Here is a 574,689-nt window from a genome sequence, read left to right on the forward strand (position 1 = left end):
CGGCTTTTCTTATCACATCTACCACGTATGCAGCGGGGGCTTGTAGTCGAAGACCACACTGAAAATCTATAATTCAAAATTAAATTTAAACTCATTTTAAGTTTTAGGGTTTAGGACATTTTGAAACAAAGGTTATGATATGAAAGATTTATACATAAATACATTTATGATCATGTGAACTCTTGTGTACTTGTACATAAGGTCAGATTTTCTTGCTTTCACACATGATGGGCTTTGAAAAGTTCAGAAGACAGATCATGAGGTTTGGCACAGTCCATAAGTGCATTTGGTGACTTTAAAAGGATAGTTCACCCAAAAATTTCAATTGATTTACTCACCCTCGTATCATTCCAAACCTGTATGACGTTCTTCTGCAGAACACAAAATAAGATATTTTAAAGAACGTTGGTAACCAAACCACTGTGGCCCCTTTTGACTTGCATTGTTAAGACACAAAACCACCTTTTTTAAGTTGAACTGTCCCTTTAAGCAAACATTTTGAAAGATCTATTCTGCATTTTATTTAAATTGTTATGAAGATAATACAGTTTTAATGAAAAACCATTTACCAACATAAATACATGCTTTAAAAACATTTGGATATTGTGTCTGCCCTTTTAAAAACTTCTCTCCAGCTTGTGTTTCACATTGGGAGGCACCCTGAGGAAAACTTATCAGACTCCTTGTCTGCATTTCTTGTTTTCTTTGATTGGCCGATTCTGAGTCATTTGTTTTGCTCTCTGTATAGATTTCCATTCTCTACAAGAACAAAAGGCCTGATGAGAATCATTAAGTTATAGTGAAGAGGTAAACTGGGTTCTGCTCAAATTCTCCTTCGCCCAATAAACAGGCAGGGTTTCGTTTCTCATGATGGTGATGGTGAGTGTTGAGCCTTTAAGCAATATAAAGTTTTCTTTACATTTGTCAGCCATGCAACTGGTTTCCGAGTTGATTTGCATCGTGTTTTAAGACAGTGTGTACTATTGTTATTTGTATTGATTGCTTTCATTTGTTTGTGTATTTACATACTCAAGTTACATTCACTTAGCACAATTGAGATTGTGTATGCCCCCTCCGGTTTCACTGCCTAAATGGCATCGCTGCAAAGACAATTCAGTACACATGTGTCACAGAGAGGCTGGGGAAGTTGAGGACCAAATATGCTGTAAAGCTTTGAGACTTACATTTAAGCTTATACTTTAAATTAAGTTTATTTTTATTTATTTGACTTTGGAGTGCCCATGACACATTTTTAGCACCTTTACAATGTGTAAAATATATATTTAACAAGCTTTTTTTATGTTTAGGGCACATTTAAATGTGCTTAATAGATGTTCTTGTCGCAGCTTTACAACACTCTCCATAATGTTCACTTAAATTCACATTTCCTGCACCATGGCTCTGTGTGCTATTGTTTTTCTGTGGTCAACTGCCCCAGGGAAGCATGTCCGTAACACCCTCTTTACACCAAACAACAGGAGCGGCTTCCATTTTAAAACGGTCCACTTGAAGCCTTCAGTCTTTGAGAAGTAATCCCCTCGTCTGGTACTGTCAAAGGCAAAATCTAAAGGTGCTTATCCTCAACAGACCTAATTTTAGCCAGAAGATAATTTGCTGGAGACCACTGAGCAGGTTTTATGTGTGGTTGGTATCTAAAGTGCTTTGTTCACCACAAAAATGCTTGACTTCTTTTGTGTTTTTCATGAAAGAATTACCTATTTGAAAGATGAACATCAATTTTATATTTATATCAACGGAAATTTTAAACCGCCATATGCACGGTATGACACGGTAACCAGAAAAAGTAATTCTGTTTGCACCAGAGTATGAATGGCATGTCGTAATGCTCTCAATAAAGACCCCAGCATGTGTGATTATAAAGCAGTTTGTAAAGTCCCGACATTTGAACCAAATTACTTTAAATCCTCTTTGGGTTGTGTAATGCTTTTAAGTGGCTTCCATATGAGCAAGTACCTCTCATTTTTCCCTTATTCTAAATTCAGGCCTACAAATTCTTCATTGTGATACTCATGGAGTCTTTTTATTAGACGTGTTCATAACACATGCATCTGGCACATCTGACGTCTGACCCAACACAGGAAGTACTTTGATGTTTACAGGAAGTGCTCACAGTAAAGGAATGCCCGGCACGCTGCCCCCAGCTACCGCTGATGGCATTTGACACACCTGTACATTCATTCATCTGTTGAATCATTTCATTAATAGAGAAGAATGTTCATCCTTCCATTCTCCACCAACAGCTGAACATAATGCAATCATACAAATAAATACAAGATAACCATCAATACGGAAAAATCAACAGTGTTTTTTTTAAACAACGATATATAAAGCAACTTATTGACATTGTTCACACAAATTGTTTACATTATTATTAGTCTCCATTCATGATTAATGTCCTTCCTGTTTGTTATCCGCCACTTAAACGTATCTGTGTTTAGTCGAGGCATCAAACGCAATACCTGGAATAAGTGCAAGCGGATGTTTTGTAGTTTTGTTGAGAGATGTGCTAGTTTAAAATAGCTACAACAGCATACTACCATAGTATATTGTGTTATACAGTCTAAGCAATGTGGTACATTTTTGTCATTTTTATATTAAGCCAGTTTTGGCAGCGGAGGTGAAACTTAATATGTGAAATATTTGAAAATATTTGCACAAAGAAATCCCCCTTTTCCTCCCTGTATCACATATGATGGAGGTCAGTTGGTTTAACGTCTACCCTGCCATGTCTGCTCAACTGAGAAAAAACGATTTCTGCCACTCACCTACTGTAGATAAGGACTGAATTGCTTGTGTGACTTGTCTTTATCTGCAGCCTTGAGTTACCTTTTTCATTTCATGGAAATGTATTGCACAGCGATTGTGGCTACGCAGACCATTGTTAATTTCTAGCTCATTATTTATCCCGGGCCAGCCAATTATCTCCGGTGAACACTGGCTGCAGTGTTGCGTGACTCAGCAGCAGCTGTCTCTATAATCCAGGTTATCCAGCCCATCAGCGAGACAGCGCTAACTAAAGCTAAAGTGACAGTTTAGGGTCAGTGTCATTTTAACATAGATTTTAAAACGCTATTCTGCATCGACATTACAGGAATCCAACTCAATTGGGCTGTTCCAGTGTTATGCATGTGACATTTTCAGTCAAAACTTGGAATATACATCCTCAGAGAATATATTTATTACCAATGTATAGTGAAATATGTGTTTATATTTTCCTAAACACCTTCAGGATGCAGTCCAAAACATCAGTCTATGCTCAAGTTTTTTTTTTATAAGAGCATTCAAGCGTTATGGACGTGACAAAAATGGCTGCACAATTTCTGTGATATCAGATATACAAACGAGAAGCAATAGTACCAACAAATAGAGAAATGATGGCTCTTCATAGACCATGACATTTTTATTTTATTTTATATGACATGATATTTTCCGTTAGAAACTTTGAGACTTCATTAAACTAATGAAACAAGTTAACATTTAAATGAAATTCCCCATCTACTGTACTTTCACCTTTGCATGGACAGTGAGTTGCTACCACATTTTTTTTTTATTTGACTCCTCTTTCCCTATTCTGTTGTTGTATTTAGGTCTTGCACAGACAGTGCAAACGTCATTTAGTGTTATGTTTCAGACAAATAAACCCTGAGCCTAATCAATGAGCAGTTTCTGATTTTAAACAAATGGATGTCTTTATAGATACAGACGCCCACATAATCCTTGTCATTGATTTACTATTAAAGTCTTGAAAAAACAAACACAGCGCAGCTTTGAATGTACAGCCACCATCTAATCATAGATGTGCATGCCAGGTAAAACAAGCACTGGTCTTGAAATACAAGTCACCTGGATGTCTGTGTCTCAAATGCTCTGATGAATACATGCAGAAAATCCTTTGTTTATCCCCATGTTTAGCAGACTTTTGTATGCGCTGGAGATGCATGCCAACTTTTCCCATGGTCCTTTAGAGTTCTGGTGGTACCTGTTCTTCTGTATGTGCACTCTTACCCTTCCTCCTTTAGAAGCACTTTTTTACCTCTACCTCTCATAAAATACAGATCTAAAAGAAGAGATATGCTGTCCATCCAGATCCGGAGTTCATTTATTGTAGCAGTGAGATGAAAAGAAGTCAAAACAAATGAAAAGGTTGAAGAGAAAGCCACAGCATGGAGCGCTCCCCGATGTTGTTGTGCTTATCGAGATTTCGATCGGTTCACACAGTCGCACGCAGTTTAGAAACGGCTGGCTTGTTTTGAATGGATGCCGGTTGTAAGTCCTCACGGCTGGAAAGTCGAGTGTCAAGCTTGGCTGTGGATCAGAATCTGGAGGAACATAGATGCAAGCCGACAGGTAAGAGATAAGAGATGAAGAGCTGCACACGGGTTTTAGGTGCCACTAAATGGAGACTTTGAAGTTGGACAATGCTTTCCTCCACCAGCCCAGGATCTTTAATGATCTTCATGAATGATCTAGCAAGTACCACTAAATGCTTCTCTAAAAGTTTACAGTTCTCGCTGCCAAGATGATCTTTGATCACGTTAATGTGCAATAACTGATATTCCAGGTGTTTTGTGCTCCGTGTTTAGTCTGGAACGTTTCCGAGAACCTTAACACATAGCAACTGTTTCACAGGAGCTGTGAAAAAGTGCAAATTGCACAAAACAGAGTGTCGTAGCGTGTTGAAGTTTTTGGTCTCCAAACGATTCTTTTCCTGCCCTCATTAGTGGTCGCCACTCTTAATTTCATCATTAACATCCGTTAAGTGTCTGCAGCGCTCCCCTCTGTGCATTAACATGGCCGTCTGCCAGCGCATGGGACTTTTGCGGGGGAAATTGAAGTCATTTTCATGAAGAGGTCATTATTTGCTCTGATGCAATCAGGCCAAGGTGAACAAAAGGCACGGTGTGAATCGGATGTATTGCAGTTACAGCGTCGGTCGTCGTAAGAGATCAGTTTTGTTTTTACCCTACCTTCACCATATGGATGCACTGATGGATTGCTGTTCGACTTTCTTGACTGCCTTTAAAGTGATTGCTTTTGCCAGTCTGTTTTTTCTGGAGGTGCCACATTGTTTCCGAAGCCAAGAGAAGAAATGGAGGTGTGGAAATGTGCACATCATTTATGCTTCGAATTATAATAGGAAGTAAAAAGCCTCCATAAAAGCTATAGTGGAGTGGCAGTGTTTTGAACTCAGACTTCTTTGTTTCTTATCTTTGTATAAATCGCCTTTGATGTGTTGACACCTTCCCTGTTAGGAATTCTCTTTTCTCTGTCTGTGAAGAATAACATAACAATTCACACTTCACAGTGTATCGTTGCTGTGCTGTGCAGAGTCGTAAATATGATTTATTTTGTGTCATGAATTAAGTCGTAGGCAGTAGTTCTTTAACGCCAGATGTGTATTGTTATCAAATGAACTGGGCAAGGAAAGGTCCATACTAGTTAATGACCAGCTCAGAGGCCACGGAGTCCATATCATAAATCGTTTCTGGGGTTCATGCCGAAACTCTATGTAAAGCTTGGGCCATTTTTCAACATTGAGTCGGGGCTCATTAGTGGTGCTTTTGTTCTCCTCTCATGGAGAAAACCTGATATGAAATTATTTTTCCTGTTGTACAGGCTCCTACTGAGCTATTACTCAAGTCATTTTAGAGTAGTTTGGTTTTAATCTGATGGAACATGAAAAGTAAACAATCCTAATGCTAATCTATTCCAGCACCCCATATTGTATCTAAAGCCATTTATGTTTATATAGTTTATACACCCCTTGCTAAATCTAAAATTGTAAGATCTGGTTTTCTCTGATTTGACAAATAATGCCACAAATATCCTGTTTACATAAACCTGGACATCAATATTGTGTGTTGTTTCTAAGAACATCAATAACTGATGTTTTCACTGCCTTCCCCAACTACTCTTGTTGTTTACAAACACACTCTACTGTAATTTATTATTTGTTTGTTTGTTTTTTGCATGTTCTTCACTTTAAGTCCTTCCCTTCAATGGCTTGTCGATGCTGACTGATCTAGTTTTTTCACTCAAAACGAAAGGGACCCAACAATCACAAAAGGACAAATCGCTGCAAGCGTTGCATTTAAACTTTTAAACAGGATGTTTTGTGTGTTTTCTGTATTTATGTTTCCCTTAACAATCGCACAGATTCTGTAAGCAGTTCATGAACACAAGCATAAATGGAACAGCCCGTGAGCATTCGAAGCGTCTTCAGTTGTTTCTGGTGAACTCTGTGATTGAATTAAAAGTTAAGGGACACAGATCGAGGTTGAAATAAAAAAGAAGAGGGACTGAAGGAAACATTGAACAGGAACAGGATCCAGCAGTAGATGGTCTGTCCTTTGTGTGTTTGGCATGTTGGCAGTGCTTGATAAATGGAGTGTTCTGGGGGATCCATTCACCCTTCACAGTTCCACTGACCCTTCTCTGTTACATAGCAACTAGATCTTCACTGGGTGAATACTTTAGTCCACATACTACACATCTTTAATACTATTGTCATGACTCTTGAAGCAGTATTCATATGATATTGTGTGTGTGTAATGTTTGTGTAAGTCGGCTTATTTTAACCAAACTTTTATATTTATTTTTTAACATCATGTTCAATTCCTGCAATAGTGCTGGTCTTAGTCTTCGTGATGCCTGTGATCTGAAAGGTGAGACAAGAGTTATTTAGCTCCACATTATTTTGCTCCACATTTTTCAATTTCACACACAATTTCAAAATAGAACTCTTTGCATCCCACCACCCTTGTGGTAATTCAGCCTCTCAAACTATTTTTTGTTCTCTTAGATTTCTTTGTAACAGTTTATCACAATTGCTCCTAAAGGATTTAAAGATTTATTGACCCTAAGCTAATTTTACAAGAATATGAAATAGTGTTTCGCTGCTGTCCCTCTGAAACCTCCATATTTAATCTTTTGCCATAAATCATTATTATTAGTCACCCGTTCCACGTGTCGCTGGGTTTTGCAAATACTGTATCTAACCAAAAAGTATAAAAACTGCTTGTTAACTTTGACAACACAGTATTTAATCATTTAATCAATCATTTCATTTTGAAAAACAGTGAATGATTTGCATTGTGGTATTTGCAGTGCATTTGATCATTGAGATGTCAGAATATTCAGCTGGAAATTATGTTAGATGTGATTTTATCCATCTGGATTCGACAGTATTGTAAAACAATGCTATTATATTTTAAGTGGCATGTGCCTTATCTTTTTATACAGCTTACCAAATACATAAAATGTCAGAAATAGAGGAAGTATTTTTTCCTTAGATTAACAACATATAGAATAACAAAGTAAATGCAATGGATATAGGACCAGGAACATTTATTTAGAAAGCTAATGAGATTCTTTTTACTTTTTGTATCTTTAAGACACCTGGGTCTGGATGAGGACATGGATGATGAAACGATTTATTTAAAGCCGGTGCTTTTAATTTTGCTAATAAGGGATGCTTTGACATTTCCCATATTCACAATGCATCAGATATTCATAAACATTTCAGCCTTCAGAATATGTTTCTTTATTAGTGATTACTTTTGATGTTCTTAGCAGACAGTACATGACCACGGTGGGTGCATCTGACTGAGTAGGCTATTGCTTGGAAGGTGTGTGTGTTTGTTTTAATTTGGTGTTTACGCCTCCCTCAAGTTTCAAACATGAGGGTCATGCCTCATTCCTCCCAGGCCAAGGTCACACACAGCTCTGAATCAGCATTTTATAGAAGTGGCATTCTGCCATTGATTCGCTACTTGTGGCATACAGTCATCATACAGTGTGCTTTTACTTGCTCTCCTAATATATCCAAACTGCTGTAGAGAAGCTTCATACGGGCACAGAAGGCATGGGAACTGGTATGGTTATTAGAGTGGGGTGACCAAAATATACTGTACGTGCAGCTTGTGATGACGCTAAATGGGATGTGACCGGATATTAATTACTGTACATCATACTGACATAGTTCATGTCCCATATTAATTTGTGATATGATATCGTGCCAGTTTTATGTTTGCAGCTCAGACATTTTACATTCTCTGGATAAGATGCTCGGATCTGCCATTTAAGTGTGTCCCGAAAAGCTACAATAACATAAGCTATAACCTATAATAGAAATGTTCTTTTGAGGCAATCCAAGAGAGAAACTGTAATATCAGCCTAGTGGGCTAAAAGTGTTTTGCCGGCCAGTCATAGTCAGGTGTTGTGTGTCTGACCAAGGATTGTGGAAGCATGATATTAGACAACAGGGCACAGCTTCTTAGATTTCATTTATTAGATGCCAGCTGAAACAGCTTTGTAATGTGGGAGGCTCAGTCACCGCTGTAAGAGTCTATGTGAAATGTTACCGTGGTATTGTGCAGAAGATCTTCTCAATTACAGAAATGAAAACCAGCAAAGAAACGAGGTAAAAGACAAGTTTAGGAAACAATAGTTTTGGTATAGTTTTTAATGAGTCTTTGCAGTTATCCTGACAAATCATGAGTTTTATTTTGATTTACTAGCTTGGAAACTAGCAGATGATATTGATCAGATACAGCACAAATATATCTCTTTTACTCGCACTATCAAACAGATTTATTTCAGAAAGAATCCACTTCTTGAATACTGAAGTAGACTGTAGAGCAATTGTAATATCTTAGATTCCCACAATTTTTTATAAATATTATTCTATTTGTTTTTAATAAGAAATATTTTTTATAAAAATGTAAGCACTGATCAAAAAAACTATTATCAAGTATATATGTGAAGTTTTGGAACGGGTGACATTTATGTTTGTGTAAAGTATAAAAAGGTTTAATTTTAATAATTGGGGCAAAATTTATAATTTGTTTAATGAATTGGTCAATTCATATTCATAAAGTAGGAATGGTTCACCCCATAATATTCTGTCATCATTCATTCACCCTATTGTGGTGTTAAACTGTGTGGAACACAAGATATTTTGAGAAATGACTTAGTAGTTTTGTGTCCATACAATAGAAGTCAATGGGGGCCAATGTTGTTTGCTTACACACATTCTTCAAAATATTTTATTTTGTGTTCAGGGGCCGTTCTTCGTACGTCGCTTACTACAGCCAAGATCAAATGAACCATCCGAGATGACCTGATCCCGCTAATCATGATCTGGATAATACGGTTCTTAGTACGCATCTGTTGTGTGCGATTGGTATATCTGGATTAAATTGTCTGGGATCATTGCACGCTCTCCCACTGTTTGGAAAGGCAGAAAATATCAATAGAAAAACTGATCAGCAATGCTGCCCTTGGCTGGATGTTACGTCAAAAGACATAGTTGCGGCCATATTTTTTTTAACGCTGCTTGAAGATTATGACAAATTTTAAAACCTCATTAAAATGTCAGGAACACTTCAAATGATGCACAGACAACTTTCAGAGGTATTTATTACATTTTAAAGCAGTGGTCGTCATTTTTTATAAATTCTCTTTTTTTAGTGGTTAATTGCAATGAGATGGTGTTTTTCCCCACAAAATAAAGTGTTTTACACCCATCGGTGTTTGTTGCATAGGATACTGAGGAAAGTGTCTGGAGGACTGTCCATTTCAATTAAATTGGATACACTCAGTAGCAGTTGCAGCAGTCCACAGTATCTGAAAGGCATACAATCTGCTGAGCAAGCACTGCAATGTGGTAGAGATTTTGTTGTGCTATTTTATTGCTTTTAATGTATTGTAAATTATTGATTTCTGTCCACAAGAGGCACAAGGCACCTCCGTGTTTAAAGGTATAAGTCTTTAAAGGTTGGATATATGCAACTTCAAAAGCAAAAAATTCAAAAATTAACATTGACAATATACAACTGGATATTTAGTTTTAATGAGAGAATGAGAAAATGAGAGACCTTTTTAAGATTTTTTTAAATCATGTTTTTATTATGTTATGTTTTATTGTGTTTTATTGTTTAAGTAAGCTGTATTTTTTTAGTCATTATGGAAAAGCTTGATTGATTATAAAATGCAATGCGCCATTAAAAAAACATGATTTTTCAAACATTTTCTAAGTTATCTCATTTTGGAACCTAACTCCTCATATCTGTGCTTTTATATATATTTAACATAAAGGTTAATATGGCAAATATCTCCTTCGCGAGAAAATAACTACATTTTATTTATTTATTCATTCATTTCTTCCGGTCCTCACAGAAGACTTTTCACAGTAAACAAAATGGTTCTAAATATATTATATTATAATAAAATAAATGTTGTTCTAAAAGCAAAACATTGCCTTAATTACATTGCAAAGCTCTTTCTATTAATCCTGTACATTGTTCAACAAGTTGCTTTAGTATGAATGAAGACGATTTGACCACATCATGGCCGTAATCTAATCCTGTTAACATGAAATAAACTTGCTTCTGATCAGGTTTACTCTAGCGGAGCTGTTGCTAAGACAACAAGTCCAGGATGAGCGTCGAAGAACCGAACAATCTAAGATCATGCGAAATTGTCAACAATCAAATCCAGCTGAGTTAGCGAGGTACGAAGGACCGGCCCCTGCAGGTGAACTAAAATGTTTAATATGACTTGAGGACATTTGCATTTTTGGGAATCTGTCCTTTTGAAAAAAAACAAAGACCATTACTTTCGAATGCTTTCATTTAATAACAAATAATTAAAACCAAACAAAAGAGGAATAAGACCCTATATCATAGCAATTTTCTTCAGATAGTCAATTACACACCATATGCAAGTGCTTAAGGGTATAGAGAAAAATAGTGTCGGCCATCTGTGTGCTATTTAGATTGATCCCAGCAGCCATGACTGTTTAATTCAAAAACTGTCAGGGAGCGTCATTAGGTGCGGCCATTTTCAGGCTTCGGATTTCATTAGCCACAGGAAGGGCCACATTACCCTCAGGATTAATGTCAAGCCTCTCGATACAGCTCTGGAACTGGGCTTCAGAGTAACATCTCTGACGTTTTTGTGTAAATATACATTGATTCATTAAAGATTATGTAGACCGTGGCAAAATCTTAAACAGGTGAAGAATTTTAAGTGGCGTCAAAAGCAATTCTCTCTGCACACAAAAAATAGATTTTGCGGCTGGTGAGTTTAGTTAATTAAACGGTGCTAAAGCAACACAATTCTTCAACATTTTGTTAAAGTTAATTTCACTGTATGCAATCAATTTATATGTGTGAAATGAAAGTTGACTTAACTTATTTCCCCTGGGACAATGAAGGTGGCCCTTTCCATTTAAATAGGTCAGAAAACTGATGAACGCATGCAATGCAAACACTGTGTGATATGTTTAAAGTGATAGTTCACCTAAAAATGAAAATTAATTTACTCATCCTCCTGTCATTTCAAATCTTTGTGAATTTCTTCCGCCGAAAACAAAAGAAGATATTTTGAAGAAATGGTGACAGTATCGGCACCCATTCACTTATATTGTATGGACACAAAACCAATGTAAGTGAATGGGAACCGCTGTTGTTTGATAACCAACATTCTTCAAATGATCTTCTTTTGTGTTCTGCAGAAAAAAAAACTCATGCAGGTTTGAAATGACAAAAGGTTGAGTAAATGATGAATGAATTTTTGGGTGAACTATCACTTTAAGTCATTTCCATTGTATCTAATACATTGATTCTCAAACAGAGGACCAGTGCTTGAACATTACATTTTTGCTTTTGCATTTTTAGAGAATTAAGTGCATTGTGATCCATTACATCCCGTTCAAAGTACTGTAGCTATTTGTCTTCATCCAAAATAGCTTTGTTGTTTCCTCTGTTTTGAGATCATTTTAAAATGACATCATAAGCTAAACTACAACAGCAGAGGTGATGGTGTCTGTCCTTCCTTCCGTACTTCTCCTTTAGCCTCTTTCTTGCGTTTATCAGGAGGAAGGAGCAGGGAGCAAAAAACCAACATTGAGCCTGATAACTCGATGAGGATGAGAAGAGTCATCACTTTTCCTGTTTTAATTAGTAACATCAGCTTCTCAACAGGCGATCTTGTCATCAGCTTCCTTCCAGACGTTGATTATAGAGAGTGAGTCCTGCGTCACAGAGGCCGCGCTCTCAAGATATCTGCAGTTTTTTTGGGGCCAAATTATGTTTTTATTCCCAGTGTGAAAAATCCGCCACAGTTCTCCAGAATATGATAAATTCATACGTTCAGTATTCTGACAGCTGCAATAATGGAGTACAATTTTCACACAGGCCCAACTGAGACATAATCAAGCCCTTACTCTCTAACCCGAGCCCAACATGTTGATTTTTCTTAAGGCTTGCAGAATTACAAACCTGCTTCCACTCATGGGGTTTTGATTTTACCTGATTCAGGAGGTTGTTAAATGTGCACGATCATAGAGTCATTTATCACACGCTCACCGTGTGCCGCTCGCATTCCCAGTATGCAGGTCCAGGTGCCAGAGCTGCACACAAATCAGAAAATATCAACTGCGTGTGATTCAGAGCGCCCTGGATGTCATTTAGTATAAGGATCATACTCGTGTTTTAAGGTCAAACGTATTTAAGATCTGTTTTACCTTGCGCTCTGCTGTAGATGTGTGCATAAGCCTCACTCTGAATCTGAGCAACTTCAAAGATTTGACCCATATATACTGTATATGTCCGGAATGCTTTAAAAGGGGACAAGAATACATTTCCATATTTTGTGTATCCATTACAACTGAAAAGTACTTGACAGCCAGTTTTTAAACAGAACTGCAGGCCATACGGATGAGAACAGACGCAGAGCTTTACACTTTGAAGCTTGTTCGGGTTATTTATTGGATACAGATGTATGTGTGTAATTTATAAAAGCAACACTGTTTTAATTGTTTTTATACTTTCAAATACTTTTTTCTATTTCAGCTTATATATTTACAGTCCTGGCTGTTTATTGGTTCACCACGGATTTTTCTAGAGGTGTGAACACTACGGCTCTATATCAAAACAGCAACACTGGCTCTACAAACGGCATGAGTTTGGGGCGGGGCTATCTGTCGTCCAACCAATGCCAGATTGGGGAGTTCAAGAAACCAATAATAAACTAATGATTTTTGGGATTTTCATTAATGGTGTAAAAATGGTGTAAAAATTACACACTTTATCTTTGTCAAAATTGTATCATTCACTCAAATCTATTAATCAAAATGATGTTTAGGAACAAAATACCTGTCAGTATTATCAGTTGGTCAGATCACACTTCCTGATGTACTGAGATGTTGTCAACAAGTGTTGTTCTACATCGTGTGGTGGAAAAACTCTGATCATGACTATACTTAACGGTGAGCAGCTTATCGAGTTTGTCCAGGAAACCTCCCCTGTGAATCACTAAAAGCTGTGCTGTAGGCAGTCGCTGTGGAGACTTCAATTACTGACGGGTCCCAGTTGGCTGATTTCTAACTGCGGCCAGCAAATTAGAAAAACGAGGAGGAAGACAGAGAAAGAAAAACTGAAAAATAATTTAGAGATGGGTTGAAATTTGGATACAACGAAAGATAGGAAACTAAAGGGGACAAGCCACAAGAGTTTCGAGCGAGAGAGAGGCTTTTGTTCATGTGTTGGATTCAGGCCAGCTGTTTGTAGCATAGGATTCGGTTCCATAATCTTACAAATTACTGATGTATGGATCACATTCAGAGTTGACTGGTTGCTCTTTTTCTCATAGAGACAGATCAGTGGAAATGCAAACAAAAATGGCCTTCACATACTGTACTGTAATTTGGGGTGGCACACTTCATTGGTGGAAGTTCATCATTGCAGTAATGGTGTGATTTTTTTGTTTGTTATGGCAGTATATGTGTAGGTTCTTACCAGGCAAAGATGAAACGCAGGCATAAATCATCTCCAGGATTCTGCTAAATAGATTTAAATATAGTCAAATGTAAGAAACAGAGCTAAACGTAAATCTGCTACAGTATATTACTGTACATTATGTGTGGCCTTGGTTTTAAGATCTCTGATACTCTACACTTAAAAAAATGCTGCTGTAAAGTTTGGCCAAATTGGCTTTACAAGTATGTTCAAATCTATTGTGACATTTCTTAACTTAATTAGATGAAGTTAAATAAAAAATATAGGTTGACATGACTTTTGGTCCCAGAAAACCACATAAACCATAGCTGCGTATGATTTAACGGTCCAGTGGATAAAATTTTGCGGAATCTAACTCTTAGCTTGCCAATTGCAGCCACCGGCTCACTCCACCCTATCTTTCAAAGCACAACAGTGACTGACACAGAAGCAAAATGTCGTCATGTTTTCACTTCTTTTCTGAAGAAGATAACGTATTATTTAGAAATGCTAGTAAAGCAGTTTGTCAGTTTAGAGCTACTGTAGAAACAACATGGCAAATTACATGTAAGGGTATGTACGTAGAAATAGCTCATTCTATGGTAAAAAAAACATAACGCTTCATTATGTAAGGTCTTTATACACCTCTGAAGACATTGCATTTCTGTCAATAGCTGCTCCAAAAACGTACACATTGGGCCATTAAGGTATTGTGTGTATTTAGAAGCTCTGTATGCCTTCTGTGTTGGTTGAAAATCACCATGACATAAAGCAGATTAAATTATTTTAATGTGATACAGTTTGCTATATAATTTTTCATGTAAAAAGCATTTTTGTATTCTGGATCTATTTAGATTGTAATAATAAAACATTGCTGTCTGAATAAGAACAGCATCAATGTTCTCTATATCACCTTTTTGTGTTACAGTAAATCAAACATGTTTGGAATGACATGAAGGTGAGTGAATGATTCCACCATTTCAATAATTTTGGGGTGAATTTTAAGAGATTAACTCTACTCAACTCAATCACTCCGTATTGAAAAAGACTTAAAGGATCTTCTTCACTATTCCACGCTGAACCTCTCAACTGGTTTCATTGTTTAAATCAAGCCTGGTTCAATTACTTTACTATGTGGTTTGATTATGTTTAAATCAAGCCGAGATCTATACATTATTGCCAAATTAAACAATGTTTTTTTTATAATCTGGTACATTGTGGGAATTATCTTGTAATATAATATAATATATTTGCTCTAACCACTGAGCTCTCCTGTTCTACTACTGTAGATAAAATGTATAGTATAATGCAATGTAAGATGCTTTGGATAAAAGCGTCTGCCAAAAGCATAATAAAAATGCCTTCTGATTGGCATAATAGATTCTACATTTCTCTATAAAAAAGCACCTTTTAAAGGGATAGTTCACTCAAAATTCGTCAACTTTCTGTCACGCCAAATCTAATTAACTTTCTTCTGTTAAACAGTCAAAATATATTTTGATGAATGTTGGACCCCAAACATTGTTGGACCCCCTAACAACTTTGGACCCTATTGCCTTGTCATTGTATGAAGAGAATACCACTGAGAGATTTCTCAAAATATATTTTGTGATTCCTCAGGTTTTAAACGACACAAAGGTAAATAAATGATGACAGACTTTTTTGGCAACAGTCCATTTAATGACTATTGTTGAAAATCGTAAACATGTTTTTAGAGCTTCCCTGTGCTGCACTGGTGCAGGTTAATCATAGCAGATTTAGACATTGTTTTAGTGCACCTTTCACATGTTAGTTGTGAAACACATGGCTGCTTTTGTGAACCAATAACACTCTTTGGCTTGGAGCTTTCGAGGTTGAAGTGACTAGCATGGTCATGTTAGCCAAGAGAGGCCTAGCAGTGCTTTACCTGCTGTAGGAACATGTAACACTACAGTAAAACATAATCAAGACCTTCTTAAAAGCATGTGTCAATCTGACCCTATTGGTCAGGCCAGTCCAACCATACATCTGCAGCAGATGTAGTCACTGGTCCAGATGTAGCATTCTCTCTCTCTCTCTCTCTCTCTTTAGAGAATTGGAAGGCTGCCAAGCATTGAATGAGTTTCCTGGTGTCTCTTGCCACTAGACAAAGTAAACACTCAGGTAGTAGAACTTGAGCCAGAAGCCATCAGCACCCCAACTGCAAAAGGCAAGGCCGCACCTTTCTGGGTGATCACTTCAAACAGAATCTAAAGAAGTGTAAAACACATGGCGTGCATTTACAGAAGTCTGTGGCCAGGTGCAGAGAGGTGTGCAATATGCCAGCCCGGTGCCAAAACACTGATTACGTCTTTGGAAAATGTCAAAGACCCAAAGCATAATGTATAAGACAGATTTGCAAATCAAAGTCAACCGAGGTCAAGCTGAAGTCACCTTTGAAATGTTTTTTCTCGTTTCTTAGAAGACATTAGTTACATTGCCATGTGGTGAGGCATGTCTCATACATCACTCAGGTATAGAGTAATGCTGCATGTGATGAAATTATGTATCGTGTTATGTAGAAATGTGTCACACAAGAATTTCTAAGCTGTTTGATTTTGTCTGAAGATATTACAACTTAATTCATGCTTTTTCCAGTGCATTTTTTGTTGAACTGTTCTATTTTTTCCACCTTTTTCCATGACTAGTAACATTTTGTCTTTTTTCCCAGGCAGACATCACAATGGTGAGGGATCTGATTGCTGTTTCAGAAGATCAATAGAACCAGAAGCCCAATCTGCTCCACAAGCTCCCGGTCTCAGTGGGTAGCTCCTCAAATGTCTGCACGAGAAACCAAGGTTAGCCAGTGAGTCCTGGTCTTTGTGATTCAGTCTGTTACATTCTGAGATGCCCCATGCCTGCAGAAGATCAAATGATTTCCTCTCAACAATGTTTGACATGGGTTATATTAAAATACATACTTTCTTTCTCAATAGAACGTCGACTGTTTCTTTGCAAGCAAAACCAAGATCATGGGTTCGGTTTTAGGGAACACGCAGACTGATAAATTGCTTTGGATAAAGGCATTGGCCAAATTAACTTAATTTGAATTTATTTTTGTATTTGAACTTGATGCAAGAGTACATCCTCTCAGTCGCGTTGTGGGTCAATGACTCCTTAACATTGCATTAGTTTAAAGGAGGATTACTGCATAAATCTGTACGAGTATGTGTCTGTAGCTCAGCAGAGCAAATGGGATTCGTCTTGAGAGATCCCGGCCATTGATCCCTCTTAGATGTCTAATTGTCTAAATCTGATTGGTGTGAACATGCTTCATGGCAATCATCAAGACCCGCTTCCCCCACACCGGTCCAATGTCTTTTTCACATTACGCACAACATGCCATTGTTTAGATAACCAGATAAAAAGCAAAGCCTAGGAGAAAAATCTCAACATATGTTGGATAATGAGGCTCAGCTGTCCCGTCAGTTTCTTTGTCATAACCCTCTTAATCTCTCGGTGGCTCTGAGGATAATGGGGCTTTTTCACTGGAGATGCATGCAGACGGATAGCGTTGTCGCAGGCTAGGCCTAGCCAGCAAAGTTAGAGCTCGGGGCGGGTTCCTCTGCATTTGCCTGCCATCTGTCGCTCAGGCAGTAGTCCAGCAGTACGACAGGACGCCCACCTGGGAAGGTAGTTGCTTGCACCATCATGCTTTATACGTTTATAGCTACTTCCACTGCTACCTAGTTGGACCTTATTTGGACTAGGTGTGTGCAAATTTATGTATTTTTATTATCGACTAGTCAGGTTGACTGAACAAAGCCGTATATTCAGACTGATTCAGCATCCAATACATTCCAGTCAGACGTGTTTTTATTTGACGCTATTATGAGATGGTTATTATTATTAAGAAACAGCTGGACAGAGACAAAAGAATTCAACAAAACGAACAGTCTTTAAAGTGCAATGCTAATGATGCGAGACACTGAGCAAATAGTTTGACGGTCATCTACATGTATGTAAAAACAAGTGCTTAAAAATTACTTTATATTGCACAAATCTTGTCACAAATAACAGAACCCTGCAGATTACCCATAATAACAGGAACAGTCCTCATAGTAGACGATTTGATGTTTGTTGTTGAAAGCAGTAAAGTTGTTACACTCATTAGTTTAATGGTCCGTTTACGCGACACTGTTTTCAACTAAAACCAAGAATTTTTTATAGCTGCTCATTTACAAGACAACTGTGGTTTGGATGTCTGAACTTTTAAAAATAGGCTTCAAAGTGGACGTTTTTTGAAAAAACGCTTTTTTTATTTTCTTGTACCACAAAAATGTGAATCTGTGAAAGTGATGACATCACATACATTTGCATAGTTTCTTTCTATAGGCATGCGTGAGTATACTCAAAAACAAAACATTGTGCCCTCACGATTCATTGCCTGGCAACTGGGCACCGGAGGATGGCGCAGAAGGGCACTTCGAGAAACAGTTGTTTGCCCATTGACTACCATCGTAGGAAAAATAACTTTATAATTTCTTGTTCTGTTGAACACAAAGGAAGACATTTTGATGATCAATGGGGTTCAAGTACTGTTTGGTTACAAGCATTCATCCAAATATCTTTCTCTGTGTTCAACTAAACAAAGAAATGTTTACAGGTTCAGAACAACATGACATAATTTTCATTTTTGGGTGAACTATCCTCAGTTCGTCTACGTTATATACAGTATATATAACATGACCATGCATCATATATGCCTTATCATGCTTTGCTTCTGTTAGCCCAACATCAGAACAATGTAATGAGACCATTGGGGTCTCCTACATTGCAACCTTCTTAATACAACCTTACTACAATTCCTCTTGCATCTGTCACCTCAAGGAGGAGTGAGGACATCATAAATCACTTTGTCAGGCACAGGGGTTTTTAGCCTGAGGTCTCCCCACAGCCAACATCACTTTGTACATTGCTGTTTCCCTCCACAAGCCTGCCAGTGTGTTCCTGAAAGCGTGGCGTGTTCCCTACAGATGATCTTGCGTGGGTAGCTGACTCAGGCCCGGGCACAAAGCAGACTGTCAGAAACCCTTTGTTAACTAGATGGTAATGTCTTCATGCTGGAGCAAGTGTTTGGGTATTAGATCTGCTTAACGGATTTCAATGTATTTTGTACCCATTGTAATGTTTTTGTAGAATTGATTTTGGTATAAACCACATTGCAAAAGTGGGGTTTTAAATCATGTCCTGACACATTCTGTTTGTTTTACTGTGGTTTGAGTTACATTACTTTTGAGTCTGAACACTGTGTGAAAGTGAAGCATGTGTGTGAGCATGCATAACTGTGATTGCTCATAGGTTGTATGTTACTATTGCTGTGTTTTGCTGTCTCGGGGTGTTTCGCGGTCTTGGGTTTTGATAAGGTACCTGTCGGCCAAAGCTGTGTTTTGATTTTTTTCTTAATCCTCCAATCTGACCGATCTAACCGAACAGCACTGGACCCCATTTACCTCTATTGTATTGACACAAGTCCAATATAAGTACATGGGGGAAGTTGACAACATTCTTTAAAATATGTTCTTTTGTTTTCTGCTGAAAAAAAATTCAAACAGTTTTGAAATGACAAGAGGGAGAGTAAATGTTGACAGAATTTTTATTTTTGGTTGAACCATCACTTTAATCCAAAAGGTTGGTCTGTGTTTTATGAAAGAGCCATTTTGCATAAATGTCAAGTCAATGCAAGATGTCACGTTTACTATTTGTACAGTACAGAACAGTACAGTTACCTACATTAATATAAATTGATATAATGTAGTTACATTACTTTAATTTTAATTAATATATCGTTGCTGGCCTTCAGAAACCTTGGATCTCCAAAGTTGCTGTTTTTCTTTTTAAATTATTAAATATTGTGTTGACAAAATATACAAGCACTGATATTGGTAAGATATTTGCAAAATCCAGTGACAAACATAATGAATGACTAAATAAATGATTTTGGACGAAACAAATCACAAAATATGGAGATACAAGGTTTCAGAAGGACAGCAGCAATATTTTAATTAACAGATTTTTATTGGAATTTTTTGGATTTGTTGCCAAAGAAAATACATTTACCCTGATCAATGTTTACTAAACTAAATGTGTGACAACTAGCCTGGTTTCCCCTATATGTGTGACTTTTCACAAACTTCTTGTCTCCGTTTTAGAGTCAGGCTTTGTTTGGTGGTGAGAAAGTCCAGCTGGGCACAAGTCTGGGCCTCCGGGATCATTTTCCCTGCATTCATTTTTTCAGCTTGTTGGTGTTGATTGACAGGCAAACTTTCTGGCCCTGTTCAGCCAGGGTTCAATGCGGATGTCTGGTTAATGAGGTTGACTTGAAGGATTATAATCAGAGAGGGGATATTACTGACCATATGTGTCAGCGCAGATGAACGAACCTCCCAGGCTTGTGGTGTCAAAAGAATATTTTCTGCGCCCTCACGGTTCTTATTTACCATAGAAGCATACAGATCCGTGTCACAGCCTCCCAGGGGTGACTTAACACAGCCTTAACACTTAACACATCTATGACAGATAAATTATGCTAAACAGATTATTCATGTTTACAAGACCTCAGAGGCACGGCTTGGCCTCCTGGAAAACCAGATCACCATATCTTGGCTTTCAACATCCCTGGCGAGGCCTGCAAATTTATTGTAATACCTGCACATTGATAGACGCCTGACCCCAACTAAAAATCCCAGAGATGCCTTATATTTAAAATACCCACAATATCCAGTGTTAAAGCGATTTGGATGTTTTTGGGTATATAATCCACCTATTTTTCATTAAACAAAATCTTTGATGAGAAAAACAGAATGAACGAAGCGATATGGGGCACAAACAAAAACAGAAAAGGAAAAAAATAAAAAACGCCCTCGGAAGCTCGCTGTGACATATGGAAGCTATCACAGGCTATGCTCCCATCTGCGAGCACAGCCGCGGCTCGCTGGCACCCAAAAGCCACTGCGCAGGATGGGAATAATCTATGGATGAGGATCCATGACATTGTGATGGGACTTTGACCAGAAGGAAGTAGATGGATTTTAATGGTGTTTGGTGAAGTGCAGATGTTCAATGGTGTTCACAGAAAACAGGTGCCCACGCCAATGGTCACCGGTTCTTGCGTTTGGTTGGTCATGAAAGCCCCTCAGCAGGGAAGAATGCTGCTTCCTCAACTCTTTTAATATTACAGCCAGGTCTTATATTTGGAAATGCCGCAGCAAAATGTATGTTGGCACTGTGTTTGTTCTTGTGATCTTTGTGAACAGTGTGATTGTATCGAGTGTCTGTGCCAAAAAAGGTCAGATTTCATTTTTCCAGTCTATCCATGATGATTTGTTCAGTACATGTAAGAGATAGTTCCCTTTCTGTCGGTCTCTCGACGTTGTGTCGAAGCCGACAGATGGGGTTCGCCCTTGAGAACCAATCGTCTCTGACTATTTTGAAAAGGCCAATGAAATTGGCGAATGAAATTTGCATGCCGGGCTCCGCCCCCGGATATCCGGGTATAAAAGGGGAGCCGGCGTGCTCATTCATTCACCTTTTGTTCTTCGGAGCCTTCGCATCTGATGACATTCTTCGAATTGCCGATTTCTACGACGCGGTGCAGCGGAGATTCCCCTGGGCGTCCTGGCAGTTCCTGAGGTATTTTTCTAAAAGAGCAATTTCCTCAGCGTGGCATTGCCCGCTGATCTCTTGGGTGCAGTACACTCATCGAGGACGGGGACGGACACGGTGGTTGCCGCAAGTGTTCGGGGGTCCGATCACTGTGGCAGCCTCGTGGATTCGTCCTGCCCGCACGGCGCGCGGATGGCTATTCAGACGTTGCGTCACTGCGCGCGGATGGCTAGTCAGACGTTGCGTCACTGCGGGCGGACGGCTATTCAGACGTTGCGTCACGTTGGCTACGTTCTGTCAAGAGCAAGCCACCACCTCGTTTGCTTCCCGTTCTGTGACCGCAGCGGCTACGGCCCTGCCGTCAGCGGCGGCGAGCAGCGAGGGTGATGTGGGGATTATCGTGAGCGTTAATCCGTCAGCCGGTCGGCTCGCGGACCGCTCGCGCCCCGTCTCGCTTGTTTAGCAGGTCCCCAAGGATGGTCCTAAGCCATCTTATTCCTCAGCCACGCGCTCGGACACGAGCCGTGGAGATGAGGTGTCTCTTGCAACATCGGAGCGCGACCTGCTGGCATCAGACTCTGGCGATTCCCTGAAGCTCCCTCCCTCGGGAGGTCGAGCACAGGTGAGAGCAGACGTCAAGATGTCAGCCATGCTCGCTCGGACCGCCGTGAGCGTCGGGTTGCGGTGCAGCCCTGGTGCTCGCGGCTGGGTACTCGCACATTGGGCCCCGCTCAAGTGCCAAGTTTTACCGAGCTGCATAAGGAGTTCAGTAAGACCTGGAGCGTCCCTTTCGGCGCGCTTCCGTCTAGCTGACTCTATCGCCCTCTCTTCCCTCGGGGCGGGGAGGCAGCTAGGGACTATGTCAATGCACCCTGGGTGGAGCATGCAGTCGCGGGTATCCGCAGACGGCGGCCACCTGGGGGGCTTGACCTAGACTCACCGTCCAGGGCATGTAAGGTCTCAACATCTCTGGTGTTGAGGCTGGCAGTGCCGTGGACCAAGCTGCCTCCACTCTTACGCATGGCCTTCCTGCAGGCCAGGGCGCTAAAGAGAGCCCCACGGGGTAAGACCGACCCAAGTAGTGCCGCCGCCGACTGGCCCTCCGGGGACCGCGGTGGCAGCGCAGGCTGGGTCGGACGATGTCCACATCAGTGGCCCGGAAAGATGCCTCGGACCCAATCTTGCGCAGGGGGGCGATGTCGAGAAAGGCCACTTTCCCGACTCCCCTCTCGCAAGGTCGGCTGATTGGTGGCGCTGTCAAGGACTGGTCCAGCAGCCTTTTGACAGTGTAGAAACAGACCGGCCTGCTGTGACCCGGCCGCCTTTCGGCCGTCGAGGTCTCGCACGTGGTCTGCCCCCAGCAGCCCTGGCCTTCTCCAGCGTCGACTCCGGTTCTGGTGCCCCCGCAGGTGGCCCCCCGGAGGAGGACGTCAAGAGAAGGACCACCTAGAGAGATTGAACCATCGGGCCCGACCCAGCCTGGGTTGCTGGATGGTCGGACTGGGGCGGTCCCTGCCGCGTCCCAAACACCTTCTGGGCCCCTTCGGGGGCCTAGTGCCCGCCTTCTCACAAGGAGAGGTCTCTCTCTGGGTCCCACTTGCAGCCGCTCTCACCCTCTGAAAGATGGTGTTCGGCAACTCGACGTTGCGTCGTGGCGGCACGCAATGACGAGTATAAAGCAGCCCTCAGCACTCTCGCTTCGACGGTGCGTCGAGCTGCGCCATCGCCTGGCAGGTGATTTAGCGGAGCCGTTCCCCCCGGGGAGAACAGCACTGCTAGTCATTGAACCAACCCCCGCGGGTTGATGAAGTAGATCGCAGCCCCCCCTGTGAGGTCTCTGGGTGCTTGGTTAGCATTTCAAACCATCACGGTGGCTGGGAGTGTGGTCCGTCTCGGCATTCGATCCAGCTCGCCAGACCTCCGCCGGACTTCAGGCATCCTCTTACCTCAGCAGAGGCAGGGATGTTCCTGTGCTCCAGGCCGGGGCTGCCACCCCTCTGGCGAAGGCGATCGAACCGTCCCCTCGGCCGAGATGTCCAGTGGCTTCGACAGCCGCACTTCATCATCCCCAAAACCAGGGGTCGCTGCATACCTTGAGCAGCACCTTGCAAGGGTGCCGTTCGGGAGGCGCAGAAGCGCGTCCTGGTGTCTGTCAGACGCCAGGAGTGGTTCATGACAACTGACCGCATACTCTCATGTACAGTTCCCTCGGCACTGTCGAGGGGCTGGCATGTCAGTAAACGGGTCAGCCGGGAAAAAGAGAGCAGCTCTCCCTGGCGCGGAGCTCCCCCTTTTCCTGGTAGAGAACTCAACACTGTCTCCATGACGGCGTGCTCGCTCACGAGCACGCACAGTCAGTGCTGAGCTGCTTGAACTTTCAGGCAGCAGCCAGCGGTCCCCTGAAATCAGTTTCAGAGGCTCCTGGGCATGGTGTCCTCGGGGGTGGCCTGTCCCCCTCGGGTTGACGCACATGGGACCGCGACAGCACTGACTACAGAGATGAGTTCCCTGGAGAGCGTGGCGCACCGGCAGTAGGCGTATCGTCATTACACCTGCTGCCGTCGCATCCTAACCCCGAGCAGGTCTTGAGGCCGGTCGTGGAACGACAGACGCCTCCCCACGGGGTGCGGGTGCGGTGTGCAATGGGCGCGCAGTGTCGGGTCGCTGGACGGGCCCCCGCCTGCGTTGGCAGATCACTGCCTTCAAGTTGCTAGCTGTCCTGCTTGCACTGATGAGGCTCCGGCCTCTCGTGCAGAGCCAGCATACTGGCCCGGACAGCACGACCGGCGTAGCGTACTAAACCTCAGGGTGGCACTCGCTCGCTGCAGTCATCGCAACTCGCCCAAAACGCCTCCTCCCGTGGAGACAGCAGGTGGCAAAGCCCCTGCAGGTCACATGCCCACCGGGCGTCCTGAACCAGACAGCCAAGCGCTCTCTCGTCAGTTGACACCCCGTGGGAAGTGATGACTCCACCCCTGCGGGCTGGCCTGGGTGTGGTTTGGGCGGGCACAGGGGGACCTGTCGCCTCCCTGAACACCACCCAGTACCGCTGGGCATTCCTTGGACGAGGACCCCCTCGACACGGAGGCCCTAGCGCGCAGCCTCCAGTGGAGACAGCAGGTGGCAAAGCCCCTGCAGGTCACATGACCACCGGATGTCCTGAACCAGACAGCCAAGCGCTCTCTCGTCAGTTGACGCCTCGTGGGAAGTGACGACTCCACCCCTGGTGGAGACAGCAGGTGGCAAGGCCCCTGCAGGTCACACGCCACCGGGTGTCCTGAACCAGACAGCCAAGCGCTCTCTCGTCAGTTGACACCTCGTGCGAAGTGACGACTCCACCACTGCGGCCGGCTTGGGTGTGGTTTGGGCGGGCACAGGTGGACCTGTTGCCTCCCTGAACACCCCCCAGTGCCGCTGGGCACTCCCTGGTCGAGGCTCCCCCCTCGACACGGAGGCCCTAGCGCGCAGCTGGCCGCGGGACAAGCGGAACTACGCTTCCCCCCAGTGAGCTTCATTGCGCAGGTCCTGTGCAAGGTCTGGGAAGGGAGTATCAAGTGCTGCTAGTTGCGCCTTACGGGCCCAACTACACTTGGTCCTCGGAGCTAATACTCCTGACGACAACTCCCCCTGGCCAAATCCCCTGGCGAAGGGCCTACTCGCAGGGGATGGACACGTTGTGGCGTTCGAGCCGGACCTCTGGGTCTGGCTCCTGGATGGGACGAGGAGTTCCTGGATGACCTACCCCCCTCAGTGGTGGAGACTGTCACTCAGGCAAGGGCCATGCCCACAAGGCTGGATGCCTTTAAGTGGCGCCCCTTCTCGTCCTGGTGCTCTTCTCGAGGAGAAGACCCGCGGAATTGCTCGCTCAGGAACGTGCTGTCCTATTGCAGGAGAGGCTGGGGAGTAATCTCCCCTTCCACATTGGAACGTGGGTACCCGCTGTCGCGGTTATCACGTACCAGTTGCTGGTGAGCCTCTGGGGCGGCATGACCTGATTATTAGGTTCCTCTAGGGCGCGAGGGGCTAAGGCCTCGTCCGCGCCCCGTACCCTCTTGGGACCTTAAGGTGGACCTTTGGGTCCCCTTTTTTCGGGCCCTGCCGAGAGCCCCTTCCTCGTTCTGCGAGGGGGGTTGGCTCTCCTGCTGGGGCTCGAGTCCATCCAGAGGGTGAGGCACCTGCAAGCATTCCGTGTCCACCGATTGCCAAATTTCAGGCCCGGTGACTCTCACGTGATCCTGAGACCCCGGCCGACTTACGTGCCCAAAGTTCCGCCGCCCCCCTTTGGGACTAGGTGGTGAACTTGCAGGCGCTCCCACACCGGGAGAAAGACCCAACCTGTACGTGGGGTGTCCAGTAAGCGCATTGCGCCTCTACTCGAACCACACTGAGGGCTTCAAGGCCCTGAGCAGCTCTTGTCTGTTATGGAGGTCAGCAACGGGAGTGCTGTATCCGAGGAGAGTTGTAGCGCTGGGTCGCACACGCCGTCACTACGGCGTGCCGATCCTAGCCCGTGCCCATTTGAGTGACGGTACACTCCGCTCGGGGTGTGACCTCCTCGTGGGCATCGGCTTAGTGCGCCTCTCTGGCAGACATCTGTAGAGCTGCGGGTTGGGCTACGCTATACCTCGCAGAGGCTTACAACCTCCGTGGGGAGTCGGCAGCTCGAGTCTTGCCAGCAGGTGAGACCAGCAGTCGTGGGGCGTACGCCTGCGCATAGCGCCATTCCCCTTCTGAGGTGGACCAGTGCGCTATGGGCTGCCTCCCTTCTTTCCCCAAGGGTGAAGAATAGGCAGTCCGTCCATCCATCAATAGCACTCAGGGCGGCGGGCTCGGCGGAGCAGCCCTGCCGCCTATGGCCGGGTATCAAGCTGAGTTATTACATATAGCTCTAACCGGACCTAGTGCCCCACACGTAGTAACCCCCCACTAGGGTGGTTCCGTCTGAGATGTCGTCATGAGATGGTTCCCCGCGTGGCAACCCATGACCTCCCCAGGTGGACATCCACCTTGCGGCATTCCGCACATACCTCCCATGAGTTCTCCCCTATTGGTGAGACCATGTTGGTGTCTCCACTGTATTCCCCCCTAGGGTGGGAAGTGGTCTCCGTAGCGCACGTCCTCATTGAAGGAACAGCGCTTACCCAGTAGCCCTACGACTGGATGGCCCTCGCCAATGGGGCCGTCTGAGTTGGCAGAGGGCAGGGGCTACTCATCTTTGCCAAAAGCTCTGGGAGCCCCTGCCTGCCCACTGGAAGGTTACAAATTTCGCGATAGCGCTCACGTGTGGCTCGCCCAGGCCGGTCAACGTCGCTTCGCTAGAGATTGTGACGCGGCTAGTGCCGTGGCGTTTTCCATAGGAACCCCATCTGTCGGCTTCGACACAACGTCGAGAGACCGACAGAAAGGGAACGTCCCGGTTACGTATGTAACCTCTGTTCCCTGATGGAGGGAACAAGACGTTGTGTCCTTCTTGCCACGACAATAGCCGTCCGCTGCAGCAGTCACGAGATGCTCTCAGGCTCCTCAGCACAAAAGGTGAATGAATGAGCACGCCGGCTCCCCTTTTATACCCGGATATCCGGGGGCGGAGCCCGGCATGCAAATTTCATTCGCCAATTTCATTGGCCTTTTCAAAATAGTCAGAGACGATTGGTTCTCAAGGGCGAACCCCATCTGTCGGCTTCGACACAACGTCTTGTTCCCTCCATCAGGGAACAGAGGTTACATACGTAACCGGGACGTTTGCAATGAAGGCTACACCACCAACTAAGTTAAAGTGGCTTTAGATTTCAACGCCTGTGTTAATGCGAGTGAATGATACCAAATGCATGCAAATTAAAACTTCATGTATACGACCAGAATATGTCGCTTAAGATTCCCATGACTAAAACCATAATGAAAGCATGCAGCTTTATTCCTACAGGTTTAATCATAGTCTGAAATCACATTTCACCTCACTGACGTCATTTCATTCTCATTACCAAATGACCAGTGTTATAAAACACTTTCAGTTTAATGCTAGTCGAGTTTAATTTATATACAGTGAATATTTTGTGTTAAATATCTGAATGCTTTTGAATGCTGTCAATTACTGGCGCCTTGTAAGTCATTTCAAATAGCCCATTTCAAACTCTTTTCCTGCCCTGCTCCCCACTCACACGGCCACTTCGAGTTTTCTCTGACTGAAAAATTTATTGCAGGTTGGTAAATTTTTTATGGCCCCCTTTCAGAGGACCTCTGATGGCGTGCTGCGTTCTGTATCAATCCAACAGCGACCGGCTCTTAAAATTCTCACAACCAGTCCCAAGAGGCTATCTGACACACACACACAACTGAAAAGTTACACAGAGTGAGCTCTGTCCTGTCTGATATATCCCCGGAGACCAGACCTCTCTGATTTACAGCAATGGAAGAGGTCAGCTTTTCTGGAACCAATGGCCCTACCAGACACAACTGGAGTCACACAAGTGGAAGTTTCTCTTTCCAGAGTTTCAATAAGCAATATGATCTAAAAAGTTTTTCAATGGAAATATATAGGATGATTTCAGATTCGGTAACCCATTGAGTAAAATGTTCTTTATCCAAACATTTGTGCATGCATGCGCATGTGCGTGTTTGACCTCAGCTCACAGACCTCCCCTAAGGCTACACTTCTTGGGGCCCCAAGTTAACACCTCACAGAGCTGGACACACATGTGATTGATTGGTGTGTGTAACCAATCTGATATACCCTTCCATATAAAACAATACATCCAGTCCCAGTGTATAGATTTATTGTCAACATGAGTACCAGCTTGAAATTTTTCTTCCTGAAGCTATGAACATGCGGTTGCCTGCGATGCAGTTTGTTGGTATTTGTGTGCGTGGTGATATGGCATGCAGCATGATGTGGTAAACCTTGATTTTCACAGACCATATTTGTGGATGTGGTTCTGTCTCTCATCCCGTCCCTTGCTCTGTGAAAAAAGAAACAGCTGCTCAGGGGTTTTTATTCTTCTTTGCACCATGCAAAGCGTATCCCCAGGACAAAATCTCAGGAAGACGAGAGTCCCACAGGAACAGGGCTGACCACCGTCATCGGCGCTTGACGAGCTTGTCAGCCGCGTGCGGTAAGCCGGCTTCATTTCTTATCATGAGGAAGTTGTCAGGTGGGAGATATTTCTGTTTGTTTGTTTTGCAAATGTATTTGTTTCCCCTAATGCAAACAATTATGTGACATCCTATGACAGAACTGGGAGCTGGTTTGACTGCAGCTGGATATGAATTGAGCAAAAACCCTTATAACCCCGCTGGTAGCTAAAAAGCAGTTAAGATTAAAAAATTGTTGTAAGTAGGGCTTTAATCGATATTATATATGTTTCTTTCTTTAACGCTTATTATTGTTATTACTATTATTATTAATATTATAAATGTTTGAGTATATTCTTAATTATTAATATTTATTGTTGATTATATATACTGTATATATATATATATTGTCAGGTACTGTGAAAGTTAAATTTTAATCATAGTAAAACAAAACATTTAACTGTATCTTTAGCATACAATTACAGAATATACCCAAAAAGGTACAATATTTTACATTTTGTATCTGGTAGAGCAGATTTATTATAGTATGTTTAAAAACGTTTTTATGAACATTTTAAATCAGCTTTTATTTGAGTTTTTCTGTCAATTTAAATAAAATTATGATAATAAAAAAAACTAAAATCAAAATGTAGTGTCTTAATCATATTTCAGTTTATTTCTGAGGCAACATTATATATTTTCGTTTAGTTTTTCCATTAATATTTCGGCCAATATTGTATTTGATTTCAATGAACAGAAATGTTTTTAAAGTTTTCATTTTAGTTAACTAGAATAACCTTGCTGTAGAGGTATACCGGATCAACCACGGCAATTGTAACTAAAAAGGCACAGTTTTTTAATTTTTCTAAGAGTGTATGATAAATTAATACAGATATATTGTTATATGTGAACAATATTTCATATATGTTATTAGATATGCATAATATGTATATTGGACATATATTTCGAAGATTTGGCACATAGGTCAGAGATATGATTTTTGAAATCTTGCAATGCAGTTTTAGGCATCAACAATAAAAAACATTTGTGGACTACTAACTTTTCAATCTGAAACATGCTTATAACATCAATGTCTGTTTAGAAAATCTTTCAAAACACCCAGTCAAACTTCTAAAAGGAGACTTGAGCAAGTCATTACTTTTGTAAGACTAATCTGTCTTTGTTCAATTGCAGTTTAGACCAAAACCCCAAAACATTCTTTCTTTGTGTACTCATTGGAAATTTTCCGACCACTACAGTGTTTGTTATTGTTAATCAGCACCTTGCGGTTCAAAGTCTGATATTTAAACCCCACTGTTTTTTCTGAACTTTACTTTGACTGCCAGTGAGACTTTTTCAAACCCCAGGCCAAATCACACAAAGTTGCACCGATAATAATTATTTTCCTGGTCGACATTAGACATGACGAAACGCATGTGAGCATTATCTCTCGTGGCAAATGTCTTTGCGTTTGATTGAGCATCAACCCATTTCTTACAGTTTCGGTGTGTAGTCATTCTGAAATAGCTTTTTGATGTCACAGCCTATTTCTACATGCTGTGGGCTTATTTGTTTGGCCCAGTGTCATATGCCTTCTGAGAAAGCATTCATGTGGAGAAAGAACCAATTATGTGTAATTTCTGCTTTTAAGCCCATCTCCCATAATCACCATGGTGATATTTTAAATGTGATTAAACTCGCAGGAGTACTTCCATGTGCTCCAATGTTCTTTCATTTTAAACAGATCTTGAGCAAGCAGATTAGATGTTAGGTAAAGAACGCGGCTAGGTGTCGCATAGGCTCTCAGTAAATATGATTATAATACTTTTTGTGAATTTAAATGAAAATTTCTATCAAATCTTTAGGATAAGATGTGTCTTTACAAAAACGAACTTAAATAAATAAATATATGGGCGAATGTGTGACAACTAGCCCCGGTCATGTTTATTCATGTGAATCAATTTGTTCTCCTTATTCATCCGTTTCCTCTGTGTCCTCTGTGCTCTTTTCAAGGACACCACTACAAGAGCCCTCTTAGACTCTTAATACAGTTATCTGTTCATCTCGAGCAGATGAAAAACTTCCCCTAGATGAATATACACAATATCTTGGCACACCAGTCAGGATCCAGCGTGGAGGAGCCTATCTTTAAATTCAGAGGCATGTAAGAATGCATCCTTCTGAATTCCAATACCTTTGTTTTCAGATGCACAGGAAAAACCATAATAGTTTCTTCTGTTGACTTGACATCCTTGGAAAGTCCGCCAGGGCTGCACACCTGCTGTCCATCCAGACCTGCGGAACCCCAGCATATGGAGGATGCGAGATCTGGAAAGTATGCAAGCGGCCGAGGACCCTTAAGGCAGTGCGCTGTGCGTCGAGGAAATGGTCAGGAATGTCAATGCTAGCTTCCATATCCTCCAGCACGGCCAAGAATTTCAGCATTGTTGGGCCTTAATCCTGAATATAAACACCTGTAAACTTAATATAATGAATCACTGCGTTCGTTGATGGTTTTCCCCTTGTTTTGACGGCCGGTCAAAACGGGAGATCATGAGGTCCTTCGCTTTCATGATAACCCGAGTGTGACGCTCACGGCTGGTATTGGTTTATGTATTAATTCATTGCAGTCAGGCATGCAGACAGCTGACAGTGGCTTGTGAAGGCTAGTGTCACCGGGTGCACTGGCAGCTTGACAAGTGCCCCATCTGACAGAGGCCAGACTGAATGTCCTTGACGGTTGCATAGCTTTGCCAGGAGTGCTTCAGTGGCAGCAGAATGCATAATTGGTGACACGATGAGCAAAGAGGACTCTCGACAGAAGTCCTGGGTTGAAGAAAAAGGCACACTGGCAGCTTTCACAAAGTCAAAGATGTCTGATCGGCACATGGTTGATTGAATCTCAGTGCTGGTCTGGTTCAAAGTACACTCCAGAATTGCTTTCACTGGTAGGCTATTAAAGGGACAGTTCACTTAAAAGCTAAAATAATGATAAAATTGTAATAAAAATACTCACCTTTGTGTTGTTTAAACTCGTACTTTCTTGTATGTAACTGAATGAATTTGACAATATCCAAGCAGCACTTTTCTATAGAGTGGATGTTTGGTTCAGTTATCCCTTGTCAACATCGACTTTCATTGAATCCAAATATATTTTATGAATTTCAAAAAAATAATAAATTATATAGATCACATGGTATTATTGCTGAGATGTACATTGACCAGAGTAATTGAAAATAATTGTCTTTATGTTAGTAATTGGACTGTAATATCCATAGTGCTAATAAGCAAGTGTTTCATTTTTTTCCATAAAATGTAAATTAGCAGTAATTGAACAATTATTTTTAATATTGTATGTAGATTTTAATCAGTTTTAAATATAAAAATGACTGAATTGTTAACAGCTTCAAAATATTTAAACCATTTCAAGAAATAGACACCATAATGGAACAAAAAGAGGCAATGATATAGAAGCAGGGGAAACTAAAAGGTACACAATTTGCAATAATGCTATAAAATATAGATCATTTACACATTACTTTTATTAACTTAGATTGTAAGATTGTAAATATACAGTGTGAAAAATAATAATAAATATAGTAAATAATAAATTTAAAGTCTTGTTCTCACGTTTTAATCTTGAGAGCTTCTCTGTGAAGATCCACATATTTTCCATGTATACTTCTCATGAAATCCTGTGCTTTTTTATACTTTTTTCTCTTCGTTAATACTTTGCATATGATGTAATTATGAGAAAGAGGTTGAACGCCGATCCCATGCGAAAAGATGAAACATGGATCAATTGCTTGACAGTGTTACTCTCATCTTTATGATGTAGGGCTCCATTATCCTTCATGAGTCCAGCTGTAGAGTTTTTTATGTCATAAACACATAAGGGTCATTGACTCATTGCCTTATACCAAGAGCTGTAGTTCACTTCGGTGGATCTTAAAGAACACAGGCTGTTCAGAAACTACTGTATATATTTCTTTTAGATTTAAAGATGATGTACCCATGAGATGCAAATCTTTTCTAGTCATTGATGTCAGTGAATATAGTTAATCAACATCTTTTCTAAACTAAGCACTAGACATTTCCCTCAGGCTTAAATGCCTTGAAGTTTTAGCCAAACGATCAAAGGGCACTTTAAGAGTCTTTTTCCCTCAGTTTTGTTTCAGAATGTATTTCTGTTATCGAAAAGCTCAGAAACGATGCCTAGAAGTAGACCTACAGAAATGGACATGCATTTCACATGCATTTTCATATCTTTTACATTAATGACAACAGACACAATCTTTTATGTGTCTTAAAATTTGGCCTATAGCTTTATATTTTGACTCCCTTTAAATTAAATTTTGAATTCTAGATTTCAATGTGGTTTTAGACATTTCAATGTATATAGTCAAGTCTTTTTACAATTTTCATTGTTACGAAGCAGCTGTACAAGAAAACATTAACTATAAGCAAAACATGAAAGGTTATGCAAGTCAAAACACAGGTCAAATATCAGACACACAATAAATTCCTATATGCAGTGTAAATTAAATAAGACTATAAAATTGTGCTGATATTAGTTTCCCAGGATGCACAGCATTTAGTAGATTTGCTATTAATTCACTTTTACTTTATTTTATTGTGTGTACTGTTAATAATCTGTTTCTTTTTATTTATCTAACCAACTTACTGTTGTCAGTTCATGGTTTGCAAGGTTTTACACTATAAACATGAAGCATGAATAGCATCATTTCACATACAACGCGCACATTAAATTGTGCAACATTATTATGATTTACTCTTTAATGAACCATAGTTTTTTACAATCATCTGTTTGTCATCTCCAATGCTATTCCACAACACACTCTGACCAACAGTATTGACTCACTGTTCTGTTTCCTCACTGTGCGTTCATAGAAAAGAAGCAGAGGCCTTTGTTTGTTTGCCGTGCAGGTCAATGTTCTGGTGGTGCGCGCGGTCTTAGAACTTTAGTTACGGTTGCTGTGATGAGATGCATCTTTGTCTTCAACGAGCAGAAGGTTATGTCTCACGCCACAGGAGGAAGTGCTGAAGGTTAGATGTACATTCAGGAAATTCTCTGTGAATCCCAGCGGGTGTCTGTATTCCTGTGATGGAGCATTTAAAGCCTCCTTCACTAGCAATGCACCCAGCAGCTCAGTACCTCAGTGGCTTAGCTTTAGATTTATGAGAGCTCGGCATTGTTTTGCTTTGGTTTTCTCTTGGTTTGCTTGTCTTTTAGAGACTGCAGGTTGAGATAATGATTTGACAAGCAGAGAGGAGGTCAAGCATCAGAGGGACACTTGTGTTGACCGGTCATCTGCTTTGACCATTTGTTTCATAGCAGGAGACGTGCGGAGAACTGCTCCCCGCTGACAAGGAGGACGGCGGGAGGATGGAGCTGGTCAGAACCAAACTAGATAAGTTAACTAGAATAAGCTTGCATCTTAGCCTGGTATACCAGTCTGTTTAGGGGCACCAACCATACGGAGACACGACCAGCTTGGCCAAACAAAACCATCTACAGTAAGACAAGTAAACCACCTGGTTTAGGATGTTTTTACAGGAGGGAATGTAATTCAGCCTCATGCAAACTAACAAACATACTAAGTTAAACATAATGTAATGGACGCAGCAGAAGTGTCTGTTTGGTCATCCCCGAAGGGGTTCAAAAAGCTTTAATCAGTGGCCTTCAGCCTCTCCAAGAAACACAGTTGGGCCAGCGCAACCATCTCGCCACGGCCCATTTGCACCACAGTTTACTTTAACCTCACAAGTTCAATGGAGCCCTCAAGGCCACAAAACAAACGTAACACTGATTGTGTTTGCCAATCTGCCAACGACCTTTTCCTACGTGCCCCAAAAGCACATTTCAGGCTTTCAATCTCGAATAAACATCACATTTGTACGTTTGTGTATCAGATGATTAAATAAAAGGCCACAGGAAGGGGGTGCACTTTTAACGCCTTTAAATGTTAAATGACTGAGTGAAACTGATAGGTGAAGTAGACAAGCCAGGAATAAAATGGACTAAAAATAGTTCGTCACCATATGAGTGTGAGAGGGGTCAGAAGTAGCATTCTGGCTGTGTGTTTGAAGTGCAGACGCCAGCAGCTTGTGTGCGTACCAGCGGTTGTGTTTCCTTTCTTCACGGGTCAGCAGGGATGGACACTCAGTGTTTGACTGGATGTATCAGGCAGGTCCTTCTGCCTTGATGTCAATCTAGCTATTCAATTCTCTTTTTGGGTCGCTCAGTCTATCTAGTTCTCTCTCTCTCTTTCATTCAACAATAACAATCAATGTGTTGCTGTCTGTCAGTGTAATATTGCCTTGCAGGCCTCAATTTTCCAACAAAATGAGTGCTGATACATCAACCAGATTAAAATAAAAAAATCATAAATAAATATTTCAGCAGAAATAACATACACAAATGTTATGTTGCCCAAACTTAGCTTCTGGAAAACATCAGCAAAGAATCAATAACTTTTGAATTGTTTTAATTTATTTAATACAATTAATCTACAATATGATATTTATATAAATAATTTATTTATAACTTTATAAGTCTGATCACCAAAAACAGACCTACGTGAAACCGTCTGTTCAATCTACATTCATTTTAAAGCTACATTCTCTTTGATATTTTACAAATGTCTCAAATGTTGTTAACAATTGTCTCATTTGTTTCTTTGATATTTCTCCCAAACAATTGGATGATACACATCTGAGACTAAGTTGATACCTAAATGAAACTCGACTGAGAACTATCAAATCTCCTGAGCTATCCTCTGAGCAATATTTTTCCTTCTGGGGTAAACCTCTGTTTATCTTTAGTAAAAAATATATATTTACTTTAGTAGATAAAAATCATGTATGAAATACATTTTCTTCAAATCAAGTCCAAAAGAATACACTTTAAAGAAACAGAAATCATTTTCTTGCTGCAGTAATAGGATGTTGTGAAACTTTATTAATTTGTTCCTGGTGCGATACTGTACACGCACAGATCCAGAAATGTATTTCTCAACCAGTCTCACAGTCATATCTTGACTGGGCGCCCTTGTACTTTCATTATATCAGGTCTGTGGCCCGCTGGGATAGTCTCACAAGTCCCTCAATGGAATTTGGGAAAAGAAAATCACTTTGTCTTTCGACGGCTGACATTTTTTTCTGAATGTGGCGTCTGTTAGTAGAAGTCTCAGGTCATTATTCTCAGAGCTTACAAAGGTCGGGCTCAAGCAAATCCCAATTCAAACCAATTATTGTTCTCTGAATATAGGGATCAAGCCCTGTGCTGTCGCCCTGCTGGGGTTCAGTGCAGACTATGGATTTGAATGATTTCTATACGAGATATATATATTTCAACCAAAACTACCACACGCGGTGTGTCGTGTCTCTCAGAAAAACCAAGCTAATTGTGGATCAAAAGGACACCTTTGCCTTATTGTTAGTCATGCTAACTTGCTTAGTCCTTTAGATATGCAATCACTTTCCAAGATTAGGCTGGGTGGACCGAAGGAGGAATTTAAAAATATCCTGCTTTAATCAAGCAGTAGGGTCCATACGTTTTACTTCATGAAGACGTGTGTGTGTGTGTGTGTGTTCATTTGAGCAGTTGGTCTGATTAGGGTCACCATAAAACTTAGCAGAATTCCCCAGCAGAGACTACAGCAACATCCTCTGTGATTAAAGTGTAAATTGTCCAATGGCAAATTTAGAGGAAATTAATTGCAGTATCATTTAACAAACAGAGACATGAACATACACAAACACTCACTCAATGAGCCAATAGACAGGATGCCGGAGAAAGCGGAAACTCGAGCAGGCCGATAGGAAATGAGGACAGGAGTTGTAGTCTCGTCCCTGAAACCGGCATGCAGTCAACATCTCCCTTCCTCCCTGAATTTTCCTGTTTACCAACCCGCTCGCTCATTTGTTTGGATGTTTTCCTTCGGTCCCCTGAGTAGATATCTTCCCGTGGCACGGGCACTCACCTGACTTAATCGCTCCAGTCTTGCTGCCGGATGTCATTAAAAGGCTCAGAATATCGACTCGGGGAAGTCTGATGGAGTGCGGTGCATTGTTTTGAAAACTGTATTGTTATTGTCTTTGACTACTGTATTTGTATTTTTCCACTTTGACTCTGTGTAATAGAGCCAGGGAGTTTCCATCAACATCTGTTCAGAGAAATTCAGAACAAACAAGTGAAAAAGCGTTTAATTTCCCAACAACGATTCATTTAGACATTTAAGTTTGAATGCCAAGATGGCTGCTGTTCAGCTGGAAGCGACATTCCACCTCTTGAGATGATGGCATGTCCGTTCTTTGTGTGCTTACGGTCTGAGTATCGTTCAGGTTAGTCTTTCCTGGCCAACGTCTCATCTTATCGCAAATGACCTCATGACCTCAACGTCTGGACTTCTCTGATACAGATTGGTTTGAACCCGGTAAAGGTCCCGTAGGTCTGGCGAGTTACATGCTGCCTTTGTCTTATCTTCATAGCACCATCAATAATGCTCAAGTACACCTTCATCAACACTAAACCAGAAATGTGTTACACTTTTTAAAGTATTTACTTATGTCTATTCATTTTATTATGGCTAACATTATTATGATGAAATAAAAAATGTTGTGACCAAAACATTTAGCTTCTGGCCAATTCCAGCGATATGAACCTTACATTTTGTGTTATGGACGTGACATAAAAATGCTCAGAGAATTTATTTGTTGGGAATGTATTGAACCATTGTGATTCTACAAAATGTATTGAACCCTTTTTGATATAGTTTACATGTCAGAAAAACGTCAGTCTATGAACATATATATATGTGTTATGGATTAGACAAAAAAGGACACAGCGTTTGGGAGATGACAAATTTAGTAGGATTGCAATAATACCAAATGAATGGAGAAGGGATGCCTCCTGTCATGATTCCGCCATCATGTCATGTTTATTCTTAGTCTTGCAGCGGAGTCATGGCATAGCCTTAGGTTTTGTGTGAGAAAGACATGGCTTTGTTTTGATTCTGACTTGCCATGTGCTTTCTCGTGTCTCGTCAGTGTTTCCCGCCCTTTTGTCTCGTTAACCTTCCCTGAGTGTTTCAGTACCCACACCTGCCCATCGTTATCTCCTTTGTTAGTCTCCCTATAAAATGCCCTCTTGTCTATTGTCTTGTGCTCGTTCGATATACCTGTACCTAAGTCTTGTCTTGCCTGTGTACTTGTTTCCTAGTTCCCTGGTTCCTGTTGGATTGTTTGTATGTTTCCTAGTTCCTTGTTTTTATTCCTGGTTGTTTATTTTTGCCCCCCTTGTGGGAAGTATTTGTTTTCACTTTTGGTATTAAGTTTAGTTAGTTTTTTCCCATTGTGGATGTTTGTTTTGTGCTTTATAATAAAGCTTCTGTTTACCCCTTCATTGTCGCTGCCTGCAATTGGGTTCTTCCACCCCCGATTCATGACACCTCCTTACATAACATAAACTAGTTACTTTATTTTGCATTTTCATGTGTCCATTTATGATGAATATGTACCGTTGTGACAATACTGAAAATGGCACATACCTGACTATGAAAAATCAAGCGTTTAAGATAAAACAAATGCTTTAAAAACTTGAAGAGAGACCTCACCATAGTAAAAACCGTTGGAAAAAACATTTTTTTATGGTAAGGTTGACATTTTCACGGAATTGCCCTTCTTCATTCTTTAATATGACACCTTTAATTTACATTCATGCATTTGTCACACTCTTCTATCCCAAGCACCCTACAGTGCAATCACATTTGAGATTTTATCAGTTTTTGCTGTCCCTTGAAATCAAAGCTATGATTTGGTGTTCGGATCTCTCAGTGCTCCAGTAACGCACCTGAGCTTGTCCGTCATGTCTTTAACAAGTTTTGACAGTTTTGGGAGCAATCATGTAAAAATGTCTCCAAAGACAGACAGCAAATTTATTCCTAAGTAAAATCCAGATGGGATACCTAACAAACAGTCATTTGCATTTTTTCTGTCGAGGAATTTAAACACCTCAAAGTATGAAATATTACCCACAAGCAAAACATACAATGATTTGTACAAATTAAGGGTTACTGGTAGTTAGGAAGCAAAGTAATAACATACGCATCCAAAACACAACATTAGGTTTGTTTGACCAGCAAGTAATGGCCAGGGACCAGTTATCCAACCCCCAATATTTTGTGGTGGCCGTGGCTGAATTCATACAATGTGAAATGTACTAAAACGTGCGATTACTAGCATAAATGGGTGCAATAAAGCGTGTTCTCTTGCTCAATCTGTGGTCAAATAGCTATTTCTGTTCTTAAGTGTACAGACCACTGTCTGCCTTTTCATTACTCTTCTCATATCACTCGCTGTAATAACGTGATCGTCCAGCTGTTTCTGATTCTGTCAGTATATCTTGGGGAGCTTCTGAGGGAAATTCAGTTTCAGCATAACAAAGGTTTCGACCTCTTTTGTTTTCCTGACACACTTGTTTTAGCATCTCTGTGAGTCGGGAAGGTTATTCAGAGTATGTGTCATTGTGCTCTCTGGTATCACCAAAAGCAACTCTTGACCCATAAATATTTGACAGAGGAGACTTTAATAGAAACTTCACTTTTACCTCTCCCTCTGCGAAAGACCCTCGACTGGACTTTGTTTTCATCACCCCTCACCCTCACTCTCACATAAATATTTATAAGGGAATGTAAGGAGGGAAGTTTTATTAGTGCATCTGTGATTTAATGTGATAGACCAATAACAGCAAAAGAAATAAATTGCACTTCCACTACAAAGTAAAGGAGAGTGGGGTAAGATGCGTCACTGCCATATATTTAAAAGGGACAGGGATTATCTTTTTTGTTTTCAGTTAAATGGATAGTTCACCGCAAAATAAAAATTCTGACATCATTTACTCACCCTCTTGTCACCAGTATGACTTTCTATTTCGAAAAAGATTGGTAAATAAAAACTGCTGGTACCCATTGACTTGTATTGGTTGAGTCAACTTTTTTTTGGGTACCAACATTCTTATAAAAAAATCATAAACTACTCCTTTCAAGGTAATATTTTAATATATCAAGGCCTAATCTCAAAGGAATTCTTAACTATTTTACGATGTGGCTAATGTGACCGTGCGAGTCACATTATAATATACGATTGAAATAGAAAAAATATTGAGGCCCTCCCCTTATCCCAACCATTTGTGCAAAAAATACTTTATTATTGATAAAGTAAGGCCATGTCAAAGATTGAATTCATAAAATTGGAAAATTCATATCGTAAAATTACTTTTAAAAAATGTTGTCTGGATTTCACAGACTGGGTCATACATCCAAGTATTGTGTAGGCTAAATATTTTTTAAAACTTTGCAGTGTGGCAGATGCTTAAGATTTAACTGTGTCAGTGGTTCATCTGATAGTGAATACACTTTTCATACACATGCAGATAACACTACTACAAATAAAAGTAATTTGACATATAAAATGTACCTCTATTTAATTCGTCTTTTCTTAGATGATGACTTCTATCAAAAAGTGGCAAAGCTTGCCCAAGTCCTTCCTATATAAAAATACCCAAATACTCAAATTCATAAAAGATAGTGATCTACATTTGTTTGAACAGAATACAAGCACATTCTCTCCTTTTGAGCAGCTCGGAGCTCTCTGTTATTCAAAACTAGAACAATTCCACATACCTTCATTAATTCTGAGGAGTAGACGCACAGTGGGGTCTCTTCCTCTGGCGCAAGTGGCATGTGGTGCATTTGAGTAAGTGTGGAGACTGTGTGTGTGTGTGTGTTAGTACAGCTCTACTCCCGCACCCCGGAGACCACCCGCTGATTATGTAAAACTCCTCCGCCTCTGAGTGTCTAAGCACAGCCGAGAGGGAAGTTCAACATCCATCTCGGCTGACCCTGTCTGACCCACCTAATCCAGCCATTTCTCAGGTTCTGATTACACAGATCAGGGTCCAGCATCGGGATCGAACCCCAACCCCGATCATCAGTCACTTCAGCTGGCATCTGACGGCTCCCATGGCCTGCTGGAATCATCTGCACACCCACCCGATCCTTCTTCTTCTTTTCATCACGTGAGAGATCCACTTCAAAGTCTCATATCTATCTGAGGTTATCTCATTTATTCTGCCTGTGGACTCCCAGGAATATCTGAGAGATGAATGGAGGTATCTCATGACAGAATAAATGTAGCCTTTGCTTAATTGATTCTAATATGTCAGTATCATTTAAACAATAATGTCTGTGGGTTGCATTATGTGTGGATGAGTTCATTCGCTTGTATGATTCGATCGCACGCTGATGACCGTCTCAAACATGCATTAGCGTTCCTGATGTGTTCCACGTGTTGACTGTATGTTGCTGTCATCTTTCAGCACAATTCGAGTTGAATGTATCGCAGCCCGTTCATGAACCTTTTATTGGTTCCTTTTGTAGCTTGGAAAATGTGTAATTGTTTGCTACATTGTACATTAGAAAAACATTCAGGATTTCAGTTGCAGTAAAGTTTTATTTGATCAAGATGTTGGGTGTAATGCAGATGTTTAAGGGCTCAGGGCCGTCATGCACCTTTTATGTTTGGCATTAGTTTTATAAATCTAAAATAATAGTCAGACTTATTTATTTAGTTTTATACTGGTATGACCTTTTGGGTTCAAAAATGCAATCACATTAAAACATTTGAGTAATTCGAACAACACTGGCCCCCATTGACTTATAGACACAACAATGTCTCACTGACACATTTCTCAAAATATCTTATTTTGTGTTCCACAAAAAGTGGACAGATTTGTTTTGTTTTAGGTGAACTATCCGTTCACGAGTAGTGTGGTGAAATCAGAAGTGAATTGCACATAAGTAACTCAAAGCTTTCTTTTAAAAGGTTCCAACTCTTATGAAAACCTGCTTTAATCTTAAAAACACAGAGTAATCGATCTAATCTAAAGGGAAATTGTTGTTTTTGCAGTCTACAATTGAACTGGGACCTAAAAATGTCAGTGTTGACAGAGAGTGTTATGTAATGAAGTGAATTCGGTTTCCTTTACTCATAGACCCATGGTCTGAGGTTAAGGTACACTTTGCATTACGTGACCCAGTACACAGTCTTCATCGTGTGCTACTCTTGAAGGATTTCCGCCTTGCACTTCTCATTGTTTATCTGTATTTTTTCCATCTCATTCTTTCTTCCACTCTCTTTCTTTCCTTCCCCATATTTCAAGTAAACACATGCTGTGTGTCCTTGGTCTTCACAACTAGTGTTGATATCTGTGATTTACGTACCAGCACCTCCAGGCTCTCTCAGTAGCCACAGAAGTCACATCAAAGATAATGATTGACAGAGCGAATTTATAGCAAGAAGGAAAGGGCATGGTCAACGTGAAGGAGTGTGAAGAGCAAAAGGGTCAAGACTATTGTAAATTACATGCTAGATATTTGTATTTTCTGAAAGAAAATGTGAAAGTGTCAGCGGTGATGCGTAAGCATAACTTGCACAATGTTGGGGTGTTATGAATGGTTGTCAGAGTGTTGCTATGTTGTTGCTATGATGTTCTAAATGGCTATTAAACATTTGGTTTTAATCCTGTTTGTTTCCTGATACACACATCAGATAGTTTAGCTGTTCTACCTGAGTCACAGATAATGTGCACACAGTGGAAAATACAGACACTACACTGTGTCCTGTTCTCAGAACGGATCTGAGATCAATGATCCCTGCATGTGAGTGAAAGGCCGTGCTGGATTCTGCTGCTCTGTGCCAATGGAGGTATTCCTTGTGGCGCCCTGTGCTGCTCCACATAACCAGGGAACGGTTGCCAGGGCTACCATTTATTAATATCTATCTATAACTTTGAGCACTGTGCTCATTTGAGCAAATAATGAAGACACTGGTTCAAGAGGATGCACAAATCTGCATATACTTAACGCCATAGGACACACGTCTGTTTGTATGTCTACAAGTTTGTAAATAATAGTGCAGTTGCAGCGGAGTGCATGCATGCGCGTGTGTTAATATACAATTTATTAGCATAGTTTTAGCAACCAATCACACTAAATGGGGTCCATGTACATCTTCACGTTTGTTGAAATTATATCAGTCATGATTTTTTTGTTTTACTTTATTGGCAAGTTGCAAAACAAGTTAAAACTGGTATGTCGATCAATAAAATATGTAATAATCATGTGCACTCCCTATGGCCCCAAAGTCAATGGTTTGATGTGATTTTAAATAAAATGATACACAGGGGGACATGTCAAATATTTGCCCCTGTATTTTAAAATGTCAAGTTTGGACCGTCACATCCATTGAAAAATTAATAGAACAAACCTGCCCCCTGCTGGTAAATGTGTTTGATAATTATGTAGTCGCATATTGTGTGCATTGTTTTGTTATAAATGTGTAGTGTTTAGTTGTCAGTTTTCAAACAAGAAGAACCGTATGATGGAATTATTTTGTAATTTACTTACCCTCACGTCAGACCAAACCTTTCTGACTTTATATATAAGATATTTTGAAGAACGTTGGTAACAACACTTGTCGACATTGACTTTCACTGTAAAAACCACTGAAACATTTCTGTTAATATCTTCCTTTTTGTTCCAGAGAAAAAATTCATGCGGGTTTTAAAAAGGTTAGAGTAAATAAATGATTACCGAATTTTAATTTCTAGATGAATCATCCCTTTCAGTTCTTAAAGGACAGAAACAAGATAAGCCTCTTAAATGTTGTCTATTCCACCTATGAGCTATTGCACATCATATGAAGCCATACTATATATTTGTGAGATGACCAGACTGAAATTGAGGGCATTTCTCAATTATAATGTTCAACCGTGTGAAGTTCTTCAGCTGTGTCTAGATTTTAAAATGGCAGATCAATATTATTGATGCCAAAGCAGCATTAGTTCTTGCAAATACATAAACCAAACACAATATACATTTTTCCATCAGGGGTGAATGTGGGTTAAATGCAGTACATTACTTTAAACAAGTGGATTTATTACATATAATTAAGTTCCTTACAGAAAGTGCGCGGCATCGAATAGCACGTTATTGTATATGGACTACTCTTGTATGACAAAACATGCACAATGAGTCTTTAAAAACAAATGCTTTTATGTTGCTCTGAGAAAACACCATGGGGTTAGAAGAAAATATAGTACAGTTTCCAATAGCTTGACTGTAGATGAATAGAATTAGTCATTTGATTATTATACTAGTTTATCTCAGCTGTGATGAATTCTCCTTCTAGTCTGCACATGACACTGTTGCTATGCAGTAATGAGACAGGTGGCAGAGGAGCATCCAGACCTGCATCTCAGCTGTTCTCTGAATGGATCTGACTGTAATTATCAGCGTCTAGACAATCAGTCTCATAATCATCCAGCACGATGCACTTGCTCATTTATATAAGCTGTGCATTGTTTATCACAAACATTTTCTTGAAATCAGGTTTTTAAGTCAAGATAACTGTCATAGTTTAATAAAACGTCATGTCATTCTGAACTTGAAAATCTTCTTCTGTGGAGCGCAGATGTTGACATCAAAACTCATGCAATGTGGTTTGATGCAACATATTGACAAAATTCTACCCAAATGCAAATGAGGTTTGAGATCTCCAGTTGAGTGCCACATGGTACAGCGGGATTTCATAAACATTGTTTTTACTTGCAAAATTTCCTCCTCGACTCGTTGGAGATTCCAGTCAGGTATTGAAAAACCGAGCAATTGTGTTTACTCAGGGTATGTTGGCAGAAAAGAGAAGTATACAATTTGGGAACATGTCAGTCGACATAAAGTAACAGGAGACAGAGGCTATAATTTACTATGTGACCTGCTTCGCTATGCCTGGCTATGTGTGCTGTACCAGGGCATAGAGAGCGACAGCATGTTTTTATTACCGGAATAAAGATTAGAGGCGCAGCCAAAGTTCCTCCCCGTCGGCTATTGCACATGATTCTGATCAGAATCCGAGTCATGATAATGCATATCATTTCAGATACACACCCTCACACACACACACACACACACACACACGTACACACACATACTTACAAGACAGAGACACCCGTGCCCCGCTGTCACACTCTGTGTGTGGATTTGCTTGGAGCAGATGGTCTAAAATGAGTTCCTCAGGCTGGATACTGGCTGTGTGTCTTGTGGTTCTTGAAGGTAAAAAAGTCATGTGTTCTGAATTCCTCTCGTTGCAAGCGAATGAGATAACCATGTGCTGTATGACTGAAGTTTTCATTCAAGGCAACATTCAAATTCACCATCTGTTGTTGTGCCTTGTGTTGGTTTATTAAAAGAAATATATTTGCATGCCATTAGGCTGAAGATGAATTCGGTGGCAGGATGCACATTTGGAATTTCTCTGTTCATTTACTAATTTAAGGCTTTTTTTGTTTACTGTTTAATTTAACAGAATGCGTTTAAAGTTATTTCATTTAAAGTGCGATGATATTCAATACGTCTGTTTTGTTGTTCACATGGTGTCTTGGATTTTATGGTTAGTTTCATTTGGAAAGCTTCAATCACTAATGCGTGATCTTAGTTTATAAAGGCAGACGTTTAGCCAAGAATGTTCACCTTTGATCTCCAAATGTGCTGCCACTAAGTTTTAAGCAGTTATACTTTATGTGTGTCTTGTTGTGTATCAACACAGTGAGTATTCATCCAGTGTGGGCTGAAGAAGGACCAGGAAGCGAGAGGAACTGTTCTGCAATTCCTCCGGTACTGTGTTTTACATAGTATCACTTTCTTTTTGCTTCTGTTTATGTTTTCTTCCATACAACTGAGCCAGCCACCCACTGCTAGAAACTAATAACGCTGTCTTCAGCGCACAGGCCCAATCTGACCTCTCTTATCTCAGGGAAGTGAGGAACGTTAGTGGGAACGTTTCTTATTCTGTGGCAGAGAGAACATTTTTCTTTACCCATTATTGTTATTATATTATTATGCTTTGTATTCTAAAGTGGTTTAGAACTTACTTTTTTTATAGAAATTGAATTATTGAACTTAAAAACAGTACAATATTAAGTTGAGGTGACTTGTATAGTCAATGTGTTTAAAAACTTGGAAGGAAGGAAAATCTTTTAGTGTTAAAATGTTTAATTTGTGTTTTTGCAGTATCTGCCACCAACAGCTGTAAACACAACTCTCAGACTTCATCATCTTAGAGCAGCTATGACCCCCATGAATATCTCAGCGTACATCATCCCAGCGACAGATGCTCATCTGGTAAAACCAGTTATTTTATTGATCTATTATCTTCACTTCTCTTCTTTGTCAATCTTTGAATTAACTTACTGGTACCGATTAACTGGTTCCATTGGCAGAGTGAGTATATCGCCCCTAGAGATGCAAGGTTGGCATGGATGTCTGGTTTCACTGGCTCTGCAGGTGTGTTTTACAGCCAACCAATTATATTATTACTGCATTTCAGTCACATAATATCTGTCACATATTTGCTCCATGAGAAATGGCTCTTGAGTAATAAGTGATGATGGTCTGTATCTTTCATAAAAGGCACAGCAGTTGTTACTCAAAACAAGGCAGTTTTGTGGACTGACAGCCGCTACTGGATACAAGCAGAGAGACAAATGGACTGTAACTGGGAGCTTGAGCGAGACGGTGAGGACATCAAATAAATAAATCTACCAGAAAAACAAATCAAATTAAACGTGCAGGAGTACAAAGACCTTGAGGCATTCCTAGGATATTAAAATGTTGTTGCTCACTGTGGAGAATAATTTATTGTTTTATGCAAAACTGGCATTCACAATAACTGTTTAACACTTTGCTGGTTTAACTCTGGATCATAGTTTCCATTCGCAGTATAACCAACTGGCTGATAAAGGAGATTGCTGAAGGAGATCCGGTGGGCTTTGACCCATTTCTCTTCTCTGTCGGTGAGCAAACACCTCCTATAAAAAAACTTTTTCTTTTCGATTAGTTTAAAAGGTCAAGTGTGTCATTTTGCTTTCATGGTAAATACTTTATCCAAAATCCAAATCAAGGTTATTACAGTTTACTAAAACTATCTAAACATTTCTGAAATCAAATTAAATATTGGCCTAAATGTTATTTTTAAAACTTAAGCGAGAAAAGTTGCCTCGGGAATAAAATGAAATAAGTTGAGTGTAAAATTAAATTGATAATAAATAACTGAAAACAGTAATATTGTATAGCAAAATAAAAATAAACAAATAAATAATAAAATGACGAAAGTACAAAACGAAATTGCTGAAAGTACATTACACGCTTAACTTTAAAATACCCTCTTATTCAAAATAATAATAAAAAAATAAAAATAAATTAAAACCAAACTATGATAACACTGAATGAAGTCTTTTTAGGACTTGTGTGGGTTCATTTCCTAAAATGTCTTTATTTTATTTTGTCTTTCCAGACACATTTAACAGCTACAACGCAAACTTGGCTCCAGCGGACCGGATCCTGAAGTCCATCCCTAATAACCTGGTTGATCAAATCTGGACAGATCGACCTCCACTGCCTGCTGACAAGCCCACTCGCTTACCTGACAGTGTTATTGGTATGAGTGTGTCTTATCAGCATTACTTTACTGATATGTACCAGTAAGTTGGACAGAGACCATAAGATGATGACAAATAGAGCAATAAAATTCTTGTTTAATCTTTAGAGACCAGATATAACCTACAGTAAAGGCAGTATAGGCAGAGCTCTTAATATGTGGTGTAACTCTTGTTTAAGAGGAAGTTAATGGAGCATTATTAAAGTAATGGAGTCACAGGATGATGAGTGTGCGTGCGTCTGTTTGTCCAGAGAGAACCTGGCCGATGAAGGTTGAGCAGATACGTGCCCAAATAAGCACCAATCCATACAAGCCCACCGCTGTGCTGCTGTCTGCACTGGACGAGACTGCATGTACGAACCCCGCAGCACAAAACTATTTCCTAACATTAACTGAGTTTTAGTTTGCTCGATCAAAACATTTGAGCTTGTTTTTATGCTTCAGGGCTGTTTAATCTGCGAGGCAACGACGTCCCTTATAATCCATTCTTCTACTCCTACACTCTGCTGTCAATGGATGAGATATGGCAAGTGCTTACATTCCTTTGTTTCTAGGGGGTATTTTTTGTCTGAACAAAATCCAATGCAACTTCCAATGTACATTTTGTCAGTATAGCTGTGTCCAAAATTGTATAATGTGACACTACTGAATTTGAGTACCTACCTATTGGCCATTATAACAGTACATTCCATCTAGTATCATTTGGAGAAGAATGAATACATTGCTGCATCCGCCATGTTTTGTTGTGTTGTGACCCGTATCCTCTTTGACCTATGACATAATAACGTAGGCGTTGGTACGTCGTAAAAACATAATTAATTGATTTATTGTTACTTACATCTAAAAAGGACATTAAGGGATTTCTCGCCTGCGTTTTTTTGCATGAGGTTTCGGACATACTATTCATAACTCTACTCAATACTGATTTTTCGCCTATGGAAGCAAGCGACTTTTGGACGAGTATCCTGGCAATCAAACCTCTATCTTTTAAACTGCTATAACAAATGGACACAGAAGTTATAGTCATAATTATTGTCAAAACATAATTTTTACGACTGTGTGGTAAATGACCCTAAAGTCTACTTTGTACAACCAGCACTTTACTTAGTTTGGTTTGCACGATAACTAACTTCCCTCTGTTTCTAGGCTATTTGTACACACTGAACGAATCACAGAAGAGTTGAAGGTCTACCTGAACTCATCATGTTACACACCGTACTGTGTGCAGCTGATCGAGTACAGCTATGTGCGTACATACCTGGGCAACTATCTAATCAGACCGGGAGTGAGGGTGTGGGTGGGCACAGAGTATACCAACCAGGCCCTGTATGAGCTCATCACTCCTGAGGTGAGATTAAAACTATACACGATTTCATCGGATGCACATGGCCCGAAGTTAAAGTCCCTGTGCGGGTTTTTTTTTACTGCGAATTGATTGGATGTGTAAAAACAGCTGTTGCATTGATTTTGAAAGGAAACTGGCAGCAGACTGACAATTGAAGGGGAGGAGTTAACGGATGCTCGGGCCAAGCCGTCTCATTTTTGTCATTTGAGATGGAAAGTCATTTCAGGGCGGAAGTGCATTTTCAGATTTTAACTGAAGATTATGAGGGTACATGCATTTTAAAAAGAAAATGACTACATTGATACGCTATTTAATATAAACACTGCAATTTTTGGGGGGAAAAATAAGAATTGTAATTTTTTATTTCACTGAGACATTAACTATTTATCTTTAATTGTATAATAATTGTATTAAATAAACAATTTGTTAAATTCTATTGTATAATAATTGTATTTAAATAGCAATTTGTTAAATGGGTAATGTAACCTGTTGCTTTCAAGTTTAGCCGGTTCTTCTACTGGTAACCCCAAATAATACTGCCTTGACAAACTTTTAACTTGCAAGCTAATGTAATTTACTTGTTTTTAATTTCCTTGTTATCAAAAATAATCTACAGTGATTCTACTCTGTGGCGATGTGTAACGGAAGTTAAGTTTGAGACACAAAAGCGTCTATGCGCAGTAACGTTTATGTTGTTGTTTTAAAAACATAAATAGGTTAGAGCTGGTTGAATGTCTGTGATAGCTGTAAATAATTGAAAACAAATCAACAAAAGAAATATAGGCTGGTGTATTAGAGCATTGCTTTCTGAAGGGTCCTGAAACTAGTTTTTTAATGCAAGTAGTGTGAGACATATCGAGTAGCCCCTCATCTTCCGCTTTATAGAAACTAAGTAGAGACAGCAGATACCAAGCGGGACAGCTGTGTAAAATATCCTAATATTTTCTGCTTAATATCGATTATTATCGTTCAATGATTTTAATTGTTGTATTTAAATAATAATTTTGGTATAAAAAATGACAATTGATTTATTTGCTTAAGAAGCCCACGGTATAATGTAGGTTTGGTCAATATTTGATCCACTTCTCTTAATCTCTTAATTTATTTTAAGGAGAAACTCCTGACCAGCACCTACTCTCCTGTGCTGACCACGAAAGCGGCGAAGGACTCAACAGAGCAGCGTATTCTCAAAGAGGCTCATGTAAGAGGACAGGCACAAGTCATAAACCTGATAGATGCCGTTTATGAATGTTCTATTATCATAATTTCTATATTGAGGGGCTCTTTATCACACCATAAAGCCATGTCTGGAGATCAGACAGACTCCATTCATTCCATTTGCTGTAAGCAAACAAGTGTACTGTATTTTCCGTTATCTTAAAACCTTTGTCAAACAAACAGGATGTTATTGACAATGTTCTAGATATATGGCTTGTTTTCAGCTTTCCACTCTCAAACTTTCAGAAATAGAATTGTTTTGTTTACTATACATAAACTGCTTGATAACATGCCGTCGCAGATATCTTTGTTTTAGTGTTTTATGAGCAAGACCACAGTTGACTGCACCTGTTTCAAACCCCTTTCTGACATCTGTCTGGTCTCGACTCAGTGGTTTTGCTATTATCAGCTGTGGTGAGTGAACATCTCCTCTGGTGCCCACAGGTGAGGGATGCAGTCGCAGTCATCCAGCTCCTCGTGTGGCTTGAGAAGAAAGTTCCAGAAGGAACAGAGACTGAGATTACAGCAGCACATTTTGTCGATGAGTGTCGCAGGTAGTGGGAAAGCTGAGCATAACCCTGATGTTTCCTAAAAACACATGCTTTTTGTTGCTTCAGCATTAGTTGTCTAAGCTTGAATTGTAGATTTAATGTCATTTCAATAAGCAGGTTATGTTTCTGTACTGTATCAACAAGGGATGTTAGTCAAGGAATACGTATGTCCTGCTTGTGAGAATCATTGTGTGCAGTAATAGAGACGCACACAGTATTTTATGTTGACACGCACACACACTTTCTGTGTCCTGGCAGCAAGCAGAAGAATAGCAGAGGACCAAGTTTTGAGACCATTTCTGCAAGCGGACCAAATGCTGCTCTTGCCCACTACAGGTATTGCATACATGGCACCTTACATGTTCACCAAACGACTAGCTTATGCACTTTCAGTCCTTGTTTATGTTGGATGACTATACCAATATACTTTAGTCCGACCAAGGAAACTGCACGAAAGCTGACAGTGGATGAGATGTATCTTGTTGATTCTGGAGGACAGTATCTGTGAGTTTCAATATCACTCAAACATTTGTGTAATTCTTTGTGCAAAAATAAGGATATAACAAAACAAAATGTACATTTCGGATTGAGCGGACATTTTGTCTCACAGTGATGGCACTACAGATATCACACGTACCGTACACTGGGGTGTACCCACCAATTTTCAAAAGGTACTAAACAGCAGGAGGGGAATGCAAAAAAAATTGCCTCCTTAACTTTAGACACCTGAAAATAAAATTAAAGAAATATATTTTACTCTGTCTGTAAAGGAGGCCTACACAAGGGTGCTAATGGGAAATATTGACATTTCAAGGACCATCTTTCCTCCAGGAACTAGAGGTGAGGATATTTTAATCTTTAGTCACAATCTTTCTTCAAGAAAACTCTTAAAACAAACACACATACACTCACAACAATGGCATTGTTTTTCCACAAGGGGGGCCCATGACTTTTCTATGCCATGGCATCTCTTTCGCCATGTAATATTTTATCCTGAATTTTCTTCCACAGTCAGAATGTATTTTTTTATCATTTGCACCATAGGTGTGAACATAGAGATGCTGGGACGCAGGGCGCTGTGGGAAATTGGTTTGAATTATGGTCATGGGACAGGTCATGGTGTGGGAAACTACTTTGGCGTTCATGAATGTAAGACTCATACTCAAACATATTTATCTGTAATGTCATTACTAGTGCTATAGACCTGATCTAGTGTGACCATTGAGACTTCATGTCTTGAAGTGACCATTGTACTGTATATTTGTTTCTGGTTTGTACTGGTAGGGCCTGTGGGTTTTCAGTCCAATAATATTGCATTTCAAGAGGGCATGTTTACATCAATAGGTAACTTAAGTTTGTTATAATTGCCACTGTGATCATAAATTTCAGTCATTTAAGGAACAGTACACCCAAAAATGAAAATGCTCTCTTCATTTACACGCCCTTAAGTTGTTCCACATCTGTATCAATTTCTTTGTTCTGATGAACATAGAGAAAGATATTTGGAAGGATGCTTGTTACCAAACCATTGACATTAGTAAAAAAATATCTTTATGTTAATCTCTATGTTCTGTTGAACACAAAAGAAGACATTTTAAAGAATGTAGGAAAGCAAACAGTTCTGGGGCACTTTTGACAACCATTGTCATTTTACCATGCTGGCCAAGAACTGTTTGGTTAAAAGCATCCTTCCAAATATCTTTCTCTGTGTTCATCAGAACAAATAAATCTATGCAGAACTCAAGGGTGAGTAAATGATGATAGAATTAAAAGTTTTGAGTGAACTGTCCCTTCAAGTGAGTCTAAAACAAATAACTTTTCCTCTAGAACCTGGTTATTATAAGGAGAATGACTTTGGGATACGAATAGAGGACATTGCTCTCACTGTTCCAGTAACAACAAAGGTGAAGTATGACATTAGGTGTAGACAAGTTAATGTTATTATTAATATGTGCAAAACTGCAGAAGTTTGCTTTTGTTTTTAATTCTTTTTTTCTCTGCGTTGACCGTTTAGCATGGAAATAATTACCTGACATTTGAATCAGTCTCGCTGGTTCCTTATGACAGAAACCTAATAAACACAACTCTTCTGAGCCCTGAGCAGGTAAAATATTGCAAAACATTCATCACAAATTGGATAAATGTGCAAACTTTTTGGCAGAATTAGAGAGCGAAAATTGGGACAATCTGTGTGCTTTATGGAAGCCTATTGTTTCTTTTGAAAGTCCCCACAGTTGACACACTAAACACTGAACAAACTCATTTAATGCAAAAAAAGTTTTCATTTTGTTTTGTTGTAGCTCCATTGGATAAACACATACTATGAGACCATCCGGCATGTGGTGGGTCCTGAACTGGATAGACAAGGACTGAAGGAGGAGTATGACTGGATGATAGAGCATACAACACCTTTCCTTTTAGCTGGAGCTTCAGCTATCTGCTCATTTACACTGCTAGTTACAGCGCTGTTCCCTGCCTTACTTCATCATCTGCTTTAGCTTAAACACTGCACAATGCTCTGTCCTGCTCTGTTCCTACTGTGTGCAGGATCAACTCACTGAAGTTACATACAGAGAAGCTCCAATGCTTAATTTTGTATTTTCTTCTCCACATTTCTTGTTTTATCAACAAATTGTTTCAACCTATGGATTTAGACCTCATTCGAATCTAGTTTACAATCACAATTTTGACCTAAGTTTTAACTTTTGTTAGCATTGTATAGTATATTTTATGATATACGGTATAGGTTAATCGACAATTTAATTAATCGATATGATATGATATGATATGATATGATATGATATGATATGATATGTTATGATATGATATGATATGATATGATATGATATGATATGATATGATATGATCAGTTGCTTAAATATAATTTATTAAAAGACAATTTAAAAACTGCAGTATTCCTCTTAAGTAGATTTTTTTTACTGCTTATACTGTGATTACTGATGTAACTATTTAATTGAAAGAAAAATTAATTTAGATGGCGGTAAATATTAAATATCAAATTACAGAAAAGACTGTAAATTTACAAATACGTGTATTTTAGATTAGATTCAACTTTATTGTCATTACACATATACAAGTACAGTGTAACGATATGTAGTTTTTTTCTTTTAAGAAGAGAAATAACCAATATATTACTGAATTTTTCTGTCGCCCTAGCTGAAAACATTTTTTACAGACATTTTTAACAGTGTACACTTGTTATAACATCTTACGTTTCTTGGCCTCACCTTGATACTTGATTTTGTTGATTTGTTGACTGCTAAGGTATTTGACAACATTCCCATACTGTACAATATAACAACATCTGGTTTACAATCATGGATTTTTACAGAGAACCATATCTGTCTGCTTGCAGTTACTAAACAATACATGCACACTTGGGATATTGTCAGCAGTGATTTGTTCATATCTTATTTTCCATTAACCTCATAGCAAAAATAATGTGTTACTTTTGAACAATCATCTAAAAGAAGAACGCACATGTTTGTACAGAATTTACAAACAAGTGTTACATTTGTGAATTTTCAGATAATGTACTCTCACAGTGAGATATCACATCAAAACAGTTGTTTCTGAGAAAAAAATCCCCTTTAATTGTCACAGGCCTGAAGTGAAGTGATCAGTAGACTGCAGCATGTGAACATCTCATGCCTGCAGAGGTGCTGTTGCTTAGCAACAGTTCCGTCAGAACCGCAATAAGGTGTAAGTGTGGTTTCAGAGACGTCCGCTCACTCTCTCTATCTGCACACTTGTGTTTGCCAGTTGTTTTGTTCAAAACAACTTTCAGCATGATAAGAGGATAACAGAGCCTTAAATGTCCCTTATCTTCTGTAAACTAAAATGATAAATGTAGCATTGTAGTATTTTTATTGTTAAGATTCATGGTTGCCGTGGTCCACAAGTAAAAGAGGAACTGCAGAAATAGGAGATGTTGAAAAGAATGAGCTCATGTACTTCACGTCCACTGGTTCACAATGTTGTTCACAATGATGACATAGGTTAATTTCTGGACAGAATGAAGCAAAAGTCAGGCCTTATGCCATCATGTGTTTTAAAAGCAAACAAACAAAAATGAATCTATAGGTCACAAACAGAAACGTCCTCTATAGTTTCTTGCAGCCAAAGTTCTTTGATCTGAAACATATCATTCAGCTAGATGCTATGAATATCTGTGGTGTGGGTCACAGCATGTACAACATGTCAAAACTTTTTCTAATCTCCAACCTTTGAAATTCACATTTAATGTTTGGCCTAAAGAGTAGTTTATTATACATTTCACTATCAAGTCTAACTCATCGCACTGATAATATTAAGAATGAAAAAAAACAGTTTGGTAAAATATTGAGCTTTGTTAAAATAAATCAATAAATACGGAGTCACAATTTATGTTTTGTCCGTTGTAAACCAAGGCAATATGTTGTTAAAACTACAATGAACGTATACTCAAACTGGTTCTAAAGGTCTGTTTTTATCTGATGTAAACCATTTCAACAAAACCACCTCTTAAAACAAGTTCCTGTCTGGTCATGTGACTTCCTCAAGCATTGAGCTCTGCAGATGACAGAAAAAAGTGACTTTCAACTTCTTCCTCCTCTAGTGGCTTTTGTCACTCTGTAAGTGGGCACTGTGGCGGTACGAGTGACAGGCGTTGGTGTAGCGCAGCCAAGTTTTGCAGTGCCACAGCAGTGCCACAGTCCTCAGGAGAATATTACGTACCCACCACTGGATCAAGATGCTACGGCGGAAACCATCCAACGCCTCAGAAAAAGAGCCGGCCCAAGTGCAAAAGAAGAAGGTAAGAGTTGGTGTCATTTCTGCATGTGTGACTATGTTTTGAAGAGGAGGGGTAGGGTAGAAGATTGTAGGTGGTCCTCCATGGAGGTCTCCAACGTCCCACACCCAAGCCCAAAACATTCTGAAACAAAAATGCAGTGTGATGTGCTTTCGGCCATATTGAAAGCTTGTTCTGTGAGCAAGTCTTGAGATTTTAAATCTGCAGTTTAACTGAAACGGTATGATTGTTCAGGGTAATACGCATGGCTGTGCCCTGGTTCCTGTAGACGCATCACATCTCACCACACATCCTGAAGCTGTCGGAGCAAAGCATCCAAACAGAGATCCTCAATTCAAATTGACACTTCTGCACGTCTGCACTCGTTCCACTTTAACACGTCTGCCTTAGCGGTCATAGTTTATAGAATTACTCTTATTTTCCATTTGATCTTGCGTGTACACTGACAGTTTCGATATGTCTCTTTCTGTGAAACTGCAGGTGCTTTGTTCCTGTCACTCGAGATCTGAACATTGTTGTACGTCATGTCCATCTAGATGTTTTTTAGAGCAGTATTCTGTTTCATATCCATATCCAGAACAGAAGATGTAGTGTAGAGTTGATGTCCTGTGGCATTTTATGGAGGACAACATTTATACAGCAGTTTCCTCTTTAGTCATGTTTGAGTTATGAGTCGATATCTGTCAAATTGCAAAATTTTTCAAGCAGAGTTTTGTCATGTGTTACATTATTGGTGTGTTAAGTAGAATCTTGTGGAGAAGTTTGTAAAAATTTGGAAATAAACTTGGTGGCCTGTTAGTTAGAAATTATAAATAATAAAAAAACTCTGCATCACGTGAAGTAAATTCAATCGCGTAGAAACGATTTACTGTCTGAACAATTTCTTGCAGCTTGGGATGCTTACTGTAGCAGTGTGCATGAGTCTGTTGTCTGGATTGTGCACATCTCTGCAGGGATTGGCTGGTCACATACACAAGGTTGCTTTTAACAAAACCACTTCCTGTGCTGAACAAAAAGTGTCGGAGTAAAAAGTATAGATAAGAGACAAAGTCAAACTAGAGCAAAGATATTCACACAGTGGCCAACAAAACAACACACAACTATGTTAGCGGTTACCTCTTAAAGTGTCTTAACACTGTGAATAAACTTTATTTAAGTCTTATAAAAGTATTTACATTTACATTTGGCAGACGCTTTTATATTTTAAGCAACTTACAAGTAGGAAAGCATATAAACATTTTGTCATCACACTACCGTTAGTTTAAAAGGCCATGCTAGGATGAAAGCTGAAATAAGTAAGGGAGAGAATAAACAACAAGATTTATTTTTAAGACACATGACATAGACAGTTTGGCAAATAAATGCGTAACAGGTATGTTTTGAGCTGTTTTTTTTAGTTCTGAAGGATGCTGCAGTCGGGTGGAGGCTGGCAGTTCATTCCACCACAGCAAAACACTTGTACTTAATGTGTTATTATTTTAGATGAAAAAAACCTTAGTAGATGTATTTTGTCCAGATGCGCTAAGATGTAATGTATTAGACACTGTAATGTCAAATGTGAGTGAACATTTATGAAAACCCACAAACACAAAGGTTATTTACCAGTTTTTCCAGCTAACAAAATATTTGTTTGTTTCTTGTTGTGTTATTTTTTCTTTCTTCACTGGCCTCTGGGTCTAAAGAGGTTATTTGTACATTAGAAGAGTTACTCTTGCGGCCCGATAATGCTTCACAAATATTGATCTGGATATATTCTTATGGAAATACAGGAACAGTTAATGGGAATAATTAACTAATCTGGAGTTCATGTTGCGCAGAGATACAATTTTAAAAGCATAATGTTTGATGACTCTATATCACAGGTTAAACTTAACAAATGTGCAACAGTACAAAACGAAATACAATGAACATTGATAAACAAGACAGTAATCATTTATATTATGCTAAAAAACAGCTCTCTTTCTGACTGTCATTGCACTAATAGATGGCTGGACAGATATAATAAAATAGATCATGGTGATACTATAGTTCTGTTACTTTAATGTCTCCCTGATTTTTTTAACTGTTCACAGCTGTCTCTGCAAAGGTCCAGTAGCTTCAAAGATTTTATGAAGCCAAAGGCATCATCTCCTGTAGTGGGTTCTGAAGCCCCTTTAGATGAAACGGTGGGTTCCTTCTTCTTAACTTGCTGTGAAATCTCACTATACACATTTCTAAGCATGTTCAAACCTTGCATACCCCCCTAGAATACACTTGGGCCTCATAACTGCTTCACATGTCAACCGCAAAGTTTTAAAATACCTAGACAGGATTTTATTTTTCATGAACCAACCATGCAGTGAGCCTGTGATGTCTGCATGTCACACATAACTTGAACAGGCAAAAATACAGATAAATATCGGCTTATGAAAATGTCCACCAGCATTCTGTAGGGGTGACTGAAGTGCGGAGGAATGTAAACAAGGTTATTGTAGCGGATGGATGTAAATTCCCTTTAGTTTCACACGTAGTTTAGATTTTTGATAACTGCACACGTTGACGCTCAGAGTAAAGGATGAGCCTGTGACGATACTGTCAGAAAAAGGTAGAGCCACGTTATGACTCACTGTGGCAATGACATGCAAACCACAGACTTAACGGGAACCCCTACTGAAAACACCGGCCCAGAGCTTCACAAATACTGTTTAACTGTGGCTGGAAAGAAATGTGCTGATTCAGCCCAGCGAGTAAAGTGTCTTGACATAACATTCAATGTGTTATTCATAACAAGAGAAAGAATTGCAAAACAAATTTAAGATAAAAAAGTGTCATCTTTAGTAAATCAACCCAAATTCTATTAAAAGTCTGTTTTTCTGTGACAATAAAGAATACAGACATTAATATTCACTTCAATACACTTAGCAACCAGTCTTAATGTGAGAACAAGCAACACAACAACAATTATTCATTTTCCGTAGCCCTTTTTAGACAGGAGGAAGTTTGATGAGACAAGAAGACAAATTTAGTTGCTGCTAAGCAAGTAGGCAGTAACTATTATTCAGTTTTTGTGACTTTTTTAGCAGTTGGAAGGTGCACCAGCGGATTCTGGAAAAAATAACGGGAAACTGGGAAAGAAATGGAGAAATGTTATAACTCGCACAATGACCCGTAAAACATCCAAGATGGTACAGAAAGCCCTTGCAGAGGAAGGGGTGAGTTAAAAAATAAATCTTACTGTACATATTGCTGTCGTCCTTCTGAACCTTGTATGTCCATATTTGGTGATTTTTATTTTTTTAAATAAATGTTACATTTAGTCATTGGGTTTTGCAAATATCGAACTAATAGAAAGTGTTTAAATAGGGCTTGTCAACTTTGACAACAAATTATTGAATCATTAAAAAAGCGTAGTGTTTTTTCTTTTTACAAAAAAAACGAATTTGGACAAACAAGGTTTGGGAAGGACAGCGAAGATATATCCGTATTGTACACTGTAAAAACAATTATTTTTTAATTAATCACATATTTTTCAGATGTGGATAGATTTTTTATAAACTGCACATTTAGAAGTCGAGTGTTAAAAAACATCAACAATAAATCTATAATTTTCGCCCCAGCTGCCCGAATATTTTTACACGTATGTTTACACAGTGTATATCTGAAAAAATAAAGGAAAATGTAGTGGTCATTTTCTGCCAATATTTTATGTTGATTTTACAGACATGTCCGTTAAAGTTAATACATAATGCAATGTAGTACAAAATTTAAAATACAGGTATAACAACTGTAAAAACTGAATCCAGAAAATTCCTTCATATTTTCACTGTATATTGTGCCACATTTTAATTGATTTCTTAACAGTGTCCATTTAAATCCAACTACAATTATTTCAAAATGCTGTATAGAGAATATCACAATCAATATATTTTATAAGTCTAACACCGTGTCCACACCGGACACGATGCGACATGACAACCTGCTTGTTCTCAATGGGTTTGCCGCATCGTGCAGCGCTGCATCCAGTGTGAACAAAATTTGCAATTATAATGGGTTCTAATGCGTCTCTAATGTCTAATTTCGTTTGTCGTGTCGTGTCGCATCCGGTGTAGACACGGTAGTGTAGTGCAAACTTGAAAGTACTCTCAAACTCTCAAATTATTTAAATTTTTTGGTAAACTGTCCCTAAAAGCGAGCAAAGTTTAGATAAACCTCTTGTAAAACACATTGAATATGTCTCCCCCTTGTGGATAACAACAGTATATTTCCTATAGTCAGCAGTTTGTCTCCCCTAATAGTGGTCTAGATATGTCATAATGTTTTTCCTAAAAAAAGGATCCTCCTATGTTATGTGAATTTCAGATTGAGAGTGGAGAAGATGGCTCGATGTCCCCCATGTCACTATCTGACTGGATACCAGAGCTCACTGCTGGAAACAGAACATCTGTTTGCTCCAACAGCTCAGAGGACACAATACACAGCCCTCTATCACGCCAGCTCTCTGGATGTAAGCCTGCGCTGGTAATCTCACACCGGCACGATATGAAGCTGCAATGAGAAGATAAGCTGATTTGATTTTGTTTGTGTTGTGCAGGTGCTGACAGACAAAGTCTGGACAGCGGCTTCAGTCAGAGAGACAGTATGAGACTAGAGGACAGCAGCTACACAGGGCCCTTCTGTGGAAGAGCTCTGGTCCACACTGACTTCACCCCCAGCCCGTATGATATGGAATCTCTCAAACTGCAGGTATATTTATAAGGGCCATATAGTATTTTTTTGGAATGAAGAAAGAAACACCTTCATTGTCCATACTGACATTTTGTTCAATGCACAGAAAGGAGACATCATCCAAATTATTGAGAAGCCACCGGTTGGTACCTGGACTGGTAAACTAAACAACAAAGTAGGCTCTTTTAAATTCATCTACGTCACAATATTACCTGATGAGGAGACCCCACCAAAGAGGAAACGATGTCTCAGTCGGAACAAAGCCAAACCAAAAACCTTAGAGGAAGTTCTACAGAGAATAGGCTTGACAGTAAGTCTTGAGTTACTTTATTACATGAAGAGCCAAGCTGATTTAAATGAAAATCCTGATTAAAATGAAGTCTTAATAATGCATCACAAGTTAACCACTGAACATCATTGTGTCCCTAGGAGCTGGGATCTCTCCTGTCAATGCATGGCTTCCAGAATTTGGAGGACTTCAGTGGTCTGAAGGAGTCCCACCTGAAAGAGTTAAACATTACAGACCCTGAGCAATGTGCCAAGATAATGAAAGCAACAGAGTCCATTCTTGACTGTAAGTACAATTCCAAAGTCAAGATTCAAAAATACCTGAATGCTTAAGTCTTTGTTTTTTTTCCATTGTTGAAAGTTGCAATCTGTTTGGTCTACTAACATCCTTAATCTTCTTCAGCGGAGGACGAAGAGGACGAAGGGGAGAAAAAAACTGAAATGCCAAGAGACTCAGGCTGTTACGAGAGCACAGAGAACCTGGCGAACGGACGCGAGGATCCTCCGGCGGATTCTCGGGAAGAGCCAGAGACAGATCCTGATAGAGAGATAAAACTGGATGATGTTCAGCAGCAGCTGGAGGAGATGAAGGTGGAAGAAAGTGCTGAGAGTCAAGCAGAGTGAAGCTGTAACAGAATTTTACTTTCATCTCGCTTTTCGAATGGATTGAGAGTATTTGTCATATCCACATGCTGGACTGAAACCCATGGAACAAAATTCATTATTTTAATGGAATGGCCCATTGAGAGAGATGGAGGAGATGGTGTGAAGATACTATCATTTTATGGACATCATTCTTGTTTCTTTAACACCGTCAATTTTGTGAGGTCATAAAAAGTGAAATCACAATGAAAATCTGGGAATTACAAAAAGGAAACATTTTCATCAAATATTAAACAGGTTATATATACAATGCATTTTTTCAATAAATTGTTTATTTACGATTGTATGAACTGTTATTCTCTACTATCTAAGAAATGTCATCTTCGTCCCTTTATTTGTGAAGTAGCATTTTATATACAGTACTACTAATTTACAGTTTTTCTTTTATAAGATGAATGTACAGTGTAATATGCAACAGGTGCACTCGTGGAGCAAAATGGAGGAAAAAGCACATTGGTTAGTTTAGTGTACATGCATATTCTTTTGCTATCTAGTTCAGTGCCTGTTTATGGTCATTATGGTTATATGGTCATGGTGGTCATTTTGTTTTCATGTTGCTTGATCCGTTATAGCCGTTTTTTTCATTGTATTGATGTCATTCTTTCAGCTGTATTTCTATAAGTGTCATTACCTTTTTCAACTAAATGTTTTTTTTTAACAAAAAATGTAAATGTTCATAAAGTAATTGTAATAATACCATACATCATTTAATGAACATACACATACACACAAATTCATAAAGTAGAAAGTGAAGCGTATGAGATACATGATCACAGTGTTGTTGCCAAGCAAAGTGAACATCATTTGTGATGGTTTATAACGTATACAGCATTGTAAATAGCTAGAGCAGACCATCATTTGCTAATATTCCAAACCTAAACAGCTCTACATGGACTTGGCATTTAAAGTTTTGATTTTGTTGTGTCTGTAAATCAGCACGTTGACTGTACTAGAGTTCAATGACAAAGTTAAAAAAACAAGTTGGGATTCATTCAGCACAACACAATACATTAACATATATTCGGTAATACCTGCAGCCTATCAAATGAATATTCACATTCTTCACACAGTTACAGTGTAATCGATCACGATTGTTCACACAAAAGTACTAAAAAATCTAATTTTCCCAAAATTATCTGACAGAAACACATTCTGAGGGACTAGTGTTGGCTTTGATAAAAGATTTGTACCCTTAACATCAGATCTAACAGTTAAACTATATCACAAGCTTTCCAGTTTATACACTGCTGGATGACACCGGACTGTCTGTTTTAAACAAAATCCCTATTTTATTTCTTACAACAATACTGCCAAATCTACTCATCGGAAACACAAATGCGTGTTTGTTTATAAAAGGTTGTGAGATCTGTGTAAACACGTGAGTCCATAGCTTCCCGATGTCTGTGTTACCCTATGTGTGGTCATCAACGTACCACAGTGAGATTAATAAATATGACCAATAAAGTTGCATTCTAATAAACATACACTGGGGCAAGTTGTCCCATATTAAAGTGTGAAAAGAATGTGTGTGAAAAAAACAAAACAACACACAGTTACGGAACCCAAAACATGTCATAGATGAAGTTGGTTGGTGTTCAGGTCTGCATTTAAAACTTTCATATTAAAAGTCAACTTGATCTGTCATTTGTTGTGCACACAGAAACACCCTCATCTGTTGTCATGAGTAATATCTCAGTCTATCTGAGAAGACGGAAAAGAGAGGAATGACTCGAGCATTTGTAAGATGCTGGAATGTCAGAGATGGCTGCAGGATTTTGAATAAAATACAACACATGGAGGGGAGATGAGGGAAATCATACTGTTGATAATACAGCCATGTTTTTCTACTTATAAGTAGTTTGCTGTGTTTGCCTTTTTAAAGTATGTACATTTACTCAATGTTTTTTTTGCTTTCTGTGATACATCAATGTATTATAAGATTCCCTTTGAAGGTGCGAGTAAAATGAGGACATGTACGTTTGCAGATGGTCTTGGTTGTGTGTTATAGGACAGCATACTGTAGATAAGGCACTCTTACTGATGTCTGTCAACAGCAGCTCGGCATGTTCTCTCTGACACACACACAACATACACACACAGCTTCCACCATCCACTCGGACTGTAAAACTCTGAGCTGATCCGAATGATCGATCCATCATCAGATGAAAGCAGTTTTATTGGGCCTAATGTCATTTTAACTGCAGCAGAAGCTATGACTAAAACACTTTCCTTTCCACTTTGGAAACACAAAAATATCTACTACAGAAGCCGGAAATGTGTTTCACAGGATACACGAATGGTTCGAAGGAATAAAGAAGCAGGCTATTCAGGAACAGGTAATGACACTGAAAAAAAAGACATTTCACAAGCTCATTGAGCGACATTATTTTCCCATCAGGCCTCTGTGCTATCCATTGACAGTCTATGGCTCTACATACTTCTCGAGTTTCATCATGCTGTGATTTACAGAAGAGAGAATCAAGAGATTTTGGAGTGTTTGAGTAGGATCCAGGCAGAGGGCTCTGCACATCAGAGTCAAAAAGCCCACCTGTACATGGACTGTTTTTCTGTGTGTTATGCACATTGAGAGGTGTGGGAAGTCTGAAAAACGCTGCTCAAGCTAGTGGGCAGATTCTTTGATGACCACAGGAGCGACAGCATTAGGGGACGAGGGAGGTTTCTCTTCTTTTGGGGAATTGGTTTTCTGGGTGCCTGCACCAATGCTAGGTTTGGCTTCATCGGGTGTATGTTCATTGGGAATCAGAGGCGCAGTGGATTTCTGCAAGAAGTACAAAGAAATCATTAGCCGTCAGAACTTCACATGGACAGAAGATCATCTAGTGACGTTATATTTAGTGGAACATCTAAAAACATAATTCAACTTAAAAATCCTTTTTAAGCGGTGCATTGTTAAAAAAACTTTGAAATGTTGTTTTGTAATTATGTACATATGTTGAATTATGTATTGTAAAGTAGTGCTATGGTGATTTTTTTTTAACATGACATGTGTCAACATACGTGTATATAATGTTTTGTTTTTTTAGTTCATGTTTTTTTCTTTGTATTGATGTCAGTCTCATCTCTCAGCTGTATTTCTACTAGTGTCATTAAATTTTTTCAACTAAATGTTTTTTGCAGAAAATATTAATAGTTATAAGGTAAATGTAATAAAACAATATATAATTTAATGAGCAAACACACAAACAAAAATTTATAAAGTAGAAATTGAAGTGAAAATGTTAGAAATGTGTTTTTTATCTTAAGAATTTAAGTCACTTTTTCAACTTTGCTTACTTAAAAACCGTTAACAAATTACATCTACATACATCTTACAATTTACGTCCGCAATAGAATTTAGAGACCATTTCAAAATTACTTTTTTGCTTAATCTGTGAACTACTATCAATATTTCTCCCAAATTTCAAATAAAATTATTGTTTGAAAATGTTTGAAAATGAAAACTGTAGAAACAGGTAAAAATGACAAAGATGGTTTATATTTTTTCAGACCTCAATTACTGAAAAGAAAGTTCATATTCACTTGTAAACAGTACAACAGAAATATGTATATTTAGGAAAAGGGAAAAAAAATGATTTTTATAGCAGTTTTTATGTCTTTATATTGCTTCTGAGGTTTGATTTTGTTGAAATTCAACACACATTTGACCTGGAATGACCACAACACATCTAAAAAGGCAGATTAAATAAAAATTGGAACGTTCTCTCTTTTTTTTGTCCGAGGCTTTATGTCCACCGAACATGGGGCCCAGAAAACAGAGAAAATACCTATTATTTCTTCACTGTTTAGTAACAGTTACCCAAGAATGTCATGTAATGGTTATATAAACCTCCAGGTCTTACATATGACACTGTAGACTACAGCAGACATACAGTATCTCCAGGCTCTGCATAATCATTTACCCTATGAAAGCCACACCAAAGCTAAAGCAGCTTAATGCATTCATTTACTCTACATGCTTCTATCCACCCCCCTCTACCCTTCCGAGCTCTCAGGGTAATTGATTTAGGCTTTTTTGCAGACTCATTCCTCAATGCACTCTATGGCAGCGAGCAACATTCGTGCCAAGCGTGCACTCACTCATTTGCTCACACACTCCTAATAATTGCTGTCTTACTGTGGTTTGTGGTGCAGGAGGGCAGTTTTTAGTTGTAGGAGCAGCAGATGCAACAGAGGGGGCCGGGCTAGATGGGTCTTCGCTCATCACCCCTCTTCTGTCCAACACACTGTTAGATAAAAGAGAAAGATGGATATAATATAGTGTTATAGCCAATTCTCATTTAACATTATTTCTGGACGGTCATTTCTGGGCACATTTGATATTAAAAAAACACTCAAAATGCTCCAACCTGGGATAAGTAGGTCCACACAGAACCTCACAGCAGTTCTTGATGATGTTCTTGTGACTGTAAGGGTTCTGGACACGGTTCTTTCCTGACCACGAGCCTTTGATCTGTGCAGTAGATAAAAGATCAATAAAACTTTAACAACGGCAAAATTTCAGAACTGCAACCGGATAAAAATCAAGCATTCTATCAGATCTTTACTCCTCTGTGATGTATTATTTTATTAAGCATAAAAATAGGAGCTCATAAAATATCTCTGTAATCCTTTATTTAGATGTGCGGTTTCAGTTCTAGCTACTTTCCCAGGGGTTTCACTTGATCTACTCCAGCACTTCAAGGTTCCTCGTCTTAAAATGTAAGAAAAGCTTTCTCTTCCATTACGGTTTCATCTGCCCCATGTATGGCAGGCATTATGATAAGAGGAAGACATTCTCATCTTACATTTCGACTCGTTGTTAATACAGTTTCGTGAAAGTTGCATGTTGTAAGCAATGTGCCATTAGCCACACTAATAGTATTGCAAGTATAGTTTCCAAACACGTTTCCTAAAATGCCCCATCATCCAATGCTCAAAAAAAACAGGTAGTCCCATCCAAGACTCACTCTGAAAAACTAAATCTTGAATGCTACTGTTTGTACAGTAAGTCACTTTGGATAACAGCATCGGCTATGTAAATGTAAATGTAAATTCTTGCCTTTTAAAAGGTTGTCATAGAAACAAATAATATTTTCTCTGAACACCTACAGTATTTCAGCTTTGCAAAACACTCCAGATTCTTCAGTCATGTTTTAATACATTTGAGTTTTTACCTAAGTTTGATTGACAGCTATGGCTGTGTGTGCAGGTATAATTATGTCTATTATTAGCAAGATCATAATTATTTATGCCAATCAACCGCAGATTTGGGTCACACCAACTGACTTCTACATTTTTCCATCCTACCTCTCTCTCTTCCCCTGTCTCTCTACCACTTTGTCTTTCTCCTCATTGCTGGGACAAGAGAAGCTCAAGGGCAGGTGTGGAAAGCAAGGATCCTAAATGAATCATCCGGGTTAAGTGTGAAAGCACCACAGGCCCAAAACAACAGATTCTGCAGTCTAACATAAACACCTTAATCATCAATAACAACTATAGAGAATGCATGCTTACATAATGTTTACGCTACTTCCTGCAGGTAAAAATCTTGTATTGACTGGAAATAAGTTCCATGTTAAGATGGTCCCCAGTGCTTCTTTATCACCAAGACAGTACTGTTGCCAAGGTGACTGCTGGATCTAGTGTGCTGAAATGCTCTAGGGCAATGTGTATATCTTTCCAGCCATGTGACAACAGCAACAGTAGACTTTGGAACAGACGGGAAAAGCAGACTTACATCCTCATTGGTTGTCTGGTTGAGGGAGATCAAGTAGGTGTGGAAACCAGTCAATCCCACCACGGACCAGAGGGTAAAGAAACAGACAAGAACCTCCAACACAGTGGAATATAGTCAAGGAAACATCCGCTTCAAAATATTTACAATGTTCAGTTGGAGACTCCCTGTAGTTCAAAACAGTTGCTTAAGCTTTTTATTGAACTATCAATCACTGTTGACAGCAGAACAAATATTGAACTTTGATACCGAGTCAATGCCTGGTTGTGTAATACAAAGCTTTTATGGTTTTAGAATGTAAATGTCATGTTGTTAAGATACACGTGTCAAAAGCTGTGTGTCAGTTTAAATGTAAAAATTGTGGAATGTGCACAGATCATCATATTGCATGACTTCTTTATGAAGCGCTTGATTTGTTTCTTATCTTCAATGACATTCAAGGATATGTTCCAGGTGTTTCTTTAAGAGTATTCACAAATCCTGAGTCCACAGAACCTGTAAAAAACAAGCTTTGGTAAATGATCCTGCATGCATGTATCAACACAGTATCAGATGCATCTCTCGTTCTTTCTCACATCATTACAGGAACTGGATTTTTCACATCCACCCACGCTGTGCCAGAGTTGATAAGTTTGCACTTTTCACATGCACCGTGTCAACGCCAGTGTTATAAAAAGAAAATTAAAGGTACAGCTCAAACAATAGTCACGGTCTAAATTCAAAATATTGGAGAGGCCAGTTTAGCCAAGTAACGGTTCTTCTCGGTTGCTTTTGCTTGTTATCAGAAAAAATCTACAGGCACTCTATTATTTGCGAATGTGTACCGGAAGTTCAGGGCAGTCCACGAACGTGCGCATGCGCAGTAACGTTTGTTTATGTTGTTGCTTTGAAACAGTCTATAGCAGTGGTTCTCAACCTGGGTTCGATCGAACCCCAGGGGTTCGGTGAGTCAGTCTCAGGGGTTCGGTGGAGGTCAAGACACACACCCGACTCATATGATTCGTGATGACACGCCCCGATTGGCCATCATTGGCTGCAGGTGATCACGCAACATCGCTTGGCCTATCTGTGCTGCAGGGAATTTGGTGCGCTCAGTAGTCGACTTGTGACTGTCGTGATGGTACGTCGTGTGATTTCGTTCTTAATATTTGAATCCCTTCATACTAACTATGTCGAGCAAAAAAAGAATTTGGTCGGACGAATATGTACAATATGGATTCACATGTATAACGGAACGTGGTGGGAGTCAGCGTCCTAACTGCATGATTTGCAATTCTAGTTTAGCACCGGCAAAACTAAGAGAACACTTCCTTAACCTGCATGGAGATGGAAAAATGTTTTAATGGTTTTGTTCTTTAAAACACAGTGATGTTGATGCACGGTTCATTTTGTGCACCAGTAAAATATATACCTATGTTTTGAATTTGAAAAAAATCATATTAAACTTTTCCATTTACGAAGGGTTTGGTGAATGCGCATTTGAAACTGGTGGGGTTCAGTACCTCCAACAAGGTTAAGAACCACTGGTCTATAGTAAATACACTACTGTCTTACCACACTTATTTAATGTACACTACAATATTTTGTAGTATTAACTATCGTTATAAGATAAATTGTAGCAAATACTGTAGGAAAAGACTCAAAAACACTAGTGTCTAGGAAAGATTACTGCAGTAAATACTTTAGTACACAAGAAAAAAAATTCACATGGGAACTAATTCAAATGCGAGACAAATTTCATTCATACAGGAATGTTTATAAAGGGAAATGTTCTTTACTTTAAATGTAAAACTAAAGCTAAGTGCAGGAAATGTTTTACTGAGTCACTAAATCATTTAACCAATTTGTTCAAACGGCTGATTGATTTAAGAACGAAGCAAGTGTCTTGAGAATCATTATCTCGTCAGAGTCGTTCAAAACACAGATTCATTGAGGAGAGAAACTCCACAAAAGGCAAATGTTAAAATTATTATTATAAATGTCAATGCGCATATGCAACATTACTTATGGTACTAACATACTACTAAATGCTCACCATAAAGACATAACCAAAAACGTTTTCATAATGACAGATTTTTTTTAAAGCAACACCCAGTTACAAGAGCATCGTGTCCATTCCAATAACAAGACACTCATTTGAACTTTAATCTCCAGCGTTTTTCTGCATATTGAATGTTATTTATAGCTGCTTGTTTTCCCAGAAGTCATGACTATAAAGCCTGTTGACCATCTGTGCATTTAAATGACTATTGATGTCCTGGCAATCTAGTTTCCTCTTTCAAGTAATCCGATTCAGTATATCACGACTCAAAGTTAAGAAGTTTCGCACACACGCATACAGTATATACAGTTTTTTTGATACTCACGCAGAACCACATGAACGATGTCGAAGGAGAAGATATAGATGGTGAGCAGAGACAGGGAGAGTGTGAACAGGTAGAAATATCTGTAATTCCTCTTGCCTACACAGTTTCCAACCCATGGGCAATGATGGTCGAAGCGATCTGAGACGAAAGACGTGAAAGATTAGAAAATCTAATTAAAACAATGTATAAATAAAGTCACATCAGAAAGTGAAAATACTGCCAGTTTTAGAAGTGGGTTGTTGGTGGAGAACATCAGATATTTGTATCTGCTTGGAGAGAGATGATATACTTATTGTGCGTGCGTGTGTGTAGCAGGTGCAGGCATCTCAAACAAACGGACCTCTGTTGCAAGTGTACCAAAGCTGAGCCCTCAGTGAATGCTATGCTAATATCGTCATATGTATCTCAGTGACCAGTGTGTTTATAATGTTGCCTGCTGTCTGACTCATCTCTCATCAATTTACTATTATACTGGTGTCAAATATGTTAAGAATTCCTGTGCATGAGCATAATAACCAATAATGTTTGCATCATAACTGCCTGCACCACATTGTTTTTTTGTGCATAAGACAAATTAAATCTAGTACACAAACACCCACAAACCTCCAATAAACTCCACAAAATCCCTCAGCTCTACAAAACAACAGATTGCTTTCTAAGCTTTTTTATACTGATGGAAGGTAAACAGTTCCCAGGGAGATGTTTATGCGTTGAGGATGGTTGTTAGTGAATTGCAATGCTGTTGCAAAGATGTTCTCAAGGGTTTCTAGTGTGTTGCTACCCAAAATTTAAGTCTTCATTTAGTCTTGGCCACCATTGACCATCTACTATGGTAGGCAACGGCGGCCAAGTTTGGCTACAAGCATTCTTTCAAATTTCTTCCTCTGTGTTCATCAGAACAAAGACACTTATACAGAACTCAAGGGTGAGTAAATGATGACCGAATTTGTATTTTACTGTTCCTGAGATTTCTTAAGTGCAAGCATTTAGAAAAGTAATCAAACATGATGTTTATCACAAGCTATGAAGAATAAATGATATACTACATTTAAATATAAAAGATTAGAAGTTTGTTAAAAGCCAAAGTATGTCCAGCAGCAAGAGTGATGGTTGCTATGGAAAACTCACCCACACAGTTGTCACAGATGCTGCAGTGGGAAGCACGAGGGGGTCTGAAGATCTTGCAGGTGTAGCAGTACTTCAGTTTGACTATCTGATTGTTGATTTGCACATTCCTAATGCGAGGGGGAGGCCGCTGCCCGGCCAGGACGTTCCCGTTGGCAGCTTCTGCAAGAGAGTCAGATAGAAACAGTCAACGTAGCAAGCGGCAGCCTACAAGTCTACTACTTTGAAGTTTGGACATTTAAAGAGATAATTCACCCAGAAAAATTACAATTCTGTCATGCACTCGCTCTCATGTCATTCCAAACATGCAGAACAGAAAAGAAGATATTTTGAAGAATGTTGTTAACTAAACAACGCTGGACCATATTAACTACCATTGTATTGACACAACCATTGTAAATATCTTATTTTGTGTTTCACAGAAGACAGAAAGCCATATAAAATGCCACGGGGAAACATAAATACAGAAAAAGAAAATTTTTGGGTGAACTCTCTTTCTTGTTCCTGGTCTGTTTGTGAACTTGACGTTTCATTCATTCAGAAATGAAAGGATATCAACTGTTAAAAATATATTATGTTAAGAGGCCATTGTGTATCAACAGGTACACAACAGACACCCAAGATTGGAGAAATCTTAAGTCTTTTCTACGCATTCCTGTGTAGTAATGTACATGTTAGTATATACAACCACCGAGATGATTAAATCCTTTTTTGGTTGACTAAGTCCTTGGAATTCTCAATTTGTTTAAAAAAACACTGTAACTAAAGATTTGGTTACAATGAGTGGATATGATGATACCAACTATTTTTCATATTTTCTCTCTTTTAATCTAAATGCACAAATCTCAAAGATGCAGACTAGATATACCTTCTGATCCATTAACATCCTTTTCTGAGCCCATGCAATATATGAGACACTTTCATCTAATGATGAACTGAAGACAAACCACAACTCTACCTACCAAAAAATATATAATTTCCTAACATTCGTCTGCTCCCTACATTAGAATGTGTTCAAGAGGCAGAACTACACTGCATTCTATAATTCACATGTCTTGCTTGGTTAACAGTACATCTGTGCTTGAATCTGAGCCAACTTTAGGAAATTTAACAAGCCGCACATACCGTACAGACAAAATTACCTAAAACAATAGCATATTAAAACTAGGATGTTGAATTGGACCGATGGGTAACAGAAATTTGAACAGAGAAATCGTGTTTGCGCTGACAGCCCTAGTTATACAGAGCTGTAATTTGCACATGAATATGTTGTACAAAAGTGGGAGCAAATGGAGACGTGTGGATATTTAATGACATCAGAGAACACAGGTTTATCTGGAGGATTGTTTGAAATAATGATGTCCTGGTTTAGTGAACATCAATAACAAATAATGTACCGCCTCAGGGCACATCTGACCATTAACAGTAATGCTGACAAAGAGCCGAGGAGGGATATTTGTAACACTTAATAAATGTAAATACACTAATAACGTCATGCATAATGTACTCAAAGTGACATTTTCAGGTATATGATGGACAATTTCTTTAAATTATTGATCTTGTCTTTATGATTTTAGTGTAATATTTTGATATTTTGACAAACCAATAAATAAAACAGCAAAGGTGAGCTTACGATGTCCCACTAAGGCAGAGCACTTGCTACACTATTCACTGGATCAGAACACCCGCAGGTGGCACTGACGTGCAAACCTCATTAAACCTCGATTCACCTCCCCTGAACTCAGTTAACTTCACACTCACCGATCTCCATCTCAATGAAGCTGGCCTCCTCCGGCAGTGCCCGAGGCAGCACCCCTGGGTCACTGAAACTGGTTTTCAGCAGCATGGCCATCACGAAGAGAAACAGCAACACTGCAAACACAGGGATGGCAGGAGACAAGTGCACGGCCAGGTATGGGCATCTGTAAGGGACAAATGATGAACAAAAAGGGTTAGAAATCATGAAAACACCAGAAAGAATACATGAGCATATAACATAGTGTGTTTTTCAGAGCAGAGAAAATCACACAGGTTTAAATGACAACAGGGTAAGTAAATTATGCCAGAATTTTCATTTTGAAGGTGATCTATTCCTTTACATTATTTTTGTTGTTTCATATTTTATGCTCTTTCAAACCAGCATGATTTTATGTATAGCTTGTTTCTTGTTACTCCACAACTGTGCTGCTAAATCCAACATGAAGCCATTTCAGTCTCTTTTAAAACCGTATGAGCCATCTCTCACCCTGATCAAGCAAAGGAAGAGATAAGTCATTTAGAAAGACGGTTTTCTTATATTTGTCTGGCTCAGTCTGCTTTAAAGACATTCTTTTCTTACACAACCATGAAGCAGTCAGAGATGATGTTTACTATGAATGACTGTGCTTTCTCTATCCCTGCAGGCAGACAGCCATACAGAGATGAATGTGGTTTCTCCTATAAATTGCGGATGATTTGGGTCCTCTAAAAGTGCTTCTCGAGCTCAGCCTGCAGCAGATTGGCCAGCTCCACAGGCCACTGCATTGAGCTATTAATAGGGTCACGCTTGCTCTCCTCCTCAGTTCAATGCTGAAATCTAGACAAAGCATACTACGATCATGTATGGCTAATACAGTACATCACTGTAATAGTTCGCTGTATAATTTTTTCACAAATATTATCATTAACCAGGTAAAAATCAGATCATGATCTTTAAATCATGTTGCTTAAGACATCACGAACAGAGCAAAATAAGTTGCACATTTAAACAGTGCTTCCCAAACATTTGATGGGTTAGGGACGATTCAAATTTCGCATCTACAAGCGTGCGGAAAACACAAGCCGCACCTGATTTCCCCTTTATTTCCAAAGCGCCTATGAGTTAGCACTCTCCTGGCGTCGCTAAACAACCATGGGCCACGATAGACGTTGAGAAGAGGCGGTATTAACTAGGGCTGGGTGTTGATTCTGATGTTCTGATTCGATTCTGATTCACAAGCTCTCGATTCAATAGTAGATATATATAGAATTTAACACAAATCCTATAGATATTTCTGAAAAAGATCAGTATATAACACATTACAATGGTGAATAAAAAAATGAAATGAAGCTGTAAATACTCTGTTTTAACATCCAGCCCTTGTGCTAAGAAAAGTGACATCTAGTGGATTGTAGTAGCGGTAACATTCACGTTAATGAATGTTCAGTGCTTGCGGAAATATGAAAGAAAAGAAAATCGATTCACAACTTTTGAGAATCGAAATTGAATCGACCGCATTTAAAAAGACGATTAATCGATTTTTCAGCCCTAGTATACACAAAGGATATAAGGATTATATACACTGAAAATACCTTGCCATAAGTTTACTACTAGATTTATTTATGTTGTGACCATATGCCTCTCCATCTTCATTGAGCTTGTCTATATTGGCTGCGGCATTCTGAAAAGTTGAAATATTTTCATCTCGATGCATGGCGACCTATTTGAGCATCTACATTTTAAAACGCAAAATGTGATTCTCCCCTTATGAGGGTAAATGGTTTCCTTTTCACGAGTACGCAAGGGACAGTGTACAGTGTGATAGATGCGAAGTTGGTCATCGAGATCTCGCATTCCATTCCATGCAGTAATTCGCCACCAGGTGGCAACCATATCCTGGGAGCATCGATTCAAGGCAGTAGAAGAAAACAATAATAATTATATATAGTCCAAGTATGAACAATAATTGCCACTAACAACAGAACAGATGCATAAAAGGTTTCATACTATGGTTTATCAAATGAATGCTCCTACACTGCAGCGCATACCAGAACTCCGGTTTGACCAGCTCATTCAAGCTGTACATGAGTGGGCGTGGCCTGTAACTCCCCCAAATCCTGTTCAGTGCTCTAATGCTACCACACTACAGTACAATGATGTCATGAAATTCAGCAACAAAAAAAGATCATTTCCAGTCACACAACTTCAAGTGTTGAGTAAACGGACACATCAGACTGGTGTGTCAGCATGCCTGAGCCCACAGCAATGTCACCGGGACCTGTAAAACTGGCTGGATTAGTTTGATCTGTTCAAAGCAAAGACGGTCGATAACATTTTCCACAGACCAGATCCTGAGCAGACTGCTGCTGGGAAATCCATTTATTATTGTGAAAGCAGTGGTAGGGCAGGGTGAAGCAAAAATAAGGAAAAGACTGTGCGTGCGCGATGAATAACATCTCTTCTGATGACGTTAAGCATCCTGGACCAGCTCCATCATCAGTTCCTCTCACGACCTTAAGCTTCCCGGACATTACCCATCATTCAGTGCTGGATGTGACCTCTCTACCCAATAATCAATAGCACAGATAAGCAGCTCGGAATAGCAGATTTGGGTTTCCTGACACCGAAATGAGCACATAATAACACTGAGTTTCATAATAACAAAATGAAAAGCAACATTTTTGTATTTAAGTGGACTGCTCAGAAATTGTTTGGCAAAGAACTGTGGTATCAGAATAAGTAAACAACCTCAAATCACACACACATAACAAAAAGCCACTCCTGTCACTGTGTTCAAGCATATCCACCCTCCTGTTAACCCAACCTGTACTTTCTCCTTAGTGAATAACACACATAAAATGTCCAGAGAGAACACAAGGAAAATAAATGTGTATACAGATCAGACAACAAAGCACATCTGCAGACTTTTGTGCTTGGGTTTGAAAAGGCCTTACTGTGTGTTTGTAAAATCAATAACGCTGTTTCATTGGTTCTGGCTGGTCTCTAGGTGGAGAACAGCGAGGGATGGGGGCAGGGAGGACTGACAATCATCATTACTTAAATATCCTCTACTCCTGGTGTTCCAGCGAAGGCGGGGTCGCAAGATGATTTCCAGAAATCTCTTTTTATAAGAACAAGCGTATGTAATCAATTAGTGTGATAAAATATAAAAAAACTAGTACCTTTAAAAATAAAACCAGGCAAATAATAAGCCATCAACCTTAGGAATTTCCTCCTCCTCGATCATGACCCCTGAGGTAATTACGTCACATTAACGACAGCACCAAGTCCATTTACAGCACCACGTTAAACAGTCAGTCCCATGTACACGCAGATTATTTTTCATGCTTTAAGTTTAGGATATTCTTATTCGTCGAAATGAAACGTTGATTAATATCAACCAAAGACAACGCAGGGAGGCCAGCGGATGAGGGCGGGGCAGCGCTGCAGTCAGAGGGGCCATCGTCCTCGGGTACAAAAATAGGCACATCCGTCAGCACTTGAATCAGTTTGATGAAATTCGATCATCTGTAGTAATAGTTCATAGTTTATGTATAACAACAAGTGAAGTAATAGTAAATAACTATAAAAACAATATTATGTTTAGACATATATATATATATATATATATATATATATATCACACACTAAGGGAGGCCATTTATATTATATATATATGAGATGACTCTTTTTTTAGATGTTCAAAATTAAAGTTTATTATTATGTCATTATGTTTTTTGCCTTTTTTTGTGTTAGTTAGACAAATATTTTTAGTTATTAAGGCTTAAATCAAAACAAACCACATGCAGTTTGATTGATATTAATTGGAATGCACAATAAAGAGCTCTCATTTTGGAACCAAACTCTTCATATATAAAAGAACCAATGACATTTGATGTTACCAACATACCGTTGTTTGATATGGACTGGGATACATGATCTGCTTATGCAAAACGTTCAACACGCAAATAACCACCTCATCCATTTGCAATGCAAAATTTCTAAAAATAGTGTGCAATAATAGCACTAACAATAATTAAATTGGAAGAGATTTTAAAGTGAATAAAAAAATTAAGACAACCTTGACATCTTCAGCCTTTCTCTCTTTTCATCTAAGATCCCTTAAGTTCACTATAGTTTTGTGTGGAGAGATTTAAGATAAGAAATAGATATTTCAGCGGTCTCACTGCAACGTTTTATTGCATTACAACACTTCCATGGAGCCTCTGTTAATTCTTCATAAAGAGTTTGACTATTTAAGAGCACATTGATTATGCATTACCAGCATTAAAGTCCCAGCAAAATAAAACATTACATTGCCTAGTTTTTCATGAAATAACGCAGCGTTTATTCTAAATAGTTTATCCATATGGGTCATTCTCTTTTTTTTAAAATGGTATTCCCTCATAATCTTTAGTTAAAATCTGAAAAAGCTCTTCCGTCCTGTAATGACTATCCATTGGGGTGTAACGATACTTCGTATTACGATATTTAGCGATGCAAAAATGTAGAGAGAAGGGGATAATTTGCTATATGATGTTAAATTCTATTTGTTGAGCACATACAACTTAAAAGTTGCACCTATGTGCAACAAAAAAAGTTATAAATGTAATGTTATTTGAATTTCAGTTTCATTATAAAATTTTGTTCAAAATATCGAGATGTTTATCGTATCGTGAACCCAGCATCTAGATTGTGGTGAGGAAGGCGGGACGAGAACTGTGAGGCAGGGCCGGTGGCGTGAGTGATAGTTGGAATCAGCTGTGAGCACACCGGTCCCGCATATCTCACGGAGGAGATCGGGAGCTTAAGAGGACGAGCGGCAGGACCGTTGCCGAGAGAGGACCGGGTCCTGACATGTGTTAAGTTTGTATTTATGTTCTTGTGGCATTTTACTTCAGTGTTATTGTTTGTTTATTTTGATTAAAGTTTGTTGTACGTTTGCCATTTCCCGCCTCCTTCCCTTTTATGGATGTTCATTACATTGGTGCCGAATCAGCTGGGACGGAGAGCCTTCTAGAGGAGGGAGTTGTGAAGGAGAATGAGCGGGAAAGCAATTTACTGCCCTTATGAGAAGGCATGAGGCTCATTTGCTGAACAAAGGGTTCTTGATGGTGTGTAGGAGTGTAGGAGGGTGTGAAAGTATGCCGGCATAGATCCAGTGATAGTCCTGTAGGCAAGCATTAGCGACTTGAATCTGATCCGGGCTTCAACCGGTAGCCAGTGGAGAGAGATGAAAAAAGGTGTCACAAGAGCTGTTCTGAACCATTTGGAGTGGTTTGATAGCCTTTGCAGGAATACCAGCAAGAAGAGCATTGCAGTAGTCCAACTGTGAGATCACCAGGGCCTGGACAAGGAGTTATACCACATGCTCCATGAGGTAGGATCTAACCTTTCTAATGTTGAATAAGGCATATCGGCATGACCGTGCTGTCTCTGCAATGTGATCATTGAATGTCAGCTGTTCATCAAATATGACTCGGAGATTCCTGACTGTTTTTTCCAAGTTGGATGGTGAGATCATGTTGCACTGTGGGGTGTGCCGGAAACACGAGAAGTTCTGTCTTGGCCGGGTTCAGCTAGAGGTGATGGTCCTTCATCCAAGCAGAGATGTCATCTAGGCAGGCTGTAATGCAAGCTGCTACATTGGTATCGTCTGGTTGAAATGAGATGTAAATCTGGGTCTACATCCAATCAAATCGCAGAGAAAAAGTGTCAAAATACGTAAGCAAAAATCGGAATGGCAACTTCCTGTTCATAGGAACTTTAACTCAAGAATCTTAATCCCTCATAATTGTTTCAAATGGACCCCAGCTCCATTTTTGCATTCACATAATACTTGAAACAAGAATGATAAACTCTCCTTTGTTATAGCCCCTGTAAAGGGACATCACAAGATGACCATATTCCAGAGCTCAAACGGACCATAGCACTGAAAACAGTCTTTACGTTTTATAGACGTTTAACCGAAATAGCAGGAGCCAATGAACATCATGAAACAAGATATAACTTTTGAAAAGACAAACCCTTATTTTATGTTATTTTTAAACACGTTGCTAGACAGGCAGGCAAAACACGATCTATTTAACAGTTCATTTTTATTTTAATAATCGACCAAATTTGTGCACTAATATAAACAAAATAATGTTATATAACATTTAAAATGATAGTGGGTTTAAATGCGCTAATGTTTTTTGCCGTGTCACGTCCGGTGTAGACACAGTGAAAGTGTTTCTCATTTGTACTTCAACCAGTATTTAAAAAATTAAGTCAGAGAGACATCGGTTTTGCCGGTTGTTGATTAATACCAGCTTTGAAGTATCACAACGCACTTAGGGGGTCACGTCACAGACAACTAAGTGAACGGTGTCCCAATGACAAGGGAGCCAGGGTCCTTACCAGTGCCCGAAACTTTGTACACGATTTACTGATTCACGATTTCGAGAGCAAGGGAGCTGATGGAGGCACAGAGCTGGTCATTCACTTAACACTTAATCAGCACAACACACGACTAATTTCAGAGCTTTCAATGATAATCATACGATTTTCCACCGTAATTCACTATGAAAAGCCATACAGTAAACCGAAGAGTGAAACATGAGACGTGTTTCAAGGATGAAGAATGAGTGGATAAACATACTTAACAACACATTTAATGACTGTCAACACAAAGTGTTACTACGTAGCAATGTTTAGGGTTGAGAGTTGAACCTGTTTAGAGCCATATCAGTGTGACACTGTTAGTCAGAGTTTGTTAAAAGCGTGTTAGAGGTGAATTGCTATGTGCTCACAGTACAATAGTTTAAAACCAAATTTTAACAATGGAACTCAAAAATGCTGTTTTTTCAAACATTCAATTAGATTTCCAAAACATTCTATACGATTTTGCAGTAAATATTTTTATAGAACTGACAAAATAAGGTTTAATTGAATCTTCCTAAATAAAATAGAATGGGTCTAAAAAATGTCCTAAACAGACAACCAAGAGGATTAAACATACATGTCATAAAAATTAATCACAGCTCTGTAATAAACACATTTTCGTATTGTGATATATAGGATCATGGTATATTGTTCCACCCCTTATAATAACACACCCTGTTGTGCAAGCCTACTCTATTTACTAAGGTTTGTTACAGTCACTTGAAATGGCTGTGTTTGCGTACTGACACAAAGCTTGTTTTTGGCCAAGGTTGAAGACATCAAGCCACATAGCTGGACACATACTTTGATGTTATTCTTTTAGGCAACACTGAATTGATAACCTATGGCCAAGGTGCTGGTTCAGCATTGTGGCTCTCTATCTGCTTTGACACACACACAAAGTGAAGATTTTTGTAAGTCTACATTATTACTTCTGTCTATCATTATGTCTCACGGTTCTTAATCTGATATCCCAAAAGCGGGAGAGCACACAGGTACATGCAATATCACACGCACATAGCCAAAAATGACATAAAACACAATTATATAGGCTACAGTTCGAGTGTATATAAAATACTTCCGTGTCAGAATGGAATCACAGTCCTATAGCCACATAAAACTGAGTAATTAAAAGGATGCTGTAGAAGGATAAAATTTTCCTATCAGAAAAAAAAGAGCACAAGATATATGGAGTTTAACTCATCAGTCTTGTATTTGGTAACTGTTGAGAGATTAATTTCCCACAGAGCCCCGAGACAGACAGCACTGAACAAAAAAACTAAAATAAAAATTCATAATAAATTTCATAAGGGGCAGAGTGCCAGCAAAGGATTAGGGATGGCCAAGAACAACAGATTAAAGTATTTTGGTTTCTGTTCCTGCATTACATGTTTCACAATCTCTGAAAAGAATATCTGATCTGAAGGTCTGCCCTTCACACCAAACTGCAGGTACCAACTGAAATTGAAAATGTCCACTATACACACCCAAAAGCACCGCATAAATAGCCTTGGATATTAATACATTTGTTTGTTTTGTTATATTTATTGTTGTAATTTGATCTCAGCTGATAACGCTTTTAAAGCTACTATTTGGCAAAAACACAGTTTCTGTGACGTGGTCTTAAATAAAGGTACTCATGACTCCCCAATGAGAGTTTCAGTTTCAACGCCATAATCCCTTAAAACCAGATCAAATATTCAAATTCAGTTTAGTTAGTCATCACCTTATGATGCTGTTTGCAATCGTTTTTGCACTTACTCTCTATGCTAATACATCTGCCCCTTGAGGACTAATTATGGGGATCAGCAATATGAACATGATGTGCAGCAAAGGACAGGACTGTTGCTACTAGACCCTGTTCAGCTCCATACAAGACTGTCAAAATATATCAGTCTTGTCTGTGACCAAAGGAAGGCAAGTGCTTCCTGCATGTTTATGAACAGGCCCAATGAAGGATCCAAGATATGGGCAGGGCAGCATTCTTCGGAAACACAAATCATGCACGTCATAGTGAGTCCACACAAGGGATCTCATATCCACCCAATGCAGTTGCTTTATCAACATGAACACCGAGCAATAATACCAGCCTCTTGAACTGTGTTTATTTTTTGTTATAACGTATTTCATGAAAATGTTTAAACAGAAACCACTGGGGTCTTTCTTGTTCATATTATGAAGTGAGGAATTAAAAGAAAGCTAAAATAAAAGGTCTCTGCATGCTTAATTTCTTAGATGTGAGAAATGTACAATTTGAGAGCTTGTAAGCATAATTCATATAAATAAAAATATGAATAAAACCAGAATATCTTTATCAAGCTGACACACTGTAATACAGCTGTCATATCTGAGACACGGTTTAATTCTTCCAAACAAAAGAGGCCTGTGAACCGATGCACATAACTACTACATTTTCTGTCAGGCCCCAAACAAAACCTTGAACGTTGCTTATTAAACAAATTAAGCTCATCGTGAATTACACACTTAACAATATTTCGTCATTATTTAAATGAGAATAAAAGCGATTTAAACCGCAAGCGCTCCCATTATAATGGAAGCTGCCCACATTGACAGCGCGCACTTGCTTCGTTTATTATGATGGAAGCGCTGTTGGTCTGTAGCGCGTGCTCGCGTCGTACATATACGGTCTCATAAACACCACTAACATGCACTTACTCAAAGCCGAAGAAGAGAGAGCAGGTCCCAATGATGAGAAATAAGGTCAGGTAAAATACTCCTTTCTGTCGAGCCATCATAACCCGTCCATCGCAGCAGAACGTGTTCTTCCCAGGTAATTTCTCCCATTTTCGGGTAACCTTCCGCGCAATCATCACCGCCGACATGGTGGCTAATGAAGCGCTGTATACTCAATATCGGCCTTTTGAATAAACCAGAGTCCACTAAATCATTAACCTGAGTTTAGGACACGCTGAAGAGAAAAATGATCAAATGCAAGTTCAAAGAGCTTCTTCTCTGCGGGCATATGATTCTTCCTTCATGTGTAAGACGTGTCGGTAGGTTACCTCCCGTGCACCCGTGTGTTTTCTCATAAATCTTCAACGTTTTAGTCTTTGCAGCAGTCTGCGTTACATATCTGCTACCTTGGACTCGAAATCCATAGCTGAAGTCCCAATCAAATGCATAAAGGGAGAATTCGCATCCACGCGAGAACATTTGCCATGTTGGCTTTCAAGAACACGCACTTCAACACACCCGGAAAGTGATTTCCTTCAAAGCGTGCACAGATTTAAATGAGAAGGCTGAACTGAAAGAAATAGATGCGTAAATGTTACAAACACATCTGGAGATTGGACCTTGACCGACTGACGTTTGTCTTTAGGCTGGTGCGCGTCTATCCTTCCTTTGTTCCCTCAAAAAGACGTCAAATAAAAATAGGTAAACATCCGAAGTTACGTATGCACGATATTTGAAAATGATCTGTGTAATGTGTACGAGTGAAATATTCCTCGTAAAATGCAAGCAGTGCTGGATTCTTCGGGAGCAGGAAACACGCCTAGATTGAAATGTCTCTTCTTAAAGAGACAGTGACTCACTGTACAGGGAACAAAGGAATTTCGTCTCCTAATACTAATAATATCTAACCCATCATTTAACAAATCAAAAGTGACGGTGTGAAATATTGTCCCCTGACAGACAAATATATTTTGGCATGTAGGTAGATTGATGCTTTTCTCTTTTTTAGAAATGTTTCAGCAGATCTTGCACCTGTCATGAGATTTATACAGGCTAAAACAGTACACGCAATGCCACATTTGTTGTTGCACATGCAGCATTTGTTTATTTGTATATTTTTTATTGTTTGTGCATATAGGCCGTGTTCATGCTTTTGGTAAAAATGCCCTAAATGCTAAATGTTTGCACACAGTTTCCCAGGACACTAAATATCTCTTATTTTTGCCCTGCAAACAATAAAACAACATTAAAACTGACTTTTACTAGATATTATCATGTTGCTGATGTTGCTGCTGGTTCTTACTTCCTTTGCTTTGTTGCAAAGGAAATTTTGGGGTGATTTGGATGTCTTCCTCTTATCAAACAAAACAAATCCCTAGATGTCTTAAAATAATCTTTCATCAGTTACTCACCCTCATGGCGGTCCAAACTTTTAATATATAAATGATAACATAAGGTTTTTTATAAACTATCCTTTGAGAACTTCACAATACGCTTCGTGTGTTTCTTATTGTTTGTGCATCAATGATTGCAAAAGTAAGTTTCTATTCTGATAAAGGGGTGCCAGCAGGATACACGAAGAGTTTGGTTCCAAAAAGAGATAACTCAATTTTTATGAATTTTCTAATGTTTTTATTATGTTATCATGTTTTTGTTGTGTTTTATTGTGTTAGTTATCGTGGCTTAAATCAAAACAAACTAACTGCAGTTTGATTTATATTATACACAGTAAAAAAAACATGATTTTAGACAATTTTGAAAAACAGAGATTTTCTCATTTTGGAACCAAGCTGTTATGTAATTACATATTCGAATTTAAACCTTAGTTCATGAGAGACACATTTCATCCTGTTGGTAGATCTGCATTGCTATGATACTCCCTTACTTTAACAAAAAATAATATGAAGTATAACAAACATACATAAATATTTAAATTACAAAATGTCTATTATTCTTTTTTTATCAGCTATGTACAAGTAAAGAAAGAGAAAGTGTCCCCTCTCTCTTTACAGGCTTGAAGACCGAAAACACAACACCATCGTTTACCAATAGGCGGCAGGCTTGTGCTTTATTTACATTTATTTACCAATTCGCTGTTTTGAACTGAAATCATTTTATGATATGGTAGTCAACTAATTTTTTTAACGCAATTATCAGAAATGACAAATGCAGTATTCCGTGTAACATTTCAGGAAAAGTGCGGTTGAAGTTTTAAGCGTCTCATTCCTGTGCGAGTTTACCTGCGAAGAACTACATTTCCCATACTGCCTTCGGCTCAGATTAAACATCCGTATGCGGAAAGCGATCTGCTGGCTTGTTGTACTGGACTGCAACCAGTTTTCCTTCAGTAATCCGATCTAAAGGGATTGAAAGATAACAGGTCAAACTGACGCTGGATCAGATCGTTCACTTGTTATATTTTCCGGTTGTGTCGTGTGTACGGAACTAGATGCGACGGTTTCGTGTACGTAATCGTATTGCGGTGTTGAAAGTCTTGCGATTGTAAGTAACTGTACGTATTTACATGTGTTATTTGTGTCTACTGTTGACCACGTTTTGTTATTATTACACTCATCTGTCGTAAGTACAGTAAACTTTGCTAACGTTTCCTGCTTCTTGCGGACAGTTGTAAAAAATATATTTTTCGATCAAAGGCATTAAAGTGAGTTTTTATACGAGACTGTTTTTGCTGCCACTGATATCCTAATAATACGTATAATGTAATAGATTGTTGTGGCATTCAGTGCCTTTGCTCGGTTTAAATGATTTGTATTCAATTCTATTATTACAGGTAAATATCCAACATGAAGTCTGAGGGTTGGTCGTTCATGAAAGGCATGTTTCTAGGGGGCATCTTTTGTCTGGTCTTGTCTCTGTTCGGCACCTTTAGTCCTGGACTCCAGGGTGACAGTCATCTCCACCATCATCTAAAACCCGTTAGCAAAGAAGAACTTCAGAAGTTATCCGAGGCCCAGATGTATGACCTCACCCAACAGGTTCGAGTGTACTGTCTCATTATGGTGACCCCGAAGCTCCTTGTTTATTGGGCGACAGCCAATGACACCTGGAGCAAACACTGTGACAAATCTGTGTTCTACACCTCAGAATCTTCCAAAGCTCTAGAGGCATTGGATCTACAGGAGGACGATGAGTGGGCTAGGCTACGCAAAGCCATCACACACGCCTATGAGAATGCTGGAGACCTGCGGTGGTTCTTCGTGGCCCGACCCACCACTTTTGCAATTATTGAAAACCTGAAGTATTTGGTATTAGAGAAAGACCCAAACCAGCCCTTTTACCTTGGCCGCATTGAAAAGTCTGGAGAGCTGGAGTATGTGGAATATGACGGTGGCATTGTGTTGAGTTATGAGGCAATGAAGAGGCTGGTGGAGGTATTCAAAGATGAGGAGAAATGTCCAGCGCGAAGCCATGCCTTGTGGAAGATGCCGGAAGAGAAGCAGCTCGCCACATGTTTGAAGTACAGCGGGGTGTTTGCTGAAAACGGCGAGGATGCACAAGGCAAATCACTTTTTAACAAGAAAAGCATTACCTCTATGATTTCTGACAGCATGAGCAAAAACCCAAATGATGTCGTAGAGTCCTGTTGTTCTGATGTGGCTATTACCTTTGGTGGCATGCCTGCAGGCCAGATGCATATCATGATGTATGGTGTCTACAGGCTTCGTCCGTATGGACACGAATTTCATGATTCTTTGACATTTTTGCCTCCTAAAGACTCAGACAATGACTGATTCACTTAATGATTCTGTGTTTACTGTGCTAAACAGGGTTCAAAGAATGTTGATCATAATGGGTAATTTTTACATTAGGTGCAGGGTTAAAGATGTGCAGTATGTACCTTATTTTGTATTATGTGCTTTGAAGGTGGGTGCTGGTATATGCTGAGGGATTTGTGTTCTGGCTAAATGGAAACCTTAACACTATTACCAAAATCAGAAGGAAAATGGTTGTTAAATTTATCATAAGGGTTAAAAAACTTATTATTTTGAGCACTGAATGAAAATGAATCCTTGGTTTTAAGATTTATTTGCAGGATGATGCAAAGTGAAACGCTTCAGATGTGTAATTTATGCACATAAACATGGCACTTGCATTTACCAATTAAAAATGTATTTAATGACAAACCAGACGTTGTTGCTGCTGTATGACAGGAGCACTTTGATCCGGCTATGTTTAATAGTTTTTTACATTTTCTTTTGATAATGAAATGGCAAAGACAGTATGAAGATTTAAGGCTTTCCACACTGGATGCGCGATACGTTACGACAAATGCCTTGTTTTTAACATCTTGCTGCATCATTCGCATCTGGGGCAGACAAGGTGATATCTGTTTTTGTATGGAATTATACTTTAAGGTTAGGAAAGTTTCTGCATCACACACTGCACAGCATTTATACAGTATGAACTAGTAAAAATTTTATTGTATTATTACATTTTTGGAGTCAGTCTATTTACAATACTAGTCAATTCATAGTTCTCATTATGGTTACCTTTGAAATTTCATAGTATTTAAATTTTTATGTTGGTGAATGTTATGTAGCAGCGCTTACCCCAAAAACGTTTACAAAAGGTTCTGAGCCTCAAAATTGAGCTGAAGTCGTCTATGTCCTTGTATGAATTCCATGATTTGTTTTTGCTTGATGTTTACTATACTATACTATAATCACTACATTTTAGTACAATTTATTACAGTTCACTATGGTAATACTATAGTATATTACAGTATTCATGTGGGCTACAGCTAAACTTGAAGTTTATAATAAATATATTGTATTTGTAATTGATCTGCATATTACAAATGACATCTAACTGTGTGACAGTGGTTTCATGTTTAGTTTATTATTATGATTTTTGCAGCAAAATCATATTTATGTTTTTATTGAATAAATGAAAACTCTGATTCAGCCTAAGCCAGGGGTTTTCCAACCTGCACTGGAGGACCCCAGTATTGGACATTTTGTATGTCCCTTATCTGACACAACCAATTCAGGTCTTGCAATCTAAAAAAGCTGATGATGAATTATATTTTTATAAGTCGTAACTTATATCACAATTTATATAATAAGTTGCATATCCTTTCTTAAATATGGGGAAGTCTTATATACGCACACATATATCCGAGCTGCAATGGCACAATACAGCTCTCACTGTAGCAACAGACCATTCTAAATTGACTTGAATGCAGGTTTTATTTGTGCATTAAAATGGGGTTGCTTTCAAAGCATGGTACACAGTTGAGTCCATTTGTGTAAACAGAAGACAGGCTGCCTGTTGACAAGGGGTCCCAATGAGCCACAAACTCATGTCTACTTGTATGTCTTCATGTGCCATAGTCCATCATTCAGATAGTGAACATTCTCAATTCCAATTCCCTTGTTTACTTTCTCTCTGTTCAGTGAAGCAACACAAGAAAATATGTTGTAAAATCACGTTTTCTGTTCCACAAAACTGTAACTCAAGAAGGATATAAAATGAAATTGCCCATGACATTTAGTAAATATGAGGATTGATGAATAAAGATACTTACATGTCGTCTGCTGACATCTTCATGACTCCTACACAGAGTGCATGCTGTTTACCTTCTGCCATTATAGCCTGAAAACAACAACTTAAGGACAACAACCTCCATTTTGACACAAGTATTCCCTTATTCAGGTAACTCTTTAACATTTAACCTCTATTTATAAGATCAAATAATATTTGGAAAGATACAACTACTTTGTCTGTTTCAGCAGGGTAGAGTTTGGCTCCTGGTGATGTAAGGCCTGGGCACATGATATTGGCTCCACTCAGAACAAATTTGATAGCTCCTTTATCTACTTGTTGGTGTGGCAGTATGAAGGGATCTGGAAAACAGAACAATTATTGCCAAGCATTAGCTTTACCGAATGAATTATATGTGTAACTAAATAGTGTTATATATACAATACAAATATATTTGACATGCATATGCACCTAAGAAACATTTTCTAAAGATCTCCCTTTTTTTTAAATCAAAAGTGTCTTTCTTACATTTGTGTAGAATTCTGAGGGTGGGATAAAATGGTCCCTCTCTCTGTCTGAAGAAAAGCAGCTCTCCATTTACAGTAAGAATTTCAATATGTTCATGACTGTGGACATAAGCAAAACAGACACTGCATGTTTAATGTAAAGCTAGCTTGACAGTCTTTAAACACTATATTTTAGTAATCTAAATATTGAATATAAATACTGACGATCAGGAATAGCTCTTACCATCTCACAATTTTGACAGGGTCTTTTTTGGGCATGATTTGGTTGAGCCATTCATCGATGTTGGGAAACTGATCTAACAGCTGATTCTTTATGCCCTTGATTACAGATGTCTTCAGTTGAATACAGTTCGAAACATTCTCCTTTTCATCGAATCTAAGACAACATAGAGAAAGAATTAAGTGTGCACAGTCCATGGGTTAATGTTAAAAACAGTATGACGTGTCTCTGTCTGCCAAAACATATGCAAACATTGAAAACTAAAACGATAAAGAATTCAGATGTTAATGTTAATTAACATATGTTTAGACAGAGACACGTCATACGGTTAATGTTAAAAACAATATGACGTGTCTCTGTCTAAACATATGCAAACATTGAAAACAAAAACGATAAAGCATTCAGACTGGTATGAATCTGTGATGCAGAATCAGATAATTACCCATAAATGCTTATCATTGAAAACATGTTATTCAAACATGGCATTTACAAACAGTTTGCTTCACTGTAATAAAACATAACTACTTTGAAATCACTTTTGTTTTGTATTGTGTATTTTAGACAGTTAGGGAATACAAATTATTAATTTGTTGTCTTAGTATGGCAAACCTGATACGCAAATTACCAGGTAACGTAGCTACACAACTCGCTGTCTCAGAGAAAAAATATAAAGCATTCAACACGCTAGGATATCATATCTAAAAAGTGGTAGACACAGAAATAAAAGAGTTATCATAACCACTGAGATGGAAAACCCAATGTGCAAATGAATCACTCAAGTCCTTTAACGGTAACAATGCTAAGTTGTGTTAGCTAGTGTTCATGGGGATGACAACGGCTCAAGCTTACTTTTTAAACATCCTTGCGGGTCGTTATCGTCACTGGTTTCCTCTTACTGTTGTTGTCCTATAGCTCGTAACTGTAATGTTTTGCTAAACTAAGTAAATAAAAACTAAATATTCAGTTGAATATGGTTTGATTAACTCCACGCTTTACGTCAACAGCAGGTGACTCCTGTTTACGACATTTACGACAGTGGCAAGCCTTTTTCGGCCAGGGCAACACATGCAGAAACTACACCAGAATGATTGGTCTTCTTTATTAACAGTATTTCATATAAGTTAGATTTTAGTGATCAAGCAGTATTACACCTGTCTATCCATAGAAAGACCAAAAGCATATATATCAATGTCAATCTAATAATACCAAGTTTTCCATCTAGTGTTTTTCTACATACAGCATTGAAAATATGTTATCTATTTTTATGAATGTCACAATCTGGCTTCCTATTCTTTTCTATTTAAATTTTCTTCCTTTAGTTTTTAATTTTAATGTTTTAAAAATAATGTGAAAATATTTAATTTCAAAAGTTTTAGTTTTATGTAAAAAGTGGACCAGCTCTTCCAACAGTTCTTTACCATTGAACATATGTAACTACTTTTTCCATCTCCCAGTATTTTTATAGGCCAGATAAATAATAAATATTAATATCATAATCACTGAACAGAGGAAAAGATCATGGAAACACATAGTTGTTTATTCTGAGGCAATAAAAACAAGCATACTTTCCAGACACTGGACAACTGTCCACTTAAGTATGATTTCTCAAAACACCATTGCCAAAAATTCCACAGATCCAGTGATGCCACACAGAGGAGTTTCTCAGTATATAGGCCAAATTGAGAACTGAAATGAAAACACTCGGATGATAAAACGGTGCTGCTGTGCTTGTTCAAAGTTTCTGGTGAAAGATTTCGGTCATAATGTCGCTGAGTGTCAAACATCAAATTTGAGTGTAAAATGTATATACAAAATAAACAAGAGGAAATGCGAGATGGTATAAGCAGGGAGAAGAAAACAAAGGAAGATGTACAAGTTAGTGTTTAGCAGCGTTAACATTTCTACGAACAAAACAAGTGCTTAGTTTACCTAATCTTGGCACATACTGTGAAATTTCCAATCAGCCTCAATTGTTCTATTCATCAATAAATCACATTCACAGAACATAAATTGCTTGTGACCAACCAGCTGAATCATTTCTCCGTTTATCAAAAACGTTGGCAAAAAGAAATCCTATATTCAATGTTTATACACTGGTACCTAACACAACACCAACTGAACAAATTTGTCTATTTTGATCAATCTGGTCCTGGTTTCTTTGCACGGGTAATAAGTCGATGTTAAGTGACAATTGCAAGAAATACACATTGGGGGAAAAAACACACACAACATGGCAGAGATAAATAATTGCCATGAACGAAGAAATAAATAGTTTTTTAACTCAGGGTAGTCCAATTCTCATTTAGAAGCAATTTATCAAAATAATCCTGTATTATAGTTTTTCTTGTTTTTAAAGAGATTCTTAAGAGCCATTCTGAGGGGGGAAAACAGCCAAACAAATCCGGAAAGAGAAAACCGAATCAGTTATTGGTCACTGGGGTGAAGATGATAAAGTGAACAAAAATTGGAACGTTCCATGTGCTAAGTGAAGTTAACGACGTCGCTGAGAACAGCCTCCTCCTGTCATTTCTTCCATCCCTCATCTACACCTCTCATTCTTTAAGCCACATAGTTGTATTGATTGGGATTTTCCTTATCCCTTTCCATGTAGTCCCTGTCAATAAGTGACTCTATCCTCTTCTTTAGATCAGCAGGCTAGAAGGAAAAAATAAAACATTTAAATGACACTTGAAGCAGAAGTTCTTGATGCTTGTTTCATTCCTGCATTAAGAACATCATTCACATTTGTCCTATAGTTGTTCTCACCTTGACTGGGAATTTGAGTTGGTTGTACACCTCAGACACCAGAAGATTATGGCTGAGAGTCTTCCTCATCTTCATGATTCGAACGATGGCAGCATCGATTTGGTACTGACGGTCTTGGTATACTCTCTCTGTTGTGCTGGCCTGCTCTTCCACCTGTGAGGTACAGCAACCAAGAATAAGAATCACTAAGGCCAATGACTCTCCAAAGTCTGATTGTTATTCTTGACAGTCGAACTGTTTTAAATGAAGAGTGTTACCGTTTCTTTCATTTGGATCTGGTTGATTTTAATCCTGAAGAGTTTGTGTTTGAAATCATCATTACATGAGAACTTGTCTCCATCTTCCACATCTTTGCTCTTTGGGGTTTTCAGAAGAACGCGTGCTTTTCCGCAGGCTAGTGACTGCAGGGTCCGCCTCAGCTCGCTGTCCTCTGCAAATTTTCATTAATTATTAACCAAAGGTCGATGTAAACTGGCATCACATATGTTAACAAACACTTCAAAGTGAATCCATACCGATGCCTGTAGCCAGCTTAATATCCTCCAGAGAAAACTCCTCCCCTTCATTAAACATAAGCAGAACTAATGTCTGAAACAGTGACACCTGGAGCTCTTTCTTGCCCTGTAAAATTGTTTCAGTTAATTTTTGTGGCCTACAGAGAAGAACGCATTTTAAATATTTTCATAGAAAGAGTTATAAGACACAATTTAAATTACCTCTTTAAATTCTGCCTTAAGCACACAGTGTCCTAATGTTGACTGCCACTGTAGTTTCCGTCCACTGTGTTTGCCAAGATAAAACGTCTTGAAAATCTCCTGCAGTTTCACCATCTGGAAAGTGAAGAGTAATTGTATTATTACTACCATGTTGAAGAAATAGAAAGTATCTGATGTAGTCTCCAATTTCTCAAGTACAAACCTCCGGTGGGAGATGCACTTCCATGGGCACGTAAGTTGGCCAATAACCCATTGTGAGAATGTTCACTGTCAGCTCGATGTTCCCAGGAATATTTTGACATTGAATGTGCTGTGGTAAATTTGAGATGTGTGAATCACTGGCAAATAAAATAAAAAAGTAAAAAGAAAAACACGATCATTACCTGTTTGAACTGGATCATAATGTCTTTTGAAAGCTCCATGTCTTTGAACATTCCTTCTAGCTTACTAGTAAATGCAGCACCGCATTCTGAAAAAGACAAGCCACTTCCACATTTCTATGCTTCTGTGATAATAATGTGATGGATTTTAATGGAGAGATGTATTTTACCATGCTTCAGTTTGGACAACATAGATTTTTCCGCATCTACAGAAGCACTCTTTCCCACCAGTAACCTCTTGGCTAAATCTTTCTTGTAGAATGCCTCAAAAACATCTTTGCCTGCAAAGAACAAATTAAAGTGAGGTTTAGGTTGATAAAGTTTAACAATAGAAATACCCTCTAAGGTTTTTAAGATGAGCATAAAGTCTTACCATAAATGAACCTGAATATGATCATTATCTTGTCCAACATTTTCTCAAGTTCCTCATCAGTTGCTTCCTTGTTTCCTGCACGAAGCTTTGAATCCACATATTTTGCTATACAACATGGATCACAAAATAAATATGAATATTCATCATCACCTGGTCAGCTGCAAGCTCTCAAAAAGTGATAACTGACCTATGAGCTCTGCAGGTTTGTTTGGCCGTTTGTTGATAAAGGTCTCAAACGCCTCCTTCATGCCATTCACAAACTTCTCATTCTTCATGAAGCATACGTCAATGATGTGATCGACTTTATCCTTGAAATCCAGAAGCTCCTGAACCATCGTCTTGTCTTTCTCTGGGTTGATAACGATTGTGCTTCCAAAGGCCTAAGGCACACACAAAAAATAAATGACTTTAAAAATAATTTCACACAGAAATGTGTTTTATCACAAGTCTGAAACTCATCTCTTGGTTCTCCTGCTCACCTTGATGTACTCGATCCAATGTTGCAGGAGAACCTGCACGCCACCCTTAACACGACTGAAAAGCTGATACAGCAGAGACAGATCCTGAATACGGTTCTCATCCAGCAGGTTATTCAAACCTTGTGTATTAGAAAACAAAATGCACTTGTTTAATAGTGTACACTAGGTTAACCATTTCAAACCTAAATACAATTCTTATAACTTTTGTTTGATTAGGGTGATATTAACTCAATACCTTTCTGGAGTATTGCTGTGAGGTGTTCTCCAAGTAGTTGCTTTTCTACTGTGGCAATGAGGGGTTTTCTATTTTTTTTAAAACAGGCAATTGATTACATGTTGAATATTTTTATTTTAAAGACCAGTTGTGTGCTAGGCATATTCCTTGTGAACCTACTGTGTGCTCTGATCCAAGTATGTGATGACTCTGTCAGCCTCCTCTTCTAGACGTTTGTTAACATGATGGAGATATTCTGGCACCTGCAAAGAAAACAAACAATGTATTTATCAAGACAGAAAGTTAAGTCTAGCCTAGAGCAAGGCATCGGTTAGAGCTAACATTTGCTTCTAGAAGCACAGGTAATAAACCTATGAAAGAAATATTCAAGTATCTTAAACTCGCCTCTCTCTCCTGCATGAGCCTTTGGCCCTCTCCAGCATACAATCGATTTGTCTCTTCCAGAAAACGCTGCTCAAAGGAATCCTGATATATCTGTCAAAAATGAGCAAAGGTGCAATTACAAAAATTCCAGAACCACACATTTTATGGGTTGAAATAAAAGTATAACAACAAAATATGACGTACAGGAAATGTATAATAATATTGTAATGATACTGGTTAAACAAAAAAAGACCAGGTCAATTTGGTAATAAGATTAGTAGTGCAACTAGTGTAAAAAAAAGATGTGCCAATATAATAATTTTAACCAAACATTGCAGTCACTGTAGATTCAAAAATATATATAAATAAATATCAATTTACAAAATATTATTTTTAAAGAATATAAAGTATTTTTATTACTCGAGTTGTGAAGCTGTCTAAATCATAGTTTCGGAGATGACAATACAATTCATCACATAAATTAACTTTTTGACTTTTCTCTCTCCATACGGTTTATTCTAGTATTCTTGCATGTAGTACATGATATGTAAAAGGGATGACGGACTTTATGCGATCATGCCAATATTAAACCCAGAACATGACAACCCAGTAGATCTTACCTGCAGATCTGACAGCATGCTCAAGAGACTCCTCAAGAGACTGCGGTCTACAGCCTCTCCACTCCGCTCTCTCTCAATAAGAAGCAGAATCCCATCGATTGTCTTACTTTGCACCTTTAGGTCGCTGATTATATAGGAACGAAACAACTCCAAACCCATATCCCTGCAGACGAAACACAAGGGTTATTCCCAGTGGCAGATGAAGCAAAGCATCAAATATTTTTCTGCAAAAGCAGATACGTACCAGATTGAGGGCAGCATTGAATTTTGTAATACGTATGTGCGATCCAAGAACAAAAATATACTTCTTATCATAATCTGCGAAGAGAGAAAGAGAATGTTTGGTATCAATGTCATTTTTGCAAACAGGTAAAGACAAAAAAACAAGACACGAAAACATTCGACATGCATGTATAAGATGATGGTTTCCCACATTCACAAATATTTATTAAGATGCTTGACGAGTAAAGTGTCAGACAAACCATTTGTCTGCAGTGATCTTGCCAACATTTGTCTATTTTCTTCAGAAAGAGAACACTGTCTAGAGCATCCGTAGAAGACGAGTTAAGAAATTTTCATATGTCAAAAAAGGATGTGCCAGATTTTACAGTCTAAAGTCTATTATAATACAGTTATAGTGAACACCAGAGTTATTCAGGTGTCGGTTAACGTTATACCCCAAAATACAGTAGAAATGATAAAAAAGGATATTCTCTGAACTGGTCAATCTGGGCCTTGATATGGTCTTCACAAACCACTCTGAGCTGTTTATAGAGCTTGGCAGATATCTTATGTGAACACAAGTTTTCAACAGCCTAAAATAAATACAAAAGAGACAAGTGCATAAGACGTCATATATAGTATATCATTTATAAATTATTACAAAACTTTTTTTTAAAGCAACAAATCACATATTTCCTACCTGATAAAGTTCTTCAAGGTTGTATTTTATCGAAGTGCTGTTCTGTATAGCTTCCACTGCCTCCTTTAGTTTCTGCCAGGTCTCATTCGTGTAATTCTCTGGTAATTTTGGCTTTTCTGAAAAGGTTTAATACAGAGATTATACAAACACAATGTTGCGCAGATAAAAATAACAATGTCTAAAACAGGTCTTTAAAAAAACTTATCAACATAAAGAAAGTGTCATTCATGACTGGCAACGAAACAAACCACAATAAAACAAGGGCACACTTCATTACTTAAGACAGTTATACATGTTAGTTACCTTTGAACAGCACAATGACAGTGGTTGTCTCTCAAACCCTAGTGGGCTGCCAAACCTACACATAACAACATGTGCTGCCTAGGTAGGCGGGTCACTAGGGTTTGAACACCAATGATGTTTTCAAATAAACACGTGTAAGATGACGTTAGCTCATTTATATATTCAAAAAATTACCTTTAAAGTTCTTGATGATAAGTTTCTTTGCAGCACCGGGTTTACTGTTTGAGAATGTAGAGGAGCCCGCAGACTTGGTGAGTCCGTTCGCATGATGCCCCACACCTCCGGCCAGGAACACGTTTTTTCCCTTTGAGCAAGATGCAGAAGGATTACTCGACTCCTCGGCCATCTTTACATCCAGTCCGATGAAATCCACCGAGTCCTCAAATCTCAACTTCTTGTTGTGTTGCAGCGCAGGAGTTGAAGAGCAGGACGTGGTGGAGGATGAATTGCAAATGGCTTTCGGAGACGAAGATATTGAATCAATGTCTTCTTTCTCGGAACTGTTATTTTTTCTCTTCTTAGAAGACGTTAAGCTACTGTCGGTGTGAACATCGGAAGCTGCCGGTCTGGGCTCTTGGACTGGCGATGGGGGATTAGGGGAAGGTAAACCTGTTGGAAACATGAAAAAAGAAATACTAAATCAAATAGCTAATCTACTAATGCTACGATCCCGGAGGTGGACGCTATATACTCCTCGGTTTCGGTCGGGAAAAGTCCAACCTCACGGCTCCCCGAGCGAATAAGGAGAAACGAGTACAGATTGAGATGTGTAGCCCCACTTGGACCCTTCTCTGTTCTTGTTATTGCCAGCAGAGGAAAGATGGTTGAATACTGCTTCCTCCCTCGCGAGCGCACTCTGGAGCGGCGCACAAAGTCTGCTGGGTTTCTAATTCCTTTTCGCAGATGGTTTCCGTTAAAGCATTTAGCTGCGCGTCGTTTTGCCACTCGATAAATATGCTGGTATTTTAAGTTTGCGTAGAAGCGGGGGAAGAGTAACTTTTCTTAGATCCGACGCTGACCCACCGGAAGTACTTTCGACCGTGTGCGCGGCTGCTGTCGTGCATTGCTTAAGCGCAAGACTTGAAATTTGAGTCCCTCCACCAGGGGACGACAAAGCACAATGCACGAAAAGCTGCATGTCATATTACGATAAGTGTTTTATTCTCGAATGTGTGTGTGACAAAACTTTTGATTGAGATTGTACCACAATTTAAATGTTTGACTTTATGATTTTTATATTACATTTTCAACAATCTATGTTAAGAAATAACATTGTCAACAATCTATGTTAACAAATAACCTTACTATAAAAACTTCATACAGCACAAAGTATCGCACCAAAAAAATGTGAGGCATCATTTGATGTCAACTTAAAGGTTTTATTGTGGAAATAAGCGCATATAGGTGTTGTGTGATTGAGACCTAACCAAAGCAAAAATTGAACAGACCCACGGTCCGCTTATTGTTTACGGTCTGATACAAAAACAAATCACTTCTAGGTCTGATTTAATTAAATACACGTTTGTTCAGCCAATGACGCGGACAGGAGGAGCCGATAGCCGTCCTGTCATATGACTTATATGAGAACAGGTTTGAGTTCACAGCGCTGTGCTGAACCGGGTCATACTCGGTCCGGACGTCACTCACACTGTCTGTCTGCCAGAGAAACCATACACACGTCGCCATGGCTCTTCGCGGTTGTGTGATTCTGCTCTTTGTTTTGCTCGGTGGTACGTACTTTGGCGTTATTATACGTTTTATTTAAGCGGGTGTCAATGTTTAAAAATGAGACGTTGAAGTTTGTTTTCGCGAGATTTGCACGGGCCCGTAGGAAGCCGAGAGCCTGTTAGCATTAGCGTTAGCATCAATTCTTACCTACGCAAGTGCAGCGCGTTAGGTAATTAGAGAGTGACCGTTCAAAAAATGTTTGACGTCAACGTGTTTGTTTTTTACATTTTAAATGTTATCACTGATAAACGAGTTTTTTTTAATGAATACTATTAACGTTACGTCTTCGACAGGAGTGTTATAAAACAACTGTTCTGACGTTTGCGCAGGAGAGTCTAGCAGACACACCTGTGGGTTAACGTTATGAAAAACGCGAACACGTAAACATGCACAATAGTGCCGTAATTTTAGAAAACACGTTTAGATAGAAATTGAGAGTTTCTCCCGTGAGTTGTCTACGTAGGCTATAATTAAGGCAATTAAATGTACATTTAAAAGCTGGATTCATCGACATGCTTTTAAACGCTCATGTTTTGCTAACATTAGCTATTCTCTGTTAATCGTTCTCTCTAGAGCTGCAATAAAACATGCACTTTGTTCTTTGAATTGTTAATATTATATAATAACAAACGTGATATTGTGTAAGTGACAGAAACGCGTGTTGTGTGACATGAACGAGCACAATCCGTGTTTTCGTTAAACTGAGGTTTAACATGTTTAAAAATAAACCATCCTATCTCCAAATCAGTCAGCTTCACGGGTTTTATCTAGTGTTAAATGTGACACCGAAGCCTTGCTTCCGTATAGTTGTATGACACACTAGGGCAAAGTCATGTGATGTACGGCTCATCAAGCACAATACCCTTTGACCCCGCGCTGAAAGCGTCAGGTAAATGATTTCAACAAACCACATGTCACCTGTGTAGGTTTTGATGATCAAAGTTAGTGAAGTTTGAGAAGTTGAACAGATCCAATGAAACCACAAGGATGTTTTTCAGCAACGGGCCAGCGTGTCAGGAAGTTAACACTTTTGGAATGTGCTTGAATTGCTGTTTTTATTTCCCTTTGCCTGCAAGGTGGTTGATTTTCGCTTTTGACCCAAGAGCTGTCTAGCAAAAAGGATGTTTCCTTTAAGTGTTATAGGAATAGCTTGTGTTTAATAGCGTTTTGTACCCTCTTACTGTGATTTAGGTTCTGTCTACGCGGATGCCACAGCAAAGAACTTGGCGGCCACCACTCTTCCCACCACAGAAGCTCAGGCTAACGTGACCACAGAAGCTCAGGCTACCGTGACCACAGATGCACCGACTACCCATCAAAACACAACCAATTCTACCACAGAAGCTCCAACAACCACGCATCACATCACCACCACAGAACCTCCAACCACCACAGAACCTCCAACCACCCCACACCATAACACAACTAATTCCACCACCGAAGCGCCAACTACAGCGCACAGTAATGCTACGACGGCACCGACCCCTCCTCCAACCACCCCACCAGTGCCCAAACCAACTGTTGGAAACTACAGTGTCAGGCCTGACGTCAACTCCTCCATCTGTCTGTTAGCAAACATGGGCCTGCAGTTCAGCTACACAACAAGTGGGGTATGTATATCAAATAGACTGCATTCAGAAGTCTTTTAAACAGTCTGTACATAAATTGTCAATTTAAAACGGTACTTGTCAAGTTGTCTAACTTTGTGTTTTTCAGAATGCCAGCCGTCAGACTTTTAATGTTGATCCGAATGTAACATTAGCAAGCGGGACCTGTGGAATTGGTGGCAGTGACTCTTCTCTTGTATTGAAGTCTGAGAAAGTGACAGTTCACTTAGTTTTCACAAATGTAAGTATGACAATTTCAATGGATTTGAACCGTATGTGGAATTGCGTTGTTTGTAATCTGACTGTAGTTTGTTTTTGTGCCTTTCAGGTTTCCGCGAAATTCCGCCTGCATGCTTTAGTGCTTTTGATTGATATCGGCCAGGGTAAGCTTTTTTTTTAATGGAAGAAACATTTTGATGATGCAAAATCTCTTATGTAACCCCCTTCTGTCCTCTCATGTGAACTCTCAACAGGAAGCTTTTTCAATGAATCCAATACTAATCTGTCTCTGTGGGAGGCGTCTGTTGGAAGTTCCTACATGTGCAGAAAAGAGCAGACTTACAACATCTCGGACAGGCTTACCATCAACACATTTGAGCTACAAGTGCAGCCTTTTGCAGTCCAAAAGAACACGTTCAGCACAGGTATGTTCGTGTGTTACTTCCAAAGCTGTATTTATTGACTAAATCAAGTCTGTACAAAAGCGTCTTCCTAGATGGCATAGAAACCATTTCAGGCCTTGAATACTTCTGTGTAACGCACAGTTTGATCTCAGGTTAGATGCCTCATTGTATGTTCACTCATGTTCTCTCTATCTGCAGCCCATGAATGTTCAATGGATGACATCAGCCTCTTAATCCCAATCATTGTTGGTGCTGTTCTGGCTGGTTTGATTTTCATTGTTGTGATTGCATACGTGATTGGTCGACGAAGGACCTATGTTGGATATCAGACACTGTAATGCCTCAAATCACAAAATTAAATCCAAGGGACACCAAGCCTGTTCCTGGACCATTATAAATACTATGGGTAATTGTATAATTGCGATTGGCTACTGACTCTTGGCCACAGGAGTCCCAATGATTTTTTTGTTTGTGGTTGATTAATCCATCATCCTTAACTGCAACCACATTAGAATCTTGAGGATACAGTGGTATTCCAGGACCACGGCTTCATATTGTTAATTAGTTTGTGTGTATGAACCTGTTTTTGTGTGTGTGCTTTGACAATTTTGTTTTGTTAAGTGCATGGTTTCCTTCCTCTTGTTAGCAGAGCTCTTAAATGCAAATTAGTATACTATTACAGTCTTCAGTCCAAGTTATCTTATGCAACTACACAATTGTGTTAGATATACACTGCACCCCCCCCAAAAGTGAGCTGCATCACACCCTGATTTCTATAGACATTTCATTAATGCTTTTGGTCATTGCTATTTCAAATGATTTGGCATCTTTTTATAATACCTCACATTATTAAAATCAAGTTGTTTTGAACTATATTGGCACTCTTTTATTCAGAGCAGCGGTTTTTGGAAACTCCAGAAATGGTTGTCGACACTAGACCGGTGGCCCTTTCAAACAATAGAGCTTCTAGAACAGGGAAACACTTGCTGAGAAGTTTAAACATTCACAAGCTTTTAAAAAAAAGAAATGCAGACCGGTGTAAAAAAAGTGCAATGGCTTGTTTTTCCCAGATATACTTAGTAAAATGTAAAGTGTTATATTCTGTTACTAAATGCGTTGGATGTTTTATTTAATTTAAAAGGGATGGCTACAAATACAAGCGTGCATCAGCTTCGTCAGCTACTTTTGACAATATTTTCCATGCATAACTAATCTAAAAAATACATGATGCTTATGGGATACTGTGAATTATACTAGCTGGAGGATCCCTTGTAATGTCGTGTGGTTATGATGTGGGTACATATTGAATACATGTGCACGATTTGGTGCTTTAATTTGAGTTTAAATGCTTTTGCGCAGTATTGTTTCTTTCTATTTTCATTTAAGCTTTTCTGATTTACTTTGCCTGATTGTCTTTGTTTTCTCCTCTGGGGAATTCACTGTTCATGCTCAAGTCTAATTTAAGCTATGCGCCTGGACAGAATCTGGTGTGACTCTTTTTTCCACTATATCTAGAACGCATTAAAACTGTGCCTTGCTAAAATTGCTTCTCTTGCCATTCAATCAGTTACATGAATGACTTTGTCAATTAAGATTATTTATTTTTCTTGGGCAGAACATTTGTGACATTTTGCTAGGCTTTTGTGAAAAGGGATTCTTGATCTGACTGCCCAAAAACTTGATGTGTGATTTGGTGTATTGCAATGGATACGATTGCTTTGTCAAACGTTTTAATGGGCTTTTAGCTGCAATAAACCGAGAAATATTGTGTACACATTAAAACTGGTGTGGGTCATCTTTTCAATCTAAAAAAAGTTTCTTAATTCTTTACAATTTAAGTATATTTGGGACAGAAGTACAACCATAATCTAGTGTTAATTGAGCATTTTGTTTGCGCTATCTATTGTCCCTTATCCATTCTCTTTATTTTCAGCTGAGGATTGTGAAGCGGCTCAGCCAGATAACTTCATTGTCCCTATTGCGGTCGGAATTGCCCTGGCTATCCTCATTATTATTGTATTGTTGGCCTATCTGATTGGAAGAAAGAGAAGTCACACCACTGCCTATCAACGATTCAATTAGCCTCAATAATCGGAGGTCGTAACGGAGTGCTTTCAGGTTTAAATGCCAGTCATGTGTGGCCGTGATCTCACTTTGATGTAAGATGTCAAGTAATTTGGTTTGTGCACAGAAAAGTGATTTTGAAAGTCGGATATTTTGAATTGAATACTGGAATGATCATCTTCCCATTTATATACTAGTCACATGGTTAGGACGTGGTGTAATAAAGAACAAACATTGATTTTACAGAGTTAAATAGGATTAACAAAAATCTTAATTTTGTTATAAGCTCTCTACTAAGCCTTGCTTGGCGTGACTCCTTAATTTCTTTCTATCCTATACAGTCTCTGTTATACTTAACACTGCTTTGAGCGATTCAGTGTGATATTTCCACCATCACTCACCATCCCCTTTTCTCTCCCTTTCTCTCAGTGGAAGAGTGCTTTCTGGATTCTGATTTGAGTTTTCTGGTGCCCATCGCTGTGGGTGTGGCTCTCAGCTTCCTAATCATCCTTGTGCTTATCTCTTATCTGATTGGCCGGAGGAAGAGTCGCACTGGCTACCAATCCGTATAACACCAGAGCTGCTGCCATTTCTTACCTCTAACCCTCGCTTATCCTTTGCCGTATTTGCTTTCTCCTGTTGGCTTCCCTGCAAACTGCTAGACTATCCTCACCTGCCAGTGCTCGCAGCTTGTGTGTTTCTAACATGTTTGATATGGGTTATATCTCTGAGCTCTGTAAAAGCATTTTTATGAATGAAGTGGTATATTTCTGCTATAATTACACTTTGAAGCGGTGTCAACAGGCATGATTTCATTATTTAGTGTAAAAACAGGCTGTCCAAATAACCATTGACATTGTATGTTAAATGCATGGAAAAAGTATTCCCTTTTATGGGGGTTTATTTTCTTGCTGTAAGGATGCTCTCAAAATTCGGGGGTTGTTTGTCATATTCATGTGAAATAAATTGCTAAACGTAGAATTGGGCATACAAGTTTATTTACCGTTGAATGTAAATGCTCTAAATGTATTCTTGTGGATCAGTTTGTTGCTGAAATTAGGAATATTATATTTTGAAATTATTTTAAGCATCACAAATCATATTTTGCATTTCAAGGGACACTATTTTGTATTGTGACACTTACCAGCATTTAACTATATAGGTTACCCTTGCAAAACATTTGGTCCCCTCTCAGGGAATGTTGGTAGTGTGGCAATAGGTCTGACACAAAGCTCAACATTTTGTGGTTTAGTTTGTTTTTCTGGACCCATGCAGTCACTCTTCCAGTAGACAGTTTGTGAGACCAAAGCTACAGTTTGCACCTGAACTTCAGTCTTTGTCCTGCTTCACTGATCTTGCTGTTTGCCAAACAACTGGCCAGATCAGTTGAATGTGTATACAGTATCCCTATCCCTTCTTTCACCTATAAGGATTCTGTTGTTGATTAGAAATACAAATAAACACAATATTATTGTTGCGTAACTAGTGTGCCTTTTTGTTATTTGTAGAATCTTTGTCAGGTTGAGAATGTTGGTTCAAAGTGGAGAATTTCAATAAAAAGGCTCTTCTGTTTTTGTACAAAAGTCTTTGTCTTTTTCACCCTCTATGATCTATTTGGTGGAATGGTGGAACCTATGGATTCCAGTTGTACCATTTTATTGTTTTTGGATGAATCACGTGATTTACAGTCAAACATTTACAGTGGGATAGTTGCTATAAAACTTACTGATGACACATGAGTCACATGATGCCTTTTACTGCAATTCTAGAAGGTTTTCACTGTGGCCTGCTTATAACCAAACGTAAGATCTGCTCATCTTATCATGCATGACAGAACTGATCATTTTGTGTATTGTGGACCTACAGCCGCTGAAAACAATTAATGGACCGTTTCAAAGACCTTTTTTAACTACCAACACTATTTATAGTTTAGTTAAAAAATGGAAGAACTCAGTTTTAAACATTTTTCAAAAATCATGTTTTTGTTAGTAAGCTGTATTTTTTAGTTATTATGGCTTGAATCAAAGCAAACCAACTGCAGTTTGTTTGATATTAATTGGAATAAAAAAAAACATGATCTTGAGTTCTCATTTTGGAACCAAACTCCTAATTTCTACCACATTTCTGTATATTGTAGTGATTAACATTCACATCACTATTGTTGCGATTTATTTACAGAGAAAGCAAAACAGACCAGGAAGCTTTAATTCCGTTAATTCTCATCCATCTTTATTGTTTATGCTAGAACATGAGTGCTTTGAAAATCGTGCGGACAAATCGTTGTCAGCCATTGGATGTTTCAATGTATTTACCGAATAACAAGATGTGCAGTTACCAATTTCCATCTTACTATTACACTTTGTAACGGTTTGTGCCATGTCAATATATTCAAATACAATTAATAAATAATACTGTTGAAATCCTTCTTACAGGTAACTGAGCGGATACTCTCATGCTAGAGCGGATATGAATCCTGTGAAATGCTCAGTTTAGTTTTAATGAAGTGTTGGTTGTATGGATGTCTAAAGAAAGATCAACTTGTATTTCATTACGAGCCCTAATATGTGAAAGTAATGCAAACTGATTTCTGTCCCACTTTTTTACTAAAATACATTTGTATCTGGAATCAAAATTTAGTACATTCGAAACAAGAAAAAAAGAAAACAAATTTAGTCCAAAATGTACAATCAATCATTAATTCTAAACCACGTCTGATTGTTATTCCATTAAATGAGCAAGCAAAATGAAAAATAAAGTTAAGTTGCTAGCCGGCCCACGGCAGAAGTAACAAATAATATTTTGTGTTTTTCTCTTGTCCGGTTGATTTGTACAAAAAAGGTGAAATTTAATAGCGTCTGTCTTATCAGAGGGGCAAAAAAAAGAAATGTTTTTTAATTGATGTGTTATACATATCTGACTTCCCATATAAAGTTTTAATAAATGTTAATTCTAAACCCTAGATCTGGAGAATCGTTTTTCGTGTCTCGCTGTAAACCGCATGTACGTTTGAGTGATTATGCCTCAATTGCTATCATTTTGTGATCTACATTTTGGACAAGTTTTCGTATTTTAATACGAAATGAGTAAATCGGTCTCTTGTTCCTGGATATTGAATGTTATGTTACTGAATGTGATCTATGAATGCATTATGTATGTTTATCTAAATTTTTACTCACTGGAAATATCCTTCTTTGAAAGTTATGAAACAAATAGCACAATGGCTGCTGGGGGCATAATCAAAGGGCTAGTTGGTAAAGACAGCATCCAGTGTGCCATTTCATTTATCATAACATACTCTGAGAAATTTTCATTTCTGTAGGTCTACTGCACACCTATGCGCCCACTTCTAAATTAAAAGACACGCTGCCCAAGAAACGGTCGGTTGGTGAATCATTGATGATGCCTTTGCCATTGAGTTTGCATTGCACGTGTAAATAGGTGTCATACTGGACTCCTGTGAAGCGCACGGCCACCAGTGGGGATGAGTAGTTTACCTGTGTGAGAAATAATGACATTAATACCATCACTGTGAAGTGAATGAGATTTTAAATATGAACTTGAATTCTGATCACCCACATGTCTGAGTTTCCCATAGTAAGGGTAGTACCGCATATTAAAGGTATTATCCGGATAGTAAAGGACTTCTCCAAGGCTGTCAGCTGACCCTTTCTGGACAACAGTGTGGATATTTAAGACTGTCACTGAATAACCAATGGATGTATACACAATTGTCGGCTGAGTTGATGTTAAATGTATATGGTATAAACTCATTTAGTCATTATTTTTACCTTTAGTCCGCATGTAACATTTACTGCAGCGCCTTGACCAGGCAGATACCCGAGAATCTGTTGGAAGAAAGTCAAAATTTTTCCTATAAACTAACTACACAATGGACTGAATGGCTGTGTTAAATAACAGCTTGCAAACTAGGAGTGGTGTTTATGCTTACACTCACCACAAGATGGCACCCGAGTTTTATTACTTTGTCCATTTTGTTTTTGTTTGTTTCGGGGGAGGGGTGTTACATCATAATTGTATACAGTATGCATAAAATCTCACCCGATTCATTTTGAGCAGAATACAGGGTTTGCCCTTCGAGTAACCAAAATCTTTGTCCTTCAAGCCAGAACACTCTCCCAACCAGGACCTCTTAAAATGGCAAGCCTTTCTCTCAGCACTCTCCTCCAAGTCATCCTGCATGAAATACGTATTTCCTTCACAGTTCATGTTCCGCCTCTCCTGAACTGCATCATCATAGGCTGGACACGATCGTGGCGGGAAACGGCATTGAAAGGGATGGAAATAAAAATGAAAGGGAGAGAAAGAGAGACCATAAATTCATCAAACAATGGTTGTCGGCCAGCCTGGCCACCACAACTTACAGGCAAACACAAAAGTGGGGCCCGGGCAGCATTGAGGAGTTACACTGAGAGCACAAAAGGGGTTCCCTCCTTGTCAGTATTTCAATAGACAGCGGGATTTGGTAAAGAGTGTGCTGGACCGTTTTGAATTTGCACAGAAAACACATCTTCCCTGTTAAAAACGGTCAAGCCAAACTCAATAACCTTGGTTCTTATACGTTGGACTTACGTTTCAGTTGGGCTTCCAGGGCTTTTGCATACTTTCTCCATGAGCTGCGGTCAGAGGCATTAAAAGCAATGTCAAACCCGTGAGCTGTATCCAGATGAGGAGAAATGGTCATACCTGCCAGTCAAAACAGAAGGTGAAGAAATGATTATTAAGGAATACAAGAATGATGATATTGAGCTGATGGAAATGCATTTAAATACACGCACCTTATCAATATTTACCTGATTGTGAATTATGGATCACTAATTATTATTATTAGAATTCAATAAAAAATCATTCTTTAAAAATATTTTTCTAGGCTTTAGACATTTAATAGACAAAAGGGGTTCATTCCCACCTGGTGGCATCACTCTGTCATTGTAGGTGGGAGTATATGGACTAATAGACCACATCAAGCAGCACATACAACCACCAAACATGGCTGCCAGGAAAATGTATAATGCTGAGTAGAAGAGCAAAATGAGGCCTAAAAAAGACAAAGTGGACAGATAAATGAATAAAACGTGTTTTAATGAAATCTTTAAAAAAAAGTAATATTTGTTTATATAGCAACATTGCAAACACATGAATACATATTTTCATTTTAATACTATGTTTGTCCCTTAGTCCCTTAAATTAACAACTCAAATGCACTTAAAATGAGAAAACTTTAATCTTTCTTTGTTATTTACTCTATTATTCTTTAAACCTCACCGACTGGCTTCAATTCTTTTTGTCCAACGTTAAATAAATAGTTCACTCAATAGTTCATCATTCATACAATCACATGTTGTTAAAAACCTTTATGACTCATTCTTCTATGGAATACAAAAGAAGATATTTTAAGAAATGTTTCAGTGGGTTTGTGTCCAAACAATGAAACCCAACATTCTTTTGTGTTCTTCAGAAGACAAACTCATAATGGTTTGGAGAGACGTGAGGGTGAATAAATGACAGAGTTTTCATTTTTGGGTGAACTATCCCTTTAATGAAACTAAAAATAAGAACCCGTAAAAAAGTAGAGCAGCCAGCCATTGTCTTTTAATTTGCAATTAAGGGTCCATCAACAGCTGATCAAATGGGAAGCGTCCTCAAATCAAACGTCTGTTGCTGCGCAGGCAATTTCACAGCGACTAGAAGCAGCCTGTCCTGCGTCCCACAGCCACAAAGGCCTTTCTGTTTGAGCCTAGTGAATATTCTCCCAGCTGTCCTTTCACTTAGGAACACAGTGAACCTCCGGTTGCCATCGTCGTGACGGTCTTTCGCAAGCCATACAGAGCCACAGCCAGCTCCAAGGAGCCCGATCACCCCATTCTGGCATTGTGAGGCCTCTGCGCTCTCCTTTCATGGGACACGCATCACAGCCCGCCAACAGCCCCTCCCCTGCTCGAAGACCACGGCTGTTTATTTAAACCACCTTAAGAGCACATTCCCCATCATATCATGCCCATGTAAAGCATGGAGACAACCACGATGCCTGCACTTCAGGGCATTGACATTTTCCTCTGCTTTCCCCACGACATTTTCATACTACTGTTTCCCGGTGGGAATTTGCTTTGTTGCTTAGCAACCGGCCAGTTAGCGGCGCTGATTGGCTGCTCTGTCATCTCTCACTCGAGTTCTTCAGGAAATGCTAGCTGCCAAGAAACTTCTGAGCCTGGACAAAAAACACTGCATGTTAGGTTGCGCTGTGGATGTGAAAGCGTGCTGGAGGAGATCTTGAGGTCAGGGGGCTTTGGGAAAGAGGGAGAGGAAAGCACGGTAGGGGTAAATGGAATGTGATCCCAGGCCGGCAAAGGGACCGTGACATTCGCTCTCCTGCTGAGAACCATTCCCCAGGCAGTCTGTTTTTGTCAAGATGTCTCTGAGCTATCTGTGCACCTATGTAAACACAAAGTTTGGACATGCACACACACAGTGACAGCGTGTACATGCGCACACACACAACAGAATGGAGAGGCACAGCCACTAATCTGGATTTCATCTTACTCCCTGAACTCATTCCCACACTACAAATAAATACACACAAAAAAAGAGAAAACCCTGAGCGAAAGCAACAAGCAACCATCTCACTTGTCTATGCTTCTACAACAGAACAAAACTGAATACAGATTTCGTTTACAGTCCAAGTCAAATTTGGATGCACTCCATCGCCCACAGATGAGCACTTTGTGCCTTGCTTGTAAATTTACATCAAGTTTAGTTTAGTTACTCACTCCAACTTTTTCCTGACCGGCCCATGAACTCTTTCGTCTCGGCATTCCACAGGTACGTCTTAAGGTCGTCGATTTTCTCATGCAGCGTTCTCTTGGGCTTTGGCTTGGGCTTCCATTTCTCAAAATTGAGGTCATCTTGCTCCAGCGGCTGATGTTCCACCAGTCCTTCCTGTTCCACTTCCATGGCCTCCGCTAGTTCGTGTTTATGAAGTGACCCTGCGCGCTGATGTTGGAAAAATGTGGAAAGTTACGTTTTCCTCAAAGTTCTCATTCACAAAAATCAAAGAGAGACAAACATTTTTGTTTTCCGAAGTGTGACAAATCTCATTCAGAGGGAATGAAAGACGGTGCACAGATGTGAGGCATCATTCACATTGATCTATATGAGGCAGAGAGGACCCACACACTCGCTGACCCATGTTGGGAGATCTAACCCCTCACAGCTGCACACGATCTGAAGGGTCACTCTCTAACCAGATGTTACACACTCATGCTTTAAACTTTAAACTACAAAAAGCCTTTTAAGAACTCTGCCAAGTCCCTGAGAACGGCCTTGAACCTTTAAGTACAAATTGTATAGATGCTTTAATGCAATAATGAATCATTGCGAGATCGAAATGATGATTGGACAAACTGCTTTTTTTATCATGTGATATTTGAGAAGTTTGATACATTTGACCACAGCACCATTAGAAAAGCACATTGTGGGCTTGATATCCCTGCTGAAAAAACAACAGAAAATAAATGGATTTCATGGGAATTTTATTGGTTTTAATATAAACTAAAATTTGTGTCCGCGGGTTTGTGATGCGTTCTGTTGGCGGTGTGTTAATCAGATGGATCCTATTGGAATAATGCCCAAAACTCACTACAGAAAGGAATTTTGTGATGGTTTTAATGGAAAAAAGCTAATGGTTCATAATGGCATTTCTATTGTTGTTTTTTTTCAACAGGGATGTGATTGTGAATTAAATCCACTAAGAGATGACCAGCACTAGGCATTTTTCTCCCACCAAAAGTAACCACATTTAGTTGGAGCAACATGGTAATTTAGACTAATCGACAAAACGAGTAAAACAGAAACTTGCCAGTTTTGATATTTTGCCATCCATGAGCAGGTCCTCCGCCCCTCCCGCGGTAGAGTCGCGCTCCATGATCTCTCGCTGAAGAATAAAGGTACTTGTTAAACCAATCACATATACAAGCGGTCCAAGCGATTTACTGCGAGATCTCAGTCCACAAACAAAGTTTGTAGCAGTCCAGAAAAAAGTCAAATATAATGGGAAATAGTTGTGCAGACTTTTAAAAAATAGAAAGGGAAGAAAATATAAAGGCCTGGGATAGTTATTCTCTAAAGATGATTTTTCGAAGTGGGGAGAAAAAACGATGCCAAAGATGATGTCTCGAAGTTCACTCAACGCTGGCGGCGCGAACGTTAATTTTGGTCAAGAAATTTGCTTGAATTTCATTGCGTTGTCCGGATGTCGGGCGCGAGGAGCTTCTTGCTACAAGTCGAGCATCATAGTGAATGGAGTCGAGCTGGAGCGGGAAAGTGGGGGTGGGATACAAGTGGAGTTTTTTTCATCTTTTGGCAGCGGCTTGGTTTGGTGTTGTGTGGAATTCTGCACACGCACACCACATCGTCTCATTGTCTGCTGAGACGAGCTCTATAAGATCCACAGTATAAGTTTCAGCCTGGATCTACATTTGCTGTCGTCAATCACTAAAACAGCATCAGCAACATTATTACAACTGCGAGGCTTAGCGGTTGGCTCGCTGCATTGGCTGTTACACCGAAGAAGAGACCACACGCACTTATTAGACGCATTTTAGAGACTAAAGCCAAATGGTGAACTGTGTGGTCGCTTTTCATAGTGGTCAATGAATGTATATGCGAGATAGGCCTACGTCGAAATAGTTGCCATTAAGAGTCATATTTGTACACAGGTCACGTTGAGCGCTGGTTTTTTTAAACGTGAAAAGAACTCGCGTCATGGAAAATTCGGTCTTGCCCGCTTCTTTCTGCTTTCTTTGGTGGGGAGCAGGTCATTCAAAGAAAGACCATCAAGAATTGAACCTAAGCCGAGTGCACTCATTTACTTGTTACAAGATGGGCCTGATAATCTGTGCGATAATTATTTTAGATTTGATGACGAAAGCTAAATGTGCTCGTTTGCATCCATCCATTGACTTTGCTTCAATTGCATTTCCGAATGAAACTACCTTACGTAACTGAAACGCGCTGGGTGTTGTTTGTCAATGACATCTCAAGCTATAGGAGAGAACTATAAAACGTCTTTGCTACTTTAAAGATGCATTCTGCGTGTGATGTTTGGGACGAGAACATGTTTTGCCTCAAAACGTGTCCCGTTTAACTCATAATTTAAAGTTGGTTTGTTTAAAATAAGTGCTTGGTTTTATTTGTAAATGTATTGTTCATGAAATTAAAATATGGAATATGACAAGATTCTTTATTCGTATTACTCTTCGTTATTCCCACAGTAGGGTTAAGATGTGAAATGTGACTTGGATGTGTGATTTAGTTAAAATAATGGTCTTATTGCCCCCGTATTCCTCATAAGGCCACCTGATGGCGCAATTGCTTTGACGATGGTACATTATCGATGCTTTCAAAATAGTTAACCTATAATCCATAAAAGAAAAACCTACAATTCAACTTGCTTTTAATCTGAAGCAAATTGCATACTGTGCACTCGTAGCCTATCGTGTAATAGGCTCTACACGTCATTTCAGGGTGCAGTACTTGTAGAATTACATCAAAGCGTTTTTCCTGGAATATTGCGTGGCTATTATGTGACCGGTACGCCAGCATTTGTAGACGAGTATACAAGTATGCCGGTAAACAGTTTGCGAACAAGCATCATTTTGCTGACCCACAGAAGACAGCGAGCGAATCCGCTGCTTCGCGCATGTGCATTGCGGTACTCCGTGCGGCGCAGCGGCTCCAGCTCGTGCGAAGAGAAAGGAGGATAACGGAATCACGAACACACACTGATGCTGATGAGAGGAGCTCGCGCGGTGTCAGAGAATGCCACGGCAAGCCAGGAGTTTCCCATCGTTAACGCTAAAGGAAGGCATTTTTGTCTCGCTGACTAGATTCTTTTTTCTGACTTGAAACCATAACTGCAGCTAATGCTCCATATCCTCCAATTAAAATGCCAGCGGGGCTGAATGCGCAAGGCAGCGGTATACCTACTTCAGATGCGATGGGTGAGTACAAGGTCAATGGCATTCACTGCGCCCGCAGATCATTACGGACACCCACATACACGGATTTACATTTGCGTGCGTTTGACGACGTTATTGTTCGTAGTTATCAAAATAGGCTGTCACGAAAGCCAAATAACCTACATTCCTTTATGTTTTGGATGCACAAATTATGCATACAGCCAATCATATTAAAATTTTATTTGTATGCGGCCTACTCTTGTTTACAGGTTTTATTTAGTCGTATAAAACGCATCATCTTACATCAGACACATTTATTTGTCTATCTGGGTCGTGGCAGTGAAACTGCAGATACTATGAAAAAACAAGAGGTTTGTTTTCGGTCTGCTGGATTGGATGAGAATAACCAAATGTTGCTGGATAGGATGAATAACCCAATGTTGCTTGAGGAAAAGGCGTGTGTGTTGTTGTGTGACGTCCTCCTTATTGTCTGTTACAGGGTCATTTAAGAGGAGAAAAAGAAAGTCAATCATAGTCACAGTGTTGCTTCTTATTGTCTCCATACTTATCCTGGTCTTTGGGCTGGCCGCCACCACTAGGACACAAAACATTACTGTGGGCGGCTACTATCCTGGAGTCATTGTAAGTATTCGAGTAATGTTTTTCATAGTTACACTCAGAGCAGAATACGCTTTCGCTGTATTAATGGGTTTCTGATGAGTATTGAGTGGAGGAAAAGCCTTTCGCTGGTTATTTGTTCCACTTATTCTCGCCACAATTGTGACCAATGTACATTACTTCATTATTCAGAGCTTAAATTGAGGAAAGTCATTCCATTCATTATTCAATAGCCAATCTGTACCGGTCAACAGCCGGGGAGAAACCTACTACTATTAAGTGCGGGATGTTTTGTGCACGTAACAGGTGTTCGCCTGGTGTTCCTTGGGACCGGCTGTTTTGAAATACTATATGATAGTGGCATGACCGGACTTTATATATAGCTTTTAACTGGACCACACCATAAAATAAACAACACCGTTGAGTGAAAAACAAGAGGCTTTGTGGAAATGTGTGGTTTATGTGTGTGAGCGTGTAGATGAGGTCATCTACCTGTGGGGACTTTAAAATATGAACATGTTTGTAAAGTGACTGAGTTTCCCCCCGTGATATTTTCAGCTTGGCTTCGGATCCTTTCTTGGAATCATCGGCGCCCATTTGATAGAGAATAAGAGGCAGATGGTAAGAAGGGTTTTATTACATGACATGTGCAGTACATTCCATCCTTTATTGACTAAATTGAACCACAAACTCCCACGCTGTCAAAAATCAGCTTCCTGTTGTAAGGTTGTCATAATGGCAGAAACCGCTCGTGGGGAGTTTAGCTTGAATAGCAGAGCATGTTGCGGTGCTTGTGGTGACATGCTCCCAGAAATAGCTCAGTGTAAGGGGAGCGGGATGGATGTCCAGGCAGGAATGTTCAGAAGCCAGTGCAGTGCAGAGGGAATAGGAGGTGCTACAATCCAAATAAAGAATGCATGAGGATGGCATGCTGGCCGGATCATAAGCACGTAGGGACACTAACTGGGGAGCAATGCAGGATGTACCCTTCATCCATAGAGAGTAAGTGGGTGAGCATATGAGTCCAAAAGTTAAGACTTGACTGTAATATGAATGAAGTTTTACTGATTAGTTTTTATGCAGAAATGTTAGGTCACTTATCAAATGTAAGTAGACTCCTGAGCAAGATGTCAGATTTCATTGCCTGCATTGCAGCACACAAAACTCTCTATGATTTCTCATCAGAAATTTATTTTAGAACCTGATTAAATAAGATCATTTTTATTATGGTTTTATTAAAGGAACAGTTCAAACAAAAATGAAATTCTGTCATCATGTACTCAACCTCAAGATGTTTTAAATCTGTATAAATGTCTTTGTTCTGACCATAGCAGGAAAATATGCTTTATACATTTCTTTTTTCTAGTGAACACGAAAGGAGATATCTTGAAGAATGTAGGAAAACAAACAGTTCTGGGGCACTTTTGACTACCTTTGCTATTTTTCCTACTATGGTAGACAATGGTGGCCAAGATCTGACAAAATTATTATTTTTGCGTCAACTGTCCCTTTCAATTTGAGCAGCTAAAATGTTTTGGGGAAATAGTTTTTCAATGTTAAGGTATTTGGAATTTAGGTGCTACAGAAGGTTCTTCACAGCGATGCCACAGAAGAACAATTTTGAAGAACCAATCATTCAGTCAATGGTTCTTAAAAGAAACATTTATTTTTATTTAGTCATTTAATTATCTAAACTTAAATTTACACTACAAATACATTTTGTGAAACAGATAATATTTTGAGAATCGAATATCAAATTCCGTCATCGTTTACTCATCTTCAAGTTGTTCCAAACCTGTATAAATTTCTTTGTTTTGTTGAATACAAAAGAAGAAATTTTGAACATAGTGGGACACCAAACAGTTCTACCGTAGTAGTTTTGTTCCTACTTTTGCTTACAAACATTCTTCGAAATATCTTTGTGTTAAGCAGATCAATGAAATGTGTACAGATTTGGAAAACTCGAGGGTGAGTAAATGATGAGAGAATTTTAATTTTTGGGAGAACTGTCCCTTTAAACGAACCATACAGTCAAAATTATTCTTCCATGGGATATTACCTTTATTTCTAATATTTTATATAATACCTATGTAGCACCTTTATTTTCAAGAATGACATAAGTTTGGATTGCAGACAAAAGTGACGTGAAGTGGTGAAAGGCAGTAAAAGCACTCCCTAAGAGACTTGCACAGTACCAAACCAATGAAACTGATGAAGAACGTGTCCAGACAGCACTATCCCCACATCCCCACAACAAACACCACTACAAGATGCTAGACACAACAAGCCAATTCTGTGTCTGGCTGCAGACGTTAGTCAGGAAATCATACATAGTCAGTGAGCGCACCAGGTGAATGGGTCTCGTGCTGCCTGTTCAGGGGTTGACATTGCTGTTTTGCTTACAGCTCGTGGCCTCTATTGTCTTCATCAGCTTTGGTGTGGTGGCTGCCTTCTGTTGCGCTATTGTGGACGGAGTTTTTGCTGCAAGACATATAGTAAGTTCCTCCACATGTATTTCAAAAACATTGCTATTGCTCTGTATGTATTTTATAACATAAGATATTAATATTCAAGCTCTATCATGAATGCCTGTGTTGTTTCAAAGGACCTTAGACCTCTATATGCAGGCCGATGCGAATATTATTCCAGTGGAAACTCTTTTGATGTAGATGTGAGTTGGTCTGCTTACATGAACCTACAAACTATCTCTTATCTATATAATATATATATATATACACAAAACAAATGTTTGTTTTTGGGTGAACTGTCCCTTTAACCCAGTTGTTCTGAAATTAATGCTTATGCAGTTTAGAAAACACACATCTGTCTTTCAGGTCCACTGTCAAACTGCCTCTCGGGTCTCGTGTAACCTGCGTGTGAAGAGCAACACCTGCTACTGCTGTGACCTTTACAACTGTGGCAAGTATGTGCGTGTGCCTGCGTCCCATTTTAGTGTTAACCCTAAACTAACCTTAGGATATCTTCTGCAAACAGTCAGACCTGGAAAAAACTTCTATCCTTGTTTTACCTTGGTTACGTTCTGGTTTAAATTTGCTTGTATTTGGTGTGTGCTTCTCCCCTTAAATTCAGCTCTGTTCGAAAGAACGTTTGTGTTTATTTATGTTTCAGAGAGCATCCTCTTATGGGACTTCAGAATAAAGAGGTTTTGAAAAAATTTAGGAAATCCTCCATGATTTGGAAGTAGGTCTTTCCACTTCTAGTCCCTCGCTGACATTGACAGCCCATTATATGTTGTTGTTAAAGTATTAAGTGTGGCTGTGTACTTTACGTACAGTTACATTCTTGATGAAAGGAGAGGAACTGTTATTTGTCATCCTCCGGTTCCTCTGAAAGGAGAGACAGCGACAATTTAGTTTACGTGTAAAGCTTATGTGACAGTGAGAGTACATAAGGGAGTTGGATATATTTATCCATTTCATGCTTTTCTTAAGAGTGATGTGCCCTGGTATGCAGTTTGTTTTATCGCATGAATCGCCATTCCGTCTTTCTTTTTTTTGTTACATTTCCTGTCACCATTGTGTGTCTGTTACTGTACAAAAATGCTGTGCAATAATGTGTTTGCTTCGACTCACTTCCAACCAACTCAGCCGAGTGGAGCTGCGAGGGGGATATCATGAGTATACGGAGGTGCGGAGCTGCCAGGATGTTGTGCATCTTTACCATCTGCTGTGGTCTGCTACTATCCTCAACATTATTGCCCTCTTTCTGGGCATCATCACAGCAGCGGTCCTGGGGGGCTTTAAGGACATGGTAAGATCAAAATGAACAGCAGAAAACAGTACAGAAAATATCAAATTTCTACACCACTGTTTAAAGGTTCTCAAAAAATCTTTCTTATGATATGAACAGTTTTTCTTTGGAGGTGTATACTTCATATGTTTGCGAAACATAAATATATTTGGGGAAACATTAACTTTCTCCATTACAAATATTTTTTTATAAAAAATAATTTTCTTTTAAAGTGAGACCTCAAGAAATGAAAGGAGAAAATGTTTAACAATTCCCAAGGAAAGGGTTACTACACTAAATTTCATTAATATTTGTTTAATGTCATAGTTTTGAGTTTATCATTAGCGTTATTTTCAAATGTGAAAAAATATGAATAAAAATGTGTAATTAGATACTGCTATGAGTAGAAATAGTAAACAAACATTTGAACGGTAATTTTAAAATATGCAGTATTTAGTGGTACACTACAGACCATTTTGCAAGTACACAATGCTGGTCCAGCAGCACTTCCTGTCTTTCAAATACTACACAAACATTAGAGCAAAATACAACCAACAGACCATTTACATCTGAATTGATTTAAATACATTAACATCTTTAAAACTTAATTATATATTAATGTCATGATTCTGCCTTCTCTTGTCTTGATTTTCTGGTCTAGGGGCAGAATCATGACAGACCAACGTGTTTTATGTGACAAGAGACGTATTATTGTCAATCAAGGACATAATAAGCGTTCTCTCCAGTCTCGTCATTCGCCCCGCCCCTCTCGTTCCTAGTATTGCTTTCCACCTGTGTCTCATTACCCACACCTGCCCATTGTTATCTCCTTTGTTAGTTTCCCTATTTAATGCCCTCTTGTAGATTGTCTTGTGCTCGTTCGTTGCTCAAAGTACTTGTAAGTTGCTTTGGATAAAAGCGTCTGCCAAAATGAATAAATATAAAGGTGTCCGTGTGTCCGTGTGTCCGTGTGTCCGTGTGTCCGTGTGTCCGTGTGTCCGTGTGTCCGTGTGTCCGTGTGTCCGTGTGTCCGTGTGTCCGTGTGTCCGTGTGGTTCTTGTTTCCCCCCATCGTGGGTGTTTGTTTTGTGTTTGGAGGACTATTAAAGTTTAATGTTTAACCCCTTCATCCTCGCTGCCTGCACTTGGGTTCTTCCACCTCTGATCAAGACAATTAAATTAAATAATATAATACCTAATGCCCCGGTCACACTTGTCTTTTTGCTTCATTGACTTTCATTCGTACGCATACACATGCAAATGTGACATACCAGAAACACAAGCCCGTCCGAAGACATTTCGCTGCGAAGCAGAGTTAAAGTTTGGTGAACTCTGACCTGCGAATTAGCATCACATGATTGTGTGAGACCAATAAAAGATTAAAACGTCACAACGTGACCTCTCTGTACAGAAATGTGAAAGATGGAGGAATCGCTCCCGCCCATTTCTGTAGCACCGTCTGAAACTATTTTGCATGCTCAAAGTCTAGTCTTACCGTGGCATAAATAAAAACTTAAACCGGTAGTGCTTCTGGACCAGTCTTGTTTTTGATCTTTACTAACAAATAAATTAATACATACTGCGCACATAATATTCATTGGGTCTTGCTCTTTATTTTTGAAAGATGCCTACAGCAGCACCAGATTCCTGTGAGCAAGAACCGCTCCCTGTACCTCCACCCCCAGAGACCCCTGTGCCCACCACTTCCGACTCTTTTTACAACACTGCCCCCTGCTTACCTCCATACACTGCCTATGACTTTCAGGTAACCACCATTTGAACTATTAACACATAATAAACTGAATGGTACGCTAGACCTCCTTGCAAGCACCTTTAATATAAAATACTACAGCTAAATTTATGAAACAGTATCTAAGCTTCTTTGATGTGCATGCTGTGAAAATGGAAGAACTGAAAGAATATTGAAAAAATACTGAATATTGGAAAATGTGTCTTCACAGGGTGCCAGCATGTTTTCTGACTGTGCAGGCCTGTCTGATGATTCCCAGTCTGGAGCCAGTCACATGTGGCCAACTATGATCCCACCTCGATATTCTCCTCCTTATTATCCACCTGATGAGAAGCCCCCTCCATACAGCCCCTAAGGGACCAGCCTTGGGAGCAAACCAATGGGTTTTGCTGCCATATGGCCATTTCTGGATATAAGTGTAACCAATCATTGTTCTGAATGAACAATATCTGCAGAGGAGGCTCTTCAGATTGAGTGCCATTGGTTATTAAGGGAAGCAGTGAGAAGAGACTTCAGCATCCATCACCATACAGCAGATGTAATATGCAACATTAAACCTTGAACACATTTGCTCGAGTCAACAAATAGGATGTGTAAAATATTCATGCGATACAGCCTCTGTACAATAGGACTATACCTAGTAAAACTAGTCTCGCAATGAGATCAAGACTGTTCACAGATAAGCCTTAAAATGTGTGTGCGCTTCCTGTACAGTTCCACCCGGCTTGCTAACTTCTATTAGTGATATCGTCTGTGAGTCTCTTGTGATTCAATCATCCTCTGCCTAACTTAATGTGAACTTCTCTCTTCAAAAGTGGTACAAAGTTTCCGTTTTGCATCTCCTCTGCTCCACGAGGACGAGTCTTAAATCTTATCTTGCAATTGATTTGCACTTTATTGTCTTTAGAATTTACTGTTTTCACAGTTCTAGATTATTACTTGAGTTGTTTTAAACTTTTTTTGACAGTTATATTGCAAAGAACTGTACATATTGAGACAGAATCTTACTTTTTTCTTGAGCGCTTATTAGGAGGTTAAGATCTAACCTGTAATATGTGGTGTTTTGTTTTGCATTAAGTCGAGCACACAATCAGGTCATAAATTTCAATAATCTTCTGTGACAAAAAATAGCATTTGCTTGAATTATGCAAAGTTATAAGCTTTAAAATAGTTTTAGGAAGAATTAGGCCTCACTTTCATCCCCCTTTCTGTTTTGCTGTTGTTTCTATCAAGAAATGACAGGACTCACCAAATGTAAAAAGCTTTGCAAAAAAACATTATAAAGAAAAGAATTAAACAAATTAAAAAGAAATGAATTTTCACAATGTAGTAACAAAACCAATTAACATTTCTGTTCAATTTGCAAGTATGATATCAGTGTGTGCAATGCTGTACATGTTGTACATATACAAACAATCAAACTGCCTTCTCGTAACACAACAGAATTAAGTCTTAAGACTTGTAGTATTCTTTTTGTCTGTTTGTGTATTCACTGTGAATGTTAAGTCTGTACAGTGTACTTTATGTGATTGATTTATATCAAGAACATTGTCCTTTACTAGAGTTAATTGGTAGATCTATTACAATTCAACTGTTTTATTACTTCCTTGGTCGACTGTAAATATGTTGTGCTTCAAACAGAACAGAAAGAGGGTTTTTTGGCTTGTAACATTTTTTACCACACTAACTGTATGTAAAGCATTATTTACCATTGATGTTGAAATGAAAATGTGACTATTTTTATTCTTACCACAAATCTGCATCCTCAAAAAATAGTCAATTGCATTTGATATTGTCTTTAAATCCATTATAGAAGGTTTCATCGGACACACATCCCAGGACTGAAGTAAACTTCTGGTCTGCGTTTGGTTGTAATATAACAATTTTATTGTAATATTACTATTCTATTGTATATTCATTGTATTAAATTGAAATTACTCATCAGTTAATTTTTCTTGTTGAGTTCTACCCGAAGTTAAGTTTGTGGCATGTGACATTTGTTTATGTTGTTGTCGCTGAAACCGTCTATATGCTGTTTTGACACATGCACATTACAGATTATATTTGTAGATTATTTTGGTGAAAGGGGGCATTGTACATTTTCTTTGGTAATATCATTTTGATATAGAGGAATCATGAGTCAAAATGTTCTGGATTGACTGGTGGTTATCACCATAGAGGACTGATGCAGAGAAATCCTTCATATTGACATAATGCTTCTAAAAATAAAAGGAATACATCTAGTTTCCTTAAAGCTTTATTGTATTCTATACCGCACTAGACCAAATAATAAATATGTTTTTTTTTATTTAAAAAAAGGAAGAAACAGTTATGATCATAAAGATGTTAAGAGCATCCTGACAAACAGAAGGAATCTTATCATATTCACAGATTCTACAAAGCCTTACTTAAAGACAAGACTAAGTTGTAAAAAGTAAGAGAGTATATATGTATAAAATTCTATTGAAAATGAGAGGTCCTTTGTGTTACGAAAAGGACCCTAAATTGTTGGCTTGGTCATTCCTGTATGTTTTTCTCTAACATACAGAAGATGAATCTGTTGTTTTAGGTCCTCATGTCAACGCTGTTGGTATTAGTGTGGATATATGGCCTGCATATAAATAACCTTCACAGTTTCAAAATCATAATTAAAGGACAGATAACTAAAATATTTCACATATTTACTCCATGCGCATTACAACTTCATTACAATCAACAAAAACTATAAATACATACCTTCAAACTCGTTCTCAGAACCATAGCCTGCCATTTATACGTATATATCTAGTGCCAAACGAACTTTAATATCTACAAAAAGTACTGCATGGAAAATAAAAATACATGTTAGCATGTCTGACAGTAAGGAATCTTTTAGTAAGTATGCTGACTTGGGTCCATTATTATTTTTTGACATTTTTCATAACACTATCCACTATGCCGAATAGCATTAAAACACCGTTCCAAGATTGTAAAACAAAACATTAAAGTAAAACAATTCCTGCAACAGCATGTAATTCTTTTCTACCAATTAAATTCGACATGGTTGTACTGTCTTCAAAACAGAACCCGAAAAAGCAACGGAAAATAAAGAGATGACAGTTCAAAGGTCAGGTCTACCTTACAGTAATTATAAAAAACATACATATTATCTACCTACCTAATCATTTGTCTAAAAGCATTTTTAGGACTTAATAATAAACTGCGAAACTGTAAACCGAAGCTAATACATGATTCAAAATGTACATGGACAAAAGGCACCTGCAAACCACCAAGTTAATAGATGGTTAATGAATACAGGAGTTAAGAGGAATTATCTGGTCCAACAACACATAACCACGTCTACCCCTCATATTAAAGACCCACAAAAAAGACAAGGCACCTAAGCCAGAGCAGTGAACAACTTTGCTCAGTACGTCTCTGGTATAACAAACTCAAATTCTGTTGTGCTTGCATTTATTTGGTTCACAGGTAATGGAGGGGGGTCAGCTCGAACATCAGCATGTGTCCCGGATTCTGCAAAAACATCATCCCAATTCAGTACTTTGCTTTGGCTTGATGGAAGTGCCTGGTTTGTGAAGTGCTCTTTAGCCGGGCTAATATGCTGAATGCTTTCGTCGTCAGTGACCGGCGGTATCCCCTCTGAATTCTCGGACACAAAGGAATACTGTTTCAACTGCAATGTTTTACAAGGCAATAGACGGTACAAGTTGTTGCCCGAGTCATCTTTCTGTTTTCTTCCTGAAGGGTCCTCGTTGTGAATCTGCTTGCAGTGAGTGGACAAAATCTGATAATTGAGAAACGTTTCATGGCACAGTAAACACTGGTAGCGTCTTTCCCCTGTGTGAGTGATTTCGTGTTTGGTTCTGTATTCTGCAAGAGCGAAAACCCTGTCGCAGTAATGGCACGGATATTTTCTCTCCCACGAGTGAGTGTTATAGTGACGCCTGAGACTTGTCAGGCACACGTAGGGACGCTTGCACACGGTGCACACGAAGAAAGTTTTGCCATCCATAATAATTTCATAGTGATCATCTTGGTCCTGCTTGATTTTTTTCTTTCCACGGGGCGAGTGATTGGTCTCACTGTCTTCTCCGTGTGCCGTTTGGGATTTTCTACCAGGAGCGGCCCCCTCCCCTGGGTCCTCTTTTACAGGTACAATGTCATAGGTGTTCTCACCTATGTTAGCATAGATTTTACAACCCGGCGATAGCGAATCGATTTCCGAAGCTTTGTCTAACGTTATTGTTTTTTTTGCTGAAACTGGGTTTATTCTATTCCCTGGTCCGTTATTGGGGCTATACGTCGACAGCTTGAGTTTACTTGGTTGATCTGGCGACTGTCCTAGAAGAGCTTTCTTTTTTTGAGAACTGAGCATCTCCTTGTTTTCCAGAGGCAGTGAAGTGCTGTGAGGCTCTGACGCGGTCATGGGAGTCGGTGTGGTGGGCTCAGTATTTGAGTTGGTTCTGACAGGTGAAGTGATAAAACCGCATGATTTTGGAGGAATCACGGTACTTGGAAACTGAGGCTGAAAGTTGTTTTGGAGTGGAAGATCTTTTTCTGTACATTCAGAAAGTTTGTCTTTTCCTTCTTGGTCCGCTGAACCTTTAGAGCCCATCGCTTCCTCATTTGTGACTTTTAGTTTTTTAGCTTCTGGCCCTCTTTCTGACACTACGTTATTAACTTCAGATAACTTAGTCTTTTGGGCTTGTGGGGCTTCTGTTTTTGAGACAAAAAGAATATCATCATCGTCAGAGTCGACTTCCTTTTCCATACCACAGCTCGCCATGTTGAACTCTTCAGCAGACAGCGAGAATGACTCTGTGATGATCGGCATATTGTGCTCTTCTCCATTTTTCTCTGAAGAGTTAACGCTGTTGTTGTCTCCTTCTCTGGACAGGCCGGGTAATCCCTTGACTTGTGCAAGAGGAGTTGCTAAATTTGCTATGAACTTCACACCCAAAATTTGACCGGCGCTGATGAGATCCTCGAGTTTGTCTGATCGAACTCTGAAGACTTTAGAGCTGTATATGTAATTCAATATCAATTCAAATATGTCTGCCTTAATGAAGTTCAGCTCTATAACTTGTCCGGCAACAGAGAAAAGTTGGCGAAAATAAGTACTCGAGGCCGACAGCACTGTCTTGTGTGCCCTGAACTTGCGGTCTTGCACGATTATGGTGACATCGCAGAATAAACCATTGTTTCGCTGTTCATTGATGGACTTCAACAGTGATGCTGGGTACTCAGTGTCCTCTACAGATATAAGCTTAAGTTTCGACATACCTGTGGGAAAACGAGAGTTAAGTGTTACATGTATCCTTTAACCAATATTATATCAAAATAAATGCAACAATTTAAATTGCTGTTTGGAGTATACAAAGCTTTCTAAAGATACACGACGGTGTGTTTTCAGTGTGCATGAAATGTATAAAAACGGACACACTTCAGCTGTCTAAGAACAACAAAAGCTTCATGATCGAATATACATGTGCAGTTGCACTGGCTGTTCACAAGAAAAAGAAAGTCTATTTTACTAGGTCGCCTTTAAACTGAATACTTTATCGCAATCTCGAAAGCGCGTAAGCTGAATCAAAAGCACGCTAGCTGGCTAAGTTAGCAACAAAAGGCGAGCAGAAACACATATGCTACATGCAAAGTGACGTAAAAGTCTTTTCATAACAAGATGCATTTTCTGCAAGACAGCCGCTTTTAGAGGATGTCACGGAGAACTGTTAGGGTCTGCAGCGGTCATCCCGAAAACAAAAACAAATGGCTCGATTTAACTCTCCTTCCTGGTTTGGCGGCAAACCGCGGCCTATCAGACGATGCACAGCAACGCATGTTCAGGCTACAAGTTCTTGATCAAAGTTGAAATCCGAAGAGTTACCGAAGCTGTACCGAAGATAACAAACCTGCAGAGAGACCCGTTAAAATCCACGATTCCTTTTGTTGATAAACAATACTGACAGCGACAATGCAGCTGCCGCGGACAACACAACGGAGCTCGAGTCCTTGTGTTGGATGAACGAGTCTCGCAGCGGCCGACAGGAGTCGCGCAACACACCAGTCTGTCACTACAGACGTGTGCTGAATGTAAATAGACAAATAAACTATGCAAACGACTGTTTGTTCACATTATTTCGAGACGAAAGACTTAATTTGTTATATTAGTGAATATGTCCGCTTCACTAAATTAGAATATTACTTAAGACCAATACAAAGAAAGGATTTTGGCCAACTTAAAAGTATGAACATTAAAAGAATGAGCATTTACAGCACTCAATACTTAGTTGGGGCTTTTTTGCATGAAGTACTGCAGCAATGCAGCGTGGCATGTAGTCGATCAGTCCGTGGCACTGCTCAGGGGTTATGAGAGCCCGGGTTGCTCTATAGTGGCCTTCAGCTCTTCTGCATTGTTGGGTCTGGCATATATCGCATCTTCCTCTTCACAATACCTCATAGATTTTCTACGGGGTGAAGGTCAGGCGAGTTTGCTGGCCAATTAAGAACAGGGATACCATGGTCCTTTAACCAGGTTGCTGGTTGCTTTGGCACTGTGTGCGGCTGCCAAGTCCTGTTGGAAAATGAAATCTGCATCTCCGTAAAGTTGGTCAGCAGCGGGAAGCATGAAGTGCTCCAAAACTTCCTGTTATACAGCTGCGTTGACCTTTGACCTCAGAAAACACAGTGGACCAACACCAGCAGATGACATGGCACCCCAAACCATCACTGACTGTGGAAACTTTACACTGGACCTCAAGCAACATTGATTGCGAGCCTGTACTCTCTTCCTCCAGACTCTGGGACCCTGATTTCCAAAGGAAATGCAAAATTTACTTTCATCAGAGAACAGCAGTCCAGTCCTTTTTGTCTTTAGCCCAGGCGAGACGCTTCTGACGCTGTCTGTTGTTCAAAAGCGGCTTGACACAGGGAATGCGACAGCTGAAACCCATGTCTTGCATACATCTGTGCGTAGTGGTTCTTGAAGCACTGACTCCAGCTGCAGTCCACTCTTTGTGAATGCTCCACATTTTTGAATGGGTTTTGTTTCACAATCCTCTCCAGGGTACGGTTATCCCTATTGCTTGTACACTTTTTTTCTACCACATTTTTTCCTTCCCTTTACCTCTCTATTCATGTGCTTGGACAGGGAGCTCTGTGAACAGCCAGCCTCTTTTGCAATGACCTTTTGTGTCTTGCCCTCTTTTGTGCAAGGTGTCAATGGTCGTCTTTTGGACAACTGTCAAGTCAGCAGTCTTACCCATGATTGTAGCCTACAGAACTCGACTGAGAGACCATTTAAAGGCTTTGCAGATGTTTTGAGTTCATTAGCTGATTGGAGAGTGGCACCAGGTGTCTTCAATATTTAACCATTAACCATTCACAATATTTCTGAGATATTGAATTAGGGATTTTCCTTAGTTGTCAGTTATAATCATCAAAATTAAAAGTTGAAATATATCAGTCTGCGTGTAATGAATGAATATAATATACAAGTTTCACTTTTTGAATGGAATTAGTGAAATAAATCAACTTTTTGAGATATTCTAATTATGACCAGCACCTGTATACCCTCTGCTCACAAGACAAGCTATTTACATTCAGTGTAAATAGACTCTCCGTAAAAGATATTAGGAAATCTTTGGAAATGTTCTTCACCAGTTTTCTGACGCGGCTGTAGAGTAGCCCTCGGCCAAAAACCAATACAAGATTGAGTCGTTTTATAACGTGCATTTGAAAAAGCAGCAACACTCGTTAAACATTGTCATTATAAATATACTTTATTATCATGAAAATACCTGAGGTTTGAACAACAGCGATATAACCTTTTTTTATATATAAATATATATAAATGCATGAATTGTGTAACGCAATAACACAAAAGGCATGATAATCAAAGACTGTGTCATAGTCTCCATTTAGGACAAACTATTAAAATATTATAACCAGCGCTGTGTTTTGTAGAATACAATCTTTTATATGAACTACAAAACGCCAACCAATAATACAAAAATCAGTACCTGCATTTACGCTCTGTGTTTCTAGGGGGCGGTAATGCGTTTGTCCTTCAATGGTTGGTCACGCGTGGTCACCACAGAAGAACGCAACGTGAGGAAGACGTAAACACACTTGTACACATTTTTCACACGGCACTCGTTCGATGTCTATTTTAACTTTGCGGTGGATCTTAACACACATGTAAGTAAATGTGGTTTAAATTAACGTTAAATATTTTGCTTTACACCGACAACGTTTAAAAGCATAGCTCGTTAGGTACATTAGCTTTGCGTGCTCTCACTAAACTGCGACATGACCAATACAATGTAATTAACAAACCGTTTTGAGATCTACCACAAAGGAAAACTGTTTTACATTATTAAGTGAGCCATTTAACGATAATGCCCGAACTTGAGGTAAAATACTCGGACCCTGTGAGTCCGAAAAGACGCTGCCACAGTCGCTCACCGAACCGAGAGCTGAGAAACTCCAAATACGAGGACGACCACAAACCCCGCCACACGGACAGAGAGAGTAATGTTAACCGAAACCGGTTTCGGGTGGCGACTTCTCGCAGTCGGTCGAGGTCCAGAGAACGAGATCGACAACATTGGCCCGATCAGAGGGACAGAGATTACGACCCTGGATCAAGAGCTGACTATTATGACAACAGAGACGACGCTCAACGACAGAGACAAGACGCCTTTATCGCGAGGTAAGTCTATGTGTTTTATTTATAGAGAATGTTCTATATAAAGTATACAAGATATAGGATTCATATTTTAATAGATTATATTAAGTCTGGTGTCTGTGGTGAGTGAATTGTCACCATGATGTGAATGCATATCTGAAGACGCCAGTAATTCAACATGATCGATGTAGCTTATAGGAGAAAAAGTGTTTGTGTAGAATGTAATATTTTCTTTGTTTTTTTGTTAAGGCGCCTGCAAGAACGTGAGAGAATTGGTGAACTGGGATGTCCAGAGGTATGGGGCTATTCACCGCGAGTCAGAGAACCTGAGTAAGTTCAACAAGTTTTGGTCACAGCAGTGCAATAGTGAGATATTTCGTAATTATGATATGGGTGCATATCACAACCACACAATTTATTAGTAAAATAACACAAGTCATAGGCCGTGTCTACACCTAGTATTTATATTTTAGGATGTTATAATTAGTTCCTGTCCCCTTTAGTTTGTGCATTGTGGTGTTTGTGTATCTTTCACATGCATCTCACATATCTCTCTCTCTCTCAATAGCTCAGATGAGCACACTCCTGTAGAAGAGGATGTCAAAAACAGCAGCTCCGAATCAAGTTCAGAGGGTAAGGTGTACCTCAGTGTCATATTGATCTCAGTCAAGTAGATATAAACACTTTTTAATGTGAACTTCAATTTTAAGAAGGTATAATCCCCATTGCTGTTTTCATGCCCACAGAGGACAAGAAAAAGAAGAAAAAGAAAAAGAAGAAATCCAAAAAGAAGAAGAACAGGAAGCACTCGAAGGACGGCGAGTCAGAGAGTGATTCTGAAGGTTTTCAATATTACTTTTCAATATTTACTTTTATTCCAAAATGTTTACGTGTTATTACATGTTATCTTATGACATGTAAAGGCAAGCTAACTGTTAAAGACTTTACCTGTTATTTTTCAGAGGAGATGAAAAAGAAGAAGAAAAAAAAGAAAAGTAAAAAGTAAGTGTCATTAAAGCTAAAAATAGGAGCTCAGTCGAAACACCAAGGTGTGATATTTCGTACCGCTTGAGCAATAAAAAGCATGGGCCATACATAAGCACAAGGTTGTTAACCAAGGCAATATATTTTTTCCCTGCAGGAAGAAGTCAAAGAAAAAGAAGGCAAAGAAGTATCACAAGGAGTCCAGTAGTTTGAGCAGTAATCACTCAGAGGCAGAGGAAGAGGATGTAAATGACATCTCATGGGTAGAGAAAACTGGTGCTGGGGAACATGTTGTTGGACCCGAAGCGCCTCTCACTCACCTATCCCAAGATGATAAACCTCTAGAGTAAGATTTAGTTGTCATCCTGGACTGTGTTTTCTTTTAACCTGAAAGCGGATTCTCTAATGTGCAATGTTGTCTTTTATGTAGTTTTGGACACGCTTTGCTACCAGGTGAAGGTGCAGCCATGGCAGAGTTTGTGAAAGCTGGAAAACGTATTCCAAGAAGAGGTGAAATCGGTCTGACTAGCAATGAGATATCAGAGTTCGAAAAGTCTGGATATGTCATGAGTGGAAGCAGGTAGGGTTTTCTATGGATGTATGTTATAACAGATAGATTAGGTATTGTACATTTTTGTATGATATCCTAATTATAAAAAAATTTACACCCTCAGACATCGGCGTATGGAGGCTGTGCGTCTGAGAAAAGAAAACCAGATCTACAGTGCTGATGAGAAGAGAGCACTTGCATCGTTTAACCAGGAAGAAAGGAGAAAGAGAGAGAGTAAAATCCTTTCCAGCTTCAGGGAAATGGTGTACAGAAAGACTAAAGGAAAAGATGAAAATTAGACTGTCCTCTTTTATTGCTGTTTGCTTGTTTTTTTTTAAGAGGTAGACGACAATACATAGATCAGATTAAGGTTTTTTAAGAAACATTGGTTTGATAGAAGTTTTATCAGCTTGATGCTGTATTAACACATTTGTTATGAACTTTATTTTTACAAACAGTTTCTGATCAGTGGAAGATTTTTTCACTGCAGTACCTGTAATGTGTGTATTGCGTCTAAATAAAATTGTCATGTGAAACATGTTGCAGTCATGCTTTAATTACCTTGTGTGAACTTTTGAAATTCCTTGCGCTAAAGAACCTTTAGTTTTAAGATCTATGCATTCAAAAAAACTATTTACTAAGAACTTGTTGGGGACTTCAAGGCTGAGAGTCCTCCTATATTTTCTTTCTAATTTCAACAACTTTTGAGTGTTTTCAAGATTTCCGAACAAAAGGTTTCTTGTTTTTCAGCATCTATGTAATTACCCATCGCAAGCTTCTTATATCCATAATATGTTTGTAACTCCTACATTTGAACTCATAAATACTTTTTCATCAAATAAAAGCCTAGCTGTTAAACCTTAGTTCTTGTAAGTAAAAAGATAAATATTTACTAGCTAGCAAGTAATGTTTTTCCTTTGCAAGCAAGAAGCCCATCTACAACCATTGTATCAGATAAATGTGCTGTGATGTTTGATGCTAGCAAGGGTTTTCGTGTTATTCTGGGATGTCTTCTTGCAATAGTGTTGTGTAAGCAATGTGTATGGATGAAAGCGCATGTTAAATGGCCACTTGCTGACACAGGTAATTGGAATTTGCTCCACTAGTATCCTTCTTAATTAACATAAAAGGGGATTTGGGTCTCTTTTTGCCCTTAAGTACTTTAAAATCAATCTATATGGATGCTTTATCCAATAAGAATATCTCCACGGGAGATACGCTTACATAATGTTTATACTTCAGTGCAATTTGACAGCTTATCGAATCCTTTTACACTCGCAAATAACACTATATGCTGTGTATATTTCTGCCATGTGCATTGTCCACTTTTATTTTTCAACCTTTTTTGTTATATTAGAGTATAATAAGTTAGAAATTAAAGATCAATTATTATTCTACTGTAACCCATGTAAATGATCCACATAGACCTTGGACCAGATGGATAAAAAATAGTCTACTGTTGATAATTTAAAGACAACATTTTAATAGACATCTGAACAAAATGTACATGTAAGATTCTGAAAGGGCAGCTGGGTGGCTCTTCAATTGATGTTTTCAAGTCCCTGTAAAATAAAAAGGGGAGCAATTTGAAATACCTTCATTAATGATAATATTATCAATGGTAAGAAACTTTACTACCTTGGCTACGTAGTGTACACCATTTCCAGACACTCTCTTGTCTCGCTCCATCAAATACCATTGATAAGGAACCCGCGCAATCCTCTTTTCCTAAAAGAAATATAGAAGGTGGATAACATAAGCAGTGTGCAAAGATAACATACTATAGCAAGGGAGGAAGAAACAAAATAGTAAAACGCGTGAAAGCATTTACGCGTTACGCAATGACCGTAAAGTGACACATTATTAAAAATAAATGATTTTCCTAATCACTCACCTTTCCACCGTTTGTGAACTTCTGGATGTAAGTAGTTGCAATACCAGGAACGCACAAACAAACTGTCATAATAGCAAAACCGGGCAAAATTTCATACCACATGATTGTGGTGAGATTTGAGTTTAATGACAGAGGGAAAAAACTGATTTAGCACGAGTAATGCAGGGTTTTGCTAAAAAAACCTTCGAAAAGTGCCGTCTACATGGGGCAAAATGTCTGCCCTTCTGACGGTCACGATAACAACTTCCGTAACGTTTAATCCACTTCCGCAACTGAAAAACGTGACAGCGTCGCCCTGCGTTCTGAGAATAAAATATTGTCTGTGCCAATTAGCTAAACTTAAATAAAATATCCCTTAAAATTAGCTAATTGACTCATTTTTATTGTAGGGGAGACCGGGTATAGTTGTAACACGGGGAGAGTTGTAACACTACCAATTCCACGAATCGGGGATACGATAGGAGTCATGTGACCATTTCAGTTAAATAAGGCTTCCTTTATGATCCCACATGGAGATTTTTCAGTCTGTGCTGCTATCTCTCCTGAAGCTACAGCAGAAAATCTAATTCTGAGGTAAGAAAGTAAAAAAAAAAAAAAAGATAACATTTTGTTTAGTACTTCTACTGTTGTAGATAATGTTGTATGAGTTATATCAGGTCAAACTGTAGTTTCTCTAGTAAAGAATGGTGTATCAACCTCCTCCCAATTTCAAAGCACCATGCTAATACAGCTAGCTAAAGAATGGGTGACAGTGGCGGGGTAGTTTGTAACACGTGTTTTGAACACACACACACACACACACACTGTCATGATTCTGCTGCATCATGTCATGTTTCTCTTAGTGTAGTGGCAGGATCATGACAGAACCTCATGTTTAATGTGGAGAGGCAGTTATTGTTGTAATTGCCTTCCATACGCTCTCTCCAGGTCTCGTCTCTGTTCCCATCCTCTCGTTATTGATTAATGCCCTACACCTGTTTCCCTGTTGATTTGCTCCCTTACTTAATGCCCTTGTGTCTTCTGTCTTGTGCTGGTTCATTGTGGGTTGTGTGGTGAGTTCTTGTGTCTTGTACTCTAGTTTAGTTATTTGTAGTTCATGTCAAAAGTTATTTTAAGTCTTGTTTAAGTGTAGTTAGTTTTAGTCCTGTCTTGTTATTGTATCCATGTTTTGTTATGTTACCCCCACGTGGGTCTTTGTTTTATTATTTATTAAATATGTTAACCCCTTACCCGCTGTCTGCACCTGGGTCCTTTCTCCGTGTCTCACCACTCGAGAATCATGACACACACACACACACACGTACAGACAGACATGCACACACAAATGTTCACATGTACATGCAGAAAAACACACAATATGCTCATGCACTCCCCATATTTTATTTTATTGCAGCCATTCATTTAAAATAAAACTGTTGTTTTGGCATATCACTTGGAGTACCCTAAGTTTTTGTGCATTTTGTCTACCTGTTACAATTTACCCCAGTATGTGTTACAACCTACCCCAGTAGTGGGGTAGGTTGTAACAAAGGACCACCTTGTATTTGTCATCATCTCACAAAGTCTGTGATATAGTTGAATAAATTTAAAGTGTTGTCATTTGTAGTAGACAACTGTGGGTACTTTGCCTAAAAGTTTCAGATGTGTAGCCTAAACAAAAAGGTAGTTTTAGGTCCTGAAGAAAAAAGTGTTACAACCATACCCGGTCTCCCCTATTTATTCATTTATCTATCATTTTATCGAATAGCAAAATCAAAGAAAACAGTACGAATGATCAACGCCTATGCGATAATCTAGCCGATCCACTCTCTCTACGTGCAATAGGCTTACGCTTACACAGGGCTGTTGTTTAGTTTCTTTTTAATATGATATTTAAGGAGATTTAAATATATTTAAGTATATTATCCTCGGAAGTCCCAAATACTAAACTAGGCGGGATTTTTAAGCAACAATAGTATCTAAGCTTCTACTTATGTGACAGCCAAGCTAAAGCAGAGTGGAAACTCTTCGCCTTTTTTCATAGATTCTTTGCAGCTAAAGCTTTAGCCGGTCAGAGACGCCTGCTGGTGATACGGAGAAACAACTGCTGTGGAAAGTTGGCCACTGGATATAGCTCGACTCAATACACGTACAAAGAGATTGTTGCGAAAGTTAACAAAGGATCATGAAGGAGGACAAAGAAAATACGCGTCCTAGAGATCGGAAATTGGAAATAAAGTGTGATGAAAATGAAAAACAAGAGAAGCCAAATAAAGAGAAGAAGGAGGCTATGACAAAGGTAACGTTAGTTAGCAAGCTAGCTTGCTACGTTCCTCATATAAATGCGTTATCTAAAGCTCTACTGGGCATTTGTTCAAATACTGTGGATTGTTGTTTGTAAAGGGGTGGAAATATTATTTCTATTTATTATTCGCTATTTTATCAATCTTGCAGCTCAAGCTGACTGAACCTGATAAATATTTACAGTCTAGTTAGCAAATCCCTCTGTCAAAGTTTTCCAGTGACGGCCGCGGGTTAGCCATCTGTTAGCACAATAATATAGAGATTTCATTAAATTAGATTTTATTTTAGATATGTGTTATGTTTTTCCCATGTAGCCACTTACATGTTTATATAATATCTACCCTTTACAGCAACAGTCTGACTATATTTATCATGTACGTATTTAAGTGTATAAGGTGTTTTATGAGTCATTTTAAAACTGGTTTCTGATCTTTATTTTTAAATTAGATTGTTATCCGACGTCTCCCTCCCAGTCTAACTAAAGATGAACTAGTGGAGCAACTTCAGCCTCTTCCTGAAGTGGACTACTTGGAGTTTTTCTCTAGCGACTCTAGGTTTGTGCATCCAAAAATTGCATCATAAATGATCATGCATAAATAAACGATATGCTCACATGAGAAATAAGCAAGATATGTTTGTTATTTGCAGCCTTTTCCCTCATCTCTTTGCAAGAGCATATCTGAATTTCAAAAATCAAGAGGATATCGTTCTCTTCAGAGACCGCTTTGATGGCTATGTCTTCATTGATAATCGAGGTTTGGTTTATGCTTGTCATTATAGTTTTATGTGAGTTCATATCAATATTGTTCAGGATGCAGTTGAACTGTAAAATTTTGGATCTTCTTTTTTCCACATTATAGGTCTGGAATATCCAGCCGTTGTTGAGTTTGCACCGTTTCAGAAAGTTGCTAAGAAAAGGAACAAGAAAAAGGATGCCAAAATTGGAACAATTGATGATGGTGACTTTTCCACTGTGTTTGTTGTAGTTAAAAACAATAGTTAACTTAAAAAAGTTAATATAATATATTCCTGTTTCTTTGTAGATGCTGATTATAAGAAATTTTTGGAATTCTACAATGGGGATGAAGACAAATTTCCTTCCAACCCTGAGACTTTGCTTGAGGAAATAGAGGCCAAGACGAAAGAAAACAGTTGTGAGTTTCTGCATAAATTGCCAAACAAAACAACTTTATTTACAGTATTCAATCGTATCAGTCACTAATTCTAAAAATATATTTTTCCAGCTAAAAAAACAACCCCTCTCTTGGACTTCCTTAAGAATAAACAGGTAAAATAAAGTGTTATCCTGAATATATTTTCATGTATGCATTAGGTCCAGGTCATTTGGTGTCCTTTCCTTGTGTTACGCAATACTGCATTTGTGGTCTGCTCATTTGTTCTCATTCTGTCCTTGCCAGAGAATAAGAGAGGAGAAGAAAGAAGAGAGAAGACGGAGAGAACTGGAACGCAAACGTTTACGAGATGAAGAGCGGCGTAAATGGAGAGAGGAGGATAGAAGAAAACGAAAAGAGACTGAGAAATTGAAAAAAGGGGAAAAGGGATCTGAAAAAGATAAGGACCAATTAAAAGAACAGCCAAAAATCAAGGTACATGCATCTGATTCCTGTTGTCTTGCATTGTGACATCATTTATTTTGCTAAATATGATACATGTAAGATACTGACACCTGTTGCTTTGTCTCTTAGCTCCTGAGGAAACCAGAGAAAGCAGAAGAGGGTGAAACTGAGAAGCCAAAAGAAAAGCCCAAGAAACAAAGAGAAGATCGAACTCCCGGAGGAGCAGATGTGAAAAAACGACAGAATGGGGAAGTCAGAGAGGAAAAGGCGGGCAAGTAAGTTGGCTAAACTAGGGCTGGAAAGAAATATATTATAATTAAGAAATGATGCACAATTATTCTGAGTCATATTTCTTTAACAATTGTTATTGAATTTAAAGAGCATATGCAAGTGAACAAGTAACATATAAGTGTCATGCAGCATGCAAAATGTGACACAGTGAATATTTCAGGAACATGAATAAAGTAAACCTTTCACTGCATGTGTAAAAATACATTAAACAGAGAAATGCAAAAATATTGGAGTATATTTAACTCCATTATATGTCCATTATATGTATATTCAACAGCAAAAGATATAAGTAACTAAAACAATTTAGGTGTCATTCAGTTTTTTTAATTACATGCATGACAACGCAATCCAGACTATAAATGTATGGACACAAAATCCTAATCCCAGGACACAGTTTGGTATTAAATACTTTTACCATCTGTGTCATGCAGATCAGAGGATGGTGGGCATAAAGATTACAGGGACCGTGACGGAGAGAGAGAAAGGAGACAGAAAGATAAAGAACGCTTTAAAAGACAGGACGAGGAGCGGAGGAGGAGAAGGGAACGACATGATGGAGAAAACACATTCAAAAAGAGAGAAGAGGAAGGGAGAAAAGACAAGGAGCGCGTTTGGGAAAAGAGAAAACATGAGAATGCCGGCGAGTCCACTGGGCATGTAAATTTTGAAAAGCCGTCAAAAGAAAACAGAAAGGATGACAGTGCCAGAAAGGATCGTCTGAGAAATAAGGTAGTTGCATTTTTTGACATGCTAATAAATCTCTTGGGTTTGGCTTTTAACAGTCCAATTTTTAACATTTCTGCCTTAGGATCGACCCGCAATTCAACTGTACCAGCCTGGGGCGAGGAGCCGTAACAGAGGAGGTGGTGTGAGTGGAGGAGATGGACAGGAGAGGGTTGATAAAGAGCCGAACATTTCGCAAGAGAAAGAGGCGGAGTGAGGAAATGACGCTGTTCAAGCATGGCATGATTACTAAAGAGAGTAGGGGCTCTGTTCTGATCGGGGCAAAGTTACATCTTTAAAACACGGTGCTGTCATCATAAGAATTTCCCCCACTTTAAAAAAACAACTCTCTCGCAATGACATGAGAGCACATAGCCCTCCAGTGCCTGTATGAGCCCCCCAAAGTTTCTGTTTATGAGCAAGGCAAGGTGTAATTCAGTTCCCTGAATGCTGTAGATTTCAGAAGCGGGGCATAACAAAGAGAGACTGTAAAGTGATTGGACCATGATAACTTTAAAGTGACCTTACTTTTGGTACACAGCCAAACTTTTACTTCACATGCTTTTCTGCTTCATTGTTTGTATAAGAGGTCTGATCAAGCTTGCTAGACCTATCACTGTTCCACTGTAGAAAATTCATATTGCGCCTTACCTAAATCTCTCAAACCAACAGCGCATCTCACTTAAGACAATCAGTAATGTTTGTTTTGACTTCTTTTAGCATGGATGTAGCTTGTGAAAAGCAAAAAACGTTTTTGTTCTAAGTAACTTAGAAATTGGTCACTTGGGGGAAAAAGAGCCATGCTTTATGATGCCAATGCCTTTACAACTGTTTGTTCTTTTGTGTGAGTTAACAAAATGATATGCAACAACAGATGTGGCCTTCCTTAATTTTTGAACCGAAGCATATCACACCAGTCGCTGACAAAAATGCAACTTGAGACTAGCTTGGTTTGGATGTGCTGTCACTCAATTGTATGTTTCCATAAATAATATACCACAAACACAGCTTGCTTTCCTTTTGTAGTTAACAAAACTCTGTTTGTTTAACTCTGTTAAAACTGTGACGAAAAATTCAAAAGAGAATAAATGAAACTTGTGTGTTACTTCAAGTGTCTTGTTGAATTATTTAAAGTAAAGTTTAGTTAACGAAAAACAAAGACTCTTACATCTACACCCTCATGTTATTCCAAACCTGTATGACTAATCTGGAATTACATTTATGCGTTTGGCTATAAAAAGATTTTTGGTATACTTACAAGTATGTGCATTTACCTGGGTTCCAACTCACAACCTTGGCTTTGGTAGTGCCGACCTCTAACCACTGAGCTACATGACAACTGTAAGAATTTTGGTAACCATTGAGACACTTCTCAAAATATCTTATTTTAAATGCCGCTGAAGAAAAAGTCAAATACATGTTCAATATATAGTCAAAGTCAAATATAAAGGAGGTGTGAATGAAGATATATTTTATGTTTGGAGAACCATCTCTTTAAATAAGAATGTAAACATTGGTTGTGCTTCGTGGATCCACTTGGTGTCGCTGTGATTAAAGCAGCAGGTTTGTGTCCTAACGCGGATATACAGCACTTGTGTTGCCCATGGTTCCTTCTCTTCGATTTCCGCTCTGGAACTGAGCGGATTGCGATCTCAAAAATGGTAAATGAAAATCATCTAACATCCTCGTTTAAACAGTTATTTTTGTTCCCCTGTTTTCCATATTGTGTGTCAGTCGAAGTTATTGATATGCTGGGTCGATCATTTACGAGATTAACGTACGAAAAATAATAGATTTGTCATAGGATATTTGTCACGTCTGCGAAAGTGCCGGCGGCTCGCTAACTTCAGTTATTGCGTATGCTAGTCGCGCATGCTAGCCTTATGGCTTCATTCTTTCACTTTTTATTTATTTCAGGCATCGCATAAGACTTTCAGGATCAAACGCTTTCTCGCCAAGAAGCAGAAGCAGAACAGGCCGATCCCGCAGTGGATCAGGATGAAAACTGGCAACAAGATCAGGTACGGTATAAGGGTTGATTCTGGTGTAATGAACAGTTTAGCACGTTCACGTCTGAGGGATTCACGCTTTGGTTTGTGTGTTTCTGGGATTGTGTCTCATGTACTGTCCCTGTCAGTTAAAGCAGGACGCAATTACAGTGCTAAATTTTGTGTTTGTACTGCCATTATCCTGCTGAGAGTATTCTTCTGTTACAGAGTCATGAATACTGTCATCATGTATGACAAGTAAATGCTGTTTCAGAGACATTTTTTGACTCTTGTGTATGCAAAAGTGATTTAAATTTGTTCTGTCTGCAGTGGTTATTAAATGCTAGGCCTTTGCTTGCCTATTTGTGATTATTGCCATCGAAGTCAAAGTTTTGTTTAAAATTGTTTCATGCACATTGCTTAGAGAATTTCCATGGAATTCATATTTGTGTTTGTGTTTATGCAGGTACAACTCCAAGAGGAGACACTGGAGAAGGACCAAGCTGGGCTTGTAAACACAGCTCATTTCAGCATCCCCCTCCATCTGTTCTCTGCCAGGACCACCAACTCATCCAGAGCTGGAAAGAGGAATGCAATGAGGAACAGCTGTCTCTCTTTTGTACAGATATTCTGGTTATGTCCTTGCAAAACAATAAAAGATTTGTTCTAGAACTGATATTTTTGCCACTTCATTTTGTGAGTAATTTAAATGCCATATTTCACATTTTTACTTGGTGGTTTTCAAACCGAATGTTGTCGTGCATAAATCAAGAGAGATTGAGATTTCTGAGATTGACATTTTAACTTCCCGTTTCTTGAAAGATTTCTTTATTCCACATACCAAGAAACAAAACCCTTGTTCAATTCGTACGTTTTTATTCAAATAAATATGACCGCAACCGTGATCAGAAATGTGGTTGACAAGATTTTAGCAAAAGTACAAGCTGTACTGCAGTTATTTTATTACAAGTAATTGTTTTTACTTTCAGCACTTAAAGCATAAAAGCATACAAGTCAGGATTTTTCTTCAAGCAAACCTACGTTATATAAAATCCTTTTGAAAGATGCAAATCTCCAACCCGTTCTCCCCACTGAAGTGTCCACCTTAACTTTATTTTCTTGATTGTGTTGTTCTATTGCCTGAGCTTCACTTACACTGTTGTTGTTCACGTTTAGAAACCCCACAGTGTGTTCGTCATCCCAAGCTCCAAGAAGCTCCTTCATTTCTCTTGGGGCGTTATCCTTAAGATATTGCCACGCCCTTTTACCATTGTAGTCCATGACTTCAATATTAGCACTGAAAGCACCGATCAGTATCTTAACTATCATGTACTGGTTATGCATGGCAGCCACATGAAGAGGTGTCAGACCTCCACTGCCTCTCAAGTTAACATTCACAGGCAAGCCTTCTGTCTCCGCATGTTTGAGAAGTCGAATCAATGGTTCACCCTTTCCATTTTTGGCCAACCAGTGTAGCGCTGTGTAACCACTGATGAAGTCTTTTCTGCCCAGCAGACTGGGGTCTTCAGCAAGAAACTCCACCATGGTGTCATAATTCCCATCTACAGCAGACAGCATCCACGCGTGCTCCATGGGATCCAAAGCCCAAAACGCAGAGCTGTTGGCAGTGTCGTTTAACCCATCGAGTGCGTCTTCACAGTCCTTTGACGACAAGCTCGAGTGTCCGGATGACAGAATACTAGAAAGTCCAGATCTGTTATTCAGAAACAGTTCTTTTAAATACTTCTTACGCATAGCGGGGGTGAGAGTGCTCTTCTCGGAAGCATCAACTGATAGTCTCTGGGAGGCGCTGCTGCCCGGCTCACATAACTCCGGTTTCTGAAATCTGGATCTGCGAGTGGAGGCGCTGAACACTGGAGACGCGGGTCGAGCGCCGTGTCTAGATAAGCGCTCTTCAAGAATTGAGCGGATTTGGCTGGTTGTTCTGTTTTTAGGGGATCCAGAATTACTTCCAGCATTTCCTAAATCTTTAGAGTCTGTATCTTTGGGTTCTTCCGATGGGGCATTGAACTGTTCCTCTGACACCACAGGTCCACTGCTGGCCCCAACATACATACTGGCAGAATCAGGGGAAGTTCGTTTTTGCGCTCGTTTAGATAAGATCCAAACTGAAGTGGCTTACATAACCGAAAATCAACTTCTCTGTGAATGTTCAAGATAAAAGATGAGAATAATGTTTTAATGCAAATAATTATTGCAACAGTATTCAATATATCATGCAGTATTGGTAAATGTTTGTGTAAGAGGAACATACGTTATGCATGATTTTGTTTTCTCGAGCAATTCCCTAAAGAAAACACTAGCGCTTCTTCCTCATTTTTGTTCCCCTTTACACACATAAACAGATATTTTCCACGATGATCTTTGCTATGAAGTTATTTTTTGAATTTAATTATAGGCGAATATTATATGGTATCCTAATAGCGTGGTGTTAATCCAAAAATACAACTTTTTGCTTAAGAGACGTTCCCGGACGTTTTACATATAAAAAGTAACTACATCAAACATCGTGATCGAATTCTTACATATTACTAGAATGATCAGTTTATTGAAACAAAGTGAGACATGGTGCATAGCCCATCTCAGGTAAATGATGCCTGATACGTGATGGTATACGTGCTCTCTCACCTGTTAGCGCCTCAGAGTAGTCCTTTTGTGATGACGTCTACACACAATTCAGTCCAAAATGTTCCTGTGTGTAGTGCTTCACAAAGCATTTAACATGCACACGTAAACTTCCGAATTTTCTTTCTGACAGAGAGAGGCAGACAAAGGTCTTTTAGCTAATCGAAACTATTCGAGTGTGCTTTCCTCATCGTGGCCATTTCCGACGCACCAACCCTCCCCTATAAATTTGCAGATCCAAAGTTCACGCACCAGTAACTAAATAAACACCCACTACATTTCTGACCATTCCGTTGGCTGATGCAGAGAGGGATGTCAAACGTATTTTTGAAAGAGACACTACCTCATTCAATTATTTTTACATTTCACATTTGAATAAGAGAATTCGTTAAACGGAACACAAGCGCATTTTGCATTTTCATATATAACATTCACCACAATGTATTATACAAAATAATAGAGAACCCGTCACTCTCTCTCGTTAACACGCGCATGCTCATTGGCAATAAAAAGGCACATGAGGTGGAATGAATTGACAGAGGCGCAGCATCCATAACTTTCAAAAAACAACTCATACTTGTTGCAAACTGACTAACCACTGTATTTGTCAATAAAAAGCGTGTTTCATGTTGTTCATTTTCTCACTTTAGCGCACTTGAGCTCTAATCCTCCTTACATCAAAAATTAAAGTCTGCTACAGTACATACAGGATTGAAATTGTGCAAAAGAATTGTGCATACAAATAACACTGACACAGAATACAAATATTTGTTTAAAGTACAGATAAATACATATTATATATATTATGTAAAATACAACTTTAAAACTTTACAACACGGCTTATATACTACCAGCGCTGTTATTAAGCGCTACTTGTAACGTTAAGCGTCTGCCAAAAAAATAATGTAATTGTAATATTTTTAACGTGACCAATAGGACGGTTTAACGTTATTTGTTGGCTTTATAATGTACCTAATATAATCACACGAAAAATATTAAATATTGAAAACATTTTCTGCTAAAATATTCCATTAACATCTGTAGCTGCTAAACTCTAGATAATGCGTTACATATCGGTTGACCCGAAGACAAGATGGACTGAACCATTTCATCTAATGGGGGGGTTACGCTAGTAAATGTTATCGCCATGAGGTAATTGAGTTCTAAAATCGTCACCCAAGACGATATTCGACCTGGGTCAATATCAGCACAAAATATCACAATTGAAAATGCACGCTATTATAAATTAATCGGAAGCTGTCATGATTTGGGCATCAGAAGTGAATGGTACAGTCAATGGTGTAGTTCCCTTCGCTGTTGCTTTGCTCCGCTCTGCGTGCGGTGCGGGTGGCAGTTTCCTGTGGAAGGTTTGATGCAGGAGAGAACCATGGCGGCCACTGAGATAGCTCGACAAGCGGTAAAACGATGTTTTATTCTCAACATGTGCAATCGTGTTACCAGACAAGAATGTCCATGTTGTGTTTGACATTTCAGCCGAGGTGATGTTGATTTCAGAACGATATGTATTGTAAATTTATTGGTGAACGCGATCGCCCATTATCACAAAACAGATCATTTATACAGTATTCAAAGCACCTGGTGTTGCGTTTGTGCCGGTGATAAGAAACGATAAAGCTTAGAAATGATGTTAGATGACACATTTATCTCCATTCATTGTTCTGGGGTGAAATGGCTTATGATGAGGGGCCAACAATAACGGACGAAAATGTCGGTTTGAATTCCGTTTCGAAAGGAAACATGACTGATGACTTTTAACTTGGGAAACAAACAGCTGCCTAAAGCAAGAAATGCGTCAACGCGCGTATTCCTAAATAATATCGTATCGTGAAAATGCGCGTAATTCGTGCGGATCTAATGCCGTTATATTTCATTGCATTGCCCTCCTTGATTCTGGGCGTTGTCTATCATTGAGTATTTTGTTCATGTCAGGAAAACAATATCAACTTTATGTTAATGTCTTCTGTAGATCATTCATACGTATCTTATTAGGTCGTCTCATTGCGCACCATGAGGCAGCACGGACGAGACCTCAGCTCAAAAGCTATTAGATGGCTTATCTGATAGTTGTCAACGTTGCAATCTAATCTTTACATAGTTTGAAAGTTAGTGTGGTCAGCCACGAAGACCCCCACCCCTGGTCTTTTTACAGTTGTCTTGGTTTGGAATGTTGCACATGTGGGGCAGAATGAGTTTGTTCAGACTGAACAAGTTTGTTTAGTCAGTAAGATACTTCTAGTCCTGGCTTCTTTTGGTTTGTATCTAAAGATTATTTACAAAACTCTATTCATTCGATAATGGCCTGGAACTGGTCATCTGCTGCCTTTATTGGTTTATAAAGAAAATATTTATTTCATTAACTGAAATGCAATCTATTTTAGGCAATTTACTTTTATTTATATATCAAGTGCATTGGTAAAACCTTATTATTTCCAGGAGCATGATTTTAGGTCACATTTGCACACACTCACTCCGTCAAAGGATATGCTGTTAATGTGAGCAGACGGCCTTTCCTGCCTGAAAGAGGAAATGCTAAAAGCATAATATGGCCCAAATTCATCATTTGTGTCATAATGTTTGCAACCACTGTGTTTCACTGCAAAATGTATTTAATGGCAGCATTTGACGTCGATCACAAAAAGTTTACGTGTCTGTTTGCTTGGATGTGGTTTTAACAGTCGAGATCAGACAGGAAAGAGGAAGTGCACAGCAAAGAACCTTTGAGATTTGAAAGACAGCATTTCTGTGCGTGCCATACATTTATCGAGATGTTTTGTGTCGTCAGATCTGTGGACACTTGCAACAACAAATATACTCTCATTTGCTAAAGCAATAAACAGTAAGATTGTTTTACATTTATGTGGTTTCGTTTCATGTTTTATTAGGGAGAGGGTGCACGTGCCGTCCCACTCTCTGGTCATGTTGGCTTCGACAGCATGCCAGACCAGCTGGTCAACAAATCCGTCAACCATGGGTTCTGCTTCAATATCCTCTGTGTTGGTGAGTTTGTCATGCGGGAACTCCCATTCTCCTTGGGGCAAAACTATCCATTTGTCACACCCCTTCAATGTGAATGCATACTGATTCTCTTCTGTGACCCACTTACTAAATACTGGTGAACTGATGGGGTTCAGATGGGGGAACTTATGGTATGATTTCATTCACACCCTGGTTTCAAGTGTTATCCTTCAAATATTTAGTAAAAGTAAATTAAACCTCTTTTAAATTGTTGTTTGTCGTATTACTAGTGAATTTTTATTAAAAATGATAATGGTACAAGGTTATTTGTTCATAAACATACATTATGAATCTAAATATACAATTCTCTTTTATGTGGAGGGCCTTTGAAGAATTGCTCCCAAATGCAAAGTGTTCCAATCCCTATTCCCCTTTCTAACACAAAGTAATATAATATAGAACACACCACAATATGACGCAACCGTTCTTATTCAAATGATGTTGTTGACAATATAATCTGCAATACTCTTTCTGTAAATATAGTCTATGGACGTCAATAGCAAATAATGCATGTCAGATTCATGATGCTGTTCATAAGTTAATCGAACACTTGCCAAAAACATAATTCAAGTTATATTCTTGTGCCTACGATAAGTCTTTTTTAAATTTATGAACAATTTAAACTCTTCAAAGGGGACTTAAAGGGATAATTCGCCCCAAAATAAAAATTCTGTCATCTTTACTCCCCCTCAAGTGATTCCAAAGCTGTATGTACTGTTGAACACAGAAGTTACTAAACAGTTCTGTGGCACCAATAACTACCATAGTAGTTTTTTCCCATATCTCTTTGGTTAGAAAACATTCTTCCAAATGTGCATCTTTGTGTTCAGCAGAACAACAAAATTTACACAGGTTTCGATTACAACTTGAGGGTAAGTAAATGATGACAGAATTTTATTTTTTTGGGAACTATGCCTTTAATATGTTCAAACACTTTGTTTAGTAAGTGCGTTGTCATTGCATGCTATGTGTTTTCTGAAGACAGAAGATTCTTGATTAACTTCAATAAGCTTTGATAAACCGGACTATTTGGACAACATTACCGGCGTGTGGTGCCTGTGTTGTCTTCAATTCAGTCTTAGGAGTTTCACAGCTAGCTGAGCTTCTATTCTCCAGCGGCATGATTTGATCTGGGAAGGAAATTGCTTTATATTTAGGTGTCAGAAGAGGCTCTTTGCTCAGGCCTGCAGTGAACAGGGGCTTGTGGGAATGTATTCTGCAGGCTGATTTGCCATGAAAAAAGGGCAAATGTGAGCCATCCATATAATTAACATTCTGGTGGTGTTGCATGATGTCCATTTCTACTGCGCTTGTGGCTGTCAGGAGAGCAAGAATAGGACCTTGAGGTCGAGTGAGAGAGGATTTGCTGAATGGCTTAGTTCTTTACACACTTATTCTGGAGGGTACCATCTGCAACAAATTCATCAGTTTAAACACTTAAATTAATCTTGAGGTGTGTTTTAATGCTAGATTGCTTCCGATTTCAGAATGATATGCACATACTATAAGAAAACTATTTGTAGGTTAACAAAATTGACACTCTTAATACACTGCATGACCAACTTGACAACGCATTATTGACTTGTCAGTGATGACCATTTGGGCTTGGACTATCTGAGTTTACCGTTATGTGTTTATCACAGGGGAGACGGGTTTGGGAAAGTCCACCCTCATGGACACCCTGTTCAATACCAAGTTTGAGGGTGAGCCTACGCAGCACAACCAGCCCGGGGTGCAGCTCAAGTCCAACACTTATGAACTGCAGGAGAGCAATGTTCGCCTTAAGCTGACTGTGGTCAACACTGTAGGCTTTGGAGATCAGATCAACAAAGAGGACAGGTGAGATCTGCTAATGATCAAATGTGATCAAGCAAACCTACTGAAATCGATACTCTGATACATAACCTACACTTTGATTATAAGCTTCCTATGGTACATAATACACTTGTAAGTGACCTTACTAAACTGTTCATCTGTTTATCTTCCATTAGGACAATTTGATTCTGGTTTCCATTGTTATTTTTTTGGCAAATTATTTCTTTAGCTTCAACAAGCTTGGAAATTTAATTTATTTCAGGATGTGATTTCTCCCTTTTCAACTAGTGACAGATTACACTTGAGCTGCTATGAAAACCTAATGATCTGTGTTATTCCAGCATGACTTCAGAATGTTCCAGACAGTGTCTGGTGTGCTTCAGTGGAAGCAGGAACATCTAACCTTGTGTGCAAAACAATTAACATTTAACAGTGCAGGAACTTTAAAAAGTATTATTTTACAACATGACTTAAAGGCGGAATAGGTGATTTGGGAAGATGCTAACTTTAGCCTGCTATCACAGAAATCTGAACGACTCCTTTAACTTCCATTTTATGTTAGCATCATAATCCTCAAATGTCATTTTTCTGAATACAGATTTAAGTGCTTTCATTTGTCTTGAACAACCCTGCTATTTATAGATGCCTTAACCCTTTTCCCTTACAGCAAAGAGTTTTAGTTTATTGTTTTGTAAAGAGCTTGAAACTTTGCATATCTACACTAAACCTGTTATACTGTTATTTTTGTTGCCTATGTTGTTATAATTGCTTCCAATGTTTCCTCATCTGTAAGTCGCTTTGGATAAAAGCGTCTGCTAAATGTAAATGTAAACCTATTCAGACAAGTGATATTGGCCCTCTCTCTGTACATCTTTTTTTTGTGGCAGTAACTCAAACTGTCAGTTTGCAATTTTGTACCATACCTGCGTTCACAACTATCTTTAGACCTGGAATCTTAATCTTATAAAAATCTTTGCTCCACATTAAAAGGTTGCCATTAGTTCCCTGTCTTTAAAGCCATTGTAATAGAATCCCAGTCCCAATGGTAATAAAAGCTAAACTAAAATCAATAAATTCAATTCTGGCATAAGCATCAAGATGTGTAGTGACTATCAACAGTATCTACATTTACATTCATGGATTTGGCAAATGCTTTTATCCACAGTGACTTACATTGCATTATACTTTACATCATTTTCTGCAGTTACAAGTCTATCGTGGAGTTCATTGATGCTCAGTTTGAAGCGTACCTTCAGGAGGAGCTGAAGATTAAACGCACCCTACACAGTTATCATGATACACGGATCCACGCTTGTCTGTATTTCATCGCCCCCACCGGACATTCGCTAAAGTCCCTTGACCTAGTTACTATGAAGAAACTGGACAGTAAGGTCAGTGACTGTTTGATCACACTTGTCTATTTGATCACACTTGTCTATTTATGAAATATAAAAAAAACCTATGAATTGGTCTAAATTATTTTTCTTAAGCAATGTAGGATTGACCGTCTTGTTTCTCTGTACAAAGCAGTTCATGTTTAAATTACATCAAGCACTCGACTGATGGCTGTGGTGTGTTTAATGTCAAAGGAGCTGTGTAGATGAAGGTCAAGTGTGTCATATTTATCTCTTTGTGTCTCTGTGCACAGAGTCCCTGAACAATAAGAAGCTACAATAGCCTACAGTAGTCCTGCATATTCACACTGTGCCCAAACCTTTATTTAGTGTTGTGTGTTTTATGCTAACAGTTCGTCAGTAGTAAATGACAGGAAAAGCTTAAAGAGAGTGGTCTGGCTCCTGAGAGTATTACTAGAGGGTGGTGTGGGTGGCGGGAGTGTAAAAATATGAGTGGGATGGATGGGAGCACTCCATTTGGTATGTATGTTGTGTAAGAGAGGGATAGAGAAAAGATACCACTCACCCGGCATATTTACAATTAAAACCCATTGAGAGCTGGGATTAAATATATTTATTTGATTTGCCTGTATTTTTAGTCCCAAAGGTTTAGTCTTGCATAGGTTTCTGTGGAGTTCAAGCTAATAGCATCGGCGTTGCATAATTAAAAGTTTTTTTATGTCTACGGCAACGTCGGCATAAAAAAAGCAAGTTTATGTAATCTGTTTGCCATTTATTTCAGTCATGCAAAAATAGGAGGGGTGAATCTCAGTGTGTGTAATATATATATATATATATATCTTCAGTCAGACAGATGTTTCTGAAGTTGCTTTGCATGGAGATTTAACAATTTACTGCCTGACAGAGAAGATCGGGCTCTCTGAAGGGTCTGGTCATTGTTGTCCTTGTGGTTTTAAATCTTTGTGTATGTGGATGACATGATGTGATAAAATATTGCTTAATGCCTTAAGGTGTTTTTCATGCTTTGAATATGTGAAATGATTGTTTTTCGGACATATGATCTCAGGCTAAAGGGCATCTGTTTTTATTTAATAAAGGCAAATACAAAATAATGCACTGCACAATATAGCCAAAAGGTTTTCAATTGGCCACATTTACATTCTCTTTTGGTCAAATGACTTATTAATGGTTCAGGTCAGTGTTCACTGTGCTACATAGTGCCCTAACAAGTGAGCAAAGAAGAATTAAGTCATGTGTTCGCAAATGTAGTCTCGCTTCTCTTACCTACAGGTGAACATCATTCCCATCGTTGCCAAATCAGATGCCATCTCAAAGAGTGAACTTGCCAAATTCAAAATCAAAATCACGAGTGAGCTTGTGAGCAATGGTGTCCAGATCTACCAGTTCCCCACTGACGATGAGACTGTGGCCGAGATCAACTCAACCATGAACGTAAGGAACTTCTTTTACATGCATGATGCTTTCAGTAAAATTCCCTTCCAGATGGAATCAATCACAAATAATCTGCTTTGGTATGAGGCAACACTTAAGAAGTTTTCTTTTCACATCCTGAGCAGTTTTAAGTGATGGCGTCCATCTGCTGGCCAGCTTTCCCACTTGTGTTTGCTTACAGGAAATGACACAACAATAAGAGACACACATCATTATACTCTCACAAGAGACAGAGGATTGTTAGTTTAAGAAAGGAAAACATGAAACGAACAGCTGCTTGTTTGGCAACATAACATTGAATAAATGAACAAATGAACTGTTTCACCAAGCAGGGCATTTCCATTGCTGGTTAATATTTGGGTCTCAGGACACATTCCATTCACCTCTTTGCTCTGTTATGCCCTCATACATTTTGTTTTGAAGGCCCTTCCTTACTTAGATATTATCTTTACAAGCTAATGGCTTTATGATGCCTCTGCCATTTTAAAGCACATTGGCACTACGAGAAAGAGCAGCTACCCGGAACCGTTCTGTATTTGTAAAAACAATTCCTTTAATTATTATGTGGATTGTAAAGTAGAAATAAGATGTTCTTTCATTTCATGTCAAATAAAGCATTATATACTACAAGATTATTCTTGTAAATGCATAAATGTGAGCTTACAAGCATTTATGATAAATGGAATTCAATGTTGTGTCATCATTTGTGTTACCGTAAGAGAGTTTTTTCTGCTAATTTATTTGCATGTGGTTTTTTGTATGTCGGCTCTGCAGGGTCATTTGCCATTTGCAGTGGTGGGAAGTACTGAGGAAGTGAAGATTGGGAACAAGATGGTGCGAGCACGCCAGTACCCCTGGGGAACAGTGCAGGGTAAGTGCTGGTCACGTCTTCTAGAGGAAGTGACACTGAGCTCTTCCCTCTATTTGGCCGTGGCCTCTCTGTCCAGGACATCCAAACCCCATTCCGTCCCCTCCTGTCACACAACGCTGTGGGCAGATACACCCTTCCAATAAAGATTGAGAAAAAAAACAGTCATTTCTGATAATAAATCTCGGTCGACACTACTTCATAGGTGTGCCTTTGACTTAAAATAATGCTCATAGAATGTTTGTGAGCCAAGCAGAATGAAGCATTTAACCTGTATCACTGTCTTTCTTCAAAAAAAAAAATATTTTGGAGAAAGTTGGTAACTGAACAGTGCCGGCAACTATTCACTTCTATAGAGGTAATGCATTGACGTCCCTTTCCCACGTGAACACACCGGGACACGCTCGTTTGATTGGTAAAACATGCAGCAAAATGGCTGCTTTCAATAGGAGAAACAAAGAAACCGTGACTAAAACAGGCAAGAATTAGCTGAAATTAAAAGCAGTTGGACTCTACGGTGATCCTTACGACTTACAAAGGAAGCAGGTGTCCTTCCACACCGATATGTCGCGCAGAATTGCGTTTCCTGATATTGTAAGCAGCCATTTTGCTGGGAGTTTTGCCACTCAAGGGAGTGTGTTTTGGGGCGTTCACGTGGGAAAGTGACATCACGTGCATACCCTCTATTGTATGGCCACACAACCAATGCAAGTGAATTTGTGTCATTTTACCAACATTCTTTAAACATATTTGGTGTTCTGCGGCCGAAAGAAAGCCATACAGGTTGGAAATGACAAGAGTGTGATTAAATAATGACAGAAATGTCATATTTGGGTGAACTATCATTTTAATGTACATTTAATAAAATCTATAGTATTTCAATGACTTTATTGTTTTTTTCTATTTTAACATAATTTGAAGCATTTTATACACTATAAACGTGCACACAGAGGATTGATCTGAGGCATTACAGCAGCAGTGCCCTCCGGCTGTCTGTGACATCACTCTGAATCTCTGTCTCTCTCTCGGTCGGTGCATGAAGCCGCAGGGCAGCTTAATATAGTCTGCTGTAAGGCTGACCTGACTGAGAAAATGTATTTAAATCTAGGGTACACGTGTTTTCATACACCTCCAGCGCTGTGTTTACTTGTGTTGTGTGCAGACACTGTTTTACATCTCGAATAGCTTAAATGTCTGTAATTGATTGTAAATCAGTGTACTAAGTAAAATCATATTTTTTACACAAACAGGGCAGATCAGGAAGCATTTTTAGATAGATTGAGAACAGAAAGGGGTTTATATTATAAACATCATTTTGGCATTGGGTGCAGATGCAATTGTAAGTTGTGTGATTACTGTAAGCCTGGAATGTCTGAAGTGTGAAAATTGGTTTAGAAAGTTATAATAACAGCTTTTAAAGTGTGAGAAGGCTACATTACAGGTGGTCACATGCACAGTAATGTAGCAAACGACTGTTATTCTGAAGGTTTAGAAGGTTTAGAAAGCAAATAATAATATGCTTGCAAATAGGTATGAAAAGATGTAACGCGAATAGTGACTTGGAACAACCTTTTATGAGATGTCTTTTCTCTTTCTATTTTTAGAAGAGCCAATCAAATCTCCTCCCGATAAGCCTGTGGTCATATTCCATTGAAAATGGTGTGTTTTGTATTTTAGTGGAAAACGAGAATCACTGTGACTTTGTCAAGCTGAGAGAGATGTTGATCAGAGTGAACATGGAGGACCTGCGAGAGCAAACTCACACACGCCACTATGAGCTCTACCGCCGCTGCAAGCTGGAGGAGATGGGCTTCAAAGACACTGACCCCGACAGCAAACCCTTCAGGTGAGGAGGGTCACAATCACACAAACATTTGTCACAAATACAGAAGAAATGAAGAAAACGATTTGGATTGCAATAAGACACGCGCTCTAACCACATAACAGTATTAATTTGTATATTTTTAATCTGAAATGCAGTTTTCTCCAGTTGTTTCTCGTTCTTCGAAGTTATATTTTAAATCAAGTGTTTTTTTCATAAAGGGTTAAATGTCTCTAAATGATTATTTGCTTGGTGGGTTTAGCCTCCAGGAAACATATGAAGCCAAGAGGAACGAGTTCATGGGTGAGCTGCAGAAGAAAGAAGAAGAGATGAGGCAGATGTTCGTCCAGAGAGTCAAAGAGAAAGAAGCTGAGCTGAAAGAGGCAGAAAAGGAGGTTTGTTTGTGGTCACTTACAAAAACAAACATGACCAAAAAAGTATTACACACAGCTCACACGTCATAATTCGTAGGTTCGCAATAACGATGATTTACAGGTCTAAAACAATAATATATACAGACAAACAGTCATTTAAAGAGATTCAGACAAAGCTTACTACTGGGTTCGGCTGTTTTACGATAGATACAAAGTTTTGTTTTTGTTGTGATGTGTGGTTTTTATGATGTCATTTAAGTGGAACTAAATTTAGCTCGGTGTGCTGACTCTGTGGTGTTTACGTCACAGCTGCACGAAAAGTTTGACCGTCTCAAGAAGCTCCACCAAGATGAGAAGAAGAAACTGGAGGATAAGAAAAAAGGTCTGGATGATGAGTTGAACGGCTTCAAGCAGAAGAAGACCGCTGCAGAGCTCCTGCAGTCTCAGGCCCAGCAGGCAGGAGCCTCCACCACACTCAAGAGAGACAAAGAAAGGAAAAAGTAAGTATTGACATCTAAATGATCCCTAGACAACACAAACTTCCCTCTCTCTGACAAAGTTCATGTATGTGCATTTAACCAACCAATGTTTACATTTGATTTCAAGGGGTGCTTAATTTGAGGAACAATTCTACTAAACAAGTGTTGTCTAAGTGTTATACAAACATTCATGATTTATCAGTTCAAGCATATAGCTATTCATGTTTTTTCATCTTGTCAGTAATAATAATTTACAGTATGCACATATAGTATGGATAATAGTATGTTATGGGATAAAAAACCTTAACACCAGAGGTGTGTGGTGCCTTTATGTGAGGGGGCAAAAGTAACTGATCAGGATCAGCTTTTTACTAGTAACAGTACAATACTTTATTCATTAAAGGGTCATGTACATTAAAAATAGAATAGAGCTATTTTTCTGACATACAGAATTAATTTGACAAAATAAAAAACGTGGTTACATAGTGATTAGTTATGGTATATTACCCAGTGCATGACTTAATTCTCAGCTTTGATTTACTGTATATGGAAGAGATGATTTTGTTATAAGTGCAGAATCACAGCTTTCATTGTGCTGGTAATCACTCATGGTTGTGTATTCAAGCTGATTCACTCCTTCACCTGACTATTGAATGGGACAAAGATACTTGCACAAAGAAGGTTTACAGATTTATTATTTTGATATCAATCTATCCTAATTTGAATCATTTACCTGTCCCTCGAGTGTCATGTATGTGTTCACTGGCAGCAGTCCACTCCTTTAAACACCTTTATTCCCCTTCATCTCACACTAAAGGAAACTAAGGCAACACTGTTCGGTTTTGATTTCATAACATTTGTTTTATGTTTGTATTATGCTAAGTGCAAAAGACACCTTGGACAAAATCCTCAGTTGTGATGTCATGGCAAGTGACCTTAGCACAGTTTCTCTGTCGGCAATTCTCAGTCACATGCTACGTCCCAATCCGCATACTATCTGTCCTAAATAGTATTCGAAAGTTAAATTAGTATAGTTTGTTGAAAATAGTTTTCCAAAGATTCTCGGATGGTCAACTACTGTATTTCTAATTGAAATTGGAAGTGCAGCACGATGGACACAGAAGGTTACCCACAACACACGGCGAGAGGGTGGAGCTTCGTGACCCTCCACTGCGTTGATAAAATTAAACAGCCGATGCTTCACTGAATTAACAACTGTAAGAATACAGTAAACGTTACGTGAGAAATAATTAATGAATAAATGCTTAAATGCAAAGAAGAGCTGTATTTTGATGTTTGTGTCTGTTAATGATCACAGTGTCGTGTGGTCTAGACAACAACGGCCACTTCTGTTTTGCGTTAGTATGTCCCAGTGTGTGCATACGGTCTTGCTATGTGCTCAAATGTGTATACTTTTCCGTAACAAAAACAGTACATACTTTTAGTGCACACTAGTAGAACAATGCTGAAGTAAAGGCGATTGGTATTGATAAATGGGGACTATAAGGATTGAACCGGTTTCCTTTGCATTCACAGCCCAGATTTTAGCTTCTGCCACCTTTCCACAATCATGTGGGTGTTATCCATTCCTGCGTATACTTTAAAAAGACAGTCAGAGAAATCATACAGGGCAGGGCATGTACAATGTTCATTCTTTGGTGTTGCATGTGCAGTGACCCCAAATGTATTTTAAGCCACATTTAAAAATGTAGAAATAACAAATGTAACCCAATGACATGTCATGAATACATATTTAAGTGTGGCTCACTGATGCAGATACTTGTTTGGGGTTACTAAAGTGTTTGTACATGTTAGGTGTCTTGTGTGCATGTGTTATGTACATCTCATCCATGCTTTTTTCCAGTTAACCCTCCACCTGCTCCCAGTCCCGCATGAGACACCTTATGCTGGTAAGGCTTTCAAAGTATTTCTTAAAGGGATAGTTCACCCAAAAATTTAAATTGTATCGTCAGTTATTCATCCTCATGTTGTCTAAAATGTATATACGACTCTTTATTCTGTGGAACACAAATTAAGATATTTGAAGGAATGTGTCTGTGGTTCTGTATCCATACAATGGATGTCAATAGGGCCAGTGTTGTTTGGTTACACACATTCTTCAAAATATCATCTTTTGTGTTCTGCAGAAGAAATGATCTCATAATGGTTTGAATTGACAAGATGGTGAGTAAATGATGACAGAAGTTTTTTTGGGGGGCTGAACTATCCCTTATAAGGACAACCCTCATTTTCATTAAGGAACTTAATTGCAATGCATTTATGATGACAGCCACTCCGTCATCGCAATATTAAAACACCATTATTGCCATTACAGTTATTTTAAATTATAAGTAATCTTTTATCCTGTGTAAAGAATGTCTGTGTGGTAACAGCAGGGGATATTATGTCACCAGTGCTGGGGAAGAGTTTATTGCTCTCCCTGTGTGATATGCAGCCATCTGCCATCTGAATCCATTACAATCTGCTGTTGTTAGAACTGCACTGCTTCTCAACGATTTCAAACAAAAGAGCCTTTAAAGACTTGCTCTTTATAGGCGGTCACACTAGTCAAGGAGTTGGCCTTAAGACAATTCTGTTGCTTAGTGCACAATCCCTTGCCACAGACCTTTTTATAACAACTAAATATAAAACATATATGTTTTGGATATCCAGTTTCTTAATAAAGTTATCTTAATAAAGTCATTGTTAAACAATGACGTAATGACTGTTGCTCAAAGCCTTACCACATACGCCCTCTGCAGTCTTTTTTTATAGATTCATTTCGACACGTGCATGACTGACATTAGATCATTGTCTTTGTTAATGTGTGAATATAAGAGTGTGAGTGTAACCTGAGTGTGAGTAGGGAACAATAATCTTCCTTCTCTCTCATTTCCAGTTCAGGATTCCTGTAGAAAGTGCTCCCCCTGCCCGCTGTGAATGAGTGCTCCCCCCCTCTCAGTGCTCCTGAGCCATGCTGTTTTCCTCTCCCTTCTCCCCCTGCCTCCCCCATCTCCCCCCTCCCGATTTCCCGCATAACACAGCTGAGGAGGGATATTAACTGTGAATGGAGTCCTTCGTTTAGATCGTTTGATACGTTAACTTTTGTTTTTCCATCTTTGTTTAGCTGTTTTATGATGTCAATGCTGTTGCTTTGTTCTGCATGACTGAAGTAGGAGTTGCCTTTAACATGAGTGACTACTGTTGTGGGTTGGAAGTAGTAAGAAACCAGGCTAAAATGAGACTGCCCGACTGCCGTATTAATAGTACCAGAATTGTTAGAATAACAAGGGCTTGTTAAACAAGACAACATTTAAATGATAGTCGAAAATGAAAATTCTGTCATCATTTACCCACACTCATTTCAAACTTTCTTCCGCAGAACACAAAAGACGATATTTTGAAGTACTCCAAACACTGGTAGCACTGATTCACTTCTACTGCCTTCGCTGTTTCGGTTAAAAACATTGTTTATAATATCTGCTTTTGTGTTCTGCAGAAGAAATAAAGCCATACAGGTTTGAAATGACAAGAGGGTGAGAAAATGAGGACATAATTTTCATTTTTGGGTGAACTATGACTTTCAGATTGGTCATGCAGTGAATTAGTTTTAAGGCATCAAAACCGTTATTTTTACTGTCCATTGGAACCTGCGAGTGAAGCTTGAAGAAACCTAGAAGTAACAAACTGGTGTTTTGGTATTTTGTCGTTTTGTCTAATTTTTGTTCAATGCATGTCACATAGATACTGTCCAGTCTACTGCAGTCATACCTCAATGATTTTTATAAATCTGTCATTGCAATGCTTGGACAAGCTTCTTTTTGGCACACTTAATACAAATGTAAGCACTTTTTTATAGTACTTCATTAAATGGCTTTTGTTTTTCACAAAAATGACAATCCCAGTTTTTACTCTATTTCAAAGGGACCAATATTTGTATTAGTAATAAACTGCATCCTTTATAAAAACACTTAAAACTGTGAAAGAGTCGTTGTCTGTGACAGTTCTGCATTACATACTTGCATCACTTAAAAACAATACAAAATGTTCATTTGTGTACAAGGTAAAGCAGCATCATTTTGGGTGAAATGGACTGCGTTTCATTTGGAGAGTGCTTGTGCTTTAAAAATCAAATTGCCAAATGAATTCAGTAATTGTTGAGCGGCGTTTTATTGTAAATTGTCATTGCAACATCAATAATGTGGCTACATCTTAATGTATTTTTATCCTTAAGAGGTGTCTCTAGCCAAGTCCAGACAATCTGGACAGCTTCCCCAAACCAAATGTAGCCATACATCATCATAAAGAAGATCTTTAAATGAATAAAATATGAAATTGGGTTTAGCCAGCTTTATCAACTTTCTTTTTCAACCAACTGTATCTGTGTAAAAGCAGTGTTTATTTCATGCTGGTTGACATTGTTCTAAATGGTATGAGGATTGTGGTCTTTCAAATGAGGTGGTATTGAAGTTATGGGTTTTATCATTTGATTAACTCTGCTTCCCTCCAGTGTCTCTGCTCACTGCCGTGTGTGTATTTCCTTTCCTTTGCAGTATTCCCTGGCTCTGCACTGAGTAATATGGCTTTGATAAGGGACCGGGTCAAGACTTTGGTTAACTCTTACCCCAAGACTAAAAGGGGAGACCGTGGGAACACAGCCCTGGGCATTTCTCAGATCACTTCTTGTGTTTCGATTGTGGTCTCCTTCTGCAACTTTTACTAACATTTTATTTATTGTGTGATTTGCTTAGAGCTGCGCTTGTAAGCTGTGTATGTTTACTGAAGCGTTGTGTGACTAATATGCTGCAAGATGTTTGCCTTTTCAGGGATGTGGGGAAGGAATATATATACTAGAACCAAAAAATGTAAAGCAAATTGGAAATGACTTCTGTTTTAGAAGATTCACAGTGCATTTAAAGCAGTGCAGAGGAACGGCGTGTTCCTATCCACCCACATTCCAAATGCTTATGGCTGGCAAAAGAAAACTCAGAGTGTCCATTTCTTATTCACTGACATATATATATATATATATAGTTGATTTCCCACTGGCGCTGATGTGTTCAATGACTTCCTGATACTTTCTAATCAGCGTTTGTGTTTCCTTTCTCTCTCTAGCTTCTTTTAACTTTGTCTTGGCCACCTGTCTGAAGAGGGGATTGCAACAAGAGCTAAACGTCTACTCTTCTTCCTGTCTTTCTCAATCCGTCAGCCTTTTTTAAAAACATTTGTTTCATTTAAATTTTTTTCGTTTTTAAACTTTCATGCTGTGCGCCCTGTTGAACATGGCCTTATGTGAGATTAACATGGTATTCCTTGAAAGGGCATGATAAGCAGACCTTTATTAGTATTTTGACAAATGGAATTCGTTGGCGACACCAGAACATAAAGATCTGGTAGACATAATTGAACAAATATAGTTTTGTTTAGTTGTAGATGGATAAAGCTTCTTCTTTTACGTCCATAATATTGCCTTGCCGTTTCAGTTTGTTCGTATACATTTAGTTTTTTTATAAATACATGTGTTTGTGAATGAACTTGCATGTCCTCATGAACTAACACACTGTTAACTGTGAGGATCAAACGGAAACTAACTCATTTCTTTTGCAAGCACTAGACTCTGTTAAATATTTTATTTAGGATGTGAAACTAAGTTGGCTAGAGTAAGATTATCTTTATTAAGACATTTTGACATGCAGGCTGTGAAACATTGAGAAAATCCAAAGAAAATGGGCCTGTGTGATCCTGGTTGTTAAGGCAGCAAAATATGTTAAGTGAGAGATACATTTTGGCTGTAATTTTAACAAGAATCTTTATCTGAAAGCATTAGTTACATATAAGTTAAATCTAAAAGATTTCTATGTTTTGTAATTCCCTATACATTTTTCAGGATGCATTTCAATTCTACAAGGTCAGCAATATAGTTCTAATTTATTTAATTTAAAATGTAATCTCGGAGAGTGATCCTATTGAAATACCATGTAGGTCACATTCAGTGCCACGTTTTTATAAATGCTTTATTTTCTGTTCTGTTGCATGCCCTGAACATACTATTGTTTGTGAAATCATTTTAAAGGTTTTTTGCTTAGACATATTTACTCCTTAAATGCTTGTTTTTTGAACAATTTTATTATGTGTATTTATTTCAGGTACAATGTTTAGTCGCATTTAGATTCATACATGTCATTTCCCATTTTTCCAAATACTGCATTTTGATCTATACGTCAAGGGTTTACGTCATTTTTTAAGGTACAGAGTTTATGTGCAGTACATATAATTTTTAAGGACCTATTTTGCGTGTCAATGTAGAGACATTTTTCAATGATTGATGACGACATTGCCACGTGACTGTTTTCTGTGTGAAACATATTGACTGTCAAAACCCGCATACATTTTTCTAGTCACCTTCCATATTTTCCCCTCTATGTCAATTACCCTCACCCCTGTAATACCACAAATTTGTGAAATATTGAACAGCAGTAAAATTCCATGGTGTACATTTTCAATAAAACTACATTAAAACAATTGCTTGATATCATCCTTATTAATACTATTTGTAAATGTGCAAAATGGTAGAACAGGCTGTGCTCAAGAATGACACAAATACATAATAATTTGAATATTAAGACAATCTAATGGTTAGGCGTGACAGTAAGGAATTCATGCCCAGGCATCCGATCATCAGTTTTGAGACGCAGCCACAGCGCGTCCTGCATTTCCACTTGTGGCCGCTTGGACGCGCTGTGTCGCTCAGCTATCCGTGCTCCATCACTGGACTGAAGAGCGTGTCCTTCGTCCGCTGACAGTAACTAAGAAATAACCATCTAAATAGTTGTTTTATATTTAACTCGACAAATATGTCTACTACGACCGGCGGCGGAGAGTTTGGCAACCCTCTGCGGAAATTCAAGCTCGTTTTCTTGGGCGAACAGAGCGGTAAGTGTTCGGCTATATGAGACGTGGACAGAGAGAGATAGGCAGGCCAGGTGAAGAGATCATCCGTAGAGACAGATATTACAAAATAAAGACGTCGATCGAGAAAGAAACGCTTAACAATGGCTTAAATTGATGAAGGAAACTGTTGTCATGGACAAAAGAGAAGCATAAGTAATGTGCCATTGACCATTCCTGCGTTACCATATCTGTATTATACTGAGAACTTCTAACGTGAATTTACCACAATAAACTCCGTTACGTTAGAACCAATATACTGCGTGTTATATTTCGGTCTTTTATTATTCGTCTTTATGGATGTTGTTTGTAGACACCGGGGGAAGCCATTAAACGCTTGATTTGGCATGTTTGTGTTGTCTGGTTTTAGCAAGAACGGATATCTCGACTTACAATGCAATCTTTTTTCTACTCGATCACTAGTGTCACCTGTATAATGTGCAAGGAAGAGTTCGACATAACCGTAAATCAACAGCTTCTTGTGTATGAAACGACACTGATGGAGATGGTTGTTAGCGGTTAGCTGTTAGCATGTGTCTAGCTAACCGGCTATGTGACGATCGAGATCATGAGATCATAAACCACATCGGGGATGTTTCGATCACTGCCTCGTATTCCACGTCACACGCTTTCATCTCACAAAAGCTGAATTGGGCACACGAAGTTTGCGTTAACGAGACTATTCATTAAACATGTTTAAGGTATTGATGGTTCATGTTGCTCTGAAAGCAGGACGGCGACACCCATGTTGCCAACACGGCGATCAGAGTTCACACAGACACGCAGTAGAGAGCGTGATGCGAAATGCTTCTGAATCAAAATATTATAATAAAACATAACATTTTAGGTAAACGTCCCTTTAAAATACTGATTCTGTTTTTATTGTTCTGTCTCTCTATGTAGTGGGCAAAACATCACTTATCACCAGGTTTATGTATGACAGCTTCGACAACACCTATCAGGTAAACCCTGCTGTTACTCTTATGTCCATGTGGCGGTCCTTGGTGACGTCATTGTGTGAGATCTGCCCCATCTTGCCATGTTTCTTAATGTTACCCCCCCAAGTAATGTTTTTGCCAAGTTGTATTGAGAAATTATGAGGCCTGCAGTGATTTGGTTCCAGCTCCTGAAAATATATTTATTCAAACCCATCTCTTAAGAATAATAACCATCGTTCTTCTACAACTTTAGGTTAACTCTGGTATTCGTTGTAAAATGTGGTAGCACATTGACTTGCATTATATGGACACAAAACCATCGAGACATTTCAGGGATGGTTCACCCAAAAATGAACATTCTGTCTTCATATACTCACCCTCTTGTCATTTCAAACCTGTAAGACTTTTTTCTTCCAGAGAACACAAAATATATGTTGAATTATTTTGTTAACCGAATAGCGTCTGCACCGATTCACTTGTAATGTATGGACACATAATCAATGCAAGTGAATGGCTACCACTGTTGTTTGGCTACCACGGTTCTTCAAAATATCATCTTTCGGGTTCTGCAGAAGAAAGTCAGTCATACAGGTTTACAGGACAACCGAGTAAGTAAATGTTGATGGAATTTTCATTTTTTGAGGGGTGAACTGTCACACGAATTTCACAGAAGAGTCACATACGGAATTTGTATTGATTTGTTTTGGTTGAACTATCATTTGAATAGCCTGGTGTTCATTGTACACCATGTTAACTGACTGTTTTTCTCCATAGGCAACTATTGGTATAGACTTTCTGTCGAAAACCATGTACTTGGAAGACCGCACGGTAGGCCAGCCGAGCCCCATACAGTCTCTGTGTGTCCAAGCCTTGTAAACACATCTGTCTTAAGTCATTTTTGTCTAATTATCTTATTGACTGTCAATATTCACACTGGTGGAAGAAGAGATTTCAGGGTTTTGACACACATCGACCACCACCACTGACACGTACACCAATCATTCACCTTGACATCTCTAATATCACCTGTAAGGATATACACCGTCTCGATTAAATTCATGTCCGTCAAAGGATTTCACCGTCCATATCACAGATTCATCGCAGTTATAAGTTGCATAATTCCTAGCGCATGCTTGTAGCGTATCACTCTCGTGTCATTAGTTTGTCATTCATTTTAATTTCACCTTTTAAGTTTGGTTGTGTGTTTGTCCACCCTCACCCCACTCTCTTCCACGCCTGTTGTGCCGCATGGACGGTCATAGATTCGGCTACAGCTGTGGGATACTGCTGGGCAGGAACGCTTCCGTAGCCTCATACCCAGTTACATCAGAGACTCAGCAGCCGCAGTGGTGGTCTATGATATAGCAAGTAGGTAGCTAGTGCTCCTGCTTCACCACATGGTGGGGTAAAGTTGGGTACTGCTCCGGTAAATGCCACTCATGTTGCTTTATGAGGATGCTGGTTGATGTAAACATTCTTTATGCCTAGTAATGTTTGTGTAGCACAGATGGTGTAAGCATCTGCCAAATGCAGAAATCAAGTTAACCAGACGATATAAACAATTAGTTCTGTCTGATTTTAAAACCATATGATCATTTGTTATACAAATATGTGCCCAGCAACACTTCTAAATAATGAGTGCCATTTCCAAAGCATCTCACAGAAAGCGGTATCGTTCTGAAAGCAGAAACGGAGAAATGCCTTTTCGTGAAAATATTTTCTAACTACATCAAATGTTCCACGTCTTCAGAAGCTAAATTGGCTGCATGTGCATTTCTCCTTTTCCTTCATGTTGGTTGTCTTTTTCCTCTAACCCCGCTCCCTTGGCTTATCTTCTTCCTCATGACTTTATATCTTCATTCTTATCTGTTCTTCCCCTCTGCCTTCTTCCCTTGTTTGCACACATGGTTTGCTGGTACCATAGGTTCGGCTCCAACTGTGGGACACTGCAGGACAGGAACGCTTCCGCAGCCTCATTCCCAGCTACATCCGAGACTCCACTATTGCTGTGGTGGTCTATGACATCACCAGTGAGTCAGAGCCTCGCTCATTGGGTCAACAGTGCACAGTTTAGCTGCTGATAGGTCATGGTAGTCTCTTTTTGTATTGTTATTTGGGTACGAGTGTTATTTTGTTTTTATGTACAGTTTTTGAAAGGTAGATCAAACATTGTCTGTTGAAATGACCTGTGCTTTTACTTAACTTTCTTCTGTTTTTGTTGATCTTCATACTAACAGTCTGCTTGCATAATATTCTTCTAAGAGTTTGGCTTCGAAGCGAATCGTGTATGGGTTGTTCACTTCCAAAGTTTAATTGTGGAAATATTGTTTGTTTTTGATACAGTCTGCAGTCTATGAAATGAAGACAGGTTAGATTTTTTTTAAATGTCAATGCTGAAAATAATGTATTTTTTCTATTCTTCAGACCTTAACTCGTTCCAGCAAACATCAAAGTGGATAGATGATGTCAGAACAGAGCGAGGAAGTGATGTCATTATCATGCTGGTTGGCAACAAGACAGACTTGGCTGATAAAAGGTACAGTTATTGGAGATATGGAGTTGCAATAATATGACGTTTATACTCCAGGTTATTGTATTTGCAATTAAGGGATAGTTCACCTAGAAATGAAAATTTTGTTATCATTTACTTGTCCTTCCAATCTTCAATTTAAACATATGTTCTGCTGAACACAAATAAATATATTTGGAACAATGTTTATAACTGAGCAGTTCTGGGGTACTATTGACTACCACAGTAGGACACTATTATGGTTCCTCATGGTGGCCCGGAACTTTTTGGTTTCCCACATTCTTCAAAATATTATCTTTTGTGTTCAACAGAACAAAGAAATGTGTACATGTTTGGAACAACTTGAGGGTGTGTTAATGATTAGAGAATTTTCTTTTTTGGGTAAACTATCCCTTTATTTCAAAGCAACCTTCAATGCATTTAGGGAATATAGTTGATCAATTTGTGAAATGTAAATTTTCTGGGATGTAACCCCATGACTTTGGTTTTGCTAACACTATGTTCACGATCAGTAGCGTCACAGGAACAGTGGGCATTACATATAAACACACAACACAGCCTGATTGCCATCAATTACAAATCTTTTGTTCATCCCTCCGATTATGTTTTTAGTCGTTTTATTTATTGTTAGGTTATAAGTTTCATTTTTGCACAGTTATTTCTTCATCTGTTTGAGTATGTGTTGAATAATTTGTGCCATCATTACATTGGAGTTAAGTCTCGTTTTCTCATGTATTGCTTTTGTTTTTATTTACCATCACCGCTCTTTTTTTTCACATCCATTCTAATTTCAACCGTCCACACCTCCATTATGGACTATGGCAGACAAGTTTCACTAGAAGCAGCAGAGAAAAAAGCTAAAGAACTGGGTGTGATGTACATAGAGACCAGCGCCAAAGCTGGTTATAACGTCAAACAGGTGGGTCACACAATATGGTTTTAGTGTAAACGTTCAGTGGGGCCTCTGATATATAGTATACACAACTTAATGTCTGTGGACAGAATCTGTGGCGTGCTGTGAAATACCACAAAAAAACCTCACACAAAACACTTACAAAGTAAGTGAAAGCAACCTCTATGTTGCATGAATGATTTTTTTGTATGTGATAGAAGGTATATTCATGTTATGGCTAGCTAAAAGGTAAACATTCCAATTTTGCATGGTTTCTGCACGAGGATGCCCAAAAGGGAAATGGATGGTATAGAACGGGAAAAATGGGACATAAGTAGGCCGACATGAAATATGCTCTGACAGAACTTCCACTGAATTTTTCACAAAGATGTACGGTACAGATTATAGAAACCCTTATAAAAATATCTTGTACTCTTAAAGGGACAGTTAACCCAAAAATAAAAATTCTATCATGATTTACTCACTCACCAGCCTACCAAACCTGTATAAATCATAATCAACCAACAAAGTAGGAAAAATAATTGTATATTTGTTCAGTTGAACACAAAAGAAGACGTTTTGAGGAATTTAGGAAAGCAAAGTTCTGGTGCACCTTTGACTACCATTTTGATTTTTTCAACTATGATACTCAATGATGCCCCAGAAATGTCAGTTACTAACATTCTTCCATCTTTCTTTGTGTTCAAATTTATACAGGTTTATAAGGTAATAATTTCACGTATCTTTACCATATCATAATCCATTCTGCAAGTTTTCCCCTGACATCAGTACCGAAATCATGGGATTTTTTGCGGTTATTTGGTGTGTCTGCGGATTTCCACAGATGAGTTCCATCGACATTAAGTTGGATTAAGATGCCAATAACATTGATATATCATTACTCCTCTATTAGGGTGTCACTTTATTGTGGATTGTCCTCGAGTAACAATTGTTTTCTGTGTGACTGAACCGCACTGCAGTGATCTCTTATCAACTTTACGATTACAGCCGTTTCTCAACAGAGAAGTTTTGTCTATCCTTTCTATGACGGGGTCGTGTCACAACACTAATTTCTCTTTCTCACATTACTAATGGGAACTTCAGTCCGTCTTTCTCTCTTTCTTCCTGATGCATTTCTTTTGTCTGTCTGTATTTCTGTCCTTGTCCCCCTCCCTGCTGCGGTCGAGCAGACAGATCACCACAGAGGAGGGAGAGCAGAGGGCTAAGGAGCTGAATGTCATGTTCATTGAAACCAGCGCAAAGACTGGCTACAATGTCAAACAGGTAGACTCATTGAGAAAGATGAGGATGGCCCAGACCCACCTTCTCCCCACAACTGTATCTTTCACTTCTTTTGGTTTCTGTCTTTCTTTGCATCGCCTGTCATTAGCCGTTCTGCCCCGCCTCATATTCACAGGTGTTGCTTGGGTCCTGTGCTGTAGACTGCTGTTGTGTTTTTCCATCCCTGCTTGAAGTTCTTTTCATACACTGTGGCATTGACCTCCTCTGCACGTCGGCCAAATATTGCTGAATTCGTGTGCTGCGTAGTGCCGCTTGCAATTCTGACTGTATGTGCCATATAGTCCGGTTTATTGTCTTTCGGAATACAACCTTATTTTGTACCCACAGGGGTATAAAAGGGTTTAGTTCTGTAAGTGAAATTAAAATAATTTCATTATTAACTCACTCTGAACTTGTATGACTTTCTTTCTTGTTTTGAAGAACGTTGGTAACCAAACAAAAAGGGCCTTTATTGACACAAAACAATTGAGACATTTCTCATAATATATATTTTTTCTGTTCTACTGAAGAAAGTCAAACTAGTTTTGAACGACATGAACGTTGAATATGAAACCTGAGAGGGTTGTTTTAGGGAACTGTCCCTTTAACGCATTAGTAATATAACTTAATCCATTTTCTAATGTTATTAAATTACCTTTTCATTGTTTTCTTGTTAAAGCTGTTTCGTCGTGTTGCTGCTGCTTTGCCTGGAATGGATAGTACACCAGAGAAGAGCAAAGAGGACAGTATCCTTTTCACACAGCTTGTAGTAAAACTTTTGTCAACATTTGTACAGGGTTGTGTTTTAATCAGCCATTGCAACAAGTTTTCAGTGACAAAAAGGACTTAAAATATTTTGTTATATGCCTGAATTCTTTTCACACCAGCCTTATTATATGATATCAAATGAAATTGCGTCGTATTACAAATTAAATATGTACAGTATATACATTTTTATTTTATTTTGATGTACAATTTACTCTCCACAAAATGATTTTCACAAACTAATCCTTAATCTAAATTTTCAGTGATCGACATCAAACTGGAGAAGCCTCCAGAGCTACCTGTAACCGAGAGCAGCTGCTCGTGCTAGTGACCACTCTTAATCCTTACCAGACCCTGCGTCCCCTCACAAACACACATACACACACACATACACAGCTTGCCTCTCAGTGGTCACTCACGCCTCCCATGGCCCTACGTCATTTGTGGAGAACCTTTTGTTTCTCTTTGACTCAGTGACTTTTCAGAGTAACCTTGTGGATGTCCTATTACTCTGTATTAAAACGGATTCTGAATATACGTATATTAATGGAAAAAAGTAAAATAGTGCTAAATGCTAAAACCATGTCTGCATGGCATAATATGAGATTGCAGACTGACATAGCTCACATGCTCTTGAGTTTGTGCACTTATTTTAACATCAGTGCTGTCATAGTTGTTGTGAAGTTACAGAGAATTCACCAGTCTGTAGAGAGCAGGGGCTGACCATTTTAAGCATTGATTTTCTTTTTATTCACTGGAGGAGGAACTTGGCATCATTGTTTGGAGAGGCTGTAAATGTCTGTTACTGATAAGTTTTTTACATGAACATTTCACACTATTTTGTTGATCATCGTTTTTTTTCTTTGTGTGGGCGGATGTTATTTAAAATGAATCTTTTGAAAGGATCTCTTTCATCTTGGAATTATTGTGAAATGTCGTCATTGACGGAATAATCTGTATAACTGGATGTTTTCATGTTAAATATGGTTTCGGGGACCAGTTTTAATTTAAGGGTCTTTTGTTTCAGGCCAAAAACATTAGACGCAGTTTGTTCTCAAACGTCATTCTGGACAGGCTCATTTTATACTAGAATGGAATGAAAACGAAAACTAACATTCTTTAAAAAAAGGGAAATTTCTAAACTTATTTAATTTCAGTTCAACGAAACCTAAGATATTTAACAAGTTATCCACAACTAGTTACGAAACCTAACGTTAATTGTATAAATTTATGTGCTAACCAAACTGTACGCATCACTGGGATATTGAAAGCATCAGATATTCACACTAAGGGATGAACTCAACTGAAGTCTCCCTGCTCATCCATTCATCTTCTGCGTCATTTTTGCTGTGCAAGTGGTCGGAACAGCATGCGGTTTAGAGATGGTTGAACACAAAATGCCTTGCTTGTTTTGTTCTGTCCTAGTGCACCAAAGCAGGCCATAGTGCTGTGGTCTGCTAGCCTATTAACACTGCGTAGAATCAATGAGGTTTTGTTTAACAGGATATTTCGACCTTTTCCTTAAATGCGCCTATCGCTTAGCGTAGAGACACGTCTTGGTATTGCTTGTAATGAGACTGTTGGTTTCATGTGTTTATTTATTATCTGACTAGCTGGTGAAACAATGTGTTGTATGCTTGACGGGAATGGCAGTTAATGTGTGGGAACCAAGTGATCGATGTATAATTTGCATTGCTGCCTTGCTACTTTATCACGAAAACCTAGTCGCGTCACTATGTTGCCACTACGGTCACATTAATAGAGACTCTCACCCTCCTGTCTGTAATGTTGGGTTTCAAGAATTTACCTTGAATTGGCTTTTATTTGGTGGAGAGGTATCACTCAACTCACTTATATCACCCTCTCCCCTTTTTTATTCAATAAAGAACAGATTAATCACTAAGACAAAAAAAAGACATCAAGTGTGTTTTAAACATTGAATCTTACACATCAAGTTATATTAATAGTTAAACAAGAGTAAAATGACTCATGAACAGCTCTATCACTTATCACTGACTGAATACTCAGCTGTGTGCTATTCTGAAGTGTGTTGGTCTGTTTGAACTACGCTGTCTACTAGTTTAGCAACGTTTGTGTGAACAAAGTACTATTATTATATGCTGTAAAAAGTGGAAGGTTGAAGAGACACCAAAATGTATCACATGAATAAAAAACTTCACCAAATGTGTAGCTTGACTGGGTTCTCAAGTTATGCACCACCACACAAAAGTTAAGGATGACTTATTCTGCATTTATTTTCTATGTTTATTTTAAATATTGAAACGGTAAAATCGTCAGATCTTTGGCATAACACAAATGTAAATATAGGAATTTTGTAACCCGGAAGTATTTCAATTTATGCACTACCGCACATAAATTATTGTAAGCTTATTTTTCCACATTTTAATGGAGCTATGGCATACTCAAATGTATCTATGGGAATATTGTAAAAATCCTGAATTGACCAAAATTCTTATTCTATCATCTTCATTATAAGTTACCCCTTTTGCCAAAATCTACTGTTGTGATTCAATCTTTTAGCTTGTTGAGGTCCCAACAATATTGAGGAAGTTTATATGTATTCTTATATATTCTTATATATATATATTTATACCAACATCAGCTTTATCTTCTATAAATTGGTCCAAGGTTTGTTGGCACAATGTAGTCGTATCTATAAATTACTAAAGGAATAGTTCACCCACAATTCCTTAATTATTTGCTTACGCCTATTACAAATATATATGACATTCTTCTCCAGAAGAGAACGTATTTTATTTATTTATTTTGGGGCTCTTGCTTTTTCACAACACAAATTTTGAAGAACGTTGTTAACCAAACGACATTGGGAGCCCATTGACTTCACCGTATGGACGAGTGTGCATAAATGATGACAGAATTATATATTTATTTAAAGTATCGTTAACCCCCTTTTCTAAGTTTGCCTCACTTTTGGTACCCATGCATCATAAAGAAACGAATGAGCCATTAAAGCCCTTTATTCCGTCGTGACACACAGCACAAGCACGACGATGTCATGTGAAGGGTTTCAGCACACGTTTCAATGGGTTTCGGTCAGTGAACAGAAGGCGCGGTTCTCGCACGCAGTCCGCTAAGAATGAATGCAAATCAGTTCGCGAGTCCAACAGTAGACACCCGAATGACCAATCAATACGGGCGGTGCAACACACCCAAGACAGTCCCAGTGTGTCAACAGGTCTCACTTGGGTCGCTTTAAGACCGTGGGTATAAATCACGACCGTGTCAGTGCGCTAAATCACTGTCATTCCACACCGCACGCGCTGCTCAGCTCTCCGCTGCGGTTTTGCAATACACCTGTGCTACTTCCGGAAGTAACTAGTGACGCTTTTTTTTCCACGAGCTCACGACAAGGAATTTTCGGACAAGAATCCCGTCGGTCTTGAAATGTTAACCTGTCGCTATAACAGCCGCCTCTTGTCCTCCGCGAGCAGAAAGATCTCGATCTAGTTTCGGGCCGATCTTGTTTTGGACGATCCGATTTGTTTCTCATTTGGGACACTTGTTGTTCTAGACATGTCTCGCGCGTCGGGAATTATTCCGGATGAGTCCATGTTTAATGAGTTTAAGAGGCAGTGTTTGTCCACGGAGAACTGGGTCAGCAAGTATGACAAGAGTGGGATGGAGGTTTGGGTGGAGGTGCCCCCATTATCTTCTCAAGGGAATAAAGGCAACTACTCCAAAATCCACAAAATCAAGGTAAGCTAGTTGAATACATGCGACAGGATTGTAAATATATTATTAATTAGGATATATGTACGAAAATGTGTAGGAAAACTAAACTTGGCTGGTTTAATGCGTTATGTATTTAAAGTTGGACTCCAAGCATGGCATGTGGTCTCCAGCTGGTTTAATTCGACTGCAAACTGGTGTCCCGGCCTGAAAACCACATCACAATTCCCTAAAACAATACAATGTATTTTGAGTTATAACATGTATATATATATATATTGTCTTCTAGTGTGACATTTTTTTAACCTTTCAATGTTTAAATAGTGTAATTTACATAGCTGATGTAAACTGGTGTGTAGTGTGTGTACGGCTGTCATAACGACACTGATACTGATATTGCTCCCCTACAGTGTAGAATAACCATAGACGATGTATCCGCTGCTACCATGAATGACGTGATTCACGACAGCCTGTATCGCAAGACATGGGACCCCACAATGCTGGAGAGTTTTGACATCGCTCGCTTGGGCCCCAATGTTGATGTGGGCTACTTTTCATGTGAGTTAAGACACCGAGCTCATTCCTCTTATAAATCACTAGAAAATGTTTAAATAATTGTACTTTCAGTTGTAATTCACCAAACAGGCAAAGGTGGCTTATGGCGTGTCTTGAGGCTGTATTTTTGATAAGCTCAGGGGCCTGTAGAAAAGTTTTTGAGTGTATTTATAGTCGGCAGCATGATAAAGTTCCTCTTTTCTCAAACTTGTAATGACCGTTCATTGTTGGGCCGTTTGCCTGCAGCTCTGGTGAAGGTGTTTGTTAACCTTTGCTCATGTGTTTTCTAACAGGGATTTGTCCAAAACCACTGAATAACAGGGATGTTGTGACCTTGCGGTCATGGCAGGCGTCTGAAGACGAGTATGTGATCTTTAACTTCTCAGTGAAGCATCCGGTATGTTTTTATTATCTTCGGTTATTCTCATGTGTATCATTTACTGAATTTTATGACATTGTTTTATTGATTTCACACACAAGCTAGCAATCATTAATTTTGTCTTGAAGGGGCTGTTTGTAATTTTTTGGAGGATGTATCGACAGAAATGCAATATAATATAGATAACTATGTCCTCATAGGTGTTTGAAGATGCTATATAATGAAGCGTTATGTTTTTATTACCTTACAATAAGCTATTTCTATCACCGCGGGTCCCTGTGCATGGAATTTACCATAATGTTCCTACAGTATCCCTAAACTGACAAATTGCTCCGCGGAGCAAAATATGTTATCTCCTTTGGCAAAGAAGCGAAAACGTGACATGTTAGTTCTGTGTCAGCCACCGTAGTGTTTCGAAAGGGGGGGTGGAGTGAGCCGAGCCGTTGGTTGCAATTCACAACCTCACTGTGAGATGCTGCTAATATAAAAATAGATGCTAACTTGATAGCAAATAATATAGATATTGGTTTCGATTGGTTTGACGCAATACAATACCATCTTCTCTTTTACTTACATATCAACTTTTATTCATTTCAGAAATATCCCCCAAGAAAGGATCTGGTGAGGGCGGTGTCCCTTCTTACGGGTTACCTGATCAAACCAACCGGAAAGAACAGTTGTGTTTTCACATACCTCTCGCAAGCTGATCCCAGAGGTAGAATTTTTATTGCTTTTTTTCTGAATGTTACTTTTGTCCAGAAAGAATCTCGCTTGGCTTCTGTTTGTATTAACCATTAACCTTTCATTTGTAGGGTCTCTTCCAAAATGGGTTGTCAACAAGGCGTCACAGGTTCTGGCTCCAAAAGTAAGTACTGTAAATGTGATTCGTGTTCCAGTAGATTGTTTAGGTGTGTTATAGGTGCTAGTGCAGGACTTTGAGGATGAGAATCTCAGGGCTTGTAAAATCACAATTGTTACTATGGTAACCAACTGGAAGAGCCTGTACCGAGGACGCTCACGCAGCACTTGCTGTGCCAAAGTGAAACTTGTTTATCTTGTTCTGCCTGTAGCCTTCATGACTGCATGACGCCTTAAAAATACATAAGAAAGTGCGTCACTTCAAGTCTCCTATTGAATGTCTTTTGTTTCATTAGTCAGTAGTGATGCAGACTGACACCGCAGACACGTTTGACATTTGTTAGAAACACAATAGCATTTTAGTGCTTATGGAATCGAGCGTTCTGTGGCTTTATTAGGTGTTTTTATTAAGTATGATCTGTATTAGAGATCTGCTTTGGGTTGTTTATGGTATCTTACAATTGGAAGGGAATCCTGTTCATTTGACAATATTGAAAAACAGCGTTGTGCTATAGTTTTTTTGCAGTCTGTTGCTTAGTCAGAAATCTTAATCCACCCATCTGGTTGGGCTGTTTGTTGTATTACCTGACGATATGTTTGTCCAAAGAGCACACTGATAACTAACTCATGCTTCATTCCTTATGTGTCATTCACTTTTATAATTTTTTTTAAGAGCTCTTTAAACAATTTAATAAAATGTATTCTCCTGTTTATTCTTTATGTCAGTCATTTTATATGAACACATTTCAGTGTCCACACTGTCATGGTGTACTGGGGTAGTTATGTTCAAAATACTCAGGACTCGTCCTTCGCTATAGTACAGTATGTATTAAGCAAATTTTTGTGTACATAGAATACCTGTTTGATGTTTGCCAATATGGCAGTATTCAATATTTGCAATATTGTTATATTTTATTTGGAGAGGACAGTATAGAGCTGACGGAAATGAACTATAATTATATCGATATTCCCTTGACAGATATTTGAATAGACTGCCAAATGATAATGATATTGAATGCCCTATTAATGTACTATAGCATTCACCAGGTACACTTTCAAAAATACGGTGGTTTAGCTGAATAAACTCCGGATTAAAAAATTGTGAGGCTTTTGTATTAATAAAACGCAGTCTGTTATATATTGCACTTTGTGATTAAGAATTTAAAAGAACCAGGCAGAAACCAGAATCATTATTTATAGCTATAGTTGCTCAAAGTTACCGCAAAGCCTGAAAATGAGGTAAAACAGCATTCCGTTTCATAACTCATATTACACACGAAAAAACTAAAAGCTCAGTGTCACTGCCATTCATATCGAGCCACTCCCTCATTTTCGTCTTTCATTCCGCAGGTCTTAAGAAGTGTTTATAAAGCGGGTCAAAACTACCCTGCGTGGAAGGCATCACACAATCCTGATCACAAACCATGGCTGTACCCCATACAGAGCGAACTGCCCATGATGGATCCCGCAGAACTGTCCATCCAGCGCGGAGACTCGCTGGAGAATGTGGATGAGAGCTTGACCAGAGATACTCAGGATAATGAAGACAGCAGTTAAATGACCGTGAAAAAAAGAAAGAACAGCCTTTTATACTGCTATCCTGATGCGGTCCATGTAATGGGTCAGTTCAGTTACATCTAAAGCCATTTACATGGTCTGCTTTTTCCTCAATTGTTTACAGTTGCGCTCTGCACAAACACATTTTTACGTTGACAAGTAAGAGATCCACAGAATTTGGCACTCGCAACACACACCAGACACACTAAAATGTCTATTTTCTTACAGCAGCATGCACATCATGAGAGTAATTTCCTGTACAGGAAAATACTATGAAGTTCTGTTTCTGAAGTTAAAAGCCTTTTGAAGGTGTTTATCTTTCTTACAGATTTTTTTTTTCTTATTTATACAGAGTGATTTTAATTATGCTACATGTATCTCTTATTGAAATCCTGTGTAAAGGAAGCTTATTTCTTTACGATTATAGTCAAATGTGTTATTTAAGCCTTGTTTAAATATCTCCATAGCAGGAAATAGGTTCCTTGTTTCATTCTTTGTTTTTGTGTGTGTGTGTGTGTGTGTGTGTGTGTGTATGTATACTGTATGTGTTTAAGGGGAGTGTCCATATTGGCTTGTGCGTATGAATGATTGACATTGAAGGAACCAGAAGCTAAAACATGTTAAATAACATGTGCTATGATAAAAGCAGTCTGAGATCCGCTAGCGGTATTACCTCAGATTTTTCACATGAAGTGCTGGATGATTCATTTGCCTGTAACAGGCAAAGGAAAACGTAAGACAGTTTGCAAGTTACTCTTATTTTAATGCAATTTGTCAGAGGATTGATGTGTGAATGTGTTCATGACTTGAATTCCATATATATGAAGTCCTGGCTCACTGAAGGGTAATATGGTTTTATATTTTACAGTTTTAAATAAATGATTGTCCAGAAATGTTTGTGCTGACTGTTTATTTCTCACATTAAGAATGGAGGATCTAAGTTATCCTTGATATACATTTGCATTTTGCCTAGAATACATGCTAATGTCTTCATGGGTGCATTGGCCAATGATTTATCATATATTAACATAACAGGCACATTACCTAAGATAATCATAGCACACTTGCCTCAGTTACCAGATCTATGAGAGTATTAAATGTCCAGTGTATGTAGGGCGGTGTGTCCGTTTAGGGCTACTAAGGTGAATACTATGGTTAATTCCATGTAAGGGGACCTGTTACGTATGTAGATAACTCATTCTAAGGTAATAAAACCATGACACTTTATTATGTATGGTCTTTATACACCTCTGAAGACATAGTTATGTATATTATATAGCATTTCTGTAAATAGATTTGGATCTAACACATTGGAGCTTTAAGTCTGTCATAATTTTACCAAAGAGTCAGGAACTATTTAGACTTCTTATGTTAATTTAAATGAAAATAAGAGCAGAGAAAATATTTTACAGCACATGAATTTTGTTTTACACTTCTGTCAGTAGCATTGTTTCAGCAGGATGCATTGCATTTCAATAATGCAACTGTTAAATACACATTAAGCATTATTATCAGCTTCATTCAACAACCGCCTATTAATGATGATACTACTAGCAGACTATAATTCATAATGTGCCCTTTGTCCTATGAATCTACACACTTATTTCAACCCATAAATATCTCTTTCCATAACGCCTTTTCATATACATGACACACATGATAGAAAAACCTTACTGTCCATGAACTCAAAGTAAGTCTATATAATTAAGATAATAGGGGGGAACAGTATCTGGAAAGATGTTATGTTACTTGCACAAGCTATTTGTTAGCCTTTACACAGGTACAGAATATGTTACAAACGCATCACAACTGGATTATTTTAAAAACTGCTGCCAGCAGACATGTCCTTGAGTGTTTGGAGATTATGAATAATACTTTTAAATAGTGTTTTTGTCAGTAAAATTCATTAGTGGGAGGAAGATTATGCAGTGGACGTTCTATTCAGACACCAACGCCTCATCCTCTGCATCGTGCTACGTGTTTCTTCATCCAGTTCAGCTCTGCCACCTAGTGTACAGTCCTCTCCTTCTGCCTCTGGTAATCTGGAAAGATGGTTTAGTAGAAACATTTATCCAAAACAATACAGTGTATTCAAAGTTAAACTTTGTATCAGTATGTAAACCAGTGACCTTGATGTTGCCAATGCCAGCCAATGCTTTAGATAGGCTTTGAACAGAATCTTCCGTTTTTTTTGTCACGTTCAGAAGCATTTTTGCCTTATTATTGGATCCTACAGTCAACAGTTTGCATGCATCACAAGAGAAAGATGACTAAAACACTTACTGTAAGGAAAGAAGCGAACTTTCATCAAAATCTCTCTTGCTGTCTTTAAAATTTCCACAGCCTGAGAAAAAAAGATCATACACATTTCATTTACATATGTGTCAAACTTGTTAAATCATTTTATACTAATATACATCACATCTTACCTTTGAATGCTCTATGTCCTGAAAATCCACATCATTGACGGAAAGCACCTGATCACCTTCTTGGAGTCCTGCCCTATGCGCATCAGAATCTGGCACTACCTGTCAATACATTTGACAAGTTATGTCAAAGAGAAAAAGCACGAGAGATAACAAACTTGTCTTTGACAATGCTCACCTTGGAAATAAATATACCGAGCTGTGAGGCTTTTCCACCACGAATATTGAAGCCCAGTTGTGCACCCGGTGGCTTTTTCAAGACAATGGTGCGAGGTAGGAAGTGTGTAAGCTCATTATTATAGTCGGGGTGATGTATCCTCTGATTGTGAGACAATAATAATGCATTAGGGCCAACGAGATCGTATGATGGTGACAAGTGTGAGATAGACACTAGTGTTTAAATGCAACTCACCTCCTGGGGGGGGATCCATGCAGGTGGGCACTCATAGGATGGCAGAAACACCACTGGCAGCTGATAATCATCATATGAGATCTTTTGGTCCATGTTTGTTTTAGCTAAACATGTGAAATAGATAAAGAACAAAGATAAGACATGTAAGTTAGCCATTGTCATATTTACCGCGCTGTATTTGAGTTAAAGGTAGGATGTCACACTAGAATAAAATATTTAATGAAATAATATAAGCACAGTGAACCTAAAGATGACTAAACTATAAAATCGCCTAATGTATATGAATGAAGAGATGTTAAAATATTCTGTAAGCAGCTGGCTAACCTGCTAACACTAAACAACAGACATAAAATGCGCCGCCAAAAAACAACGGACGCAAATTTTCTACCCTTTGCGTGAAGAAGTTAAAGTTATAGATACGTTCATGATAAAACTAATACCAAGCAATATAAACAACGGATTGTTTTACTAGACATTTTTGTCTGTCAACTCACCAAGAAATCATCGAGCGAACATTAGCCCCGCCCTCCCGTAGATCACGTGTTCACGATTTTCTTCTTCTTCTTCTTCTTCTGTTGTTTATATGGCGGTTGGCAAACCAACTAAAGGTGCATTTCCGCCACCTACTGGGTTGGAGTATGGAGCACGACTTGGTTGAATACACAAAAAAAATGTAATTATATTTTTTACCAGTTCTGTATCCTTAATACATTTTAATAATTTCTCGTGTATTTCATAATTTGTTCCTTCTCCTTATATTTCCTTTAGTGAATAATTGCTTACACCCCTATCCTTTAGTGGATCAGCTCTTTTTACGTTGCTAAAACATGATAAATGTGTGATGGTCATTGGACTGAAGTTTGTCCGTTTATGAACTCTTTCCCGGTTGAAATGTTTATATCTTCAAATATTATAATAAAAACAAAACAATATTGCCTTAAAAGACAACAAAGCTTCTTCAGCAAGTTATGTAAACAATTAAACTTTTGATTACAAAACGAATTCATTCAATCTTTTAATACATTCATTTTTCACTTTGGCCCTTATGTCATTTTGGCACAGAGTTTTCAAGAGGTTTTTCTCCGAAAGACATCTGCAATGCTGTAAGTATGGATTTTGGGAGTGTTTCCTTCACTTCCTGTTGCTCAACTTCAAAGTCATTTTCCAATATCAATGAAAGTTGTTAAATCCTGCAAGGATGAAAAATAATAATGTATATTAACATGAAAAGGAAGTATTTATCAGATATGTTGGCTATTTATTAGCAGAGCTGTCAGAAAAGACAAGCTGTGAAGAAAGTGCCAAAATAAACACAAAGGGGCCCAGTAAATGTAAAAAGACCAAATATCCCTGTTCATGCTCAAAGTATCCTAAAATCCCTATTGGCGTCAGGAAGAGTTGTTTACTAAAATGGTGAGAAAGCCACTCTGCTTCAAGGCCAAACACCTCAGCCTTCGTCTTTTTAGATCACATTTTCTACTAAAATGTTTCATGTTTTTTCAGATGTTCTTCGGCATCTCTGTTTGTGGTCTTAATACGTTTATTTGTCCGTTTTGTGTTTATTTGGCACTTTCTTGACAGCTTGTCTTTTCTGGCAGCTCTTCTAGTTGGATGTCCTGATTTGCCAAGAGTGTTTTTCTATTGTGCGACTTCACAGTGCTTCTATCTTAACCACTGACCTGCTGGTTTTCATTCATTTATCAAGCATTTTAAAATGGCAGCAATAAAAAAACTTCACTCAGAAATGAAAATTCTGTCACCACACTCACCTTCCAGTTGTTCCAAATCTGTATACATTTCTTTCTTCTGATGAACACATAGAAAGATATTTGGAAGAATGCTTACAACCAAACATATCTTGTCCACCTTTGACTCCCATTGTAGGACAAATCACTCGATTATTTCCTTCGGTTAAACACAAAAGAAGACATTTTGAAGAATGTAGGACAGCAAACAGTTCTGGGGCACTTTGACATTGTATTTATTCCTAGTAGTCAAATGAGGGGCAAAATATGTCTGGTTATAATCATTCTTCCACACATCTTTCTATGTGTTCATCAGAATTTCTTTTACGGATTTGGAACAACTACGGTGAGTAAACGGTGACAGAATTTTTGGGTGAACTATCCATTCAAGACTATTTTAATGAAGCATAAAATGTGTAAATCAATCTATCATAACACAGATTCACTGGAATAACTTCAGATCAGTTAGCCTATTTGAACAATGTATTAAATTACTCACAGCTGATAATTGAAATATTCTATATGAGCCGACATTTGAAGCAAATTGAATCAAACTTTACTGTTTATATATGAACATATATTTAATGATATATACATTTGTAGATTAAATTATATAATTGTGCTCTTTATCATATTGTCTCAAGAGTGAGCTGCAAATAATTTTGAAACCTCTGGCTAATGATTTGTTTTTTTCAGTGACTCATTTGGAATTGTGTCTCGGGTCAGTAGATGCTGTTTAATAATTATCAAATGAAGTACAGTGTTATCTTCATTCTGAATACCTCATTCTAAGATACACTGTATGCTCTCAGGTTTCTGTTTCCTTTGCTCGGACACGTCAAATGAAAAACCTTTGTATTCCTTTGTTTTCCCAAGGGCAGTATAAAATAGTCTTATTAGTGCATTACTTAACTCAACAAAGCCATTAAAAAGCTTTTTAGATATTGTCTTCTAGTCTGAGTTTTTTAGGTGCAGGTGCCTGTACTGTAAAACTAAATAATCATTAACCTTCAATGAAACTCAATCACAGGCATTTCGACAAAAAAAGAGAAAGTGTTTTTAAAACCATTAAAAACTCACAGTATAAGTAAATGTTAATTTCTATGCCATGAAGCATCCAATATTAAAGTAGGTAAATGATAACGTTTTAAAATGTATAATTAGATAAAAAAAGATATATCAAAAAATATAATTGCTTAAATCAATGTACCTCAACGGTACGACTTGTTAAGCGCCCTCTGTTGCACACTAGGGGTATTGACAGCTTTCAATATAGAGCAGCGCTGACGGAGGAATGTCATTGTTACCGGGGAATTGGTATTCACTCCGCGGGACTATAGACGTCTGAGCATGTTTTCGGCTCAGGAAACTTGGAGAAGTGATTTTGCGAGACCGGTTGTGATTTTACTTAGTATTACTCCCTGAGAAAGGTAAGGCACCTCCGTGGAAATGTAAATTTAATGCATGAGATCTAAAGTTGTTCTGAGATACACTTTGATCTAAATCTAAAAAGTTAGGTGGGCTTGCACTTGTTAAAGTGAATGCATGTAGAATCGCACTGGAACATCTTTACAGAGAAATCGGCTACAAAACCTACAATTGTTCTCGGAAACATTTTGAGTTTTGCTAATGGCAGATTAATGGGAGATAAAAGTGAGACCAAGAAAAAGAAAAATAGTGTTTGAGTTTGTTAAACATTGTTTCGTTTTTACATCTATTTTTTAAATATTTACAGCCAATATTCTTTACTGGCTGATGCTCTTTTCACATGTTGTTTCAGTGTTAAACAAGATTCACCCCATCACTGTTTTAATAACTTCGGATTGACTCAAAGGAAATTAAAGTCACAAGATGTCATTGAACTTCGGATCGAGGTTTGCTGTTGTTGATATTTTCTTAGGTTACATGCTCTCCCTGCAAACAGAATGAACACACGTGAAAACTACAGTAAAATGTCTTATTTAAAAATTTAACACTTATTTGGGTTATCTTATTCAAGCCATTATAATGGATAATAGTCCAAAGTCTGCAGATCATAAGGAAAGTGAAACTCCAAGGTGTTGGGACAATAACCATTTGCTGGCAAAATGTTCTATCACGTCAAAGTGTGGCTTGACTTGGCCATTTGATTTGTGTGCAGGTTTACATACGTTTGCATACACTGCTTCCTTACCTTTTTCTTTTATTCATAATGTTTTTAAAGGAGCATTCTTGAATAAAGGCGTTGCCTACATGAGTGACAGGTGTATTGTTGTGGCTTCTGAATCTGATTGCAGGATTGCATTTTTATTGAAGTTTGTTTTGACACGAATATCAAATATTTGATCCTCAAAATGGCAGTTAATTCACTGCAAAATGATACAAGAGGAGGACACCGTTGGGACAGATTAATTACAAATATGTGCATGGGAGGATAGTATTTGTCACTGAACCCTTTGTTTTTCTTTCAGAACAGTTTAGTTTTAATTGTTTATTGATGTTTTTTTGGTGCATTTTACCATGAAAAGGTTGTTGACTCTTTTGTAAAGTCTGTTCTTATGTTCAACACTTTTATTTTGGTGTCCAGTCATTCCAGTCTTCACAGTGGGTTTAATGTGACTGAATTGTGTCTGCAGGCAGCCTGCTGTGTTTTTCCGTCCTGTGCGCCCAGTAGGCTACTTTCTCAACAAACAAATCTGAAGTCATGTAATGTGTTCATTGTATCTACTGACCTAGTTGAATCGTGTAACGTTGTTGAATAGAGGTGACCTTTTATTACAGTCAGGTCTTATCTTTTTTACTCTGTACACCACCACAATGGATTTGAAATAAAACAAAGAAGATGTGCTTTAACTGCAGACTTTAGAAGTCTTTAACTGCAGAAGCTTTCATTTGAGGGTATTTACATCCAAATCAGCTGAACGGTTTAGGAATTACAACAGTTTGTATATGTGCCTTCACACTTTTTAAGGGACCAAAAGTAATGGGACAGATTAACAATCATAAATCAAACTTTTACTTTTTAATACTTGGTTGCAAATCCATTTCAGTCAATTACAGCCTGAAGTCTGGAATGCATAGACATCACCAGACGCTGGGTTTCATTCCTGGTGATGCTCTGCCAGGCCTCTACTGCCTTCAGTTCCTGCTTGTTCTTGGGGCATTTTCCCTTCAGTCTTGTCTTCAGCAAGTGAAATGCATGCTCAATCAGATTCAGGTCAGGTGATTGACTTGGCAATTGCATAACATTCCACTTATTTTCCTTAAAAAACTCTTTGGTTGCTTTCGCAGTATGCTTCGGGTCATTGTCCATCTGCACTGTGAAGCGCCGTCCAATGAGTTCTGAAGCATTTGGGTGAATATGAGCAGATGATATTGCCAGATATCAGAATTCATCCTGCTGCTTTTGTCAGCAGTCACATCGTCAATAAATACAAGAGAACCAGTTCCGTTTGCAGCCATACATGCCCACGCCATGACACTACCACCACAATGCTTCACTGATGAGGTGGTATGCTTTGGATCATGAGCAGTTCCTTTACTTCTCCATACTCTTCTCTTCCCATCACTCTGGTACAAATTGATCTTGGTCTCATCGGTCCATAGGATGTTGTTCCAGAACTGTGAAGGCTTTCTCAGATGTTGTTAGGCAACTCTAATCTGGCCTTCCTGTTTTTGAGGCTCACCAATGGTTTACATCTTGTGGTGAACCCTTTTTTTATTTACTCTGGTGAAGTCTTCTCTTGATTGTTGACTTTGAAACACATACACCTACCTCCTGGAGAGGGTTCTTGATCTGGCCAACTGTTGTGAAGGGTGTTTTCTTCACCAGTGAAAGAATTCTTCGGTCATCCACCACAGTTGTTTTCCGTGGTCTTCCGGGTCTTTGGTGTTGCTGAGCTCACCGGTGCGTTCTTTCTTTTTAAGGATGTTCCAATCAGTTGATTTGGCCACACCAAAAGTTTTTGAACATCATTTTACTGTAATTGCCATTTCATAGTGTAGGAAATTCAGATAATTGTTTTGCTGAATCACCCTTCTCACCAATTTCATTTAAAATGCCCTCACATTCTTTTATTAGTCTTTGAGGATTCGACCGCAGGCAAAGCACTTGTAAGAACGTCCATGTCAGTAAGACAGTACATTAAGCAATGTGGCAGATATTCTTCTTGAATGAAAACATGCTATTCATCTTAGGGAGGCAATAATATGAGAAGTGCTTTCAAAGTTTAGGAGGAAGAGAGAAAGGAGGTTTTTGTTTGTTTTTGTGTTTTAAAAATGAATATTCAACATGTTTGCAGGAATTGCCTTTTTAATGTTATAATATCAGTTTTCTAAAGAATATAAAGTTTACATGGGTGATGGTATATCTCATTGTATTTCACTGTTAACAATGCTGAGCACAGAGATGAGAACAGATGTGTTGTGTTGACAACTTTCCTCTTACAAAAACAATCACACAAATGCGAAGAGGTTTCCCCAAATGTCAATGTCCGGCGTGTTGTAAATATTTTGATTTGTTGTATATAAACTGATGTTTTTCCTTGTCTCTCTTGATATATTGTCGACACATTATTCATTCACTTATTATTACAGATAAACATAATCTTTGTCTCAACCATCTTCATCATCTGCTACTTATTGTTCGGCAAACTTATCTCGAAATGTCTAAATATTGACTGTCTGATATATTTGCCTGCCACTAATAACTAATAAACAGTTTAGCTGTCTCTTTTAAAGATTGTTATGATATTAACATACACTAGTCATTCCTATTAGCCTGTTTACTGTATTGTCGATTTATGAGTTAATAGGCAAAACAGCAAGTTATTGCAAGTGTACGTTTTAGGAATTGTTAAATCCTAGAACACTTGTTTCAATGTGTGCCTTCGATGTTTCTATTGATCTGAAACCAGTACTGTCCATTTATTGCCCATCAAATAAAGATACATGTTTCAAATAACGCGAACAGGAAGTAGAATAATTACAAAATGTGATCGAACAGAAGACTTATTTTGGCCCATTGGCCTCATTCCGCCCCTTCATAATGGGATAATGTTCATAATGTTTTTCCTATCAGCCCTCATATACTTTAGCAAGCTCTTGAGATTAATGCAGTGAGCTTTTGTCTCCACATTGTAAAACACATGCAGTGACCCTGATGGTCACCGTAGTGTAGTCTAATGCCCAGCTTGTTGACTGTTTAAATGGTAAGTGCTTTATTGCATTCCTCCTTTACATGCAGTAAATAAAGTAACTTTATTTGAAGTTCATTGGTCATGCCCCTTTCTAAAACATAAATCATTATAATCGTGTAGTTTTAAAATAGAGGTGAGTACTCTGGTCTAGTACAAGTGGCACAGCATTGTTATTTGATGTTTAGGAACATGTCCATTCATTTTTCTATTTGTGGCTGGTGTTTTGAAAATATGTTCCCCTGCATTTCACACATTTAGCTTAAACACGTTTATTTTGCACGTTGTGACTTGAGGCTTATTTAGTATTTATTTTGATTGTATAATATGTTCTTAACTAGTTCTGTAAATTAATCTTTGGTTCATAAATGTTGCGCTGTACCCTTGTTAACCACCTGGTATCGTCCCCACATGAATGTTACTCTCAATGCAGTATGTGACCGCTGGGACACGCATCGTCTAAACTGACCCTAGCTGCACCTTGTTGTTGTAGTTTTAGATGGTGCATCTGGTGTAAATATTTATCACAAGTAGGGCTGCTCGATTATGACAAAAATCATAATCGCGATTATTTTGACCAATTTTGAGATCCAGATTATTTAACACGATTACTCATTAACCTTTAAAACAACATAGAAAAAAAACTCTTGTCTTTTAGACTCTGAAAAATGAATGAAAAGGAATAGCACTGCTGAACCACTGTAAAGGAAAGTTGTGCGCTGTGGATTGATATTACAAGAAAAGAGAGGATTCTTGCAAAATGGAATACGTCACAATAATCGGTTATCTCGATTATTTTGTTTTTGTAATTGATGGAGGACAAAATTGACGATTTCGAATCGTTTTCGATCAATTGCACAGCCCTATTTCTAAATGTTAAAATACAAACCTTCAGAAAGACAAAATTGTCTTTAGTATCATGAGAAACATACTTTCAGTCAGGTGGGTTTAAACATTTTTTGTGAAGTATGTTTTCCAAAGTTAATCTTTTTGCTAATATTTATTTGTCTAACAAAAGGGTTGCCTTGAGCTCTTAAAAGGGCTTATTAGTTTCCTGCTTAGACATGTTTATCTGATCATGAGTTCGACATCCACTCAACCAGAAACAAGTCCCTATTGGTCTTCACATTATTGGGATTGTCTTACAGTTCATGCACAACCTGTCAAAACAAGTGAAAGGCACTTGATGCTTTTTTTCATGTCCAATACTCCTTAATATATTATGTCATGGCTCATATACTTCATGTTACTGTAGGGAACTCACATTACTGCGTTTTACAATCTGACAATATTTTACTTCACTATGGGATACTTCACTGGAGAGTGGGAAAAAACCTTTTCACACATTTATATGCACAGGCTTGGGGGAACCTATCTTTTGAAAGAAGATCCACACAGGTTGTCTTTCAGTTTTGTGCTACAGGGCTTTTTACAAGCCATTCCTCCAAAATAAAGTTCATCATTTTCTTTCAGACTCTGTCATGTGACTAGAGTTACATAAAAGTTTTTTTGAAGAAGGATTAGATATGAAGTCCTGTAGTCAGGTTCGTGAAGGCTTGAATAAATTGAGTCATTTCCTCATGTCTCTCAAACCCAAATTGATTTCTTTCCTTTGTATAAGAAATTATTACATGTTTAAAAAATCTTCACCCATCTTTTGGGTGCAGTCCAAGCGTTCAGACCGGTTTGTAATTGGGTCGAGTTCATATAAAAAGATTATCAGACTAACGATTTTTACCTTCATTCATGAATCGAAGGCTTGGTTCTTATTTTGTGTTCTGTGGAAAATAAACCAACATACATGCTTAAAGGAACAGTTTAACAAAAATGAATCAGGCCTACTCTTTAAGTTGTTCCAATGTTTGCAACTGAGATTTCTGGGGCCCCAGAACTGTTTGTTTTCCTAAATTCTTCAAAATATCTCATTTTGTGTTCAACAGAACAACAACAAAATTCTTTCTGGTAGTCAATGGTGCCCGAGAAATCTTTTTTAAATTAAAAAAATTATAATTTATTAACACATGTACTTACAAGATGTTAATGGAGTGTACAAAGGATCTACAGTTTGATACATTGAAAGTCGTATTTCACAAATGGAATATATACAAATGTATAATCTCACAGACAAGATAACATTTTACTTACATCCCAAATACAGGTGATGAACATTTTAAAATTTTGAACATCATAAGAGAAAAAAAACAAGAGAGAAAAAAGTAAATAAAATAAATACTAAACAAAAGCAAATGTTACACAAACATTTGTGCCCGAAAAATCTCTTTTCTAACATTCTTCCAAATACAGTATCTTTTTTTGTTTCAACCAAACAAAGAAATGAATACAGGTTTGGAATAATGTGAGGTTGAGTAATTCATGACAGAATTAACATTTTGGGTGAACTGTTCCTTTAATACAACATGACTGTGAACTTAACTATACTTTTTTTCAGTTAATTGCTCCTTTAGTTACAGCTTTCCTTGTATATCACCCACCCTGTATTATTCTCTCTCTCCTCCCTCTCAATTTCAGGTGTGAAGCAGTGACTCAACACCTGCACCGGTACAAATCAACCTCAATACCTGCAGGACAAATCAGGACTTGAATCGTTTGATGGTAAAGAAAACAATGGTTTCGCACGACAGTGTCCTCCGTTCCTGTGTCAGAGGGACCTACAGTTGTCACTGGAGCAGTTCCCATGACACGCGACAAAAAGTGAGCTTCATTCACCTGTTTTATACATACTTATATCTATATCAGAAGATCAACAGCTTTTTTTTGTCTTATAACAACATGCCTGTGAAAGAAACACAGTCCTAAGCTTATGTGTTTCATTAAAGTTGGAGAGAAAGTTTGGTGGGTAAAAATGTCCCTAACCATATTTTTGAGTTTAACACTAATATCTGAATGGTTGATAAGAATGAGGGACCAGGATGTTGGTCCAGGATCACTTATGCCACGTTTGCATCTTCCACAATATAAGTCAGTTAAATAAATAAATAAATGTACAAGCATACTAATTTATAGCCTCTCTATGCATGCATTGCAGATGTCTTTGCTATCATTTTAAAGCATTTTTGCTTTGTCCAGGAGAATATGCAGAACCTTTTAAGTGTAAGAGACTCGTTTACTGAGACTTATAAATGTAGAACAGAATCACAGAAGATTGTTGTCGTTGAATGTCTCCTTAATGAACCATCGTCATGTAAATGCTCCATATCTTAAAGTGAGATCAAAGCTTTTGTTTGTGGAGTCTGATGATGGTAAAAGGCAGAAAAGTACGTCCATTAGAAGCCTGAATATTCCTTTGATTCATGTCAGAAACAGTTATGGCACTCATTCATTCTTGTGTGGGATGGACGGGTAGTATACATGAGAATATATCTGCATTAGTAAACGAAACTCAGCTTGAGGAGATATGGCATTGCTCCAGTACCTTGAGGCTGTCATTTGTGTCTAGCCCATGACTTTAAAGAATCACACCCAAACAGGTGGAGTGTTGAGAGAAAGCTTTAAACCGTAAACCAACTTGTTGGAAAACCGCAAAAAGCCTTCTGTGTGAAATGTCCCTTTACAATGCACCTGGCTTTTCCATATTTCAATCAGAAGTTAACATTGTCCTCAAAACACATTTAAGTGAGTTAATAGGGCAAGGAAAGTTCTCTCAGTATGGTGACAGATAGACTGGTCCATGTGTACACCTCCTGCACCAAAAGGGCAGGGAATCTGCATTTCTGTTTGGGCCTGCTGATAGTTGACAGTGACAGACAATGTCACACCATTCTTTACCCCTAAAACGAATTGTGAGCACTTAACCTGTTCTGCCTTTCTTTTTAGACGGCATGCTGCGGGTTCCTGTTTCTGTCTTTTGTGTCCATACTTGCCCTGAGTTGGATTTATGTTTGTTTTATTGCTTTCAACGACCACAGTGATCTAAACTGGTGAGCACGTATAGCCATGCGAAAAAGAGGCCACTCCAAATTGAATTAGAGTGTTTATGAATGTACTATTTATAGGTACATTTTATTTAGTAAAATTATCTTTATTTTAACGTATTATTTAACTTGTGACAACTTTTCTCCCATTTTTCAAATGAAATGTTTTTCTATTTGAATTTATTTGCAGAAAATTTAAAAAGGACAAATGTTGAGATCTTGAATATGTTTATATTTATTTACATGTGTTGTGGAATCACTTAAAATATAATTATATTTTGGAATAGGCCTGTTTTTTCTTTCTCACATTTTTTCAAATTGTTTTTGTCATTCCTGATGTTTGTTTTTGTAGAAATTTCGACAAACTGGAATTAGCACAATATTTGCAGAAATGCTGATTAAAGTAAAAACTGAAGTGGCCTACAAATTGTTTTGTAAATACATTGGCTATGGTTTAAATGTATTTAAATGATAATAATTTAAATTATTACACTGACAAAACTGACTAAATTTCCCTGTGCAGGTTTATCTTCACAAAATTAAAAACATGGGTGAACTGGTATATGATAATGATGGTCATCTCTGCTGTGGTAGCCACATACTGCCTCCTTTTACTGGTAAGACGAAATAATTACAACACATACAATTGGTAATAATTTTACGCAATGGTTTGTGTAAAAAACTATTTTTCATTTATTACAGGTATTTGGATTAATACATTTTGCAATAAGAGAACCATTGGTTTTACACTGCCTCCATAAGGTACTCTTACATGGCAATCATCTTATTTTACAGAATTCAGAATTTATGATGCACGTTTTGTAAATACCGTTAACATTGATAAGAGACAAATAAAACACTTTAAAAGTTTTACGGTTTTTTTATGAGCCAGAAGCTTCAGTATAGTTAAATAAATAATCACTGTCCCTCTGAAACATTGTATATCCAAAATCTCTTTCAGGAAATGGAAAAAACACTGTACTTTTTAAATGATTAAATACGTTGTTGTCAAAGTTGACAATTACTTTTAAATACATTTTTTTTGTTAGATATTTGCAAAACCCAGCGACAAACATAAAGTTTGACTAATCATTATGACAAATAAAATAAATGACCCAATAAGGTCTGAATTCGTCTTGCTACAACTCCCTAACAAAAAGTTTTCAGTTTCATATTTACATCACAGATGAGTCATATATCAAGTAAAAGCTCTTACTATTAAGAATATCACTGTATATCAAACACTTAAGAGTAACATAACACAGTAAATGTTGTCCAAATTATTGTCAAATTGTTATCATTTTTAGGGTTTTAAATTTTTGTGTAAGAGGTTAAGGGCAGCATGTGGGACATTCTTGGCAGGCATGGTACTGAATGCTGTTTATGTGTCTCTGTGTTCTCACAAGGTATTACTGTCTTTGGGTCTCCTCGTAGTCACCCTGGGTACAGCTGGATTTAGTGTTAAATGGATGGAGGAGTGGCATACCATTGAAATGTCATTTCAGGTATGAAGTAGAAACTGACATTCATTGATTTATCACTCCATAATTGTTGACTTGAGTTGTATGTCTTTTCAGCTTGTATGCATATCAGCTCAACTTAGAAACGTTAGTGTCAAGAAGCACATGATTTTTTACTGTTATTATGTTGTGCTGATAACTTATAACTTATAATAAGGCAACATATCACAAGCTTGTTTTTGAGTTAACTCAACAAACAGAGAGGTTATTAGTTGTCACAACATAGTCATGTTTACCTAATGATCAACAGAACTAAAAAATGACTTTGTTGGGTGAACGTAAATAGAGAATAAAGATTGGTCATTTGCATCAGACAGACCAAAACTTGGATCAAATAACTGTGTATCAATTTGTTTTGAGTGCATTTATTTTGGTTTCGCCATTGTGTCATGCAGTTAACTCAACATTGAACACACAAATCTCAACCATGGTAACAATCAAAAACCATCATTCCTTAAAAAAAAACGCCAAACACAGCAGATAACTAGCAGTCACAACAATATTAAAGCATAAATTAAGCCAGCAAGAACTAAAACACTCATCTTTGAAAAGAAAACAAACAAGAAACAGAATTGAACATGCTACAATGCATCTTTGGAACTTTCAAACCGAAACAATATTGTTTGTTCAGAATACGCTGTTTTGTAAGTTGGGTAAACTTTCTGACGCATTTTGGCCAAAGACCAAAGAAACTTAGTCCAGTCAACAAAATAATCTTTATTAGAAATATGGTTAAGCTAATTTTGTCCAGTCTATGCAAAATAATAATTTGACTCCTTTGACTAAAAATTCTATGTTCATAGGGAGAACATTTTGCAAGTTGGATGTTTTACAGTGAGAAACAAAGCTTTTCAAACAATCTTTTTGTTGTACTGTACATATTCTAAAAGTCTCTTTCTTTGGTTATAACAGGCCACTGCTCCTTTCCTGCACCTGGGTGCCGTGGTGGCTTTGACTCTGATCAGCTGGCTTGTCTTTCAGAGTTATCACAGAGCCAAAATGGCTGGTCAGTAGTGGCCAAATGTCGACACAAAACTATGAGCAGTGACCAAAAAATATTAATGAAAACTGTTAAAAATGATATTATTAAAACTGTGAAGTTAAAAGAAGTGTTGGATATATATTTTCGGGAATTTTTCTCACTATTTCTAATTGTCCGTTGAGTTTGTAAATCTTGTTTTTTGTCTATTAGCTTGTAAGTTCTTTATAATGATGTCCTTCCTGATCGTGTCGGCTGCGGTGTTTCTGTGTCCTCTTGTGATCTGCTCTCCATGTGTTACCAGTAATCTTCCCCCAAAGCCTGCCCTTGTTGGACACCGTGGTGCTCCTATGGTATGTTGAAATGCCTTTAGAGTTTCAATTTCCCACTCTTTGTTAAAACACGAGGCATGTGTTTGCACAGGCAGACCTATCAGAATTTTGTTCTCTAAACAAATGCTGTTTGCTCAGTCGTGTTGTTGTTGAAGCGCAGGATGAATGTGACATTATTTGTTTCTCAATCCATTTTGCAATTATGGCATCTTTATGGCAGTTGTAAGCCTTGTCTTGGAGTGACGTGATTCATCATCGTTTTGGTTAAATTTAGTCATTTGTAAGCATAAGTAGGTTACTAGTTGTCACCATTTCGAAATGTAAACTGAGTGGTTAACAATCTTCAGTTAGCATGATTCGAGTCAAACACAAGAGGATAATTTCCACAGACAGGGAAAGTGGAGGGATCTGTAGCTTTGTAGGTTCTACAAAATCCCCCATCTTAGCTTATGTCAAAATAACAAACAACAACCATAAAAATAGATAAAATAAAGAAAATGTTGCTAAGAAAATTTGAGTATCAAGTTATTTTGTAATGGTGGTTTAGCATTATTAATGCAATTGAATGTTATTGTACTGTATATGTTCAGTTGGCTCCAGAGAACACACTGATGTCTTTCAAGAGGAGTTTACAGTGTGATGTGGAGGCATTCGAGACCGATGTACAGCTCAGGTACAGTTTCTCCTAAGATGGAATAGACCATTGCTTCTGTTGCAGTTATAATAATGTTGAATTTTTGTTATTTCAGTAAAGACAAGAAGCCTTTTCTTATGCACGACCATGAGTCAAACTTTCTGCTAAGAACGACCAATGTAAAAAATACATTTACTGATCGAGGAAACAGCACACACACTAGCTTCTCATGGGAAGAGTTACAGATGTTAAATGCAGGGGAATGGTTTTTAAAGGTGAGATTAATAAATATTCTATTTACATTTATATTTTTTGTGTTTGATTAGGTTTTCATACAATTAACAATTTAATTCATAATAATGAAATAATATGATATAATTCTATTAAAATCTAATATAATTATGTAGTATGTTGTATGCAATCAAAGTATTATAATAAATATAATAATATTAGAATAATAATGATAAAGTAATAAAGTAACTCTTAAAAAATAAAAGTGCCACAACACTTCACAGAAACAAAAGTGCAACCGGATGCAACCGTTGTGATCCGACATATGGTTTGTTCTAATGGGTTAGTCTCGCTGCACCGCTTTTATAATGGGTTCTAATGCATTTCTAACTTTTGTCGCATCGCACCAGTTGCATACGGTATGTAACCGTTTATGGTTCCACAAAAGAACCTTTCAGTCAAAGATGCTTGGAAGAATTCTTACCTTTTTATAATCTAAAACCTGAAAACATTTCCATTACAAAAGGAACCTTTGGTGTAACAGGGTGTCGTGATGTGTGAGGAGAAGAACCCAAGTGCAGGCAGACACGGATGATGAAGGGGTAACAAGGACTTTAATAACAAAATACAAAACAAACATCCACGATGGGAAAACACTAACTAAACTGGATACAAAAAACTGAAAACAAACTCATCCCACAAGGGGGGCAAACGTAAACAACTAGGACTAACAAACAAGGAACTCTGAAACCATACATGAACTAGGAACACTACATACATGGCATGAAACGTGGAAACAAAGCAGGATACATGTACAGCATACAAGAGCAACGAACCAGCACAAGACGATATACAAGAGGGCATTAAATAGGGGAACAAACACAGGATAATTACTAAGGGGCAGGTGAAGGTAATGAAACACTAATGGGAAGGCTAACGAGACAAAAGGGCGGGAAACACTGACGAGACACGAGAAAGCACATGGCATGTCAGAATCAAAACAAAGCCATGTCTTTCTCACACAAAACCTAAGGCTATGCCATGACTCCGCTGCAAGACCAAGAATAAACATGACATGATGGCGGAATCATGACATAAGCCCCCCCTTAAATGAACACCACCAGGTGTTCATCAAGGAGTAGACTAACAAGACAGGGCAGACTGGGACAATGACAAGACAAGGCAAAACACTGTAAACAAGATCAAGGGCAGACAAGCATAAATTACAAAGGGGTTGGGGTGACATAATAAAAATAACAAACAAGGGAGGGGGGGAGGGGGAACAACAAAGTTCATGGGGGGAACACATGAGTCCATGGGGGGAAGTCCAAACGGATTGGGACAAGGGGGAACAGTTCTTGTCCCTGGCGCTCGAAAGCGCGGAGTCCCAGGGGACTTAGGGGACACCCTGGGGGGCGGCGCTCGAGAGCGCGAAGTCCCCGACAGGGCAGGACTTGGCGCCGGCTGGAGGGCCGGCTGGGGAACATGGCTTGACGCCGGCTGGAGGGCCGGCTGGGGAACATGGCTTGACGCCGGCTGGAGGGCCGGCTGGGGAACATGGCTTGACGCCGGCTGGAGGGCCGGCTGGGGAACATGGCTTGACGCCGGCTGGAGGGCCGGCTGGGGAACATGGCTTGACGCCGGCTGGAGGGCCGGCTGGGGAACATGGCTTGACGCCGGCTGGAGGGCCGGCTGGGGAACATGGCTTGACGCCGGCTGGAGGGCCGGCTGGGGAACATGGCTTGACGCCGGCTGGAGGGCCGGCTGGGGAACATGGCTTGACGCCGGCTGGAGGGCCGGCTGGGGAACATGGCTTGACGCCGGCTGGAGGGCCGGCTGGGGAACATGGCTTGACGCCGGCTGGAGGGCCGGCTGGGGAACATGGCTTGACGCCGGCTGGAGGGCCGGCTGGGGAACATGGCTTGACGCCGGCTGGAGGGCCGGCTGGGGAACATGGCTTGACGCCGGCTGGAGGGCCGGCTGGGGAACATGGCTTGACGCCGGCTGGAGGGCCGGCTGGGGAACATGGCTTGACGGACTTGGGACCACCGGACTTGGGACCACCGGACTTGGGACCACCGGACTTGGGACCACCGGACTTGGGACCACCGGACTTGGGACCACCGGACTTGGGACCACCGGACTTGGGACCACCGGACTTGGGACCACCGGACTTGGGACCACCGGACTTGGGACCACCGGACTTGGGACCACCGGACTTGGGACCACCGGACTTGGGACCACCGGACTTGGGACCACCGGACTTGGGACCACCGGACTTGGGACCACCGGACTTGGGACCACCGGACTCGAGACCGCCCTCCGTTGCCTCTTCTTCCTCAGCCGAGCCACCCGCCTGGTGGGCGGCTGAAGGAATGACGAGAAGGGCACGGGCGGCTCGGGATTGGAGGCCTCGGACGAGGACCCCCAGGATTCCCGTCTGCCACGCTTGCCACCAAAGCTGACTGCGGGTGAGGAGGCTGTAGGTGGTGGAGCAGATGGTGTGGTGATGCCCATAACCCCGATCTGCAGGGCACGACCCTCTGGAACTGCGGCCAGCGGAGATGAATAGCCAAGTTGGCCTGAGATCCTGAGCTCAGAGCGTGCGACGGCGCACCTCCACACATCCTCAAACTCCAACGGCTTCAGCGATCTCATCTCCGCTGGCGAAAGAGGGTCCCTCAGACCGGCGTTAAAAAGCACCGCCAGCTCCTCCTCACCACGGACCATCTCCTCTGCGACATCCAGGAACCTGCCCAAATAACTTTCCAAGTCAGTATTCCCTTGTTGGACGCCGCAGAGAAGACGAGGCTTCCGGGCCCGTGTGGTCATTGCTGCCTGCTGGGTTCAGTAATGGCTGGTTCGTTCTGTCGTGATGTGTGAGGAGAAGAACCCAAGTGCAGGCAGACACGGATGATGAAGGGGTAACAAGGACTTTAATAACAAAATACAAAACAAACATCCACGATGGGAAAACACTAACTAAACTGGATACAAAAAACTGAAAACAAACTCATCCCACAAGGGGGGCAAACGTAAACAACTAGGACTAACAAACAAGGAACTCTGAAACCATACATGAACTAGGAACACTACATACATGGCATGAAACGTGGAAACAAAGCAGGATACATGTACAGCATACAAGAGCAACGAACCAGCACAAGACGATATACAAGAGGGCATTAAATAGGGGAACAAACACAGGATAATTACTAAGGGGCAGGTGAAGGTAATGAAACACTAATGGGAAGGCTAACGAGACAAAAGGGCGGGAAACACTGACGAGACACGAGAAAGCACATGGCATGTCAGAATCAAAACAAAGCCATGTCTTTCTCACACAAAACCTAAGGCTATGCCATGACTCCGCTGCAAGACCAAGAATAAACATGACATGATGGCGGAATCATGACACAGGGTCTTTGACTGTTAAAGGCTCTTTATGGAACTATATAGCTTGACAAACAACCTTTAACTTACATTTTTCTTATTCAGTATTCCAAACATTTATCGGACCAGAATTTCATGTTCAATCGCATTTTAACTTTTAACTAGATAGAGCAGCAGATGTTGTTTATATATCTTGAGGAAAATAAAAACAATGTGTAGCAGCTGCATGATAAGAGATTTCCAGTAAACTTAACTAAGTTTGCAAATAACTTTAAGTCGTCTAGTTTGAGCAGATTCAGAACTATTCATTTACATGTACATTTGACATGTTGTGATATCAACATGACATTTTGGATTAAAATTATATCTTTTGATTTATCAAATGCAGACAGATCCATTCTGGACGGTGTCAAGACTCACAGAAGAAGAGAAGATTCAGAGTAAAGAGCAGAAAGTGCCATCTCTTAATGAGCTTTTAGATCTGGCCAAAGAGCATAACGTCTCCCTCATATTTGATCTGAAAAATGAGAACAACTTCTCAGAATTTAATGAAAGCGACTCCTACTACACAGTTGAAACCATCAAAAAATCAGGCATCTCACCGGAAAAGGTCATTTTGTGTAAATGTATTTTTTTAATTGTATTTCTTTTCATGAATATTTCCAAATTATATTACAAAAGACATTTACAAAGGCCCTAAGCTGCATTCGAATTCAGTTTCAGGAAGAATAACAAATTAATGTATTTATATCGATATTTAAGCTTTTTTAAAAGGTTTGCCATATTTGTATGTTATTAATTTATGGTTTCATAGTACCACTAAACAACATTGTTAACAGTTGTGATTCTTTTTAGATATGGTGGCTTCCTTCAGAACACAGGCACAAAGTGAGCAACATTCAACCAGGCTTCAAACAAGTGTATAAAATTGTGTCGGCCATGGATGAGGAAGGGGGAAACTTTCTGAATGTGAAATATAGTTCACTGAGCGCTCATGAAATAAGGTGAGCGCAGGAAGATTAGCTCATCTAACATGCAGAGACATGGTGCTTGTGTCATTAACGTTGGTATGATCTCTCAAACTGAAGCCAGTCACGGTTCTCACGCCAGGTTATTTTTTAACACAGACAACAGAAATGCTTGAAAAATAAGAGAAATAGACCTACCAATTATTTCTTAGCAGCAATGCTTGCGTTTCAAAATCTGAACATGGCACTGTTTTCATAGAGAGTAACTAGGATTTTCTTGCGGTTTGTCATTTTAACGGACAGTAACGATAAAGAAATAGTCCAATTAAACAAGAAAAGCTTGACTGATGAATAGCAATGTTAAAGTGCCACGCCACAGTCTATTTCTGAGAGAGTGGCTTGTTGAAACCTGTCAAAAAAGATCAGGTAATATAGAGCCCAAGGCATGTGAACAGATGGAAAATAATAGCTTTGTTACTTGTATGTTTGTTTTTATTCTCACCGCACATTTGTGTGTGCTTGTTTTTACACTGCACAGTAAGCTGCGGGAAAGAAATGTATCGGTGAATGTGTGGGTTGTGAATGAGCGTTGGCTCTTTTCATTACTGTGGTGCTCCGGCGTCACTTCAGTAACCACCAATGCCTGCCACATCTTCAAAGACATGAAAAATCCTGACTGGCATCTGGTAAGTCAAAACCTAATTTCAGCTATCACTGTGTGTTCTGCCATTCTCTTTGTCAATGACACAGGCTTGTCTGTATATGTAACACCACTTGTATCCTTTGTGTGTATGCGTGTGTGCTCAAAAATGAAAGATGCCTGATTTGTACAAGGGGATATGGATTTCGGCTGATGTGATGTCTGTGCTGTTGATGGTCGGGCTTTTTCTTTGGCAAAGGTAAGAACCCTCCAAATGTCTCCAGAGTAGCTTGTTGGTCAGTTCCTCCTTGTTTAGAATTAAAAGAGCATGTTTGTTGTAATGTACTATTTAATTGATCACATATGTGAGACGTTTTTCCTCTTTGTTTGTCAACAGGAAAATGCGTGCTCGCCAAAACAGAAGTGAGAGAAGTATCCCTCTGCTTGGAGTCTGAATGATGTCATGAAAGAGGGCGTGTCCTTGTTTCGCCATTAAAAGAATACTGAATGCTCACCATTTGTATATTATGTAAATTATATTATATATGGTAAATGTGACAGATGTTGTCTTTTAATGCCGTTTTTTGAGAATGAGAGAGAATCTGTATTTGAGATCAGTTTCTCTGCAGAGGAACAATTTGTGCGATGCTGCCATCTCTTGACAATTTCATGTCATTTTAGCAATTTCCTTCATACAGTATCATGTGATTGTGTGTGTTACCTTCAAATGATTTTTTCTTGTATGCTTATGTTGTTCCCAATTTATTCAACATTTTATACTGTGTGTATTGATGTAGTCTAGATTTGATATATTTTTTACTTTTGGTAATCACGGGCAATCAAGACAAATTTAAGAAGTTATAACTCTATTACATTGTCAAATAAAAATGTGTAAAAGTAAAATATACTTTTACCCGTAAAGGTATTTTATAGTATATTCTCAGGTATTTTCTCAGCCTCCCCGGGAAAGTCTATGCCAGGGTACTGGAAAGGAGAATACGGCCGATAGTAGAACCTCGGATTCAGGAGGAACAGTGTGGTTTTCGTCCGGGCCGTGGAACGCTGGACCAGCTCTACACCCTCTACAGAGTGCTGGAGGGTTCATGGGAGTTTGCCCAACCAATCCACATGTGTTTTGAGGATTTGGAGAAGGCATTCGACTGTGTCCCTCGCGGCATCCTGTGGAGGGTGCTTCGGGAGTATGGGGTCGGTGGTCCTTTGCTAAGGGCTGTCAGGTCCCTGTACGGCCGAAGCAGGAGCTTGGTTCGCATTGCCGGCAGTAAGTCGGGCTTGTTCCCAGTGCATGTCGGACTCCGGCAGGACTGCCCATTGTCGCCGGTTCTGTTCGTAATTTTTATGGACAGAATTTCTAGGTGCAGCCAGGGGCCGGAGGGTGTCAGGTTTGGGGACCACACGATTTCGTCTCTGAGATTTGCGGATGTTGTTGTCGTGTTGGTCCCTTCAAGCCAGGACCTTCAGCATGCTCTGGGACGGTTTACAGCCGAGTGTGAAGCAGCTGGAATGAAAATCAGTACCTCCAAATCCGAGGCCACGGTCCTCAGTCGAAAAAGGGTGGCTTGCCCACTTCAGGTTGGTGAAGAGTTCCTGCCTCCAGTGGAGGAGTTTAAGTATCTTGGGGTCTTGTTCACAAGTGAGGGAAGGATGGAACGGGAGACCCCGGGGAAGACCTAGGACACGCTGGTGGGACTATGTCTCCCGGCTGGCCTGGGAACGCCTCGGTGTCCCCCCGGAAGAGCTAGAGGAAGTGTCTAGGGTAAGGGATGTCTGGGCATCTCTACTTAGACTGCTGCCCCCGCGACCCGGATAAAGCGGAAGAAAATGGATGGATGGATGGATGGATGGATGGTATTTTATAGTGTATAGAGAATAATCTCTATTTTCATATCTAAGTCTAACTGTAATATTGCATTAAAAAACTTTAATACTTTCTCATGAAACTTAAATGTCTTTGATCATTACCTAAGCTGTCAAATGTCATCATGCTTTTTGCAGAAAAAGTGGAAGTAACTTTAAATTAGTCTTCAAACCGGGGTCCGTAGGCCCCACTTTGCTTCCAAAAGGTTTACAAGGGGTCCTCAGAAACCTAGAAGTGTTAAAGTGAGAAGAAATGTTATATTTCTAAGTGTTTATCTGTTTTTTTTGCTACATGCATAGAGCTATGCTTTCGCACTCAATGTGAAAGTTACTACATTAAAAACAAATATTTGAATTGAAAATGTCTCTCCAGGGCCAAATACATCCAACAAATGAAGCCAACTATTTACATTTACCACATCTAATATGTATCTAAGTTTCAATGTTTCGTTACACATAAAAGATTAGATTTGGATATGTTTTAAAGAAAGGGTTCCCCCACTAAAGGTTCATTTTATTTTGGGGTCCTTCCTTGGCATCCCAAAGTTTGTAACCTCCTGCTTTAAACCACAGACATCCTAATCGCAAGTTCACTGTTTTCTCCAACAGATGGCAGGCGACCCTTCAAAATAGTATTCCAACTTTCATTTTCTGGCAAACAGGTTGTTTTCCCAAAGCCTCTCGAAAAAAATATTTAAAATACATTTATTTATACTATTAATATACGAGAAGTTGAATATCTTTTTTTGGATTCATACTTTAATATATCACACAGCCAGCCTTCGACATTCTTCGGCAAATGAAGCAATGTTTTTTCACAATGTCACGCCCATTCATATACTCCGTTTGTATACATGTAGTTCTGTTTTATTTGTTATATTTGTAATAATGATGAGTGTGATAGTGTTACTGCAGACCGCCCTTCACAAGCTTTTCCTCGAAACTTCCTAACGCAGGAGCCAAAGGCAGATAACGGGACTAACGGTGCTTCCCCCACTCAATACTTCCACTAGCGCATCTCCTGCCAACTGGAGTAACTTCTGTCAGTAGGCTAAACCTTCCCAAAACAACACATTCGTATATGTAACAAGACTTTCACGTTTGGTCGGAGAGAACTTGATGGATTTTAAAGCTTTATTTTCGTTGAAGTAGACGAAACACGCGCTAACTTTATATCGGATTCACAGCACCGGGTTTACAGCTGCCACAATCTACACATCATGGTCCATAAATATGGTAAGTCGTGTCAAATCTGAATCACGTTTCGTAGTTATTATCTAGTTCACGTCGATATCTATGACCACGTTCATTACTTCCAGTAAGTTTGTTGAGCTTTTTCTCGGTGACGATGTGTGGATTCTCAAACAGGTTTATTTAGGAAACTCCCTCGGGAAACAGGAAGTAAACCTAAAGTTCATTTAACTGCGTTATTCTTTACAGAAGCTCGCGAAAGACTTTATTTAAGACATCTCAAAATGATGTTTATGTGGTACCTCCTTCCTGTAACCTCCTCCCTTATCCCGGCACCTGAAGCCACGTACTTGAAGTTTTAAATAAATATTATACTTATTGATACAGTAGATATGCTTTTAAAGGTCAGTTCTTGCAAAATTTTAAATCATTTTGTGTTCCACAGAAGTAACAGTAATAGGTTTTAAATGACATACTGGAAGTGTGAAAAACTAGATTTTATTTTGGTGAACTATCCCAAGTGTTTTGTCAAACTAAAGGCTAAAACACCCTTTTGCTCAGATTTGCAGTCTGGACTTGTTGGAGAAAATCTGTGCCAGTCTGCAGATTTGATCAGTCGGTGTGTTTCTGAAACTTTCAATGATGTCTAGCTGAAAAGTCATTGCTTTCAAAAAAGTCTAGCTTTTAAAAGTCTTGTAGTGTATTCCAGCCATTAGTCAAACATGTATAATATTGCGAACTACATCTGTATGCTACATGCTACTATTATGGCACCTGCTTGAACGTTAAAGGAACTGAAATGTTTTCATTTATTAGCTAAAAGAGGACTATCATTATTTGTTATCCAATGTAATTGCACTTTTTACACAAAGAGTCGCTTAAGTTTTCTCCCATCAGATGAGTGTGTGCTGTTCATTTATTTTTATCTGCATGTTAAAAAATATTTTAATGCTTTGGGTAAGTTGAACATCTGGCAACACACCCATTTGAGAGGCTCTTATAATTATAGGCAAGTAGACATCTTCAGTGTCTAACTAGTGCACACGAAAGCTCTTCAGAATTAAACATACTGTCTGAACAACTAAAAGTGTGCACAGTGTCACAAATAGAGTGTGTGTAACAGGACAAGCATTAAAACAAATTGTAGAATAGTAATAAGTTAACACATGATTTTTCCGTGTCATTTATTTCAGATACTAAAAGAGCAGTTGGAGTACTGAAGCAGTACCAAGCGAGTCTGACCAGCCCAGAGGAGCAGTCTCTGAAGATCAGTGTGGAAAAGGTCTCTTCCATCTTTGGTAGCCACCTTTTTCAGGCTCTGCTGGGTGAGGTTTGTTTCTGTGTAAACTGTATTGGCTCTCAAAACAAACAATGATTTACTGTATTATTATCACTTATTAAGGACTGCAGCACATTCTATCCTGTTACGACTGTTCAACTTTCTATGCACTACTTGTATTTTTTCTAAAATACATTTCGATTTTTTCTATGAAGCAGCTAAAGGCTGTTGTACCCTACCAATGGGTTATGGATTATTTTGTTTTGGGAAATAGAAAGGTAAAAAGGCACTTATTTACAAATGACATTAGCCGAGTTTTGATTTATTGGATTAATAAAAACGAAAGGGTTCTTACAGTTTACAACAAAGGGTTGTCTGTGTTGACCCGTACCTTTTATTTCATGAAATCATATTAAATGGGTCTTCACTGTTGTAATGGCTCATGCTTGATCTTTGCAGGGTTTTGAGAGCTAAATTTATAAATGACAAAACGCTTCCTTTCAGCTTTTCACAATGAGTCAGACTTCTATAACCCCGGATGATAAATGAACTCTGTAGATATGCTCTATCAGTTGAATCACGTCTCAGTTTCTTCTTAAAAATGATGCTGCTAATGATGATGTCATGCCACAACCAAAATAAGAAAACTGAAGAAAAAATAATGAAAGTATCCCTAATCATAGTATGCTGAAATTAGTATTCTCAAAGTACCCGAATGGTCAAATTAATAAATGTTAGCATACTTTTCATACGAAATATTCAATGAATAAATACTTAAATGCAAAGAAGAGCTGTATTCTGATCACAGAGTCGTCTATATCTATGCGTCTATCGCATTAATATGTCCCAGTACGCGCCTACAGTTCTGCTTCGCACTAAAATGTATATACTTTTCCTTAACAAAAGTAGCTGAATTGGGACGCAGCAAGAGATTCTCAAAGCATATAGCTGATCATTTTGCAGTGTCTTAAAGCAACAGTTCACCCATAAATGAATATGTTGTCAATGTTTATTAACTCTCATTTGCAAATATAATAAGTCTTGTTGTGTGGATGGTTTGACTGAGCACATTTTTGGATGCGCTAATCTATGATAAGCAACAGTAGGTCACACTGTCATGCCTGTCTATTTCCTTCGTACTAAAAAAAACCTTACTAACTTATTTTTAGTGTTTGTTCTGCAAAGGAAACAAATTAGTCCCATTATGAAATGGTTGAGTGGTTATCTTAATTACCAGACCCGGGCTGTAACGAGGCCTGCTGCTGCCGTGATGTTCACGGGTACCACCACAGGGGCTGTGACCTAGCCATGGGGTTGTGTTGCCATGGGACTGTCGTGAGGAGAGAGACAGGTTTCCCCTCATTTTAACCTCTGGGGTTTCTCAAGAGCTCTATGGCACACACCTATCAATATGATCTTGTGTATGAGAAAAGCATAAAAATGACACAAATTGATGTTTGGAATTTTGGAAAATCATCTTGAATCATACATAAATTAAGCTTTTGGTCAAAAAGCAAAGTCTCTTAAAGCAAAAAATTAAACATTTTATCATGTCTTTTCAAACCTTCATGACTCTTTCTCAGATCACAAAAGAAGATATTTTGAAGAAGGTTGTTTACCAGACAACCAGTTAGCCATACATCATTGACATCCATTGTATGAGTACAAAACCACTCAAAATATCTTCTTTTCCATTCCACAGAAGAAAGAGCCATACATTGGTTTAAATGACATGACCTGTTTTTGCGTGAACTATCACTTTAAGGGCTATTAAATGATACGTCTGCCTCTATACTGTGACTAGTGTCAGACATCACGTATCGCCAACGGCCCGTTGGCTAAATGTCTAACGAAGGCACACTTTTCTAGAAACACTTCAGCACGTTCAAAGTCGTCATCTGATTGGTTGAATTTCACTGGATTTCTGGTGTTGCGTTCTTTAACGGTCTGCCTGTGAGAGGTTCACGGCATAAACTTGTAATCATTGTTGCTGCTGTTAACTTCTGACACGTTCGGGGACATTTCCACGCCTCTAAACATGATGTGGCACAAAACAAAACGTGATTGGTTGCTTTACCTGTCAGTCATATTGCCTCTTGGGTGGGCTTCTGCCAAAGAAAGCTAAAGGGTAATTGATCATTTTTTATAAAAGAAATCTCCTGACATTAAGATATATGTGCTTTACTAGGCCCCTGATAAAACTGTCCAACTACAGCAGACCTAACAGATGTTTTAAATGCCCTTCATTTATCTCAGTTTGAATCAGACCCACAGCCTGAAAACTGGCATAGCGCAGTAAGCGGATAAGAATTCTCACATTCCAGAAAGAGGTCAGAACATCAGCAAGAATGTGGGCTAATGTGTAGGTAGATGGATAAACAAATAGTTCAAGGCTGCAGTGAAATATCTGCTCTTAGGCCAGATTAGGGTTACGTTTTGTGGAGGTCGACACTTTCTGTCTCTCAGGTACTGAGGAGAGAGGTCATGTCAAGGCTGAGCTCTGAGCAACATGTGGTTTCAATCATCTCTCCAGCCTCTTGGGTGTTGGCCAGAGTTTAAAAACGGAATACAATATGAATTCTAGCGTAGAAATATCTCTGCTTTTGCTACGTAAGTGTTTTTAGGAGCTGCATGCTGTGCGTGTAGTGTGTGAATAATATCTGTTTCATGCAAATAGTTAAAGATATTTGGAGATCACACATGTTATCTCCAGTCATTAAAAAATGAATTGATGCCACATAAAACAAAGGAATTAGAACAACAAAATAATGATCATCACATGTATGGGATGTATACAGTTGCCACATGTAACAATACAGCCCTGTGATGGTTGGGTGGAAGATTCGACTGTGGATTTGTTTGGTTGTCTGCATGATTGCACAATTCTGAACAAAGGTTTCCCGAACTGCACACTCATCCCTTTGTTCCTAAACATACTAGGACGGGTTACATGCCCAAATGTAACCCTATATTAACGCGCAGGTTTACATTGCTGGGTATTAAAAGTCTGTTTTTATCTTATTTACAGTAAGTTCCTCTCAGATACAAAAGTATGTCGGTTTTACTTCACAGTGAGTAAGAACATGAATGAAAGCAGCATTGCTTGGATAGTAACCGATGGAACGTTTTAGATTCTGTATCAGTTCAATGCTCAAAAGTAACTAAGGTTACTAAGCAATCATTTACTAAACAAATAACTTATGTCATCATTTATTCACCATCATGTCGTACAAAACCTTTATGACTTTTTGTTCTGATATTTTAAGAAATGTCACAGTGGTCAATTGATGCAGTGTTGTTTGGTTAATAGCGTTCTTTAAAAATATCTTCTTTTGTGTTCTGCAGAAAGTCACAGAGGTTTGGAATGACATGACGGTGACTAAGAATTGTAGTTTTTTTGGCAAACTATCCCTTGACATATCAACCAAATGTATAAACACAGCTCCAACAAATGCAGTGTGTCCACTTCATATTGACATAGAAATTAAGTGTTAAGCCCATTTAAAAGTATCGGTTTTGCAAAATAAATTCTGTCAGCAGGGACGTGTAGTTACGCAAAATAAGCTTTCCTTGTTCAGTGGCCAGGAATTCATGCGGTCTTAGGATTTACTGAGTTCAGGGAACATACTGATGGAAAGTTTTTTGGGGAAAAAAGCTACCACAACTTCGCCCGTCTGCAATAAACGTTCCTGTATATCAAAAGTATTTAAATGTGTTTTAGACATCTGAGTTTGAAAAGTGTACATACAGCAATAAAATGCAGTCATGTATTAGAAATGGAGGCTATGTTTACATTTAGACTGGTTCTTAGAGGGATAAGGTCACCCAAAAATGAAAATTATGTCATCATTAACTCAACCTCAAGTTGTTCTAATCCTGTGTAAATCCCATTGTTCTGCTCAACACACAGAATGATATTTAAAAAATGTTTGAAACCAAACAGTTCACTTCCATAATAGGGCATAAAATTCCGCATTTGTTAAAATAACATTTTGTGTTCAGCAGAAGTTTTAGGCCTGATTCACATTTCCCGGAACATTTTTGCATCGAGATGGAAGTTGTTCAACTTTTCGGAGTGCCGTGTGTGCACCGCAGGTCATTTGAAGAGAGAAAGAGGCGTGGCTTATGCAGTGACCTTTATATTGCTTGTGTGGCGACCTTGGTTGTTCTAAAAGGCGCCATGAAATAAAATGCATTATTATTAATTAAGAGACAGTTCACACAAAAATAATGTGATAAGATAAAATTACTTATTCATTAACCCTCACATCATTTAATACGTTGACATGACTCTTACTTTTGTGAAAAGAAGATATTTTAAGAAGTGTCCATACAGTCAATGAGAGCCAATATTGTTCTTTTACCGACATTCTTCAAAATATATTCTTTTGTGTTCTGCAGAAGGAAGAAAGTCATACAGGTCTAGTATGGTCAATAATGACAAAATGTTTAGGTGAAATATCCCTTTGAATGCTCATAATAAGAACAGATAGCTATGAATAATCATGATCTGCTATGTTTCAATCAGTAATTTAAAGAGTAAAGGTCTCCTCGATGAAGACTTAATTCAATACTTACACATCTTTAAAATGTAACATTAAACACAGCTTCACTAAACAAGGAGGCGTTTCTGCCTGACATACTTATATAGTTCCATTCATCACACAGCTGAATTTATTATAATCATCCGCTTTTTAATGGAACTCTCTAGTTTACTTTTCCCTGTGTCCTTCTGTCTTTCTCTCTCTCTCTCTCTCTCTCTCTCTCTCTCTCTCCCTCTCTCTCTCTCTCTCTCTCTCTCTCTCTCTCTCTCTCTCTCTCTCTCTCTCACTCTCTCTCTCTCTCATCTGGCGCTGGCCAGCCAGGCAGTGAAACTGCTTCCCACACACTGTTCCCTCCCACTCACACTGGCTCACACAGACACAGCCATGATGAGTCATATAGCCCCATTCTTCTACTGTCTTTCCTTCTGCACCCCAGTGGGACTCCATTACTGCCCCTAACAGCCCCCCCCCCCCCCACACACACATGCATATGCATCGGTAGTCCAAGTTCTATCCCTTTTTTCTTCACGACTCCAAAAAAAGAGTTTGTTTTCTTGCTAGCTCTTTCTTGTTCCGTCTTAAAAAGGATCCGCTCATTTCTTCCAGCGTGAAGGGGGCTCAGAGCGTGTCAGGCTTCAAAGGGACGGCGAGGTAACAAGCATCTTGTTATGTTATTAGTGCGGGCTGCGGGCCCCTGTGGGAGTGGGGGTGACATCAGCGGTATTGTCTCCCTCCATTCTCATCAGCTGGTTGCTCCTCTGTTGGTGACCACAGGCCAAAGGCAGTTAGTGACCTTAGAGGTAAATGAGGTAAGACGTGTGGAGGGTGGAAAGGGTTGCTGAGGACACAAATAGTTTGGGCTTTAAGGGGGAGGAATGGGCATGGAGTTATGGCGGTAAAGAACAGCGAAGCTTTAGCTGCATAACTGTTACTCGAAGTAGAAAAAGTGTTTAGTCAGGCCTCATTTTACTTTTAGATGCTTCCTTTTTTATTTATGGTCTAAGTAAATACAATTTATGAGAATGTGCATATATTGTGCCAGAGAAGGTGTTAAACAGGGCTACTACTTTTATAAAATTGATAAAAACAAATCAGCAACTAATTTTATAACAGATTTGTTTGGTGTGCAGACACAACTTTAAAGTAATGAAAAATGCATTTCTAGGAAAAGAAAGTTGCTCTTGTGATGTAGTGTATCCTATTTGTTTGCTTCTGCATTGGATAAGATGTGCAATATTTGATCAATAAATAAAAGTAATTAAAAGGACTGTTCACCCCAAAATAAAAATTGTGTCATAATTTACTCCAGATTTGAAACATATTGAGGGTGAGTGTATGAAGACAGTATTTTCATTTTGGGGTAAATTGTTCCTTTAAAAAGATGCTGTTAAGAAGAAACAATCACTTTGAGAATACATAAATATTTGGTATGAAATCTTACTGTATACATCAAACAATCTCAAAGCATTTATTTTGTTCCTTCAGCTCTGCATTACTGTGTACTGATGTCTTTCCAATTGTTCCAGTTTGCACAAACTATTTGTTCAGGCTCTGTGCTATCAAAAGTGAGTCATTTTAGAAGCCTCTCTGTGAGCATTACTGAGCTTTATTGCATTGACTTTCTAAACCCACTATGGACAGGAATTCTGGATAAGGCTGCTGGGTGATATTTATAGAGACCCACAATAGCTGGACAGATACTCAAGCTAAGTCCGAGGTCAACATTGGCCTTGACCATTGTGCACCTGTGGTTTTTGTCATGGCTTTTATAATTGTAATGTGGACTATTAAAGAAACAGTCCAACAAAAAGGGGAAATTATTAAGTATGGTTTTCTTCTATGATGTGTTCGTTGGGGCATTTGTCATTTTTTGAGCTTTGATTGTGTGGATAGGGAAATTTCTTTAAACTTCCCCTCATATGAGAAGAGTCATTTAAGTTTGAAATTATGTAAGGGGTTGTAAAATAAATGGGATTTTTTTTAACCATCCATTATACATTATGGGGCAGTTTCCCGACAGGGATAGGTTTAAGTCAGGACTAGGCCTTAGTTAAATTAGCATATATAAGTTGTTTTTAAAATGTACTTTACAAAAAAACATTACTGATGTCTATCTTGATATGTTTTAAGAAATGTCAATGCAAGTTGATTTTCTATCAAGAGACCTCTAACATTTTAGTTAGTCTGGAACTAGGCTTAAGCCCTGTCTGGGGAACTTCCCCTATATACCTGTAATACTGACATAATTTGTGCTACAATGTAAACACAATTTAGAATCAGCTTGTAAAAATTTGCTAAGCAGAGATCAGCCTAAATACTACAATTATTTATTCCACAGATATTCAGGAATGCTATGAGGTAACCCTGCAAATGAATGCGGTACAAAATGGACTTAAAGAGAGCAGCTCTGTGAACACATTGGAGGTAAGAGCCCCCCAAAAAAGGGCAGGTTTGTTTTTCATCCTTCTGACATTTTTAATGTGTCCCGTTACAACATGATATTGTGTTCATTTTGTTGTGTTGTGTTATATTTAGAAGATAATAACAAACACAAAGCTAAATGTGATAGAAGGTTATAGGAATAAAATGCTGAACTGAAAGAGAATAAATGTGTGAGATAGAGGGAACAGGGAACGGATAAATGCGAGAGTGTGAAAGTTACAGAGAGTGCAGAGCATTAGTCATTTCTAGAAAGCACTGCAGTGATAACATCAAGTGCTCATCAGTAGGCTGCGTGATGATGTCATCATCAAGACCTTTCGTTACAAGTGTCTGCAGTCATGTGACCATACATAGTATTTATAGGCAAAGCACAGAAAATAACCCCAACTTCACTCCGGATTCTGTTAAAAGCACTGCAGTGAGGGAGGATCACTCTGTGGTCTCTCTGAGGGCTCACACAAACATGCACTTGGGTTTGTCTAAAATAGTTCCTTATTCGTCGAGTGACGATCACTGATGTTTGAAAGCGGTGGATTTCAGACTTGAAACCCCTAAAGCTAGACTTTATATAGATTTTATAGACATTAAATACATTAAAACTCTCTGTTCATCCGTTTTTCAATAGAAGCTTCCATATGTTTCGTAAGGAAACACACAGTGGAGACGAACAAAGATCGATATTTTTGAAGTTGATAGAAACAAAACATCAAACATATGTGAGCTGCATCTTCTCTTCAGTATAATTAATGTTGTGTATGACAGATTGTACATCTAAAACGTATCAGGTCAGTTCTAATAGATGACCAGTGGATGTTTGGACAAGCTAACAGCGAGCACTGCCCTCCTCCTTTCAAAACTGCCAGTTTCCAGAAGCATGATCGTGTTTTGACACACGTTCCACAGAAATACTGCAGGGGTCACTGTGTGACGTGTAGTGAAGGCTGTTGAGCGTGAGCCCAGGCACAGCCCTGTTGTGTGATATAGCGGAGGCTATGATCTGAATGAGTGTCCAGCTAGATCCTCATTAGCATTCATAGCGTGCAGTCACCTAAGAGACGTTAAATGAAATGAGTCTGCAAATTTCCCGATTTGGTGCAGAGGAAGAAAGGCAGCGGTCCCTGGAATAATTTACAGCATGATTATCATCAAGCCTTTGTGTAAAACAGAAAAGGGCAGCGGGTCTTTCACTAATGTTTCATTTCACTGGTGCTTCTGTTGTATTATAGCTGATAATATAACTGGGATACATCATTTGCTGTCAATTTGATACTTGGACTAGAGTAATAGTAAAAAGCTGACAGTTTGTTGTAAGCAGGATGGTACAGTACGTTTTATCAGCTGTAGTGATTCAATGGTGTTGGGCATCAGCAGGGTCTCTGCTGTATTTTCATCTCTGGGTTTGCGACTGCAGTTTTCCTGGATGTTGTGAGCTGCAGTGTCCACCTCGTGTAGTGCTGAAGATAACATGAAGGCAAATCTGGGGCGTGGCTAATAATTCCCAAATCAGTTCAAATGGAGCCAGTGCTAGGAATGGTAAATTCACTTTTTTAATGTTATCTTTGGTCGTAGCAGTACTGCATTAAGAAATATTTGTACAAAATGTGTTTGGTTTTAGTTGTGGCTGCTTATTTGAGGCTTTCAATTGGGTGTGGCCTAATGGCACAAACCTGCATGACTCCGTTTGTGTTTATATGTAAACACACTGCTGTCATAATCGAACTAGCTTTGTCCAAAGAACATTTTAGAGTTGAGTTTGTTATCTAGAAACGTTGATAGAGGTCTTTGTCCCATCTGGTGTTATGGCCTGTTCCAAAGGCTGCCCTCTGCTGCTCGTGGTACGTGAGTGTGGAATAAGTGATGATAAACAGGTCCAAGAATCTAAAGAGGTATTTGCTATGGTTGTTCATCATTTTATTTTCTAAAATGCTGTGTATTGAATCTTTTCCCATGCCAGATTTTGTTTGTGTTTGTGCAGCTTGTTTTCTGTGTTACTATAATGCAGATGTCCGTACATCTAAACCAGCTTGTCGATGGTTTGATTTGGCTCTCTGTGATCCTGTTTGTTAGCACATTGAATAGCCCTTAATGCCCGTGTTGGATTATTTCAGAGCAAACCCGGGAGCTGTTGTTCGGTCACAGCTATAATTGTTGTTTCTGTAGCAGTACACATTCAGTTATTTTAAAAACACTACTGGTCCACCACATGATTTATTATATTTATTTAAAGAAATAGAAATTGTGGTGATTAGATTTGGCAGTGTTTGCTGTGTGTTTATGTTTGATCAATGCCACCCTGAACCTGTATAATTTCTGTTTTGTGTAGCAGAGTGAAGAGGGTGTGTCACGTGTGCGTGTCACCAGCAGGAGGAGCCCTCAGAAGGTGGAGAGGGTATCTGGACTCGTAAGCTGCTCTCATGTAGAGACACCCAAGGTTTGTGACTGACATGCATTCAGTTCAGTCATTCATTTACAGCTTTGGCAAACATTTTTTGAATATGTATATATATATCAGCGTAAAATTAAGGGACCATTTCAAAATTATTTTCACTTTATACGATTCATAGGTATATGATTATTTTATATTATTAATAATTGTAAAATATAAAATAGCATAAGATAAACGTATCATCATTGTTCTTTTTTTCAAATTGTTCACTGTCACACCATAGGACACGTTTAGATTTCTTTATAAAATCCTTCAAAAGTGTTTTTTTAACGTATTTATGGTAAACATAAGCATAAGTTTAAAATATAGTGTCTTGTTTTTCATGCAATATAACTCTAAACACATTTCTCTATGGTGTGTTGATGCATGTGTTTTTAACATCAAGCTATATTATTTGCTTATTTAAAGATGTTTCAGCTTATGAATGTACCATGAGACATGAATGTAGATGTCCATAAATACATATTGATGGTTGCAGTGCTGTGAGATCGTGTGTCTTCATAAGTGGATTGTAGCTGAGCTGCAGTGCAGCTTACAGGAAGACTCTCAGAAAGATGCTGTAATCACACAATCTTTTTTGAAATACTCTATATGAAGGTGCAAGAATCAGATCCCACTTTATCATGGCAGCCCTCATTTTCACATCTTTCCAATCACAGCACCCCCAGCGGCATGTAGTGGCACAGTGCCTGCGAGCGCTGCCGTTTCAGTTGAGCGGATATCTAGCGCGCGAATCGGGGGCGTGAGGTGGGGATGGGAGCGTGGGTGTGGTCTCGTGTCGTGGCTGAAGAGCGTGGGACCGCCGTGGTAAGAAGAAAGAGCTTCCATTGTCTACATCAAAGCACGGACTCTTTGCAAGGCAGTAGTGCTCTGTTGACAGCAGGGCTGGGTGATGCTGGGCCGAAGGTGGTGTCGTGTCTTCCACACATTATGGAAGGGAGGATGAGGGCTGCATGGTGGTGGGGAGGGATGAAGAGAGAGCTGCAGAGAGTGGGGGAGGATGGGGGAGCGTGCCGAGGGCCGGTGCAGTGCAACGCAGTTAGAGATGGAACGGACACCTAGAGCTCAGCCTTCCGCATGTTGCCATGGAAACCAAATTCCTCCCCCTTCCTGCATCCCTACAGACTGGCTGTCTCTCTCGCTCCCGCTCTCTCTGTCGCTGTTTTGCTGTCTCTGTTGCATCTTTCCACCTCTCTCATATGTGAGACACAACACAGGGGAGAAATGCATGCCTCGCATCTAACATCGTGTTAATTCGATGCTCGAAATGCATAAATCTAAGATGATGCGGAAGAAGCCGGTAGATGTGAATGCGTATTCGAGAACACGAAGGAATCTTCTCTCTGCATTTAGAACCGTCTGTCTGATCAGGTTTCTCATTCTCATTTGTTCATCAGCAAACATTTTGAGTTATCCCAACCCCCCACACTGAGTCATTTTCTGTCCTGTCATATCCTGCACATTGTTTTCACACCTACTTTACTACATTTACTGTTATATACACGGTATGGAAACAGTATAACACACATACAGTACCACTGCAGCTAAACGCAGTGTCGCTTCTCTTCTAAATGCTTTGTTTTATTCTTAAAGCTTGCTTATTTATGGAAGTCGTAAGCACATTCTGTACCTGAATTCACTCCTAAAAATCGGGTAGTGACATTATATTTGCAAAGCTATTTAGAAGCACATAATAAAGATCTCGGAGTAAATCATACATACGATTCTGACTTGGAGATGCTGGTTAAAAGCAGTTTGGATCTTGTCAGGAGGAACCAAACGCCATAAATTGTTGTCGTTCAGATTTGTGTTTGTTATACATGAGATCAAACTATTACTAGTTTTCATTTTGTCTCTCATTCCTATTTTAAGTAACTATTTTGCGTTCACACAGAGAATGACAATTCAGTGTCAGTCCTGAATTGAAATGCACATGTCTCTCCCAAACCTTGCAGTGTGGATATGTCCCTTATCAAACTCTCTTGTCTCTTCAATAGCCCTCAACTCTCTGAACCTCTAGTTCAAAGAGTTAACAAGCCCATATTCCCTTCTTTTCTCCATTTCTCTTTTTCCTCTCCCTTTCCCTCACTCCCCTTATCATTATGCTGTCAGTCAGATGTGCGGTGTTTGGTACAGCAGCTGTTTTCTGTCACCAGGCCTATTTATAGGAGTCACAGCCTTCACGGGCACTTTAGCTTATTGTCTCAGTCAGTGTGGAAGAGCCACGACTCAATGGGTTACGAGTATTTAGGTGATAATCCGAAACCCTTTTTTGACCTTGCAATGCCGCTGTGAATGACCATTCTCCATCTGCGCCCATGCATTGCGGCTCAATATGCATATTGAACAATTAATGCCGGTCGCATTTACGCCATGTGTTATGCAAATGAATTATGTGATAATTATGAAATAATTCATGTAATATTAAAAGCTACAAAGACTCTCCGGACTATCATCAGTTACTCTGCACCTGTTTCATAGAGTAATTCTCTGCGGTTCATTCAAAGGAAATGTTACATGAATGTAAGTGCCCCTTTAAGACTGCTTGCGTCCCATGTTGCCTTATTTGGGCATACATCCTGTCAGGTGACGAGAGAGCAGTCACATGGGCTGCTATGAGAATGCACAGAAATTTCTATAGATACCTTGTATGTGAGAGAGCGTATGGGGGGTGGTGAGACAAGCTGGGGGTGTTATGTTATGTGGGAATGCAGAAACAGATAATAAGCAACAGGAGCTGTCAGATATATGGCATGCTGCATGTCATAACCCCTGTGGATCATACTAAAATCCTTTTCATTTAAACAGTTTATCAATAATGGGCTTCCTTCAGATTTCTCAAGAATAGGTTGCTTTCCATCTTTTTAAGAAATGTGAGTCATAGCTGTACAGAATACGTTTTTATTACTCTGAATACACATTTCGTACCGCTATATTTTAATCTTAGTCAATGATCAGACCAAGCTGTCAATACTAGAAAAAGCAGATAGACAGTGCGTTTGATAGTAAAGCTGAACCCACTGTCTGTTAACCATCCATCTGTACTACTTTTCTTCATTTAGCCTCGGAGGATGCATCTGTCATGCAGTCATTTGCAAAAGAGAACAGAGAAGAGCTTCAAGAAATGAATAGAGTTATTTTTCTGCAATTTAATGTTTCAACTATAATAAAACAAATAATTTACATTTCTAAACGGTGGTGTTTCACTATTAAGTTTTTATAGAAACATAAGGTTACATTTAAGGGAATGGTATAAACTAATTTAATTTTAAATCATTTGTGATGCAGGGCTCAGATTGGCGAGTAAACATCTTTTCCCCTTCGTTTCTGTACTGAGGGTCATACCCTTTGTGGCATGTATGTGTACTGTATACTGTGTTGTAGCTGTTACTCACGGACTGGGTCATTGATCAGCTGTGATTTTTTAAAATAGATTTTTTGTTATCCTTAATTCTTCTCTAGAGGAACTGAAGCACCCAAATGCATTCACACTCTGAAAGCCACTGACACAAACACATGACATAATGCAAGCATGCATCTCATGCACATAAGCACACTCTGCTTCTTTGCATTACGCTTCATCCTTAACCGGTTACATTTAGAATTCCCCCACGGAGAAAAATTAAACTATAGATCAATCTTTTGAAGACAGGATGCAAAGGAAGGTGTATGGAAAAGTGATGCAAAAGGGTGGCCACAACGTGTGTCCAGTGTGCCATAATGAATATGCTTGTAATGCAATTTTCAGACATTCAGCATCACCCATACACTCCCTGTTGGTCTTGGCAATGTTCTGGTCTCTGATTGGCCTTCATCCTAGATATTGTAAAGTTTCCTCAATAGAACACGGTGGTAATGAAGTGGGTCACCAGTGCATATAATTAAGTGTGAGCCTGATGTGTGTGCCTCCTGGAGGGGCTTGACAGAATAGTGTTCAGTGCATTTAGGAAATGACTCCTGCATATAGAGAAAAACATTCACATACATGCCCATGCATGCCATACACACTTCTTTAATAAGTTAGTAATGTTTATACCTGGTCATGTTTCAAATGGTATAACAGTTTTTGAACGTCCAGCATCTTTTTTTACATTTCAGTTTAAGTCATCAAAACTATCAATTGGATGATAACAAGGTCACAAACAAAATTTATATTGATATAGTTTTTTATGATGAAAAGGTATCGTCTGTAGGGTTCCTTACTATATATTACACTGTACAGTATATTTATATAGCTTGTCTTGAAGGCGACTAGTTTGACATAGTTTTTTATTTGTACATTTGTTTGGAATACATTTTTTACAACAATTTTCTATAATGTTTTGAGAAGTTTGAAGTAAAATAATTGATCTGTACATTGACACACATGATGTCATTTTTCTCTTGCACCTCAGCCTCCCATTTTCAGACAACTTAGTTTTTATTCATATTGCTTAAATATATAGATTTCATTTCTTAAAGGTACTGTGTGTAATATTGTAGTGGATCTATTTACAGAAATTCAATTATAATATACATAACTATGTGTTCAGAGGTGTATAAAGACCTTACATAACGAAGCGTTATGTTTTTATTCAACCCATATGAGATATTTCTATCTACATATACTGCGTGTCCCCTCACAAGGAATTCACCATGTTGTAGACCTTAATGAACAAACTGCTAAATGAACGACTAAATAGTTGCAATTTGCGACCAGTTTTCGAGACAGCAAAGCATTTTTTTACAAGTACTCGCCCATGTGCGAGCTGCAAATTTGGAATATCTTCTAGTTGTTATTTCATGTGGAAAGACTATTTCAAGAGGACGAACTATTTGATGTATGGGGCGTTTAAAACAAAACTAAATGCGGAGGAGTTCAGGAAACGTTGTTTAACTATTATTCAATTAAATTGATACTTTCTGACAAACACAATTTCCTTTTTTTAAATAAGCAGAACCAAATCTGCGGTCATCAAGTAACTTATTGGTCAATATCAGTAATTCAGTTATTTGGGGGAAAATAATTGAATAATTGCATTGTATTGCACTTAAATAATTTGCTTGTGCTCCTAAAAATTTCAGTCAGGGACTACAGTGCTCCCTGTAAAAAAGTAAGTCTGGAACTCTTCCTTTGGCAAAGAATTGAAAACGTGAGAACATCTTAGTTCTGTGTCAGCCACGGCAGTGCTTCGAAAGGAAGAGGTGGACTGAGCCGTCGGTTGCGATTCAAAACCTCACCGCTAGATGCCGCTGAATTTCATACACTGGGCCTTTAAAAAATAAATATAATGTCTCCCAGTGTTACCATATGCAACAAAGTTCTATGGTTTTGTTTATCCTGAAGTTACTTAATAATGCACAAATTTTATAGAAAAATAGGTAACCTAAAACATGTTATTTTGTCTTATGTATGCCCAAATAGTGCAAACCTTTGTTTCTCCTATGGTGAAGCCATGGTGGTTAATAACATGCCCTCTGTGTCTCCATTTGGGCCGTCTGATTTGTGGGTGCTCTGGCCCTTTAAGAGTAATCTCCGAAGCAGTCGGTCCTGTGTTGGTGCTGCTGCTGCTGATGGCTGAGCTGCGAGTTGATTGGCTGTGGCTGTCAGGGCTGGGGTGCTGGAGGGATGCTGCTATGCATCTCTCTCTCCTCCTCTATGGCTCTCGCTCTCTCTCCCACTCTGTCTCTCTCGCTTGCCTGCATCCCTCTGTATAATCCACATCTAGGGCAAGCAGGCTGAGAGTCAATCCAGTGCTCAGCTCCTCTCTGCAGGCTGAGAAAAGAGTGAGAGAAAGAAGGAAAGAAAACGCTTCCAGAAGCAGGAGGACAAGCGGAAGGAGGAAATCTGGCAAGCAGAGAAATACAAAAGAAGATCTGATCACGGATATCATTTATATATATATATAGGATTCTTTATATATATATCTCTCTATATATATTTGTACACACGCATATTAATATTTATATATATATATATATATGTATACATATATACCTGTATATAACTGTATTTGTGCTTGTCTGTTTATATTGATATTTTTATATGTATTCGTGTGTGTGTAAATATATATAAACAAATAATGCTATATATGTATGAATTTATATAAATATCACTGTGAACCAAAAGAAGCAAGAAGAGAACTCTTCCATCAGGGCTGGTCTCTGATTCCGAGATCATACACTATTTTCAGCATTATTTTTCAAAACCTTTTACATCGAACGGAGGAAGACTACGAATCTTTTTCTATTTTCCATTTCCCTGTCGCTACCTCCTTGCCTGTTTTTCTGGATCTGGAGGAACAAAGAGGAGACTAACGGGGGAGAGAGATTGGCGACAATTCTGTGATTTGTGCGTTTTGTACCGCCGTAGCTGCGTTTGATCTGAGCAGGCAGCAGCAGTGAGAGAGAGAGAGAGAGAGAGTGATAGAGCCACAACGCACCGCACCGCGTGAGCAAGCCAGCATGCACAAACATCACCACTGCTGCAAGTGTCCAGAATGCTATGAAGTGACCCGCATGGCTGCCCTGCGCAGGATGGACGACCCGGCTTACGGAGACTGGCAACCCGAACCCTACGGATACCCGGCTGGCTATGGGGGTGGCCAGACCTTACCGCCCCAAACCTCGGGTGGAGGAGGGGGCATGGGTGGAGGGGGCACGTTGGGGAGAAGTAAAGGGAAAATGATGTCGGCCGGGGGCCCCGGAGGCCCCAACCCCAAGAGCCAATCCAAGGGCGGCCCCAAGGTGAATGGTAACAATTCGGGAGGTCAAGCAGGATGGTGGCCAGAGTGCACCTGTTCCAATCGGGACTGGTATGACCAGGTAAATGCCTTTTCTGTGTCTGACAGCCACTGGGGGCATTGAGAGTAGGCAGCAGGCGGTAGGCAGTTGTTATATGTGGTTGCTAGGTTGAAAGTGAGCATAATCATTCTGGATAAAATCTTGTGCGGGATAGTTGAAAGACGCTAGGAAAGGATCTGTTTAAGGGATTCATCCAGTGGTGATCCTTTCATACCACATGTGCTGTACAATATGTTCGTCAAGATTTTTTCTCTAAGGATGAGTTTAATCCTCTCACCGTTCCATCACTTCATTTTTGGTTTCATCAGTTTGTACACCATCAATCGACAAGGCTTGACAGGGCCGTGGTGACCACTTAGCTCGAATTTGCTTTAGAGAAACGTTGCAACAAGTGACCACTTTAATCCACACAGTAGATGGGAGTTTTGACCAAGCGAAGCATCCTGCAACCTTATATGAAATACAAATACTGTGACAAACGTCTTGTTTCAGAGTTTATTTACGCACACTTGATTATTATGCTTTTTTTATTGATCTCTAATGGTTGATCGTACGTTGTGCACATGCCGCTAGCAGATATTTAACACAGGGCAGATCTCTACATTTCACTCGAGCCATGCCCGGCCATTTCAGCTTGTTTTTAATCTCATATTGCCCGTGACCGGGCATCTAAAGCATATCGGAGCAAAGCAGGGAACAGAAGCTGTAATTAAGTGAGGTGTGTGTAAGTGGCAGCAGGGATGGGGGAAGGGATGCTCTGAATGTATAAAATGGAGGAGGCAGCCTCTCATGTGAAACAGGCTCCATGCATGCTCGGTGCTTTCGGCGTGCGTGCACGTCCATGGTGTGGGGGTGTGTGAGAGCACACAGGTTTTTATTGGTTTTTGTGTGCGCGGCCGAGGCGGAACGGAGAAAATCTCAGAGACGCAGAGCAAGTAAAATGGAGGGTGAGATCTCGGTGGCAGTCAGGGTGAAATTTCCCAAGCACAGGGAGAAAGGTGTGAGCGGAGGGCTGACTAATTGTGCCGATGCTTCGGTTCAGAGAATTGCAGAAGCACCAGTCAAAACCGGCGTGATTTTTTTTCCCTGTTCGCTTTTGTTTCAATCATGAATTATGCATGTGTACGTCTTGGCAACATTTGCTGTAAACTGAATAAATGAGCCCTTAATGTCTGACATTTCCTGTTTATTCTCTTAATTTCCTTCTCATGATGATATATGTCATCAGGTGAAATGAAACAAAACATATGTCTCCTCCCATGAACTGTATGAAATACCCGATGCCATATTGATGGGGTGTATGTTTAATTAATGAGAAGGAATGTGTGTAACAGAGAATATAGGACAATGATGCTACAGTAAAGATTCTCATATGTACGGAGGGCATGTGCAGCATCATCTTGTTGGTTTATCCTCTGCCCAGGCCGGTGCCTGTAAAATGCATATAAAGGAAACTGTAGCGTCTAAAGGCCTTGCAGGTGCATTTCATCTGCGCCGATTTTCGCTTCTGTGGTCAATTTGAATGCATTTTAGCTTGAGATGTGATGAAATCAAGGCTGGGGAGTGAAAAGGGAAAAATATCCGTCATTGGGGAGAGAGAATTGGCAATCATAAAACAGCATAGGAATGTGGCAATGATAGTGGTGAAAATGCTAAGAGAGAAATCAGCCAATAAAGACAGGCGGGCTGAGGAGAGAGAGGGTTACATAAGAGAAGGCAGTTGGTGGAGCTGTGAGCAGAGATGCTTTGAGAGAGAAGCTGCAGATTTGTGAGCTTGTGTTTGCCCCCTACTCGCAATAGGGCCACATTTAGATGGCTTAAAGCTTTTTTATATCAGTCAATACACAGTGAAATCTATATTTAATTATCAGAAAACATAATATTTATGATGTCTTGTGATGTCATCTAGAACAGATCTGACTCCATATACTGTTTTATGACACACCACATTGCATCCCCCCCTTTAACATTTAACCTTAAAACAGTATTGCAGTATTGCATGCGTTTATCAATGATATATTTATATTGAAAGGATAGTTCACCCAAAAATGAAAATCCTGTCATCATTTGCTCACCCTCATTACATACCTGTATAAATTACTTTGATATTTGAGAGAATGTAAGCAATTTTCAATTCTGTGACATCATTGACTGCCATAGTAGGACAAATGAGATGAGGTGCCCCAGAACTGTTTGTGTTCATAAATGCTTCAAAATATCTCACTTTGTGTTATATCACAAAAAATATACCTTTTTCCCCACTATGGTAGTGGATGATGTCACAGACCTGAAAATTGCTAACATTCTTACAAATACATTTCTTGTTTAACAGAGCAGATATGTTTATATAGGTTTGAAACTATAGGTTTGAGTGAATGATCACAGACTTTTTTTGGAGCGAACTATCCCTTTAAAGGCAATATGATACCAGTGTGCTATTACTAGTGTGGTTTGACATCGACGTGTCTTAAAGAAAATGTAAGAAAGGAACTGCTCGTATCCAGCAGGGAATAGATAAGTGGAGTCAGGTGGTTGAAGGAGAGGGGTTTAGAAAGGAAAGGGATCAGTGATGTCAGTGTGCCACAACAATCATTTCCGAGTTGGAGCTATTCATTTTAATTAGTCATTACATTTTCAAAAAGAGCATTTTTCAAAATAATGTGCACTGATGCATTGTCACAGGTCAATAGGGTACATTTTCATTAAATGCAAAACTGTATACTATAACATTTAATAGGCCCATTTGATGGATAACATAGCTGTGGGAAGCATTTCGAAACATTTCTTTATCAATGTAAAGGACCTGTGTGGATTTGTATCAGGACTTGGCATTCAGTATGTGGAGTAGTGGAAATGTAGGTGCTCAGCTATTCTTAAGAATGCGTCGTTCCCTAGGCACCAATTTATCATTTTTCTGCCTCTGAGCTTTACGGCCCAGTCTCACGAGGATGATTCGAGTTAAATAACAAATGGACCTTACAAATGCCTCATTTATCACAAGATATGAAAATGTGTCTGAAAATCTTTGATTATTTTGAGAATTTATGCCTGTTTTGATGTACTGTAATTGATTCAACGTATCTGGAAGTTTCACATGCAAGGGTACTGTTCTTTTTATGATTTATTTGAAGTTGGCATTTTTGCCATAAATCTGTCAAACGTACCCTGAAGAAGTATCTGATTGACCTAATTTCACTTGCTTTATACCACACACTTAATTGAACTTTGAGCCAAATTTAAATCTGTGTTCACATTCTCTATTGTGTGTGCTGTGGCGGATGCGGTAGATTTTACTCTTAGAGCCTTTACACCTCAGATGTTGTCATCTCTCACCCCCAGCTGTGGTACAGACGGCCTCCATCCTAGTGATGAAGCATCAGCATTGCATCTAGAAAGATTTTTCTGTTAACTCATCCTTAGAGTCTCTAAAATAGAAAGCAGGCTTGAATTGTATTGTCACCATTTTAACTGGTTGCATCACAATTTGAGAAAATTGTGAACATGTTTGCCATTTTGTCATTATTGGATGTCATTAAAGATTCGTATGAGGGTGGATGGTTAATACTATGGCAGGACAATGCCAATATCTCATTGTATAAGGGGTTTAAATGCTTTTCTGTGGCTCAGTGGTTATAACAATGGCGCATGGCGCTTGAAACTCCAAGTTCATGGGTTCGCACATAGTCAGAAACAAATGTATAGTACATTGCAATGTAAGTCGCTTTGGATTAAAGCATCTGCCAAATGCATAAATGTAATTATTTTCTATGCCAAGGTCTCATGAAAAGCGACATAGAAATAATATAGAGATGTTTTAATCTTTTACTAACCTTTAAGTCCTTTAAGATTAAATTGAGATTGAAAGAGATCCAAACAGTCAACAATAGTTTAAGTCTACATTTAAAAGACAATTTTTTTTATTCTGAGCATTTGTATTCAATAAAACGAACCACGATGCAGGATACATTTTTTCTTGATAAAGCATCTCTAGTTACACTTTTCTACATCCGAGGTGCTATTCTGTGGTGTGTGTCTGTGCTCCGTGTGATCACAGCAGTAGGCCAAGTCGCTCAGTTGATTATTCATGTCATAAATCAGGAGCAAGACTAGCATTTGTGAGTGCTCACGGGTGGATGCTTAGCTCGAGACATCGTGATAGACAGCGGTGTATTCATGGTGGACGATATTGGGTTTGTGGGAGATTTGGACAAATTGGATTTCCACTTGTAATGTAGAGTTTTAGGTTGCCGAGAGGAAACAGGCTTGGGGTGGGGGATGTATGTTAGGGATAATAAGACATACCTCATCCTTTCCAGACAGGGCCGGTTTAGGGTGGGTCCCATGAGACCCTCCTCTCTCCACCAAGGATATATGCCCTTCTGGAAAATGAGAATCATTGTATGTGAAGCCACATATCTGAGGATAAAATAGAAACATTTATAAAATATATATAGTATGTAACATCATCTAAATTACTCAACAGAAATATGCCTAATTCGAGTTTTGCTTTTGCCAGTGTTTTATTTCTCTTGACTTAGATGTTGCGCTTTAGAAATGCTTGTGAATATGCTTACTGAGAATCTATACTCTGAAATGGCTCTTTCCTTGTGAAAAAAACGTAATTCATGCATATGCCAATTTACTTTCTCGACACCGCATTTCATTAATCTATCACGAGAATAAAATTGATGTGCCTACTCTAAGGTAGATATTTTATATCACAAGGGTTTGTATGGAAATACTTTTAACTTGATATTAATTTAGCGTTGTACTTAGAAATGAATCATACATACAATATAGTTTATTTGCACACATGAAATCCAAACAGTGCTGTTAAAAGCAAAATGTTGATCATGTAAGTTCTACTTTTATACTGGGTCTGTTTTTTGACTTCAGAGTACAGTCAATTTGTCAAATGAGAAAACTAAGAGATATATTAACACAGAAACAGATCCTCAAACAGAAAAATGGTCTTGTGGGAAAACGGTGTTTGATTCCTCCTAACACTGCATAGGTACCCAATTAACTTTAGGTGTTGCCATAGCGACAAGACGGCTAGAGATCCTGCTACCGAGAGAGCACTGAATTCGGCGGCATTTTACAGACATATGCATCTTCATCACGACATATTTTATTTGCTGACGGTGCAGTTACCTTGACATGCTCAATGATTTTTACGGCGTATATTTTTTGTAGCACATGTATCGATCTGGATATCACTGATACCATCTATGCAGTCTGTTTTAAGAAGCATTAGCCCAGTATTAGCATTAACACACACGTGTGCATGTTTATGCATTATTTGTTGTTCAAGTATTGCCAGCCACGCACACACATAAAGGTTTTAAACCTTTTCTTAAAACAAAATGCACTAAATCCATAAAAACACGACGGAGGAGAGCATTAAAAATAACTGCAAATGCACTATAAAATGGGGAAGGTGGTATGCTACAATATTTATGCACACTTTTAGCTTTTATACACCAAGAAAGGTTAAGGGATGCGTTCCTGAAAAATCTGAAAAGAGTTGTCTGTTTTTTTATTGGAACTAGTTAGCTGACAGTTTTGTTCCATCTGTAATATAGTCTAGCCTTCATGTATATATTTTTGCACAATTTCGTCTCTAATGGCCGTTATTGCTGTGTCTCTGTCTGCTTGTCTTTTTTCATCTTTAACTATCTAGATAGAAAGAAATCTCTCAGTTCTGCAGCTTTAATTCGTTTCATAGCTGTGTGGGGAACTCATGTTAAAGATGGCTTTAGTTTAGGAGTACAAGAAAGAAGTACATTTCTATAAAATAACTCTAAAAATGATTTTTTAGACAGTGTGGCCAAGATACATACCGACTGTAGTGGTCTACTGTATAGCGGCTTGTTACTTATGTTCAACATGTTGTAGTGTTAAGAAACTTGTTCTTCAGTTGCTCACATTGGTCCAGGTTTAAGAATCATTGGTTCAAAAATGAGATTTTTTTAATTTTCACCTCATTTTAAACCTGTATGCTATTTTTTGTCTTTCAAACACAATACGTTTTCATCACATAGATCTTTCCACAAAGAAAGTTCATAGTGACCTCAGATTGTCAGGTTCCAAAAATGAAAAAGCACTATAACCGCACCATTAAAGAGGTTGTTGTGTAATATATTCCGCGCCAGAAGCTGTATGATATCTTTGTCATTACTAACTGATCATTCGACTTCCACAGAAGTACAGATACAGACGAGACATCATGTTTTTTTGTTACACAAACAATCCAAGAACATGCCAATCACTTTCTATGTTAGGGACTTTTGATGTTATTGACTTTGCTGTGCCTCCAACCTGAGTCCTACATTATATATATTATGGACTACAGAGGTCCGTTCACATTTCGCGCATCAGGATTAAAATATTTCAACTTTTCAGAATGCCGCAGCGCAGGTCAAGAACCAGCCAACCGATATAGACAAGCTCAGTGAAGATGGAGACACAGGCGATCACAGCATAAATAAATCTAGTAGCAGAGTTATTGCAAGGTATTTTCAGTGCCTATAATCCATATATCCTTTGTTTAGCAGTGCGGCTCGCGTTTTCCATACGGTTTTAGACGGGAAGTGTGAATCGCCCCAAGACTATATATTGACCCATAGACTTCAATAATTTTTTTTGCCACAGATGTGCATAAAAATGTATGACAATATTGAACTGTATATGCACTAACCAAAGGACACTGTGTGAGCTTCACGCTAAACTGTATATATTTTGGCTTAATGAAATGCATTTGTGTGGGTGTAAAAGTGAGTGACTGTGTTGCTCGTGGCCATTGACCTGTCAGCCATATGCTCTCAGTCGGCGGCCCTGTTGGAGCGCAGGTCCCCTGCGCCGCTCTGTAGCACACGTGGGGTGGGTAGAGATGCTTGTTTGTTTCTTCGCTCACCTGCTTTGTTTAATTTCAAGTTTTTGCTGAACGCAGCGGTGATAGTCTGGAAACAAAATTATAGTGGTCAGCTTATTTGTCGTATTCAGTTGTGGACGTGCCCGCCAGGCTGACAAAGAAGAGCAGGCATGTAAACATGCCACAGAAAGCATTGCTTGCATATTACAGAATCTTTCGCAGAGCCCTCCCTGCTGCTTCAGTTTAAGGGCTAACATCCCAATGAATTTTAGAGTCTATTTTTAGAGAGCTTGCACAGTCATTCTCTCTTTTCGTGCCTGTGCTTTGGCGCTCTCCCTGTGCGATGCTTCAAATATCATTGGCTGCGTTCTGCACCGGCCGGCATTAAAACTCCCACATGGATCATAGAATCTGCATGCATCACAATCAAAAGCACTGGAGAGTGATGATCCCGAAGCTTTCTGATTCTTTCGCTGTGTTGTAGGAGTCTGTGGGTGCTTTTAACAGTGCTTTTGAGTTGTTTTAGACTTTCTTTGCCTTTTACCTCTGCCTATGGACTCACACAAGACAGAGTAACGAGATTGCTGGTCTAAAATATTTTATATACAGAATAGCTTGAATTCGTTGGCTTTCATTGACTTTAAAGGACATGATGAAATGCACCTCTATTTTTTTTCTTTTGGAGAGATTTGGAAACAGTACTGGTTGCACTTTTCCCTGCATTTACAATGAAGATTAAAGCTTTTGTTTTTTGAAGAAAACTGGGATCCCAGTTCATTCATTTTAATTACAGAGTCAACAACAGACAAGTTTCTCCTTTTGTTTTCCACAGAAATGAAAGAAATCATATAGGTTTGGGACAACACTTATTTAGAGATGTCTCCCCAAAGAACCTTGTAGTCAAAGATTCTCTTTCTCACCTTTTTATAAACTAAAGAACTTTTGTCCCCGCAAAGAACCTGAAACAGAAAGGTTCTTCGGATGTTAAAGTTCCTTTATGGAACCATTCAGACAAAAAGGTTATTTACCTTTATTTTTAAAAATGAATATACCCATTTTCAATAAAGATATTGTGTTGTTGTATTAAACCAAACATTTCACAACAGTTGAACAAGCACACGTTTACATGCAGCGTTTTCATCCTACTCAGATAAGGTTCATGTGGGGAGAATACTCACAGAATGTTTCTTTCATGTACAGCTTGGGATAGATTTTCTTAGCATTTGAGTTTTCAGTTTTGTTCTCAGTCATTTTCACCTCAAATGCTTTTTCACAGCCTCAAAAATAGCATGTTTTTATAATAGTGTATGCATTGTTTTAACCCTGTTTGCTAATGTAGTTAGTGTTGTCTGCCTCTGTTCCTCCCTAAAAGGATGCGCATAAAACACAGCATTCATTACAGCAACACTCTCTTGTACCTTTAAATCACCCCATAAACATTGCTCAGATCTGTAGTTTTAAAACATTCTTAATGCATTCTGTAAGTGAGGTTTAGTATAAACATGTTTTTAATATGGTTGTTTTAATTTTGTTAGCTTGAAATGTCATCTGCTGGTTTTATTTACATACAATATATTTATTTACTCAGATAACCATATTTGACCTAATATTGTTTTCCTCGATGCAGTTTTGTTCTTTGTAAAGTGTACATTATTTATTACTGATAATAATTTTACTGATGAGAATAACATATTCCACCATCTGGATGAAGGATGATATTGTGGTTCTTGATTTTATTAAATATAGGCTTTAATTTTCAGTAGTCTTTACTCCAATCAGAAATACTTTTTTCAATTTCAATGTCTCACCTTAAAAGCTTAAATTACCCAACAGTTATGGACAGGTCACCCCAAAACAAGTTTTTTTCTGGTGAACACAGAGAAAGATGTATAACCACACAGTTCATGGCCACCATATACTACCATAGTAGGAAAAAACGCTTTATACATTTCTTTGCTCTGTTGAACACAAAACAAGATATTTGTAAGGATGTCGGAAAGCAAACAGTTCTGGGGCACCTTTTTTACCATAGTAGTTCCTCCTATGGTATGGGTGAAATACCGTTTTAACACTTTTTCTTTTGAAAAACATGGTGAAAGAATGAACAAGCGCTATTTCAAAATGCTTGTACAGTATATGCATTTCATGTAAACAGTGACATGTGTGTGTTTGAATATTAACACAGAGAAATGCAGTTCTATAGTAGTGTTATTTTGTATTAGTACTCATATGCTCATATGCTCATGAGAAAGAGTGCCCCTATCAATATATTTATAAAATATTCTAGACGAATGTAAAATATAATGCTTGCAACTTCTTTCCTATAATATTCTTTCATTTCTCTTCTGTCGAATCTGCTTTATCTGATATTTGCATGGGCTACTGTTGATGAATCTCTTATTTATTCTGTCAACATGTACCCCTCAACATAAACATTTTTATATTAAATTTGAGAGAATTGTGATCAGATATTCACAGATTTGTGATCATTTTTTATCACAAATAAATACTTTTGAAATGATTTCTTAATTTTTATTTGCGGCTATATGTGTGGTTGGGGTATATGCCCACCCAGGATACCTGTTAGCCCACCCTTCTGCACCTGGCAGGAACTGTCAATGTCAATGATATTGCCACTGTTCAGATTTTTGTCTCTCTTATTTCTTTCAACCACATTTCACTGGGTTCATTTGCTTGATGGAGTCAGTACAGAACAGCATATATACAGTGCATACTCTTGCAACACACAGACTTGCTCGTTCACTCTTCCTCTCTAGAGAGATACAAATCAAGCAGAACATCTCTGATATCTAAGAGTCCCAGCTGCCTCAGGCCACAGCTACAAGAGGGATGAGCCGAGTCTGTACAGATAACATGCTGGATTATCGGCTCAACGTTATGGTTTCCAGGCAGCGTGTGTGTGTTGGAGTTAATGCTTCAGTTTGTCTTAATTCATTTACAGCTCAGGTAGAAGCTGTTCTTCGTATTATTTTAAGGTTGTCATTTGACTGTAGAGATCTGACATATCTTCGCAATCACAAAATACCTTTCAGATAGTCAGTGAAAAAACATCTTCTTCTTTATTTACTTAAAAGAGCAATGTGGAGAATTTAGAGGCATCTAGCAATGAGGCAGCAAATTGCAACCAACGGCCCACTCCACCCCTCCCTTTTGAAGCACTTTGACGTCACGTTTTCACTTCTTTCCGAAGGAGATAACGTTTTACAAACATACTTGCTCTGTAGAGCATTTTGTCCGTTAGAAACAACATGCCGAATTCCCAACAAGAGGAATGCAATTTGGTTTTCCTGCATTAGGGTAAAATCTTTGATGCTATATGAGGTGTGTTATCGGTGTAAACGTTGACAGTCTATGGTCAGAGCTGTCTGGATGTTGGTCATTGCTAGAAGGACTGGGGAATTTGCCTGTAAACCCACAAAAACATGGAACTTGTCTGCGAGATGCTAGAGAGCACTAGATGTTTCTGCTGTATTTTTAACTTCCAGGCCTAAAATGTTTTTTTTTTTACATTAGTCATCAAGACTTTGTGGCAGTGTGTTTGCGTAGGAAAATCCGAAAAGAGAAAACAAAACAAGGAAGAAAATAAATGTAGGCGCAGATTTAGGCATTAGGTTATGTTGCTGTTTATTACAGACATCTCTCAACTTGGAGATGACATACAGTCCATGTCTGAATGTAATTGTATGTTGCGCCATGGGGGTCAACATTAAACTTTGTTTGACTATTGTTTTTATGCTGAGATATTGAGCTAATACTAACCCTACCTCTCACACAATCTCTTTTGCATTTTTCAACCTTCATTAGGACATAGTTTTATGTTTTTCAGCCATTTTGTGATATGCTCCCTTGCCTTTACGAACGCACTGTGTAAACTCTTTAGTATATGACAATATATTCATTATGCATATTAACTTCTATACTATTTCAGAATGCTCTGAATTGCATCTTGTGAGTTTGCACTGGTTTTTACGGTATGTATTTTGGCATACTGATTCACTGGAGTACGTAACTTGTATAACACAATAACTGTGCTTTAAATAGGCTGCCCGAGTCACTGCAGATCCTGATCAGCCAGTTTATACATCTGAATATGGGCCCTCAGTGGATTAATATTCCCCATTAAAATTCCAATTATATAATCACCCAAATCCAAGCGCTGCATATGCACATGATGGTACGTGATGATGCAATGACAGTTTAAACCTGCATCAGAGCCATGACAAAATAGCAGCCTTTACCATTCAGAAAAGGTGATTAATGTCATGAATTATGGGAAACGTATAAACCTCCCAGCATGTGCTTGTTTAAAAAGGCTGATTGCTTGACAGCTCTAAATACGATTTACATCCTCTGAGTGTTCTCTCGTCAAACCGTCCTCAGAGAATATGGAGTAATGAGCAAGAGTCATTTATGTAATTACTTTTGGTTATGAGTTATTAAATAAAGCTCAAACACAAGTAAAAAGGTCTTTGAACAATAGGAGAGTTGTTCGCTTGAGTACGACATTGGACGTAGCAGAAAGTAAATAACCTGGACATTCTACTAGATGAAATTGGCATTTCAGCAGCTCAATGCCAAGGTCACAGTTTTAGATCATAAACGGACATGTAGTATAAGCCTATTTCTATATTTGCTAAATACTGGGAAAAAGTATATGGTTGTATTTAAAGGGATAGTTCGCCCAAAAATAATAGAATGTTTTGTCATTTGCGTATTCTCATGTTATTCAAAGCTTGTATGAGTTTCTTTCATCAGCAGAACACAAAAGAAGATTTTTGAAGCATGTTGGTAACCAAACAATAATGGCCCGTTTTGACTTCGCTTATATGGATCAAACCACTGAAAGATTTCTTGAATTATCTTCTTTGGCATGTCACAGAGTCATGCACAGGTTAATGCGGCTAAAGGATGACCATTTGAACAATCCCTTTAATTCAGTTTTATGCAACGGGAATTGGTTTGGCAATAGTTTTGGCTTTGAAGTTGAATCATTGACTAAGCGGGACATTAGCAGCTCTCATCTTGTGACTGTGACTTTAGACGGCTGTAACATATTGTACAGCAATAACTCATAAGACAACAAATGTGTAACAGATGCAGCAATAAGGGCAGAGTTTTGACTCTGGGCCTATTTTATCCGGTTTTGGACAGACGCTGAACCCAGCAAATACGCATTGAAAAAGCACTTTAAACCTATTTATCTACACGATCTTTTGTAGTATGGGCTTTTATGAAGCAACATAAAATGATAGAGTGAACAACTCGCCTATTGTCAGACAAAAAGACACGTGTCAGGCTTTATTCAAGTCACACAGACAGGGACTCATTAAATTGGACTGAATCCAGACAATTTGAGCAGTTTATAGCTACACTTTGGGGTTTGGGTTTCGTTTCGGATGCTTAATTACTGTCTGAATGTAAATGTGATCCCTTTTGTCTCTAAATGATTTCAGATGTCCATAAAATAAGGACTCTAAAATTGTATTTATATTTTTTTATAGAGGGCTGTTGCATTGCAAAAATGCTGTAATATAAGCACGTAGCAGACCTGTGGTTTTAGTTAGCTGTGATTACAGCTCATTTGGTTATTGGCTTTAATGCCTTGACCTGCACACAAGGAGAAAGGAGGTCAGTTCAGCTAAATAAGTTATTACATTCCAATCTTACAGCAATTTGTAATTTTTTTATTAGATCTCATTCGTATTTTTTATAATGAATTGCTTTGCCAGTGTGAAATTCACAGCAGTGACAGATTCAGGGGTGGGCTTAGGGAAGGGGCTTCAGTATTGCTATTACTAATAATCTATTAAAAAATCTATATTATAAACTATTTTGTACGATTCACATCAGACAAATAAATACAATTTAACCGTCTCGTAAAATATGCTTGTGAGATCAAGCTTTCCATTCTGAATGAAGTACTTCTTTATGCTTTAATAGAAATGAATATGCAAGGTCAATTCGCTTACAATAAAGCCAATTTACATTTATGCAGGTGCTATTTATTATGCACTTTAAAATCTTAATGGTAAAATTTGTAAAAAATATAATAAATAAATATATAGTGAATATTGTGAATGAAGATTTATTGATTAAAGGTAATAGCCGTTCTAATTTTAAGAATTGCATTCATTTCAAAGGCAGTACTGTATAACCTCTTACCTAATCATAACACTCAGCCCACGTTGCCTTTGATGGACTGAATCATATTCTCAATACGCCGTGCAAGCGCTTCCTCTATTGATAGCAAAAAATCTGTTCCTTGTGTCCTCAGATCAGTGAGGACGATAAAAACGTGAAAGACAGTGACTCTGATCAACGTGGAGATGTACGCTATAGGGCTTGAGCTCTGAAATCCTCTCTTTTTCCCAAGGTGTGCAAGATAGACTGCAAATCTGGCCCCTCTGTGGGTGGCAGATTGTTTTGGCAATTCCTGATGTGATACGAACATTTAAAACAAAGCCTCTTTTCGCTGCGATTTGGCAGCAAATACACCAGCATATGGATACACGTCCTCATGAATGTATTCATAATTGCGCACAGAAAGTAGTGGCACAGCACTTGTTTTTCTGTCGTCGTTCTTGCCGTTGTCCTACTTACTGTATTTCTTTACTTTCGACACCTACACAAATTTGTCAGCCAAACCGAAGGCAGGCACGCGGAGTGAATGGATCGGTGTGGGTGTGATGGAGTTCTGGGATGTGCTCTTTCATAGATCAGGAGATGTAATGGAGTTCTCGTTTATGCTTTATTCAAAGATCGCCTTTGTCTCATACAGTTTGCTGTTTATTCTTGAATTTGTATGAACCAATATGAAGATAATTAGACATACAGTATCAATAAAGCTGTCATGTTTCATAAACTTCGATAGCACATCTAAGCACCGTTCGAGGGATAGTTGTCATCTCTTTGGAAACTATAGACGACGCATTTGAGGTCACTAGGGTCTCCTATTCAAGACAATAATCCGAGCAGGATACAATCTTTGAGATATTAAAGAGATTTGTCATTTTTTCTTTCCTATGCTATAGTAATGACTTTCAAAAAACAGTGAGAGAGCGAATGAAAGGGAGAAACACAGAGGCAGAGGTGTCCACTGTAATCAGCGCTTGTTGTTTTAAACCCAACTCTCAAAGGCTTGTTCTGTGTTTATCGTGACCTCAGTGCCAACTGTGTCTGCGCTCCTCTGTGCTGCTTCAGGTGGCTCACAGGAAAAGCTTACGGAGACTGTAATGGCTGAGCCCGTGAATCATGTCTGCTGATTTCTCGCCCGCTTCACAGACCGTTATGGATTGCCAGGGCGACTGCTGGAGAAGCAACACACAGCAAGGTCATGAAGTGAGGGGATAAGGGCTGCCAGAGCAATGCTTATATGGCCCAGATTATTTTGTATAGAGAAAGTCAATGTTGCGTTTCTTTTATTGGTTATTGGCCCTAACAAACATATTGATTTAATAATGACTTTTCTATTGTGTAGGTTCAGAAGATTTATGATAATATAGCAGGTGCCTTTTTGAAAATCGATAGATTTTTGTAGGAATATATGGTAACACTTTACAAGAAGGTTGTATTTGTTGCATAAGGTAACAGTTTCCCCAAAATGAAAACTCTGTCAAGTAGTTTGTAATCTTTATACATTTGTTTTTCATTTCTGATGAACACAAGATCTATTTGGTTACGTGCATTCTTCCAAATATCTTTCTCTGTGTTCATCACAACAAAGAAATGTATACAGATTTGATTCTCGAGGGTGAGTAAATTATGACAGAATTTGTATTTTTGGGTGAACTTTCCCTTTAACTAACATGAACCAACTGACCATGAACAATATAGTTTTCATCATGTATTAGTATTTGTTTATGTTACTTAATCTCAATTCAATTATACATGATAATTCATGGTGTATTAGCTATTGTGACCAGTCCCAACATTTAATTTAATTTAAATATATATTAGTTAATGCTGAAATGAACATAAACTAGCATCAGTCAATTTCTGTTCACAAATCAGTCATTTTTATGACATCATTCTGCACTCCAGCTTCTCTTCAAATTCAAGGCTGTGAGGATAACTAAATCCTATTGGCTATTATAAAAGAGGGAGGGGCCACTTGTCATGTTTCGCCCTTACTTCCCGTTTCAGTGGGTTGACAGCCTCTGGTCACCGTCCACTTTTATTGTACGACAGTCATTCAGATTTGAAAGAACGTTCTGTAAGAATAAAGAACGATAATTTTTTATGTGTATGAGCTTTCCTTTAAAGCAATGCATGAGCTCATATTAAATAATTTTTTTTTTGTAACGATGGCTTGGATAGAACTGCTTTCAGTTATTTTCTATGTGTATTCCTTGTTTTTGGCACAGGCCCCGACGCAGAGGAGTGGGCACAGCTCTCAGCTTAGCAACAACGGGTAGCAACCAGTCTGTAGCACTGAAAAAGCGAGCGAAGGAATCGTCGCTCTCGTTATGCATTTCATTCATTCTATATGATTGTAATGAAAACTCTCCACAAATATTCTCTCCGGCAGATGCTGTGATATATCATATTCCGTCTTGGCCTGTAGTGATAGAATGCAGAGCGCTCTGACTTCTCATCTCAATGGTGACTGAGGCTGTTTTCACAGTGTAATGATGGAGGGATGATTACAGCACTGCTGCGGCAGTGGTTCACGTAACCTGGCAACAGTGTGATCACACAGGGCAGCCTAGATTGAATTATTAACCCCTATTCCGCTGATGTGTTTCTCATCATCCAGCATCCGCTAGTCAGACTGACGCTGCATAACTCCCTATTTATCACAGAAGATCCATAAACGCACTTGTTCTGGGTGGTGTTGTTTATTTATAGGTGCTGTAATATTTAATGTTGTCATTTAGCTGGAGCTGTAGGTCAGACTGGTGACCTTTCTGCAGCTCATTTGGGTTTGCGCACCGTGACCAAATAGAACATGTTGCCTCGCTGTGCTTCAGTAACTTGGAGGATAAAAAAATGGCTGATGGCTTAAAGGAATAGTTCACACTTAAATTAAAACTGTCATTTAGTTTTTGTGTGAAGTACTCATTTAAAGGCTCTTGTTATTGTAATAGATACATTCTTAGATTCATCATTCATTAATTTTTTTTATCAGAAATAAGCAAACTACTTTTCTAGTTTGTGTATGAAATGGATGCATTCCGGGAAACAAACAAACCCCACCATTCAGATGCCCATCTCTTGCCAACCGCATTCTTCTGTCTTTGACTTTCCCCTTCTGATGTCCCTGAGCACATGTACCTCAGTGAAATGTTGGGTGAATGGCAATTAGGTCTTTATCGATTGAATTGCAGCCTTGCTTATGCTTATGAAAAACATTGATCTTTAATTACAGAGGATCTGAGATCTTTCTTGGTTTCCTCTTCTGGTACTCAGCAAAAAATATAGCACTTTGCATACTGTAGCTGTATCTATACCCATGGGGATGGTTTCTCGGGAAGGGATTACGGCTAGTTATAGATTAAAATAAATGTTAGAGCTGTCCAAACTGAAAACAACTTTTAATGACATATCTCAAAAGACATTAGTGCCATTGTGTTGTCTCAAAGTGCACACAAGTAATGTTTTTGCAAGGCATGTTTGTAAAACAATACTTAAATGGCATAATTTCTCTTGGGTGTAGTCCTGCCTTACACCGTGTCTACACCGGACGAGACAGGCGCGATGCGACATGACAACCTGCTTGTTCTTAATGGGTTTGTTGTGCCGCACCACATCCAGTGTGGGCAAAATTTTGTATTATAATGGGTTCTAATGCGTTTCTAATGTCTTTTGTTGTGTCGCATCGTGCCTGTCGCGTCCGGTGTAGACACTGTGTTAAACTAATCCCTGTCTGGGACACTGCCACTCAGCGTGCCACTCTAGACCCCAGTTTATGGAACGTGTGTTATTTCTCCCATGCTGCTGTTACCACTTGTATGACCTAAGCATAGAGGGACCATCTTCTCAATGCAAAAGTGATGTTAGGATCAAGCGGCAACTGTTATATTTGAGATTAATGTCAGATATAATCTGTGATAATATTTTGACACACATCATTTCATGATAAGACATTATGTTGTCTTTTATACTTGATTTTAAAATACATCGCAATTATTTTGCTCTAAAATGTAATCACGATTAATAAACACAATTATTTTGTCAGTTCAGAACTTTTGTTTTCAATTTCACTTCAACTTCACTTACAAAAAAAGTATTAAAACAGAAGAAATGCAGTGAAAAAACTTGTGTGTTTTGAATTTCCTGTAAAGTCGCAGTTTAAAAGATAAAGGCTTTGTGATGTTTTTTAACCTAATTGGGAGTTTTGTGCTTGGTTTTAAAACATTAATATCACAACGATTATGCCCAGTTAATTGTGGGACGCATGAGCCGCTATCACGATTAAAATACGATTAACCGTGCAGCATTACTGTACTGTATACAGTCTTAGTAATAGATCAAATAAAACTCTATTTGATGACTTTATATTGACAATAACTGTGATATCAATATCCTTGATTATTGATATTGTGTGAAGACATAATAATAATGTAAATTACTTTATCTTGCTTTAAAGGGATCATCTAAACACATAAATGTTTATTCATCCTCATCTCATTCACCACATGTATATGACTCTTTCTATCTGTGGAAGCTAAATATATTTCGAAAAATGTCTGAGTGGTTTAGTGTCTGTATAATAGAAGTCAATGGGGGGAAATGTTTTATGGTTACCGACGTTCTTCAAAAACACTCTTTCATGTTCTATAGAAAGACTGAAACTCATACTGGTTTGGAATGACATGAGATTAAATAAGTAAATTCATTTTCAAGTTTGCGTGAACTATCCCTTTTAGAGCCTCAATGGTTACATCTCTCTTTCTTCCTGTATTTTGAATTGGCCAAAATAAAGAGAACACAAGGTAAATTTAAGATAAATTTGAACGATATCTTGATTTATTTGCTTTATTTTCTGATTTTGTCCGTGTTTTGTGACAACCCTACTTTATTCATATAAAATATATATGTGTGTATTTATGTTATAAAATTGTTTACTCATCTGACACAGTAATGTTCTTTTTAGATGACCTACACAACAAGGTTTTACGTTCTCTGTGCAAAATAACATGCTAATAATAACCACAGTATGAAAAAGTATGTTCAAAACAGACCAATTTAAACATGTTTTTTAATCATACTAGGCTTGAATATCCGTCCCGGATGTGTATGCTCTTCATGAAATGAGAGCTCTCTTTTATCCAGAGGGTTATGTTTAAAAATGAAATTGATATGGTTTGAAATGTCAAGGGTGTAGTGATCTCAAGCACGGATACACCCAATTCTGTCTGGCACTGATGGATTTGATTGCTGAGGCTTGACAATACCTTTCAAAAACTCCATGTGATTAAAACGCAGCCCCGTGTGACATCGCCAAACTGCGTACTGGGTGGAAAGTTCACAAGTACAACTTAACAATGTCGGTACCAGCGTATGTCCAAAGAGAAACAAACGAGGAAGGGTGCACTCTACCCGCTCTTTCTACTCAATGCAGCGGTCAGAGTAGCTGTTGCCATAGTAACACATTGATTATTTAAGATTTGGATGGAGCCCCCAGTGCTTGTCTTGATTCAGTGAGAGCCTTTGTTGGATTGTGGTCCCAAGGGTCTCTGGTCAAGTCCAATTAGGAAAGCCTGACTGGGGGGGTTACACAGGGAGTTAATGCAAATTCACTTCTGTAATGAGCAAACTGAAGCTACAGCAACAGTTACAATAAATGAGCTGCCTATCCAGTTTATCGACTCTAGATACAGAGCCATGTTTATTCATCGATTTCCCCATTGCAACAGATGGAGAAAGATCTGGCAGATGAGCCATCAGTGGACACACATGGAGACATTACAATCTGACAGCAGTTCTGTAGATGTTACAGAGGTTTGTTAAATTGGAGAGAAAAAAGCCACAGGGAGAAAATGAAAGGCAGGGTTTCAGTAAGTAGATGATGGAAGTTAACTAATGTTGACAGAACTTGAAACATTTGTCAGAAAGGGTGCGTGTGTGTTTGTGTGTTGCAGCTGGTGACAGCTGGCTGTTAAAAAACAGCCTTTAATGATTAGACTTTGAATTAAAAGGAAATTAAGGGATTTATTGTAATCTAATCCAGATTTGTCTAATCCCTCTGGTACCCTTTAGACTCTCCCTTCTGCCACATCTGGACGCCCTCCAGACTTGTACTGTTTTTGGATTCTCACGTAGTGCCAGTCCTTCTTTTACGACTCTATGGGCATTTGCTAGACATGTAACTGGAATCTTGTCCCGTAAAAAACTTCAAACCTTTAGCCAAAAGCTGCCTCAAATTTTTAAATTAGATCAAATTGACTTTACAAGTCTCCTAAATTTAAATTATATTAACCTGACTTTAAAAACCTGGTTGCAAGTTATATGACTTTTACAATGAAGTGGAAGTTGGTAAATTGTTGAGTTAGTGATAGTTCATACAAAAATGAAAATTCTGTGATGACTTTATCATGACTTACCTTCTTCTGCAGAACACAAAAGAAGATATTTCGAAGAATGTTGTGAAATCAAACTCGCACTAGTTTTGTGTCCATACAATAGAAGTGAATGGGTAGCGTCGCTGTTCGGTTACCAACGTTCTTCAAAATATCTTCTTTTTGTGTTCTCCAGAAGTAAGAAAGTCATACAGGTTTGAAATGACAAGAGTGTGAATGATGATAATAATGTAAAAATAACCTTTTTATTACAGTTTTTTGACAGTTGTATATTTCAGATTATTACATTTGACAACACTTGAAATGTGGTATAGTGGTATAGTTAGTATAATATTGAATATACAAAAATTCACACTGACGAAAATATTTATTTACTGTGAAATATTGATAAGAATTATAATGAAACATCATGCATAGCCTATTTTAATTTCATAATCATTGTTAACTTAATCTGTAATATTATGACAGAATGAGACATAAAATAATTTCTCAAACTTTGTTAAATCTTCATAACGATTCTTTCCCTAAATTACCTCAAAACAGCCGCTCATAGAGAATACATAAGCAAGTGAAACCACTGCAAGCTGCTTTGAAAACAGGGCTAAATATAGCCATCATTATCATTACAGCCCTATTCTTTCATGAACTTTGAGGTGAATGTTAGCTGTATGATTAACTGTAGCTTCTCTCAGCCAGCTGTGGCACCACTTGTTCACCTGCCCCTGTCACAGCGATTTGGCTGGCTCAGCTGAACCTTCAGACCGGGTCTGCTCAGACTGTCACTGCCATTATACATCTCACAATTGTGCTTTTATAAACCAAACAAATTTTGTATATACACCGCGTGCGCTGGCCTGTAGATCATCTCTCGTGAACTTTTTAAAGGGGCCTTGCACTGGCGATGCACAACCCTGCGCATGAATGAAAGTGTTTGGTCACCGGAGGTGGTGTGAAGTGATACAAATATTTAGGTTTGTCCCTGAAAGCCCCAGGCGTGTGACGCCCAGTGTGCCTGTAACATTTACCCTTTGTCATCCCTGTGGGTTTTTTAATCCCGGATAGAGTGTTTGGGTGAGCAGTGGTGGTGTAAGCCTCTCTCCAGTACACGGACACTCCGGGTCACATATCCCTAGATCCTGTACTTGAGTGGTACTGCTTGACATTCGTTCTTATAATCTTTTATCTTGTTTGCATTTGTTGTATAATAAAACACAAAGATGAATACTCATATCTTTTTGATGGTGACTTTTACTGATTGGTTTATACAGCACCACACACTACACATGTTGCTTTGCATTGGTTTCCTCTAGTGCACTGTTTACTGTGCAAGAATATTTCAGTGGGTGCAGTTCATTGTCCAAGATGTTCTTACATGGTGTACAGAGGAATTATGCGCTCTGCTTTGGGCTTACATTATTCTCTTTTGTGAGGGGGTGTGCCAAATGTCACAAAGCCCTTTTCACAAACACATCAAAATTATGTTTGACTGAAACACAAATACTGGAGATACGTTTGTCATGCCTCATGCTTGGGGTACGAGCTAAATTGCGCTCAGGTACCAGTGCATCGTTTTTCACAGTTAGCTCTATTTTTGCCAAAGGCTTCTCAAGTCTTTTTATGCCTGTTTTGTAAAGTGTTCTGCCAATTAGCAATACAAGATAGTGAGATAATGCACACTTTTTTGTCAGCCTATTGTTTCCATATATTTTAAGGGTGGATACAACTGGCACCACTGCAATATCATGAGAGATGCCCCAAAATATATATTGTTTATAATTTACTCACCCTCATGTTTTTCCAAACCTGTTGTTAGAGTTTTGGGGAAGTGAACTACTGTATTTCCATAAGAGAAAAAGATTTAAAGGGATACTTCATGAAAATTCTGTCATAATTTACACACACTCAAGTCGTTCCAAACCTGTATACTTTATTTTGTTCTGTTGAACACAAAGATATTTAGAAAAATTGTTAGTGACTGACATTTCTGGGACATCATTGACTACCATAGGAACAATTGTGTCACTTTCTGTTCTGTTGAACACAAAATGAGATATTTTGAAGAATTAAGCAAAGCAAAAAGTTCAGAGACACCTTTGACTACCCTCTTAATTTTCCTACTATGGTAGTCTGTGATGTCCCATAAATGTCAATTGCTAACATTTTTCCCAATATCTGTCTTTGTGTTTAACAGAACAAAGAAATGTTTACAGGTTTGGAATAAGTTGGAAGGGAGTAATTCATGCCAGAATTTTCATTTTTGGGCGGAGTATCCCTTTAAGGTTCTGGAGGATTTGTAGGTTTAGTGTGATTTTCTTCGATTTTTTATGTCATCTAAGCAGCATCTTGTGCGCTCTGTATGTGAATTAGACTGGATCATAATGAGTAGTTTACACATTTACTGATTTCCATAAATTAACACAAAATGGTGGCTGATGCTCGTGCACACTCACAAATGAACACAAACGCACGCACGCACGCACGCACGCACACACACACACACACACACACACACATAGAGGATAACTCCTTAAGCAAACTTTAAGCTATATTTAAAGAATCAGTACACAAAAATGTAAATAAATAAACAATCACCGTAAACCCTATTTGATTACTCAATATAATAATGCTCATATAATAATGAATATCGTATGAATTTCATTCTGTTCGTCACTCAAAGATGGTTTAACAAAGTTCATGAGTCCTCTGTACTTTATCTGTGAAGCTTGACTGCCCCTGGTCCCCATAGACGTTTAATGAATGATAATTTTAGTTACAAAATATTGGAATGACATAAGGCTGCATGAAGTTGTAGATGACAGTATTTAGATTTTTGGCTGAACTGAGCCCAACCCATCACGCACCACTCAGATGTTCAGATGGATGCTGATGGCTATGCTAACTTCTCACACCTTGGCTGGAGAGGCTGAACACCTGAGTGCTTTCTGCACCTGTGAAGATGTGTCACGCGGAAGGAAGTGTCAGGTGAAAATAGAGCTGATGACGTAGGAAACACTTTTAGAATATGTTCTTGTAACTCAAATGGTCTTTTCAAGTCTTTACTGGCTAAGCGAGACAGAAATAATTCAGGGGACGCAAGCAAAAAAAAAACATCCACAGCTGCTGAATATGATTGTCACTGTGGATGTTTGTGCACTATAGATGGATGTTATAAAAAAATACATATCTGCAGCAGTGCTTTTCGTTTTACAGGTTTCTGATACAAATATCTAAACATCCTTTAAACAAAATACAGTTTCTTAAGTGATAGTTCACCCCCAATTTTTATTTTTCATAATTTATTCAGCCTCATGTTGTTCCAAACATGTTTGACCCTCTTTTTTGAAGAATGTTGGTAACATTGCCTCCCATTGACTTATATGGACACAAAACCACCGAGACATTTCTCAAAATATCTTCCTTTGTCTTCCACAAAATACTGGTCATGAGGGTGAATAAATAATGACATCATTTTATTTTGGGGTGAATCTCTTTAAGGAGAAGAAATGATATAGTGATATTTCTACTATTTGTGTCTCACGTTTTGTGTTGGAAGAAAACAAGATGACGAGGAAAAGAACGTTTTGCAGCAATTGTTAGAAATTAGAAACAGCCAAAGTCACCCATTGGTCACCCAGCGGCTCTGTCAGCATCACCTCACAGCAGATCAATCACATCAATGCTCACTATCACAACACGGTTTTCATGTAAGAGGCCATGAATGACAGCTGGTCTACTGCCTTAGTTCATCCATTTACTGTATGTTCTGTTGTATCTACCTCATGCATACACATGAAAATGAGAGGATGTGAATTGATACGTATTTCCATTTTTCATGCAGAACTTGAATGCACTGTACAAGAAATGGAGATTTGAACCCGGCAGAAAGACACGTGCACAGATCTCCACACCTTTTTAATTTACACCCTTATTTTTAATCTTAGAGGACATACAATGTACAAAATAATAAGCAACATAAAAAGAAAAACGAAAAGGACAGAACAGAACAATACACCAATAAAATCAATTTAAAAGGAAATTGTAGAAGTCCATGGTCCTGATATATAATCTTTCCACCTTCAGTCCTCTCCTCACTCCAAAATAATATGACGATGACCTACCATGCTCCGTTTCCATAGCATGCATTTACTGTGTCCTCATGCGAGCATGTGTATGTATGTGTGTGTGTACATGCGTGTGAGCTGCTAGCCTCACACACTAAGGTAATGTGCATCTCTTCATCTCACAGGCAAACCCTCCCCCCATCATTGTGAACGCAGACTCACTGGATGCAGGCCCTTATGTAAGTATCTGCTCTATGATCTCGCCTGCCCGCCTGACTGCCTGCCACGTGGAGTTTTCCTCCTCAAACATTTACTAATGTACATCTGATAATAACAACAATGTGCTGTAGTATAAATGACAGCAGTTGTGGGCTGTAGAACTCAAACGATTAATGTGGTGTGAATTTTATTTAAGTGTTTATCAGGCGTGAATCATACTCAGAATAGCATCGCTTTGGGTTTCTAGCATTTTCTGTGGATTTTGGCAGTGACTTGGATAATTAATTAGAATTTCACAATGCCAAATTATGTTTTTTATGCTACAATTAATAAACGTGCTGTATGTTACAACATTTTCTGCTGTCTTTCACAGGTGAATGGGAGTGATGGCATGTACAAATATGAAGAAATCATTTTGGAGAGGGTAACTATCGATTTTCTTTCACTTTTATAGAGTCAAACATTACAGAGTTCATCCAGGGACCAATGAAAATTAAAAGTGCTTTAGGGTCAAGGGTTTAGTACAGTAACAGTATAAATATTCTTGTGGATTCAAATCATTTTTGGCAATAGTCCCCTCTACCAATGCTACCTGTGTGAATCTGGCCACTAGATGGCAGTAAATATTGATATTTAGCCTGAAATTGAACAAAAAGAGATTGTTCACCCCAAAATGAAACTTCTGCCATAATTTTCTCACCCTCATGTGATTTTATAATAATTAGATAATAACCTGTATGGCTTTCTTTTTTCTGCAGAACACAAAAGAAGATATTTTGAAGAATGTTGGTAACAGAAAACCTTTGGTACCCATTGACTTGCATTGGTTTCATGTCTAATGGGAGTCAGGTGGGACCAATGTACCAATATTCCTCTTTTGTGTTCTGCCGAAGAAAGAATGTCATACAGGTTTGAAATGACAAGAGGTTGAGTAAATGATTCAAGAATTTTCATTTTTGGGTGAACAATCCCTTTCAGGGACACATTTTATTGCAGTTTAAGGCTGGCGTAGATGTTTGGTTTTCGTTTGGACCCACATCTCTTTAGTTTTAATGTAAATCATTATGTAAATGGCTATTTTAACAATATTAATAATAATGCTGGATGATATCCAGTCATTCTGCTTCATTTATGGCATCTTACTGATTTAGGAGATACCGTATTTAGGAGATACCGTCTTGGGTTCGGAAACCCTAGTTTAGTGCACTAAACTCCAGTGACCGGATTTCTGATGAAAGTACAGATGCATTTCTCGGTAATTCCCTTTTGTGTAGCTTAACAGGTAGAGCATGATGCTGCACATCAAGGTCATGGGTTCATTTTCCAGGAAATGGTTCTATTGAGCTTGAATTCCCAGTACAGTATGTTGCTTCGGGTAAAAGCGGGTGCCAAATGGACAGAAGTCAATATACAACATGTTTTACGTGGACAACATGTGACATCACAGTTCAAAATCACTTCATGTACATTGCACGGCCTTATTAAACGTTTGTATCATCTTAGTCATCTAAATTTGAGGCCATTCATTAAATTGCAGTGGATGTCGGATTTGGATGAATCTCTTAGTTTTCAACATAATTGCAGAGCGGTTCTCGAAGTGCCATTTCTGCTCACAAGGCCTAAATAAACTGTGTTAAGATCACACGTTTAAAGGTCTGTGGGTGTGTAAGGAGCTCTTGCGGTGGCTCTGGAGTGGGAGAGGCTCGCTGGGACGTCTTAGCTCCGCTCTGTTCTAATTTGCAGCGACTGTCACTCATTAATTATAGAAAATAATCAAGTGAAGGCCTTTCTCAGCTGTCGACATTGGGGCCCGTCTTTCTAGATTGGACTGTCAGACAGACCAAACTGCTTCAGTTCTTTGGCATTTGTAATGAAAACAGCTGAGTAAAGGGTGATTGGAGTAGATAACATACAGTAAGTAGGAACTAGGCAGTAGGAATGAAAAGTTATTGCATTCTTATAATAGCTGCATCCATTTCCGTTTTAGTATTGTAGGCTTAGAGCTGACCATGCATACGTAGTGTAGATCAGGTGTTGAAGGAACCTTGAGTTTAGTTGTTTTGGCTTGTTTTTGGTTTAATTTGAAACCATTCTAAGTTATCTTGAGGGGCCCTTGATAGAAACCTCCAAGTGTGCCCTGTTCCTTGGTTAAGTAGATTTGATCTAAATTAACAAAGTTTTGGACTTTTTTATGAGCCAATACCCAAAATAAGCATGCAATAAATAAATAAATAATAAATGAATGAATACATTTAAATGCATAATAATAAATATATTTCATATATATATATATAAATATATATACAGGTATATTATTATGCATTTTAGACTTCTATTGCAATGTTTTCCCTTTTTTATGTCAAATATACAATAGGCAGTTAGTAAATGAACCGTGGTTGTGAGACTACTGTATGTAACTTCATTTCTCATCAATAATATTCTACTGATGTAATGTGTCATCAATAGGGAAACTCTGGCCTTGGGTTCAGTATTGCCGGAGGTATGGACAATCCACACATTCCTGATGATCCAGGAATCTTCATCACCAAGATCATCCCGGGAGGTGCCGCTGCCATGGACGGGAGACTAGGGTTAGTGTCCCAGATCAAGTGCATCTAAATATCCCTTTGTGGCGCTGTTTTTGCATTGCAGTGTGATCTGACTTAGATGAGTAGTGTGTGAACTCTGCTCTTTTTGTGTCTCAGGGTAAATGACTGCGTTCTGCGGGTGAATGATGTGGATGTGTCAGAGGTTGTGCACAGTAAGGCAGTAGAGGCTTTGAAAGAGGCCGGTCCGGTGGTCAGGTTGCTGGTACGCAGGAGACAGGCTCCTCCTGAGACCATTTTGGAGGTCAACCTACTCAAAGGGCCTAAAGGTAAGAGGAACCAGACCGCTGTCTATACCTGTTTACATTTGAAAATAAACAAGTGTTTTGAAATATAAAAGGTTAAAGTCACCATGAAAGTCATGATCCTATTGACCTTTTTTATACGCCATTTGGATTTTATTGAAAAATAAAACGATATCATTGTAATGTTGGTTTTAACAAACTCACATTCAGATCTGACTCCATTCAAACACAATGCATGATTTATACAACAATAGATTAAAGTCCCATTCCAGTCCTTGTTGAATTTCAGCTTTTCATTTCATTAATATCCTTTTTCCTCTTTCAACTCAAGGTCTTGGTTTCAGTATTGCGGGAGGAATAGGCAACCAGCACATCCCAGGAGACAACAGCATCTACATCACAAAGATCATTGAGGGCGGAGCAGCACAAAAGGATGGACGTCTGCAGACAGGGGATCGCCTGCTGGCTGTAAGATCTCACCTACGCACATACACATGTGTACCTTATTATACACACAGTAGAACAAATAGAAAATAAGGTAGATAAATAAAGTCCACAAAGGCAACATGGTTGCATGCAACAAATATACCTTCAGTCTGGGTCTGTGACCATAGACACTGATGTAAGCTGCTGTGTCATATTATAGATGTATATCTCACAATGTATATCTGTTAACATATGAGCGTTTTTTGGCCAGTGTACAGTATGATTGATCTGAAGCTGGTGCAGACTCAAAGGACACAGCTGTGATAAAGAGCAGCTTGTGTGGCCACGAGCGAAAAGCAATTGAGAACGCTGTGACATGGTCATAAATGTCATTATTAAATATCGAGACATTAATCAAGGCTGCATGGCTGAAAACATGTAGAATGGGCCTTTTCGAAACGATAATGAGAATGGTGAATACAATTATGATCTCTAATTTCTCAGGCATTTTACTTTTTTGGACAAAGTAAATAGTTTAAGATATTAGATTACAGAATACTCTATCAAAGCAAGTGTCAGATACAGTATTTTAAGGAACAATACCATAAACACGCCTTTAAAAAAAAACACTTATAAAGAACTTTGTTTTGAAATGATAAAACAATAGAAATAATGTTAAGAATTCATAGATTTTGTAGAGTATTCATATGTTCTTGTTGCGAGTGTAACATGCTTGTTGTTCATGTTATGAACTACACCTGTGGATAATATACTAGTATACTTGTGTAAAATAAAAAATATTTAAAAGTGCTTGTCAAATTTGACAACACAGTATTTAATCATTTAAAAAGTACAGTGTTTTTCCATTTCCTGAAGAACGGCGAATTTGACCATCCGAGGTATCAGAACGACAGTGATGATATGAACATAATTCCCTAAATCATATTGACATTAGCTGGTTAAAGCCCAATGGCTAAGAAAGGGGAAGTTCATTTTGTGGAAAGTTCTTGCAGTGTTGATTTACATATAATTTGTTACATAATGCATTAACATTTATGCATATTTTAAAGGTTTGGTTGCTTCAGTTAAGCTTTTTGAGACACTATATGTGTAGTCACAAGGTATCAATTGTTGTTTGCCAGTGATGAAATGTCTGTTTATGTTAATGTTTACAAAGGAAAACACATCGTGCCTTTTCAGCTTCCCCTCCCTTTCGCCCTTCCTTTTGTGACCGGACAACTGAGAGCAGGAGAATGGAAAGTCGTCGCCGAGTGTGGGGCCATCCGGCCTCCTCTCCGCAGTCACTTCCTTCCCACACCTTTAAATGCACTGCCGTGAACTTTCTCTGTCACGCTTTAGAATCCAGCCGATCTAACATGGTTGTGTGCATCTGCCTTCGCAGGTGAATAACATTATACTTCAGGATGTGCGTCATGAGGAGGCTGTGGCCGCTCTGAAGAACACTTCAGACATGGTCTATCTGAAAGTGGCCAAGCCTGGACCAGTGCATCTCAATGACATGTATGCCCCGCCAGACTATTCCAGCAGTACGTACCTTCTTTTGCTCTTCTCCATACACCCGTGGATGTGTTGGCTTAAAGTCCCAGTGAAATAAAAAATTACAATGACTATTTTTTCTTTGAATATTTAAATGTTTATTGTAAATAGTTTATCAATGTGGGTCATTCTCTTTAAAACATCTGAGGTCCCTCCTAAACTTTAGTAAAAATCTGAAAATGTACTTCCTGTTTTCATACATCCAATCAAATCGCAGAGAAAGACGAAAGCCACGCCCGATATTCTTCTCATTAGAAATTCCATTTCACTCGGAAATGCGTCAAAATATGGAAGTAAAAACGATTGCAACTTCCGGTTCACGGGGACTTTAAACTAAAAAACATTCACTACCAAAGAGTGGTATTGAACTGCATTGATGAAGGTGAAAGGGACATTTGTGTTCTGCCAATTCAAATGAAACTACCAAACTGATTTTATCCTTAACCTTAAAACATAGTGGTGAAGTGCTTGTAAGCCGGAGTGATGTGGAGTTTTGTAACAGTTCTGTGGTGAAGCAGTGGGCGCTGTTTTCAGACACCCACACACAGTGCTCTGCTGCTCCCATCGAAGCGCCGATCCCTCCCTCCTACTGAGAGTGGAGGCTTTCACACAATCCACCTGCACAACACACACTCGCACAAAGGCCAATATTAACTTTATGCAACACCTGCCAATGGCAGTAAATCGTTCACAAAACTGTATTCCTACTTCAATAGATCTATTTGTCAATGCATTATTATATTATATACATAATGACTATATCCACCTCCATTGTAGATTTTTTTATCCGCTATACATGTTTGAGTACATTACAATCAAATTGGGTTTACAAGTTGTTTTTACTTGCTATTTAAATTTTTTGTCAGTGATGGTAAAAATAAGTTGAGGTTGCTCAATTTGATGAGTTGAAGTAATGTAAAAACATGTACAAATATTAAATATTCATTTGAAATGACTCTTGCCTAAAGGGAAAGTAAACCCAAAAATGGAAATTCGGTCTTTATTCACTCACCCTCAAGTTATTTCAAATCTTTATACATTTCTTTTTTCTGATGAACACGGAGAAAGATATTTGGAAGAATGCTTGTTACCAAACAGTTCTTGCCCAACATTGACAACTATAGTAGGAAATACATTTCTTTATAAAAAAATTCTGTATAAATGTCTTTGTTCTGTTGGATATTTTGAAGAATGTAGGAAAACAAACAGTTATGGTGTTACAAGCGTTTTGTTCTCTGTGTCCACTCGCCAAAGCAAATAATTTCACATATTTGGCACGGCAGTATATGTTAATTTTGGACACTGCACGCATACCTGCAATATCATTTACCTCTGTATAGAAATGACCTGGTTCTCTACCTGGTGAAATCATCTGCCCTTTTTCCCTCTACTGGTCTCGGCCTCCCTCCAGCCTTCCCCACCATGGTGGACAACCACGTCGGCCACAACTCCAGCATGGCTTACATGGGAGGCATGGATCAGAAACCAGTGTACCCCCCGCCCCAGGTCACGCCCTCGAGGTACTCGCCGGTCCCACGCCACATGCTGGGAGAGGAGGACTTCACCAGGTCAGATTTCTGTATTATACTCATCTGTTCACTCAAGGTCACTCAATTGGGTCCTTCACTTCAGGGTTCCCGCATGGAACCTGTAAACATAACAAATTTCTGATTTCAAAGCCAGAAAAAGTCTTGAGAATTAATAAATCATGATGTTTTCATTAATGCTTAGTTCTAAGATATTAAATTATCTTAAAATTTGTCATCTACAGTATAAAGTTATTTTCCCTTTTGTAGTGACTGAAATGGTAGACAAACATTGTTTAAAAGGTGTGGGAACCCTGTCATTCACTCAGATATCACTTTTTAAATGCACTCATGCACAAAAGATACAGCAAAACTTGCATGTTCGTATATATTTAATGAAAAGTAGACGTTGTTTTCCCACAATCTGTTCCACAGTTCTTCAGCTTTCGTTTTTTGGCGATACTGTTCTCATTCGATGATGTAACCAAGCAAAGATAGCAACAATAAATGGTTTTAGTAGGTGTCGAGTGTAGGCTAAAGAACGTCTATGAGATGTGTACTGCCTCTCTGTGGTGGTGTGTTTGTGAACATTGCTTAAATGAAACACGACTGAGTGAATAAAGTCTCAGAGAGACGCTTCTGGTATGGTGTCAAATGTTATACAGTTACGGTCCTTCTCAAATCACCACTGTTGCCTGGACATGAGATCGCTTTCCCCTCACCAAGCATCGACTCCCCGGAGCCTGTGACTCAGCCCGGGCCCCAGAGCTGACTCGGCCCTCTGTTGCCATCCAGCTGAATGCATCCTCACCTCTGCATGTGTGTGTTTGTCTGTGTGCATGTGTGTGGCTTACGTGTCTTCATGTGTCTCTGTGTGTCCGGAGCTGCCCCATTTACTGTGTGATTTCTGTACCCCCAATAGGGTCGAGCCCATTTACAGTGCCATCCACAAACCTCATGGGGACACCAGCCCTCCCTCTCCCCATCTGTGCAGCAGGGGGTCTGGGGATGTGGGCTGCAGCCCCGCCCCGCCTGCTCTGTGTCAAAGCCTGGTCCCGTACACCGGCAGGTACTAACCACCGCTTCTCGCTCTGCCTGGCTTGGCTTAGCTTAGTTTAGCCCACCCTATCCTAGCTAACCTAATAGTTACCCCCTTGCCCCCCGTCCTTCAGCCCACGTCACTACAACCTACAGAGGCAGCCCAGGTGACGTATATCCCTCTGCAATGTGTGGTCGCTATGTGCCTGTAATAAAACTATAGTAGAATGGGCACACATTGCTAGTGAAGTTAGGGTCGGGAAGGCATGGTGTAGTTCTGGACCAGCTTTTGCTGAGATGCCATCTTTAAAGTCAGGTGGAGTCAAAATAGTTTCCAGAATGAGCGATTCTAACCATCTCTATCTCATTTTAATCTCAGTGATCTTAAATCCATCATCCTTTACCAGCCCATATGATGTCATGCTGTGTTGTGTGTTTTCTCTTAGTCTGAGTTATGTACTATGACTGGCTGTCGGGGACGGGTATCGTCCAGTTCATGTTTCGCTGTGTGTACTGTTTTTTGTTAATCCTTGTGTACTCATTGTGCTTACTGTTATGTGCTCTGTATTTCTCATTATTGATACTTAAAGTAAGTTAGACTATTGGTATTATATTAATTTTACATTAACCATTTATTAAAGTAAACGTGTAGTAACTAGGTTTTTTTGTGTGGATTCAATACATAGGAAAACTATGGTGCAGATCCATGGTTAATTTGTGGTTAAATTTAAGTAAAACGGTCACAATTTAGGGAGGGACTCGCGTATCTAGGGACCACAGTGCTGTAGAAACTGGGGTCCAGGAGGAGGATCTAATGACAGAAATGCAATACAATATACATAACTATGTGTTCAGAGCGACTTAAGAAGACTTTACATAATGAAGCATAGAAGCTATTTCTCACGACATACAACTCTCACATGGAATTCACCATATTGTTTCTACAGTAGCCCTGAACGGACAAACTGCTCTACAGAGCGCATTTTGTAAATATGTTGCGAAAAGGATGTGGGAGAGAGGTGGAGTAAGCCGTTGGTTTCAATTTGCAACCTCACCACTAGATGCCGCTTAATACCTTTACATTTATATTTAGTCATTTAGCAGACGCTTTTATCCAAAACGACTTTCAAAGAGTTCAGGGAGCAATAAGCGATGTCATACAGGAGCAATAATACAATAGGTGCTCATACAAAGTGACTAGTTTCATCAAAAGCAAGCCCACTACCTGTTAAGAGAAGGTGTACGTTACATTTTTATTTTCATTTGTCTGTCAAGTATTCACAGAAGAGATGGGTTTTAAGTTGTTTTTTGAAGGTTGTGAGAGATGTGGTTCAACCAGGAAGGAGTTGTGAAAGGAGAATGAGCGGGAAAGCGATTTAATGCCCTTATGAGAAGGCAATACAAGACGCAGATCCAGTGAAAGCCCTGTAGGCAAGCATTAGCAACTTACATTACATTTATTCATTTGGCAGACGCTTTTATCTTACAAGAAGTTTTTTTACAGTGGCACATTACTGCAGAGCAATCGGGGTAAGGTGCCTTGCTCACTACAGTCATGACCTGCTGAACCTGCTGGCACTGAGATTCAAATCGGCAACCTTCTGATCGCAAGCCTAACTCTCTGACCACCAGGCCACAGCTAGAGGTCACCAGGGCCTGGACAAGGAGTTGTGCCGCATGCTCAGTGATGTAGGGTCTAACCTTTCTAATGTTGGATAAGGCATATCGGCATGACCGCATTGTCTTTGCGTTCATTGAAGGACAGCTGTTCATCAAATATGACTCAGAGGTTCCTGGCAGTTTTGTAAGGAGCGATTGTGATATTGCCAAGTTGCAAGGTGAGATCGTGTTGCACTGTGGGGTGTGCCGGAAACACGAGTAGTTCTCTTTTGGCCGGGTTCAGCTGGCGGTGATGCTCTTTCATCCAAGCTGAGATGTCTTCTAGACAGGCTGTTATGCCTCAATGAGAGTTTGAGATTCCTAGAGATGACAGGGATGCTAGCAGTATCCCTAACCTAAGGCAGAGTAGATCGTTTGGAAAATGCTAACGTTTGCCTGCTAGCAGTGCAATCATACTATCCCTCCCTCTCGCGAATCACCATCCAAAGCCACGCCTCCTCCAAAACACATGAGCGCGCGCACAGACCAGAAGCTGTTGGATCGGTTCCAGTGAAGTCCTGTCACATTCACCAGTGAGAACAAAGTTGAGTACAAAGTGAATTACATTACTACAATAACGAACATCTCCAGGTACCTGCTCTCTTTCCGCCGTTGTCCCGCTGCCTGGACATCGCACATGAGCGCTGATGACGTATGATGTCTGCGTGAACAGGGTGCGCAATGGGATGCAAAATAAGCTGACTAATAATGTACATGACGTATCATTGGCCTCGGACCGAGGGCAGTAATTGGTCCAACATTTTTTGACCCTACGCCTTTCACAGACGATATATAATTATAAAAATACCAATGTTTCGCTTTAATCATTGATTGCTATCAGGATGTTAAGAGACTTCCAACCAGCATGACAACAAATTTTTTATGGATAGGATTTCCTACACTGCGTTTAAGAGTGCACTTTGTAGTGCACCCAACCACATTTAAATGTGTTAAAATCCACTCTTTAGCAACCACATAGGATTCTCTGGCGTTCAAATTATTTGCACATGTAAGTACCGGTTAGATTAAATTTTGATAAAATAATATACTATTACTATCTGTATCATGTATGAAAAAAACTAAATATTTTTGAAGGTAAACAGAAAGAATATTTTGTATTTATACTTCATTTTATGTAACTTCCAATATTTATTTATACTTATTTTTGTCTGCTTATTTTAAATAGCTCCACATCAAAGTATTTATATTTCCCATGAACCTTTTCGGTTTTGTGATGTTGCACCACACTTTCAAGTAAAGCTGCTTTGAAACAATGCAACATTGTAAAAAGCACTATATAAAAACCCTTCAAAAAAGGACAAACTTTTGAGTTAAGTTAACCCAAAAAAATTGTTTAAAAACAGCGTTTTGGGTTAAACAACACAGCATAGGTTATTTTATAACCCGACGGTTTGGTTTGGCTCTTCGACCCAATGCTTAGTTAAAAGTAATCCAGTACAGTCAGTAAATCGTGTAGTTGTGGAGAATGAGGTTTTACAAAATAAAACTTGTCCAGTTTTATGTCCAGAATGAATGTGCTTGCTTGATCATGTCCACAGCAGTTACAAAACCACCTGAACTTTCACTTATCGGTGACCACAGAACAACTGTAGCTGTATGTGTACTTTTGTTTATCAGATGAAATACAGTAAACTCCTGCTTGGTACTTTTGCTGTGTGACAAAGATTGAAATGGTCATCTAAGGATTTATTATCCTCACACATATAAATACACCCTGAACCTTCCCACACTGGAATGTTTTGGCTTATGTCGCAGTTATGTAAATATAGACGTGCTGTTCTCTTACCATAAATGTATTGGGATGTGAGAGGCTGATTCTACAGTCAGCCTACAAATGAGTAGCGGCGCACATTGCTAAAACTGTCATGATTCATTTGAATGGGGGGGAAAGCCGTCCACACATACACACACACACTCAGTGTGCTTTGCCAATGCCAATGCCCATCACACATACAGATGCACTTAGACAGTCTGTCATAATGTGCTGACATGAACACACACTCCCTTTGACACATAGCCCAAACATACACTCACACACACAATCGTACATACAGCACGAGACACCATATTAAAACCTACACTTCTATAAACACCTACCAAAGTATATAAATAGTGTTATGTTAACCCACTTTGCACCCAAACGCAGCTGTCATCTAACTCTGAGTCATATTCCCATCACCCTGCAGGTCTCCCTAGAGGCTAATAAAAGTATTTTACAGCCATATACTGTATATTTTGTGTTAGCGTACAGTGACAGTTCACTCCAGGAAGACTATATGTCTGTGTGAGTCACAGGGGAGACTCAGATAGGCCCTCTGCCCATATGTGCTTCCCCATGCTAGCACGGCGGTCGCAAACACATTTAGATCCCACCATCTGACCCAGTAACGCCCCCCGACTTCTCTACCAGCTGAACACATCACAGATCAAGGTTTGGAGGAGATCTCCCACCCACCCTCAGATCACAGAACATTATCAGCCATGTTGAAGAAGGGCCGCCAGTCTAACAGGCTGATGACAATCTGCTCGCACGCTCATGTGATCATAGACACACAAACCCGAACAGGCTTTAAGATGTGTTCACACACTCACGAGTGTCTCAAATTTCAAGAGAATCAGCCTATTCGTGACCTCAGCTTCTGTTTGCTTATGGTTTTTAAAAAACCATTCCTTACGTGACTCATGTTTGTTTTTCCATTCAGGGGATTACATTATTGGTGAGATTTCAAGTAATGTTATTCGCATTGTAAGAGCCTTTCTTGGGACAATTTCAAGCCTAATTCCCCAAATTATTCAGTTTTCCAGTATAAGGGAGCAGGAGGTTCTGGCTTCCTTGTGTGTAAATGTAACGTTTAACTATAGACGGTTTCATCGGATGTATGCGCTAGCCTGAAGTTAACTTCCTGTCTGTGTTTGGTTATAATATAACAATTTATTTGAGATTTAATTTATCTTAAAGTGAATCCAACATTTATTCTATATGAATTGTATTAAATTACCCTGTTGAAAAAAATGCATATGCTGGTAACGTAGGTTTTGAAGCATGGTAGCGGGTTTGTGCTGGTTTAAGCTGGTTATTTGCTTGTTTAAGCTGGTCATTTACTGGTTTAAGCTGGTCATGTGCTGGTTTAAGCACATGACCAGCTTCAAAACCTACCTAACCAGCATGTGCTGTTTTTTTAACAGGGTAAATTAAAACTATATGTTACAATAGTCTATAAGTCACTCATTTCATTTATTATTTATTTATTTGAGTTAACAGTACCTTGGGACAGCAAGTGACACACCTGATTGTAAACTGTTGACATACTTGGTTTATTCTTGGCTGCTCGGAGAGGGTGGAAATATTCTGTTTCTTGGCATAAAGTCAAATGAGACACAAGTCGTGCGTTCTGTGGGAGAGAGTGACGGTATTTAGCTTTGAAAACACTCCCGGAAGTAGGAGAGATCTGCCTACAGCAGCCATCAGACTGTGATCCTGCCAGTGAGAAAATGTTTTCCATGGAGAATTACTTTATGTTCCTGTATGTTTCTGAAGGGGAGCATTCACTGTGTCACTAATAATCACCCAACCAGAGCCAATTACTTCCAGCAGAACGGGGGGCAGACAAAGTGCACTGGGCCATTGCATCACTGGAAACTTCTGAGCTTTGTGGCCAGACTGCAATGAGGTCAGGAAATTTAGAAAGGAGCACATCACACTGAGGCTACTAGAGAGAGAAACATAAAATAAATAAAGGTTAATAAAGATACATTAGACTACTACCTCTCATTTCTAATCGCTACAATCTTTTTGGGAATAGGGTGCCTTATCAGGAGGTCGAGTGACAAATGCTAACTAGTTACTCTCCTGAGGAAACTTGATATTTTGGGTTACAAAGGGGGTCTTACACCTTTTCAGGACCCTTTGGTGGGTGGAGAGATTGAGAAAGGAACCTCTCTGTCATATTGTGTACATTTAACTGTTGCATTTTCAAGACTCGCAGAAAAAACTTGATATCCACAGCTTTGTGTGATGAGCTGACGTAATTCCACTAAGACAGGAAGTTGGGGTGGGACGTATTGAGGGGTTCTTTCCCTTTTAAAATAGCCAATAGCGTTTAGTTTATCTTACAGCCTGAAGTTTGATGAGACGATGAAATGCAGAATGATGTCATAAAAATTGTCGATGCATATTGGCAGAAGTGAAAGACTTAGTTTGAATGCTTATATCTTCTAAATGCTTTGTCTATATTCTTAAGTAAAAGATATCTTAAGTAAAAGACAGTTCGGCCCCCAAAAAATTCTGTCTTCCCCTTTGAGTTGTTCCAAATCTGTATACATTTCTTTGTTCTGATGAACACAGAGAATGATATTTGGAAGAATAAACCATTGACTACCACAGTAGGAAAAAGGACAATGATATCAAAAGTGCCGCAGAACTGTTTGCTTTCCTACATTCTTCAAAATATCTTCTTTTGAGTTCAACAGAACAAATAAGGTTATTAAGCATTTTTTCCAACTATTGTAGTCAATGGTGGCCAAGAACTGTTTGGTTTTACATTTTGATTTCACAGCCACTTTAAGCCTGGCATATAATATAAATATAATACAGCATGAATTTATGTCATACTTTGTGATGCAAATTCTTAAAACATATTTTTGTTGTGCACACTACTTAACTTATATCTACATTAAAAAACAATTATGAGCCATGGACAAGTAGACTAGTTCGACAATGTAGTCGAACTTTAGCTTCTTAGTGTTATTTTTTACTGTATTTTTGTTTTAAAAATTGTATTTTCTTTTTACATTTTTGTATGATGCAGTTCCCCTGTTGCAGACCCCTGCTTAAAAGTCTTAAGTTGATATGTATTTGGATGCCATTTCATTCAGAAAACCTAAAGCAGCACTGTAACCTATTAAGGCTAGGTAACAGTTAAGTCTTGCCCTGTTCCTGCTGAGGGGACTGTGTGACAATGTGGTCCTGTTTCCCATCACTCCCCTACATGCACACATATACACATACAGCACTTCACCACAAGTTTGGAGAGATACAGAGTCTTGGAATAACACTCTTCCATAGCCGAACCCTGGGATAACATAGTCCAGTATCCCTGCCGAATAACTAACCATGTTCACAGTGAACATTTCATCTTCCTTGCCAATGATGAGGTCCAATCTAGAGAGAAGAGGCAGGGCAAGCATCAGCTTCATGAACAGGTAATGATTTGAGTTTAAGTGAGGAGTTGTATCTGATGGCTGCTCCCTCTTGGACGGCAGGATTTGTGTAGGACTGCCATACCTGCGTATGTTGGCAGTTATGGAATGCACGCTAGAAGAACAAGGCATCTTAGTTTGTTTGCTGTGGTTGTATTTGTTCTATAAATGCTTCAAAAGTGCTGTTTTCAGCATCATAATACTCTGCCATGGGCAATGGAGAAGGAATGGCTCATGTCCAGAGGATTTTGATAAGAAATATGAATACAGCAGTGGTGAAAATGTGCACGTTACATAGTGTGCATGTTTAGGAACAGGCTCTGCTGTATGTTTAGGAATTGGTTTTCTCTGAATGTAGTGAAGTGGCCGCTGGTGTGCCAGCTCTGGGCAGTCTGGAATGCTTCTCTGCCTGCCGATGAATCACAGCCACTCAAACAGCACTGCAGCCGAGTGGTCAAGCACGAGGCAGGAACGAGCTCGATGTGTGAATGTGTGTTCAACCCTGAGTGAGAAAGCGTGTTAGATGTCTGTGTGTATGTGTTAGCGCTCAATTTTGCAAGAAATCTTTGTGGCGGATGAAAGTATGCCAGGATCCTCTAGTCGTGATAGGAGCATTGTGTCATCTCATGGATCTGTTCATCTAGACTTCCACTGTCTATAAATGAAATTGTGCAGAACATTTGACGGAGGAAGAACAAATGAACAATAATTTGCCATCTGGCTAAACTGACACACCATTGTCGTTTCATCCTCTTCAGAATGGGCTATGAGGGACAGTTTTGGACCAGTTGATAGAGCTGTTGCTCGCTCGCTCGCTCTGTCAGACCAGTGCTGGGTCAACATTATGTCATTGTTTTTTTAATCAGTTTTTCAATCTTTTTTTAAACATTGCTGTTGAAAATGTATTTTATTGATCAAATATGCCATCAAGATGGTATCTAACATAGATGAGGTTTTGTAAGAAATTGCATTATTTTTAACAGTTTTAAGCAATTGCATCCTGACTTTTAAAAATTTAAATTTTGTTTGTACATTTTATTTTGTTTTTAATTATTTTAATATAAAATATAAAATATTTTTTACTAAAAATCTAAAAATAAGTTGTGTCCTGGCAATGAAACACATCTACGGATCCCAAGTCTTATTCTTTCTTTATTAATTCCTTTTACTGTTTTTTTTAAGTTTGGTTAAACTGAAGCACTCAAACAACCCCACACAACACCGGACGTGGTTTTACACTGTACCCCTGTATATACTGCACACATGTTTCTAACTTTCATTCCCCTCCACTGTGGCATTCCCAGTCCATGGCGATCCTGACGCTGTCTTTCTGCTCGACAGGGAGCCGCGGAAGATCCTGCTTCACAAAGGTTCCACCGGTTTGGGTTTCAACATTGTCGGCGGTGAGGACGGGGAGGGCATCTTCGTGTCTTTCATCTTGGCAGGTGGGCCAGCCGACCTGAGCGGAGAGCTGAGGAGAGGAGACCGCATCCTGTCGGTCAGTAACGTCCCGCAACCTTCAAGTTGAAGGCTGATGAGACAATGCAGTGACATCAAGCAAATAAATGTTGTTATGTGTATAAACTGGAGTTTTTCAGATTTCTAGTTACGCATTTGTATGAAGGCTTGCAGCTGATGAAACATCATGTGATTGTGTGAGCGTGTGGCCTGTGGGGGTTGTTGTTTAATCTGTTGCCATGGTATCGTCCCAGGTGAATGGAGTAAATCTGCGCAATGCTACCCATGAACAGGCTGCGGCTGCGCTGAAGAGGGCTGGACAGACAGTGACCATCATTGCCCAGTACAGACCAGAAGGTAAAGTGTCTCTTAACGTGCATCTCACGATGTTCACCGTGCAAATAAAATTGTGCTCTCTAGAGGACAATGAATGAGAATAAAAGCGGGAATACAGATGGTTAGCTTTATGTAAATAGGCAGATCAACTAACTTTTTACTGAAGATTTACTGAAATTATTGTTGTAGGATTGCATCACGTTCTAAGAAACATTAAGTGAGATTATAGCAACCAAGACCCCAAACTGCTCCCTACACACACCCAATGCATGCTTGTTGTGTCTTGTCTGCTTTATCAGAGCCATGTATATCTCCAACACAGGGATGTACTGCATATCCCTTTAAGAAAGGTGAACTATTTAGCCTCGCCTAGTTATATGAGAAACAATCCCATTTTGCAAAGTAGGACATTACGACCGACGTTTCGCTCGTGTGGAATATAGGCGGGCACATTCTGACGTACTGCGGTCAGGTGATGTTTTCAGTAATGATGCACAGAGAAAAGCCCGGCTGCCATTGTAGTTTAACTTGCATGAATGAAAAAAGACTGGAATGAGACCGTGCCAGAAGTGGGAGGGGTCAACGTGAGAGGGAAAAGGGAGGAAGAGAAATACGCGAATTGAGGACCGCGGGACTTTACCGCGCGTATTAAGCTTAATTTGGGACCCGATGGTTTTTTTGCAAGATTGCTGGGAAGGTTTGGGAAAAGAAATGGAGTAAATCGCGTGAGCCGGTCGCGTGCGCGGGACGGATTGAAATCCCGCTGCTGGAATGGGAGGAGCGAAGCAGGACAGACCGAACCATTTCCCTTAAACTTTCATATTTATTAACCTTTACTTCAAATTCCATACTAAGGAAATGACATTTCCACATTCCCAATTCGGTTAACTCGTGTTTTCTTACGTAAGATGTTTTGTCGGGAGAGTTGGACGACGAGTGGTTAAGCTGAACGCAGCGCTTTAGCCGCCGCCGCCGGGTAAGAGCTCGCTAACGTTCATACAGTATTCTCAAAGTTGCTTAAAGTGAAGTAATACGTCTAGGAATGGGATTTTAGTTTACGTTTTATTGACGACGAGATTGCATTTTAATAGCTGAAAGCGAAAACGCCGTCGTTTGTTCACAATGGAGTTCTGTTGACTCGACAAGCTTAGCATAGTGCAGCGTGTTTTGCGGTAAACGATTAAAACGTTAAGTGAAAATCATATCTAAACGTGTAAAGTTATCATTTTACGAGCGTTGTTTCTGCTGTAGGTTTGTCGTAACTTCAGGTGTTTTGGTTGCCGCGCGACCCGAGTCAACTCAAAGCTCGAGGATATCCTGTAAATGTGTTTATATTCGCCAGAAGCACCAGCGCGCAGTTGAACGCTTATCGTTGGACATTAGCAGCTTTTCATTGAGTTTTGCGTGATTGACCTTTGAACTGAACTTGACAGTGGGATCCGGGATATTTGCCCTTTGAGGCCTGGCGCGTCGCCATCATGTTTGTTTAAAACACGAGTATTCCCGCAGAGCTCTGGACAGGTGCAGGGAAGGGCACTTTCAGGAAGTCGTGGTTGCAATCATTAACCTGACGATTAATAATTGGTGATGAAACTTCAATAGTTAAGTTGCGTGACATTTTAAAACGATTTCTCTTGAATCCCATGTTCACAGATAGCGAACACCCCACTTCTATAACGCATTTGATCATCACTCAGGACCGGACTTGGTTTTAGTTTCTTTATAATATTTAGTATGCTAAATGCACAATGTACAGTGCATTCTCTAGTGTCTATGTAAGCAATGACAGGAATGTTGTAGTGTAAGTTATCTGTTTCAGCACGCTCTCCCCCATATCCTCCTCTCTCCTCCCAAGGGCTCTACATTGAAATAGAAGTGACACATTCATCCGTGCCAGAATAGCTCACTGAAATAGGTGCGGAACCAGCACTATGGCTTCTAAAAGTGTGTTGTTTATAACAAAAAGACAGAGTCTATTTGTAGACCGGCGTCTGATAACGTTTGAGCGCTTCATGTCATACATTAACTTGTTTGAACTTGAGCTGGTAAAGTATTTGTGTCCAGCAGAGACAAGCATTCACGGTCACGGATGAACAGCTCCGGTCTAATTTGACCAAGTGCAAACACCAGATGAGCTTCTTTATTTTATTATTTGTCTTTGTCGTTTACACAGGCAATACAGGACACGATGCATTCCCCGTGGAAAGTTAGGAGTGAATAATTGGTGGTTCTCGCTTATACTTTGGCTTGAGGATTTGAACAAACCCTAAATACGGCTTTAATAGAATAAATTGAGCTCGGTGTAACTGGTCGTGCACGGTTTGAGCGATTGTGTCACTTTTAGGAAGAGGTTTGCAGTTGCTTATCGTAGTTAAGAGATGTGCATGTCAGATGATAAAACCAAGTACACCCTAGAAACCACAGCAACCGTAATGTCTTCAGCCATATACAACATGGTAGCATTGAGGCAGTTTAGCCATTAGTTATGTGCCAATCACATAAAAAAAGCTTTGGTTGGTCTAACAAACCATCATGTCCTGTTTCTACTTTCCTGTTACAGAAAGCATCTGACTTTTCTTCTTACTGGGTCTATATTGGGTCTCTTTATAGAAATGTACCAATAACACATTTCTCCACCGATACGGTTCTTAAGAGCCGATACCTATTCTGGAGATTAAATTAATATTTATGAATGTATTTATTCATATAATGACTATTGATCATCAAACTGGTGATGTTTCTTAACATTTTCTGATTATGGGCATTTCTAGCTCTTTTTATGGACCATAGCTTGATCTCAGTTTAGGCCCAGTACTATCATATCAACCAAATGCGCTAATCTTGACTATAATAGTTTTTTTGCCCCTGGATCAAGCCTCTTTCACATGGAAAGGCTAGATGCTACACGCCCCTCATTACATCAAAAGACAATTGGGCAGATTGAAAGTAGTCACGCATCTCAATGCTAACTTGCATGCCATCCACACACATGAGCAGAGGGTACTAATCATAACCTAGGGGGTTACCTAACCTAGTACATACTTTTTGCGCTCATGTTGTAAGCAGGCGCACAACTGCATTATTATATAACTCTGGACTGACAAAGAGGCGGGTCGCAGCCAATCCCTGTGCCCCAAAGAGAAAAGCCTGCGCACAATGAATGCAAGGGAGGAAAGTGTGATACAGAGCTGGTCTGGGATGGGTTGCATCAGATGCCAGATTAGTCAATTGAAGCATCAAATGAGTTTGGTTTAAAGATAACGGAGTTTTGAGCATCCCCAGTCTTAACAGTGATTGGTTACTGCTTTTACCGGCTTGTAGTTAGTAAGGTGGATTAGCATAGTAACTTATTTATTGCTCTCATGTACTGTTACATGTGGGTTCTCTTTTTTTTCTATGATGAACACATTTATATTTCTGCTTCCTTTTTCCTATTCGCTGTGCTGTTCTCCTAGTAACCAGGTGGTATCCGATGACTTTACATTGCCCTGCCATTCCTACATGTTGTTAACTTGTTTGTGACAGGCAGGGTGTGTACGGTAGAGCTCCTTGCAGGTGTGGTTTCTGCTGATATCGAAGGCCAAGATTCAGCTTCACGTTGAGCTTTAGACTTAGGCGGGAATTCCACTAATTATGAAAATATGAAAGCGGCAGCAACTCTAATATCTAAGGAAGGATCTGGAAAGTATGTTTTAGGAGGTCACCTTTTGATCTTAGGACACAAGGTTACAAGCAAGTTTAAAAAAACTAAAACAATTTTATAGTTTACTTGCAAGGTATATCCAAAATAAAACAGTCCAGCAATAAAACAGTATGCTTATAAAAAAGTACTACGTACCATAGTATCGGATGTAACTATCATGATAGTACTTCCTTTATATTCGCAAGAATATCATGGTACTTTGTCCAAAAACACAGTCAAACCGTGGTTCTTTGGGTACTTATTTGTAAGTGTACTCTTTCATTGCCTGTGGTGTTTACCTGTGCATTGTGCTGTTTGTGTACTTGTACAAATCAGTTGCTAAGCTTGAGAGTTGCGCAGCACAGCAGAGGTGTTTGCGTTCAATGTCTGCCTGCGACCAGCCATTACGCTTCAGTGCCACTCCTGAACCCAACGCCTTGTTCAAAATAAAAAATGATTATGGTTTAACAATTGGCGGAGGTTTTCATTCCGTTATACTGAATAGCGCGTGTTCTACTTAGTTAATATGCATAATGAATGATCTGGCAGGAGATATTAATGCAAAGCTCATGTAGATACATGATTAATATCCATCTGTTCTTCAGGTCATTAATCAGTCCTCAATAAGCTGCTGAGCGTTCCTGCCGTGCCCCGCTCAATGAGCACCTCCGTTCGTATAAAACATGGACGAGAGCCTGGAATAATCACTGTAAATATAGGTGACGCTGACAGACCCTGTGCCTCTTCTCTTTTCAGAATACAGTCGCTTTGAGTCCAAGATCCACGACTTGAGGGAGCAGATGATGAACAGCAGCATGAGTTCTGGCTCGGGCTCCCTCCGCACCAGTGAGAAACGCTCGCTTTATGTCAGGTATCTTCAACGCACTCGCATGCATTCGCTATTCAATGTCTTACATTAAAAGCGGCTATTATGTGAAGTAGGTCTGTTAAACGATTAATCCAGAACAAAAATTTGTTTTTACGTGATGTATGTCGGTGTACCTATGCATTTGTAAACACGTACACATACATGCAAATATGAATATTTATATTTAATTTAATTTATATATAAATTAAAGTATATATATATATATATATATATATATATAAACATTTATTTGTTTACATTTTTTTAAATGGGTCAAAGCATAAAAACAATAAGTGTAATACTGCTTTAAATTGTTTTCTGTTAAATGTAATTGCATTTTAGTTTTTCTGTGCAAAAATAAAAAAATATAAATCCTTCCCTGATTTACAGAAGATGCCCACTAAAATGTCATTAAGTGTAACAATCTTGTCAGGCATATTTACAAAAAATTGCTAATTAATTGTAATTTTACATTTTGGAAAATGTGCCACTATCCTTGGTTTTGCCCATTTGTCAATAAGAATTGATTTACTCATTTAAAGTACAATAAAATGTAATATGCCTTATTCTTTTATATATTTTAAAATGTACAAGTCAGAATAAGGATATTTGTACATAAATATTGTGTGAATGACAATGTAACATTATTTCAACCAAAATTTGACATTTTATTTAGAAAAACTTTTACTTTCATTTAATGTGTTTTCTATCGACATAATAACTTTAACTTGTGTAAATTTCTTTTGATAGGGACATCTTAACGTCTTTGACCTAAATATATACATGTATTTGTATGTGTTTATAAATATAAAATGAATATGCACAGTACACAGATTTATATTTAATCACACAAACTTTTACTCCGGATGATCATGTCTGAATCTGCAGACTTTAGTATGTTGACACAACTTGAAATATCGTTCACTATACCATAGCTAGGGTTTACTGTATGGATTTTAGAGGTTCATGATGTCCGATTAGGGAGGCTTGGTTTAATAGGAGCTGGGTGGCTGGTCTTTTTTGAGTCAGCTGACCACGTTTGTTTTAGATCACCAGGCAGTTTCATGGCACGGATGTGATAAAGGTGTGTCAAATAGGACAAGTATGTAAGTACGACATACTCCCATTTTACACAGGTCAATCTCAAAACAGGCCTTTAGTTGTTCTCTTTCACTAGAATTAGCACTGCCGTCAATTTTGTGTCTCAGTGGACTAGTAATAGTTGTTTTCTGAGACCGAGGTATTTGGAAAACAGGAAGACCTGCTCTGCTGGTTTTTCTGCCTTCCTTTGGACCTGTCTGACAGGTAAAGCCATTCTGCTGTGGACACAATGCCTGCCTGTGTTTCTGTACACGTCGCCATCTGGTTTCCCTCTCAAGAAAAATGATTGGGATCTTATACCTTTTCTGCCCCTGAGCAAGGTGCTTAACCACAGGCTGACTCTGGAGGAAGCAGGAATGTAGACATGATCCAGAAACAATACGAGGAGGGAAAGCATAATGAAATGTCTGCTTTGTTTATAGCAAATATGTGATGTGATATTTCTAGTAGTTCGGCCTGTTTTGCTGCTAGGCAAAAGTAAATATGAGTTTAACATAGTAGGATCATGAGCGTTTACCAGTTATATGTGGTTAGTCACAGGTTTTTGTCTGGATAAAGATGGTAGAGATTGAGTTGCAGTGTACAAGGTTGTTTATAAATTGGTAACGTTGCAACTTTGTGCATTAATATTGAATAAAAAATGTTGTGCAGTGAAACCGTAATACAATTATAATCTATTACTAGGTGCCTTTGTTATTATTTAATGTGAAGGATTAAATTGTCTGTGAGTGATCTTGCTTTTTAGTCCAACAAAAAATCATTCCAAGTAAAAGAAAGTAATCTTTACGAAGTAACTTTCATCTGTAAAATACGCACGCCTGTTAATTATTCAAATAAATATGCATTACTATTTGCATTATAACATTGTCATGAAAGAGTGAGTGTCTTTGTAGTGTATTTTAAACTATTATTATAATTACAGAAGTATTTAATTTAATTACAGTGCATGTACTATAGAATGCAATTGCTGTGATTTTTAAGGACTCATTTAATGATACGATTTTGGTTGTTCCATTACTGTGCACACGTACAGCGATTGTGTTCTTTGTGTGCTTCTGTATGTATATCCCCACACCCACCCTGTTGTCAAATACAGGTGATTTCTTACAATGCAAACACTGTTTTGTAGTCTGTTGATTGTTTTGTTTGGCGTTCCCAGGGCTCTCTTTGACTATGACAGGACCAGGGACAGTTGTCTGCCCAGCCAGGGTTTGAGTTTTTCCTATGGAGACATCCTGCATGTCATCAACGCCTCAGATGACGAGTGGTGGCAGGCACGGCTGGTTACACCCCACGGGGAGAGTGAGCAGATCGGGGTCATACCAAGCAAGAAAAGGTACTCCCCACACGCCAAGCCAGAATGCAATCCTACCATTTTGCACTGGGTAACAGTGTGTGTTTGAACGTTTTTATCTTTTGATCCACAGGGTGGAGAAGAAAGAACGTGCACGGTTAAAAACAGTCAAATTCCACGCACGGACGGGCATGATTGAGTCCAACAGGGTAAGTGACACCTGTTTGGGGACTCGTGGGAGCTGCCCCACTTCCCCCGAGTGTGGGAATCGGTGACTTCTCACAGTGTCCTGGAGGCTCCTATTACAGAGCATCTAATTTCTCACACAAACGCACACACATAAAAGCAAATACACACACGATGTGTGCCTCATAATAGGCTGTGGCGTTAGATCAGTGCTTCCTGATCCTTAAAGACCCCGAGACACCTCATGACCTGCAGGACCAAGTTTGAGAATCACTGGCTTTAGATCCTTCCCCTTTATTGTGCCTCAAAATAAATAGTTTATCCATGACAATTCTGTCATCATTTACACATTGATACAAAAGGAGGCAAGATACAGATGCTATCAGGCTCTTAAAATGTTGTTTAAATCCAAATGAGATTTCGGCATATGGCAGGGTTTCCTTCTGTTTCATGGAAGAAAGGGCGGGTAAATAATGATGACAGAATATGTTTGGATGAGCTAACCCTATAAAGGTGAAGTGTGTAATTTTGAAACCACTAGTGTCATCGTAGGTTTCTTGAATACTCGCCATATGTCAAATGAAAAATCCCACCATTTTTTGATTCAGTGATGTTGTGTTCACAATTTTCAAGAAATGTATGAATCAATTACTTAAAATAGATTAAAATGCGAGAATTGCAAAAATTATACACTTCATTTGGACTTGTTCGGTTTGCCATTAGTATCCATCACTTTCTGCTACTTTTAAGAAGATATTTAACGTGATTGAGTTCCTTTTATATTCACAGTCAAACTGAGCAAAGTGTGTTTTTTTATGTAGCTTGAGTTGATGTTGACATTCACATTCCCCGATCACTTGTGTTCAAGCATGCATCATCTTGGTTTTTATGGTTTTATTTTTGCATGCGTGTCATGAATTACATTGAAACCCATTCTGTTTTTTGTTTGTTTGTTTCATTCCTCAACACCATCCCCCCATTTTGGATCATCTCCGCACAGCCTGTCAAAGTGAAGCGCAAAAAAAGCTTCAACCTTTCTCGCAAGTTCCCGTTTTACAAGAGCAAGGAGAATATAGTGCAGGAGCTGGTGGAGACTGAACGTGAGTATGAGCTTGTGTCGAGGGCTCTCACGCTGTCCTTCATGCTTCATCCTGTCACTGTCACTCACCACAGAGATGGCTTCTGATTGGCCAGTAATTTCTCTGAGCCAATCAGGACCTCTCTAGCCTTTGGTCTTGTTTTGGGAAGAGTCTCATTTGTGCACGTCTCGTAGGTGTGAGGCTGCACTAACACACAAATGCTGTGCTTGAACGAATACATCCCGAGACACTTTTTAGGGTTATTTTTATCGCATAAAACCCTCAATACAAAACATTTTCATATATTTCTTAGAGCACAGCAAGGTGGTGTTAGTACAGCTCCATCCCTGAAGAGCGCTACACCTCTCCCAGCCTCTCACTAACCTCTCTTTCTTCTTCCTTTCTGCTCTCTTCGTTCTTGCTTTCACCTGTCGGGACACTCAGGACTTCCCAGGGTTAAGCGATGACTTTTACGGATCAAAGAGTTTGAGTAAGTGTGTGGTTCCTCTTGTCAAGCAGCTGTTTCTTGAGCTCTGAGCCACACACACCGCATACACCTATTCATCTCTATTTGTCACCGAATCTCCTCTCTATCCTACAAATGGATTGACCACATATTTATAAATAGAAGCACTTCATAATAACTGAGAGATCTGCAGGTACTAGACTAGTGTGAGAGTTTCTGGACGCATGACTAAAGTCTCACTTGCTATATTGGGCATCACTGTGCGGTCACTGATCTTGGTTGTTTGTTTTGAATGCATATTTTTATGGTGTTATGTTGGAAATTTTGTTGATTTTAATTTAAATATTATAAGTTGTAATAAGATAAGAAGCATTCCTTAAAATGGCTTTAAACATATTATTATTGCAAATGATTGATTTGCATATAGCCAAAGTGTTGTTATAACAGACTAAAATACAGAATGCAGACGTGTTTATAAATACACTAAAGTAAGTGTAATTACACAACAGATCTCTTCTGGACCCCTTTTGGTGTCTTTAAAGCTGACTCCTGTTGTGCAAGATTAACTGCATGTTTAATCTTTAAATATACCAGCACTATCATGTTGTTATTGTCTCTAAGGGGTGTTTGCTATTTGATTCCTGTAATGAACCAAACACTGGATTGTTTACGCTGGCATGTGGAACAGTATCACAGTCTGATAAACCGAACACAAGGTCATTGGAAACACTCAGCAGAGAATTGAAGATCACAAGGGTTTTAGGAAAAGGAAATCCTTAATTTCCTATTGCTGCCTCATCCCACCATTTCCCCGCAAAGGAAACGGCAGCTATTTAAGGGCCCAAAACGTCTTGTTTCCCCCCCTCTCTCATCCCTCAATCTTTGTCTGAACTTGTTGTAATGGTGCGGAAGGGTGTATTTCAGTTTAAGCGGTGCTGGGTCTTACATTTGCAAAAGTTTGCATTGTGTTATTTATAATCCTCCTCCATCCTTTATCCACAGAGTGTTTGACGTCTAACACCAGTGACAGCGAGAGCAGCTCCAGTAAGTGGCTCTTAACATCCATTAGCTTATGCTTTATAATCACTTTAAGCAGACATACATATCGCGGTCATTGCTTAACTGTCTGCATTAAATGTGGTCTATTGTAGTCTGCTGGAAATTCAACTCGGTCACTTACAAGATGTTATCTTGATTCATTCAAGTGCAAAAAGAGATTGATAGATACAAGTGAAACCAGATGGGCTGGATTGTATTGAATGTTGATAAATGGATCGATCATGTCTCATATGGATAATTCTGTCGTTTCTCATCACGCAGAGGGTCAAGAAGACACAATTCTGTCATATGAGCCAGTAATCCGACAGGAGAGTAAGTATTCATAGTTTTGTTGAATTATATATTTGTCCAAATGTTTACAGAGAATATTAGTCAATATACATTTTCCACCATCTCTTTGATGTTCAGAATGTAACAGGCTTTGAGACTTCTTTACATAAATGACCTCTCTCTTGATAAACTTTACATGGAAAGTTTCTGTAATGCAGTTCAAACTGTCTTATCAGTTGCAAAATACAGAATAGTCTTTGATACGCAGTCATAATAACTTTCGACATAATACGTCAAACTCCTATTTAAGAAGAGAAAGAATGAAAGAGCAATGACATGTCGTCCAAACAGAGCACTCACTTTGACCGTCGTTGATTTGGCTTTTATTTCAGTTCATTACACGAGACCTGTGATTATCTTGGGTCCAATGAAGGACAGAGTAAACGATGACTTGATCTCAGAGTTTCCACACAAGTTTGGATCCTGCGTCCCACGTGAGTGTTACGACGTCCAAAAACATACCACTGACCACACTGTCTGCATGCTAACGGAGACTGCTTTTCCATTACTGAGCACTTTGCATTTATATGTTTTGGCACTAATTGTAAGGAGTAAATGCACATTGTTCCTCAGACACGACTCGTCCTCGGCGAGAGAATGAGATGGACGGGCAGGACTATCATTTTGTGGCTTCGAGGGAGCAAATGGAGAAGGACATTCAGGACAATAAATTTATTGAGGCCGGCCAGTTTAATGAAAATTTGTATGGGACCAGCATCTTGTCTGTTCGGGCGGTGGCTGAAAGGGTCAGTGATGGCTCATAGTCTCTGATGTGTAGATACGGCAAAGAATCTTAACTGGTGTTTAATCCGTGAATGTTTTCCATGTGCCGGCTATTGTGTGCGGTTGGATGATAAGGTTTGTCTAATCCTCTTGTTTAGGGGAAGCATTGTATTCTGGATGTGTCTGGAAATGCCATAAAGCGACTGCAGCAAGCACAGCTCTATCCCATCGCCATCTTCATCAAGCCCAAATCTGCGGAGGCCCTTATGTAAGTTCACAGTTTATAGATTTGAAAATATGAGCACTTTTTAAGAATGGGTACCTACATCCAGATATGTGTAATGTCCAGATTGTGTAATGTGTTTAACAGGGAAATGAATAAGAGACAGACATATGAGCAAGCCAATAAAGTCTTTGATAAGGCGGTGAAGCTTGAACAAGAGTTTGGCGAGTATTTCACAGGTAACCTGTTTTAATACCACTTCCTGACTTGCTATTGTATAAATGAACAGAAAAGTGAAACCATTAGATGACGGAAGCATTTATTTCCCTAAAGTTATATTGCTGTTGTTTGACTTGAACATGCTGTACTGTAGCACATGACTGCCTGTTTGTGTCTCTCTGCAGCCATAGTCCAGGGTGACTCACTAGATGAGATCTATAATAAAATCAAGTTGATCATAGAGGAGCAGTCTGGACCTTACATCTGGATCCCGTCCGCAGAAAAGCTCTGAACTCGCCGCCTCCACGGAGCCCCTCCCGCCTGACCCTGCACCCACTCCCAGCCGCCACCTTCTCTAACCCCTTTCACTGACATGTTTCATATCAAGTTTCAGTGTCATCATTATGTTACCCTCAAATGAAAACGTCTTCTCACCATTACTGTGACTGTGAACACCCCTGCATGAGTTTCTCAGCAATTCCATTCAAGATTGGAAATGCCATTCCTAAAGAAATCTTTTGTCATGTAAAACAAAAAAGGGAAGCCGAGCGAATCCGTGCGGACTGATGAGAATGTCTTAAAGATGCGAGATCAAGGATAGCAGAGTTTTGGATGTACCCTCGGTAACCGTGATTTCGAGTGGGAACCTTGTACATGTTCATCGGTTTCATTGTTAAAGACATTCAAGGATGCTGAGCAAAGACAAACAAGGTTTCCACAAGGACTATATACAGATGAAGCCTGCTCATGGGACCGTTCACGGAATCACGGCTCAAGACACTTATAAACTTCACTAATTCAGCTCGCTGTATTTGATCGGCTGCCCGTACGTTTATACGGCGCAGTCGATGACGTCGTCGGAGGCAGAACAAATGGAAAATGGGTTTTGCGGCTATACGTTTATATTACTGAAATCTCATGGAAAACAAAATCCTACAAGGAGATTTTACTACATATTATGAAATGATACGGTACACATTTTACACTTCACTAGAATTGTCGACTTGGAGGGCGGTTAGATTTAATTTACTTGTCTTACCTGGGTTTTGTGTTCTTTCTTGTGGTTTTAGCTGCTCTGTATTAAAGATGGAGGTGGAGAGGTGTAACTGGGCTCTCTGCAGAACACCAAACTGCCTTATCATGAATAAACACGTGTAAATTTACTGTCAATCGTGGGGGAAACGATACAATATTCAACCTATCAGTACTTATTGGGGAGTGTGTTTCCCATAATCCCGTCAGAGGCCTAACTTGTGAGTGCAATAGACATAAGTGTCTTACCTCTGTGAATTATTTTTACTGATTTTTTTTCGTGTTTAGTGAACAATTCATTTTTTTATCTAATTTTGCCAGCCCCTCCCCTTCCCCCTCATTGGAGTTGTTGAAAAGCAGACAGCCCACTTGCACTTCCTCTGCCTTCCATGAATATAATCGCTCAAGACTGAACGGTAACACGGTACTGTCCTGTTAGCTGCACTGGAGAGCAGCATTAAAACGGGTAGAATCAAGACAATAATTGTATTGGATGTCCTTCTTGATATTAAAGCATTAGTGGAGCCTGAAATCGCCAGTTTTGCCCAGAACTCAAAGATGGTTTGATTAAAACAGTTCTTTGTAATGACAGCTTTTAAACTACTATTTTTATTTCCTCGTCGTTGTTGCCGGGCTGATGTTTACTCCACTGTGTTGAGCCTTGTGCCGGGGCGAGCTTGGCAAGCTCAGGAATCTGATGGATGACATATTTTTAAGGGCAGCAATCATATTGTGATGTAGAGGGATGGTTTCCCCTTCCCTGAGAACTCAGACATGCTGATATATTATACTTGTGTATTCTAAATATTTAGTCTTTTTTTTATTTGAAATACTTTGTAAGCACTTTGTCTGTGGTCGCCCTTCCATTCGTGGGGTTCGGTCGAAGAGTAAAAGCCGGCCTGGAGTGATGAGTTTCTTACTCTGGGATGCAACAAAGAGACTGTGCTCGTGGATACAGAAGAACAGTACTTCCTTTGATCCCTTGAGAACATGCTTCTTTCTGTATTGAGTCTGGATTTCACTGAAAGTAAACGAAGTTCCCCTCCAGCTCCTGTATCTGCAGGCATTTTCTATACAGGTGTGCTCGCCTGCCAAGCATCTCTGCTCGATCAGCTGTCATACCTGTGTCAAAACCAGAGTTCAGGGAATTATCGAAGGGAATAGAGCCATTTATAAACTGCTTACAGACTGTTTTAATGGGTATGATAGCTGTCAAGTGTAAATATCCCCCTTCACTTGTGCTTCATGCATGTGTGATACAACTGGGACAGACATGTTTCATAACTCACAAATGTCAGGTAAGTCCACTTTGAATTCTTCTGAGATTAATTTCCATACAAATGTGCCGTAACGTTGGTATTTCTCTATAGATCAAATATCTTCAGCTGCCTATCGGAATTTTTTTTAGTACGTCGGGAATCGGCTCCCTACAATACGGCCTGTCTACTTGTGATATCTTGTGGAACTTGTCTGCGTGTATAGATGAAAAACAAATGTAAAAAAATATATATATATAAATATGAAGACACTCAGACAGTGACCCGTAGAGTGATAAACCAGGAGCAAAAATGACTCGTGTTTAGTGTAGAACTGGTCCTCGAAGTGACAAAGCAGCTGACTGATACCAGTTAGCCGTGTCTGTAAAGCCCAAAGAATTTTAATTAATTGTATTATATTTCTATTGAGATTGATTGAATGGGAGCAGTTCTGTGTTTTGAGGGTCTCTGCTCCAGAGGTGCGGCTGTGAAACAGGGACTGCTTTGTCTTTTTGAGCGTTATGAGTTTTTTGATGTGACAGCACACCTGTGCAGTAAGTGCTTGCAAATATGAACCCTTTGATTGTACAGTAGTGTCCTCCCCATGATTACAGGTGGTACAACCTAACAGGACACAAGGAAAACCGGTCTTTTATATCCTGGTCTGGAGGGAACACAGTCCTGATTATATTTGTTTTCTTTATTATTTTGGACTGGACAAGAGTTTATTTGTTTGGAAATAAACTATGTGAATCTGTTACTATTTCAATGCATGCATTTTTTATTTGTTTTGTACTGCAATGCACAAGTTGTGACGAGCTCAGCTCAGAGAGACAAGAAGGCGACGGGAAATAAAACTATAACCTATTATACATATAAAACAAATCAAATACTATTATGTATTCTTAATCCTAAAATATTATAAATGTTATATGAACCTTTCATAACACTTTGAACATAATAATCCACAGACTCCAGAACAAAACCGTGGATGTATTCGACAGCTCTTAGCTTGCCATAAACAAATTCACGCTACATATTAAACGCATGCCGTTAAACCTGAGATCTCCAACTGCGATGATCGCTTCCATCATTCCTCAATAATGACATTCTTCTTTGCTTTATCCAGCCTGTCCAACACCTCGCTGTACAGACCCGCCATCTGGGGAGACACGTTCACATGTATTTTATTCACACCTCGCTGCATCATCATTTAACAAACAAGTGAAAAATGTTTTAATCTGTTGTCATGTGCCTTTCCTGGAACTCGAGACACTGAATTAATTCTTAACAAATAATACATTCAAACTGTATTCCTATGGCACTGAACTTCTCCATGTTGCTTTACCTACCACACACTTCAGTACTAATCAAGCCTCCAACTGAGGTGACAGAAGAAACACCCGGCTCGAGAACAAAGGCAATCCCAAACATGAAAATGAAATCCATCGCCTTGGGTGGAACGTTCAGAAAGCTGCGGAGCCCTCTGTCCACATGTCCCCCTCCCACTTCCTGCTGTTACCTGAGTCTGATAGCTGTCCTGTAGGGAGCCCAGGTGCCGCAGGAAGCTCATCCCCAGCCCACACCACCTCTCAGCCTCAGGGTACTGGGCCAGACTGTAAAGCAGGATTCCTGTGTTCCAAGCTCGGGTCAACAGCCACAGGATTTCCAGTTCTGGAAAGTCCTTGGGCTGTTTGAGAAGAGAATATCTCTATTGGGATTTGCAGGAAAGAAACGTCTAGACTCATCAATGATTCTGTAGATGGAGATGTGAGTTAATGATGTGTCATAAAACATCAAGTCTGAATATAGGTTGAAAAATACATGGGTGTTATCGTTATTTTAGTTTTATTTCCTTTTTTATTTGCACTAAGTTTAAATGGCAGTAGGTTCTGTTTACTCTAAATGAAAATAGTTGTATTTTTGAGATCAGTCACGTTCACATTACAGCGCAACCTATAGTTGGATTAAGTGTTCGATGTTATTGGTACTTATAAATAGTGGCAGATACTGATCTGATATGTAAGGGAAAAGGGAAAAGAGTGAGTTTGGCAAAACCCCATGTCTCCAGCAACAAAGCTTTTAACTACTACGCACTTTACCCCTTACATTTCCTCTATTTCAATCAGATACTGGTGGGCGGAGTTTCTACCAACAAGGTAACAACACTACTCAGTGTAGTTACAGGAGCTTTTTTGTATTTTTCACAATTTTGAATTTTTTTGCTATATAGGTTAAATTGATTTAATTTTTAATTTAACATAACTCTGGTTATAGTAATTGTCATAAACCTTTTTAAAAAGGTTTTTAATTCTTGATAAAGTTCTCACTGAAACTTAAACATTTAACTTAAGTATGTTTTGGTATGATATTCTATATATATATAAAGCTACACACAACATAATGTAATTTAATCTAGACACATTTATTTATATCAGTCAGTCAGTGCAAGTTTTTAAAACTAGTCCATGTTAAAAGGTGCAAGCGAGATTTTCAAAGTAGCATCCAAATTGGCAGGAAGAGGTGAATGGAGCATCTGCTAACCGAGATATAACTAAAAGCCCATTGACAGAAACAGGAGATTCTTTCAAAAATGGGGATAATTGCGGGGCTGAGCTGCAAACCAACTCACTGCGGCTGCTATGATGGAGAGAGCTTCCTCATAATAGCTCCACACTTCCTCCAATGCATGGGGTTCCACCTCAGACACACCGCTCGGCAGGGTCAGCTGAATGAGGCTGTGTACACAGTTACTGTACCACACACAAACACATGTATGAGTTGTGTGGGACATGAAGAACAATCTATTGTGCAGATCTACAAATGAGGTAACAGTGTTTTGTTAGTGACTGTATGGCCAGACTGACCTGCAGCGTGTGAGGTCGACCTGTGGCTGTTTCCTGTGTAGAGACAGGGCAATCCTCAGCGCTTTCTTACAGAACACTGGGAAATGAGCTGGAGGTTCCATTGCTAGGACTGCATCACAATCACATTGCACATCACATCCATTATTCTGTTATGTTCAAGTCCATAAAATAATATAAAGAGACACGGAAAATGAAAATTCTGTCAGTTATTTATTTGCCTTCATGTCATTCCTGTTAATGACTCTTTCTTCTGTGGAACACAAAAGAAGATATTTTGAACAATGTCTCTGCGTTTTGTGTCCATACAATGGAAGTCAATGGGGTCCAATATTTTTTATTTCCAACATTACTCAAAATACCTTCTTCTATGTCAGAAGAAAGAAAGTCATACAGGTTTTAATTTGTACATGAATGTGAGTAAACAATGAAAGAATTACACTTTTTTGGCTGAACTGTGTCATTTTGTCAATGTTACTATACTCTTCAGAGCTGACATTTATAATAAAGAAACTGACCTGCGATTGTTTCTAACACTTTGGCCTCAACGTTATCCAGCTCCAAAACTGACTCAAGCACAGACTCAAGTTTGGCATCGTTTAATTTGGCTCGAGCTTCAAACTCATAGAGCAGCAATAATGTGTCTGTTGGGTCTTTACAGGAAGTGCCTAATGAGATGAAAACATGCCAAAAGATGCTTTCAAACAGTCTTTGTTAGACAGTCAAAAGTGGAGTCATTTTAATACATTCAGGATTCTTCCATATGATTATAAAATACAAGGCACCTGATGCTTTAATGGTTTTCCACACTTCCTTACAGATCTGTATGTGCTCTAGTGTTTGGGTCAGCAGCTCTGTCTAGAAAAAACACAGCTGATATAAACACACTGCGCCCTCTGCTGGTCAACTTTCGAAACACATCCTTTAAGGAATAAATATCAATGTTTAGTGGAAATCAAAATTAAGCTAAATACGTGATCCACCTGTTGCTCGGTGTGATCCATGTTCCTGCAGATCTCCAGAGAGGCAGCAGCAACCATTAGGAGACATGTTTTCTGTCCTATCAACACACCTCTGTCTGGAGCACACAGTTGTGACAGCTGCCCAGCCAGAGAGCACATCAGACTTCCACTACACACTTCTATCTATTGCTAAACGCTTTTGCTTAAATATCAATATTGCATCTATGCACCAATCCATGTATAAGCTTTTGTATTAGAACTTGCCTGAAAAGAAAGAAGAAAGAAATCTCTCATCATGACCGGACTGTGCTCACACTGTAGGGCTAAGTTCCACACTAACACAAAAAAACAGCATTACATTAACACAACTACACAACAACCAAAAGCTGGAGTGAATGCATGCTTTAATCTGTAAAGCACCGATTTTCCTAAACCAGTTGGCCTTGTCTGAACGCTCATCTACTCCTTGACCAGGATTGTGGTTCATCTCCGATGCTTTCTGAAGAGCTGTACATTCAGGTACAGTATGAATACTAACACAAATAAATGTAAATCAAAATGAGAGTTAAATGTACAACACACACCTGTCTTTAGGTAGGACAAGAGGACGTCCATACTGGCATGTCTGCTACAGAGAACATCAATGAGATGCTGCCATCTGTTGAATTTTCAATACACCGGCGATTATCATCAACCAACCTGTTTTCCTCACTGATGTTTTCCATTGTCGAAAGAACAAGTCGCACCAGACACCTGACAAAACACGGTAAGATCAATAAAGAAATGAGGAGATATCTGAAATTCTCAGCATGTGTTGTTTCAAGCAGATATATGGGCTCAAGGGTCAAAGGTCACAGAGAAAGAGAGCGCTGTTATGTGAACGTGACTGACCTCAAAGCGGTGAGGACCTGAACAACATCTTGCGAGTGTTCACATAGACTCTCAAGGGCTTTGATGGCTAATTCCTGCTGTTCATGCTGCAGTGAAACAACTGCTTTAGATAAACACCTCACCCACAAGTTAAATTCTGTCAATATTTATTTGTTCTTAAATTTCTAATGAGCGAAATATACAGGATCAATGGTGTCAGTCATATGCATGTGTAATAATGTGACAGACCTCTAGGGCGAGCTGTGCTGCCAGGCTGAGGAGGTTTGCTGCAGCGTTTTTAGCCACTAGCAGTATGTCTTCACTGCTTACCGGAGTCTGAGCTAAAGTACTGATCTCTCTCAGAGCCACAGCAGCTTATTCATGCAAATCACATTTCATAGATTCGTATTTTCACATATGATCATCTGGTTAGTCCAAATAATTGATGTAAAAATGACATTACATTTAAACCAACAGATGTAAATTAGATTTACTTAATAACATAAACATGTGTCTGCAGGTTTTAAATGACAAGAGGATGTGTAAATGATGACAGAATTATATATTTATAATATTCTGATATTAAAATAAGAGAAAATGTTGTTATTGTAGGTAATAGGCCTTACCCCTTTCTACATTGTTCGCCATTACAGCAATCTTGTAGATATTGAACTGTGTGAAAATGCTGGTTGGGTCGATTCTTGCTGCCTCTTCTACAGCTTCCTTAGCCTTCAACAAAGATTTTATGGTTGTGCCAAATTTAACCGTGTGTTAAAGGTCCAGTGTATGAGATTTAGTGGTATAGCGGTGAGGTTGTGGATTGCAACTAACAGCTCACTCCACCCCTCCTTTCGAGGCATGACAATGTCATCACATTTTGCTTCTTTGCCAAGGGGAAAACATATTTACGAAACGCTCTCTGTAGAGCAGTTTGCCCATTTAGGGCTACTGTAGAAACAACATGGTGGATTTCATGTAAGGGGACCCGCGGTGTATGTAGATAGAAATACATAATGCTTCATTATGTAAGGTCTTTACACCTCTGAAGTCATAGTTATGTATATTATATTGCATTCCTGTCAATAGACCCTCCACAAAATTACACATTGGACCTTTAACTGAAATGCCTTATTTTTTTGGCATCTACCTTTTCAAGTTGTTGCAGGTGCAGAAAACAAGAGGATCGGTTTCTTTGCAGTTTAGCCAGGTTCTGATCCAACTGACCTGATCTGTAGAAACTTAAGGAGTAGTTATACCACTGTAGGGCTTCAGAGTAATTCTTGGCCTGTGCAAGACAAACAAAAGTGACATATTTTGACAGACGGTCCTTTTGATTCCTCTTTGACCCACATTTAAATATACCCAGAATCTGTTTTGTTAGTTGACATCATCAATAATATATTTACTCAGAAGAAAAAAAGACTGAAGGTTCATATGTCAGCCTATTTATACGTTGGAAATATAGTTCATATAAAACATATGCATTACTTCAAAATGTTTTGAAGCCTTGTCCCATAGAAGGTGGTGAAGCGATGAAAGAATCTGTGGTGATAGTTGTTTTCCTGTGTAATGTCCTGTTTAGAAGACAGTTAATCATACTTTTAAAATAGTTTTTTCATAAAATGACACCACCAAAAAAAGTAAGATTTCAGTAGTACCTGTGATCGCATCTTCAATCTTCTGTTTGGCCAGTAGCTCTCTGCCCCTCTGCAGAAGCAGCTCTATATGCAGAAGAAGAGCAGAGCCCAGCTCAGGAGACCTCTCAAACTGCTGACACACCTTTTTCAGAAAATCAAAAGCCGGAGACTCCCTGAAAACAATCAACATCTCAGTGTTCCTAGAACGGATGGTCATTTAACCTCAGATCACACGGATGCCTGTTTAGAAAGATGAAAGATTTGACCTGTCCTTAGCCACCAGCAGTTTCACTGTGCTTAAACAAACATCCAGTGGAACATCACAGTCCAGCAGCTCTGACAACCCTGAAAGCATGTAGAATAAAACATGTTAAGAAATCGCTTGTCAAACTTTTTATTGGTGGTAAACCAATACTACGCACAAATACAGAACCACACTAACCGGATTTTACTGCGTCATCTGGGCTAGCACTTGTCACTAGGATACGGATTTTTAGATAGAGGCCTGCTGGCTGCATGTTCTCCTGAAAAGAAAATGGACATTTTTAGAAAACTGCATGGTGTGTGTGCACAATGTGAAAATATTTGACAAATCTGATACCTTATTAGCCAGGCTCACAGCATGAAGAGCTTTCTCCAGATATTTCTGACAGTCCCATTCTAAATATACTGTAGCAAGAAGCCTCAAGACTTTGGCCTGAAGGGATGAAATGAGTTTGCAATACATGTAGGTCTGTTCAGACGTTCATTTCTGTTCTGACTTTTGTTTCTTACTTGCATCCCAGGCCCTGGTGAGTACTTTGTGTTCATCTTGCCTATATCATAGCTTTGGCTAGAAAACCAAAAGTATACTGGGTTAATAATCAACATTGAAACAGTACAAAGTTGCACGCCCTACCTGAGCCAAAATGAACTCTCTTCATGTTTTCCCTGACTATAAGTGTCAACTCCAAAGTTGTAACAGATGAGAGAGAGATAGCCAGACTAAAAGAGATTTCACAAAAAATGTGTGAAATATTTTATTTTCTGATTCTACAACAAACTAAAATGAAACAATGTGACATGCATTGTCTAATGACATCATTTTGACTGACCTCTTTAGGAAGACGCATAAGCATTTCTTTACATCGTTGCATGCAGGACACAGCTTCCTGGTGACGCTCTTGAGAAACTGCCTATTGTACCAATAAACACAGACCAGCTTGAATCCGAAAACCTAAAACATTACTATACTCTCATTGCTCTCCAAGATTGAGCACATGAATATAAACAGACAGATTTTATCCAGTGTCAAGTATTTGGACCGTCACAGGTTTTTATAGTCACTGTATATTCTGAGCAATTGCTGCTTACTGATTCAGCTTGATAAGACAAAACCCGTAGCAAGTCTTTCTCTATTTCTCCCTTTGGTGTGTTTATATCATCTGCACAATCTCCATGGGAAGTTAGTCTGCTGTAAAGAGTCTCCAGGCTCTGTGAAATCACACAGGGATAGCAATACTCTTTGAAGTATTAAAGCTACTATCACAGTGAAAAATTATTTAATCCAATATCCAATGTGATATATGCAACATGTATTTCTACATACGCAGACAGCAAGATGCAAAAAATCATCAGCAAGTTTGGGTTGTTTACAATCAAGCCATGTTCTCCCCGTTTTACTGGCCATCTGGGAACCAGGGATTAGAGGGTTAATGCTGCAACAACAGCAGTTTTTCATCAAAGTTAAGTGACATCATATAGTTATTGGAAATGGACAAAAGACTTCCTTTTTTTTGCGCCTTCAAATTACCCTTTTATTATCACAGAGCATACACTATTGTCACATTGTGAAACTATCAAGCTGAAACTATAAATTCTTGTAAATAGTGAGGAATAAAACAGCTCAATTACCAGAATCTGTTTGCGAACAACATTCTCTGAAGGGTTCTCTGGTCCACATGAATGCAGAAGTCTGCACGCCACATGACGTACTACAACATGCATGGAGTTCAATAATTTTGTATTGTATTAAAAATTGACAGTGTAAACATCTTCGCATTTGTTGGCGCATTAGGAAACATCTTTGACACAGTGTCAATACAAATCCTAAAAGGACAATAAGCAGACAGACCTTTGGCCTTCTGCTCTTCTGTTATGGTTGAGCCGACACGTTTGGTCACAGCCCAGTTCCATAACTGAATGGCGTTTTCCTCCAACTACAATCAAAGAAGACAATTTGAAAAAGAAATGTTTAATGGCATGGCATACAGCAAATGTCCATACTACCACAGTCATTAGTATGATACATGAGTTACAGTGACTGGGATTTGTAAACATTTACAGGCCAGACCATATAGAGCTTGTCAACCTACGTCACGGCGCGATGCATGCTTGGGCAGCACCGCCATCTTTGGAGGTTGTTTACTAGCGATTGATACATGACACTCGATGTGATTTCCTTCGCGTTGTTGACAAGTCGGAAAACGTATTCCGTTGTCCAGTTTCAGTCCTAAATGTCTTTTATAACACAGAACAACCGACCCACCATGTTTATGTCTTCTTAGTCAAACGGAACAACATTGAAATGAACCCTACAAATATGGCCACGACACCCAGCATGCCACAAGCGCCACATTCTCCGAAGACCACTTTGTATGACTTAAACAATGCTGGTTCAACGCTGGTCCAGAAGATCGGTTTTTAACACTACACAAACTTTTGAGCAAAATAAAGCTATCAGAACATTTGTAACCGCATCGAAATAAACGAATCTTTAAGATTTATGTAAGATTTAAAAATAATAAAACGAAGTGCCGGAAGTGCATCTGGACCAGTGTTTAATACTTGCGAAGTGGTCTATATGAGAAGCACGTTTTACAATCAAATTTGACATTTACGAAGTATTTGTGAATCCGGGTTACGGATCTAGGAACGCTGTGGAATCCTCTGGATTCCATTCTCAGGTTTGGCACGTAATATCGCATAAATGTATAAGAGATTAATAGGCGATATGCCTAACAATAAATTAATGAATTAACAGGTGTCCACCAAAACATTTGTAGCCAAGTGAAATAATGCCTGATGCTCTTCTGAAAAAGGCGCTGGAACTAAGACAGTATCTTATTTGAAAAATATTCCTGAATATAAAAATACAGTAACCAGCAATATTAACTTCTCATTGATGTATGGTTGGACAATGTAGTGTACGTGTGATTGGACGGCTGTGTAAAGGGACTATGACGTGCTATCTGTTTTACCCAAAACTAAAAACTAAAGAAAGACGGCGCAAATTTAAGAACTTAAGAGAAATATAATTAAGATATAGTTAATCAAAACACAGTGTTTGTGATGACAAAATCGGTTTGTCTGAAAAAATACAAGACTTTTGAATATTTTACGCACCATTAACACGTGGTAAGGAGCAAATGTAAATAAATTATTTATACCAACATTTTGAAAATACGATTATTTCATGAATGCGAACATTTACGTCAGAACGACTTTACGCAAAAAAAAAAATCATGAATGAGGCCCTTAAGTGTAAAACGTTCACGTTTAATGTTAATTTGATTTATTTAACGTTCGAGAAGAAGATGCGCCGGAGGTCGAGGCCCCGCCATTTTTTCTTTCAACAAGCTATCGGTTTGACTTTAGGATGACACGAGCAGGTGAACTCAAAGATTTCAATCGATGTTGGTTTTCCCACCTGAGGATCTTGTATTCTTGCTGATCCCTCCAGAGATGAAATCTCGTCGAAGAGCGATTCAATCACATCATTCACGTCTGCATGCATCTGTCTGTGGAGAAGTTTCTCGGACAGGCCTACGACACAAGGCACAGCTGTAAAACTCATTCGTGACGGGTGAAATTATTCAAAATGGCTAATATTATCAACGGACGATTATTTTATTCACAACATAAATGTATGAACGTCTACAACCGCTGAGCGTTCAGGGCTTATACCGCGGTTTTAAACTACCACATCTCTTCCTTCAAGTTCTTACTTTTTATACTGACGACAAACTGCTCCATATCGCAAGAGTTATGTGTAGTTTTACTCGTAGCCCGAATAAAGTGATTTAAAAATACCGATCTGAGTTTGTAACTTCTATGTGTGAATCCTCAAGCATCGTCCGATCGTAAATAGTAAATTTATACTGCACGAGGTAGTTAGTTCAGAGATGTGTGTGCTGCCTGGCCACAAGGGGGCGTCTGAAACACAGTTATGTATTTCAATGCATCAATTTCTCTCTGAGTTACACAGAAATTTAAATGGTTGTTGGCAAATAAAAAGAAACTCTGTAATTATGAACGTCATCACTGTAGATTTATAGTTTCTATATCTCTATCTATTTTTGGTCAAACTATGGCTTGTTTATAGTCTACATAGTTTGGTAGTTTAAAGAATAAACACCCTAACACAGTGGTATTCACTTGATCTTGTTCAGATTTGACCAAGGACTTCAGATCTTTCTTCAGATTGTAGACTCAACACTGAATTTCTTATTGTACAAAAGATTTACATTAATCTTTAAAATCTAGTGTATTGTTGAAATGTGTTATTTACCTTACCTGCAAAGGACTCATAATAAGTAAAATTACGATGAATACAAGAATGTTTATCATGCAAAGGCGTTTAACTATTGCAGAACCTTGATTTTACACACCCAAACAAATATTTCTGGATTGTATTATACATAAATATGTGCCAGAAGACTTTATTTTGTTTGGACACACACACACAATTGTTGTGATATTCTCACTGTACACTGTGGTTAGCTGCATTTTATTTATGAATGCAGCATTGTTTTTTCCGCCTGCAAGCCCAAAAAGTAGCCAGAGAACTGCTCATTTCAAATGTACACTTAATTGAGTTCTCACTTCTTTCTGAAAGGGTTGTGCATGTAGATCTAATAACATTGTCTTAATATTCATCACCTTCTGGAAGTTAAAACCTCATTTACCCCAAAGAAAGTATGTGTTGATAACGCTAGTTTTTGTTTTAACAGGCAAGGAAGGTTATTGTTGAGCTGGAGGAAAGAACTCAAGCTGCGTACACAGACTTGGTTGAAGTCTCTCATTGTGTTCACTGCACTAGATTCAAAAATAAGATGTCTTAAAAGCCCACTCCTCTCAGCGCTCAGTTTCCAGCAATTGTTTCTGCTCAAGTCTTATCTAGGCCCCGCGCTGGCCTGAGGGAAATGCAAGCAGCTCAGACGGCTTGATTGCAAAGTAGAGAGAAATAACAAAAATGATCCCTGTGACATGTGCTCTGAGAGATGCACACAAGGTTTCCTAAAGTCTACACAATTAATCATATTTGGACAATTATAAACAGGCTTATTTATTTTTTGCCAGATTTAAAAATAGATCACAATCCCCATTTCACCTTTCAGTTCTATTTGGTGCGCTCTTTGGTACTAGCTAGACCCAAGCATATGATTTAATCTAAATCAGTTGGGATTCAGAATGTCTTGGCAATAGATTGAGGGTCATCAAAATGGTAATGTGTGGAGCATTACACAAATCTTAGAATAACAATAACTTCAAATATACTGTTATGACTTTGCTATAGTGTTGTTAGTGACCCTGATATTACTTCAAATATCGTTTCTGTCCTCCTGAAACCTTGTATGACCAAATGTGCTGTTTTTCAGCTATTTTGAAAAAAAACACTGTACTTTTTGAACGATTAAATAACGTGTTGTCAAAATTGACAAGCACTTTTGAAAAAAACATAGGGTGACTAAAAATAATGATTTGTGGCAAAAAAAATCACGAAATATGGAGATACAAGGTTTCAGAAGGACAGACAATATTATACTCTAACAATAATAATCTGTGCAATTGAATAAACACCATATCCTCTACAATTGGAATGATGTTGAAGGAAGGACATACATGGACAATGTTTTGTCATACCTTAGTGGGGAGCGTGACCCCATAAGTAGCATCAAAAAGACAAAGTTTGTTTAGTATGCACACACCATGGGGAGTTGTGGGTAAAAATAAAACCTTGTGATTATTTATATTCATACAAAATAGCAGCCCATCCTGGTTCTGAAGTTAAAAATAATCTGTGAATGTGTCTCTAAGGTAGCTATTCCGACCGATTGGTAGGCTACTTGATGTGTATTTTGGGAACTGTGGTTTGGTAGATATTGGATTAAAACGGACTAGTAGGTTAATAATAGCCATGCTAGTTATATTCTGTAAAGTGCACGCGCATTTTCAAAGACAGTCGGGTTACAAATGTCCACATATGAATTAAATCGCGTTTTATTGAATCGGACAATCATGGTTGACATCGACGTCTAATACATTTCATCTGTGCTCATGCAAAGCGAAATATCTTAAAACCGGCACCTTTCAGTCGATGGACTGGACTTTGAGACAGGATAAGTGCGCGTGCAGTGCGCTCGTAGTATCCATGCAGGGTTACTATGGTGACGTTGCGTCCTTCCGTCCCAGCTTCACTCATATAAAGCCTTCGAGCGAGAGAGAAGCAGCAGAAAGCCAAATGCAGCGGGACGGTGGGATGCTGATCGTTCAATCGTTTAGTTTAAAAACAAACTATCATTAGCCTTGTATCACTATTAAACGCTTTTTCAGAGCGTTCTTCCACTCGTGAAGTTTCCTTCAGTTGTAGGGAGTAAGAGAGTCGCACCTGCCCTTGGGACTCATCTGGACTTGTTTCATTCGTATGTGTGCCGGGGCAGGACTGCACATCATGCGATACCGTTCCAGCCACTGAAAAACATTAGGAGAGGTGTTTTTTGTCATTCAGTTCAACTGGAAGTTGATGCAAAGAACCGAATCTGAAAGTATTTGGACTACTGGCGCATCCACGAAACCAAACTATTTGCGGAATATCAAACAGTAAAATGACTTATTTTAAAGCCTCAATAAAAAGCATCTTCACCTTTCTGGTGATGCTTCATTTCTTCTCGTCAAGTGGTAAGTTTGCGTTTTTGCCACGTTTACATGGGTTAAGTAAGTTACGATGAAAGCGATTATTCGCCTTTTTTATTAAAAAGTCATGAGAATTACGGAGCTGCATTGCCCGATATTTAGAGGTATTAACAGTGATCTAAAGGTTTGATAAAGGATGTTTTGATAATAGAAGATAGGCTATATATTTATTGTATGTAAGTTTTCTTCAAACTTTGTGTATTCATAATTTAACTGAAGGATTAACATGTCTGCGCATCTTTGCCCAATGGTACATGCAACCGATCCCCACTGACTCCTAAAATTATTTAACTGACATTTGCTTGTTTTTGGACACCCTAGTTATATGTAGTCAGCTTGTGTGTACAGCTACAGCTGTGTGCACTTGCTTTATTTAGACCTCTAAAGCTATTCCAAAAGGAGGATATGTAGTTTGAAACATTAGGTGTATTTTCAATAACATCCAAAACAGTTTATTGTGATTGTCTGATTCGGATTCCTTTCCAGGTCCAGTGTTTTTGGACACTTTGAGAAGAGAATATGTGTTTACGTGTTCAGTTCAGTTCAGTTTCCTTTTATTATGAAAGTACGGTATGCTGTTGACACTTGGCTGCGTTCTCTGGCTGAATCTCCTCAACAATATGGATAGTAAAAGTTGTATGTCATTGTTCATTGTGTAATAGCGGTTGTGCAGTACAGACACAGGTCTTCTTCCTGCTGTCCAAACAAACAACACTGTGATCCAAAAATAGGAAATACTGCTCCCCCCATGACTTGCTGGGTCTTTGGGCTTTGTCTGCAAGGTCTCCTAGTAGATTTCCTTCACTGTCCTGATGGCGAGCGTGGGAAAGACGCATGAAGGAAGCGGATGGAGAGACAGGAGGCACCCTGGAATTGTTCTGGCCAGTAAAGGTCACGGAAACGTGACACGCTACCTGAGTAAAGACTCCTTCCCGAGACTTCTTGCGCTACTGCAAATATGTGCCGTTCACCCCACCTCAAGACAATGGTCGAGCGGAAGAGCACGCCATTATATTTACTGTCAAGGGTGTATGGTTAAGCCATTAGTCATAGATAGGGCATTTAGAAATGCTTTTACATGCTTCTGGTGGAGTGTGTGAATTCAAGATGCCCATATCGTACATTTTTGAAATATTGTTGAATTGGTTGAAATTATTAAGTTGAAGTGTAATCACTAGGTCTTTTTTAATACGGATCATTTAACCTTTAGAAGTTCATCAAATGGAAACTCATTTCACAAGAACTATGCGATGAGTCAAAGGCACAGGACACACTTAAAAGTGATCTGAAATTTAGAGAAGAGAAACACATCTTGATTTTCACAAGCCTTTATTTGGTTATTAGTTATTTTAAAGAAAAAAAGAACGAGGAGGAATACATATCTGTATACTCAATAATACTCATTTGTAAAGAGAAAGTGATATAAGACATCTTTAAATAATTCAGATATCGCCAAGGGCAGTGTTTTGAAATTTGCCTGCCTGGGCCATTTAAAGGTGAAAAATAGTCCAGGAATTTTACACATCTGAGATCACTCTGCATTGCATCAGTTTCCAGTGCTCACCGAATACAATTACCCATGCCCAACTCCGTACACTTGCTGCTTTAATGTCATAATATTACAGTAACGCAAGCTTTGATTCTTGGCTCAATTCTCTTGTTTTTACATTCAAAAGAGTACACTCAAGAAAAGGTGTGTTTCATATTTTCAACCACAGTTCCTTTTAGCGGATCATGTACTGATTTACAGGTCAGTGTCTATTAGATTTAACCTGCATATTATGAGCTGTTTTGGATAACATTTTATTTTCCAACCTCGGAAGGAATGGCAGTGCAGGAGCGGTGTAGGTTGGGAGGATTACAGTATAGAGGTCAGCCAAGTGCAATCCAAGCTCATTCGCCCATGCTGGAAGTTCTTTCTTTCTTTCCTTCTCTTCAGTCAGTGTGCCTAATAGTCCATGGTTATTTTTGACACTCTCTGTGTGGGCTACAATAGCTGTTCATTGTTTTATATTATAATTCCAAGGGTTATATCCAGTCGAAATCCTCTGAGCTCCATCACTTCTTGCAAGGGCTTATGAAATCTATTTACTGCAGGGAGACTCTTTATAGATTTATCATTCTCCAAAGTTTTATATAAGCAGTAAAATATGACCAAAATGACCACTGAACAGATGTTGTTTGTTTAATTTGTGAAGTTATTTCATTTTTCATTCAGGTTGAATGTGGAGGGAGGGGTAGAAATCACCAAACACACAAAGTCCAATCCAGGAATTTAAAAATCAGTTGCTGTTGTCTTAACCTTGCAGCCTGGCAGGGAGCAGTTCTTGTAGCAAAGGGACTTGCAATAAGAGAACACTTCAATGACTACTTTTTGGCTGATGGTCTTCAGTTTTTTTTAAAGTGTTACGCTTGTAAATTTGTTTCTGTGACAGTCTGGATCAACAGACTAGCCAGATGTCAAGAAATAGATGCAGCACAAGACAGAATAACCACTGTTGTCTGACTACAGGAGGATTAGGAAATGTGCTACCTGACTTGCTAATTATTTTAGTTTGTTACACAGCTTGAGTACTTGATGATTTGTTTAAAAGACAGATCCATTCCTAAATATAGACTGGTCAGTAGCTGTGCTTACTCTCCTTAAGCCCTTTACCTTTCACTGAGCCACTGTATCACACTGAGCAATCTCTATACCCTATACAAAACAGGAATATATGGGAATATACTGGAAAATATAATGCAATATATAAATATTTATATTGCAACTAAGTGCATATATTTTTCAATGTATGACAAATGGCTATTCATTATGTATTCAATATATTTTAATATTGGGATATATTAGCAATGTGCTATTCTATACAGTATATTTATATAAATATATATAAAATGATTGAATATATGGACAGTCAATACATAGGAAAATGTTCCTTTGCGTACAGCACCCATATAGCCGATCATTATTTTTGTTTGTACAGCATGTACTGTACATAAGCATATATTTACTTCAAGTGTCAGTCTTGACAGTTTAAATGTATTTTAAGGATTAAGTGCCCCACAAGAGTGCTTTGTCTACTTTTGAGAAAGACAGGAAATAAATAAAGAGAGATTGGTCGCTCACGGCCGTCGCTGCTGTTTTGATCCTGTGTCCATGGAGATGTTTACTATTGTTTGCACTTCCTAAATGTTCTTTTATCAAGAAGCCTTCGTCGCCAAATTACAATAGCTATAGCAAGGTTAAATGATTAGCAATGAATGTCTATTGTCTATGCCTTAAAAAGATTCCTCCTGCCCTCTCCTCAGAGACGGCTTTACTCGTACCAGTCCATCACATATGGTGAACGGGAAGCACAGGCCGTCTCGTACCAGCCACAGTGCAGGGAATTCCGCGTATTATAACCAAACCTTACTGGGCAGTGACAGGATTTCCCGTAAAAGACAGTACACAAGTCAATTGAATCACATAAAAAATAAAAGCTTTTCAGCATTCACAAGAGATCAATGACACATTATGATGGCATAAAGGTCCAATTGTCTACAATTTTCATGGAAAACATAAACAATTTGGTTTGATTTAATTGCTCTCCCACATGACAAAGCTCTTATTCAACATCTTTTAGAAAGCCAGCTTACTGTTTGCATGATTGTTGGGCTAAATAGGGAACCTATGTTCTGACAGTGATATGTCTTTTAGTTGTTCCCTTAAGAGTCATAGGCTAATTACTTAAAATATGACATCCCACGATGCAACAGCGTCAGGTTTTTCGTGCTCCTATGGTCGTCTTTAATTTTAAATAGGCTTTAATTGAAACCAGGTCCTAGGCCCCATGGAGCTCCACAACAAGCCTCATTTTTGGCATTTTTCAGTCTCCTCACCGGTGGAACGCAGAACACAGCTGTCTGAGAAGGGCGCGAGGTGCCGTGCTGAGGTCAGCACTGGGCAGACACCAGGGGCAGGTGGGGGGCTGTGGGAACATGTGGGGGTATGGGGACATAGACGAGGGCTTCATGAGAAAGCTCTCTTCTTATGTGGGCCGCCGAGGGCTCCCGCTGAACAAGGCAGCTGTGAAGACATCAGGAAGAGTTGTTGGCTTTTATAGGATGCGATTCTTCTCCCGTGTTTGCATACATCTGTGAACGGCTTTTTGAGGGAAAAGGAAGTGCATGATGTGTATGTCAGTAGGAGTTCATACTCAAACATAAAGAGTAGTTGTCAGACTTAAACTTCTGTTTAAACACCTTTCAAAGCAGAAGCCAGAACCAGATTTGCACTGACTAATGTCCTTCATTCAGTGAAAGTATCTTCTTGTAACTCTGATGTACTGTAACAGTGTTTTAAAAACACCTTGCTTAAATTATTCAGAAAAGTCAGGATGAAACATATGGACCAAATATAGAACGTATGAACACTTCATGATGTATTGTGTTGATCTGAGGTTTGAGATGGCTCTGCAGAATGTTACTTGTCTTCGACACATTTGGTTTTGAGCAAATCTTTGTTGGAATGGCATGAAAATACCCACATCAGAACATCTTTTCAATTTCATACGCATGGAAAATGTATTTCAATATATTAAAACTGTCCAAATGTCTACAAAACATTCTGATATATTTGTAAAAAACATCTAACAAAAACTTCTAATTCAGTTTTTGTTTCTTAAAGTGATAGTTCACCCAGATTCTGTCATAATTTACTGTACTCACCTCATATAATTTGCGTGCCTGTATGACTTTCTTTCAAAGAACATGTTTAGAAAAATGTTGGGAACCAAACAACGGCGGTATTCACTGACTTTTGTCTGTCTACGGTTTTGTTAGACAGTTTTGCGTGAAAATCTCTGGCAACCAGGGGCGTCACTAGGCCCTTTTTAGGGGGGCTTAAGCCTAAGAGGAGCTTAAGAGGAAGTTCATATTAAGTGGAAGTGTTGGTGTGGTATGTTCACTCTGTCAGCACAGCTGGGTTTTATCAATTCTGTAGAAAATAAACCAAAAAAGTACATTAAGCTGTTTTGTGGGATGCTGATAATGACTGCATGAGTCAGAGAGCATGATAATGTCTGTTCTAGTTCTAGTAAATATGTTGTTACAGTTATGGGAGTAATTTGGGTGTGAATTACGAAAATGTTGTCTTTATAACTGTTAGGAGTACCCCCATAACTAAAAAACAACAACATCTAAATCAACCTTCTGCATAGCAACACAAATACCTTTCAATCCCAGAACACAAGCTGGTGGTGGAGTCAGTTCAAAAGAAGGAAATGACTTATGAGACGACTGTCACCCGTTCTGAGCAGCCGAAGGAACGACAGAACTTTCTGTGCAGAGCGTGCACAGGACTCCCATCATCAGTTATCACCTGGCACCAGACCTTCACGAGTAATAATAGCACGCAGCTGATATCTCAAGAGATCAGAGATAAATGAAACTCTTCACCAGAGTATAAAATGCAGTGTTATGTACAGCACAAAAAAAGATTGCACTGATGGATCTAACGGATGTGTGTGGCAGTTTGACTCATCTGGGTCCATCTTGCTCTCTCTAGTACCGACCCCACGTGCTGACAGAGGTGACCCCTTTGCGCAGAGGGGGGGGCACAGCTGCGCTTCTGGCCGCCGTCCTGTAATCTAGAACATGTACACACACTTGCACATGAAAAGTTTGTTGCAAAACAATCTCAATCAGAATGTGTGAATCAGAATGTACGTTTCTTAAAAATGTTGACTGTTGTAATTGCTGAGAGGACTTTAGGTTTGGTCTGTCTGACCGCAGTTTAGCCGTGTGGTTGTTCTCTTGAGAAATTGTTACATGATGTGGAGTATTTGGGGTCTTGACAGAACGAAAACTGACAATGAGTTTCCCGTGAAGTTATAATGCTTCATAGCAATTTGCTGTGCATCATGTCTGATTAAGTCACAGCGCTATGAAGGCTGTAGGTTTGACCACATTATATTCATGATGGATGTCTAGAAATGTGTCTATGAAATACTGATGGTTTGTTGTGTTGTGTTCTATTTTCTTCAGGTCTGGTCGAAGGATTAAATCCGACTGATCCACAGCTGATTCCAGCTGGAGATACACATCTTCAGCATGTTGGTGGCTCTCTCACACTCATCTGCAGGTATGTGTTCACTTGTCCATTGTTCTGTCCGATGACGGACTGCATCTTAAGCAATGGTAAGATGTACTATAGTCATCGCCCATCCTCAGAATAGGTTAAAGAATGATGAGAAATGTAATGGCTTTCAATAGTTTCTCCTAAATAACAAGGTTAAATGGAGAGCAAAATTTGACTTGCTTGAGTCTACTTAAAGGTTAAAGTGATAGTTCAACCAAAAATGAAAATTCTCTCATTATTTCTGTCGTTCAAAACTTGTATATGCCTCTATCTTCTGTGGAACCCAAAAGAAGATATTTCAAGAAATCTCAGTGGTTTTGTCTCCATACAATGGAATTCAAAGGGAGCCAGTGTTGTTTGGTTACCAACATTCTTCAGAATATCTTCCTTTGTGTTCTGCAGAAGAAAAAAGTAGTTCATGACTTGATGGTGAGTAAATGTCGAAAGAATTTTCCATTTCTGAGTCAACTATCCATTCTGTTTCATGAGCTGTGAGAAAGCAACTTCTAGGAAACCAAGATTTCCTCAGATTCCTCTGAAAACTGCTTTCCTCTGGGATCTTGATCACCTCGGCACCCAATGCATCCTTGGTCTTTTTGGAAACATTGGTTAAGCTTTGAGAGCGTAGTGCATGATGTTGCAGTCACGCCAGGAATGCTAAACTAATATATCACTTCCCTACAAGGCCATTTGAGCAAAAAGCTGATACTGTCTTTGGCTCTGGAAAAGATTTGAGCCTGAAGTTGCATGACCCATCAGTCTGAAGGCAGCAGTGGTGGTATGTGAGATATGTCCGATTCTCCGCTGGGATCCTTTTTATGTGCCCTTCTGACAAATAAACACTGTGTGAAACGTGTCGTTTGACCACATCGTCCAGTAAATACCTGTTCCCGTGTGAAAGCTGGACTTTTCAGATAACACATGATTAACCAAAAGCACTTCAAACATTTTAAAATAAACATGGCTGAATATCTTGGGAATATGAATGAGGAATCTATGACATGCTCAGTGTAAACAGTCTGTCATTCAGGACGGGCTCTTGAAATGTTTAAGACAAGTGTGATCGAGAGCGACAGGAGTTTGTTTTAATTTGGTCCTTCCTAGAAGAAACACTTCAACAAGACGGGGCAAAGTCAGTATAAAATTCTAAAGTTACACTTGCTATGTCGGGAGAAACTATTCCTGGCAGTATGATAAGTCCGGAGCAAGCCAATGAAAAACATCTGCTGTTAATTTGATTTGATTACTTTTAAGATTAGGTTTGTAATCTCACAGTAAACTAAAAAGTGTGTTTATGTGTGGTCTCATTTTCCTGATTTTAGTTTTCAGGGTTTTTAATAAATGTCATGAGTAGCTAAAAAAATCTAAAGCTATATGTGTACGTGCAGTCACTGCACGTCCAACATGTGCTGAACATGTAAAATGTGGCTAGGTTTGGCTCAACACACTCCAGAAGCACGGAATACTTTCCAGACTTTGAATAAGTCATATGTGTTTGCCTGTGATGAATATGTGTGTTTGCCTATGTCTGTATTGTAGTTAATGCTTATTTATTTATTTTATTAGGGGATCGAACCAGCTGCACTGGAGACTGGCTGCCAGAAACATGTCGTCGGTACAGATCGAGCCATGCGAGGAGCTGATGCACAAACACTGCAGCAAGCTGGTCATACACAACCTGATGCACACTGACACTGGTTTCTACACCTGTAGTCACCAAAAGTCTAAAGAACATCGGGTTTCCACTTATGTTTATGTCAAAGGTAAGACGTTATACATTGTCACAAGATTTTAGAATAGGCATTAAGTTAAGATGACTTCAAATGTGTTCATTGCTAAAACACTAATTATATGTTATATGTTTAATAATGCTTAAAATACAATGGACCAATTTCTGGTCTGAGCTGGTTTATGTTGATTTGGTGCTGGTTTGGCGGGTGAAAGCTTCAGAAAGACAAAGTTGTGCTATTAGGTTGGATCGCTGGTGAAGCAGGAAATAATCCATTTTTTTTTCTTTTTTTTAAGTAAAAATAAAAAATACTGGTTTACGTATGACGACTCATAGTTGGTGGACAAACCCAACCATTGGGTTTAACCTGTGCTGAGTTTTTTTAACCCATAGTTGGGTCAAAAAGTTTCATATTCCATTTTAATTTAAACCAATGGTTGGGTTCGTCCATATTTTACCCATCATTTTTCAGAGTCGACATGTCCTTTCCGATTTTAATGTCTTCCAAAACTCATTCTTCTCTTGTGAGGGATTTTTCTTTCATTGCTGGTCAGTGGTCATTGTTTGGCATACAATAAAGAGCAATGAACAGCAAAGTCTGCTGCATACAAGTTTTTGACGCCAAATAGACCGATCCCTTCTGGATGGACCAGAGAATTCTAATACCATTTTGTTTTTAGTTAATTGCCAGAACAGAGGCCTGCAGTAACTAATAAGAATATCTGAGCTCACGCTCTGTGTAAAACTGAACTTGGAATAGCGCCAAGCAATTAGAAAACTTTTTTAAAGACAAAAAAGAAGAAATAATGAGACGTTCCACCTCATTGAAACTACAACAGAGCCATAAACCTGCCAGCCGGGCAATGGAGATTGAATGAGAGGGTTTGAATCACAGGGAACTGTATCTGCATGACAGAACTTTGCTGTCTGAGGGTTAGGAGACAGACAACAATGAAAAAAAGAATTCATTATAAAATAGTTTTCCCTAAACTGTCCTGTCCTTAAGTACTGAAAGGGACAGTTCACCCAAAAAAGTCTGTCATCATTTACCCTCCCTCAAGTCACAAGCATTTTTCCAAATATCTTTCTCTGTGTCCATCGGAACATAACATTTTACAGATTCTGAACAACTCGAGGGTGAGTAAATGACACAATTTAAAAATTTTGGGCGAACTGTTCCTTAAATCCTTATACTGTTATTTTCCCTGTAAAACACAATCTACATTCCCATAGGAAGAATCTATATGTCTCAATTTTACAAACAACAAAAGATCATAGTGACCATGTCTGTCGAGCAGATTTATAAACAAATCATTCTGTTCCCACAGTAATGACAAATACTAATAGTGGTCTGTTTCTCACACAAACCCATTGTGTGGCTTCAGAAGACTTGGATAATCTTCTACATGCCTTGTATGAACTGTTATTATGTGCCGTGTAAAAAATCCTCCAATCCATTTTTTTCTTCTGTTACACGATAGAAATAATCACATGCAGATTAAGAGGGAATTGCAATCTTTGGGTGAAAAGTTCATGTAAAGATTGTACTGGAAGCCTGGTTGGTGATTATTTCCTGTTTGGGCTCCCATAGCTTCCAGTCTTCCTGTTCCTTACGACAACTGAGAAAGCATTTAACCACTTAAACAAATTTACAGTATAGCATTTCATGAATGTCCCGCTTTCTGCATTGCCTTTAATTGTCTTAACGGAAATAGCTTACTTTAGTCATGTACTTGACAGCATTGCTCGCTAAGCCTTTGACTCAATTGCTGTTTTGTTAAGTGAGATGCAGCTAACTAGTGCCAGTTTTGTACCTGATAGTCCCCTGGTTCAGTGATTGCACTGTTGATGCTAGATATGTTTCTTAAAGATACGTATTTTATTACATTAATACTGTTAGCACGTAAGGTTTTGTTTGTTTTATCACCGCAATCTCACAGCGTACCGTAACAGCCCCTGCGGCCAAGCTGTTCCTGTTACTGTAACCAGCAGCTTGTGCGGCAGTTTGCTGTTTAAAGAGTAAAATGATCAGATTTTTTCTGGATGTCTGCCTAAAGTATCATAAAGTATCAAATATTAAATAATATTTGTTGTGATTGAAAAAACGAAATCCCAAAATTACTTTTTTATTGTTTCATTATTTATTACTGTTATCATCATTATTATTTTGTGTTTACTGTATTGCTTGGTTGACATTTTCAATCACAGATCACAATCACCCGTTTGTGGAAGCATACAGTGGCTCGGCGCTGCTAATCTCTGTTTATCGGCACGAAACACTATTGGTCGTCCCCTGCAGAGTAACATGGCCAAACCAACATGTCACCATTGAGACTGTAAGTACTGTTATATCAGTGACGCCTTTAAAAAATTGGTTATATGTTCACATGGATTGCATGGTCACGTACTTTCTGTGCTCCTTAAGGTCTTGTTGACATGACAAATAGAGGATATGTTTAGCATGATCGGAAAATAAAAAATACTTTGGGCCATGGGCGTTTCTGAGTTTCTCACACACATTAAAGGTTTAAGGATGTGCATAAAGATAGAGACAGTGTGGCATAAGCTCAGGGAGGCTTGAGGAGGCCTAAGGAGTCGCACTGTCTGCTTCCTCTACGGACAGGATGTACTTTTGTTTTCCCTCAGAATAGAATCCAAAGCAATAAATAAATCACCTTTACGCATCGTATCCAAGAAGTACAGGTTGTTAAAAAAACTGGCCACCGATGAGCACAAAAAGATTAGTATAGTCGAGTAACTGGTGTATATTATTAACTGAGTGTACATTTGTGACCTCAGATCTCATTTCAGTTATAAAAGCGTCTAGCTTACAGTTTTAAACCCATACCACTTGAGTTTTGTATTACTTATAAAGTTATTTGTTTTCTTCTTGAAAGATCAGTTCACTTCAAAGTTGACACAAACCATTAAAACTAATCTTATGAACTGCTCATGGTCATAGTGAAAACAGTAGATGTTATTTCCTCAATAATGCACTGGTATACCATTGATATTTTTCACAAGGTCACTGGACATGTAGTAGATCTAAAGTCATTTCTCACAGTTCTTTGCTATGAATATACACTTCTCTAAACCAGATGGCACAGATAGTTATGTGACCTTCCTGCTATTGGAAGATCTGTGGCATTCGTCCTTCCTGTATCCTTCCTTCCCTTCTTTTCTAGCAGAGCACTTGGCCTCAGAACAAACAAAAGAACGAAGATGTATATAACTCAACTATCAGCCAATTATATTATATAGTCAGCCAATTCTAACTCAATACTTCACGGCCCACTAATGATGGACTGTAAAATTACTTGGTTTCTAATAATTTCTCGACAAAGAGAGAAATGTTCCTATTATTGTTCTTTCTCTTGTCAATTCAGGAGAATCCCATGGCAGACTCCATAAAAAGCAAAGTGGAGTGGGACCCAAAAAGAGGTTTCTTGATCCCATTGGGCCGTTATGACCACTACCAGCTCTTAACGTGTTTCACCAATGTGGACAACAAGCAGTTTTTATCAAACTACATCCTGTCAAGAAAAAGTGAGTCTTTTCTGTTGCTAACATGCAAAATTAAAAGGTGTCTACTAAACAGTGAGAACAAAAGCCCAGTTACGCAAAAATTTATTAAAATATGTCATATATGTCAACTTTTCTTGTTTATCTGTGCTTAGCTTCGGAACTAAAGAACGTCCGCATCGAACCAGAACGTCCAAAAGTTCTGGTCGGTGATTCCCTTGTCCTCAGCTGCTCTGGAGAGACCACCTACAATGGCATAATACATTTTGAGTGGCAATTCAACAAAGGCCCGGTGAGTTGTCGTGCCCTGGCTTTGATCTAAAATGCAATATTATATGCTCAGGCTATATATTTGGTTCCCCCATTTAGAAAGCAGTTTTAGACCAACATGTTTCCATTGTTTCTATACTATTATGCTGGTGGTCTAGTTGGTGTTTCGCCATCAAACACTGGTGAACCTGAATGGCCCGAGTGCTGGTATATAGTGTGAACTGTGAACATACTGTGAACTTCCTGTTTGGGTTTTAGATCAATCGCACTCTTCATATGACGGGGACAAGACAACCACCAGGTAATATAATCATTATGACCAAAGCGATAATCATACCTAATGTGACCATGGAGGACAAGGGAACTTATGTGTGCATGGCAACGATTGAGGACAAAAGGATGCAGGCTGTGTCTAAGGTCACAGTATACGGTGAGGATGTGACCACTGCTTCAATTCAATTTTACTGTTGTACAGCATGAGTGTGTTGTTCACTGGAATCTGTTTGTCCCTACAGAGCATCCCTTCCTCAATGTGACCCATAATAGACGCAAATTCATCAGTGTTGTGGAAGGTAGAAAGGTGCATTTTGAACCCCGGGTCAATGCCTTGCCTGCACCAGACAGAGTGAAATGGTAAATTCATATGTTTATTCTTGTAATTTCCATTGACTCTTAAATTCAAAATATTTATTAGAGACAAGGAAGATGGGGGGCAGTATGGTGAACAATTAAATGAATAGTTTAAACGAAAACAATATTATGTTGTTCCATACCTACATGCTTTATTGTTTTCTCAGCACAAAATATGAAATGCTATTATGGTACTCCTCAAGACCTGGTGCTTGAAAGCCTTAACAATTTGACTTGCCTGAATAGGTTTTTGTGTGCTTATTTATTTACTTTTGCTGTGTACAGGTATAAAGATGGCTTTGCAATTGCTGAGAATTCCACGTGCTATGAGACTTCAGGCTACCAACTCATCATTAAAGAAGGGAGGCAGAAGGATGCTGGGACCTTCACTATCTCACTCTCAAACCAAGAGAAGGGACTTCATAGAAACCTTAGCTACAAGCTAGAAGTCAGAGGTATGTGGAAATATTCTCCACATCTGCCGTTGAGTCTTAAAGGGACAGTTCACCCCAAAATGAAAAATAGTTTCAAACCTGTATACATTTATTTGAAGAAATTATAATTTTATATTTTTTGTTCTGTTCAAAAGAAGATATTTTGAAGAATTTAGAAATTAAAACAGTTGACTACCAGTGAATGATTGCTAACATTCTTCCAAATATCTTCCTTTGTGTTCAACAGAACAAAGTCATTTTTTCAGGTTTGGAATAACTTTAGGGTAAGTAAATGATGAAAGAATTTAAATCTTTGGGTGAACTATCCCTTTAAGTACCAAAATGATTCTGGTGGTATACAATGAGCTTTATTTGAGGTAATATTTTATTTAGCTATTCTTTTCCTTGGCTTCAGTTACATTCAAAAAAGTAAATTAGGGTCAATAAAATGTACATTTTATATGCAAAGATGGAGATTTGCTTGTCTTTGGCAAGAGTTATCACATGCGCTGTCAGGTCTGAGATTTCAGTAACATGCTGGCCAGGTTTTCAATACATTTTCTTGAAACACTTCCACACATGTCTTACAATTGTGGGTACCTTCTGGTCTGATATAAAATATCCAGTGCTAATCTGCCCTCAACCTGAACTGTATAACATGACATCATTCCCGACCCACAGCACAACCAAAAGGTCAAAAACAACAGAAACAGAACTCAGAGATTTCTGGATGCAATTAAGGAACTTTCTAAGGCTTCATTCATCAAATATCCGCTACATGCTAAATCCTCAGACATGCTGTTTTTATCATGTGTGACGTACACACATGCACTTCAGTGAAGCCGATAAGGGTTTACTCTCTTTCTATTTTCCTGAATTTCTCATACTGTAAGCATAAATTTAAATTTTTTAAGTAATGATTTGCAAGTTTTTTAACGTTAGCCAGTGATCTGCTGTTGATCTGTAATCTTTTCTGGTAGTGATTGGTGGAAAAGATTAAAATGTTTTATGTTTGTATCCAAACAGTGAAGCCGAAGATCTCTGAAGAGGAAGTTGCTTCAGTGGGGCCTCAAACTTACAGATACGGCCAGAGGCACAAGCTCACTTGCACCGCGTTTGGAATTCCAGTGCCAAACATTACCTGGTTTTGGCAGCCGTGTGACCCCAACCCTGACCTTACAGAGTAAGGTCTTTTTTATTCATATTTTATTGATATTTGTTACGATCCTTTGAATTTGACTCGAATCAGCAGCAGGTGTGCAAATAAGTCAACATGAAACATACACAAAGCTTAAAAATTGAGTCAGTAATTCTTTTAATTCAGCATGTGGCTTCTATATAAACCAATCCGTTCTGTTTTCCACTAAATAAATCCTTTACTAGTCTCCTGTAAAGCAGATCTCTTTGCATGTTGTATTAGCATCTATGATGAATGCTGGCTTCTTCCCACAGCTTTCATTATTCAAATGAACTGCATCCGTTCCCTTGACATCAGACCAAAATAAAGTATGCTTTTTGATGAAAAGTAGCCCCAGAGCTGCATTTTGCAGTCGGTGGCTCTGTAAATGTGAGGACGATTTATTGGTCTGGTTACCCAAGCATGCATTGTGTTGAAAGCAACCCACTGTCTCAGTGTAAATGCCAGCCTCTTACTGAACCTTTATGAACGCAATGATGTCTCCGAAGCTTGGCTGGTGGTAGTAAGCGCAACAGATTTGAATGTACAGGTAGATGGTGAGAGCACTGGATTTTCAACAGCTAATGAGGAGGGGGGTTAAAGGAGGGTTATACCCAGTTGGAACATTCCTTTTGATTCACTAAAATAAAGCAAGAATATGTACTTTTAGCAAATAGGTCGTCTTAATCCAGGGGTTGTGAGAAGTTATCAGTTGTCCTGTTGACCATGAAGGTCTGGATCAGTCTTATCTCAGCCGGCCAGAGAGTGGGGGTGTTTCCTTAAATGGTGATGCATCCATGATTCAGTCCTTCCTGTCACGCTGCCGTTTCCTCTCTGACCTCGGAGCTCATTAATCCGATTGTTCCTCCTCCCAAAGTGAGGCAAAACAGGTCTTCACTCTCCTGTTGCTTTAAGGCAATGACTTTATCAGAAAAACATACATTCATCAAGGTTCATGAAGTGTTTTGGTCAGTGACGAAAGACAAATATATCTGAAAGGCATTGGCTGAAAGGGTCCATGTTCCCACAGTATCCTATTATTTTTAAAGGAAAGAGCAATTTTCAGCTTCTGACGCAAAGTCATGCACCACTGCCGGTTACCTTGGAATTTCCTTGTGTACATCCTGATTTGATGTTTAGAAGCAAACACTTCCTCTCTGAACACCAGAGCAATGTGTGATTTAAAATTTTAAATCACACCTTTTTCGACTATGTGATTTATATATGTCTGTTGTTATTGCATTTAATAGGTGCAAAGTTTATACAGAGCCATTACCTGTTGAAGACAGCACTGAATCGCACACCATGTTCCCTTATAATCAGATTGAGGATATCAACAGCAAGCATGGAGTACTAAAGAGTAAAAACAAGGTATGGGGATTTTTGCCATTTTATTGGAGGTTTATGGGTGTTTCTATAAAAAATTGAATAGTTACATCAAATCCTAATGTACATTGGTATTTATTTTATTTAAATATTAAAAAGTCAAACTCTAATCATAGATTTACATAATGTTCACATTGCTAGAAGTTGTCTTTGTTTTGACTGCACCCGTTATCATTTTGGAAGTGATGAAGTTTTGAAGTTGCTCAAAAAATCTTACTAAAATGTAACTTATAGAAAAGTTCTGATTTATAAAAGGAAAGTTTAGACCAAATATCTGCACGCATGTGCGTTCCATTTGAAATCTTGATGTTTCTTCAATAAAACGTTTAAAAAACATCTTAATAAGCAAAAGATATTTTGGTTTCCAAACAGCGTCCTTCCCTGTAGTCTTTTCGCCTAAAGCTCTAATATATCTGTGAGAAGTGTAATTGTACATGAAACCAATAGATATACAGTCTAATTTGCAGTCTCATGCCTCAGTCACCTTCAGTAGAGAACAGAGGCCGGTACACACAGGGCAGCTGCTGCTTTGAATGAATGAATGGTGCCAGAGGACTGAGTTTATATCAGTCCATCTGACTGAGCACACTAAAGCCCTCATAAACAGAACTTTCTCTCAGGCCTGTTTATGCACTGAATGTTGAGCCTATCAAGCCTGTTTTCAAGCACATGACATGACTTCAAATGCTACATACGTGGAACATTTCTTATGCTGCCTCCTAAGTGTTGTCATCACTTAAAAATGCGTAAATGAGACCCCAGAGAACTATGGGAACATGGCACAGTTCACAAAGTGCATGTTTTAGTTCGACTGCAAAATCACAGGGATAAATCTGGACTGCCAACACACCATAGTGGTTTGTTTTTATCAAAGTAACTGTGTCTTTTACTCTCAGTCGTAGGGAAATGATAATTCACTCGCTTGTGCTGTGGTTATATGTTATTTGTTGTACATTGGATAGTATAGGCAAACGTCCCTGGAGGCCTTGTTACCAAAACCATTGATGCAAAACTTAATGAAGTCCAGGTTTTTATGTGACATTCCTGTACAATTGCTCAATAATGTGACCATATTTAATTCTGTTGTAACATTCTGGGTCAATGGTAACCACGCAGTCAACTGCAATATAAAAAATGCAAAGCATCAGGTATAAACATTGGTGGAAATGACCGAGATTCACTACAAGGACAGGAATTCTGTCCCCTCTCGAAATTCACTCCATGGTCCCTTGCAGTCCCTCCGGTTCCCCTCATTTCCAGCTCCGGGAATATAAACGGTAAATAGTTTGTTATTACCAAAACATACACTGTAGTGGTGCATAATATAAACAGATAGCCTTAATAATGTGAAATTCAAAGTCAGGTATTCCATTTCTAATTTTGTTCTTAATGTGTAATAGGTGAACATTTTAAGGTCGCTTTATTTATGGATTGTTGAGAGTAGAAAGATGATGCTTTGCAGGGTAAATGTCTTCCCAGCGGTCAATGATAACAAGCCCCCTTAAGTTAAAGGGTGGGATTTCTTCTTGAATTCCTTTCTGTCACCCCGTATAAATTTCCAGGCCTTGTGAATCCAGCACAGACTGGTTAGAGCTCATCTCAAACCGTGCCTAAAACCACAAAGTAAAAAAACACTGATGATAGGGAAGGCCACACAGATTTTGTGGTTAGAATGTCACTGAGGAACCTATTGAGTTATGAAACTCAACCAGCTTATATCCAAACTCCAGATGTAGCATTTTATTAAGTAAATTGAGGTTCTTGCAGTCTGAGGTGATTTTTACATGTTTCAGTTTATTCTAAATGTAGAGAAATGTAACTAATCATTTTATTCCTGATTCAAAACATTTTCACTCAAGCTTGGGTACTAATTTCTGACCACAAATTCACACTTAACCTTAACTATTGTTTTCTAACATAAATGCACTTTGTCCACTTCTGTAGACTATAAGCACTCTGGATGTGAAAGCAGCTAATGTGTCCGGAGTCTACTCCTGTACAGCGAGAAATGAACTTGGGAATCGGACTATGAGAATTCCTTTTTATGTGGATGGTAAGTGGATCCACTAAATTTGCATTGGGGTTGAGTCAAACATTTACAATCTCAAAAAACAATCTCTTGTGTTTATTATAGGACAATACAGTAAAATGTCAATTTGATCTCTTCATATGTCATAAGTTCCTCCATGCACAAGCAGAATTACGTGATAAAGGAACACGTGGTAGCTGGGGAGTGTTTGGATGACTTAAAGGGATATTTTAAAATTATGTCATTTTTAACTCTCCCTCTTGTCATTTCAAACATGTATGACTTTCTTTCATCTGCAGAACACAAAAAAAGGTATTTTGAAGAAGGTTGTTAACTGGCCCCCATTAACTTGCATTGGTTTTGTGTCCATACAGTAGAAGTGAATGAAGACAATTCTGTTCAGTTCCAAACTTTCTTTGAAATAGAAATATTTTCTTTTGTGTACTGCGGAGGACAGTCATAAAGGTTTCAAATGACAAGAGGGTGAGTAAATGATGACAGAATTTCCTTTTTGTGTAAACTATCACTTTAAATCTTTCCGCAAAAGGTAAGAGGAAGCTAAATTAAACCTTTACAAAAATAGGCACGAAGGTGCCAAAATATTATTATTATTTTGATAAAACGTAATTACAAAGGCTAATACATTAAAACTTTTTATATAACTACATTTTTCCCTAGCATTTTAAACGAGTTCAACAATTTATTTAATCAAGTTATTGTGTCAACCGCTCACTTTGTGACAGCCAAAAGTGAAATGTAAAACGAGGACAACAATTTCCAAGTTGATAAATATCGGTAACTTTGTAAATCTTTTTGTTATTTATCGTTTCCTGAGAGGTCGCTCATGTAATAATATATGATATATCAACGTTAATATCAGTTCAGTTAAAATCACACTTTATATTAAGGTACCCTTTATGAAGCATTTATAAATGTGTTCGTTAAAGATTAATAAGTCATTTACAAATGCATAATAAAGCAGTTATAACTGCATGAGTAAAAAGGGGGATTCTAAGGAAATACCTGTCAAATAGTGAGCAGGTATTAGAAAAACAACATTAAGTCCAGTCTGAGAGACTATATTGCAAACAACATCAAGATAACAATGCTTCTGCTTTAGAGTCAAATAAATAATGACTAAATACATTTATTAAGCATTTATAAGATGTGAGTCAAAAATGGCTCACCGTTTGGCAGGTATTTCGTTAGAATCCAGTGCAGTAATAACTGCTTCCTAATGCATTTTTAAATGACTTATTTATCATTAACGAACACATTTATAAATGCTTTATAAAGGGTGCCTTAATGTAAAGTGTTACCAAAAAGTCTTCGTTCAATGTAAGTGAGTTTGTCTTGTTTTACTTCAATAAAAGCTTTTGTGTTTCATATTTTATAAAAACACAAAATCAAAGTAAGGGGAAAATCCAAAGATGTTAGATTTAAGTATTATAATGTATGTTATGCATCTTCTTTCATTTTTCAATAAAAGTTTTGTTATAAAGTTTCAGTAAAAGTATGTTTGACATAGGCTACTACTGTTGCGTCTCATTAATGAACCACAAACTAAGCATTAGTTTTAATGTAAGTGGAAGACTTTTTGTTTATTTGTGTTATACAACGCGAGTATATCATGTTAAAAATGTATCTTGCCTGACCCTCAGAAAATGTGCAGTTGCGCCCCTGCCTACTAATCTAAAGTATGAGCTCTAAATGTCTAAATGGAAATAGTGGCTGTCCAGAGTAAAATCTGAAATTCAAAACCTATCCCCTGAATTACGTAGTGAAGAGCATGCCGGCCGTCAGAGCGTTCAAATGTTGATGAGTGAACAAAGATACGCCAGAATGAACATTAGCTGAGACAGATGGAACGTGAAAAAGAAATAGTGCTATAAAAATTGTTCTGGCTACCTGCCACTTGACATCCACCATTTTATCTTCTGGCTCTCAACTCAGAACAAAGCATAAAACCCAGGAGAATGTGCTTTGCTATGCAAGAGGTGAAGATGACTTTGTGCACTCGCTGGAATGCCGCTCAGAAGGATGAAATAGTAATAACAGCTGTCTTCTCTGGTGGGACATAGATTGCTGTGAATAAACAAGTGTTTCTTGGGACCCCTGGGGGCCTGGCCTCAACGTGGTTCTTATTGTAGATCCTCAGGTCAGCCATCGATGTCACCGTTCACCAACAACGTGCTTCGAATTAGGAGTGATGAAACAGGAAATAACTGCAAATTCGACATTCCTGGCATGGCAATGTGCAGCTTTGTGTTTGTAGCACAGGCCAGAGCGGGACAACCTCTTTCAACAGCACATCTACGGCGCAGCTTTAGGACCTTTACGAGGCATATGTTTTGCGAGTTAGTCACGCTTTGTCCGAAGTAGAATGCAGAGTACGTATGGAGAGCAACGTGCCGTGTGTTGACGTGTTCGGTGAATTGATGTTTTCTCATTCAAGCTTGTAATGTCTTGTTTTCTTTTGTCCTCCTCAGATCACTCAAAACCTTTCAAGATTGAACCCTCAACTGCCATTGAAGGAGATAATATAACACTGACCTGCAGGGGCACCAGATTTCTGTATGATAGGTTGAATTGGTATGATCCGCTGGGTCGCAGGGTACCCAGTAGCGAGACCGTTTTTCGGATCGGACCTTACACTCTGTCTTTGTCAATCAAGCTGTCCAACGTTTCCAGAAACCACAGACTCGGATATGAATGCCAAGCTTTTAATATCAACTCTAATAAAGTGGTCAATACAACATCTGTTTTAACTATTGATGGTGAGTTTTATCTATAAAAAGATTTGTTATTTTCGTACTGTAAACAGCAACATGCTGTCATATTTCAGCCCAAAAATACAATATTAGTTAAAGATAATGATTGAAATGATGCATTGTGGTGATTTTTCCCCAAATTGCCATACATTCCTTTACTTTTCATTCCTTGTACAAAGGTACTAATACATTTTAGCTATAATCATTTTAAATATGAGTTTTACATTGGTACATGATATGAGGCTTATGTTGCTACAATTTTATTATTTTAATATATAAATAATTCTTATTTTAATATATAAATAATTCTTATTTTAAACAAAGCATCTCAAAATGACTTGTAATCTGACAGAGAGGCACATTCCCTGGCTCATGCAGAATCTGACCAATCAGGACGTGAACAGCAGCAGCACCTTGACACTGGCTTGCTTGGCTTCTGGTGTGCCAACACCTTTTATCACATGGTACAAAGACAAGACTCCTGTCACGGCAGGACCAGGTGAGGAGCCATAATGTAAATAGTAATCTGTTGTTCTCAGAGATTGAATACATCCTTGACAATGAGACTATAAAACAACTGCTTTGAGTAATGTTAAATAATGCTTTTAAATTCTTAGATAATAGTAAAAGTAAAATATATCCTGCAATATTTTCAATAGTATGGTCAAATTTGACCTCTGTGTTTATGTATTTCTGATGTAAATACAAGAAATGATGTTGCGTGGGCCTTGTATCTTTATTACTGGATATTAACATCAGCTGAAAATAAAAGTAATTTTAAGGGCAAAATGATTACATTTTCCCATTACGTTTTGATGAACAAAGAATTATAAAGGCTAACATACTGTGATGTTGAGAATCGCATAGTAAAAGCTGTAAAGTGTAAAGGTCTATTTGGATTTCATGTCTATCGCCTTACTATAGGCTTACTATCTGCAGTTTGGCTCATCCAGTCAAAACTGAAACCATCTGTTTCCACATATTAGATACATAAATCTGTTAAAATATATTTGTATATGTATTTGATTTATCTACGTGTGTTTTCAGGAATCACTCTTAAAGAAAATGGGACTCTGACCATTGAGAGGGTGAAAAAAGACGATGAGGGCATGTATGAATGTCACGCTAGCAATGCTGAAGGTGTAGCAATATCCAGTGCTGTCATTACTGTAGTGGGTAAGAACACTGATATCTACTGATATCTTCATCTGCTTCCTCTTATTTGATCATCACTTAAATATTGCAGAACATAGTTTGCATCATTGACAAAATTGGCATAGTAAATGATCCTGTTTAAGACTTCAAAATTTCAGCCACTCTGCTTATAAAATGTCCAAACATTGACCAAAAAGGGACAAATCACTTTTTTATGTAAAACATTGAATGTCTATTCAATAAGAAAGTCAGTCCAAAGCTACCAGACATACCCTTCAAATTCCAGACCCCCTTTTATGATAGAGGTCTGGGAGTTGAAATCAGGGTCCGCTCACGAGGGAATTGACCTCTTAAGAGAGGTTCATTAATGATCGGCGGGACATCTCTTTAAGAAAGCACAGGGGGGTTAGGGGGTTGTTTGGATCCTGCGGCAGGCTTAGGGCAAGAGTTATAGTCAACTTACATGCTCTTATTGGTCCTTTCCAAAAATAAAAAGCCTTTAGTGAATAAAGCACCCCCCCAAACACATACTTTCTGCATAACCCAAGCAAATCACACCCATTTATGAAAACAGAATGTACATTCTTTATCCTTCCCCTTTTGGTAATTAAAATTCCTTATTCTGTATGTAGTATGAATACAGTCATGGAAGCAGTCATTGCGCGAGTACATGATAAATGAAGCCTAGTGAACCAGACCCCTATCCAAATATACAAAACAGCGTGCTCTCACGTGTAATATGTACACAGTTTATCAGTGTGAATGGGATTGGAAGCCTGCTCTTAAAATATCAAACTGGGTTAGATGTCTCAAAACCAGAACAAGCACATCAATTTACTAACAGTACAGATGCAAAGAGAAACATCGCTAAAAAAATGACATTATGCACATCTAATGGTTTAGCTTATCATAAAAAGTATGCATGGTATGACTTGGTACAGATATTTGTAAAAACAATATCATAATTATATGTACAAATAACTTGTGTAGCATTTGTATTTGTGGTGAATATTGTACAAATGTATGTACACACAGGAGAAGAGGGTAAACCAAATATTGAGGTGATCATCTTGGTCTGTACCGGGGCAGCTGCAACATTTCTGTGGATCATGCTCATTGTGTTCATCCGTAAATTAAGAAAGGTATCTTTACTCTTACTATACTTCCAGCTGGACTGGACTCACGTGTACCCATAGATGTTGACTCCAGTGACCTTTATGTGCTTCAGCCCACATTGGTTCTTATGCAATCTCATGGTTTTGCTTCACTCAAATGTTTTATTTTATATCATCACATAGTCACATGGTGCTAACAACTAATGTTATGTGTATTATTAGTTTTGCTGGTCATTTCATTGTTCTTTAGCCTTTGGCTTGTAGATACCAGGTCACAGGACCCAAACAGTTTGATAAAACTATAAATGTTATGTATCTTTACTATCATAGTAAACAAGAACTCAATCTGTTTCTATTAGCCAAGTTCAGCAGATTTAAAGACGGGGTACCTGTCCATCATCATGGACCCCGACCAGATTCCTCTAGATGAGCAGTGCGACCGTCTGCCCTACGACAGCAACAAATGGGAGTTCCCAAGAGACCGCCTGAGACTCGGTGAGTTCAATGTTTCATTCACTTTTACAAACCAAAAACATGAATTCATTGCGATTTAAGAATTTGTATATAATATAATAGTATATACATTTTCCTCTTTAGTGCCTTCATTCTGATGATAATTGTCTGATTATGGTGGGCACCAGGCTTGTCTAAATTTTCCAAAGAAAATATTACGCTATTATTTATAAGTGACCCGCTTCTGTCGTTTGCTCTTAAATGCCCCATGAATCTTTAATGGAGGGGCAGCCAGGAACCCTGAACCCCAGCAGGCTGTTTTAATTACAGACTCACATCATGTCTGACAGGCCATCGTGACTGATTTATGAGCCCCCAGGGTACGGCAAGTTCATATAGACACTCACTCTCTTTCTGTTTTTCTCTTTAACAGGTAAAACTTTGGGCCATGGAGCATTTGGGAAAGTTGTAGAGGCCTCAGCGTTCGGCATTGACAAGCTGTCTACTTGCAAAACGGTGGCTGTGAAAATGCTAAAAGGTACTTGGTATATATGAGTGATTATTCATTTGGATCCCCATCCCATCACTTTTATTTCAAATTGTATTTCACAATATTTTTGAATTGAATGAATTTTACACATTTTCATTTCACATGTCCTGGAAGAAAGATCTGATTGGTGACAATTTAGGGGAACGTAAATAAAAAATACCACAAAACAATCATCTTTATATAATCAGATAAGCACAGTACAACACTGAAACAGAAACCAAACCAGTCCGTGTGAGGATACAAGCAGCTGTTCAGATTATTGCATGTTGCTACATGATAGTCCACAGATATGAGACCCTGGACAAAGGACAAAAGCACAAAAGCGAATGTGCAAATACTCACGTAGCATTTATTAATGACCCCTGAACAGAGATGTTCATTAAATGACCCAAAACCAACAATGTTTACCTATTGTAATTGGTTAAAGATTGCTATCATATTACTGATGCATTCCAACATGTCTAATACAAGACAATATTAAATATTGAACACCAATTAAATGTCCCATAGAGGCTAATGTTAGGAACTGTCACATCAGGCCATTTATGTCATGGATGGAAGCAAAACAAATATTTGGATGTAGTAGGACTCAGTCCTCTTGAGGTTGTGCTTGTTAAACTAACTTTAACATCTGTTTGTCAGCAATGCGCTGCTCTGGTGGTGATGTTTTGTCTGCTCTTGACGATGATAAATATGCCGTCTCTTAGGTGCACATTTATTACTGTCATTGTATTAATCTTACGTGTGCCAGACTGTTGCCTCTTTTCACACCGGGTCAGTTTTTAATAAAAAGCAGTTCTCCTCTGCGGCCTACACAGGTTTTATGGAATGTGTCGTGGCTGACTGTACTGCCTTTAACACAATTTTTTTTTATTATGAATTCAGCGTTAATGAAAAAAATATAAATGATGATAAATGATCATTGTGCTGGTTTCATATTGGAGGGACTTGATATTCCTCCAGTAACAGTCACTTTGAGGTGTCTTTGGTGTAAATCATGTACGAATTACTGCTAAAAGCTAAACATACCTCTTGTATGTCAATTTGATGGGTCTAAACCGCAGGAAACCTAACGTGTTAGAAAAACAGCCACCCAGTCTGACTCCGTGACCTCAGAAGGTCACCAGCATGATCCTGACCCACATATTTCCCTCGCATGATGTGCAAAATACTGAGAAACTGGAAAAGTCCAGTTTCTTTTGTTCAGCTCTTGTAGAAATTTATACCAGCGTGGTCTCCCTTGGTAGAATTTATTCAGCGTGTAATGTTGTCTGGCAAAGGTTTCTTTAAACCGTTTCAAGCTTCAAACATTAATTTATATTGTTATTTGTGGTGTGTAAACAAATGTTTAAGCTGATTATAAGGAGGCTATAAAAGCTAGTTTTATGTATGCTGGAAAATCAATTATATTTTACAAAAGAAATACTGTATATACTCAAATTAAATAAAAAATTTCACGTCTCCATTCCATTCCATTTTGAATATAGTCCCAGTAAGTAACATAAATTGTTATGTTATGCTTATGCTTATAATTTCAACGATTTTATAATTGAATTAAGGTAATCTTAAAACATCAGTTTTATAGGTCAAACATTTTTGGAGGATCTATTGACAGAAATGCAATTATAATATACATAACTTTGTCTTCAGAGGTGTATAAAGACTTTACATAATCAAGCGTTATGTTTTATTACTTTAGAATGAGCTATTTCTATCTACATACACCACGAGTCCCCTTGCGTAGAATCCACCATGTTGTTTCTATAGTAGCCCTAAACGGACAAACTGCTCTACAAAGCGTGTTTTGTAAATATCTCCTTCAGCACAGAATCGAAAATGTGACAACATCGTAGTTCTGTGTCAGCCTCTATAGTGCTTCGATTCAATTCTCAACCTTACCACTAGATGTCAGTAAATTTAATACACTATACCTTTAAGGTCAGGAAAAAAATTTGTTTAAAAACTAGTCTTCAAAAAGCATGGAATAAAAGCAACAGCAAGAGAGACAGAGAGGCCATATCACATTAATTGATAAATATCAGACTAAATCCAAAAGACATTTCATTACTCATCTTTTTGTTTGTTTGTTTTCCTTTGCTCTTGACTTTCTGGTCACTCTTAACAGTGGGAGCTACGAATAATGAGTGCAGGGCTTTAATGTCTGAACTGAAAATTCTCATCCATATCGGTCATCACCTCAATGTGGTCAATCTGCTGGGAGCTTGCACAAAGCGAGGAGGTAAGAGGATAATTAAACCTTCATTTGTGTTATTTTTCATTTTTGAATTCCCTTTGTGCTTACATTTATTATTTCTTTAATATGTGTGGTCAGGTCCACTAATGATAATTGTGGAATATTGCAAGTATGGAAACCTTTCTAACTATTTGAGGAGCAGGAGGGGTGACTTTGTGGTTTACAAGGTAAGCAGTAAATGGTTTTTTTTGCCATTTTGCATAGTTTACCATTTTTCACACGCACATATTTATGTATATCGTGAATGGAATATGTTGTAATATGAACAGTCTCAGGACGGCAAGGCCCTGCGTTCCAGTTCAGGGTGTGATCTGAGCGAGCTCATCAAGCGCAGATTGGAGAGCGTGGCCAGCACCGGAAGTTCAGCCAGCTCTGGCTTCATTGAAGATAAGAGCTACTGTGACTCGGAGGAGGAAGAGGAAGGTAGCGGCTGAGTATCTTCCTTCCCTGTCCCCCTCCTCACAACCCCTGTCTCACCTCCACCCCACCCTTTCTTCTCTCAAGACTCTCAAAGGGATTCATAAATACAACTGATATTTTGTAAGAGTCACTGTCCCCCGCTGTGCTCAGAGTTTTTTTTTATTTCCTGCTCCAGTCTTCTGCGGTTGGGTTGGGTCGTGTTGTGCTGTGCATGTTATTTCTGTTTCCATAAACTGTTTACTCAGGTGGATGACCCACCCAAAAGCCCCCCGCTTGAGTTTCATTGACAAACTGCACATTTCAGTCTGTGTCTAAAAAGAGAAGGCATGTTGCATTGTGTCTCTTTAAAAAGGATGTGTCTGTAGTAAACAGGAGGATGGTGAGGCAAAAATATCATAATCTTATTAAGAGATTGAGAGCAGATTAAAAACTTCTAAATCACTTTGATGGATGGCTTTAGATTGATATTGAAGAACTTTAACAAATATGCTAACATATTTACATAATTTGTGTAAGTGCATTACTATATTAAAATGATTTATGTGATTTGTTTTAATTAATTAATTTAACAGATTATATAAAATCATATTTTATTTATTAACATACACTATTGTACGATTTTACTTTTAGATACAGTTCAAAAGCACAAGACCTTTTTATAAGCAAAAATGTTCACTTTATGCTTTTGATGGTTTGTTATAGTGACAGTTCACCCAAAAATGAAAATTCTGTCATCATTCACACACCCTCTTGTCATTTCAAACCAGTATGACTTTCTTTCTTCCACAGGACATGTTTGTTGTATCCATACAAGTAAAGTAAATGGGTGCCAGTGATTACTAACATTTTAACTAACTAACTAACTTTTGTGTCATACAGGTTTAAAATAATAGGAGGGTGAATAAATGATGACAGCTTGTTTTTTGTGATCAATCACTTTACAGAACAGTTTTCTTGTAAAAAAACACAGAATTTGAACTTTAAATACTTTTCAAAAAGTCTTTAAAGTGTGGCGTATTCATGGAAAGTAAAAAGTAAACGGTTCTTAGAAAATCTGTTTGTTTTTGTTTTTTTGCATACCAAACATTACATAAGTCTATGGTTTTGATTTAACTGCTAATACACTTACAACCTTCTCATGCAGAGCCAGAGGATTTGTATAAGAAAGTGCTCACACTGGAGGACTTGATTTGCTACAGCTTTCAAGTGGCTAAAGGGATGGAGTTCTTGGCATCGCGAAAAGTAAGACTTGCCCGCTTGACTATTTACGTTTCGTGAATAATGAAGCACTAACCCTTGCGACGCATTGTGTTCTGAATTGTTTCTGACAGCTCGTTGTGATAGCAGTTTCCTTTCTAAATCAGTTGTAGCTCTTTCTTTTAGTATAATACTTCTTGTAATATCTTTATTTTGGCAACTCATAAAGATGTTTTTTTGTTTTAAGTTCTAGGAAAAGAACCCAAATCGTTTTATTGATCCAAAACTGTAATTGATTGTCTCGCACACACTCATTTCCACCCATCTAACACATGAGATTAATTGCGACATACTAAACATGCAGCGTGCCTTTTGTGGTTTAATCTCACCTAAGGTCAAAGTTTCCCTCATGGATGTTGCACATGTTCTGCATTATCACAGCTTTCCATCATATGCTCCATCTGACAGCGCAACGCCACACATGGTTCAAATAAGACACTTTTTCGAGACATAAATGAGCCTAAAACAGACACATTATATCTATTACTACAATAAAGGGATGGCGTAGAATTAAAATGCTTGTTTAATCTGATTGGATGTTTCTTTAACTTTTTCAAGTGTATTCACCGCGATCTGGCCGCACGTAACATCTTGTTGTCAGAAAACAACGTTGTGAAGATTTGCGATTTTGGACTCGCCAGAGACGTATACAAGGACCCGGATTATGTCCGCAAAGGAGACGTAAGTGTTGAATTTTATCCAGTTTGACGGATATAAAGCTATTTGATAATTCACAGTATCCACAAAGCAGATATTCAACACGATCAATCTTCAAAGCTATTTTGTGTGATGGACAAGAATGATAACAGTGTACAAGTATTGGCATGGCTAATGTTTTTAAGAAAATCGATATAATAATTATTTAATGCCAAGAGTCTTTGGCGTACTTTGTGTCATTTTAGAAGTCCTGAAAATATTATTCTGGGTTAAGATGTTTTTTTGTGGTCAAGTTCAAACCAAGACCTCATACAGATTTGACCTTTGTAATAAAATAGACGTTTTATTGTGTTACTATAACATTACATTTGGTTTCTACACAGGTGATATGGGTTTTAATATGCTATTTCATACTTTTTTCACAGGCCCGACTTCCCTTAAAATGGATGGCACCAGAGGCAATATTTGACAAGGTGTATACCACTCAGAGTGATGTCTGGTCATTCGGAGTTCTTATGTGGGAGATCTTCTCTCTGGGTAAATATCAAGCTGTCCCTTGAGAATATAACTCGTATTCTTTGTTCATTTATTTACAGGGAACGCAGACACAGAAATGCTCCATCAGTTTATTACATCAGGATATAAGATGGTTCAAGAACTTACAAGAAATATGCTCAAATACGTCAATGTTTTCTTGCACTCTGTGGTCTCTTATCACAAAAACATCTACATTTAGTATTTTAGACAGATAAAGTTTTAAAACAAGCTTTTTTAAATTTTGCCCTTCATTTCTTGGAAAAATGATCTAGGCTCTGATGTATTCCACGAAACAAAGCGCCAAGTTGGCCTTTCTTCCCTCTATAAAGGCGTCTCTCGGACATTGTTTGTTTGCTTTACCGGTTCGCTACCAAAACAAAAAGCCTAGACAGAAATCAGCAGCCATTTCAAAGTTAAACACATGGAGTGTGAAGGCAGCACGGCACATGCTGTGATCCGTCAGACGCTGATGGTCCACAATCAAAGACACCTGGCAGAACACGGGCTGCTCATGAGGAGCCCTGCGATATCAACCTCCACCAGATGGAGTGGGCAATAACTGTCAGCTGCTGTTAAATTTTCCTCAGGGAACAAAAAGGATTGCGCTGTCAGATTGCAAAAACTATTTTCATTCCACTAGTGCCACAACATCTGTGAACGTCAACTGTTTTGAGCAATAATTTGAATGTCAACAAAATGTAGTCTGAAATAATAATAATAATAATAAATATTTATTCATAATGCACTTTTCATGCATAAATGTAACTCAAAGTGCTTAACAGGTGCAAAAACACAAAAATATTACAAATGACATATAATAATTATAATAATAATATATAAAAAAGGACACATTTAGTCACTGAAGTCATTTTAAAATGTATACGTTTCATTGCATTCTATTGATGGTTTCAAAGTAACAACTAGACACAAATGTTACTGCGCATGCCTGCTTTTGTGGCCCAAACTTAACTTCCAGTATACATCCACAAAGAATAAAGTCCCTGTAGATTTATTTCTGAAAACAAGCTAGCTGAAATATTTTCGTTGGAACGATGATTTCGGGAAACACTTGAATCGTTGAATTATGTTGGAACGATGGAACTTGCGACCATAGTTACATAACGATGCTTTTGAGAAACGCACCCCAGACCGATCAACAAACACAGACCGGAAGTAAAAAATCGTATTATTTGAAAACATTTTAAAAAGCTCTTATAATATCAGGGACAGTTATTATGTTATTTATAATGTACTGTAGATCACAAAGCATGCTTCATTATATTCATTTAAAACTTTCTCACCTTTTCTTGAAATACTTTGTATACAGTAGATTTGCATTTCTTCTGGGCTACCGTTTATTTGACATGTGCTATGAATTTCAACAAAATACCTCAATAAAATTCCCCAAATGTATATTCACACTATTACTGTTAAGATAGAAGAACGCTGTGTGAGAAAATAGTGGGATGTCCATTTGCATCTGAATATAAAAGGCGTTTAGAAAAACACCCTAAAAATTCTGAGGAAAAGACCGCTAATGATGACTTGCTACCACTGAGCTGCCTTGATTTTTTTTGGTATCAAATAGAGTTTAGAAAAATTATTATTGCTACTTGATAGTGTTGAGACTAAACTTTGCATTGCGCCCAAAGTACACTCACATGCTTTGTGTTGTGGGTTTGGGCTTCTTATCTGTTTTTGTAGGAGCTCCACATCTACCGCTCCCCGTTCCCAACATCGTAGGAGCTTTTGAGCGCTATTTATATATTTGTTTTTAAAGACTACCTAATCTATGTCAGAGGGGGATTTAGATCACGGTTTAATGAAAGATTGACTCTCTTGGAGATCTGTTGCTATGCCACGCATATTTTAGCAGACATCAAATATTATTCAAAGGCTTTTGGTCAAAAACATAAAAATATTATTTCACGTCCTTTTCCAAGAGCGCTAAAGAGTCTGCAAAATCATGCCTCCCAAAGCTGTTTACTTGGAATCTAGTCAACGGTCTTTATCAGGAGGCCAAACTGCCCTGCAGATGCAGACTGTGATATATCCAACTCTCTTCCATTGATCTCTCTGTGCTACCAAGCCACTTCACAGTTTAGTGTGTTTCTCGTCAGACCCTTTGAAGTGGCCAAAGCTCTGTTTCATGGAGGAGTCTTGATAACCCCGTTATTCTCTTTTTTCTCCCCAGGCGCCTCTCCGTACCCCGGCTTACACATTGATGAGGAATTCTGCTGCCGATTGAAGGAGGGCACCAGGATGAAAGCTCCCGAGTACTCCTCCTCTGAAATGTAAGAATGCCTCTGTAACTTGATTTGTCAACAATATCTCCATTTATAGAGTATAATGACTACTAAAGTAAGTAAACTCTTCAGGATTATTAGCAAAACCTGCCCTTTTTCAGAAGAAAATCATTTTCTATCGATACAGTCGAAAAAAGAGAAGCGGTATCCCATTTCATTGCTTTGACACGAGACCGAGCACTAAATGGAAACAGGACAATTATTTAGAGAGTGGAAGAAATGGCAACTTCTGATTGGCAGATAGTTTATAGTGCACTTGATGGGTGTTAGGGATCCATTACTCACTTACACCAATGCAGCTGAAACTGAAACTTACATTAAAGGCTTTGGTGTACCTACACAGCATGGGGGGGCCGAACACAGTGGCAGGACCCCGGGCATCAGACAGGCAAACCCACAGGCAAGATACTCCCGTTGTGGTTACGGGGGTTAGAGAGCAATCCAAACCACAATCCAATGTTTTCTGATGTAACAAGATATGAGAGGAAAGGTCGTCGTATAGGTTTTAAATGTGGAAAGGAAGTGGAATGGACAACTTCGTATTTGGGTTGCACGTAAATGGAAGCAAGGCACCAAAAGGAAAAAAAATTGTCTTCAGTTTTACCTCTCACTGTATCGTATCCGATGTCGTATACATTTGGAAAGCTGAACTGAGCACTTACATTTTATTACAGCTGGTAATGTGATTTGTCGCATGTTGGCAATCACACATGCAATCACATACCAAGTCCAGCCAATTGCACATAATAACAGCCCATTACAGATTGTGATTGCAGGGACCTGAAAATGTAGTCCAGACCTCATGCTTTAAATGTGATGAATCTGGCCGCATGCAGCCCTCCCAACCACAGCCTGGTGCCGTGTTATATAACCCGAATCCAAATCTCTACATACAGCTTCAAAGAATGCGTTAACCAAGATAAGGAGTAGATGTAATATACTGCATCACCTGCTCGATTCTTCAACAAAGTAGACACGTTGATAAAGTTATGTGCTGACCTCAGGGTTAAACAGTACTTTATTCATGACACGGAGAGTGGCCCTGACCCCAACTGCCCTGAGTGATGAAAAGGATGAAGCGGTGAATTTGCTTGACGGGTACCTCAAGGTGAGGACCTTACGGCCCTTTATAAGTTGTTTTATCCTGATTTATCCACTCCTAGAGCATAAACGAAAACAAATATTATACAACTTAAAGGTGCAACGTGTATTTTTTGGAGGATCTATCTATTGACAGAAATGCAATATAATATCGATAACTGTGTCATCAGAGGTAGATAAAGACCCTACGTAATGAAGCGTTATGTTTTATTTCTTTAGAATGAGCTGTTTCTATCCACAAACACGGTAGGTCCCCTAGCATGAAATTCGCCATGTTGTTTCTATAGTAGCCCTAAACGGAAAACTCCTTCAGCAAAGAAGCGAAAATGTGACGATATCTTAGTTCTGTTTTTATGTAATACACTGGACCTTTAACACATTTGGCTTAATATATTTCCAAGTCATCTCTATGTAAAACTGTGCTATATGTGTGAGGGTCAGGGATGTTGAACATCCTGGTTTATCCTTGATTTGACAGAAACCACCAGTCCGCATTTTTCTGGCCTTCCTGTTAGTGTAAGGAGTTCTTCCACCTGGATTCATTATAAAAGTCCTGTTTCCTCCAGCTAATCTCATTCACAGCGCAAGAAGAACACCTCCCGTATAATGACTACTGAACCCAGATGGATAAATGAGGTAATTAGTGTAAGGAAGTGAAAGGAAGTCATGACTCATGAGTCATTTTTCCATACCCCAAACTAGCCTGATCTTGTGCCGTTCAGAAGGGATAAGAGAGTATATCGGCTAACAGGATTTATTTATATACAGGATTGTGTTCAATCGTCACCTGTGATCATTTACTCAAATGCTCGGTGCTCACTGCTTTAACGCCCAAGTGAACCCAGTACGAGTCACTACAAGATCTAATAAGAGACCCCAGACGTCCCTGATGAGGAGAGGTGCCGACAGGTCGTCTAAAGCAGAAGGAAGTTCCTCTCAACACCACTGAGTCGAATGGACCAAAATGGACAGCTTTACTTGCCGTGTCATGCAGCAAATATTATTGATGACTGAAATAATTGGATAAAGCCCAGATTTGCAGAGGTCAAGGCAGAATGTGTGGTCGCTGAAGAATTATGATTTATGACCGTATGTAACACACTGTTCAAAGAAAGCTTGTATTTACCTCCTGATGAAATTGTGCTTGTGTTCTTCATAGATATCAAACCATGTTAGACTGCTGGCATGGAGAACCACCCCAAAGACCAACTTTCACAGAACTAGTGGAAAGGCTGGGAGATCTGCTCCAGGCCAGTGTACAGCAGGTAAGATCAGAAGACCTATAACATTCACTTAAAGGGATAGTTCACCCAAAAATGACAATTCTGTAATGAATTTATCAACCTCGAGTTGTTCCAAATAATATTGTATGAATGTTGAGAAGATGTTAGATTTATGGGGCATCATTGAATATTAAAATGGTAGTCAAGGGTGAACTGCTTGTTTTCCTTCAAAATATCTTCTTTTTTGTCAAACAAAAGTAATACATTTATGCCGATTTTTGGGTGAATTATCCCTTTAATACAATTTGACTCCCACAAATGTTATTTTAGTTTAATTACACGTAGGTGAAAACCACAGGTTTTGGGGGGATGTGAGATGCAGTTTATCATTACACAGAAGGCAGTCGTTAACCTTGTTTTAATAATCTGTTAATGATGTTGAAAATCAGTGGTTCTCAAACTTTTTTGTTCTTGCGTAGGGTGCATGGCCCCCCAAATAAAGACTTATAATCTTACACTTAAAATGTTAATTAAACCCAAAACATGTAATAATACAATGCTGGAACATCAATTCTTTTGGTTTGTTTGCACAAAATGTATAATGCATTTCAATATTTCTTAAAATGCCACAATAACCTTGCCCCCCCAGATCCATATTTGGAGCCACAGCCCTGTTGTATATGTCTTGCACTGTAAAACATTTTTGCTGCCTGTCCTTAATTATGTAATTCCTACTTACTGTTTACGATTTTTAATTGTTCTTTACATTACTAACTCATCAAAAAAGGTATAAGCAATTTAAACATATTATTAAACATTTAAAATAGCTGAAATGATTAAACTTATTTGAAGTCTCATAGACCAAAGAATTCACCTTCTGATGTAAATACAACTAATATTCCCAAATGCTGGTACTTATCAACAGGATTTACAAAACATAAAACTTCATAATCCTGGTCGGGAACAGTGGTGCTTTGTGCTGTCTCCTCTTCTTAGCATATTATAAATCTGCACCGAGATCAAAGTCTACTCCGTACCATCTCTCTCCATCTCTCATAAAGAACTAGCCCAACTGGGCTGTCCAGACTGTCCCTAATAACGTCATTACCATAAAACATATTCATACCTTCCCTTGCTGATTTACATACAAATTGCCTTTTGTCTCAGCATGTTTATTCAAAATCCTCAATTCCATAACAATAATAACACCATGCATACGCTTTAGTAGTGAGGTTATCAAATGAACAGAATGTTCAACTGTTTGTGTCTCTCAGGAGGGAAAGCATTACATTCCGATCAACACAGCGCTGTTGACCAAAGATGATCCCATGAGCTCCAGTCCCTCAGAGGAAACCTCAACCAGACCTGCCTCTCTTAGAGACTCCGGGACGGCTTGGTAAGATGGATTTATCGTCAGACGTTTTTACTGCTGTGTGCTCAGGGTGAACACATAATTTTTCATTTCGCCTTTAGAAGTTTTGACCACAATTCACATTTGAAGTATGCCAACATCTCATTTTTGGACATAAGGGGATATTTTGTCTGCCATTCTTTGTAGATGATCAATTTCTCTGTTCACATTACAGTTTAACATTTGTACTTTTTTTCGTGTATTTACAAAAGCTTCAGCAATGAACTGATGTGTAGTATTTGATATTTTCAGGAAGATCAAGATCCGCCCAGCAAGTGTAAAGACCTTTGATGACGTAATCCTGGAGGACGGAACCAACAAGATGCATGAGGTGACGAACTTATCCATAAAACCACACACACAAAATGTGACTACCAATAAAATATTTAAATCCTGTCATAAGAAATGACTGTAACATCATCACAAAAAGTTTCTAGAAAATGATTGGGACTACATTCTTTTTTACATCAGTAGATAAACCTCATGAGTGGTCTTTTGTTGTTCACAGGGTGGACAGTCAGACAGTGGAATAGGTTTGTCTTCAGACGACCTGAACACTTTGAAGCGTCTGGAGACACTGACCCTGCCCCTGAGTTTCATGTCTCGAGCGTAAGTACATTTCATGAAGTCCGCTTTTGCCTGACAGAATCCGTAATGGCAGGAATGGGTAGAGCTGCCGGCGTATGCCCTGGAGACCCTCCCACTGGGCTGGAATGTAGATGCCACAATTGTCATACAGTTTGCCCCCCTCCCGGCAGCTCCACACGACTCCAGTCACAATCTTTTTCTTTGAGAGACGTGCCTGCGCGAGAGAATCACAGACAAAGGCACAGTGGAGAGATATTGCTTAAGGTGACAATCTCAACAGCCTGACAACAAAAGCAGGGCTGGGCGTGTGACTTGTTAAAGTTGGCTGGAAGGGCTGGTGACTAGCATCTTTGTTGGTGCCGCCGGAGTTGTGAGGACCCTTGACTCCATCACTGAAACATGCGGCGCATGGCCACGCTGTATGCTAATAGAAAATGAATGAACACTTTCATTTATTTGAGAAAGTAAAATATCTTTTGATGTATATATTTATGATTATGTATTAGTCATGATTCTAAGTGAAGTTTAATAGTGTTAATGAACAGAATATTTGAAGAGTTTGGTCCCAAAAAGAGATTTTAAAAACATTTAAAAAGCCATGTTTCTTTTATGGTGCATTCGAATTAATATCAATCAAACTGCAGTTGGTTTATTTTGCCATAATAACTAAAAAATACGGCTAACTAACAGTAAAAACACGAGTACATAATAAAAACATGATTTTTGAAAAGAAGAGAACCAAACTCTTAATTTTCTAATGTGTACTTTTATTAGAAAATACACTCAAGTACTTGTACAACATCCTAACAATTGAGGACACACCACCAACTGCAGCTAGTCAAATATTGATAATCTTTTACTGACGGACTTTGACTAAGAAGTTGAGAGCGACTCACAAATTGGGTAACTTCTTTCAGAACTATTCAGGTTAAACATACAATGCTTTAGAATGCTCAACGCATTTGAGCCTAGTGGTCATGTTTTATCCAAGATAAAAAATTATTCCCGTAAGATATGATTTAATAACCATTTGTCCTGTTCCTCTGCTATTTTACACAGCGGTAAATTCAACCACACTGTAAATAACATCAGCAGGGGAGGTGAAGATTACAGAGCTTGCCTCCTGTCTCTTTTATGATTGATGAGGCACATAAACATACGATCAACAGGCTTTCTCATTATAACCGGTTGTGTCTCGTGTGTCTGTTTACAGTGCCTTCATCATCACAGCTCTATATGATCAAAAGCTGGGCACAGTTTGCCAGTGGTTGCCAAAGCCATTCACAGGTTGCCATGGTCACAGCCTTGGGAAAAGGAACCTCTGTTAGCACGTACAGAATGGTGTATATATCGTAAAGAGACGGCCCCTCCCTATAGTGCCCATTGAATTTTTACAGCTTTACTGCTCTGTCCAAGCGTCTGTGTAACGTCCCTTCTCCATTGTGCTGCTGAATTCCACCGGCAGTATGCAGACACATATGCAGAGTGCTTGGCACTGGCTCTGTTTCACACCGTGTCCTGCCCAAAGTCTAATGCATGCCAGTGTATGAAAATTAACTGCTACCTCTCGTGTTCTCTTTGACCTTACCTCAAGGATGTAAAGTGTCTGATTGAGTTAAACCCTGTTAAAGAGATGTCATACATCTATACTTAGTATGCAGTCATTTTATAATACTGGAAATTTACTATAGAACGGACCAGCTAGGTCTGCTGGTTGCCTTTTGTACGCTTCAACATTTCATCTATACGATGTTCAGGGTATATATGAACCTTCTTTTTTTTGGCCTCCACAGAATGAAGAGCAAAAGTAAGGAGTCGGTTTTGGAGGGGGAGAAGGAGAAATTCCCTGCGCTTGTTCCGTCACTAGACTTAAGTCTGGAGGAATCTTCCCTCGACCCGGAGTTGGAATGTCACAGCCCACCTCCGGACTATAACTATGTGGTCCGTTACTCCACGCCACCTGTCTGAGCTGTTCTGCACTCATAGACCACTAGAAATCTTACCCAGTTCCAGAGCGTCCGATTGGTTGGGCACATAAGATAACAGACTATGGTTTTCTCACTTTTTTCATTTCTTTAATATTCGTATTACTTTTTCTTTCAAGGAAAGAATACCATAAAAGAATACCATAAAAGCAGGAATACCTCAGGTATTCCTGCTTTTTACTGTGAAGAAGATATGCGTAACTTATTTACATTTATGCATTTGGCAGATGCTTCTTTCCAAAGCATTCACGCTATACATTTTATCAGAATGTGCGTTCACATTTACGACCTTTGCGCTGCTAACGCAATGCTCAACCAAGAACCACATACAGTAATAGTAATGGTGCTGTTTTTTTGGGTGAAATGGCAGATTCTTTATTTCATTGAATCATGTTTATATAAAAGTAATACCTATTTTATTTCTAGATAAATATTTTATTAAAAGAAACTGGAAAACTTGCTACATGATATTTTAATTTTCCTAAAAAATTTATTTTCGAAGCTCACTGTGTAGGAAAATATTTTTCTTGAGAACAAATTTCACTCAAAACCATCGTGAGGCAACTGACAGACAGACAGACTGTCAAGCAAAATACCACAGATCATGAATAATTAAATGTGCGGTCTGGAATTCTTGTATAAATTGCCGGATATGTCGACCATCGTTATTTTGGACTTGCGTTTGGGTTTTGTGTTGTCTGTCTGAGAGCCGATTTCCTGACTCTCACACATTGGTTTCATTTATTTTTTTCTGACAAAGTTCAGCCGTGTCTTTAACTTCTCTAATCCGCATTCCTTTTTATTTAATAAGCTTTAATTTTAAGAGATCTTAAGTTAACCACTTTATTGGCCAAGCTTCATGATTTTGTCTGGTTTGATAGTGCAGGATTGAATGGCTTATGGGTGCCTAACATCCAGTCTATCACTGTGAAAATGGCTTGGAAAGCCTCAGCAAGTAAATAATTAATGCACATTTAATAAGGCGCATACTATGTAAATTATTGATGGAGAATAAAAAGGCCTTGCTCTCTATTCAACAATAGTTAGACTGCTGCATTGTGTACATTCCTTATTTTATGCTGTTTACACTACTGTATGTACATAACGACACATATTGTGCAGCTACTAACCAGATTGTTAATGGGAAGGTATTTGATTCAGTGGTCTCATCCTTAAATACTACTAATGCTTGCAGGGCAGGCTGAAAATACTTTGTCAGCAAGGCCGGTCACAAAAAGTATTAGTTTTATCTCTTCAACAGGTTTAATGTAAACCAATGGGTGGGGAATCACTGTTGACCACTGAATCGGTTAAACCAAAAAATATTTTGACAGGCGAGGGTGAAAAGGAAGCAGTTAGTCCCACCAATATCGTTTTTAATGCATTCAAGGTTAACACACTATTGAAAAAATGAATTGTATATACTTCCAAATAATACTTCCATTCATGATTTATTGTTGACTGACTGTATTTGTGAAGTAAACTGTATGCACTGATATTTTCTACATTTATATATTTTGTATTGTAATTGTATTTTATTATTAACCAAACATAAATAAAGATTTATATATTTATAAATAGCACTATTTTCAGGGTTGTGGATCCGTTTGTTATACTCCCAAACATCCCTTGGTTTTGTGGTTACAGAGATAGTTTCCCCAAATTTCTAAAAAGAAGGTATTTTGAAGAATGTTGCAACCAAATGGCGGTACCCATTCACTTCTATTGTATAGACACAAAACCAATGCAAGTGATTGGTACCATCGTTGTCCGGTACCAACATTTTTTTAAATGTGAAAGCAAGTCATACAGCTTTGAAATGTCAAGATGATGATGATGATGATGATGATGATAGAATTGTCTTTTTGGGGTGAACTATCCCTTTAATATATATCAAAGATATATACCTTTAGATTTACATGTGTTCATTTATCAGATGTTTTTTTACCCTAAACGTCTTACAAATAAGGAAACATGACAATGAATGTGAATGACAGTGAATGTGTCATGAGATCCAACAATAAATAAAGTACACAATGTCTTCATCAATTACTGTACTTTTTTGTAGTTCCTACACATCCATACACTTTTGTAACAATGATATGTTAACCATTATGTGGCTGGAGATGGTCAGACCCTGTGTCATTTTCCTCCTGCCTCTGAACCACAGACACACATCCTGAACAGAGCGAGCCAGGGGATAGTCTGTGACCAGGACAATACCTCTGTGAGCCAGAAGATGAAGGTTTTCCTGAACCATTCCCGTCACAAGCACTAGTCTTCCCTCGGGCCAACAGTGCCCCCCCCCCCACATTTTACTCTAGGCTTATACTCTGCTTGTCATGAATATACAGTGTTTACAGTACACTTAAATCCCTTAGAAAACAAAACACTTGGCTGGTTTTGGACTGTTGTTACTGGCTTGCTAACGTAAGTTGTCAGATATCTAAACTGATTCAGGAATATGAACTATAAACAAACAAGGGAAGGATGTTGGGAGGGTTAGGGGTCATCATATTCTGGCTTTAAGAATAAACGTGGCATTCACGCACATCTCCTATTTTTACTGACACACAGGAAGAACATACAGTATAATGGCTCTGCAGCCAGTCGCAAAACTTCCTTGATTAAAAAAGTATATAGAATATACTTCAACAACACTTTTCTACACTGTAACGTCAAGGTTATTTTAGTTAACTTCAATTTAAACTATTAAATATTTTAGTTAATAAAATCTAACATTATTTAAACATTACATTAAATGGAAATTATAAAGTTAAGTCACTAAAACTATGAATTGAAAATGAAAAAAACTGATCTAAAACTGAAAGAAAAATGTAATTTATATAACAACTAAACGCAATCAATAATAAAATAACAAACGCACTTAAAAATGACATGAAAACTAAAAATATATAAATCAGATATAAAAATGATGATACCAATTAAACAAAACTATAACAAAAAACCACTTTAAAAACATTTATCCAATAAACTATTTTTTATATTTATAATAAACATAAAATAAGATCGTATTGTAAATAATTGTATACCTATTATAAATTAAATTAAATAAACAATAAGATTTGTTTGCCCATACATAATGCATAAAAAAACTAAATATATGTTTTTTTCTAGAATCACAGGAAGCATCAAACAATATTAACACAATTAAAAATAACAAGCAGAATAAAAAACAAATACAAATTGAGTCAAGTGTACCAGAATGCCTGTAACTCAAATGAATCTGTGAAATGTGGTTGAGCCTTTTTCCAGGGCTGAGGGGTTATGCTTTGTATTTTAACTTTTTTGTCTATGAGAAAAACATCACGTGCGCATTCAATTAAAAGCTCTCTCCGTTTTTTGTTTGTCTTGTTCAACAATGTGTAAATCCCCATGCTGCCTCTTCCAGAGCCCCTTCCCAAGGAAAACAAGCCCCAGAGGTATAAGATACTTTATTAATCACTAAAACAGAGGTGTCACATTGGGCTCATTGGTGCCCTGCCAAACATATTCCTGCAATCAGTGACAAAACAGAATGCCTTGAAATCCTATCACACCCCAAACTTCTTCCCCTGCACCAATTCCTATTAATGGACTTGCCTTCCCTTCTGGTCACAGCACAATTCCCACGCTGCGTTCCGGTTAGGGATAGCAGGGAATTGCAAAATTGGGAATGAGGAAACATAATCATACCTCTTACCTAGAGCAAAGACAATAGGGTGCACTTAATTCATCACAGATTAGCAGAGCAATGCCCAGCGAGATTTGAAACCACAATACAAACCGCCCAAAATATTTTAATTAACTCCCATGATGCCTTATGGGGCAGGGTTAATGAATTCTATTAAAAACTGTTAGTCTTAAAATAGCTAAGATCTTTTTGGTCTAATTGGCCTCCGGATCAAAGTAGATTATTTCTGTCCCCATAGGGGTCCCGTTTCTAAAAATGAACAGTTCAAGAATTTTGACAATCAGTAAACATCTGATCTACAGCTCTATGGAGACTGAGGACTTCAACAGCAAATACGCTGGACCAACGAAGGGTGGTTGGTGGTTATTATTCCCTACAGTTTGAAAGGATAAGCAAATGGTCTTCTGGTTTATGTTTACAAAAGGTATATAGCTGATGAACTCATAAATGATCGATGGTAATGTTAAACTGTTGGCAGAGGAGGAACATTTTTGTTCAAATGAAGTCAATTTGTGGAACCACTATATCAATGTCGGCCCCAGTTCTTCTACATTACACTACATACATTATTAACCTGTGCACATATCAAAGGGGATGCAAAATATCTTGTGCCATACACCGTTTTCTAATGGAATTTATGTTTCACTTATAACAGTATAACCTTGGATGACATTTCAAGCATTTTGTATTTTGGGGAAACCATGTTTCATTTGAAGATAAAGCAATAAAGAAATTATAGGTGGCACATAGGTTGAACTGTTCCTTAAAATCCTAATAAATATGTATTGCAAAATTGTACCTATTTCTTTATTTACCAGTGTGAAAATAAAATAGTAAAAAAATATGATTCACTTTTAAAAGTATTTTGAGAACATTCTGTCTCAAACCATCATACATTTGGGATACACATGCTGCTATTTTCAGGTTTCCAGGAAAACTGTAAATCACAGAACATCAAGCTTTCTTAGCTCATAACTCACATCCACAGCCGAGAAAGCCAAGATCTCAATGAAATCCATCTGATATCTGAAATATGTTTTAAAATCTTTGGACGGACTAGCATTGTTGACAAAATTGTGTTCCTCACATTGATCCCCATCTTATCCATGTCTTTCAAAGTCATACAACAGACTCAACGAAGATGAAATAAGAAACATAAGGGAGACAATCCAAAGTCTTTGCCATTTATTTCAATTTATATTGAATATTTATATTTTATTTTATATCAACTAAAATACAAATGTAATTTCTTGTACAGTGTTGTGATACTGTGTAATAACTCGCAAATACAAAGTTCATTACCTGTTGGGCATCGCCCTCTTGAGGTTCTTCTGTAAAGATGCATTATAGTAAGTAAGTTAGAATTTGCGGTCTGGATACAAGAGGTTTGTTTGTCTTAAAGCTTCACAATTATTTTAAAATAAAACAACTTTGTAAAGCGTGTGACATAGATTATAATAAAAAACTGTATGGGGCGAGGGGGGTGTTACATTTGGAGTTAGTTACTGTTTCATCTGATTGACCACCAGAGGGCGTCGCTGTGTTATGCAACGAACCTCCAAGCAAACCTGTCATTTGTACACATGTATTTGGACGTCACTTCAGAACAGCATCAGGAGTGTCTATTCACAAACCTCACATCTGGCCGACTGTTTCAGTGCTACATTTATCTAGTTTTGACAATCATTCACATGTGGTATGTCTGTCGCACATTTTAGGCTCCTAGTTAATATGTCTCAGTATTATATTTGTTTTAAAGGTAATTCTGTGTTTGCAACAAAATGCTATTGAACCATACTTTTGTTATGATTGGTTAAGAAAGTAAAAATTCATTGAGTAAATTGGCCTTTTGTCGTAACATGCACTTTATATAGAAACGTTGAAACGTTGAAAAACCTTTACACTTTCAGTTAAACTGTAAAAAAAACTATAAAAGACAAACAATTTATAAACATCAACAATATATTAAGTGTATTTGCAATATTGTAATATCGCAATTTATATAATGTTTGGATAACAAATCAAAGATGTTCTATCTTTTCTTGCCCTGGCATTAATGAGAAAAAACCTTATTAACCTTTTGCAAGAGAAAACTTTTCAATATGATGCCTAGCCTCACTCTTTCATAGTTCATAACATTGTCAACGTGTGAAAAGTACTTGGCAAATCATCTGAAATTATTACATTTTGCTTTAAGAGAAAACAGTTATGAGTTTGTTTTAATAAATATTATTTTAGTCTATTTGAAAATGTGTTTCACAAAATATAATTTACAAGAGAAGCCTATTCAGATATGGATCCTTGGCTGTTCATTCTTCAAGAAAAAAATATAGCTTTTTAAGAATAACATTAAATTGATCTCACATAGACTTATTTATTTATTTACTTACTTACTTATTGTTACAGTTGGCATTAATTTTTTTGTAAACTCATACATATTGTTTTAATATAGGTCAAATAAAACAGGATACGATAAACTGCATGAACAGCTATACATCTATAATATGTTTTTTTTTCAAATGAGATTTAGGCCTTCGTGAGGTTTCAACACGTTTATTTCAACATGTGAACATGCATTTCAGCATGTTAAAAGTGTTTTTTAAATAAATAAATAAAAAGAAAACATTCTTCTGTTTAAATTAAATGTAGGCCTACTCTCTTTTTCTGCCCTAACATCTGGGACAAGATCGCCAAGCCTGAACAGGCTACTGTCTGCATATGTAAATGATTAAAATACTCCTGAAGCCTTGCAGTAAAATGAATTAACAACTCGTTAAATCTTTCGACTACATGGCGACACGCACGACACATTGTCGTCGCATGGGTACTGTAGGTGATATCTCACATTTCCATAAACCGGAATTAGCTGTGAAGTGTGACTCGAGAGTGTCATGGTGTGAGGGATGCGGAATGTGAAAAGTTGGCCTTATACATCAAGACACCTTCTCACGCTTTGCACCTCTTTTACAAGAGAATCCTTCACAAATACGCCTGGATTCTGAAGGCGAGAAGGTGGCATGGGTACGATGCTGATGTCACGTTTCCATATCCTCAGATTTGAGGTTTTAAAAAAGACCATCCAAACTGCCTGCAAACAATGAATGCTCAGTGACAGTGGCCAGCAATCATTCAATGTTGTAATAATTTACTAATTAACACATTTCGACCACAAAATTACAAACAATTATTATTATTGTTATTATTATTGTGTAGTTGTTTCGTATAGGCCTACATAAATCAATTAATAGCCTAATTAATATTGGTTTGTTAGACATGCTAGCTTGTATGAAGTAAATAGGCGCATTGATTCTTATGGATCAAATAATATTATCAAAATAATTCAGTCTAGGTTTATTTTAGTTTTGCGAATTTACATAATCCTTAAACATTTTTCCAGGTCACGTGTTCTTTCTTCAAGTCGTAGAACTCGCCTGTTAACCATCTGTGGAAAGAGGCAGAAGTGGTTTCAGAATAAAGTTACTCTTGGGGTGATGCAAAAGTCCGGCGCTAGGGGAATCTTAGGGCTTGGTCGTGTAATTGGCTACTCATTTGAATGCAAATCCAGGGTTTTTGAAGTCCTGGCTGACGTCAGAGGGCTGGTTATACCTTTGCCACCACCACCTTGACAACACAGTCACATCATGTTTGATTGAAGAACGTCAAGGACTACGTCGCGTGACCTGGAGATCATTTTGGACTACCACAGATAAATAGTTAAAAGCTTGATATTGAGTCAGGCCCGATTTAAAGTCATTTTTGGCATGGTGCATGGCTGGCATGTTGCATCATTTTAGGGGTTTCTTTTAAATCATGTACGTTGGATACCTTTTGGATAAAGAGGGTAACATGTATCACCAAGGACCTGTGCGACGATCTGGCATCAGTCTTCCACCACAGAATTTTGTTTCCACACCTCAATATTCAGATTTTACAGGATACCATCATGTGCCCAACATGGACAGTCACGCACAGTCAGGAGGTGCATGGGGGGCTCCTTATGGCGCACCGAGGGAGGACTGGGGCGCGTACAGCCTCGGACCTCCAAACACAATTCCTGCCCCTATGAGCAATTCATCACCGGGACAAGTTCCCTATTGCTCGCCTGATTATAATGCTATGCATGGTCCGGGGTCAGCAGTGTTACCGCCACCACCTGAAAACCTTTCTGTGGGTCAACTTTCCCCCGAGAGGGAAAGGCGTAATTCCTATCAGTGGATGAGCAAAACTGTCCAGTCGTCATCAACCGGTAAGTTCCGTGAAATGTTAGATCAGAGTTCAGTACTGTGTGCTAAAAAAATCATGTTTTTACTATATTTATAGTAAAATATAAATGTGTTTTCTAATCTTAAAAGCGTATGAAAACTGACATATGGTAATTAGTGATAGCAAAGAAAAGGAAAGTGTATAGAGTGCAGAATGACAGTACGCATTCGAGGAAACTTTTTTGCCGCGTTATGATAAAAATGGCATTACTGGTAAAAGCAGAGAACAACGAATCAGTGTCAATTAGGTTTGGTACCACATTATTTTTGTACATATTATGAAACTAAAATTATATCGAAAAACGGTATATTATCTTAAGGCTTGTATAGTTCTTAAATAATATAAAATAGCCTAACGAAAAACATAATTAAAACGTGTATAATTGTAGTCATACAAAATTGAGTAAAACATCCTATAATATTGGGTGAATTATGTGTTTGTAGCGAAACTCCGCAAAATGTCAGGCAGCTAATAATTTGTTGATTATGGCTTATTTGTTTGCCACAATAATAATAACGACAATCATAAACATTTTGCCGGTTTTTCGCATTTAATTGTCTGTTCCTGCTATTCTTTAATCCCCAAATCGATGGTCTGGTTTAATATATATTTAATTCCTGGAAAAACAAGTCGTGAGGCAAATGTACTTGTGACAAAATGAAGGTGTTGGGAATTGGCGCCAGTGTCGCTTGTAATGCTAATTTGTGACTCCCGTAAACAAGATGTGAGGTCTACTTTTCCTGTTACATTGTTTCAGGTTTTGAGGGTTAAATGTCATATTCAGGCGGCGACTTCTTTCAACACCTTTTTCACTTTGATATGCAACAACGCGTCTTCCTCTGTCTTTTTTCTTTAGGATTATATGGCCTTTAAGAGTGATGAATTTCACAGCAAATAACGCTCTCCTGTCTCCGGCTCATGTTAAAATAATATAACAAAAATAAATCGTTTACAGTTTAATAAATGCATGCTGCTTTTATGCCTTCTGGTGACTGCTGTAGAAAATCCTGTTTTTAAAGTTATAAATGTGGTGTTGTTTTTAATGTAACTTAAATTTGAAGTTTTTGAAACAAAATTCAATAATTGAGTTCATTTTTACGTGTTTGACTCTATCTAGATTTCTCATAAGTGGTCATTGGCATGCTTCACCCCACGACCCTTAATTTTGACACACAATGCTGTTTCGTGTTCATCGCAACATTTTGTTTACGTTCAATAGCGAACATTATATAAATTTATTCAAATATTTAGTTATTTCGAGGATAGTTTTGTTGGTCAGTAGATCAAACAAGTGCAGCCAGCTCATGGCTTGTGGAAAGGATTTCTGATGCTATCTCCTTGTAATTCTTTGTAAAACGTGTGTTATCTCTTAACACATCAATAGCGTTTGGGTAATGTCTTCGAATCTCTTTGTTCTGCAGTTTGTTCAAAAAGTCTGTTCAAAGAGGATCAGAAGCTCAATTCTCATATCTAGATGTAGAGAGATGTAATCTTGCTTTACATAACTCGCCGAATATTTGAATGGTTTTTCATGATTTATTGTCGCGACATTATTGTGAATGGAAATAAATGTAAGGAAATTATTGAAGAAAGGTAGAAATGATCGAAATCGTTTATTTCTATATAACAATTTTGAGTGAATATTAATTTGCAACATCATGCGTCCAAATATTTTTCCATATAGGCGTCCTGTTTTATGAAAAATGCGGATCTTTAACAATTATTATTTTAATTTATTTAGGCAAAACGAGAACGAAGGAAAAATATCGAGTTGTATACACAGACCACCAGAGGCTGGAGCTGGAGAAAGAATTTCATTTCAATCGCTACATCACAATCAGAAGAAAATCAGAACTGGCCGTAAACCTTGGGCTTTCAGAGAGACAGGTAAGACCATTTTGATTTAATTTGTCTTCTTTTGGATTATTCGTATTACTTACAAACAGCAAGGCACATTTCTTCTTATATTATTTTATTCTTCTAATTTGTCCTCACAGGTGAAGATCTGGTTCCAAAACCGCAGAGCTAAAGAAAGGAAATTAATGAAAAAGAAATTGGGTCAGTCCGACGGGAGTGGAGGATCAGTCCACAGCGACCCGGGTTCCGTCAGTCCCCTACCGGTACCAGGCTCGCTGAGTCCATCAGATATACACGGTTCTCTCTACCCGCCCCCAGGAATGAACGCCTTACCATCTATGAGGAACATACAGCAAGTTACAGTCACTCAGTGAACTCGAACTTGAAACATCCAACTTTAACTGAGCACTCCGACACGCTGAAAGGACACAGCCGGATTATTCACTTGGTCAATAAGGATCACAAACTCTTACACGAAAGGCATGTTAAGGCACGTGTTGTGGATTACAACAGAGAATCACGTCTTAACGGCAAATAAATGATGGAGGCTCTTCAAATATTGTTTTAAATAGAATAGTTTTTAAAATTAAGGAAAAAAAAGAAAACGTACAAAAATCTTGTTCGTCTGGTCCAGAGACTAAATATTTTAATGGTTTGTTTGTGTTTGCTCAATTAAGATATAAATATCATTTTCTGTATGTGGTGAGTGTATCTAAATGTTTGTAAATAAAATGAAAACTCAGGTACTGCGTTTCTCGGGTCGTATAATAATCCTTACCCTCGAACTGTTAAACTTTTTATTGTCTGTGTAAACCAATGACCTGAAACGCCAGGCTGTTAAATTCTCTAATTTGTGTCCAAAGCGCACGTCGTTCACTTTCTTTTCACAGGGGTGATATGCAGGTGTCAGAGATACGGGTATAACGTTTAATTCCGGCAATGTGTAAATAAAATGTTTTGCAAGAAACATTCAAGGAGTTTTGTTCTGTTATTTAACATTCGTCATGTGTATTTGTTGTGATTGATGGTGGAGGCATTTCCAGCATCATGTCCATGATGACAGAAGCCCCTTTAAAACGCATAAAATGGTCAGTTCGGGTCCTGGATTCTAATTGGTTGAACGGAGTTCAAATCCCTTATAAAATACCCCTTTTGATAACTTATAAATATGACTTTTTTTACTTTATTGTATCAAACTTTGCTACGCCTATGGAATAACCGTTTATAAAAGCAATGAGCCCAGCGAAGCAGTAGGGCATTTTATAACATCTAAGGGGGTAAAGCTGTTATAAAATGCACTGTAACCCACTGCTTCTTGGGGCTTATTGCTTTAACAATCTCTGCATTCATTGTAGCCTACAAAATAACACCGTTCGTCGGTCAGGACAAAGAAAAAACTTAATGAAAACTATTTCATTATTTTTTACTGAAATAGCCTATATTGTGATCCGCCCAACATTCATGGTTTCATTTAATGAATCGTGCGATTGAATTATAAAGTAAAAATTCGTTTTTAGAAATGAATTTAATATGAACACAAACGTCTTGTAATACCTAGATAAATTGTTTACCTATAACAACCTATGGCGAATAACTTTGTGCCATAGGTTGTTTGGCGATTTGGCTTAAAATGTTTGATCTGGTCGTCAGTATTTAAACAGTTTACTTAGTTTAAAGCATGTACAAATAATAGAAAAACGTATTTTCAACCAAAATGTACACTAAACTAAACTTTAAAGTCCGTGCGTTTTAATCGTGCATCTCAATAACACGGCGAGCAAAAAGGTTCCTTAAAAACGTAAATGTAACTTTCTGATATTTAACAGTCTGTACATTTAGCTTTTTAATTTATATCTTAAACTCCACCCACAAATCTCCACCTTGATCGCAACACTTTAAAAAAATCATGTATTTTAATATTTTGTAATGTTTTTATTGTGTTAGTAAGCTGTATTTTTAAGTTAGAATGGCTTAAACCAAAAGAAAAAACTACAGTTTAATTGAAATGAATTGAAATGCACGATAAAAAAACATGATCGATCTCATTTTGGGAACAAACTCTTGAAATCTCCCCGAAACAGACGCCCGCGCTCCTATGACGCTCCTGCGCAACACTGGTGTGACGTCATGTGCGCTGAGCCGGAGACGTCATGAGCGTCCTACTGCCCAACATGGCGGACTTTGATACCATTTCTGAGTTAGAAGAAGAAGATGAGAGGATTGTCAGCGAAGAACATCTCATCAGATACTGTCCCGAGCCCGTGGTCATGCGTGGGGCCGGTCACGTCACAGTGTAAGCGATTGAGTGCTGTTAAACACCGTTAGCTGATGTGTGCTCGTGTAGCCTCCGTGCTAAGCTCACTGCATGTTTTTGTCGCTAAGTTGTGGTATGAAAACACACATAGGCCGTGTACCCTGGCAGTGATTTTAAGCGGAAGAATTAGCCAGCCTTAACTCGAAGTCTAGCTGTTAGGGCAGAGATTTATGGTTTTATGGCTGGTCACGGATAAAACGTAAGTTACCCTGTAACTACACACACACTCACACGCAGTCGCCATCATTAGGATCTTCGCCTAAATGTGAAGTTATGGGTAACTGTCTTGCTTACGTGCAAAAGTCCACTTTCGGCAGATTGTTATATGATGTTTAGTGTATTTCATTATTATATTTGCCGTGGAACAGTGTGTCAATACAATTTTTTTCAATTATTCTCATTCGTTCCTAAAATAAAATTTCCAAGACGAAATTATACAGCTTTTAGGTTTTCTAAAAAAAAAACAAGGCGGATGTGAAAACTGATCTTTATCACTTTGTTGTTTGTTTTTGCTGCTTATCATTCGTCCAAAGTCTTAGGAGACAGTCATAACTTAATCATAAAATATGTATTTCCAGGTTTGGACTAAGCAACAAATTTGAAACGGAGTTCCCTTCTGTTCTCACAGGAAAGGTAATGATCTCCAACTCATTCGAGTACATTAAATCCTATTATTTGTTGATTTGACATTTACCCTTCGAATGACTCGTGTCAACACCAGCTTTGATTCATAGATGTTCATTTCTATAATTGAATCATAGACGTAAATTCATAAAAGTTAAGACAAATTTTCCCTAAATGGTTTTAATCAAAGAATGCTGTGTGTTTGCCGCACAATCTGTCAATAAGTAAACCGTCCACAGCCCCGGTAGGCCGGGACCACGGCCCTGAGAGGACACAGCTCCAGGTGACGAAATAATGAAATAAAGACTGTGCCATCCACAAGAATGGGAAGCTTCCTGGGTTGGACGCAGAAAAACAAAAAGGCTGCAGGGGAAGAGCAGGCCGAGGGAAGTGCGGGGCAATAAAACAGATCTCCAGTATTGTGACCCAGGGTGACATGTGATGGATGAGGTCAGGATTATGATGACTGAAGGGTGCAGATCAGGCCTGCTGGGCTTTATTCCGAGGTCTTTGGCTGTTTGCAAAGAGACCTTTGCATCCTGTCATAAAAGATTACGACCCCGGTTTTATGGCGTACATACCCGAAGAGGAATGAGCAGCCATTCATGTTGTTTAGACGGTCCAGCCACAGGCCGTGGGCTTATCTCATCTTTTTGTCCTCCCTTTGCCCTGAGAGTGTAAGATCTTGGTTGGCAAGTTACAAGCGTACAATTGCAAGATCTCCATTGAGCATTTTACTTCCTCAAAATAAATGTTCAGTTTATTTTCCTTTTTTCCTAAATATTGATTTCCTAAAAGTCAATGCACAAAAGCATGTTTTTGTCAAAGATGCATGCAATACTATTCTTTTAACATGCAATGATGTCTTAATTATTTTCTGTTTGTTTTCCACCCTGTCTTCCCCAGGTTGCTCCAGAGGAGTTCAAGACGAGTGTCAATCGAGTAAACGCGTGTTTAAAGAAGAACCTGCCGGTCAATGTAAAATGGCTGCTTTGCGGTTGTCTGTGCTGTTGCTGTACCGTAGGCTTCAGTCTGTGGCCTGTCGTATGTCTCAACAAGCGGGTTAGTCATTCCTGGGATATGACCAGTCCTTCCCCCGTCAATCCATGCACCATTTGAACATGCACGGAACCCCTCATTGAGCGAGTAACTAACCGCATCCACTTATTACCAGTGTGTTAAGCTGATCATGGCTTGTTGAATTATATACTGTGGAAAGGTGGCGATTTTACAACTACAGATTCTGAGTTATTGGCCATGACGCACAGCTTACAAGGTGGTTAACGGAAGGCTTCGGTCCATAAATGCCTCTGAACTCTTCATGGCTTAAGAGTTTTATTGGCATTTGTTAAACATGTGCTTGAGAGGAAAACCGTGAGTGGGCATGTGTGTTCATTTGTATAAACTTATATTTTATATATCTTACAGACACGAAGATCTATGCAGAAATTGCTAGAATGGGAGAACAACAGACTATATCACAAGGTAAGATCCTCAGAAGCTCAAAGGTAAGGGCAGACTTTCTCCCGTCGCATGTCTTGGTGTGTGGTGTGGATAATGATCATTAAAATGGCTGCTAACATTTGACCCTGTCAAATGCTTGTTCCCCCGCAGCCATTTTTGTCTGTTGCGTTGATATAGTGCAGAGGCTGACCAGACTATGGAAAGGTCAGCTTTAAAAAGCCACGTTGGTATTGTTGTGTCTCGAAGCTTTGATTGACAGCCAGTAGTTGCGCAGACACATTAAGGAAACCCCTCTCAAGCGCTGACCTCAGCTAACCCTCGAGTGTTTGAGCATCTGAAGTGCATGCATGTATCACACGGCTTTGTCTAACGCATCTCTTCCTGTGTCTCCTCTTCAGTTGGGGCTTCACTGGAAACTCAGCAGAAGAAAATGTGAGAGCAACAACATGATGGAATATGTAAGTTTATATGCTTGAAATTTAAAGTGATTGTTCACTGAAATAAAATTTGTGTCATCATTTACTCACCCTCTTTTCATTCCAAACCTGTATGACTTTCTTTCTTCTGCAGAACACGGATCACATATTTTGAATAATGTTGTTGACTGGCCCCCATTTACTTGCATTGGTTTTATGTCCAGACAATAGAAGTGAATGGGGGCCAGTGTGGTTTGGTTACCTAAATTCTTCAAAATATCTTCTTTTGTGCTCTGCGAAACAAAGTCAGTCATACAGGTTTGAAATCACTTTAATAACAAAAAGCGAGCAAATATTGTGTGTTTGTTTGACACTTGTCTTTTTTTCCACGTTTACAGGTTATTCTTATAGAATTCTTGCCAAAATATCCTATATTTAGACCTGACTAAAAAGGAGCCTAGTGGAAGGTCCTTGAATTCCCTCCTTAGTGCCTTGTATATATGTCGGATTGAGGGGTCTCAATAAGACCCCCTCTCCTGGTAACTACTAAACAGTAGAGTTTGCAACACTGTCACTTTGCTTTAGAGCAGATTTTGCACATTTCCTGATGTAGTAGAAAAGCTGTTTGTGTTGCTCCAAGATGTTTAGTTAAATGTAATAAGTGATGGAAAGAGAGCAAGCGGATACTGTTTAAAAGTGCATTTACCCCAAAGAGCCACCATGTCATCCCTACACAATATATTATGTTATAATTTATCATAATAAGGCACCTTATGGTGTGAATTTGCCTTATGTTGAAGACAACCTTTTTTAAGTCAAAGGTGTACATGTATGAGTAAGTCAGAGGTGGATTTGACTAGTTTTGAGAGTTGAAGCTTTTGCAGCAAGTGAGCGATCTGCTACTGCACGGGGAACTGACTTGTATATATCCTAGACAAGATGTACAGTGTGGTATGCCATGTTTACATAATGTAATTTAGCCGTAATTAGTTTATTGCCAAGATCTTATTGTAGCATATATGTTTAAACGCTGTGTCTCTGTAACTTTACAGTTTATAACAATCTGTTTACCCTGTAAGCCATCAAATGTATGTTCAAAATGCGACTTGAGTTTGGGCTGAATATTGCACTTGAGTTTCATGTACTGTCCAAGAGGTTTTTGATATTATATAACAATATCATTAGTGGCGTGTTTCATAACACGATTATGCCAATCAAGCAAAATGTGTTACCGAAATGTGTCATCCATTTCAAAATGAATTTTACATTGCCAGTTTTTTTTTATTTCATGCATCATTTTTGTACCCTGTATTTTTGTTTGTTTGATACCGTCATGTTTCAGTGTCTACGTTTATTCATTGTAATTATGTTTACTACAAACACAGCATTGTAAATGTAATGGATGAAACTGCTCCTCGTGTTTTCTATCCTTGTATAACATCTTTGCTCCATATACTGTAGACAGACTGCATTAGTTGAGTGCCTCGGTAGATGGGTCTTGAGAGCAAGCTGCATTTCGGAGAAATGATTCCTTGCCTAGCAATCTAATGAAAAGGAAGGAATCTGCTCTCAGTACTGGTTCTGTTAAAGTACCTGTTAATGTTTGTCCCTATCTAATCCTATGGAAAGCTTAAATAAATTCTTGGTTTTGATGTTTTTGAACAACTCTCTCTTTTTTTAATATTTGACCCTGGACAACAAAACCAGTCTCAAGGGTAAACTTTTCGAAATTAAGATTTGTACATCATCTGAAAGCTGAATAAATACGCTTTCCATTGATGTATGGTTTGTTAGTGTGTCATATTTGTCAGAGAGGCAACTATTTGAAAATATGGAATCTAAGGGTGCCAGAAATCGTTAAATCAAGTCCTTAGCATAGCATATTAAACTCACCAAAATATCTTAATGGAGCATGATCTTTACTTAATAGCCTAATGATTTGGCATTAAAGAAAAATATCATTTTTACCCATACATTGTATTTTAGCTATTGTTAAAAATGTAAACATTTGGTGGTTTAACATTTGGTGGTTTAAATACCCATGTGAGATCTCAAGTTTTGAAGCATTTTGTTTTATTTTTAGAGAATGATTTTCCATAAGTGCCATTTTTAGGATCCTTAACAGTCCATATTCCTCATAAATGACACATGAAAATTTAAGTAAAGTAACTATTTTAAGTTCTGTGAAGAGGCATTAATACTCCATTTGTTGGGTAGAATTGCTTCAGGTCTGTGCATTTTAATTCACAGAAATCGTACAAAGTTTGTCCTCTCCCAAAACCGTGTTATTTTTTGTCACATCCATAACACACATTTATTTCCCTTTTTTTAAACAGAAAACTTGTGACCGATATTTCTCTGATGTCACATCCATAACGCTGGAATCGCCCTACTACTTTAAACTGTTTTTTCGGTACAGGGTCACATACATAGTGTAGTTTACTATATGGTATGTTTTTTAATTGACATTTTAATGAACATTTACATTTAGTTTACATTGTGAGGAAATATGTGGATAATCGTTGTTAAAATATGTGGTTAAAGTTGTGTCGATACAGTCTTTTACCGTTTTAGTTTGGTCTTCAGAAAACAACTTTGATATTTCCAAACATTTGTATTAAATACAGAGTCAGAAATACATTTTTGTTATTTGTAACACTTTTGGTAAATGCTTTATTTTACATTATAAATTGAAAAATGTAGTTGGAAGATTATTATTTAATTTACTTGATCAATTTATGGGTAAAAAGACAGAAGTAACCCACTGGTGTGTGGACTACATTTACATTTAGTCATTTAGCAGACGCTTTTATCCAAAGCGACTTACAGATGAGGAAACATTGGAAGCAATTATAACAACATAGGCAACAAAATACATAAGTGCATCAAAACCAGTCCATTAAAGCCTAGCACAGTAGGTATACAAAGCTAAGAATAGTGAGGTTAGTAAGTGTTTTTAAAAAAAAATTATATATAGAAGATAAAGAATAATAAAGAAGGAAAGGGAAGACAATTAGGAAAAATCAATCAGCGACGTGTTGACTGAAGAGATGCGTTTTTAGGCGTTTTTTAAAGATGGCAACCGAGTCTGCTGATCTTGTAGCAGCTGGTAGATCATTCCACCAATGTGCAACAGATCCAGAGAAGGTACGGGAGAGTGACTTTTTTCCTTTTTGGGACGGTACCACTAGTCGTTGTTCCTTTGCAGACCGCAGTGATCTGGCAGGAACATAGATCTGCATTAGCGAGTGGAGATACGATGGTGGGGACCCGGTGGTGGTCTTGTAGGCCAGGAGCATAGCTTTGAACTTTATATAAGGTGGGGGAGGGGTAAACAGAGTGTGAAGAACAAACTAAACTCAGCATGAGCAATTCAGCTGGACTTTAGGGAGTCTGTCCAGGGGTGTTTATATTATCATTTATTATTTAATCATTATTAACTTAAATCATTTATTTGTTTTGATATCACAAATAAATGTAAAATTGTTAGCTATATACGGCCTCTAGATGGCAGTCTACGACATTGAAGTGGACCTGTGTGGTGTTACTTTAAAAGGTTAAGAAAGTTTCACTTTAAAAGGTTAAGAAAGTTAACTTATAATACTTATAAATTGAATGGAATTTGTGGATATTGTGGGTACTGCTCGGAAATATTTCAGAACTATAGGTTGCAACATATGGCAGAATAATGTTCTTTTTGACACAACAGTTTTCTGTAGGTGCTTGGTGACTTCCAGATGTCAGAATGCTACAAAGATATTTATCATCACCCCAAATTCAACATACTATATAAAACAAACCTTTATCGGTCACAACTGGAAACCTATTGCTGCACAAGTTTAACCAGTCAGCAAGATTTTACATCCTTGTAAATGTTAATCCTTGGTTCAGAGTTCAAAGCATACATTCAAACGGTACAGGGCTGATTTACATCCTCCAGAGATCTAAAGTGTGACGGCACTTGTCCCACTTGCCGCTCAGATGGAGTGATACCCAACAGACCAAAGCTGGTGTTATTGCATGGGAATCCCAAAGGAACCATAACAAATGATTTGCAGGAGTAAAATCTGTAGTATTAAAGCGATTGTTCCTCTTCAAAATGAAAATTCTGTCATCCTTTACTCACTCATTTCAAACCTTTATAAAATGTATTTCTTCTCCAGAATACGTAAATCTCAAAATCTTAAATAATGTTGATAACAGAAAACCATTGGTCCCACTGACCTTTTGGGTCCATACAATAGAAGTCAAGGGGGACCAACGGTTTTGGTTACCAACATTTTTCAAAATATCTTCTTTTGTGTTTTGCAGAAGAAAATCACACAGGTTTAAAATGACAACCAGGATTTTCATATGGAAGATGACCTATTCCTTAACACTTGCACAACAGAATAACACCACACTGAGAATAAACGTATATAATCCATACTGGTTTAACTTGCTTATGTCACATACTGTTCTTGTAGATCAGGTTTTGATCTCCTTTTATATTTATAGTATTAGCCCCAGTAGATAACATGCAGGCTAGATTTATAAGACATAATTAAAATGGTTTGTAAATCTACATAGGTTAATGAAATAAAAACAGACCAAATGGAACAGAGTGCACTTAAGTCACTGCCTGAGAAAAATGGCATAAAACTGAACTCTTTATTCTGTCATCATTCAAACCCTTTTCTATTGCTATGCTATTCCGAAGAGAGCACATCAAATCACTGAAATGTATAATAAAGCGGTCTCAAAAAAATTCTCATTATAAAAAGATGAAAAGATTGGAAGATGGAATTTTTGGTTTACAGACAATTAAGGCAAGGGTGGATGTGCGTTTGTACATATTTATATGCAAGGCACCCAAGAGATACATTCTTAGAAATATTTTATACAAGCCAAGCTGTGGGTTTAGAAAACGGCCCATAATTCCCCAACAGAAACTTCACAATTTTACACTAGTGTATATACGCTCTGAACACAAAAGCATCAATCCAGCTAAATTGAACAGTGTCAAAATGACACATAACTGACCATTTGAAGTCATTCATAAATCCATCTACAAGATTCTTATTGTTTATATATGTAAATACAGTCTTAAATGTTCCATTCTAAAAATAGTCCCAGACAGAAAGCTGGTTCAAAGTTAAAATGTCTCAATTTAAAACTTGTTCAAACAGGAGATTAATGTTTCTCTGAAGTCAACATCCTGCATCATTACAGCGAAGCAGAGAACATTAAATACCTGTGAAGCACTACTACCTCTAGAGTGCGTGGATTCAATAATAACCTTCCTGTGTGGCTTTAAATCTGGGTCAATGATTGTTAGCTGTGGTCCCTGATTTAAGTGCAACCTGTTCATAAGGAAGGACACAAAATAATCGATTTTTTCTCTTATAATAGATCTGTGCATCCAGTTTGTGGTAGAAAAATTAACAGTTGTACGATAATAGGCAAGTGTTAAACCAAACTGCCCGGCCACGAGACCACGGTCAATGTGACTTTGTTCTTCTGCAGTTTCAGCATGGGGATCAGGGAGGAGTTATTCATGCCGACTGTAGTGACTCCGTTTACAGCCACGATTTCATCACCACAACTGCAAGAGAGTACGAGAGTTTTTTTAAAGGAAATGCCTTGATGCCTTAAAAATGTGTAAATGAATAAATCTTGCACATAATCATTCTATATCAATGTCACTCACTTGAGGCGGCCATCAAAATGGGCTGGTGTTCCAGGCACTATGGTCTTAATGAAGAAGGGCTGCTGGCCACGGCTCTCCTCATACCCCCCGACGATACTGAAGCCCCAGCTCTCACAGTTGGTCTTCATCAGCATGATATCACGACACCAGTGCATGTAGCTTGTGATCGAAAAGAGATTGACCATCAAATTATGCAGTTTTCACCACGTTTGAGCCCATAAAAACACATGATCATAAAAAAGGATAAAAAATTAGCCCATATCTTGCTAAGCAAAAAAAGCGTGCACGAACCAGGGAAGGCCCAGCCAGCTGGTCCAGAGAGGAACCCAGTTGATATCATCCTCTTTGGAGCCCTCCTGCGTGTCCATGTCTTCCCTGCTGCTGGACTCTCCATCCTGCTCTTCCTCATCAGAGAAGGTCTGAATGACTCGCAGTGTCACGGTACTCTGTGCAGCCTGGGTTTTAAGGATTGTCACCGCCTCATTGTAGGTCAGCTGGGTCAAGTCAATACCATTTATACTCAGCAATATATCACCTGGGCAGCCGCAGACATGACAACACACAAAAAAAGAAAAAAAAGCACGTGAGACAGCAGAATATAGATGAACGTAAATATAAGACATAGGGAGTATAACAGAATTAAGACCTGTTTTAATGGTGCCGTCTCTGTGAAGGCAGCCCACCGGCTGCACACTGGTGATATAGATGGGCAAACGGCTGCGACCATCCCTGCCACCTGCAATGGTGATGCCCAGAGATTGTCGAGGTTCCTTTTTCAGATTCACTGTCTTCTCTTGACTGGAAAAGCCACCTGGAGGTTCCTGGATGATTCAGATAATACAAACACATCAAATCCCATGTACAAAAATGATCATCACTTCAGGGTAACCCACACCTGCCACCTACTGCACATAGTGGTCACTACACATCTTGATATCACAATATTCAGCCAGCATACAGATGTTTGAGTTGGCGTGGGAGAGTCAAAATTATGGGATAAGCAACCGCTTTAATTATTGGCTAACTGTTATCTCTGAAAAGTTCTTATCGGATATACAAGGGGATGGGCAAAAATGTAAAGCTTAAGTCATGTGCCTGACTCCTGTGGTGAAAACATTTGTAAAAACAATCATCTCAGATCCTGCCGCGAGGCGGAAAGATGCGTCGATGTGAACAGCCCCGACACGCTGCTATCGTAACTCATAGCCTGTGCCAAAGCAACTTCTCCCAGTTTCTCCTGAGTCTCCAGACCTCTAGAGGGGGAGGGGGGACTCTTCCTACACAGCGGGGTGGCCCTTCCTCCCAGCATGAGTTAGGGCTTCATCTCCACAGGTGAAAGCTAACTGTCACCAGCTTTGATCCCCAGCAACAAACAAACACAGTGGCTGTAGAAGCTCTGAGAGCAGCACCCCTTTCCTTTTGATCAGAGACGAGTACCAGAGAGAGGGGGGGCATCTGCTTTCATCTCCCACTGCCCGACTGTATTTGCTGCGTGTGCCTTCAGCTGGTGAGGAAGTGTCACAAAAGAAGGGTGTGACTGGTCTCTGGGTGAAAAAACATCTCGTGCACATATGTGGGCTTTTAACAGCACAGCGTACTAAATGCGCAATGAACCAGCACGTTTTGTTTCATAAATTTGCTCCTTCGAAGGGAATGTTCACCCCAAAATAAAAATTCTGTCACTTATTTACCCTCATGTCATTCAAACCTATATATGACTCTGTCTTCTGTGAAACACAAAAGAAGATATTTTGAGAAATGTTTTGTCCATACAATGGAAGTCAATGGGGACCAATGTTACCAAAATATATAAGTAATACAATTTGGAATGACATGTGACATGAGCATTTACCCTGCTTTACCTTCACAAACGTGGAGCGTCGTCTGAAGTACTGCGGTTCGGGGACCCTCCTGGCTCCTCTGCTCTGTCCCTCACCCCCCTCCTCAGAGGGGTCAGGATACCTCATCACTACAAAGTTCACCCTCATTTCACTTGCCTGCCACACACAACAAACACCATTAATTATCCCACGATGCACATTTTCCCAGTGATTCGGAGTCTGTCCCTCATCTCTCTCTTTACCTGTATGATCGTAGCTGCGCTCTCAGGGGTGCCGTGTCTTAAGTCATGTCCATTTATACCCAGCACCTTGTCATTGTTCCGCAGTTTCCCATCTTTGGCAGCCAGGCCTCCAGGTAGCAGGTCCAGGATGAAGACCCCTGGCTCCTCAGACTTTCTGATGAGTTTGATGCCCAGTGGTTCAGAACGTTCACGCTTTACCAGGGTGACTTGTATGACGGTGCCAGGGTTCTGGTTGGGATTAGCCGGCTGTGTCAGGGGTGAGGCAGAGGGTTGTGCGAGATGTTCGGGACGGGGCTTGAAGCCCTTCTCCTGCATGACGGTCAGCCTGAGGCGAGAACCTGACAGCCGCAGTACAGAGATGGCACGACTGTGGGGTACAGACGCCAGACTGACGTCATTAACCTGTAGAAGGACCAAAAACACCACATTGTTAGTTTGAATACACCAAACACTTACAAAGAGCTTGAGGATCTTGAGAATCTGTGATAAAGGCAGGGAAAGTTCAATCTTTCTTCGTAAAGTGAAAATATTGCTAATGTGTAACCTCTGTAATGTGAAAGACATACAAAAAAGTACATTCTGTTTTCACAGCATATTAAGAGATCTTTAAATAAAGTGTTTTTCATGCTTCTGGACAGAAATCTCCCCTTAAGGCTTAGAACAACCAATTGTGATAATCAATGAAGTGCTGAACCAGAAGGGGAAAAGGCAGATCCTGTTTCAAGAAATATAATATATCTTAGCCATCCGCAGCTCTTAATGGATAACAGCTCACTCAGAAAATCTAAGGAACTTGGTTTGGCATACAGATGATCATTTGGTGTGCTTTATTCAGATTTTCATGTATATGAAGAGAAAGGAACACAATGCGTTTATTCATACGCAGGGTGGAATCTGAATTTAAAGCGAGGTGCACTGGTTTGGTTTACTAAGGCATTGCATTCCAGGACAGCCAGAGGCAGAAATCCTAGGAGAGTGGAGGATTGTGGGAACAAGAACGTAAATGTCCTAAACTTAACAGAGAAATACTAGAAAGGGAAGTAAAGAATGGTGTATATGGTCTTACAACCATTGTATGCTGTTCATGTTTTTGTTACTCAGTCAGTGTTTGCACGTTTACCGACAGCATTCGTTTGTGAATAACTGATGTACGTAAAAATACAGATATGTACTTGATGCCAATTACAAGGAACAGAGACAGTATGGATGATATTTTTTTTAATTAACCTTTGTTAAATCACATTTATGATAAATGTGTCATGTAAAAATGTACTAAAAGAAAAATCTACGATATGCGTAAAAACATGTTTCTCTGAATAAATATAAATGTCTGAGGTTGAAAACTATTTTTTGTAAACATTACATAACGTGGTAGCCAGTGGAAATTCCCCAACACACAGTTTGAAAAAAGCAAAAGCAGGAACACGACTAGAATGTAAACACATCATCGTCAGAGTGTGTACATTGACAAAATGAGCAATGGACAGATTCTGAGAGATAACTGAGAAAACCTGTGAAAAACTTTCACCTAGGGGTATCTCAATATACCAGTATATTCATCACCATGATTAGCTAGTGATATTGTGATGTCACACATACGATAATATTGTAAATCATTAAGCAACCATAGTAGGGTGGTGGTTTTACACCCATTGAATGTTTTGTGTAAGGGGCCACAGCGTATACAAATTCTGTCTCCTTGTATTTTGAGTGTGATTCATTAGAAAAAAGGAAACACAAAATAAAAGGTAAATTTGCCCTATAGCATTATTTTTTACCAGATACTATGATAATATTGTTATAATGAATTATATTGCGCATCATAATCGTGTAGCAAAAATCTGATAATGTGACAATGCTACACCCAACAGTGGAAGCTGGTAATCTAAAACTAATAAAGCACTTTGTGCTGAGGTGTGTCTCACCTCTAGAATGTGATCTCCCGGGGCCAGCTTGCCATCTCGAGCAGCCAGTGAATCACGCACAATCTCCTGGATGACGATGTTACCCAAGGGTGTGTCCTTCCCTCCAACTATACGCAATCCCAAATCCTCCTCTGGATCCTCTCGATTCAGCTCCACCACGGTCGCCTCTGCTACAAGACTGGACCTCAGAGGGGTATCTGAGAAATCATTAGAGCATCAGGAACGCCAATATTCTAGCTGCCAAGTACTGTAACATATGGCAGTGACACGCAAAGCTTGTTCCTTGCATATGTTTGCTTGGAATGAGTCATTTATCATAGCAAGCAATGAATGAATAATATAATTTTCTCTAGAGATAACAGGACAGGACGGTTGCTAGGTAACTTTGTTATGATCAATAGCATATTCATGAATCCAGACAGTAGGCCCAGACTACCCTCAGGAGATTTCCAGCAATAGATAGTTATGGGTCATAGTGAATGTCAATTAGATACATGTTCTCAGAGAGCGATGCATTGAAGTTTGTTGGTTCTAATGCCGTAGTGTGTTTTTGCAACAATAATAACATCCTGATACTCCTAACACACCTAACCACAAGACAAAAAAGCAACATCAAAGATTCCCTGTTTTGGTTCACTTAAAAGTAAACACAGCTGCACATCTATTTCCTCTGCTTTCCACCGTCTGTGCTACACTTTTTTCACCGAGCTACCCATACATCAACATGTTAATGCAAAAACGCAAATAAAAACTTGTGTCCAGTCTTTACCTGATAGCATATACACATTACAGAATTAACTGTGCTTTTTACACTAACATATAAACAAGCCTAAATTCCACTCAATTTAAATATTTAAATAAAGAGAACCTTTAAATTATGTTTCTAAACATCATATATATCAGCCCAAAGACCTTAGAGAATTCCTGAACAATAAACACTGAACAAAAATGTTTGTACACTAAATGGACAACAGTATTGTGATGCCCCCTTCTAATGAACATATTTGACCACTTAAGTCATATCCGTGTGCATAAATCTTAATGCTACAGCAAATAATGATATTCCAGAGAATTGTGATCTTCTACTTTGATATTAACAGTTTGGGCAAGGCTCTTTTCTATTCAAACATGACAATGACCCTGCGTACAAAGCAAGATTAAAAAAGAACACTTTTTGTATGACTTGCAGGCTTTGAGCCACACACTCATCAGCCAAACCTGTACCAAGGGTACAGTCATTGCGGAACAGAAAATGGCCCATACAAAATTATACTCTATTGTATAGTGTAGCAATAGTATATGTTCAGATTAAAATGAATGAAATAAATAAACATGTTTATTATAAGGATGCATCAAAATCCTTTGTCCTTATAGTATATGATAAGGTTATTTGGGGCTAATAATCCTGAGGGAGATACAAGAAAATCAGAAAGCATTTTTATACCGTCTTCACCCTCCTCATAGGCGGGATTGACCAAGCCAGGTTCTGAAGGTCCAGCAGGTTGAGTGGTGCGAGTGATTGGTGTGGATTTGGTATCAGCTAAATCTCCATCGGATTTGCTTCCCTTTAACTCGTTCCAGGAAGGTCTCTTCTTTTTCTCTGCCTCCTCCCTGAGCCGTCTGAATGCAGGACATCTGAGAGAGAGAGCGAGAAAAATAAACAATTGGAGCATGGTGAGTCAAGCGAACATCAGCATCATTCCTCAATGGTCTACTGTTATTAACCTACAAAACTTTCATTACCAAATGCCAGCACCAGTAACTAAAAATAACCCAAAGATGCATTAATGCTGACTGTAGCTCTGGAGCTGCTATATTCTGGAAGTCAGCAAAAACAATGGCAAGAAATCTGAACAAATCAATGCTTAGCCATTTCAGTTCAAAGCTTCAGGTAAACATTTAGTTAATCGCTATTAATTCTACATGAAGAATCAGGGTTGGGATTTATTTTACATAGAAAGAGGAGCAGCTTTACAGATGAAGAGACTATCCTGCTGCATTGCAGGGATGAAGGTGGAACAGTTCAGCCAGGAGCAGAATAAGGTCTAACCTGGATCTTGATAAGTCAACATCTCCCTCCCCATCCCGGATTTCATTGCTTGATACACTCCCTCAAGGCTCATATACTGTAGGTTTCGGAAAGTTTTTTCTAACATTAATTTCCCTTATGTTACAACTTTTCTTAGTCCCTTACTGTACAATTATCCTGGAAAAGCTCGCCCACGTGTCAACAAGGGAGAGTGCGAGAAAGAGCACGCCCACACGTCAACCAGGAGAAATATTTTTTTCGAGAAAAATCAGCTGTATTTGTTTGTTCACTGCATTTCGGGGAGGAATGTTATATAAATGGTGGATATAATGCTGGATTTGGAGGTCGTTTGAAATTGATAAGATGGAGCAGACCCATCGCTAAAAGATGCCGGTCATGAACCGCACGCGGTAGGTGAAGCTAAGTCATATGTCTGTGTTTTGTTGGATATTGGCGCACTATGTAAACAACACAAACTTACAGTGAATCAACAGTTATGCAGGGATAATTCGATGATGTGACGTGTGCTAGTGCTTTAGCCCCATCTGCACGCCTTCAGGAGGCTGTATGTTTTCAGAAATAGCCTTACAGCTGTTTTTTTTATAAATGTGATCAAACTAAATACTTTTCGAAGATATAAAGTATGCAATACTACTCTTTAGGTTCTCAAGATTAATATGAGATTGGCAGAAACTGCGTGTAACATCTGCTTTGAATCTTATTTCTAAAAAGCCCAAACTGTAATATTTGATTGGTGTAGCTGACATAATTAAACATGTGGTCACCGATCTGATGTCCACTGCATTATATGGTTCCAACTGATTCATGTGATTGCTCATCAAGTCCATCATGTAAAATAAGACTCAACCAGTTTTGTACGAGTCAAGCTCGGTCACTCTTTTATACTCACGTCTATGCTTTAATCCAGCTCAAATCTCCATGTTCACATGAAACCTGGATGAGTGGAATTCCATACATTTTCGAGCAACTCTCCTAATGACAACAGTAATGCGTGTGATCCTTTTTTGGAGTGCCTTGAATACAGGGTACCCGTGTTCACACATGTTGTACTTACGGGCTTAACAAAACGTTACGTATGTGATTAAGTATGGCACTCAGCTTTAGATTTAACCACTGACTAATTCCATATCAACCCATATAATCACAATACCCCTAACTCCTTCCATCCCTGGTGATTTCAAACCACTATTCACTGCTGTGTTTGTTTTGAATTCCATCAAAATATTTTGTGATATGGCATGCACTAACCTGTTGTGTAGATGGGGCTGTAGCTCACAACGCTGCATGCTCTGCTGGCACTCGCTGCGAAACGGGCACAGCACAGTGAGTTTGTCCAGCAGGTTGCGCACCAGGAGGCTAGACGTACGGCAATGCTGTAACTGAAGCCGCTGGCGGTCCACAGGGCAGAAGTCTTGATCATGGAGAAAGTTGCTGAGGCACTGGAAGCAGTATGTGTGGCCGCACGGTGTGTCCATTGGCTGCAAAAGAGGCTGGAGGCAAATGTGGCACACGAGCTCATCATCCACCTCATCCTGGTATTCATACAGGTGACTGTCCTGACCTTCGTGGCACTGTCCACATTCCTTACACACTTGCGCCCACGTCAAGCCAGCTGCCGGTAAAGGCACCTTAGGCTCCGTCATGGTCTTGGAACAACCCTGGACGTCCGCCAGGATTAAGATGAGTGCTTATGACTCTTTCTCAGCCTCCAAAGTCCAGTCATCAGGTGTTAAAGCTGAATATTTCCAATCCAGACAGACAAAGCACAACAAGCTGCTTCATCGAAATACCCCACTTTTCTGTTGGAAAAGAGAACAAAGAAAAGCTGAAGCTCACGTCAGGCACTCTTTTTTTGGCTCATGCCGACCGGACAGGAAATGACATGGATCCACTTAACAGCAACAATATGGGGAGAGGGCTGCAGCTGTATCCTTTCCATGAGTTTCCTTCATGATAGAAATCTGAATTTGGCTAACTATCGATGTTCAAGTCATTAAACAGGTTAAACTCTATGAAACGAGGAGTAAGAACTCACCTAAAAGGGAAAACAAAGGCAGTACTAAGAAACACAGAGAAGCATTTATGAATGGTATAGATATGACTGCTTCTTGGCCAATCATCAGCAGTGGGGAACTTCCTTCTGCGAGCACATAATCTTTGCTAATTCCATCTACAACAACACGTTGTGCCAATTCCTAAACTACACACAATCCTTTACAAGAAAAAACTATCCATTCCCTCAGAAAAGACATCTACAATGCTTTGATAATGCTATACAAGAATTTCCATTGAATAAACCCAGCGCAACAATAAATCACTCAAGGTGATGAAACAATTAAACCAATGTTTTGAATCAAGTGTTAATCATAAACATTGGTTGAAACATAAACACTGTCAAACTTTGTAAAAGGGATTCCAAAAACAAACATGTCCCCTAATGTCTGCAAGGTAGTAAATCATTTTCCAACCCACCTCAAATGAAGGCGCAGTCAGAATCCCATCAGCCACTGCATGAAAGCAAGAAACTCAAGCCTAACAGCTGTGCTGGCCGCCTGCAGCCTGACTGAAACCAGAGCTCGGCATCTCAACTATAGGAACAGAGCGTATGTGTGTGTGTGCAAGGACATTCAGTTAAAGGGGCTCTCAACGGAGCGGAGAGAAACGGTCAGAGTCTGTCTGCGTCGCGCAGGAGGAGGGGTCGATGTGAGCGTGTATACGTGTGACGGAGGAAGAGAGGCAGTGTGGACTGCTGATGTGGTACTAGTGCAGGCAGAGTATTTTAAGAGCCAATCTCAACCTCTGACCAATTACACAGCACACTGTATGCGTGTTGTCCGAGGTCAAGCAGGACATTCTTTTTCTGTCTGACCGCCCTCTTTCAATATTCTACTGATAACTGTAACCAACACGGTCCTGTGAGCTCAATGATTTACACAGGTGATTCAAGGTCCACAGAAATTATAAACGTAAAATAAATTTCTACACAGTAAGTCCGAAGTCACAATTATGTATTATTTTGAAGCCAGGAAAACACATTTTCTTTTAAATTCATCTGTTAAATAGGATGCAGCCATGCACTGTAAATCTACATTGAGCTTGCAACTCGTTTTTTTTTTGGTGCCAGGATGTTTTGGGTCAGTGCCAGGATGCAACCATATGGGTGAGTTGTTCTTGGTCGATGATTTTTATTTTCTATTCTTGTTTCAAGAAGACATGGCACAGGCCTTCCCTATAATTAAAAGTTTGTACTTTTAGGGCTACTGTAGAAACCAAATGGCAAATTCCATGCAAGGGGACCCCCGGTGTGTGAAGAGAGAAATGGCTTATTCTAACGTAATAAAAACATAACACTGTAAGGTCTTTATATACCTCTGATGACATAGTTATGTATATTAATTATATTGCATTTCTGTAGATCCTCCAAAATATTACAGATTGGACCTATAAGAGACAACGTTTAACACTACAAAAATCAATACAGCAGATAAATGAATACTGCCATGTTCGATTAGTAACAATCATTCATAAACATGTTATATCATAAACCTTAAGTGATATGTTGGTGTCATTTCCATTGAGGCAGTGACCCTGGCTAAGATGGATGGACCCACAGTCTCATGGGAGTATCTCACACATAACCGAGCAGCTGTTTGTCGACCCTTCTTTTCTAGCAATGATCCACAATATGTTTCTGAACATCCCAAGGTTGAACTCCGCTCCAAATCTATTTTCAAACACCTCCCTGTGTAAACAGTAGGTCTCTTACCTGTTTGTGTATTTCCGATTGTGGACTGTTTCAAAGTCCATTTAGTCTTTCCAGATGTTTTAGGCAGCGGGTGGATATTATCAGGCTGTTGATGTCATAAATCAAACACTATTCCTGTGCACTGCTCACAGAACAAATGGAACATCATAGAAGATGAGAACACCCAGTCTGAAATGCTCTCACCTACCCAACGCTACCAGGGGCCATGAATCATTTGCTCAGCCACACCTATACAGAATAAAAACATGGGCAATGCCACGGCCCAGACAGAATGACTTCGTTGGGAAAGCCTGCCAGTGTACTGATGCATTCACCTGGGGCGTTGAATCTGAGAGAATAGCAGTTTAATATCTTTCTTCCTTTGCGCAGCCTGAGATTGACACTTCAGGTCTCAAAAAAGAAATAAGTGTGGTTGACCTCTAGTAAACTCTTAATATTTATGCATTTCACAAACAAATACGTTCTGGAGAATGAAAGAAAAATATGAAAACATCTTGATTCTTGAATAACTGAACAAAGATCGAAACATCATATTTGTTTAGCTTTGGTAGCCTGGCGGTGTATTCTGACATTAGCCACCTTCTCAAAAGGGGGGAAACCACCTACAACAATCTCACTTTATATTTGACCCAACTCATAACATTAACGTCATACATAACGTCAAAAAAAGCACAAAACACCGTTTTGTTATTATATTCATGTATTTTTACATATTTCAAAAAGGTTTGACCTAAGCACGTTGTTGCAGGTAGATTCGACACGAGAGAAATGTCATAAATCATTCATCAATCAGCTGACTGTACAAACAGATGGTTACCTGGACAACCAAACCAACCCGACTGCCCTTTAAACCCATATTGTAAGAAATGTATACAAATAACGTATGATTCTCTCCGCCTGCCTTTAACTTTACGTCCCTCAGCCTTCAGAAAAACACCTACAACTGCGTCGGAAGTGACCTAGGTGACAGCATATAACTAACAAACAAACATTTCGTGCTGTTTTACCACCTCCAATTATTCACATTCAATGGTAAGATCACCACAAAGCTCAACTAAAGGGTCACGATTCGGGATCAGCGCGTTGTGTAAGCAACGAGACCGAAACTCGACTTACCTGAGCGGAGGATCTTCCGGAAGTAATAAAACAAAGAAGAGGTCGAAATAAAAACATCAATATTCCTGGCTTAGTCTGAGCGACGGAACATTAATATTTCAACTTTCAGTTCATTCCGTGTCCTGATGACTAAATGGTACACAAGTTATGATTACACGGTTGGCGCGCGGTGAGTGAGTTTCACACAGAAGTGGACGTCACGCTTTCACAGGAAGTGCGCGCAGGTACTTTTGGACTCGGCGTGCAGGTGCGGAGGTGTGTAATGTTTAAAAAAGCGCATTTTAATACCTTCTGTTAAATTCATCCGTATGTTTGGATTCGAAGGTGTCTACTGTTTATACAGTTTATAATAATGCTCGGAAAGTTATCTTTCAAGTTTGTTGTGCCACAATTAGCAGACATGGTTAGAAGGGCAGGTAGGTATCATAATTATAAGCCATATCAATGACTACTTGTCAAACTGGGAAGTTTTTTAAGGAGCACATCTCACCAAAATAGACTGAGGTTTGTCCAAATGAACAATCAAATGTGTAAACGAGTCATCTATAGAAACATGATTTTTATTTGTATTATTCATAATTAGGATAGCCCACTTCTCGTAAAAATCAAGCTTAAGAGATTGTCAAATGTTTTACCACAATATTTGTGTTAAACAGCAATGTTTTTGTTGTTAGGATTTAGCTAGTAATGGTGGGCTAAAGTGCCTCAATAGCGGTGACCAGAGGTCAGCATGCGAACTGTATCATTTTTTATTTGGGCAATAACAAATAGTCAATATAGGGAAGTCCATGGCAATATACCATGTCTGTGTTGATTTAATAAATCTGCTTCTGTGCTAGGCAATTTCATGCAAAAATCTGAATTGTCACGCCCATAGTCCATAAATTGGCCCATGAAAATAAAATAACTATTTTATGTTTTGTAAAGAGCCATCCCTTCTCCATTTGTTGGGTATTATTATTCCTTTTTTGTGTGCATTTAAATGAATAGAAACCCTACAAAGTGTGTCTATCTGTAAAGCTGTGTTATTTTGTCACATCGATAACGCATGTATATTTCCCACATCTTAAATACAAAACATCTATAAACTGATAGCTGTCTGGAATCTATCATCTGGGGTTTAGGAAAATATTAACTGATGGATCTGTATATTCTCTGAGAGTCTGTATTTCATGTTTTGACTCCAACTGTCACATCCATAAAGCTGGAATTACCCAACTGCATTTTTTTATACCGTAAAGGCTACAAAAAATGTTTTGTGTCAGCAATCCATTACGTGCTGGCAAAGACATTTGACCCCTGTCTAAGAAAAACAACCTTTAAACGGGCACCATTCATTTTTGCATAATGCACTTGTTCAACTGTAAATGGTCCTCCTTCAAACAATTCATGTGTATAATTGTTTTATGGTTGCATAATTAACAAATTAATTGCAATGCCCTTTGCTACATTCTCCGAGCAGTTTTCATAAACAGGCGACTAGAAAAGCAACTCCGCAGGAGAATATTTTTAATGAAACATCTTATATTAATCATAGTATAATTTGAATAACCCTTGTTATAAATGAATAACTCTTGTGCTGTGATTCCACTCTCCTACTAGAAGCTGGTGAGAGTGGAAAAAGCTCTTTAAATGATGTCCAATAAAGTAATAATTCTTTGTTTGTGATCCTGCCAGTTAAAAGGTCTTTGACACTTGAACAGTGTCAGCTTCTACCCCCTGCAGGATGCAAGGGAAGTCTGTCCCATCATAAAAGCTCCGCTGAGGCTTGTTCCCACTGTGATTTATACCCCTGTAAGTCCAGACAATGACTTTTGCTGATAAAACCAATCACTGTTTAGCTAGACATTTCTTTGTTGTGTTTCAGAAAGATGTACCTTCTTTAGAATGCTACACTGAGTAGTATTACTAATGGCAAAATAGATTGTATTATTTAACAAGTAGGCTATACCGTAGCATTACAATGGCTTACGTTTATATAAATGTTAAGAATGCGTTATTATTTGTCATTGTTACCTAATATTATAATACGACTATGTAGTTGAGTGCACAAACATCACCACTCTAAAACGTTTAATTAAATCAAGAGTAATGTAAATGTATCATTGTTTTTCCGTTGAACACCAAGATCAGCTCATGCCACATTTGTCCAGCTGTCCTGTGATGTTTACGCTTACATTGAACAGTGAATCAAAGTCTGTGCTCTGTCATCTGAGACTTCTGTAAGTGCAAAAACTTAGAAGTTAACAACTAAAGAACTGAACTTTTATAGCTAAACTGGTTGGCATTTATCTTGATAGAACAAATTAAGATCCAACATTTTTCGAATCTTATTCATCAAATGTTAAAGTATTTTAACATCAATAGCCACTTTATCACACAAGGTCACATGCAAAACATTTTGGGTGACCCTGCCAGTTGACGGGAAAGTCTGTGTGCATGAAGACACGGCTGATGTGAAAGGGCACCAAAAACAATACCAACAATGAGTAACAGACCGACCCTTTTGCTGAATCAGTCCTACCGTCTCCTCTGTTTGTGCACAGCTCACACAAATAAGAAAGAACACGTTTGCCTTTCCTGGGATCGGTAAACATCCTCAACACAAACAGCACGGAGAGAGAAGAAAGTCACACCAGCAGGCCAGCTGTACTCTCACTCTGTGTCTTTTGATGTCTGTAGGAGGGAACTGATAATGAAGGATTTTACGTCTTAATTCTTTTAATTATCCGTCTCGGTGGACCATGCCGGACTGATAGAATGCAGAAGTGCACATGAGTGTTTGATAGGTAGTGTACAATTTTTTTTAACTAATCAAAAGGTATTTGTTAATACAGAGCATGCATTGATATTCACTCTTTGCCTGCATAAAGAGAAAGAATGCATCTTTGACTTCACTTTTTCACCATTTTCACTGTAATGGTATAATATGCATACCTGCACACATATATAGACATAAGGCCCAGAGGGTTTCTCCTAACATGCACACTTACAGACCTGGTGCAGGTGCAGTGAATATTACAGCTCTGTTGCTAGGAAGGCCAATGAAAGCAATTAACTCCACAGGCAGTTACGTCCCTCTCATTCAATACGACTCTCCCCCTCCTCAGCCAGACAGCCAGGCATCTGTTTCAGGCTGTAGCTTGCACCCCCGACTTTAGGCTCTGTCTGGCATCCACATGCAGGCCCTATCAGTGCCTGGAGATCACGCAGGCGCATCCCTCCCCCGCTTTGCTGTATTTTGGCATTTGAGTGTCACTTTAACAATCTTCAGCCGTCGAATGTGTCAAATGTTAATAAAACGTACGTGCATGTATTAGATTTTCTCCTTGTTGCCCATCATTTAGAATTTGCTTGAGCTTTGTGTTGTAATTATGAATGTGTGCTCTGGCCTTCAAAGCTGAGAAGATATTAAATGGGAAGCTCAGACTTTTATGATTTCTTTCTTCAGTAAAACACCATAGTAGATATTTTGAAAGTGTTGGTAACCAAACAACAGTGGCCCCCATTGACTTCCATTGTAAAGACACAAAACCATATTTCTCAAATGATCTTGTTTGTGTTCCACATAATTAAGAAACCTAAACAGGCTTTAAAAGAACGTGAAAGTGAATAAATAATGACAGATTTGTTGATTTTTGGTCCCTTTGAGTTGGTCCCTGTTCTCCTAATCAGGTAAACATGGTCATCCGCTTCTAAGTCATAAATAATGTCCTCAACTCATGCATAACATATCTAATATAGGTCTAAAGTACTTTGCTCAGTGAGGCAAGTGTCTTGTGTTAACTTTTCACTTCAGTTCACTCCAAAGTGAACCGGCTAATTGCCCATCTGCCATTCCTCCCTTGTAGCTATCTGGTTCCCCTTTAAGACATCACCTCTGGGGCTGTGTTTGCTTGTTTGTACCTGTCATTCGGGCCTGCTTGTCCACTCAGCATGCCACTTGGTAACATCTTATCAGTTCCTCAAAGATCAAAGAGCCATGGTGATCTTTATCAGCTGATATACCTCCCCTCCTCTACTCTGACTCCATCAAAGTACCCACACTGAGTATACCATGCCTTTAAGCTCTATAGCCCTTCCTCTTCTTATCAACAGAAAGAGATTTCATGACTTCATTCTTCACAGTCCAATAAGGCCTTGAAATAGAAGTGGCCAGACTGGCCCGTGTCTTCACCGTTACATATAGTCCATTAGGGTTAACGGGGGGGTTAATTCAACATTGTAAATCTGCGTTATGTACACTCTCGGGTTGGCTGTAAGGTGTGTCGTGCTTAGTGAAATGGCTCATGTGATTTTGTATTTATTGTGTAATAAATTCAACCACCTTCTGGTGTGGTTCGTGTCTTCAGCTGCTGTAATTTCTTCAATTGTCTCCAAATCAGATTTTATAAAAAAAATGACCCTTTCCTTTTTTCCTGCTATGATGCTTTAGTATACCACCCAAGTGTAATTCAAAGTCAAGCTGACTGAATACTTATGCGTTTAAGGATGAGTAGACAGTGCAGACGGTCTGGGGTAAATCACCAAAGTCACGACCTTGCCCTGACCTGGGTTAAGGAAGTGGTCATGCAGCTCTGGACAAAGCTGTGGAAGAGAGAGACTGAGAGGCCAGGCGGTCGTGCCTGAACAAAAGAGGCCTGCACATTCAGCCTGGGAGTTACACAAAGGCCAGGGCTGCCCCCTTCTCCCCTAGTCACACCTCACCATAGAGCTGGCATTTCACACTGCTCTGTGAACAGCCATTCAATCAAACTACTGTTTAACCTAACCCATTTTTCTTCATTGTGATATCGCCTGGTAAACCGTACTGAATGCTATTCTGTGTTTTATGCATTATTACTATTAGTTTTATACAAGCTCAAAAATTCGCATAATTAGGCTATACGGCAGTCAAAAAGCTAAAATAATAGCATAAATATGTAACTAGATATAATCAATGGATTTCTGCACATAAGCCTTTTTTGGGACCTGATGCACAAAAACCCATTAAAGCATAGTCTCCTATAGTCGGGTAAGGGAATTGTCACATCCATAACAGAATTGTCACATCCACAACACTAACAGTACATATTTCTCATAAATGGATACACACATTTAAATAAAACAACTATTTTGTGGTCTATGAAGAACCACCCCTTCTCCATTTGTTGGGTATTATTGCTTCTTGTTAACACAAAAAATTTTCTCTCTTTCAAAATAAAAAACCCATGGATAGATTGATATTTGCCTTATGTCTGGACTCTATCATTAGAGGTTTAGTAAAATACAGTATTGGCACTAAATACATTCTCTGAGAATTTATAATTAACGTTTTGATGTATAAATGTCACGTCCATTATACTGGAATTGTATTCATAATCTTTTTGTAGAAGACCACCAGTCACTTTTAAATACAATAACTGCAATCAGATGAAACAGATTTATGATTATTCTGCATGCACTGGAAAAGCCCATATAACCAGGTCCTGGCCTGGACCGCAGCCACGAGCAGAAAAATCTCAAGGTTTGATGGGGCCGACTACTCTGTAGGGAGTCAGACGCCCTAAAAGATTCTTTGTTTCAGTCGAGTGCCCTATGGCAAGACCTTAGAGGAGGACTCTACAAGCCCCCCTCCTTGTTACTCAATGGACTGCTCCACCCCATTACCTGTCCTGTCTCTGGATCAAGGTGTGGGGGCTGCATATCAAACAGTCTCGAGCCTTTGATGTTCAGAGAAACACAAACACTGATCTGACCTGAGTCGTAACAGCTTATTTGTCCCCTTTAGTCATTCATAGCCTACTTGTTGAATGTCTATGCCTTCAAAGGCTCCTCTCTGTAGGTCTGGCTTACAGTAGCCATGCTGGCTTTAAGAGGCCTGTGACACACTATGTCGAAGGTCTGGAGGGAGGCCATCTGGCTTCCTGACAGATTTGATATTGATTTATTGGTTGTACATGTGAAGATAGGAGGACACCAGCTGCTGGAAGTCCGGGTTTATTCTAGCACTTTGCCGGGTTCTAAATGAAAATGTTTGCAAAGTAATTTCTCCCTGTGAAGAATTATTAATAGCTGATTTATGACTGAATTTTTTTAAAACAAGTACTAATAGACGTGCCTGACAATTCATTTTGTGCTGGCAAAAACATAGGCAGAAACTGATTTACCTGTATTGTAATATGACTTAAACATAAAATTATAAAAGGATCTCTCACCTAAAAGAAATGTCAAATTCTGAGTGGGTCAGTTTTACCAGGCGAAGGGTGTCGATCCGCTATCTTCTCCCAAATTATTTTAAATCCCCTCGCTACACCCCTTCTGGCAGAAGGCTGTGATGTGACTGTGTTCTTGATAATGAGGTGAGAACTTTATTGCTCTTGTCTCTGGCCTGGCACCAGGTTTCTGAGTGATGGTCTGCTTTCAGTGTGTGGATAAGAGCGCCCTCTTTTGACAATTCACATTCACAACAGATTACTCAACAGGGCAAGGAATAGAACTAAATGTGGATGATTCACAAACTGAAAAGCTGTATTTCCTTTACATTGGGCAAATAGTTGCCTTACATTGTCAAAACAAACATATTCTATTGCAAAAAACATAGACGCTCGGAACATTAAAACATATGCATATATAGAGAGAGAGGGTGAGAAAGAGAGAGTGTAGTATTGCATAAGACAAGTTACTCTCTCTTCCTCTAGCACTCCATTTCAAAGCGAGGGATCAAGGGCAAACTTGCGCATGGCATACAGTGAATGACAATAGCTGTCCCCTCCACACGCAGCCCCCTTAGGTATAGAAAACGGCAAGACAAAGGAACTCTGGAAGTTCCCGGGTTAATAAGTCCACGACACACAGTTATTGAGGGAGTCAGGAAGGACACTGTGAATTCAAGAGGAAGTGTAGTGCCCTATCCTCTATGTAGATCACAGAAGAGGTGGGCAACAGAGAATAAACAATGGCGAGAAATCATGAAAAGATATTTTTGAGGTGCACAAGAAAAGGGTTACTTCAGAGTTCACGTGGTGGCACACGATGTGGCAGTTTTGTTAAGTAGCTCATCCACTAATGGATAAGATCCAGCACTTGCGCACACTTCACGCCTGATCTTTTATACGCATCATTTCCATTATCTTGTGATTGGAGCCGCATGCATGTGATTGAAAGATCAAAGGGATGCTTTATGTCACATACAAAGGAAGTGCCAGGACTTTTACTGCTTCTGAGAGCAGAGAGTTTTCTCATTCTTACTGTGGTATTGTTTTGTCAAATCACAATGACTGTAAATATTGAAAGTGTAAATATAGTGACTCCCGGATGTGGACAATGACTGTATCTCAGTCATTGACTAATCCTGAGTTATGTCTGCTGATCGACAGACAGGTCATTTAGATTGAAATGTCACTTTTGTAATGTTCAAATATCTCGATCGCTATTCTAAGCTGTACCAGCCCCCAACTAATGCTGCGGCATAGGGTCTCTTTTGAACAGACTGTCATTTCCTTCTCGGGGCACTGTTATTCCAGTAGCCTTTGTGAAAAAGCCAAGTGGCCCAGCTACAGACAGGAGGTGGGATCTTCACAGGCAGCTGAGGTTGTCGACTCAGCAGGGGAGGGAGGCGCACATCGTAGGGGGATACAGGCCGAAAACAAACACCAGCCCTAACAGGAAAGAAACTACAAGACCCTGCTGGGAAATTAGGGGGACTCATGTGCTTATTTTCATACATTGAGAGACATGCTACAACGTGGCATGTTTGTTTTCATGAAGGGTTTGAGACAGGAGATGTTTACATTAGTATTTAGTGGATTTAAAGACAACACACATAAAATACACACATACAGTATCGGCCAACTGCTTTGAAAAATCAACATATCAATTATCTTTTATGTATATTGTACAAGTTCAAAAGTTTTATAAGCATCAATTTTTAGACCGATTTGTCATGGAACAGGGACCCGTTTCAATAAGGAGGTTCAAGCAACACTGAGTTAAAATATGAACTCTGAGTTGATTTACTCAGATAATCGCTACTCTGAGTTTGCACTTACCCTGCTTTCTGAAACGGGTCCCATAACTATTTTTACTGCTTTGTGTGGTAAAATTATAATTTAGTTCAGATAATGTGAATTGATGGCCTATAAGTTATGTAATTATTATTAGAAAAACTTTCCTTAAATGCTTTCTTTCTGTAATATGAACAACACTTTACATGTTGTCAGCTAATAATGAAGCAGTTTAGTGCAGAATTTTATGTACTCGGGTAGGAAAACAAGGTCTAGAACGAAAATGTTTTTATTTAGTTAAGGATGATAATGGGTGAGAACTTCAGAGCTCTTGTCTCTGGCTAAGCACCAGTTTTCTGAGTGATAGTCTGCTCCGGTGTGTGGCAAACAGCGCCCTCTTTTGACAATTCACATTCACAACAGACTACTCAACAGGGCAAGGAATGTTATTTGAATGTGGATGATTTACAAATTGAAGCTGTATTTACGATACTTTGGGCATGTAGTGGCCTAACATTATCAAAATAAACATTGTTGCAAAAATATATAAACCTGAAACTTGAGAACTTATGCCTAGATAACTACAAATGTTTTGACTAGCAACCTTAGAACATCAAACGAAATTTTCATTTTCTGTGAATTTTGTATAGAGTTTGTTTTCTGATTTGGCATTTAATTAAAACAATCTAAAGCTAATCCTTAACCAAATGTTGGTTTGTATTTATTGAAAAACTTAAATAACCGGTTAACTGATATTAATTAAAGTATATTAATTATATATTTCTTAATTTTATAGTAATTGGGAGAGTTGAATGATTTAGACAAATACAGCTAATACGGCATCAATAAAATATGCAAACGGTTGGTCTGGGAAAAGACTGCCATCTTATGGTAAAAGATGTGACCTGCAGCCTGTCATAGCGAAACATTTATTGGCCTTAGGAAATGTCTAAATATTTTAAAATGCAGTCATATGAGGATTGCTATATGTTGTCATAATTTATTTGCAATTTGCTTTATATTAGTAGAAATAGTAATTCTTAAACTACGTAAAGCTGTTGATATATTTAATGAAAGTTACACATTAACATGTTCGGTTTGAAGAAATATGCAAACACTGACATCTGTTGGCTTATATTGGTACTTCTAGTATCCCGCCACACCCAATCGGTGGTGTAAAGAGAAAAAACCTGACATTTGGAAGAAATGGCCCCAATAATGTGTGATTACATATTTTCATATGATATCTGCTGAACATATTATTCGGATAAATGCCCTGTGTGTGATATTTAGTGTATTTTTTGTCTTGGGCTACATATCCTCTGATCACACCATCTGATTTGCAGATTTTCTTTAAAACAGAGTGTTACAGCTAGATTGACAGCTGGATTGCATGCAACCAAATTTATGACCCTGGACAACAAAACCAGTTTTATCGGTCAATTTTTCGAACTGTTTTAAACTCTGGAATCTGAGGGTGCAAACAAATCTAAATATTGAGAAAACTGCCTTGGAAGTTGTTCATTTGAGGCGCTGTAGCAGGCCATCCACAAAATGATTTATATTTACGGTAGGAACTGTACAAAATATCTTCATGGAGCATAATCTGTACTTAATTTCCTCATTAATTGTTGTCATAAAATAAAAATCGATAATTCCGCCCCATACAATGTACTCTTGGCTTTTACTAAAAATGTTTCCGTGCTATTTAGACTGGTTTTGTGATCCAGGGTCACATTTGTACACCCCGCCTTCAACAAAATGTGACTTGCCGTTGGATGGCGCTGCAGTTGCAAATGCATACATGTTTGACAAACCGTTAGTGAGATCAGTTCTACGATACGATTGTCATTAACAAATCGCTAGTTTAGCAGTAGCTGCAGAAGCAGAATCGTTTTTGTTATGAACTATGGCCACAGTCAGAAAGGATGACCGACTGACAAGCTCTCAGAGTTTACTATGCGTCGGTTTTGCGGGGATTTTCAGCAAAACGGCAACGTCACCTCTGGAAGTCGTAAAGATTTTGAGTCAAATAGGAACATTTCACTGCAAACGCGGCTTCTTTCACAGCTTTGTTTTTATCTATCAGAATGAGGGACTACGAGCATTTTGGAAGGGTAATATGATTTCCTGTTTCCGGTTGTTTCCCTACAGTGCCATACATTTAGCAACTTACAAAAAGTGAGTATTACACCATTTTTAATACTCGAATGTTCCGTTTTGAATAAACGATGTACACATTTTGTACTGTGCTTGATGTTTTCTTAGATTCCTAAACTGATAATTAACTTTTAAAATCAGCTGTGATGGTAAACAAAGACTGACAGGAAGTTGACGTGTGTTAGCTTAACAGTATTTGAAAGTAACGTTAGGCAGGTGAGAAATAACTTGTATTATGAATTAATGCTGAAGTCGCAGGATAAGACCCGTTTTAATGTGCTTATCGTGTTGCTTTTATGAGAGGCATCGTTAAATTAAATTATAATCTACTTTTGCTACGTTGTATTGGTTTGTATTCATTTATGCAGCTGGGTTTACTCTCGTCCATCGTGACGTACAAATCACGCCTTTACTTACCGGCCAATCAAATGGCTCAGAGAACCTGCGCTTGAAGTCGTGTCGTGAGATATGCGCTGCGCAGATCTATTGGCGAATTAAATTTAAGTATCGCGACAACGATTAGACAATAATGCTTCCGAATTACTCTCGCGGTACGTTGATGCCATACGCCGAACGGTCTGCGCATCGCCGCATGTGATCGAACAAATCCATGATGAATATGAGCAGGCTTAGTAGGTTTTAGTTTCACCCGGCAACGATTATCAACAAGGGTTCATCAAGTTCGCTATCATTATACATGTCACGTGTATCACATGCTGCAGGGCAGGGTATACGCCGGAAACCCAGCCAGCATGGTTAGAAAGACCCGTACATAGCGTTCCAGTATTCCAGGAAAAAGAGAGAGAGGGTGTTATCGGAACTGTTTTGAACACAGTGTTCCTATGATCACAATACAGGATGTGGACCTCTGTAATGCAAATTTATGTTTTTAAAGCTAAATACTAATATATATGGATAATAGGACGTTTTAAAGTCTTTTAAAATCTGAACATTTAGCAGAAGTGACGAGCACTGTTTATACTAGTACTGCTACTGTTAATTACTTATACAAATAGTAACACACCAAAAAGTTATTTATACTGTACTATGGAACCTTTGGGCACAAATACGTATTCTTTATTTGAACTACTTTCTACTTGGCATAATAATAAAGTCATATAAAACTGTTTTATGGAATATCAAAATTGGGCCTATGTGAATAACTAAACTAAATGATATCTTATATATAATGACCTGACTGTCATAATGTTTTTGTAAAAGTATTCACTTAATTCTATTTCTGACAGTATTATCCATCTACACATTGATGAACTGGGTGAAATCTCACAATGGAGGGCCATAGTTGCAGGAGGACTGGCTGGAATATCGGCCGCATTAGCAACATATTCTTTGGAGGTGGTTGAAACGAGGTTTATTGCACAGAATTGGAGAGAACCAACTTACAGGGGGCTGCTGGATTCTCTCTCAAGCATCTACAGAAATGAAGGGATTCAGGCCCTTTACAGGGGCTTTTCGCTAACAATATTAGGTTAGTATTATGCCAGACACAGGCTCAGTGGGCTTGTGATCAGTAGGTTGCCGGTTCTAATCTCAGTGTCAGCAGGTCATGACTGAAGGGCCCTTGAGCAAGACACCTTACCCCTGATTGCTCTGCAGTAATGTGCCACTGTAAAAAAACTACTTGTAAGTCGCTTTGGATAAAAGCGTCTGCCAAATGAATAAATGTAAATAATACGGCAAAAAAAACATAATAATATGCTGCAGAGGTTTCTGTCCCATTAAGCAAGTGCTAAATTTTTCTATACACTGTATTCATACTATTCGTTTTAATATAGCTTAATATGATTAAAGTTCTGGATCCTTTGCTATTTTGAAAGATCATTTGCATCTCCTTTACAAAAGATGTTGAAAAGTTGGAAAATTTAACTTTATACCTCATATGCATTACTGTGCAATAGGTGCAATTCCCTTCTCGGTTGGTTGCTATGCGGTATATGTCAACTTGGATAAGCTGTGGCAAGAACGTCATGTTCGCTTCACATCTCTGCAGAACTTCACCAATGGTTGTCTTGCGGCAGGAGTCGCTCAGACTCTCTCCTTCCCCTTTGAAACTGTTAAAAGAAAGATGCAGGTAAGAATCTTTCAGGGGTAGTGTTGCACTGTAGTGCCACATTTCACCACAGAGTGGCATCGTGGCATCAGTGTCACAGACATTCTATGTGTGCATTAATGACTTGTGTACCTAGATGTGCATTTATATTGTGCATTAAACATTAAAATATTTTAAAACACAAAAAAAATAATAGCATTTGAAACAGTTCACGCAGAACAAAGCATGACGCTGGCTGCTATTAAAGAGCACACGGCTTCGTAGCAGCTGAGAATGCAGATAGTGTCCAGTGTCTGCCTATGCCAAAGATAATATTTCTAAAGATAGCTGACCCCTCACACACACACACATCTAATAGTGCTGCTATATGTATACCACGTATATGTGTTTTTTGTATGTTTTAACAAACTGCAAAACCAGACGTGAAAAATCTACATTCTCTCTTTGGTTAAACTACATTATCAGGAAAAGATGGCTGCTAAATATTCTGAGAAGACTCTCAGTTTGGTGCTAAACAACAGCGTCTATAGATACAGTCAACACAGCCCACAGAACCACCTCAAGTGGGTTCAAGGAAGCATAGGAAAATGTGCTGCAATGGCATACTAGTTTTGCTAGTGAAAGAGAGCCATAATAATTTTATTGAATACAAATATATAGTGAAATATAGGGAAAACTGGTCTTTTATACTATGTATCCTGCATGAGTTTTTTATATGTTGTATTAATTGCAATGTTAATAGTATCATATAGACATATTTGATGATCAGGGAATACTTTTCTGATTTATACTTTAGGCCCAGAGTCTTCTTCTGCCTCATTGTGGAGGAGCTGATGTCCATTTTAATGGGATGATTGACTGCTTCAGACAGGTCATCAAGAACAAGGGCGTCATGGCTCTTTGGAGTGGCCTTACTGCCAACATGGTGAAGGTGAGGTTTATGCCATGTGCTCATGTGATGGCAGAGATAAAAATAACTTTAGCACTGTATGTTTTCTATATGAATGGTCATTTGAGGTTTGATTTTGGCTGCGTATCAGCTGTGAGACTGCTGTTTACACACTTATTTCTTAAATAACAGTTTGGATTGCTCTGTAAAAAAATTGGAGCAACAAGAATGTTTATTGCTTAGCAGACATGCGTTGACATGTACTCTCTGTAGAGGTGCAGTATCTGCCTATAACTTAAATTTCATGTCTTAATGTGTGATTTATGGTTGAAAACACTTTTCTTATATTACAGATTGTCCCTTATTTTGGCCTGCTCTTCAGTTGTTTTGAGATGTGTAAGCAAGTCTGCCTTTACCGGAATGGCTACATAATTTCTCCTCTGAGCTACAAACCTAAACCTGGGGTGGACCAAAGCCTGGGCCCATATGAACTGCAGGAGTTTAAGCGCAACCTCAGAAATAGAAAAGTACAGAGACAACAGAATACATCCATTGGAAACCGCTGGTAATTTGGTTCCTGCTAAACTGACAATATTCTGAGGTGCTATGTGACTTTAATGTATACATTAATATGAGTGTAAGATGGTTTTACTGCCTTAAGCTTGAACTCAAAGTTCATGTTCAATGTGGCACATAGTGCAGTATATATGGTAATAATGAAAAACATTGCACCTGTAATTGTATTTACATCTAATGGGCTGGTTTAGGGATTCCGGACATACATACAAGTACAGTCCATGTTCTGTGGTATCTCAGTCACATCAGACACATTAGTGAACATTTTAGGTAGTATTAAAAATGCACAAGCATTTAATTGTTATAACATTCACTCACTTAACTTTACACTCCACAGCAATGATGTTTCTTTTTTAAGAACTATGGTCAAGAATTGATCATGTCTCAGGAAAAAATGTTAAGAATCATTCAAGAATACAGATCCATGCCTTTGTCAAACAAAGTATTACTATTCTATTAGTTTTTAGCACTCAGGGCGTTTTAAAGGTCTTCAAAAAGACCATGCTTTTAAAGTCGTTTTGGTTCAATTTAACATTTGCTTCTTGGATAGATAATGCTTGAGATTTTAAATCTGCATTATAAACTAATGTGTTCTGCTTATCTGGACACACAGTCCTTAATGGCCCTGACTGAGCTGTAAAAAGGCAGTTCATTCAAAGTGTTTTCATTGAAATACATTGACATTGAATATGTCAGAATATTCTTAAATATGGCATACACATATGTCAATCCTAAACCTGCAAGCACATTGTAAAATAGAAAACAATAAACATCACATTTTTCAAATTCCTTTATTTTCATATCTCAGTTGTGTTTTAATGACATTGATTTTTACAGTATTGGAGGTTTTAGTATTGATTTCTAATCACATTGGATCACTAAATATGCCACACAATCAAAAGTCATGTGAAGGACTTTATACAGGCATCATGACCTTTTATCCCTCATTCACATGGCCTTGGAGATCATTAACTAAAGACAGGCGGTACAGTAGGGACAAATAAGCATGCCATGTCACCTTGGAGAACTGCTACTTTGCTTAAAGCTAAAGGGGGAAGCTGGACAACTCTTGCTAAAGTCAAGGGTCAAAACCAGTTTAACATATATTTGTACGTTTTTAATATATTGAGCATCAATGGTTGTTAACTACTACCTTCTTATGAACATGTCATTTATCGTTACCAAAACTTCCTTTCTTCGTTTATGCTTTACACCCTGGGAAGGCTTAAGGTTAGTCTAACTTTGAGCCATTCATCCCGTCATCACACACAATTGCCCCGCCCCACGGAGTCCATGACGTTGGGTCGGGCGTCCAATCAAATCTTAGAATCACTGCGTACGTTTCATCTCGCGAGAGCAACCTATTAAAATTCTCCTTGCAACTTTTCATTCGGCCATTTCGAATCAGCCGGTACAACACGCTAGTCCTGCAGCAGAGCGGGATTGACCTCTTCAAGCGACGCCTCTCTAAGAACATCCAACAATGAATGAGACCGCAGTATCTTTCCTTAAGGACTTTTTGGCCGGCGGCATTGCCGCGGCTATCTCCAAAACCGCTGTTGCCCCCATCGAGAGAGTCAAACTGCTGCTTCAGGTAAATTAAAATATACACCGTTAATTTTACGGGATTATATAATCGGAGATGAATTAAAACGAATGTGTAGTTAAAAGGAAATGCGACTGGAGAAGTTTGGTACAGTTCTTTGACTTTAAAATAAGTAACGTTTTCGCGTTTAATCTACTTTAGTTATACGTTTAATGGGATATTCGCGTAACCGTTACAAAGATTCTGATGTTAAGATTGTCTTAACTAACGTTAAAAGATTGCGCGTTAATTTACCCACTCTTCGATTTAATTTGGTAATTTGATGTGATCGTTAATATTTCATTTGAGAATCTACTAGCGTTAGGCCTTCGGTGCTTATCCGTATGTAACCTTTAACTACCCCTTCTAGGGAACAACCTGTGAAACGCCTTGACCGACAACCAAGTGGAGGTTAAATAACGGGAATTTGACGGATATTGTTAGCGTGTTACTCTATAAATAAAGTGCGATACATCCGTTTTTTATAAAATGCTTTTTATTGTAACGCCGTAACCCAGCATCCACTGATCTTGCCAAGGTCGCGAGAAGGGGAGGCCTGCAAGTAGCTAGGCCTTCGTTGCTAGCTAACAGGCTAACGCTCGCATCTTCGAACGACCGCTTAACGTTATTACTTTTTTCGAGAGGACGGCCCTCTTCAATATTACATCGCGTTTTTGTACTTTTGTATACATTTATTAAGTGTCGTGAATAATTCTCAGTACACGCTTTGGATCAATTTTAACAAGTTTCGTTCCGGATACCATTTTACCGGAAGAATCACTCATTTAAGCCCTACCGGCTTTTTCGTTCATTTAGCTTAATCGCATATCCGAGGTTCCTTCGTGAGTTTTCATTCTACTGACTTGTTTTCTAGTGCTATAGCTTAATAAATACTGTTTTCATGGTCAGAAATATTTTAGCATCATCAAACGGACCAGTTTCATTGATATGACTTGGATTATGTATACGATTAATCACTTTCTGCTGTTTACAGGTTCAACATGCTAGCAAACAGATTACCGCGGATATGCAGTACAAGGGCATTATTGACTGCGTGGTGCGCATTCCCAAGGAGCAGGGCTTTATGTCCTTCTGGAGAGGAAACTTGGCTAACGTCATCAGATACTTCCCCACCCAAGCCCTCAATTTCGCTTTCAAAGACAAGTACAAGAAGGTCTTCCTTGATGGTGTAGACAAGCACACCCAGTTCTGGAGGTACTTCGCCGGTAACCTGGCCTCAGGTGGTGCTGCTGGTGCCACATCCCTCTGCTTCGTCTACCCTCTTGACTTTGCAAGAACCCGTCTTGCTGCTGATGTTGGCAAAGCTGGTGCAGGGAGAGAGTTCACTGGTCTTGGTAACTGCTTGGTAAAGATCTCAAAGTCTGATGGCATCAAGGGTCTTTACCAGGGCTTCAATGTATCCGTGCAGGGTATCATCATTTACAGAGCCGCCTACTTCGGCATCTATGATACAGCCAAGGGTGAGTTAACATTGCTTTATTTTTTGCAACTAGTTTTTTCTGTTATTGTAACTAATGTGTGTTCTCGTGTATTTAGGTATGCTGCCAGATCCCAAGAACACCCACATTGTTGTCAGCTGGATGATTGCTCAGACTGTGACTGCTGTCGCTGGTCTTGCATCTTACCCCTTCGATACAGTCCGTCGTCGTATGATGATGCAGTCTGGACGCAAAGGAGGTCAGTTTCTGATTATAAGCTATTGTTAACGTCATGTTGACTAGTTCGTTCAAGCAGATAATTTAACCATTTGCCTTTTTCTTTCGTAGCCGACATCATGTACAGTGGAACTATTGACTGCTGGAAGAAGATTGCACGTGATGAGGGTGGCAAGGCTTTCTTCAAGGGAGCCTTGTCCAACGTTCTCAGAGGCATGGGCGGCGCCTTTGTGCTGGTGTTGTATGATGAGTTGAAGAAGGTCATGTAAACTTTTCCTGTCCACCATTCAATGTGAGATGTTTTACTGTAACATATCTTGTACATTTGGAGGGACTCAAATTCCGCCTTATTTATAGGGACCAACTAGTATGTCATTACTAGTTGTACAGGAGGAAGTTGTTTTTGTGGTTTTATTTAACCCACCCCATTTTTCCTTTTGTTCCCCGTCACCATACTGTCATTCCCTGAGCGAAAGAGTGCCAGGTACTGAAATCTACCTGTTTTCCAGCCGGTCTGTTTTTAGTCATCAATAAAGACTCATTGATCGAACCTATACTGTAACTTGTCTTTGTTTTCTTTCAACCCATCTGCTATATCTTTAGGTACTGCCAGTAATTTTAGCAGTTATGTTTTTTTGGCTTTGTGTATAGAGCATTGGTCCATCATATAGGAAGGTGTAATACCTTGTTTAGGTAGGAAGAGACGCAGTATTAATGTGTAAGAACCTTATATAGATTAAAGAAATACTCACAGCGTCTTTAGATTACACCACAGATAGTGGTGCAGTGATGTTTATTCGAAGACTCACTCTAAACATGCCTTGACTGGTTTCTGGATGTCAAGCAGTGTTTTATTTCCTTCGGTGCAACCTCATACCCTTTTGGCCCACGTAAGAAAGAATTTGGGTCTGTCCCAAGAGCAGCTGTGAGGGTCATGTATTACACTTCAGTAATTCTGTCCTGCTATACTGATGATTGACCTTAGAAGCTGTCTGTGTTGCTGGACAATAAAATGTCACTTCTGAATTTGTAGTGTCTATTTGTGGTGAATATCTTCACAAACTTGCACCTTAACCTAAAGTTTACTTTAAATGGCAAATGTAAGAATTGGGTGACGGTAAATGGAACACTCCCTGCATTTTGCAGGTGGTGAAAACAAGCAGATGTCAATGTAAAACAGGATTATGCATATCTCAAGAATTTTGTCACATACATGGTTGTATAGAGAATATACAATCAGCAGTGAAATGTAAATCAGGTCAGCTCCAAAGACAAAATTATTATAAAAAATAAAGTTAAACGTATATGTAGTCTACCTAAAGCTTGTATGTCTAAACGGTGCAATATAAATGACCAAAAGGCGCTCGAGAAATGTATCCTCGCACCAAAAACCTCTTGGTGACCCTCTTGGTGGAGCTTAGCCTGGTTGTAAATTAGCACACTAATCCGTCCTTGCATCACCTTCAATTTCTGCATGCCTCGATGCGAGTTGCTGGGTGTGGTATTACATAAGGTTCAGAAAGGATAAGTAGTAAATGGTGGTCAAATACACTCAAATAACTATTCTTGTGGAAATGTCACTATAACTATATGCACATATCAAGATGTATAGGTAATCTGACAGTTTCGTTTGCTTTAGATGTGTAAATATCAGTTATACACAACAGAGCTAACAAATGTTAGGTAAGAAATGTCATGTTTCCTCTAATGTGGCAAAAATCATCGTATTTGCGTTAACAGCTCTCTGTCGATTCTTGCATAATCGGCATGCTTGAACTACTCCTGTGACGTAATCCTTGTAGGCGGTTCATTCTTGCGCTGGCTGGCAGCAGCTACTTGGATGTGAAATGATTTGTAACACTTTAACCATCGGGTCCTATTTTTATGGGTTTGACCTCTGGCCAGCAAGCTGGGCAGGTCGAGCCGTATATCATCAAAGCACCGCGAGGGCGATTAAACGGAGTTTGCTTACAAAACGCTCTCGCGGTACTTTGACGTAAAGTGTAAATCGGACTGCGTCTGCGCCGAACGGAGTGAAACACGCATACCTTTAGCTCTGTAACCGTAGGTTCTAGTACATAGCAGATGCCCACTGACAGCCAGGGTCCTCTGCTGACAGGATCCTCGATGCAGCTTAATTCATCCAATGTTTAAATAGAATTACCTGACTGTGTCGGTAATAATCACACGTAAAACCGCAAGTGCAGCAGTTTCTCTGTTCTTGGGCATAACGTAATCATTCTAGATATAAATGAAGCTTACGTGTGCCACCTTGCTGTGAAGATGGTTCATTACAGATGTTATGCATGGAATGCAACTATTTTGAATTTTTCCCTAAAGAAAAACGTGCTGTAAGATGACAAATACGTTATAAATATACAGGTATATGTACTATATACATGTTACAGAAAACTTTTCACATTTTAAAAATAAAATACGGAACAGCGTAAAGCACAATACGTTACAGGTAACGCTAAGGGGCATAAGAATAAGCAGACGTTCCAGGAAGAGTAACGTTAGACACGACAATTTATATTGAACCAATCACATTACAACCGCAGGTTGCCTCATAACCCTAGTAGCTTATCTTCCGGTTCTGAGTACAACGCATCTGTTTCAATGAAAACACAGGTCTGGTGTTGCTTTTGCATGGACAAATGACGGAATCTCTTTCGGAAATTGGACCTTTTTAAAGATGTACACTTGGCGGTGCTTTGTCGCCGTTGTATTAATGCTCGTTTGGTACTTTTCAGCGTTTGGGCAGTTATGGACACAGGCGTTCTTTTGTTTTTTAAGCTTTTTCAATTTCTATTTTAAAAATCAAGAACGCGAAACAAGTACTCAGACGGATGATTTAACGGAGGAAACGACACGGCAGGTAACGGTAAGAAGTTTCATATATGAAAAGTATCGTCACGGCTCACTGTGTGTTGTATATAAACGAAGGTAGAATGATGACACGGCAGAGAGAATCTTGCATTTAAAAACGAAATGTAGTTTAGCTTAATTATTGTTATGATTCTTAATAATATACTGTAATGAGTGAACTTGCCTTTGAACTCTTTAAAACATGACATCTTTGCATAAAACACTTTCCTCGTAGAAATAGATATTATTGTTTCTCAGTTTACTGTTTAAATCTACATCTGAAAAGTGTTTAGGTAGTGAAGGTGTCAAGAAGTGTCAAGAATATGGAGTGCACTAGTAGGCCTATAGTGTATAGCTGAAGCCTAACATGGGGCTGCAGATTTCACATAACGGGATTTCTAGGGGGAAAACGTTGGCAAGTATGTAGGTTTTACTTTCACTTTCCTTGTGTTTTCTTTTCCTTATATTCGCATGAGGATCTTGTTAAAGGAGCAAATCTTCTACTGCCCTCATTTGTGAAGCTGTGTGCACTTCATCTGAGAAATCATCAGTGAAATTACTGTAGTGTAATCCCTTCCACCTATAATCCTCTGTTTCAGACAAAGAAGGGAAACAGTGATGAGCCCGATGCTACCGGGACGGGTCAAAATTTACCTCAGACAAAGCAATATCCAAATGTGCAGAGGTCACTTTTTCAGGGTAAATAATCCTTTTTGCGTTCAAAGGCATTATGCCCTATTTGCATGTTAATCATGTCTGTAGATCAGGACCGAAACATTTTCATTGAACCATGAAAAATGTTTTTGGTTGCTTTGATGCCGAATATATCTTTGTGAAGAAGTTTTTGTGAATAAACCACAGCAATTGAGCACTCAACATGTGTTGTATCTTTTGTAGTGTTTAAATGTGCCTATGCGTACCTGGTCCAGCCCTGGTACACTGCCCCAGAACTTGGTGATAGTCAGCCCTTACACAGGGCACTGCAGAACGAGTTTAACCTGGTTGTGGAGAAAATAATATGTAAGGCCAAAAACGTTGATCTGTCTGCCACCAGTGTGGGTTGTGTTCGGATCTTGACTCAGCACCTTCACACTGCAAAGCAGTCAGACGGGTGAGCATGTGCTTGTCTGTTTTGTCATCATAACCTGCTTCCTCAAAATAAATTCTCTGGATATTTTCTTGTGTTAAAGAGTGTTAGTTCATTTGATAAAGCTATTGGGATAGTTGTAATACAAACCATAAGTACTTTCCTTTCTAACCATATGACTTATCACATGGTGCAATTCTAAGAAATACTGTAAGCAAATGATTTGCCATTTCATGTCATTTGAATACAGTAAAAATACTGGACTGTGTTTTTGTCTGTGACTGTTTAGTTCCCCAGTGTTCAGCTCAAGGTTTGAGGAAATGGAATTTCTCAGAACCTTCTCTGAAGCCCTGGTGCGAAATCTTTTCCCCGAATATCTCTGGCAACCAAAGCTTTACCAGTGTTTCCTAACGGAGATTGTGGCCACAAAAGGTTAGTTAACGTTGTACTAAATTCTTCCCAATAATCTTGCTACTGATCAGAACATTCCACTTAGCTATCTGGCATCACCATTTGTGCCATTTACAGTCTTGGTTCAAATGGTTGTTTTAGGAATTATCTCCACATGCTTTCACTGCACTTGTTCCTTCACATTTTGTTCAGTTGAAAGACCTCAATAACAAAGCCATCCATAAAAACTGAACATGGGGGGGTGGAATATCGCCCACTGATGAAAAACTACAGTTATATAAGCTATACTGTTTATATATATTCATAATATTGTTTTTTTACATGTTTTTTTATTTGCTTTTCATAAGAATCTTAAAGGGACAGTTCACCCCAAAATAAAAATTTATTTTCTCACCCTCGAGTTGTTACAAATCTATAAATTTCCCATTTGTGATAAACACAGTGAAATATATTTGGAAGAACGCTTGTAACCAAACAGTTCTTTGACACCATTGACTACCATAGTAGGAAAAATTACAATGGTCAAAAGTGCCCTAGAACTGTTTGCTTTCCTACATTGTTCAAAATATCTTCTTTTGTGTTTAACAGAACAAAGAAATTTATAAAGTATTTTTCTATGGTAGTCAATGATGGCCAAGAACTTTTCCTATAACCAACATTGTAAAGTTCTCATATTTACAGTAGGTCATGTTTTCTGCCAAATGCCGCTATAAACTTGACAAATGTAAGTTAGTATACTATATCATGTATTTTCTAATAACACACTGAATATGTGCCAATGTTAACACCCTTTTTTCCATCTGTAGCGCTTGATGTGCTTGTGACAAATCTTTGCAATCCAGACAACTTAAATCAGATGGTGGTTTTGCAGCTGGATAGAGTAACCCCTAAAAGCTCGGTTGAAGACCTGCTGAACTCTGACAGGGAAGGTACACCTTCCTCCACGGCTAGTGAAGGAGCTGAAGTGTAAGTTATCTCAACACAAAGTATTTAGTAAAATAAATCAAATAGTTTATTTCTGGTTTTAACATGCTGTCTTAAAAAATTCCAAAGATTGACAGATGACACAGAGGATAGCAGGTCTGAAGAAACCAGAGAAAAGAAAAAAGCTGGTGATATATTTCTATGTTTGATTACTGAGCTGTGTTTTTACATAATATATTGCTTTTTTGTTTGTTGAAAGTTACTTTATTTGCTTTATTTGCTTTTAATTAAAATGTCTTGTTCGTTTCTCGTTACCAAATCAGGCAACAGGATCAAAGAAAGATTTTCGAAATTTGTTGATAAGGTCAAGTCAAAGCAAGCCAAAAAGAAAAAGCTTAAGAAGGAGCGAGAGCTTTTGCATAGGGCTCTAACAGCACGCAGACCTGCTGTTATAGAAGATGATGGAGGTAGCAGCAGAGAGGGATCCATCAGAAATAACACAGACACTGACTATGTGAGCAAACCACTGAAAATAATTGATATTTTATTGCTTTATTCTTTATTTTCCAACAATCTTTATTTTCCTTATTTTGCCTGTGTGTTTTTATGTTTCTAAAGGACAGTGATCTGGATGTTTGCACAACAAGTTTTCAGGTGCAGGAGGACAGGATGGAGTTTAAACTTTCCTACGAGATGTGGCGGGTGGGGAAATGGGCAGTCCAAGTTAGAAACGTGAGGCATATTTCAGATCAGTGATAAAACGAAACCCTTTGCCATTTGTTTTTCAGTAAAATAAAAGAATTATTACCTTAGGTTCAAAAGGAGAATGATGAGTTGTGTTTCACGGTTCACTTGGAGGAGATAAATAATCCAGAGAATCTCCACTGGGATGTGAGAAAGACCCAGTCAGATATTCTTCATTTTCATAGTCTCTGGCAGGTGAGAGAGGAAATCAAGAACAAGTGGTCTCCATTATTACTTTCTCTAAATGTTTTAATATATACTGTAGGTTCACTTTTTGAAGGTATGTGTTTTTTTAAAGGATACATCGGCTTTACCCTCTATATCTACAATAGTAGAAAAATCTAATAGGCAACTTGATGACGCATACACAGAGGAAGTAAGATCAGCTTTGGAGCACTTTTTGCAAGTAAGATGACATGGATTTACAGACATTAATTTGTGGGAATTTTTTGCAAAACTTCTAACTTCATTTTTTGAATTCAATTCCTCCTCAGGAGCTAGTTTCTGACGCACAACTTGGTCACAATCAGCCTGTATTCCAGTTCTTGTGCCCTCTTGCACGGTTACTGAGCGAAGAGGAACAAGATGGAGGTGTGTGGGGTCTTCTGAGTGGACTTGCAAACTTTCTCACTCCTGGCCAAGATGAGGAAGAGGTAAATACAGACTTGTAGTTTGGAGACTGATAATAATCTACATTTAAAATGCATAATATACAAATATCAATGTAAAATATAGCCATTTCAGATCACTTGTGAGGAAATATAACTTAAGACGCAGAAATATTTAAAGGGAAAGTTCACCCAAAAATGAAAAGTCTGTAATAATTTACTCACCCTCAAGTTTGTTCTGATGAACACCGAGAAATATATCTGGAAAGATGTTAGCAACTCGGGAGGGAGTAATTCAGGACAGAAGTTTTTGGGTGAACAATCCCTTTAATATGGAGTCTGCTTAAATGTGAAAACACCTTTAAACTGCTGCTTGCAATGCATTTTAATTCTACAAACACCCAGTACTACAGCACAGTGTACAACTGTTCATTGAGAATACTGCCACCCTGTGGTAATCCAGGAAACCTAACCTTATCATGTTTTTCACTATACTTTTTTAGTCTCATAACCTCAGAAGGGAAGATAAGCTTGATGAAGCAGGAGCCCCAGTAAATAATGCCACACCGAATCCAGCACGCCAAGCCTGCACTTACACAACTGAAGAGCTGGATGGAGGCATTACGGAAGAGTTAACGGCTGCAATCTTCAGGTTTCGGACCCTTCAGGAATCCGAACTGCATGTTCAGGACCGCAAACAAATATCAGATGAACCTGGAGTGGTTTTGGACGGGGAGAATCTTGCTGAGAGCTTAGATATCTTTGTTAATAGATCAAAGTTAATAACCCCTACTGCACACTCCAGTGACGTCCCAAACTTAACCAGTAACTGTAATGAGGGTTTACAGGCTGACACAATTGATGGCTTTAGAAGAAAAAAGGAACAGTTTACACACAAAAAGTCAAATGGATCACAAAAGCTCAAAGGAAAAGAGAAAACTGGAGAGACGGCCAGTCTACCACAGGTACAGAAAAAAGAGCTAAACCAGACCAGTTGGGAGCAGCTTGAGGCCACCAAAGCCATTTTTGATTTATTGAAGGAAATAACTGGTATGATGTGACTTTTTGACTTCTCTGATCTTTAAGAAGTTAAAAACTAATAAAAATATCTGATATTTTAATATTTCTTCCTTAGGTAACTCATTCTTCATTAATATATTTGTGGATGCTATTTTGAAACCCTTCATGCCTTTGGTAAAAAAGTAAGTTTTGTTTCTTTGTATTCTGTGTTTTTGTTGTGTGGCCAGATTTGTCTCCTTTTGTAGATTGCTAGCTTTTGAGCACAGCATTCAAATCTTGGCAACAATGTTAAAATGTGAAATAACCTTTGTTGCTGTTAATGTGAAGATCTGCATACAATTTCTTCCCATACAGAAAAGTGAATAGTTTTTTAAGTAAGCTGAATCCAACAGAAGCTCAGATTGCATCCTATATTGACAATTTCCGGGACAGAATATGGCCAGATGGAAACATGCCTCTCCGACCACCACGTCAATGTGAGGAAAAGCTTGAGACCAAGGAAAGGGCATTGCAGCTCTTAAGTTCAAGATGTATGTACGATACTTATGGTTTAAACATGTTTATGATTTTGATTTCTTCACATATGCTTATGTTCGGTAATTTTGTGGGGGTTTTAGATTCAAAATCTCTAATCCTGAAGAAGTGCGATGTGGAAACTGTGTTCAAGATCTTCCAGGATACAGACGGGAACAAGAAACTGCTCTATGTGAGAGCTCTATTATTAATAATATTTAGCAGTTAAAACCTATTCTAAATGTTTTTCCAGAATCTTGTTTAATTTTTTTTCTGTTTATACTCCTAGGAACTGCTGAAATATGTTTTAAGGGAGTTCCTGCCTGGAGAGCCTGCCTTTAGTACAATAACTAATGTTACCGTGAATGATTTTGTTTCATAATACAATCTTTTTAATTTTGTCTTAAATTATTTCTCATTTTTATAAATGTTCCTTAAATGCATTATGATATACCTCAGGCTCTTTAACTAACCTTTGTTGCTGTAGATTTTAAGTTATTTACTGTGTTCCAAATTTAAGTCACATTTTAAACTGTTCACATCTCTATCACTGTGATCTCACTGTTTGAAACGTACCATTACATTTTTCACTTTACCGATTTGTTTTTTCTTTTTCTTAAAAAAGAGCACAGGATTATGTATTCAGGACGAAAGATCTTAATGACCACGTATTTACAATAAGACTTGTAAATATTCAATACTGTTGAGGACTGTGAGGAATGTATTAAAGGGCTAATAAATATATTTTACTACTAATCTCGTATCGGATTTCTTGTACCATGATAAATATCACGATTAAATGAAATGCAGTTTAGTTGACCAGTCACTCGGATTTACACAACATACCTGCTTACCAGTTACATTAAAGCCATTCTCACTATACCCTTTAGGGATGGGCGATACGGCAAAATGTTCTATCGATACAATACCAAGTAAATACAGGGCCAGTATTAACGATAATTATACTTATAACGTTTAAAAGCATGCATTTAAACATACATGTTCTTTACTTCAGAGTCATGATTTATGTGGTGAATGCATCATCAGTATGCTGAATCAGCATACATTTTAATAAACCCTTAAAGAATTTGTGATTTGTGTTCTCAAAGTGAAAGTATATTGCCATGTGTATGTTAAAATTAAATAAAGGACACATTTTAAATACTTTTAAGCTAAATTAAAAATATTTCTATCACTGCAATGAACTAAATGTATAGGCATGAAATCCACACCAAATGATAACTGGAGAACAACATTTTTAAACTTAGATTTTTTTGTACAGAAACAATATAATACCAAATAACTCCCTTAACTAATTCACTAAATGTTTTTGTAATTAAGTCGATTAAGTAATGAATCCGATACCAAAACCCACGTTGTTATCGATACTATCGATATTAGAACCGATACGCCCATCCCTAGTGTACCTACCACGACTGTCAAACACATGACGTAACTATGTTGGGCGGCTGGAACTGCGTTAACTTGAAGGGGTTTATGTAAACAACCTTAACCATATGTACCTGATGTAGAACAATTAACTCTAAATAAATATTTCCAGCCCATTATCCTATCTTTAACCTATTTTAAACAACTGTTTGGTTTACAGTTGAACCCGTAACCTCGGCTTCATTTGAGAAAAAAATAGTTCTCTACCCGCGTTACGGTGGTATCGTCCTCTACCCCAGAGACTAGTTTAGTAGAGAAAACAGTCAGGAGGAGCCGTACAAGCCAACGGCTAACCTCGATATTTCGCCGAATCGATAAAACTAACGTATTATAAACCGACAAAACAAACCCGATTCAAATAAATAAAGTCGATACCTTATGTTTAGGTCGTGGTTACACTAGTGAACGATGTCAACCCCAGCAAGACGGCGTCTGATGCGAGATTTTAAACGGTAAGCGAGACGGAAAAATGCTAAAGGCCCCGACTATGGAAACCGGCTTTAACGTGGCGATTTTTAAAGAAAATATATTTTTAACGACATTATTCGTCACAAGTTTACGTGTTTGGTTAGTATGGATGTAATCGTGAATATTGCGGTCATGTAACGTTAGATATTGTGTCGCGGGCCATAAGTGTACACTAACTTTACCGGGGAACTTGTTTTTCAGTCTCCAGGAAGATCCTCCAGCAGGAGTTAGCGGAGCTCCGTCTGAAAACAACATTATGGTCTGGAACGCTGTCATTTTTGGGTTTGTACCGTTTTCCTTTTTTGACAGCGAACCGTTTTATTATCTTCATGTGATCGATGTGTTTTAGATGACAACCCAGTTTTGTAAGCGGTAATATAACCTGTTTAAATTGGGCCAGATGGCCAGTGGTCCTCCATAAGAGGTGCTGGTTATTTGATCTGAAGTGACGCTGAATAGAGCTGTTTTCTTGTTGCGTTGGTTAAGGAAACAGCTCATAATATTACATCCGTATGTTCTGCTTTGTCACTTTTGGATTACTTTAGCTCATTGATTTTGTTCCTTGTTGTCATGCCAAATATTCTGTATAATCTGTTTTGTTTACACTGTCTTCTACCCACAGCCCTGAAGGAACACCATTTGAAGATGGTAAGAAAAACTATTGTATGTATGGGGGTTTCAATTCTGTTTTGTTTGCAATGGCTAATAAGATTCGTAGAGGAGGAAATGATTTGCCTGCAGAAGGTTAAGTGACCTATTATGGATTAAATTGCCTTTGAATAGGAAGATCTGACAATACAAAACAGAGTAGTAGGTGCAGTTCATGACCTTGGTCAAATCGAGTGCTTAAACAACTTATTAAACGGCAGTGCATACATTACTGATGTACATTCTGGGCACTAAAAGCGCTTAACGTGGAAGGGGGGAATCTCCTCAACCACCACCAATGTGCAGCAAAATTTAGAAGGATGTCAGTAACCGAGTCAGGTCAAGTCAACTTTATTTATATAGCGCTTTTTACAATTTTAATTGTTACAAAGCAGCTGTACAAAAAAACATATCGACTATAAGCAAAACATATAAGGTTGTGCAAGTCAAAACTAAAAAGGTGAAAACACAGAGGACAGACACAACCAGACAGATCTCATCCCCCATTCACTGCCATAGTATTTATTATCCTTACTATGGCAGTCAATCAGTTTGGTTACTGGCACTTTCCAAATATATTTCTCTGTGTTCATCAGAACAAAGAAATCGAGGGTGAGTAAGTGATGACAGAATTTTCATTTCTGGGTGAACTGTCCCTTTAATGGAGTAATTTGGCTCAAAGGTGTATTTCGCTCAAGGGTTTTAAACCGGTTCACTACAGCTTATAAATGGCACTTCATACTCGTGGTGTTGTTGTTTACATTTGGCTAGTATATTTGTTCTGTTTGTCATAGGAACTTTGTCTAATATATTTGTTATGTTTGTCATAGGAACTTTCAAGCTCACAATAGAATTTACAGAAGAATATCCTAACAAGCCTCCTACAGTCCGGTTTGTCTCCAAAATGTTTCACCCTAATGGTAAGTGCACAATACATAAACATATCACAAATGCGCATATCACCGTGGTTTATGATAATTACAGATTTGTTTTTATGTACTGCAATGGTAGAACAAAGCTGTTCGTTATCAGAAGCTGTTGTGATACTTTCTTTTCACAGAAATAATTTATAATATGTATGTTGGTTATATACTTTATAAAAAATGTTTTACAAACTTGAAGCATTATTGTCCTGCCTATCAGTTTTCCACAATATCATGCAGCTGAATGAAGGTGGGCAACTTCCTATAGAGTGCCGCATAGATGACATATTTTTGGAGGCCAACCCATAAGTTAGCATTGCACTGGTTCCTCAACCAAAAGCCTTTTCCCAGAAGATCGCAGAAAAAAAGCTCTTTGATTAACAAAGGCTTATGATACATGTTTTGTCAATCAAGATACTAACACAACATATATGAATTTTAAAGCCTAAATACAATTGGCAGAATTAAAAAGCTAAGGCTATAAACAGACTACACCACAGTCCGACAACTCTTTCAGTTTTTATTCCAAACGTGGTCCCTAATAGCTAACTACTCTGACAAATGAATCTCCGTCCAGGTTTTTTGAGTTTCGTGCCCACATTTCTTTATTTGTCAGATTTTATATGAAATGACGTTTAACCTTCATTCACAATTTCTGTAGTTGCTTTAACTACTTATTAGCAACCACCATTTTTAAGACCCGTTTATGATTTTAAAAATAACAAATGGGATATTACTGGTGTGTTTTATGTAATAAAATAAAGAATATATTAATGATTTTAATATAAAATAAAGAATCATAATATTCAAAGCTTTTGTTAACCACAGAGCTTTTTTCAGACATTTACCGCCGAAAGAAATCATTAGGAAAACATTGAGTTTTGTATTCTAAAATAACTCATCTTTGCAGCACTCTATTTCATCTATATACTAAACTGTAACTTTTTATTCCTTTAAAATAAATATTCTCACAGGGCACATACGCTACAATGCACCATTATAAAATAATGTCATTTTCTATCTTTCTATGCTCAGTTTATGCAGATGGTAGTATATGTTTGGACATTCTTCAGAATCGCTGGAGTCCAACATATGATGTTTCCTCAATTTTAACCTCAATACAGGTACGAAAGCCTTTACGTAATTCTAAAGCAATTTTCTTATTTTGATGGTACAGTAAGACCATGGTTATTATTACTCGTATTAGCTTCTGCTTAGGCACGATTCAGGTTCTTAACATGCTTCTCACTTGTCACAGTCTTTACTGGATGAGCCGAACCCAAACAGCCCTGCAAACAGCCAGGCGGCGCAGCTCTATCAAGAAAATAAGAGAGAGTATGAGAAACGTGTGTCCGCCATTGTGGAACAGAGCTGGCGTGACTGTTGACCCTCTTCAAGAAATATGAACAATAGTCAGCCTCAGCCAACCAGGGAAAAACCACCTGGCAAAGAATAAAATAAAACACATCATGTTTTGAATCATTCTCCACTTGCTCAGTAGAATTGTGTTCTGTAGCTGTTGCAAGATTAGAGTGCTGTTGTGTTGTGGTCTCCCTCTTCATACAAAAACCTGGAAAAGGATACACCTTAACTATTGTTGCAAGGGTTACTTGCTTTTATTTGGCCTGCCCTCATTTTGGAATTTTATTTTTTATCTTTTTTTTGTTTTGCTTAATGAGTTGCTCAGACAGTGTGGGCTGATTTTGTGTTGGGTATTAACATGTTGGTTGTGGTTTTAAGTATGTTTGTTATCCAACTTTGAGGTTCCCGGTTTGAATTCAGAGGTTTCTTTCATTTTCATCAATACAGAGATCTAGTTTAAACAGAGAGAGTGGTTACATTATCTTGGAAGAAAAATGTTCATGATTCAATACGGTGTAGAATTTGTGTTCTGCAATTGGCATTTAAATACAAAATTACATGCCAAGTGATGCATCAGATGTGGCTATTGGTCTTTTTAAAATCATTTACGTTTTCTCCGTTCATTTGTAATTTAGTGCTCAAAAAGCTCATGCTGCAGTTCAAGATTCTACCTAAAGGCATATCTATTGACACTGTGTGCTAGTACATCTGTTCTACAAAAACCCTTGCCACAAACCGGAACTCCGAACATTACAAATTGGCACTGTTCAATGTTTCTGTCCTGTATTCACTTTTTTGTGTGTGTCTGTTAAACCCCAGTTGCATGATTTTTACTGTTTTCCATCAAAGTGCCATTTATTTGACATTGCTTATCCAGCCACGTGGGCATGCTGCTGTTTTGCAGTGTCCATTTAAGCTATTTTAACTCTGTTTTATTTTCTAATTTACCACAAGAGTTAAAGTGTGTCAGATTTGCACTAGTAACCCATGTAAGAAACTGTACATTTTTCTCACTTCTTGTAAATAAACAGTAAAATTATGTGTGGTGGTTTAATTTTTTCGAAGATGGAAAGATGTGAACAAAACATCAAGATTAACATGGCAGTGAACCATGTCTTCATTTAATGTGGGTCAGAACAAACAGACTGGTTCACAACAGCAACTAACTTGCATACAGCAAGTCATAACTGCTGCTCAGGCATTTGTCATGTAGACAGGAAGCAGAAATGTTGTAGACATTTTTAACTACTGTCAACATCTAAAAATGACAAAATAGGTAGCGTTCTGTAATGGGTTTTTATATATTCAGTATTGTAATCTTACAACATGAGTCAATTATGTATTGTTCATTGTGAACATATAACAAAATGGAGAAAATGGAATGTAACTTCTGAGAACACACGCTGGCTGCTGTCTACTAATATCAGTCAATAAATATCAATAACGCGATACAAGATTTGACCAAGTTTAGTACATAAAGGGAACTGAGGAAAAGCATGAACATTATAAACAAACTTACAGGTATCTTACTTTAAAAATATGCTATACACTCAAACAAATAGAACCATTTTTCTCTCATTTACATTGGTTATTTCTTTGAGGCCCATCGAGTGCGTTCAGTCACTGTAAGAACTGAGGTTTCACCAGTTCATATCGTCCTACTTGCCCTTCCTGCAAAAGCTGACCAATCAGCTGGTCCTTCTGAACTCTGCGGCTCACCACAAGAAACCTTTGTCTGCCCTGTCCGTAAGATTTGCTACGCAGGCCATACCTCTGGGAAAACTGGTGGATCTGTTTGCGCTCTTCATTATTGAGCTCATTGGAAAAGTGCAGGTCGTCCTGGCGGTCCGAACAGGCGTAATTCCGAATGATTTCGTCAATGTCACGCTTAGTCAGCTGTTTCCCATGCCTGTTCATATCCATGCCAAGGCCTTCCCTGGTAAACTGCTCTTTCACCTTGATAGGTACGGCGATACCCTCCCCTTCTCTCCCCAAACCTCCACCTGTCCAGCCCATCTTACGGAGCAGCTGATTACCAATGTTGTCTTCCTTGATTTCCTGCCGCGTGGATTCCTCTCCGGAATGAGCAATGATTTGATTTCGTGAAATTGCATCTGCGTAACCCTCCTTTCTCAGGTTAGACTTCACCACCGCCTGTGTTCGTCGAAGCGTGGCGAGGGCCTCCTCTGCCGCAACGTGCTTCACAGTCTTTTTGGGCCCCATGCCTGCAGCCACAAACTGACCATCCAGGTAAACCTCACACCTCCAGTTGTGATCTTGTAAAACTGTATATTTGTAGTCAGCCAACACTTTGTTGAATTGTGCGGTGTCATTTATAATGCAAATGGCATTGTCAGAGTTTTCAAGAATAACCAGTTGGCCGAGTTGTGTTTTAGTGCCACTGTGCTGGGCAAAGCGACCGCCGGACTGCTCTGAACTGTGGTTTCCTCCAGACAGATGCTGCTCCTGTTGGTGGTGAGAAGCCTGTTGCATTCGCAATACCCTGACCGCTTCCTCTGCTGCTAAATGTTTAGAGCTCTTCTTAGTTCCTCTGGCTTGTGCCAGCAGCTCATCCTGCAAATGCACACTACACAACCATAAATTGCTGTTAGGAATCGGGTTAAAGGTATAATCGACTTTCATACGGTTAAAAGCAGCTGAGTTATTAAGCATACAGATGGCATCGTGTGCATTTTCCATGAGAACAAATTGAGTCCAGTGTTTGCTTTTGTCAGGCTCATACTGGCCTTTGGTGCTGGGGGGCACTTTGTCCTCTGGGTTACGAAGAGGTGGAGGGAGGATTGGATTTGGTGTGGTAACCTGACACACCACCATATCATTGACATTCTTACGCTTATAATGTCTTTGCACAATACGAACTTCCACCGGCTTCATTAAAAGCTTGACAGCCTGTTCAGACGCACGGTCTCTGGCACCGTTTTTGCTTCCCGAGTAACCCGTGGCCAGATACACACCCTGACATCTCAGCTCACATGCGTATCCTTCAGATGGCACTTTCTTGATTTTAGGCAAGTCGGAGGGCGGAATATCTTTTAGATTTACATAGATATATTCAGGATTCGTTTTACAAGCCTGAATGCTGCGGCTAAGTATGAAATTGTATATTGGCGTCTCAGGTCCACCAGTGAATGTGGGATCTCTGAGTGTGACTGCAATGGCTCTTGATACTCTGAATATTAGTCTCTGTTTTTCCTCTATCATCTGTGTGAGGATAGGAGTCGGCAGCGAGGGTGTAGGGAGAAGACCAGAGCCGCCCCTGCCCGGTCCGTTTTGTACTCTGTTGAAAGCCTTGCTTGAGCTCGGCCTTTCCGGTTGGCCATATCCAAGTCCACGGTGTTTGTTATCCCAGGGTCTGTACCTTCCGGTTGCACCGTTTCCATCAAATCGATTGGCAGCCTGTCTGTCATATCCATACCTTGATATTTCTGAAGAAGCAGAGGAGGAGGGGCCGGTATCACGGCTACCACTATATGTCTGATGATCTGGTTCTTTCTGGAATTCCTCATTCTTCCTGCTCTCCTTCTCGTTTTCTTTTTCGTCAGTTCCTCCTATTCCACTGCCGCTGCTCTCGCCACTCACAAAGTGAACCGGCTCGAATCGCGGTCTGCAAACAGACATCTTCTTCATGGGCCGCTCACCTAGGAAAAAGAATCATACAAGAGTAAATATACAAATATATAATGCTGTTTTTAATAAAGAATCTTGAAGATTAACAGTGTTTAAAATTTTACACAAATCTTTTTTAAAGGGATAGTTCACCCCAAAATGTTTATTCTGTCATGAATTACTCATTCTCTAGTTGTCCCAAATCTGTATACAGTCCTTTGTTTAATTGAACACATATTTGCGCAAATACTTGTAACCAAACAGTTCTTGGACGCCATTTTCTACAATAGCAGGAAAAATGACAATGGTAGTCAAAAGTGCTCCAGAACTTGGAACATTTTTCTAAATATCTTCTTAGGTAATTTTCCTACTACGGTAGTCAATAGGGTCCAAGAGTTATTTCGTTATCATTTCTAATAAATAAACTCTAAGGTGAGTAAATGATAACAGAATATGTTTATATATTTGGTGAACTATTCCTTTTAACATAATCATTGCAGAATTACTTTAGTATTGTCAATAGTCAAACAAAAATGAACAGACAGGACACCAGACATTTCAATACACTTACTTCCTTCAGTTGAATGTGGTCTTATTTTAGGTTCGGCACTTGGGACTAGTTCATACGAGCGCATTTCACCAACAGAAATCCCTTCTGCCATCTCAAGCACCTTCTGCATTAGCTGAGGGTCATACCTACCCGAAAAACAAGCAACGGTATTTTTGACCACATTATTCTGTTGACATTACTATTCCAGCACTTCCTTCCAAAATAGTTAGAGTAATTTATACACATGCTCCAACCCTCACCTGCATCCCATGAACACATGGTTAACCCACACCATCGACAGGGCCACCAGTTTATCAAGAGCCTTTCCATCATATTCGCTGATGTTCTTCACTAAAAACTGACGCCTGGCGGACCACTGCTTATCGCTCTCGGACTGCTGTCGGTATTCATCTATATTGAAGGGCCAAGAAGGTTTGATCGTATCATTCAGGCCCGGTGACTGAGCTCTGATCATTCTGGTGTCTCACGCTAGCGAGCTGCTAACCGGAACATACGTCGAACTCGCGGGGCATGCTGGGAACATCGTAGCTTTCCAACCGGCTAATGCTAAAAACAACCACCTCAGATGTTTCTCACCATCTTTTGCGGTACCCCATACGCATATTAATGCAGAGCTTAATGTTTTAAAAGGCTCACTGACATTTGTTTTACTAACGATACACAAGTTCTCGAAACGTGCACTTTGTGAGTAAGTTATCGTTAAGTTAGCTAACCGACTAGGTGACGTAGCATCTCCACAGACATCGCTAGTCTTAATCGACTTACTCTTATTCGTGCTGCTTTAGTTTTAACAATAAATGAGACGAAATTATTAAAGAAAAACGAATGTAGCTCATTTTAACGTTATAGCTTACCTGTTGTTGTAGTGCGCCTCTGTATAAAGATGCTGCGATGGCTTGAGTTAAATTGAGTTGCACTTTGTTTGTTTGACATTGTTACACACTGGTGCAAAATTGTGGCTCATCAATTTTTAGTAGATGTTCACAATGCTTGTTCCTTTATTTTTGTGTGTCGACTGATTTGACGCGATTTGCGCATTCAAACGGACCCCTTATATTTACACCGCAATGGTTTAAAAATAAAGGAATAAAATCCGTATTCGTGTGAATAAGGTGCCCTGACTGAAACTTACAATCTGAAACTTACTGAACTGAAACTACCGTCTCTATACCGCCCACATTTCAGTGCGCAGTTCTGTAGCTTTAAATGCAAAGAAAGAGTGTTGATCACTGACTGGTTGTGACCATTGACTGAGTCCATCAACTGAAGTTTAGTCGTTTGGTTTATTAAAGAAGGATTTATAGAAAGTCCCAAGGAAAGATGAATCTGGGACTGTACAATATATTTAATAAACTCTCATATTTCACAGCACTATTTATTTATATACAAAAGGATGCTAAAACACTTTAATTTGAGTTCCAACAGAGAAGGCAGAAGTAATATAACATTTAAAACGTTACACCAAAAGATACCGCCATACCCTTCAATGTCAATTAATTCATCTGAGAATACAAGGGCTTTAACCAATTATTATATAATATACCTTTAACATTATACAGTGGATTCCGGTTACACAGGTATTTGCAACAAGGAGGATGATGTTTGTCGTAGGTCTTTGATCTATGGCTCATAAAATGAAGTTGTTCCATTTAAACACGTTGGCATCTGTTCTTGATTTCTTCTCGCTCATTCCTCATCATCATTGGCTCTAGAACCTACTCTAGATTTATATCAGTCCTTAAATAGACAAAGGGAGGCATTAGTTAAACAGTGCCAGACACAAGCACAAGAAAGCACATATTTACTCTGATACTTACACATCTGCTCAATTTGACACAATGCATAAGAAGACAAGAAAATAAGGTACTTTAGTATGGTTATACAAACACAGAATCAGAACTTGAAAAACATGATTATAAGCACACAGCTATACTAGGGAAATTTGCCGTTCAAATAACATCAGTTGTCAGCACCCATACAGTGTTATTTATCATTAGAAACTTCACCTGCTGGCTTGGGTGACATCAAAACCAATGGGAGCTCAGCAGTAACATCACTGTGTACAAAAGTTCAACACAAATCAGTTACACCACACACAGCTGAATTTCTTTGTTGTGTCATTATGGTACGGTGACTAAGCAGACTGTTTCTCATTAAATAGCTGCTAGGACATTATCAAGGGAAAGATCCTTCTTAACATCACAACAAAAGACAGAGGAAGAACAGAGAGATCAGAGTTAATAGTGCTCTGGTACAAAGACAACATCCGTGACACTCCACAGAGACTCACTGCCATTATGATGAAAGGAACAAAGACCTTTACCTTGTTGTTAGGCTTCCGAAGAGACCACCTCCCATTACGAGGGTAACCTTAATTTTGTAGGAAACCATAATGCCTTGCATCTTTTTATCCATATCAGGTAGCAGACTGCAGGACATGACGCAGAATAAAACTTTTTGTCTGTCTGTACACATTAGTGTGTTTGAAAATATAGAGCTACTTTTTGGACTTCCAATGTGTCTTATATTTTTTAAGAATACAGTAATTCACTAACATTGTTGAAGAAGCCATGTTGGTGTCTTCATCCTTCAGTTTGCCATCCAGGGCAAGACCAAATTTATCTTTGTTATTTGCCAACAATGGAGTTACTTTGTATTCCTTCTCAAAGGTGGAGTTAGCATTAACCTGGTCACTGGTACAACAAGAGAGGGAGTGTTGACTTCTCAAAAAACAATTAACAATTTGTTTTAAAAATGATTAAACCTAGAAATGTTCTTTCATGAAATATGACAAATGTAAAATTCTGAAATGATCTATTTGGCAGTTAAACATAATTTATTGAACATGATAAAAAATGAAAATCAACCTAGTCCTTTACCAAACTAATAATTATAATACATTTTACTCATGAAACGTGGAATTCTTTCACTTACCTAAATTCTTCATTCAGGACACATTTGTGGTATTTGTCCGCTGAGTAAAGGACAACATCTGTAATTTGGTGAACTAAAAAACACATACAGCTAGAATGAATTCTGCATTATTGTGTCACCTTCTTCCTAATAACAGATATTACTCAATCATTCATAAAAGCATTGTTTACGCTAATATATTTATTTATCATTATTTACTAACCTTATGTTTACAACCCTTTAATTTAACATAAACCACAACAGTGAGAAATAATTGTTTTTATAAATGATACAGACTAGTTGTTTTGTAATATGAATAATTTGAACATACTTGTAGTTTTGATTTTCTTTACTACTTTACTTGTCTCATTGTTCACTTTTATTTTGACAGGTATCGGATCTCCGTGGTAGAAGAGCTGAAATGTGGAGAAAACAGCTTTGAGTTGAGATGTTCTCCTAGTTAAAGAAGACCCAGATGTGCATATGAAGATGTAGGACTGGTTCATGATAAAGGTATACTCGATAAATGAGTAGTTCACTTTGAAAATCAAAATTCTGTCATCATTTACAGGCCCTCTTGTCATTTCAAACCTGTAAGACTTTCTTTCCTCTGCAGAACACAAAAGAAGATATTTGAAATATGTTGGTAACAGAACGGCATAGTTAACAACAATCTTTGTGTTCTGCAGAAGAAAGAAAGAAATACAGTTTTAAAATGAAAAGATGGTGAGGAAATGATGACAGAATTTTCATTTTAAAGGGGAACTACTTCTGTACTGGACTATATACTGTATATTGATCTGCCACAGATTCCCACCTCCTTTTCCATGGAGGCCTCCAGGTGAATTGGTTTGTCTGCTGTTATAAATTGTTTGCTGATCACAGCCTTGGGTCCGGCTGCTTGCTTTTCTGGGGCATACTGGATTTTACGGATGATCAAACGACAAGCGTCCCTATGAAAAGTCACAAGATACTGCAGTCCTAGTAAAATGATAAGCATTTCTTTGGATAGTATTTTTATGTTAAAATAGAGCAATGCATACTTCTTGTCAATCTTCTCATCGACGTTGTCTTCCTCATTGGCAATATAGGCTTTGAGCTCATAGTCAACCCCACAAGGCTAAAAATATAACACAAAATGTAAGAGAGAGCAAGTGTGTACTGAATGTGTGCGTTTATTGTACTGTACCTTGCCGACATCATCTGGTGCCGGTTGAAGGGACACAGAGCATGGAAGATGAACTGGAATCTGGGAAAAAATAAGAACGACAATAATCTTTGACATGCTCTTCTGTTGTCAGGGACTGCATATGAGTAAATTTGCTGATTTACATAAAAAGTGAAGGGGTGTCCACGGTCCCCAGCTTTCATTACAAGTGCTTTTTGCATTGGTGTGTCGGGTGGTCTGTTTGTTGAAGGTGGGTACATCTGAATGCGCTTAACCCAGATGTCTTTCCTAAAGGAAACTCCAATCACATCTAGATCCTCTCTTCCATAGCGGAAGACACATGCAAGCTGTACCCACACTGAATAAATGAAATAAATACAAAATATTGATTTGGCCCGAGTTCATTTATTGACAAGATTGTTGTGTTTATCATACCTTTTCTTCCATTAAGATCTGAAGGGTCAATCTTAAGCACTCCATCTGAAAGTGAAATCACAAATCTTATAAACTGGAAATTGCAGTTAGTGAATAAAAAAGCGTCTCATAACCCCCATGACAGTAACAACACTATCATTTGACTTAATGAAACAGAACCTACCGATTAAATCGACGCTATTCACATGGTCAACAAAGTCTCTTCTCCCTAAGTAGAGGCAAAGCTGTAATAAAAGATAATTGAAAGAAAGGGTATAGTGATTGTGCTTTTAAAGGGATGTTTCAGAGGTAAGACAACATTCTCCCGCTTTACTCACCCTCAAGGCATCCTAACCGAATATGACTTTCTGCTTGAATAATAAGCGGGCGATCACACATAACGCATCTTTTGTCTGTTCGAGAACACAAGGCACGCCGCGTTGCTCTTTTGGCTATAGCTCTTTTGGCTATAGCTCTTTAAAAGAGCAAAATAGGTAACCACCAAAAAAGCTGTCCTGTCAGTCAAGGATTATAGAGTGAGTGCACTAGTTGCTGTTAACTGTCATATTATCAGAAACTTTAAAAAGGTACAAGCAGAGGACGCTTGCTCTGACCTTGTTTGGCAAATGTTGCAGGTGTGTCATATGTTCCGGTGATGAACGCAGGATTTTTCATTTTGTTCCAATAGGATACCGTCTCCTGTGCGGGAGCTTTCATCACCGTCATTTTCCGGAAAAACATGCCTCTGGTTCATGCACAGCAGAGGGATGACGGAAGCTAGACATTATCATTAATAGCGGTGTCAATGTGGATATTTATCTTAAACAAATGCATCGATTTGCTTCAGAAGACCTTTGTTAAGACCAGGGAGCCGTGTCAACCAGTTCTTTGATCGATGGATGTACTTTTTGGAGCTTCAAAAAATTGCATCCATTCACTCCCATTCTAATGCTTGGAAGTAAAAGGATACGTGGTATTGTAACTCCGACTGCATTATTCTTCAAGAAGAAAGTCATATTCGGTCAGGATGCTTTGAGGGTGAATAAAACATAGGGAAATGTTGTTTTGCCTCTGAAATATCACTTTAAAAGATATGACATATGTTGATAACCTTACCGAACCATTGCCACTGGTCTTCTTGTAGACCCTGAAACATTATTCATTTCAAAGTAAATTAATTTCATAGATTTAAAGTCTTGTTTTCTTTTCAAAAAATATTTTCTTGTCTTAGTTTAATGCAGAGGAAGCCATAAGTAAGCCATAAGAAAGCTGTATCCCAGGGTGATTCCCCTAAAAAGTGTAAGCACTGTTGAACCGTATCAGAATTTTTACATGTGTGTTTGAAGAACTAGAGATGCACTGATACTAAATTTCTCCACCGACACGAAAACCGTTTATTTGTGATATCTGCCGATACCAGTTCTGAAAAATAAATTAATATTTTTTTAAATTCTGAATGTTCTTAATTCATAAAATGACTATTGATATTGAACATCAAACTAGTGATGTTCTTAACATTTTCTATGTACAGAGCACAATTTCACATTAAATTTCCTGTCCTCTTTTGACTGACAGGATATATCGTCTCGAAACATCAGTTTTTAGTTTTACTAAAAAAAATCATGATGTTTACTAAACCTCTAGAAACTAAAATGCACTAATATTGTATGTACTTCTTGACCACTTAAAACTTTCTGTTACATTTGTCAGCCTTTAAAAGTTTAATATGTATTGCTTTTATATGACATACATCTGCATGAGGTGATTAGTCATCTACATATGCTAAACTCTGCACAGTTACTTTTAAACTCTTGAAGTAATCCAGTCAACCCACTCTAAAAGAGATTTATTGTAATCTGGTAATTCAGTGGGATTGAAGACTCAATAGAGCCTTTACACATTTAATACTCTTTAGGAACAGAATGTAAGAGTATTACAAAAGCTAAAGGGGTGTCATAAATATTTGATTAAACTAAACTTACTTAGTCATGGTGATGGTCTCCAGAAGCCTTCTGAAATCAAAAGTACATTGTTAGAGTGACAACTGGGCCAGTAGAGGGCAGTCATTTGATTTACCAATACTGGAAAACGTCCTGCAGTGAACTAAATATATTTGGACCATTGATGTCCTCCTGCTGAGATGTAATCCAGTAGCGCTAATCAGGGAAGAAGAGATTAGCATAACGATAAATTGCTATAATCCTCTACAGACGCTCCTGTCAGGATTGACTTATGTGTCTCTCGTGTGTGTCAGTGATGACAGGCATTTGAATGTTGTGTATTTCAGTTAAATTAATTTGTCTATGCAGTTCAATAACAATATTGAGACGAAGAAACCCAAAACGTACTATTCAATCAAAAGCGTTTATCATTCCCATTACTTATTTTACGCAAGGCCCCACTCCTTGTGGTTAAGGTTCAGGAATAACAATCAAGCGCACTGACCGTACACTGCAAAAAACTGTAAAAAAACATAATGTTGTGTACAGGTTTTCCATGTATAATGTAAAAAAACTGTAACTTCACAGAATTGTACTGCTGTTACAGATTTTTTTCATGTGTTTTTAAAAATAGGGTTAAAAACATAAATTACAGAAAAAGAAAAATTTACAAGAAAAACTGGGAAATTGTTCAATTTATCAGGGAAAAACCATGTCAGTTTATTTCTAGCATTAGGTATCATCACCATTGAATCTGGGTACACATATCATATTCACAATCAATCTGCCTGTTAAATACATTTTACAATAATATACAAATTCTACTAAACAGTGTCATAATAATAAAATCTATACATATTGCTATTCACACAGTTGTTTTATCGTAGTAGTATTAATGATCCAGATCTCACCTGCTTTTGGTTCTGTCTGTATGTCCTCTGAGTTGTTGTCGGTCTGCAGATGGTGTTGTTGGTTTGGTTTTCACTGTGTCTTCTCTGCCTTTATATCGCAAACCCTCCTCCCTCTCTTTGGCTTATACGGCCCTTGTTAGAAAGTGGCTGTTTTCCAATCCTATTAGTTAATTAGTCTTCTTTTTCAGGGTACAATGTGTATAAAAATAAACCCAGAATAGGATTTTAGGATTATATTTTGGTATAAATGAGAGTGTCAGTCTTAGGGTGGTTTGGCTGGATTGCTGAGATTCTTAATAATATGGTAAATAGCTTCTCTAACTGTCTAATCTGTCCATTCAGGGCAAGCTTCCACTTTGGCTTCAGTTTCCAAGTCAAGAGGACAGTACAACAGCAGATGACTTTAACTCTAAGATACAAATGATACCACTCTCAGTGTTTTGTTGATCTTTTTACATGGTATCGCTTTTTTGAGAGGAAATGAGGTGGGTCTGAGACTATTTTGGTACTACTTCAGAGGTGGTTAGTGGCTGTGACAATGACCTACAGTACAAAGAGCTTTTTGGCTCTTACTATGGGATCAGCACGGCACTTAAATGTTTTTGTGTTGTGCTGGACTGCTTAAATTACAGTAATTTATTTTACCTGACAAATTATGATTATTTCTCAACGAGACATTACAACAGAAAAGTTATCGAAAAAGAATCAAAACTGTCGGAATGCATTTACTTTAGGGATGTAAGGTAAGACCTTTTTAAGTTTGCATCTGCAGCTAGCACCCAAAGATTCAAATAACAAGATGCCGCTTGCCGCATCTGTTTATATGGTCCGCTATACTAGGTTATACATATTGGAACGGTGCTAGCTGGATCCGTTAACACTCAAGAGCAGGCTGACTGTGTATGACTATGAAAACATATTTATTGTTGTGTAAACTCAAACATTATATCCGCTAACACATGACAACAAAGAAAAGGTTATCCTATTTTTCGGTTTGTGAACCAGTATATCGTGTACACTTCACACTGGGACACTGTTCACTTATTTTCCTGTGACTGCTTAAGCTTGTATTAATCAACAACAGGCAAAACCGACATATATCTGACTTTATTTTTTAAATACTGTTTAAAGTACATACGAGAAACAGTTTCATTATTCTGTTACATATCAGTGCACAGATTTGGTCGATTATTAAGTTTTACTGGAGATTATGATGCTTGGCTGTCTAGCAACTTTGTTTATACAAAACATAAAATAGTTGGCTCCTGCGATTTCGGTTAAAGATCGTCAGAACTTGACACGTGATTTCCGGTAAGGGAATACGGAGCATCGATGCTCCCTGGTTTTTCGCGGTGCATTGTGGGAATTTTAAGGGAACGAGTGTTTCAGTGCACTGGATGGGTTTTGCGAATGAGACAGCCTTTAAAATGGCTGACCCTGGTCAGTGCCCTGTCTACTGAACAAGGGAGCGGATTAAGACACATTAAGTGGGTGATGTCAGTGGACCATTCCAAGATGGCGAACACGTCTATGTGTTTTGCAACCCATTGCATCTTGCTGCTCGCACCACCGAGTGTAAGTCCGTCAGATATTGATTCGTGTTCGGGCTCTGTTTCTTTGCCTCCTCCTCCAAAACACTCTTTGGTTTCTTTGCTGGCTCTGCCATTGCGTTGGTTTTGAGAAATGCACAAGATCTGGAGTTGTGTTGCGCATTACATAACAAATCTACCTGAATCCTGCACCGCCAGAAACACATCAGGCACATTCGGGTTGCTGTGCTCCTCCTTTTATCAAGCCGCCTCTGGCATAATGGAAATCTTATTATGCCACTGTGATAAACATATGCTTTTTAATTTAAACAAAACATAACAGTTACTCTTGCATGCTGGCACTCTTTAGTAAATAGTGTCAGATGTTTCAGAATTCTACACTTCAGAGTGTTCACGAGTTCGTCTCGCAGAGAATGCATATTTGGCGTGCTGTCCCACCTCTTGACTGGGGAGGCCCGGTGTGTGCCCGAAGCCTGAGCATAGCCCCAAAAGATACAATTGGTGCGGGACTGCAGCCGTAGCAACGTATCCCCAAAAGATCCTGGCTTGAGTAGGCGAGGTCCTGGCCCAGCTTGGAGCTGTTTAGGATTCTGTGGGAGCGAGCGTGTCTATGTGGTGAGGAAAGAAGATAGGGCTCTAGTGGATTGGACAATACGGTGGTGCGGAGTAAAGATTAGGCTCCTGGAGAGCGGCACTACTGCAGCAGTGCGAAGTAAAGATTGGGCCCCTGGGAGCAGCACTACAGTGGCAGTGCGAAGAAAACATTAAAGCTACTGGGGGAGCGACGGAAGCGGAGGCTGCAGCGGCCTCTGAGAAGAGGACTCGCACCTGCAGGAGTAAGCGCTGCTGTGGCAATGGGAAAGGGATAGAGAGGCTCCTGCGGGAGCCGCACTTCTGCAGCAATGGGAGAGGTTGTGGTGTCTCCTGCGGCAGAGCACGTGATGGAAGCACAGGCCTCTGCGGCGGTGGTCCCTGCAGTATTGGGTTCATGTGAGGTGGTGTCTGCTGCGGCAGAGAGTGTGATGGAAGCACGGGCCCCTGCGCGGGGGTTTGCTGCGATGATACTGGCTCCGTGTTAGGTGATCAGCCACCCAGGGTTTGGATCTGGGATTCAGAGAGGTCATCCTGGGCAGCTGTGGTTGCTGCGCCTATGCAGAAGGAGAGGCTGTAGAAGTGGTTGTTTGGGAAGCCGGAGAGCAGTGAGACAGATGTGTCTTGTTTGAGGCGCCCTGGTCTGAGCTGGTCGATGCTTTGGGATGCATGAGGTTCCTGGACGTCAAGGGAGTCATTGTTGGCATGGATCTCTATTTCCGACATGTTGAGAGAAATCCGAGAGAATGGAGCTAAGGCGGCTTGATGGGTCTGATAGGATGATTGCTGTGATTATTTATCGAAAGCCAGCCGAGTTAATTACCTGCATATGCTCCTCACTGACCTTGTTAATAAAAAAATTTTGAATCAAAGAGAGCATCCGTTAGATTTTGGATTTTGTGATCTCTGTAAATCTCTGTGAGGATAGTTTCACACACATATTTTTAGCTTCATGTTGCGGAATTTCCTAACCAAATTTAGTTTTCAACCAAGCACTTAACATCTTGGTTTCATTTCCTGTATGTTCACTAACACACTCACTCATCTTATGACTAAATTAAATAAAAGTTTGTTGACTTCCAAATAAAAAATGTTTAATAAAAATAAATTTGTGTTCCTTACTGAAGTACTGGCATTTGAAACTGGCCTATAAACAGAGTTTCATGATTGAATTTGAAGGTCCAATGTGTAATCTTTTGGAGGATCTATTGACAGAAATGCAATATAATATACATATCTATGTTTTCAGATAGTTATGGACGGGTATTGAAAATTAGCAAGCATGCTAAAACACTCAAACAAAGCATATGGTTTGTCCAATGTCCTTTGATGTCTATGTAAAATAAAATTAACTTTAACATTATAAAGACCTTACAAAATGAAGCGTTATGTTTTTATTTCCTTAGAATGAGCTATTTCTATACACCACAGGTCCCTTTCCATGGATTTCACCATGTTGTTTCTACAGTAGCCCTAAACGGACAAACTGCTCCACAGTTTGAAAAATGTATACAGAATGTTAAAATGTTACCGATAATTATTAATGTACGGAAGCCGTAAAGTGCCAAACACAACACCAAATCTGAAAACACATTAACAAACCATAAAGCGCAACAACAATTCCGGAAACAAAATAACAAATCAGAACACACAACGACAAGTCAGAAAACACAACGACAATTCGGTTGAACCGGAAAAGGTAGGTCTTTTGTGTGACCGGGGTAGTTACTGCTAATTGGACGGAACCCCTGTCAATCAAGATAAACAGTCAGGTGTGTGTTTTCATAGAAAATAATGGAGTTTGTTCAGCACTACTTTCAAGAAGGACATTCATATGGCGTGATTCTAGATATGCTTCTAACATATCATGATATTAAGATCAGCTTGCGCTCTCTTGAAAGACACCTGAAGAATGCAGGTTTATTCAGACGAAAAAACGATTCCCTATTAATCGATGTCATGAATGCCTTCAGAGCAGATGCAAAACACCAAATTTGAACCCACAATAAGGACAGTAGGCTACATTATATATTTGTGTACACTGCCGCCAGCTGCTTCTTCTTGTTATTCTGTACCGCTAGCTACAGAACTGTACTTCCTGTTTATCTTGATTGACAGGGGTTCCGCCCAATCAGCAGTAACTACCCCGGTCACACAAAAGACCTACCTTTTCCGGTTTGACCGAATTGTCGTTGTGTTTTCTGACTTGTCGTTGTGTTTTCTGATTTGTTATTTTGTTTCCGGATTTGTCGTTGTGTTTTCTGATTTGTTATTTTGTTTCCGGATTTGTCGTTGTGTTTTCTGATTTGTTATTTTGTTTCCGGATTTGTCGTTGTGTTTTCTGATTTGTTATTTTGTTTCCGGATTTGTCGTTGTGTTTTCTGACTTGTCGTTGTGTTTTCTGATTTGTAATTTTGTTTCCGGAATTGTTGTTGCGCTTTATGGTTTGTTAATGTGTTTTCAGATTTGGTGTTGTGTTTGGCACTTTACGGCTTCCGTATTAATGTGATTAAAATATATTTCTGTGCATTCTGTGCGTTAGCATGGAAAATTGTGTTTAGAAATTTCTACTTTGGTGATAACTAAATACCTGCAAATGGCAATATGTATGTGTTGAGATAACAGATCTGATCAGTTCATAAACCTGCCAGGTGTACTGGGTGGCATTAAAAAAAGGATAATATCCTATGATTTTTTATCAGATTTTCATCATGGGGGTGCTTTTGGCAAGCGTAGGTGAATGCTGGAACATGTGTGAATGGCCCTGCATGTTCAATAATTTGCACCTTCATATGACCTTGTTTATCTATTGCCACAACAGAACAACGAAAACTAAACATACAACCCCATGGGTGGAGACTAGAATGGCCTTCAAAAAGCCGCCTGACTTCCTTCATCCAGCTACATAATAGTGGAAAAACAATGACTTTTTATAGCCCACACACAATAAACAAAGATTTGGGGGTGTAGTGAAGAGCTCTGTTTGTGTGTGGTTTAGACTTTTGCAGACTTGAGTTTTTGCTGAGTAGCGACGGATGGCGGAGTCAAGCATCTGGAAACACATGGAAGAAAATGAGGGCAGTGGGAGGAGAAGAACTGTGAGTGGACAAAACAAGAAACAGAGAAAGGGGGATGATCATATCCATATGGTGGAGCTTGCGCTTTTAACTTCCTGAACAGAGAGAGGGTGACACAGAGGAGAGAGAGAGCTGGGACACCAACAAGGAGAAAAACAACTGGAAGCTTTGCTGATAATCTGAGGCTCTGGAAGTACAAGGAGACAACTTTAGAGACAACATGTGACCATTGTTGAATTACAGTGTGTGTGATTGTGTATGGAATGTGTTCGGCTTTTGCGAAGTTCACCAGTGGGAGGGATGGAATGAAAGAAACAGAAATACTAAAACATCATACTTCATACATCATACTTAAAGAGAAAGACTTGTGGTTCGCTTTAAGCTCCAGTGATGACGTAAGGTCACCTAGAGGATTTCTCTCAGGTTGGTATGTTCATATTCTTTCGCCACCATCTGGAGCTGTGAAGCACTTCCTTTCATTTGGTGTGCTTCATTCTTGCATCTGTATGAAGACTCCCAGGGGACATGAGCGTCATATGCCTCCATTCTGATGTTGCTCAGTCACAACCATTTCTGCGTATTAGATCTGGGCACTAAGGCTTGACTCCTGGCTGTAGTTAACTGCCCTTTAGTGAAGTTTGCAGACATCAGCTGAACTTCAGAGGGGTGTTGCCTTTCCCTTATAAGGCGAAAGCAACCGAGCGGAAAAGTATTTGAATTTGTGGTGGTGTCTTCTCATGCCTGCTCAGTCTGGTTCTTTTGCCATACTCGAAACATCAGAATTTTTATTGCTTTAGAATAGGATCTTTTGTCAGTGGGGCGTGTAGCCTGCATATGAGCCGAGATAGTGCCCTCTGCCATCACAGTCCCATATATTTGTATCATCTGCTTTGGTCTTGCTGTAATGAAAGTTCTCACAAGTGTAGCCAAAAGGAGGCGGTGTCAGAGACTGGTGCTGGATTTACCCTATTTACCCACGCATCCTGAGGAGACCTGCTTTTGAAACTTGTTGAACACATGCTCTTCAGAAGTCAAACACATTAGAGAGTGTAAACAGAGCTGTGCTCATTTTTATGCTCAAAAAAGGTTGTCGGCTTCTAATTTAAGCATGTTTTGGGATCACCGGTGGAGACAACAACATGATGTCATTTTTGAGTGTGTCTTCCTTCCTGACACATTCTCTACACTGACTTGGATCAACCAACCAGACACACGCCAGGGTCCTGCAAAGTAGAAGAAGAATTTCGGACAGTCTTCTGGGATAATTGTTTTATGCATCCAGTCACTATGACAACGGCACCGTGGTATCATCGGGACATCAGCCGTGTACTAGCCGAGGAGCTGCTGGCTCGTGCTGGGAAAGATGGCAGCTTCTTGGTGAGGGACAGCGAATCTGTGCCTGGAGCCTACGCCTTGTGTTTACTGTAAGCTACACATACAACAAATACATATGTTGATTAACAAATCATTATACTGGACATACATTCATGTATTATTGATGTTGTTAAACTGATTCTTGAAAGAACTTGTTATTGAAAGAATTAAAGTTAGTTCCAAAAATAAAAATTCTGTCATCACTCAACAGCAAACAGTGGTGGCACCCATTGACTAATATTGTATGGACACAAAACCAATGCAAGTCAATGGGTGACATTCTTAAACGTATCATCTTTTATGTTCTGCGGATGAAAAAAAGTCATAAAGGTCTGAAATGAGTGGTGGTGAGTAAATGATGTAAATGATGACAGAATTTTCATTTTTGGGTGAACTATCCCCTTAAGTTGTCAATTATTGTCTATTTGCCTCACTTCCTGGCACACAAACATTGCATATTAAATCGCTTTGATACTCTAATTGTCTTTATTTATCATAAATTCTATGGATGAGACATTTTGTGAGACACTGAAAAATAGAAATGCATAAAAAATATGTCCCTGTACCACCTGTGAACGTGCATTTTAGGAACCACTGACCTACCACACTCCTTCATAGATAGGAACCATATCGGTCTTCCCCATCAAGTTTCAGCAAGACAACAACCGGTTCTTAGTGTCAGACTTTATTTAGAATACATTTGAGATCCAGTAAAGGAGACCCAGTCGTGTACATCAGCCCCTCTGGGCCACACTTTGTCATCTTTGTTCATTCTTTAATTCTCCTCTTTTCCCATCTCTGGCCCCTGTATGAGGGAATAAGCATCAGCGACCGCATTGCATTCACTCCATTGCGGCCCACAGCCAGATACATTCCTGAAGGCTGAGCCCTCCAGCTCGCTGCTTGCATTCCCGCTCATTCATTCTCTTTGTTGCTCTGTGTCTGCTTCCTTTCTGCATTATTGTTTTGCACTGTTTTATGTTACCTGGAACCACCAAACTTTCTAAATTGATCTTTTTTGAGTTGTGTTGAATAAATATGAAAGTTTCTGTGGCCAAAAGCAAATCCCGCAATGAGGACATGTGTCTCGAAATCACCATAGAATGTATATGGAAACCACACATTGACCCACTTATTGTGTACCAAAAAGCTGAATATATATTATATTAGACACAAAACAATACAATTTAAGCATTGTTTTTCATCTTGACTGTGTTATTGGCATTGAACAGTTTGTCTGTCTTGTCCTTAGGTTTCAGAGACATGTTCACACATATCGTGTCCTCCCCGATGCAGATGGACTACTGGCTGTGCAGGTGAGTTGCCTATATTAGTTTCCATTAAACAATAGTTAAATATCAATGTTCTTTGCAATACTTATTCAATTACTTTTAAATGATACATTGCTTCTGTGGCGCTGCAGTTAGAGATATTTAAAGAAAGAAAATATAGCCAAAAATATGGATATCAAGTGATGAATTCAATTGGTACATGTAGGGGCGGTTTCCCGGACAGGGAGTAGTTTAAGACAGGATGAGGCCTTGGTTAAATTAGGATTTTTATGTGGTTTTAAAAAAAACATACTTAACAAAAATAATGTACCTCAGTCTTAACCAGTTTTAAGGGTCAATTTTTCTAAATTGAGATTTTTACATCTGAACGCTGAACAAATAAGCTATCAGTTGATGTATGGCTTGTTAGGACAGGACAATATATGGTGGAGATACAACTGGTTTAAACTCTGGAATCTGAGGATGCAAAAAATCTAAATATTGCGAAAATTGCCTTTAAAGTTGTTAATCAGAGACAGTTGCCAAGAAACAGGTTTGTTTTAACACCCTCTGTTGGCTTACCGCTGTAAGGATGTTGTGGAGAGTAGATGCACCTGAAAGCTGGAATTTCAAGCTTTACATAGATACCAAACTTTCAGGGGGTAATTCACAAAGAGCGTGCAGCAGCGAGGAAAGTTTGTACACTCTTTAAGCACAAAATAAAGGTGCTTAAAAGCTTCTTCGCAGCGATGCCACAGATTAGATTAGATAAGAACCCATTTTTGAAGCACCTTTGTTAAGTATGTTTCTGGACATTTTTGTAAGCAATTGTGCTGCAGCCAGTTACAAAAAAAAGTTTTTATATATTTACTGTAGGAACATGATCTTTACTTAATATCCTAACGATTTTTAGCTAAATTTCACTAAAAAAGTTTCCTGTGCTACTTATGACTGGTTTTGTGGTCCAGGGTCACACATTATTTTTAATTTCACATGTAAATTACATGACATTTATCTTGTTGGTTTCACTTCTGTAAAAAAGTGTCTGTATTCTTGTGCATATGCTGCCTTCTAAAGCTGTGGTTCTTCTGGTGCTGCACACTCAAGGTGCTTCAAAAGGTTCTTCAATGCCATAGAAGAACCTTTTTTTGTCTAAATCGTTCCATTAAGAACCTTTAACATCCAAAGAACCTTCCTGTTTCACAAAAGGTTCTTTGTGGAGAAAAAAGATTCTTCAGATTAGAAGGTACAGAAGAAATGGTTCTTTAAAAAACATTTGACTGAATGGTTCTTTGTGGCATCGCTGTGAAGAACCTTTTAAGAACCTTTGTTTTGAAGAGGGCAGGTTTGCTTATAGAAGAATGAATAATAAAATGCAACTGATATAAGTATGCATAGGATAGTAATAAAACAGTATTGTCAATGAAACTGTGCCCTTATTCTCAAAAAAACCACAAACACAGACATGTTAAAAAAACAGATTGCATTATGGTTTCACATGCAAAGTGAGAAACCTGGTTTGTGGTGACCTGGTTTTCCCTATCAGTCATTGTTTGCAGAAAACGAATGATAATATTAATCAGTTTCCGTGCAGGGCAGCCTACTTGTATTAGTTTTAGTCTGTCACTTAATATTAAATGTAAATCTGGGGTCCTAAGGTGAAAGCAGTTGTAGTGGAACTGTTCTGCTGTTCATGCAGCTGCGTGTTTTCAGAATGACCTCAGCGGCACTCGCTGTAAATAATGTTTCATACAGATTCCTCCTGCACCCACGCTCTTCATCCAGTGGGGATGGAATAGATCTGTATGTGTGGAGGTTGAATATGTGTGGCATAAATGTTTCTGTGTCATGCAGTGCTGTATATGTATTGTAATTCTCTTGTACAGCATGTGTGGATGAAGGCTGTTGGTCTCTAACACAAAAACACCCAGTCAATAGGGGCTAAAGTTAAATGTGTACTTCTTGTGTTAGACATACACTGTATATGTTTTCTCAATGCTCTCCTTTTTCTAGTTGTGTGTCCTTTTCATTTAATCGCTTTTCAAGATCTGCGTTATTTGAAGGAAAAACATGCTGTTATTTAAAGATTTTAGGGAAAGTAACTTTGCCAAACTGGTTTCATCGAGCATGCTATGAAAATACAAGATTCCAAAAAAAGAGCGTGGGTTGTTTTATTTGCCGTGATGCTTGATGGTTTGTGTATATGTGTGCCTGTGGGTAACAGGCTGTGGTGACTATTTGCGGGCTGTAGATTTTGGCTGACACTAAAATAAAGGCATCATAAGTAATTGTACCTTTGGTCCATGAAGCGGAAAAACTTAATTTTGGGAGTTACCCTATCTGGACCAACTTCTTGTTGTGGCAAACCCAGCATTCTTTCCCATTTTGTTTAACCTTTTCAGTTTTCGCAAAATATAGAGTCCAAAATTATTTTTAGTCTAGACGTTTAATAGGTTTGTCTGGTTCCTTTTTAGAGTTCCAGATTTTTGTAATGTAATGTTAAGTTAATTCATTCTGGTTCATAGCATTCTGATTTACGCCACATGTTCTTTTCATTGAGATCTGAGTAATACAATTATTTTTACATTCAGTTTTTTTGAAAATTGAGTTGTACATTAGACTCGTTGCGAAAAGTGAAAAGATGTTAGGTGTAACATTAACATCTGCCCACTTTTTCAAGCAAACATTGCTTTCAATAGTCTTTAGATGATCGCTTTCCTGTTACTAAGATGCTTTAGTTATCACTGACTGTAGACAGATATATCTTTTTATGCTTCACTTTAAATAATATTTCTCTTTTTTACAGGCCCCACATGGAGTGCAGGTGAACTGTTTCCGTACTCTCAGTGACTTAGTAGCTGGGTATCAGCACCCTCACAAAGGTCTGGTGGCCCCTTTGGTTTACCCTGTCATACGTGAGACTGACCCCAATGATGAGAGCTCGGGTAAGATGGGACAATAGAAGCCCGATGACTCACAGCTTTAGACAGAACATTCAAACTAAAGTTGTCATTCTGTTTCAGACGGTGAGGATGAGAAGCTGGGTTCAACATTTACAACTTCTCCGCCATGTACAACGTCCCCTATGGGCCAGCCTCCAGCCTCCAGTTTGGTGGCCACTCATTTACTGCTTCAGAGGCTTCAGGACCTCTGCCCAACCAGGTACATTCACACTATGGATCATGGATCACACATATAAACTATGGATCACTAATACGACCAACCACACACAAAACTTAACGCTCTGTACATCTCCATCGATGTGATCATGTTTATTTCTACAGTGTAAGCTGTGAGATCATTCCATTACTGGATGAGTATCTGCATGGCGATGTGTGCACGGATCTGGAGAATGTGAAGAAGGGTGTGTCAGGACTGCAGCACTTTCAGTCTGTCCTCAGCCGCATGTGCGATGGCCTGCACAGGTGATCTGTAACATCACACTTCATTTCCACATCGCTGCTATTGTTCAAAACGAACGAATGATTGCTAATGAAGTGTTTTGTGGGTTTCTTTTATACAGTGAGATTGACCAAACACTGTCCAGTTTGGAGACTTTGGCTAATGTTTTTGATCACCCTATCAGCCACCTCACCTTCTCCACATTGCAGGTATATTGAGGCCTATGCCTGTATTATAAAGCATAGCACCACATCATGTTACTGACAGGAACCAATGGATCATTAATATATGATTTATTATTTACATTTAATAAATTGTGTTAAATACATGTGTTACAAATGTGAGAATTATACATTAAAGCACGAATTTTAAAGTTAGACTTTGAATTTTTATGTCAGTTTCACTATGCACACACATATATTACACTTAGTATGTAGTTTAATTACATCAGAAGTAACTGTAATTGAATAACAGTAATTAATCACTTAGTAACTAGTAACACACAACACTGGACATGAATAATGCTTCAAATAGTGTTGAGGAGATGTGCGTGTTACATTTCTAAATGGTCTGACATACATGTAGGGTACATCGATGTATAACTTTCAGACACATAATGAAGGGGGTATTTTGACATAAAACAACACATCAACCATCCTGAACACCCTAGAAACTGCCTAAAATGCCTTGGTAATCCCCAGAATGCTCTCATATTGTGGAGATGACTTTTGCATGAGAAAACAGCAGCCACATTTACACATGACTTTGCTACATAACCTTTATATATTTTATATTGACCCAGTAAGGCCATGTGAAGGAAAAAACTATGTTTAAGAAGCCAGCTTATTTTTTGGCATGGTAAGACAACTGTAAAAAGATAATAAAACCGTCTCAATAATTTTAGATACGTTTAAAAAGATTTGAGTACTGTATTCTGGAGGATCACATAATCATTTATCATTTTTATGATCAAAAATCTTTGACACTTTTTTATCTCAAAATGAGATTAATCGACAGGGGATTTCATCGACATTTACAGGATAGACGTGTGTTCTCATAATCTCTCATCTGTCATAGAAAACAGAAAAGAGCCCCGAAGAAAACATGGAGAATCTAATTCACAAGCTGACTACCCTTTGTAACCTGCTGTCTTCCCTGGAGAGAAGGGTAAAGACTCACATAAAACTTGTAAACAGTGTGTACACAGAAATTAAATTACTCTTTTGAAAAGACAAGGACTGATGATCACCAATTTTCCTTATGTTTTGGATGCTGGTGTATGTACTGTATGTTTAACTCGCATAGCAAATGTCCCATGATTAGCCATCTTTACATCACCATACTGTATCCACTAGCAAAAACCAAGACATCCCAGGTTGGACAAGCATAGAAATTCACATTGGTTAAAGATGATCTTTTCATCAGGATTATGTACTTATTCACACACAACTATACTCTGCAGGCCCTTGAAGACATATACAGACCAAATGCATTATAGTCTTATCATGTATTCTGTTTTGTAGGTTCTCAAAGCTTTGCAAGAGGCTGTAACAAATCACAACTTATCTTTACAACCAGCCACCCCTCCAGAGGCCGTCACAGTTACAAAAAAACATGCCAGACCAAGTCCTGTGCACAGCTTTCAGGTAGCACATCAGTGCCCATTCTCCAGCTCAACAACGTTTAACAAGTTTTTAGTTAAGTTTTGTTTGTGTTTTGTGTGTCGAGGTGAAGGTGGTCAGATACGGCAGGCAAACAGTGTCAGTAGACGTACATGCAGGAGTGCTGCTGTTTGACAAGAAATCCACCTCATTTGGCATGGAGACTGTCACACACGACAGGAGTGAGTTTACCTTGCGTCATTGACTGCCACTGTTGGGCACACCACTTCTAAACTTCTTAAAATAATTTTGAGTATGCTCTGCTTCCCTTTCTTTTTTTAAATTACAATTTAGAAATTGTTACGCCAGCCTTCCTTAACTTCATCCTGTTAAGTTAAGCTACTTTAATACATATAATTATTTAATATATATTTATTATTTAATATATATAATTACATAGTATATTAAATATCTGATTGTATAATGTAATATAGAGCATTCTTTTTTGCAGAAACAGCTAGGATCTTTTGAATGAATTCATTTATGAATCAATACATATATAATTAAAGGGTGACAGCAGTAAGCTTGTTTCTTTTTATATAAACCACCCAAACAAACCAATTTACAGACTTTACAGTAGTGACCAAAAGTGATATCCGGGGGAATATTTGTACAATATTTGCATTTAGTGCCCCCTCTGGATCAATTAATCTATCAAAAACACTAAACATTTTTAATGGGACAAATTGTTTTCCAAAATGCAATAAAACCAAAATTCGAATTACAAAAAAGGCAAAGCTTATAAGGAATAAAAAAAATTGCTTTTATCATTTGTTGTGGTAGTAGTTTGTAGTTATTCTTCTGGGCTTCAATAATATTTGAACATGTGTTGTGTGTAAAAGCCTCCTTAAATTATTAAAACTGAGCTTTATTTTTCACTCAAAGTATACATAGCAACGTACATCCTTGAAACATCCTTAATATCTTTGAATAAAAAACAACAACATTTATTTTTCAAAGTTTGACTTTTGGCCACGCATGTATAGTAGAGTTTTGCTAACACCATTACTTGATGGAAAATACTAGCTTTTAAAAACTAGCTTTTACAGTAACAAGTTGTCACACGTTTGAGAAAATGTGAGGTTAGGAGCATCATAGGTTTTAGTGTGTTACTTCCCAGCATTGCTGTCTACAGTACAAAATTCAGTGCAAGCTTTATGTCTTAAGTATCCATTGCTATCATAAAAGGCTTCTTTTTTTGTGTAGTCGTGCAGCTGGTAAAGTTTCACAAAAGCCATGCAAAGCTGAAGATGGTTATTGACAGTCATCACAACCCTCCAAGAGAACTGGTATTTGAAAGCATGAAGGTGAGAACTAAGACAAAAATGATGAAAGTAAACTAAGTAAACAGATGTCATTTTAAGGAAGTGCTGATTTGTCGTGCCATAAACGGTCCTACAGAAACGAGAAGCCTTTTGTCGCCTGCTACAGCTTATGAAGGCAACTCACTCAAAACAGTCTGAGCTTGACATCATCTCTGTGTTTGTAGGCACCTGGAACATGGGTAATAATATACAGTCATAAGTCGTAAAGCATGTTAACATGAAAGACATATAAGTCCTAATAATTTTTGTATTTGTATTTTGTTGCAGGGCGCACCCCTCCACCTGCTTCACTGCAGTCCTGGATTACCTGCTGTGGTCTGGGTCTCACCCCGGATGAGTCCATTGCCTCTCTGCCTCATGATATCTATGCAGTAGGCACTCAGGACAACCCACAGGGTGAGAGAGAGTGGGCTGAACACATCAGAGCCACACTCCGGAGTGCAACCAACATTGAATTTAAGCAGGTCTGATATTATAAAATCCCAAATCCTCATGTTTTAATGATTTGTCCTGCATGTTTTACCCCCGATTACAAAAAACAGGCATTAAACTCGAAGCCTACTGCCAACTTGCAACTATGCTACTGTAAGGGCAAGCGACAAAATGCTCTTTACTTTCTACATATGCCTAAATCTGATGCTTTTATATAAGAGGGGCCAACCATTTATAAACTGGAGCCTCACAAGCACTGTTTCCCTTAGTTAAACTTTGCACACGTACGTTTAAAGGAAATACAGAAATGAATAAGTACATGATTACTTGAATGAGGAAATAAATACATATTGGGAAACATAAAACTGAAATGAAATTGCAAAATATGTATGCATTGTGCATAGCAAATGCATAAATCAATTTATATAACAACAATAAATGAAAGAATAAAAATATACAGCATAAATAAATACAGAAAATAATTACATCATAACATTTTTATTAAAAAATAATTCAGTATTACGTTTTATACTACATAATTTGTTTAATCGTATATTTATTTATACATTTTCTTGTAATGACTTTTTTATTATTATTGCAGGTTTGGCGTTTGAGGCACATTGAATGAATGGATTGTGTTTTCTGTGTTTGTACTGAAGGTGGCAGTGCAGTCCCTCTGGAATATCAAACTGGCTGTGTTTGTGAAGCCAGAGCATGAAGGACAGATCAGTCATGTAAACACAGCTTGTGTGAAAACTGGCCTGGGAAACACACTTGGTACACAGTTCTCTCCGTCTCTCCCCCTTAAACGTTTTTTAATATACGTATTTTGAATATTGATGGCCAAGCAAACCAAACCATATGATAATCCTACTCTTTAGACTAGACGATTTAGTTCTGTCTTGGTGGTTACAGGAAACAAGGGAGCTGTAGGAATTTCTCTCCTTTGCAATGGCACCTCAATGGGTTTTGTGAACTGCCATCTGACTTCTGGAAATGATAAAGCACTGAGGTAATCACACACATCTTTAACATCTTTCTGTCATACATTTACACTTATCTTTACTAAGTATAAAGCATCATGTCCTGTGTTATGAGTATGTAAAAGTGTTATTCTCTTACTTAACGCAGGAGGAACCACAACTTTCAAGATATCCTTAAGCTTTTGTCTCTCGGAGAGAAACAGCTCAGCACGTTTGACATCAGCCTTCGATTTAATCATCTGTTTTGGTGTGGAGACCTCAACTACCGCCTGGACCTGGATGTGTTGGTACAGCTTATCTCCGCTTTCATTCTGTCTAGAATTTAGAAGTCTTTTATTTCATTGCACTTTATTATTGAATCTACAGCCATTAAAACATGGCTCCAAAGATACAATTAAACTATGTTTTTTCAAGGCCTTCTGTCCCTAACCGTGGTCTCTTTTTTTACAGGACATATTAAAACATGTATCAAAGAGAGAATTTGAGGAGCTGATGTGTGCAGACCAATTGACTAGAGAGCAGCATAAAAGAAAAGCCTTTTTTAACTTCAGTAAGAACCTTGACTGCTTTTGTTTTCACAGATAGCAGACAGAAACATGAAATCAATGTAGTGATACAACAACCAGACAGAGAATTACACTCTAAAATAAAATCCGTTAAAATAGGGCACTATATACTGTATTAATATGAAGGAATGTTCCGTATTAACTTTTTATAGTTGTTTTACCTGTATTTTACATGTTTCACTGCATTTAATGACATGGTAGCCTTAACTGAAATATCCGTAAAATAAAGGAAAACGTACTGGTAATTTTCTGCCCGTACATTATCCGTTTTTTTACGGATTATTTTTACAGTATACAGTTCCTCCTGGGTGCTGTTAAATATTTATTTCTTGTTTTCTCTGTTAAGAGGAGGAGAAGATTTTGTTTCCTCCCACCTATCGCTATGAACGTGGTTCTAGAGACTGCTATCTGTGGCATAAAAGGTCAAGTGGGGTAAGATTTTCCATTTTCTTTTTCTTTCAGGGATTTCTCAAACCCTTATTTACAACGTACGAGTGACTTGAAGGCCCAATGTGAACTTTTTTGAAGGATCTACTGACAGAAATTGCATGGAATTCACCATGTTGTTTCAGTAGCCCTTATCAAACAAACTGCTCTACAGAGCGCATTTTGTAAAAATGTTATCTCCTTCGGCAAAGAAGCAAAAACGTGATGACATCTTAGCCCTGTGTCAAACGCTGTAGTGCATCGAAAGGGATGGGGAGGGGTGGAGCGAGCTGTTGGTTGTAATTCTTAACCTCACCACTAGATGCCGCTAAATTGCATACACTGGACCTTTAATAGTTGGAATATGTGATGATGAATAAGATTTGAGTTATTAAGCACAAAATAATTAAAGTAACTTGATTTCTGACCTTTCTTCAGGTGCAAGTCAATGGGCCTTCATGGTGTGACAGAGTTTTGTGGAAGTCCTACCCAGAGTCTCACATCACCTGTACATCATATGGAAAGTTCAAACATACATTCTCAGGCACATCCCAATTGCATTAAACTCAAACTATGAAGCTATTTTGTTTTATTTCGTATGACTAATTTTTAAACGATCAAATCATGTTAATCATAAAAATGCATGCATTTCTGTTTACGACTCACAAATGTGGCTTATATAGCAGCCAACTGGATTTTACTGTTGTGTGCATAACAGGTCAAGATACAGTGGTTAAAGGAACTCGTTGGTTTGAACTTCAGCTTGCGGAGAGTTACTCAAACACGGGATTGCTATTTTTGTAGCATTTCGGAATAAAATGTGTGTAGCTGCATTTTACTGCAAGGTTTACTTTGGGTACAATTGTTTTCTCTCCCACCCTAGTCTGTGGTTCACAATAAGAGTCATATCCTGTACTGCTTGAATTTAGCCTCTTCAGTAAAGGCCTTCAACATACTTTATTTCAGTGTATAAAAATGGTCAAAAACATTACTGACAATATAGTACCCTTATAAAACAGTATAGAAAACTTTGTATGTGATAATTTACGTAAATCTATTTAAGATAAAAGCATAAAATAAGAAACAAACAAATGAGGGTAAACTAGTTTCTTTAACCACCTGCTAGCAACTTTTCCCTCACAGTAAAGTCTAATAGTTTCTTTATCTCTGTCAGGTTGCACAGATGACATCTTCACTAGTGAACATTCACCTGTGTTTGCTACTTTTGAAGTAGGAGTGACACCACAGTGCCCCAGAACAGGTACAGACTTTTGAGCTTTCCAGAGATGACCAACAGGACAGCAGTTTAAAGAGTTGTTAGAGTATATTAGGAGTTGCTGACCTTGCAGTTCATTATTCTGTTTCCCTTTGCTACACTTATTGGACTTTTCTTTATTTTAAGGCTAGCTCATAGTAAAAAGTATGGCATTTTTTAGGAAATTGCTTTTAAAAGTGTGTGAACTACTTTATCTCTGAGCTTTAAATATAGACAAAGTCTTTGAAATGAGTCATTGTTTACTGTTTCACTTGGTGTCATGACCGTGTCACAGTCATCTTTTCCATCTCTGTTGATGTAGATTCAGAGGTCAAAGAGAGAGCCAGCATTGAGCTGGAGGCAGTTGAAGCCATAGTGAAAACTTCAAGCAAGGCCAAGTTCTTCATCGAGCTCCATTCACGCTGTCTTGAAGGTATCTTGCGCAGTAATAAAGTACAGCAGCAAGCATTCAATGCCTTTTTGCATTTACTGAAGTTTGAGAAAAAAATGTGACAGTTGTTTTTGTGCCCTCATAATTTTCTCTCTGTGTAGAACTTCGCCGGTCTTCAGAAAATGACTCGCAGCATTGTGAGGTGCCTGGGTTTCTCAAACTTGGCTGGTCTTCCAGACAGTTTCCTAAGGTTGCGATATGCATCATTTGGTTCAGTTTAATAACATGTGAACTATGTTTTATTTCCTTGTGTGAGAACTGAGAACAGAATAGCTAACAGCTGAAAATAATAAGATGTTTGTATTTTAAAATGTATTGTTATGAAAGAATCTTCGTTTCCTTCCTGTTTTCAGCTTCAGACAGTTTTCTCTGATTTAGAGCATCTCCGGGATCAGCACTTGCTATTTTCTGTGAAGTCATGTGATGGCTTTGAGTCATACGGTACAAAGTAAAGCTTATATCACTTTAAAAACATTTCTTTGGAATTTTGGTTCATTGTGTTTTAAATCAACTCAACTAAGTACGTAATACAGTTTATGTGCACAAATCACGTCCTCCTAATTCTGTTTAACCAACAGCCGGTTTAATCAGTGCAGTATTTGTGATATTTCAGGTGAGTGCTGCGTGGCTCTTTGCTCTGAAATGGGAAAATCCTCTGAACTATTTGAGACGTGCTTGACTCACCGAGGAGAAGAGATGGGCTCAATCAGAGGACGAATCAGGGTCTATGTACCACCAGACTGCAGAAGAATCCGGGAAAGGCTCTACGGTGGGTCATCCATGTGGCCTGAGTCTGTTTTCTATCACTTCCTCAAATACTCTCCGGACACTTCTCTCCTTAGATTTCTGTCTGTTTTAGTTCCTCTGTAGCTTTGGCTCTGCTTTTGCTTGGCTTTCTACCACGGCTTCCTCTTTTGGCTCCTTCTGTCTAATCTAGTCCAGATGCATCCTGAGACCTATATTGAAACATGATTCTTAATGGGACAGTTCACCCGCAAATGAAAGTTAACCCCCGAGTTCTGTATCAAATCTATATAAATGTTTTTGTTCTGATGAACGCATTGGACAAATGCTTGAATCATACAGTTCATGGCCATCATTGACTACCATAGTAGGAAAAGAACTGTTTGCTTTTCTATATTCTTCCAAACATCTTCTTTTGTGTTCAACAGAACAAAGACATTTATACAGATGAGATTTGGAACAATTTGAGGATTTTCATTTTTGGATGAATTGTTCCTTTAACGTCTTATTTATTGAAAGCTCAATGAATTTTTCCCTGCCCTGTGGAAAAAACAGCATATGCTGGTTAGGTTGGTTTTGAAGCATGGTAGCTGGCTTGTGCTGGTTTAAGCTGGTCGTTTGCTGATTTAAGGTGGTCATGTGCTGGTTTAAGATGGTCCTGAGCTGGTTTAGGACCAGCTTAAACCAGCCCAGGACCAGCTTAAACCAGCACATGGCCAGCTAAGGACCAGCACCTGACCACCTTAAACCGGCAACCATGCTTCAAAACCTACTTAACCAGCAGGGTGACCATCTGAAACCTAGTAGTTATAACTTTTTCACATTACAGAATGGCTTTGTGTTGAAAAGAACCTGACAAAGGATCCCATGTCTCCTCCATCCAGTGCATTTCCCACACAGTGAGTGAAATATAGTCTCTATATTGGCGATATTTTTATTCACATCGAGTTTTCGCATTTGACCTTAAACTTTCTGACTTGACTTTGCTTCCTTTGCCTACTGTAGAACTCCATCCGTCTCACACACTCCAGTGCCAAACAGCTATACCAATCCTGCTTACTTCATCTTCGAGGGCATGCCTGTGTTGCGGAGGGTTGAAGAGACATCCACAGCCAGAAAAAAATCCCAAGTAGTGTTGGAAAAAGACACTGTGATACAGCTACCTAGAGTAACAGGAGGCCAAAGCCATGGTAAATGGTCTGCTCGGCGGTCCGACTTTACGGAAATCGAGATCCCTGGCTCCCTACTGCCCTACAAACCCTCTTGCGATAGTCAGAGTGAACTGCCATCTCCCGTTTCCTCTTATCAGCTTTTCCCAGGACCAGATGTCTCTCCAAACACAGAGCAGAGACACTACACTTCAAATCCATCTTTACCATTACATTCTTATAAGAACAATATGGATTCAGTCTTATCAGTCAAAAAAGTCCCAAACTCCTACATAAACCATTCGATCTTTTTACAGGACGTGCCACTGAATGAGAAAGTCAGAAAGGATTATCACAAGCTGAACCAGGGTCAGCCCATGCCAATGCAAAATGGACCAAAACCCAAAAAAACCACTAGGGATCCCCTTCATACATCTTTTGTACCCTGGACGGTTGAACAGCCGATGGCGGCAGCAGGCGACAACTCGCTTACAGCTCTTCAAATTGCTAAATCACTAAGTGAGGTGGACTTTCAGCCAGTAGACAGGCAGTACCAATATCATCAAATGTCACCTCGGCAGAGATACCAGGCGTGTGATTACAGTTTAGCTAGTGAGAGAGGCTACGGATGGGAGAAAGAGGTGAGTTGGCTAGTTTTCTGCCGAACATCTGTTGTGTTGCAAATACGGACTCTAGGGTTATAATAGGATATGACAGTAAATGTTGGTGCTTTGATGGAAATGTGCTAGCAGGTGTCAGTCTTGCATGGAGCTCCGGAAACAGTGTGGGAGCTGCTCAGCACCCTGGGTCTTCAACGCTACACTCTGGACCTCAGCCGCAATGGCTGGGACGATCTTGATTATTTCAGGTGAGGCTGGAGCGTTGATCTGTTTTTACAATTCTGACAAATAATGACAAACGTCCTTAGATTTGTGTATTATAACAGTGGATGGTAGTGAAAGATGTGTTTTCTGCTGTTGCCACAGTGGAATTACAGAGGAGGAGCTGCTTGCAGCGGGTGTTACCAACCCATCTCACAGACGAAGAATCTTGGATAACCTGCCTAGGATCTGGGACTAACAGAGAGCCATGTAGACTGTCAGGTTATATTGTGTCCTATTGCGACAACTTTATAAATAACAAGTTCAATGTTTCTCTACTTAATAAATATTTTTTAAAGGTATTGTGTGTAATTTTTTGGAGGATCAATTGACAGAAATGCTAGCTAATATACATAATTATGTCTTCAGAGGTGACCAAACATAATGAAACGTTATGTTTTCGTTGCCTTAGAATTAGCTTTGTAACTCTGTAAAGCAGTTTGTCCATTTAGGGCTACTTTAGAAACAACATGGTGAATTCCATGCAAGGGGACCTGCGATGTGTTTCATAAATATCAGCAAAGAAGGATAAACGTGATGACATCTTAGTCCTGTGTCAGCCACTGAAGCCGTTTGAAGGAGGGGGCTGGAGTGAACCGTTGGTTTCAGTTTGCCGCTAAATTTCTTACCCTGGACCTTCAACTCTTCTTTGCAGTATTTTTAAATAATGTGTATAATGAAATGTACCACAATGAAGACAAATTGAAATAATACTTACAGAATTAAAACAAATGAAATAATTACCTATAGCATTAACAAGTTTTTGATAAACACATGAGATGCTTGCCCGCCTCCTGCTTCTAATTGGTCTAGACCAGTGGTCTCCAACGTGGTGCCCGTGGGCACCTGGTAGCCCGCATGTACTCTGTAAGGTGCCGGCTAAACACAGGGCTCAACAATAATGCTCCAAATCTGTGACTATACCGATCAGCCAAGTGCTACATCATCATGAAAGTTTATTCACAAAAAGGTTGGAGACCCCTGGTCTAGACAGACCTCTTTATGAATCCATGTCCTGAACAAGATTTTTTGTTGAACACCATTTTATTTGCTTCTTATAAAATGATAAAACTATCTTGATCATCCATTACTATACATTACTATCATTATTCAAAACATTGGCGTTAATTGAATTGATCTTATTTTATTGTTATCATTACTTTAGATCATACTGATGGTTTTATTAAGTCACATAGACAGAGCTATTTTACCATCAGTGACCTTTGGGGTGATGTTTTACCTCTATTAAAGATGGGTTGACTGTTTAAGCCCCGATGTATTCTCAACTCCTGACATTGACTTGCATAATGTTTAATTATTCAGTCAAAATTCTAGCCCCTTGAACTCTTTTAAATGTAAAAATTAATAACCCTGAACAAATACAGTACAAAAGATTAAAGAGTGAAGCATGGTCTCAGGTCTGCTTATAGGAAACAAACAATTCCCAGTTTTAGTTTATCATAATGTACTAAAATTTCTCTAAAAATGTTATGTGTTGATTGGTAGCTAGGTAGTATGTGTGTTTTCTGCAGACATGTCTGACTTTGGCTATCTGTCTTATATGGACCGGACACGCTAAGAGTGATTTTAGCAGACTGTATTCTCAGCGGATCTATGTTAACATTGCATAATCGGATCCCACTTACATTCCTGTACAATTCATTCTTTCCCAGAGCTGAAACTTTATCAGGCCAGCATTGATGTCAGGCAAAGGAAGTGTTACGTCTCACAACGGTAAAGCAAGCCAATCTCACAATCTTCTACACAACTGCTGTTTTTATTTCATGACACACAGTAAATTGAAATATAATGTGCATTTATATAACACAGGTGTATGACATAATAATGCACAGCCCAATGAGTTTTGAAACTTTTTTATAGGTTATCCAAACACTGAATATGCAGTTTATTGCTGTATTTTTTTATGCCGGCCAACATCATAAAATCATTACGTGAAACATTGCGTGTGAACTTTAACTTGCTAAAGTATACTGGTCATGTACTCCATTATAGTACCCACAAACTGGTTAAGATCTACAGCTTTCCTATGGGTCAGATGGGAAAGCTTGGTACTAATGAAACCAAGGGCAATGGTTCGATTCCCATAGAATACACATGCTGATAACAAATTATCTGCAAATTGTAAGCATAATGTTTCTTTTAATACCATTTTGCCCTACTGATGTAGACACAACTACACACAGATTTTTCATATTATCATATTTCACACAAGGAAATCGTATTACCTGAGCAAATATTGAGCTTGTATTATTTACCTACAGCACACCGTTTGCTATCTAAGTGTCTAATATAAATGTGCCTCTTGCGTATACACAGATCTTATTTATTTACAAGGGCAAACGTAGGCAATATGGTGTTAAAGAAATAGTTTATGAGTGCTTACTGCAGTGTTACAAAGTCTCATCTAGTTGGTTACATGGTGTTTTCACCTTTTACTAAATATTAACTTTAAGCAAATAGCTCCCTGGAAGCTCTTGGGAAACACCAGAGTTGTTCCCTGTTTATGATTTTAAGGATTGAAAATGCACAAGTGCTAAAAAGTAGCTTCCAATCCTGTATGCCCCCCACAAGCTTTTGCACACAGTTTACTGTAAACCGGAAGTTAAATTATAAATACTGAAATCAAATTATGGAAGTATTTAAGTGCTTATTTTGACAGCTTGTAACGAAGAAAACACCCTTTTAATCGTCAAGTGAAGAGAGTGTTCCCCTTCAGTCGGTCTCTCGACGTTGTGTTGAGAGACTGACTGGGGTTTGATCTTGAGAACCTACCTTCTCCAATATAATTAATTATAAAACGCCAATGGGCTTGACGAATGGCACGCGCACGCCAGTCTCCGCCCCGTACATATGGGTATAAAGGAAGAGATGGCGGCGGTCATTCACTCATCCTTTGTTCTTCGGAACCTGTGTGTTTGCTATATGCTACATGCGATACTTGACTTCGAGACTGATTTTAACCTGCTGGATTTACGACACGGAGCAGCAGACCTCTCCTTTCGGTGGACTTCCCCTGGGTGTTTCGGCAGAAGGCTACAGACCTTAAGAGGTAAGTCCCTCCGGCTACGAGCATGTCTCGTAGCTGTATCCTCGGATGCGACAGACTCATCCCGGAGTCTGACGGCCATGATACCTGCGTCACTTGCTTGGGGATCACCACCCCGTCTGCTTCCCAGGCGTCTTCAGCCGCTGTTTCGGCGCGGTTGATCGCTTTGGTGAGCGGCGTTAGGGTGATTTGGGGACTCCTATGGATGTCGCTCCGTCAGCTTCATGCTCGCGGACCGTCCATACCCCTGTACGCTCACCTGGTTCGTCCCCTATGAGCGACAGACGGCCGTCTCATAGTGGCAAGACTTCCTGTAGGAATGATGACTCCATTTTCTGCCTGCTGGCATCGAATGCGGAAGACTACTCTGATCTCCTGTCGTCAGGCAGTCGAGTGCCGGAGGAGACTGATGCTGAGATGTCGGCCATGCTCTCTCGGGCAACCGCGTGCATCGGGTTGCAGTGCGTGGCACCACCCTCCCCAAAACGCTCGCGGCTGGATGCATGGTTTCTGGGGTCGGCCTTTCCAATGCTGGATTCAGGGCCCTGCACCCACCTTGAGAGTGTATGTTGCTGCTATTCCCGCGCATCATTATCTCGTGGAAGGTAAGTCTCTCGGTCAGCACGACCTGGTCACCAGGTTCCTCAGGGGCGCGAGAAGGGTGAATCCACCTCGACCGCGTTCCGTACCCTCTTGGGACCTTAACGTGGTCCTGCAGGGCCTTGGTACGGTCCCGTTTGAGCCCCTCGGAGTTGCTAGTCTTCCTCATCTGTCGATGAAAGCTGCACTCCTGACGGCGGTCGCCTCCATCAAGAGGGTGGGGGACCTACAGGCGTTCTCCGTGTCCCAAGGGTGCCTACAGTTCCTATTTTAGCCTCCCTGCTTTCCCCTCTCGTGGCGAAGTCTAGGCATTCCATCCATAACTAAGCATTGGCATTTTGGTAACAGACGGAGCGGAGCCGTCTGTTGGAACCAGGTCCGGTATAGGTAGAGTCATCCCTGCTCAGGTAGACCCCTGTACTAGGACTAGTGCCCCATACGTAGTGACTCCCCTCTGGGTCGTCCCGTGTGTTGAATTCCTCACTCATGATTTCCCGATTGGTGAATCTGTGACCTCCCCACCGGTGGTAATCCCACCTGGATTTGTCCCCCTACTCGGGCTGACACCTTTTTTGCACATGTTAGTGTCTCCACATGTAACCTCCCCTCCGGGTAGGATGTGGCCACTGTAACACACTCTTCTAAGAGGGGAGCAGTGTTTCCCCAGTGTTCGGCTCCGGACAGCTCTTCGCTACTAGAGGTGTACGCCACTGTCTGTGAGGCCGTCAGTACAGGCTTCTCAGTATGACCAATACTATGTGACTGGAAGATTACATCTCGCGGTAGCACTCTTGTGACTCGCTAGCCTAGTCAGGGTCGCTTCGCTGGAGGTTGTGATATCGGTGCAAGCGCTGGGGCATTTAGATAGATCCCCAGTCAGTCTCTCAACACAACGTCGAGAGACCGACTGAAGGGGAACGTCTCGGTTACGTCTTTAACCACGTTGTGTCTTCATGCAGTGACCGGGATGCCCTCTCAGGTTCCTCAGTACAAAGGGTGAGTGAATGACCGCCGCCATCTTCCTTTATACCCGTATGTACGGGGCGGAGACTGGCGTGCACGTGTCATTCGCCAAGCCCATTGGCGTTTTATAATTAATTATCTCGGAGAAGGTAGGTTCTCAAGATCAAACCCCAGTCGGTCTCTCAACACAACGTCTCGTTCCCTCCATCAGGGAACGGAGGTTACAGACGTAACCGAGACGTTTTGTATTGCGCTCAAGGTGTGAACTGAGAGAGAAAACTGTTTGCGTTGGAGGGGACCTGTAACTGTACTTTAAGGATTATTATCTTAAAACTGGGCTGGATCATTTATGTGAGCTATAAGATAATGTTCAGAGGACATGTTTCGGCGGTATAGTAGCCTATAGTTTGTTTGATAGGGTGAAATAACACGAGGTGATAAAACTAAAGATGACACTGAGGTGATCTGGAGTGATATGAAACGTCTCAGAATTGCATAATGAGCAAAAGCTGAATTCCTTATTTAAAGCCATATGAGGAGTCCAGATGCAAAAAGTGCCATCGAACATTTACTTCTAAAATGATTACTTATATCAGGTTTATATTTAAAACGATTTCACTTCAGTGGACGTATTTATTTCCATTATAAGTGCCTAATAGAAACGCCAATTTCTGAATAAGTTTCAAACAGCACTTATTTAAGTACATATTTGAGGAAGCAATACATGTTACTCATCTGATGTCGTCTGAAGAGATGATCTCTATCTCCGCCCACCTCATGTATTTCAGTTCGACAGATCTAGCGGTACCAGCTCACATTTGCAGTCAAATCTGCCTTCTTAAACGCGCTTGAAAGACATCATTCATCTTCATTCATCTTCATTCATCCGCGTTCATGCTTTGACGTGTGAAAGACGTGTTGACTCATTCATCTAATCGGTAAGTTACGCGAACACGCGCATCCTCGTGCGTGCGCTTCTTTGTCTAACATTAACGGATTCACTTTTCATGCTCTGAATATGACACGCGATAGTGTGTAGTTTGTTTATTTGTTAATTATTTAGTTAAATGAGAGCGAAGTGAAAGTATATGTTGAGTTAACGCTTCTCCAGTTTTCTCCAGTAAAATGAGACAGTTTGTAGGCTATAAAAATAAATCTAGTTTAGTATACTTTCGAGGGCTACTTCTCTTAACAATCTGCCAGACACTTTCAGTATAATAAGGTACAGTATAATATTTTCTTAAGGGGTGTAATATGTCTACATTGGGGAAACAGCATATTCTTATTATTACTTTTGTTGTTAATTTTTTCTTTAACAGATATGAACTCATTTTCAAAGGATGGGGTCACAGGGAATTTCTCATTTCCTGCCACCACACCCATACCGGTGGCTTCTGGAGAAACCAACATGAGCTGCCGCTTCAATGAGGAGTTCAAGTACATCCTGCTACCTGTATCATACTCACTTGTGTTTTTCCTGGGACTGATACTGAACTCTGTGGCCTTGTGGATGTTTATTACTAAAATGCGACCATGGAACACCAGTACAGTGTATATGTTCCACTTGGCTCTGTCAGACACACTGTACGTGCTCTCCTTGCCTATGCTCATATATTACTACGCAAACCGCAGTCACTGGCCGTTCGGTGTTTTCCTCTGTAAGGTCGTGCGCTTTCTTTTCTATGCAAACTTGTACTGCAGCATCCTTTTCCTCACTTGCATCAGTGTGCACCGTTACCTTGGCATATGCCACCCCATTCGTTTTCTCTCGCTGGTGAAGCCGCGTCATGCCCACCTGGTGTGTGCTGTGGTCTGGATAACGGTGATTGTCTGTCTGGTGCCTAAGCTGATTTTCGTCACCACTTCTCAAAGAGATAATGACACATTGTGTCATGATACCAGCAGCCCGGACAACTTCAATAACTATGTTACTTACAACTCAGTGGTAATGGTGCTACTGTTTATTCTGCCTTTTCTGATCATCATGGTTTGCTATTGTCTGATGGCACGGGCCCTCTGCCAACCCAGAACAGGCCTTTCCCAAAGTCAACAGAGTGCCTGCAGCCGGAAGAAGTCTATTAAACTTATCATAGTGGTCCTGGTTGTTTTTGCAATCGGTTTTGTGCCGTTCCACGTCACACGCTCGCTGTACTATGCATATCGTGTTTTAGACGCTGACTGCAAGTCTCTTAATATTGTCAACTTTGCTTATAAAATCACTCGTCCCCTCGCCAGCATGAACAGCTGTTTGGACCCTGTTCTTTACTTTCTGGCGGGTGATCACTATCGATCTAAACTCCTCAGAGCGTTCACCAGAAAGCCACCACAGAGCAGCTCTGATGCGTATGTACACTTGCCCCCTGAGAAAAAAATTGGATCTGCTATTAAAATTCCAGATGCTCAAGTCAACAAAGAATCTAAACTGTAGCGCCAGACTCCTAATGTGTTTTCTGTCAACAGCCATATCTTCTCAAGCCACAGAGACATACAGTACTTTTGAAATAAGCCAGGACCATTACAATGTAAACACTACAATGAAGGTACAGTATTGGAATCTCTTTGGAAAAGGGATGTGGTTTGCTTCCTTTGCACTCCGAAAGTTGTTTTTATCCAGTGTTATTACTGGTAATGCAGTGCAGCTCTTTTATTAAAGCACTGATGGCCAATCACTCCTAGTTACTGTTTTGAAGAAATGTTTACTGTTGGTCAAGGACGGACATGACGATAGATACTGCCAACACTGAAAACAATAGCTACAGTATATCCCAGAGATGGACTTTGGTCTATAACTGTTTAGACAACAATGCCAATCTGTTTTGTTATGTCCATCATCTGCATTATTTTTACGAACACATAAAATATTTTCAAAATGAGAGATAAAGTGTCTGTATGAGTTAAACTGAACAGCTGTGAAAAGTGGAAAGGTAAATGGTTGTGGGGGAGGCTGGAAAGTCAACAAGCACAACCCACAGTGTGTTCTGCAGATAACCTCTCTTGTCCACTCTTTTTGTATGGCTGTTTTTTCATTTGGTGGAGGACCTGTACAGCTGTGCAGCTTTGCATGTATGTATTTTTCAGTCACTGCATGACTGTGGAGCTGAATGAAGAAAAAAAAGGACATCAGATCCTTTTGGCATATAGTGCAGAGATTTTCTTGATATAACATCTGTCAGATTGTTTGTGAGTGTGTGGAACTCAGGAAAGGTTGCTCGTGATGCTTGGGAGTGGGTGGAGCCTGGCGTGTTTGTAACACATTAACTAATTGTTAACAAATAGCACCTTATTTTAAAGTGTTACCCCCTTAACAGAAAGTTCTTTGTAAAAAGGTTCTTTAGATTTTTGAAAGTAAGAAAGACCTTTAAGTAAATGTTTCTTTGGGGAACAAAATATGGTTCTTAGGGCATCACTGTGAAGAACTTTTTCTAGCACCTTTATTTTCTTTCTGATACAAACAAAAATTGACATAATTACTTTAATTTGCTAAGAAAATTAATTTCTGGTAATAATTTCTGTTTTGTCTCTTGCACTACAAAGCAAAAATTGAAGGTCGTAGTTTACATTATGCATGTATTTATTCTTGTGTAATTTCTGTATATTGTGGATTTATCCTTGATGGCCCATTTACTTTTATGAGTATTTTTGATCGGGACTATGAACTGTATTAGGTGAAAGTGCTTTCTGGAGAACACGGGGTCTATCTGGGGAAAAGCTCATTATTTTGGTCAGATGTCCTTAGTGCTGTTTTCATTTTTGGCGAGAATTTACTCTCATCTCCATTTCTTTTGCCCAATAAATATACCTGTTGACTGCTTTTGTGAAATAGAAGGAAACGGAGATCATGAACAGTTGAAGAAGATCGGGATGGGGCGGAAAATATATGAAAGATTTTTTTCCATCTTTCATTTAAATCATATTAAATGTATGGAATTAAATACATGAAATATGCACATAATAGTCAAGTCATCTATATTTATATAGTGCTTTAAAGATGGTTTCAGCGGCAACAACAAAAGCAAACGTTATGTGGCCTAAACTTAACTTCCAGTACATTTAAATTCAATTAGTAAAAAGTTATTTTATTTTATTTGTTGTGAAGAAACTTTCTATATACAATGCAGATATATATAATTGTGTCAAAACAACTTCACAGTTTTAAACAAAAGTAAAGTATTACAGTATTAAACAGTAAAGAAGTCAATCAATTTCAGCAACATAACCTAAAAATGTAGCTGTCTCTATCTGTAGTGCACAGAGATCAAACAATTAGCTTCATCTGAACTAATTTATCTTATAATAAAAGCACATTCAATAATTTTCTTCAATATCTGCGTGAAATACTCAACTTTTTGAGGTTAGATAATATTTACATTGCATGATTTGTGGTTCTTCTCAATCCTTTGTTCTTGGCATAGTGTGTAAATTGGATATTTCTTTTAATGGTTAAATGTTGAGCTGTTTCCTAGGAAATTATTTTATTATACCTATAATATATAATATTTTAAGCATAATATGTCATATACAAAACATTTACATTTAGTCATTTAGAAGACGCATTTATCCAAAGCGACTTAGACATAAGGTAAACAATGGAAGCAATTGGAACAACATAAGGACAACATAAAGCATAAGTGGTTTGTTGTTTTGTTGCAATCAAAAAACTGGGTCTCACAAAGCCTACCACAGTATACAGAGCTACATTGGAAGATGTTTTTTATATATATATTTTTTTTTAAAGAGTAGAAAAGAGATAAAAGTCAGAACTGATCTGTGAGGTGTTTACAAGAGTGGAAGAGTCAGGTGGAAAAGATGTGTTTTCTTAAAGATGGCTTCAGAAACTGCAGTTCTTGTAGCAACAGGCAGATCATTCCACATAAGTGGAACCGATCCAGGGATGGCACCACAAGACATTGTTCGTTTGCAGAGCGCAGGGATCTGGCGGGTACATCCGTCTGCAAAACATATACATATTGTAATTATATTGTAAAACACACACACACACGCACGCACTGTCTGGTTTATTATCTCCGTGGGGACAGTCCATAGGTGTAATGGCTTTTATACAGTAAAAACTGTATATTTTGTCCCCTAACCCATCCCATAAACATAAAGATTATAGAAAGCTTCTGCATTTTTAGATTTTCCAAAAATATCGTTCTGTACAATTTATAAGCTTTTATGCCTGGGGACATCAATTTTGGTCGACACAAGTCCCCATGAGTTGGTGTGCATTTAGGTTAAGGTCCCCACCGGGATATAAAAACAATGCAACCCATACACACAATTGTAATATATTATTAAAAACTAAACTGTGACAATTAAGAAAACTCTTTTGAAGTCCCATAAACGTAGTTTAAATAGTTGAAAGCAACTTCCACATAGGCCTATTTATTTATTAATTTTTAATAATTTATTGTTTTTGCATAGACTCATAGACTCATTGATCAGAGGTCATTGAATGTGACAAAACACTAATGAGATCCTATAAATGATTCTGCTGAAGTGGTGTTTTGGTGATGATAATATTTACCTGGTGATCCCTAGCGAGTTCATTGCCATCTTTTAAACAGTTACAGTCTTTCGACAGTAAAACTTAATTTTTTTTAGGTCACAATCATTTAAACATAAAGAACAGAAATATTTTGTGTTAGCACTAAACCTTGAGTTGCTCTTACAAAAGTGAAGGTGAATACGGCCCAGTCATACAGATGCACTGTTTCTATTTACATAGCTCTACTTTTTTATTATCAAACTGTTCAGCCTGATGTGTGATGACTTTACTTCATGGTTTCCTGCTTTGTTGTTTGTCACATTCGAGAATAAACTAAAGATTTCAAGGGCGTGGACTTCTGAGATGCTGAAAGTGGAGAGGAAGACTGACATAAAGAGGAAAGAAGTTCATTACCCAACTGAAAAGGAGGCAAATGGCTTTCATAGTCGCCATGGGAACAGGGCTTTCTCTCCTTGACAAACCTATAATAAGGTACTTCACCAACCAAAGCACAATTATTACATACTAAAAAGAGAAATATTGCTTTTCAATGTAATATGTGGTAGGCTTTTGATCCAGCAATTCAAGCAGGCTTCCACCCCTCTGTTCCAAATTTAACCAAATAAAAAATGAAACAGGAAACTTTTCAATACAATTATACAGTAGTTGACAACATTTACATTTCAGAAACAAAGTGACTGAGATAATAACTTTCAAAAAACCTTTACCGTTTTAAAATGAGAGAAAAGGTTTAAACCAGAATCTAAACAACCACAAGATGTGATTAAAGGTTTTTCTATTTTAATGCCCTTAGAAAAATACTGTGGGTTTTGAAACCCAGATTTTAAATGAGTTATTCTGAATAATACATAATGAATGAATGAATTTATTGTCATTGTAGACATACATAAGCAAAACACCAACACAAAATAAAAAATTAGCGAACAACAAGCATATGCCACATAGCAGCAAAAAATAAATTGTCTAATAAAGTTTTGCACTATACCATGTGTATATATTATACAGTCCAACCAAATAGAATAGTTTTAGGGATGTTTTATTTTCACCCCAGTAAAGGTTTTAGGTTTTTGCCAGTAATCTTTCACTGTGGTGTATGAAAATATCAGTTTACATTTCCAAACTCTTCCTTTGGCTTCGCTTTTATAAAAATGCCTTCGAAGAATACATTAGACGTGCATCTTGAGATAAAACAATGGTACTGACATACAGTATATTAAGATATGTCAGAATACAAAATAAATTTTTTGTTAAAACAGCACTAGCATTCATTTTAGACTGGGACTATCAATAAGCCTTACGAAACCGGGCCTATAGAATTTATCCAGTAAGAAAAACTGAGTCGAACTACATCCAGAAGAACTGTGGCAATGTCTCCAAGATTCTTGAAGACCCCTGTTATAGTACTGTGAAAAGTTGCGCCAAGGTAATTTGTTCAATCCCAGGGGAGTGCACATACTCAATAGTATAATGCAGTGTAGGTCGCTTTGGATAAAAGGGTCTGCCAAATGTGTAAATGTAAATATTTGGTGATACCTCCTATTGCGTTTAAAACTGCTTTGATACAATTACTTTTCAGGTATCTTTACAGGTAAGGTTTCTTCAAGTATCTTGCAGACATTGCCAAAGTTCTGCTGGATGTCTCTTTTTTTTCATGTAATAAATAAGAACGGTGAGACCAGTTCTCTGTGTGGAGCACCGGCTGTCGTCACAACCCTTGTGCATACAAAAATCTCAATGGATTATTACAAATAGTGGAAATATGTATGTTTGGAAATGTAAACTGATCTTTTATACTGAACTATTAACAGGCATAAAAAAATTTGGGGGGGTTTTTAATACTTTACATCAACGAATATAGTGAATTGAATTGATTTGCCTAGTTTGTATATGCCCAAAGGTAATTGATCTATTTGCTCAAGTTGCTGCTGGCAGGGCTCAGAGCTGGGTTGAGACACGGGTCATAAGCTGCTGCCGATCACACATTAAGCTGCAAGCTATGTGTAAAGGTTGCTCAGAATTAACCCAGTCCAAATCGACAGGGCCACCCCAACCTGGGCAAATTGTTTTAAACCCTATTATAACAGCCACACTATTCCTTCTTATCAAGCCCCCTGCAGCTTCTCATTAATATTCCAGATATATGGCCGTGCACTCTGTATCATTGTCTAATAATGAGACGGATAATCACTCATTCAATTATCAGACCGTCAGCCCACGGCCGTGCCCGGCGGGTAAGCCTGGTGTTTTAGTCAGCGGGCAGGCAAGGATGATAGCATGGATTACAGCATATTTAAACCTTTAAGACAAACAGCTCAGGGGGGTTAAATGTTGGGAGAAGACATTGGTAGAGCAGATACGTGGTTTCGGGCAATTGACTTAAGAAGGAGAAACATTCGGTTTTGAGCATGTGGCCTATAACCTTAACACATCGCTTTCTTCAGAGAGATATTTTTTAGGAATAAATCTTCAGTTTAATGTAACCTGTGGGGTTCCTCACATTGATTGTGTGTTAATGTGTTTAGTAAGTCCTTTCTCATCTGCAGGTTGACCCTGACCCCTGTAGGTCCCAAGCTGCTGAGATTTCAAGTGCATTGTCAATTCCTGCTGATATTTGCAAAGCAGCCCAGGCAGAGGACAGTGCATTCTCGCTTTCTTGACACACATGCACAACTACATACAAGTGTGTTTACCGCTTGAACTTCTATATTTACCGAGAGTCTGCTGTGAGCGGAGGTGGTCCAGATAGGTCTGAGAGGGTCAAATAAAACCTGGAAAAGGCGTGAAATGTTAACAAAATCATATAGAAACCGGTGCTTGATAAAATCCTACGTTTTAAATCAACGGGGCGGCCATGGCAGTTGGAGAGCTTTGTCGGCGGCCCATTTTCTCGGCACAAGGCACAGTCCCAGGGTCAGCGAAGTTACGAAAGTAATTAAAGCGGCTTGATTCAGTGCCCGCTGCAGAGAAAAGAAAGCAAGCTGTCATTCTGATTTAGAAAAATAAATTAAAATTTTAATAAAGGGCTGTGGGATGGGGGTGCCGCAGCGTCTGGTAGTTTGTAAGGTCGGACTGGAAAGGCAAGGGGAGGGGGTGGTCTACCGGTTTCTAGCTGCCTACTTATCAATAGTTGGAACCACATCGGTATTACATTGCGAAGGCACAAGTGCCTTTAAAAAAAGGAAACCCAGGAACATTAACATACTGATTTCATGCGCGTGGCAAAGGGTCTGTGCCAATATCAGAGAGGACTCAGCACTCCTATTGTCTGCTAGAACTCTGGTCTCCTCTGATATGAAAATTCAATTATATTATAACTAGATCTCGCTGTGCGTTTTGACAGTCGACGGTAGCGTTTTGCCAGCTGCATCAGTGTGGGGGACCAGAGGGTCCTGATAGTGCTGAGGCAGCCTTTCAGCCATTGACATGTTTTTGGGGGACAAGATTACTTAAATGTGTCGCATTTAAGGAAGGAGAGTTAATCTAATGCATTGCCATTATCTCTCGCAGGTAATTCCAATACCACCCCCAAACTACGTGTTTATGCACATGCACTTCCTCTCGTATTGCCACTTACATTACACTGCAATCAGATTCTCCGGTGTCTCTCTGCTTTGCACAATGTGTGTATATTTATTTTTTATCTAGTCATTGCCCAAAAAATGAGAAAAGCGACAGGAAGTTTTGGCTGACTGGAATGGTTTTCTCAGTGGCAAGCAGTTTTGAAGTGACGGCTCTCTGAGAACTTGTTTTATTTACTCTCACTGCAAGTAAGTTGAGTTTTTATGAATTGGCTAGATATATAACCAGAAAGTGGAACTTAAATATTAAGATCATGACATAATAATAAAAAACAAGCTTGGTCAGTTTTGCAATTGAATGTTTGCGACTGAACGTAACAATATCAGTCTTACAGGTCGCTGCAAAATATACCAATACTTTGTTTACGGTTGTGCGTGGCAACTTGATTAAATGATTCAATATTAAGCACTCATGTAAACTTTAATGAACTATAACAGACCAGAAAGGGATAGTTCACCCAAAATGTTTAATTCTGTGATTTTTTGTCAATTCAAACTTGACTTACTTTGTTCTGCAGAACACAAAAGAAGATATTTGGAAGAATGTTGGTAACCGACGGTGTAACCCAGTTTATAGAAGTGAATGCGTTCTGCCGTTGTTCAGTAATCAACACTCTTCTAAATATCTGTTGTGTTCTGACCTTAATCCATTTAAAGGTCCAGTGTATGAAATTCTGTGGTCCAGTGGTGAGGTTGCGAACTGCAATAGATCCTCCCAAAAATAACACATTGGATCTTTAAGACAGTGAACTATTGACGCTTGTGAATGTATAGAGGAAACAATATGATTTTGTTAAAGAGATGAGTTTTGGGAGAGTTTATAGTGAACATACATTAGAAGTCTCGCTTGAGTTTTCTTTTTCGATGGATTTTAGTTCTCATTGTGTGTGTGTGTGTGTGTGTGTGTGTGTGGTTCTACTGTATGTCAGAGCCTTAAGAGAAGCCGAGACACAGGAAACGTCTCCCACTTCAGCCCCGAGCCCTGAGACCTGAGAGTGGACCCCCCATTAACCCGGCACACAGCACACACATACCTGCCTCCCCTCATTAGGCTGTGTTGAAGTACATGCTCACCCAAATGGAGAATAGAAATCCTAATTAGTATTCTCTGCAGGGCTACGACCATTAGCACTTAATTAGCACAGAAAGCAGCAGAGCAGCCCTCTTTCCGGGTGTGGGGATTGGGATTGGGTTGTATTGCGTACAATATTACTGAAATGTGTGCCTGAGGGTTTAGCTTTTGTTTTGACTTAGCTTTTGTCTTAACTTCGTGCATAGGTGCTCACGTGTTTGGCTGTATGTTCACCTGTACAGCTGCATTTTCAATGCAGTGTTTAAGTTGTCTGATACTGGTGTATGTGGTCTGCCAATTTCTTTTATTACTTTTTGTCTTATTGTCTATTAAAAATGCACCACAAAACTATGCAGTTGCAGGAATTTTTTTTCTACCACAGCATCTATTAAGTAAAATAAATATACATAGGCTATAAAAAACTATGTAGTGTATTCTAGCATTTTCTACCATTATTAATGAAAACAAGCTTCTTAATGTTTTAAGGAAAATAAATATTAAGTATGAGTTTGTGGAATATTCCTTTTTCAACTACGTCCGTGTCTTCGTTTCAGCCAAGGGCTGGTGCCACCTTTACTTCCTGAAACTTTAGAGTTGGAAAGCCATCATTTGACAATTTGGCCTGAATGGGGCGGCCGGCAGATTGAATGTCGTTTTCCCACCAGGCTTCTCCATCCAGCCCAGCATGGAGGGGGTTGGACGAGTAGGATGGGGCGTAATGTGCACAGTAAAATTAGCACTTTGATGGCAGGTAATGGTTTGAGATGAGTGCCAAAGACGTAGATTTCCTGGAAGATCTCTCTTTTGCACTCTCTCCGCAGCTTTGCTCCTTTCCCCAACACACCTGTAAGATCAGACTGGGCCGGCCTCTGCTGTCAAGGCTGTTATTTGTCCCTGATCAATATAATTATACAATTCCAGTTGCCTCCTCCCGCTCAGATGGCCAGCTGGGTGCCCGTTTTCTGGGTGAGTAATCCTATACTGACATTAACCCTAAAAGTCTTTTGGATGTCACGGAGACCACATGTAAAACACACCTCACAACCGTGAATTTCCTTGTTTTTTTATTTCTAAAAGAAACAACGGAAAAATACACAATGCCATAGTTTCGTTGGGGTTTTTACCGTATTCACTGTTGTTAATTAAATATTTTTTTTCTGGGGCAGAATTCACTTTTACAGTTGCATCTACACCACAAGGGACGTGAACTGGAACCTTGCACGAGCCAAACAAACAAAAAAATCACAGTGGAAATGTGCTTATGGTGCATCCGGAGATGTGAGTACCTTTGCATTATTCGTGTGGAAAGCTGAAAGGTATTATACACAGGTCACGACTAAACTTTATTTGAATCTTATGTTAGATAATTTTGCAGGAAATGCACGCACACGTAGTTTACTGATGGGCACACAAGACCCATATATGAATATCCCTTACGCATTTAAATGTTTATTTCTTGAGTTTATATTATATAATTCACAAAAAAAATTTGAATTTTTTTTAAACATTTCATGCCCAGATACATTTGCGCGGTTTGGATTAGTGCAGGAAAATAAACCGGATATTTGTTTTGAGATGATACACTACAAAAGTAAATGCATGAATTTTCACATTTGTAGTGGCGTTTGTGGACATCCCAGTCAGGGAGACTGGGGACGGTTGCAACACTTTTTTAAATTTCCTTCAGTTTTACAGAGACTGTTTTTAGTAGAAAGCCTAAATTTTAATATGTTAGTAATGCTGTAACATGCATATGTATGACGATAAACGCAGAATTTATACTTGAACAGACAAAGTCAAATGTTGCAACTAACCCCACAACAAGGGACAGTTGCAACACTCCACAGGGACAGTCGCAACACTCCACATGGACAGTTGCAACATTAATTATAATGTAATAAAAATATTATATAACATAATTTAGCAATGTCTTTACTTTATTTGTGAACAAACTAAGTCTTTAAAAAGTTAAACTGGCAGAATAAATAAACATTTAAATAAAAAAACAAGATATTGAAAATGTAGCCTAGTGAACTACTGGTGTGCACTTCTCTGAACTGTGTTGTTTGTTTGTGTGTGTGAACAGGTCAATTGATTTTAACCAGACTAAATTGGCAAAAAGTGTATTTCCAAATTATTATTGTTGTTGTTATAATTGTTAGGCTATGTCTTTAATGCATCCTATTGTGGTCTAGTCTGACAGTATCTACTTTAAAAGGTAACTCTTGGCAGAGTTCTTTATTAATTCATCAAATTAGAATTGTATTATGGTAATACAACAAGTTTTTACATCAGTGTTGTCATAAGGGACAGTTGCCACAACACGTGGTAGCCAAGAAAAAATGGCTATTCTAGCTAGACACAATAGCTTTGACACTTGCTAGCAATTCCTTTTAGAAGCTAAGACAACACAGTGAGAGAAAAAATATGTGCATTAAAAAACTTTTTCATCTTGGAATTTGCTTCGGCTAGAAGGAATGGTCACATATGTCAGATTTTTCCCCAGAGGGGTGAAGGGGCATATGCATTATGAGCATCATCACTCTAGCTCATTACTGACCAGAGGAATAAGACATGTGGCAACTGTCCCATGTTGCACTCGTCCCCAGTCTCCCCTACAACTACATGTAAGTAACACGTCCCATAAGATACGTCATGTGTTGCCGCCCTACACATGAAGTACGTAGCAAATGACAAGCTGTTAAACATTTGTTTCATGACAAGCTGATTTAAATGTCTTTATTAATCTGTAGTTGTCACTTTGACAAAGATGGAAATAAAACACCACTTACTGTCAGGAGCCATCAAGGCAATCAGAACAACAATTAAGGTCTGAAATGGATCGTTTGTAAAGGTCATCATTAATATGGCCATTTAGAAAGCATGTTTTCACTGCTGTGATTTGGCAGTATGCCATCACATTCTAGACGGACATAAAAATGTTATGTGCTATTGCATTTGCATTCTTTATATAATTTAAATGACTCACAAATATTTGCAGCAAGACTCGCCGGGTGTCAAAAGCTCAAGTTATTTTACATTTCTGTTCAGTTCTGTTTTGATGTGTGAGGTGATCCTTAGACCTACTGTAACCGCAATAACATTCTCCTGACAAAAGAAAAACAATTTAGTTTTTTGTCTCAGTCTTTTCTTATTTGTATGAAGCTTTTCGGAAAATCCAGGTCAGTTTTCCCTACCAAGTTTTGTAGTGTGCCATGTTGTCCATTCCGCTCAGCTATTTAAAAAATGTTGAATATCAACAATGGTTTTCACTGGGGCATTGTCAACTTTTGTATGAAGCAATCTTGGCTGAATGCGATGGCTCCCAGTGCAGGGAGGGCTCGTCTCATTGCAGCTGCAGAATGGAAGACCGCCGCTCGCCTGCCCTTGTCTCCAGGCTCAGAGTGACACGGCTGGAGAGTTTTACTCTGCTATTCCTAATCTGCACGTCCCCCTTTAAACATACAGGGAAGGTTTTAGAAGAGTGACTCTGCGATGGTGAGTGTCTTTCTGGAAAACTGCAGCTCTGGGCTTGAGTATCATTTGTGAGGGGGGGGGGGGGGGGGGGGGCTGAAGAGGGGTGGGAGGTGGAGGGGGCTGTGTTAGCTTTGCACTTCGGTCTAGAGGCTGCACAGATTGTTAAAAGTATTATAATTTTTAACACATATGGGCCCGGTTTCACAGACAAGGCTTCGCTTAAACCACTTTTATTTAAATGCCTTAGATAAGAACATTACTGGTGTGCATTTTGAGACAAAACAATGGCAATAATATATTTTAAGATTTATTTTCAGTTAAGACAGCTCAAACTTTCATTTTAGTTTGGTGCTAGACTTAAGCCTTGTCTGTGCAACCGGGCAATGATGTATTGAAGAATCGAATGTAGAAAGTTTGGAAATGTTGTGCTTTCTTGGTGTTTTGTCATTGCTGAATCTTCGTGGCTTTTTGGTTCACATGTTTGTATAAATTTTTTTTTTTACGTATTTATTCCATAGAAATAAGGTTAAACTACGATACATTTTTTACTATTTATTTTCTTTTAAGTCATTGCCAAAACGTTTTTATAAAATATTTATTAAATGATGCCACGAGCTGCTGGAGATGCAGAGCAGTTGTCTTTCTTTGCCACACGTGGTCCATACGTGATGTGTGTAGTGAAAGGTAGTCGAATGTCTTTGTCAGGCTGTCACAGAGAGGAAGCAGTTGTAGTGTATGCAGCGCATCCCCTCCAGTGCAGCTCGCAACAGCTTGTATGTGCCATTGAAATGTCAGTTTCCACGGCTTTGAGCTGTCGTCCCTACTGTGCCCTTCTCACCCCAGTGGAAAGAGAGAGAGTGTGAAAATGGAACGTTTGTGTGCTGTATGGCAAACTGCCATATGAGTTGTAAATGAGCATACATGATAAAGACGGGGAAAATGGTAGTGATGTACACTGCTTTTGGAGCACTTTTAAATGGGTCATTTGGCATGACTGTTATCTTAGACATTGCATGTACTTCAGATGTACCAAAATAAGGTCAGTCTAACCCATAGTATGATTATAGTAGTGATCAGTCAGTTCAAGGATATTTGTTTGTGGTATGAACATATTATTGAGTGAGTATTTTAAGTGAAATGTCTATAGGGAACAAAAACAGTTTGATGTTTTATAAATTTTATTTATATATTTTTTTTCTTGAGTTTCTTGTTTATTTTATCTAAAATGTCCAGAAAAGCTTTAAACTGCATTGACAAAAAACATCATTCAGGGAGGGTTGGAAATGCTACTTTCTAAATTACTGGAATGAAATGGGATTAAAAACTAAATGTAGTTAATAGGCCTTCATTTGCATATTATATGTTATACTTTTTTAGGCACGGTTTAGTTTAAGCCAGGACTATGCCTTAGTTGAATTAAGTCATTTATTCACTTTTATTAAAATGCATTAGAGGAATACATTACTAGTGTGCATCTTGAGACAAAACAATGGAACTGATATATTTGAAGAGATTACCTGGCAAGCTATATTAAACAGTTCACACATTCATTTTAGTCTGGGGCTAGTTTTTAGCCAACTTGAAGAGTTGTAGGTTGGATGTTACTATTGTTACTATAATGTTTTAAATCACACAGGATTGGGGTAGTGTTAGAGCATAACTTTTTTTCCAAGTTAACACATTTGAGAGTTTTAAAACAAAAATGTATCTCCTAATTGTTTTTCACAGAACAAATTGAAACATTGATCATGTAGAAGAAAAATTTGAATCCCGAACAAAGAAGTTGTGTCATGGTGCTGTCCAGCTCTTGGGGTCCAGTATAGTCCTCTGTCTCCTCTCTGTTCTCTCTGCCAAGGTGAACAGCTTCATCCCCAGACACCCAATCCATTATCCTGTCAACAACAGCAGGTCTCTGCCACAGTTAGCAGCAACACTGCCCATAATGAAATCATCAGTACTCCCAAAACTCATCTCATCGTACCCAAGGTAATTAATGCATTTGGAGGGCGATGGCTAACTCTGAATTAAATTATGCTTCTTTTAATGAGACCTTAATTCGGACTAAATTTATGAGCAGTATCTCCATTATCAAGTTCCTGCCGCTCAACAGAGATTTGTCATTTTCACCCCAAATCGCTCCCAGATTAACGTAATGAAGCACATGATTAATATATCAATTTATACTTGTTTGTTTCTTTCCCCAAGATTTAATAAATTACCCTCTGTAATTAGTTCCCCGGGCTTTTGGCACAGCCAAAACCTCAGCTCTTGCTAATGCATAAAGTTTTATCATGACGTATTAATTTAACAATAATTTATAGATAACAACTTCATGGCATTAATCATATTACAAAATTTGGGGTATTTAATTAATTAAATATATACCATGCAAATTAATTGCGCATTTCCACAATATTATCTTTACTAATGAAGGACTGGAAGCGACTGTTTCATTTTAAAAGGCACCAGATTAGTGGGATCTTAATTATCTTTAAAACAAAAGCCATCTGCTTGCCACATTTGGTGAAAAGCAAAATCAGACAACTCAGCATTCTGTGCTAAACAAAAAAGAGAAAGTTTCTATTGTTTTGGGGAAACTGTAGTACATGGAAATGATTCTAAAGATACATTGGGGAATAATGGGGTCTGTAATTAGCCTTTCAGACATTTTAGTCGTGACAATTTGGATCTTTTTCGGCAAGTTTATAAGATAGCATTAATTAACAATTTTAAGCATTTTTTTTGTTTTTCACAGAATTTACAGTGTTCTTAAATAATGTAATATAGCCGGAGATTGACAATTGTTTAGAAATAATTCTAATAACAATCCATAATATAATCATATTCAAATAATTCTATAAGCAGAAATCCAATAACCCCCCAGTAATTTGTGTAAGTCTGAAAGGCCTTTACTATAAAGATAACCCATATTCATATTCCTTAACAGATTAATTTAGCTTGAGCTAATAACACCTCTTAAACTCAAAGACAATCACTTTTGCTGTTAGAATATGCTCAAGGATTTTATCAAAACTATATTTAAGAATTTTCTGCTGAATTAAATTAGCAGTTTAATTAAAATTAGCTTTCATTGGGTAAGAAAAAATGTCATTAAAATTGTTTTCATTTAACGGATCATGTACCAAATGTGGTTTTATTAATGCTTCTCTAAAATGTTCCTCCTGAAAGTTAAAGATATTGTAGAAAAATGCTGTCATTGAGGAGCAAATAGGGGATGTGTATTCAAACCATGTGCTGCATGTCTTAATGTCCCTGCAAATGATGTGTGCACATTAGCCTAATGCTGCATTAGATCAGAAGTCCTATTCATCACAGACTGGGGTAAAGGGCTCCTAAAACATTCCTTCCCTGCCACACACATATTTTTACTCTAGTTTTCAACATATGAAAATATAGTTAAAAAAGGCTTTGCTTGCTTCTGTTTAGTGGGATGAAGAGATTATACAGACATACATTTAGAAAACTGTTTTAATTTATTTGATATTGGTTTGCCCATGATTCACATTTGCTATATTCTGTGATGACTCTTTAGCGTTTACATTTGTTGATTTATGCAGATCAGGCTATTTTAAATATGTCATTTATTGTAGCTTGTGGAGTTATTTTACAAGTAACAGAGATCGTTTCTCTGACTGTACCACGAAAATCTTTCAAACAACAAACTGGATAACAATGGAGGACACGTGCTTTAACCTTCAATTGAATAATACATATTTCCTCAAGGCACTGAATCAAATGTTTATAGAAACTAAAACAAAATAGATATCATTGACAGCGCTAATACAATTTTAATACTCAATTTAAGTCAAAATCTGTCTCTGTGGATGCTGATGTTAAATATATACGACTCTGTTCTGTCATGCAGGGATATTTTCTTTTGACAAACATGCAATTTTGAATGATTTAGGCAGATAGACCTACATAAGACCAACATAAGTGTTCACTTGTAATCCGAAAGCTTTTCATTATGAGTCAGTGGCTTTCAACTGCGGTATATTATGGTTGTTCATCTGATACTCGGTAATTGTCCTTCAAATGACAAAGCAGCAGTTTCTAAGCGCGCTTTCGAAACTATGTTTGTTTTCACTGAATATGTCAGCAAACAAATCTGTCAAAATGTTAACTTGCAATAATTATTGTAATATGCATTTATTAAAATATCCAGTTTATCAACTTTTAATGTATGGATAAACGCAATTAACAATTAATCAAATTTATTTCCGATAAAATCTATAACATTAAATCGATGTTGTTTGGAAATAGTGTTTTTTATTTTACTGGTTTTTAGTGCTTTGATCACAGAAGGCAGAATTGAATCTTACGCTTCAAGTATAAAGTGATATGTAGAAGGTCAGGTTCCAGCCTCGTCTTTTCTTTAATTGACCAGTGAATATTATTTTACCAGTGTCAGAACCAGAGGCTACGCAACCATTCAGTTCAACACAATAGGAATAGCAGACCGTGCTGAAATTGCATCTTCATTTGCATATTAGGTTAAAAATCATGCAAATCCCATGAGACGATCTTCATTGTGCCTGCAATTGAAAAATCAGGCGGTTAACTCTGCCCTTATCCGCAGCCAGTGAGTTGAAACAAAAAAGTTATTGATATCTACGCGTACGAGGTTAAACACTTTTTAATAAGGATTTATAATTTTATGATTTTTTTTACTATTAATCTAAAAGACAGGCACCTTATTTCGTTTTAGTTCTGTATGTCTTGATATGCATTTATAATTAATCCAATTAAACTTGTCAAATGTAATGTATTATTCACATCTAATTAAAAAGGTTTTTATATGCCTAAATATCAAATATTAATACTCTTATATTTCCCTGGCAATGTATTTTTATTATGAAGGCTTAAAATAAAAAATAAAATGTGGGAGCGTCTAGTTGCTAGATGATATAGGGCTTTGATGTATTTTTATTTTGATATATTTGTGTGTTTTCTAGGACAGTATCTGGAAAAGCAATTTTTCATGATTAATAGAAACTCACGTGATGATTTGTTTGGATTTTGCGGTCCTCGAAAGAACAAGTTGTTAAAACTAAAACGATTATGACATTAAACAGCCTTAAAGCTCGAATTTTACAAGACTGACATGTGACCTTAAAAGCAACAATTAGCAGATATGTGTCTGTTTTCATCATTTTCTTTTCCATCAGGTGTCTTGCATATCATGTCATTTCTAATAATCATTTACATCGTCTATTATTTTAAACAACACACAATGCCCTTTTATGGTTTTATCTACAGCAGAATGACAGTTTCAGTCGATTCAGGTCATCGGAAAAGCCTTTGCTTATTAGCCTACCTAGTATACTAATAGAAAATTCACTGCTTGGCCATCATACACGTGAGTGATTTTCGAAAGCCTCGGGGCTCAGGGCTCAATGATGTTGAACACTGGCAGACTTTCCTGGTGGTCCTCGGCCTTTAGCTTACGTTAATTGGGAAATTTAGAGAACAGAAGCCCTCATTACCGAGCTCCGGGTAACTGGGAGTTTTCCTTTTCCCGCTGTCTCTTACATTTCCATAAGCAGATTACAAGAGGATATGTTCCTGAAACCACTCGGATAAATCACCGGTTTCGTGGAATAAGTCTCTAATGAGAACTTTTGTCATATAACGGATGGTGCACTGCTTTTCATATACTAATGATGTTTCTACAATACTTGAAAACGACAGAAAAGGAGACCCACCGACGTATTTGGAATTGCCATAATTTTCCAATATTTTTTGGCGATTATATTTGTCTATTATTAATAACCGCGACGAATAAACATAGAATTCATGTTGTGTGCTTGTTTAATAATGCAAAAAGCGAATGCTGTGTATATGAACACATTTTAAACGAATACTTTATATAAACGAACATCTGTAAAACATGTTTCATTTGTGTGCTACAACCAGTAGCACGAAATGGCCAAGTGCTGAAACCATGAATTTAATGAATAATTTATGGAATACTCACTTCCATGGTAAAACCTCTGCTTGAGTAACGTCGACACCCCATGCTTGTTAAGAGCCGTTTGGAAAGTAAATAACAGAGACGTGTCGGCGTAGGCCTACATGTTCAACAAATCGGTCACACATGGTAAAACGTCTCTAAATGGCCGAGTCGTTAGTGTGCAGCGTGAAAACCCCATCGTGAATATTCAATACTTTAATCGTTCAGTCTCGGTGGCGTTGAAAGTGTTAAATTATGGTTTTCGATGGACGATGTGCTAATAATGACCATTTGAAGGTGTAAATTCTCCCCAGGAGACAGAAAACCTGTTCCAGGCTGCAATAATTTAACTCGAGTCGGGTGATTTGTAGAGGACGTAATAAAACGACTTGTAATGTCCATAGTTATTTATGTAAACTTAGGTAATCAAAACTCCAAACCAGACGTATGGCATTGTTAAAAGCAAACAGTAAAAATACACGAAAATGCGTTTTTCGAAGAGTTGTGTGTAAATTATGCAGTTTTATCAGCGTGTTCTTCAGACAGATACATATTTGGTCCACAGGGGGGCGATGATGTATTAGTATTTTGATTGTAGGTTGTTTGTAGAGTATTTCACTCGATAAAATAACTTGTACAACCTTTTCTAAAGTAACATTATCATTATATTATTTGCAATAAAGTTGGTATAAACGGTTAGTCCTATTGTTTAATCAGATTTAATTTTATTATTTTTCTAATACTAAAATGAAAGTTAAGAGAGTATAAAGTGAAAGTAAATGTATCATTATGTAGAACCAGAAACATTCTAAAGAAAATAATTGAAATCGCTCATTCGAAATAAATAGCGTTGTTTAGTTAAAATGTGCATGTTTAGAGATACTTTTATCAACGCTTAAATCTCCCCAGTGATCATTTAGTTGGTTTCATGTATTATATCAGCGACTGGAACAATTGCATGAGTTAAATATAGCGAGAACAATTTATCGAAAAGCAAACCACCTGAACCAACCATAACTGGGCCATGTTAAGTCTACAGCTTAAATGTCCTACCTCTGTAAAAAAACTAGACAACATTTAATTAAATATCGCTGTTGTAGTCATTTAAAAATAAATCATGATACATTATTTTACCTATTGGCCACATAGGCCAATTTAATCTAAAAATACGGCGTTTATGTTTAGTGTCATATACAAATAAATGCGGAAATTTCTTATTTATATTGCATTTATTTCTCTTTGGTTTATGTTGTGTTTATGAGTTTACATTGGGCCATTTATAATATTCTTTTACATGGCAAATTGTATTTCAAAATGAAACATTGTAACTCACTAGAACAACAGACAAAACTTTCCCTAAAGTAAGGTAACAGTGGTATTTTCCAGTAGATAACCGTGGTGTTAAAACAATATTTGCAAAGTGATTACTTTTGTCAAAGTGCAAAGTGGCTGCAAGTGATGTGGGCTATTTTATTCCACTAAAACTACATTCCGAAACGCAGTGGCGCACACGCAGCGCGCTTCGTGAATGGCAGCGCGCGAGACGCTCTCTGATTGGTCCAAACTGAGCTCATTGTTATGCTGTCAATCCAAATCACATGGCCGAGCCTCTATTAACAGCTGAGCTTAGCGCACAACTTTGCAGAGTTCCGTGGCAGAGCAGAGCAATACACTCGGGACTGTCGTGGAGAAGTTAAAAAGACTCTGAGTGATTTTCACTGTTCCAGACTTATAGCTTTCTGAACTTTTTGACTGACAACTGGCTACTTTATTTTCAAGCTTCTCGACACTACACATTTTGTATTTAAGGTGCTTGTCACCGCTTTTAAGTCGCTTGAATGTATAACATGATGGAAACCGAGATTAAAAGTCCCCTTCCGCAGTCCAACACGGGCTCGGCGGCGGGCGGCAAAAACAGCAGTGCCAACGACCAGGACCGGGTGAAGAGGCCTATGAATGCTTTCATGGTGTGGTCTCGCGGTCAGCGGAGGAAGATGGCACAGGAGAATCCTAAAATGCACAACTCTGAGATCAGTAAGCGACTCGGTGCTGACTGGAAACTTTTGACTGATGCCGAGAAGAGACCCTTCATTGACGAGGCCAAGCGGTTACGAGCCATGCACATGAAGGAGCACCCGGATTACAAATACCGTCCCCGCAGGAAGACCAAGACCCTGTTGAAGAAAGACAAATATTCCCTGCCCGGTGGACTCTTGGCGCCAGGCGCCAACTCTGTCAACAACGCTGTGTCGGTGGGCCAACGGATGGACTACGCGCACATGAACGGATGGACGAACAGCGCGTACTCCCTCATGCAGGACCAGCTGGCCTACCCTCAGCATCCCGGCATGAACAGCCCCCAAATTCAGCAGATGCACAGGTACGACATGGCGGGACTTCAGTACCCGATGATGTCCTCAGCCCAGACCTACATGAACGCAGCTTCCACATACAGCATGTCACAGGCATACACACAGCAAACCTCCAGCGCGATGGGCTTGGGCTCCATGGCTTCGGTGTGCAAGACGGAACCCAGCTCTCCTCCCCCGGCAATAACCTCTCACTCTCAGCGTGCTTGTTTGGGAGACCTGAGGGATATGATCAGCATGTACCTGCCTCCCGGAGGAGACAGCGCCGACCACTCTTCCCTACAGACCGGTCGGTTACACAGCGTTCATCCGCACTATCAGAGCGCAGGGACTGGCGTGAACGGAACACTACCCCTGACCCACATTTGAAAGACTTTTAAAAAAGACTATAGAAGTACTTCGGATACTTGAACATTTTGATTTGCAAAAAAGAATCGAAGTTCAATTTTGTTTTTAAAAAGAACTATTTTTAATCTCAACGAGCTGTCCGTTTTAAAGCATTTTATGACGACATATCGGGGACTTCATTTTAAGCGTTGCGCCCACTGAATGAATTGTATTGCAGATGAGCTTTTTTTTTTATCATAAGCTGTAACGCAATCAACTTCTGTAGAAGAATATGGACTTCTGACTTATTTGCCGTCGAAGTTTGTCTCTATAAAAAAGGCACGTGGCTTCGTGAAGAGGCTTTATTTCAAAAACAAAAATGAAAGTAAAGTGGAGGGGAGAGAGTATGTTCACTCATAAATGTTTACACTTATTTTTAGAATGTCAGTTTACTTGGCTGTGTCCAAATATGTGTAGTCTTTTTGTTCTTCGTTTGTGAACTAGGTTTTATTCAAATGAAAGACTGTGCTGGTCGCAAGCGCAAAGTTTGTTTTATTTATAGTAAGTTGTTTTAAAGCTTGTGAACCACTGTACGTTTTGTTGAAATGTTCTACTTTTGTTTTGTGAATCTTTCTGTGATGTTATTGCAGTATCAGGTTAACACATTATGAGGGACGGAAAGTTTTATTTTAAACTTACGTTTCTACTTCAGACCATCCTATTCCTAAACGAATAAATTTGTTTTACAAAAAGTTTCCTGACTAGATATGGTTTATTTTCAGAAACGACGCGCAGCGGGAAATCGGTCACTGATTTAAATAAAATGTGATATAGCTTACATTCATTCTCAAAAGATTGATTTCAATGGATACATTTAAATAGCAAATTAAAAGTTAGAGCCGCTTAAAGTTGGTGCTGAGAGATTTGTTGCCTAAATCAAACTGTAAATTAAATATTGGGAAAAATGTGAATGTGAGTTGGACAGATAATGTGGTAGGCTAAAAGTATAAATCCGTGTAAATGTATCCCCAGTACTGGCTTTAACGTCCTAAAAATTACAAGTGACCAGAGTCTCATATTAAGATTTAGATATAGGCCTATTTGCGAGAAAACACCAACAAGAAAGAAAAAGTCGAAAAAGACACAAACACAATTGCAGGAAAATAATGAATTACCTCGCTTGCATGTTTACATTTTTCAGAGTGTGTAACTTCCCCAGCATTTTCACTTGCTGAGTCGACTCGGTACACGCAGTTCCGTAAAATTACTTGAATAATTATAGTTGGGTATTAATATAAAAAAAATCACAAAATTGCTCAAAACCAGACAAAGGATTTAATGGTAGATAAATTGTGATAATTGTCTTTATAGTATAATAACAGTTTAATACGAGGATTATTCCTGTTTCATCTCATGACATCTAATGGGGTCAGACGAAGGTTAAATATTTGCTGCATTACATAAAGCACTTGAATATCAGAATGTATTTTCCTCTGGTCTGTTTGTAATTGGACATTCATGTTTTACTATATTCTTTTATTGGTCCCAGCCAAGAGAAATGTCCCATAATGAAGTCCGCTGGGGCTGCCTCTTGTAATTTAATTTGTTAACTCATTATAAGAAGAAAGTATAGGCATATGTTTAGCATTATTTATAATATATTTGTTGGCCTATTACCTTGTCAAGTAGCAATTAGCGGATAACAGTGGATGTTCAGAAATATGGTTTTACATGCAAGAACTGAAAACTGTTTATTGATTTCAGAAATTCACTTGTTTTTCAGTTTCAGTTCATATACTTTTACCAATTGTCTTGGTTGTCTTATCTCTCAACCGTGCCACTCACCTTCCTGTTTTTCTGATTGTTTTGGTCATATTTGAATTGTACCTTACATTTGTCTTTGTTTTTAATATACTGTCAATTTAACAGTAAAGCAGCAAACATTTTTTTTTGCTTTGTAATCATTATTTCTTGTAACTATCTACATTTATTTAATAAAATCCTTAAACTAGAGATGTTTGTAAGATTTGCTTTTAAATTACCTTGTCAGAATTGTTCTCAATAATTTCATCAGGATTATACAAAAATGTTGTTTTTGCATTGACACTTGAATGATGTTGTCACTCTTTACAAGTATATACACAGAAATTTTACTTTTGGGTTAGCTCTGTGCACTTTATAGATGTTAGCAGATAAGATGGCCCTCCCTGATTTTTTCGTAAGGGTCACTGTAGTTGCAATGGTGGGTTGTGTGCTTGTAATCCAATTGTGTTTGATTTAATTTATAATGGTTTGATAAAACTTCAACGGAAGTTATATTTTAAATAAACAGCACTTATATCAGTGAAGTTTTACTGATGGCAGAATGCATTAGGTCCCTGCCAGCACAGGGTGGGCCCCCACTATCTCTCATTTTTCTCTATTTTCTCTCTCCCTCGCTCAGTCATGTGCCCACTCAGCAAGTGCAGGCATATCCCCACTTCCATCTGCTTATGACCTCACTGGAGCTGTTTGTTTAACCCTTTTTCCAAACCAATATAATTACACCCTGCTGCAACCATGCTGAATTCAGAGTGCTTTCATATAGTATTAGTGTCAGAAAGCGAAAGCTTTCCCCATGTCTTTCTTATTCTTATCTCTCAACCGTGCCACTCACCTTCCTGTTTTTCTGATTGTTTCGGTCATATTTGAATATTTCTGCCATTCAAGAACATAAAAATGGCAGCAGGCCTGTATCAATTTTTAATTCACTTAGCCTGCTGAGCAACTCTTATTGAAAACTCCTCATTACAAATCTGTAGGTGTTTTTTTTTGTATTGGAACTTCGCAAACATACACAGATTTCAGTACGTCAGTTGAGAAATTGGGTGTGTTTGGAAAGTAAACAGGCTCTGTGCTATTTTGATGGTGCCGGACTGGACTCGCTGTGATGTTGTGTACCGCAAACAGAAGTTCAGATTATTGATCAGCAGGCTAGCTCAAGGCAGTGCTGCTGGGTCTGTCCACTGGACTGAGACTTATGTGGGCTGAGGGGACGGAGTGGAGGTGTGGGGGTGAGATAATCTCCCTGAACTGGGGCAGATGTCGTTGATGAGCCCCTATTAGATCAGCTCCCGCCGTGGGAAAATGGCATCCAATCCTTACGGGGTCAAGACTTTGAGCTTACCCTCACGGTCTCATCCCACCTCAGAGCGACGTCCATTCTCCAGCACTTTATCTGAGAGACACACTCACCTCTCTGGCCTAAGGCCATTTCTGCTATCTGTTGTGTGTTTACTGTTTGCCTCGTGTGTAAACATAACCTCTTCCTCTTCTTGCAGTGCGTGCCACAATTTTGGTTCCTCTCTGTATTTTATGTTCATGTAATATTTTATGTTCATATGTCTCTAACTTGTTCACTCACTTGTTCATGTTTTCAATCTTATGTTTGTCGTTTAATCATAAACAAACAAACGTGGCCTGACAAAGGTCATCACAAATTGAGTGTAGGTGGATTCGTCAGCTCTTCTCCAATAATTCTGATGTTTGTTGGTAATTATAGCCATGGTTGGATCTCCATGGCATTACACAACTACAAAGAATGTAGAGTGGGAGGTTTAAAGGGCGGCTGCCGCTGCAGATCAGGCTTGGCCCTGCAGTCCAGGTGCAAATGACGCGCATTGATGTCAATGTAGAGAAAATCATTCAAATTAAGAGAACCGTAACACGAGGTCACACTCAGCTTTTATTAAAAGACCATAGATAATGAGAGGCACACAGAGGGACAATGTTCTGAGCAGTATGGACTGGAATCCTTTTGGTGTTTGATATTGTATACTGAAGTGATTTTATTGTAGGCCTATCATTAAGACTTTCTTAATGATACTAATGTTTTCATATAATTGTCGAGTTACGGCACGATAGTGTCAGCTATGAGTGTCTTGTATGTATCAAGAATATCTTTCAAACATAGTTCCTGGAAGATAAAACATTACAGAATCTTTCTCCAAGATTACCCCCTCTTAAATGTTAAATCCTGTTTATTTATAGTATTTGGAAGGGTTGCACGGTGTACCAGTGCTACGGTAGCATCGCAATGCTAAAGCTTCAAAGTACCTGCGATACGGCTCTATTTTTTGGGACATTTTTAATTTTATAACGGTAGCATCGTAGAGGAATCTTGCACGCGCATTAACGTTAATTTGAACACTTACATCTCCCTTTTTGATGTGTTTCTCTCCTAAATGGATCCGTGTTTTGAGCGACTCTGACGAGATAATGATTTAGTGAGTCATTCATCAAGTCACTTGCTTCGTTCTCGAATAAATCATCCATGACTCAGTAAAAAATTGCTGCCACATACTGGTCATTTTAGTTTCACATTTAAAGCAATCCTAACATTTACCTTTATAAACATTGCTGTATAAATCGAACATTTGCATTAGTTTCCACGTAAAAACATGTACTAGTGTACTTTAGTATTTACTATAGTAAACTTTTGTAAAATTCCTAGACACTAGTGTTTTTTAGTCTTACCATAGTAAACAGTATTTGCTACAACTTATCCCATTTCTGTAGTTAATAATACAAAACATTATAGTGTACAGCATAATGCAGTAAATACAAAATGTCGGAAATTGTATTTATTTTGTAGATTTCAATTATGAACATGACACAGCACCGTGATACTACTTGAAACCGTGACACTACGGCTGGTATAATATCGTAAGATATGTTTATTGTACCGTCACAACCCTATTTGGAAGATGTCCATAGTCTATTGAATGTGTTTCTGGATTCTCCCTTTTCAGTCGCACTAAGAATGATTCGAAAAATGGTGGCCTGGGGGGTTAATAATAAAGTGAAAACCCCTTGCACATCTGTGAAGCCTTAAGTCCCTGTTTGCAGAAATTCCCTAAACATGGAACTACCCTGCCCTTAACGTCTGCTTTTGGGTGGAGCAGGTGCGATAGGTTTCTCTGACGCAGGATGGAAACAGGTTTTAGGGTGCATGTCTCTTGCCCAGCCTTGCGAAAATGGAACTGGGTGGAGTGTGACCAACACTAGGCTAGAGCTACAAATTAAACTTTAGAGCATTCGAACTGAGTTCGTATATTACGTAACTAGAACATCATAAGCTGGACATGCACACGGACAGTAGACATAGTTGGGAAGATAGAGACAATACATGTGGTACGGGGGTTTTGGGGGAGGGGTGTGAAACAGGCGCGAATGGGTCTCTCATCTAGGCCACAAATATTGATTAGTGTAGGTTGGGTCATCGAGAAAGAAACAGAGATTGACAGATGAACAACGGTGTTCTGGGTTCTTCCGTCTGTTTGATGGCTCCTTGTCATATGTGTAGTGTCAGGTGTTTCGAGGATGCTTCGAAATATTTGTTTGATTCACCAGACGTTTAAAGGCCAAGGTTTATCTTTTGTATTATTAGTGAATGTCCGCACTCAGGTGAAGATCTTGTGGAAGTTCTCCATGCTTGCATCAATGCCCATGGGAATAAGACCTCATGCAGAGGTGCCTCACTTGTTTATTGATTAGTTGCCATTGTCAGTCAGCCAGTTCTCTGGGAGATGTGCATTTGTGTGCCAAAGCTCACATTAGAGCATGTCTTCATTGTCTGGAGGGAGTACAAAAGTAATGTGTTCTCACTTTCATACTCCTTTTTCAGTGACTGCGTCCAACTCCACTTCCTTTGGCTCCCCATGTTAATGTGTTCTGAGATACATGGCATGCTCAGTCAATAAAATATGATACAGGGTCTTAATGTTTTATGGTTAAAAGTAAGATTGACACAATATCGGATTATGACTATTAGACCTATGACCAACAGAATTCTTAATAACAGTCCCTGATAGCGAAGTTTATTGATTTAATGTTGATCAAGGTAAATAAATAACTAATTTAGCATTGATTGAAGATTAAATCAATGCTATATGGGATATCATCGTGACCTATTGAAATAAAATAAAAGAATAAATAAATAAATAGTCATAAAAGATAAAATAAGAGAACGAGTTTGTAACCATTGTGGCTCTTTTTTCTGCCACCTACGTAGTTATAGTGTTAAACAGACTGACATGGAATTTTTTACAATATTGTCACTTGTAGTATTAACACGATATAAATAGTCATGTTTATTAAAATCACGGTTATTGCCAATGCCAAAATATTGTGACAACAGTATTGTTAGAAATGATGAAATATTGTATTATTTGTATCTAAATGGTTTCATAATGAGCACCAAACAAAAGGTACCCAGTGTAGATTAGAAGCTCAATTACAAAAGACTTCTCAGTTAAGATCATAAAATAGGACGAGAGTCAGCAAATTAAAAGGCAACAAGTTTGCTTTAAATGCATTCTGGCATGTGACTTTATCCAAAGAGATTTACAATGCGTTTGGGGTATATATTTTAACAGTCCAAGCATTCTCTGGGGAACAAACCCATGACTTGCTTGCAGCATGCACTACCAATTGATACAGGAACAATTCTATTTGTTTTGTGTCATTCTTTTGAAGTAGCTCGCTGTTCTCCAGTATGTTTACTCTTTAGTGTTTAACCCACAATTGCATAATATGATATATTTTTAAATGCTTCAAAGACCCTCGCATATATCAACAGCCTTATTATTTAGTCCACTTCAGGCTGTCACTCACGGCAGCTCTCCAGGGGCTATTAACATGTGATTGAGCTTGTAAAAAGCTTGCGGAGAGATCTTCAACAGGCCGCTACTGGTAACTCGCATTGGTGAAGAGGAGGAACATCAGCTAGTATTAAACAGTAGCTGGAGATGTCAGGAGATAAACCAGCCATGGCCTATAAATGCAGGACCCGGCACAGAGCTGCATGTTTTCCTCTTTTTGCATTTGACTTTCATCTCATTGAGCACTGCGTATACTCACGTTGACTGCGCCTACAGGCTACGCTTGTCAAAATAGTTTTGCTGTGGTTTTAAAGCTCATTAAAACGCCCTGTTTCGTGGGAAACCAGTCTTGGCTTTTAACTGAAGGTTAAGGAGATATTCTTTTAAGGGGTGCTTGAAAATGCACCGTATGGGTCAAATGAGACGTAAACCTTTATTTTCTTGTGAAATGCGCACATTGTCCTAAAAACTTCATTCGCATCCCTCTCTCCGAACCCCCAGCAAATATCACACCTCGGATGCATAAACATGCCTGAGCTCCACACATCAACCCACGCAGGGGGCCTGGCCGGCTATAGAGCCTCTCCGTGACACCAATCAGGAATGATGGCAGCCTCTTTTGTCATGCTAACAGGAATTGCTTCTTCTCTTATTCAAATGCTCTCCTACTCTTTCTCCAAACTCCCTCCCTTCATCCCTCTCTCCTTTTCTCCCTCCTTGCGTGCCATGTAAATCCATACTTGGAGAGTTTGAAAAAGAGGGAGAGTGAAGGAAGGGAAAGAGAACCAAGGAGTGAGAACTCTGTGTCCTCAGAAGCGTTGATCGGTGGGCCCCTCTCTTGGGGGTCAGCGTGGCTCTCGCAGTGCCGAGCTGTTTCCATGCCCAGCCGAGTCCATTTCATATTCAAATGCTCCAATCAGGCCTGTGACCCGCGGGGGGCTTTTTTACAGCCCTGGCCCTGGGTCAGCGGGTTAAGATGGTGATTTAATAGCCAAGACGATGGGAGAAAAAAGGGGAAAGCGATTTAGTGACCGAACGAGTCATAAAAAAGCATTTTTCTTAAATTGTCACGTAATTGGGAAGTTTCCGTCATTTGATGATTTCGCCTTCTCTTATTCCTTTTCCCCCTATTACTTTCATGTGTTTCCCTGACATAGCACCTGTTGGAAAATTTTCATTGAGATTTCCATGAACACTCCATGTGACAATGTTAAAATCAAAAAGGTTTGCGGTCCTTCTATGGTGTGGTTTGTTATGGGGTAATCTCACCTGAGTATCTTGTTATTCGTGTCTAAACAGGTGTGTTCTTTGCAAATTACATAGAGCTGGTATGTACGTGTAGGCTGGCTGTCATGTACTAATTATTGCAGAGACTGTCTTTGCATGTGAACACTGAATGAAGTTTGATGTTTCGTTGTTTATTACCCACCTGACTTGTGTGATAGTTTGACCTAAGGCGTGCATTGTGACAGCTTGAGAACATACTAAAATGTTTGTTTTAGAACTTTAGAGGTTCATTGGCAAGTTATTACATTTTTCAGGTTTTCTAAAAGTTTTCTCTTTGTGTTGACACATTAGAGAGTAAAATGTACACATATCAGCAAAAACAAAGTGTAATTGGGATATATACAGCCATGGAAAAAAAACTAAGAGACCAACTAAATATTATTTTCCATTTTTTGGAATTTGCTTATAGGTATGTATTTAGGTAAAATGATCATTTTTGTTTTTTTCTGTGAAGTACTAACCATATTTCCCCTAAATTATAAATAAAACTAGATTTTTAGCATTTATTTGCAGAAAATGAAAACTGGAGAAAAATGCTCCTAATATTTCAGACCTCAAATGTTAAAAGGAAACATTTAGGAAACGTTTTTAGTGATCGGATTAATCTACTCTCCTCAATGACATTATTGTGGTGAGCACGGAAAAAAACCTGTTTCTTCTTAGCACAGGCCTGCTACAGCGCCTCTGATGGACAACTTTAAAGGCAATTTTTTCATCATTTAACTTTTTTTGCACTCACAGATTCCATATTTTCAAATAGTTGTGTCTCTGCCAAATATTGTCCTATCCTAACAAACCATACATCAAAAAGCTTACATATTAAATGTAAATCTCAATTTATTTTTTTGTGGTCAAGGGTCAAATAAAAAATATATGTATATACTGTATATTCAACATTTTAAATAATTCAATATTTTAAAGTAAATTTAAAAGTTCTGAAAAAATGGATATTCCTTCCTAAAAGTTGTTTAAAAAGCCTTGTGGAGTTCGATACACCCAAACGGTTGACATATTTATGTATATCCTTAATTACACAAAATGCCCCTTGCATTTCAATAACCTTTTCTAGACAGTTTTAAATACCCTCCATATGCAGAGACCTGACAGTGATGGGTGTTTAGACGTCTCCTGTTTGGGAGTCGTTAGTATTTAGTCTAAATCCGTTTGAGATGTAAAAGAGGCCTCTGTGTTTGTGAGAGCTGTGCTGCCTGCTGAAGTTCAGTAGCAGCCACCTCATTGACTGACAGGTGGGTCAAAGTTGGGGATTTAAGGTGGCTTGAGGATTTGTGTGGGGCCCAACAGCCAGGAATCTTTTTAATATTGATGCAGTGAAGTTTCAATGTGTGATGATGTCTGAGGAGGGAATTAAAGAGAGATGGAGATTTGAGTGTATGATTCTCAGAGGTTTAGTACAGCCTTCAGTGAGCACAGCTGTGTCATTGCCAAGATGGGTTGTTCTCCTGCTGGTGGAGAGAATGAAGTCCTGCAGACCTTCCTGCCTTGCTCTCGTTTTCTGCATTGGTGGAAGCAATTTGTCTCAGATATTGAGTTTTGCATAGAGGAATATTTGACCTCTGGATTTGATAATAGAATAATTTCTTAAACTAAAACAGGTTAAGGAAATATATTAAAGCACTTTCTTATGAAATTTTTTCATTTTAAGGAAGGCTTTAGGCTAGTCCCAGACTAAAATGAATTTTAAGCTGTTTTAACTGAAAATAGCTAGCCCTGAACAGCTTGCCCTGACATACAGTATTTTAAGAGATGTCAGTGCCATTGTTTTTTCTCAAGATGCACATCATTAATGTTTTTTTCTAAAGCATTTTAATAAAAGTCACTTAAATAGCCTAAATTAACTAAGGCATAGTCTTGCTTTAGGCTAAGCCTTGTTTATGAAATAAGGCCTTAATGTTTAAAGCTCCTGTTTCATGTGAAATGTATTATTTTGTCTAGATTAGATTATTAAGAATTCATTCAGATGTAAAAGGAGGAATTGGAAACAGGCAAGTTATTCCTAGGGCTTTTTCTATAATTTTTGATCTGTTCTGCTTTAAGCTCAGATCCAGATAGAAAACAAAATTCTTCTTTCTGTCATCTTATCGTCACAAAATGACTTGACCGATTTTAAATTGGATATAAGTAGTGACCCAAATATGGCTGACACAATATACGAATTTTACTACACGATTGTTGTGATCAAAGGAATTCATGTTAACAATATTACCACAATGACTATTGATTTTTTTAAAGAATTACAATATGTTATCAGTCAAATTCATTGTAAAAAAATTTAATTTGTGTGTTCTCTTTTATTTTTTTAGTGGAGGAAGACAGAGATAGAGAGAGAGTTTGCAACCATTATGGCTGTTAAGATAAAACTTTAAACATGTTGAATTTTTTATGTATGTTTTGAAATAACATAATATCAATACTCATCGTATTAACATAGTAACACCCCTATATGTATCTGTTTTGATGTAATATTTTCTTTAACCTGCCATAGTATGTGTCATAGTTTTTAGGATGAGGACATGTCACACAACCTGTCCATGTTGGTAACTGCCTTAATTTTCTGGCTTCTCACCAAAGGAATGATGGATATGTGCAAAAATACGGGAAGTGTTTTCTCCACCCTTAATAAGCCAACTTATTTAGCTATACTTTCTATTTGCCATTATAGCTTAGTTGCAATATCATGTACATAAGATGTCCCTGCTGTCCAGGACCCTACAGTCCTGTGATACTGTATTAGTTTCCGACTCACCAGTTGAAAAAATGGTATTGACAACACGTATCACTGCTCGTATAAATTTGTTCCTTATGATTATCTGAAAAGACTTTTCAATCATCCTTTAGTGTACTACAAGCAGCACATTAAGGATTTAATGCAGTTTGACAGAGATCAAGGGATTTGTGCTTTACACCCTCAGAGGTTTGCAGAGTGTCATAAGCCTTTGTGCAAGTCCTGCCAATGGAAAGAATGTCATTTACGCTGAAGAAGAATTGAACACTCGGGAGATGACAGCTTGATTTTTACTAGCTTTAAAATGAAAACAACACACATACATTTGTCATAATCTTCCATTTGAAAGACTATTGAAAATGGGAATGTATCTGAAAGCAAGACTCAAGTGAGATCCACTTAAAGGAACAGTTCACATTTCACAAATGTCTTTGTTGTGATGAACACAGATAAATATATTTGGAAGAATGCTTGTAACCAAGCAGTTATTGGCCACCATTGACTACCAAAATAGGAAAAATTGGTTTATACATTTCTTTGTTCTGTTGAACACAAAAGAAGATATTTTGAGGAATGTAGGAAGCAAATAGTTCTGGGACACTTTTCGACTACCATTTTTTTCTGCAAAATAGTTTGGTTACAGGTCTTCTTCCAAATATATTTCTCTCTGTGCTGATCACATCAAATAAATTTATACAGATTTGAAACAACTCGAAGGTGAGTAAAGGATGACAGAGTTAACATTTTTGTGTTAACTGTTCCTTTAACCAAGAAGATTCAATGAAATCTATTATCATACACTTTGCTTCTCTACTATCAAAATGTTACCCACATGATGTAACTACTGCTTGTGATGTAGTATTATGATCTTGTCATCGTTTGGAATATTTATAGCACTGCATAATCTTAGCAAAATATAAAATAATGGTTTAAGGGCAAGCTACAAACACTTCTCTTCAAAATGTTCCCATACCACTAGCTCTGTGTAATCCTATGATCTGTCAACTATTTTAGCTCTGTTACATGCTAGACCTCCCACGCAATAATACAGTTTTCTCGTTGTGTGGCTTTCTCTAGAAAGCCCGTAAAGTCTGAGAAAATCGATCCAAACAAGCCTTATTTCTGTCATTAGGTGAGAGAGAGCCGTTCTGTGATTGGCTGCCCATCCGCTCCATATTCAGCAGTGCTGGATGAGGCAGAAGGCCTGCTGGGAAAATGATGTTGTAATCAGGAGCTGACTGCGCTGCCTGATCAGGTATGAAGTCTGCATCCTCCTTCCTCAAAATGCTTTCCTCATCTTTCTCTTTTCTCACTTGTGTGGTTTGCAGACCCAGAAGGGAGTCGGTTCTCAGCGGGCAGGATGCAGAGAGATATAAGGTTGTGTGTGAATCGAGGGGTGAGATGTGAGAAGTAGAAAGTTGGGAGGGTTTTTTGTTCCCACATTTGATTATTCAGGTTGGTTGAACTAAATACGGAACCCATAAAATTGAAATCCCCTTTGGGGGCTATTTACATATAACCCCCTCTCCAGCGCACATACACAGTCTACCCAGCTTCTTTTTTCCTCCGAATGTGAAAAAGAGAGCAGAGAGACTGGGCCTGTCTAGTCTTTAAGATGTCACTGTGGTGTGAAATATAGGCGAACAAGCAGGGCTTTGAAACTCAAACTGAACCCACCCTCCAACTCTCTACATCCACCCCCACACATTTACCTTCTGTTTCACAATCGTACAGATACTAACACATTAAAACCCATCCATCCCAACTTTGTGTGCCCAGATCTATCAGTGGATTTGTGTGTGTGTGTGTGTGTGTGTGTGTGATGAGCATGTGTATATGTGTGTTCAGAAGTCTGGTGGTGTCCAGACACCAGACGCAGATGTTCGGGATGGACTGTGAGATTGCACCTGTAGTCAGTCCATCATGTGCCAAGGACAAAATCTGAATAAAACTAAAAACAAAAACAAACGGACCATATAGACTCAATGTTTTAAATATTGAATATAATGTCTAAGTTAACTAGGGAAAGTTTATTTTGTAGCAATGAGATGTAGTTTGTGGTGCCGAACTTTCTGCCGGTATCTGTAACCCGATATTAATTAAACAACAAAGAAACACGTCTCTTTAGATTGATTTGTCAAGCGGGCATGAAATAATTTAAATTGTTTTAAATGAACATTTGCACCCCCACATTGTTGATTAATTTTCTGTCTAAAGTCTCAGAGGACCATGTCCTAAAATTCCATGTGGGCCCGGTGCCCAGCGACCCACTGGAGAGATAAAGAGAATACACATGTAGCCAAGCTCAGTTACGCTTCAGTAGAGCCATCCCAGGACAGAGCTGGAGAGAGAGCGAGAGAGACAGCGCGGTGGTAACACGTGTTTATTTTGGGTAGTTTTTCTCCCAAATACCATGGTGTGTTCAGATGGCACTTGTTTTGTGTATTAGATCTTTGTGTGTTTCTATCTGTGTGCTGTGTGTGTGTTTAAGTATCAGGAGGCTGGGGAAGGGGTTGGCACAGTGGCATTTAGTCAGATGTGTGTTCTGCCCCCCAGCCCCCCGGTTCCCCCAGCTTGGCCGTGCTCACTCCCCAGTGCTCAGGCAGAATGCAGCGTCAGGAGCCCGAATACTGAGCTCCCATTGTGTATGTTAAGCAAAGCGGAATGGCCGGGTGACAAAAGAGGGAGGAGTGGGGCTCAGTGCACACAAAGCCCCGGGGAGAGAGGGGATGGTGGGGGGAGAGTGGGGGCGTTCTGCCGCTGCGGGCTAAATAGACCCACTCAGCCCCCCAAAAACTCCATCCATAACCCCTGTCCACACCTCTGACCAACAGTCCTCTTTCTCGCACCTACCCCTCGATGAAATGGGTGCCAACGACTGACAGGCAAAGCTGTAAACGTTGAGAATCACATTTTAGAATGTTAGTATTTTAGTACTTTTATTAAGTGTGGGTTCCTTGCAGTTTTAAATGGTAAAATAGAATTCCTTTAATAGTAGGCTGTAGAAGTTAGAAGAAAAATTGGTTCAGATATGAGTGCACACTGACTTCAAAGTGTATTATTAATAAAATGAAACAGGAGATATATAAAAAATGTACAAATATGTTTTACAACATTTAAAATACATTTAAATAAATAAATAACATGTATAATAGAACAAACACTTTTTCAAGGATAAAGAATAGATAGAAAAAAATGCTTTAGACAAAAATTGACTGCACACTGACTTCAAAGTTTATTATAACATTTCATATTTTGAAATTGAAATTAAACATAAAATTAAATCAAATTAAAAATAAAAATAAGTGTAAATAAATAAAACAACCTTTGAGATGGGTGTGCAGTTATATTTTGTCTGTACTATGTTGAAATATAATTACATAAATAAACATAAGAGGACTGGCATTTAAAAACTTACATTCTTGACATTAAATGGTATGTGATAAAATCTTGAGTAAAATTGTTGTGTCTTAACTTGTTGATTGAACAACAAATAAATAATAAACATGTCAGCACTATTCTGAGGTTCTTAGATGAATATACATTGAATGTATTATCTCAGTGTTACTTTTATGTGTATACTTCACATGTCGTATGCTGTTTTGTGCTTGGGGTTTTTGTGTATACTTTGTTCCTCAACCAGAGTCCCAGTATACCAGCTGGTTTGCCCTTTGGTGGCTTTCTTAATTTATGATGTTCCAGTTAACATCCGAATGGCCTGTGGTCACAGAGAGCTCTGATACTGCCCTGTGGGCTCCAAGTTCACAAAGCCAAAGACTGGTCTTTGATGAACCCTCTTCCTCATTCTGCCCTTCCTCTGCCCTCTAAGAAGCGAGGTAAACTCAACACATCAAAGAGAGGTTCCACAGAGAGCCTACTTGATGCTCTTACCCCCCCAAACATACACTCACAGCGCCCGCCTCCTAGTACACGCATACACCGGCCGATGCATACACTTTACATTTGAAAAACTTAAAAAACGAATCACTCTTCCCATCTGTTGGCCATCTAAAGAAAGCTGGCTTGCCTTGACCTCTGTTTGTCCTGTAGGAAGTGGCTCTCTGGGTGTTTTTCCCCGTCTTTTGTGATTTGGAGTGAAAGGGAAGGTTTGAATATGCTACCGTAAGCCCCTCTGGGCTACAGTTCAGTCGCCCAGTAGGAGAAATACACCACCGTTCCTGAACCTGCACGTGTGCCAGGCCAGAGGTGATCTTAAATGTTTCTCCTCAGTATCGTTGCTCTCAGAAGCCTGGTGCTCTCCTGGCAGGCCTGACCCATGAGTCATTATTCCCCCAAGGTAAATCACCTCGCAATCAGTGTGTCTGAAGCCCCCTGCTCTCTAGATGATTCCCCTGCTGATTGGTCTAACTGGACTCCTGTCTGTGGAGAGATTACCCTGCATTGTTTTCTTTATGGCACATAGATTGAGCTGTTGTTAGCATTCGCTTGCAGGGCGGAGGCGGCGCGCGTGAGGCCGGGATGTGAGGATGGGCTCTGAGGTTGCTCTCTGGGCTTGATAAGAGTAACAGGAAAAGCACAGGCAAGCTTTCATTCTAATGATTTTGAATGAGCTCTTGAAATGGCAAACTATGATTTTTTGAACTGGAAATTGTTGTCAAGTTGCTCAGGGTATACCCGGACTCATCAACGCTGAAACTCGAAAATGAAATGATCAAGTAATAGCATGAACTGCGTCAGTGAGGTGATCTGACATAGACACGAGAAGAGAAGACTTTAAAAAGAGCTTTTATTAAATTGTGTTTCAGTAGTGGCCAAGCTCCTTTAAGGCCATTTTTTATTGCTATGTAAAACACTGCATTCATCACAGTTTAAAATTCATTTTGAAGCATAATGTATGTTGGGCTTGTCTTCTGTAACAGAATGAATTTCACACAAGTGCTCTGTTCTAAAAAGCTTGATAAAAGTATTTGGAAATGTATTTCTAAGTTGTGGAATTTTTCACATTGTTATTTTTGCAAGTCTTTTGAACTGTACACTTTGTTTAAACTAATGAATATTTACAATATTTTCTGGTCAAAACCTTGAATTGATATTTTGATCTACCTTGTACATCTTTTCCGTACTTTGGTTAATTATCTTTTCTTTTTTAACTGTTGCACTGTTTAAAGTGTGTCATTTTTAGTAGGATCTATTGACAAAAATGCGATATAATATATATAACCACGAGTTATATAAAGACTTTACATAATGAAGGTTTGTTTTTTTAATGACTTTAGAATGAGCTATTTCTATCTACATACACCATGGGTTCCCTCACCATGTTGTTTCTACAGTAGCCGTAAATGGACAAACTCTAGAGAGAGCGCGTTTTGTAAATATCTGACCTCCTTCACCAAAGAAGTGAAAATGTGACGATTTCTTAGTCCTATCCCTTTGGAAGGGAGTTATGGAGTGAGCCGTTGGTTGCAATTCGCAACATCACCGCTATATGCCGCTAAATTTCATACACTGGACCTTTGAGTGTAGCTGAAAAGCCTATTAACAAATGTATTTTTGGCTGTTTCATTGTGACAACTTACCCCATTTAGTGTGATAATGCACACACCTAGTTCATTAATCAAATGTGGAAATGTAGCTTATTTACGATGTGTGTGTACAAAAATGAATGATTCTATGCTAAAAAACTGAGTTATATTATATTCTACTAAGGAAGTAGCCCGTATATGTACATAGGGACATATATATGGAAAAAGCTTCCTGAAACCGTGTTTCATAATAATACATCTCAATCAACACTTTTTAAAACCAAATCTTATAATTATGCTGAAATGTGATTATCTGCATTTTTCATGTAAGTATATATGCCACAGGGTATAGGGTGCGGCTGAGAATGTGGCAGAGGTTGAGAGAAAGAGGGTCGACAAATTATTAGTATGTGAACAGTGAAAGGATATCCTGTTGAGTCCCGTTACATGTTTTATTGTATGTTTAAAAAATGCGTTTATGTACAAGATGCTACACTATAATTTGCTTTAATAAAATGTATAGTGTAGCGTTTACATGAAATGAATTTGACATTCGTTTCACAGGAGAAGCCCAAGCAACAAAAATCTGATTATATCGATTAAACCTGTTGCATCAGAATCTCTTAGTAGTTTCTTCTGATAATTTATATTTAAGAGACATGCAAAGAAAACATGCAGTGTGTGTAACATTTTTAACAATTTCATCAACAGGTCTTTAGATGACAAGAAACATACTTTCAGTAAAGTGTATACAAACATTTTAGTGAAACAAAGGAAAGTTATTGTCACTTATCATATTATTATCTACGAAAGATCTGTGACATAACAATAAACTGGTAAAATGTATTTGCTCAATGAACCAAAAAATGTTTCACAATGTCCAGATTGCTATGTGATTTTCAGCGTGTTGCATTCATATTACATTGCATAGCATCAAAAATCATCAATTATTTTTTATCCATATAGCCAACTTTGTTTCATGACCCATTTGACAAACTGAGATTTGATGATTAAAGGCGGGTTGGTACGGTTTCTGAATTACACTTGTTTAGACAAAGTCGGGCCGAGTACCAAAACAACCTTGTAGCCAATTAGTCGAGCCAAGCGCTGACGAAAGCGAAAGATGGGGGTAGGGGTATGTCTGTTTTTGTGATTTGAATCACAAACACAAATTCCGAGTATTGAACACCATACTTAGCAACACGTCATATCGCTCACTCACTTCCTCTCTAAAGACTCTTTATGTATTGTGTATTTAAAGGAGTAGTTCACTTTAAGATGCAAATTTCACTCACCCACATGTCATACTAACTGTGTGCTTATTTCTTCCGTCGAAAAAAATGTAGGTTTATGAATAAAGGCGTTCAGGGTTCTTCTCCATATAATGGACTTGAACGGGGGGCTGTTGGTTCACATTTCAGTTTCATCGCAGCTTCAAAAGGATCTACACGACACCAGCCAATGAAGAATTGTGTTGTCTAGCATAAAGATTAGTCACTATATAAGAAAACAAAAAATGATATACTTTTTAAACACAAATATATGGCTTGCACTGCCTCGGAGTAACTGATACGTGTCCACGACCAACAATGGCCGACTTCAAGAAGCACGAGAGTGAGCGTCTATACGGAAACGGAAGACTTTTTCTCTTTTGTTCAAACGCTTTTAATTTGTGCTCGACTTGGATAAACTGAAAATCGCTTTCCTCTGTAACATGTGGAATACAATTCTGCAGCGATTTTTCAAGACAAGTACGGCCCTCCAGACTGTTGATGTTGATTTGTGTGTTGCTGTAGATTTGTAACGATCGTTTAAGGATTTCGTCGCGGAGCTCCGTAATATTTTTGACACCTTTGAGGCAGCGGCAAAACAAATGTCTCCAACACTGTCCACGTTGTGGACGTTGCAACTAAATGGCAAAACAAATACTGCAGAGATTTGGAAATGGACTTAGATTAACTTCTACGATTTAAAGCACTCGTCCAAAATGAAAAAAAAACACCACGGCAACCTTCAAAAAACCCATCTCTTCTGTGAATACTTGACATAGAAATGAGAAAACAAATTATGTACACTTACCCTCTCTCTCAACAGTTAGTGGTCTAGCTTTTGTTGAAACTAGTAACTTTGTATTAGTATCTATGGTATTATTGCTCTTGTATGACATATCGCTTATTGCTCTCTCTGTAAGTCGCTTTGGATAAAAGCGTCTGCTAAATGACTAAATGTAAATGTAAGAAGAATTAGTCTCTGTGTTTCCAAACATAGACATCACTGTCCGATAATTTCTCACACTGCCTGTAACAAAATGCATCGGGCGAGAGCTCATTCTCAAAACAGGCCTTGGTAAAAAAAAACAGGCGGAGATCTGTCATGTGCAGTTGTCACAAACTGGATTTTACTGAGCTTATAAAGGACTACTCAGCCAGAAAAACACGGAGGAACAGCTTCTGAAGGTAGGACATTAAATTGATTTCGTACATAGGAACAAATTGAAATGTTTAAGAAATATGGAAAGTAGGGAGAGGGGCCTATACTGCAAAGCTTAAGTCCAGGGGCCTCTGTTACCTAGAAGTGCCCCTGTCCACGACATCCGTATTACGTTATCACTTTGGAAAGGTTACTCGTGACATATATTTCAAAAGATTTTAACATCCCTGATATGCACACGAACTGACGATTTTGAACAATAATCTTGCACAAAGACATATAACGTGTCATTCAACATCAAAGTACTTTTGAACACTGTAAACACTGGGTCGGAACCGCCGCTTACGTCTTGTGTGGCCTTTCCAATGTGATTACAGAGTATGCAACATGGAGGCACTCCGAGGCAGTGTAAGCCATAAACCAGAGCTGTGTCCGAAATAGCCCCCTATACCCTAATGCAGTGTACTATATCAGGGGACATACATTTTGTAGTGGTGTCCCAAATTATAGTGAACATTGTTGAGTGCACTCATTCAATCCCACAATGCACCGCAATAACGAGTGTACAACCGATGTACGCTCAATGGTTGGACCATACCCATAATGCACCTTGAGGCACGCGCTATTTTCAACCGTCAATAAAATGCAAAAGAAGAAGAGGCACACACTGAGTAAACACATCATCAGAAAACTGCTACTTAAGGGCAATATTCCACTTTCCCTGCTCCTAGTGTGCACTTTAGTGCCTTATTATATGTACATTTATTTCTACATGTATATAACACTAACTCTACTTAAAACATTATCCATTTGCACAAGTGTACATACAATCTGTTAATATGCATATTCTACTATATACTAGCCTGTACAATGTCTTTTATATGTTATTATCCCCCATTTTTTGTACAATAGTCTTTTATTTTATATATGCATATTTAGAATATTTTAGACTGTAAATCTTATTATATTTGCATTGTCATTGTGTTGAATCTACTACAAGCTTCCAACACCAAAGAAAATTTATTTTTTTCTTTCTTAAAAAAACAATATAAAAGGAAGCAAATGCAATAAATTAGAGAAACAAAATAACAGAGGAAATGAGGATATGGTAAAAAAAACTGACCCGCATCCTATTTATACTTTTGGAATTTGGCCCTCAAAGAAAAGTAGTTGAAGACCCCTGCCATAAACAGTATTTATGTTTAAAACTTATATAATTTCTTTTGTTTTCTTATAGTGACTAATTGTTTAGCTAGACAACACCCTTATTCACCGACTGGTGTTGTGTAGAGCCTTTTGAAGCTGCGATGAACTCAAATTTGGACCTTCACTAAAAGCCAACAGCCCCCCGTTTAAGTACATTATATGGATAAAAACCCTGGAAATCTTTCCTTGCAAGCCTCAATTTGTTTTTGACAGATGAAATAAACACGGATGGCTTTTGTATGACATGTGGGTGAGTGTATTATCATTTACATTTAGTCATTTAGCAGATGCTTTTATCCAAAGCGACTTACAGAGAGTTCAGGGAGCAATAAGCGATGTCATACAGGAGCAATAATACAATAGGTGCTCGTGAAATTTACATTTTAAATTGACTTATCCTTTAACTAGAAGATAAAGTATTTCCATCATTAGTATTTGCTATACATTCATCGCATTGAAAGTGAGAGGAAAGGTCTGCGTGTATATTTGGAGTGGGGGCCAGGGGCACAAGTCCGCCTCTGTGAATGTGTGTGTGTTTGGGGGGGGGGACAGAAACCTGAGGCCACTGTGAAGCAGCGGAGACAAAAGAGATCCACGTGAGACTCAGGCACATGCAGGCTTGGTTTACCTGCTCACCTGCTCTACCTCCTAAATGAACTTTTGGCCCTGAGAGCACAACCTGCAGCCTCTTGCCATTGCAGACCACACCCAGTCTCTCGTGCTTCCTCTCTCCCCCTGTTTGTCTTTTCTCCCATCTCTCATTTGACCCCTCTATTCTCCTTCTCCACTCACCCCTTCATTTCCCAGCCACTTCTCTGTCCCCCTGCGCTCTTTCTCACTGTTTCCCTTGTCCTTGTTTCCCAGTACTCTCCATCGCTTGTTTCTGTGTCAGTCCAGCACACTACCATCAATACCCTTGCGAACCTAAGTCGGTAAACCTCGCACGCTCACTCTTTCTCTCCCGTTCCCCTCGGTTTCGTAATAGTTCCTCAGTGTATTTCCGTCCTTAACTGTTGCGTTCAGCTCACACTGGCCAAACCTGACTGTCAAGTCTCATTCATGGGTAATATCAACTGTGAATGTGTAAGAGAGAGAGAGAGAGATACAGAGGTCCTGTTGGGCTTTGGTCATTGGGTGGGGTTTAAATGCCACACAGCTGAGCAAACCTGGGCTACCACAACAACATTTCTCTTGTTATTCACTCCCTGTCTTCTGTTTTCTTTTTTAATCCACACTTTCTCTTTGCTGTCTGTTTGAGGAAGGAGTAGGAGGAGGAATGCACCAAAGCATTATGGGAAAATAATAGAGGCTAAACTATGATGTTTTTTTCTCTTTGTTTCTTTTCACCTAGAATACATGAAGCGGGGATAATACGTTACAAACAGAGAGGTCATGCATCTGTTTCACATGAAAGGTCTGTGTACAGTCGGTGTAAAAAAGTCATTAATGAAAAGATCAGCTCTGCTTTGAAGCATTGTGCATTTTCCGACACATCAATGTGGCTTGACATGATGTTTTCTCAGTAGATTGTTTAGGTTGGAAGTTTAGGAAGTTTAAGATTGTGGTCCATGCATGAGAGGATAACAGGGTTTCTTTCTTTCTTTCTTTCTTTCTTTCTTTCTTTCTTTCTTTCTTTCTTTCTTTCTTTCTTTCTTTCTTTCTTTCAGTCTGTCTGTCTGTCTCTCTCTCTCTCTCGCTCTCTCTCTCTCTCTCTGTCTCTCTCTCTCTCTCTCTCTCTCTCTCTCTCTCTCTCTCTCTCTCTCTCTCTCTCTCTCTCTCTCTCTCTCTCTCTCTCTCTCTCTCTCTCTCTCTTTTTTTCTTCTTTTCTTCTTTTCTTCTTTCTTCCTTTCTTCCTTTCTTCCTTCCTTCCTTTCTTTCTTTCTTTCTTTCTTTCTTTCTTTCTTTCTTTCTTTCTTTCTTTCTTTCTTTCTTTCTTTCTTTCTTTCTTTCTTTCTTTCTTTCTTTCTTTCTTTCTTTCTTTCTTTCTTTCTTTCTTTCTTTCTTTCTTTCTTTCTTGCTTGCTTGCTTGCTTGCTTGCTTGCTTGCTTGCTTGCTTTCTGTACATTGATTCTTTCTTTCCATAATGTAAAACATATTAAGCCAAAAATAGCATCAACATCAGAGTCACTCATTATAATGTAACGCTACACACAGACACGGGAAGTATTAAGTCATGCTTAGTTAGTCAGCACAGTTACAGTAGTTCAATTAAGGTGTGCTTTGTTATACAGAAAAAATGCAACAACAGGAAGGTTGCTTTGAAATATTTTGTCTTTGGGCAGTGAAAGTCTCTAAATAATCTCTCTCTCTCTCTCTCTCTCTCTCTCTCTCTCTCTCTCTCTCTCTCTCTCTCTGTTTGGGAGAGTGTCCTTGTTTCCTCATCTTTCAACAGGTGGAGGCCTGCCAGACGTGCCAGTCCGGCTGCCAGTTGTACTCCACCTCAGCCTGCAGACATGGCTTAATGCGCACACAAACATGCACATACACATACACATTTGTATACACTCATGCAAATTTATTTAGAGCGCATGCTCAAAACAACTCAAAATACCCACCTACACATGCAACTGAAAACAAGCCTGATTATCGAGCTGTCAATCCTATGCAGACCTGTTTACACACACACACCCATACATCATCCACACCTCCCACAATTCCCAGGCTGTCTGTTTAATAGACATGTTTATGATTTCAGCTACATCAGACAAGAATGCCAATTCTCAAATGTAACAAGCAACGTCTGTCACTTGAACTTTTTTTAAACTCTTGCTATTTTTCACACACGCACGCCCATTTCTAAGCATTTGAAACGCCTTACTAAGCCTGTTTCCCCATCCTGTTTTTTTTCAGAGGTTCCGCCTACACCCCTGTTGTTTGTGGAATAGGATTGACAGGTTGCATTTGTCAATCCTTCTCAGATTTGTGGAATCACTCTATCAACACGCTTTGCCCTCCGCCCTTGTATGCCTCGGCACAATACGTAATGAGCAGTGCGTGAGGAGAGCTGGCATGGCAAAAGTGTGTGTCACGTACCTGATCTGGGTGTTCTCACATGGAGGGCTTTACATGTGGCGTTTTAAGTAGAGAACATCAAAGACAATGTAATGTCAATCTATTGAGTTAAAACTAAATTCAAGAGCTTTAGATTAAAAAACTATGCTGGGTTGATTCTATCAATGGATTGGGTTTTTATCGACACAGTCTCATGGGAATTCGTTATATTACTATTTTACGAGGTGGATAATTCATATGAATTAAAAAGTGGTTTGCTTTCGCTCCAATGACATTAGGTTTTGGGGTCGGGTTGGGGCAAGGCTTCAACATGGTTCTTTCTAATAATCTTAAATTTTTGAACAATTCACATAGTGCGAATTGATACGGATCGGACACCACATGAAACAGTTATGAATTCCAGTGAGATAAGGCTGTTTTTTACATTTTACCCAGACATGAGCTCAAACAAACCAAAACATATGTGAATTTAAACACAACGTTTGGGTTTGTCCATTTTCACCCCACCATGGGTTTAAACAGCGTTATTTCTGGGATATCTGTTGCTGTGTCTGAAACCGTTCACTCATTCATTCCGTCACAATTTTTTATATAGGGAATGACAATTGAGCCCACTCTTTCGGGAAGCAGTGAACAAAAATAAGTGAGCGACACGTATATAGCCTGTGTCAAACGGAATTGTCACGAACATTCGGCATTAACATAAAGCTTAGCTTATATTACACCTATCTGAGGTTATAATATGGCTACTTTATTATTAAAATGAATATATACATTTTTTCTCACATTTGTCTTGTTTATTTTGTCAGTTGATTAAAAAAGATCAAACAACTGCTACTTATGTCTGTTTTCTGTTATGTTTATTTATGTATTGTATAAATTAGTTTCATTTACCACCAGTGTCCTTCACCTGATTCCAATCAAGCTTGTGGGCACACATTTGGACATACTAACGTGAAGTGGCCGTAGTCAATTTAACAGTTATAAAATAATGCTCTTTTCATTTGAGTATTTATTCATTCAATATTTCATATGTAATGTTTACTGTATACGTACATTCAATGAATAAAATGAAGTTTGACTTATGTTATTTATATATGCAGTGAGGCGTCACTTAACTCTGCCCTCTCGTAGTGAGTTGTGGGTAAAATCAACTGTTTGAGTGTTCATTGATTTCCAATTAGAGAATACTCATAGTATACAAGAGACAGCATCTCCTCCAATAATCTGCCATATCAAGCCGTCTTTGTAGACAGGTTGATGCATAAGTATTGGACATTGATGTGTTCTTTGCACCAACTTTTTGTATTTAAAATGAAAAGCAACATTCACAGCAACTATTGCTTTGGTTCCAGAATGCTTGAATTATCCCAGTGATTGAAGTCCACTAAACTTCTAAAGATGCTGTAATCCTGTGTAGGTGTCCATCCTCAACTCATTCACTTATTTTTAGAAAAAAGTGGATATACTCAAAGCAATGTGCACCTGCACACTGTTTTCAGTGTTGGTTGTGGTGTGTGTAACCGCGGTATTAACAAAGTTATGTCTATAAGCTATAAGATTTGATTTTGTGGGTGGGAAAGATGGCGTGTTTTTGTCTGAGCATGCATTTGTGCGTGTGAGCGTGCATGTTTGTATTTGTGTTATTGCCTGAGCTTGCACATGTGCGTGTGAGCATGCATGTGTGTGTTTTTCTGCATGAGGTGTGTGTGTGTTTGTGTGTGTATGCATTTTGTGGCCTCTGGGTCTTCCTGTGAGTCATTCGCATGAGGTAAACCCCACTAAAGCTGTCCTAGTCCTCTCTAATTCCTCATTAGCTCACGGCAGGCTGTCTCAGGGGGATTTGCACTGCCTGTGGGTATGTGAGGGAGTGTGTACGAGTGAGTTAGTTCGAACCCATGCCGTCTGAACGTGGAGCACCACAGGGCTTCTCTGTGGGAGACTGCTGTGAGCCAGGTGTGAGTTCACTGGCAGGTGCTTGTGTGAGGGGGAGGAAATGTTTAAACGAGCTTTTTGGGTGGGTCAACACAGTGGTGCATTAAGCAGATCACAGTCTAGGATGTTCTGCTCTGCTTAAGAATTGCTGGTCAATGCATCATGGCCTATTTCAATTCTTGGATGTGTTGTCATATAGTTAACCCTTACAATAAAGTTCATAGTACAGCATTGCTATGGGTAAGTATGATCTCATAAAAGTTTTCACTTCATGATTGAATTTTTGTAAACTCCATCAGACACATTATTAGTTCATTTCAATTCATTTGATCCATTCCACAGCAACAACATAAAGTCTTTAGTTGTCTAATAATGGTCTTCAGTGAAAAAGTTATAAAACGCATTTCACATTTTACATCTATTTTCACACTTATTAAAAATCTAGTTCCTAAATTACAAATAGATTTTTATAAAACTGGATAATATTTGTATCATTTTAAAACCAGTGTTGAGTCAAAAAGAGACAAACTACTGGGTTGTAATGAACTTGTGCTGGGTTGTTTCAAAACAAAATGCTGGGATATTTTAACCCATTGTTGGGTCAAATATAAACCTTTGTCTGGGTTAATTTAACCCATCAGCTGGGTTAGTCCCTTTTAGACTGATAACCCAGCATGTTTTGGAGTGTATCTTGCTCTAGCATTCTGGTTGTTATAGCAGCAAACAGACAATACCCAAAGCATCCTGAGATGCATGGGGTACTGCTTTTTTGCATCATGGTAAAATGGTAAAAAAACTCTCTATATTCAGAACACAATTTCAGTAAAAATCAACACTTTAGGTTCGAAGATCAAAGAAATCCATTGCATACGGTATAGCACATGGGTGAGTAAATAATGACTATTATAATTTCTCTGTTTTTCTTGTATTATCCAGAAAAAGTGTAGAGCAACGGTTTATAAATTATATAAAAAACATAAGTAACCAAAGCTCTAATAGAATATTGTAATATTTAGATTATTTAACTAAGTAGGCTTTTTGTACCACATAAACATCTGTAACTGTCTTGTTTAAGCAGGTGCTATATCATAATGATGGCAGAAGTGCTCCGTTTCATCTCTCACGCTTTGACTGAATGCAGTGAGCTCCACAAAAGTGGTGAGAGGAACCATGTATATTCAATATTTGTTTGATATTACTCTGTTTGTCTTGTATAAAAAGGGTTTCCTCTCCTGTTTGCTTTTGTCAGAGACACTGACTGAACCCCATTCTTACTGGGATCGTCTGTCTGCTGGACAAGCTGTGTCCTGCCCACTGAACTCAATTCATAGATTTGTGATCGTGAATCTGTCCTGTTTCAGTGGGTATTTTGGTATCTTTAAACATGAAATTAATTACTAACATGCAGAGGAGTTTAACATCTAAAACGTTTTGTTTTTGTTTAAAAATGACAAAGAGTTTGAAACATGTTGATAGTGTCCATGAGTTCTGCTCATCAGCGCCAGCCAGTGGACACAAGTGAAAACGCATTATTCAAGACTAGCTCTCGTTTTGAAATCAAGCAGTTAAATAGGAAAATGGTCTCTTTTAAATTAAGAGAAGTGCATTTACAGTAACAGAAGACAGATTATTCATGTAGTGGACACGAGTCAAGCACTATACACACAAAAACACTGATACTAAATATGTGTCAACGGTTTGCTTTTTCCTCATTTTAAGCATCTTTCCTGTTGTATTCTCCCTCTCTTTCTTCTCTTTATTGTCAGACCCGTGTGTTTGCTGATAATTGAGTAATTACCTGTATAAGATAGCACTCCTGCCAGGAAACACAGCTAATCTTACAGACTGGCCTTTTCTGAAGAACAGCGTTTAGCTCAGTTAGAGGCTAAATGCTCAGTTTAGCAGCACAATTTAGTGTGTGTGAATGATGTGTGTTCTGTGCACTAGTGATCGCTCTCATTTATATATGCATCAAATGAATGAAGACACAGGGAACAGTGTTTTGGAAAATTTCCTTTTCTTAAAGGCTGTATCGCAATGGCTCACAGATGATAAAATGATGATGGTGCCAATTTGGGAAATCCTTTTTTTCAAAGCTTTTCTCTGGCAGGGGCTGGGAATGTCATGAAAGTGATTGTGAAGTCCATGGTAATGTACCAAACTCTTCTAATAGTGGTGCCGAATATGAAAAGCATTTTGTGCAGGGAATGGAACAGCACGGATAGCTACACAGAGTTTAAAGTGATAATGGTGGACATCATTCTAGTAGACACACAGGGAAAACATTTTGTCAGCTTTCCTGGAGCTTTTTGGGAAAGTAAAGACACTCTTAAGCACCAGCTTTAATATGACACGTAACATTTTAAATATTTTTTGGGAGCTTTTCATTGACTTTTTTTGTTCGGGTACCGGCTCCTGTTCCTCTCGCTCTCATCCTGTAATTTCATGTTTCTCATTCCACTGTCCTATCAGTATAATAGCTATAAAGGCCAAAATATCTGATAGTATTGTACGATACACTCAGCCTTCACAGAAGATAATCAGGTTTTATCCACAGTTTATACAGCTGTGGACGTTCATTCCCAAAATGGTTTTATGGCTTTATTTATCATTTTTTTCTTGAAAGTCATGTTATTTCTGTAGCGCTTTCTATACATTTTTTGTGCAACATCTGTATAGCAAACATATGAATAATGATATTGAAATGGGGAAAGAAAAAACTTAATATATAAACAAAATAAGACTTATTTCAGGTCTTACTTTTGTGCAAATTATGTTATTATTATTTTTGAATATAAATATATTTTATGTCCTTATGCTATTTTGTGATTTGTTTGTTTTGTGTATTATGTATTCACAAAGAGGTTGAGGGCTAGCTGTGTCACCAGTCCAAAATAATCCAGTTCTTTTTTTTGTAAATTATATTTTACTGGCCTTGTGCGATAAACAAGTTTATCTAATTAAGAAGACAAAATTCTCAAATGTTGCTCATTTATTGAGTAAACAGTGGCACAATGGCACATGACCTCACTGTCATCTTTTAACCGATTTTAGATGCTAATTAAAATAAGATTTACGGCAAAATATATTATGTACTACAAATACTTTTTTCATATAATCTGTTTTTGCAATTCTCTTGAGAACAGTTTTCTAAACATTCCCACCCACTCATATCAATACGTCCGTCCTCTGGAATTTGTAAACTTTTTTGTTCATATGTCCAATTCCCTGCCGGTCCTGAAAAAGGACTGAAACCAACAGCGACCAGCGCAGACCTGAATATTTAGTTACGGATGCATTTTCACCCAATTGTCCAAAAGGGGGGCAAGGAGCCGTAAACGATACTTCATGAGGGGATCATATTAATATAATGTACAAACACACACACACATACACAAACAAACACACACTCACAATGATCACCTAGGACTTCTGTTGTGTTCCCACAAGGGTCACACCCAGTAGGAACTGAAACATGAGAAGCCACTTCACAGGGTCAGTGTGTGGCGATGATGCAAACCTCTCAAGAAACATCCAGGTGGGGAACGTATCGATTAACGTGCTCTCCACCAAAACGTACATTCATATCAAACCTTCATATTGCACCTTAGTCATGTCCCGAGACCATCAGTCTGGGCTTTTCTCTTTCTAGCCTGGGCTCCGAGTGTTGGCACTCTGAAAGGGACAGCAATATCCACTGATGTAATGTGAGAGATAGTGATCTTTTATGCGCTAGTTCATAACTTGTGGGCGTAATGTGAGTTCAGGGGTGTGGAGGGGGTGATGGAGCGCCGTTGCTGGAATCTGCAGTGTTGTGAGAGCTTCATACCTTTCAGCTTCATTAAACCAATTTCACGCCGAGGTGAGCTAAGAGAGGAAACTCTGAGTCTCCGCCACCATAACAATGGCGCATTGAAGGGACGAGGCGAAAGTAAATTAGGTACCACTTCACAGACGGCAAATTAAAATCTGAAAGTTGGATAGAAAAAGTTGAGGGGGAGATGATTATGTCTTTATTGTGCTGCTCTCAATCTAAAAAAAACTCTACCCATCCTTTTAGCTACCACCTTTGCCCCCCACCCCCAAGCCTCTATGCTTAGAAGAAATAATGATCTATTTCTTGTGTGATAATTGGTTTCTAAGATGCCCTTGTCAAAAAAGCTCTGGTTTTGAATCACGCAGCTTCTCTTAGCTTTCCTTTCAGTCACATAATTTGGTTCTTATCAGTGAGATATGATATCCTGAGAGAATCGTATAAATTAAACATTAGAGCTGGTGCTTATTTTTCTGCCATCATTTTTCGTGTCCACAAGAGTGCACATTGGTCTGATGTCTTTCAGGGGCCTTCAAGTTTGAAACCGCTGAGCTGAGCATTACAATGTTCACTTCCTCTAATTTTAAGACACTGTGAGTGACTTAGACGTAAGACTTTTTTAGTTCCTGGCATGTCATATTACAATGAGAACAGATTCATGCGTGTGTGTCTTCTCTGAGGCTGCAGTAACATGACCATGGGAAGAATAAAGGCAGGACTGTAAACAGTGCACAGTCATTAGTGGTGTGAAATCAGACACTGACAGTAGCAGGAAGAGAGCTTAACACAGTTCTCTGTGTACTCAACACAGCACTGGATGTCGATCAGTAAATCTCTGCTGCACACTACCATTCAAACAATTGGAAACACCTGGTTACTTTTATTAACGCTATTTTGAACATTTTATAATAATGGTAAATTATAAAATAACCCAAGTTGTAGTTGAAAAACACTGTAAAGGTTTTGACTGTAGTTATGCAGTTGCCAGAAACTTACTGTAGATTTATATTTATCTAATTTATTGGAAACAGTTTGTTCAAAGATAAATTAATATTAAACATTAATATGTCTTTATCTTTACAGAAAAAAAGATAAAATAACAGCCTCATTCAGAGCGTTCTGGGAATCAGAAATCCATATATATCCCTTTCTTTTTTTTCTTATTTTGGTTCCCAGAATCCTTTGCATGAGGCTGTTGTTTTATAGTTTTTCTCTGTAAGGATAAAGACTTGTTAATGTTTAATGATCATTTATCTTTGAACAAACTGTTGCCGTAAATGACATAAATGTAAATCTACAGTAAGTAACTGGCAAACTACTGCCAGTAATACTGTAATTTCTACACAATTGTTTACAGTGTACTGTAGGGTTGCCAATCCTTTTACAGGTATGCAAACTGTTGACATTTCTGAAATCTAAAAATCCAGAAAACAAGTTACACCTGAGAAGCAACGCCACATTACATATCTGGACTTGTAGAATTGTATTTCTTCTGCATTGGCAGATTTTCAAAATATTGTTAAATAACAAAATTTGCCAATGCACTTATATAAAGAACATTGTTATTATGAAATCTTGTCTTATAGAAAACCTAAAGGGATAGTTCACCCAAAAAAGTAATTTTTGTCATTATTTACTTACCCTTAAATTGGTCCAAGCCTGTATACATTTCTTTGTTCAAAGAAAGATACTTGAAATAAAGTTATCAACCGAGATAAGCGTTGCGCCATTGACTACCACATAGTATACTTTTTTCCTGTTCTGTTGAACACAAAATTTGATATTTTGAAGAATTTCTGCTAGTCAATGTTGTCGCAGATATCTCTTTGTGTTCAACAGAACAAAGAAATGTACACTACTTGAGTAAATGCTGACAGAATAAAACATTTTAAGTGAACTATCCCTTTAATATTTTATGCAGTTTTGATTCTCAAGTAAAGGTATTTTAATATGAAGGGATCGTTCACCCATAGATGAAAATTCTGACTGGGGAACCACTTGATGGTGATTCAGTGATGTGTGACTTTCCATTTCTACCTTTAAGTATTTTAATTCTGTCATCATTTACTCACCCTCTTGTCATGACAAACCTGTATAGTGTTCTTTCTTCTGCAGAACACAAAAGAAGACATTTTGAAGAACTTTAGTAACCAAACAACAGTGGTACACTGTTCGACAGACTTCCACAAATTGACTTGCATTGGTTTGGTGTCCACACAATTGAAGGCAATGACAAAAGGGTGTGTAAATTATTAATAAATCATTGTCATTTTATTTTGGGGTGAACTATTCTTTTAATGTTAGACACTGTACTTTACTTTGCAAAGCTCAACTTAAACTTATCATTAAGCCTTTAGATCATTGAATTTTTCCAAACATGTACTTTTACTAAAATGCCTCTTCTCATTGCTTGACTTTTTTTGTTTGCCTGTAATCACTCTGTTTTGTCTGGAAATTCTTTACAGGACAGTAATTGTTTTTGTCGGCCTGTCTCTCTGATGATCCGTCCTGTCTTTCATGGCCTCACACACACTTTCACGCCCTCACACAAAGCTCTGACAGCAGTTAGACTTTACTGCACCCTCGGTCCGCTGGCTTTATGAGGCAGACTGATCCCTCTCACAGTAAACCCATCAGTTACAAACAAAGAGGGCAGGTGCGAGGCTGCCTCAAGTACTCACCTGCACCCAGCGGGGGCCGGGCCTCATTCAGCCCCACTCTCCTCAATCTACTCGTGTCTGCTGAACTATTCTGTTCCTCTTCCTGAAATCCAGAGTTTTTCTGTCATGTGCATCTTATCTATTAAGACAGGAAGGGAAAACTGCTGGTGCACAAGAAGATTAGCATGTTTGGGGATTATAACTGTAGATAAAATGACTGTAATTGTTTGATAAATGATACAGAATTCTTCTTTCAACTAGATTAAATGACTAGACCAGAGGTTTTATTTGTGCTACAACTAAGGTGATTGTTCACCCAGAGATTAAAATTTTGTCATCATTTACTTATCATTTTTTCATTTTAAAACTGAAGGACTTCCTTTCTTCTGCAGAACACAAAAGGAGATATTCTGAGGACAGTTGGTCACCGAACAGCAGTGGCACCCATTCACTTCTACTGTATGGACACGGAACCATTGCATATAGGTGATTAACAACATTCTTCAAATTATATTTTTTTGTTAGAGAATTTTCATTCATCCTCTAAACTGAATATAATAAACATGTTATGCTGACTGTTGGCAGAAGATGGTGACCAAAATTCCAGGGTCCCTTTTGGCCAGTACACTAGGGTGCAGATAACACTCATTAAAAAGGGAAAGCGGTCACACGTCACAACAGGAAGCAGTTGGTCAGTTTGACTGACAGCGCGGTTAGCATGCAGAGAAAACACATGCAGGTTAACAGCATGTCAATCAAACTCAGAAAGACAGGTGGGCAGCAGGCAGACAGATATTAAGGGGAGAGCAGGCAGGAAGACCGACAGACATACCCAGGCAGGCGGGCAAGCCGGCAGACAGCGGGAGCAGGAGCCTAGGAGTCCGCTGTGTGGCTGAGTAACAGATGTGTGGTGAATCTTTAACCATCCACACTCCCCACTGTCACTGCATCTGTCCACAGCCCCACTGAGTTAGTGTAGCCCCCGCCTGTGTGAAAGAGTTCAACAATAAAAACCTATCAGTGCACTTATTGATTAGGCTCGACGTGTCAGGGATGCCGATATTTAATGATCAGCAGGTCATTGCGCCTCGGTCACTGCTGGTTCAGTCAGATTTCAATGACGTGTTCACAGAATCAACCCATTGAAATCTGAAATTGAATTTAATCTTGAATTTAAATTGAATTTAAATTTTCTAAAACAAATTACACATTTGTTTTAGAAAAATTAACAAAAAGCAGCCAATGAGATCCCTGCATAGGTTGGAAACTCCTTCGGTACTCTTTAAAAATCTTCTTAAAGTGAGACCTCAAGAAGCTATGAAATGCTAAGAATGATTTTGCAAATACTAAATAAATAATAATGTTTAACTGGTGCTGTATAGATTCTTTTTTATGACAATAAAACATTATGATAAAATTAAGAAAAGAAATGAAGTAAAAATTATTGAATATGATGATACATTATTGTCAATATTATTGTGTGTAAATGGTAATTTTAATCAAAATAAATTACATAACAAAGAATATATCATATTGCAGGTGATCTCGACAGAAAAGCCTTGACCGGGTTGATTTATTTCAATATAATTTTTCCTCCACTACTACACCTTTTGGAGTTTTGGTCCCTTGCCATATTCGCCTTTGGCTTGCTCAAAGCGGAACGTAATTATATTACAATTTATCCTTCATTGTATTGTATCAATATTGTTTCCATTTAATATGACTTATACTGTACTAGTATCAACTGCCACTATGTTCCTTGCCATGTTCTCCTTTTGGTTTTGGAAAGTATTCCACATAGTTTGTGCTTAAATGTTTGCACATTGGCAAAGTGCTTCAGGAATTATATTGTCCCTTCCTAGGCCCTTATGTAAAATAACAGATATGTCACTAACACAATACTCAATAAGTAGTGTTTTATTGTCTTTTATGTGATCAGCCTAATCCCTTTAGACGTCACAGGGTAAATAGTACCGGGACTATCTCTCCCTTGCGTCCTCTGACTCCCCCCTTAGTGCCATGGTTTATTTTAATTGAAAATTAGCAAAACAAAACATGGGCAAGAGGCTCCCTGAATGGGGCCCTTTTCTCTGGGAGCCCCTGGGCCGTTGAATAATGCATATGGGAGAGAGTAAACAGCAGCAGTGGGCCTAGCCTTCAAACAATGGGCAGCTCTGAGCTCAGCCAGGGCGCCTGATTTTATTACTGACCCGTCAATCCTCCCCCCAGCCTGGAAAGCGTGGGACCGCGGCCAAGCAGCAGCTGCTGACCGGCCATCGCTGACCTGTGCGCTTAGGCGAACCCGATGCGCTGGATTGCATCACACGCCCACCGGTTAGTGCCTGCATACCTCCACAGGCGCAGCGTGGTTTTGTGTATCCCAGCATGCCTGGCGTGGCCACGTGTTACTGCTCGAAACAAATTATAGTGGAATCAGCGTTATACCTCTTAGGTGAGGTTTTTAGGTGGTCTAAACTTTAAAATGGAATAATCCAAAATATATTCGGAGTATCACTATTTCTTCATTTATTATTTGTTTCAATGGGTTATATGAGTATGACAAACATTGCATTTAGATACATGTAGATAAACTTTAAAATCACCTTAAAAGTTCTGGGCATTTGTAAACCTCTCTCCTCTACTTTTTATTCCTCAACAGCCATTGAGATTCCAGTCCTGCCTCTTGGCTTTGGCCCGCTGCGGTTGCTATGCCAACCAGTAAATTGGTTAGCAGGATGAGTAATGATATGACGTGATGGAAATGGAAGTCCCAACAAAGAACTTATTACAGCTGTACCTTTTTATACCATGCCATTGTTGTCAAGTGCTCCAGATATGAGCCTGCCTCTGCCAGAGTTCTCCAGAACTGAAACAGTACGTGTGCGTGTTGTCCATTGTCTGGAGGGAACAGAGAGAAAACAGTGGGACATGGCCAATATCTCTCTCTCCACTCATCACCGTAATACTTTTCTGGCCTGTACGGATTGTAGAACACTTGCTATTCACGTTTGATTCACCTTTGGATAACAATGCTGGGGTTGCTAAAATAATGCTGGAGATCACTTTGGGGGTCCTAAGACGTACTTCTAAACTCAGATGGATCACTGTTTATGTTAAGTTAATGTTTTCTGTGCTTTAATGTACTGTAATACAATGTACGTATCTATCACATATAAACAGTTGCCACAGAAAACAAGTGAATTATGACTAAATATGTGTCATTAGTCATCCATGAGCACTGCATCACTGAAATTCTTTTAATTATTTTACAACTATTTAGTTCTGTGAAATCTGATTGGTTGATTTGATATATAAATCCCACCCCCTCTGGTCAGAAAAACTTGCTGTGTTATCAGTAAGCAAAAGCCCTACGTAAATGCTGACTCTCTCTCTCTTCCTACAAACACACGTGTGTTTTCTACATTGTGAGGACATAATGACTTTCATGGCATAACTTCACTGTACAAACTGTTTATTGTATCCCCTCACACAAACACACAGATGTTGGGTTTCCATGTTTTATGGGCACTTTTCAAAGATGTAATGATTTTTATGCTGTATATTGTATTCCCTGACACTCACAAAACCTTTGGAAAATATAAGCTTTGTTTAATAAATTATAGGTGCTTAAGACTTTTACCATCATTGGGGGGACATGTAAGGATTAAATAGACAACGAATAAAAACCTTTATAAAGTGATAGAAAATATTTAAATAATTATTTATAAAAAATTAAATTATTTCATTATTTACTCACGCTCTTGTTATTTCAAACCTGTATGACTGTCTTGCTTCCGCAAAACAAAAAGAAGATATTTTGAAGAATCAGAACAGCAGCGGCACCCATTCACATGGACACAAAACCTATGCAAGTCAATGGGAGCCATCGCTGTGGGTTAACAGCATTCTTCAAAATCTCTAGTGTGTTTTGCGAAAGAAAGTCATAGAGGTTTGAAATGACAAGAGTGTGAGTAAATTATTACAGAATTTAAATTTTTGGGTGAACTATCACTTTATTGCCGTCATACTGGTGAAAAGATCAGTAATATCCACAAGCATCTTATCCACAAAGTGTGAAGGACAGAAAAAAGCACACACACACACACACACACACACACACAGAGAGAGATTAGAGGGAAGTGATAGAGCTGGCGCAGGATGTTTGAGTGTTTGCTCTCGCTTTAACAACATCCTTTGCACAGACACCCGGGCAGGTTGTGAGATGTGAACAGAGATACAAGGCTGCAATGGACCTGGTCTGCTGCCTGACCCATTGTTCTGCTTATCTCTATCCCGGCCTATCTGCAGGGCCAGGGGCTATTGAGGAGCGGGCTGGGGAACGGATGACCAGCGTTAATACAAAGACAAGTGCTCCTGTCTTATTCAGAAACTGCAGGGAAGTATTGGCTCTAATTAGTAGATCAACATATCGGTGTTGATGCTCAATTATCTTACAGCGGGCTGGATTGAGTTGGGTTGTAAGTCTGTCAAACTGTTGTAGGATGCATGCAGAGGGGGATGTAATTTAACTCATTTACTTCTTGTTTAAGCCCTGGAAATTTAAACTGCTGTTAGAACAAACCAGACTGACAAAGGACATGAAACAATGCTCATAACAAATCAATGTTAACCATTTTTCTATGGCCCCAAAAAGTACTTGTATAAGTTGAAACACTTCAAATGTATAGCAAAGTTTCCTGCCATATAATATATTTTGTTATATCGCCTCTTCCCCTTCAGAACACAGGTGTAATTCATCACATTACTTTTGAGCATATAACACTAACATTAGAAAACCATAAATGCATTTAATCGTTTTCGCCTATACTTTATTCTTATTGATTTGATAAAAGACAAAAATATTAGCAAAAAATGAAACAAACACATTCATATATATTCAATTTTAAGATTTGTTACTTAAGTGTCCAACGTTCTGATTCAAGACTCTAGAAATGTGAGATTATTTGAACATGTCAGTATCGTGAGATCCGATTGTTTCCTTTATCAATCACTGTGTTTAACAGGAAGTGGGAGGGGGGACACTCATTGCCCATCAGTGTCAGTGTGGGAACCGCATCCATCAATAAAGGAAGTATTTGTGCATGTGGCTCAGGTAACATGGTTGTATCTGCAGAACAGAGCAAGACCGGCCAGGAGGTAAGAGAGAGTAACAGTGACCTTGAGGTGTCTTAAGTGTCCTTTTGGGCACCCATTGAGGAAAACAGCTTATAAATTTGACTAAATTAGGTGCATTTGAAAATAAATTATGGATTGGTTTGAGGGTAGGATGAGTGTTAGGGGATACACTATACAGTTTGTACAGATGGAGATTCCCCATAAAACATGAATGAGGTCTGAACCTATGAGAATGTGCTCCCTCCACCAGGCCACTGGTCCCAGAGGGGCACTTCCCCTTCTGGAAACATTACCCACACACAGTCTTCGAGACTAAGGGAACATGTTGCATGATTTAGGAATTCCTTTAAATAGATTTAGTGGAAATGCTATTGTTTAATTGTTATTCTTTTAGTTCAGTTCTGTCACCAAAAATGAAAGTTCTGTCATCCTTTACTCACCATTGAGTTGTTCCAAATCTGTAGATTTTTTTGTTCTGATGAACACAGAGAAAGATATTTGAAGAACGTTTGTAACCAAACAGTAAGCAACTTCAGAACTGTTTGCTTTCCATTCTTTAAAATATCTTCTTTTGTGTACAACAGAACAAAGAAATGTACATAGTAATGTCTCCTACTATAAAGCTATGATGACAGAATTTTCATTTTATACTTTACAGTTGAATGTATTTCTCACTACCATCACAAGATGCTCATAGCATGTGAGTCTGGATGGAGCTGTCTGAATGTACAGAAATATTTCTGCGTGTACTCGCATTCAGGAATATTCTAATATTAATGACTTGTGAAGTGAAAAACACATCCTGGTCAACTCTAACCATTAGTGCTGACTGTGTCCTGTTTATAATAATAAAAATACTTTAAATAAATTCTGAAACCTTTAACAAAATACATAATCTTAAAAAGCGATGAGTTTGCGATGTAGGTAAAAACAACACCGTGTCATTTCAGAGTGCTACCATTATCACTGCAAACAGTTAGAAATGCATTAGTGTTGAGGAACTGTTGATCAACTTTGTGCATACTGAATCTATCATGATAAGCAGCCTCTTGCCTTACACCTGTTGATATTTAGATAAGATTAAATTTTAAAGGGGGATGGTTTGGGCAGGTTGGGGGCAGGGGTGCCTCATGGCAGGGCAGAAAGAACAACATCTTGTCTGCTTGAGTATGAGTGTAAAGCCTGGGGGGTCACAAGGTCCTGTTTACCTGTGACAGGTATTTCCTCTATGGGCTGATAAGAGCCGAGCAGGGGAAGTGCTCGGTCACAGGTGAGTGGAGAAAGAGAGCTGGGAAAGGCAGATCTGCTGCCTGGAAACACACACACACCACACACGCATGCATGCACGCACGCATGCAGACGCACAAACTTAAAACTATGTGACTGATTCCATGTATCCTAACACGTCATGTATTTTAAAAATAGTGTTTTGAGGGCTGGAATTTCTGTTGTGCAATATGAATATGTCATGTACAACGCAGGGTTTTACAACCGTACACGTGTCAAAACCCTCACAAGAATGCAAGCCAACTAGTATTATCATCTATATGACACTATCTCCTCAGACAGTGTTGCCGTAACTAGAAAGTCGAGGGAACCACACCCACTGACCTCCCATGCAGCCGATGTCAAGAGTCTGAAACAGAGTAGGGCAGGTGAGGAACAACGGTCGGATAGAGAGCGAGCTTGTTTATTTTCACTCGACTGCCCTTCCTCTTCCTCCATTACCTGAGCTCTGGGTGCTCCGCTTGCCCTCAGGTGCTGAGAGAAGGCAGTGGGCCTGAACATGTTAACAAGGGAGGATCCCACAGTTTAACTGAGAGACACGCTGTACTGTTGAATGGAGCTATCAGCGAGGAGTGTGCAACAAACTTCAAGCTAAACCTTTTTTCTGCCCTGAAAATAAAGGGTGACATAAATTAGCAAATATCCGTTGTTTGTTTAATGTGTTTGTTGTACAGCAACGTCCGGACATGGTCCATTTTACTGATGTAATTTGTCTAAAAGATATGTGGGCATTTTACCTATACAGCCGTGGAAAAAATTAAGAGACCATTGCAAATTGTCATTAAATCAGCATATAGATGTTGAGTAGATCTTTTCTGTTATTTTGACGTGTTTCTGCAAATATATGCAAATAGAAATGTTATTTAGATATAAATATAACAAAAACGATAATTTTACCTAAACACATATACCTATAGATATTAAATTAAGAAATACTGAAAATAATTTTGAAATGGTCTCTAAATTCCTTCCACGGCTGTAGGGTGTGACAGTACACTCAGCTCCTTATATGGTATACGATGGTTCACAATTAAAAAATTCTAACAAATTTGTTATTTTGGTGAAACAATGACAACATTGGTTAATTTAAACATCTGTCTGTATATCAGAAATAGAAATTGAAAAGGTCTTACAGTGAAACATAAAACTGGATTTTGGGTACAAAATTTAAACTAAGAAAATAACTAAAAAAGCTAAACCATAAGAGAGAGCTTCTTTATGTAGTTAAAGGACAACATTAAATAAAAACAGGACATGTCAAATAATTATTGATGCAGCAGCTAAATTAATAGGTTTAAACAGACATCACAAAATATTTTTACTGTAATGTAATATGCCAAATATCGATATATCAAAGGTTCAGAAAGTCAAAGTTACTTAAATTAAAAGTATTTTTGTATGTGGTTTCAAACATCAAGTTAAAAACTGCAAATCTATTGATCTATGATCTATTATTTGTTACATTTATGCAATATTTTTATTCATGTAAACTCATACGTTTCAGTAATTGTTTGACAGTGCAGTGTGTCAAACCTTTTACAAACTGAAATTTTTTAATTTGACTCCTTGTTCAATTTTGTTTATTTAGACATTTTAATACATTGATTTGTGTTAAAATATATTGCTGAAACTAGACAGAGGATTTCCAGTTCCCTGCACGCTTTGCGTCTTTTGAAAAGTAATTTATTTAAAAGTTAAAACGTTTTTTTTCTGTCCAAATACCTGTGGAATTTCTCAATGTTTTAGGTATCCAAGACTTGCAAAAATAACTTCTTGGATCTATTCTATTCCACTCCATTCTTGGAAATCTGAAATGGTTTACAAAGTCCGACAACTATCTCTGGTCTGCCTATGAACTTGTCAACGTTTCTCATGTAATAACAGAGGATGCTGCCGGACACGATTTCAAGATTTTGAATAAGAAGACCTGAATTGGACAGAGGTGAGTATTGTTTGTGAGCACTTTCCCTACTCAGACTCTTCTGCAGACGCTCATTATTACCAAAGAGCAAAGGTAGCGCACGGCAGCCATTGTGGCCCGTCGGAACCTGAAGCACCCTCCAATAAGCAAGAGAGCAGTGTCGTAGGCAACGCAGCACCCCACTTCAAACCTTCGAAAAACCATTTTCAGGCCCCACAGCTGCCCCTGCTCTGCAAGTGCACTTAGCCATGTTATTCTATCCGTCTCTCCGGACCTGAGCACACAGGCGCGGTTTTGTGCACCGCCGACTCTGATACGACTCCAGAAATGGAAATGAGGCCATGGATCTTCATTAGGAGAGGCAGGTGTCCCCTAGCCTGCCCAGGTGAAGACGTGGGCCAGGGAAAAAGGGGTGGAGAGGCACTCCTCATGGTGGCTGGCGGCCCCCGTTTCGGGCCTACGCGCCCCACCCCCACAACACTTAATTGCCCGTGTAATGAGCTACTGGTGAATGGGTTTACTTGTGCGGAGGCACTTGAGGAGTCCGTGCATTAGGGGTACCCCCCGCCGCTGGCAATCTCAGAGAGAACCGCGTATGAAACGGCGGAGAGAAAGACACTCACCTCTCCTCTGCATCACTCTTGTTTGCGTCGCCCCCGCCTCTCGCTCCTCTGCTTTGTTTGCAGGTTCATGCTGGTGAAATTGGCAAGGCTTTGAAACCTGTGGAAGCGAAGCGACCGTAAAGGCCCTTGAAGGCAGATGAGGATCCTGGAGTGTGAGAAGTTTTCTTGTGACGGGACACCTGTTTTCCGGCTGATATCTTGTCTTTCTGTGGATGAAGATGGTGAGCACCTGCACGTTGACAATTACATGCTCATTAAATTTAAAGCATGATTGTCCAGTTTAAATATCACGCAGCTGATTCCTTTGGTGACTAACATACGGCGTGAACTTTTTTCAATGTATATGTGACTATAATGTCACCCTTTTATTTATCATGCTCTTAAGTATCATAAAGTATGTTTTTTGATTGGTTCATTAGCACTGGGAACCCACCCAGCCCGAATCAGTGCCTTGCCGATGCTCTGAATGCATCAGTAACAAGATGCAGTCCTTAATGGATGAGCATAAAGTATTGTCACTTTAGACCTCTAAGAATAATCATCCAGTTTTTCCACTTCTCACGCTGTTTGCTGTACAATGTTAGTCCCTCGGCAGGGCGCCTGACAAATAAGGTGCTGTTATTGGGCTTCTTCTCGGGGCCGAGGGTTAATGATTAGTGCCGTCGGGGGTTAAAGCCCAGAGATAGGACCTTTCTCCTGCGCCTCAACAGATGTTGGTGGGCCTTTAATGTGGTTATCAGGATGGAGGGCCTTCTCAGGCCTGCTCTTCCATTGTGTGCCGGCACATTCCAGGGCTCAACCACGGCAACAGAGCATCATGGGAGCACAGCCAGGGCTCCCGCTGGGCCACTGTGGTCCCGAGTTGTGACAGCCAGGGCAGCCCCCTCTCCCACACTGCATCCTCTCTCACACACATTACTGATCACACACTATTTTTCACACCTCCTGTTTTCTCAACACACACACTCTTTTACTCTGCCATCTTGCCCTTTCCCACACCACCTTTTATGGTCTAAATTTGGGTAAAAAGTGCATTTTGGTTACAGTTCAGATGAGCTAATTACCTTTGGGTTGTTTAGCATGTGTCCCTAGGGTCACACTATAGTGCCGTCTAGGGATCACTAATTTAATGTATTACATTGCTCAAACCTTATCTATATTAGCCCAGAGAGCCACTTGGGTTATAAAACAGATTGTAACCAATGAGTGATACTAAAAAGATAATGTGATGTCAGAATTACGTGTGGATCTGTAATGTCACTGTAAATATACGGTTAACAGAAAAAAACGGCAAGATTTTAATTTAGTTGTGGATTATCAGGCACGAAATGTGAGTGATTTAAAGAGTTATTCCAAAAATAAAAATTCTGTAATTATTCATTCACTCATTCATGTCGTTTAAAACAGATTAGTCTTTCTTATGTGGAACACAACAGAAGATATCTTGAGAATTGTCCGTTTTTTTGTTTTGTGTCCATACAGTTGAAGTCAATGGGATCAATGTTGTTTGTTTACCAACGTTCTTCAAAATATCACTGCCGTGCTGTCCTTCTGAATCCTCGTCTCTCGATATTTCATTATTTGTTTTGCCTTTAATCATTATTTGTCATTCTTCATGTCTGTCATTGGGTTTGGTAAATATCTAACTAAAAAAAGTATTAAAAGTGTTTGGTGTCAACTTTGACAACACAGTATATAATCATTTAAACAGTAAAGTGTTTTTTTTTCATTTTTTGAAAAACAGATAAATGTGGACATCCATCGTTTCAGAAAGACAGCAACAATTACTTTAATTTGTGTTGTGCAGAGAAAGAAAGTCATACACATTTGAAATGAAATAAACTTACGGACATAATTAAAGTATACAATTATTTTGGTAACTTTGTGACTTTTAACTTTGACTAGTTTAATTTACCACCTTTGTTCGGTTACAAACATTCTTTAAAATATCTTCTTTTGTGTTTTCTGAAGAAGAAAGTAATACAGGTTTGGAATGAAACAAGGATAAGTTAATTATTTTTGGGTAAACTATCCCTTTAATAAAAGCTGAATACATAATAAATGTAAGTTAAATATATTTTTGATATAAATTAAATATGTTTTAGATTAACATATAGCATATCACAGAAAGCATATCAGTTCCTCATACAGATGAATACATGTGTTGTCTGTGCTGTCTCTTATCCGTATCGTCAGTCTTGGAGAGTTAGCATCTGTGGGCTTGTTTGTATAAACAGATGCATGAAGCTCGTAATGATAATTACCCCGCAGCTGCACGCCAGGGTCCCGGGCTGTAGTTTCTCACCGTGCTGTCATTGTCTCTGTGCGCTGAGCAAGAATGTGGGAAATTGAAATAATTAAAGTATTCTGTAACACAATTAAGCAATCTGCCCCCAGTGCCATCAACTCAATCCGGGATTACACACTCGGAGCAGTCGACCCAGCCTTTCCTCCCACAGATACCTGCTGCCGCTCACAGTGTTTAAAGACTAGTTTAGTTAGGAGGGTGTTTAACTACTAACTTGTCAAGTAAAGACAGTGTTTGACAGCCTTCAGGGAGAGAGTTTCAGGGGAAAACATGGCTGGAGGAGATTAGTGAGAGGTACTGATGGGTAGAGAGAAATAGGTAAGCCTCTCTCCTCCACTGAGTTGAGCTATTCATTAACGCTCTGATTTATACATCCTTCTGCTTTAATCTGCAGCCAGGACAGAGAAGATGGATGGGTGACAGTTCCATCAGTCACAGCCATTCAGAGCTCAGTCACCGTGGAAACAAGAAGTAAAACTAAGAATGTTAAGAAAGAGTGGAAATCCTGAAGATTTTTTTTTCAGATATCCTTGAATGAAAGTTTATGTATATCACAAACCAGTGGGGAGAATTGGTACTTTTTAAACAAATAATGAACATTTTAGAGTCCCATTGCCTTATCTAAAGTTAGGGAGTTTTAGATGTGTTCTGATAAACTAAAAGTATTTTCCAACACAACATTTACTTAACATAAGAAATAGTTTTGAGCATATCATATGTTTGTATAAGAACAAATTGCTTTTAATGAGACTTTAGGTCCTTAGGTTAAATTATTTTTAGTGATCCTTTCCTTTTTATTTTTAAATAACAATGCCATTTTCCTTGGCATTGAATAAGCTTTGTTTATGTGTTGTGTGTAATTTGTCGTTTTTAATGTTTATAATGAAATGTGTTTGTAATTCTATATAAATGTGTTTATTTAAACATGTTTGGAATTATTTAAACATTATTCAAACTGCATTTAGATGGATTTCAGTCTGTAACAATTGCTTTGCAAAGATGAAATAATGGCAATATTTTTTTTAATTAATAAAGAATATATCTAAAAAGGAGAGGAAAATTATTTATTTCATGTAATAATCTGGATCTCAAAATCAGATCTTGTATTCTTGTCCTCTGGAATAAATAAGGAACACATGTATTGGTTTAGTGTCTACTCTTTAACCCGCTGCCCGTTTGCTGGGTATTGTACAGAGCAGAGTGAACAATGACAGTCCTCAATGAAGGTGCTCAATTAACTGTATAACCCGCCATCAATTAAGACATCAATTACCAGACTGATTGATGGAGTTTAATGATGCGATTCATTTGATCCATCCAGCGGAAAAACACTGGAAGCCGCAGCATGTGAAAATTAGTTGATGAATGTTTCACATATATTCAGTCCCTAAGGTTTGAAAGGCAATGTACTGATTTTATTTCCCTTTTCAAATGAATCTTTATAAATAATACAACCATTGTTCAGTTTTCAGGGAAAACTGACGAATGAGTAATCACTAAACATGTTTCTATTTATTTGAAACATATTTTAAATGTGTCAGTTGAATATTTTCATAAAATATTTATGTCCTAGTATGTGACTTTTAAAAATATATTTTGTGCTTAAAGTATTTCATTAAGACTACAAGATTATGTTATTATTTCTAACTAAAGATGTTTGTGCATTTTGCTCACTTTACAGAATTTTTACATTATTGTTTAGTCTCTGAGGCAATGATCACCTCATCCGCAGCAGTCACAAAACCTTTCTGTAATCCATACTTCATTTTCTACAATAATACAACATTTTCTCGTTTGTTATTCAAGAATACCTTAAATCAAGATAAGTTTTGTACATTTGAAGTGTTTCTGTATTCTATATCTAAATTGTTTATAATTCTAAAGATTTAAGCATACATTATAATTTGATATTGCTGTAAGTCTTATTACAGTAAATGATTCTTTAGATTTTTGGTGCATGTCTACAAAATAAAAATACCGGAATATACAATAAAATGTGTAAAAAAACAGCATAATTCTAGGATTTCTTGTACTTTGACTACCAACAGTCTATTTTGGCAAAATCTTTATTCAATAATAATACAGTTCCTGCTATTCCAATCATCAGATTTCAGCCCAAATGACATCACTTATTAGCTTTCTTTTTCATTAGCAATTTGACGAATGCCCCCCTTTTTTAACATCGCCACATCATTCTGCTTGACTTTCCCCTGTTTTGAATTCAGTTATTGATTGCCTGTTCTGTTTCACTTGGAAAAGGTTGATAAAAGGAGGTTTTCACTTTCTCTATGGGATGTGACAGCTCCCTAACAAGAATAATGGAAAGGCTCCATTCACAGGCAAATCAGCCCAATTCAGCGTGGCCCTACACACTGAATGGAGGAGTCACAACCCGTCCCTGCCCATTCCATCACAACCATCTCTCTTCAGCACCCCTCAAACTTAGCGGGACTCTGCGTGCAGACAACATTCCTCTTTGTCACCCTCTCTGACTGGCCATCAAGCGGATAAATCAGTCAATAAGAGTGTTATGATTTTTCAAATAGCTGACATTAATCAGCTGATTTTGTGCATTGGCTCTGAATCGGTCTGAAATAGCTGATGCTGAGAATCTCTCAGGACACAGTTTGTCAGGATATATACGCTTGGCTTTTCGAGACAACAAATTGCGTGTTTAAACAAATCCTTTGAATCCATTGTAATTCAGCATTTCCCAAACACAGAAATTATACATCCTCTAAAGAAATGCGATATCATTCCTTTGACAATCTAATACCTTGGGTTCATTAAGAGAAACCCTAACCCTTAATCTTGCTTCTGCAAAACAGCATCCTTAAGCTGCATGTAATGACAAGAGGCCTAGCCCCTGGAATTCCTCTACTCGGCTGAACGCAAGCCAGGTGACAGCGTGCAGGTGTGAGAGCAGCCTGTGTCCAGAAAAGCAGCGCCGGGCTTGTTCACATGGGATTTAGGTGTCAGAATTAACCTGGCTGGAGAGAGGTCACGACTGCTAGGTTGAGGGTTGTTTAAGGAAGTGCCATAGAGTGAGACTAAGCTTCCCACGCCTGTTAGCTGTGATCTCCTGCACACAGGACAGGGCGATCCGGTATGGTTTCACTTGGTTATGTGAAGAGAAAAAATGTGCTCACAATATTTGAATTCAGCTTTGGTGGCTTTTATGATTTTCTCTGATGTACATTAAAAAATTGCATCACGACAATAATGTGTTTATAATTGAACAGCATTAAGGGCAACTTGTCTTGTCTTTAAAGTGAGCAGTCGCAAAATAATCTCCGTTCACATATGGCTATATGGGTAAACGGTAGCTATGACACACTCTACAGAAGCTCACAGAGGATCATCTAGGCTTAGCTTGATTCTTTGTTGATCAGACATGTTGTTGGATTTTGACTCTCCTCAGTACACACAGTCCTCTGTTTCCTGCCATGATTTCTCGCCCCGTCCTGAAAGGCGACTAGGAGGATTCCGCGTCCCGTCCTGAATGCACACTTGTTCCTGCTCTCGATTGGCCATTCAGTCCCCTCTAAGAAGACAAGCCCCAATCACAATATTGTCAAGGCTCTGTTGGTTTTCTGGTTCAAATCCTTGTTCACGCTGTTTGCTGAGTACTCATCTGCTGTGACAGCCTTCAGACAAACAGAGGCTCCTGAAAGAGGTCTTCCACAAGCAGATCCTTCCTGCTGGGCAGTGGCTGAAACGGTCCATTCTCTCGCCATCAAGTGGAACCCAGCCTATTGAGCCGGCCCCTGGGAGCCCCACATTGAGGCGGGCCATGGGCCAGCGCTTTGCCCCTCGGGCTCTGGGCCACCCTCACGTCGTTCTTGGACACCTGTGCCCACCTACCCCCAGCGTGGGAACCCTCCTCGGTGAACCTTGTTACCTAAACCAGCTGGGGGCTAAAACTGAAGACCAGTTTGGACACATTCTTTTAAATCCTGTGTTATGGAAGGAGAGTGAAGACCAAAAGTAAAATAAAAACTATAATAAACTTTAATAAAGTTATTAAGCTATTAGTACCACACAGTTTTAGGCGAAACACAGTTATATCACTTAAAAAAGAAATGGCTTATTTTCGAAGTTGACCCACTTTGCCAGTAAACCGCCCTCCTCCCCACCCCCAGTCGAAGCACCGACTAACCAACTAAATCTCCATGCCACACTGCAGAAAAATGGCATCAATTAATCAGCATTCATGAACTGTTTACTTGAGCCCCCCTTTGTCTGAAGCAGGGTTTAATCCAGACAGAGGCCAGGCTGTTTGGATCCCTGCAGACAGCCGCAGTCAGACCATTGTACGCTCCCATCCAGTGGCACTGCACAAACTCTCATTCCCTCACACTCTCATTTGCTCATTTGTCACTGAAGACAGCGCTCTGGGCTTTTCAAGAATGACAGCTATATTCTTTCTTTTCCTGCACTGATGTAAAGGTGAACCTAAAGAAAGCTGGAATCCAATCGAATTAGATTACATGTTATATTACTGAGGCACATTTTTGTTTCATTTTCCTGTCGGAAGTCTTTCATGTGTGCTTCGAGCCAAAAAAGGCAGGAAGTTCTCTCTCTCTTGCCGAATGCCAGGCACGACCTCACTTCACCAATTTACTCCACCGCATGTGTGAAGACATCTGCCCATATTCCAGATCACCCATTTTGGTGCAAATGACGCTCCTTGAAGGAAGCAATTTTTACAATATGGCAATTCTCACATTTCCATCACGGCTCTGTGCCTTTGCCGTCGCCTCACCGAAGAAGCAAGTTTAATTGGACGGCTGCATTTAAAGTCATTCCACAATTATACAATTATACTGAAGATGCATGTCTGCATGTTGCTCAGTTTGCACCAATTTACTGCACTTTCTGCACAGTTAAGACTAGCGTTCCTTTCAGTGGATGCAAATTCCCTTCATTTGGCTCCAAATGAAGCATAATTGCTCATATTCAAGCAAACACCTTGCTATGAGAGACTCTTCCTAGTTAGTTCATATTAAGTCTGAGGAGAATAAAAATCCCCGAAATCCATTTGCGCGCACGTGCCAGCTGGATCATTCTGTTTGGGGAATGATGAGGAAGTGGATGATGCAATTGAGCACATTGAAGATTAAACATCCTGCTAGCACATCTAAAAACTTTGCGTGCTCCCAAATGCCAAAAAAATATGTAAAACCTTGCTTTAAAATCCATCACGTACACTAAACCGATTAGGTTTCTGTCACGTTTTGTGAGTTTTTCTAAAACCTGAATCAAAAGCGTATGTGTTTTGCCATCACAAATGACACAAGCCCCCTCCCAAAACAGGGCCCTAATTGGTTCAAATGTAGATGCTCTGTTTCTCCTCTAGTCGTAATACAAAATGGAATTATGTCACCAAGACGATCCATCATCAAAGCACTCCAGCTTTTCCGCTCTTTTGTTTTCGAATGCTGGAAGTTAGAGAGGGTCTCATTATTTAAGAACCAGAGGATCTGAAGTGCCAGCACAAGCACACCACTGACAATAGCGTACAAGAGTCTGTTTTAATTCATACCCTTTTTTTTTAAAAAGGGGGACAGCACAACAAACCGTTGACCCACTGATGTACAATTAAGAGTGTTGCGGCAGTTAATGCAACAAGCAACTCTGTTTAACAGTCTGTCTCAGATGCACTGCCGCTGAATAAATATAATGCGCAGAGCCAGAAAGAGAGAGAGACCGAACGAGAGAAAGGGAGCCAGAGAGATTTTAAGCCAAAGATAAGTAGTTAAAGACCTTCATAGAGTATAACACCATTATCCTTGCTGAATAAAAATAGGATTTAGTGTTTTTTCCACTTAATTTGAATCAAAAGAATCCCCACCTTACATATTGCACTGGTAATGTAATGGAGAGAGAATCACAAAAAGGCTTTGTGGTTCTGACACCTCCTATAGTGGGCCTGTGTTGTCCTGCGAGCAAAAGAGAGAGCAGGGTTTTTCTTCTTCGTCTTGCTATCTGCTAACACATTCTAATTGATGCCACTGCATTCCTGCACTGGCTGCATTCAATGAATAACGAATGACGGACTCAATGCCCATGAATTAGTCCCTTCTAAGAGAAGCTGTAAAACAGCCCTACCCCCCGGCCCTAGATCTCCCCCTTTAGCCACCGAGCTCCCCTTCGTCCCGGGCCAAAGCCTGCTCTAGCTTTACCGCCCATTAAAGTGCCACTATTGTGCACCCATGCAACCCACAAAAGCTGTCCATCTCGCCGAGGCCTCTAAAGCTTGGACTCACACAGACCAAAGTGACAAGCTCTGCAACTCACCCACCCCCATCCCAATAACTCCCTAATCCCACCCCTTCCACCAACACACACACACACGCGTGTGCAAGTTACTCTCACTCTACCACCACGGGGAACAAAGCATCAATCTGTCTTCAGCGTTGGCACCCACAGTCCTTTGTCCGATCTGCAGGTGTCTGTGAAAGCAGCTACGGATGCCGCAGCCCCTGAGCCCACCACGCCTCATCCAGGCACAGGAACTGCTGAAAAAGACCCAATGTGGGAATGAGGGATGCATAGAGAGGGAAAGAAACTGAGGGGGATTTTTTAAAATGGATGTCTGCGAAAGGAAGTCAAGCAACTCTTAGGAAGTCCTGCACTCAAAGAATAAATTGCTTGTGTGAAAGCAAAACTCTAAACAGTGATGGAATGGCTCATATTTGGACGTATCTCATAAGTTTATAGACACAAAGACTTTTGTTTTTTCCTAACAATAAATTATTGAAATATGAATAGGGTTTCTTTATTAGCCAAATGAAACAATGTTATAAAAGGACTGAAAGAACATGTGTGTTATTATGTTAATGTAATGAAAAAGTAATTAATTAAAAGCTAAATTATATACATATCATTAAACATAATCAGCCATCATTGAAGGATAAATGAACTGCGTTGCCTTGGACACTTAAACAGCTTTACATTAACATTAACATTAAGTCATTTAGCAGACGCTTTTATCCAAAGCGACTTACAAAGAGTTCGGGGAGCAATAAGCGATGTGTCATACAAAGAACAATAGTACAATAGATGCTAATACAAAGTTACTACTTTATAAAAACTTGCAACAGGTCTGTAGGTTCAAATTTGTTAAACTGTCGAAAACTTAACATACAAAAAATATTATGTTTTTTTACCCTAATTTCTAGTCTTAAAAGATAAGTTTCTACCATCTAAACTAGTTTAGGTCTAAAGCCGAAGAATTATAACGTGTCATTGGAATGAAATCTCACCATGTACAAACGCAGGAGGAGGCCTCACTTTCTGCATTAGGAGGACATCTTGTGGATTTTTTAGATATTACAAATTCGATTTCTTTGCACGATTAGCGTGGAATATTTTAGTATATTAGATATTTATAAAGAGTAGTATTACTTTTATACACATAAAAATACTTAATAGTAATAATAGTACTCCATTTAAATTCATGGAAGTAAGACAAATGTAACTGTGTAAATTTTATAACTAAACAAATCCAAAATACACCAAAACTTGTTAGATGTGAGCATCTTCAGTTCAGTCCCTTATGACTGCAGAAATTAGAAAAATCTTTGATCTTGACATTGACTGTTGACATTTTTATTTATGCTCAACCATGTATGTAAATAACATTATTTCAATTCTAGTCATGTTCTAAAATGCTTTAGTGCTTACAGTAGGTGTTACAAGATGATCAAAAAGAAAGCAATGGGTAATAAGGTTGCAACCAAGCTTTTTATAAGTAGATCATTTAATATCATAGGACATCCTTAACCTTGAGAAAGTAGTGATCCATAAGACATTTAAATTTGTAGTACAGTTTACAAACACGTTTTTTTTATTGGGATTTCTAGGACAATGCGCAAATTGTATGACAGTTGATATCAACTCCTCGGTGTGGGTTTAGACATGGTTTTAAATTGTATAGGCATTTCAAATCTGATGGGCAACAGGCATATCCAGTGAGTCGCATTTGAATGTTTTCTATGATCAATCTTTCACTCCTGTTTTAAAATAATCTAGCAAAATGCTGAAAACAGAAGCTGTTTTGAGCAACATAAATGAATAGACAATATAAAGTATGTTTTTACTGTTGAATATACATTAAAGCGGCTCTGCAACGGTGTTAATAATCGTACAGCTATAGCTGTATCTGTCTTTTATAAATGTGATCAAACTGAAGACTCTATGGATGTTTAAATGGTACGATTCTATTCTGTATGTAGGCCTACTCAAGATTAACATGAGATATGCAGACACTGCCTGAGTTATGGCCACTTTAAATATGTACAGTATTAAACTATACAATAAAAAAGTAGCAATTTGGGAAAAAATAAATCTGTATAAACAGACTAGTGATCAAATTATAATGTGATTGGTGGTGATCAGTCTTTCTGTCTTTTTCACAATGTTCTCTTTCTTTTCAGTATTGTCAAATCCATAGTATTTATACGATATTGGAAATTGCACTTTAAAAAACAATTGTAAAATCATTCATAATATGTATTGTTTTCAACATAGTTTGTAAACCTAAAGAACGTTTATTTATTTTAAAAATGGTCTATGGAAAGCAAAAAAAGAATATAAAAAAACTATAAAAACATGGATTCTTTTCGTAAAGGAATATTTAGGGAGCTGTTCATTTAACTACCTGAGGATTTGATCAAATCTTTAAAATGGTTTGTTTAAAAGCAAAAAAAAGGATTTGGATTAGATGACAAAATCCATTTTAGGTTTGCATCTGCATCATGTTTGTAAACAACATTAGCATCATCATCGGTGAACCTGTCAAAAGTAGTTTTTTGGCTGGGGAATGCAAAGGCATTGCAATATATTTTTTGAGATCTCATGTCTCTTCGTGATCCAGATTTGATCAAGTAAAAAGTGTGTTTTGAATCCAGGTCATCCAATCCAGTTTTGCTTTGAAAAACCTGTACAAATAGTAAGAAAATGGGATTTCCAGATCATTTTGATCCACATTTAACTTTTTTAATGGCCCTTAAGGAGGACAACGCCGCAGGATTTGCACATACAATTCAACTAAGCTGTCATTGAATCTGTCCTCTGGACTTCCACAACTGTCTGATTCGGCTCAGCTGCCAAAACCAACCGCTGAAGACTACAACGGATATTCTGGACTGCTGAGCGAATCACTGGCACTACCCTCCCCACTCTCCAAGAACTGTACTCATCCTGAGTGAGTAAAATGGGCTCACAAATTCACTCCGGACCCCTCACACCCAGCACACTTTCTATTTGAATTTCTGCTGTCTGGCCGGCGCTACAGAGCACTAAGCACCAAAACCAACAGACATATGAAAAATTTCTTTCCTAGGGCCATCTACCTCATGAAAATGTAAAAGTTCTGCCCCAATGTGCAATAAACTGTGCAATACAACTACTTATACTCATATCTATTTAATTATTATGCTAAGGCCACTGATTTAATACTGTTTATAATTCCCTTACATAATTTGTACGTAGCACATTACAACTTGTATATAGCACATCTGTACATACAATATACACTTCCACTGTTTTGTCAAAAGTGTACTGTCTTTAAATATTTATTTTTCATGTTCTTGTCACTTTCATCTATATGTGCACTTGAAGCTTCTATAACTAAGACAAATTCCTTTTGTGTGTATAGCACACTTGGCAATAAAGCTCTTTCTGATTCTGTCTATGAGCCTCCATCCAGTGAGACTCAACAGGTTTCTGAATCTTCTGCTAGCCTACTGAGACTCAGAAAACCTTCAACCGTTTCATAGCCCGCCTAAACATGCACTTTTTGTAAAGCTGTTTTGAAACTGTAACGTTATAACATGACTATACGTTTGCATTATGAAAAAGAGCTTACAAATACATGTGAATTGAATTGATGCGAGGTATTGCCTCGTCTCGTCAGAAGATGGCGCCCGCAACCCTAAAGACATTTAGTGTCCCTCAGTCTCACATTGTAGCCTACTGCTATTTCCTTAATATTTTTTTCTATAATGTAAATATGAGTAATGATTATTCACGTAATTATACATATTCTTTCACATACCTTGTGTTTCCTCAAGTTGTGCTCGATGCATAGCCAAGTGGGTGGATGTGGATTTTTGTTAACCAATAATGTGTAACCTCATAGCCAGCTCGTATTAGGATATTGCATAATTCTGTTTTTGCAAAAGTTATAGTAAAATGGCTTGTTGGCAGCGAAATAGCATACGAAAAAACCGACATTGCATATTTTTACACAGTAACAAATAAAAGTGCTTTTTATAGAACGATAAAGATGCATAGTAGGATATTAGGATATTAGGACATTGCATCATTTTGTTTAACCTGACTATGCAAAAGTTATAGTAAAATGCCTTGTTGGCAGCGATATAGCATACAAAAAACGACATAGCATATTTTTAAACAGTCACAATTAAAAGTGTTTTCTATAGAACGATAAAGATACATAGAAGCACATTCTAAAAAACAAGAACTAAAATGATGAAATTAAATAGGATAAATAAATAAACAAGGGAGAATAATAGTAGAAATAAAATAATCGAATTAATAAATAAATACATATAAAAAAAGGAAATCAGGAAAATTGTAATACAAAACCAAATTTAGGATTTAATTGAAAGTATAATGATATGTATGTGTTCAATTAAGTCCTCTTTTCCGGGTTATTTTTTTCCATTAGCAGCCTCGGACTTTCACAACAGTGCAGCACAGGGGTCAGTCAATAAATGAACACCTAAACAGATATGTTGTCAGCGTTGTATCACATCTGACCAGAATCTGTTTTCAAAGAATACATTTCCCAGTAACATTGCGCCATTACGAGAAGAAGGGGCGGGGCCCATTGGCGTAGCGGCTCGCCTTGAGGAGAGTAAAATGTGTTTGACAGGAATCTGAAAGAGAGAAGGGGGGCGGAGGCGCAAGACTGGAAATCCGCACCTTCGGTAGATCGCCATCACTTTTTTCCTCCATCGTCAATCGTGCGGTGCGTGAACGGCGGAGAGGCGAATCTCGTGTTATATAGAGGCTCAGCAACAGGGCACGGAATGCCATCGAGTCCATCAACCCCAAGCTCGGGGAGCTCCCGCGACTAGCCCCGCGCAACGCAACGCGGAAAGTATCCGAGAAGGAGAATGCGAATGGTTAGAGAGGACAAGATTCAATTAATATGGAAACGATGTAGCCGCACCGCCGCATTGCATATAGCTCGAGGAAACAGGTTAGAAAGTAGATAGCTAGGTTAAATCGGGCGCGTTTTGCCGTCATACATGCAAAGTTACTCATCATCGAGCTCAACTAGCCTGTAGTTGGCTCAAACACAAGGAACCCTTGATCGACGGCATCTTCAGAGACCAAAGAAGACGCATAAAATCGACATGTTACGGAGGAGGCTGAACCGCTTGGTATGTATCAGCGTCTTGCACTCAAACGTTACTTCAAAGGCAGCTAACGTTAACAGGCTGAAGATGTCTCGCGTAACGTTAATTGGTTGCAGTCCAACCGAGTGTGTAACTAACGATTAAGCTGAATTCGACAACCGTAAAAACCTCAATAAATCAGTCAAGTTGTATTCAAAACGGTTTGATCTGAAACTACGGAGCCACCCTGCACAAAAATGAACCGCTTAAAGCATGCAATTACTTGGGGTTTGCAGTCGACTTCCTGGTAACATCTACCGGCTGTCGCCAAGCGAAACACGCTGGCCATTCAAACCACGACTTTGAAGGCTCTTCACACTATTTTAGTGAAGTTAACGAGTGCCTAGGACCCTTTAAGTTGCACGCCTAGATAAAACTAGCGTTGCAGTGCATGGGACTGCTGTGGTTAATCTAATCGTTGTAGGCAGCGATGTGTACTGCCAATGTTTAAAGTTGAGCCGCATTCCGGATAGACTTAATCAAATAAGACCTCTCAGTCCTGCAAGCAAAGCTTTTTACGTGTTGCACTTGAATCCAATAATTAATTTCCTAATGCCCTTCGTTGCTGTCGCAACCTTTGGATGGCAGCTTTATTTGGGCACGTGATGGAGCCTTCATGAGCTGTAAATGTGGTCTTCCTGCATAATTGCTGCGGGTCAGGACAGTTTTGGGGGGGCATTTTAGGTTTAATGTTGGGTTTAAGATGAAGCCTGTGTGTAGTTTTAGATTTCTCAAACCGTGTAATCAGATTCCTTCACATTTGTGCTTAGATTATGGTTGTCGTATATATATATATATATATATATATATACACTGTCAGGAACACTGTCAATCAGAAAATATTGTGTTAAATCAAAGCATTTTAAGGTAATATATATGCTTTGATTTAACATAATATTTTCTGATTGACAGTGTTACATTGAGATGTAATATACCGCACTCAACTATTACAACTTTAGTCTTTTCATAGTTATATCTGCTATTGTGAATAAACCACAACCTTGCTTGCTTAGTCTTTTATGTTTGCAGAAGGTGATTTGTGGTCTTGTACCTGAATTGCTGTCATCAGTGGATGTAATTTAGTTTTATGCTGAGCTGCCAACTGCTTTTTGTTTCTTTTGTTGTTAAAACCTGTTGGTGCCCTCAGACTAACGTCTGCTGCTGGCAATGCAAGCAGTCGAGACACTATGAGGTAATAGACCGATATAATGATAGTATGGTCTGATATTTCCCACTGGTCTTATAATGTCATTGAAGTCAGCATATTCCCATGCCCTGCAGTGTGGTTTGCTTCAGTTGATTTTTCTATGACTTCTAAATAAGGTTTGTAATGGCGAGCAATCATGCATTTAGTAACTGATCTCTCTGTAGTTCCACAACCCATGTTATCTGTGGAAAGTTTTCATTCATTTCACTGAAAAGTCGAGGTTTTCCTACGATTAACAGACATGAAGCTGAACTATATGATTTGATACGCTTCTAGATTGAAATTTTTAAGAAACGTATTGGCTTCGGGAGAGTTCTTTTGGGGTTGTTTTCATGGTCTGGATGAATGTTCGATGCTGGAGCTACCTTTTGATGTGTTTTCATTCCTTTAAGATAGGGTCTTGTTGTGTCTTGGATGGGGGTCTGGAGGAAATGTGATAGCATTCAAGCCAGGACCCCTATTGCAAGAACGGGGAAATGTAATAAACACATTAAGGAAGTTCTGTACTGAAACCTCTTCCGCCGACTGCTGTTTCTGCAGGTGACTGCTGAGTTGATTTAGGGAAGTGCAAGAAGTGGTCAGAATGGTTGCATTGTTTACATGTTTGCTAAGTACTGGACATGTATCTGAAAATTGTTTACACATTTCCTCTGAGCATTTGGAACAGAAGATCATCAATCATCAGTTTATTCACTTCAGTCAGCATTCAGAGTAGCTTGTGACACATCAAGCTCAGACCATGTCTCCCAGGATTTCTTTATTTGGAACTCCCACTTCATTCGAGAGTATTTATAGCATATCCTTCCTCTTCAACAGTTAAAGGTGAGCTTGAGTGCTGCATATGATGCTCTCTTAGGAAAAACTTTGGCTCTTTGAAGCAAACCCCTGAGGAGATCTGAAGATGGAGCTGTGCGGATGTCATTAACCGTGGGCTGGCCCAAAGGGACTGCAAATGTTTGATGTGCAAGTGTGCCTTAACTCTGCCATCAGTTTTTTCACCCTCTGCAGTCATCTTTTATATAACATTAATGAACATAGCTTTTAATTAAATTAAATTGACTGATAAAACATTTCGGCGCTTTTTTATGTAGGAAAGTGTAGCAGTGATAGGACGTGCGCCAGATTTAAACTCCTATCACCCACACATAAACACTACACTATGTTTGAGCATGTGCACAACCCACCAGGCCATGCTGTTGGCACAGTTTTCACAGAAAAAAATTTTGGGTACTGAAGACTCACATGCACATTAAACAGTGTGCTGACAGCCTTTTTCCATTGTCTATTAGCTAGACATTGTAACAGTTGGTGGAGTCGACTATTTTATGACTGTCTCATCACCAAGGTCCATCAAGTCTCTATAATAGTCTTCAGCAAAACTGAGACTTGAACCCACCCAGCAGTGCTTCTCAGTATTTCTTATCGCTGACTGTTTTGTCCACGCTGTATCTGAGTGTTCAGACATCTTGTAGTGTGTGCAGGATCATAAACAGAAGTCACTGGTTTCAGGGAATCTGGTGTGCAAGATTTCCTTCAGATTTTTTAGTTTCTTTGAATGGCTTTTGGAATTTCCTCCAGTAGGATTGCACCGAAATGAAAATTCTTGGCCGAAGCCCAATAAAATTGAAACTGTCTTTTTGTATCTCTTCTATTTATTTAGCCAGTTGTTTCACTATTGCATAAACTGAATAGTCAAAATGTGCTTTTTATGTTTTGTGTTTCTTTTCAATATAATACAATATGACTTCAAAATAAAAAAGCCTATATTAGGCCTGTAATTAACTGCTGAAAGAATGTATAAACACTTCATTCAACATTATAAGCTAAAAAAACTATGAATAAATGAAAACTGTATGATTATTATAGGCTACACTGCAAAAGATTTAAGGGAAAAAATCCATGCAAGCAATTTAGACCGACAACCCTTTCAGCTCAAGTCTCTCCTCCAAACTGCACCCACAAAAGCTGACTGTTCTCTCAGAAGGTGCACTCTTGGCCGTGATGCACAGAACATACTTTGACAAGTTGTTTAGTACAGGGAATTGTATGGACGCGACCAATGTATGATGTTGTGAGCGGCGGGGCTACTGTCAGACTGGCCGCTCCAGTCTGAAGTACACAAGTTACCGACCGGTATATGCTAGTTCCGTGCTGTGTCTTTCACTGACACTTTTTAATGGTCCACACAATGCTGACATGTTTGCTGCGTTAATAAAGCGGGTGGCTCTCTCTCTGTCTCTCTGCGCTGGTTGCTGCTTGATCATGTCACACGTCATGTTCTGTCAAATTTATTTGGCTATTTCACTTATTTTTGGTTGCAGAACATTCGGTGCATCCCTAGCCTGCAGTGTATATTTGGCATTCTGACCCTTGGTCCCTTTAGCCATCGAGCCATGAGATTTTTGTCCCATGTATGTCAAAAATAGTTGATAATACACATACAATGATTAATACTGCAATGTATGCAAATGTAACAATAACCATCTTTCAAACAACTTGTACAGACTATCGACTCGGTACCAAAGTGCTGTCTACCTGATGCAGAAAGGCATGACATGACGGTTGTACACACTATTGGTCAAAATCTTGACAAGACAATAATATATCCATAGTTTCATATTTTACATAATAGACATGATATTTGTCATATTTTACATGATATTTGTCAAAATATTTATTTTGCTTTTCTCTATTGTTTATTAAGCTTTTCATTTTAATAAAAGACTATTATTCTTGCTGCTGTCTCTTATGGACAGCTTTAGAAAACCCTTTACAATTGAACATGCAAGGCCTGTTTCACACATCTGCCAGCAACATAACTTCAACAGCAGGCACACATTAAGCTTTTACACTCACTGTGTTTCTGCTGCGTAAGAGCTGCGGCTTTATATAGAAAATACTGGGATTTCTGGGTTACCACATTGAGTATTCCCTTTTGTAAATTATAAAATGGTTATTGTGAATGGGCAATCTAGAAGTGTTTGCAAAATGGATTGTAATTGAAATGTTATTTTAAGGAAGGGGTTCATATTAATTTCTAAATTATGAATAATCTACACAGAACCTTATCAGGCCCAATGTGCAGAACTACTGTATAAATGGTTTAAATGATCTGTATTTAATCTGTATGTCACTGTTAGAGCAGCTTTTTCAAACAATGAGCAAGAATTTCACTGCATTATGTTTTGCTTCATAAAAGCACATATTTCAATACATGTTGATGAATCAAAAAATATAAGAGTAAAAAAACGGATAATGAAAAAGAGTTTCTCTTTTTAAATGTATTATTGTTAAATAATGCATTTCTTTATTTGCTTATTATTTTAATTTGAATATGCTAACCACAATTTATAGGCTAAACGCAGTTTCAAAGCCACATAGTTTACAATGTTTTAGTGGGTTTTTTTATCCGCCAAGTTGACATTGGGGGATCGCCACCCAATCTACTGACAGACACAGCCTCTTGATGACTGAAATCACTGCTGTCTTAATAAAAGTCAGGCTTTAAAACATAGTTGCGTTTGTATGAGCTGGTTGGACACTGGTGTGCACCGGACAGCTTTGACACAGCACTGGTAAAATAAAACATGGTACAAACAAGCGTCTCATGTGCGTTTCGGGTTAAAGAACGTTTCTTAATGTGACAACTAAAGACCAACAGACTGATGAAAATACTGGACATTTTCTCATTATGCGACGCGCTACTTTTACAAAGGATACTATTGCTTATATTAGATTTTTGATGTAATTTTGTGTTTATATGTCCGTTTAAGAGTAATAAGATGTGAAGGTGAACTCTGACTCTCTGGGACCGCGGCATATATCATACAACCTGCGAAAACTGAAAGCTCTTAGTGTTTTTTTTTTCATAAAAGGTGCATTGATACAAAATGACTCGGTGTACATTATATCTAACACTTTATATGCTTTGCAGTATTGTTGGAATGTATACAGTAGTATAGGGCTTAGTTTAAACACCCTGATACAAATGTCGTTTCCTGCATAAGCTTCACACTGCATACAATATAGGCAACAAGTTTCATTATTGTTACTGTTTGGTACCTTAGCCTTGGAAATTCTTGTTATGCAGGCAAAACATATGTATTTCAGTTGCAAGAGTGAGCGCTTCACTCGTCTGCTCTGTTGGTCCTTCCGCTTCAGGAATATAACATTCCTGTGACTCCTACCTGCGGATTACGGCTTTGGAGGGGGCTGGGTGCACTGATAGATAAGCGAGTGGCTGAAGGAGAGGAGGCTATATAGAGTCACTGGATGCGTTGCTTTCACAATGTTACGTTTCTGCGAATAAAATGTATAATGCGCAAAAGTCGCACAAAAAGAGTTTGATTGAAAAGCAGGCCTGCAATCAAAGATGTTTATCTACAGCAGGGCTCTAGACCAAATGGTCGCATTTTGCGACTATTTTTCCTGCCGGTGGGACCATTAAGAAAAGCCGGTCGCACCGGCAGGAAAAGTTCGCAAAATGCGACTACAGACCTGCTTTTCAATAAAACTCTTTTTGTGTTCTGACAACTCTACTTAGCAGTTGCTGTTTCAAAGTTTATGCAGCAAAACGGTATTAATCCAGCCCCCAACATAAATTATGATGGGTCGTGTTTGAATAATTGTTTGTGTGTATTTATCCTTTCACAGTTTAAAAACAGTTCACTGTCTTGTCAAAACACATTCACAGCACCTTCTCCTTGGTATTTCGTGTAAGCTGCTGTTTTTGGTTGTAGCCACACCGATCTTCATAGTGCAGCTGAAATTTGCTCCAATCAGGGACCTGCGTTTGTCTTGGAGTCTCTCATGACTGTTTCATATCAGATTACCCAGATCAAAAACTGTCCTGAATGGTCACCTGCAACTTGTGGAAGAGGGCAGTGACACACATGATCACCACGTTGATGATGTGATTGACTTTCAGAGGCGAACGTTAAGGGGATGAAGGGCTCATGCTTGCCTGCCCGGGATTGTGATTTATTGGCCCTGTTTCATCAGTAGAGCCACATATTGATTCGAGTCCTGCTTCGGTTTGCTGCCATTTGTCTTGTCCTTCCCGGACCGACAGAAATGCTTATGCTGACGAATACTTCTACTCTTTCTCGTGCCGTCTCTATCTCATCACACGCCGGCTGCCTGTAATGAAGTTCCGCAGCCAGCCACGTATGACTAGGCCGAACATCTCATCATAGTCAGAGAGGGTAAGAGAATGCATTGCAGAAGCCAGGCAAGGAAATGGAACTGCATGCGATTATCTAACGGTTGTATCCCTCCATTACCAGGACTGTATAATAGACAGGCTTTCAGAGCCACAGTGAGGGAAGGCTTGGAAATCTAGGAGTGTCTTGTCTATCTCTAAAAGCAAGGCTGACTTCTCAGTTTGTCATTTTAAATAATTTAAGAGGCTGTTTATTTATAAATTCTTCTCACGGCATCCAATCTGTATATTGTCGCCAGGCTTATGGACTTTAAATGCATTCTTGTCATCCATATATTTATAAAGCCCCATCCTGTGTGTTGTGCCTGAGTTACCGGCAGCAGCCTTAGAGCCTTCACGTGGCAGTGTAAAGATAATAAAGGTTAATTTAGGTCATAGAACATTTCCACTAATTCTTGTAAAAGCACAAGGACTTATAACTCGGCTTGATGCACATACATTGTACATAAACAAAGTTTATCATAGTTCAATAGCATTTCCTTATTTCTTGAATTTTAAAATCATAGTCTAGTTTTGTTTTTGTTTAATTTAGGGCTTTAGCTATGGATTATTTTGGTAGTCAAGTATTCTACCAATTATTCCATCTATTAGTTAAGAGTTTTCGGATAACAAGTACTTTTTCTTTATCAAAGAGCAATACTAAACATACAAGAGAAAACCATGAACAACTAATTTGCATTTTAAGAAACAATGAATCGATTTTTTTATTTTTTTGCCCTGCCATACTGTAAAGTGTTTGATAACTTTATATATTTTCGGTATATTTCCTACCTGTTAGACAATTATTACAATTTAAAAGTATATTAAAAAACATAATAAATTTGCATGATTAGTCATTCAATTTCTTTAATCAATTGACAGCAAAAAAAAATCCTTTTTATTATACTATGGCAATATCATTCATATAAACTTTTCCAATACATAAGTAATACATTTCTAAAATAGACTCAAGGAAAACTAAATAAACAAAACTAACTTAATCTATGATTGTAGCTATTGTGGCTCTTAAGGCAAACTTAAAACTATTGCTGAATAATTTACAGTGTGTAATATACAGGTTATATCGGTAATCACGGTTATTGTCAATACCGGCATTGTGACACTCCTAAGTTCTGTACAAATTCTTATTTATTTGCAATATTTCTTCAAAGTAGTCTTCATCAACATTAATAAATGTGGAACCCACACACAGACATTGAGCTCGCTGTTAAAAAACAAGCTCAGATGAGATCATGCTGGAAATCTCCCATCAGTCCACCGCAGGGAGAGAGAGAGAGAGCTGAATCTTTACTTAGCTCACCGGTGACTGCAAGTGAAGTCACGGCCCTGCAGCTCAAACCGTGTGCCGCCTCAGCAACCGGCATGCGCCGTAGAGTTCATTAGTTTCCTTTTGCTGTTAAGCTCTTTTGACAAAGTTAGCTTGTTCTTGCTCCCTTCAAACGCAATTTGCAATAATTACAGTCATTGATGCTCAATGCATAGTTAAAGATAATAGCATCAGAGTCACAGGAGCTGAGATGCAGCTTTTTTTAACAATGTCAGCATTTACATGCAAATATTCAATGCCGAACACTAGCTAGAATGCCTCGCTCTTCCCCAGCACCTCTTTATCCCCTCCCCCTCTTTTTATCTTGTTGTGCAGTCAAACAGATTAGTTTGTCCAAAGACGCACCGTGCAAAGGAGGAGACATGATACTACCCGAGTGGTAATCTTCCTTCGACACGCTTGCTTCGCTTGACCAGATGGGATGCGTCTGTACATGTATGAAATCTCATCAGAATGTCTACATTGTGCTATAGATTGAGTAGTCATTATGTGGTGACAATCACATCTTTTCCTAAAGGGATTTCATAGACCACCTCAGCATCCAAGTTTACGCTTCTGTGGTTTCTTCACTGAGATCAAAAAATTAAGTTTGTAGAGCTGTTGGATTAGATTTATTAGACGAAATGCACTCATTTGTCAAGGATAAACACAAAAAAGTTAAATAAATGTATTTCCATTGTGGTCCTCATGTTACAAACACACAATTTGGCTGACGATTAACCTTACAATAAATAATTGTGATTATGGCAATTATTTGTTAGGTATTGACTAGGGCTGGGCGATATGGCTGAAAACTGTATCACGATATCAGTGTTTCATATCGGTCGATATCGATAATTATTGATATTTTTATGACCCATTTAAAATAAGGACCAGGAGAAAAATATTGTACATTTAAACATTTTTATTTTAAACTTAAACTTCCTGTGATCATAATCCCCTCAGTTATTGAGACAGAAATGTCAACACAATCATGCAAAACTCAAATAATTAAAATGTAAACATAAGTCTAAAGTCACAATGAACACTTAACAATTATCTCTTAACATTTAAGGTGCAAAATGAAAATAAAATGTAAGAAATGCTTAATAAAGTGTAATACAATAGTGCAAAGTGTTAAATATAAATAAAGTGTTAAATATAAATAAAGAAAAACCTGAGAATTTAGTGCAAACTTAGTGCTAGGAAGTTCACTAGCTGTTCACTAGCTGTTCACCTTCTGGTGAATAAAGTTTTTTAAAATATGTACAATGTTTTGTAAACAAAGAAAACTGAGGTAGACTGATGTACATCTGTAACATAAATAACAAACCTGATACAGTACAGTAACATTGTTAGAAACCTGCAGAAATATGAAAAAGTAACAAACGAGTCTTCAAGTTATTCTTCCTCTAATAATACTTGAAGTTGAACTATTGACTTTTCCTCTTTTATTTACAATTTCCTCGCTCGCCGCGGCACTCATTTTCTGCTTATCAGTCGCCGGTTTCTGAGAGGAATCCAGCAGACCAGCACGAGACAACGAAACAGCGCAACCAAACTTGATACTGTTACACGATTGGCTGTTAGCTTGTCACTCCCTACGTTGCTAGGCTACCAGAGAGCGAGTGCCTTTGTTCATGCAACCAAACTTGCTTTGAAACCTCTGGTTTCTTCATGGGTTTCTTCCGACGAAGAAAAAAAAAAAAAAAACTTTATCGAACTTTTATCGAGCGCATTTTTTATTGATATTGATTACATGTCTATCGCGATACATATCGTTATCGTTTTATCGCACAGCCCTAGTATTGACAGTAATTACAGATTGACGTAAATGTTTTGTGTGCGTTATTTATTTTATCACATTTTGTGATCATTTAATTTAATCCTTTGTAAATTGTCTCTTGCAGTATAAGATTAATACACTTTACATCTTTAAATATCTAAAAAAAAATTCAAATAAGGGTGGTTTCCCATTAGCACTTTTGGTCTGCACCCGGGTTCGATTAATGTTAAAGATGTGAATGCTCTTCCGAACCCAGGTAAACTGTACCCCAGTCCGCTTAAAAAGGGAGGTTTAGAGTGCGGTTCATGTGAACTCCAGTGCGGTTCGCTGCTGAAATGAACGCAATCGTAACAAATCCTGGAAGTAAATCTGACTAAATGTGAAACCACTCTAAAATATCTAAAATAACCAAAACAATCACTTGAACATGAACGTAACCGAACCATAAGCTAAAACTGAGATTGAGATGGCACCGTCTGCGCTCAAGATCAGTGGTTCTCAACAGGGGGACCAAGTATCACAAATGAGCCTCAAGAGCACCAATCATTTAAAATTTAACTAAATGAGCATTAAAATGACAAAAAAGTCTGTTTCTACTCATTTAGCCATTTTTATAATGAATAAACGTTTTCTCAAAAATATTTTATTGTGAGTTTTGTGAAGGGGGCCTTTCAGTATTGTTGTATACATTGGGGAGCCTTTCAGTAAATCCAATGGTCCAGAACAAAACATTGTTTAATAATTGTGACGAAGAACAAACTCCTTAAAACTATCTTGTGTATTTAAGTGCTTTCTCACACCATAGATTCCAGATCTGGTTGGATTCCAGATCTTATTATTTACTTTATAGTTATCAAAACAAACTTTACAATATGCACATTTGAATTGATCACGATATGTGGGAAAGTAAACAGGATGATCATGTTTTAAGTGTCATTAATGGTAAATGTATAAATGATAACTACACTTTCAGTAAGAGTCAGCAACAAGTTCCTGGCCTATTCCACCGAGCTGACAGTGCTGGCTTAACAACTCATTGTGGTAAACAAAGGCCAGCAGCTTCCTGTTGTTTTGTCTCGCTCAGCCTTTTGCCAAACTTACCTTTCTCACAAACCTCTTTAATCTCACGTTCTCTCTGAGAACAAGTCAAAACTCAAACCAATTGCATGTTCACCTTCAGCAAAGAGCAAGAGCCAGCACATCTTATGTGAATGTTTTAAAACACATCTTAATTTAATTTCCGTGTGACAGCGTGAAGTGAATCGTTCTCGTCGAACAGCATACGTCAGCATGGGACATCGCTTGCCAAAAGCCATCAGTGAAAATGTGTTTCGAGCAATGTTTGAGTCCGCAATGTTAAACTTCCCCCAGATGTCTTTTTCTGTCTTCCCTGTCAGTGAGGTCTTTTGAATATAGGCCAGGCCACTGTACAGAGTGTGTCTGCTTATGCTGCGCTCCTGCTCAGACTTCCACCACCGACCAGTTTTCAAACTTCACCTGTCCTGTTGCTATTAATATCTTCCTGGTGCCACCCTGTATTCTCTGTATATGAAGGAGAATAGAAACAATTTGGCCACAATGCATTAGGGTTGAACGATTTTGAAAAATAATGTAATTGGAGTTTTTCTTTTAACCAATATTGCAATTTAATATGCAATTTTTTTTTAAGCAGCTTATGTTCTGTATTATTTAATAAAGAAAATCGATAAATCATTGTAACCAACACAATATTAGATAGATTTACCATTAACTATAGGCCAGGCTTAAGATGATATTAGTTGATGCATGAATTGATTGACATATTTTTATAGAACTACCTCAATCATACTAATATATTGAATGATTTGTTAAATTTCTTGCCATGTAAACATGTAATAATTATCATGAAAGAGCATTGATGTAGCATGGAAGTCATTTATCACAGACACTAAAGTGCAGATTAAATATAATATATAAAATATAAATATAAAACAAAACTGTGGCTTTACCACATTAATATGATAAAGTCACTGTTATACATTTATGATGATAATTTTGATTTGGAGTGTGTCTGTTAACTTACTAGACAATCTTTAAATGTATTACATGTAAAAACAAACTATTAATGTAAAAACTTAAACTATTAATATGAACTTGTTACAAGTTTTATTGTCTTTTATTATTGTGTAGGTGTTGCATGACGTTTGTAGTCTTGCCCATTGAGGAAGCGTTACTGTAGGCGCAAATAATACCTGAAACTGCACAGCATCATCCACTCAAAATAGTCCAACACAAATGTCATGCTATTGCTCTTTTACACTTAAGTTTCCAGAGTGCCACGTTCTGTCAAGCCTGCGGCCATTGTACAAAAGATCAATGTACAAATTCATTTAAATGCAGACGTGCGGGAAGGGCCCTTAATGGAGACAGGCGCAGTCGCGGCATGCATGTGGTGCAATGGTTCAAATCAAATACCCGGCAAGCATGCTGAAATGACGCAGTCGCGATGCAAATGATGTGCAACATGCTCTCTTCACTCGCAGGCAGCCACCATGAGACCGAACGCTTCTGTCCCGAGCACTCTGGGGAAAAGGAGAAAGCTGTGTGCACATTTTCCATGCATTTGAATGCAATTGAGATGGTACTGGTCAGCTCCGAGCAGGGTCCCATCAAACTGTACATCCCCATGATTATCGCAGTCTTGGTGGTTAGAAAATCGTGTTTTATCACCTCGCGATTTGATCTCAACTGCAATTGATCTCAACTGCAATTAATGACGTTATGACATATCGTTTATTGCTCCCTGAATTCTTTGTAAGTCACTTTGGATAAAAGGGTCTGCTAAATGTAAATGTAAAATGGTTTCTAAAAAGTGGGGCAAATCCAACTTTGTAAGTACAGTTTGCCGCTTCTCACTCACAGCCTGTAAGTAGCCTGTAAGTACGTCTTCATTATTAAAGAATTTGCAGCTGAATATTCAAACTTAAGCTTTTCGTCGGTCCTTTGATAACAACTGTAGAAAGGGTTTTATATTTACGAGGCTGAATCCATCGGCAGCTTGATTCAGCCTCGTATCCTCAGGCTGTTCTCCCCTGCAGCTTGATGCTACACGAAAAAAGTAAATACAGGTCATCATATTCAGTAACTATGTCCCCACTGGATGCAACAAATGCTGAGACTCGTTGCGTCAAGGCACAGCATTAAAGGCAGCTCAAGACGTTAGCTATAGTTAGGTGATTGTTAAACCTAATAGTTAAAAAGAAACGGTACCGGTGAAATGATCAGCTGTCAATATGGTCTGAAGGATTTTGGTAAGGGGCGTTACATTTCCGCCATATGCTTGAGGTATCCGGCCAATCACAACGCACTGGGTAGCTGGCCAATCAGAGGACACTACGCTTTGTTAAAATTCGAAGTGTTTCAGAAAGGCGGGGCACAGAGGAGCAACAGTAATGCACGGTATGTGAGAAAACGAATGTGCTTTTTAACCGTAAACCGCGTAAACAGGCTGTATTACACCAAATACAAACAATAATGTTCGTCTTAGCCATCCAATATGACCCCTTTAAAAAAAAGGTTGACATTTCATAAAAATATGATTTTCAATTTAGAATTCATGTCGTCTTTAAAAGACGCACAAAAAACAGATTTGTTCCATATTTCATAAAAAACGTTATCATAAAGTTAATTTTATTATGTATTTATAAGTCCCTGTATGTGTGAACTAGCTTTAAAATTAATGTTGGTACTAATTCTTGACACATACATTTTTGTCCCAGAAACCTTGAGCCAACAAGTACATGTATGCTTGATATACTGTAAGCATTAGATTGTGTTTCCGTTTTTGTGGGAACTTCTAAGATTTTGTCACTCACCTTTATCTACCATCTGTTTGCAGTACTTGTTTTATTTGGTTTCTAGTTTGTTGAACACTTCCCCAGTATTCTAATAAACAAAAGAGCTATCGTACTTCATGAATGCTGCTTATTATTTTCATTGTATTCAAAGATAAAGTCATCATAGATGCAGTCAGAGATACAGTCAGCAACATAGTCAGTTTGATTTTTGTTCTCTATTACGGTTTTATTGGTAGTTGCCTGTAAGAGATTTAGTTTGAACCGTTTGTTGTGAATGGCTTGCTCACTTTGGAGACATTTTTAAAGCCCAATTGTTCTTTCAAATCACTTTGAAACTATATAAAGGCCCATACAGATAAAAAAGACTCGACTTTTTGGAATTGCAAACCTGTTATTGATCCTTGTTGAGTGATTTGGTTGCTTTTGGGAATAGATATGGTCTCTAGCAACATGCCCTTTTGGACTCGCTTAACTTGGTGACTTTGTACATTATAGGCTGTAAGATGCTGTTGTGTGGATGAATAAACAGCCTTCACAAGGCCCGTACGCTTTACTCTGGTGTATAAATCTCAGAAGTTATTTCAAGCATTCAGTCCTTTCGTTTTCCCCTCAGTGCACTTAATTACTAGGTCCTTTTCCAGTGTAGCAACTGTCCTTTGTTCCTGTAGCAACCAGTATCTCCTGTCAGGGTTCAGCTGTTCAAGCGCCCTGCATATTCAAAATATGCAAACAAATATGCAAAATCAGTAGTAGATGATTTGTTTTGGCATAAGCTTGTGGTTGTTACTACTCGAATGGCCGGGTCATTGTGGCATCGGCACTTGCTCCAAAGATCTTGAGTGACATGCATTTTCAGAAGTATTTTGAGAGTCATTGTTCACTCAATCAAACTTGAGTCTGTTGTTTTCCTCCTAGGCTTTCACTGTCACTTTGATGCCCTGCCCTCATGCCCTATTTCCTTAGTATGGATTGTCTGCTGCTTTAAAAGTCAATGATATTGAGTGTGGGATGTCACTGTGGGCTGTGGCTAAAGCACTCGTCTTTGTTGAGAACCGCGGGAAATTTGTGGCACTTTGTAGCGCCAGAGGGGTGTTAAGGTGTTTGTTTTTATTCGATGGAGGCAGATCATCAGGTTCAGATGAATTTCCAGAAAAGCTGAAGAACCTGTTAGATGATTGGTGGATCAGCTGAACTTCTGCTTAGCCACTGGGCACATTTGATATTCAAAACTCTGTCACTCCTGTGGCCTCACACAAGGAAGTGCATTGCTTGGAAATCCCCATTCAGTGAATCAAAAAACTGCCTGTTCAACGTCTCCATTTAAAAATGTACTATTTTTTATTATTGTAGCAAGGGGTGTAATAGTTCTCGGTAAAAATTTTACCGCACCGTTCTCCACTAACAGTTCGGCACACTCTTGGACGCGGCTCATCTTAAATCTGATTATGCATTTATAATATGGTTCGTTTAAAATTATACATGACAATGACAAAGTTCAGATAATGTATGTTTGTCGATGGATACACATTTGATATCTACAACAAATTAAATAACGTAGTAAAATTTCAATAGGATTGACGTATGCTGTAATATGACCAGTCATTTATGCTGTCATCACCCGGGTGTTGTGAGCGTGCGAGTGCAGGTGAGACCTGAACAGCACATGTTGCTTTTTAAACTAAACTCATTCAAGCCTTGCCACTTTATACATTTAAGTGCAAGATGATGCACAAGAAAACTGCGCCGTTAGAAGATCCGAAGCACGTCTCCGAAGGAACGCTGAGTCTCCGATATGGTGAAAATATTGAGTTGTTTTTGAAGTCTTGCACTTAAACTGACAAATACACACGAAGTAGGTCAACATGCCCCTCTTGGCGAGTATCTTCACAAACATAGTAGGTTATCTCTCAAGTAAACGGACGAAACAACACGTGAACCGTTTCAGTGTACTGGATCTGCTGCATTCCTCTTTAAAGCGACAGCAGCACATTCCTGCGGTCTGTTAAAAGTCAAGGAAATCACTCACTGCTTGTGACTCAATAACTTCAATTAGGATTTATCTTTATTTAATTTGTAAAAATTCAATGTTATGTTTTATTTGATTACTTGAATCCATTTCTATATATATACAGTATCTTATATTATTTTCTGCTTTGCTCTGTTGTTTTATTTGTGCTGTCACTTGTAGCTTTATTATTTGTTCTTAATTTTATTTGTCAGTAGTCCCTTTCCCCTGAACATAGCACATACCAAACCGAACTGAAATCGTGACACAAACTCAACCATGAGTCATTTCAACCGTTACACGGAACCGGGTCGGTCCGGCATGGGAGTCAGGCGCTCTAAAAAGGAAGCTAAAGACCACGGCCTGTAGCGTCTGTCGCTAGAGCACCTTTGGGACGTCACAGCCAAAGTGAAATGAACGGCTCGATTTCTCACATGCTTGCAGGGAAAGGCAAACCAAAACAAACTTACTGGGTTCTTATTTTTCATGTTTTCTGGGTTGCTAGATGCACCGGGGACCAGGTTATAGCATGAGATGACTCCTTAAACACACACCACAGAAAAATTTTAGGTATGGCCCTGCGTGAGAAAATGGATGCGTGTCGTGAATATATCACAAAAATATGTCATTTCTAGTGGCGGCGGGGCCCTACGCAACCGCTTTGATCGCTTATAGGGAGGGCAGGCTCTGCCAAACAGGCACCACGTGACTTGGAAATGTATTGTCAGAGAATTTGACGTGTATACCAATCAATTGTTAATATATGCACAGAAGCCAAGAGGTCACAATCTTTCATCTTTTCACACTGTTAATTATTTACTGCTGATAAACAAGAAATGTAAGACACAACAGTTTGGGGCTTCAAGTCAAGTCAGCTTTATTAATATAGCGCTTTCTACAATTTACATTGTTACTAAGCAGCTGTACAAGATAACATTGACTATAAGCAAAACACATAAGGTTATGCAAGTCAAAACACAGGTCAAATATCAGACGGACTATAAATTCCTATTTGCTGTGTTAGTTAAATAAAAGAAAGTGAATCTTAAAGTGATATATCACAAACCATTTCCTGTCCCATTGCTAGCCACCAATGCCATCAGTCACTCGGTGAGAGCGTTATTCCATCACAAGCTGTATGTTTTTGCACAACTTTAAAATGTTTCATCAGAACAGTCATTACAGTTGTGGGTACCAGGGTGTCGGGAGCAGCTCAGCTGGGTAATTTAGTTAGGAGGCCTCATTTATTTTTCCCCGGAAAACAAAAACGTAAGGCATAAAACGCATAAATAGCCACGGAAAATCACGAACAATGGCGTGCATCTATGGTTTGACCATTTATCAAAGTTAGCCTGCGTTAAAGAACACAAACACAGGATGTTCTAATCTTGTCAAGCGTCATTGTGACAGAGGTTAAAATATCTCAACCAAAACCTGTTCACAAAAATGCCATGAGTCAATCGTTCTCGTGTTAAATGTTTACTTAAACAAGTTGTTAATCATTTAAGCCCTGGTTTTTTCACTTGAATGGTCTAATTCTGTCGGATGCTCAGAAAACTGGCTGCTGTTGTATGCCTCTCTTCTGATGTGAGTGCTTGTGTCTGACACACGATGAGCCGTCTGTATGTGAGCAAGTGGTCGACAGCTGGGACACTGGCACAGGCTGAGCGCTGCTTCAGATTTCCATCACATCTCTCTCAGGCCTGGAACCCTTGATGTTCGTGTTCTTTGTTTTGAAATGGTATTGATCTTTTTGCTTCATTAGATGTACAAGTTAGTGATTCCCCAGCAGGGGTGTGTGTATCCTATGGGGGCACTGAAGTAGGTTATCGGGGGGTACTTTCAGATTTCAGTTACACATAGATCACATATAAATAACTCATTCTGTTTCTCAGACTGCTTTTGTTTGACGGGAAGCTTTTTCCCACAACGATTCATGAAATCATAGTGAAAATAGACATTTATGTTAGTACTTCGTTGCATGTATGTACATTTAAATATAACTCCGAAGACCTTTAAGACCACGGAGCTGTGTCGAGCAGTTCTTTGATCGATGGATGCTGTGTTTGGAGCTTTCAAAATCAACACCCCTTCACTCCCATTCTACTGCTTGAAAGCAAAATGATACGTAGTTTTATAACTCCATATTCAGTTAGGATACCTTGAGGGTGAGTAAAACATGGGGAAATTTTGGTTTGGTAGTGAAATATCGCTGTAATTTGGATAAAGCTTAATTAATTGATAGGTAGAGAATAATAAACACCTTTACGTGTTTCTGGTACTCGACAGGGCTGTGGGGGAGCCTAGGGCAAATGGATTGGAAAACACTGATATAGGCTGATTTTCAGTTTTGGATCATTTAAGTTTTCTGAACACTTGCTTGTGCTTTAATTTTTACTCTCACCAGTTATATCATTAAAAGAAGTACCACAGTACTACCATGGTAATTTGGAAGTACTTATAAATGCAACAAACATACCACGGTAAATGTATTTGAGTACCATGATGCACATTACAACCACAGTGCTTTATTTGTGTTGAGTGGCACCACCCCCTTGACACCACTTAAAAAAGATTATGACATGTATTTGTTCATTCTATTAGCGCCTTCATTGTTTGGCCTTGAATAAGGGCTTGTGAAGTATCGCAGCATACAACAGCACAAAAATAAAAAAGGCCTTCTATTCTGACCCTCATTATGTTTAGGCCTTATATTCTGACCCTCATTATGTTTAACACTGAACTCCCTTCACAATCGATGCCCATTCAATGGCATTTTGCTTATCTCTCCTGTCCCCCGGCTTTTCTCTCACTTTCACTGCCTTTCTTGTGCGATGCCCTGTTTTGGTTTGCCTGTGATTTATTCTCTTGAACTATCTGGAGCTACTCTGGAAAATGTTACAAAATGATGCTGCTGTAACAGTCTGTTGTTAAGTAACTAAGATTTATACTGTGGCATTGCCAGTGTTTATTTAACAGTTAACCTTGAGGCTGTGCTGTAACGTTGATCTCATGGTTAATGACTCTCAGTAAGAGGCACGCAGCAGAAATGAGAGGTTAGAAGGGGAAAGGTACAGAAAACAAGTTCACTAACCTGCACTGCTTTAACCCCACAGTGTCGTTTGGAATTAAACTTTAACATGGATTATTTGCATTGTACAATAAAATGCACCATTGTAATCATTATTTGTTCCTGTTGAGGCCCTGTATTCAGTTTTCTGAGTAACTGTTTATAGTGCTGGATTATACTTGTTTTTTGTGTCACAAAATTGAAGTTGGAACAGAATTGGAAAAAAACTTCTTACAGCGATATGAAATATGAAATGCACAAGATCTCGCAAGATACAATGTGTCTCACACAGTGAACATTCACATTTATGCATTTGACAGACACTTTTATCCAAAGCGACTAACATTGCATTATAATATACATTTCTGACTAAGTATGTGCAATCCCTGGGATCTAACCCATGACCTTGGCATTGCTAACGCCATGTTCTAACCACTGACCCACAGAAAAGCAGAGCAGCGTACCACAATTATAGTATAGCAATTGCAAGTTCACATTACGTTATTTTAAATATATTCACAGGCAAACCTCTTTGCTGTCTCTTACTTATGTGCAATGTTAACATTATACTGTGTTATATGTGGTTATGCAATTAAAGGCTATGAGGGTTCAGTTGAAGGCTGTAGCTATCTATTATCTTAGTTATCGAGTATTCTACCAATTTTTCCATCGATTGATCGAGGATTCCGAGAATAAGTACATTTTCTTTATTAATGTACATATTTATTGCTGAACTTGCATACAATAATATATGTGAACACTAAACCCATTTAGAACATTCTATTACCATATTACTACGCAGACGCGTAGGTTTGCCTGTAATTTCTGCAGCGTCTTCTGTGTTTACATGACATGTAAACATGAGTTTTGCGGGCTGTGCATCAGTAATGTTAATCATGTTCCGTGGGGAAACGTGCTCTGTGTGTTCTGTAGTTAAATGGATTAAATGAAGCTTACCTCTATTATTTTTTGTATTCAAATTACTCCAGTTACTCGAGGAATCGTTGCAAAACTAGTCCAGTCAGTGGAGGAAGGAGGATTGACAATGTGAAATGATCGATCGCAACCTCTGCTTACTCGAGCACTATGCAAAAGCATATAGAGAAAACAAGCACAGCTCTTTTCTAAAACCTGCGCCTGTTAAGAAAACAAAGCATATGTTTTGTGCAATTACCTCCTGTCAGTTGAATTTGTGACAAGACATTTTGCAGTGTTTACATTTTGTTTATTACTGTATAATATGATTTATTAAAATCGAAGTTTAATTTGTTTCATTAAGTACAAGGTGATTTTATAATGCCTACATTTTTAGCATTTTGTGTTTTTAATGTGAATAAAATACTTTCCCCCCTATATATTTTATCATTGAGGATTTCTTTAAAAAAGTCTTCGTCTCGTCTCGTGGGATAAGTGTCTCATCACACCCCTCCTCTTTTGTGAAAAGAGTTTTAAAATGTACTTAAATTATTTTTTAGCTAGAGTTGTCCTTTTATCCCACTTTGGAGTCAATGCTATGGTTGATGTCTAACTAATAAAATGTAAGTGTCTACACCTCAATTTGTAGAATTTAAACCTTTCTGTGAGATTGTGAGTCTTCATACTCTGTAATTCTTACTCTTGTAATTTTATTAGCTCTCTCTTGGAATCTATGTGCAGTGTTTTTACACGCTGTGGCATTTGGATGTGGATTCGATCCCCTAAGCTTAGGAACCTGTTCCATTTCCTCTCCCTTCACACCTGCCCCTCCCACCTAGCTTTAACCGGCCTGCTTAATCCGGGTCCGGGAACACACCGCATGATGTGTGAAGAGCCGTCACGCATCGCAGAACCTTACATAATCCAGACTCTTCCCATCCGGATGGACATATTCCGATTGCATTGGCACGCTTGTTTTCCGAGGAAATAGAATTGAGGGCAGATCCAGTGGGAGACGAGAAGATGAGGCAGATGAGAGAGAGAAACATTTGATGACTGTTTTCAATCGTAGTCTCTACTGACTGGGAATGTGTATGAGAGCAACCTGTTTGCCAAAGATTTGCGTCTAGTTTGCAGTGGGTAGGCACAATCCGCTTGTTCCTCAGTTCGTGATTGGGGGACACGAGTTAACTCTCAGCACTGTGGCATAGTGATGCGCTGTGATTGAGTTGTCAGGCGCTGATGTGAGCGATTCGGGCAGATAAGGGAGAGCACGGGATCGCTGTGTTATCTGATACACGCCGTGAGTCCGTTCTGCCTGTGTGAGCCTGTCGACGAGTGGTTAAATGTTTCCAGACAGGTTGTGACAGCCCTTAGCTCTTGGCCTGATGTCTACCACACCGGACCTGACGGGGCGGAGTTGGCTAACAGCTGTCCCAGGCTTCCTGATGTTTGAGATGCACTGGAGGTTGCATACCTATTTGGCACTCTTTGTATGCCATACACTAGACCCAAGGGTGTTCTGCGATATTAAAGGTTACTGCTAAATGTTTTCCATTATGACACACTGGTTTTGTTTGCACTGTCTCCAGAATCACAGGGAGGAGGGGTGAGATGGAGTGGGTGGGTGGCTGGGGGAGAATAGTGGTGAAATGAGCATGCAGAGGCATGGTGACAGCATGTTTAATCTTCTTCGAGGTCCTCTTGAGAGAAAAGGAGGAGAGTAATCTTGACTGCCACTGTTTTATCTCTAGTGGCGGAGAAAGAAGGAAAAAGTCATGCACGCAGCCCCCGTGCTACTGTGACAAACCATAATCCAGCCAATCCGTCGTTGACCGTAGGCCACAAAAAAAAAGCTTGCAGAGATCTGGCTTCCTGGCTGTCCATCACTGTGTGTGTTTGGAGCCAAAAGGTTTACTCGGGCAATCCAGCGCTCACGCAGCTCCGAGTGAAGTGCTTGCCCTTTTCACGCTTCAGGAATGTTGTGGGTCACACGGAACTCCACCACAGGGGAAATGCACGGCCTTCCTCCACTGTTTCCTACTGAATTTTTTAACAAGACCCTAACAATGTCTACACCGTGGTATGCTGTACATTCTTATAAGGAAATACTCGTACTGTGAAACACTACATCACTACCGTGGTGGATTTTGTGGCTATATCACATGCCCACCGCCTACTCGCTTCCTGTTTCACACAACAGTACTCATACACTCATAGTCCGGCCTGCAAGATGTACTTTCATATTCACGTTTAATTTGCTAAATTATTATCACGACTAATAATCAAGATTTTTTTTATCACTGAACTTCGGCTGTACTGTATTTCAAAGCACGCTATTCGTACACTCCACCCCAAAAATGAACTTGTTCTGATGGTATTGTTCTTGCTGTTAACACATTAATATTGCAACGTTTATTCTCAATTAATCACAATTAAAATATGATTAATTGCACAGCCCTACTCACTTAATCGTGCAGCTGGCATGTAAGTGCACTTGTCTGTTCTCAGGAGCCTGATCAGGTTTCCGTTTGCGGGATTGACACACCTGACCTGTATTATATATGGCTAGGTCTCCCAAAACTTGATTTTATTTTTCATACCTTAATCTGTGATTTACACCTTTTGTTGTTTCTTTCAAATGTATGGGCTAGGAACAGGCACGTAAGTTCTCTAAAATGACGAGTAAACGTTTGCAGTCTTGATGTATCATTGTTATAATGTACGGCATTTCATGTTTTCATTTCCAGGTAAACGTTTATTTAAATGATGTGTCTCTTTTTTCACTCTCCTTTGCACCTGTTTCCTTCTGTAGTGTGGAGGAGATGAGAAGAGAGTGGACAGCAGGACAATCTATGCAGGACATCGGCCTTGTCTGGGTACCGAGGCCTTCATTCCCACCAAATTCTGTGACAACAGGATCGTGTCCTCCAAGGTAACATTTGTTGTTTGTTATACCGCAGATCCAAAGGCGCAAGCTGGACCGTTGGTTAACCTCGCTGCAGGCTAATCAGATTTTTACAGCATTAGGGCTTTGCTGGCTCCCTGCTTGTAATTTCCCTTAGCTTGTAATAAGCAAGTGTTGTTTAATGCCATGGAAACTGTGCCCCAGCGTTAACGCGTAGGACAGACGTGTTAACGGCAGCATGTAGAGAGTATGGCGGCAGCATGCTTCTCGCAAGACCTGGTGTTCAGCCACCTGTTTCTCCAGGTGTGAAGACACTCCTCTCTATTCTCTTGTTTCTTTATTGTTTCAGGGCTGTCTCTTCACAAAGCGTAATAAATCCTTCTCCTACGCATGTTGGAGAGCTCCTCCCATTCAACAGAACACCCTTATTTGCATGTCAGAGCAGTGCATGAGATCCGGTACAGAGTTGCAATTAACGTTCAGGGGTTGACTCTGTACCGTCCCTTAGTGTGGGGCTTCCTCTATCTCTCCTTTTAGTCGATAGTAAAAGGAGAGTTTAAGGAAGGGAAGAAATGAGGGAATAAGAAGGAATAGATTTATAGAGTTGCTTGTGGTTGTGCTGTGACGTTCCTTGATCAATTCTTCCCTGGCACAGAACTTAAAGCACACTTTAATTACCTGCAATGTAATGTTTAAACATCTTTATACATCTGCTTTGCATTTTCTCACTCTCCTTTTCCTCCGGGTTGACCCTTGGGTCCAGTTTTCCCAGAAATTCCTCAGTTTAGAGGGTCAAAGCCCGCGAGTTTAAAAGCTTAAGCATGCTCCAGATATCAGATAAAGCTTATATAACCGAGGATATCTAGGGAAAACGACCTGATATTGTTCAGGACAGATTTATTTAATTAGATAAATGTGCTATTCCCACATAAAATCATATATTCCCAATCCTTGTCATTTTAGCTGGCTTGCGGTGTGTGGTACCCATGGCACCTATTGAAGCTATAGCTTAGACTAAATGTAGTACTGTTAGAAAAGATGATGTATGACTTTTATCCTATTGCCGTTGCTCCAATCTGCACTCGCGTGCTTTTCTCACCCTTGGTGATACATTATTTAGCTGTGATGGTTATATCAGGTGGCAAGAGCTGTCCACCGTCCATTTTTTCTGTCTCTCTCGCTCGCCCTCCCACATGTCAGTATTTGTGTTGTACCGTGGAGTATTTTGTTAATGGGCAGTTGTGCAAATGATTTATCCAAAACCATATTTTCGTATTTCTCATACAAGTATGGTGCATACAGTTTTTATGACTTCATTGAGGTCATTGAGGATTGCGTGGAGTATTTGCATATTCTCGTTTCACTTGCAAAAGAGAGAGTCAGAGAGACGGCGAAAGTATCAAGTGGCGGGTTCGCTTTTCGGGGGTTATCCGAACGGAGGTGATAAGTCGCTAATCCAAATCAATGCAGTACCTGCACAGAGAGCCGCCGCCTGGTCACACACATCAGAGAGCTCTGGAGCTATTGAAGTCATCCCAGCTCCCTCTCCCAAAAAAGCACAAACACATGGCCTCATGAATATTGAATGGGTTTAATCCTTTCTTCTTCTTTCCATCAGGACGTGGTCTTACTCTCGCATTGCTGCCTTCACCGTATTTGCCATGAACATTTGCTGTTAGGGAATGAGTCGGCTAGAAAGAAAATCTCTGCGTGATTGTCTGCCTTCTGTGGAACACAAAAGGAGTCATTGTGCAGAATAGGTTTCATACAATGAAAGCGAAGTGGGACTGGTCTGTAAAGCTCCAAAATGGACCTAACTTTATAATAGTTTATAATATAGTCCCCAGCGCTGGATGTCTTTTTTATCAAACAAACATAATTCAAGCCTCACAGTCTCTTTTAATGAGGATTTAAGTGTGTTATATGAGAGGGACATCCAGAATGTGTAGCGGTGAAAGGGCCCAGGAGAGGACATAGAACGTAGGACACAGTTTTACGTGAATATAACTGTTAAACCATGAATCGCAGTTAATCGCATCCAGAATAAAAGGTTTGTGTTTACATAATGTAACTGTGTACTGTGCATATTCATTAGTATTTATAAACACATACATTTATAGATTTTTATATCTTATATTTCTCTTAAATATATACATGTATGTGTCCCTAAAAACAAGATAAATATGCACAGTACACAGGCAAATATTAACATTAACATTATGTAAACACAAACATTTATTCTGGATGCGATCAATAGTTTAACATCCCTAACAGAAATTCAAATTTTGTGTACATTTTTTAGAACATCTCTTATTATCTTGTTGTTTAACAACTTGTTCGTCTGGTTACAGGTTAACAGTTATGTTTCCTTTTTTACTTCTCCAGTACACCGTGTGGAACTTCCTGCCAAAGAACCTATTCGAGCAGTTTAGAAGAATCGCAAATTTTTACTTCCTCATCATATTCTTGGTGCAGGTAAGTGAGGCATTACCCTTCACCATCCCCAGAAACACATGCTGCATGTGATGCTGAGTTGATATTTACGTGTGACTCATAGCTTCGCTTATTCTGTCCCTGCTGATCTGGGGCCTTTGGACTCGTGATGGTGGCGGAGAGAGAAAGCCTGTGCTTCGCTCCATTAAAGCGTATGGAAATCACCTCCGTTAAACAAGAAAGGGGAACAATGTAAACAAGTGATTCTGTTTAATGCTCGGTTTTGTTTATAGTGGGTGAAGGTGGATTGATGATGAACATGTGGACTGGTTGCTGTCAGGTGACTGAGAAGAAAGAGTTCCAGCGACCATACTGTCTACTAAATTGCAGTTATATGTATGATTTTGAGGCAGTCTTAAATGTTAAGAAGTCATTTTTACAAACAGAATATTTGTTTCATTCCATGTGATATTTTCCACATCCTTTTTCTTTATGTACCTTTATGCTCCATAATCCAAGATTACATTCAATGTCTGTTAAATCACTAATATTGTACTTGATTTTAATAGTTTCACAATGTCAAGTTATTGACTGACTGGGTAGCAACGCAGCTGCCTGCCATTTCACACAGCCATGTGTTTGCCTTCAATACCACCCACCATCTATGACGTGACGTGATCTGTGTGTTTGCGAAAGACCGAGAGTGCTTGCCCAGATCTGGCATGCCTCTACTAATCCTGCTTTTCTCTAGAGAGCCTCCTCATCCTCGCTGACTAACTCTCCCCACGCAACCCGCTATTATAACAACATGAGGGGAGACACACACACACGGTCGGCTGTCACACTCTTATATGGCAGCGTCTGAATAGAGCTGCAGGATTCTCCTGAGACCCTTTGCAAACGCAACATCACACCTTCTCTTTCTCATCAATTTTTTCGTTTCTCGCCCCCTCTTTTCCTCATTGCTTTGTTCCACCCTTTCCCTTCTCTCTCTCTCTCTCTCTCTCTCTCTCTTTACCCCACGCACTCCTCTGCAGCACGGCACTGCTTACGTCAGCAGCCAGGAAGCCCTCTGTAGTTCTTTTGAGCTACAAATAGACACTGGCTGTTAAAAAAACCCACCAGCGTGCTAAAAATAGCACTGCGTGCGTTTGCCGGGCCCTGATGGGAAAAGAGATTGGAGAGAAGGGGGTTCTCGGACGAGGGGTTGCGCTAACAAGCGGTTTAGCCGGTGCGGAAGAGTACATAACCAAAAAAAGGATGTTGGCACATAAACCTGAGTAAATGCAGTTGAGAGAATGTGAAATAAAAGGAGATGACTCTTTGTGTATAAAACTTGCATTAATGGCTTGTTTAATTCACTGTGAATAAAAACAGAGGTTTAGAGGTTTGGATTGTTCAGACTATGCTGCATTGTGTGACTGTGTCACACGTGAAGCCTATACATTTATAATTCTGCGCAAGTTAAAGGGATAGATCACCCAGAAATGAAAAGTGAACGGGTCCAGCTGTTGTTTGGTTATCAGCATTCTTCAAAACGTTTTATTTTGCGTTCTGCAGGAAAAAAGTCACACAGGTTCGAAATGACAAGAGGGCGAGTAAACGAGGACAGAATATTCATTTTTAGATAAACGATTCCTTTAAAGTGTTCCTCAACTGGTATGTGTTTGATTCCCATAAAAAGTACATATTGATAAACCGTCATGAAAGACTGAATTCATGAAAGATTGAATTCAAGTAACAAGGTGCATTTATGTAACCTTATCCCTCCTCCTGCCATTCGGGCTGTTCGATTCAGAATTTTGGGAGTTGATTCCGATTTCAAATCCTGGTTTGGAAATCGAAATAATAGATTCCTAGCTGCTGTTTTTGATTTCTGCTCAATTCCCCGTTTTACTGGAGATTTCTATTTATTATAATTTTTTTATTATTATTATTAAATACACAATTTTCTAAGCTGTCACTTTTTAAATCTATTTATTATTTATTGTTTCTATAACAAAAACCTTAACCGAATATGTCGATCTTATATCATTAAACATCTACTTTACTAGCTGTTTTCAAAAATAAAGCACAGGTCAAATTTTAAGTTATTCAACAGTGTACACAAAATACTTGAGGAATATAGATAGACAGATCGATAATCAGTAAATTGTATTATAAATATGTAAGAATGCTGTGCTGAATTATTGCTAAATGTAAGTAGTGCACAAAGGTGTTGAAAAAGTTTTGTCCAGCTTAAACAGCTTTAAACAGACGTCCAAGTAAAAATGTTGTGAGACTGTGCTTTATATAGAGTACATGTAACATATGGAGCTCATCAGTAGAGAGTAAGAGAAGACGTTCCGTTTACAGTCTTGTTTAAAAAATCAAACGTGAGTAAGGGACTAGGGTAAATTATGATTTTTTTTGTATTTGAGTGAATTACTTTTGAGTGAAAGTCTTTTAACATAAAAGAATCATGCACATTGACTAAGATAAGCTATATGGCTTTTTTCCTTAATAAAATAAGGAAAAGTTCATCTCAAAATCTAAATTGTCTTATATTTTTACTCACCCACAAGATGTTCAACATGTTTAAAGACTTCCCAGTGTCTTCGGAACACAGATAAAGATATTTTAGATGACATCTGAGAGATTTCATAGACATCATTGTCATAGTTGTTGTCAAGGTCAAGAAAAATACTAAAGACTTAGATTGGTCCATCCGCTCAAAGTGACTGAGTTGAATATTTTTTGAAGCGACGACAATACTTTGTGTGAAAAACAAATAAAAAAGAATGACTTTAATTGATATATTCTCTATCTTGTCAGTCTATGGTGCGCGTTCACGAGAGCACTTCGACACATGCGCATTCGGTTTGTACCGTTGTGCAAAAAAGTGCTTCCTTAATAACGAAATCGTCAGACATTTAGCAAAGATCAGCTAATATACAGCATGCATCTGCTTATAAACACAGAGTTGGGCTTCCGGGTTGTCAGTCAGAACGCTGCACCCACCAAATGAGTAAAAAATAACACCATTTTTATTTTGAGATGAACCATTCCTTTAAAGGGATAGTTCACTCCAAAATTAATATTCTATCATCATTTACTCAACCTCTTGTTATTTCAAACCTGTATGACTTTCTTCCACAAAAGAACAATATTCAGTATAAAAATATATTTTGAAGAATGTTCATAACCAAACAACCGCAGTACCCATTGGCTTGTCAACCGGTTACCAACATTCTCCAGAAAATCTTCTTTTGTGAAAAGTCATACAGGTTTGAAATAACAAGAGTAAATGATGACAGAATGTTAATATCTGGGTTAACAATCCCTTTAAATATACTGTAAGTAATTTCAGCCATATTTGAACTGCTGCCTGACTTAACCACTGAAGTAAACCGCCACATTCTTTTTAAACATCAAAGCCGTCTCTTCAGGACCCGTCCTTTCAAAGGCATTCCAGCAGACCCGAATGCACAAACCCGAAAACTAATAAACCTGCCTGCACTTCTGTCCCTCGTTTTCGTTTGCAGCTCATTAAATGCCATGCACTCTGCAAACCGCATTGTTATTCACACACGTGCAGCACGTCTACCTCTGTAAGCAGCTTGGGCGGTAACTCATGTTCAGAGTTAGCTTTGGGAATTGGCTCCCTCGAGGTGGTGGTTAAATGGATGTGTTTTGCGAATAAGTAGTAGAACTGGCGCGGTGGGTCTGTCAGTGCTAGCGGGGGAAAGGGGGTGGGAGTGGTGTATGGTTTGTAAAATATGACGGCAGAGAGGCAGTTCATCATAGGAATCGTTGTATTTCATTACAGTCACTGATGAACTATATCAGTAGAGCGATCCAGGTGAACAGACTCCCGCTGTCTGTGCTTGTGTATTAAAGACAGAAACTAGCGGTAAGCACAGGACAGACTGTCCTCAGCAGTTTGGGCAGCCTCTCACTTAATATTTTTAATCGAGCGCGATGCCGCAGTCGGCTCCATCCAGATGGACCTTTTATCAATTTATTAAAAAAGAAAAAACTGCGCGAGACCGCTGGCCCCATCAACATCCATCACCTGCAGGAGCCCCGGGTGCATTAGCACTCTTTCTGCTGACCAGATCCCAGACTCCTGCCGTGAGGGTCAGAAGGAAAAAAGATTCAGGTGAGGAGAAATACCTGCCTCAGGGGAAACCACAGACCGTATTCACAGAGGTCAAGTGCGTTTGAGCTAGTTCACTATTGCTTGCAGTATTTTTTATTTTGAGAGTATAGCATGTTAGACAATGAACATCATTGAGACCAGGGGCTTAGCTCTTTTTATATAAGCATATATTGCATGAGCAAACAATGTTGTGGATGTTCTGCTGCAGGTGTAGTGAGTTATCATGAAAGCTTTTTTCTCTCCACTGTTTTCTGCAGTTGATGATGGTGCTACTAAACAGCTGTCAGGAGGCATATGGCAGTTTGGAGATGTGTTTACCGCTTGATTGACCGCAGTGGAACGATCTGCGTTCTTGTTAACGTGCACACCTATTTCTCACGGTGTTATGTTAGCATATCCCACAGGGCACAGTTAAAAAAAATTCTTGACATGGGTGTATATGCCTTCTACGAGCTGTGACTTGTCTAACCCGTATCTTACAGACCCTGAGAAATTCCTCCGTTTTCTCTTCTGATGACGTCTTTCCAACAAAATGGAAGTTTGAGGAATTAACCAAGAGGACGGTTCTCTTTCTAGAGAGATTTTCATTGGGTAAAAAGCTGAGTAGGGCATGATGAGTCATTAGTAGGATTGTCACGGTACCATGAACATATCTTACGATACTATACCAGCTGATGAATTGCAATACCAAATAGTATTGCAATGGTCATAATACAAAACAAACCTAAATTTCGCAAACCTAAAATGCGCAGATCTAGATGAAACAATTTCCTAGAGTAAATATAAAATGTTATTATATTACAGTTTGACCACACTTATTTAATCTAAAGTACAATATTTTACAGTATTACAGTAAATTGTAGCAAATACTGTAGTATACCTTCATATCTATTAGGATGAGATTACTACAATTCCTAGACCCTAGGGTTTTTTAAAGTTTACTGTATTAAATGCAGTATACTACAACATTTATTTACTTGGGAACTAATTCAAATGTGCAACACATTTGATTGATACTGCAATGTAATATAAAGGGACATGTTAGGCTTACTTTAAATGTAAAACTAAAATGGCCAGTAGGTGGCAGCAATTTTTGACTTAAATCAAACTAAAATCAGTGAATCATTCTACCGTTTCATTACAATAAAAGGCAGATTTTTTCAAGAACAAAGCAAGTGACTTGAGAAATGACTCACTGAACAACTTGCCTGAGTTTTTCAAAACACGGATTCATTTAGGCAGTGTTGTGATGTAACAAAGTAAAAATACTTAGGTACAGTACTTAAGTATTTTTTGGGAGTATACAGTATGTACTTTACTTGAGTCTTTATATTTCTGCAGACTTTTAATCCACTACATTTCCTGAACAAAATGTATACTTTTACTAGTAGGAAATTAAGGTAAAGAAAGAAGTAAGGGCCAGACAGATTTGTTCCGATTTTGTTCCACGTGGTTCTCTTAGAGGAATAATATTGTGGGTGGGAGGGAACCATCCTTTTATAAAGTTATAAAGATGTAGTTTCTGAACTTGCATTTTGATAGTTTGGCAATTTGGCAACCTGTTGTTCCAGATAAAACTACGGAGTTTGAGACGAAGCTTTTTCAAAGAAATGTTCAATGTAACTTTTTTATCAACAATGTTTGCTTCAAATTTACTTCAAATACTTTAGATGTTATATAAAAAGTACTTTTAATACATTAGTACAATATTTAACAGTTACTTTAAGACTTTTACTCAAGTCATATGCTAAAACGCTACTTTCACTTCTACTAAAGTAATATTCTGGCAAGATATTTGTACTTTTACTCAAGTACTGCTTTTAGGTACTTTAAACATAACTGCATTTAGGAAAGAAACACTGCAGAGTGTTCAAATGAAAGTCAATGTGCATATGCAACATTATTTATGGGACCACTCTAAAAGATAATTCTGTGGGCTTAGTTAATATCACAGAAATAAACAGCTTTATTAACTTAATAAAATCTTTTAAAATCATTAAACTGATTTTTTTAGTGGGACTTATTAAAAATGTATTAAAAATCCAACCGTAAAATGTACATATATTATTTATGTGTATTAAATTAAAAAAATAAGTATTTAATGAACAATTTATATTTGTACTATACACTTAATAGTTTGACCCTTGTCTTTAGTGTTTTTTCAGGAGAAAGATGGTTCATTTCCATTGCTAAATATAATTTTTAATGAACATGGAATAAGAGACACAATCCTGTTTTGATTTCATGGGGTTTAAATGAGAATGCGTTATTGCTTGTATTCAAAACCAGTTGCAAAGCAGCTAAGATGACGTCGCATGGCAGTTTGTGAAAGTTTCAAGAGTACAGTATGTTCATGTGGATATTCTAGATGGGTTGTTAAGGATTATATTGGCTGTGTGTGTGGGGGGGATAATGAGGATTATTAACTCTGAGCTGAATTACTGCTGGACTTGACTTTCACCTTCTGAAGTCCTACCGGATTTACACTCTCTTTCTACAGGAATTCTAGCACCAACACGCCACACGGCCTCTTTGTGTGTGTGTTTAAGCGATTTTCTGCAGTGGAGATGCTGCGCTCTGGTTGGCTAAACCGACTGGCGTGCAGTTTTTGCTTCGGTCTCTTTCAGCCCGGCTCTGCGGGGTTCTGTTTGTGGAGGGAGATATAGTGTGTTTTGTGCTGGCCGTAGCTCAGTTTGGGCTGGACAGAATGTTCATACCCCTATGAAGTTCACACCTCCACACAAAAACGCAGGAATTCGCACTTATTGAATGATTATTGCAATCTTATGTCAGGGTTTGCATGGTTCATGTGTGAAAACACGCATGTTAAAGATTACACTATCTGGGCTGTCGTGACACACATTTTTCTTTAAAAATGCGAAATACATTTTATTTATATGACTAAGATTGACAATATCTTTACTTACCATGACCTTTTAAAACTACAATAAATGTTGTACCTTTTTTTAATGACACAAACAAATTTGTCAATTATGCCTATTTGTAAATTAAATAAATACATTTTTAATGTTTTTTTATCAGCATAAAATACAGTATATATATATATATATATATATATATATATATCTTTTTTTATCAGAAGTATCTGTTAAATATCACACAGAGTGACCAAGATGAAATAACATATTTATTTTTTTACAAATATGTTTAACATCAAAACTGACACAAGTCAAAGTCAAACTGCTTTATTACATATTTGCATATTCTTTGTGCGTTTTCTTCCGTCAGGTGATTGTTGATACCCCGACCAGCCCTGTGACCAGTGGCTTACCTCTGTTTTTTGTCATCACAGTGACGGCCATTAAACAGGTTTGTAACATTAATATAGTTCATTTTGTGTCACCTGCCTTCTTTCCATCTCTTTCTCCCTCTCGTTCAGCTCAGAGCCTGCGTCTCTCTGCCCATCACTAAAGCACTTATGTTTTAGAGCTGTGTGTCAGTTTAAATAATGTCGACCCTGGACGTGAGTCCATCTGAACTGGGGTCAATATCTCACACACAAAACAAATGATCCAGGGGCTTGTCAAAACATGGCGGTCCTCGCGCAGCTTTAGATGTATTGTTACGCGATCTACTTTTTCCACTGGTCTTCCCGCAGTCTTTTTGGAAAAGCACAATAGAAGGTGGACTTCCTTCCAAAAATCTGCGCGGCCTCACACTGAGAGGGGATCAGGCTTTCATTGAGCTTTGAAATAGATGCCCGGAGGGCCACGTAAGACATCAAATGACTCGTTTAGCTCAGACGTTCACACAGACGCTTGTTTGTTTTGCTTGCTTGTAAACAAATTGAAACTAAATGAAAACCACATAGATTGTGGCGACTTCTCTTTTGTTATATTGTTTCATGGGAGAAATGTGTTCGACAATGCAGTCCTTTCCTGATCTGCTATATTCACAGTGTTTCACACCCTTCTTTTTATCACTTTCAATTGCTCAATCTCTTTCTCCAGGGTTATGAAGACTGGTTGCGGCATAAGGCAGACTATGAGGTGAATAAGTACCCGGTTATAGTGTTAGAAGACGGGCGGTCGGTGAAGAAGGAGAGTGAGAAAATCAAGGTAGTATTCAGTTGCCGCGCCTCAGTCAAATCCCTCAAATAACCGCCACAGTGGGATCAGGGTGTGGCAGGGTTCCATACTTCATCTGTTTGTGTGCAATAGAAGTGTGCCCACTAGAGCCATCCACAGCGGGGAGTATTTCATTACCATGTATGGAATGGAATAAATGTGCCGTGCACTGTCAAACAATCAGTGTCCCAATAATATTCTTTCTAGTACAGATGGGCGATCATATTTCTTTGTGTTATAACCAGCCATAGTTTTATACCCATGTTTCTGACATATTTCACCATATTTTCTGGCAGGTGTCTGTACCGATTATACTTAGCTTTTCTGCTTAGCAATCATAACCAAACACTGTCAGTCCCACCTGTTTCTTTTCATCATGTAAATAAGCTTTACAGACGGGCCCTCACAAAACCTTGGCCATTTATTTGCTGATGGCTTTGTCTATAACAAAAGCAAGGTGCAAAACATTGATAGCTACTGTAGTTGTGGTTTTCCAGACAAATGTACACTTTGAATACTAAAAATATCATTCAGTATTTAATCATTATCATGATGCTGACAATTTTGAAAATATCATTAATATTGTCCCATACTACACTGCATTTGCTTCAGGACTCTGTTACATAACATAACGTGGTGGTCCATCACAGTAACACATTCATTTGTGGTAAAGGAAAACACAAGGTGTCTATGTGGCTTAATTTAGCTCAGTTTGTCGATGTTTTATAGTTTGCTTTTATGGGACTGTTCACCCAAAAATAAAAATTCTGTCGTGGATTACTCGGTAAGTTTTTCCAAACCTGTAAACATTTATTTGTTCAGTTGAACACAAAGAAAGATATTTGAAAGAATTTAGGAAAGCAAACCGTTCTGGGGCACCTTTGATTACTATTGTAATTTTTCCTGCTATGGTAGTCAAAGATGTCCCAGGACTGTCGGTTGCTAACACTCTTCCAAATATCTCTTTCTGTTCAACCTAACAAAGACATTTTACAGGTTTGGAAAAACTGATTGGTAATTTATGACAGAATTTTTATTTTTGGGCAAAATATCGTGTTATCTTTAGAATGACTACAAAAGACACATTTGAGATTGTGAAGTTGACTGTGTATGCTCAGGTGGGCGATGTGGTGGAGGTGGTGGAGGACGAGACCTTTCCCTGTGACCTGATTCTGTTACAATCCTCTCGAGAAGACGGCACTTGTTTTGTCACCACAGCGAGCCTGGATGGAGAATCCAACCATAAAGTGAGCTTATCCAGCACACACTCATCTTATCACCTGTCAACTGCTGTTCAGTGATGCTTGCTAATACGAAACGATCCTTCAGCATAGACCTAATGAAAAAACCTACAGACTAAAATAAAGACTGGAAATAAGAACAAGTGTGTCCTTTGGGCCAGTTCTAGGCCATACACCGATTGTTTGAATATGTTTTATATAAAATAAAATAGTCTTTGCTCTGTAAAACAAGACAACAAGATATCACGGAATGGCTTCAAATGAATTCTGATACAGTTTCCATTTCTCTCATTCAGCCGAATTCCTTAAATAGGTGTCCCAGATCTCACCGTCATCCCTCTGTTTCTCATCTCTCTCCTACCGCAACCAACCCAGTGACATGTCTGCATGTGTATTTGTGTGTTGACCTGCAATGCTCATTCGCCTCTTTTGCTCACAGACTCACTACACCGTCCCAGACACCGAGAGAGAGCTGCAGGCTCTCACTGCCACCATCGAGTGTGAACAGCCCCAGCCTGACCTCTACAAGTAGGCAATCCATGCATAGCATGTTCTACATGCTGTATAAAAGCACACAATTCCTTTCACTGCCACCTGTGTTTAACTCATTTCCATATGGATTACTGTTAAAAAGGTCATCTTTATTTAATTGTAATGGGGACAGAATATAAATGTGCTACAGGTTCATTGAGTTCTGCATATTATGTTACCATACGCAGAGGGCAAATATAATGTTAGATTTAACTGGCCCATACAAATAAATTCAAAATGCATTAAAATTAAACTTTTTCCTATAATTGATAATGGAAATCTATATATTGTTTTTAACATAATACATTAATCGTTAAATTAAGGTGTGAAGAAGATTTCAGTTTGAGCAAAACTGGAAAATATATGTTATGAACTGGAAAATATGATGCCAACAAAATGCCTTATATATCATTATAAAATGCCATTTTACTTCCTGAAAACTATTCAAGTGTTTTTAAGCGTATCTCTGTCAGCCACCAGCACCAAAATGAAAGTGTGTTTAACACAGTTTGCTTTACGTTAGACACTCTCTGACCTCTTCCTCTTCATTACAACAGCAAACAAACGTTAAAGCAACCATAGTAGAGATGCAGATTTCAAACTTTAAAAGTATGTTTACTCTCGTTCGCCCTCTATTGGCATGCACCTTTCATTACAGCCGCTCACCTCTAGGCTGAGGAATATTTGCATTTCTGATAAGCTAGAGCACCAGATGTCGCCCGCTAAAAATGTCTACCTAAAAAAAACTTCAAAGAGATGTCGCCAATATGCCAGACTGTTGGGTCATCACCAATGAGCTTTTTACTTGTAATTGGCTCATTTCCTACACGACTCATTTGCATAATGTACCATCCCAGAATACAAATATTATCACCAAGCATCTCTAAGGGTTATGCAGACGCTGTATTAATCTACACGATAAGGCATGTGCATTATGGCATCAATACTTCGGCTTTTTGTGGTTAGTGTTTCTATCCTGGCTGATGAAAGTGTTCGGTTTGACTTCATCCATCACTATGATTGCACTAAAGGACGTATGAATGTGCACTCGTTCAACTTTCTTTGTGTGTGTGTGATTGTGGTTGAGTGAAGCGAGGCATCGATCGGACTAAAACATCTTACCACACATTACTTGGTTGTTAATAAAAGGCTTGGGGTGTAACAATACTCACAATTTGATGCATGATACTGGGTTCACGGTACAATAGTATCAACCTTCTGTATGTAAATTAAAATGAAATGGGCGTGTCATTGAAAAATAAATATGTTTAAAGGCGGGGTGTCCGATTTCTGAATAATGCTTGTTTAGACAAAGTCGGGCCGAGTACCAAAACAACCTTGTAGCCAACCTTAACAGGACCCTAACAGAACATGTTGGCAGCTCAGCCAATAAATAATCCCCATAGCTCTTTAATACCTTTAATGTTATTTTGTATCTTGAATCGTGGTATACTGCCGCGGAAAAAATACAAGACCATTTCAAAGAACATTTTCAGTGATTCTGAATGTACTATTTATAGGTACTGTATGTGTTTACGTAAAATTATTTTATTATTCATTCTGTGAACTACTAACAATATTTCTCCCGAATTTCAAACAACAAATTTGTATTTTCTTTTTATTTGCATAAATTGAAAACTGGAGAAACAGGTCAAAATGTTTTAAAGATGCTCTGTATTCTTTTCACGGCTCAAATTCTGCAAAGAAAACAAGCTCATACTCGCTTTTAAACAATACAACAGTAATATTTGTATATAAACGATAACAGTAATGTATTTTAGAAAAGTTCATGGCTGTATTATGCCACAACACATCACCACAACCCTGTCAAATACATAAGAAAGCTGTGTGAAATATGTGAAGGATCTAGTTATTGGATCAGTACATACTGTACATGACTGAACACTTAACTGAAGCTTGTTTGCTCTTGCGCAGGTTTGTGGGACGAATGCACATTTACAAGCCAGAACAGGAGCCAGCAGTAAGGTGAGGTTGTCTTTGGTCTGATCCCCTGAGCCCAAAACATTCCCTGGTGCCGCCCGGTCACTTTAGCTCTATCTTTTACCTTTGCATTACTCTGATCATTATTTCATCGACCTGTGACGCCACAGGAGCATTAAAGTAAAGCCTCTCTGGCAGCTCCTCAAGCCTTGCTCGCATATCCATTTGTCACCGGCCAGTTTGAAATGTTTTTATGAGTCTGTGCTCTGTGTCCTTCGTGAGAGAGGGCCAGGCCAAACCAGCTCACATACTTTCAGTCATGCTGCTTCTTAAGGAGCCACTTTAACACAGGTCGGGATGCCAGATTTTGTCTGTTTTGAGCCAATTGTTTGTTTTTATGCTGTGATTTAGATCTTTGGGCCCAGAGAACCTCCTCTTAAAAGGTGCTACGTTGAAAAACACCAAGAAGATTTATGGTAGGTCTTGGCAAGTTTTAATCGGAAAAGTCATTCGGTGATGGGAGAGGGATTACATTAACCGGACTCACTCTGCGGGGTCTTGTCCTTAAAAGGTGTTGCAGTATACACAGGAATGGAGACAAAGATGGCGCTAAACTACCAAGGCAAATCTCAGAAACGTTCAGCTGTGGAAAAGTAAGTGAGAGGGATGAGAGAGATATCATTCCCAAATGTGCGGTGCTGACATTTCTTCGTCTTTCTTTCAGATCCATCAATGCCTTTCTGCTGGTGTATTTATCTATCCTCATCAGTAAAGCAGTAGTGTGCACTACACTGAAGTATGTATGGCAGAGCAGAGAAGGTCAGGATGAGCCCTGGTACAACCAAAAAACACAGAAGGAAAAAGACACTAATGTGGTAAGCACTGTATGGATTTCACATCCCAACGGTTTGCACACGATCGCACAAATCAATTATGACCTCACTCTACATCATCAGTCATTCTTGAGGTAATTAATATAAATGACAAGCTAATCTGGTCTCCGGTGACTGTGGTCAGTACTTACACAGATCATACATCATCATTAGGATTTACAGTAGCTGCGTATTTAACCTCTCTGTTTCCCTGCTGATGTTCTCTCATGATGTTGGGTCTTTGTTTCAGTATGTGAAGATGTTTACAGACTTCCTCTCCTTCATGGTCCTATTCAACTTCATAATCCCCGTGTCCATGTACGTTACTGTGGAGATGCAAAAGTTCCTGGGCTCGTTCTTCATCACCTGGGATAAGGATTTCTTCGACCCGGAGATTCAGGAGGGCGCGCTTGTCAACACTTCGGACCTCAATGAGGAGCTCGGTCAGGTTAGACGATTAAAATCGGTGCTGCTTTTTATGGACATATTGAATGTGGCATTAAATGGTGACAGTACTTTTTGGAAATAATTTGCTGATGCTTAGCATTGCTGATCCTGATGCTGTTACTATGGCAACCAATGTTGGTACACCAAATATTTTCCCCAAAAAATATATTCCCCACCCCCCAAAATTCTGATGTTGTCTGCAAAACAAATAGTGTCATTTTTTGTGAATTGTATAGGCTGTATAAGAATCAGATTTGCAACGATGAAATTTATGACCAGTATGAAATGCAAGCCAGCCTTTTGGAAATAGCTTTTGTTTGTGTCGTGTCAGAGGGCAGTATCTCAAAGAGACTCACAGAGTTTCTGTGGGCTGTGAGGTCATAGATCACGCTGGGATGGTTATGCAGATTATCACTCTAAATTACAAGTCATGCTTCATTAAACTGATTTATGCAAGCAGACGAATCTGTCACTAATTAATTGTCCGTCCTTAGTCTCACCGTGCTAGATTAGGGTTCGAGTGTTTTACGACCTGGGATTGTACAGTCACACTGTCTGTTCTCTGCAGGTGGAATATGTATTCACTGACAAAACAGGAACACTTACCCAGAATAACATGGAGTTCATTGAGTGTTGTATAGACGGGTTTCAGTACAGACACAGAGACGAACGAAGTGAGTTGGACGGCTTCACTGTGACAGATGGACCTGTGAATAAACTGCATCAGAATGCTGGACTGGTGAGTGACTTTAATACATTTACATTTGGTCATTTAGCAGACGCTTTTATCCAAAGCGACTTACAGATGAGGAAACATTGGAAGCTATTGCAACAAAATACATAAGTGCATCAAAACTAGTCCATTAAAGCCTAGCACAGCATACAAAGCTAAGAATAGTGAGGTTAGTAAATTTTCCTTTACTTAATACAAAGACCCTGTAGACCTTTAATAGAGTTTTCATTTTACATTGATGTATCTTGTTGTGGGATCGTGCACCTCTGTATGTAAACCAACTATAGTTCTTTTTATACTTTCCTTTAAAAGTTGTTTGAGGTGGAGATATAAACAAAGGCAGTAACGCACTTACGTTATTTGTATTAACTCCTTTTTTTATATGATACTCATATGCAGCATTAACCGCAAGTTCCCCTGTCAAAGCGCAGTGCACTTGATTATGAAAATAAAGTAGCTAAATTATATACGTTTCTTCTATTGATTTGATTGATTTAATAATAGTGATTTTTTTTTATATACAATTTATCCTTATGGTATCAAAATAAATGTTTGCTTTGTTGCGCTGATACATTTAACATCCCTAGTGTCTGCTGTTAATATGTTATTCCTAACATATCTTCATCACTTTATCTGTCAGGAGAAGGAGGAGTTGTTCTTGCGGGCTCTGTGTCTGTGCCACACAGTACAGGTGAAGGAGTCAGGCCCTGAGGAAACTCCTTTTGATCAGGTGGATGGCGTTGTTGGGGTGTTGCCTCAGCTTGAGGAAGAAAGAGGCTTTATTGCTTCCTCACCTGATGAGGTTGCGCTGGTCAAGGGAGCCATGAGGTACGTTACCCATGAACTGCGTTCTGTCGGGTACCTGATAATAATGCGCACTTACTGACTTACAACCTTTCTCTTCTTCAGATATGGCTTCACCTTCCTGGGTTTGGAGAGTAAGTGCATGAAGATAAGAAACAGGCAGAGTGATGTAGAGGAGTAAGTTATCAGGATTAATACTTCTGACTGGGCATTTTCATATCAAATCTGTAATAATTGTAATAATTTTTGTTAATCTAACCTTTTAGATATGAGTTGCTTCACGTTCTCAACTTTGACCCTGTTCGACGGAGAATGAGCGTCATTGTTCGAACCAAATCAGGTGAGTTTATTGAGATTATTACTATACCCCAATCCTAAATGAACCCATGCGCTGAAACCTAATGGTCTCCTGCTGTTCATATAGGGGAGACACTCCTATTCTGTAAAGGAGCCGATTCTTCAATCTTCCCGAGAGTCAAACCAGAGGAGGTGGACGGGATTCGTCTGCACGTCGAGCGGAACGCAACGGTACTACATCAGCCCATCAAATTTCAGTGTCTTGCCACACCGTTTGTGTCTGATAATACACTGATTTTTATGGTGGTTTATGTGTGTTTGCTCACCAGGAGGGTTACCGTACTCTGTGTGTGGCTTATAAACAGCTGAGCGCTGAGGAATACGCAGCAGCAGATACTGGACTGCAGGCGGCTAGGCTGGCTCTTCAAGACAGGGAAGAGAAACTCATGGCCATGTATAACCAGGTGGAGACAGGCATGAGTCTGATCGGAGCAACTGCTGTGGAAGACCGGTTGGTGACCCAGACTGCTGCTAAAGTCCATTGTTGTTTTCAAGAAGAAGAGCTCTGAGCACCACATCACCTTCTCTCCCAGGTTACAGGAGGAAGCAGCCGAGACCATGGAGGCCCTTCAGGGTGCGGGGATGAAGATCTGGGTGCTCACAGGAGACAAAATGGAGACGGCGAAGTCCACCTGCTACGCCTGTCGACTGTTCCAGCGGGGTACAGAGCTGCTGGAGTTGACCGTGCGGACGCTGGAGGACGGGAGGACGAAGCGCGAAGACAGACTTATCGAGTTGCTACGGGACTACCACAGAAAAGCAGTGCAGGACGCAGCACCTGTTAAAGCAGGGGTCACTCGGTGAGGCACCTTTGATAGATTCGTGTTTTTTCTACGGTGTAGTTTTGAATCTGACCTGTGTGAATGTTGTGCGAATGTCATCTTTTGGCACAGGAGTTGGTCTACTGCGAATCAAGAGTACGGTTTTATCATCGATGGAGCCACGCTGTCATTATTGATGAACCCACCCCGTGATGCGGATGCCAGTCTCTACAGTAACCTCTTTCTGCAGATATGTCAGAACTGCGCCGCTGTGCTCTGTTGCCGCATGGCCCCCCTGCAGAAAGCTCAGGTCACACTCGCAGAACTGCGCTTTGTTTTTTAACAATTAGTCTTTACTGTGTATATATATATATATTAACATTTAAGTTTTCATATGGACCTGACCATGAGTAAGGGAATTAAAGATGCCAAATATTTAATGCAGCACAAAGCATAAAACTATTAAGCTAAATATTTAACTCTTTCCCCACAGTTTGACGGAAATTTGAGTCAATCCATGTTTTCACTTTACAACAATAGTGGTGCTGTTTTTTCTTCTTCTGCCTTTTAAAAGAGCACAGCATCTGCCTAGACAAATCTAGACAAATTCTTTGTAGTATGTTTATATGAAGAGTTCATTTGCAAAAATAGATTGTGTTTTTTGTTGTGCATTCCAAATAATATAAAAAAATACAGCTAACTAACACAATAATAACTTAATAAAAACAGGATTTTTGCACATTTTTAGAAACAAAGTGTTTTTGCAAATAAACTCTTCAAATATTCATAGAAGAAAATGGTCTTTAAAAAAATTGTTGTAGTGGAAAGAGTTTATAAATCAACACGGCATGTTTAATACTTAATGACATTTCCAATTCTACAGAAATTTGCAGCGATTTCTCTGGAGTTGTCATTTAGCTCGCTTAATCTATCCACTTTTATCCACTTTAGATAGTGAAGATGGTAAAGAACTCTAAAGGTTCCCCCATCACCCTCTCCATTGGCGATGGGGCCAATGACGTTAGCATGATTCTGGAGGCACATGTGGGCATTGGTGAGACATCTGCGCATGTAAGATTAAATCTTCTGCTTTTTATAGATATGTGACAGTGTTGTTACTGTTGTGTGGTCAGGTATTAAGGGTAAAGAGGGTCGTCAAGCTGTGAGGAACAGCGACTATGCCATTCCTAAGCTCAAGCACTTAAAGAAGCTTTTACTGGCTCATGGGCATCTTTACTATGTTAGGATTGCTCATCTTGTTCAGTACTTCTTTTATAAGGTAAGTCTGGCATTTGGTAGCACAAGTCAATACTATAGACATGAAATAATCTTTTAGATGTTTTGACATTTCCTTCTTTACCCTCAGAATCTTTGCTTCATTTTACCTCAATTCCTGTACCAGTTTTTCTGTGGATACTCTCAGCAAGTAAGTACAAATAAAAGACCTGCTAGAGGACTACGATCCAACAGGCCCCTTTACTCTGCTCATTCCTTCAGATCTTTCCTCTGAATTTATCTTTCGGCCCTTCGTTGCACGGATATACATAACAAACACAAATACATATCCAGCTTACAGGGGCAGTTCACCCAAAATGTTTGATTGTTTTACTCACCCTCAAGTCATTTCAGACCTGTAATGCATGACTTTCCTCTGCACAACACAAAAGAAGATATTTTGGAATGTTGGAAACAAAACAACATTGGCTCTCATGGGTATACATTTAGCAAAATATCTTCTTTTGTGTTCCACAGAAAAACGAGTCATATAGAGGTTTTGAACATCATAAGGGTGAATAATGATATAATTTATATTTTTGGGTGAAATTTCCCTTTGAAGCTGTCAGAGGTAGCAGTCATGGAGCGGTTAGTGCACTTGGTGCAGATATTTTGAGCCTTGGTGCTCTTATAGGAGATGCAGGATTAAACCTCTCTTCTGACATAATATGTCTTATTTTGTTCTCTGAAACAGGTCCAAAAATACTAAAAGGCAATTACAAATGCATCTACCCACCAGATTTAAGTGAAATGTTCTCAATATGCTGGATTCCTTATTACGCTGCTCCCATTTCCAGAACCTCCAGTGTTTGGTGTGTGTATGTGTATATGTGTGTGTGTATATATATATATATATATATATTTATTATATATATCAAGAAAGTGACCATTGCATGTGGCCACGCAGTCAGAGTTTCTCTCTTGCTGTGTAACACTGTATACGTGTTGACATAAGTATGATCTCCTCAACGTGAAATTAACCCTGCCCCCGGTATCCCATTCCTTCCCTCAACCCTACTTTCCTAGCCCCTGTACGACGCAGCCTATTTGACGATGTACAACATCTGCTTCACATCCATGCCCATTCTGGCTTTTAGCCTTCTGGAACAGCACATAGCCATCGAGATTTTGCTGGACAACGCTGCCCTCTATAGGTACCAGCCTGCCACTGCACAGCTCTGTTTAGCCATATATATATATATATATATATATAGCACTGTTGCTTATGTTGTTTTTTGTCTTTCCAATAGAGAAATAGCCAAGAATGCAATGTTACGCTGGCGTCCATTCCTCTACTGGACAGTTTTAGGACTTTTTCAGGGTCTTCTATTCTTTTTCGGTGTTCGTTTTCTGTTCAGCAATCCAGCACTGCAGGATAACGGGCAGGTTAGAGCCGGATATGCATTTTATTGGAGTCTGAATTTAAAAAAATGAATTCGCATATAATATTGGCTTTCCTGTTTGCAGGTTTTTGGAAATTGGTCCTTTGGAACGATTGTATTCACAGTTCTTGTTTTTACAGTCACTTTGAAGGTTGGGTTGTTTTCTCTTAAATTTACAGACTAATTGTAGAAGTTTTTTCTGTTATCAGAAACTGAATGTTGTGTTTTCAGTTGGCTCTGGACACACGTCACTGGACGTGGATAAACCATTTTGTCATCTGGGGCTCATTGGCATTCTATGTGTTCTTCAGCTTTTTCTGGGGAGGAATCATATGGTGAGGTCACATAAAAGAGCTAGAATTTTCCGTAAGAATTTTTAAATCTCATCTTCTCTTATTTTTTTGCTAGGCCATTTTTAAAGCAACAGCGGTTGTACTTTGTGTTTGCTAACATGCTGAGCTCCGTATCTGCCTGGTTGGTTATCATCATCCTCATACTGCTCAGTCTCCTGCCGGAAATACTTTTAGCAGTCCTTCACAAACCCAGAGGCCCTCATTCACGACAGGTATACTCCTTTTCAATCTTTTAAAATCTACTATAAATTCTACAAAATGATCCTATTCCTCTTAAAACCATTTACCTACACATCAGTCTTTCTGTCATCTTTCTGTTTGCCCTTAAGTTTCTATTGTTGAGTGTGATAATAACATTTATATTGTGTCCTACCTGGGGAGGCAAAAGTTGTCTCTTCTATATTAATAACACTTATTGCAGCTAGTTAGGACAAAAAGTGTCACTTTTTAGTTTGTGGCTCAGTTTCCGTTTGCACAAATTTACACCAACTAGCACCACCACCTTTAAAAATTATTGGATCACAGCAAAATCACCAGTGTTAAAAAAGGTCAGCTGGTCTTAAAATAAAATCACTGCTTTTAAAAAAGGTTGAATGAGCACTCACAGTGTATAAATATATAATCCACATTTTTAGAGTGTGGATGATATAAAGTAAACTCGGTGGGGCAGTTTCCCGGACAGGGTTTAAGGCTAGTCCCAGACTAACTGAAATGTCAGAGGTGTCTTTAACGAAAATAATTTACACTGGCATATCTTCAAATATATCAGTGCGATTGTTTTGTCTCAAGATGCACACCAGTGATGGTTTTGTAAAGTGTGTTTTTAAACATAATTTAAATATCCTAATTTAACTAAGGCCTAGTCCTGGTTTAAACTAATCCTTGTTCGGGAAACCGGCCCCGTTAGTATTAATTTGATCTTTTTTAAGACCAACGATTTTACTATGATGTAAATCCATATCCTGATTAGTATTAAGCACAAATGAGAATGAAGTTATTCCCAAAGGTTTAAACTGGGTGTATAAGAAATCTTCAAGTTTGCATTTAGTGTGGACAGACGGATTTTTACCAAACACTTTTGATAATACCTAGAATAACTAAATTCACCAAAGGGGGTCGAGCTTTCTCATACGTAGCACCTAAACTCTGGAATAGCCTTCCTGATATTATTCGAGGATCAGACACACTGACCCAATTTAAATCTAGATTAAAAACGCATCTTTTCAACCAAGCATTCACTTAATGCAAATATGCTAAATAAACTACCAGGAGATGCTGACATTAGATATTATTTACTAGAATAATTGGATTTATTATATAAAACACCATGTAGTGTGTTTTACCCTTTCTTGGGTTTTTCGTTTTTCCCCTGTAAAGCTGCTTTGGAACAATGCAAATTGTGAAAAGCGCTATATAAATAAAATTGAATTGAATTGAATTGAACTTTCTGTACACACTGAATTGTTAGGACACATTTCCATCTAATTTCCCTCTTGTACTTTTTGTCTCTCTTCCATTTTTATACTTGTCACATTTCTATTTTCTGTTTTTTTACTACATTCCTTTGACTGCTATGAATTACACCAGTGAAATTTTCCCACTAGGATTCTTGCCTTGTTTTTAAGGCTCTTAATGGTTTGCATTGCGTTGTGATTGGTCAAACAGAAAGGATGTAAATCAGTCCAATTGATACTATTGCTCTTCCGTATTTTTTGTACTTCTGTGACTTAGGTTACCTTTATTGCATTAGTCATGCGTGGAACCTGCGATCTCTTTCCATCAGCTCCGTATAAATTGGTACGCAACCAGTTACGATCAATAAGCAATAATTAGTCATTTTAATGTTTTAGATGAAGTGAGCACACACTCCAGTTAGACTCTATTGTTAATGACATTAGCTAAGCAGACTCAGTCCATGTGTTCATTAGGCCAGCAATGAACATACGCTGCCCCCTGCCTCCTCACAGGTAGGTGCCTCATCCCTTCCAAGAATATCCCGCATGTCAATTAAAACAACCAAGGGGGAGGACATGGGATGCATTTTAATTACTCTATATAATAATCATATAACCTGTCAAATCTAAAAAATGTAATTGATTTTCAACTTAAGTGATTATTTACTTGCTTTGTATAATATTTTTGCCTTTCATTTAAAAAAACTATTTTCTTAAAATGATGCTTTGTTTATCTTATGCAGCATGATATGAAGTCAATTTGCCAGAAAAAAACATTTGAGTTTGGATGTTATCTTTTTTCAACTCCGAGAAGCCATCCCTGCTGAGTTTATAAAAAATGAAGAAATGAATCAAACAGGCACACACAGGGTTCAAATTACTGAAATAGTTGCCATCAGCACTTGTATATCTACATGACTGACATCTCCCCCTCCTCATCTTATCTCCACCCTTACTTACCATTAATTTCTGCTAATGTTCCTACCATCTTTTCTGCTCCCTGGTCTCTTGCCTCCCTTGTGCTGTACTGTAGATGAAACAACGGCTTCCTTCCTCTGGGACGTCCACTATCTTCATGCTGTCGCAGACCGCTAGCACACACAGCTTTTCCTGGAGCGACTGAGGTCTCTCTGCTTGCTCCTTTCTCTCCTTTTTGTCTCGCTGTCTCTCCTCCTTGGGGTTGCCTGTCTGTATCTTCTGTGTCCTGCCTGCTGTCTCTCCACCCGTCTGTTTTTGTACCCTCTCTGTGAGGTGGTGTTTCTTCACTAGTTGCTGGTGTTGAAGGGCAAGTCCTTTTCTGCTATAGAAAAGTTTGTTTAAAGGACCTGGGGTTGGATTGCCAGTCAAAGTGTGTTCCATGGTGGATGTTTGTTTAGAAGCCCTGTGGAAGAGAGCAAGCCCCTTGTTGTGGTGGTGGGTGGTACAGTGTGTGTTGTGTCTTTAAGAGCTGCAGGTTATGATGGGAATTCCATCTGTCTGTTTGCGGTGCCTGCTGTCTCTGCATGCCCAGCCAGGAGAATGCAGCACGCAAGCACATGGGGTTGTCTGCATGCATACACGGCCAAACTTTCACTGCTCCCCACCAAGACTGCTTGAGACTCCGAGTGCATTAGTGCTGGTTGATTCGGCGTTAGAATTTGTTTGTCTGCGTGTCTGAATGTTTGACTCCTGTTGTGCATATTGTAATGTACAGCAGTAAAATGGTAGGGATTCAACAAAATATTTCTGAAAATGCTGCTCTTTCAGATGTCTACGACTTTGTTTCTTCATATGAACATGAACAACGTCTTGTAAACAAAAATATCCTAAAACGTTGAAGCTCCATTATTCAAGTTATACAAACAAATGCCATGGGTTAATTAAAAAAACGCCTTCTGTAGCAAAACAATTGGTCTCTGAAGAACATGTTTGATATTTTGAGCTAATTTAGTGTAATTGGAGCCAAAACAACACATCAGAACACTAAATGTAAATAAGGCGACACAAGAGACGTAAGAATCAATGAGATTTTAGCAATTTGAACCCTTTTTAACTCCTGTTCAGATCAGGAAAGGAAATCATATACATTGGTTATGGCATAAGTAAATTAAGATTTTTTTTTAGGTGACCGGTTCCTTTTTAGTATCTTTTTGATTGTATTATAATAATGGTACGTTTACGTATTATAAATACATGTGTTCTCAAATATGAAATCTCAGTTATCAGTTTTACAAGAAGACATCAGAAGTATCTATAAATATCTTAAATACTTCGGATGACCACTCTCTAAATAATGATGCTGGTAAAGTATGTGTATGCGTGTTTGAGAGTGTTTGTTCATTTGAGTGTCTGATCCATCATGTCCTAAGTGTCTTTCACCCCCCTTTCAGAAAAAGCCAGGTCAGTCAAGTTTGGGGGTTGTCCCATCATCCCTGTCTTCAGCCAGACCCCTGCTCATGAGAACCTTTTCAGACGAGTCCAATACTGTGATTTGAACAGGTACAAGACCCCAGGCTCTCCAATCAGGGGTGTCTGACCCTAGTCATATTGGGATTTTCCTTCAGTACTGCCTCCTAGTCAAGTGTGGTCTTACCCTCTGGTTTTAATTGGCCCCTTTTAGGGGATATCTTATATTTCCTCAACATTCTGATGTTGAAATTCTCCCTACACTTAGGACGAACTTGTGTTGGTTGGCTGAAAAGACATTGAACCTTTAATGTTTAAATAAGAAATTACAATACTGTTTTGCAGTGGCCGCCATTTTTCTTTTTGGCAGCCTGTGTTCCTGAAGGATTTTCCCCATTCATTTTCTCATTGTTTTAACCCAAGACCTAATTCGGAACATTTAGCTTAAAGGATAGACGTAAACATCAGGTTTAACCCAAAACAATTGTATGTTATTGAAGAATTTGGTGTAACACGCAACATTGCAACAAATTAGAAAATGTATAGTTTCCACGTTACTTCGTTCTTGTCCACACCAGCTGTGACTGCAATATGTGGATGGAAAAAAATCTTAATCTCAACTACAATGGATTTTATATTAGAAACATATATTTTATTGTGCATGTAATGTCAAGTGCGGGCACAGTGTAAAACTTGACCAGTTATTCTGCAGTAAAATCACGTAGAACTACTATATGCAAATACACTTTACATAATTAAACCTAAAACTTATATTATTGCTAAAATATTTTTCTCTATAGATATCATTTGAATGGGATTTTCACTTCAGGAATTCAATGGTCACATCTTGTAAACCAAAGGTTGATCCCTGTTGAACTAATGTTTTGTACATGTTATTTGTTTTTCATTAGTTCTATATGTGGGTTTGTAGTATATATAAAATCAAATAAAAACTTAAAATGGCATAAGCATCTAATATTTCTTTATTATTGTATATTGGCATATTAAGTGATCCTTTCAGCCTTCCATGGGAAACCAAGCCCCCCCATAATGCCTTGCATGTGCTCCTCGAGTAACCTGTGATTGGGTCTTTTTATCTGACTAAACCAGTCGTCTGTCATGTGGTTCATCTCATTGTGTGGGTTTTATTTGTGTGTGAATGACAACTTGAAAGTGGTTGTTTTGTCTCATACATTGAAATGAAACCGCGGTTTCATATTGGTCTTATTGTGTCTTTTGTTTTGGTGTGCTTGTAATCTGAAATCATTGTATTAATTGTTTTGTGACAGTAAAAGTCGTTCAATCCCTCCATCGGCTGCATAACCTTCCTCAACCATGTTTCTTTGGGTTCCAGTGATTGCTCCTCTGCATTAACTAGAGCTTTGCTTACTGCATGCTTGTTTGCCTGTGCTTGAAGCTTTAAATGGTTTGATGGTTAAAGCTTGAAACTAGACAGGAGGTTCTCACCAGCGTATTAAATCTGATTCTCCTGTTCTTCTCAGCTGTCAGAGGATTCCACAAGTCAGAGCGTCAGGTAAAGTGATTTTAAAGCAAAGTTCTGGGTTCAATGCAAGTTAAGCTTTCACATTTCATGACATGAAATATCTGGAATCTGTTCGGGATGTTGCCTGATGATTTCAAGCTAAAACTTGTTTTGTGCCAGGGGCTTTGTTTTTTTACCAGGAATGTGCTGTCTTCTCCAGACAGTTAGATCTTCATATGATTAAGAGGGTTCTTTGGTTCTGATCATTTAGATTTGATTTGGGCTTGATGATGTTTCTTTTAGGTTTGTGTGTTTGGTGTTTTGGTGATTTTTTGTTTCTGAATTATTAATGTACATGTACAGTACCTTAACCGCTTTGTCACAGATGCTATACAGATTTAATCAAACTGTCCTTCACTCTTAAAAATCAAAAAGTAGTCTAGAACATATTTGTTTCTGGATGTGGTTAATCGTTTGACAGCCCTACTTTTTTGTGTGAACTTGAATTTGTTTGAGTATATGGTTTCAGAAGGATCCTGCAACATTCTCAAATTATTATTTAGACAAAAATGGTCCATTTTAAACCCCTAAACAAAAAAATTCTAGAGAGACCAAAAATTTTTAATCTGTGACAAATTTTGCTAATTTATTTTTAAGAGTGTATAAACCTTTCAGCAAAAAGCTTTTTACATTCTCGAACATGTGTGTTTTGGTCTGTCGCAGATGGCTGTTGTAACACCCCTGTCCTATAAACATCTGAAGGAACGCTGCTGATGGACATCAGCCATGGCCAGAACATCTGCAGGGGCTGCTTTCCTTCCTTCTAATAGAACATGAAAAAAGAACCAACTTATAATACTCAGACCAGGCTTCGATTCATCAGTGTGTCAGCCACTTTGGCCTTCTTTTCACCTCATCTGTTCTGCTGTCTGGCTCCTTCTCAAGCCTCCCATACCAGCATGATTTCTCAAGATTTATCCTTGATTTTTGAAAAAATGTTCACAGCATCAATAAGTGAAACCTTTATGTACTGCCACGCTCATATTCAGTCCTCCTGGGAAGATTGTAACCCTGGCTACATCATCAGTAACACACGGCTGCTACGGGATGTTATGACATTGAGCGAAAAATTCAAAGAATTCCACTTCCGTGGTCATTCTCTCTTTTTTTTGGTTCCCATATTGTCAACGCCCACAGTTGGCCCTTCTGGCCCTTTCAGCAGTCATGTGTGATCGGCAATACCAAATCCGTAGTTTAGAGTTTTGCGTTTTGTAGCTGTTTGAGATCCCTAAATGTGAGCTCTAAGATGCTGCACTAAGGGTCCTGACCCTATGGGTATAAAAGCTGCCTTTCAACAAGCTGCTGTGCGTTTCTGAAATATCCTGCGGTGCCATCGACTCCTGTGCATACGTGTGAGAAAGAAATCGAAAACTAGTTACAGATTTTTCGAAATAATTTTCATATATGGGACTGTCGTTTATTGTTACTCTCTGTTGAGATGGAGATGAGTTTACAGTTGGATTACAAATGTAAGATGTGCTAGTGAAATTAGCGATATTGTCGCTTGAAGCCAAAACAATTGAAGACGTGTGGTGAGGTCTGTGTGTGCTGTTAGAAAAGCAACCGCACTCAGCGATATCGATCTGTAATGCGAAACTAATTGCGTATTGCTGAGCGAGTCGGAGTAACGTTTCTGTTCACTGGAAGTGGCCATTTTGCACTGTCCTTAGTATCATTTACGTTGTCATGTCAGCTTTGTTCGCCAGGCCAGTGGTCAGTTTTCGGATAAGGAACGCCCACGCATGCACACACTTTACATCGCTTCTAACTCAATGAATGAATTTAATGGGATCTGTTTCAGGGGTGGAGTTTTGGTTGCATTAATAGGAAGTTTGGATTCGATGCGTTTTCGAAACTCAAGTCAAGTTTGACGCCTGCTACTATAAACTGGTTAGGTGGGCAAACAATCTTCATTGAACTCGTGCTTATGAATACATTCCATTTCTGTGTGCCTGCCATGTTTTCAATCACTTTTTAGATTATAATAGATTTTTTGTTCTTGACTATGTGATTCTATTTATTATATTCTGTAATTTTACTCACAAATGTTATATTTTTGTCAAAGATCTTTCTTTCTCTTCTTAAATTAAACATTGTCAGCTCGTGCCAATTGATTTTTGCCTGTGCAATCCGATGTTGAACAGATTGGGATTCTATATCCTGTTAGCCTGAGACGTCCCTGTTGACCAGCAGCTCTTGGCTCTCGTTCACTGATCAGAGATCAGTCAGGTATATCTTACACTAATATCGGGCCGGTCCAAGACCAGCGTCTTGTATGAATGAAGCTGATTCTCTGATGTCTGCTGTCCCTTTAATATGTATGATGTAATTGGTTATTTTTTGCTTGTAACCCAAAATGGTTGTAAAGAGTTGATGTCTGGCATGTTTTTTATTGGGAATTTTTTTATCATGTTTCTCCTTTAAAAAAAACAATGCCATATGATGTACAAATACCCCATTCCAGCTGTCCTAAGTGTTGTGTGTGAATGTGTGTGTGAATTATCCAAGGGAAAGTGGTGCGTGTTAGACCTTTGACTGTGTCATGATGCTAAGCATCTTAAATTCAGCTCCCAGTTCAGGGTCTGGCTTAATCCAGCTGTATCGCAACCCCGCGTAACCACCTTCTTCGCCTTCTATTCATTTCTGATTTCCCAGTGAATCAGCTTTTTTAAAGAAAATATATGAAAGCTTTAACTATTTGCTTTTGAATTAGCCATATGATCGAAGTTTGGCTGGTTGGGTTGATGTTTCAACGCAAACGTAAATTCATTTGTCTTTTCCGGTGCATGGGTGACCGCTAATGCCACCACTGTACTAAACCCCTGGTGAGCACATACACACTCACACTAAGATGAATCGACACATCGCTGTGTTCGTTTAGATCGGGAGGGGTGAATGGTTCTTGCCTGCAATGTTTGAAATTTCCAAACAGACCTTTAAATGACTTCAGAGATGCTATTTTCAAAGCTTATATTGTAAATCTTGCATTATCATGTTGCCTGAATATGAAAAAAATATTTGATTGTATTTTTAATGGAACTTTTTGAGCCACTTTTTGTAAGAAAAATAAATCGTCCAAAAAAAATGCAGGGAAAGGCTGCCTGGTTTTGGAGAGCGAGGCGGAGCTGAGGTGTGTTGCGGGCAGTAACACGGTCAGTTCTGCTCCCTCCATCATGTCCCTCAGGCACCAGCTGATCTGAATGTACCTCTTAAGACCAGTCTGTTTCAAACTTCTTTAATAAATGCTGTTTTGAAGAAGAAATTTGTGTCTGAGGCTTGGTCTTTTTGTCAAACCTGTCCTTAATACAAATATTTCTACATTTAAAAAGAGGAAATAGTTGAAGACTATTCTCAGCTAATAAATTATATAATATAAAGGAACAGGTTTTATGCAAATGTTTTCTTAAATATTTCTTTCATAGCTTTAATTGTGTCAACCTTTGAAGGGATTTAATAACTTTTTCCACACTTTCAGTTCCTAAATCCAGTTCCTGAATTCTCAGCTTTAAGTTAAGCATATATTACCAATGTTTTAAGGAAAATAAAACTTTATTTTCAAACGACAAACTGAATAATGAACCCCCAAAACCTCCATGATGATAACCTTTATTTGATGGTGTTAAATTATGATTTCCGATGGGTAAGGGTTAGGTTAGGTTCACAAAGAACCAACTGAGGTTACAAGATTTTTGTACTTACAAATATTTTTCTTCCAACAAAGATTGACAAGAAAGCAAAAGAGAATTCCTTAAATATGTTATATTTGAGTTAACAGTCATTCCAGTTATTGGCTTTTTTCTTTCTCAAATAGAGCACTTTAAGCACTGTTTGACATTGTGACCTCATGCTGAGTTCAGGTTATTACATGTAAGAGCATCCATTTAAAAAAACTTAAAACTAATGACATGACATCATCATTTAAAATAGATATAGATATTAGCTGCCTAATTTTTTATTAATATATTTTAAATTTGTAGAAGTATGTTATTAACTTGAATGTACTCAGGGCTTTTGTATACATTTTTTGGTGGGGGGGGTTGAGGTTACGTTCAAATTTGTATTAACATTATAAAAAAAATTAGGCAGTTCCCCAGCTACAAATATATATCTATCTTAAATGAAGATGTCATTACATAATTGTATTAATAATAGTTTATTAATTTATTAAAACTCTTTTTTTGTTGCTGATGTCATGTTATTGAGAGGGGGAGAGGAGCTAAATGTTTTCGATTAAAGATTACAAGTGGAATATTTTTTTAAATAATGGCGTGCACGGATAAATCATTTATAATAATCACTGCAAAACTGTGTAAAACACTTTTCCTGTTTGATTTCATGGTGACTTTGTCAGGAATCTCGACAGGAAGAACCCAAGTGCAGGCAGACACAGGGATGAAGGGGTTAACAAAAAGTTTATTTTACAATAAACACAAAACAATAACCCACGAGGGGGTAAAACAAGACAGGATAAATAATAATGACAACTAGGACACGGACTAACTAGACGGAGGAAATAAACAGGGCTAAACTAAACTCACCAAGCACGAGGTAACAAGAATTTAACATGGACAGGGCATGGAAAAGGCAAGACTGGGTAAAGCTTACAGCTACAATATACAATAGACGATGAACACGAGGATGTTTTGAAGGGAGACAGACAAAGGATAATTAACAAGGGTCAGGTGCGGGTACTGAAACACTCAGGGAAGGTTAACGAGACAAAAGGGCGGGGAAACACTGACGAGACACGAGAAAGCACATGGCAAGTCAGAATCAAAACAAAGCCATGTCTTTCTTACACAAAACCTAAGGCCATGCCATGACTCCGCTGCAAGACCAAGAATAAACATGACATGATAGCGGAATCATGACAGACTTTAAATGAATTATAAAACAACTAAAGTTTAAAAAATATAGAGTTTCTGTTGAACATTCATGTAAAATCTTTATTTAATTTTTACTTCATTTCTAGTATGTTTCAAGTGCTTCCTTTCTTAATAGTATATTGAGAAGGACATATTAAAGTTTTTCAGTCTTACTCTCTGTCCAACAGCTGCAGAATGTGAATCCAAATGATCTGAAATTGATATAAGACATGCTTGTAGAAGTATAAATAGTGTGACAACAATGCTTCTTATTCATCTGTCTTTTGTGCATTTTTCCCACATGTCGTACTTTTTGTATTCTGAACAATGAAATTCATTTAGGCTGTGATGAAAAAATGTTTTGTTTTCAACAGTGATATTCAGAACAGCCTGTATGAGAGAGAGAGAGAGAGAGAGAGAGAGAGAGAGAAGGAGAGAGTAACAAGGGGTGAGAGAATGGCTGTAATACAGCATGCAGAACACTGAGAGGAGTGGAATTTAAGCCACTGCATGTGTGCAAACTGACCAATGAGGAGCGTGCAGATGAGCAGGGGGTGGAGTCTAAACTCCACAGTGGAATAAGTCAATGGGGAGGGAGTTGGCGGTGTGTCAATATTCTGAGCCTTACAACGATGCAGAACTGACGCACTTGAACTCACCAAAGCCAGAGTCAGGACTTTACAGCTGGAGGGTGTGTGCTGTGTGTTCAACGGGCGCAGACCATCAGCACTGTCGGAGGAAACCCTTTTAAGCCGATTCGGTTTGGGACAGGACACCTGGCCACATCATCGTCTTTGACCCTCCATTACTCGTGTGTTGCTTTTTGTAAGATGAGATGTGTTACTGCAGCGCTACTATCTGCTGCAGCGGGCTCTTTGTCATAGATATTTCCGTACACTGTTTCCACTAGTGGGGGGGGGGGGTCTGTGTCACTGGAGTTTGCGGATGCACTTGCTTCTGCTCAAGGTGACAGCAGCACGGAGTTAAACCTCTGCTGGGATTCAATCTGTGAGGTGGTGAGATGGAACCTGCGTGGTGAGGGATTTGAGGGGCCTCAGAGGCCCAGAGTCGAGTCACTCGTCTCCGGGAACAGCCAGGGCATGGGCTCAACCTCTCCTCAGGAGCCCCAGAAAGACATGGAGGGCTATTACAACCTTTTGCTGGCAGGCTCCGAGCTAGAGAGCACACTGCAACGTGAGTATACTTTACCATTTAATCGTTCAAAACATACAAATTGTAAACCATTTGAGGGAGTCCTGGAAAGTCCCAGAATGTTTACATTGAATTATGTTTTTGAGTGGAATGGGTTATGTAGGGGAATTCTGGGAATTATTTTTACTGTATGCAAGGATTATGCTTGTTATTTATAGATATTTAGCTATAATTTAGATATGATGATCTGCATTTGTTTTACAAAATGGACTTTTGTTCTTTAATAAACCTACAGATCTTGTAGAAACATGTTTTCATATATGAAATGAGTATTGCAAAAAGTCTGATTTTGCAGGGTTAAACATGTTTGCTTTGGAAAGGCAAAGCCTTGCATGAGTGACAAATTTACATTTACCAAAAAAACAATTTTGGTTAGTAGTTACAAACTGAACTGCACAAAAATATGTTTGTAATCATGCCGTTTAATATTTGGGTCAAATGTGCAAAAAATAGACATTGAAGAGTACATACAGCAGCATGAGAAAACAGGTAGGAAAGCAGCAGTTCTCTCTGGCTCTGTGTTTATCAAATCAGATCAGCCCTAAAGCCACAGAATTTTCCTTAGACCATGAGTCAGCATCTTCTCTGTTTCCTGAGCTTTTCTTAAATAGATAAAAGCCGAACTTCAAAACACCGGATTCTGTGTGCTGTATATTTACTTCATCTTTCTTCTGTTCGTCAAGGTGTTTCCTGAAAAGGATTAAAGTTGGCAATGTGGCTCGGGTTCTTGACACCTGTCCTCATGTAGGGGTTGTGTGTGTGCGCGTCTATTTTGAAGTAATGCTGTGGAAAGGGGTTTGTTTATTATGTTGTAGTGACGTAAGTGTAATTGGAGCAGTTCTTTTCAGGTCCAGTCAAGTCCCGTGTACAGAAAACAACCTATTGAACACCTGTTTAGTGATTTGCATTAAAATGAACATCCTGTAAGAAAGACCTGAAAGGTATTTTATAATGTCTATACGAATGTAAATCTTTATTCAAAAGTAAATCAAATGTGTGTATGTGTTAGTACAGTGCAGTGAGTTAGGCTATTGAATCTGTGGAGTTAATCTTCTGCTTTGTATGGTGGTGCATTGGTGCAAGACACAACAAAATTGTTTTTTAAATATATAAGTACACAACGCCATTAGGCTACAACACAACAGAAATAAAACCAAAACACAACCGAATCGAGTCACAACACAACGGAATCAAGTCACAACACAACGGAAATGCTCCCGACCACTAGGGGGAACCAAAGTTCTCAGTGTTCTATATTTTTAGGGGCACATTCGGCACTTCCGTGCTTGGTTCAGTGCAGACAAAAGGGTTGTTGCTAGAAGGGATACAGCTACGGCCGGAAGTGGTGCAAAATCTCTGTGTTTAATAACAATAATTTACATTTACTAAAGCCTGCTCCAATTCTAAACCTAACCATATAATAATAAAAATATATGAATCAACTTTTTTCAGCGTGACAAAAATTATGCGGCATTGAAGAGGTAGCTGTATCCCTTTTAGTCAAAACCAGACAACAGCGGGAGCGAGATCCGGGAGAGCATTAAGGATTTTCACACTGATTATTTAAGCCGAAGACAAACATCCTAAAATTGGACTCAACAGACTTAACCACTTTTTCTTTCAACTGGAGCGTACTCTCTTTGACAGTCAGAAAAAAGAACACAACGACAGCGCTTCAGACCCCTATACAACATATTAAATGACTGATGACGACTGGACTTTCTGCTTAACCAACAAATCTTTTGATCTATTTACTGATATAGATGAGCAAGCTTTGCATTATTTTCCGGTTTCGTTAGTCATAAAACCGCAATGCTCATGTTTTTTAACACTTGGTTATGTCTTAATTGTTTTAGATGTTATGCATGCATAGTAAAGGTTAAATAAATTGGTAATATATTAAGGAGAGTAGTCTATTATTCGTAAAAGTAAAAAAACGAATCCATGCTAAATCCAGAACTTGCAAACTGAAACTGAGATGTTGTGTTAGTGGTTTTGTTAGCCTGTTTTGTTTGTGTAAATAGTAATTATATTACTATATAATAATGACAACCCAATGATCGCTTGAATTTGATTGCTTAGCCGTCTTTAAAACAAGGCTGTATGTTCTTATGTACCCTTACACACACAGCTTAAACAATAGCTTTTATTTCTGATTGACAGTTTATATTTAGGTAAAGATGGCTCTTCTTTTTTCATGAAGGAAAATGTTTCGTTCTAATTGCACCTGTTGTTGTGTGTTTTTCTGTATTTATAAATAATAAAACGTGTATTTTCCTTGAAAACAGCCCTATTTGTCATTTAAAAACATCTAATAATAACCCAACGATAGCTTATTCATTTGTCTGTTCCCCGTTTACAGCGCATTCATAATGTCAGTCACATGTGGCCATGGTAAATATAAATTAAGGCAAATATAAATTGCATGGTTAATATAGATTATTTAAGCAAAGGTTAAATGATGTATACAATTATTAATAAATGTGGACACAGCCGTTTACTTCAGTATTCCGTCTGACAATATTTAGCTAAAGATGGTGTAATGAAGGAAAAAACTTTGTTCTTAATGCACCTCGTTGCTGTTTGTTGTTCTGCCTTTACCACAAAAAGGAAGAAATAGAATAAAATAAAACTAAGTAATAAAACCTTTCCTTGCTCATCATTTCATTTATGATTAAATAGTTTTTTTGGCTGTTGTCATTAAAATTCTTGATTATTTCAATTCATATATAAAAATTACACACAAAAGAAGCAAAGCATGAAAAACATATTTTTATTTAATTCCGAAGTTATATGGCCTAACAAAAATGAGACAAATACAGAGAATTAAATAAAGAATACAAGTTAAAATACACGATATGTGCAAAATGTCATAGTAAACTGTGCCTAGCATGAGCGTCATACGTATTATTCATTACCGCAAAAAATGACTGCATATTTAAAATATGCTTAAACTTCAGGCAGGTTAGTGACCTTGAACGACCTCCCAAAGACAACACATTTTCACAATGAGAGACAGTTGAAAGGGCCATAACATACATTAGAATATCATGACTAGCCAATCAATATCAAGCATTCAAATGCGCAGTGTAATAAGTCTCTCATTTGTTTATATGAGATTGTTTTCCATTGACATTCCGTTTTCCTCACACTTTCGTTATAGATGCTTTACACAAACAAAACAGGCTTCCAAAACCACTAAAACGACACCTAGCAAAATGCGCACATCCTACCCGGCATTACTGTTACCCCATAGTGGTCGGGGGCATTTCTGTTATGTTATGGCTTTATGTCGTTGTATTGTAGCTTGATTGCGTTGTGTTGTGAACTTATATATATTTTTTAATTCGTTGTGTTTTGCACTAGTGGGCCACCATAGTTTTGGAGTCTGGATGCTTTTATTTTCCCAATCTCACATGTGCAAACATGGGAGCCAAAATCTATATAATATAAATAGTTTTATTTTGTCCAGGATACTCAGGATTTTGTCCAGGCTATATTAGTAGTAGCTTACCGAGTACAGTGCCCTCAAAAGGTAAAGTATTTGTAAGTTTTAATTTCATGTAAAATGTTTACATTTCATAAAACAAAATATCAATAAAAACATGCAGTTTAATCAGGGCAAGACCGTTTTTCAGATCAAATTTCACCATTTTTCAGATTATATTTACTTTAACCATACATTTTTATAGATGAATGTACCCCTTTGAAGTTACACATGACCACTTATAGAGTAACCATAGTTTTGATCCATCACATTAACTAATCTTTACATGTTTATTCTTATATTTGTAGAATTTATGCTTGAAATTGCAAGTGTGCTATCTTAATTCCAATGCAATGACATTCATACATTTGTATGTGTGATTTATAGAAACATTCATCCAGGGAAGTAACTGCTTTTTACTAATAGCAGAGAATTTAACTTAACAGCAGTACAGGCTTTAAAAACACAACTACAATAACATGTTCAGTGGTTATGAATTATTAATACTGTACTGCAGATTTATCTGAACAGAAGCTCACTTAACACAGATCTGTTTACCATGAACGCTGTAGTTGTGTTTGTTTTAAGGCAGCGGCTATTTGCACTAAGTGTAAATTGCAATAAATGCTATTTACACTAAGAGAAAATAGCAACAGACGCTGTTTCACGTGGCGTTACACTAAACACAAATAGCTGTATTTTGTTTGGATTATGTAGAAATAGTAGTAAGATGCTATTTACTTATAAATATTGGCAGCGTTTCAAGCATAGGTGAATCTGAACCCCTGTCGTACACCAATGGAGTCGCTGTTTCAAATGGCGTCGTTCTTACACTTTCTTTATTCCAATCACATTTTGGTGGGCAGAGCTAGTGCAAATAGTCTCTGCCAACAAGGCAGGCTATTTGTTCTCAGTGTAAATAGACACTCCAGTATTTTAAACAGACTATTGCTGTTTTCTTTAAACTCATCATGTAAGTGTGTTTTTCCAGTGTTGTTTTAGAGTAGTGCTTCTTTCTGAAGTTAACAGTGTCAGGGAGTGCTGTGGGTTTTTGAATAATGTGCCTGAAGTGACATTAGTGACATGGGAAAACAAACAGAGAGCTCTTGAGCAAATATTCTTTGATGGAGGTCAAAATTTCTTCCCTCAGTCACTTTCAACAACACATGCAATACTCACTGCGCTATAACTGTTAGATGATCATTCAATGTTACATTCAGCATTCATTATTTACTAGAGAATCCATAGGTTAAGTACAATATTATTTTCACATATTACACAGGACACATTCTAGTGTAAGTCCAAATGCCCAAAATAATCAACTGAGTAATGTAAACTTAAATTCATGAAAAAGTTCATCTTCCTTAAATATTTTAGGTTCCTGAAACACATTTTTACTTTTGTGTAAATATAATGATTATTTTTGTTTACCTTAATATGCTCAATTTAAGCGCATCAGAATTCATCTAAACAGTCACAAGCCTGAATCCACACTGTCCTGAATTGTCTGTTTTTGGATTCAATGTTCTGTTATAACATCAGTTTGTGACAATACTGATTTTAACTTCTTTCAGAGTTTTTTTCATTAATAGCATTTCTTCTTAGCTTGACTGTATAATTATAATATGATCACTGCATGCTTTCTCAATAACATTGACAATATGATGTTTCAAGTTGTAAAAAATAATTCAAATAATCTAACCTAAAAAGAATAATTTTCTGTATGTAACACTATACGTTGCAAAATGTATGTTTTTATCTGTTGCAGACACAGGAAATGTGTTGTTTGCGAAGTCACTGGAGACTGAGCCAATTGTGCTCCATTAAGTAATTTGAACACATCCTCTATTTTCTGCCTCCGCTTGTATTGTATTGTGGCTTAACACAAAGGAAACTGAGCTGCTGTCTGTCATGCTGGACTATAGTCTCTGGCTATAGTCCATTGTGGCGGCCTTGCAGACAAGAATGCATTAGACTTAGTGCACTTGTCTCACACGTCTCCTCAAACTCTGTGAGGTTAAATTATCAACATGTCTCTCCTGCATTTTATATAGCAGGTCCTTGTTGTTTTCAAAGTTGGACACTGGGTGGCGGTGTCTCGTGGTGCATGTTTCTTACTCCACAGCACAGATGCAACTCAGCAGCCAATGATTCTTGAGTTTTTGAGTTTATTTATTCATGACTCATCTTCATTATCTTCTCAGAGGTGACAGTCCCTGTGAGTATGCAGGAGGTGGCTGGCTACATTGAGAAACAAGTGGCCTATTTATCAGGTGGGGTTTATGTCCAAGATTCATCTACTCATTATCACCAAAACAATTATTATCTGATCTCTGAGAAAATAGCTTTGCGATATTGTTCATAATCAAAACCAGCAGGCGTACTAGACAATATATATAACCCATGGGATAGACAGAAGCATGTTTGAATAAAGGTTATGTCTATTTAGATATCATTGTAGAGTAAAAATTGCATTTGGACATATGGATTAATGGCTTGTCTCAGCATATTTTAAAATCTCCTAAATATAAACCTTTGAGATGTTATTTATAGCATAAACTCAAGGCAATGCCACTCATACTGTCTTTAACAGAGAGCTTATAACCTGATGTGTATTTTAATTTCAGGGGGTCGTGGTGAGGATTCTAGTGTCATCATTACTCTCCCAGAATGCTCTGCTTTCAGTGACATTCCCGAAGAAGCTCTGGCCAAAGTTCTCTCATACCTCACACTGATCCCGAGGTCTGTGTTTAACAAATACAACCCAGTCCATCTCACTGCAATGCAGTGCAGCAATACTCCCTTATGTATTCAGTTCACTTGCAACCAGCTTATACCCAAATTGAGCTTTCCAAAGAAATGTATTCGCCATGTGTAATGCGGTGCAGTTAGTATGCTGTGAACATTTTGAAAAGGTCTCACGCTGACACAATGTAGCACAGTGAGGTTACCTAAGGTTTCCAAGATCGAACTGTACCCTCTTTCAAATGCAGTTTTATATTCTTATGTAAACACATTGTAAATTATGGTAAAACAGTTACTGTGATGTATTTCACATGTTTCCAGAGCCCGGCAACCTGGTGTCAAATTTATCTTAATTTTAGACAGAAGATTGGATACTTGGACCTCGATCAAAACAGCACTTGCTAGGATTGGGGTGAGAGGCAGTTGGTTAATATTTCAGTGATTAAAATGTACCATGGTTTAACAATGGTAGTTTTGCATTTAATTTGAACTAAAACAACAAACATGCATTTCTATGAGCTCACAACAATAACCACAGTTTAACCAAGGTAAAAATGTGGTGAATGGTAATAAATCTGGCTTTAAAATCATGCCTACTGCACTTTTACAAAGTTAAAACCATGGTTAATTTTCATGCTATATTTCCTGTGTCTTCTACTTTTAATATGTATATTTAATTATATGTTTTATAAAATATGATACATATTTATGATTGATTTTATTAATGAATATACATTTATAGTATAAGTTGTATTAATTAATATTAACGTAATTTTTTATTTTTACTTTATTTATTTGTCTTAAGAGTAGGCTATATCTTTCCTTCGAGGAGTTTTCTATTGACTGCTGAACTAGAGCTGTCGGCATATTTAGTAGCTGTCCATGGTACTGAAGTTTATGTCTTCAAAGGAGCCACGATTCGTAAAATGCGGCATCTCTAAGCAAAGTTTCCAAATATATTAAGTACAGAGAAGGGAATGCATGAGTTAGCAGAAACTATGCGCAGGTTTTAACATGATGACGCTCTGGGAGCGAGAGAGAGGTATGAGACAATGCAGACGGTGCTGCCACCCTCCAGTGGCGCTGCGGCGATGGATTCTGCAGACCGCTCGCTGCACCGGGCACCGGCTCGCCAACAGAGAATGGGCGAGGTTAGGAGCGCCGCTCGTCCCTTAAAAACACCCGTAGCTATGATGAGTGAGCGAAACTACAGGCGAGGATGTCCCAGGATCCGCCGGAGCACGGTAATGTGTGTCTTGGTTAGTTTGTCAAAGCCTGAAGAGTTCGACCGAAGTTAAGTCAGACAGACATTAAGAATGCGGCAGCTGCGAATACAATACTGCGACGAGACGGACGGATTTAGCTTAGTCATTCGACTTCGGTCCGCAACCGTGACCATTATTTTCTCGTGAAACAGGAAGGTATTAGCGTGATTTAAAAGGCATCCGGTGTAGTGTTGTCGCAGACGTCGATGCTGTTTTGACATGCGTAAGGACGACTCAATGTCAAGAGTAATGGCCTTAGTAGCCTACAGTGAAATGCTTTGAGCAACTGTCTCGAAATGTGAGATTTTAGTGTTAATTGTTTCGATTTTTAGTTAATGCGAGAGTACGTCAGACAGGTTTATTCCCAATAGACGGGTCGTGTATTCTCGGTTCTGCTCTTGATCAATAACACGTGCACACGTGAGCTGGACCTCATACAGTCAGTGGAACATGGTACTTGAAATCTAGTTTTAGTGTTTTTCAACAGTTTACTTCGCTTTTTTGACGGGTTCTTTAGAAAACAATGAATGTCACTTGTCTTTCAGGATTGTTTAAGAAGCATGAAGAAATATACCTTTATCCATAAACTGTAATTCCAATTTTGAACTTTTACAATATAAGTTATTTATGCATAAAGTTTCCTCTACATTAATGTTTTCTGTGTTAATGTAGTTGAGATGTCAAACAGAGATCGCTGCATTCTGCATTATGATTTGCTATACTGAATTTTGGCACATTTCAACATCATTCTGATTCTTGGATCATTTCTATTGAAACAACATGGAATAGTTTTATGTTTAAAAATGCTTAATGCAGGGCTATTAGTAACACTCTCATCCTTTCACACACATTTCTAAATCTATTGAGCTTCTTCGCCTCCATCTCTTTGCCTTCTGGAGTCTATACTTTTAAAAAAAGGTGCTTCAAAAGGTTCTTCGATTCCATAGAAGAACCTTTTGGTTCCACAAAGAACATTTATCATCAGAAGAACCATCTTGTTTCACAAAAGATTCTCTGTGGCGAAAAAAAGTCCTTTAGATTATAAAAAAGTAATAAAGAGATAGTTCTTTCAACCTTTGAAAGAATGGTAATTTGTGGAACCACAAATGGTTCTTCTATGGCATGGCTGGGAAGAACCTTTTAAGCACCTATATTTTTAAGAGTGTATGTTTCTGCAACGAAATTGATATGACCACTCTTTCTCTCTCATAGGCATCATTCCCTGGAAACCTGCACTTGGTGTTGGTGCTGAGACCCACCAGTTTCTTCCAGCGGACCGTCACTGATCTCGGCTTCCGCTTTAGTCAGGAGGACTTCATGATCAATATGCCTGTATGAATAAAAATTCAAGATTTCTCAATTCTAGTCTATCTGAACCTCTGTACCATCCTGACCTGTATGTGCTCTTGTTGTTAAGGTGGTGATGCTCAGCTCTGTCACAGATCTACTGCGTTACATTGATGAGAACCAACTGACCTCAGAGTTTGGAGGCACTCTTGACTACTGCCACAGCAACTGGATTGTCTTGAGAACAGTAATGTTGGAAATGCAGTACCAAAGAAATAATTTAAATTCACAGGAATTCAACTTAAAATGTATTGCTTTTGTTCTTTGCAGGCTATTGAGAGTTTTGCGGTTATGGTAAAGGACATTGCTCAGATGTTGCAGGCCTTTGGCACAGAACTGGCTGAAACACAGTTATCAGAGGAGTGCAATGCTATTGAGCTCCTGCTGCTGTCTCACACTGAGAAATACAGGAGACTTAAGGTACATCACATCATAAAACTTTTGGTTTTATCAAGTTCTGCCCCTCTTTATACGACAGCAGAACATAGGTGTATGTGTGTTTGTTGTATATTGAGATTCAGGGGCCAGATTCACGAAACAGTTTTAAGACAAAATATAGGAAGTTCGTAAGAATGTTCCTAAGTGCGATTCTCAAACATATCTTAAGAAGTCTATATCTTATTTATTTCTTAAGAACATCTTAATTTTTATCATAAGAATAAATTACTTATGCTTTGTCAATGATGACACTCGCCTGCTCGTGAGGTAACTGTATATATTCATATATACAAAATACGTATTTGTGTAACAAGCACCTCGCATTCTTATGTATATACTGTATATTAGCATAGCATGTGATGTGTTAAACTGCATTTACAAACGCATATTAGCTAAGCTTAAGTAAGGGAGCTAAACCTTATCATTATTATATCAATATAAAAATTCCTCAATGGCAAGTTAATGTCAAAATGAGGATTCTGGCTCAATCCAATCCAATGAAACAACCTAATACATGTATTAAACATCTTACCTTTTGAGATTTAAGACACATGAGGTTGATGTTTAAGATGATAAGATGCTAAGATGATATTTAGATGATGGTTTTTGTTTCAAGAATTTTGATTCTTCTTAATTTTTCACCTAAAATAAATCTTGAGAAAAATGTAAGAACCGTCTTAAGAATTTTTTTCGGGGATACATAACATTCCTAAGAAAAAATATTGCAAATTAAGAATTGACTGAATGTTTTGTGAATCTGGCCCCAGGATGCCATCAAATCAGTGATGAGGGAGGGACGACAGCTGCTCTCTAACCTGGAGGCGTCAAGGAAAGAGGTGAACTGCGACACAAACTGGGATATAACCCAGGACTGGGACACCATGCAGAGGTATAAAGTCTGATACTAGTTTTTAATAGACTTGTATAAAAAGATAGTTGCAACACAATCCTGTTCTTTTTGTCTTGAGTGATGTTGAGGTCAAGCTTGTGTTTGTTTCTGCAGGCTGCTGGCTCAGCTCACTGACATGGAGATGGCTTTTGATGGCTTCTTCGACAAGCACCACCTCAAACTGCAGCAATATTTACAACTGCTGAGATATGAACACAACTTTCAGGAGGTGGCACATTGTTTAGATGTGGAAAGTTTAGATGAATACAACCTTGACCATTGCTTTGCAAATCTATCAAGCAAGAGCCAGCAATAGCAGTAATAATGAATTATGGGATTAAAGAAATTCTGTTATCATTTATTCACCCGTGTGTCATTCAAAACTTTACTCTTGCTATAGTGAAACACAAAGGAAGACATTTACATTTTTTTAAATGGGGACATTCTTTAAAATATCTTCTTTTGTGTTCTGCAGAAGAAAAAACGTTAAACAGGTTTGGGAAGGCATGAAGTTGATATGATAAAATAATTTGAAGAGTTTGGTTCCAAAATGAGATACATTCACTTTTTAAGAAATTTCTAAAAGCATGTTTTTATTATGTTATCATGTTTTTGTTGTGTTTTATTGTGTAAGATAGCACTATTTGGCAGTATTGTGGCTTAAATAAAAACCAACTAACTGCAGATATTAATTGGAATGCACAGTAAAAAAAATCAGATTTTTGAAAACTGAGTGTAAATTTAATCATTTAGCAGACGCTTTTATTCAAAGCAACTTACAGAGAGAGTTATCTCAATTTGGAAACAAACTCTTCATTTGCATTTTTGGGTGAATTATACCTTTAATAAAGAGTAATAGAAAATCTTAGGCAAAATTGAAACACGGAAAGTTAAGACAAACATTGCTAATAACAAACATTGTTTGAAGTATGTAATGTGGAGTATGTCTCTTGAATTCTCTTCCTGGTAGATGGAGAGCTCTTTAGAGAAGTTACGAGTTCAGGAGAGGAAGGTGAGCGTTACGGGAGAGTCTCTGCTCCAGACAGAGCAGGCCGCCAGAGAGCTGGACAATCTAGAAAGACGTGTGCAGGTAGCTGCTTAACGTCTTATGTTCGTGTTGCATGCGCGCAGATTCACTGCGGCGATCTTTCTGACAGAGGTGTGTGTGTGTGTGTGTTTAAGGACGAGATGAGCCGGGCTCAGGTTCTTATCCTGCATGGCCATCAGCTGGCAGCTGGGCATCACTATGCCATGGCTCTAATCATCCAGCGCTGTAATGAACTAAGACATCACTGTGACAATCTGACCTCCGCCCTCAGTACTAAACGCAACATGCTCTCGAGAGCACAGACTTTACTCCAACGCCTCGAAGAGGTAGAGTTATACACATTCTTTTTATTTTACACCTAAACAGGCACATTTTTGGGGGAATTTGATTTTGTACTTTCTCTTATTTGTCTTTCAGGCCCAGTGCTGGTGTGATGATGGGGTTTATCTCTTGGCCAATCAACATGTGGATACATTTCAGTCCAAAGAAGGTGCACAGACTGTTCTCAGAGATATTGAAAGGTTCCAAGAGGGGGCGCCACCTCTCCTCATTGCAGGATCTGATGTGCTCTTTATGGAGTATGAATCTGTGCTCACTTCTTATCTGCAGGTAAATACTGACAATGGGTGACTGTTCTTAAAAACAACATTTGTGCGGGAAAGCATCCTTTTGTTATTGCTTTTATTTTAGAGAGTAGCTTTATTCATTCCTCATAAATGGCTTTTTGGAAATGTCATAATGAGTGTGTTATCTTTTCTGTGTTTCAGGCTCATATAGAGAGGACATTTGAAAAACATAGCTCAGTGCAGTCTTTGATTCAGTGCAGACAGAGCTGCCTGAGGAAACTGGCAGACAAACATGTACGGCCAGTCCAACTGGTGGCCCCTCGGCCAGAGAACCCACCACGCTCAAAATCTCCCCTCTTCTCCCCCAAACATGGTATTTACCAGTCTAAATCCTTGGAAAAGGCCAAATTAATTTTAAACACAAAACATTTACCTGAATTACTTAAAAAAAGGTTTCGATATTCACAGATATTGTTCCGAAATATTTCAAATTAAAAAATGTGTTAAAGAATTCATAACATTAAGGCCCAGTTTCACAGACAAGGTTTAAGGCTAGTCCCAGACTAAAATGAAGGTTGGACCTGTCTTGAATATAACTTGCCCTGAAATATCATAAATTATATCAGGGCCATTGTTTTGTCTCAAGATGTAGACCAGTAATGTATTTTTCTTGGCATTTTTATAAAAGCGACATAAATATCTTCATTCAACTAACACATAGTCCTGGCTCAAGCTAAACCATGTCTGTGAAACTGGGCCTTAGTCCCGGTTTAATTGAAATAATTCAGTTTAATTGAATAATTAAAAATTCTAATTTAAAGGTTAAACGGATAAGAACTGAATAGGTCTGTCACTGAAAAACAAATTGTTTTTTAACATGAAATTGTTAACAATTGTGAAAAATTCGCACAAGTTGAAAGATACACATTTAACTTTTTTTGTCATGATATGCAATACATTGATTCCTTTACACCCCTACTTTTTTATTATTAACCTGATTTGCATATTAATATTAACTTTTCTTTTCCATCTGCTCTTCTATTTTAAAAAACAGATTTCAATTCCGGTTTAAAGTTCACCTTTGACCTCCCACTGCCAGGCAAAAAAACATCAAGAAAAAGCCCAAACTCCAGAAAGGTAAATGCCCCCTTTTTCATGTATTTTCAGCCTGAATTCCAAAACTTTCTTTTAACAATGATACAATAGTGTTCATCTTTCACAGCCATCATATATTGTGTCTCACTGTGCAGATCAGAAAAACAATAAGTAAAAGAAAGATTAGAAAGGATGTAAAATAACAAGTGCAGTATGTGTTATTATTGTAAATAAAACGTGTTTTGTCTGTGTGAGCCAGATTGAGGTGATTCACGACTATCAGACCTCCATCTCTCCCCCCTACTGTATAGATGGAGAGGACAGTGCTGAGCTACTGAAACGGTTTGTCTGATCTATGACTCTAAAACTTTATTTATTAATTTTACTATATATATATTAATTTGATTATTGATTATACTTCGGCTTAAGATAAACACTGTCATGTCTGATGTTACTTTAAATATGTGTGTGACCTCACCTCAGGCATGTGATGAATGAGCTGATAGAGACAGAGAGGATCTATGTGGAGGAGCTGCTGGCAGTTCTCTTGGTAGAATGACCTTCATTATTATTTATACGTAAACCTTTATTTATTTCTGTAGTTGTTGCTGGTTAAAGTTTGAGTTGGTGATAGGATGGATTAGACCATTAACTGCTCCTTAAAATGTTCGCCCATTTTCAGCTCCACACACACCCCTGTCATTGAAACTATTTAGTAAAAGCTGAATTTTTATATTAATAGCAGTTAATCAATTGAAATGACACCATATTCCATTCTTGTTTGTCTGGTTTCTCAGGGCTATAGGGCTGAGATGGACAACCCAGCATTCGCTTCGCTTCTGCCAACAAGTCTTCGCAACAAAAGAGACGTGCTGTTTGGAAATCTACCTGATATCTACAATTTTCATAGCAGGCAAGACCACCCTTAGATCCACACAGAAACAACAGCTGCAGAAAGTATGATTCTGTTTCATGTGAGATAAAGCAGAAAATCCATGAACGTACACTCTTGGTTTCTGACTTCAAGACATCTTCATAACCCCCCAATTTGAAATAAAACGTATCAGTTTGTGCAGCTGTGTGAAACCGTCTTGCCTGCTGGGTCTTCTTCCCAACTGAGGCAAATTGCCAAATTGGTTCACTGCAGGACGCCGGTGTGCCAATTAAAGCACTTTAATTACAGCTAAATGGCTGTTGGTCAAATAAGGATTTGATTAAGCCAATGAGAGTTCAGGTGGAAGGGGGCACGTCGCCAGAGAAGGGGGCTCTGACAGACAGCTGTGTGACCTCTTACTGTGTGTCTCTCAATCTTGTCAATCTATCGCACACAGAAAAGCTCAGTGTGACTGCAAAATAAAGAACCTGAGTTGCTGTTTCTGAATCTAACTTTTGCAAACTAGATATTCTGCATAAATTCTGTGTTCATCCTAGATTTAATGCATATTACATTTTTTATGCATGAATGCATCAGATTCTGACATTTTTGTTGAATGTAGTTATGCAAATGTTATTATTCTCGAACTAATTAAAAGCATGAGACTTTTTCTTTACGTTGTGTATTTACATTTTGTGATTTTTTTAGAAAACATAAAGGTTCTATATAGAGATTCAAATGCAATATGCAAAAACACTTTCAAGCTAAATATCTCAAAACTGTAGATAGAACCTTAACATTTCAAGGCAACCATTTGTTAATATCGTACATTTTATCTTTTAAGTTAAAGTTTACAAGATAAAACGCAAAACAAACACAAAGATGAACTTGAACATATTAATATTGTGCCCATGATAGTGGCGTATAGTGAGAATCTGAGATTGTGACAGTCCTATTGAAAAGCAAATAATACAATGCAAAAGATACAATGTACTTTCAAAGTAGTTTTTCAAACATTGATGTCAACGTGTCTGAATTGTGTCATCTCTGTTCTACAGTGTCTTTCTACAGGATTTAGAAAGCTGTCTAGAAACCCCGGAGGCAGTAGGGGCGTGTTTTCTGCAACGGGTAAGGGATTCATGGCATAGTAAGATCAAGTGATTCTCCTGGTGTCTTTGCAACACATATCTAACACACAAAATCTGTATGTTTTCAGAAAGAGCATTTTCATTTATATGAATGTTATTGTCAGAACAAACCTCGGTCCGAGTCCTTATGGAGACAGTTCTCGGACTGTCCGTTTTTTCAGGTATTAAAAACTTCATTGGTGATCTACACTATCCGTTTGCATGGAAAAACAACGCTCCACTGTTCAACTAGAGCAGTGTAGATCTAAAAACTGAGATGTGGGCTGTTTATTTCAGGAATGCCAGAAGAAACTTGAACACAAACTGGCTCTTGACTCATACCTGCTGAAACCAGTACAGCGCCTTACAAAGTATCAGCTCCTACTGAAGGTATTGGTATGAAATGTTATATCTAAATTTAGCTGGTGAGGATTACACATATTATTTTCTGATCTTAGATCAGTTGATATACATTAGTTATCCTGTGCACTTTTGTTTGACAATAGGAGCTCTTGAAGTACAGTTCAGGTTGTGAGAGGATTTCTGAGCTCCAGGGGGCGCTAACAGCCATGCTGGACCTGCTGAAATCCGTCAATGATTCAATGCACCAGATTGCCATCACTGGATATGAGGTAATTTTTTTTAAACGTGAGGGGATAGTACACCCAAAGATTAAAAATCTGTCATCATTTACTAACCCTCTTGTAATTGTCAGACCTGTATGACTTTCATTCTTCTGCAAAACACAAAAGAAGATATTTTGAACGTTTACATGCTGTATGTTGCAGGGAGATCTCTGCGATCTGGGCCGTGTGTTAATGCAGGGCTCTTTCAGCGTGTGGATAAGTCATAAGAAGGGTCCGACTCGCGTAAAGGAGCTGGCCCGCTTCAAGCCCATGCAGCGACACTTATTCCTACACGAGCATGCTCTACTTTTTTGCAAAAGGCGAGAAGAACACGGGGAAAGCGCTGATAAGACCCCCTCCTACAGCTTCAAGCACTGTCTCAAGGTAGCACCACCCGTTGTGAATACATACCTGTATACCATCTCGAAAGCAGCCCTGCCAGAATCACATCTGCATGCATCACTGAATGTCAGGCTGCTTGCTCGTGATAACATGACAACTGCTGCCATAGCTCCATCTGTTTATGCCTTGATGAAATGTTCTGTTAAATCACAGGAATGCACAGATACTGTATGATGTATGTGTGCTTTGTGGGTTTAAAATACTTGCTCTGTTTATGCTGGCAGATGAGTGCGGTAGGCATTACAGAAAACGTCAAAGGAGACGTGAAGAAGTTTGAGATCTGGTACAGTGGGAGAGAAGAGGTCTATGTGATACAAGTAAACACATTTTAAGTGATAATCACCCCCCAAAGAATTCTGTCAATTCTGTGAATCCTTTAATAGCATTACCCATGAGTGCTATTGCATACTCTTGCTTTTTATTCTCACAGGCACCCACAGTGGAGGTGAAGATTTCCTGGCTGAACGAGATCAGAAGGATCCTGACCAACCAGCAAAAACAACTCAAAGGTCTGATTTTCCACAATTGAATGTGCCTGTTATTTTTCCACCGCTGTGTACTTTGAGTAATCTGCTGTCATCTTCTCTCGTTGCTCTAGAGGAGTTGTGTCATTCCGTTGCATACTCGGAGCTGTCTCCTCCGCTCTCTGTGAGGTACGAATCCACTGCAAAACATTAACCCTGAGATCCTCTAAAATTCCTGATTGAACCCTCAACATGGCCAATCCCTCTTTCTTCTTGACCCTTTGGCTTAGATCAGCTTTCAGCTGCTTTTTATACTGTATTAAAGCTCTCTGCTTTTACGGCCTCTGCTTTAGCAATGTGTGCATCTTATGTGTAGGCAGGGTCCAAAATTAACTGCTTGCCACACCTGGCAAGTATATAATTGCTGCCGGGTAGAAACCTTTGTATCTCCAAAACTCTTACTTTTTCCAGGAAATAGAAAAAAAACATTGCATTAACAGACCTCTCAGTTTAGAACAATTCGATTAATTCTATGCAAATGAATGTGGCTTGCTTTGGCACTGCTCCTCTATGCAATTGAATCTGGGTTGCCAGATCTGCACAATACAACCAAGCAACCTAGCTCTTTCAAAACTAGCCAGAAAAAAATCTGACTTGCAACCAGCTTCTTAATGTTTGTGGGCGGAACGCACATTAATCCATGCAATCTGGATAAAGGTTGCAGTCTCCAGCCTTAAACATGGTTTTGTCAAACTTGACCATTTCTTTTTAATGCTGTTTATTAGTTATATATTTGCATAGCACACAGATAAACATGAAGGGTTACCAATAGTCAGGATTTATGAAAATATTGAGACCTAGAAAAACACCCAACAGCGACTTGAGAACATTTATTAATGGTGATTCAATTGTATTTATTTATTTATTACATGATGCATTTGTTTATTTTTTTATATACTATAAATATAGTTGAGCCTTAATGACGAAAACATCAGACTACACACCGTATTTTTGATTGCTTAATATGAAGAACGTTATGCACAAGATTTGCATAATTGAATTCTGTTTACTCTATGCTATCAAAAAATGCTGATAAACACACCAGTATTGACAACATTGGGTATTAATGTACAAATTTGCTATGTTGCTTAGCAACCACAACTTGATAGAAGAACTAGATAGTAACACAGTTGATGCTGTTGTGTTTTTATTTTAATTCACGTTATTTAGTTTTAGTTTGACCTTTATTGTCATTGCATGGTATACAACGAAATTTGACATCTCTCATAGAAAAACAAACTGTATTCATCAAAGTAAATCATTTAAGAACAATAAAAACAATAAAAGTAGTTAAAGTGTCTAGTGCATGTTGTTTAAACAATATTGCATACATCTCCGTTGTGAGTTATTAAAGCAGCTGTGGGAGGACAGAGGCACGGGAGAGGCAATTCAGTTCAAAAATGGCTGTTGGGTAAAAACTATTTGCATCTGAAGGTCAAACTAACATTTTTTTAAATCTGACTTAAACCATGCAACATTGCAGTTACCGACCTAATGTTTTGACTCTTATATGGACCCTCATTAAATGTTGGACCCTGTGTGTTAATTTTGGACCCTGTGTGTAAGTCTGACATACAGTATATTTTGTATTTGCCCATATGGTATCTGTACACATTAAGTACTGTACGTGCAATTATAGCAAATCTTGAAAAGTGAAGTACTGCACTTGGGAAGTAGGTGAAAGTATAAAGTGTAAGAAGTTCCTGATGATGATAATGATAGAGCCGCTATGTATGGTTGCCTGTCCTCCTGCAGGGCCGTGCGGCCTCCCCGTGGCGTCCTTAAGGGCTGCCTGCCCCGTCTGGACCTTGTGTCCCTGTCGGGGGGCGTGTGTGTGTGCCTTCGCGCTCGGAGCCCACGTCTCACTCGCCCCTCTCAGCGACAGTGACGCTCAGTGGTAAAGCAGGCTGGAGAGGGATCTCTCAGATCTGTGCTCCGTCACATACCGGCCTGCCGCAGCCTCACTCTAACCACCATCACATACTCCACGCCTCCGATCACATCAGTAGTGCCCCGCTCATCTGTAGAACAGGGGGAGGCTTTGCAACCTGCATCTGTTTTGCATGAAATGCAAACTGAATTAAGCACCGGAAGAGTTTGGCTGTTGAAGAACGCTTTGTTTTGTGGGATCTCGACGGGCTGTTTAGCAGTTTATTGACAAAAGAAGACTGCACCTCCTTACTTTCACTTCATATTCGTCAGCATGTCTTCAGGCTGAAATGCAGGGGCATAGGAACGGTCTGAAAAGTGTGGGGGGGGGCACATTATATACCTCACCAGCTTGACTCATGTGAGATATAATGGTTTCTAGGCCCCTGCTGAAATTAGACTGCCATCTCTCCATTTCTGCCAGCTTCTTACATGGATTATATTGAGTTGATGGTTGGTTTGGCTTTGTTTCACACAAGTTGTATTGTGTGTGTATGTGTAAACGGTTATTGACTGTTGTGCTCTGGTCCCACAGCAAGCAGCCAAGAGCGTCAGTCAGCTCAGAGGGGAGTGAGTCGGGTCACAGCAGTCCAGACCCACTCACATGCTCAAACCAGCTCCAGCGCAACAGACGGAGTGAGTATTACAAAAGTCTGTTTACGCAAATCGTGCCACTCGGTTGCCATGTTTGCAATGCCTCCGGGCAGCTATTTACGCCCACATTCCAATCTACTTGAATAGGGGAAGGCAGATTTCTAAAATCGCTGGCAAAAATCTAAATTAAACAGCATATTTCCAACCAATAATTTAACATGACTTGAACTGTATCATAACTTTGTTTTGCTAAGCTAAAATTGCGCTAAAAATCACCTTTTTCAAGTTCGTCTCGTCTACTGCGCCTGGCAAGCGCCTCACGAAAGCCCTGCCTCAGAGAATCATCAGTCTTTATTGATTGATGATTGGCTCGTTTTACTGGAAGGCGGGACTTCCTTGGCTAGAGCGGCCATATTGAGCGCTGAATTACCCTCCATTCATTGTAATGGCAATGGCGCATCTTGTTAATATTAATATCTTTGGTAATACACATGCACACATGTATTCGCTGAAATACTATAATTCTCTACTTTAACTGCTGTGTGTCATGTCAACATGAAAGGGGATTTCTCTGTGATCTCTCTTTAAGCTCCTATACGCTGCAACAGTTAAACCAATGCTGATAGCTTAAATATATTGTGTGTGAATCAATTCGAATTTTACATTGAAATGTCTGCATGTGTGATAGGCTGGCCGGGAGCACCCTATTCTGTAGATATCTGTGAAGGTCTGGAGGACTGGAGTGGAGCAAACAGCCTCTCTAACCCGTCTGACACTGAGGAGGAAGACACAGCCCATCTGGTATGAGTCGTTCGTCTGAATATCAAAGTCAGTTGTGTGGCGTAGCATGGTAATTACGCCTCCTGTTTACTTAAGGTACCGGGCAGATACAGAGCTTTCGTCGACTGGCGGTCAAACGGGCAGGATAATTTGATCGTTAAATGTGGTGATATCATACAGCTGGAGCGTGAGGAGAATGATGGCCAGTGGTGAGTCGTAAAGGCTTTCGGGCAACTGTCGGAGGGTATGAGCATATAGTGTTTTGTTTATTGGTGCGAATCAGTTTAGTTGTGTACTTTTGCAGGCTGGTTACAAATCTATGTCGCAGACTAGAAGGCCGAATCCCTACTGCCAAACTCCAGGAGATCCTGGGAGATGGCATGAAAAATCACTCCAGCAGGCTGGGAGGTGAGAGAACTTCTGGATATGTACAGCAGTGGTTCTCAAACCGGGGGGCACCAAAATGGATCTGCAGGGCCAAAGTTTTTGTAGTATTTAGTGAATTATAGAGATTTATCATACATTTTATGTAATCAAACACCAGAACAATAAGCCCACCAAACAAAATAATTGATGTCCCAGCATTGTATAACTGAATATATTTTTGGTTTAATTACATTTCTTTAAGATTTTAAGTCTGCACACTACACAAAGGGGCCTTACAACAAAAAAGTTTAAGAACCACTGATGTACAGGGCTTAATTTACTACAGTCATGTAATTGAATTGTCACATTTATAACAGAATTGTCATTTCCATAACGGACTATATTCCCTATAAATGGCCTCATTAAAATTTTACTAAAAACTGTTTTGTGGTCTATGAAGAACCATCGCTTTTTCATTTTTTGGGTATTAATTGCTTCTGAAATCAAGTATGTTGTCTCTCAAAAACATCATTTTGTGTCACGTCCATGCCACATGAACTTTGCCACCTTTTAAAATAGAAAACTTGTGCATAGACTGATATTTTTCTCATGTTTGGATATCACTGTATAGATTTAATAAAATATAAACAGATGATGTGATATATGACCCATGACCCTATCAGTATTGAAAGCAGTTTATTTTTCATATATTAAGTCAAATGTAATGTTGGTATGGAACTTAATTAATAATTTATTGTGTTTTAAATCATTGACACTGTGTTTATCTATTTATTTGATTGTCATCTGACATGTTTTCCTTCCAGACCCATGGAACCAGAAAACACGAAAGCTCAGCTCACCATAAAGGAATCATTCAGCAATATCTTGAACCTTCATCCTTATGAACCTTATGAATTCAGACCTGAAAGGCAGGATGATATTCTGAATATTTCAACGTTCTTCCAGTGTTCTTGTACTGATCCTCACCGACAGATGCTATCAAAACGCATCGCAGCTGTTTTTAATACTTCGAACCATGAATGTGTGGATGGTCATTTTACAAGTGATCTCCAGCTCCTCCAGATTTTCCTAGAGAGTGCTCGTAAAGATCTTTTCTCTGCCTGAACACTTCAGTCCTCCTGACTTGATGAAACTTTGAAGATTTTCAAGTTCACTGGGATTGTACCAATAGACTTAATACTTGTTTTTAATGACTCAAGGCTCATGAAAATCTCTTCGTACTTGACATGTTGCTGTGTTCACAGTAAACACTCTCATGGGCCTAAGGAGACATCTTGTTCGTAAAGAACTTGGATTTTTTTATTTACTTGTGTGAGTTTGTTACCTTGTACTGTTATTGTTGTCATATTTATCCTCTTGGAACAGAAAGAGCTCTCTCCCTGTGAGCTTCAATGCCAAACCATGCAGTGCCATAACGCCTCCTTTTTCCCAGTACTTGAGCTTCTCGATTTATTTAATGCAGAATTTTTGCACTAGCTTCTATTACCTCAAAAACATTCTTTATAAAGCACTTTATCCAGGGCACACAAAAAAGCTTTGTGGCTTTTGCATCTCTCTACAGCTTTAAACCAGTAAGTTTTTGCATGCCTTCAAATCTTACCTCTCTTCAATTTGGTGAATGTCCTTTTTTGGGCACTTTACATGCAGAATCTACTCTGCCAGCTTAAAGACTTGTGGCAAGAATGTAAATGTTGACTTTGAGACCACAAAATATTGTAATTGAACGTTGAATCATACGGAACAAAAAACAATTTTTAAACGAAAATGTGTGTTCATGTGTGTTTCCTACAGCCATGACAGCATGTGCGAAGGCAAAATCAGAGCTGTGTTGATGGAGCTTTCTTATTAAGAGAGATCATACAGAAAACATTAAATATAGCCAGTGTTTCGAATGCTTCATTAAGTATTGATTGAGGACTTATATAAATGTATTACATAACATCGTGCTCCCAGTTGGAGGCCTGACTTTGATATACCAGTGTTTGAAGTGGAAATAAGCCGCAAGCAGCAGTAGGAAACGTTCTGGAGTACATATCTCTTATGCTACTCATTTATTTATTTTGCTATCAAGTTGTTCCCTTCCGGCGTGGAGCCACATGACTCCAAATGGAAAGTACAACGTACTATAAATTAACCTTCTGTTCTTTAAGCATGTTTGTGCTTATTTATCTACGATTTCAGATGTTGTTTTTAAATCATTCGTTTTAAAGTAAGGTACATTTATTGACGGTGTTATAATTGTAATGACACAATATGTTTGAATTTGGACAGCCTATAGAAATTATAAATATACTTTTTTTCATTTTATAGTAATAGTCTAATAGCTTTATCACCAGAAACACTTTCTCTACAACACCCCTGATAAGAGTTTAGAGTAAAATAACAAATATGAGTCCTGGAAAAGATATCACATGGGGAACTTGTTACAAGGGTTAAATCAAATTTCTTGAGTGCAGTCATAGAAAATGTTTTTTTTTCTACCAATGGTTTTTAGCATGTTGTTTTTAACTCACTTGTTAAAAATCGTATTATATTAGGATTTCTTTATGAGTTTTATTCCCCCTGTCATAAGAAGCATTGTGTCGGTACATCCCATAAACTCTAATGATAAGATCAGTCCTTTCACACGTGAGATGTAAGTGATGTGATGCCCCCAGTGCTCATACATTGATTTTCAGAACTTTTGAAGGCTTTTGAAAAATTCTGTTGAAATCTTGAGTAGGTTTCTTGCGTCAGTTTCCTTCCCACAATTCCCTATATTTCCTTTTGAAGGCTGTGGCAATCCAAAGATAAGATGGTGCATTTGTGTTCTCGCTGTCGGAATGAGAGATTGAGTTATCACCACAAGATCCATTTCAATCGTGATGCAAGATCTGTTTATCCGTTTATTTATTAGGAAACATGAGACTTTTTTATTGAGGGCAATTATTGATTATAAACATTTCCTTGACTTTCAGCCACAGTGAAGGGCGGAAGTCATAAATGATTGATGTGGTGCAGATTCATTGGCCATGCAGCTCAAAGGTATAGTTCACCCACAATGAGAATCAAAAGCATCTTTTAGAAACAAAATAATGACGATAGAAATAACATAATTGTCATTTTAATGTACACTAAACTAACTATTTAATGCTAAAACTTCACCATCTTATTTTTCTAACTCTCACATATCAGAATGCAATGTCACTTTAAAAAACGTTTTTAATGACTTATTAATTTATTGCTGTTGGATGTCAAAAATTCAAGATCAAGGATCTAGACATCATTCATCCACATTTGAAAGTAGTGTTACCTTAGCAACACCCCTCACAGACTGTATCCATCGGTAATAATGACCAACATGCGTGTACACACCATACTTCCCTTTCTTGGCACATTCCTCTCCCCAACTTACAATACCTGTTAAGAACCATGTGTTGTGGTAACGCATGACATGGGGTCCCCCACTGTCCCCCTGACACGCATCCTTCGGCCTGTCCGAGTACCCAGAACAAAACATAAAGGGGGTAATCGGATCACTACTGCTTTCCATGCATACTGTTCTGTCCACATAGGGCAACTCAACTCTTTGTAAAATCGTCGCACTTTGTCCCTGGAAGCGCAGCCGGCCCCAGCCGCTGACCACAGCCAAAGATCCAGACTGGAGCAAGGTACTGGAGAAGCTCATGGGCCCAAGGCAGACAGGCCGTACCATTTGAGTAAACCGAATGGGGGTGCGTAGACGCAACAAGGCGATGTCATGATTGTAAAGGCTTAATTGGGGGGCGTAACGTGGATGTGAGACAGTACGGGTCACGTCTAGATTCTGTTCTGCGTCTTCGATCTTGTTGATGTCGTGGTCCCCTGTGAAACAAGAGTGTTTTTTGCTTGCACCCTGTTTATGTTTGCAGTCATTCTATATAAATCAAAATAATTTCTGCTGTCATGTTCAGCTGTTATGTCTTACCAACTCTGACGAAGAATGATCCATTCCGGTTCCCCACCAGACAGTGAGCAGCTGTAATGACCCAAACCTCGCTCAGTACGGAGCCTCCACAGAACACTTGCCGCGTTGAGCGGGACACCAGTGCCACCTAGAGATCAAATGACAATTTCTACAGTATAAATTACATTATGGGGTGCACAAACCGCTTTGATTAGATTGGCATGTACCTGCCAAGGGATTTGTCCAGGTAAAGCTGCATTTCCACCGACAATTCTGCTCTTTGGGTGACTTTCTGTTGGCATAGGAGACATCAAATAGTCATCCAGATTCCATCTATGGAGTTTACTAAAAGAGGGTATGATTTTGCTTCCCTTTTGTTTGGAAGCTGTTGAACTGGTCTGATTTTCGGATATGCTAGATGTGAATGCGACTGTCCTGTTGGAAGACTCTGCAGTTTTGTTTATTGTGGAGGTTGAGCCACTGTCAAATGATCTCACAGCTGTTTTGATGGTTCTGCCACAGGGAAACTTCACTGGAAACCCATACAAACGCACAAAGAAGAAAAATTGCATTGTTGGTATACAGTACTACGTAAAACAGGCGGTTCTTATTTTTTGGCAGTATATCAATTGATTTCTAAACAAACTTGTTGTAAAAAGGTTTATTTTTAAAGAAGAACTTTTGACATTGTTATGCTATGTTCTATATACAACATTTTGAGTGTCATGGGTGAGTAAATGAGGACAGAATTTTCATTTTTGTGTGAACTGAAATAGTGTTTCCTTTTAGATAGGACACAATATATTACCTATGGGTTCACAACTGAAACCATCTTCCATGAGTGTGTAACCAGATGCACACTGACATTCTGCCCCACGAGACTCCAGCAGAATACAGAAGTGATCACAGCCACCGTTATCAATATTACACTGTCTGGCAGTCACTGAGAAACACCACAAAACATCCATCTGTTTATCTTTGGGAATTCGCAAAACAAGGTGGGCTCTAATTGTGTGAGATCTTGTCTAACCTATTTCACAGTTTTGGCCATCAAAGCCACGCAGACAGTTACAGGTGTATGTTCCCATCTGGTCCACACAGGTGCCTCGGTTCTGACAGGGTGTTGATTTACACTGGTCGCCATCTAACGGACAGCGTTTGTTATTTATAAAAGATAATTTCTTTGTGTTGTTTACCATTTGATTTCAGGTTCAGATTTTTCCTTTGCTTATTCAGCTCTTTAATTGGAATTCAGAATCTGTATTAAATAACAGATTCTTGTACAATGAATATTTGTTTAATGTATTTGTTTGATAGCTCGCTAAAGAAAAGAAAGTTCTTGAGCTGTTCTTAGAGTGGATACTGGCACATACCTCCATTGTCCACATATTGAGTTTAAGCAAATATCACAGTAAATTATTAAACAAAAACGTACCCTCATAACCTTTCCAAAACTCCATCTGAAAAACAAGAACCAAACAGACATTTATACGTAGCAGCTTAGGGGAAATTGTGTTGGAAAAAATGCAAAGAGAGAAAAGTCTCATAAGTTGTTCATAAGAATGTTGTCCATTTTAGTTTTTGCCCTCTTGGCTCTTTTATCTTCACCAGTTTCTCCTAATGTCTTCCATACATTTACAGCAAAAAGAAATATGGCAAACCTAAAAGACATTGGTACTCACTGTCTTTTCATCATTTTCAAATGCTTCTCTGGCCTCCTCCAGCACACACTTCTCCTCTATACACTCTCTCTCCACATTTCCCTGTAGGAACTCTTCAAACAGTCCCGTGTTTGCCCGCCTGCGTCTCCACAAAATGCTGTCTGCCTTCTCTTCATCTAGAAACACTATACCTGGAGCTGGTTTATGAGAATTAAACAATATCATTAAAACTATGCAAGAAATAGACAAGTTTGAATTATAACCCCAGAGTCAGAAGGTATGCCAAGTAGGCCTACAGTAAGAAACAAGTGTAATGTCGAAAGTTCAGTGTGTTTGTAGGTCTTACCTGCGAAAGCCAGTAGCCAGATATATAGGCCGAAAACAATAATGAATGAGGCCATCAGACAAATCAAAACAAGTCCTTTATTCCACAGCAAGTCGACAAATAACCCAAGTCGAAGATCCAAAGTACACTAGGCTAAAGCACACATCTGTTGCGGGACATGATATGAGTAAGAGAAAAAAAAGATTCTTTTAAATATGTTTTGTTAAAAATCATTACTGTGGCCGATATAACTGTAACTTTTAAAATCTTATTGTTAAGTATTGCAACCATTTTCATATTTTCCCTCCAGTATCAGAATCGTCAAAATCGTCTTGTCAAGGATCAAGTCGCCGCAAGATGGCGCCAAAGCTCCAACGCGTAGCTCAACAACGTAATTTGCAAACTTAACGGTTTTTAATTTCCCACCAATTTAGTTAAGGATTTACTGACTGCATCAGAAAATATATGACATCTCAAAGCTTTGGTACATGTAATATGTCCATCTTTTAATAAAACATGTATAATTTGTGTTTTTCCCCATATAATAGATGGACACAGCATTGGCAGCAGCAGAGAGGGCTTGTATCAGCCTGCTGGATAACAACCCAATCTAAGATCCAGTTCCACTGTAAGTGGTCTTGCTCTCTTCTTTCCCCTGGGAATCGGCTATTTTCTCAGATGGCGCTTTCCTATTGACTGCTGGTTTTTCGTTTTCATGCACCCATTATAGTGCTGAATTATTTATTCGTAAGTAATTAACACTAGACATCCATCCATCCGTATATAAGTGCCAATCTATTTGTGATGGGAGTTTGGATGACAACATTTCATGGTGCAGTCCACAAACTGTTATTGCAGCTAAGAGCTGGAGTAAAATGACTACATCACTCAAAACTTGTGTAATTACTGCACAGTGCACTTGAAAAGCTTGACCTCCAGTTAGCCTTGAATTCACATCTATTTTCTAAAACACTGTCGGTCTGTGTAGCTAAATGATGAGGTATTTTTAAGCAGGAGTGGTATGACACACTGTCCCATGGTAGCATTTGATTACACTTCTGTATCATCATAACCCCATTGCACTTTTATAAGGGAAACATATACGTTTTCAGTTGTCTAGTTTTGGGGTGCAGAAGATATGAATAAACTGATTTATAATGCAGCACTATTGATTTCAGCACTGACGTGCGCCTCTCCTCCACCTGCCCTGCGTGCTGCTGGGAATTGCCGGTGTCTCCAATTTGATTAGAGGCAATGCCAAAGGATCTGCCCGCTCCTGTAGATGTAAAAATGTGATACCTGTTCAGTGTAATCGATGGAGAGCATCTTCACCCAGGGGGAGTATGCAGATCGCAGAGGTCCCAGTCTTGTGAACTCTGCACAGGGTCCATGTAGCTCATTAGACTCCATGAAAACTATTATTTTTGGCCTCAGAAACAGCACCAGACTGGCTGTAACTTACCGTGCTGCGTTTGGGTTCTGTCCTCCCCGGTCGTGACAATCTGGATGACCTGCAGTACTGTAGGACATTTGGCAAAATGTGAAGTATACAACAAGCGCACTGCACAGAATGATGTATCCCACAATGCAATGTGCTTGATCTTCTACTGTCAGACAAATGAAACCGAGCCAAAACAGATTCAAAATTAATAAAAATAGTTTTTAGAGTATTTTTGTATTAGGGCTGTACAATAATCAAAATGATTATTTTAATCACAATTATTCTGTCAGGTAACGTTAGCTGTTAATAACATTTTACAGCTCTCGCTGTTGAACGTCTGTGACACTGCATTTCAAACTGTGCTATATATAATCACACTGCATCCTGAAAATAAACAATTTCTGATCTTATCATGATTATGTTTAGCTATTAAACATTGATATCACAACAATTATGATTAATTAATGATTAACATGTTTATCACTGTATTACGCATACTGTTTTGCTTAAAGAATATACTGCTGAGCATTGATAAAGAAGCACGAGATTGAATTCTGATCATAGTCAGACTACAGTCACTTTTGAGCTCAGGTCCACAGTTGTGTTCAAATTATTCAAAAAATACAGAAGCTTAAATCTTTCGAATATAATGGAATCTAAGTGCAAAGGTGGTCTTATGGAATAGCAGTGTTCAGTGGTTGCATACCTCTGAGTCATGGATACATTAGGTCATCCAGGTATTGTTTGCAAACTGCACAAACAGTAGTTTGTTTCATATTAAGATTAACTTCTTAGTGAATGTTTCACCTCAATTTGTTTGTGACAGCACACTTAGTCATCTGCGAGTTTCTGGAAATGCAAAATGCTTCCTGATCATTCTTGGACATTTGGCACCTGCGTTATTAATGTGTACCCATTAATGTGTATAATAAGTAAATTTGTTAGTATCCTGAGCATTTAAAAAGTGTATCTGTGTATTGAGTTTGATTCAGTTGATTACACGTAATAATGCCACAGAGTGTTATACAGTTTCTCTTGAGTTCTCCAGAGACAGTGAGACAGCAGGCCAGACGGCACATATAGAATAGTGAAGATCACAGAGAATAGTGAGAACAGAGAAACATCACACAGACACAGACAGAAAATAGCACAGAGGAGACAGAGAAAGCTTGTAATTACTTCACGTACTGCTTTCTACATTTTTGGAGGAAAATGACTAAAATAAACTTTGCACCTTTGCAACTTTGAATATAAAGAGAGACTATGAATAGCAGCCTGTCTAAG

At 38.7% G+C, this 574,689-nt stretch overlaps 38 protein-coding genes and 2 long non-coding RNA genes across 75 annotated transcripts; 27 read left to right on the top strand and 13 right to left on the bottom strand.

The window, feature by feature from the left end:
* Window positions 1-44,544: 44,544 nt before the first annotated feature.
* xpnpep2 (X-prolyl aminopeptidase (aminopeptidase P) 2, membrane-bound) lies at window positions 44,545-53,585 on the top strand. Its single transcript, XM_079479311.1, has 21 exons — window positions 44,545-44,686; window positions 45,180-45,247; window positions 45,644-45,754; window positions 45,853-45,916; window positions 46,043-46,147; window positions 46,339-46,425; window positions 46,926-47,069; window positions 47,321-47,422; window positions 47,514-47,595; window positions 48,216-48,417; window positions 49,526-49,615; window positions 50,077-50,186; window positions 50,442-50,519; window positions 50,616-50,687; window positions 50,794-50,854; window positions 50,954-51,023; window positions 51,228-51,332; window positions 51,468-51,527; window positions 52,011-52,087; window positions 52,198-52,287; window positions 52,484-53,585. Exons 1-21 carry the CDS (start codon window positions 44,638-44,640, stop codon window positions 52,679-52,681), a joined length of 2,025 nt encoding a protein of 674 aa, XP_079335437.1. The 5' UTR covers window positions 44,545-44,637; the 3' UTR covers window positions 52,682-53,585.
* A 1,149-nt stretch (window positions 53,586-54,734) lies between these two features.
* On the top strand, window positions 54,735-61,340 carry sash3 (SAM and SH3 domain containing 3). 2 transcript variants are annotated; one of them, XM_079479312.1, is made up of 8 exons: window positions 54,735-54,999; window positions 57,069-57,161; window positions 58,056-58,187; window positions 59,335-59,479; window positions 59,567-59,718; window positions 59,807-60,010; window positions 60,130-60,274; window positions 60,392-61,340. In XM_079479312.1, exons 1-8 carry the CDS (start codon window positions 54,937-54,939, stop codon window positions 60,610-60,612), a joined length of 1,155 nt encoding a protein of 384 aa, XP_079335438.1. In that variant the 5' UTR covers window positions 54,735-54,936; the 3' UTR covers window positions 60,613-61,340. The 2 variants fall into 2 exon arrangements, with proteins under 2 accessions (XP_079335438.1, XP_079335439.1); XM_079479313.1 differs by having other exon boundaries at window positions 54,809-54,999; window positions 58,059-58,187.
* On the bottom strand, window positions 60,755-81,603 carry zdhhc9 (zDHHC palmitoyltransferase 9). Its single transcript, XM_079479314.1, has 9 exons — window positions 80,714-81,603; window positions 71,638-71,798; window positions 69,880-70,038; window positions 68,752-68,889; window positions 66,832-66,880; window positions 66,389-66,491; window positions 65,019-65,122; window positions 64,787-64,895; window positions 60,755-63,430 (listed from the first exon to the last, which is right to left on the bottom strand). Exons 1-9 carry the CDS (start codon window positions 80,878-80,880, stop codon window positions 63,272-63,274), a joined length of 1,149 nt encoding a protein of 382 aa, XP_079335440.1. The 5' UTR covers window positions 80,881-81,603; the 3' UTR covers window positions 60,755-63,271.
* A 1,389-nt stretch (window positions 81,604-82,992) lies between these two features.
* c1galt1c1 (C1GALT1-specific chaperone 1) lies at window positions 82,993-85,975 on the top strand. 3 transcript variants are annotated; one of them, XM_079479316.1, is made up of 2 exons: window positions 82,993-83,233; window positions 83,523-85,975. In XM_079479316.1, the coding sequence occupies exon 2, from the start codon at window positions 83,536-83,538 to the stop codon at window positions 84,481-84,483; it is 948 nt and encodes a 315-aa protein (XP_079335442.1). In that variant the 5' UTR covers window positions 82,993-83,233; window positions 83,523-83,535; the 3' UTR covers window positions 84,484-85,975. The 3 variants fall into 3 exon arrangements, with proteins under 3 accessions (XP_079335442.1, XP_079335443.1, XP_079335444.1); XM_079479317.1 differs by having other exon boundaries at window positions 83,147-83,243; window positions 83,523-85,660; XM_079479318.1 differs by having other exon boundaries at window positions 83,179-83,393; window positions 83,523-85,567.
* Window positions 84,849-88,054, bottom strand: mcts1 (MCTS1 re-initiation and release factor). The gene is made up of 6 exons (XM_079479319.1): window positions 87,833-88,054; window positions 86,987-87,139; window positions 86,765-86,862; window positions 86,465-86,598; window positions 86,280-86,347; window positions 84,849-86,140 (listed from the first exon to the last, which is right to left on the bottom strand). Exons 1-6 carry the CDS (start codon window positions 87,841-87,843, stop codon window positions 86,059-86,061), a joined length of 546 nt encoding a protein of 181 aa, XP_079335445.1. The 5' UTR covers window positions 87,844-88,054; the 3' UTR covers window positions 84,849-86,058.
* A 445-nt stretch (window positions 88,055-88,499) lies between these two features.
* On the bottom strand, window positions 88,500-95,200 carry cul4b (cullin 4B). The gene is made up of 20 exons (XM_079479750.1): window positions 94,315-95,200; window positions 93,838-93,953; window positions 93,627-93,730; window positions 93,398-93,467; window positions 93,160-93,233; window positions 92,916-93,078; window positions 92,317-92,406; window positions 92,092-92,174; window positions 91,933-92,000; window positions 91,698-91,816; window positions 91,406-91,598; window positions 91,219-91,323; window positions 91,016-91,126; window positions 90,849-90,934; window positions 90,668-90,775; window positions 90,466-90,579; window positions 90,265-90,370; window positions 90,007-90,179; window positions 89,750-89,902; window positions 88,500-89,638 (listed from the first exon to the last, which is right to left on the bottom strand). Exons 1-20 carry the CDS (start codon window positions 94,760-94,762, stop codon window positions 89,543-89,545), a joined length of 2,580 nt encoding a protein of 859 aa, XP_079335876.1. The 5' UTR covers window positions 94,763-95,200; the 3' UTR covers window positions 88,500-89,542.
* A 368-nt stretch (window positions 95,201-95,568) lies between these two features.
* lamp2 (lysosomal-associated membrane protein 2) lies at window positions 95,569-101,741 on the top strand. Of its 3 annotated transcripts, none has more exons than XM_079479754.1 (6): window positions 95,569-95,870; window positions 97,060-97,478; window positions 97,585-97,716; window positions 97,804-97,858; window positions 97,949-98,119; window positions 98,297-101,741. In XM_079479754.1, exons 1-6 carry the CDS (start codon window positions 95,825-95,827, stop codon window positions 98,434-98,436), a joined length of 963 nt encoding a protein of 320 aa, XP_079335880.1. In that variant the 5' UTR covers window positions 95,569-95,824; the 3' UTR covers window positions 98,437-101,741. The 3 variants fall into 3 exon arrangements, with proteins under 3 accessions (XP_079335880.1, XP_079335879.1, XP_079335878.1); XM_079479753.1 differs by having other exon boundaries at window positions 100,592-101,741; XM_079479752.1 differs by having other exon boundaries at window positions 95,712-95,870; window positions 100,032-101,741.
* Window positions 101,742-102,371: 630 nt separating this feature from the next.
* atp1b4 (ATPase Na+/K+ transporting subunit beta 4) lies at window positions 102,372-108,488 on the bottom strand. The gene is made up of 8 exons (XM_079479751.1): window positions 108,036-108,488; window positions 106,948-107,170; window positions 105,090-105,218; window positions 104,753-104,866; window positions 104,222-104,421; window positions 103,951-104,007; window positions 103,739-103,831; window positions 102,372-103,656 (listed from the first exon to the last, which is right to left on the bottom strand). Exons 1-8 carry the CDS (start codon window positions 108,099-108,101, stop codon window positions 103,495-103,497), a joined length of 1,044 nt encoding a protein of 347 aa, XP_079335877.1. The 5' UTR covers window positions 108,102-108,488; the 3' UTR covers window positions 102,372-103,494.
* A 1,371-nt stretch (window positions 108,489-109,859) lies between these two features.
* tmem255a (transmembrane protein 255A) lies at window positions 109,860-118,537 on the top strand. 2 transcript variants are annotated; one of them, XM_079479756.1, is made up of 10 exons: window positions 109,866-110,178; window positions 110,636-110,778; window positions 111,313-111,375; window positions 113,160-113,249; window positions 113,360-113,425; window positions 113,589-113,677; window positions 113,884-113,955; window positions 114,363-114,525; window positions 116,128-116,268; window positions 116,465-118,501. In XM_079479756.1, the coding sequence occupies exons 1-10, from the start codon at window positions 110,124-110,126 to the stop codon at window positions 116,606-116,608; spliced, it is 1,026 nt and encodes a 341-aa protein (XP_079335882.1). In that variant the 5' UTR covers window positions 109,866-110,123; the 3' UTR covers window positions 116,609-118,501. The 2 variants fall into 2 exon arrangements, with proteins under 2 accessions (XP_079335883.1, XP_079335882.1); XM_079479757.1 differs by lacking the exon at window positions 113,884-113,955 and having other exon boundaries at window positions 109,860-110,178; window positions 116,465-118,537.
* zbtb33 (zinc finger and BTB domain containing 33) lies at window positions 117,735-122,323 on the bottom strand. Its single transcript, XM_079479755.1, has 2 exons — window positions 122,166-122,323; window positions 117,735-121,536 (listed from the first exon to the last, which is right to left on the bottom strand). Exon 2 carries the CDS (start codon window positions 121,532-121,534, stop codon window positions 119,660-119,662), a length of 1,875 nt encoding a protein of 624 aa, XP_079335881.1. The 5' UTR covers window positions 121,535-121,536; window positions 122,166-122,323; the 3' UTR covers window positions 117,735-119,659.
* Window positions 122,324-124,289: 1,966 nt separating this feature from the next.
* Window positions 124,290-127,012, top strand: nkap (NFKB activating protein). Its single transcript, XM_079480626.1, has 8 exons — window positions 124,290-124,966; window positions 125,192-125,272; window positions 125,511-125,575; window positions 125,689-125,784; window positions 125,905-125,944; window positions 126,084-126,272; window positions 126,357-126,506; window positions 126,601-127,012. The coding sequence occupies exons 1-8, from the start codon at window positions 124,653-124,655 to the stop codon at window positions 126,773-126,775; spliced, it is 1,110 nt and encodes a 369-aa protein (XP_079336752.1). The 5' UTR covers window positions 124,290-124,652; the 3' UTR covers window positions 126,776-127,012.
* Window positions 127,013-127,939: 927 nt separating this feature from the next.
* On the bottom strand, window positions 127,940-128,596 carry ndufa1 (NADH:ubiquinone oxidoreductase subunit A1). Its single transcript, XM_079479667.1, has 3 exons — window positions 128,371-128,596; window positions 128,115-128,204; window positions 127,940-128,038 (listed from the first exon to the last, which is right to left on the bottom strand). The coding sequence occupies exons 1-3, from the start codon at window positions 128,470-128,472 to the stop codon at window positions 128,018-128,020; spliced, it is 213 nt and encodes a 70-aa protein (XP_079335793.1). The 5' UTR covers window positions 128,473-128,596; the 3' UTR covers window positions 127,940-128,017.
* Window positions 128,597-128,676: 80 nt separating this feature from the next.
* On the top strand, window positions 128,677-134,353 carry upf3b (UPF3B regulator of nonsense mediated mRNA decay). The gene is made up of 11 exons (XM_079479666.1): window positions 128,677-128,943; window positions 130,394-130,648; window positions 131,101-131,207; window positions 131,302-131,408; window positions 131,514-131,612; window positions 131,697-131,807; window positions 131,898-131,941; window positions 132,072-132,260; window positions 132,360-132,505; window positions 132,953-133,250; window positions 133,330-134,353. The coding sequence occupies exons 2-11, from the start codon at window positions 130,535-130,537 to the stop codon at window positions 133,459-133,461; spliced, it is 1,347 nt and encodes a 448-aa protein (XP_079335792.1). The 5' UTR covers window positions 128,677-128,943; window positions 130,394-130,534; the 3' UTR covers window positions 133,462-134,353.
* Window positions 134,354-134,863: 510 nt separating this feature from the next.
* On the top strand, window positions 134,864-135,906 carry rpl39 (ribosomal protein L39). The gene is made up of 3 exons (XM_079480502.1): window positions 134,864-134,905; window positions 135,162-135,265; window positions 135,699-135,906. Exons 1-3 carry the CDS (start codon window positions 134,903-134,905, stop codon window positions 135,745-135,747), a joined length of 156 nt encoding a protein of 51 aa, XP_079336628.1. The 5' UTR covers window positions 134,864-134,902; the 3' UTR covers window positions 135,748-135,906.
* Window positions 135,907-136,026: 120 nt separating this feature from the next.
* Window positions 136,027-138,195, bottom strand: sowahd (sosondowah ankyrin repeat domain family d). Of its 2 annotated transcripts, XM_079480501.1 has the most exons (3): window positions 137,882-138,103; window positions 137,508-137,580; window positions 136,034-137,395 (listed from the first exon to the last, which is right to left on the bottom strand). In XM_079480501.1, the coding sequence occupies exon 3, from the start codon at window positions 137,306-137,308 to the stop codon at window positions 136,247-136,249; it is 1,062 nt and encodes a 353-aa protein (XP_079336627.1). In that variant the 5' UTR covers window positions 137,309-137,395; window positions 137,508-137,580; window positions 137,882-138,103; the 3' UTR covers window positions 136,034-136,246. The 2 variants fall into 2 exon arrangements, with proteins under 2 accessions (XP_079336626.1, XP_079336627.1); XM_079480500.1 differs by lacking the exon at window positions 137,508-137,580 and having other exon boundaries at window positions 136,027-137,395; window positions 137,882-138,195.
* A 767-nt stretch (window positions 138,196-138,962) lies between these two features.
* On the top strand, window positions 138,963-155,594 carry septin6 (septin 6). 4 transcript variants are annotated; one of them, XM_079479983.1, is made up of 11 exons: window positions 139,155-139,295; window positions 140,782-140,896; window positions 142,558-142,753; window positions 143,934-144,120; window positions 145,375-145,536; window positions 146,311-146,407; window positions 148,082-148,250; window positions 148,489-148,621; window positions 148,910-149,100; window positions 150,944-150,989; window positions 151,979-155,594. In XM_079479983.1, the coding sequence occupies exons 1-10, from the start codon at window positions 139,251-139,253 to the stop codon at window positions 150,945-150,947; spliced, it is 1,299 nt and encodes a 432-aa protein (XP_079336109.1). In that variant the 5' UTR covers window positions 139,155-139,250; the 3' UTR covers window positions 150,948-150,989; window positions 151,979-155,594. The 4 variants fall into 4 exon arrangements, with proteins under 4 accessions (XP_079336108.1, XP_079336109.1, XP_079336107.1 ...); XM_079479982.1 differs by lacking the exon at window positions 150,944-150,989 and having other exon boundaries at window positions 138,963-139,295; window positions 154,195-155,594; XM_079479981.1 differs by lacking the exon at window positions 150,944-150,989 and having other exon boundaries at window positions 151,979-153,061.
* A 129-nt stretch (window positions 155,595-155,723) lies between these two features.
* rab41 (RAB41, member RAS oncogene family) lies at window positions 155,724-164,695 on the top strand. 4 transcript variants are annotated; one of them, XM_079480552.1, is made up of 8 exons: window positions 155,724-156,012; window positions 156,931-156,989; window positions 157,740-157,793; window positions 158,228-158,333; window positions 159,390-159,501; window positions 160,321-160,414; window positions 162,348-162,414; window positions 162,697-164,695. In XM_079480552.1, the coding sequence occupies exons 1-8, from the start codon at window positions 155,934-155,936 to the stop codon at window positions 162,759-162,761; spliced, it is 636 nt and encodes a 211-aa protein (XP_079336678.1). In that variant the 5' UTR covers window positions 155,724-155,933; the 3' UTR covers window positions 162,762-164,695. The 4 variants fall into 4 exon arrangements, with proteins under 4 accessions (XP_079336678.1, XP_079336679.1, XP_079336680.1 ...); XM_079480553.1 differs by lacking the exon at window positions 158,228-158,333 and adding an exon at window positions 158,890-158,995 and having other exon boundaries at window positions 162,697-164,621; XM_079480554.1 differs by lacking the exon at window positions 155,724-156,012 and adding an exon at window positions 156,027-156,183 and having other exon boundaries at window positions 162,697-164,621.
* Window positions 164,696-165,453: 758 nt separating this feature from the next.
* On the top strand, window positions 165,454-170,404 carry stard14 (START domain containing 14). The gene is made up of 6 exons (XM_079479915.1): window positions 165,454-166,171; window positions 166,555-166,702; window positions 166,993-167,096; window positions 167,676-167,793; window positions 167,891-167,943; window positions 169,287-170,404. The coding sequence occupies exons 1-6, from the start codon at window positions 165,989-165,991 to the stop codon at window positions 169,491-169,493; spliced, it is 813 nt and encodes a 270-aa protein (XP_079336041.1). The 5' UTR covers window positions 165,454-165,988; the 3' UTR covers window positions 169,494-170,404.
* pdzd11 (PDZ domain containing 11) lies at window positions 170,239-172,902 on the bottom strand. 2 transcript variants are annotated; one of them, XM_079479916.1, is made up of 6 exons: window positions 172,826-172,902; window positions 172,332-172,435; window positions 172,098-172,238; window positions 171,923-172,021; window positions 171,777-171,837; window positions 170,239-171,535 (listed from the first exon to the last, which is right to left on the bottom strand). In XM_079479916.1, exons 2-6 carry the CDS (start codon window positions 172,422-172,424, stop codon window positions 171,501-171,503), a joined length of 429 nt encoding a protein of 142 aa, XP_079336042.1. In that variant the 5' UTR covers window positions 172,425-172,435; window positions 172,826-172,902; the 3' UTR covers window positions 170,239-171,500. The 2 variants fall into 2 exon arrangements, with proteins under 2 accessions (XP_079336042.1, XP_079336043.1); XM_079479917.1 differs by lacking the exon at window positions 172,826-172,902 and adding an exon at window positions 172,656-172,818 and having other exon boundaries at window positions 170,375-171,535.
* A 2,427-nt stretch (window positions 172,903-175,329) lies between these two features.
* gdpd2 (glycerophosphodiester phosphodiesterase domain containing 2) lies at window positions 175,330-193,827 on the top strand. Its single transcript, XM_079479575.1, has 15 exons — window positions 175,330-175,506; window positions 181,780-181,962; window positions 183,085-183,188; window positions 183,706-183,799; window positions 183,885-183,944; window positions 184,589-184,687; window positions 185,615-185,708; window positions 185,895-186,034; window positions 186,604-186,686; window positions 186,763-186,922; window positions 190,660-190,881; window positions 191,127-191,275; window positions 191,778-191,925; window positions 192,056-192,138; window positions 192,277-193,827. Exons 2-15 carry the CDS (start codon window positions 181,861-181,863, stop codon window positions 192,332-192,334), a joined length of 1,596 nt encoding a protein of 531 aa, XP_079335701.1. The 5' UTR covers window positions 175,330-175,506; window positions 181,780-181,860; the 3' UTR covers window positions 192,335-193,827.
* A 1,059-nt stretch (window positions 193,828-194,886) lies between these two features.
* On the top strand, window positions 194,887-266,482 carry dlg3 (discs, large homolog 3; the record flags this gene model as incomplete). 8 transcript variants are annotated; one of them, XM_079480417.1, is made up of 24 exons in its annotated part: window positions 194,887-194,990; window positions 196,139-196,270; window positions 203,107-203,192; window positions 205,534-205,641; window positions 236,102-236,155; window positions 236,509-236,559; window positions 238,602-238,726; window positions 238,841-239,010; window positions 239,318-239,454; window positions 240,815-240,959; window positions 242,363-242,537; window positions 251,754-251,910; window positions 252,125-252,227; window positions 256,645-256,759; window positions 259,017-259,193; window positions 259,285-259,360; window positions 260,338-260,437; window positions 261,885-261,926; window positions 262,203-262,253; window positions 262,604-262,705; window positions 262,845-263,017; window positions 263,153-263,262; window positions 263,365-263,456; window positions 263,622-266,482. In XM_079480417.1, the coding sequence occupies 24 exons, from the start codon at window positions 194,975-194,977 to the stop codon at window positions 263,726-263,728; spliced, it is 2,604 nt and encodes an 867-aa protein (XP_079336543.1). In that variant the 3' UTR covers window positions 263,729-266,482. The 8 variants fall into 8 exon arrangements, with proteins under 8 accessions (XP_079336543.1, XP_079336540.1, XP_079336541.1 ...); XM_079480414.1 differs by lacking the exons at window positions 194,887-194,990; window positions 196,139-196,270; window positions 203,107-203,192; window positions 205,534-205,641 and adding exons at window positions 212,101-212,460; window positions 243,418-243,564 and having other exon boundaries at window positions 242,381-242,537; XM_079480415.1 differs by lacking the exons at window positions 194,887-194,990; window positions 196,139-196,270; window positions 203,107-203,192; window positions 205,534-205,641 and adding an exon at window positions 212,101-212,460 and having other exon boundaries at window positions 240,815-240,963; window positions 242,361-242,548; window positions 251,717-251,910.
* A 4-nt stretch (window positions 266,483-266,486) lies between these two features.
* tex11 (testis expressed 11) lies at window positions 266,487-276,241 on the bottom strand. 3 transcript variants are annotated; one of them, XM_079480412.1, is made up of 29 exons: window positions 276,044-276,241; window positions 275,746-275,861; window positions 274,171-274,255; window positions 273,951-274,030; window positions 273,646-273,726; window positions 273,411-273,530; window positions 273,152-273,232; window positions 272,956-273,041; window positions 272,832-272,889; window positions 272,659-272,754; window positions 272,500-272,581; window positions 272,324-272,402; window positions 272,079-272,230; window positions 271,909-271,994; window positions 271,568-271,705; window positions 271,047-271,149; window positions 270,670-270,794; window positions 270,442-270,527; window positions 270,250-270,303; window positions 270,135-270,178; window positions 269,971-270,057; window positions 269,815-269,885; window positions 269,572-269,688; window positions 269,374-269,446; window positions 269,107-269,256; window positions 268,592-268,700; window positions 268,357-268,477; window positions 267,247-267,414; window positions 266,487-266,886 (listed from the first exon to the last, which is right to left on the bottom strand). In XM_079480412.1, exons 1-29 carry the CDS (start codon window positions 276,069-276,071, stop codon window positions 266,815-266,817), a joined length of 2,748 nt encoding a protein of 915 aa, XP_079336538.1. In that variant the 5' UTR covers window positions 276,072-276,241; the 3' UTR covers window positions 266,487-266,814. The 3 variants fall into 3 exon arrangements, with proteins under 3 accessions (XP_079336538.1, XP_079336539.1, XP_079336537.1); XM_079480413.1 differs by lacking the exon at window positions 276,044-276,241 and having other exon boundaries at window positions 266,491-266,886; window positions 270,135-270,175; window positions 275,746-276,021; XM_079480411.1 differs by lacking the exon at window positions 276,044-276,241 and having other exon boundaries at window positions 266,491-266,886; window positions 275,746-276,021.
* A 2,308-nt stretch (window positions 276,242-278,549) lies between these two features.
* Window positions 278,550-317,669, top strand: kdrl (kinase insert domain receptor like). The gene is made up of 30 exons (XM_079480203.1): window positions 278,550-278,996; window positions 285,036-285,132; window positions 286,696-286,892; window positions 289,067-289,194; window positions 290,245-290,404; window positions 290,536-290,672; window positions 290,909-291,080; window positions 291,166-291,283; window positions 291,566-291,735; window positions 292,741-292,897; window positions 294,142-294,262; window positions 296,222-296,330; window positions 298,796-299,083; window positions 299,430-299,576; window positions 300,125-300,253; window positions 301,268-301,374; window positions 301,707-301,842; window positions 302,234-302,338; window positions 304,476-304,589; window positions 304,683-304,771; window positions 304,874-305,027; window positions 306,169-306,266; window positions 306,840-306,962; window positions 307,364-307,475; window positions 309,670-309,769; window positions 312,042-312,147; window positions 313,380-313,501; window positions 313,769-313,847; window positions 314,025-314,125; window positions 315,898-317,669. The coding sequence occupies exons 1-30, from the start codon at window positions 278,924-278,926 to the stop codon at window positions 316,070-316,072; spliced, it is 3,924 nt and encodes a 1,307-aa protein (XP_079336329.1). The 5' UTR covers window positions 278,550-278,923; the 3' UTR covers window positions 316,073-317,669.
* A 5,750-nt stretch (window positions 317,670-323,419) lies between these two features.
* cdx4 (caudal type homeobox 4) lies at window positions 323,420-326,864 on the top strand. Its single transcript, XM_079480459.1, has 3 exons — window positions 323,420-324,029; window positions 325,788-325,933; window positions 326,044-326,864. Exons 1-3 carry the CDS (start codon window positions 323,594-323,596, stop codon window positions 326,275-326,277), a joined length of 816 nt encoding a protein of 271 aa, XP_079336585.1. The 5' UTR covers window positions 323,420-323,593; the 3' UTR covers window positions 326,278-326,864.
* A 1,110-nt stretch (window positions 326,865-327,974) lies between these two features.
* On the top strand, window positions 327,975-332,501 carry chic1 (cysteine-rich hydrophobic domain 1). Its single transcript, XM_079480112.1, has 6 exons — window positions 327,975-328,196; window positions 328,796-328,850; window positions 329,748-329,903; window positions 330,270-330,326; window positions 330,704-330,763; window positions 331,120-332,501. Exons 1-6 carry the CDS (start codon window positions 328,054-328,056, stop codon window positions 331,168-331,170), a joined length of 522 nt encoding a protein of 173 aa, XP_079336238.1. The 5' UTR covers window positions 327,975-328,053; the 3' UTR covers window positions 331,171-332,501.
* Window positions 332,502-333,373: 872 nt separating this feature from the next.
* On the bottom strand, window positions 333,374-347,595 carry lnx2b (ligand of numb-protein X 2b). 2 transcript variants are annotated; one of them, XM_079479684.1, is made up of 10 exons: window positions 347,351-347,595; window positions 343,717-344,267; window positions 341,863-342,053; window positions 340,419-340,615; window positions 338,494-338,895; window positions 338,273-338,407; window positions 337,057-337,231; window positions 336,702-336,945; window positions 336,411-336,569; window positions 333,374-336,305 (listed from the first exon to the last, which is right to left on the bottom strand). In XM_079479684.1, the coding sequence occupies exons 2-10, from the start codon at window positions 344,109-344,111 to the stop codon at window positions 336,170-336,172; spliced, it is 2,034 nt and encodes a 677-aa protein (XP_079335810.1). In that variant the 5' UTR covers window positions 344,112-344,267; window positions 347,351-347,595; the 3' UTR covers window positions 333,374-336,169. The 2 variants fall into 2 exon arrangements, with proteins under 2 accessions (XP_079335810.1, XP_079335811.1); XM_079479685.1 differs by lacking the exon at window positions 347,351-347,595 and adding an exon at window positions 344,941-345,171.
* Window positions 347,596-357,107: 9,512 nt separating this feature from the next.
* On the top strand, window positions 357,108-362,284 carry slc25a43 (solute carrier family 25 member 43). Its single transcript, XM_079479686.1, has 5 exons — window positions 357,108-357,516; window positions 358,743-358,984; window positions 359,415-359,587; window positions 360,363-360,497; window positions 360,809-362,284. Exons 1-5 carry the CDS (start codon window positions 357,245-357,247, stop codon window positions 361,022-361,024), a joined length of 1,038 nt encoding a protein of 345 aa, XP_079335812.1. The 5' UTR covers window positions 357,108-357,244; the 3' UTR covers window positions 361,025-362,284.
* Window positions 362,285-362,354: 70 nt separating this feature from the next.
* On the top strand, window positions 362,355-364,846 carry slc25a5 (solute carrier family 25 member 5). The gene is made up of 4 exons (XM_079479687.1): window positions 362,355-362,625; window positions 363,611-364,097; window positions 364,174-364,314; window positions 364,404-364,846. Exons 1-4 carry the CDS (start codon window positions 362,515-362,517, stop codon window positions 364,559-364,561), a joined length of 897 nt encoding a protein of 298 aa, XP_079335813.1. The 5' UTR covers window positions 362,355-362,514; the 3' UTR covers window positions 364,562-364,846.
* A 1,909-nt stretch (window positions 364,847-366,755) lies between these two features.
* On the top strand, window positions 366,756-373,222 carry LOC306907916 (uncharacterized protein). Of its 4 annotated transcripts, none has more exons than XM_079480429.1 (16): window positions 366,756-367,176; window positions 367,760-367,859; window positions 368,058-368,271; window positions 368,537-368,679; window positions 369,465-369,624; window positions 369,712-369,770; window positions 369,906-370,096; window positions 370,201-370,314; window positions 370,396-370,521; window positions 370,625-370,732; window positions 370,821-370,979; window positions 371,438-371,984; window positions 372,070-372,136; window positions 372,309-372,484; window positions 372,572-372,660; window positions 372,757-373,222. In XM_079480429.1, exons 1-16 carry the CDS (start codon window positions 366,988-366,990, stop codon window positions 372,847-372,849), a joined length of 2,535 nt encoding a protein of 844 aa, XP_079336555.1. In that variant the 5' UTR covers window positions 366,756-366,987; the 3' UTR covers window positions 372,850-373,222. The 4 variants fall into 4 exon arrangements, with proteins under 4 accessions (XP_079336555.1, XP_079336552.1, XP_079336554.1 ...); XM_079480426.1 differs by having other exon boundaries at window positions 366,762-367,176; window positions 370,607-370,732; window positions 372,757-373,221; XM_079480428.1 differs by having other exon boundaries at window positions 366,811-367,170.
* An 823-nt stretch (window positions 373,223-374,045) lies between these two features.
* ube2a (ubiquitin-conjugating enzyme E2A (RAD6 homolog)) lies at window positions 374,046-378,358 on the top strand. The gene is made up of 6 exons (XM_079480559.1): window positions 374,046-374,368; window positions 374,586-374,666; window positions 375,007-375,032; window positions 375,863-375,952; window positions 376,991-377,079; window positions 377,214-378,358. Exons 1-6 carry the CDS (start codon window positions 374,325-374,327, stop codon window positions 377,340-377,342), a joined length of 459 nt encoding a protein of 152 aa, XP_079336685.1. The 5' UTR covers window positions 374,046-374,324; the 3' UTR covers window positions 377,343-378,358.
* Window positions 378,359-378,405: 47 nt separating this feature from the next.
* nkrf (NFKB repressing factor) lies at window positions 378,406-382,773 on the bottom strand. 2 transcript variants are annotated; one of them, XR_013787965.1, is made up of 4 exons: window positions 382,370-382,713; window positions 381,516-381,640; window positions 378,555-380,976; window positions 378,406-378,507 (listed from the first exon to the last, which is right to left on the bottom strand). XR_013787965.1 is itself a non-coding variant. In XM_079480556.1 (4 exons), exons 1-4 carry the CDS (start codon window positions 382,446-382,448, stop codon window positions 378,938-378,940), a joined length of 2,394 nt encoding a protein of 797 aa, XP_079336682.1. In that variant the 5' UTR covers window positions 382,449-382,773; the 3' UTR covers window positions 378,597-378,937. The 2 variants fall into 2 exon arrangements, 1 of the variants encoding a protein (XP_079336682.1); XM_079480556.1 differs by lacking the exon at window positions 378,406-378,507 and adding an exon at window positions 381,755-381,905 and having other exon boundaries at window positions 378,597-380,976; window positions 382,370-382,773.
* On the top strand, window positions 381,934-385,988 carry LOC306908005. 2 transcript variants are annotated; one of them, XR_013787967.1, is made up of 4 exons: window positions 382,031-382,102; window positions 383,677-383,880; window positions 384,820-384,941; window positions 385,238-385,988. It is a non-coding gene; the product is annotated as an uncharacterized lncRNA (long non-coding RNA). The 2 variants fall into 2 exon arrangements; XR_013787966.1 differs by lacking the exon at window positions 383,677-383,880 and having other exon boundaries at window positions 381,934-382,102; window positions 385,238-385,984.
* Window positions 382,779-388,954, bottom strand: arr3b (arrestin 3b, retinal (X-arrestin)). The gene is made up of 15 exons (XM_079480557.1): window positions 388,862-388,954; window positions 387,993-388,022; window positions 387,127-387,157; window positions 386,195-386,255; window positions 386,032-386,076; window positions 385,761-385,954; window positions 385,618-385,677; window positions 385,472-385,548; window positions 385,246-385,381; window positions 384,760-384,844; window positions 384,450-384,522; window positions 384,071-384,208; window positions 383,839-383,943; window positions 383,522-383,571; window positions 382,779-383,252 (listed from the first exon to the last, which is right to left on the bottom strand). The coding sequence occupies exons 2-15, from the start codon at window positions 387,998-388,000 to the stop codon at window positions 383,242-383,244; spliced, it is 1,074 nt and encodes a 357-aa protein (XP_079336683.1). The 5' UTR covers window positions 388,001-388,022; window positions 388,862-388,954; the 3' UTR covers window positions 382,779-383,241.
* Window positions 388,955-394,176: 5,222 nt separating this feature from the next.
* inppl1b (inositol polyphosphate phosphatase-like 1b) lies at window positions 394,177-410,722 on the top strand. 2 transcript variants are annotated; one of them, XM_079480581.1, is made up of 27 exons: window positions 394,177-395,503; window positions 396,706-396,769; window positions 399,531-399,669; window positions 399,748-399,886; window positions 400,009-400,149; window positions 400,248-400,335; window positions 401,204-401,293; window positions 401,650-401,772; window positions 401,855-401,969; window positions 402,994-403,094; window positions 403,189-403,291; window positions 403,380-403,576; window positions 404,204-404,321; window positions 404,460-404,556; window positions 404,676-404,814; window positions 404,978-405,077; window positions 405,440-405,525; window positions 405,958-406,038; window positions 406,693-406,780; window positions 407,097-407,207; window positions 407,327-407,415; window positions 407,579-407,666; window positions 407,839-407,994; window positions 408,799-408,868; window positions 408,975-409,758; window positions 409,870-409,985; window positions 410,104-410,722. In XM_079480581.1, exons 1-27 carry the CDS (start codon window positions 395,352-395,354, stop codon window positions 410,195-410,197), a joined length of 3,669 nt encoding a protein of 1,222 aa, XP_079336707.1. In that variant the 5' UTR covers window positions 394,177-395,351; the 3' UTR covers window positions 410,198-410,722. The 2 variants fall into 2 exon arrangements, with proteins under 2 accessions (XP_079336707.1, XP_079336706.1); XM_079480580.1 differs by having other exon boundaries at window positions 409,867-409,985; window positions 410,104-410,311.
* A 4,646-nt stretch (window positions 410,723-415,368) lies between these two features.
* Window positions 415,369-418,574, top strand: LOC306907961 (P2Y purinoceptor 4). The gene is made up of 2 exons (XM_079480504.1): window positions 415,369-415,566; window positions 415,948-418,574. Exon 2 carries the CDS (start codon window positions 415,950-415,952, stop codon window positions 417,054-417,056), a length of 1,107 nt encoding a protein of 368 aa, XP_079336630.1. The 5' UTR covers window positions 415,369-415,566; window positions 415,948-415,949; the 3' UTR covers window positions 417,057-418,574.
* Window positions 418,575-428,135: 9,561 nt separating this feature from the next.
* Window positions 428,136-460,832, top strand: LOC306907942. Its single transcript, XR_013787953.1, has 4 exons — window positions 428,136-428,285; window positions 448,738-448,860; window positions 458,079-458,141; window positions 459,120-460,832. It is a non-coding gene; the product is annotated as an uncharacterized lncRNA (long non-coding RNA).
* On the top strand, window positions 435,886-438,940 carry sox3 (SRY-box transcription factor 3). The gene has a single exon (XM_079480529.1). The coding sequence runs from the start codon at window positions 436,077-436,079 to the stop codon at window positions 436,974-436,976; it is 900 nt and encodes a 299-aa protein (XP_079336655.1). The 5' UTR covers window positions 435,886-436,076; the 3' UTR covers window positions 436,977-438,940.
* Window positions 460,833-490,263: 29,431 nt separating the features above from the next.
* Window positions 490,264-543,112, top strand: atp11c (ATPase phospholipid transporting 11C (ATP11C blood group)). Of its 5 annotated transcripts, XM_079480343.1 has the most exons (31): window positions 490,264-490,843; window positions 513,020-513,139; window positions 515,498-515,587; window positions 522,936-523,016; window positions 523,658-523,765; window positions 524,893-525,021; window positions 525,455-525,543; window positions 527,482-527,532; window positions 527,899-527,963; window positions 528,059-528,140; window positions 528,212-528,362; window positions 528,610-528,807; window positions 529,375-529,545; window positions 530,180-530,367; window positions 530,449-530,520; window positions 530,610-530,683; window positions 530,768-530,871; window positions 530,970-531,151; window positions 531,234-531,500; window positions 531,594-531,771; window positions 532,413-532,515; window positions 532,595-532,740; window positions 532,828-532,887; window positions 533,763-533,890; window positions 533,987-534,122; window positions 534,204-534,269; window positions 534,350-534,453; window positions 534,527-534,683; window positions 538,295-538,403; window positions 539,813-539,844; window positions 540,517-543,107. In XM_079480343.1, exons 1-29 carry the CDS (start codon window positions 490,817-490,819, stop codon window positions 538,397-538,399), a joined length of 3,432 nt encoding a protein of 1,143 aa, XP_079336469.1. In that variant the 5' UTR covers window positions 490,264-490,816; the 3' UTR covers window positions 538,400-538,403; window positions 539,813-539,844; window positions 540,517-543,107. The 5 variants fall into 5 exon arrangements, with proteins under 5 accessions (XP_079336469.1, XP_079336470.1, XP_079336473.1 ...); XM_079480344.1 differs by lacking the exon at window positions 539,813-539,844; XM_079480347.1 differs by lacking the exon at window positions 538,295-538,403 and having other exon boundaries at window positions 540,517-543,106.
* A 2,251-nt stretch (window positions 543,113-545,363) lies between these two features.
* On the top strand, window positions 545,364-567,942 carry mcf2a (MCF.2 cell line derived transforming sequence a). Of its 2 annotated transcripts, XM_079479268.1 has the most exons (30): window positions 545,364-545,912; window positions 551,622-551,690; window positions 552,045-552,159; window positions 552,484-552,574; window positions 554,640-554,759; window positions 554,845-554,961; window positions 555,045-555,194; window positions 555,980-556,101; window positions 556,216-556,330; window positions 557,072-557,191; window positions 557,284-557,475; window positions 557,567-557,758; window positions 557,917-558,088; window positions 558,770-558,852; window positions 559,070-559,152; window positions 559,294-559,360; window positions 559,608-559,723; window positions 560,743-560,812; window positions 560,901-560,993; window positions 561,109-561,201; window positions 561,318-561,443; window positions 561,600-561,821; window positions 562,064-562,156; window positions 562,270-562,348; window positions 562,438-562,492; window positions 564,828-564,928; window positions 565,575-565,687; window positions 565,763-565,875; window positions 565,971-566,074; window positions 566,857-567,942. In XM_079479268.1, exons 1-30 carry the CDS (start codon window positions 545,819-545,821, stop codon window positions 566,895-566,897), a joined length of 3,321 nt encoding a protein of 1,106 aa, XP_079335394.1. In that variant the 5' UTR covers window positions 545,364-545,818; the 3' UTR covers window positions 566,898-567,942. The 2 variants fall into 2 exon arrangements, with proteins under 2 accessions (XP_079335394.1, XP_079335395.1); XM_079479269.1 differs by lacking the exons at window positions 545,364-545,912; window positions 551,622-551,690; window positions 552,045-552,159; window positions 552,484-552,574 and adding an exon at window positions 553,245-553,406.
* Window positions 567,943-568,903: 961 nt separating this feature from the next.
* Window positions 568,904-572,308, bottom strand: f9a (coagulation factor IXa). The gene is made up of 8 exons (XM_079479225.1): window positions 571,986-572,308; window positions 571,661-571,836; window positions 571,414-571,438; window positions 571,009-571,122; window positions 570,787-570,921; window positions 570,206-570,510; window positions 570,000-570,126; window positions 568,904-569,896 (listed from the first exon to the last, which is right to left on the bottom strand). The coding sequence occupies exons 1-8, from the start codon at window positions 572,038-572,040 to the stop codon at window positions 569,316-569,318; spliced, it is 1,518 nt and encodes a 505-aa protein (XP_079335351.1). The 5' UTR covers window positions 572,041-572,308; the 3' UTR covers window positions 568,904-569,315.
* Between the last annotated feature and the right edge of the window lie 2,381 nt (window positions 572,309-574,689).

Source organism: Barbatula barbatula (genome assembly GCF_947034865.1).
Source record: "Barbatula barbatula genome assembly, chromosome: 18".
In the NCBI taxonomy this organism is placed as follows: Eukaryota; Metazoa; Chordata; class Actinopteri; order Cypriniformes; family Nemacheilidae; genus Barbatula; species Barbatula barbatula.

Coding starts and splice junctions, on each gene's coding strand:
- zdhhc9 (XM_079479314.1), bottom strand. CDS start 80,880: ATGTCGGCGGTGATGATTGCGCGGAAGGTTACCCGAAAATGGGAGAAA. Junction 65,123..66,388: donor ACCAGACAACCAATGAGGAT/GTAAGTCTGCTT, acceptor TCTACTGCACAG/ATCAAAGGCTCGTGGTCAGG. Junction 64,896..65,018: donor TGTGGACCTACTTATCCCAG/GTTGGAGCATTT, acceptor TTTATCTAACAG/TGTGTTGGACAGAAGAGGGG.
- kdrl (XM_079480203.1), top strand. CDS start 278,924: ATGACTTATTTTAAAGCCTCAATAAAAAGCATCTTCACCTTTCTGGTG. Junction 289,195..290,244: donor AACATGTCACCATTGAGACT/GTAAGTACTGTT, acceptor TTGTCAATTCAG/GAGAATCCCATGGCAGACTC. Junction 294,263..296,221: donor TACTAAAGAGTAAAAACAAG/GTATGGGGATTT, acceptor CCACTTCTGTAG/ACTATAAGCACTCTGGATGT.
- cul4b (XM_079479750.1), bottom strand. CDS start 94,762: ATGTTTCCAACAGGTTTACCTTCCCCTAATCCCCCATCGCCAGTCCAA. Junction 93,234..93,397: donor AAGATCACTGCAGACAAATG/GTTTGTCTGACA, acceptor CTCTCTTCGCAG/ATTATGATAAGAAGTATATT. Junction 89,639..89,749: donor AACTCAAATTCCCAGTCAAG/GTGAGAACAACT, acceptor TTTTCCTTCTAG/CCTGCTGATCTAAAGAAGAG.
- ube2a (XM_079480559.1), top strand. CDS start 374,325: ATGTCAACCCCAGCAAGACGGCGTCTGATGCGAGATTTTAAACG. Junction 375,033..375,862: donor AGGAACACCATTTGAAGATG/GTAAGAAAAACT, acceptor TGTTTGTCATAG/GAACTTTCAAGCTCACAATA. Junction 375,953..376,990: donor CAAAATGTTTCACCCTAATG/GTAAGTGCACAA, acceptor TTCTATGCTCAG/TTTATGCAGATGGTAGTATA.
- ndufa1 (XM_079479667.1), bottom strand. CDS start 128,472: ATGTGGTATGAAATTTTGCCCGGTTTTGCTATTATGACAGTTTGTTTG. Junction 128,205..128,370: donor AGTTCACAAACGGTGGAAAG/GTGAGTGATTAG, acceptor TATTTCTTTTAG/GAAAAGAGGATTGCGCGGGT. Junction 128,039..128,114: donor GTGTACACTACGTAGCCAAG/GTAGTAAAGTTT, acceptor TTTATTTTACAG/GGACTTGAAAACATCAATTG.
- mcts1 (XM_079479319.1), bottom strand. Junction 86,599..86,764: donor CCTCAGAATTCTACACAAAT/GTAAGAAAGACA, acceptor TCTGTTTTCCAG/ATCCCTTCATACTGCCACAC. Junction 86,348..86,464: donor CTGAAACAGACAAAGTAGTT/GTATCTTTCCAA, acceptor TGTTGTTTTCAG/GCTATAATGGCAGAAGGTAA.
- rab41 (XM_079480552.1), top strand. CDS start 155,934: ATGTCTACTACGACCGGCGGCGGAGAGTTTGGCAACCCTCTGCGGAAA. Junction 156,990..157,739: donor GCTTCGACAACACCTATCAG/GTAAACCCTGCT, acceptor TTTTCTCCATAG/GCAACTATTGGTATAGACTT. Junction 162,415..162,696: donor AGAGAAGAGCAAAGAGGACA/GTATCCTTTTCA, acceptor CTAAATTTTCAG/TGATCGACATCAAACTGGAG.
- c1galt1c1 (XM_079479316.1), top strand. CDS start 83,536: ATGAAGTCTGAGGGTTGGTCGTTCATGAAAGGCATGTTTCTAGGGGGC.
- slc25a5 (XM_079479687.1), top strand. CDS start 362,515: ATGAATGAGACCGCAGTATCTTTCCTTAAGGACTTTTTGGCCGGCGGC. Junction 364,098..364,173: donor CATCTATGATACAGCCAAGG/GTGAGTTAACAT, acceptor TCGTGTATTTAG/GTATGCTGCCAGATCCCAAG. Junction 364,315..364,403: donor GCAGTCTGGACGCAAAGGAG/GTCAGTTTCTGA, acceptor TTTCTTTCGTAG/CCGACATCATGTACAGTGGA.
- nkrf (XM_079480556.1), bottom strand. CDS start 382,448: ATGTCAAACAAACAAAGTGCAACTCAATTTAACTCAAGCCATCGCAGC. Junction 381,906..382,369: donor GAGGCGCACTACAACAACAG/GTAAGCTATAAC, acceptor CCTTCAATATAG/ATGAATACCGACAGCAGTCC. Junction 381,641..381,754: donor CATGTGTTCATGGGATGCAG/GTGAGGGTTGGA, acceptor TTTTTCGGGTAG/GTATGACCCTCAGCTAATGC.
- zbtb33 (XM_079479755.1), bottom strand. CDS start 121,534: ATGTCGAAACTTAAGCTTATATCTGTAGAGGACACTGAGTACCCAGCA.
- rpl39 (XM_079480502.1), top strand. Junction 135,266..135,698: donor AAAACTGGCAACAAGATCAG/GTACGGTATAAG, acceptor GTGTTTATGCAG/GTACAACTCCAAGAGGAGAC.
- lamp2 (XM_079479752.1), top strand. CDS start 95,825: ATGGCTCTTCGCGGTTGTGTGATTCTGCTCTTTGTTTTGCTCGGTG. Junction 95,871..97,059: donor GCTCTTTGTTTTGCTCGGTG/GTACGTACTTTG, acceptor ACTGTGATTTAG/GTTCTGTCTACGCGGATGCC. Junction 98,120..100,031: donor AAAGAACACGTTCAGCACAG/GTATGTTCGTGT, acceptor CTTTATTTTCAG/CTGAGGATTGTGAAGCGGCT.
- nkap (XM_079480626.1), top strand. CDS start 124,653: ATGCCCGAACTTGAGGTAAAATACTCGGACCCTGTGAGTCCGAAAAGA. Junction 125,273..125,510: donor CCGCGAGTCAGAGAACCTGA/GTAAGTTCAACA, acceptor CTCTCTCAATAG/CTCAGATGAGCACACTCCTG. Junction 126,507..126,600: donor TATGTCATGAGTGGAAGCAG/GTAGGGTTTTCT, acceptor TTACACCCTCAG/ACATCGGCGTATGGAGGCTG.
- chic1 (XM_079480112.1), top strand. CDS start 328,054: ATGAGCGTCCTACTGCCCAACATGGCGGACTTTGATACCATTTCTGAG. Junction 328,851..329,747: donor CTTCTGTTCTCACAGGAAAG/GTAATGATCTCC, acceptor TGTCTTCCCCAG/GTTGCTCCAGAGGAGTTCAA. Junction 330,327..330,703: donor ACAACAGACTATATCACAAG/GTAAGATCCTCA, acceptor TCTCCTCTTCAG/TTGGGGCTTCACTGGAAACT.
- lnx2b (XM_079479684.1), bottom strand. CDS start 344,111: ATGACGGAGCCTAAGGTGCCTTTACCGGCAGCTGGCTTGACGTGGGCG. Junction 338,896..340,418: donor CGGGAGATCACATTCTAGAG/GTGAGACACACC, acceptor GTCCTTCTACAG/GTTAATGACGTCAGTCTGGC. Junction 337,232..338,272: donor GACGCTCCACGTTTGTGAAG/GTAAAGCAGGGT, acceptor TGAATCATCCAG/GAACCTCCAGGTGGCTTTTC.
- atp11c (XM_079480343.1), top strand. CDS start 490,817: ATGTTACGGAGGAGGCTGAACCGCTTG. Junction 527,533..527,898: donor GAACAGGAGCCAGCAGTAAG/GTGAGGTTGTCT, acceptor GCTGTGATTTAG/ATCTTTGGGCCCAGAGAACC. Junction 531,501..531,593: donor GTTAAAGCAGGGGTCACTCG/GTGAGGCACCTT, acceptor CTTTTGGCACAG/GAGTTGGTCTACTGCGAATC.
- mcf2a (XM_079479268.1), top strand. CDS start 545,819: ATGGGCTCAACCTCTCCTCAGGAGCCCCAGAAAGACATGGAGGGCTAT. Junction 565,876..565,970: donor GAGGAGAATGATGGCCAGTG/GTGAGTCGTAAA, acceptor GTACTTTTGCAG/GCTGGTTACAAATCTATGTC. Junction 566,075..566,856: donor TCACTCCAGCAGGCTGGGAG/GTGAGAGAACTT, acceptor TTTTCCTTCCAG/ACCCATGGAACCAGAAAACA.
- cdx4 (XM_079480459.1), top strand. CDS start 323,594: ATGTACGTTGGATACCTTTTGGATAAAGAGGGTAACATGTATCACCAA. Junction 324,030..325,787: donor TGTCCAGTCGTCATCAACCG/GTAAGTTCCGTG, acceptor TAATTTATTTAG/GCAAAACGAGAACGAAGGAA. Junction 325,934..326,043: donor TTGGGCTTTCAGAGAGACAG/GTAAGACCATTT, acceptor TTGTCCTCACAG/GTGAAGATCTGGTTCCAAAA.
- LOC306907961 (XM_079480504.1), top strand. CDS start 415,950: ATGAACTCATTTTCAAAGGATGGGGTCACAGGGAATTTCTCATTTCCT.
- f9a (XM_079479225.1), bottom strand. CDS start 572,040: ATGGCCTCATTCATTATTGTTTTCGGCCTATATATCTGGCTACTGGCT. Junction 571,123..571,413: donor GTTTTGGAAAGGTTATGAGG/GTACGTTTTTGT, acceptor GCTGTCCGTTAG/ATGGCGACCAGTGTAAATCA. Junction 570,127..570,205: donor CTGGACAAATCCCTTGGCAG/GTACATGCCAAT, acceptor TTTGATCTCTAG/GTGGCACTGGTGTCCCGCTC.
- tmem255a (XM_079479756.1), top strand. CDS start 110,124: ATGCCAGCGGGGCTGAATGCGCAAGGCAGCGGTATACCTACTTCAGAT. Junction 110,779..111,312: donor GCTACTATCCTGGAGTCATT/GTAAGTATTCGA, acceptor TGATATTTTCAG/CTTGGCTTCGGATCCTTTCT. Junction 113,678..113,883: donor GACCTTTACAACTGTGGCAA/GTATGTGCGTGT, acceptor TTTATGTTTCAG/AGAGCATCCTCTTATGGGAC.
- xpnpep2 (XM_079479311.1), top strand. CDS start 44,638: ATGAGTTCCTCAGGCTGGATACTGGCTGTGTGTCTTGTGGTTCTTGAA. Junction 50,688..50,793: donor GATTCTGGAGGACAGTATCT/GTGAGTTTCAAT, acceptor TTTGTCTCACAG/TGATGGCACTACAGATATCA. Junction 51,024..51,227: donor CTTTCCTCCAGGAACTAGAG/GTGAGGATATTT, acceptor TTTGCACCATAG/GTGTGAACATAGAGATGCTG.
- slc25a43 (XM_079479686.1), top strand. CDS start 357,245: ATGGCCACAGTCAGAAAGGATGACCGACTGACAAGCTCTCAGAGTTTA. Junction 357,517..358,742: donor CATTTAGCAACTTACAAAAA/GTGAGTATTACA, acceptor TATTTCTGACAG/TATTATCCATCTACACATTG. Junction 360,498..360,808: donor TTACTGCCAACATGGTGAAG/GTGAGGTTTATG, acceptor CTTATATTACAG/ATTGTCCCTTATTTTGGCCT.
- LOC306907916 (XM_079480426.1), top strand. CDS start 366,988: ATGTACACTTGGCGGTGCTTTGTCGCCGTTGTATTAATGCTCGTTTGG. Junction 369,625..369,711: donor GCTAGTGAAGGAGCTGAAGT/GTAAGTTATCTC, acceptor AAAATTCCAAAG/ATTGACAGATGACACAGAGG. Junction 369,771..369,905: donor CAGAGAAAAGAAAAAAGCTG/GTGATATATTTC, acceptor TTACCAAATCAG/GCAACAGGATCAAAGAAAGA.
- inppl1b (XM_079480580.1), top strand. CDS start 395,352: ATGCATCCAGTCACTATGACAACGGCACCGTGGTATCATCGGGACATC. Junction 404,322..404,459: donor TGGCCTGGGAAACACACTTG/GTACACAGTTCT, acceptor TGGTGGTTACAG/GAAACAAGGGAGCTGTAGGA. Junction 405,526..405,957: donor GGCATAAAAGGTCAAGTGGG/GTAAGATTTTCC, acceptor ACCTTTCTTCAG/GTGCAAGTCAATGGGCCTTC.
- sox3 (XM_079480529.1), top strand. CDS start 436,077: ATGTATAACATGATGGAAACCGAGATTAAAAGTCCCCTTCCGCAGTCC.
- septin6 (XM_079479981.1), top strand. CDS start 139,251: ATGCAGGAGAGAACCATGGCGGCCACTGAGATAGCTCGACAAGCG. Junction 140,897..142,557: donor CTTCAATATCCTCTGTGTTG/GTGAGTTTGTCA, acceptor TGTTTATCACAG/GGGAGACGGGTTTGGGAAAG. Junction 146,408..148,081: donor CCCCTGGGGAACAGTGCAGG/GTAAGTGCTGGT, acceptor TTTGTATTTTAG/TGGAAAACGAGAATCACTGT.
- gdpd2 (XM_079479575.1), top strand. CDS start 181,861: ATGGTAAAGAAAACAATGGTTTCGCACGACAGTGTCCTCCGTTCCTGT. Junction 186,687..186,762: donor GAGACCGATGTACAGCTCAG/GTACAGTTTCTC, acceptor TTGTTATTTCAG/TAAAGACAAGAAGCCTTTTC. Junction 186,923..190,659: donor CAGGGGAATGGTTTTTAAAG/GTGAGATTAATA, acceptor TATCAAATGCAG/ACAGATCCATTCTGGACGGT.
- sash3 (XM_079479312.1), top strand. CDS start 54,937: ATGCTACGGCGGAAACCATCCAACGCCTCAGAAAAAGAGCCGGCCCAA. Junction 55,000..57,068: donor CCCAAGTGCAAAAGAAGAAG/GTAAGAGTTGGT, acceptor AACTGTTCACAG/CTGTCTCTGCAAAGGTCCAG. Junction 57,162..58,055: donor AAGCCCCTTTAGATGAAACG/GTGGGTTCCTTC, acceptor TGACTTTTTTAG/CAGTTGGAAGGTGCACCAGC.
- upf3b (XM_079479666.1), top strand. CDS start 130,535: ATGAAGGAGGACAAAGAAAATACGCGTCCTAGAGATCGGAAATTGGAA. Junction 131,208..131,301: donor TTTTTCTCTAGCGACTCTAG/GTTTGTGCATCC, acceptor TGTTATTTGCAG/CCTTTTCCCTCATCTCTTTG. Junction 131,613..131,696: donor AATTGGAACAATTGATGATG/GTGACTTTTCCA, acceptor GTTTCTTTGTAG/ATGCTGATTATAAGAAATTT.
- sowahd (XM_079480500.1), bottom strand. CDS start 137,308: ATGTATGTTGGGGCCAGCAGTGGACCTGTGGTGTCAGAGGAACAGTTC.
- tex11 (XM_079480411.1), bottom strand. CDS start 275,892: ATGAGTTTTACAGCTGTGCCTTGTGTCGTAGGCCTGTCCGAGAAACTT. Junction 274,031..274,170: donor AGAAGAGCAGAAGGCCAAAG/GTCTGTCTGCTT, acceptor TGCATGTTGTAG/TACGTCATGTGGCGTGCAGA. Junction 270,058..270,134: donor CTTGTCCTACCTAAAGACAG/GTGTGTGTTGTA, acceptor CTGAATGTACAG/CTCTTCAGAAAGCATCGGAG.
- pdzd11 (XM_079479916.1), bottom strand. CDS start 172,424: ATGGACCAAAAGATCTCATATGATGATTATCAGCTGCCAGTGGTGTTT. Junction 172,022..172,097: donor TCGGTATATTTATTTCCAAG/GTGAGCATTGTC, acceptor ATGTATTGACAG/GTAGTGCCAGATTCTGATGC. Junction 171,838..171,922: donor AGGACATAGAGCATTCAAAG/GTAAGATGTGAT, acceptor TTTTTTTCTCAG/GCTGTGGAAATTTTAAAGAC.
- atp1b4 (XM_079479751.1), bottom strand. CDS start 108,101: ATGGAGCGCGACTCTACCGCGGGAGGGGCGGAGGACCTGCTCATGGAT. Junction 104,008..104,221: donor TTCTGCTCAAAATGAATCGG/GTGAGATTTTAT, acceptor TTCTTCCAACAG/ATTCTCGGGTATCTGCCTGG. Junction 103,657..103,738: donor ACTATGGGAAACTCAGACAT/GTGGGTGATCAG, acceptor TTTCTCACACAG/GTAAACTACTCATCCCCACT.
- stard14 (XM_079479915.1), top strand. CDS start 165,989: ATGTCTCGCGCGTCGGGAATTATTCCGGATGAGTCCATGTTTAATGAG. Junction 166,172..166,554: donor CCAAAATCCACAAAATCAAG/GTAAGCTAGTTG, acceptor GCTCCCCTACAG/TGTAGAATAACCATAGACGA. Junction 166,703..166,992: donor TGATGTGGGCTACTTTTCAT/GTGAGTTAAGAC, acceptor GTTTTCTAACAG/GGATTTGTCCAAAACCACTG.
- arr3b (XM_079480557.1), bottom strand. Junction 385,678..385,760: donor GACACCCCTTCACTTTTTAT/GTAAATCAGCAA, acceptor ATTTTTTCCCAG/ATTCCAGTTCATCTTCCATG. Junction 385,382..385,471: donor GATGAGAAGATTGACAAGAA/GTATGCATTGCT, acceptor GACTTTTCATAG/GGACGCTTGTCGTTTGATCA.